This window comes from Pinus tabuliformis, chromosome 8 (genome assembly GCF_031772625.1).
Source record: "Pinus tabuliformis cultivar Carrire ecotype Pingquan chromosome 8, CPIR1, whole genome shotgun sequence".
Taxonomy (NCBI): domain Eukaryota; kingdom Viridiplantae; phylum Streptophyta; class Pinopsida; order Pinales; family Pinaceae; genus Pinus; species Pinus tabuliformis.
Genome location: NC_142294.1, coordinates 717,943,799 through 718,520,514, shown reverse-complemented (window position 1 = coordinate 718,520,514; position 576,716 = coordinate 717,943,799). Strand labels below are relative to the sequence as shown.

The 576,716-nt window shown below is 38.9% G+C and overlaps 2 protein-coding genes and 1 pseudogene across 7 annotated transcripts; 1 reads left to right on the top strand and 2 right to left on the bottom strand.

Moving 5' to 3' along the window:
* Positions 1 to 97,615: 97,615 nt before the first annotated feature.
* Positions 97,616 to 454,451, bottom strand: LOC149237607 (DNA gyrase subunit B, chloroplastic/mitochondrial-like). Of its 3 annotated transcripts, XM_089372708.1 has the most exons (22): positions 454,166 to 454,271; positions 410,095 to 410,123; positions 409,724 to 409,868; positions 387,825 to 387,905; positions 387,600 to 387,713; positions 384,598 to 384,654; positions 353,245 to 353,346; positions 316,388 to 316,538; positions 316,110 to 316,186; positions 300,076 to 300,186; positions 297,979 to 298,049; positions 297,662 to 297,803; positions 236,577 to 236,675; positions 236,205 to 236,333; positions 230,406 to 230,520; positions 180,491 to 180,558; positions 99,368 to 99,481; positions 99,133 to 99,249; positions 98,853 to 98,906; positions 98,639 to 98,744; positions 98,336 to 98,466; positions 97,616 to 98,199 (listed from the first exon to the last, which is right to left on the bottom strand). In XM_089372708.1, exons 2-22 carry the CDS (start codon positions 410,100 to 410,102, stop codon positions 98,131 to 98,133), a joined length of 2,061 nt encoding a protein of 686 aa, XP_089228834.1. In that variant the 5' UTR covers positions 410,103 to 410,123; positions 454,166 to 454,271; the 3' UTR covers positions 97,616 to 98,130. The 3 variants fall into 3 exon arrangements, with proteins under 3 accessions (XP_089228834.1, XP_089228832.1, XP_089228831.1); XM_089372706.1 differs by lacking the exon at positions 410,095 to 410,123 and having other exon boundaries at positions 409,724 to 409,865; positions 454,166 to 454,451; XM_089372705.1 differs by lacking the exon at positions 410,095 to 410,123 and having other exon boundaries at positions 454,166 to 454,450.
* A 62,909-nt stretch (positions 454,452 to 517,360) lies between these two features.
* LOC149237606 (chlorophyll a-b binding protein CP29.2, chloroplastic pseudogene) lies at positions 517,361 to 518,044 on the top strand (annotated as a pseudogene).
* A 9,081-nt stretch (positions 518,045 to 527,125) lies between these two features.
* On the bottom strand, positions 527,126 to 575,731 carry LOC149237605 (uncharacterized). Of its 4 annotated transcripts, none has more exons than XR_016246305.1 (3): positions 574,029 to 575,731; positions 571,479 to 571,570; positions 570,830 to 571,389 (listed from the first exon to the last, which is right to left on the bottom strand). XR_016246305.1 is itself a non-coding variant. In XM_089372704.1 (2 exons), exon 1 carries the CDS (start codon positions 575,373 to 575,375, stop codon positions 574,035 to 574,037), a length of 1,341 nt encoding a protein of 446 aa, XP_089228830.1. In that variant the 5' UTR covers positions 575,376 to 575,731; the 3' UTR covers positions 527,126 to 527,178; positions 574,029 to 574,034. The 4 variants fall into 4 exon arrangements, 2 of the variants coding, with proteins under 2 accessions (XP_089228830.1, XP_089228829.1); XR_016246306.1 differs by having other exon boundaries at positions 570,831 to 571,389; positions 571,500 to 571,570; XM_089372704.1 differs by lacking the exons at positions 570,830 to 571,389; positions 571,479 to 571,570 and adding an exon at positions 527,126 to 527,178.
* Between the last annotated feature and the right edge of the window lie 985 nt (positions 575,732 to 576,716).

The following is a 576,716-nucleotide window of genomic DNA, read 5'->3' as shown; positions in this document are numbered from 1 at the left end:
CAAGTCAAACTGGAGCTAAACTGCAAATTCTGGGATGAACTGGTCAAATCTGGCACAAATTCCTCGACGGGTCGCGCACATCATCCTCAACGGGTCGTGCACTTTGGAGCCCTATTTGGAGGCCTTCCCGATGTCAGAATGAGGTGTAGGATAGCTCGTTGGAAAGGTCTCTGAGTCTACTTTCTAACCCAACCAGAATTGTTGGATTTGGAGGTCATTTGCCTAGTCAAAAGTCAATTCTCCCAAGACTACTTCTGCAGCTCAAAAAAGGGGCAGAAAGTCAAAATTTGGCTGTATTTTGACCCTTTGGAGGCCCAAAACTCCATGAAAACTCAAGGTAATGCATGGGCATATGTAAATTTTCATGAAAAATCCACCAATGCTGAGTTTCCGCAAAACGGAGCTACGATGACAAAGGGTCTCACCGGGGGTGAGACCCGTTGAGAAGCCAAAACCTGTAAATTGTCCAAAAATGCCAAAAATGAGCCAAAACTTCCAAATTTTTTTTTGCTTGATGCTGTGAAGAGGCTAGTGAGTGTCATGATGAGTGAGAGAAGCCTCGGCCAAGATGCGGAGGGGATTGGTCTTCTTTTTCCGTTTTTGTGCCTTGGCCAAACTCCTTGGATCCGGGGACTGTAATTTTGGCATTTCTCTAAAACCATGACACCTGTGAAAAAAGTGAATGAGTTTTTTCTTCTTTAGCATGTTATGGACAAAAACCTCTCTCAGTTTTCGAAAATTCATCTTTTATTGCTCTGAAACATCATTTGAGTGCAACTTGTCCCGATGTGTGAAACAAGGAATTTTGTCGAAATGGAGCGAAATGAAGGGGATAGGGGTCTTCTAAATTCTTGGGGAAATTTTTGGGAGTAGGGAGGGATTTTAGGAAGCAGGGGAAAGTGGAATCTCAGAGATTGAGTGAGGGGAAGGGGTCCAAAAGGGCAAAACACAGGCCCAACCTAGAAAATTGCCAGGTTGTAGCTAGAAACTAGGGTTTGTGCAAAAATGAGGAATTTGGCGGATCTAAGGGATGGGAAGTGTTTGATAAGGTACTTTAAGGATAGGGGAAGGTGTATGAACATCAAGAAACAAGTTTTGCCTGTGATTTGACCATCCAAGAGAAATTGCCTTCAAAACCCTAGGAGAGGGAAATGACCTTGCCTAGGCACAACTGAAGTATGAACAAGGTGTAAAATGACTCATTAGACACTGATATGAAAATGAAAACCCTATGAATGATGATAGACTCAGCTGAATGGTGACATGGACCAACATTTTGACAACTTTAGAAGGAGTTAAGGCAAACCCTAGACCTAATGCCTAGTGACCAAATTTTGCTTGAAGACTCACTGAAATGACAAAATTTGACCTTGACACTCTGAGACCACTTTGTAAGAGCATATTTGATCACTGGAGGAAGGCTGGAAAGACTGACACTAACATTGGCTCCAATGGGGATGGTAGCTCCTTGGAGGTGCCAAGAACCTTAGACCTCTGGGAGAGCAGACCAGTGCCTTACAATCATTGGGCAATGGAGTCGTTATTTTGAACAGAGAACACAAAACCTTTGACACATTTATTGAATGAAAACTTGACTGAAAACTGACTGAAACTTAACTGAAACTTGACTCAAACCGACTCAATGGAAAACTGAAATAACTTGAAAAAACTCACTCAACAGACCAAACACAAATGACTCATGACCGACTTAAAATAAAACTTTACAAAGCTTTTGGAAAAACGGCAACAATCCATCAAGATTTGGAATCATGATGACAACCACCTGCATACTAATGAAATATGTACAATCATGTATAATGAGCTTTCCAATGTAACCAATCCAGCAAATGGCTACATACCAAATTTCTGCTCTTGCTTATCTCGAGCAGGCGAAACGATGAACCTGTAGGCAACTCAAAATAACCACTGAAACCAAAGCTTATGATAATGAACCAGGAAACATTTATCTTTTCTAATGCTTGCAGAAGAATGCCAAAGGGATCTTGATAATCCTGAAGCACTACCTTGTTTGGAGATCCAGCTGCAAAAATATAAGTACTCGCTTCATTCTGATCTGAAAAAACAGTGGGTTGCTGATTGATAGGAAGGCACAGAGAAGTATAAGCTTCTGCCATATGAGTGTTGGCTGTAAATTCCTTGACCGTAAGAAATTTTGACATATTGTCTCTCTCAAGCTTATATTCCTTAATTTCATGGTCTAAATCATTCTTAAACAGAAAACAATCCTCAAGATCATCAAACATGACAGCCTCATCATCTTCATGAAAGAAAATATTATCTGTTTGCTGATCTATAAAACTAATTACAACACTGTCATCATTTTCAAAAGAGGAAGAAGTTTCACCAACACTTTCGTGACCATGTGCACACTGCCGATTTGCTTTAGCTTGGGTTGTAGCATGACCTTTCAAAATCTGATCTATCTCCTCTTCAGACAAAGGAGATAAGACTTTCTGTTTCCCTTTGCTCAAACAAGTCTTGTCTTCTTGAAATAACATTTCAAAACATGAAAAATTTGAATGACAGTCCTGATCTTCTGAAACTTGGAAACATTGTTGATCATCTTCATATGACATGGCAATCAAACTATCCAAATTATGATTGAAAGAAGAGTTTTCACTTACTTGAACAAAGATCTCATCTTGATGTTCATGAGCTGGCTGAATTACCTCCTCATGCAGGCTCTGTTCTGATGGCATAAGGACATTTGGATCAAGAACTTTGTCCATGATCTCAACAACAAAACTCTCCTTTTCAGGATTCGGCACAAGGTATTCTTGGTCACCATGATCTGAATTTTGATCTGAAATAGCTGAGTTGACTGCATTACATTCTAAAATTGAATCTTGGCTATCTTGCACGCTGTCTTCTTCTGTAGGCAGATCTAAAACAAGCTCTTCTCTTTCATCAATTACAGCCATATGGCCATCTTCAACCTGCTGATCTTGACAAGTATCCTCTAAGATTTCTATGTGCTGATCTTGACAAGTATCCTCTAAGTTTTCTATGTGCTGCTGAAACGGCTTTTCATACAGAGCCTCCATGATCTCAACATCCATAAAATTATCATCTTCATAATATTTTTCAAGGCTTTCAATAAAACCATAAGCATGCTGCAACAGTCTTGAACTAAATTCAATGATGGATAAGAGTCCTTATATCTTTCAATGAACATAGCATGAAAATCCTTTAAACAGTAAATACAAGCAGGCGGCAAACTTTCATACCATGATTGAGCTGTACCTTCCAGAGTGGCCAAGAATATCTTCATCAAGCAATCTTCAGGAAAATCGACCTTGAATTTGCGAATATGCATGTGAAATCTAACCAGATGTAGAGCAGCGTCCTTCCTACCATCATCGTTAAATATAGGCAGATTCCTTGACCAATCTACCTTCGGAATTTTATTTGGAAAACCGGGGATGTGATCTCGGCTCAAGGGAGCATATCTTCTTGCGATCCGATCCATCTTGAAAATCTCAAAGCTACTGATCTCTCTGCAGTGAAGTCACCATGAAGCATTGATCTCTGGATTTTTCAGTGAAGGAGTCGCCAGTGAATGATTTCAGCCTTGTCAGTATCTGATTGTTGTCCACTATCAACAATCAGATCTGAACTTGATACATGTACTGGGGTAAAATGCAATCGAAGTGTTGTATTCACAAGCTCACGGAGATTGACTGAAGCAGCGTTTATCTACTTGCGCTGATGTAAAACAAGAGCGTTTTCGAAGGCTACCTGGCGTAACTTCAGGCTCCTTCTAAGACTTATGAAATAACACGTCAATGAGCAAAGAATTAGATGTTCTCCCCAGTATGGTCGCCAGTATGTTAGCACTTGAAATTTCACCTCAGGCTGAAAAGGCAAACCTCAAAGCTACATCAAACCATTCAGCCTCGTAGCTAGCCCTACGGGGCAGGAGAAGGCTATCTCCGGTCAATCTCGGTAGATTTTCAATAGGATGAGATGACCAACAAAGGTAACACTGATATTAGGCTAGTAAACTGATTTGAAGGTTGATTTGGGGATTTTTGGGTTTTTGGTGGCAAATTGAGGAGCTGCAATTTAGGGTGCGGGGATTTGACACAGTTTCTGCAGGGGGGTCTTTGGGGCGAGGTAGGAGCCTGTATTGATGTCTTTAGCTGAAGTGGATGATTAGGAAAGAAAGATAAGAAGGCTAAAGAGAGCAAACAATGAATTTGAATTCTCTTTAGACAGAAGAAAACATTGAAATTAAACAAATTTAAAAGCAGAGCATGGCTAGCATGAATTCATACTTTATCACTTCATTTGTTTAATGTGCAGCAGTAAAGAAAGGAAATGAATCACATAACAAAGCTTACAAGAACATGAAGAAACACACCATCAACACATGAGTCCACAAGAATCCCAAAGATGACTGCAAAACCCTGGTCTTCCTTAGCCAAAAATTGCAGAGATACAAGTGAAATAATACAATGATAGCTTCTCCCTCAAGAGTCCAACCTTCCAACCCTTGAAAATGACTAAGAAAATACATAATATAGGCAAGCCAACCTCTTCCCTTGCCTCTAGGGGTCGAGCTCATCCTTCTAGGAGCTGTTTGAACCACTTCTAAACTAAGCACTACAAAATAGGCAGTCAAAACAACTTGCCTCTATAAACTTGGAAACCAGTTCATACAACCAATTTTTACCCTTTACATGAGAGAAACTTCTAGAAGAGTAAAACAAGAGTAAAAGTATCCAAAAAGTGCCACAAGTGCAGTCAAGAGGACCACCATCGACCTCAGCAAGTCAAACTGGAGCTAAACTGCAAATTCTGGGATGAACTGGTCAAATCTGGCACAAATTCCTCGACGGGTCGCGCACATCATCCTCAACGGGTCGTGCACTTTGGAGCCCTGTTTGGAGGCCTTCCCGGTGTCAGAATGAGGTGCAGGATAGCTCGTTGGAAAGGTCTCTGAGTCTACTTTCCAACCAACCGGAATTTTTGGATTTGGAGGTCATTTGCCTAGTCAAAATTCAATTCTCCCAAGACTACTTCTGCAGCTCAAAAAAGGGGCAGAAAGTCAAAATTTGGCTGTATTTTGACCCTTTGGAGGCCCAAAACTCCATGAAAACTCAAGGTAATGCATGGGCATATGTAACTTTGCATGAAAAATCCACCAATGCTGAGTTTCCGCAAAACGGAGCTACGATGACAAAGGGTCTCACCGGGGGTGAGACCCGTTGAGAAGCCAAAACCTGTAAATTGTCCAAAAATGCCAAAAATGAGCCAAAAATTCCAAAATTTTTTGTGCCTGATGCTGTGAAGAGGCTAGTGAGTGTCATGATGAGTGAGAGAAGCATCGGCCAAGATGCGGAGGGGATTGGTCTTCTTTTTCCGTTTTTGTGCCTTGGCCAAACTCCTTGGATCCGGGGACTGTAATTTTGGCATTTCTCTAAAACCATGACACCTGTGCAAAAAGTGAATGAGTTTTTTCTTCTTTAGCATGTTATGGACAAAAACCTCTCTCAGTTTTCGAAAATTCATCTTTTATTGCTCTGAAACATCATTTGAGTGCAACTTGTCCCGATGTGTGAAACAAGGAATTTTGTCGAAATGGAGCGAAATGAAGGGGATAGGGGGCTTCTAAATTCTTGGGGAAATTTTTGGGAGTAGGGAGGGATTTTAGGAAGCAGGGGAAAGTGGAATCTCAGAGATTGAGTGAGGGGAAGGGGTCCAAAAGGGCAAAACACAGGCCCAACCTAGAAAATTGCCAGGTTGTAGCTAAAAACTAGGGTTTGTGCAAAAATGAGGAATTTGGCGGATCTAAGGGATGGGAAGTGTTTGATAAGGTACTTTAAGGATAGGGGAAGGTGTATGAACATCAAGAAACAAGTTTTGCCGGTGATTTGACCATCCAAGAGAAATTGCCTTCAAAACCCTAGGAGAGGGAAATGACCTTGCCTAGGCACAACTGAAGTATGAACAAGGTGTAAAATGACTCATTAGACACTGATATGACAATGAAAACCATATGAATGATGATAGACTCAGCTGAATGGTGACATGGACCAACATTTTGACAACTTTAGAAGGAGTTAAGGCAAACCCTAGACCTAATGCCTAGTGACCAAATTTTGCTTGAAGACTCACTGAAATGACAAAATTTGACCTTGACACTCTGAGACCACTTTGTAAGAGCATATTTGATCACTGGAGGAAGGCTGGAAAGACTGACACTAACACACCCAGTGGGCTAATTTTCCATAATTTTTCCACAAAATAGATTCGCCGATTTCCAATTTTTATAAATGATGATTCACCCAAATTTTAGAATATAAAATTATTTTACATTAAAAATCGCCAACATTATACCTAGAATATATATAAAATAATTATAAATTTGAATAATTTTACAAATATATCAATAAACATTTTATAGTTTGCATATTAGGGATTAGTGAGATTCACCAATTTTTTTAAACTTCAAGAAAATTTTCCTTGGGAAGCACCAACTCCGTTTGATTGATTTCTAGCACCCACTAGCAAGAAGCACCAAATTCATGGATTTTTTGCAAGCATCAACTTGCAGCTCCTTAGTTTTATGCAAGCACCAACTTGCAGGAGGCACCAACCCCAAATCCTTCTCAGACACCCACTAGAGATGGAAGCACCAACTTTCTGTATGCAAGCTCCAACCCACACTCAATAAGGAACTAATGTTCTATGTAGATGGCGGCTACTATGTCTGATATTAGCTTTGTTCTCCTCATGAGGCTTTCCTCTACTCATCCCACACTTCCCTTTGTCCTCAGCTCGCTCTATAGCAACACACTGTACTCATTCCTCTACTCTCAACAACATACACTCAACTCTTGGCCTTCTTCTTATGCCTTGGCACTTTCAGCCTCTTTCCTTTGCAAAATTTGCAGCAACCCATTGTTCTGCTCAACAACATTCACTAAAACACAACCCACACAAAATTGTATTGTTCTTAGCCCTTTGCTCTCAATCAACATACGTTCTGTTAGCGCTTGAATTTGGCCTCAGGCTGAAAAAGACAAAATCCAAGGCAACATCAAACCACTTAGCCTCGTAGCTAGCCCTACGGGGACAGGAGAGGGCTCTCTCTGGGTCTATCTCGGCAAAATGTTTTCAAAGGGCTGAGATGACCAATAAAGAACACTGATTTTAGGCTAGTAAACTGATAGGGAAAGTTTGATTTTAAATTTTTAGAGTTTTGTCGGAAAACTGAGCACATCAATTTTGGGTGCGGGGATGAGACACAGTTTTTGCAGAGGTCTTTTTGGGGCAAGGTAGGAGATTTTCTTGATGCCTTTGAAATAAGTGAATGGATAGATATGACCGGTGAGGATCTAAGGAGAGCAAGAAACCATCGAGAGTTCTCCTTAAACAGAAGAAAACATAGATATTAAGCAAACTTAAAGGCAGAGCATAGAAACCATGAATTCTACCTTAACACTTCATTTACTTAATTTGCAGAAGAGAAGAGTGGGAAAATGATACACATAACAAACTTACAAGTACATGAGAGAAACACAACATCAGCACAAATCACCACAGGAATCCCAAATAGTGCTGCAAAACCCTGGTCCTTCCTTTACCAAAATTGCAGAGATATAAAGAGTAATACAGTCTAAGCTTATCTCTCAAGAGTCCAACCATGAAAATGACTAAGAAAGTACATAATATAGGCAAGCTAACACATTTCCTTGCCTCTAGGGGTCGAGCTCATCATCCTAGGAGCTGTTTCAACCAATTCTAAACTGAGCACTACAATCTAGGCAATCAAAACAACTTGCCTCTATAAGCTAGGAAACCAATTCATTCATTAATTTTTTGCTATTTTATGAATGAATCTTCTAGAATAGGTAAATAAGTGTCATGTCAACATAAAATTACATTAATTACATCAAGGAGGATGAAAAATCCCACCAAAAATCAAAACTGGTCAAATGCTGCGTTTTCCTGAGCTGAAGGTGAAAAATAGAGAAAATGTCCTGATGCGTAGCGCGCCATTTCTCAACACGTAGTGCGCCTTTGAGCCCACTTTTGGGGCACTTCCCGGCATCCAAATGAGGCACAAGTGGGCTTGTTGGAAAGGTCTGGATGTCTACTCTCCAGCCCAAGTGGAATTTCTCAATTTGGTGGCCATTTTCCCCTCCAAAAATGCAATCTACCAAGACTGCTTCATGTGTGTCCAAAAAGTGGCAGAAGGTCATTTTTTGCTTTTTTTTTGAAATTTTGAGGGCTCAAATCTCCATGAAATGTCTTGGCAGTGGCTGAGCAAGTGTAATTTGTCATGAAAAATCCAAAAATGCTGAGTTTTTGTGAAATGGACCTCCCCAACTTAAGGGTAACGCGCGGCTCGCTACGCGTTGAGGGCAAAAACCTGTTTTTTAGTGCAAAAATTCCAAAATGTCAAAAATTTCTCCAAATTTCTTGAAATTTGGACTGTAGGTTCTTCATCAAGGGCAATGATGAGCCAAGGATGCCTCAGCCAATATCTAGAGTCCTTCATCCACTTTTTGCCTCCTTGAAGCTCTCTTTACCTTTGCTTTCAAACTTCCGATTCTCGCTTTGTACACCAAGTTCCGGGACAAGTAATGATATTTCTGCCACCTCTATGAAGCCTCATGAGTGCATGTCCTTCCAAGGGTGAGTCACTTTGGGTTTCCACTTCATAATCGGATGAATGACCAGATGACATAACTGTTGTTGCACGACTGCCTTGGATGAATGCTGATATGTGAAACTGCTGTATACAACTGAATGTGAATTGCTCTTCTGATCTAAACAATGCTATGACCAAGGGGAAAACAAATGTAACAAGGGAATATTAGGAAGGGGAGAATATCAAGGAATTAGGGAATAATGGAAATAAAACAAGGAATTTAGGGAAGGGAAGGGATATGGAAATCTTGATATTGTAGGGTTTTGGGGTGAAGTAGGTTTTGGGATTAAGAGAGGAAAATTACGAAATTTTATGGGAAAATTTGAAGGAGAATGTGGATGGAGATGAGGGAAAAGAGGGATAAAAAATGGGCAACCTTGGACAGCAAAATATTTTGAAACCCTAGCACCATTAAGTTTTTAAATCTTCCACAACAAAGTAGGGTTTTGACTTTTCATTTTCATGGCATTTTAACATATTAATTTCTCATTCATCTTGCAAAACCAAATCTAGCCATGGAGGAGAGGCCTACCTGCAATTTGCTTGAGAGAAAAGTGGATTTGGTAGCTTGCTGACAGTTTGTTGGGCGAAAAACCCAACGCGTAGCGCGCCTTGCCCAACGCGTAGCGCCCCTCTGATGCGTAGCACACATGCAAAATAACACTGAGAAAGGCAGCCTGATGCGTAGCGCGCCCCTGACGCGTAGCGCGCCCTCCCTGATGCGTAGCGCGCACCCAGCTACATAGTGCATTTTGCAGGAGGCTTTTGGAGGCCTTTCTAGTGTCACAATTGGGCGCAGGATAGCTCGTTGGAAAGGTATTTGAGTCTAATTTCCAATCCAACTAGAATTTTTCAATTTGGAGTTCATTTTCCTTGTCAAAAATTAAATCTCCCAAGACTGGTCAAAATGTGCCAAATGAGGCTGCCTCAATGCAGAGTGCTGTTACAGTCAACTTTTGAATGCCTTCCTCAACTCCAAATTGAGCTCATGATAGCTCATTGGAAAGCTAGTTGTGTCTAGTTATCATTTGACTTATCAATAAAGTCATTTTGCCAACCAATCTAGGAGAAAACTTGATTTTCCCAAGGTCACTTCAGAGGTGCCTTCAATTCTCCTGAGGCAACGATATTTTTGACATTTCTATAAAACCATTATACCTGTGTAAAAAGTGAAGGAGGTTTTTCTTCCTTGGAAGGTTTTGAACAAAAACCTCTCTCAATTTTTCAAAATTCATCTTTGATTGCTCTGAAACATCTTTTGAGTGAAACTTGTCCCGATGTGTGAAACAAGGAATTTTTTCGAAATGAAGCGAAATGAAGGGGATAAGGGGCTTCTAAATTCTTGGGGAAATTTTTGGAAGTAGGGAGGGATGTTAGAAAACAGGGGGAAGTGGAATCTCAGAGATTGAATGAGGGGAAGGGGTCCAAAAGGGCAAAACACAGGCCCAACCTAGAAACTTGCTAGGTTGTAGCAAGAAACTAGGGTTTGTGGAAAAAATGAGGAATTTGGGGAATTTGAGTGATTGGAAGTGTTTAATAAGGTACATTAATGATAGGGGAAGGTGTATGAACATCAAGATACAAATTTTTGACCCTCAAAGAGAATTTACCTCCAAAACCCTAGGAGAGGGAAATGGACCTTACCAAGGCACAACTGAAGCATGAACAAGGTGTAAAATGACTCATTAGACACTAACATGATAATGACAACCCTATGAATGATGATAGACTCAGCTGAATAGTGACATAGATTGGCATTTGGGCAATTTTGAAAAGAGTGAAAGCAAACCCTAGACCTAATGCCTAGTGACCAAATTTTGCTTGAAATTTTTTTGAAATGACAAAATTTGACCTGGACACTCTGAGACCAATTTGTAAGAGCATATTTGATCAGTGGAGGAAGGCTGGAAAGACTGACACTAACATTGGCTCCAATGGGGATGGTAGCTCCTTGGAGGTGCCAAGAACAACAGATCTTTGGGAGAGCAGACCAGCGCCTTATCCATTGGGCAATGGAGTCATAAACTCAAACTAAAATGCATGACTGAAAACTGATGACTCGGATGACACAAATTGACTCTCACTCAACTAAAAACTGACTCAATACTTAAACACAACCGACAAACTGGAAATGATGCTCAAAGTGGAGCTTATTCATCAAAACCTACTCTAACAGTTTCATTCATCACCTGATCAAGTGAAATGAAACAACCAGTGCAACCAAGTAAGTATTCCATCTGCTGTTCGAATTTTCCGCAAGTGCTCACTTATGAACAACAAGAGAGAACTACTGAAAGGCAACTCCCATGATAACTTAGAAACAGATCCGTTGAATGATATGGATTCTCTATCCGCCTCCAAAAACACTGCATAAGGATCATGAAATTCAAGCACACTGGAACTTAGCTCATCCAATGGATTACTTCTCTTTTCCTGATACCATGAATGCAAACTTTGATCTGAACCTTGTGATGAGACCTCTGCTAAAAATGATAAAGAAACCGGCTGTCGGATCAAGTTCATGTCAGCACATGTTTCAAGCTCACATGTAGTCAATGGAGAAAGACTTTGACTGCAAACCTCATCCAAAACATCAGCTATTGGATCATGAAAAACTTGAAAAGACTGTTGTAATGTATCCATTGAAAATGTATGACATCCTTCTAGCTGTTCATCTTTTTCTTGAGAGATTTTACGAAGATTCTGCCTTATAAACTGAAATGCTTCGAAACAAAAGGGTATAGAATCTACCTGCATCATCAAATCATGTATTTCATCTGTAATCTGCCCTTCAATTTCATTTGGTGGCTGCAAATCTGATGCTACGGGCTACTCAAGAATTTTGTTATCTGTCTCATCCTCAACATTAATACTGAGAGATTGCTGATTTGTTATAGGATGTTCATTTGAAGATTTACTATGCAATCTACCCTTCAAAAACTAAAATGATTCAAAACAGAATGGTACGGAGTCACCTTGAATCATTAAATCATGTGTGTGTACTTCCAAGTCTTCAGCTGCAACTTGAAAATCAATGGCTTTCGGGGGTTGCAAATCTGAATATGAGAAGTCTTGAACAAAATTTTCATTGCTCTCAAGATGATTCAAATCAAGACTTGTTGACATTTGATTTCTGATTGCATGGTAGTTATCTCTGATTAACTGACATGAATCAAAACAAAAAGGTAAAGATCCTTCACTTACTTCAAAATTTGCTGCACTTTCCTCATCACTGTCATAGCTGATATGTGATGGCCGAACATTGTATTTGAGCTGCTGAAAATGAACTTCCTCCTCCCACAAACTAGCTGCCGATTTGTCTGTAAGATTAGCTTCTGTTTGGAGAACATAATCATCATCATACTGATCAAACTGAGGCAAATCATCGGTATAAAACATATCATCAAGCATGCTGGTCATATCCCAGATCTCTCTTCTCCAAGGTGATCTACAAAACAATCACTATGACAACTGGGATCAGAAAGAAGATTTTTTGGATCAGCAACTTGTTCCTTTTCAATCAGCGAGCGTTGAACTTGAACATCATAATCATTCCTTGCGTTGATCTTGTCCATCATCTTTTCCACTGCACTTACCAAAACGTCAAGCTTCACCTCTAGAGATGTTGATTCGGCCGGATCTATGTTTTTCATCTCTTCTTCTTTCAACCTTGCCCTTCGAATCAGCAGATGAGCCTCTACATTTACTGCACTATTTTGCATCTCGTGAAGTGTTGCAATATCCCTTTCTCTCAGCTGAAACTCCATCTCCGGATCAAAGGCACTCGGATAGTGCAAGAGAGCCGATCTAGGAGTAGGCCTTATATCAACTGGCATCGAATAATAAACTTGGTTAAATCTGGCCGAAAACTGTTGTACTGTCTCCCCTGGCAATCTTTTCAGCTGGTTATGCTCTTCTATAATCAAGAAAAGGTTCTGCGCGATAATCCACCTGTCGAGAAAAACTTTGACAAACTGCTGGAAATCTGAAATGCTTGCATCAGGTAGGGTTTTGAACCAACTCTTCACTTTGGCTTGCAAAGAAAGAGCAAAACGCCTTATCCTAACATCTTCACTATCAACTTCAAAAAGGTCTAGAAAAGATTCAAAATTCTGCACATGTTGCTCAGCGTTGACATTCTTACTTTCACCATCGAACCTCGGCAAGTATAGATCATAATTTTTGGGGAAAGCATGGAGAACAGAAGGTAAAACAAGAGGTTTATACCGATCTGGAATTTTACAAGGTGTAGGGGTATGTACAGCAGGTATAGAATTAGTCTTGGTCTCTTGAGGCTCATCAATTTGAAGATGGTCATCACAAGATTTAGAAGAAAGGTCTTGATCAAGCTCAAAGTTATGCAAATCTTTGGTATTCACAATCTTCAAAGGGAAAGAATCAACTGCAGGCCGAGGATCTCTTCTCAAATATAGTATACTTTGCAAAGCCTTCTTGACATTCTTGGGAAAAGAGAAGAAATAATTTATGACAAAGAACAAAATGTTTTGGATGAAATTCCAACTTGAATACCTGATCTGTCCATGTTGTCCTTTCATGTTTTTGCTGGTCGGGATCATCTTCCAGTGGAGTCTTTGGATCTGATCTCGAAATTGATTTAGAGTCGCCAGGTAAATGATTTTAGCCTTGCCAGTGTCTGATCGTTGTCCACCATCAACAATCAGATCTGAACTTGATACATATACTAGGGTAATTAACAAGTTAAATGTCACGTTTACAAGCTAGACCGGAGATTGACTGAAGCAGTGTTTATCTACTTCCGCTAATGCAAAGCAAAAGCGTTTCGAAGGCTACCTGGCATAACTTCAGGCTCCGTCTATAGCTTATAAAACAAATGACATCAACAAGTAAACCATTTGTTCTCCCCAGTATGGTCGCCAATATGTTAGCGCTTGAATTTGGCCTCAGGCTGAAAAAGACAAAATCCAAGGCAACATCAAACCACTTAGCCTCGTAGCTAGCCCTACGGGGACAGGAGAGGGCTCTCTCCAGGTCTATCTCGGCAAAAGGTTTTCAAAGGGCTGAGATGACCAATAAAGAACACTGATTTTAGGCTAGTAAACTGATAGGGAAAGTTTGATTTTAAATTTTTAGAGTTTTGTTGGAAAACTGAGCACAACAATTTTGGGTGCGGGGATGAGACACAGTTTTTGCAGAGGTCTTTTTGGGGCAAGGTAGGAGATTGTCTTGATGCCTTTTAAATAAGTGAATGGATAGATATGACTGGTGAGGAGCTAAGGAGAGCAAGAAACCATCGAGAGTTCTCCTTAAACAGAAGAAAACATAGATATTAAGCAAACTTAAAGGCAGAGCATAGAAACCATGAATTCTACCTTAACACTTCATTTACTTAATTTGCAGAAGAGAAGAATGGGAAAATAATACACATAAGAAACTTACATGTACATGAGAGAAACACACCATCAACACAAATCACCACAAGAATCCAAAATAGTGCTGCAAAACCCTGGTCCTTCCTTTACCAAAATTGCAGAGATGCAAAGAGTAATACAGTCTAAGCTTATCCCTCAAGAGTCCAACCATGAAAATGACTAAGAAAGTACATAATAAAGGCAAGCTAACACATTTCCTTGCCTCTAGGGGTCGAGCTCATCATCCTAGGAGCTGTTTCAAACAATTCTAAACTGAGCACTACAATCTAGGCAATCAAAACAACTTGCCTCTATAAGCTAGGAAACCAATTCATTCATTAATTTTTTGCTATTTTATGAATGAATCTTCTAGAATAGGTAAATATGTGTCATTTCAACATAAAATTACATTAATTACATCAAGGAGGATGAAAAATCCCACAAAAAATCAAAACTGGTCAAATGCTGCGTTTTCCTGAGCTGAAGGTGAAAAATAGAGAAAATGTCCTAATGCGTAGCGCGCCATTTCTCAACGCATAGTGCGCCTTTGAACCCACTTTTGGGGCACTTCACGGCATCCAAATGAGGCAAAAGTGGGCTTGTTGGAAAGGTTTGGATGTCTACTCTCTAGTTCAAGTGGAATTTCTCAATTTGGTGGCCATTTGCCCCTTCAAAAATGCAATCTCCCAAGACTGCTTCCTGTGTGTCCAAAAAGTGGCAGAAGGTCATTTTTTGCTTGTTTTTTGACCTTTTGAGGGCTCAAATCTCCATGAAATGTCTTGGCAGTGGCTGAGAAAGTGTAATTTGTCATGACAAATCCAAAAATGCTGAGTTTTTATGAAATGGACTTCCCCAACTTAAGGGTAGCGCGCGACGCGCTACGCGTTGAGGGCAAAAACCTGTTTTTTAGTGCAAAAATTCCAAAATGTCAAAAATTTCTCCAAATTTCTTGAAATTTGGACTGTAGGTTCTTCATCAAGGGCAATGATGAGCCAAGGATGCCTCAGCCAATATCTAGAGTCCTTCATCCACTTTTTGCCTCCTTGAAGCTCTCTTTACCTTTGCTTTCAAACTTCTGATTCTCGCTTTGTACACCAAGTTCCGGGACAAGTAATGATATTTCTGCCACCTCTATGAAGCCTCATGAGTGCATGTCCTTCCAAGGGTGAGTCACTTTGGGTTTCCACTTCATAATCGGATGAATGACCAGATGACATAACTGTTGTTGCACGACTGCTTTGGATGAATGCTGATATGTGAAACTGCTGTATACAACTTAATGTGAATTGCTTTTCTGATCTAAACAATGCTGTGACCAAGGGGAAAACAAATGTAACAAGGGAATATTAAGAAGGGGAGAATATCAGGGAATTAAGGAATAATGGAAATAAAACAAGGAATTTAGGGAAGGGAAGGGATATGGAAATCTTGATATTGTAGGGTTTTGGGGTGAAGTAGGTTTTGGGATTAAGAGAGGAAAATTACGAAATTTTATGGGAAAATTTGAAGGAGAATGTGGATGGAGATGAGGGAAAAGAGGGATAAAAAATGGGCAACCTTGGACAGCAAAATATTTTGAAACCCTAGCACCATTAAGTTTTTAAATCTTCCACAGCAAAGTAGGGTTTTGAATTTTCATTTTCATGGCATTTTAACATATTAATTTCTCATTCATCTTGCAAAACCAAATCTAGCCATGGAGGAGAGGCCTACCTGCAATTTGCTTGAGAGAAAAGTGGATTTGGTAGCTTGTTGACAGTTTGTTGGGCGAAAAACCCAACGCGTAGCACACCTTGTCCAACGTGTAGTGCCCCTCTGACGTGTAGCGCACGTGCAAAATAACACTGAGAAAGGCAGCCTGATGTGTAGCGCGCCCCTGACGCGTAGCGCGCCCTCCCTAATGCGTAGCGCGCACCCAGCTACATAGTGCATTTTGCAGGAGGCTTTTGGAGGCCTTCCCGGTGTTGAAATTGGGCGCAGGATAGCTCGTTGGAAAGGTCTTTGAGTCTACTTTCCAACCCAACTAGAATTTTTCAATTTGGAGTTCATTTGTCTTGTCAAAATCAAATCTCCCAAGACTGGTCAAAATGTGCCAAATGAGGCTGCCTCAAGGCAGAGTGCTGTTGCAGTCAACTTTTGAATGCCTTCCTCAACTCCAAATTGAGCTCATGATAGCTCATTGGAAATATATTTGTGTCTAGTTATCATTTGACTCATCAAGCAAGTCATTTGGCCAACCAAGCTAGGAGAAAACGTGATTTTCCCAAGGTCACTTCAGAGGTGCCTTCAATTCTCCTGAGGCAACGATATTTTTGACATTTCTCTAAAACCATTATACCTGTGTAAAAATTGAAGGATTTTTTTCTTCCTTGGCATGTTTTGAACAAAAACCTCTCTCAGTTTTTCAAAATTCATCTTTGATTTCTCTGAAACATCTTTTGAGTGAAACTTGTCCCGATGTGTGAAACAAGGAATTTTGTCGAAATGAAGCGAAATGAAGGGGATAAGGGGCTTCTAAATTCTTGGGGAAATTTTTGGAAGTAGGGAGGGATGTTAGGAAGCAGGGGGAAGTGGAATCTCAGAGATTGAATGAGGGGAAGGGGTCCAAAAGGGCAAAACACAGGCCCAACCTAGAAACTTGCCAGGTTGTAGCAAGAAACTAGGGTTTGTGGAAAAAATGAGGAATTTGAGTGATGGGAAGTGTTTAATAAGGTACATTAATGATAGGGGAAGGTGTATGAACATCAAGATACAAATTTTTGACCCTCGAAGAGAATTTACCTCCAAAACCCAAGGAGAGGGAAATGGACCTTACCAAGGCACAACTGAAGCATGAAAAAGTTGTAAAATGACTCATTAGACACTAACATGATAATGACAACCCTATGAATGATGATAGACTCAGCTGAATAGTGACATAGATTGGCATTTGGGCAATTTTGAAAAGAGTGAAAGCAAACCCTAGACCTAATGCCTAGTGACCAAATTTTGCTTGAAATTTTTTTGAAATGACAAAATTTGACCTGGATACTCTGAGACCACTTTGTAAGAGCATATTTGATCAGTGGAGGAAGGCTAGAAAGACTGACACTAACATGTTCAACACTTTTAAATAAGAGCACCTACTCTTCTTGGACCTCTATTCTCAATAGCAAACATTAAATGTCATCAACCCATTTTATTCCACAGGATCTCTCAGCCTCTCGCCACAACACAGTCTCACTCAACCACTTTTCTTTGCAACATAGGCACACATCACCTCTTTCCACTTAATAGGTACACTTGGCCTCTCCTTAGCACCGCACTCATGCACAAAGCTCTCCACACAAATCACTAGTCAATGTTGCTTCCCTCACTTTTCTCTTCTACAATTACAAGTTTTGTTTCACTGAAACACAGTGATCGATGTTTTCATTTTCAACCATCACTCTACTATTCAAACTATCAGAGTATAGTTCTACATGCCTTCTCCATCTTGTTTTTGCGTCTCATTTCTTGAATTTTTCCATTCGCACTACCCGTGTGTACTTAGTACTTAGCACTCCTTCCTGTTGTCGTGTATGATACATAGGCACTGCAGCCTCATTAACCACTGAGAATGGGCTTTGTTCTCTCACTCATTGTTGTTGCATTAAACATGAGGATGGGAACCTGAGTGTTCCCATGTCGAGACATAATTTTTTAATCAATTTTGCACAATCAACAAGGCTCTTGTTCTTTCTATGAAAAAATCTCCTGTACCTAAGGCTTTGATCTTCATTCAATTTCTTGTAGCATGGAAGAAAGATCAGGGATGGATTGTCTCAGCTCATGACAAACTTGTTGTAGTGTGCAAGAAAGCTCAATCGTGGTTGTTTAGGGTCAACTGTTGCTTCTGCAAATCATGGTCCTCTTTGTCTCTGTCACCATTGACTCCACTAACTCATTTGTGCAATCGTGGTACTTGCTTCCTTCACTCAGCGATCTCTACAGTCTCCATTACTCCTATGACACCAACCTTACTATGCACATTTACATAGTTTCTGAATCATTCATCCTTCCTACACCATTGTGCTATAATTTTGGATCCTCCACATGTCATAACTTTATTTCCACGATATGTTACGAAATTGCGATTATAAAATTCTAAGGCTGGCCTTTAGCCCCTTTTTCTTAGCCTCTTATTGTTTTCTCACCATAGGATTGGGTTCTATGACCGGCGGCATAGCACTTAGGTGCTAAGCCCTTAAGGATCCTGTTGGGGGCCTATATCCTCATGTTCTTGATCTCCACCCTTGGTTCTTTTGGGCTCCATGACCAAACGCCAACACATTGGAGCTCCCTGGTATCAGAACTTTCTTCAAATTCCAATTATAGAGGAGTTACAAAATTTCGACCTCTGAAATACTTCCCATGTGGCGTCACCATAACACTTAGGTGCTAAGCTCTTAACTACACCCTTGGTCCTTTTGGCTCCATGACCAAGTGCTAATCAACATCAAAGCTCCCTAGTATCAGAAATTTCTTCAAATTACAATTATAGAGGAGTTAATAAATTCTGACCTCTAAAATACTTCCCACCTGGGGTCACCATAGCACTTAGTTGCTAATATCTTCACTACGCACTTTTTTCTGTGTGCTCCATGACCATGTTCCAAACACATCGGAGCTTTCCAGTATCAATTTTTTTTTTAAAAGCAATTACAATGGAGTTACAAAATCCCTGACCTCCGATATGCTTCCAAGATGATAGCATGCTCTCGTCATCAACCCCACGTGGCGTCTCCTTAGTGGTGACACATGTCACTGGGGTTTTCCCCATTAGGCCACTCAATAATGTTGAATCTGACTACCACGTGTCCTTCGTATAGCCACATCATGTTGATGTCATCTTCCACCATCAGCTTTGTTGAAGAACATAACTAGGTTCGGTCTTCATATTTATATTTGAGTCAAAGAATGAATAAGAAAATTTTATTATTGTTACAATGACTTATTAAAGCATGGGTTTCATGCTTGGCTCATCATTTTATAGGTCAAAGTCCCCATTGAGGACTTCTAGGTTTTATAATGAGTCATTAGAGTCATTGTCCATTCAATGAGACCCTTCTTGGGCTTTTGAATCATGTAAAAAGAATTATTATTGAGTCAAATATGTAATTTGTCACCTCCACACCAAGTCGGCCCTTGCCTGATGAAGTCGGCCTACAAGAGGACAATTCGACCCACATAAGAGGCTATATATACAAGTGCAATTCGATCTATTTGGACAGAAACTCATCAAGTTTGATACACAAGAAAGAATTGCAAAAAAGTTTGAAATTCAAGGAGAATAAGGAAGGATTACATAAGAAGAACAAGTCAAAGTTTTTGGGCTATCTCTTTCTCTTTTATGCGAAGTTACTAGGATATTTTCTGGGTCAAAGTTCTGTTGTTGGGAAGGTTGAAGTTCTAGATTTTTTGGATCAAAGTTCTACTACTGGGAAGGTCAAAGTTTTGGATTTGTTGGGTCAAAGTTATGCTCCGTGGAAGGTTGAATTTTTGTATTTGTTGGGTCGAAGTTCTACTGCTGCGAGGTCAAACGTCTAGATCAAAGTTGCTAAAAGGAAGAGAAGACTTGGTGGCTGGTGAAAGTTTGTGTCTAAGTCGAAGAGTCTTGGATTATCTCGTCTTAACTACTGAAGGAAGAAGTTTGACTAGGTTTTCCCTTAGATAGGGGTTTTTCCCTGGCTAAGTGCCTACATCTTGTGTCTCTTGTTCTTGTGATCTTCATACACACATAATTTGGTAATTTCTTGATGAAAGATAATATAATAAAGAAGTAAAATAAGCCACCATAATTCACAAGTAATTATCAAGAAAGAGAAATCAAACCCTAATAATACTAGCACTGATTTCTCAACATGGTATCAAAGTTAGGGTCAAGTAATACTGGAGAACACTCTGTTGGCTTGAAAGGAAAAGTTACTCCCTCTATGATAAGATACTTGAAAATATGATTCAATGTTGCAGGAAGTTGGATCAAAAGAATCATCTACAACTTATTCAATAACGTCAAAATCAAAGGGTTCTTGGCTGCACTCATAGAGTCACTCAATGATGCCAATGGATGGATTATTGATAGTGGACATGAGATATAAAATAACTTCACACTCTATCAAAGGAACAATTTTCTCATGTAATGGAATTGGGAGACAACAAAAGTTATGTTGTTAAAGGCCTGGGATCAATTTCTTTGAAGCTAGACAATGGAGCAAAGATACATCTCAACAATATAATGTATGTTCCAAGTTTGGAAAAGAATTTACTTTCAATTTATTTCTTATAAGATAAAGGTGATAGAATTTCTTTTATAGATGGAAAATTTATGGCTTTGGGAAAAGATTCAAGCATCGATAAAGCTAGGGTAATTGGAGTAAGTGAAGGAATTCTATATAGAGTCATAACACCATCTCCTCAAGCCCTAGTTCACATGGAAATCAAACCCATTGAACTATGGCATAGAATATATGGACATTTACATTATTAGGTTATTCCCTCTCTCAATCAATTCGTAAAGGGCATTCCCAATATCAAAGAAGATCGTGAAGGAATATGCAAGGGATGTGCCTTAGGAAAGAATACAAGGAAGCCATTTAAAAGCAATGAAACAAGGTCTAGAAAAATATTGGACCTCATTCATTCAGATTTGTGTGGGTGTATTCCTGACAAATCACTTGGAGATCATATTTATTTTGTAACCTTCATTGATGATCACTCAAGAAAGACATGGCTCTATCTACTCAAATCAAAGGATAGAGTATTTGAAAAGTTAAAGGAATTTGGGTATGAAGTAGAGACCTTAATCGAAAGGAGAATAAAGACTTTGAGATCCAATAATGGTGGAGAATACACTTCAAAATAAATAAATGGATATTTCAAAGAAGCAATAATTAAGAGGAGCCTATTGTTCCTTGCAATCCTGAACAGAATGGAGTTGCAAAAAGGAAAAATAGAACAGTTGAAGAATTTATACAAACAATGATTTTTTATCAAGACATACCAAAATTTATATGGGGAGAAGTAGCAATGACTTTTGTATATATACAAAATAGAATTCCTCATAGAATCCTCAATAATATGACACTCGAAGAAGCATTCATAGGAAGGAATACTTGTATAAATGAGTGCTTGACACATTTGTAACATATTGAATGTGTTGCAACTACTCATCCAAAAGTTTAGGATGCTTACTAAAATTTCCACAAATTGAAATGCATCTTACAATATGGAATAAATTTGACTCCCAAATTCCCATACAAATTGACTCATCGTCAAGCCAAAAATAGCATAACAATGCCAAATAAATTATTGTTGCATATAAGTGATTTATTCACAAACATCATTTTTACAAAATGCCCAACTGTGGGGACATGAAACAAGTGAAATACAAAATAAATGTAGTCTTTAATTAGACAAATAGTCCAACCATTTCTTACCCAACCATGCTAGGGAATTTTCTTTTTGCACTTCACTTCCTTCTGGAACTACTTCTGGAATGGTTATGGTGTGCCTTGCACATTCCTCTACCTTCTCCTTCTCAGGTGATTCCATTACCTGTTTGTCCTTCTTTGGATGAAGATGTGGATGCAACTTCCAACACTTTTCAATCCAATGCCCACTTATGTTGCAATGAGTGAAAAAGTTTTTGTGAGCTTTTCTTGGCACAAATGTCTTTAAACTTGGATGAGAATTTCTCTTCTTGGTCTCTATTCCAGTTGACGTATTCATCTTCTTGACTAATGCTTTCCTTTTGTGGCACATAGCTAAACAATGGTTAGGTGCATGACAAAACGTGCATGGAAAAACATTCCACAACATGTTATTCAAATCATCATGTTGTTTGCAATCATCAAAAGCCTTTGAATAATCAGAACACTTATACCTCTTATGGTTGTCCTTTGGCTTATGAGCCACTGGTGAGGAGAACATGAATGGCAAGAAGAAATTGTCTTAGTCTCTTCTTCAACTCGCTCATCTCTCTTTGGAGAATTATTGCATTTCATGTCCTCCTTTTGCTTTAGAAACCAAGCTGGTGCCAATTCCAGATGCAAATCCCAACAATTTTCCTCCTCAAGTCCTCTCTTATGACAAAACGAAAAAGATACCTAAGAGTTATCATTGGAAGACCATTCTTCCTTTTCAACATAGCCCAAACCTTCATATCAAGGTCTCTTCTTCTCCTCAATTGGATGGATAATGCCCTGATTGTTCACTCCAAGGACTCCTCCCTTGTAACCCATCTTGGAAAAGAGAATTACTCCTATGCCTTTTCTATGCTTCTCAAAAGCTGCAAAAGAGCTTAAATCAACATTTATATGTAAAGAAACTACATGTAAATTCTTACCATTTTCCTCATATTTCAACTGAGGGACAAAGATGCTCTTAAACTCTATCTTAATTCTTGAGGGGTCTTCTTGGACTCTTGGTCTTTCTTTTTTCAAGTCCTTGAACTTTGGTGCTGATAGAACCTCAAGCTCAACATCATTCGGACAAAAATTGCAGTCTTGGCCATCTTCCTTCTCTGAGGGACTTTCTGCACTAGCCTCTTGTGGATACTCATCCAACAATTCCTTCTTTTTCTCTTCTCTAGATGAAGTGTTGGACGATGCTTCAAGGAAACCTCCTTGTGTCCCTAGTAAATAGGACATATCCTCCATTTGACAAGAGCCATAGGTTTCATTCTTTCCATGCCCACAAGATTGCTTAGTATTGGAGGTACTCTTTAGTACTTTAGTAGAACAACATTCATCAGTTTGTTCCTTCACAATATTCGGCAACATGAGGCACATCTTTTGCTTCTCTTCCTTAAAAACTTCAAGTAGTCCTTTGATCTCCATATTCTCTTGTTGGAGAAATGCAATAATTTCCTCCAAATCTTGGAGACTATCATGCTTTGAACTCATGCCCATGCTTACTAAAGCTTCAACTACAATTTGAGGTAGAACTGGTGGTAGAGATTGTGGAAATTTTTCTCTCCTGTCGAAACCTTCTCCTCTTTTGAGCTTCAAACTTGTAAGCTTCACATTCACTTGCAAACAAATAAATCCTCCTTTCAAAAAGAAAACCAAGAGCTCTAATACCAACTTGATCTGAATGGGAAAGTTAGTATGTTTTGTGCTAAATTCCAATTCAGAATAGTAAACAAAGTGCTTGAGGATTATGAGGTAAATTGCAAGTTTTACATGATTTTTCATGTCTTTATATGTAATTCATGAGCTTAAAACATGAATTAAGAAAACACCAAACAAAAGAATAATAGTAATACACTCAAAAATTGATAAAGGAGTTCACCCCTCCTAGGTTATGTCTCCTTGGTCTAGCTTCCAATGGCTTGACCCAATCTCATTCTGCTCAAGATAATTCAGTGATAAAGAATACATAAAATGTGTTGACCAAAAGAGTGGCTAGTTTCCTCTTCAAGGAAATATTCTTCTACAAAGAACTCAAACTCTAAAAATGTTATGCTCTTAACCTGCAAAGTAATACCCAAACACAGAATATGCGAGAAAAAATACCGAGAACACTGAATATGCGAAGAAAAGATACCCAGAACACAGAATAGCAATGATTTTATTATTCAGAGAGAAATGTTCACAGGCCTCTTCGAGGGGGCAACCTCCAATAGAGCAGAGCTCGATTACAAAAACAAGACACGATACTCCTCGCAGGGAGTCTCTATCCTTTATATATGACTCATACATGCAATACCACGGGCCAATACCGTGGGTTTTATTACCATCTATCTAATATTACCGCCCATTTGCAACTAACTGTGGTCCCGTCATTAATTGCGGGTTAACCACTTACAAATATTAATATGGGCTTTATTGACTCTTGACTATGACGTGATCCCATGACATAAATAAGGGGGTTAGGGTGGGACCCTAACATGCCCTCCCCCTTAAGACTAGCCTTGTCCTCAAGGCTGAAGCTGCGGAAACTGCTGAAGAATAGTGGCTGGTTCCCAAGTTGCATCTTCCGGGGAGGTGTCTTTCCATTTGACGAGGACCTCCTTAATCATGCGGCCGCGCAGGTGCTTGTCTCGGGTGTCTAGAACCTGTTCGGGTTGAAGCCAGATTGACCCTTCTTCGTCTAATTCAGGTAGACTGGTTTGAACGCGGCAATTGTTCCCAATCACTTTCTTGAGGCACGATACATTGAAAACTGGATGGATTTTTGCCGTAGGTGGCAAAGCCAACCTGTAAGCCACTTCTCCAATGCGCTGAAGTACTTGGTATGGTCCGTAGAATTTTGGAGAGAGCTTTTGACAACCCTTATCTTTGAGTGATGTTTGCTTATATGGTTGCAGCCTCAAAAAGACCTGATCCCCTTCTTGAAATTGGCGTTCTGAGCGATGTTGGTCAGCCTGTTGCTTCATGCGGTTCTGAGCTTGATGAAGATTCTCGCGAAGATGGGCAATCATGGTTGCGCGGTGTTGTAGGAGTTGATCGACTGCTTGTACTTTGGAGCATCCCTTGAGATAAGAAGTAGGGGAAGGTGGAAGTTGACCATATACTGCTTCATAGGGAGTCATTTTGGTGGTGGCATGATAGTTGGTGTTATACCACCATTCAGCCAGAGGTAGCCACTGTGCCCAAAGGTGTTGCTTTTCTGAAGTGAAACACCTAAGGTAGGTTTCTAGACATTTGTTGACAGCTTCGGTTTGACCATCTGTTTGCGGATGATATGAAGTACTGAGTTTGAGTTGAGTGCCTTGTAGTCTGAAGAGTTCCTGCCAAAAATTGCTGGTGAAGATCGGGTCACGGTCGGACACTATAGAAGTGGGCATGCCATGTAATTTGAAGATCTGATCCATGAAAGTTTGAGCAACCAAGGTTGGTGTAAACGGGTGGGGTAGGGCGCAGAAATGAGCATACTTCGACAGTCGGTCCACAACCACCATGATGACTGACTTGTTCCCTGACTTTGGAAGACCTGTAATGAAATCCATAGAAACCTCTGTCCAAATGGAGGCCGGAATGGGCAATGGTTGTAAGGTGCCTGGTGTGTTGACGGTTTCCCCTTTGTGGCGTTGACAGACATCACATTCGGCTACGAAGGTAAGGACGTCCTTTTTCATGCCTGTCCAAAAGAATGATCTTCTGGTGCGAGCATACGTCTTCTGAAAGCCCGAATGTCCTGCAATGGGAGATGAGTGCAATTCTGCCAAAAGGCGACTTTTGAGGGTAGATGTTGGTGATATGACGACTCTGTCCTTGTAGCGAAGAATATCATTCTGCCACGAGTAGCCCGTGCCAGAATTAGGATCTACCTGCAATTGAGAAATGAGTTGGGAGAGCCCTGGGTGTGCAAACCATTCCCTGCGAGCTTCTTCAATCCAGTCTGGAATGGGAAGGGAAATTGCGAGCAGAGTACTTTCCTCCTCAAATTGGCGCGATAATGCATCTGCTACACTGTTGTCTTTCCCTTTCTTGTAAATGATCTCATAATCATATCCCAGCATTTTGGCTAACCATTTGTTTTGTTGTGGGGAGGATAGGCGTTGCTCCAGAAAATATTTAAGACTGTGATGATCTGTGCGGATTTGGAAACGTCGCCCCAATAAGTAAGGTCGCCAGGTCTCGACTGCATGTAAGATGGCCATCATTTCCTTCTCGTAGGTAGATTGTCCCAGATTCCTCCCACTGAGTTGTTGGCTTGTGAAGGCCAATGGTCGCCCTTCCTGCATTAAGACCGCCCCAATACCTGTACCCGAAGCATCACTTTCAATGACAAAGGATTTGGTGAAGTCAGGTAGTGCTAAGACTGGAGTGGTACACATGGCGTTTTTGAGCGCGGTAAATGCCTGTTGTGCTTCCTCGGTCCAGAAGAAGGAATTTTCCTTTAGGATTTGAGTGAGGGGCTTCGCTATGCAGCCATAGTTGCGGAAAAATTTACGATAATAGCCTGTGAGACCCAAAAATCCTCTCAAGCTCTTCAAAGTCTTAGGTTGAGGCCATTCCTGCATTGCCTGGATCTTTTTGGGGTCCACCTTGACACCTTCACGCCCCACAATGTGGCCCAAATACTCAACTTCTTCCATGAAAAATGCACACTTAGACATCTTGACAAATAATTTATGCTTGCGGAGCAGTTGCAAGAGTAGATCTACATGCTGAAGATGTGCCGCCCAGGTGCCACTATAGATGAGAATGTCATCGAAGAAGACAAGGACAATTTTCTGAGATATGGTTTGAGGATGTGATTCATAAGACTCTGAAAAGTAGAAGGGGCATTACAGAGACCAAATGGCATGACCAGGAACTCATAATGGCCTTCATGAGTTCTGAAAGCCGTCTTGGGAATGTCGACTTCCTTCATGCGAATTTGGTGGTAGCCGGAGCGAAGATCCAACTTGGTGAAGAATTGAGCACCATTGAGTTCGTCTAGAAAATCGTCAACCACCGGAATTGGAAATTTATATTTGACTGTCAACTTGTTGAGGGCCCTGAAGTCGGGACACATCTGCCACTCCCCATCTTTCTTGAGGACCATGACCACTGGGGATGAATAAGGACTAATGCTGGGACGAATGACACCTGCTTCCAACAATTCCTTGATGATATTTTCTATTTCATTCTTTTGAGTGAACAGATATCTGTATGGCCGCACATTTGGGGGTTGAGCCCCTGGAACCAAGGTGATGCTATGATCATGTTCCCCTCGCGAGGGTGGAAGCTCATGAGGCTTGTCAAAGACCGTCCGATGGGTATTTAAAATCTGCTGCATCTCAGGATGAATTGGCAGAGGTTTGGTGTCGACGACCTGGATGGCATTAAATTGCGCTACTACTCCATGATGGCCCTTTTTTAACAATTTTTCCATCCGATGCGAGCTGATGACAGAGGGTGCTCCCGCCTGGAGGCCACGGAGGGTATGTGTGGAGTTGTTCTGCTTAAAACTCATATATAACTCCTGGAAATCCATTGTGATTGGCCCAAGTGTGCGGAGCCATTCAGCACCTAGGACAATGTCGCATCCCCCCATGTGTATGGCAAACATGTGGGTTTTCAACTGATAATCCCCCATTTGAAGCTTGACATTTTCACAGCGGCCTTCACATTTCATTGTGCCCCCATCTGCAATTTTGACCTAGAAGTTAGAGACTGCCCGTACATAACAATGCGCTGCTTCGGCGATTTTTTTAATGGATGAAATTATGGGTACTTCCACTATCAATCAAGACTATTACTGGGCGATGTTTAAGAAAACCCCTGATTTTGAGAGTTTGAGGGGAAGAGATTCCTGCCAACGCATTGAGCGAAATAACTGGGTCATCAGATACAATCTCCTTTTGGTTGTCTTCTTCGATCACCTCCGGTTCCTCAAGAGGTGGATCTTCCTCGATGGAGCTGTAGTTAGTGGCATCTATTTGAAAAAACTTGGGCTCCTTGCATTTATGCCCAGGGGAATATTTTTCATCACAGTAGTAACATAGTCCTTGCTTCCCTCTCTCGGCCATTTCCTGAGGTGACACCTTTTGGACCTTAAGTGTCTGAGTCGTGGTATGAGCTTGTGGGGGACGACCTTTAGTGGGGAAATTGGGGTGGCTGTATTGGGCTGTTATGGCACGCTCCACCTTACGGGCTACCTGGCAAGCCTCCGTCCATGTGGGAGGGTGGTGGAGTAGAACTTGAGCTTTGATGGCTTCTTTAAGACCACTGATAAAACATTCCGTGTAGAACTCATCTGAGAGATGCTGAGTGCGGAAGGCCAAGGCTTCAAAAGCGGTGATATATTCATCCACTGTACCCGTCTGTCGGAGCTTAGTGAGACGGCCCAAAAAGGAGTCTCCCTGTTCAAAGCGATCTCGAAGAGCTTTGGCAAATTGGGCCCAACTCGAAAAAGGTGCATTGCGACGTTGATGCCATTCCGCCCATTGCCATCGTTCATTGTCCAAGTACATGGTCCCCACTCCAATCTTAGTCCAATCATCTTGGAGACGATTCAATTTGAAATACTGTTCCATTTGTGCTAGCCATGCGGACGGGTTAGAACCGTCAAATTTCTGCATATCCAACTTGGGAGGTCGCTGACTGAGTGGGAGATCTCTGTTGGGTGGTGGATGGGTGTGCCAGACGTGAGGAGAGTGGCTAGACTCACCCTCATGGTGTACATGGTCATTATAGTGTTCCTCGAGAGCTGGCTCCTTGCCCTTATCGAGTGCTTGCCGTACCATGCTAGATAGTCCGTCAAGCGTATTTTTGAGCTCGTTCATATCTGTTTCAAGTTTGTCTAGTCTTTCATTGGCCATTGCTTGAGCTCTAGTTTCTACCATACACCAACTTGATGAAAAATTGGGACCGCAAAATTTTTTTTTTTCGAAGAAATTGAATGGTACCACCGTGCTCAGCTCGTTGTCCTGATGCTGATGGGCTAGATCACAAATAAGCGCTTCGGAAGATCTCAGACTTTTTTTTTTTTTGGAAAACTCCTAACGGAGTTTTACTCCTTCTTGATCAATACTGCAGTCGCCAAATCCTCAAAATGTTAATGCCGCCAAAAGTCCTGCGAAAATTATAGCCAGGTACAGGAACCCTTCACAACTACTCCGATCTGGTGGATCTGAGAGATCTGAATGGTGGAACCCTTCACAACTACTCCGATCTGGTGGATCTGAGAGATCTGAATGGTGGAACACTGCTGCTGCTGATCTGATAGAGCTGCGGTACTGATGTCTGCTGCTGCTGCACTTGCTGATCTGGAATAGATGATGTGTGATCCCCCAATAGAAAGGGAACTATGGTCTTGAGGAGTGTCAGGTGCTACAGATCGCAATATACATAAGGGTCTGACAGTAGTACTCGGCCCAATGTTTCAGGGCTCTAACTAAGGAGGATCGACCGTACCCTTAGCCGTACAACCCGACTACCCTATCGTACGGGCGAGTAATCTCTCCGAGTGCTGTTCTCAATGTACTGTAGCCACAAGACGGCCGAAGGTTTATCTATGGCGAGGCTTCAAGGTAGCTATGGGGCTTCCTATATACCCAGAGGGTACGTGGAAGACAGTCCGTGCGCGGTTCTGTCTAATGCGCTACTACTCGAAGGGGTACCCACAGGGGTTACAAGGGAGTCCAACAGACGTGACCACCTCTTGTATTTCCTGCGTGCATGCCTCCCCAAATCCGCAGGTTTATGCGCTTAACGACAGATCCCGTGGTTTAAAGACGCCGGAACACGTCTCTAGCCAAATTTTTTTTTTCTAAAATTTGGAGATCCCACCGAGCCCTGGAAAGTGCTCTGATACCACTTGTTATGCTCTTAACCTGCAAAGTAATACCCAAACACAGAATATGCGAGAAAAAATACCGAGAACACTGAATATGCGAAGAAAAGATACCCAGAACACAGAATAGCAATGATTTTATTATTCAGAGAGAAATGTTCACAGGCCTCTTCGAGGGGGCAACCTCCAATAGAGCAGAGCTCGATTACAAAAACAAGACACGATACTCCTCGCAGGGAGTCTCTATTCTTTATATATGACTCATACATGCAATACCATGGGCCAATACCGTGGGTTTTATTACCATCTATCTAATATTACCGCCCATTTGCAACTAACTGTGGTCCCGTCATTAATTGCGGGTTAACCACTTACAAATATTAATATGGGCTTTATTGACTCTTGACTATGACGTGATCCCATGACATAAATAAGGGGGTTAGGGTGGGACCCTAACAAAAAACATGACAACCTCTATTCAGTCATCAAACAATCAGAAAGAAAAGGGTTCTCAAATCAAGACCCCATACTCCATCTAAAAATGAGCATAACAAGTACAAAAATTCACTTGAAGTACTAAAAGAGAACTTTCCTCAAAGACATAATGAGAAAAAAGAAACATGAGCTATGCCATAGATGTCTCAGCTGCTGCAGAAAATATATGAAGGACAGAAAACCCCTACAAGGTCCTCCTCATTCTCAAAATCCTTCAAAAACTAATTCAACCCACTGGTTGATCCTAGCACTCATAGAATTAAAATGCAAAAACTCTCTTCAAAAGTGTTCCAATGACTTTGAAACCTATTCCATTAGCTTCAGAAGACCCAAAAATGCATGTCTAGCCTCTTCCTGCTACTGAAAACACCAAAAATTGAAGAATATATGAGCTTCCCTAGCTCTTGCACTATTCGCTCTCCAAATCCCCCCAAATCTAGCACTGGTCCTACAATTTTGCCCCAAAATCCACTAATAGAGCGTTGATTCCACCAAACTCTGGGTAAAATTGTCAGAGCATTTAAATGCCTAATAACGCCTTATTTCTGAAAATCATGGCCACATTTCCACCACATGTCTTGGGTCGATGGTTACGGTTTTGGGTGAGCACATTCACATGGCGCAGTTGGTGGTACTGGTGGAGCTGGCGATTAACAATTTGCGTAGATGATTAATGCTATGGGTGTTGTTGTCACATGGCAATGATTATGGTGGGGGGGTTAACGTTAAGTGTCGTGGTCAGGTTAAATGCCACAATTTTGTTGAATGCACACATGTTGTAGTTTCAGTTATTCCTACCGCCACGTGGGTCGGACTATGGTCTAGCCCTTATCCCCCCGTCGTGATCCTATGGTCCTATGGTATGACAAAAATTTCATAATGGGACCCTAGTATGATATAAAAGAGGAGTTTTGATCACTGATGCCAGTATGAAAATACTGACTCTAACATCAGCCTTATTTGGGTATGGCAGCTCCTTGGAGGTGTCAAGAACCTCGTAGCCCAAGTGCCTAACCATGTAGGCCGATACGGTCAAAAACTTAAACTGAAATGCATGACTAAATTTTGACAACAAGAATAAGACAAACTGACTCAAAACTAACTTACTTAACTAACGACTGAACATTGAAAATGGTATAAAATCATTCAAGCTCCATGGCCTTCACTTTGGGCTACGAACTCCAGTGATTCTCTACTTCACACTTGCAGAAAATTAAATTGTTATGTACAATGAAATCTATATAATTCAGGAAAGATAGTGCTTAAGGAGCCTACCATTGACTGGTCCTCCTAAGCATGTTTCTCCATTCATCTCGTCCAACAAGAAAGCATTTTGTCCTCGGAAAGCTGAAATCTGATAAGGGCCTTTCCATAGAATTTCGAATTTGCCATGCTCACCCTTGTCTTCGTTTATGGCATCCCAACGAAGCAACACATCTCCAATTTTGAAATCATCCTCCTTCGTTTTCCGGTCATATATTTTCTTTATCCTCTCATGGAGCTTAGAGGTTTTCTGAAATACCTCGTCCCGTGTCTGCTGTAGGTGAATCATTTGATTGATCCGGTGTTGTATATCATTCTCTTCAATTCCTGCTTCTTGTAACAATTTCATGACTAGGAATATTAATGATGAAGGAAAAATAGTATCTACTCCATAAACAATTTGAAAAGGAGAAATTCCAAGAGATTTCTTACTACTCACCCAATCTGCCCACAATGCATTGATCAACTTTTTGTGCCAATTCTTTTTGTTGGCCTCCAACATTTTCTTGATGATATTGATTAAGGATTTATTGGAGGATTCCGCCAGACCATTTCCTTGTGGATAGTATGTTGTAGAATGTCCCAAAATAATGTTGTATTTGTCACAAAACTTAGTCATATTTTTAGACTTGAATGTTGTCAGATCGTCTGTGATGATATTATTAGGACAACCAAAACGGGACAAGATATTAGTTTCTAAAACCTGAATGATAACTAAATATGTTGCTTACCTGGTTGGAATCGCTTCGATCCACTTAGTAAAGTAGTATATAGCTATCAATATCCACTTGTGTTGTGCGGATGATGATGGGTTAATATCGCTTATGAAATCTAGGCCCCACTGCTGAAAAGGTGCATGAACTAATATAGGTTGTAGAGGCAAAGGAAGAAGTTTTCTTTTACCTTGGAAAACTTGGCACTCATGACAACTCATCACTGCCTTGTAGATATCTGCAAAAAGTGTAGGCCAATAGTAACCCACTCTCAGTACTTTGTTGGCTGTGGTCTTCCAGTACAAGTGGCCCCCACAATCTCCTTTGTGAAAGTCATTGATTACATCTTTAGACTCATCTTCAGTCAAACAGTTTAGAAACACACCTCTAGGATATTTCCAATAGAGTGCATTGTCCATAATGCAATATTTAGAAGCCTTCAACTTCAATGACCTACTCTTAGCCTTAGACATGCCTGGAGGGGGATTTAGATGTTGCAAAACATAAATAATATCATAATATCGTGGAGATGATAGAAAGATATTAGATACCTGAATGAGATCTACTTCTTCTTGATTGTCGGACAATGCTGCTACAAGGTTGATATCTAGAGCATGGATATTTGACTTAGCCATGAGTTTGGCTAAGCCTTGACCCTTGATCAGCTTGGTAGGCTTGATCTCAAGATCATATTCTAATAATGTTGCTATCCATCTATCTATTCTACCTTCTGGGTCATTTTGCACAAGAACTTCTTTTACCGTTGCATTACGCACATAAACAAGAGTATGCGAATATAAAATGTAAACTCTAAAATATTTCACTGCCTTTACCAAAGACAAGGCCTATTTCTCAATGATGTTGTACTTAAGTGCTACATCCCTGATGTTGTGACTGAAAAATGTGATTGGAAACTTGGTTTTATCCCTTTTCTACATTAATACTACTACCATGGTATGCTCAGAAGCAAAAGAGAATATAATAAAATCATTGGAGTAGTCGGGACTGATTAAAACAGGGGCAGTGGTGAGGGCAAGCTTTATTGCATGAAAGGACTTGTGGGCTTCTTCAGACCTCTTTACATCATTCTATTTTTTCAACATATTTGTCATCTCTCTAAGATGTTCATCCAAATTAGGAATAAATCAGCGTAAGAAATTCATCTTACCATTGAATGCTTGGATTTCTTTCTTGTTGCGAGGGAAATCAATTTGTTGAATAGCTTCTATTTGTGAAGGGTCTATCTGGATGTTGTCCTTTGAGATGATGTGGCCGATAAGTTTTCCTTCCTCCATAGAAAAAAAACTTTTCTTTGGATTGAGAGAGATCCCGAACTTTCTACATCTCTTCAAAAAAGCTCTTAAATGATGCAAATGTTAATCAACTGGATGTGAAAGTACCGTTTCATCATCTAAATATACCACCAAGAAAACATCTTTTTCATTGGAAAAGGCTATGTCCATGGAACCCTGAAAAGTGGCCCCTATATTTTGAGATCGAATGGCATTTTTGCATATTTAAATGTGCCCCAAGGTGTGGTGAACGATGTCTTGTCCTAATCTTCCTCGTGCACTAAAATCTGATTGTAATTGGAATAACCATCCAATAATGACATCTGCAAAGCACCAACAACTCTTTGAAGTGTATGGCCCATTTTGGGAAGTGGATAATTATCTTTCAGAGATACTTTGTTTAAGTTTCTGAAGTCTATGCAGAGCCTAATTTCTCCGGTCTTCTTTCTCGTCGGGACTAGATTTGATATCCAATCAGAAAATCTGATGGGAACAATGATGCCCGCCTTGAAAAGTCTGTTAATTTCTTTCTCTATGGATGGCAGCAACCTTGGGTTAATCCTTCTTAGCTTTTTTCTAAAGGGCTTTTGATCCAGTTTAATTGGGATGGTATGCTGAATTATTTTCTTGTCATACTCCTTTAAATCTGCATAATCCCATGCGAAAACATCAGAAAATTTAGACAATAAATGAATATATTTTTCTTTTACCTCGGGAGATAATGTTTTGGACAGCTTGATCATTTTTGGTTTTTCTATTGTTCCAATGTTCACGTCTTCAACACCTTTCTCGTAGGAACTAATGTAGGCTTCCTTGCTACATCATCTTGATCAAACAAGTCTTCCAAAGGTACAAGACCTTTTGGAATATTGTTTTCCTTCAGCTGTAGTATATCAACTTGGGTTGCCTCGATGACTTGATCATCCTTTTCGTAAACTTCATCCATGGAAAAATTCTCAAACTCTTCTTCACTCTGGAGAAATTTATTTACCTACATTTCATCCCAGAATACTTGCCAATATCGCAGGTTGTCAGGAATAGGGGGTCGATTCTTTACATGAATCTCAAATTTCTTGTTTGAAAAGATGGGGATTTTGAAATTGCTTGCAACTGTAGCCAAAGAATCTGCCATAAGATTTTGACTCGTTGTTATAACCAAAAGTGTATATTCCGGAAACATTCTCAAAATATCTAATACAACATTTCTATATTGTGTCATCTGCAGATGGTGAGCTTGATATTCACCTTTAACTTGCTTGATCACAAGTTCTGAATCACCATACACAGAGATTCTTTTTGCACCCAATCTTTTCAAGATCTTTAAGCCTGTGATCAGTGCTTCGTACTCCGCCTCATTGTTAGTGCAATCAAAAGCTAACTTGTATGAGCATAATCTAACATTCTGAGGGACCTCACCTTGCTGATGATGTGGACTTTAGATCCAAATGCCAATGCCTACCCCATCTTTCCTGAGAGCACCATCAAAGTCCATGGTCCAAAGACCGTGCTCCTCTTCCAAGGGTTGTAAATCTGGTCTCTGCTTTGGGTCAATTTTCTGAACTTTCTCTTCAAGTTGTTCTAAATTTTCCATTACCTTCTTTGATTGCTTTTCTGAGCCTTTCTCTGCCTTGTTCGATGGTTGTTCAGATGAACTTGGTAACTTTTCTTTTTCCTGATCTAAAATTGTCCTTATACAATTGGAAATCTTCGGTACATCTTTAATTTCCAAGGGTTGATTATCTACATCATTCAGTCCACTATCATTATATAAAATAAATGCCTCTAAATCTGTATGTACATCATTTATAGGATGATTATTGGGCTTCTCCTTGCTAGTTATCATGAATTTCATTTTGGTTTCTTGGTACAATTTTCTCAATTTCCCAAAAACTGGAATAGCGGCATAGGAGAAGTCTAACTACAGTGTGCCTCTTAGTTTTGCTCCCCAAGACCTTGACAATAACATACCAAACCGTGGTGGTATATCAACTACCACCACATCCATTGAGACATTCTTTGCAAATATTTGGTCGAGGGATAGTACCAAATCCTTTATTATACCAAGACAATATACCTTATCGGATTCAAAAGAATACAAGTCATGGTATTCACGAGTTATATATAGACCCAAATTTTCCATGATGGCCTTGGGCATTAAATTATGGGAGGCTCCGGAGTCAAGCATGGAGTTATGAAGAATGTACTTATGGATTCTTCAACTCTAGTAAAATGGAGGAACCTCACTATCTTCTGACTGACCATTTATGGCTGGACCAAAAACCAATTCAGGCTGGTCATCTTCAACATTAACCATGTTGTACATAGGGTCAACTTTCAACATTTTAACCATATCAAACTTATACTAGCTATGTTTGACAAGTTCAGTAAGAGGGATTGACTCTTTCAACTTTGAAATTTTAGTTTCTAAATTGAATGAGCTATATTTATCTACCTCTTTTTGGATGATGTCTCTTTTCTCAGGTAGATCTTTTGATGTCTGATCTTTCTTCTGACTGTCACGGTCCTTGTTTGGATTGCTTGTAGATGGATGATTTACTTTTCTTTGGTTAGCTATTGCCAGCTCTTTGCCTTGAATTTTATTACCTTTAGGAATTATCTTTGGTTGAATATCCTTCTGCTGCAATGTCCTTTTCTAGATGGGAGTGATCGGGACATCTCTGTTTCTCAAGGAATATTGCTTCTATTGAGAGCTGAGTGCATTCAAGTATACTCTTTGATAATCATCTGATTGGGTTTCCAATGCATATTCATTTGCCAGTATGTAGTCTTCAACTTTAGGTTCCTCCATCTTCTCGACATACTTCTCATTTTCAGTCAAGAAAATGGGATGATAATCTTCCCTAAAGAAGTGGTTCTTCGAAAATCAGGTTTGTTTCATCCTCTGATTCTCCTTGAGCATAGTTTTGTTGCAAGGTTGTCAAAATTTGCTGCTAAGATGTTGATGCCTCGGGAGATTTCGGCTCTCTTTGTTTTATCCTGTACTGAGGTTGCTGCTAGTTTCTAAAATTTGGATTCTTGACTTGTGGCTCCTGCTGCCTATCCGAATTTATCATTCGGTCAACCATCCTCTCCATGGTTCTAATCAGAGCATCTAGTTTGAGATTGGTGGAAGAAGAGGGTTCTTCTTTGGTTGTTACTTTCTTCTATGGTTTCTCATGTTTCAACTGAGACCTTTTAATCATCAAGTTTGGTTCCACACTCACTACATTATTTTGCATTTCTTCCAGAGTGGCAGGATCTCTTTCCCGTAGTTGATAAGCCATCTCCAGATCAAAAGCATCCGGATAATGTTGAAGTGCCAAATCAGGTGGAGGTTTCATGTTATCTGGAATGGAATTGTAAATCTAATTGAACCTTATAGTAATCTCGTGAACCGTCTCGTTAGAATTCATTTTCAATGTATTGTATTCCGCCAAGATCTACAATGGATTCTTATTTTCCCGCCATCTTGATAAGAACAACTCATTTAACCTCTAAGGAGTATCAATGGAGCCAGCTGCCAAACCACGGAACTATTTTTTCACATCTCCGGAAAAATTTTTAGCCATTAGTCTCATTTTGGCATCGTCATCATAAATCTCCTCTAAGTCAATGAAATCATCCATCTTGTCAATATGTTGTTGTGTTGTGACTCCCGGTCTGCCATCAAAAAGAGGGAGTCTATGGCCATAGGTCTAAGGTACAACTACCAACTGACCAGGTAATTGTAAGGGAGAAAATCTCACCATGACTATTGGGGGAGGGCGTACGAGGATTAAAATGGGTTGAGTTGCCTGGGATGAATATGGACGTGCGATACAGTTGATTTCAGAGGTGCAGTAGAGGTTATGGCAGAAGGTAAGATTTCAAGTTGATACTGGATATAGGCTTTTTCTGTAGTAATTTCTAATTGATCGGCTAGGCTTTGAATTTTCTCAAAATTAGACCAAACCTCGTGCTCAAGTTTTGAAGACTGCGATGTAGCAGAAGGTTGAAAAAACAAAGATTTCGAGGTGAGTAAGTATGAATCAAACTTTATGGGATCAAACACTTCCTTTGTAAGACAAGACTCAAACTTCGAACGAAATAGGGATAGCTCGAATTTAATATCAAAAGGAATATCCTCAATACTCAGTATCTGATTTGGCAAGGAAGTGGTCCTTTCCAACTCTGTGCTTTCAGTCTCAGGGAAAGGGACTCTAGGTTTTCTTAACAATCTTTTAGGATCATCAACAGAAGAAGGAGGGTTCGAGTAAAGGTTTGAACTGGTATATATTTTCGGAGCCAGAATCTGAACAAGGTCAAAGACTATGTAAGGTAAAAGAATTCATACTTGAGCGGAACAAAGAAAGCTTCAAACTTCACCACCGTGGAATTTATTTCAATAGAAAATTTTAACAAGTAACGATCAAGAGCTTACCAATGAAATGAGGTTTGATTTGAACTTGTGATTTATGAACTTATTTGCTTTTTGAATAAGCTCTAAATATCTTCGACTGAATCAGCTGGATCAGGATGTGGAATTAGATCTTATTTGTCCTCTTGAAGCCATCTCTATAATCTTGACACTACAATTATGGAATCAGCCTTTTTGAAACTTAGTCCCATCATCCAAAGGACCAAATTCCAATGAAAACTTGTCGTACACCCAGGGCAAATGAATCTTTCATTCCCTGGCAAGGGTGCCAGTATGTTAGCACTCCCTTGGATCTCTAAGGCTGAGGAAAAGTCCAGCTAAGGTAACCACAGACTAATCTTTTGACTTAGTAGATAGCCCTACCAAGACAAAGAGGGATCTCTCCAAAGGATCACAGACCAAAAGGTTTGGATGGATTAGGGTTTTAGGCTAGATATAGTAGCTCAGGGTTTTGATTTGATTTGATTGGGGTAGTCACTGGATGAGTGAATTAGGTCAGAGAGTGAACTAGGTCAAGGCAAAAGAAAATCATAATTGCAGACATCTAATGGGGCAAGGTAGGAAAGTAATTTAACACTTTGTAGTATATTGATGAAATGGTTTAGACTAATGAGGTGCTAAAAAGAGCATGAAAATCATGGATTCTTTTTAAACTAAAGAAATGAAACAAATTATGATGATTTTCCCAAAATAGAGCATAGAAGATGAATTATGCTTATCACACCTTGAAAATCAAACATATTTAGAAGTGAAATGGATCATGGAAGATAAAAAACATTCACACACATGTAACTGAAGAAGAAAAAATATCAAAATACCATGCCACATGAATCCCATCAAAATAGTTGCAACTCATCCAATATATTCCATGCCAAAGTCTGAAACACTAGTACAACATCCAGTGGATTCCAACTTGTAGAATGACTAAAAAAGTACATGATATAGGCCTCAAACAAACTCCTCCCAGCCTCAGGGGTCGAATCCATGAGAGGAGGAGCAGTTCCACCAAAAACTAAACTGATAGCTAGAGTGTAGGGTGGTCAAAGTGACTCATCCCTCACTTTTTGGAAACTAATTCATTACATCACAAAAAGAGTTTTCACCTAATGTATTTACCCTAGGTAACAGTAAAAACATCATTATTACATTTACATCCATAAATTACATTGGTGAAAACATGATTTGTCAAGGTGAAACTGTCAAAACTGAGAAAATTTACAAAATGAAGAAACTCAGAAAATTTGTGTCAAAAGCGCAGCGCCACTATCCTAAGCGCAACGCCAACTTCAGCTCCACTTTTGAGGGGGTTCCCAGTGTCCAAATTGAGCCCAGGATAGCTCATTGGAAATACTATCCTATCTAGTTCCAAATATACCTTTATTTTCTAAAATAGTCAATTTGTGACTCTCCAAAGGTTTATTCTCCCAGGACTAGTCAAAAGTGCAACGCCAGCCTCCAAAACAAGGCAGAAACATGATTTTTTGGGTGTTTTTTGACCTTTTGACTGCCCAGTTGACCCAAAAAATCTTAGAAAAGTGGTTTTCCTAACTTTATTTTTCCTTCTGAATCTAATGGTAGTGACCATTTTTCATTTGGAGGTATCTAGGAAAAGCGTAGTGCCTAGGGCGTTGCGCTTTTGGCAGTGTGACTGGTGCAAAAATTGCCAAAAATGCAAAAAACTACAAAATTTTCCAAAATTGCTCAAAATTCTTCAAAATTTGATCTATTGAAGGCTGATGAGGTGTGTTAGGCAATGATTGATGCCTCAGCAAGTATTTCAATCTTTTCTTCCTCCTTTTTTCTTGGATAGGGTTTCAAGTCTTGTTTTGATCTTTTGGAGCTTGGACCTTGCAATCTGATTTTTCTTGGAGTAATGTTTGGCCATATTTCTTTGTAATTCATTGTCCCTCTTATACTTCTTCAAGAGCTTCTCAAGATGATCATTTACCCCTTCAAACAATATTCCCAATCCTTATTCATTGTGATGGAAAACTGTTCATTCAAAGTGAGCTCAATGGCAAGTTCAGCCTCTTTTTGCCTCTCTAGTTCTAGAGCTCTTTTCAGCCCTCTAGTCCTGGGCCTCTGTCTTGGAATTTGGTCTTCTTCCTCATCAGAATCATCATACTTCCCATATGCTTCATCAAGCATGACCTTTGCTTTATTAGCTTCTCTTTGAGCCTTGATGAGTTTCACCTCATTGATCAGATTTTTGGTCTTTAGCTCCTTGTTTTCTTGCTCAAGAAAAGAAATGACAAAATTAGCTCTCTCTAAGTTAGTCTGAAGCTCTCTAATTTGGTCATCCTTCTCCTTGATGACTATGCTAAAATCCTCATAGTCATCCTGCTCACTTGGATCAATAAGCTCAAAATCATGTTCTGTCTCATGGAGGTCCTCCTCCTGCTACTGGATCTCTACCTCTATCATATTTTCTTTACCTTTGTGTACCTACTTTGCTAATGAAGAAGGCAAGGCCCCTCCCATAATTTGTGGGGAAAACACCTTCCTATGGCTTCTCTGATAAGTATGTTCCAATGTGCTCACATCTGTGCTCTTAGGCCTGATGACCTCAGCTCTGCTAGGTGACCCTGCATGATCATGAAATGGTGATGATGGTGGTGATGCTGAGGGTGGTTGATCAGATGGAGGAATAGATGTAGTGCGCTGAGATGGAGGGGGTATTGCTTCAGCTTGATGATCAGTGGGATGAGATGAAGAAGATATATCTTCAGCATGTGGAGCTTGTGGAGCAGTGAAAATATCACTGGCAATGAAATTGTCCTATGAAATATGCAACTGGTCAAGGCGATGAAGGACAATGATCTTGATCAATGAGTGATGGAAAAGGCTATTCATTTGCTGGTCATAATCTCTCTTATGCACAATGGAGGCCATTTTGTCTATGCTTCTAAACATATAGTGTGGGATATTGAGGAATTTGACCCTTGTGAAGTGCATAAACAGTCTGATATGGTAGGTGTAGAGCCTAGAGAACCGTCCTTCACAATAGAAGTACTTCATGATGATTTTCATCATGGGGGCATACCTATTAAGAAGCTATTTGAAAGGGAACACCCTACTCCTCTAATTTTTGTACAATGGTTTGATGAATGGTTCATAATAGTGATCCTCCAAATATTTTGATTTAAACCACCTCTCACTCATGTTTGGAATCCTTGTGGTAGCAGCGATGATGGAAGTAGACAAAGTGAAGGTAACTCCTACTAGGGTCACTTGATTATCTTTAAGGTTTTATGCAAAAATTTTGGTCAAAATAGGGTGATGCTTGTAGGAATTTACAGGGTAAGTTCCTCAGAAAGAACACCAAAAGGACACCGCTCACAACCAGATCTCAAATCAATACACCAGTATTTTTGACGTGGTTAAAACCCTCAGAGTGCAAGGAGGGAAACAGTCCACGGCCTGTCCCAACGTGGGTACTACAGGCAATTTATTAATCAAAGAATGAAAATTTACATAAGCTTCTCTCATGCACGGATTACCCGAACAATGACCCTCCATGCGCTTTAAATAGAACTCATGGACCAATCGGGTGTCAAGCCACGGATCAAGTGTCGGCAATACCGAGGTGAGAGTGAACCGTCGGATCACTACATATCGTGACCGTCGGATTGTAAGTTACAAAATGTACAACGGTAAAGAAACACACTTTACCTAACTCTAACCTAACTTTATACTAGACCAAGTTGAACTTAACTATATCCTATGTGTCGGAATATCCTAACATCCCCCCTTAAGAACAACTTGGGATAGGATTGAAGGATTTACAAATATGACACAATAGGAGAAGGAAGGAGGCACTAGAGCCTATCCCCCCTTAGTGACAACTTCCTGAACTCCAAGCATATATCGAAGTTTAGTGAACTTCGCCTCTGTGAGAGCCTTTGTGAAGATGTCTGCAACCTGATCATCTGTTGGACAATATTGCACTTCAAGAACATGGTCATGAATGAGATTTTTGATGAAGTGCATGTGTAGTTCAATGTGTTTGCTGCGATGATGCTGGACTGGATCTTTGCATAGCTGAATGGCACTTTGATTATCACACCAAAGTGTGGTTGGATGCTGCTGCTCAAAGCCAAACTCTGATAGGATCTGACGAAGCCACAAGGCTTCCTTACTAGCTTCCACGGCACCACGATACTCTGCTTCTGCTGACGAAAGAGAAATGGCAGCCTGTTTCTTACAAGCCCGTGTAATAGGTCCTGAACCAAGAGTGAATACATAACCGGCAGTAGACTTCCAATCATCATGGTCACCAGCCCAATCAGAATCAGTGAAACCAACTAACAGAGGAGCTGCTTTGGCACTGTAATGAATCCCAAACTGTACTGTACCTCGAACATAACGAAGTATTCTTTTAGCTGATTTCCAATGACTTTCACGGGGGTTTTGCATAAAACGAGCAACAAGGCCAACAACAAAGGAAAGATTAGGACGAGTATGGGTTAAATACAAGAGTTTTCCGACAAGTTGACGGTATAAGGTAGCATCAACTTCAGGAGAAGTACAAGAGACTGAAAGTTTGACTCCAGACTGAAAGGGAGAAGGGGCTGGTTTACAGTCTTCCATGTGAAAATGACGAAGAATATCACAAGCATACTTGGACTGGGAAAGGAAAATACCCTCTTGGGATTGCAAGACTTGAAGACCGAGAAAATAGTGTAAGTGTCCTAAGTCTGTCATTTCAAATTTCTTTTTAAGGCTGGACTTCACATGGTTTATAAGGTTGGGATCACTACCAGTAAGAATAAGATCATCAACATAAAGAACAAGGATGATAAGAGAGTTGCCCACTTTCTTGGTGTAGACAGTATTGTCAGAATGACACCTAGAAAAGCCAGATTCTAAAAGAAAGCTATCCATTTTGGCATACCAAGCCCGAGGAGCTTGCTTGAGGCCATAAAGGGATTTCTTAAGTCGACAAACAAGGCTGGAGTCTATTTGTATGAAGCCAATGGGTTGTTCCATATAGATTTCTTCCTGCAAGTCCCCATGCAAGAAGGCAGATTTAACATCCATCTGATGGACTTCCCATTTTAAAGAGGCAGCAAGGGAAAGAACAAGGCAGATAGAGTTCATTTTGGCAACATGGGAGAAGGTTTCAGTGTAGTCAATGCCTTCAACCTGTGAAAAGCCCTTAGCAATGAGACGAGCTTTATGTTTATCAACTTTCCCATCTGGTCCATACTTGGTTCTGTAAACCCATTTACATCTAACAAGTTTGCGTCCCTTTGGTAGAGGAACAAGATCCCATGTATCATTTGTCATCAATGAATGATATTCTTCATTCATAGCTGCTTCCCAATGTGGATGGCCTGAAGCTTCTGCAAAAGTGTCAGGATCATGATTTACTGGAGCTTGAGCCAGTAAAGAAGAGGCTCTTTCAAACTGAGAACGTGTACGTCGCTGATCTGTAGGATCACCGACAAGATCACCTGCTGCATCCCGAGTAGCACGGACCCATCGTGGAAGTTGAGGATCCTGAGAAGGTGGGGGAGGATTATCATCCTCGCTTTCATCATCTGAAGAAGAAATGTTTTCAAAAGTAGAAGAGATAGGAAGAGGTGGCACATCCGCCGGACTAGGCTCGCAGGCCGATTTATTTTCATCAAACTTTACATCTCTTCTAATGATAACATTTTTGGACTTAAATGGAATAAGTCTATAACCTTTTACATCTTCAGAATATCCAACAAAAGTACATTTCTCACTCTTAGGTTCTAAAGCTTTATGCTTTTCATCTGGAATATGGGCCCATGCTTCACTTCCAAACACACGAAAGTGACTTACATCTGGTTTAATGGAACTCCAAGCTTCTTCTAGAGTGATATTCTCTAGAACCTTAGTAGGAGTGCGATTGATTATATAATTTGCACAATTAATTGCTTCGGCCCAAAAACTAAGACTGAGTCCTTTAGATTGCAGCATACAATTAGCCATTTCCTTTAAGGTGCGATTTTTCCTTTCAGCTACACCATTTTGTTGTGGAGTGTATGGAACAGTATGTTGCATTTGAATTCCATTTTCGGTGCAAAAGTTGATGAATGTGTTTTTAACATATTCTCCACCATTATCAGTTCTTAGCTTAAGAATTTGATGTCCAGATTGTTTTTCAACAAAGGCTTTGAAGGCCAAAAAGGTGTTAAATACTTCGCTCTTGAGTTTTAAGAAGTATACCCAAGTGCGTCTAGAGAAATCATCAATGAAAGTTAAGAAGTACTTGCAGCCAGAGAATGAAGCAACAGGAAGAGGACCACATAAATCACTGTGCACAAGCTGTAAAGGGGCTGAGGCGTGCCAAGAGGCACGTTTGTCAAAATTGTCCCGATGATGTTTTCCGAGTACACATCCGGAACAAACACCATCTCTGCAAGATACCATAGGAAGACCTGTCACCATATTTTCTTTACATAGATGCTGAAGGGAGCGATAGTTTAAGTGACCAAATCGCTCATGCCAAAGTTTGCTCACTTCATCATTATGAGCAATAAATACTGAGGGAAGATTTGATGACCCAAAGTTGTGAAACTTATACAACCTTTTGGAATCATCAGCAAGACCAGTAGCTAGAATCTGTTTAGGATCTTTTAGATCCTTGATTACAACATCATGAGGTGAAAATTCAACAATTTTACCTTCACCTGAATGAGTTATCTGATAGACAGATAGAAGGTTGCAGGATAAGGTTGGAACACATAATACATCATTAAACTGACCATTGTCTAGATGAACAGTTCCAGTCCCTACAACATTAAGAGATCTATCATCACCAACATATATATTTTTGGTGTTACAATCATTTAAAGAAGAAAACATGGCTTGGTTTTTGGCCATGTGACAAGAGGCTCCAGAATCAATGAGCCACTCATGAGAATGAGAAGAAGAAGAAGATACATTTAATGCATAACCAGACTGAGATGATTGACAATGACATGCAGAAAGTGCCATTCCGGAAGTTGAAGTTGAAGTAGGCTCCACATGGATGTTATGTTTCTTCATTGCGGCTTCCAAGGCTTCCATCTTCTTAAAGCATTTAGATTCTAAGTGGCCATCTCGATTACAAAAGTTACAATGTCTATCAGTCTTCTTCCATTTGTTTTTATTGGTCTTATCATTTTGCTGAAATGATCTTTCATTTTGAGGCTGAGATGGTTTAGGACCATTCTTTTGAGGATATGACTTCTTAGGATTCTTTGAATTTGGTTGCTGCTGGGCGGCTAACGCTTTCGTGGAAGAGTTTCCAAGATTAAGAAGACCAAGGTGTAAGAGTTTTTCTTGTTCTCTTATTAAGGAATCACAAAAGGAGTCAAAGGAAGGGGCCTTGTATTCTTGTCCTTGACAAATGAAAGCTTCCCTTGTAGAATGGAAAGTGGAAACAAATACAGAGTAGGCTGGTCCCAACTTAGTAAGGATGGAATAAATAAGGTTACCATCTTCTTTCTTAACTTTAACACCTTCCAAGAGATATCTAAGGGTCTTGAATTTGGACAAGAAATCTTCAATGCAAGAAAAATTATTAGGATCCAAAGTAAGCAGCTCATTTTCAAGTTGATGGGCTCTAATTTCATTTTTAATCCCAAAAACTTTAGCGAGTTTTTCTAATGCTTCATGAGGAGTCTCAAGTTCTGCAATGTGGAATCTAAGATCAGGAGAAATAGACATCCCTATCAAACCACGTGCTTGATCTTGTCTATTTTCCCATTTTGCAGCCTTGTCTTCATCTTTTGGTTTCTTCTCTTGGTCTGTGGCTATTCTATAGAGACCTTTACTTCTAAGTAAATCTTCCATGTAGGCTACCCATTGGAAGTAGTTAGTGCTGTCAAGAATGACTTGGCATGGACTTTCCATTTTTTTTTTTTTTTTTTTTAAACTGAAGCTGAAGATGCTGAAAGTAAGTGTTCCAATGGATAGATCTCGAAAAAATAGGCGGTTTTAAAAAAAACGGCTCTGAAAAAGGCTTCCAGATGAAGAAGTTATGGCTTTTTGAAAAAAAATTGTTGACGTTGCCGGCAAAGTGCACGAATGTGCGGGAATGAAAAAATCCGCCCCCACAAAATGGAGACTTGAACCCAAGACCTCTACTCTCTTAAAATAGCTTTGAACCAATTGATCTATACAAAAAATTTGAGAGAGAGAGAGAGAGAGAGAGAGAGAGAGGGGGGGGGGCCTTGGTTTGCGTGCTTGCCTTGAGAAAGCTCTTTTTCCCTACAAAACACAAAACACAAAACCCAACACGAATATGCAAAGAAAAACGGACCTTGCGGCTCGAAGTTAGCTTTAGCCAAAAAACTAGAAATTAAAAAAAAAAAAATCTCAAAGTTAGCTTTAGCCGAAAAACTAAATATTTTTCTCAATGTTTCTGATTTTCCGAGATCACACTAAGGTGCAGGGAAAAGAGCATACGCATGAGAATAATCCTTCCTTTCTGTTTCTGATTTTCCCAGATCGCACAGAGTCGCAGGGCAAAGAGCATACGTAGAAATGAAAGGCATAGATCCGGTAAAAAAAAAGGCTAAATAAACTGAGACCGAAATAAGCAGAGAGAAAATAACAGCAAACTGCAAAAAAAACACTGTATACCTCCCGATCTGAAAAATGACGCAGCTAGGGCTACCGGAAACCTTTTCGCGTGAAACGAAAGGGGTTCCTCACTAGAACAGATGCTCCGAACGCAACAGAGCAGTCCTCTCGGCCCGAAAGTAGTCAAAAACAACAGATCTAGGAAACGACAGCCGCATGCAGTTCTACCGGCTTCAGATTTGGATCACCAACGGACGCGGCCCTCAAATAGCTCTGATACCATGTAGGAATTTACAGGGTAAGTTCCTCAGAAAGAACACCAAAAGGACACCGCTCACAACCAGATCTCAAATCAATACACCAGTATTTTTGACGTGGTTAAAACCCTCAGAGTGCAAGGAGGGAAACAGTCCACGGCCTGTCCCAACGTGGGTACTACAGGCAATTTATTAATCAAATAATGAAAATTTACATAAGCTTCTCTCATGCACGGATTACCCGAACAATGACCCTCCATGCGCTTTAAATAAAACTCATGGACCAATCGGGTGTCAAGCCACGGATCAAGTGTCGGCAATACCGAGGTGAGAGTGAACCGTCGGATCACTACATATCGTGACCGTCAGATTGTAAGTTACAAAATGTACAACGGTAAAGAAACACACTTTACCTAACTCTAACCTAACTCTATACTAGACCAAGTTGAACTTAACTATATCCTATGTGTCGGAATATCCTAACAATGCTAAGCTCTTTCAATCATTTTTCATAAATCAAGGCAACCTACATACTCAAAACATGAGACTGTCATTGGTGAAGCCATGAGTTCATTTGTATTAGTGCACTCCAGCCCTAGGATTCTACCTCCTTTGTGTGGCCTCCTCTGTTCTCTATCCTCTTCTACTTGTGTATCCTCCTCTTCCACATAATCTCTATCTTCCTCCATAGTGTTTGGTTAAGAGACCCTAGGGATAAGGTAGGTGGGGATGGGAATTGGAAATAGGTCTAGGGAATAGGGATAGGGCTATAAAAAATTGGAGGGATGAGGGGAGGTATTATGGAGCTGTGGGAGGTGAAAATTTCAAGGGAGTTGGGAATGATAATTAAATTACAGGTTTATGGTAGAGGTTGCTTAGGAATTTTGGAAATCTAGGTCTTAGGGTGTTATGGGAAAAGTGTTTAGGGACTAGGAAATGATAACGTAAGGGTAGGGATGGGTTTAAAAGTGATGTAGGAAGGTGTTGTAGGGTCTATGCTCATAAAATTTGGGATAGGGATGAATTTAGGGTTTTATCACTCACCCAAGGGCCAATTTTTCTTAGGAATCAAAACACTAAAAACAAATGTTGTTTAGGAGTGAAAATAGGTGGAAAATAGGGTCACTTACTTGGTAGAAGAGGAAATAAGGTCTTGTTGAAATTTTGAGAGCATTTGGAGGAGTTTTGGTGATTTGGGGGCTCACTAGGCAAAAGCGCAACACCTTACCCAAATTTGCAACGCCTGTGTTAAAAAAGGTAGCACCCGCAGCTCTAAACGCAGTGCCTCCATTCTAAGTGCAGCGCCTTCCTCCTAAGTGCAACGCCAAGAGAATTTTTTCCTTTGAACCTGCAAAATCGACTTTTTGAACCAAGGGAGTGTGAGATCGACCTTTGAGAGTGAAAATGAATTTGTTTTTGATGTCTTGGTGGCCTTTATACTTCATTAAATTGATGATTTTGGCCTTAGGACCCACTTTCTTCCTTTTTTCATTCACTTTACTCTTGGAAACTATACCTTTACACTTTACTTTTTCTTTAACAAATTGATCACTTGATATACATTGAAAACACTTTTACCTTTGACTTTTGGTCCTTTGGCATTTTGGAACTGAGTTGACAGCTTGGGAAAAGTTACTTATTACATATAATGACATAAAATTACATAAATATAAAAAATAGGATTACATCTCTATTTTTGGAATAAAATTACAAACTGGAATGAAATTCTTACTTGAAATCAAAATTAGAACTTTGGAAACCATGGTTACACGCTTGCAAATCCTCTTTAACTAAAAAAGGGATATTATTTTGTTCACTCTCATACTTTTGTTGGCCTTATGTAGTGAAATGGTGTTTTATTGGACCTTGGAAAAATAAAACCTAAAGACCTAATGGGACCTTGAATGAGCAGACTCCAGGTGGACTTGACTAACACAAAACATGATGAAATGAGCCTTTATATTCAATGTATGCTCAGTAAGACACATGAAGGCAGGCGAGCAAATATTGATTTTTTTTTAGAGAGAGTAGGGCTTTTGACATAGGGCTACCATCAGTGAGTAAATATTTAAATGAGGACCTAGGTGGAATGACAAAAATTTCATAATGGGACCCTAATATGATATAAAAGAGGATTTTTGATCACTGATGGCAGTATGCAAATAATGACTCTAACATCAGCCTTATTTGGGGATGGCAACTCCTTGGAGGTGTCAAGAACCCCATAGACCAAGTGCCTAACCATGTGGGCCAATACGGTCAAAAACTTAAACTGAAATGCATGACTAAATTCTAACAACTCAAATAACACAAACTGACTCAAAACTGACTTACTTAACTGATGACTAAACATTGAAAATGGTAGAAAATCAGTGAAGCTCCATGGCCTTCACTTCGGGCTCCGAACTCCAGTGATTCTCTACTTCACACTTGCAGAAAATTAAATTGTTATGTACAATGAAACTGGGACAATTCAGAAAAGATAGTGCTTAAGGAGCCTACCATTGACTAGTCCTCCTAAGCATGGTTCTCCATTCATCTCATCCAACAAGAAAGCATTTTGTCCTCGGAAAGCTGAAATCTGATAAGGGCCTTTCCACAGATTTTCGAATTTACCATGCTTACCCTTGTCTTCATTTCTGGCATCCCAACGAAGCACCACATCTCCAATTTTGAAATCATCCTCCTTTGTTTTCCGGTCATAGATTTTCTTTATCCTCTCATGGAGCTTAGAGGTGTTCTAAAATACCTCATCCCGTGTCTGTTGTAGGTGAATCATTTGATTGATCCGGTGTTGTATATCATTCTCTTCACTTCTTGCTTCTTGTAACAATTTCATGACCGGGACTGCTAATGATGAAGGAAAAACAGTATCTACTCCATACACAATTTGAAAAGGAGAAATTCCAAGAGATTTCTTACTACTCACCCGAACTGCCCACAATGCATTGATCAGCTTTTTGTGCCAATTCTTTTTGTTAGCCTCCAATATTTTCTTGATGATATTGATTAAGGATTTATTGGAGGATTCCGGTAAACCATTTCCTTGTGGATAGTATGTTGTAGAATGTCCCAAATTAATGTTGTATTTGTCACAAAACTTAGTCATCTTTTTAGACTTGAATGTTGTCGCGTTGTCTATGATGATCTTATTAGGACAACCAAAATGGGACAAGATATTAGTTTCTAAAAACTGAATGATAACTAAATTTGTTGCTTGCCTAGTTGGAATTGCTTCGATCCACTTAGTAAAGTAGTATGTAGCTGTCAATATCCACTTGTGTTCTGTGGATGATGATGATTTAATATTGCCTATGAAATCTAGGCCCCACTGTTGAAAAGGTGCATGAACTAATATAGGTTGTAGAGGCAAAGGAAGAAGTTTTCTTTTACCTTGGAAAACTTGGCACTCATGACAACTCATCATTGCCTTGTAGATATCTGCAAAACGTGTAGGCCAATAGTAACCCACTCTTAGTACTTTGTTGGTTGTGGTCTTCCAGTACAAGTGGCCCCCACAATATCCTTTGTGAACATCATTGATTACATCTTTAGACTCATCTTCGGTCAAACAGTTCAGCAACACACCTCTAGGATCTTTCCAATAGAATGCGTTGTCCATAATGCAATATTTAGAAGCCTTCAACTTCAATGACCTACTCTTAGCCTTAGACATTCCTGGAGGGGGATTTATATGTTGCAAAACATCAATAATATCATAATATCATGGAGATGATAGAAAGATATCAGATACCTGAATGAGATCTACTTCTTCTTGATTGTCGAACAATGCTTCCTCAAGGTTGATATCTAGAGCATGGATATTTGACTTAGCCATGAGTTTGGCTAAGCCTTGACCCTTGATCAACTTGGTAGGCTTGATCTCAATATCATATTCTAATAATGTTGTTATCCATCTACCTCTTCTACATTCCGGTTCATTCTACACAATAACTTCTTTTACTGATGCATTACGCACATAAGCAAGAGTATGCGAATGTAAAATGTAAACTCTGAAATCTTTCACCGCCTTTACCAAAGCCAAGACCTATCTCTCAATGATGTTGTACTTAAGGGCTGCATCCCTGATGTTGCGATTGAAAAATGTGATTGGCAGCTCGGTTTTATCCCTTTTCTGCATTAATATTGCTGCCATGGTATGCTCAAAAGCAAAAGAGAATATAATAAAATCATTGGAGTAGTCGGGACTGATTAAAACAGGGGCAGTGGTGAGGGAAAGCTTTACTGCATGAAAGGACTTGCGAGCTTCTTCGAACCACTTTACATCATTCTCTTTTTTCAACATATTTGTCATCTCTCTAAGATGTTCAGCCAAATTAGGAATAAATCTGCGTAAGAAATTCATCTTACCATTGAATTCTTGGATTTATTTCTTGCTGCGAGGGAAATCAATTTCCTGAATAGCTTCTACCTCTGAAGGGTCTATCCAGATGTCGTCCTTTGAGATGATGTGGCCGAGAAGTTTGCCTTCCTTCATAGCAAACAAAATTTTCTTTAGATTGAGAGAGATCCCAAAATTTATACATCTCTTCAAAAAAACTCTTAAATGATGCAAATGTTCATCAACTGGATTTGAAAATACCTTTACATCATCTAAATATACCACCAAGAAAACATCTTTTTCATTGGTGAAGGCTATGTCCATGGCACGCTGAAAAGTGGCCCCTGCATTTTTGAGACCGAATGGCATTTTTGCATATTTAAATGTGCCCCAAGGTGTGGTGAACGATGTCTTGTCCTAATCTTCCTCGTATACTAAAATCTGATTGTAATTGGAATACCCATCCAGTAATGACATCCGGGAAGCACCAACAACTCTCTTAATTATATGGTCCATTTTTGGAAGTGGATAATTGTCTTTCAGAGATACTTTGTTTAAGTTTCTGAAGTCTACGCAGAGCATAATTTCTCTGGTCTTCTTTCTCGTCGGGACTAGATTTGATATCTAATTAGAAAATCTGATGGGAACAATGATGCCCACCTTAAAAAGTCTGTTAATTTCTTTCTTTATGGATGGCAACAACCTTGGGTTAATCCTCTTAGCTTTTGCCTAAATGGATTTTGATCCGATTTAATTGGGATGGTATGCTGAATTATTTTCTTGTCATACTCCTTTAAATCTGCATAATCCCATGAGAAAACATCAGAAAATTTAGACAATAGATGAATATATTTTCCTTTTACCTCGGGAGATAATGTCTTGGATAGCTTGATCATTTTTGGTTTGTCTATTGTTCCAATGTTCACGTCTTCAACACCTTTCTCCGTAGGAACTAATGTAGGCTTCCTTGCTACATCATCTTGATCAAACAAGTCTTCCAAAGGTACAAGACCTTTTGGAATATTGTTTTCCTTCAACTGTAGTATATCAACTTGGGTTGCCTCGATGACTTGATCATCCTTGTCGTAAACTTCATCCATGGAACAATTCTCAAACTCTCCTTCACTCTGGAGAAAGTTATTTACCTGCTTTTCATCCCAGAATACTTTCCAATATCGCAAGTTGTCAGGAACAGAGGGCTGATGCTTTACATGAATCTCAAATTTCTTGTTTGAAAAGATGGGGATTTTGAAATTGCTTGCAGCTATAGCCAAAGAATCTGCCATAAGATTCTGACTCCTTGGTACAACCGAAAGTGTATATTCCGGAAACATTCTCAAAATATCTAATACATCATTTCTATATTGTGTCATTCATGGATGATGAGCTTGATATTCACCTTTAACTTGCTTGATCACAAGTTTTGAATCACCATACACAAAGATTCTTTGTGCACCCAATCTTTTCAAGATCTTTAAGCCTGTGATCAGTGCTTCGTACTCCGCCTCATTGTTGGTGCAATCAAAAGCGAAATTGTATGAGCATAATCTAACATTCTAAGGGACCTCACCTTGCTGGTGATGTGGACTTCAGATCCAAATGCCAATGCCTACCCCATATTTCCCGAGAGCACCATCAAATTCCATTTTCCAAATACAGTGCTCCTCTTCCAAGGGTTGTAAATTTGGTCTTTGCTTTGGGTCAATTTTATGAACTTTCTCTTCAAGTTGTTCTGAATTTTCCATTACCTTCTCTAATTTATCTTCTAAGCCTTTCTTTGCCTTGTCCAGTGGTTGTTCAGATGAACTTGGCATCTTTTCTTTTTCCTGATCTGAAACTGTCATTATACAATTGGAAATCTTTGGTACATCTTTAATTTCCACAAGCTGACTATCTACATCATTCAGACCGCTATCATTATATAAAATAAATGACTCTAAATATGTATGTACGACATTTATATGATGATTATTGGGCTTCTCCTTGCTAGTTATCATGAATTTCATTTTGGTTTCTCGATACAATTTTCTCAATTGCCCAGAAACCGGAATAGTAGCATAGGAGAAGCCTAACTATAGTGTGCTACTTAGTTTCACTCCCCAGGACCTTGAAAATAACATACCAAACCGTGGTGGTATATCAACTACCACCACATCCATTAAGACATTCTTTTTCAGGATTTGGTCGAGGGATACTACCAAATCCTTTATTAGACCAAGACAACAAACCTTACCAGAATCAAAAGAATACAAGTCATGGTATTCACGAGTTATATCTAGACCCAACTTTTCCATGGTGGCCTTGGGCATTAAATTATGGGAGGCTCCAGAGTCAAGCATGGAGTTATGAAGAATGTAATGATGGATTCTTAAACTCTAGTAAAATGGAGGAACCTCACTATCTTCTAACTGACCATCTATGGCTGGACCAAAAATCAATTCAAGCTAGTCATCTTCAACATTAACCATGTCAGACATAGGGTCAACTTTCAGAATTTTGACTATATGAGACTTGTAATGGCTATTTTTGACAAGTTCAGTAAGAGGGATTGACACTTTGAACTTTGAAATTTTAGTTTCTAAATTGAATGAGCTAGATTTATCTACCTCTTTTTGGATGATGTCTATTTTCTCGGACAGATATTTTGATGTGTGATATTTCTTCTGACTGTCATGGTCCCTATTTGGATTGCTTGAAGACGGATGATTTATTTTTCTTTGGTTAGCTATTGCCGCTCTTTTCCTTTACTTTGATTACCTTGAGGAATTGTCTTTGGTTGAGTATCCTTCTGCTGCGATGTCCTTTTCTGGATGGGAGTGATCGGGACATCTCTATTTCTCAAGGAATATTGCTTCTGTTGAGAGCTGAGTGCATTCAAGTATCCTCTTTGATAATCATCTGATTGGGTTTCCAATGCATAGTCATTTGCCAGTATGTAGTCTTCATCTTTAGGTTCCTTCGTCTTCTCGACATACTTCTCATTTTCAGTCAAGAAAATGGGATGGTAATCTTCCCTAAAGAAGTGGTTTTCTTTGAAAATCAGGTCTGTTTCATCCTCTGATTCTCCTTGAGCATAATTTTTCTGCAAGGGTTTCTCAATTTGTTGCTGACGTGTTGATGCCTCAAGAGATTTCGGCTCTCTTTGTTTTATCCTATACTGAAGTTGCTATTGGTTTCTAAAATTCAGATTCCTGACTTGTGGCTCCTACTGTCTATCCGAATTTATCATTCGATCAGTCATCCTCTCCATGGTTCTTATCAGAGCATCTAGTACGATATTGTTGGAAGAAGAGGGTTCTTCTTTGATTGTTACTTTCTTCTCTAGTTTCTAATGTTTTAACTAAGACTTTTTAATCGTCAAGTTTGCTTCCACACTCACTGCTTTATTTTTCATTTCTTCCAAACTGGCAGGATCTCTTTCCCGTAGTTGATAATCCATCTCTGGATCAAAATCATCTGGATAATGTTGAAGTGCCAAATCAGGTGGAGGTGTCATGTTATATGGAATGGAATTGTAAATCTAATTGAACCTTATAGTAAACTCTTGAACCGTCTCGTTAGGATTCCTTTTCAATGTATTGTATTCTGCCAAGATCTGCAATGGATTCTTCTTTTCTCAGCACCTGGCTAAGAGAAACTCATTTAATCTCTGAGGAGTATCAATGGAGCCATCTGCCAAACCACAGAACCATTTTTTCACATCTCTGGAAAAAAATTGAGCCATTAGTCTCATTTTGGCATCGTCATCATCAAGCTTGTCTAAGTTAATGAAATCGGCCATCTTGTCAATATGTTGTTATGCTATGACTCCCGGGCACCCATCAAAAAGAGGAAGTCTCTAGCATTAGGTTTAACATAAAGCTGACAATTGACCAGGTAATTGTAAGGGAGAAAATCTCGCCATGACTACTGGGGGAGGGTGTACAGGGATTACAATGGGTTGAGTTGGCTAGGATGAAGATGGAGGTGCGGATACGGTTGTTTTCGAAGGTGTAGTAGAGGGTATGGCAGAAGGTAAGATTTCAAGTTGATACTGGATATAGGCTTTTTCCGCAGTAATTTGTAATTGATCGGCTAGGCTTTGAAGTTTCTCAAAATTAGACCAAACCTCGTGCTCAAGTTTTGAAGACTGTGATGTAGCAGAAGGTTGATTAAACAAAGATTTTGAGGCGGGTAAGTATGAATCAAACTTTATGGGATCAAACACTTCCTCTGTAAGACAAGACTCAGACTTCAAACGAAATAGGGATAGCTCGAATTTAATATCAAAAGGAATATCCTCAATACTCAGTATCTAATCTGGAAAGGATGTGGTCCTTTCCAACTTTGTGCTTTCAGTATCAGGGAAAGGGACTCTAGGTTTTCTTAACAATCTTTCAAGATCATCAATAGGAGGAGGGTTCGGGTGAGGGTTTTGCATGGTATATATTTTCAGAGCCATAATCTTAACAGGGTCAAAGACTATGTAAGGTAAAAGAATTCAGACTTGAGTGGAACAAAGAAAGCTTCAAACTTCACCACCGTGAAATTTCTTTCAATAGAAAAATTTAATAGGAAATGATCAAGAGCTTACCAATGAAATGAGGCTTTATTTGAACTTGTGATTTATGAACTTCTTTGGTTTTTGAACAAACTCTAAATATCTTCGACTGAATCAGCTGGATCAGGATGCAGAATTGGATCGTATTTGTCTTCTTGAAGCCAGCTCTACAATGTTGACACGGCAATTATGGAATCAACCTTTTTGAAAATTAGTTCCATCATCCAAAGGACCAAATTCCAATGAAAAATTGTTGTACACCCAGGGAAAATGAGTCTTTCATTCCCCAGCAACGGCGCCAGTATGTTATCTCTCCTCCAGATCTCTAAGGCTGAGGAAGAGTCCATTTGAGGTAACCACAGACCAATCTTTTGACTTGGTAGCTAGCCCTACTAAGCCTTAGAGGGCTCTCTCCAAAGGATCACAACCTAAAAGGGATGGATGGATTAGGGTTTTAGGCTAGATATAGAAGCTCAGGGTTTTTATTTGATTTGATTGGGGTAGTCATTGGATGAGTGAATTAGGTCAGAGAGTGAACTAGGTCACAGCAAAAGAAAATCATAATTGCATACATCTGATGGGGCAAGGTAGGCAAGTACTTTAACACTTTGTAGTATATTGATGAAATGGTTTATACTGATGAGGTGCTAAAAAGAGCATGAAATCATGAATTCTTTTTAAACTGAAGAAATGAAACAAATTATGATGATTTTCCCAAAACAGAGGATAGAAGATGAATTATGCTCATCACACCTTGAAAATCAAACATATTTAGAAGTGAAATGGATCATGGAAGATAAAAAAACATTCACACACATGTAGCTGAAGAAGAAACAATATCAAAATACCATGCCACAGGAATCCCACCAAAATAGCTGCAACTCATCCAATATAGTCCATGCCAAGGTCTAAAACACTAGTACAACATCCAATGGAGTCCAACATGTACAATGACTGAAAAAGTGCATGATATTGGCCTTAAAAAAACTCCTCCCAGCCTCAGCGGTCGAATCCATGAGAGGAGGAGAAGTTCCACCAAAAACTAAACTGATAGCTAGAGTGTAGGGTGGTCAAAGTGACTCATCCCTCACTTTTTGGAAATTGATTCATTACATCACAAAAAGAGTTTTCACCTAATGTATTTACCCTGGGTAATAGTAAAAACATCATTATTACATTTACATCCATCAATTACATTGGTGAAAACATGATTTGTTAAGGTGAAACTGTCAAAACTGAGAAAATTTACAAAATGAAGAAACTCAGAAAACTTGTGTCAAAAGCACAACACCAAATTCAACTCCACTTTTGAGGGGGTTCCCAGTGTCCAAATTGAGCCCAGGATAGCTCATTGGAAATCCTGTTCTATCTAGTTTCCATATCTACCTTTATTTTCCAAAATAGTTAATATTTTACTCTACAGAAGTGTATTCTCCCAAGGCTGGTCAAAAGCGCAGCACCAACCTCCAAAACAGGGCAAAAACATGATTTTTTGGGTGTTTGACCTTTTTGATTGCCCAATTGACCCAAAAAAGCTTAGCAAAGTGATTTTATTGACTGTATTTGGACTTTTGAATCCAATGGTAGTGGCAATTTTTCATTTGGAGGTCTATAGGAAAAGCGTAGCGCCTAAGGCGTTGCGCTTTTCACGGTGTGGCTGGTGCAAAAATTACCAAAAAATGCAAAAAACTCCAATATTTTCCAAAATTGCTCAAAATTCTTCAAAATTTGATCTGTGGAAGATTGATGAGGTGTGTTAGGCCATGATTGATGCCTCAGCAAGGATTTCAACCTTGTCTTCCTCCTTTTACTTGGTTAGGGTTTCAAGTCTTGTTTTGATCTTTTAGAGCTTGGACCTTGCAATTCGATTTTTCTTGAAGTAATGTTTGGATATATTTCTTTGTAAGTCATTATCCCTCTTAGGCTTCTTCAAGAGCTTATCAAGATGCTCATTTACCCCCTCAAACCAATATTCTCGGTCCTTATTCATCATGATGGTAAACTTTTCATTCAAAGTGACCTCATTGGCAAGTTCAACCTCTTTTTGCCTCTCTAGTTCTAGAGCTCTTTTCAACCCTCTATTCATGGGCCTCTGTCTTGGAATTTGGTCTTCTTCCTCATCAGAATCACCATACTTCCTATATTCTTCATCAAGCATGGCCTTTGTTTTGTTAGCTTCTCTTTGAGCCTTGATGCATTTCACCTCATTGATCAGATTTTTGGTCTTTAGCTCCTTGTTTTCTTGCTCAAGAAAAGAAATGACAAACTTAGCACTCTCTAATTTTGTTTGAAGCTCTCTAATTTGGTCATCCTTCTCCTTGATGACTATGCTAAAATCCTCATAGTCATCCTTCTCACTTGGATCAATAAGCTCAAAATCATGTTATGTCTCATGGAGGTCCTCCTCCTGCTGCTGGATCTCTACCTCTGTCATCTTTTCTTTACCTTTGTGTACCTGCTTTGTTGATGAAGAAGGCAAGGCCCCTCCCACAATTTGTGGGGCAAACACCTGCCTATGGCCTCTCTAATAAGTATGTGCCAATGTGCTCACATCTGTGCTCTTAGGCCTGATGACCTCAGCTCTGCTAGGTGACCCTGCATGATCATGAAATGGTGATGATGGCAGTGATGCTGAGGGTGGCTGATCAGATGGAGGAATAGATGTAGTGGGCTGAGATGGAGGGGGTATGGCTTCAGCATGATGATCAGTGGGATGAGATGAAGAAGGCATATCTTCAGCATGTGAAGCTTGTGGAGCAGTGAAAATATCATTGGCAATGAAATTGTCCCATGAAATATGCAACTGGTCAAGGTGATGAAGGACAATGATCTTGATCAATGAGTGATGGAAAAGGCTATTCATCTGCTGGTCATAATCTCTCTTTTGCACAATTGAGGGCATTTTTTTTATGCTTTTGAACATTAGTATGGGATATTGAGGAATTTGACCCTTGTGAAGTGCACAAGCAATCTGATATGGTAGGTGTAGAGACTAGAGAACCTTCCTTCACAAGAGAAGTACTTCATGATGATTTTCATCATGGGGGCATACCTATTAAGAAGGTATCTGAAATGGAACACCCTCCTCCTCTCATTTTTGTATAGTGGTTTGATGAATGGTTCATAATATTGATCCTCCAAATCTTTTGATTTAAACCACCTCTCACCCATGTTTGAAATCCCTGTGGCGGCAGCAATGATGGAAGTAGACAAAGTGAAGGTCACTCCTATTAGGGTCACTTGATTATCTTTAAGGTTTGATGCAAAAAATTTGGTCAAAACAGGGTGATGTTGAGCTCTTTCAATCATTTTGCAAAAATTGAGGCAACCTACATACTCAAAACATGAGACTGCCATTGGTGAAGCCATGAGTTAATTTGTGTTAGTGGGCTCCAGCCTTAGGATTCTACCTCCTTTGTGTGGCCTCCTCTGTTCTATGCCCTCTTCTACTTGTGTATCCTCCTCTTCCACATAATCTCTATCTTCGTCCATAGTGTTTGGTTAAGAGACCCTAGGGATAAGGTAGGTGGGAATGGGAAGTGGAAATAGGTCTAGGGAATAGGGATAGGGCTATAAAAATTTTGGGAGATGAGGGGAGGGATTATGGAGTTGTGGGAGGTGATAGGAGGTAAAAATTTCAAGGGATTTGGGAATGATAATTAAATTACAAGTTTATGGTAGAGGCTGCCTAGGAATTTTGGAGACCTAGGTCTTAGGGTTTTATCAGAAAAGTGTTTAGGGACTAGGAAATGATAATGTAAGGGTAGGGATGGGTTTAATAGTTATGTAGGAAGGTGTTGTAGGGTCTATGGGTAGCAAATTTGGGATAGGGATGAATTTAGGGTTTTATCACTTGCCCAAGGGCCAATTTTTCTTAGGAATCAAAACACTAAAAACAAATGTTGTTTAGGAGTGCAAATAGGTGGAAAATAGGGTCACTTACTTGGTAGAAGAGGAAACAAGGCCTTGTTGAAATTTTGAGAGCATTTGGAGGCGTTTTGGTGCTCTGGGGGCTCACTGGAAAAAAGCATAGTGCAGTGGGCAAGAGTGCAGCGCCTTACCCAGAAGCGCAGCGCTTGTGTTAAAAATGGCAGCGACCGCAACTCTAAGCGCAACGTCTCCACTCTAAGTGGAGTGCCTTCCTCCTAAGCAACACCAAGAGAATTTTTTCCTTTGAACCTGCAAAATCATCTTTTTGAACCAAGGGAGTGTGAGCTCGACCTTTGAGAGTTAAAATGAATTTGTTTTTGATGTCTTGGTGGCCTTTATACTTCATTAAATTGATGATTTGGGCCTTAGGACCCACTTTCTTCCTTTTTTCATTCACTTTACTCTTGGAAATTATACCTTTACACTTGACCTTTTTCTTCGACAAATTGATCACTTGATATACATTGAAAACACTTTGACCTTTGACTTTTGGTCCTTTGGAATTTTGGAACTGATTTGACAACTTGGGAAAAGTTGCTTATTACATATAATGACATAAAATTACATAAATATAAAAATAGGTTACATCTCTGTTTTTGGAATAAAATTACAAACTGGAATGAAATTCTTACTTGAAATCAAAATTAAAGCTTTGACAACGATGGTTACGAAAGAGGATGACTTAGGACACCTCGTTGTTCCTTCTTTGGCACAACGAGGTGTCCCAGGCCGTCCTCTTTCTGAAACTTCTTATGAAATTTCAATTTGATGCTCAAAACAAAAGTTCTGACGATTTTCCCCAGGTCACCTGTTTGGAATGTAATTCGGGAGTCTGTAAAAACCCTAAATTCCTCAGATCATATCTCCACAAATATAGTGCGACAACCTCTGAAATTCAGACCCGAAGTTCAGAACAATTTTGGCTCAAATGGGTTTTTTTGTAGCTTCTAAAATGTCGCAGAAAAAATTTATAGTGAAAATGCCACAACGACTTGTTTGGAGCAGTGAAACCCGAGAATCCAAAGCTCTGATACCCAATTTTATTAAAGCAGACACAAAAAGATAGAAAATATAGATCAACGCCTTAGAATTCAGCCTATTTGAGTGGGGCAACCTCCTTTACATTACACAAACAATTCTTAGATGATACAAATGACTAAACCTCCCTTCTATATATAGGAGTCTAAGGGGTCACAATATAATCAAGCTGACATAACAGTAATAACATAAGGGCACAAAAATAACAATAGTGGGTTTCTATGGGCATACTAATAAAAATATGGGGACAATAGGGGCACAATAATAAAAATAAGGGATACAATGACAATAGTAATGGGGGAATCACTAGTATTATAGGGGCCTAAAATATGCTCAGTAAGACACATGAAGGTGGTCCAGCAAATATTTATTTTTATTTAGAGAGAGTAGGGATTTTGACATAGGGCTACCATCAGTGAGTAAATTTTTAAATGAGAACCTAGGTGGAATGACAAAAATTTCATAATGGGACCCAAATATGATATAAAAGAGGAGTTTTGATCATTGATGGCAGTATGCAAATACTAACTTTAACAAGTACCACGTTAGTAGTACGGACTACCCACTGGACTATCATTTATTTTTTTTTCAAAAAGTTCACCCATTTTGAAAAACAAACGAACTTGTTTCCAGGAGCACAATATGTTTGTTTCACGTGAAACATGTTGCATCAGATTCAGGACGACGAGAACTACGTGATCGTTCAGGTTCCACACCAATCTGACAACTTTGAATTTTGAGAAAAATTTTGAGCTCTGGATCACCTTAAGCCCATTTTTTACCTAAACATCCCTACAAACCCTCTACCATTATTTGTGCCTTAACCCTTCTTCTTGTGCCTAAAATCCGAGACTCCATGGCTAGCACAATCATCTTTTTATGCCTTTTGCAATAATCCTGCTATTATGATGATTCTCTACAAGATACTACAACAATCATAGAACTCCCCATGAGCTTGAAACATCAAGCACATCAATGGTATCATCTTTTGCTATCACAACTAGCCTAGTGGAAATCAATGTTGTCTTCCCTAACATCATGCTAGCACATACATCCATGTTGATCTGGTTGACACCAATGCCAACACACTTGCTAATTGTCAGGAAATTCCAACTGCCCAACTTGATCTTCGAGCATGATTGTTGACATCAATGCCAACGCACTTACTGCCACTAGCTAGACCAATAATGCCAACTGTCCAACGATCTCCCCCTTTGGCATTGATGGAAACACCTCTTCACTTCTCCACATTGATGGCCAATCCTCGTGCTACTTCCACACATCTCCTTACAGGAGCCATCAATGGCTTTCTTTCCTCTTCTTTGGCCATCACATGTTTTCCAATAATTCTCTCACCCTTTGACATCAATGGAAAAGGGCTACAAGTTGCTTCTTCTCCCCCATGCAATCATTGACTGTCGATGACAAGGGTCTAGTTTTTGATGTGCATTCCACTCAACAGACTTCTCTTCAAGGGCTAATAGTTGTCGTTCTATAAACTAGACATATTTTATATGCTCCCCCTAAACCTATACTATCTCTGCCTTGAATGCCTCAAATTTGCGACACCTTATGGATTTCAATTGAATACTCTCTCTGCCAATGCGTCTTTTGTACCAATTAGAAAGAAATTGATACCAATTAAAATTTCTCATGGTACTGTAATTGCTGCAAATACCAATCATTATCTATGCTCGCTTCTCCTAATCATCTACATTAACCATATTTTCTCCTCTTGAGATCAAGCTACTCCAAATATTGATTGTTGCAATACCAATTGCACCAAAAAAGATGATACAAATTGGATACTATACCAATAAAACTCTAATACTTCCTTTCAGAAAGAAATTCCCATTTTCACAAAAGGTTGCTCCATACGAACCCAGATCACCAATTTACATAGTGATACCAATTGAAATCTAATGGACATTCAAATATTGTACCTATTGTGTTTCATGAACACAAGACTGCTAGGAAAAATCAAATTCACAACCTAAATGAAATAGGCGTATTTCACCCAAGATATAAACCTTTCATTTCATGTACAATATTTCTTCCTGAGGTTGACAATTGTTTCCTACTACTACTTAATAAAGTAGCTCCCTCTAAGCCAATGCTTTATGATCTCCTACATCTTCTCCCTTGCATCTGCATGAGGACAGATCTTGTGGACCTGACTTGATTGTGGACCTTTTGTCATTCCACACTTCTGTTGCAACTCATCTTCTTCTTCCCATGACATAAAATGTTGTTGTGTACTCCCATGAAACCATGTTAGCTACACTCCCTTCTCTCTTTTAATGCTGATAAATTTGAAATAAACAAATACCTTATTGTAATCAACATGGGGACTTGACCATACCTTCAATGTTTAGATGCACCTTTCTATTTTTGCCTTCTAGCTTCCTGCATTTGACTTATTTGGCCTCCCTTTAGGCCATTCTCTTCCTTTACTGAAGAGAAATAAAGGATCTACTCCCCCTGAGTAGATCATACTCCTTTTTCCAAACTTTCAATGGTTGAATCTTAACATAAGCATTACCATATAGCTTCTTCTTTTCCCATGTTTGGGCTTTCTCTTAGCTGCACATGGCTAGAGGAAACTTCTCCTTCAAGTCCTCTTTCTTAACCCAAGGCTTCTCGTTGCCCTTTTTCCTTACAAGGGGGTCTCCTACAAGAGTAGGAGGATAATTCTTCCTAGATTCTGATTTCTTCCTTCTCTTTTCATCTTGTACTTTTGATATTGAGCACTGAAGACAAACTTTTATTCCTCTACTCCATTGTTTCTTCTTGTCTTCAAATCTTGAGCTACTACTTTTTCATGCATATGCTAAGAAGCATGATTTTTCTCCCCATATCTACAGTGTGCTCTCTTGTGCCCAAGATAGCCACAATTATAACATTTGACATAGCACTGGAATGGGGTAGATGAGTTACTATTCTCAACAACATTCTCGTCAAAACTCCTATCGCTGCTAACATGCTTTCTCCTAACCACTTTATGCATTCTTGGGTTGCTGCTACCCAACATATCTTGTTTTCTTGCATGTCATCTACATTCTATGACTTTATGTCCAAAATTATTGCAAGAAAAACAATAACCATGAAAAGGATTTTGATGAAAAAAGTTACCTTTTCTTTCAGCGCTTTGTCCTAGAGGGGGAAAGGACCTTTGTTGATTCTTCTTGTGTCATCCACAGAAATTTTCATTACTGCCTAACACTTTTTCTTGCAACTGCTTAGCTCTCTTCTATTACTGTCCTCGTTGTTGTTTATTACCATTCTAGTGCTTCCTTTGTTGTTGCAAAACATTTTGTTGCTTCTCGTCTTCTCTTGTTGTTGTTTCTTTCCTTGTTGATGTTGTTGTACAACAACCTCTTTTCCTTTATTGTTGTTGGAACTTCCAAATTCCCTTACATGGGTGGTTGACCTTCCAGCCTTTTCCTTCTTGGAGCTTGGGTCTTCTTCAAAACCCAAACCAACCTTGATGAGTGGTGATATTTTCTTAACAAGCATCTCATCCAAGGTCTTTCTACTCTCCTCAAGCTTCTGATATCGATACAACTCTTTATTTTTCCTTTCTATGTCTTGTCTCAATGAGGATACTTCACTTTGTAGTCTCTCACAGTAAGCTTATCTATCATTTAGCTAATTGGTCAAACATTAGCCTCTTCTTGTTGAGCATTAATATTAACTATTTTTTTCCTCAACTTATCATTCTCAAGTTCATATTCATGCAACTTCTCCTTTTATAGCAACCTCTTTTATAGCAAAGATATACTTCTTCCTAAAATATATCCTTTGATATAGATCATTTTCTTCGCTATAATAGGTGCCAATTGAGCCACCACAGAGATATAAACCCATCTCTATGTCCATGGAATCTTCCACAAGTCTAAGGAGTATTCCGTCTTCATCACTTCCAGTGATACCCCTATTCTCTTCATAGGATATATTCTCTTCTTCTTCAAAGGATCCCTCATTGTCTATTGCTACTAAAGTGAGTCTATCTTCATTACTACTAGATGCGTGACTGTCTCTATCTTCAAGTGATTCACATGAACATCTAGATAATGAATGACCTATTTCTTTACATTGATCACAAAGCAATAGCTTACCTCCTAAGCAACATGACCTTTCATATAATTATCCATCATCATCAACTCGAGAGTGATAGGAAGCAACTTCCTTATTGGAAGAAGGATCTTCAATATTTTTAATGTATTTCCTTTGATATTCCTTTGTCTTTTTCTTCTTCCTTCTCTTCTTATCAATATTAGCAACATTCCCAGATTTAGGTTCAGTGCTTGAGCAACAAGGTTCGTTGACCTCCTCTTGACATGTGTAGCTTTCACCTCCATATAGACATTGCAATATGTCCAACATTTCCTTTTTTGACTCACAATGCCTCACTTTATCAACATTTGTCTTATACAACCCTTTCATGATGGCTTCCTTGGCTTCTGTATTGAACTCATTCCTCTCTCCATATATAACAGATAGCCAAATGTCTTCATCGCCTACCATTAAATAGCCTTCCATTATGATATTCTAGAGCTCATAATTTGATCCATTTAAAAATGGAACTCCTTTTGTTGCTAGCCAAAGTTGATTAGCCATTATTTCCCTTTGATCTACCTTCTAGAAATTAATTTATTCTTGATGGAAGCTTGCTCTGATATCAATTGTTGGAAACAATTTTAATACTAAGAGAGAGGGTGAATCAGTATTAAGTATAATTTTAACTTTTATGCCAATATATCTTTACTCATTAAAATTTGGCATCCATTATATGAGATCAACCATTATCAAACCATAACAACAGACATATAAGCCAATACAAGCATACACATCATAAGCAGCAAACACGTGAGGCATGGAGTTTTAACATGGAAACCCTTTCGGGAAAAAACCACCAAGCTTGTTTTTGTTATTAATGTAAATATAAGAGAACCTACTCTAATACATCAATCTGTTTGTGAGCCACTACTCACAGGAAGCACCAACTCCCTTTGATTGTTTTCTAGCACCCACTAGCAAGAAGCACCAACTCCCTCCTTTTGAAGACACTTGATCAGCCTACTAGAAACACCAATTTCGTGTATTTTTTGCAAGCACAAACTTGCAACTCCTTAGATTTATGCAAGCACCAACTTGCAGGAGGAACCAACCCCCAAACCTTCTCAGACACCCGCTAGAGATGGAAGCATCAACTTTCTGTATGCAGGCTCCAACCCACACTCAATAAGAAACTAATGTTCTATGTAGATGGTGGATACTATGCCTGATATCGGCTTTTTTCTCCTCGTAAGCCTTTCCTCTACTCATCCCACCCTTCCCTTTTTCCTCTGCTCACTCTATAGCAACACATTGTACTCATTCCTATACTCTCAACAACATACACTCAACTCTTGGCCTTCTGCTTATGCTCTGGCACTTTCAGCCTCTTTCCTTTGCAAAATTTGCAGCAACTCATTGTTCCGCTCAATAACATTCACTAACACACAACCCAAACAAAAATCTATTGTTCTCAACCCTCTACTCTCAATCAAGATATGTTCAACACTTCGAAATAAGAGCACCTACACTTCTTGGACCTTTGTTCTCAATAGCAAACATTATATGTCCTCAGCCCCTTTTATTCCATAAGATCTCTTAGCTTCTCACCACAACACAGGCTCACTCAACTACTTTTCTTTGCAACATAGGCACACATCACCTCTTTCCACTTCATAGGCACACTTGGCCTCTCCTCAGCACCACACTCACACACAAGTCTCTCCACACAGCTCACTAGTAACAATGCTGCTTCCCCCACTTTTCTCTTCTGCAATCACCGTTTTTGTTTCACTGAAACACGGTGATCGATGTTGTCATTGTCAACCATAACTCTATTATTCACACTATCAGAGTACACTTCTACATGCCTTCTCCATCTTGTTTTTGCATCTCATTGCTTGAATTTTTCCATTCACACTACCCGTGTGTACTTAACACTTAGCACTCCTTCATGTTATCATGTATGATACGTAGGCACTGCAGCCTCGTTAACCACTGAGAATGGGCTTTGTTCTCTCACTCATTGTTGTTGCATTAAACATGAGGATGGGAACATGAGTGCTCCCATGTCGAGACATAAGTTTTCAATCAATCTTGCACACCCAACAAGGATCTTGTTCTTTCTATGAACAAATCTCTTATACCTGAGGCTTTGATCTTCATTCAATTTCTCGTAACATGGAAGCAAGATCAAGGATGGCTTGTCTCAGCTCATGACATACACATTATAGTGTGCAATAAATCTCAATCATGGTTGTTCTAGGGTCAATTGTTGCTTCTGCAAATCATGTTCCTCTTTGCATTTGTCACCATTGACCCCATTAACGCATTTGTGCAATCATGGTCCTTGCTTACTTCACTCAATGATCTCTGCAGTCGCCATTACTCCTATGAAACCAACCTTACTATGCACATTTACATATTTTCTGAATCATTAATCCTTCCTACACCATTGCGCTACAATTTTGGATCCCCCACATGTCATAACTTTATTTCCAGGATATGTTACGAAATTGCGAGATTCTAAAATTCCAAGCTTGGCCTTTAGCCCCTTTTTCTTAGCCTCTTATTGTTTTCCCACCATAGGACCGAGTTCTGTGACTCACAACATAGCACTTAGGTGCTAAGCTCTTAAGGATCTTGGCAGGGTCATATGTCCTCATGTTCTTGATATCCACCCTTGGTTCTTTTGGGCTCCATGACCAAACACCAACACATTGGAGCTCCCTGGTATCCAAACTTTCTTCAAATTCAAATTATAGAGGAGTTACACAATTTCGACCTCTGAAATACTTCCCATGTGGTGTCACCATAACACTTATGTGTTAAGCTCTTAACTACACCCTTGGTTCTTTTGGCTCCATGACCAAGTGCTAATCAACATCAGAGCTCCCTGATATCAAAACTTTCTTCAAATTACAATTATAGAGGAGTTAAGAAATTCTGACCACTGAAATACTTCCCACATGGGGTCACCATAGCACTTAGTTGTTAATATATTCACTACACCCTTGTTTCTTTGTGCTCCATGACCAAGTTCCAAACACATCGGAGCGGTATCAGAACTTTTTTTTAAAGCAATTACAATGGAGTTACAAAATCCCTGACCTCCAATATGCTTCCAAGATGATAGCATGTTCCCGTCATCAACCCCACGTGGCATCTCCTTAGTGGTGACACATGCCACTAGGATTTTCCCCATTAGGCCACTCAATAATGTTGAATCTGACTACCACGTGTCCTTCATACAACCACATCATGTTGATGTCATCTGCCACCGTCAGCTTTATTTATATTTGAATCAAAGAATGAAAAAGAAAAATTTATTATTGTTACAATGACTTATTAAAGCATGGTTTCATGCTTAGCTCATCATTTTATAGGTCAAAGTCCCCATTAAGGACTTATAGGTTTTATATTGAGTCATTAGAGTCATTTTCCATTCAATGAGACCCTTCTTGGGCTTTTGAATCATGTAAAAAGAATTATTATTGAGTCCAATATGTAATTTGTCACCTCCACACCAAGTCGTCCCTTGCCTGACGAAGTTGGCCTACAACAGGAAAATTCGACCCACATAAGAGGATATATATACAAGTGTAATTCTATTTTTTTAGACACAAACTCAACAAGTTTGATACACAAGAATGAAGTGCAAAAAAGTTCAAAATTCAAGGAGAAGAAGGAAGGATTGCAGAAGAAGAACAAGTCAAAGTTTTTGGGCTATCTCTCTCTCTCTTTTATGCAAAGTTACTAGGCTATTTTCTGGGTCAAAGTTCTATTGTTGGGAAGTTTTAAGTTCTAGATTTGTTGGATCGAAGTTCTACTACTGGGAAGGTCAAAGTTTTGGATTTGTTGGGTCGAAGTTATGCTCCTAGGAAGGTTGAATTTTTATATTTGTTGGGTCAAAGTTTTACTGCTACGGGGTCAAAGGTCTAGATCGAAGTTGCTGAAAGGAAGAGCAGACTTGGTGGTTGGAGAAAGTTTGTGTCTAGGTCGAAGAGTCTTGGATTATCTCGTCTTAACTACTGAAGGAAGAAGTTTGACTAGGTTTTCCCTTAGATAGGGGCTTTTCCCTGGCTGAGTGCCTACATCTTGTGTCTCTTGTTCTTGTGATCTTCATACACATAAAATTTGGTAATTTCTTGATGAAAGAAAATATAATAAAGAATTAAAATAAGCCACCATAATTCACATGTAATTATCAAGAAAGATAAATCAAACCCTAATACTACTGGCACTGATTTCTCAATATGGTATCAAAGCTAAGGTCAAGTAAGACTGGAGATCACTCTATTGGCTTGAAAGGAAAAGTCACTCCCTCTATGATAACATACTTGAAAATATGATTCAATATTGCAGGAAGTTGGATCAAAAGAATCATCTACAACTTATTCAATAAGGTCAAAAGCAAAGGGTTCTTGGTTTCACTCATAGATTCACTCAATGATGCCAATGGATGGATTATTGATAGTGGACATGAGATAGAAAACAACTTCACACTCTATCAAAGGAACAATTTTCTCATGCAGTGGAATTGGGAGACAACAAAAGTTATGTTGTTAAGGACCTAGGATCAATTTCTTTGAAGCTAGACAATGGAGCAAAGCTACATCTCAACAATATACTCTATGTTCCAGGTTTGGAAAAGAATTTACTTTCAATTTATTGCTTAGAAGATAAAGGTGATAGAATTTCTTTTATAGATGGAAAAGTTATGGCTTGGGGAAAAGATTCAAGCATCGATAAAGCTAAGGTAATTGGAGTACGTGAAGGAATTCTATATAGAGTCATAACACCATCTCCTCAAGCCCTAGTTCACATGGAAATCAAACCCGTTGAACTATGGCATAGAGGATATGGAAATTACATTATAAGGTTATTCCCTCTCGTAATCAATTGGTAAATGGCATTCCCAATATTAAAGAAGATCATGAAGGAATATGCAAGGGATGTGCCTTAGGAAAGAATACAAGGAAGCCATTTACAAGAAGTGAAACAAGGTCTAGAAAAAATATTGGACCTTATTTATTCAGATTTGTGTGGGCCTATGACTGACAAGTCACTTGCAGATCATATTTATTATGTAACCTTCATTGATGATCACTTAAGAAAGACATGGATCTATCTACTCAAATCAAAGGAAAGAGTATTTGAAAAGTTCAAGGAATTTAGGTCTGAAGTAGAGACCTTAACCAAAAGAAGAATAAAGACTTTGAGATCCAATAACGGTGGAGAATAATACATTTCAAAATAAATAATTTCATATTGCAAAGAAGCAGGAATTAAGAGGAAGCCTATTGTTCCCTACAATCCTGAACAAAATGGAGTTGCAGAAAGGAAAAATAGAACACTTGAAGAATGTATACAAAAAATGATTTTTTATCAAGAAATACCAAAATTTATATGGGGAGAAGTAGAAATGACCGATGTATATATACAAAATAGAAGTCCTCATAGGATCCTCAATAATATGACACCCGAAGAAGCATTCATAGGAAGGAATCCATGTGTGGACCATCTCTAAATCTTTGGATGTCCCTCCTATATCCACATTCTAAAGGAAAAACGAAAGAAGTTAGATTCTACAAGCATTAAAGGGATTTTCATTAGCTACAATCTTTCTTCAAATTAATATAGAATCTATATCAAGGAAGGAAGACATATTGAAGTAAGTAGGGATGTTATATTTGATGAAAATCATGCCTAAAAAAGATCCAAAGGCATTCCTATTAATTCTAATGACGAAGGAATACCACTATTCGAATAAGAATATCACCACGACAATCCTACTACAAATCAAGAAGAAGAAGAAGAAGGACCAAGTGAGCCTATTCAATCTGTGATCATACCCGACACAAGGAAGAGGCCAAATTGGTTAAAAGATACTCTTGAAGATGTCGAAGGACATGGAGTTGCGAAAGGAACTTTTAGAGAAAGAAAAAGACCAAAAAGATATTCTATATATGTTGCATACATGGAAAAACTACTATAATTTGAATGAACTACATTTGAGGAAGTGACTCATCAAGAAGTATGAAAGAAGGCTATACAGGAAAAATATCAATCCATCATGAAGAATGGGCTTTGGGAAATCATTCCTTGACCAAGTGACAAATCAATTGTCACTTCTAAATGGATCTACAAGATCAAGCACGTTGTTGATGGAAACAAAGACAAGTACAAAGCTAGATTCGTTGCAATGGGTTTCTCTCAAAAGGAAGGGATAGACTATGAAGAAACATTTTCACCGACCACAAGATATACTACTATAATATCTTTGGTTTCATTGGTTGCAACAATGGCATGAAATATCCATCAAATGGATGTAAAAACAACATTTCTGAATGGAACCATTGATGAAGAAGTATACATTGAATAACTTGAAGGCTTTGAAATAAATAGAAAAGACACTCATGTTTGTAGACTCAAGAAGGCCCTATATGGTTTGAAGCAAGATCTTATGGCATGGTATGCAAGAATGTATACACACCTTCTAAGAATCGGATTCATTCAAAAGTATTGCTGATCCAAATCTCTATATCAAAGTTAGGGATAATGAGACAGTCATTATTCTACTATATGTGGATGATCTATTTATTACAAGTGTAGAGCAAAGGATACAAGAATGTAAGAAGATGTTGGAAGCCAAGTTTGAGATGAAGGATCTAGGACTGATACATTATTACTTGGGTCTGGAAGTATGGAAGAAACCTAGGGAGATATATCTGGGGCAAGGAAATTACATAATCAAGTTGTTGCAAAAATTTGGTATGATGGATTCCAAGCCCATGACTACTCCCATGATCACAAATATCAAGAAGTTGAGAATTTATGACTCAAGTCTCATAGATCCTACTACCTATCATAAGTTGGTCAATTCTCTGATGTATCTGGTAAATACTAGACCAGATATATGTTTTTTTGTGAACATTCTTAGTTACTTTTAGTTGGAGCCTTGTCATGATCATTGGATAGTTGCCAAGCATATATTAAGATATCTATGTGTCACTATACATCACTACCTAAAGTATGATAGCAAGGGAGTCAATTTAACAAGTTTTATAGATGTTGATTAGAGTGGCAGTGAGACTGATGGAAGAAGCACTACTAGTGAATGTTTTAGTTTGGGATCATGATGATCTCATGGATGTGTAGAAAGCAAGATCTTGTTGCTTTGAGTTGTGTTGAAGCTGAGTATGTGGTTGCATGTGAAGTAGGAAAGGAGGTTTTATGGTTGAGGAAACTTCATCCAGATTTGTTTGAGAAGCCTCTAAGTCCTACTGTGATAAATTGTGATAATCAAAACAACATTAAGATGTTTGAATATCTCATGTCTCATGCAAGGATGAAGCATATCAACAATAAGTACCATTACATTAGAATTTTGGTACGTGATGGGATCTTGAAGCTATGATATGTCCTGGTCAACGAACAGGTAGTTGATGTGTTAACAAAGTATCTTCCTAATAATAAGTTTGAATATTTGAGAAGCGTGCTTGGTTTGGTTGATATCACTAATCTTGTTGATGATAAATGTTCGGAAGAGATTTGGGGAGGCATCTTGTGTGATATAAAATGCTTGGGAGGACATCTTGTTGGCCTATGTGTTGATGTATAGTTCTTGAAGTAGGGATGGTGGCGTTGGTCATAGAGCTCTGACCTTGCATTATGCACTTGGTTCCCTGGATTGATGGTTAGAAAGTAAGTCTGATACTATCTAGAGAGGATGAAAGCTTTAGTCCATCTTAGTCCCACCCAGATATATTTTCCTGGTCAGGGATCTAGTCTGTGGCACCATGTGTGCCTAAACTCTTCGTAGTTCTTGTGTTTTGGGATCTTCCTTGTACTTGTATATACATGTGTAAATTATGAATACCTCCCTAGTTAAGAGGGAGTATTAAAGAATGTAACTAGGTTTTGCCTTCATATTTATATTTGAGTCAAAGAATGAAAAAGAAAATTATATTAATATTACAATGGCTTATTAAAGCATGGGTTTCATGCTTGGGTAATCATTTTATAGGTCAAAGTCCCCATTGAATACTTATAGGTTTTATATTGAGTCATTAGAGTCACTTTCCATCCAATGAGACCCTCCTTGGGATTTTGAATCATGTAAAACGAATTATTATTGAGTCAAATATGTAATTTTCCACCTCCATGCCAAGTCAGCCCTTGCCTGATGAAGTTGGCCTACAAGAGGAAAATTTGACCCATAGAAGAGGTTATATATACAAGTGTAGTTCGATACATGTGGACACCAACTCAAAAATTTTGATACACAAGAAGGAAGTGCAGACAAGTGTGAAGTTAAAGGAGAAGAAGGAAGGATTGCAGAAGAAGAACGAGTCAAATTTTTTGGGCTATCTTTCTCTCTCGTTTATGCGAAGTTGTTGGGCTATTTTCTGGGAAGGTCAAAGTTATCGATTCACTGGGAAGGTCGAAGTTATGGATTCACTGGGTTGAATTTCTGCTGCTGGGAGGGTCGAAGTTCTAGATTTGCTGGGTCGAAGTTCTGTGGCTGGGAAGGTCGAAATTCTGGATTTTTTGGTCAAAGTTCTACTGCAGTATGGTTGAAGGTCTAGATTGAAGTTGCTAAAAGGAAGGGATGACTTGGTGGTTGTAGGAAGTTTGTTTCTAGGTCAAAGAGTCCTGGATTATCTTGTCTTAAATGTTGGAGGAAGAATTTTGATTGGGTTTTCCCCTAGATAGGGGTTTTTCCCTGGTTGAGTGCCTACATATTGTGTCTCTTATTCTTGTGATCTTTGTACACACATAATTTGGTAGTTTCTTGATGAAATATAACATAATAAAGAAGTAAAATAAGCCAACATAATTCACACGTAATTATCAAGAAAGAGAAAACAAACCCTAATATTATTAGCATTGATTTCTCAACAAGCTCCTGAGGGCCAATCACCTGTTGCCATGTGTCTTGTCTGAGGAGAGAGAAAGGGTCCCTCAATCCTTGGTTTTGAAAATGATTTCCTTTGTTAATATATGCTCCCCGCAACCCTTGACACTTTTAAATAATTCAATTTGCAATAAGTTACGAAGTTCCGAAATTCTAATATATTGACCTTCCGACTGACTGAGACTCCGACCTCCAAAATTCCGAAGTTCCGAAGTTCCGAAGGGTTCCAATATTCTGGCCCTCCGAGGTCCCAAGACTCTCACGCTCCAAAATTCTGAAGTTCCAAGATTCGACCTGCTTCCCTATTCCAAAATTTGGTCTGCTTCCTTGTTTCAAAATTATGAAACTCAGCCTGCTTCTAAGGACTTCAAGACCCTTACTTTAGTTATCAATAACTTGTGATCCCAAGATCCATTTATGGAATTCCACATATCGTTAGACATATCAAATAAATTTCCAAAGGAGAAGATTTGATGTAGTCCTTGAACCTATTTTCTACCTAAAACATGGCTACAAACTCTCTACCATTCTTTGCACCCTGACCCTTATTCTTGTGCATGGAATCCAACCAACATCATCATCTTTTTATGGCTTTTCTAGTAAATCTACTATTTGATGATTCTCTACAAGAGACTACAACAACCATAAGACTCCCCTTGAGCTTGACACATCAATGCTAACATTTGCTGCTATCACAACTAGCCTAGTGGACATCATTGTTGTCTTTCCTAACATCATGCTAGCACATACATCCATGTTGATCTGGTTGAAATAAATGCCAACACACTTACCGCCACTAGCTAGATAGACAATGCCAACTGTCCAATAATCCCATCCACCTAGTGTGATGTAAACATTGATACCTTGATGAATAAAAACCCAACATCTTCACTACTACTCTCTTTGATTAGGTTTTATTGTAGAAAGAAAGAGGATGCATGATTTGGGTAACTTGGTCGGTCTTGACCTCACAAGACGATGTGATGTAGCTACTGTTGTAAAAATATCCATTAATAAAAGTAGACTATGACTTTGCATAAGAGTTTTGTCATGTTAGTCCATGAATTTGCATAATCCTTATTGTGGACTTATAAGAGTTGTGCCATGTCATCGTTGATGGGTCTCCCAATTAGGTACAACATAAGGCCCATCTCACCTTTCCTAGGCACATTAAACCTCTCCTTATACATTTAAAAATGTATTTATAAAGCTTTAATAAGTTCTTTGTAAGGTTAGAGATGTTTATCATACCTTATGTGCCTAATGTGTTTATTATGCAAGATATTGAGAATATTTGGAGCAGGTCATAAAGTAATCCATTTAATATAACATTATAGGACATGTTCCCTACTATAGGATGACCAATCTCAGCTAGCTTGAGTAATCATTACTCCTCCCTGTAGTTGTCAGGTCACTCAAGGAGCAATATCCTACTTTTTAGGGCTTTTGGAGGAAAAGCAACCCTCTCTTCAAGGAGGGTTCCCCTTATCTATTTTGTATAAATAAATGGATCGACTAGCCGATTTGGAGTCAAATTTTGGAAATAGGAAGTCAGTTGTAATCAAGTAGAGGAATTATCCTAAGAATTCCAGTCTTGTAATTTGTTATGTATGAGAAAAATTTCTAATCAATGAGAATCATTTTCAGTTCCTAGACTATTCTCTTAAGGGATCTGAGCTTCCTAGGGTTAGGGTCCACCTCAGGTGCTCAACACCCCTCCTTGTAATCTTATTTTTCATTCATCAATTAAGTTAGTCATTTATGTAATCTCATTTCTGAATATTGTTTCTTGTAGGATTAATGAACTAGTTTGTTCACAAGTCTCTTCATGCATCATGTTTTAGTAAATTTAGTAATAGTCATTTTATCCAATTAACATTCTTTCCCACCCATTAGATTATTTATATTTTTGTTCTTTACTTGATTTTCATGCATTTTTGTATTCTATTATCGCATAAATTCATGTTTTGTAAAGCTAGAAGAAACCCTAGTATTTCTCTTTTGATGAACAAACTTATCTATCACAAGCATAAGGACATGGGAAAATTTTCTTAACCATCCCTTAGCCTTCCCTTAGCTTATCCTTCCTTAAAATCACCTCCATCATGCATATTGTTGCTCACTAGACTGCCTCCTGTAGCAAAATAGGGAATCCTATAGCATGCCATAATTTGCATCAAAAGCTTATCTGGATTTGCACCCAAAGCATGGTTAGCCTTCCTTGACATGTTACAATGTCCCCAAGACCCTGAGTATAGAATTTGGAAGGATAAATACCTCATAGAATCTTTGATCTAGTTGTTGTATCAAAACTTCTTTTTTTTTGTCAAATTATGGTTTGATGTTTCAATGCTTTATTTTAGTTACAAGTTTGTTTCTAATGCACAATAGAGAAAATGTGTTTTTTTTTTCAACATGATTGAAATGGTTTACTCCTTTTTTCTACAAATAGAATAAATTTTCTTATTGTTCTTTCTTTCTTGCAATTTTGAGTATTTCTTGTAGCATATACAATAGAATTGTCTCTGTGTAACTCAATTCCTCTTTAGTTTTTTTCAATTGCATAAGATCAACAACAAAAGAACACGTTACATGTTGCACACATAGTGCCAGCCCCTATTAAGTTTGTATGAACCCCAGGTTGAAAATTAAAGTCGAGAGCCTTGGTAGTTGCAACATTCTTGTTGTAATACCAACGACCATCAATCATGTTAGTGGTAGAAATAAAAAGGGGAAATAAAAAGATCCTACGAAAAAATATGAAGGGTATCTAGTAAATTGTATTGTTTTGGGAATGGAATTCAATAAAATGATTTTGGGGTGTATCCTTCAATATCTAGTGAAATTATGGGTATCCTATAATATTCCATGAATGTGTGTCATAGGTTCATTGAGTGAAATCCCCATGATCTACCCCTGTGATCCCAAAGTTAGATATAAGGTGTATTAGGGATGGAGTTTAATATAAGTATTTTGGGGTGTATTCTTCAATATATAGGGTTCTCTGCAAATGAAAATGAAGACTAGGTAGCTAAAAGATTAAATAGTTATACTACTACAATATCACTTGGTTTGTAGGCGTCAAGGTTAATAATTGAATGAAGCATTCTCGATTGATTGATTGTGAAGAATTGCTAGAGTTTTTTCATATGAATATGAATTGGAAGTTCTAGGGTTTGTAAACCCCAGCAGACAAAATAAGACTTGAATTATAAAACTCTAGGGTTTATGAACAAACCCTGTGATTGGATGTTTACGTTGAAAGAAGAATACTTAGATCTTGCAAGGGAGGGATGACATCATGATGATGACAAGGATGAAATTGATAAATTTGCAAGATGAATTCAAGAAGTTTAGATATCTACAGGGATATGGAATTATTCTCAAAGATAAGTATTTTATATCTCTCTTCTTTGATTATTACTATCATTGTTATTTTAATAGTAGTTAGTCTCTTGTCTTTGAATACTTTTCGTGGTTGTAATTGTTCTTCCTTCATATCGCCTAGTGAGGATTGTAGGAACACAATAATGGTTTTCAATGCTCTCATAGCAACTGGAAGAACAAAGAAAAGTTGTGACAAGAGGACTCTCCCAGAATAGGGGTTTGTTTTGAGAGATATTGTACTAGATCTAAGCTCAAGAGGGAGCAGTCAGATTAGAAAAGTTTATGTCTTAATCTATGATGAAAAGAAGTCAATGGTGACTTCCAAGATGAAGTGTGCAATAGAAAAGTAAAAATCGAAGGAATACCTCAGTGCAAGGGAGAAGGTTATGAAGGGACATCTTGTTAGGTACACTTCTGTATTATCTTTATGGTTTCTATTGAAAATTAGATCATATGGATGTATAAATTGTCTTCCTTAATGAAAGAAGAAGTGTCCAAAAGAGCTACCTCAAGCTTGTGAGGTACATGAAGAAGTTTTATACTTGTAAGTGGAAAGAAGGCTTTGTAAAGGCTCCTCAATTTTGATATACTTAATGGATCAAGCTTGATCCTATATAATAATAATAAAAACGATGATAGCAGAAGAGCTCATGTGTCAGAGGGAGGAGCATTGACCGAAAGGATTTGGTTTAGAGGAAGCAGTGAAGGATTTCTCAGGAACCCTTGCCTTGGCTTCAGAGGGAGTTGATCTCTAGATTCAAAGTGAAAGTCATGGACTAGATAGTCGATGCACTTTAATAACATCAGTGGCAGAGGGAGAAACTACGATTTCCATGGTAGGATTTGTTCCAAAAAGAACACCCAGTTAGGGTAACCTTAAAGTAGCCAAGATGATGAATCAAGGGAAGGAAAAAAATTAGTGTATGGTTGAGCCCTGGCATATTTCTCAGCATGTGTTGAATTACCAATATGGCACAATTGGTCATAGCATAATCAGTCATGGTTTGAGATATGACTCAAACATTGATGTAAAATTGCAAGGATATACGAATTATAGCTCGGCAGGGAGTGCAAATGACATGAAGGGTAATTCAAGAAGGTGCTTTAGTTTGAGCTTTGTTATAATTTCTTGGACAAGTAGGAAGCATAAATTTGTCGCACTTAGCACTGCTGAAGCAAAGTATATCACAGGTTGTGAAGTTTATTGAAGTAGTGTGGCTTTCGGAGCTCATTATAGGATTGTTTGATCAGTTGAAGATGATAGCATGATGACAAGTCAAGGAACCTTGATATTTAGTACCAAAACATGGTACAAGAAGATAGTAGTATGGCCCTAGTATCACCAAGTAGATTGTCCCAATACAAGATTATAGGATTGTCTCTCTCAGCAAGAGGGAGTGATGAGACAACAACATCGGAGGACAGACATTCTTATGAAGAATGGTCCTATACCTATCAATGAGAGAGAGTATTGATATGATAAGCATCATGGGTATTCATTCTCCGTGTGTCAAAGATGTTGACCAGCTGGGGAGAATAATCTAACAGAGGGCAAACATTTTCCTTATGTCAAAGACGTTGACCAGTTGGGGAGAATATTCCTAGAAGCATAGGATCACTCAATTAAGTGTGTGGCTTTCAGTATCAGGCTCAATCTCTCTAAATGGGATGAGGAGCTCATTCAACATTAGGCACAATCTCTCTAGATAGGATAAGCATCTCACTTTGCATTGGGCCTAGTTTCTCATGTAGAGTGTGGCCCTTGGAGTTTTCACCATGAATCAAATATATTGACCATGATGGTGAACAAAGACTAGTCTAAGTCAAGAGTATCGACCAAGATTATGAGTCAGTGGTACCAACCAAAATTGTGATGACTAGTTGATGCTAAATGTTATTCCATGCATTAGGAGTATTGACCAATTATGGAAACTTATTGATGTTGATGATTTATTGTATGTTGGAGTTGTTGACTAGATTATGGTAATTGGATGATGATGCTATATGTCTAAATTATGGATGATGTTGATTATGATGATGAATTGTTATAACCTTTTCTTAGAGAAATTTGTCAACATGGGAACATCTAGATAGTCATTATGAATACCTCCCTAGTTAACAAGGAGCGTTGAATTTTGTAACTATGGTCGATCTTCATAATGTATATTTGAGCCCTTAATGTATTTGTAAGCATGTTATTAATGCTAGAAACAAAAATAAATTATTAAAAGACATGTTCTTCATGTCAATTGTAAAAGAGAAAATTTTGAATTTATAAAAGTTAAATTTTTATCTCCAAAAGATGAAGTTGGCATCCTCCTAGTCAAGTCAGACCAACTTCTAGAGACACCCATTTGGCCTCCAAAGAAGACTCCAATTCTCTCCTTCTCCAAAAAAATCAATTCATATCATCTGAGGCAAGAAAAAGTATGAGGCAACTAAGGCCTAAGGTAGCAAAGATACAAGGCAACAAGCGAAGGAGGAAGATCTCTTTTGAACGAAAAATTCTAATTCCTTACGAAATGATGAAATTATATGGTGAAGAAGAACAATAGATCAGAACTTGTGGTAGGGGACAAAATTATGAAGGCAGAAGGCTAATCTATTTTGTGGGAAAATGACTTACTAGGAGAATGGACTAGGTCTGACCTAGTTGTTGGCTAAGATGTATCTCTGTTGAATTAAAGGATTTCTTTAATGAAAATGTTGTTGGGATTTCCCCCAATTTGGGTTTTCCCAGGGTAAATTATTATGTTCTTGTGTGGCTCTCTCTTTATGATTCTACTAGCATATCATTTTTATTGTTGAAATTCTCTGTGTAACTGTTTTATGAAGAACAATAAATGCAAGGAAAGATCAATATAAGAAAGAATCATAAGAAATAGTTATTAGATTAGAGAAAACTTTAAAAATCAACACTAGGCACACTTGATCTCCAAGAAACATTATAGCCTATACCAACATTATCCAAGGCCTTGAGGCTAAGGGAGGGTCTCATCAAATGTGTCAAGTCATCCTCAAGATCAATGGCCCTCAAGAGGTCCAAAATGTCCTTTGTCGCAGAGCATTGCATCATCATTAAAGTGGTTCCAAGTTCCCATAGTTGGTGGTGCATTTGCATTCTCTCTCTCTCTCTCTCTCTCTCTCTCTCTCTCTCTCTCTCTCTCTCTCTCTCTCTCTCTCTCTACAAATTTTTGATAGGTTTTCCATGCCTATCAATTTTCCCTTGGTGTATTTGCATTATGTCCACCTCTCTCTCTATCTCTTTCTTTTTTTTTACAAACTTTTGATAAGTTTTGCATGCCTATCAATTTTCCTTATTTTTCCTTAAAATTTTATTAGATTATAGGGGACTGTTTATGTATCGTATAGATGTATTTTAAATGAAACTTTTCTATATTTTGATTCTTATAATGTTGATTTCATATTTATTTTTTTTGTTCTCTAGGTTTTCCTTACATTGAAAACTAAAAATGCCAAGAAGTGTTGACCCTATGTGGGAATATGGTGAAATAGAGTGGGGGTTCAATAGACGCACTTTAAATTGTGAATTGTCTAGGAAGATATGACTAGTGTAATCTCCCAATTGAAATTCCACCTTGCACAAACTCTAGGACATGATATATAACTTTTCTTAGAAGTAAGTCCAAAAATCATTGGTATTTCCACCAAAGCACAACAAAATAAGGATGCAACGAAGGAGAAAAGGAAAGTTATGAAAATTCAAGTTTGAATGGGAGGAGTGGGGGAAAGCAGAAAAAGTAGTTCTTCAAAATCACCTTCCACAATGGTCAGCGCATCATCTACCTCATCATTTTATGTTCCTAAAACCACACCTAATGCACAACCTTCTATCGTGTTGGTGCCTAAAAGAAAGGAAAATGAAAAAGCTAACAAGCTAGTGGGTAGATGTTTTCAATGAAGTGATATTCCCTTAAAAATTGCTAAGAATAAGCCATTCTAACATCCTATGTTTAATAATTTTTCTATTGTTGTCTTAGGGTACAAAGCCCTTTCCTATGATGAGTTTGAGAGGGACTATTCTACATAATGAAAAGATTGAATGCACTACTAGATTGGAGGAGTTTAAGGCTTCATGGGAACACATTGGATGCACTATGATGTCAAATGGTTGGACGAATCATAAGGGTAGTAACCTTCTTAACTTCTTGTTTAAGCATCCCAAGGGTACATTGTTTATTAAATCTATTGATGCATTTGCACATATTAGAGATGCACAATTAGTATGTGAGTTGTTCGACTTGTTCATTCGAGGTAGATCCACAAAATGTTGTCCAAATCATAATGGATAACGATGCCAATTATGTTGTTACTGGAAGGTTTCTAATGGAGAGGTTTGTACCTTGCTTTGGATTTCATGTGTTGCACATTGTATTGATTTGATGTTAGAGTATGTAGGGAAATTACATTATATCAGGATTTTATTGAATCATCCAAGATCATAAAAAAATTTATATATATTCATGCATATTTCCATATCTTGGTGAGAAAATCCACCAATAACAAAAGTTAGTGCATCTTGCCATTACACACTTTACCTTTAGCTTCATATATCTTCAATCTCTCTTGACTTCTATGTGGGATATGAAGAGAATGTTTTTTCCCGAAGAGAAACAAGCTTTATCTTTTAGTTGAAAACTAGAGGGGAAGGCCATGTGTAGGCTAGTTTCATATCATGAAAGATTTTGGGTGAGAGTGGAGGAGTTATGTGCTATTACTAAACATTTGGTAAAGGTTCTTCAGTTGGCTAATGGAGACAAGCCCATAATGGGATATTTATATGAGCGCATGGATAGGGCCAAAGAAACCATCCTATAGCTACGACTATTGATATGGAGAGTGATGCACGAGTGATGGAACAATACGCTCGATTGCTCCATTCATGTTGTAGGGATCTACCTCAACCCTACATTTTCTTATTCCTATTGTTTCTTATTTGATGCCAAGGTGATGGGTGGTCTCACTTGTGCCCAAAATATGGTGCCATATCTACAAGAACATGCAAAGATTTCTAATGAAATGAAGATATATATGATGGCAAATGAAACATTTGGCTTTGACATAGCTATCCAGGATAGGAAGGCCAAAATGATGGTAAGTTTTTGTATCAAATTCCATTGTCTCTGCATACTTTATTTCAACTTTCAATTTTCAAATTCATTTTTTTTCTTATGTTTCTCTTATTTGTTATAGATGCTTGGTGGACAAGCTATGATGCAAAAGTACCCAATCACCAAAAGCTTTCCATTTAGGTGCTTATCCAAACATGTAGCTCCTCTAGATGCAAATATAAATAGAGCATATTTGAAAAAATACACACCAAGAAGCGCAATAGGCTAAGAAAGTCCAAACTAAATTTTGGAATTCATTATAATTATAACTTATGAATTTGTGCCCCATCACCTCTAATTATAATATGTATTGCAATTATTGATTTATAATTTATGAACCTCATACAGGTTGGTGTACCAACACCTTAATGACATGGTCTATGTCTACTACAGTCTGCAATTGTGGCAAGTTGACTTTAGAAAACACCTAAAATGGATGCCATTTCATTAGATGGGATTGACACCATTGTTGCATGGAAGGTTAATATGGAGAGGCGTGTCATGTTATCAATCCTTGATTGGTTAGCGGAGGCACCAAAGGAGGGAACATGGGAGATAGATATAAAAGGAGGAGGAGGATGAGGAGGTGATACCACCACCTTTAGAGACTCAAACAATATGGGTTGGACTTAGCAATAGCATGGGAACCAATAAAAGACATCAGAGTCAACCTCTTACTTTTTCTTTTAGAGGATGTTAGACTCCAACACCAAGCTCAGGGCCTTCTTCCTTTGGAGCAAAATCCATTACCTTTACTCACAAAAGGGGCAAAGCAAATTACTATTTTATGTATCTAATTTCATTTTTTATCACTCATGATGATGAGATACATTTATTACAATTTTTGTTGATATTTTGTGGTTGTGTCAAGACTGAGGATTCAAGACAAGATTCAATGTTGATATGTGATGTTGCATTATACATCTTCGATATTAGTTTTGTTTTCATATTTATGTGGCAATGCATTTATTTGATGTTGTTGCTTTAGATGTTAGAAAAATTGGACATAAATTATTATTATTATTATTATTATTATTATTATTATTATTGATCATGTTTGCTAATTTTTATTGATATTTTCTCCATTTTTTTGATTTTTTGCTTTCCAAACCCTCATTGATTTTTTGTTGATGTTGGATACATGTCATATTCTTTACATGTGATGTAACAATTCATGATGTGCAATAAGGGGGGGAAATCCCCCCTATGCACAGGTTCGGGGGTATTTCCCCCCAAAAGAAATTGGGGTGGTTTTTGCATCGATTTTTGCAATTATTGGCACATGGTTTTTGCTAAAAGTGATTTCCTAATGCATGGTGGTTTCCCAGAATTTGTAGTTTTGGTTAAGGAACTATTGTTGTAATATAATCCGAGATTAAAATATTAGAAATTCATGGATGTTGTGATATATATATATATATATTCTTGATGGTTTTCCCAAATTTAGGTTTCCGAGATAAATTGTTTATGTTAATGTGCGTGTTTTCTATTGCATAATTTTCATTTTAATTAAGAATATGTTTACAACAAATAATTGTGCAAGGTTAAAACCTACATTATCAATATTGATATTTAGCACTAAATGGTAATGTAGGTTGTGCAATACAAATATATCTAGAAAGTGCTCCCAAGATTCAAATTTAAACAAGTTCACATTTTGGTTTAATACATTATGAAGGTCTTCTACTCAAGTGACCTCACTTGGGGAGTTGTGATAGTGTTTGGCATATTAGAATGGGTTATATAACTAAAGTGTATTTAAGTAGGCCCTAAATTTCATGGTTAGGTCTTTTGAAGGTGAATGGGAAATAAATTAGCCTCATTTTCCCATTAATAACTTAACATTGATTAAATGTGAACAAAACTTCCACTAAACAAAGAAATATGATAAAAATAGTGGCTTAAAGGCACATCAAAACTAAGGTATAGAGACTTAATGGTAAGAGAGCCTTCTAGCCATGCCACTAAGGTGTAGAGACTTAATGCTAAGAGAGTCTTCTAATCATGCTACACAACCACCTAAAAGTCAAATAATAAAAATTATTTTAGGCATCTCATAAAGGAACAAACCCTCAACTCTCAATGAAACCAACAATTGGAAGTAAGAAATGTGCCCCCAAATTAACTAAATGAGGGGGGCCACATGAAAGAACCTTAAAGGGAGCAAGGGTAATTAGGAACTCTAATGGAAATCTTCAAGCATGATCAAGTGTGACACAGAGTAATTAGGGACACCAAGCAAAGATAGATAGATTTCTCTTCTAGATTAGAGAGAGGAAACACATTGAGTTTTGGCGCAATAATGGGGAAAACATGTATAAAAACTATGGTATACTCTAATAAAAGATTTTACTACATTTTTCCTTGCGGATAGTTCTTAGTACATGCATACTATTGTTGGTTATTCTTGTATTCATATTTATTCTAGTTATTTACATTAAGATAAGAAGAATATATGTGCACAAAGAAGTTGGGTTTTGAAACATAATAAACATCCCCATTAAGCTAAATGTTAAAAGCATATCAACAAATTTGCAAGTCTTGATACTGAAATCACTTTAAAAATTGTATATCATTCCATCAAATCTATGAAGCATGAAAAATTGGATTAATAGAAACTTCGAACTTCAATGTATATTTACTATTCATCTATGCGGATCTCTTTTCAAGTTTATTTGGATAGAGAGCTTCGAGAAGAGGCATTATTTAATCCTATCGAACATGTCTTACATAATCAAGAAGGAATGAAGATAAAAGTTTGTTATGGTAGAATAGGTGGCCTTTATTTCAAAATAGATGTTGTAAGTTGTGCAATATAAAGATGTCTAAAAAGTGCTACTTGTATTCAAATTTCAACAAGCCCTTTTGCTCAAGTGACTTCATTTGGGCTAAGTGTGACATTTAAATTACTAGAATAAATAACCATATAATGGATGCTTAGAAAGTACTTGTGGTTAATTGAAAGGGGATATACCATTTCTTATCACATTCATAGCAAAAATTTGGATCAATAATAAATATCTAACTATTTTGTATATTCAGTAATCTTCAATGTGGTTTACTTTGGAAGTTTGTTTGGACAGAATCCTAGGAGCGGAGGCAATCTTGAACTCTAAGGATCTTTCTTACCTAATTAAGAAGGATGGAGAATGAAAAGAATTTCATTCAAGTTTAATAAGTGGCCTTTATTGCTAAATAGGTGTTATAAGTTGTACAATATAAAAATGTCCAAAAAGTGCTCCCCATACTTAGATTTAGAAAAGGCCTTCTACTTGAGTGGCCTCACCTAGGCTAAAAGTGATAAGCATCTATGAAGAACTATATCACAGATTCTTAGGAAGTAAATCCTATATTTTGTTGTGAATTAGCCTCAATTGCTCAAAAATAAATAAGAATCAAGTTTAAACAAATAACGTGATACAAGATAGTGACTTAAAGCCACATAAATGTCTTAATAGCAACAAAGTCTTCAAGTAAAGTCATACAAAAATCTAAACATTCAATATAAAAAAAGGGGGGTGGTGGGTGGAAGCTAATAGCTTATAACATTTTTAGTAAATTGAAAGAGGATAACCTACAACTCTCAACCAAAATAATAAAATGAAGTGATAAATGTACACCTTATTTAACGAAGGAAATTTACATTAGAGAGCATAAAGGAAGCAATAACATGAAAGTAATCTAATGGGAAGCTTCAAAAGAAACAACCCACCCTTGCAAAGGCTTGTCTCACCATGGCTTCAATTTGCTCCCAAGTTTTATGAAGGTGAGTCACTTTGCTCTTAAAAAAGAGCCAAGTTCCTCATGCTTAACATGGAATAGAAAAGACTTTAATTGAAATTGAGCAATCTATTAAAATGTAACTTCAATTGTCTTTCATCTTCCACCACAACTAATACTTGATCCATTGCCTTACTTGAATTTTTTAATCAAACAAGTTCTCCAAGTCAATTTATCCAACAATTTTTCCCATAATGTTTTAATCTAAAGGAAATGCAAGAAGATGTGAGATATAGTCCCTTATTCTAACTATATGTTGGGAAGCTTGGTAATTTATAATATTCCAATGCTCCAAAACATCATTACAATAAGAAAGCATTATGAGTAAGGCACTAATGCAAAGTGTACTCTCTATCGCTTTGGCCCACTCAGAGACCTCTACAAGATGGAAGATTCATCTGTAACAAAATGAATACTGAAGGTGTATGCCATGGCATGTATGGATTGAATCAACAACATAATGAATATTACTATTATTAAGTTAAATAAAAACCAAATTGGTAATCCCCATGATGGGTGCTAATAGATCGTACCCAAGGAGACTCTAAAGGTTGGGACACATAAGGCAGTTGAGTACTTATGCCACCCCACACCTAGTATCTACTATTAAAATATAGTTTTGCATACAATTGCCTTAGAAGTGAATGGTAATTTCAGGGCATTGGATTCAAACGACAAATGATTTAGTATCGAACCATCATTGCAAAGGAGTTATGAAGGGCTACAATTCCCTCATGGAAAACCATGGTTAGGGTACTAGAAAAAATGGAACCATCTGAAAGATATTGATACATAGGCCACTTGGGTTCAAGGTTATTGGCCTACTATGCTTTTATATGGGCAACCTTGCAAACATGCAAAAATCTTTGAATTATCAACTCTATTTTTGTATGAAACACGAGTAGCATTCCTTATCTAACAATGTAGGAATTTATATGGTAAGTTTCTCAGACATAACACCAAAGGACACTGCTCACAAATAGATCACAGATCAATACACCAATATTCTTGACGTGGTTAAAACCCTTAAAGAGGGAAACAGTCCACGGCCTGAGCCAACACGGCCACTTTAGGCAATTTATTAATAAAATAATGATAATTTACATAAGCTTCTCTCATGAACGGTTACCCTACAAATGACCCTCCATGCTCTTTAAATAGAGATCATGGACTAATTAGGTGTTAAGCCACAGATCAAGTGTCAGTAATACCGAGGAGAGAATGAACCGTCAGATCAATACACATCGTGACCATCAGATTGTAAGTTACAAAAGTAGATAGTAAAGAAACACACTTTACCTAACTCTACACTAGACCAAGTTATACTTAACTATTTCCTATGTGTCAGAATATCCTAACATCCACCCTTAAGAGAAACTTGGGATAGGATTGACGGATGTACAAATATGACATAATAGGAGAAGGAAGGAGGCATTAGAGCCTATCCCCCCTTAGTGACAACTTCCTGAACTCCAACCATAAATTGAAGTTTAGTAAACTTTGCCTCTGTGAGAGCTTTTGTAAAGATGTCTACAACTTGATCATCTATTGAACAATATTGCACTTCAAGAACATGGTCATGAATGAGCTTTCTGATGAAGGGTATGTGCAGTTCAATGTGTTTGTTGTGCTGATGTTGAACTGGATCTTTGCATAGTTGAATGGCACTTTGATTATCACATCAAAATGTAGTCGGATGCTCCTGCTGAAAGCCAAACTCTAACAGGATCTGACGAAGCCACAGGGCTTCCTTACTAGCTTCTACGACACCACGATACTTTGTTTCTGCTGAAGAAAGAGAAATGGCACTTTGTTTCTTGCAAGCCCATGTAATAGGTCCTAAACCAAGAGTGAACATATAACCTGCAGTAGACTTCTAATCATCAAGGTCACCAGCCCAATCGGAATCAGTGAAACCAACCAATAGAGGAGATGCTTCTGCACTGTAATGAATCCCAAATTGAATTGTACCATGAACATAACGAAGTATTCTTTTAGCTGCTTTCCAATGACTTTCATGTGGGTTTTGCATAAACTGAGAAATGAGGCCAACAACAAAGGAAAGGTCAAGACAAGTATGGGTCAGATGCAAAAGTTTTCCTACAAGTTAACGGTATAAGGTAGCATCAACTTCAGGAGAAGTACAAGTGACTGAAAGTTTGGCTCCAGACTGAAAGGGAGAAGGGGCTAGCTTACAGTCTTCCATGTGAAAATGGCGTAGAAGATCATAGGTATACTTGGACTAGGAACGGGAAATACCTTCCTTGGATTGCAAGACTTGAAGACCAATAAAATAATGCAAGTGTCCTAAGTCTGTCATTTCAAACTTCTTTTTAAGGCTGGACTTCACATGGTTTATAAGGTTGGGATCACTACCAGTAAGGATAAGATCATCAGCATAAAGAACAAGAATGATAAGAGACTTGCCCACTTTCTTGGTGTAGACAGTGTTGTCAGAATGGCACCTAGAAAACCCTGTTTCTAAAAGAAAGCTATCCATTTTGGCATACCAAGCCCGAGGGGCTTGCTCGAGACCATAAAGGGATTTCTTAAGCCAACATACAAGGTTGGAATCTGTTTGTATAAAGCCAGTAGGTTGTTCCATATAGATTTCTTCATGCAAGTGCCCATGCAAGAAGGCAGATTTAACATCCATCTGATGGACTTCCCATTTGAAAGAGGCAGCGAGGGAAAGAACAAGGCGGATAGAGTTCATTTTGGCAACAGGGGAGAAGGTTTCAGTATAGTCAACGACTTCAACTTGTGAAAAACCCTTAGCAACAAGATGAGTTTTATGTTTATCAACTTTTCCATCTGGTCCATACTTGGTTCTGTAAACCCATTTGCATCTAACAAGTTTTCGTCCCTTTGGTAGAGGAACAAGATCCCATGTATCACTTTCCAATAATGAACGATATTCTTCATTCATAGTTGTGTCCCATCTGGATGGCCTGAAGCTTCTGCAAAGGTGTCAGGATCATAATTCGCTGAAACTTGAGCCAGTAAAGAAGAGGCTCTATTGAACTGAGAACGTGTACGTCACTGATCTGTAGGATCACCAGCAAGAGCATCTGCTACATCGCGAGTAGCACGGACCCATTTTGGAAGCTGAGGAGCGGAAGGAGGATCCTGAGAAGGTGGGGGAGGATTGTCATCCTCGATGTCATCATCTGAAGAAGAAATGTTTTCAGAAATAGAAGGGACAGAGAGAGGTGGCACATCCGCCGAACTAGGCTCGTAGGCTGATATATTTTCAGCAAACTTTACATCTCTTCTAATGATAACATTTTTGGACTGAAGTGGAATAAGTCTATGTCCTTTGACATCTTCAGAATATCCAAAAAAAATACATTTTTCACTCTTAGGTTCTAAAGCTTTATTTTCTCATCTGGAATATGGACCCATGCTTCACTTCCAAAAACATGAAAGTGACTTACATCTAGTTTAATTGAGCTCCATGCTTCTTCTGGAGTGATATTCTTTAAAACCTTAGTAGGAGTGCGATTTACTATGTAATTTGCACAGTTAATTGCTTCTGCCCAAAAATTAAGACTAAGTCCTTTACATTGAAGCATACAATTAGCCATTTCCTTTAAGGTGCGATTCTTCCTTTCAGCTACACCATTTTGTTCTGGAGCATATGGAACATTATGTTGCATTTGAATTCCATTCTCAGTGCAAAAGTTGATGAATTTGTTGTTAACATATTCTCCACCATTATCAGATCTTAGCTTAGGAATTTGATGTCTAGATTGTTTTTCAACAAAGGCCTTAAAGGCCAAGAACATGTTAAATACTTCACTCTTGAGTTTTAAGAAGTATACCCAAGTGCGTTTGGAGAAATCATCAATGAAAGTTAAGAAATACTTGTAGCCAGAGAATGAAACAACTGGAAGTGGACCACGTAAATCACTATGCACAAGTTGTAAAGGGGCTAAGGTGTGCCAAGAGGCACATTTTTCAAAACTATCTCGATGATGTTTTCCAAGTACACATCTGGAACAAACACCATCTCTGCAAGATACCATTGGAAGACCTGTCACCATATTTTCTTTACATAGATTCTGAAGGGAGCGATAGTTTAAGTGACCAAATCGCTCATGCCAAAGTTTGCTCACTTCATCATTATGAGCAACAAATACCGATGGAAGATTTGATGACCCAAAGTTGTTAAACTTATACAACCTTGTAGAATCATTAGCAAAGCCAGTAGCTAAAATCTGTCTAGGATCTCTTAGGTCCTTAATTACAACATTGTGACATGAAAATTTAACGATTTTCCGTTCACCTGAATGAGTGATCTGATATACAGATAGAAGGTTGCAGAATAAGGTTGGAACACATAATACATCATTAAATTGACCATTGTTTATATGAACAGTTCCAGTCCCTACAATGCTAAGAGATCTATCATCACCAACATATATATTTTTTGTGTTACAATCATTTAAAGAAGAAAACATGGCTTTGTTGTTGGCCATGTGATAAGAAGCTCCAGAATCAGTGAGCCACTCATGAGAATGAGAAGAAGAAGATACATTTAGCACATAACCAGACCGAGATGCTTGACAACCAGATGCAGAAACTTCTATTCCTGAAGATGAAGTTGAAGTTGAAGAGTACTCCAAATGGATGTTATGCTTCTTCATTGCTGCTTCCAAGGCTTCCATCTTCTTAAAGCATTTGGATTCTAAGTGGCCATCTCGATTACAAAAGTAGCAATGTCTATTAGTCTTCCTCCCTTTGTTTTTATTTGCCTTATCATTTTGTTGAAATTATTTTTTATTTTGAGACAGAAATTGCTTATGACCTTTGTTTGGTTTAGGACCATTCTTTTTAGGACACTATTTCTTAGGATTCTTTGAATTTGGTTGCTGCTGGGCGGCCAAGGCTTTCTTAGAAGAGCTTCCAAGATTAAGAAGACCAAGATATAAGAGCTTTTATTGTTCTCTTATTAAAGAATCACAAAAAGCATCAAAAGAGGGGGACTTGTAGTCTTTTGCTTGAGAAATAAAGGCTTCTCTAGTAGAATGGAAGGTGGAAACAAACACAGAGTAGGATGGTCTCAACTTAGTAAGAATGGAATAGATAAGGCTACCATCTTCTTTCTTAACCTTAACACCTTCCAAGAGAAATCTAAGGGTCTTGAACTTGGACAAAAAATCTTCAATGAAAGAAAAATTATTGGGGTCCAATGTAAGCAACTCATTTATGAGTTGATGGGCTCTAATTTCATTTTTAATTCTAAAAACTTTAGTGAGTTGTTTCATTGCTTCATTAGGAGTATCAATTTCTGTGATATGGAAATTAAGGTCTGGAAAAATAAACATCCCTATCAACCCACGTGCTTGATCTTACCTATTTTCCCATTTGGCTGCCTTATCTTCATCTTGAAATTTGGTTTCTTGGCCTGAGACTATTCTGTAAAGACCTTTACTTCTAAGTAAATCCACAATGTAGGACCACCACTGGAAGTAGTTGGTGCTGTCAAGAATAACTTGGCATGGACTTTCATTTTAATAGAAATTGAAGCTGTAGATTCTAAAACTAAGTGTTCCAATTAAAAGATCTCGAAAAAATAGGTTGATTAAAAAAACATCTCTGAAAACGGCTTCCAGATGAAGAAGTTATGGTTTTTTTGAAGAAAAGTTGTTGAAGATGCCAACTAAGTGTGTGAATGTGCGGAAATGAATGATAATGTTATATTTTAAAAAAATATCCTCCCTTTCCAAACATAAATCTAATTAACTCACTTTTTAAAAAAATTATGTGACTCACTTTTATAAATAAGTGAAAGTCACTTTTACAATGGTACTTTATGAGCTATCCACTAAATTGTAACTTAAATAAAAGATAAATAAAGTAACTTTAAAACATAAGCTACATGTGCTTTTTGAAAAAATAACTCAACAAAAAGAAAGAATTGAACCCAAGACCTCTATTATCATAAAATAACTTTGGACCAAGTGAGCTAGTTTAAAAGGTTAGTAATTTTTGGAAAAGAGGAAGAGGGTTGTTTTTTTTTTCTTTTGGTCATTGAAGCTTTGGGGTGCGTGCTTACTTCAGAAAGCTCTTTTTTTCCTACAAAACAAAAAACACAAAATCCAACACGGACATACAAAAAAAAAACAAACCTTACGCCTTGAAGTTAGCTTTAGCTGGAAACTAAATATTTTCCTCAATGTTTCTAATTTTCCGAGATCACATTGAGGCGTGGTGGAAAAGAGCATACACATGAGAAAAATCATTCCTTTTTGTTTCTGATTTGCCCAGATCGCACAGAGTCACGGGGCAAAGAGCATACGCAGAAATGAAAAGTATAGATCCGATAATAAAAAACAAAGAGCTAAATAAACCGAAATAAACAGACAGAAAATAACTAAAACTACAAATAAACATTGTATACCTCTAGATCTTAAAAATGACGTAGCCAGGGCTACCAGAAACCTTTTCGCGTCAAACGAAAGGGGTTCCTCACTGGAATAGATGCTCCTAACACAATAGAGCATTCCCCTCGGCCTGAAAGTAATAAAAAACAGTAGATCTAGGAAACGACAGTCGGATGCAGTTCTACTAGCGTCAGATTTGGATCACCAACGGATGCGGCCCTCAAATAGCTCTAATACTATGTAGGAATTTACAGGGTAAGTTCTTCAGACAAAACACCAACGGACACCACTCACAAATAGATCACATATCAATACACCAGTATTCTTGATGTGGTTAAAACCCTCAAAGAGGGAAACAGTCCATGGCCTGAGCCAACGCGGCCACTTCAGGCAATTTATTAATAAAAGAATGATAATTTACATAAGCTTCTCTCATGAACGGTTACCCTACAAATGACCCTCCATGCTCTTTAAATAGAGATCTTGGACCAATCGGGGGTTAAGCCACACATCAAGTGTCAGTGATACCAAGGAGAGAATGAACTGTCGGATCACTACATATCATTACTGTCGGATTGTAAGTTACAAAAGTACATAGTAAAGAAACACACTTTACCTAACTCTACACTAGACCAAGTTATACTTAACTATTTCCTAGGTGTTGGAATATCCTAACAAACAAGGTTCTTGGTTTTAAGAGTGGGAGTTTTAGCCAACAACCATACAGTTGGCTTGCGTTTCATTCTCATAAAAGGAATGTGTAGTTGATTGGTTTGTTAGATTATATATGCTAGGTTTTCTATATATCCTAGGTTTTCGAGTCTTCAGATGATAGAAAGCCATCCTTGGAGCTTTAAATCCCAGGTTGGTCCTTGTTCTTTTCTCTACTTTCTTGTGAAGTTTGTTATAGTATTTTTCTATTATGTAGGAAGATTGTCCTTGTTCCTTGGATGGGGTGGGATTTCTTCAAAGTTTTTTCCTTTTGTAGCACTACTCTTCCCTTTCACTCTAGGTTATCATCTCTTCACTAGTAGTTGTTTCTTGTCATCCTCTCTTATTGCATGTGTTAATGTTCGGCTTATGCCTCTCTTTCAAGCAAGTTCTCAAGTTACGTGCTCCACTTCCTTAGTTTTTTGTGCCTCTCCCTTACCCATATTCCTATTTCTTCCTTTATTAAATTGAAGCCTCTATGCCTTTCATCTAGCTATGAGGTCCCCTCCTTTTTAGAGACTTAACTAAAATTCACATTTGCATACTATTATATTTTTCTCAATGGATAAGGTTAGACCTAGCCAACTTAGGGGTTGCAAGGGCAAAAAAACCATTCCCTCCCCTCCAACTCATGGGGTCGACGCTACACAACACTCTGCTACTATTTATGTCTTCTAAACTCATCCAGAAATCAAAGCAAAAATTTGAGAGGTTGAGCAAGAAGTGATGGTCGAACAATTTATCACAAATATAAATGTGGAAGTGGAAGTTGGAGATTGAGTCTTTAATATACGAAATACTAAGTCCCAACAAACCGGATACATGCAGGCCATTGACATGTACTGGCAGTTGAAAACCATTACAGGTAAAGTTTTAGTGGAGTATTGTGAAACTCAACAAAAATATCCTACTTTGTGTTAATGAAATGCAAAGGCAGACGAAGAAGCTCACTAACAAAGTCTACATTATGGTAAACAAGTTGGAAGATCTCAACCTCTGATGAAGAGGATGTTAACCCTAACACCATATACATTGATTCGCCATCTAAGACTATATATATATATATATATATATATATATATATATATATATATATATACTGCTAACAACAACGCTACAAAATTAGATATGGATACCAATATGTTTGATAGTAGATGTTAGACAAACAAAGACTAGATTATCTTTCTATTTTTGTCTTCAAGTTCAAACAATTTGTATTGACAAAGGTGTTGGTGCTATTCTATTGGTTTAGTTTCCCATATGGCAAACGAATAGGAATAGCCAATTTTGTGTATTTTTCATTAGTAAAGTAATATAATTGTTGGTTGATATTATAATTAGCAAATAATTTAAAAATGTCGCAACGGATTTTAGCTCGATTAGTCTGGTGAACGATTCATTTCCGCAGATGTGTAGGTTTAAATCTCTGGAGACATTTAACTTGCTCATTTGTGGCATCTATGAGATAGTTGCATTTGGTGTAATAAAGATAGTTGGTCTTTCAAAGTTACCAATTCTCCAAAAGTTCTTGATATGGTTAAAAATAATAAAAATTATCATAAACATAATCATAATAAATAATTAAAAATTAAAAGGATAAAGATAGAAGAAGCCGAAAAAAACAAAATGATGAATCCTATTGTTCATTTTGTTCAAAATAATTATTTATTTTCTTTTTTCTTCCGCGTGCCCTAGCATCAAATGTTGGATTTTAAATCATCATGTTATCATACATATCCTTCTGCAAATCATTGGTAGAGAAGAGCATATCTATTAGGCCACCAAAAGCTCTCAGTATCAATGTGTTTTGAAACCTCTCTTACAAAAGTGGAAGCTCTCATTAGAGGCAAAAGGAGATCCCATTGTCTAAAATTATGTTATTGAATTATTCTCATAACCAAATTGTGAAATAAATAAAGATCTACCCTACATGTTCTCACTTCACTACAAAAATAATTTTCCTTTGTAAATATCAATCATTAGGATTTAAAGGGAATAATGAACACTTAGTCATTGTGAAACAAGTATCCAACATTGGCATCTCCACTCGTATATTTACTCTATGTCATGCATGAGACGAATAAAAAAATAATAATAAATAAATAACTAGAACTAGTTTTAGCCATAAAACTCACATTAACTTACAAAGAACAATACCAATCACTCCAAAAGAGTTAAATAATAAAAGGTCTGTCCTTTGATTCTTGAACAAGATTATTCTTGGCCACAAATGTTCATAAATAAAGGACAAGTTCCATGTCCCTTCTCCATCCTTGATTTCTGAAATAAACATTCAATGTCTAACTCCCTACCCACCTTTAGTGTATGGGATCATACAGTGAGAACAACTTATTGACTTAAATTTGAAACCATTAAAGTTTTAAAAACATTAAGCATGGAGTGGACATAATAAAGCATCTTTGAGTCAATGTAACTACCTTTGTTAATATACAATCTAGTAGGCCAACTCTCCAAGGAATACTATATTTTTTCTAAAAGAAAGACAGCTAGCCCCGATCTGATATTGGTTGGAGGCCCGTTGAAACTCCCAAGTATTTAATCATGTCATGTAGAAACAAGATGCCTAAATGTTCAAGTTTCACTTATGCTAGAGGTGGGTGAATAAACAAGTGATTTGGATGCTTTGTGATTTTTTTTTTTTCACAAAGCACCACAATAGATGTTCAAAATCAGTTATGACACTCAACCTCCCAAATTGAAGCTTCACCAATCAATTTAAAGGGATCAAAGCTACTCACACCTTTAGGGAAAGGTACTTAAAAGAGCTATTTGAAAGAAGATATGTCCATACATTGTTACATAGTTCAAAGACTAAGCCTTAACCTAAAATATACACATTAAGTTTTAAAACAAAAACCCTCTATAACCTCTTGTCATCATGCAAATTCATAATAAAAGGAGCATCCCAATCCTCTAACTTAAATGACGCTCAAAGTTGTTTCTTTGTTGAATACCAGAATAGGGACTATGAAAACACCATGACCACCCTATATTCACCAAAGGAAATTTATGAGTTAAAATATTCTCTATTGGGTTAATTTTTTCGCTCTTTGTCCAAAGCGATGCACCTTTTAAAGTTGAATATTTGCCAAAATTCTTAAGTATTTTTTGTAAAGCACTCACAAAAATTTGCTCTCAACTATACAAAATCCATAAAATTTTATTATAAATATAAGAAATTAATTATATAATTTCTTGAAAAGAAAATTTTTCCAAATATTTTATAGTAGATATTTTGAAGCCAATAAAGATTTGACATTCATAAAATTTTATTAATACACATTCCCCAGAAGAAAATATTGTTAAGAAATATATGCTTAAGAATATCCAAGAGAATATCGTCCATTGCTCTCATGTCCAACGTAAAAATTATCCATGTTGCTTCTAACAATCATTTCTTTGGCATAGACATATCATCAAATGTTGTACCGTAAATGGTTAGCATATTATCAAGATATGAATCAATATAAAATTATAAATACCAAAATCTCTCGAGTGTTGAATTAACTTTTACATAGATAACCTGCTATTATCCAATTTGGTTTTATTGACACAAAAGGGAGTTGTAATCCCTATAGCATATCTCAAGAGGTGATCAATCAAGCCTTTAAAAAAATCTCAAACCTTCGAAATGTACATGACTTATTTTGGCACAAAATTTATGTGTTGATTTTATACACCACAGCACTATCATGATGACATTTATACAAACTGCAAAAACTTCCTACAACTGAAGCTAGCACAAAAGTCCCATGAACATAGGCATACGTTGTGGTTGAACTTTGCTTCTCTTTTATCCAAAACAAGAAAGCTATATATTTTGTAGAGTGTACAGTGGAACCCATTCATGGACCTAGGATATAGATCCCTCACTATGTAGAGCACCTATGATTGGGTGATACATTTCCGAAAAACTGCTAAACAAGTTCCATATTCGAAGTTGCCATTTATAGTTATCCAAATCAACATTTTAACTCATTTACAGTCAAAGGGAGAAAAGAGGATGATGGAAGAAGAAGAAAGAAAAATGTTTGATATTTGTTGATGGAAGCACACTTCACCTCGCCCACGATATATCTATTTATAAAATGGGAATTCTCATTAAAGGTTACAGAAATAAACCAGCTTAGATACTAATAATATTGAGATGTACTCACCATTGTTACAAAAACCAACTTGTAGATTTTAGAAATAACAGTTTTTGATGCTAGAATCACAACGTTGATTTTGAAGCTTGAAAAAAGGCCAACAATTCCTCCAGGAATAGAACCATAATACTTGAGCAACAATGCTGCAATTAAATTGTAGCCAAGGAGATAAACACCAACTTGCAAGCATATATCTTCTCTCAATAAGTATATATTTTAACAATTATCTCAATCCAGATTTTATAAATATTCCAACTATCACTGCAATAATTACAAAACAGTTCCCAAAAAAGTGTGTAATTTGTGTAAAAATCAATTTTCCCCTAAATTGTGCAACAATGTAAGAACACAAGCCATGGATATTTCTCTAAGAATCAAGCATGATCTAAAGTTATGATTTACTAGCTGATAAGAAGACCAGTGATGGTCATTGATCCTCATCTTTCATCATTGCCAAACAGAAGTTACAGCTATGCTTCTATCACCTTGTAAAATTAGAAGTAGCTTTCTCCATTTATATCCGATTATGGGGAGCAGCAACACCTTTTACAAACCCTCCCTAATAATCTCATGTCAGTAGATAGTCCATCTATAAACTTTCAAAGGTAATTGTGATAAAATAACATTCATGAGGGTAGGCCCAACTTCTTGTGGTTATGTAGAAAAGAAAGTGGTCGAGTATCTATATGACCACAGTTTCCAGAATATATCAGAAATCAGAGTCCCTCACTGCTATTACTAATTGTTGTAGCTATCTTCAAGCCAAGTTTTAAGTGGTAATCTTATACTTGAGGAAATGAAACTTGCATTTGCACTCTAATGTATTTTAGCAACAGACATTTTTTACATGTTTAGAGTTCTGTCAGTTATTTTATTGAAATGCCTAAGCAAAAATCAGGCTTTATATTTAAAAGTAAAAAATAACAAAATGAAACACATCCTCTTCAAATATCAGATATACTGATTCAATCAATGTTGATTACATTTGTGTTGATAAATATACTGATTCAATCAATGTAGATCACATTTATGTTGATAAATATACCGATTCAACCAATGTTGACTACATTTGTGTTGATAAATATTTGATCCGTCTCTGGATAAAATAATTAACTTATTAAGGCATTTCCATCTCATGGGCTGATCACAAATGGTAATCACACATTTGCAATGTTTGTCATTACTGCTAGATGTACAGTATGCTTGCTCCTCACTTTCCCCCAAAAAATACTCCAATGCTAACATTTGAACTCACTTTGCGATGATACAAACATAAAAGGAACATTGCCGCAGAAATATATTATGAGACTCAATATTTGAAGCAAAATTAAGAGCATATATGGCTTCTAAAACATTTTTTTCTCAAAACAAATGACATCTTATGCATAAAATGGTTAAGAAAATACTTTACAAGGTCATCACTCTTGAAATTGGAATTAAATATCAAGCTTCTCCATGCTGATTTTAGATGCAGATTTTTCAATTAGTTCCTTCCGTGGCTCCACCTGGAAAAGGCTAAAAAGTTAGCATTTTTATTTTTTGCAGGCCATCCACACCCTTTTCAAATTGCAACACGAACCATTTTTTTGAGGGTGCCACAGCAACAATGAGAAATCAACTGTGTAAATCAAAATCACTTACCCGATTTCCCATTAATAAAGAGAAAACCATATTTGCTTCTGCAGCATCTTCCACTGTTAGTTGTTTCAGCTTCCTTGTTGCTGGATCCAAGGTTGTTTCCCACAATTGTAAAGGCATCATCTCTCCTAAGCCTGTGCATACCAACAATCAAAAGAAACTTACAGTTTCATGCAAACCCTTACCACACTGAACAGACTAGAAATGATATCAGGAATGCCAGAATTTAAACTGTTTCCCTTCCAACTCCAGAACATAACACGGACAACAAAAGTAAACTTGCCAAATTAACATGATTCAACACACCTTTGAAACGCTGAATGTTATAGGATGCATTTGATGGAAAAGTATTTTGCAATTTCTTTAACTCGCCGTCATCAAAACAATAATGAGCTTGTTTACCCCTCTCAACCTACAGGACCCACAAGATTATTATCATAACTTATTGTAAGTTACCGACCTAATATCAGAGGAAGTCTAGCACATAAACAAAGAATCTGGAATAATTTGTAGAAAATACCTTGTAGAGTGGTGGAACTCCTACATATATGTAACCTTGCTCAAAAAGAGCTCTCTATAAAGCAAGGTTCACAAAAATACCAGTGAGTACATGAAACTAAACACAGTATTTTATTGTAAACAAAGTATCATATACAAGAGTGCAATTGCCAACTAAATTCTCTACAGTGTTGAAATTTAGGTTTATACTTGAGACTAGTATTGCAGATAGATCTTGACTTCGACATAGTCTAGTCTTAGACTAGCCACATACAAGTGTGTGTGCTTGGGTGTCTGGTTACCTGATATCTGAAAAAGAATGTTAATAGAAGAGTGCGAATATGAGCACCATCTACATCAGCATCTGTAAGTATGATGATCTTGTGATATCGTAAAGAATCTTTCTTGAAATCCTCACCCTAATACATGGCAAGTAAAATATATAGCAGAAACAGTCAAAAACAAAAGAACCGTGATGGATAATAGCTTTGTAAACATCAAGAGGCATACTATATTATCTAAGAGACTAAGACAAACCTTCAGTCCAAGTCCTAATCCAAGGATAAGATTTTGAATTTCTTCATTCTTATACATAGCTGCTTCATCCTTGCGCTCAACATTCAATATCTTGCCACGCAAAGGTAAGATAGCCTGCATAACATAAACAATTCCCATGAATATCTTAAGAATAAGAATACATAAATGATAATATACATCAGTGATAACAAAACAAAGTGAAAGTAAGGTTTCAAATGGAACAAAAACAAGCCCAATTTCTGCAGTAAGTCAGTCACAAGTGTGCTATAAAGAGAAAAGTAGCCAAGATGAAATGGGCTATAGTAGCCAAGCATAAGTGTGCTTAAAAGATAGAAGTTTCTTAGAATGAATATCTTAAGAATGAGAATATTTTATCACTGATGTATATTATCTTTTGCAACTATGGAACTAGCATTTTATTGGATCATCTCCTGCTTTGGGCTTTCTAGGGTTTTAAAATATTAAAATCGCCCTTAAAGTTAGTTCCTCCCTTCTAGGGTTTCCTCAAGAATTCCTAATGCCTTTTCACTTTTCTTCAATGATAACAACTCCCTGCCTATGGTTACATATAGTTTTCACCCTTTGGTCCCATTACCCATTAATATACAAGGGTAACCATAGGAGAAATTTTTTTTCCCATGATGTATATTTCCAGCCAACAGCGTCACATGATTCTTAGAAAGTCGCATCGCAAATGCCTCTCATCCACTCATTGGTCAGCTCATCCAGATGATTGCCATGCTCTTCCGACAAAGGTAGGGCAACAACCATGAGGTACATTGGCCATTGTTTCACATGTAGTGCTTACATTTAATGTTTTAGGCATCTAAGCAAGGATCATGAGTTGAAATCAGATAATGGATCACAATGCTTGGAAGTTAAACTTGTTGCCTTATTTCAACTCGCTAGTCATCCTTTTCTTTTAGTAAAGTGCAAGCATCCTGGGGTTTTTCTTTCACTGTCTAGGAGAGGCATGAATAGGAGGCCTTGACAAAGGTAGTGTGTCTCCACATCTTTCCATGCTTAACACTTGCCATTTATCATTGATATGTTGTCCTTTCCTTCATTTGGTTGTTGTTAATCGCTCGTACTAGTTCCTTATTTGCCTCATCCTATGGGAAGAGGGTCTTCAAAATGCCCATAGGTCAATGTAGCTGCAAAATAAAATAAATTAAAAGCATGCTCCAATTGTTAAAATGCAAAAAACTGGCAAGGGATGAATGATGAATAAATGCCAAGTTAACTTGAGCTCTACCCCGTCATGTGAGGCCATCACCCTAGTCCCATGCATAACATTCCTACCAAAACAAAAGGGACTTAAAAGAAACATCCCAACCCCTATGAGCAATGGAATACCCATCTTAAAAGCAGATTTTAAACAAAAACAAGAAAAGCCTACTATGAAAGCCAATCGAAGCAAAAAAAAGTATGAATAGATGGAAAGTACAAAGCAAAGGATTATCTCGATAAGAGGGAGAAGATTATGAAGCCAGGTACACTTATGTTAAAATTTATTTCTATAATTTTTGTTGGATGCAAAGATCGTCTTCCTCGATCAAAGAAGAAGTGTACATAAGAGCTACCTCAAGCTTGTGAGGTACATGAAGAAGTCTTATACTTGCAAGCAGAAAAAAGGCTTTGCACAAGCTCCTCAAATTTGATACACTTGGATAGGTGAATCAAGGTTGATCCTATATGATTTGTTTACTAACGAAAGTAGAAGACCTCATGTGTCAGAGGGAGTTGCATTGACCAAAAGATTTGCTTTAGAGGGAGAAGTCAAGGCTTCTATAGGAACCCTTGTTTTAGCTTCAGAGGAAATTGACTTCTGGATTCAAAATAAAGGATTTTGATGGCATCAATGGTAGAGGGAGCAGACTAAATTTGCACAGGCATATATGTTTCAAAGTAAGAGGGAGCACCCAGTCCAGGTGACAAGAACGTAGTTGTGGTGTTGCACTTGGTGAAAAGAAGTTGATCAGTTTTATGAGCAAAGGCATGTCGCTCAACATGAATTGAAGTACTAGCAAGGTACAGTTGGTCATGGCAAAGTCAGATGTGATTTGAGGTGTAAAGTACAGTTGCAGATTCAGATTGGGCGGAGAGTGTTGGAGACAAAAGATTTCATCAAGATATCTCTTTAGTTTGGGCTCCATTACAATTTCTTGGGTAAGCATGAATCAATCATCTGTCGCACTCAGTATTGAGGAAGCCGAGTATATTGCAATTGGATTCGCTAGATGAGAAGTAGTTTAGCTTCAGAGACTACTTGCAGGACTATCTAGATCAAGTGCAAGTGATGACCATGATGACAAGTCGAAGCACATTAGGATCAAGTACCACTTCATTCGAGACATGCTGCAGAAGGAAGCATTTAAGCTTTAGTACATCTCCATTGATGAACAAATTGCTAATATTCTTACGAAGCCTTTTTCTAGAGGGAAGTTTCTGTACCTCCAAGACAAGCTTGGGCTTGTGGAGAATGTCTCTCTCATTAAGAGGGAGTGTTGATGAGATTGCATCATGGATATACCTTCTCCCTGTGTCAAGTACTTTGATATGAATTAGGGAAATTATCCTCGTGTCAAGTACATTGACCTGAATTAGGAAGAATGTTCTGATGGACTGACATTCTCTCTATGTCAAGTACTTTGACTAGAATTAGGGAAGTTATCCCTGTGTCAAGTACATTGACCTGAATTAGGGAGAATGGTCTGAAAAAGGACATACTCCCTGTGTTAGTTGACCTTGGGTGGAGTATGGTTCTAGAGGCTACTCAGTTGAGTTGGAGCCTCCCAGCATAATGCTTTGATCTCTTTCTACAGTGAGCTTGTTTATCATTGATGAGGCCTCTGGTGTTTCACCTAGACTAAGTCTATAGTTGTTTGATGGTAAACCGTGATTATGTATATTTGATGTCGGTGATTATGATATTGATGATGATGCTTATCTTAATCTTGAACTTTTCCTTTGAGAGAATTTATTAACTTGAGAACATCTTGATAGGCATTATGAATACCTCCCAAGCTAAGAGGGAGTGTTGAATTTTGTAGCTATGGTCGTTCTTCATAATTATGATGATTGATCTACTTGTTTATGTAAAGCATGTTCTTCATGCTAAAAGAAAACTATATTATTCATGTATTTGTCAAAAAAAAAATACAAGGCATGTTCTTCATGATCTTATCAAAAGAAAATTTGAAGTATTTGAAGTTTGTTTTTTACTCCACAAGATATCTAAGTCATCTTTCAAGTCATTAAGTCGACCCAGCCCTCAATGGCACCCATTCGACCTATTGATCACTATATATATGAGGCATTTGACCTCTTCTCAAACACCATTCGATCTGATCATCAAGAAAAAGTTTCTTCTAGCCATACGAAGGAGATTAAGGAACAAAACGAAGAGATTAAGAAGCAAATAAAAGACATTAAAGAGTAGGACGAACCTTTGTAAAGTAGTCGAAGATTATCTGGTGAATTCTTTGTGCCAAGAGGTCGAAACTTTGTGGTATTTCTCTATGGTCAAGATCGAACTCCTGTGGAAGATACGTTGAACTTCAGACCTATGTTACAAACCCCTTGACCAAGGTGACTAAGGAAGATTGCAAAGGCTTTAACTTGGACTCTTGGGGGACATCTTTGTTGGCTAGTTTGTCTATTGTCTCAACTTTGATGTCTCTTCTTGACTTGATTCTTAAGGAAAGGTTGTTGGGTTTTTCCCTCGTATGGTTCTCCCATGGTAAAATCTCGTGTTCTTGTGTGGTTGTCTCTTTATGATCCTTTAGCATTTTGTTTTATTGTGGAAGTTCTCTGTGTAATTGTTTTATGATGGATAATAAATGAAAGAAAAGATCAATCTAAGGGAAATCATAAGAAACAATTATCAATTTAGAGTACGATTGAAAAATCGACACTACCCCCTCACGTGAGGCCATCACCCTAGTCCCATGCATATCATGCCTATCAAAATAAAAGGGACTTAAAAGAAACATCCCAACCCCATTTTAAACAAAATCAAGCAAAGCCTACTAAGCATGCCAATCGAAGAAAAATTAAGGGTAGGGGTGGAAAAAGTAGTGTCATGTAAAAGGTAACTTAAGTAATGCAAGCGCTCCCTCCACAAAGGTGCTCATGGATGATCGTCTAGCATAACCCATGTATAAGATTATGACACCTTGTTAGGTCCCTATACTACTAGTGTAACCCCTTATTGTTATTAGTGCAACCCCCTTATTGTATTATTGTGCCCGTATAGTCCCCATGTTAGGTCCCTATACTACTAGTGTAAACCCTTATTGTTATTAGTGCAATCCCCTTATTATATTGTTGTGCCCATGTAGTCCCCATATTGTTATTATTGTGCCCCATAGAAGCCCACTATTGTTATTGTTCTGCCTTTATATTATTATTGTTATGTCGGCTCCGATTATATTATGACCCCTTAGACTCCTATATATAGAAAGGAGGTCTTGTCATTTGTATCATCCAATAATTGTTCATTTGTGTAATGTAAAGGAGATTGCCCCCTCAAAGAGGTTGACTTTGAAGTCGTTGATCCATCTTTTCTATCTTTTTGTGCGCTAGTTTCAAAACATTTGGTATCAGAGCTTTGGATTCTAGGGTTTCGCTGCTCCAAACAGTTCATCGTGGAATTTTCTGTTAAAATTGGCAACTAGGGCCAAACTCCATGTGGGTCATCTTATTTATCGCAACTAATATTTTTCTTGGATCACTCTCATCGAGAGGTGTAGGATTGATCTAAAGATCATCTGATTTCCATAAGTATTCATGGAGTTATGAATTTATTTGTGTTATAAGACAATTCGTCAAGGTCAGCCAACAACCAAATAAACCCCACATGTGCTCAACGTTTTAGTATAAAAGGAGATGACTTGAGAGTCATTTCACACATACTTCTATCTTGATTTATCTCCACTTGTCTTGGGTTTTAGTGGAAAAGAAATCTAGGAGTGGAAGCCCTAGACCTAAGTTACACTGAAACAGATACGGGAATGGATATGAATACGGGGTTTGAAACGGATATGACAAATTTTCAAAATATCAGGATACGATACGGCAAGAAAACGACATCATATATATATATATATATATATTACCATTCATCTTTTAGAATCTAGAATCTATATCTAAAAATACATAATCATCATCATGAATTCAACATAAACAAATCATCATCATCAATTCAACACAAACATTGGCATCATCATTAGTGATTATTATAACATTCAACATATTATCATCATCATTAGTAATGTAATCAAAAATGCTACAGCCTTTGTGCTTTTGGGTCCAACTCCTTCAAAGAACGTGTCATGCATGGCAGATGATATCTATCTTCCTTGCATGACAATTAAAGGGCCCATGCGATCATTGGGATATTCTGTCAAGACCTATTTCAACATTTCAATCTTCTCAATGTCAGCTTGGTCTCTTGACTATATGCAGGCACAAGATTGGCTAAAGAAGATTTGTTATATTGGAGGGATTTATGAAATCAAGAGCAAAATCAATGACAATTAACAAAACCTTAACCAAAATGAAAATTAATCACTCAAATAAATCTCTTTACGAAGACATTCATCAAACCTTTTTATTTGCATTTTTGAACATCTATCTTTTTCTTAGTAAGAATCCTTGATAAATATAAGGAGTGTCGTTGTTTTTAAGGATTTAGAAGAGACTTTATGAGACTGTGTTTATAGTGAGTTTATTTGCAAATCTGATTTTTTCATTTTTATTATTTATTTATGGCTATATAAATTTTCACGCTTTTTAACATTTAAAGGGTGGATTCTGATAAACAATTTTTGTGGATCCGTTTCCGGAAATTCCGGAAACAGATCCAAAAAAATTTAAATCCCTTGGAAACATATCCAATTCCAAATCTAAAGTTTCCAATTTTTTGAAATGGCACAATAACGTTTTTACAGTGTTTCGGGCAAGAATCGTATCCATTTCTGTATCGGAAACAGGGATTCGTGTTTCCGGCAAATTCTTCAGGAGTTTCCGATAACTTAGCCCTAGACTTTAGAGGAAGAGAGGTTGCCCTAGACACACATGGAAGGCTTCCCTAGACACACATGGAAAGCTGCCCTAGATGCAGATGGAAGGCTGCCCTAGACACACATGAAGGCTGCCCTAGATGCAGACAGAAGGCTGCCCTAGACACACATGGAAGGTTGCCATAGACGCAGATAGAAGGCTGCCCTAATGCAGACCTAAAGGTTGCCTTAACGCAGACCTAAAGCAGCCCTAACGTTGGATGCCCTAATGCAATCCTAAGGTCTCAAATATAGTGCGAATTTGGAGCAAGGAAGGCTGAGGCAGGTCTGAGTTTGTGGAATGTTTTTGGTGCGGATTTTAGAGAAGAAGCGCTGCAACTCTTAGTCATTGCATGAGGCAAGAAGGATGGCTTGAGGTGACACATTGGAACAGTCTTACTGTGCAAATCAGGTCGCAAACTAGTGGTGACTCTGGTGAGTTTCATGATTGTTTTATGCATGATATTGGGGTGTATATCTCTATTTATAGGGATGCAGTAAGGGACTATTACAGCAGTTGTTGGGAGAGAAAGGACCTCCTAACTAGGCCGCAGTCATCTCTAAGGACAATGAGGCAAACAGGGGTATTTTCCCTATACGTTAGGCTTGTTGGTGTGCCCTAACCAGTCATGTACGTGCACAAAACCCTAGGCAGAAATCAGCAGTAGCATGCAGGGAATTGAGGGTTGTCTTTGGACTGATAGTTAGATGCATGGGACAGCAAGGCAACTAGTACAACAATGCTAATATATGGGACAACAAGGTACATAGTGCTGTCAAGATATATGGGACAGCAAGGTACATACTGTTGTCAAGATATATGGGACAGCAAGGTACATAGTGTTGTCAACATATATGGGACAGCAAGGTACATAGTGCTATCAAGATATATGGGACAGCAAGGTACATAGTTTTGTATAGATACATCGGACAGCTGTGACATGGCAGCAAAGGTACATAGTGCTGTCAAGATATATGGGACAACAAGGTACATAGTGTTGTATAGATACATGGGACAGTTGTGACATGGCAGCAAAGGCACATGGACAGCAGTAAGCATTGGGATAGCAGCAAGACATAGTGCTGCAATAGCAATTGGGACAGCAGCAAGACATGGTGTTGCATTATCAATTGGAACAACAGTATTGTAAGCAAGGTGCAGCAAGCACATGGTGGCAAAACAAGGTGCAGCAATGGCACATGAGGGTACATGATGCAATACAATGATGGGTATTGTCATGATTGATGAAGCATGATAAGATGTAGCATTGTGATGATGGGTGCAGCATGGTGCAACACGGTGAGGTGCAGCATGATGACGAGATGCAGCACGATGATAGGTCAAGGAGTCACCTTGGAGAATCAGTTGAAGCAACATGTCTTCAACTGATCTCATGTATCATCTTCTTAGAGATGATCTATGCTCTTATCTAGATAAGTCAAAGTGTTGACTTCTGTTGTAAATGTACTATCTCTCTCTCTCTGCTGAACTACTGAAGAACATATAAGAAGAATTGATCAAGGGTTTCCCCACATTGGGGTTTGTCCCTGGCTAGCACCACATCTTGTGTCCTCTTATCTTGACTTGTCTTCTGCGATTTATGTTTATGTTCTATCTGCAGTTTACTTTAATGCTGAAGTGATTGGTAATCTGGAAAAGATATTGAGCTAACTGTGAAAATTGAAATAAATTGCTCTAAGCATAGAACATACCTAAACTTAACATTTTCACTATAACTTTTTTGCTACAAAATTTCAGAAGCTTAAAAAAACCCATTTGAGTTGAAATCTTTATGAACCTTGAATCTGAATTTCAGATCTTGTCTCACTATATTTTCAGCGATATGGTCTGAGGAAGTTAGGGTTTTTGCAAGCTTTAGAATTCCATCTCAAACAGGTCATCGTGGCATTTTCGCTCTAAGTTTTTTTCTATGAAGTTTCAGACTCTGAAATTAAAACCCATTTGAGAGGAAATCTTGGTGAAGCTCGAAACCGAATTTCAGATCTTGTTTCGCTATATGTTCAGAGATACGGTCCAAGACATGTAGGGTTTATGCAGACTCCTGAATTACATTCCAAAAAGGGGACCTTGGGGAAATCATCATAACTTTCTCTCTAAGCATCAGATTGAAATTTCGTTAAGAAGTTACAAAAAGAGGACAGACTGTACTTTTTTGTGTATTGTTTCCAGGGCCGAAGGTTGAAACAGTGATATGTGGCACTTCGTACAAGTTCGTTCTACTGAAAAAGTATATAATCAGGTCATCTTGGGAGATTGGGCATAACTCTTTCTTGGGGAATCCAATTTCGATCAGACTGGTGGCATTGGAAATAGGACGCAGAGGGACCTTGGAGATACGAAATTTCAGAGATACAACAAATTCAAGATCGAGCTGCCAAAAGCAAGAAAAAGAATGACTTGAATCAAGAAAATAGAAACACCTAGTAAGCAAAATTGGATGGATGATTTGAAGAATGCGATTGAAGCTAAGATAAATAGTTTTATATGTGCCATGGAAGCTAATATCGATAGCAAGGAAGCATATTTGAAGAAAAGCATGGAAGATTTGAAGAAATACATGGAAGGTTTGAAGGAAGGTGGGACAAAGCTACTACAAGAAAGACCTCCTAATGAAGCAAAGGTAGTAGAGGAAACTCATGATGAGAAAAAAATAAATGTTAATCATGATTTCATAGAATGTAACATTGGATTAAAGACCCACCATATTCCAAAGATTGATATGAGGAAGTTTCATGGCAAGAATCCCATAACATGGATACTACAGATGGAGAAATATTTTGATCTACATGATGTGCAACTATTACAAAAGGTACGTATTGCATCTTTATATTTAGAACCAAATCAATTTTTATGGTATAAAGGGCTTTGTTCTCGTAAACCACTTGTCACCTGGTCAATTTTCATGGAGGAAATGATAGCACATTATGAGGATACAAAGAGCAACACCTTCTTTAGCCAATTGATAAATCTCAAACAAAAGGGTTCAATGGAAGAGCACATTAAGGACTTCCAAAAATTGAATATAAGTTTAAATGATATTCCAGAGAAGCAGAGGATTGATGTCTTCATAGGGACTTTAAAGGATAACATTCAACATGAGGTTCGCCTTTGGGAACCTGATTCATTGGAGAAGGCATACATGTTGGCAAGAAAAATTGAAAGCAAAATTATGGCAACAAGGAATCGTACCACTCAACTATTAAGATGGAAGTGTTGTTGCTCCTAGCCTTTCACCACCTACAAGGTTGAGACCACAACAATTGGAAGAAAAAAGAGCAAAAGGGCTTTGTTACAATTGTGATAGAAAATACACTAAAGGTCATAAGTGTGCTGAGAAGAAATTAATTTACATAGATGGGGAAGAGGAGCAAGAAAAGGAACAAGAAACGTCAAAAGAAGAGGATATACACCAGGAACCAATCCCAGAGAAAGAAGAAATGAATCTGACCATATCTTGTAATGCATTGACAGGAATTACCACTCAAACTCTCAAGATAGAAGGGCATATCAAGAAGAAAAAGGTAATAGTGTTGATTGATTCAAGTAGTACCGATAATTTTATTCATTGTAAGATAGCCAAGGAATTGAATTGTTTCCTATATCCGGCACCAAAGTGTCAAGTAATGGTTGCAAATGGAGGAACCATAAATTGTTCTGGAAAGTGTCATAATATCAAGTTATCCATGGAAGGATATGTCTTGAATAGTCCAATGCTTTTCATTCCAATGGCTGGTGTGGTTGTTGTACTAGGAGTTCAATGGCTACAATCTTTGGGTACGATAGCTTTTAATTTTCAAGAACCTTTCTTGAAAATTTTTTGGGAAGGAAAAGAGGTTGAATTAAGGGTATCGCAGGGAAACCGGGAAAGATAATCAGTTCTAATAGCATGAAAAAGCTTCTAAAGAAAGATCAATGGGGCGAAATTGCACAATTATGTTCACTAGAGGTACCCACGTCGAAATCATTTATTTCTCCAGATCTCCAAAAAGGTCTGGACAATCATTCCAACATATTTGAGACTCCCAAAGGCCTCCCACCTATTCATGATCATGATCATGCTATTCATTTGATTCCAGAAAGTGTTCCCCCAAACAGCAGGCCTTACAGATATCCATATGCCCAAAAGAGTGAAATTGAACGTATGGTTGTAAAAATGCTAGAGGTTGGTATAATTCAGCCTAGTCAAAGTTCTTTCTCTGCTCTAATGGTATTGGTACACAAGAAGGATGGATCACAGCGCATGTGTCTGGATTATAGGGAGCTCAACAAGCTTAATATTAAAGATAAAATTCCCATTTATGTCATTGATGAGTAATTGGATGAATTACATGGAGCAATTTACTTCACCAACTTGGATCTTTGTTCAGGATATCATCAAATCTGAATGAATATTGAAAACATTCCAAAAACAACATTTAGAACTCATGAGGGTCATTATGAATTTTTGGTCATGCCTTTTGGCCTTACCAATGCACCTTCTACATTTCAAGGTTTGATGAATTCCATTTTTAAACCCTTAGAAAATTTGTATTAGTATTTTTTGATGATATACTAATCTACATCAAGTCTTGGAAGGATCATGTTCAACATGTTGACAAGGTGCTCAAACTATTGGAGGAGAAACAATTATATGCAAAAAGCTCCAATTGTTTATATGGAGTACAAGAGGTGGAATATTTGGGTACTCAGTTAGCTCCAATGCTACTTGGAAGCGAGAGCGAAAACGGGAGCAGGAGCGACCATTTTCAGAAGCTCCCGGTTTGGGAGCGAATCCGGGAGCGATTTTTTAAAAATATATATATTTTTTATATTTTTTAATTTTTGATACATATATGTCAACAAAAACATGTAGAATGATGAATTAGATATAAAAAAAATAAAAAAACATAGATTGATCATTGAACCATATCACATCAATCATCTAGAAATTATAATCTTCATCAACCATGTCCACAAGTTAGTAAAATACATATTACAACTGCAACATATTGAGTCTCGTGAATCATGATTCATCAAATTCAATCTTAAAGTTTCAACTTCAAGCTTTCAAAACTGAAAATTCCATATATAACATTTATCATCATTGATCACCAAAGTTGTACTTGTAAGCTAAGTTTAACCATTACAAGAAGTAATATCTTAGATATTTCTAAGTCCTAACTTCTAACTGTTAACATGAAATGAAATGTTATAAAATGAAACATGAATAATGAAATGAAATGAAACAATTTTAGTCTTTCACGAAGCATCATATTCATAATTCACAACCATTACCAATGAGTTATAAACTCATAATTGCCAACTTTAAACTTCAAATTTTCATTGTCACAGTCATATATTGTTTACAAAAAATATCATTATGATATAAACGAGTCAAGAGTCAAGAGTCAAGGACTCAAGACTCAACAGTTATGAAAACTAATAGAAACTAGAAAAGACAAGTAAATTGTAAATCTACATGTGGCCCTTGCCACGAGAGTCTCCAGGAGTATAAGCAGGTTGTGGTGGTCTTCTAGGAGTCTCCCGCACAGACCAACGACTAGAACTAGAAGGCACATGCCCTCCACGTGAGGGTGTAGATGGAGGTGGCGATAGCAAAGGAACAAGACTCGGACCTCGAGCACTACTACTGGATGGTGGAGGTGGAGGTGGCATGGTTGCTGCAACTGCAGCTACTTCATCTTCATCCCTTATAAGTTCCTCTTCCAGTTCTTCAAGATGCACTATACCATCCTCCAAATTGTCATCCTCTGGGTGATTGTCCCAAATTTTAAATGTGGGATCCTCATAAGCCCGATCACAGTAATGACTCAACAACCTCAAGTTGTAGTGCACAAAAACCAAGCTTTCTGCTCGGTTTTCATTGAGTCTGTTTCTTTTCACATTGTGTATGAAGCTGTGGGTGCTCCAACACCTCTATGCAGAAGAAGTATTCACAACCTGTGATAGAACTTCTTTTGCCAATTTTGGCAAAAGTCCATGGACGCCATATGTTTCCCACCATGTGAGAGCATCAAATCTGTCTCTGTCTTCCATTGCATGGAAGGTACCAAACAAACCAGTGCCACTGAAGTATTTGCCTATTTCAAGGCGCACAACTGCACATTCCTCCCTGTCAGGTATCAACTTTTCTAATGCTTGCAAATATCCACTAGTTACCTCTGCATCTAAATGGGGTTTGGTCCTAATCCCAACCCCTGGTGCAGGTTGGCCCAACCAAGATGTAGAGTAGTATTTTGGCGTAAGGATATATGCCAAGCAATGTAGTGGAAGATTAAGTCTATTCCATCGTTCACACACACAATCATGAATCAGTTTGTACAAGCCGGGATCTCTCTTATGAACAATATCTTTTATTTGCCCCATCATGGTATCCATCTGCTCATACACCTCGCCAATCACTGGTTTGTCTGTATCTACAAACCGAATCATGTGATAAATGGGCTTGGTGAAATCCAATACTTTCCTCACACTTGTCCAAAACTGACCATCAAGAGCGGCCTCCTCCACCAGTTCAAAACCTCGCCTGTCAGCTGCATTTGTAGCCCTTTCCTTTAATAGCTGCTAATGTGGACTTGATACCATGCTAGCCAATGACTCTCTTACCTTCAAAAGGCGCCTGAAGGTGAGGTAATAGCTACCAAATCTGGTCTTCGCAATCTTCAACAACTCCAATCTCGAGTGACTGCGGAAAAGGCCATGGGCATTGCTATGATTTGTAATAAATTTTATCATTTGTTTGCCTTTCTTGTACAAATCACCAATCCATTTGTATTGTGCATTTTTGTTATTGACAACATCATGCATCAGAAGGTTCAATGTGTGAACCAAACATCCAGACCAAAATATGTTGGGGTATTTATCCTCAATAATTGCTCCCGCTGCCTTACAATTAGGAGCATTATCAGTGATGACTTGGATGACATTGTATGGCCCAATACGGTCAATTGTTTCAAGTAATGCTTCTACAATGTTGATGGTGGTCCTGAACTTGTCTGAGTAATCATGTGCAGTTAGAAAGATGGCACGACTAACAGACACAGCAAGAACACTTATCAATGGCTTGCCTTTTACATTTGTCCATCCATCAAATACAATGGACACCCCATGGTCAGTCCAAGAACTTGTCATTCTATTCAAAAAATGTGATATTTTTGCTTTTTCATGATCAAGTCCAATGGTTCTTGCATTGTCATACCCAGGGCTCTTGTATCCTTTAGGGGCATCATTTATGGCATAAACCATTTCATGCCAATAAGGTGAGCGAAGAACATTGAATGGTATCCCACATGCATAGAGAAACCTATAAACCTTTGAATCCACATCATTCCTACACCCCTCATCAAGGAAATCTGATATGGTTCTACGCCTTAAACCTGATGACCCTGTGCCTCCATATCCACTGCCTTGGGAGGATGCTGAAGGAGTTCTTTGTGCTTGTGATTGTGAGCTTGGTTCAAAGAAACCCCTTGATTTTTTTGATTTGTATTGGGCTTCCTCCTCTTCCCTTTTGTATTTGGCTCTATCCGCTGGACAAGTTTTGATTCCTATTTGTTTGTCTCCATCCCATGGCCTTTTCCCACAGAGGTGTTTTCTGGCACGGGTGTATGAACCTATGTAATCATTGTTGCAATGGGGGCAATGAAATTTAGTGGTTCCACCCTCTCTCCTTGCTTCAGGCCTGTTAACATATTTCCACAATGGGGTTTGGTCTTGTTTAGTTTTTTGAGAGTCATGTTCACCCTCCTCCAGCTCCTCTCCACCGGGGTTTTCATCAAATCCACTTTCTCTAGCTTCCTCATCCCCCTCTTCATTTTTGCCTCTCCGTTTCCTACTCTCCAGCACCATAATAACCATAAAAGGGACCAAGAAGAGGAAAATCCAAAGAAATATAGCCAGGTCCATGATGTTTGATATTTGTAGGATTTTGAATCTACAAATTAATTTAATTTATTTAGATTAATTAATTTAATCATTTTAATTTATTAATTTAATTTAGATTCATGATTTTTTTACTAAATATAGTTAATAAACTAAATTAAACTAACTAAACTAACTAAATTACTAAGTTACTTACCTCTTTGCAGGCTTGCTCCTCGCTCCTTGGCACTTGCTCCTCGCTCCTGCTCGCTCCCGATGTCGCTCCCGAAATTGGCAGGGAGCGCAAATTTTTTTATCGGGAGCGCGCTCCCGACCCGCTCCTGCCCGGAGCGCGGATTGGGAGCGGGAGCGGGGGGGGGAGCACTCCCCCGCAACTCTGGTTAGCTCATAGCTCATCTTATCACATCTTATCATCCTGAATCTGATGGGAAAACTGAGATAGTGAAAAAATGTTTGGAAGGATATCTTCGTTGCTTTGTATCTGATAAACAGACATAATGGGTCAAGTGGTTGCCTCTGGCTGAATGGTGGTATAACACTTCCTTCCATACTACAGCAAAAATGACCCCATTTATGGCACTTTATGGATATCATCCACATTCCATCAAATCATCTTTTAAAGAAAATTCTAAGGTTCAAGCATGTTAATTTTAGGTATGTTCTATGCTAGAGCAATTTATTTCAATTTTCACAGTTAGCTCAATACCTTTTCCAGATTAGCAATCACATCAACATTAAAGTAAACTGCAGATAGAACATAAACATAAATCGCAGAAGACAAGCCAAGACAAGAGGACACAAGATTTGGCACCAGCTAGGGACAAACCCCAATGTGGGGAAACCCTTGATCAATTCTTCTTTTATGTTCTTCAATAGTTCAACAGAGAAAGAGAGAGAGATAGTACATTTACAACAAAAGTCAACATTTTGACTTTCTATATCTACATGAGATCAGTTGAAGACATGTTGCTTCAACTGATTCCCCAAGGTGACTCCTTCACCATTCACAATGCTGCATCTCGTCCACTTGCTGCACCTCTCCGTGTTGCACCATGTTGCACTTACCATGACCATGCACATCATGTTGCTGCGTCTGTCACTGAGCTGCTCCAATTATTGAGCTACTCTTTATCACGGATATGTACCCAATGTTGTACTCATTGCTAATCTACACTCAATGACTTCATCATACAATATCCATCATCACTTTACTGCCCCCATCATGCTGCAACCATCACCATGCTGCATCTTGTTATCTGACTTACCCTCAACATAGTAATACTAACCCATGACAATAGCTTTGTCCATCTCATATTACAGCAGCATCATACAGCGCTCTAATACCTTGAGATCTCAACAGTATTATACACAACAACTCCATATATTATGCTAATGATTTGAGCCTTCAAATTCCCATGCGAAATGCTTGACTGTGGTGTTACGGCCTGCGACCTAACACACAGTTTTCCTGTATCAGCATAAACGTTATATTTGTTCTTCCAATGATACCCCAACAGGTTTGTTTCACTGCTCCTTTTAACTCAACCTTCTAACAAGAAGAAACCATGCTCACACAGTTGCAAGAGGGATGCTCAAACAGTCCCTTAACCTTGCTGCATTATGGTTCCTTCTACTGCGGCTAGGGCACAACAGAATCCTTACTTCAACTATGGTTAGAACTCAAGGTTGGACTGTGGCTTGAAAAGCAGATCTGGTCTCCTTTTTAGCAGCGTATGAGGGCCTCCTTATTACTGTGTACAGGGCTACTGATCAGCCCTTCCTTTGCTACGGATAAGGCCTCTTCATAATAGCGAATAAGGCCTCTTCCTTTACTGTGTATACGTGCCTCCTTTGCTGCATAAAAACCCTTGTTGACTGTGGCCTAGGGCACCCTTAAATGTTGTGGCTAGGGCACCCTTAAATGTGGCTAAGTCTTTCCTTTAGGATTGCGTATGGGAGCCTTCTAGGACAGCAGATTAGGGCTCCTCAACAGCGGATAGATGAGGTCTCTTTTGACTACGTTTAGCCCTCCTTTGTGCACCATATTCAACTGCGGATATAAGGTTGTATAAAGACCTTTTGCTGTGTAATAGGACCTGTGGTAGGGCTCCTTCCAACTGTGGCTAGGGCATCAGCTACTGCAGCTAGGGCATCATCTACTTAGCCAAGTGTACTCTTAGTGTTTCTCCTTCACCAAAAACCCAAAGACGTGGAGAGGAGGAGATCACATGAAGAGTGTGTTGCTCTCAAATGACTTCAAGTCCTCTCCTATTTATACTAAAACGGCTCCTTCCAACTGTGGCTAGGGCATTAGCTACTGCGGCTAGGGCATCATCTACTTAGCCCAGCGTACTCTTAGTGTCTCTCCTTCACCAAAAACCCAAAGACGTGGAGAGGAGGAGATCAAATGAAGAGTGTGTCTCTCAAATGACTTCAAGTCCTCTCCTATTTATACTAAAATGTAGATGATGAATAGACATGACTATTGGGCTTCTGAGCCTACATAAGTTGTTGGCCGACTTGACAATTTGTCTTATAACACAAATAAATTCATAACTCCATGAATACTTGTCAGAATTGGATGCTCTTTAGATCAATCCTACACCTCTCGATGAGAGGGATCCAAGAAAAATATCAGCTGCCATAAATATGATGACCCACATGGAGTTTGGCCCTAGTTGCCAATTTTAACACTCCCTCTCAACTAGGGAGAACTCCATCCATTGATTCATATGTCCAACTGTACTATCTCTGCCATCAGTGCCCTGCACTGCTCTGCTCTAATCAGCTCTGCTGAACCATGAAGAAGAAGAATAAATCGAGAATGTCTCATACCATCCTCCACTGACCCGAAGTAAGTCTGGAGTGTGTACCACTTTCACTAGTCCCAGACCAGTCCTCTACTAACCCGAAGTCAGTTCCAGAGGGTGTACCACTCTCACTGGTCCTAGACTAATATCATTGATCCCAGATCAATGAAGGTCATCCTAGCATAGGGAGTACGGTAGATACAACGATGCGTCCATCGGTACTACTATGGTCCCTATCCTCATTTCCCTGCTCATTGATCAGATGAGAGGTACTTTCCATGTGTCCCAGACTGCATGGGTAGGATGCCTCGACAGGAGAACTAATCATCCTATCCACAAGAGAACGAATCATCCTGTCTAGTGGATGCCACAAAGAACTAATCATCCTGGTCTACAGGAGAACGAATCATCATGTTCCACAATTGCCACGGAGAACGAATAATCCTGGCCCACAGGAGAACGAATCATCCTGGCCCACAGGAGAAGGAATCATCATGTTCCATAGCACACCACCAGGGGAGGGTGAGTCGGCCTGTGGTCGTATGTTGCTCCAGTAAGTACCCCAAGCCCCCCAGAGCTCCCAGAGCTCAATGCATGCAACATGCAGGACCCTTATAAGAAGGTCTCTCAACGACTCCAAGTCGTTCGAGAAAGTTACAGATTTGATCTTTCCCCGGGGCTTTGACAAAGTGTAGCTTTGTATTAGGTCTCGGTGGTGCTTATAGCAACCGATTTATGCTTCCTGCTCATCCATGATATCGAAGTAGAATCCAAAGAGAACCAGCACTGAGAAGTGCTCTAGTGATCCTCCACACTGCCTGCCCACTCAGCATTCGAATAATCATGCAGTTTCATATTTCCGACAGTGTATCTCAATCCATGAGAGATTGTGCCCCGAAGATATCTCAGAAGATTCTTGGCACCAATCCAGTGAGGCTCAACCAAATATGAGTTCACCATGCTAACTGCAAAACATATGTCCGGACAGAAGTTCACCAAGAACATCAACACGAATGAGTTTATGAAACTCAGAGGCATTTCCCAAATCTAGTCCGACATCACTACCATATAACTTCTGAAAGTTAATATCCTTGAGGTAGTCACAGGCTTGCAGTCTATCATTCCACATCCGGAATCGAACTCCCTCTTACTTCTACAAATGAGAGGGTCTGCACCTGTCAGAAATAGGTCGTCCTCATAAGGTGTCGGTATGAGAGGTCTATCATCCACAACCTTCGGGTAATGGTTTGGATCGGTTTCACTCCTAGTGAATCTCAGCTTCATCTGACAGCTATCAATCCTCTCATACTATGCCCGGGGAGTTTTGCTTCAAGCCATAGAGGGCTTTCTTCCACCTGTATACATGAGATTCCCGATCATGAATCTCAAACTCCTCGGGTTGTTCCAAACCTGTGGACCTGCTACATGAGGGGAATGGTCCCCTTGTAAGATTTTCCTTTGGTACATCTCAGACATGTACTTTCATGCTCTTTTTGAATTCAGGCATCCTTGTCACTATCTGACTCACAGACCTCCGGTGCTATGTGTCAATGGACATGGTCCCCAGTGGACTTTCTGCAATTTGATACAACCCTGAACTCAAAAACATCTTTGAAAATTCTATTTTCAAACATGTACCTTTCCATCGATGAGTGCCACCCTATAACCTTCGACTTCCATTGCTGAAATGGACACCAGGTTCTTCTTGCGATCAGGTACATAAAAGAGATTTTGTAAATGAACTGAGTTACCCTCATTCAATTGAGGGATAACATTCCCTACACCCTTTCTGGGATAGGTGGCATCGGCTCCAACTATAATCCTGGAGTTCCTTGAAGTCGACCATTTCCTTGATGACCTGGATTACCCGTCATTCCTTTGATCATCGAAGATGTCCCTGGAATGATTGTTATCTTCATCAAGAGATGTGTCTCTGCCATTCGGACACTCCTTCGCATAATGGTCGAACTTATTGCAACCAAGGCATCTGCCTTTCCTTCCACCCTTATATCCGAACTTCCCAATGAAGTGATCTTTAGGTAGGCCATCAGAAACTTCCGCTGTGCCATTCTGATAATATTCTCTGCTTCGACTTCACTCTCAATGAATTTGAAGAGGGATGAGGAATCCACTGATCCTTTTTTCCTTTCCCAACTGTCTTCGGTGATTGCTCTTTCACTCTTGCTTAGGCATTGTCTTCACCTCAACGCTGATTCCATGTTAATTTTAGGTATGTTCTATGCTAGAGAAATTTATTTCAATTTTCACAGTTAGCTCAATACCTTTTCCAGATTAGCAATCACATCAACATTAAAGTAAATTGCACATAGAACATAAATATAAATCGCAGAAGACAAGCCAAGACAAGAGGACACAAGATGTGGCATCAGCCAGGGACAAACCCCAATGTGGAGAAACCCTTGATCAATTCTTCTTTTATGTTCTTCAATAGTTCAGCAAAGAAAGAGAGAGAGATAGTACATTTACAACAAAAGTCAACATTTTGACTTTCTATATCTACATGAGATCAGTTGAAGACATGTTGCTTCAACTGATTCTCCAAGGTGACTCCTTCACCATTCACAGTGTTGCATCTCGTCCACTTGCTGCACCTCTCCGTGTTGCACCATGTTGCACTTACCATGACCATGCACATCATGTTGTTGCTCCTGTCACTGAGCTGCTCCAATTATTGAGATGCTCTTTATCACGGATTTGTACCGAATGTTGTACTCATTGCTGATTTGCACTCAATGACTTCATCATACAGTATCCATCATCACTTTGCTGCCCCCATCATGTTGCAACCATCACCATGCTGCATTCTTGTTATCTGACTTACCCTCAACATAGTAATACTAACCCATGACAATAGCTTTGTCCATCTCATATTACAGCAACATCATACAACCCTCTAATAGCTTGCGATCTCAACAGTGTTATACACGACAACTCCATATATTATGCTAATGATCTGAGCCCTCAAATTCCCATGCGAAATGCTTGACTGTGGTGTTATGGCCTGCAGCCTAACACACAGTTTTCCTGTATCAGCATAAACGTTATACTTGTTCTTCCAATGATACCCACATCTCAGACATGTACTTTCATGTTCTTTTTGAATTCAGGCATCCCTGTCACTTGTCGGAATTGGATGATATTTAGATCAATCCTACACCTCTCGATGAGAGGGATCCAAGAAAAATATCAACTGCCATAAATATGATGACACACATGGAGTTTGGCCGTAGTTGCAAATTTTAACAAAGCAATGGAGGATCACATCAAGCATCGACAACGAGTTCTCAAACTCTTAAAGGATAACCTCACTTTGCCGCAGAATAGAATGAAACAACATGTAGTTCAACATCGTAGTGAAAGAAGTTTTGATGTAGGTGACTGGGTATTTCTATGACTACAACCATACAAATAAATGTCCCTGAAGAAAGCTAAGAAGGATAATAAATTATCACTAAAGTATTAAGGTCGATACAAGGTGTTACAAAAGATTGGTACTATGGCATACAAATTGGAGCTTCCTACATCTTCCCGAGTGCACCCAATTTTCCATGTTTCATGCTTAAAGAAGGTTATAGGTGAGAAGATCCTAGTTCAAACAATATGGCTAGAAATTGATGAGGAAGGAAAAATCATATTGGAACCTGAAGCAGTCACAAAAACAAGAAATCGACAACTACGAAACCAATCAATTTCAGAGTACCTCATTAAGTGGAAGAACTTACCCGCTGAAGATTCCACATGGGAGGATGAGAATTTTATACAGAAGCATCCAGAACTACTCAAGCATTGAGGACAACAACTTTTGAAGGAGGGGCATGTTAGGTTCCTATACTACTAGTGTAACCCCTTATTGTTATTAGTGTGATCCCCTTATTGTATTATTATGCCCATATAGTCCCCATGTTAGGTCCCTATACTACTAGTGTAAAGCCTTATTGTTATTAGTGCAACCCCTTTATTATATTGTTGTGCCCATCTAGTCCCCATATTGTTATTATTGTGCCCCATAGAAGCCCACTATTGTTATTGTTGTGCCCTTATATTATTATTGTTATGTCAGCTCTAATTATATTATGACCTCTTAGACTCGTATATATAGAAAATAGGTCTTGTCATTTGTATCATCCAAGAATTGTTCATTTGTGTAATGTAAAGGAGGTTGCCCCCTCGAAGAGACTAATTTTGAAGTCGTTGATCTATCTTTTCCATCTTTTTGTGAGCTAGCTTCATAACACACCTCTCGTCAAGTACACCCTAAACCATATCACTTATCAAAAATGTGTATACTCATATACATTAATTTAATGTGTAAATCATTTGTACGGTCACATACTTTCATAACAAATTTGTTAAATTTAGTAAAAAAAGAAAGTGAAGGGTATATTAAAATAAGGAATATTTTAATTGATATTAAAGGTACCTATTATAAAGTATAAAAAAACAATACTTTTAAAAGTTAAGTCAATTAAAGTTACCTAATTTCCCATATAAGCTATTAAAAAGAAAGAAAAAATTAAGGGCCTTCTAAAGTTTGAAATCTTTTGGATATATTATGAAAAATTGAATTAATATAAGAGGAGTTGAGGAATAACTTTTACGGCGATTTTTGGAGTCTAAAGGTGGAAGCAAAAACGTGATTTATGGGGTGAACGAGTCATCTGGAAATTTTCACTATAACCTTTCGTCAAGGATATTTCAAAATGTGAAACTTGGAGGATATAGATAGAAGATCTTCACATATATGTGGTTCAAATTTCAGACCTTGATTTGCTATAATTACAGAGATATGGTCTAAGGAAGTTAGGCTTCCTGAATGCCCCGGAAATCTTGTTCAAAAATTCAACGTAGCATTTCTGCTATAACTTTTGTTTGGGGATGTTTTAGACCATAAAACTTGGAGGATACAAATACAGGATTGTCATGTGCTTGTAGTTTAAATTTCAGACCATGGGGCAGTATAATTTCAAAGATATGCTCTAGGGAAGTTAGGCTTCTTGAATGCTGCTGAAAACTTATTCAAACGGGTCAGCTTGGTATTTTCGCTATATCTTTCTTCCGTGATGTTTCAGAATCTAAAATCTAGAGGAGACAAAGAAGAGATCTCAAGGTACATGTGATAGAAATTTCAGACCTTGTTTCACTATAATTCAGAGATATGATATGAGGAAGTTAGTGTTCTTGAATGCTCCTAAAACATGCTTCAAATAGGTCAACTTGGAATTTTTGCTAATAACTTTCTTTCTGAGATGTTTCAGACTATGAAATTTGGATGAGACAAAGAAGAGATATCTAGCTGCTTGTGGTAGACATTTAAGAACCATAATTGCGAATTTGGATACATGGCCTGCTATGCAAATTTATTCTTGGGAAGAAGCCAAAAGAAAAAAAAATTGGGAGAAGCAAACTTGGTGAAGGAAGAAGCAGCAAGTAAACCGGTGAATGCAGAAGAAAGTAACATAGCCAGTAAACACAGAAGTAGCAAGAAGACTTGCAGAATGAAGAAACAACTAGCAAACATTATGAAGAGGCAAGCAGACTCGGTAAAGTAGGTAAGGGTGAGGCCTACGAATATTTGCAATAGCAGGGATTTTCGTCTCCTCTAGGATGGTGCCTACAAAACAACAAAGTGGATTAGTGTTAAATTTGGCATCTAGGGCCAAACTTTACCTTGGGCAACTCATATGACGCAGCTGATATTTTTATTGGATTCCTCTTTCTGAGAGGTGTAGGATTGATCTAAAGATCATCTCATTCTGACATGTACAGATGGAATTATGAATTTATTTCGTTTAATTACAAATTGTCAAGGTCGGCCAGCAATCTAATGTGGTCTCGGAAGCCCAAAAGTCACGTCTCTTCACCTTCTACGTTGTGTATATATAGAGGAGTCATTTTTCTCATTTGGACACACATCAATCACTCACCTTTCTCTCTCCTCTCCTCATTGGTTCATATAGTAAAGAGAAATAGGTTGGGCTCAAAGAAGGCAGAGAACTTAGTGTACATTCATAGCACACTTCGTCTCATATTTCGAAAAGACCTTGGGTACAAGGAGGGCCCTCTTAAGAGATTGGACCAATACACAGATGATGTTGTGTGTGGACGAGGAGATACAACCAGATGGTCTTATTGAGCTACCTCCAGTTGCGATGGATGAGCAGGAGCCTCAAGATGAGAGTGATTCCTCCGTGGAGAGCATGCTAACTGAAGATTTGAGTAATGCTGATGACATGGCTTGAGGAAGCCATTGTTCACTATTATCTATTTTTATTTTAGTATTTTAAAATTTCCTAGTTCTTGTTTGGAGATGCCTTAAAACAAATTTTGAATGTAGTATAACAATGGACAATATCATGATTCTTATTAATATGTAAACTCCAATTTGCACTTGATATTAAACTAGAAATTTCGAAATTTCATTGTGAATGTTGAATGTTCAATGAAGTGCATGTTTAAATTTATAAAGTTTAAATCATAAATATTTTAGTTTTCTTGTTTAAAGTTGAAAAATATACAAATTCATAAATATTATAATTTATAAATATGATATTTATATATTATATATATAAATTATAATATACCCCCGACGAACCCACGCACCCTGTTTCAAAAAATTAAGTCCCCGTCCCCGCACCCATCCCCAAACCCATGTTTCCTGGCAACATAGGAAATTTCAAAGAAGCATTTACTCTTGGATCCAGGGTTGATAGCCTATATCAAGCTGGAGGAAGCCCATTGGGAGCTATGTCTTGTGACACATCTCTTCAATCTGATTATGGCACTAGAGATTTGCTCATCTACATTATAAGGCTCTACCCGATTTGAGGAAGATGGTGACAGGTATGCCTGAATTTAAAGTAGAACATGAAGGTGTTGGTTAGGGATGTGCCGAAGGAAAACATTGAAGGGGACCATTCCCCTCAAGTGATAACAAGACTACTGACATTTTGCAATTGGTTCATTCTGATCTATCTGGTGTGATGTCCATGACATCTTTGGGAGGATATTTATATTATGCTATCTTTGTGGATGACTTCTCTCCCAAAACTTGGATTTATTTCTTGAAGAAGAAGGACGAAGTGTTCACATGGTTCCGTTCTTTCAAAGCCTTGGTCGAAAAACAAGGAAGAAGATCAAAATATTGAGGACCGATAATGGAACTGAATATGAATCAAATGAGTTCAATGACTATCGTAGAGAAGTTGGCATTGACAAGGAGACTACTACCGCATATAATCCCGAGCAAAATCGTGTTGCTGAAAGGAAGAGTTGTTATATTATAGAAGCCACTCGTGCCATGCTTCATGATCAAAGCCTTCCGAAGTTCTTATGGGTGGAAACTGCCAACACTACTGTGTACGTCCAAAATAGATTCTCTCATCAAGCGTTGGACTCCAAAACTCCTGAAGAAGTTTTCACCGGTAAGAAACCTGATGTTTCTCACTTTAGAACTTTTGGAAGCCCCGTATATTTTCATGTGCCGAAAGAAAAGAGAAGCAAATTGGATGCATCTGGGAAGAAATGAACATTTGTGGGCTACAGTGAAACTTCTAAGGCATATAGAATCTATGTGCTTGGTCAAAGAGAAGTGGAGATAAGTCATGATGTCACCTTCGATGAAGATGTTGACCTTGGAAAAATTATTAATCTTCCTATTCCAAGGTAGGACAAAGAAGCAAATACAAGAAAGCAGGGAGAACCACAGGATGAGACGATGCCTGATGTTGAAGGACTAATGGATGCCATTAATCCACCTCCACATGAGCCCTCCTCGTCAAAAAGGAGACCCTCGTGGCTTAGGGAAACTCTCGAAGATGTTGAGAGACATATTGCACCAAGGGGGACTTTTCGTGAAAGTAAGAAGCCGAATAGGTACCAAGGGTACTTAGCTGCCATGAGCGCCATTGTTCAAACTAAGCCTTAAGAAGTTGTGAAGCACCAAGTTTGAAAGGATGCTATGAACGAAGAGTATGAGTCGATTATGAAGAATGATGTCCGGGATGTGGTCTGTAGACCCAAGGACAAATATGTTATCACCTCAAAATAGCTCTACAAGATCAAGCATGGAGCCGATGGAAGTGCTAAAAACTACAATGCCATGTTTGTTGCTCGAGGCTTCTCCCAAAAGGAAGGTGTGGACTATGATGAGATATTTGCACCAGTTGACCGATATACCACCATCCATTCGATTATAGTCGTTGCTACCTCACAAGGATGGAACCTACACTAGATGGATGTCAAAACTACCTTCTTGCATGGTTCAATTAAGGAGGAAGCCTATGTAGAACAACCCGAGGGGTTCAAATTTCAAGATCGTCAGACACATGTGTGAAGGTTGAAGAAAGCTCTCTATGGGTTGGAGCAAGCTCCCCGAGCTTGGTATGAGAGGATTGACAGCGATCTGATGAAGTTTGGTTTTAAAAGAAGTGCAGTTGATCCGAACCTTTACTTTAAGGTTGAGAATGACAGACCTCTCATCTTGGTACTTTATGTGGACGATCTCTTTCTGACAGGTGCAGACCCTCTTATTCATCAATGTAAGAGGGAGTTGGCTTCCAAGTTTGAAATGAAGGACCTAGGACTGATGCATTATTTCCTAGGGTTGGAGGTCTAGCAAAAGCCAAGTGATATTTTCTTTTTCCAAGGAAAATACATTGTGAAGCTATTTGAAAGATTTGGGATGGTGGATTGCAAGTCCGTGACTACTCTGATGGAACTTAAATTCAAGAAGTTATGCGGAAGTGTTGTTGGGCCCGATTTGGAAAATCCTTCTGAGTATCGTCAACTTGTGGGGGCCCTGATGTTCTTGGTGAACTCCTATCCGGACATATGTTTTGTAGTGAATACATTGAGTCAGTTTATGGTCGAGCCTCATCACATACATTGGATTGCTACCAAGAATCCCTTGAGATGTCTTCGGGGCACAATCACCTATGGACTGAGATACACTGTCAGGAATGTGAGGCTCCATGGTTATTCTGATGCTGACTGGGCTAGCAGTGTGGTGGATCATAAAAGCACATCGAGATGTTGATTCTCTCTAGGTTCTGCTTCGATACCCTAGATGAGCAGGAAGCAAAAGTCGGTTTCTTTGAGCACCGTTGAGGCTGAATATATTGCTGCTAGTATGGCCTCCTGTGAAGTTGTTTGGTTGAGGAAGCTCTTTAGTGAGTTGTTTGGACATGTGTTGGATACTACCGTGATCTTCTGCGACAACCAAAGTGGGATTCATCTTTCTGAGAATCCTGTGTTTCATGACCACTCCAAGCATATTGATATCAGGTACCAATTTATCCAATATATGGTACAATGAGGAGCAATAAGGCTCCATCACATTGGCATTGATGATCAAGTCGCAGATATTCTTACGAAGCCCCTAGGGAAGGTCAAATTCTTAACCTTTTGTGAACGACTTGGAGTTGTGGTGAGACCCTCTTATGAGGGTCCCGTTTGAGTTATATATTGAGCTTTGGGAGCTCCGTGGGGCTTGGGGTACTTCATGGAGCGATGAGCGACCATAGGTTGAGTGGTTCACCTTCCCCTAGTGGTGAGTGGATCACCTTCCCCTGCGACACCCAATGATCGTTGAGATATGCATAGGATGAGTGGTTCACCTTCTCCTATGGCATATGAGTAGGATGAGTGGTTCACCTTCTCCTACCGATACATCCTACACATGCAATCCGGGACTCATGGGACGTACCTCACATCCGGCCAATGAGTAGGGAAATGAGGATAGGGACCATAGTACTACCGATGGAAGCATTGTGTACTACCATATTCCCTATGCTAGGATGTTTGATATTGATCTGGGATCAATGGAGACTGACTTCGGGTCAATGGATAGTGGTATGATACACTCTCGATTATTGGAGACTGACTTTGGGTTAGTGGAGAATTGTTAAATTTGGACAACTAGGTCCAAACTCCATGTTCTGATGCTCAGATTAAGAGGCTAATATTTTTGTTGGATTCCTCTTTCTGAGAGGTGTAAAATCCATATAAAAATAGTCTTAATCCGATGAGCAGAACTTATATTGTGAATTTATTATTCTTAATAAATTATATGTGCAAGGTCAGCCAGTTTTGTAATGTAGGCTCACATGCCCAACAGATGTGTCACACACCCTCATTGATGGATATATATACAGGAAAAGTTGGAGAGAATTTTATCACAACTCAACTCACATCTTCCTCTCTCATCTTAGAGAGTACGAGCTACCTGGAGGACGAATTTCAGCCACACGTGGGAAGGACGAAGAGGACAGACCGTACGGATTTTCTGCTGCTAGGGTTTCTGCTACTAGGGTTTCGCAGAAAGTTTGACCAGCGTTGACTTTGGTCAACGCTTGGTCCAATCAAGCTGAAAATTGGTGGAAAGTTCGATTTTTGAAGGCCGTACTATCTGGCACAAAAATCGAGGTCAAAGGGTTGACCGTTTTGCTGCTGCGTTGACTTTTAGCTTGCTGTCCCTGCGTTGACTTTTCAGGACAGCATTGACTTTTGTAGAATTGACTTGGGTTGACTCATCTACTGGTTGGAGGGTTGTTGTGACACATCTGGGCTGGCTGACCAAAGAAGACTTTGCTGGTTGAAGCATCCTGTTGACCGCCGAAACGAACACACACATTTTTCCTGTTTCTGATTTGTCTTCTGTAAGATCTGCTTATATGTTCTATCTACATTTTGCTTAACTACTTGTATGATTGCTGTGAGAAAAGTGAAATTGCTCCTAGCATAGAACATCTACAAAATTAACATGGTATCAGAGCTGAGGTGAAGACAAACTCTATCTATAGCAATCATCATCGAAGGAAATGGGTGACAAGCTGACTAGGAGACAGTCATTCCACAAGGCATTCAACGTATCTGTTTCGTTGTCATATGGAAGCGCTGCTGTACAATCTTAACGCTGTTCCGCAGGCACTTATACGCTATGCACAACAATGAAGAATATATGTATATATGTTGTCACGAATATATCTAACGCAGTCTATACACAGTGAAAGGAGGGAGACCTTACGCCGTTAATAAATGAAGGCATCTACGCAGAAACCCTACACGTTGTTCATGTTATATATATACACGCTGTTCATATATACATACACAGTTCATATATATACACGCTGTTCAAGTATACGCTGTTCTTTGTGGATCCGCTGTCTTTATACATTGTTCTGCGCTGGTCATACAATTCATGGAGAGCATTCATACGTTGTCTTGAAGCCCACACACACAGTCAACAGAACAATTATGAACTAGCACTCACACGTTGTCCCATATGCATCAATACGTTGTTCATTCCTGAGTATATATACGCTGTTCATGAGAAATATATTCCCGGTCAATGGAACACAGCATGGCACATCAGCATAGCAACCCGCAGAGATATATACACGTTGTTCAAAGCAAATATATTACGTTGTTCTTAGTGGATGCAGACACGCTGTTCAAAGCAAATGTTATACGCTCATACAGTCAAGGGTGAAGGCCACAATCAACGTGAAGGCTGTGGTAAAGGAGCCGCACATAACGTTGTTCATGATTCACGGTCAATGGAACGTTGCCAATAGCACACAACAATGGCAATAGATATTGCATATTAATACGCAGTTCACGTTGGATGTGATATGGTTCATATATGCAGTTCATAAAAGATGTGATACAGTGGACATAATTCACTATTTAGGGAATACGCTGATGCTGTACATTGATACGCAGATCAGTGAATAAGCTGTTCCTTTCACGCAAGACAGTCTCATGATAAATCTGCTCTGTCGTCATATGGAAGAGCCGCAGCCATTGTATGCTGATCATGAGGAGATCGCAATACATAAGGAGTTATAATACGCATATGGGAATAAATGCCACGCAGTTATAATACGCTGGTTATGAAGACAGTCCATACAGTTATGAAGACTTAATCCAACGCAGTTCATGAAGACATTCAGGACGCTGTTCATGAATATGTTGTTCTTAGAAATATTTATACGCAGTCAAAAGTCAAGAAGATCCGCATCTAGGGTTCAACGCATCAGAATCCGGGCTAGTATACTCTCAGGATAGCTATGATCTGAATATTTAAATGATAAAGCGAAGTTTCTATCTCATTCTGGGCATACCTCTCGGATAAATGAAGCAACAGGAACTTCTGTGGAAAAGCCGCAGTCAAATGCAGCATTGCCAATGAATCCTTATACGCAACATACGCACTCATGGATGGAAAATTTATATGCAGTCATGGAAACATTTATACACAGGTCCTAGGATCTAGCTGCTATAATAATGTCTAGCTACAGTCGAAGAGATCTGGCCCTAATGGAAACCTGTAGCTGTGAAAAGGAATACCAATACGCTGTGTGAAGGTGTCAGGAGACAATTAACACAGCAAATCCTATATGAAGCAAATAATGGGATTGCGTGGAGGATTCTATAGCTTAGCTGCTCTGCTAGGCTGCAAGCCATAGCAAGCAGCTAAGGCTGATATCAACAAAAGCAAATTGTTGTAGATTGATGAAGCAACGAGAAGGCAAAGGCAGCAGCACGATGGGCAGCACTATGAGATCATGTGCATGGGCAGCACAATGATACATGGACCAGGGGTAGCAGCGTAATGATGATGCACATTAGCGAGGGCAGCAACATGATGATAATCATGATTAGTACAGCATGGTGCAGTATGCAGTGGGGCATTAAGAGGGAGTCTACCACTGCATATACTCCTGAGCAGAATGGTGTTGCTGAACGCAAGAATAGGACTATTGTGGAAGCTGCCCGTGCCATGCTATGTGACCAGGGTCTACCAAAGTTTCTGTGGGGAGAAGCTGCAAATACTGCTGTGTACATTCAAAACCGATGCCCTCATTCCGCTTTGGACTCCAAAACTCCCGAAGAGGTTTTCTCTGGTAAGAAACCTGATGTCTCACATTTTAGAATTTTTGGATGTCCTGTCTATTTTCATGTGCCGAAAGAAAAGAGAAGTAAGCTGGATGCTACTGGGAAGAAAGGAATGTTTGTGGGCTACAGTGAGACTTCTAAGGCATATAGAGTCTATGTACCTGGTCAAAGGGAAGTAGAGATAAGCCATGATGTCACTTTTGACGAAGATGCTTCCCTGAAGAAAGTAGTAGATCTTCCTAGATCTAAAGAAAATCATGAAGAAAGATCTGGAAATCTGGAAGAACCCCAGGATGAGACTATGTCTGATGTTGAAGGGCCAATGGACCCTATTGATCCTTCCCCTTCTCTAGGAAAGAGGCCATCATGGCTCAGGGACACCCTCGAAGATGCTAAGGGTCATGCTGCCCCAAGGGGGACATTCCGAGAAAGCAAGAAGCTGTGTAGATACCAAGGGTATCTAGCTGCCATGAGTACTATTCTACAATCTGAACCTGGATCTTTTGAGGAAGCCATCAAGCATCAAGTCTGGAAGGATGCTATGCATGAAGAATATGAGGCTATTATGAAGAATGATGTCTGGGATGTGGTCCCGAGACCGAAAGACAAATCTGTTGTCACCGCTAAATGGCTCTACAAGATTAAACATGGATCTGATGGGAGTGCTGAAAAGTTTAAGGCAAGATTTGTTGCCCGTGGCTTCTCTCAAAAGGAAGGAATTGACTATGACGATATATTTGCACCTATGGCACGATATACCACCATCCGATCCATCATAGCCCTTGCTGCTACGCAAAGATGGAGTCTTCATCAGATGGATGTCAAGACCGCTTTTCTGCATGGTGCAATAAAGGAAGAGGTGTATGTAGAACAACCTCTGGGATTTGAAGTTCAAGATCAAGACACTTATGTCTGCAGGTTGAAGAAAGCCCTCTATGGGATGAAGCAAGCACCCAGAGCTTGGTATGAGAGGATAGATAGTTACTTGATGAAGCTGGGCTTCACTCGAAGCAATGCTGATCCAAACCTTTACTTCAAGGTTGTGGAAGGAAAGCCTCTCATTCTAGTACTGTATGTGGACGACCTCTTCCTGACAGGTGATGACCCTCTCATTCACCAATGTAAGAGGGAGCTTGCTGCCGAGTTCGAGATGAAAGACCTAGGACTGATGCACTATTTCCTAGGCCTGGAGGTCTGGCAGAGACCTGGAGAGATTTTCCTTTCTCAAGGAAAATATATTGTGAAGCTTCTGGAAAGACTTGGGATGGTGGACTGTAAGTCCGTGTCGACACCAATGGAACTCAACTTTAAGAAGTTGAGTGGCAGCGCTGCAGGGCCTATCTTGGCCAATCCTACTGAGTATCGTCAACTCATAGGAGCTTTGATGTTCTTAGTGAACACCCGTCCGGACATATGTTTTGCAGTGAATACTTTGAGTCAACAGATGGTTGAGCCTCATCATTTTCACTGGGTTGGTGCCAAGAATCTTTTGAGATATCTTCGGGGCACGATAAACCATGGGCTGAGATACACTACCGAGAGTGTGATACTCCGTGGATATACTGATGCCGATTGGGTTGGCAGTGTGGTGGATCGTAAGAGCACATCTGGATGCTGTTTCAATCTTGGTTCTGCTTCGATTTCATGGATGAGCAGGAAGCAGAAGTCAGTGGCTTTGAGCACCGCGGAGGCCGAATACATTGCTGCTAGTATGGCCTGTTGTGAAACAGTTTGGTTGAGGAAGCTCTTTAGTGAGCTGTTCCAACATGTGCTAGATACCACTGTGATACTCTGTGATAAACAGAGTGGGATTCGTATGACTGAGAATCCTGTGTTCCACGACCGATCCAAGCATATTGATATCAGGTACCACTTTATCCGGGATATGGTACAGCGAGGCGCCGTAAGGCTCGATCATATAGGAACTGATGAGCAGGTCGCGGATATTCTCACTAAGCCCCTGGGGAAGGTCAAGTTCCTAACCTTCCGTGAGAGTCTTGGTGTCGTGGAAAGACCCTATGATGTGGGTCCTGTTGGACGATGAGCTCTGGGAGCTCTGGGGGGCTTTGGGGATAGCTTCTCGGAGCTATAAGCACTCATAATGCTTTTGCCCCACCCTTGTGATTATTGAGCTGGTTCGCCACTCATTTATCTGTGCCCCGTATGCATCCTACCCATTGAGTTCAGGGCTCATGGGAAGTACCTCTCATTTGGCCAATGAGGTGTGGAAAAGCTAGAGACTATTAGCAAAGACTGATGGACGCATCAGAGATTGCCGTACTCTCTATCTAGGATGGCATGGTCCAACCACTTGATCTGGGATCAAGATTTGTGAGGTCTGGGACCTCTGGACTGACTATGTCAGTCGGGGAATGATGTCTTTGTGACTGACCCACTTCTGTTCTGAAATAAAGAAGCCAGCAAAGCAAGTTTCGGCGGGATGACTCACGATGTTGATTGCACTAATAAATGGAGTTCTCCCTAGTTGAGAGGGAGTGTTAAATTTGGACAACTAGGTCCAAACTCCATGTTCTGATGCTCAGATTAAGAGGCTAATATTTTTGTTGGATTCCTCTTTCTGAGAGGTGTAAAATCCATATAAAAATAGTCTTAATCCGATGAGCAGAACTTATATTGTGAATTTATTATTCTTAATAAATTATATGTGCAAGGTCAGCCAGTTTTGTAATGTAGGCTCACATGCCCAACAGATGTGTCACACACCCTCATTGATGGATATATATACAGGAAAAGTTGGAGAGAATTTTATCACAACTCAACTCACATCTTCCTCTCTCATCTTAGAGAGTACGAGCTACCTGGAGGACGAATTTCAGCCACACGTGGGAAGGACGAAGAGGACAGACCATACGGATTTTCTGCTGCTAGGGTTTCTGCTGCTAGGGTTTCGCAGAAAGTTTGACCAGCGTTGACTTTGGTCAACGCTTGGTCCAATCAAGCTGAAAATTGGTGGAAAGTTCGATTTTTGAAGGCCGTACTATCTGGCACAAAAATCGAGGTCAAAGGGTTGACCGTTTTGCTGCTGCGTTGACTTTTAGCTTGCTGTCCCTGCGTTGACTTTTCAGGACAGCGTTGACTTTTGTAGAATTGACTTGGGTTGACTCATCTACTGGTTGGAGGGTTGTTGTGACACATCTGGGCTGGCTGACCAAAGAAGACTTTGTTGGTTGAAGCATCCTGTTGACCGCCGAAACGAACACACACATTTTCCCTGTTTCTGATTTGTCTTTTGTAAGATCTGCTTATATGTTCTATCTGCATTTTGCTTAACTACTTGTATGATTGCTGTGAGAAAAGTGAAATTGCTCCTAGCATAGAACATCTACAAAATTAACAAGAATGGTATGACACGTTCTCGATCATTTCTTCTTCATTAATTCTTCATGGTTCAACAGAGTAGAGCAGAGTATAACAGGGATGTCAGAGATGGTACAAATTGTCAGATGATTTGCTAGGTGGAGTTCTTCCTAGTTGAGAGGAGTGTTAAATTTGGCAACTAGGGCCAAACTCCACCTTGGAGAACTCATATAATGCAGTTGATATTTTTATTGGATTCCTCTTTCCGAGAGGTGTAGGATTGATATAAAGATCATCCCATTCTGACATGTACAAATGGAATTATGAATTTATTTCGTTTATGGACACATTGTCAAGGTCGGCCAACAATCTAATGTAGGCTCAAAAGCCTAAAAGTCACATCTCTTCACCCTCAACGTTGTGTATATATAGAGGAGTCATTTTCCTCATTTGGACACACATCAAACACTCATCTTTCTCCTCTCCTCATTGGTTTGTACAGCAAGCAGGAGCAACCTTCTTCTCTATGTGTTGACCTGTTTTGACTAAAATTGCAGGCTGAAATTTCAGATTTGTTTTTGGGCTATTACAGGGACATTGACCAACGTTGATCGAGGGTCAAACTTCATCTTTTGATTGCGTTTTTCAAGTAGGAAATTCGTTTTTCTTAGGCCACAGCTCCTAGCACAAAAATCGAGGTGTTTGCAGTTGTTTGACCAGCATTGACTGCAGAGCCATTGACCGCAGAAGTTGATTGTGCGTTGACCAAGTTTGACCAGATTTTTTGCGACTGTTTTGGGTTGATTTTGTCTATCCTTGAAGGCCGAATTGACTAGGTTTGACTGAACTGATTTGGAGGAAGATTTTTGCTAAGTTGACCAGTGTTGACTTTCTGGTTAGGGCATCCTGTTGACTACAGTTTGACTAGACAGATTTGACTGTAATTGGGCAAGTGAATTTTGTATATTGTACTCTCTCTACTGAACTTTTGAAGAATAATAAGAAGACTTGATCAAAGGGTTTCCCCACATTGAAGTTCTTCCCTGGCATCCGCCAAATATTGTGTCCTCTTGCCTTGGCTTGCCTTCTGTGTTTTATTTGTGTTCTATTTGCATTTACTGTCATGTTAATGTGATTGCTAATCTGGAAATTGATATTGGGCTAATAAGAAAAATTGAAGTAAATTGCTCTTAAGCATGGAACATACCATTGTTACCTAAAATTAACAATTGGTGTCTAATGTAGGTTGGTGCCTACAAAGAAGCAAAGGGGATTAGTGTCTCTTGCAGGTTGATGCCTACATATTGATGTAATAGTAGGTTGGCACCAACATGACCTTTCATATAAAATAAGTTTTGTGGTTTTCTCCCACAAGGGTTTCCATGTATATCTTGTGTTACTTGTTCAATTTATGAGATTGATGTTTTAGGTTGGCATTAAAAAAGTAAAATTTGTCATTATATTGATCCACCTCCCCCTCTTAATATAATTCTGAATTCCAACAATTAGTATCAGAGCAAGTTCCTTTAGAGGCAATCTAACCACTAGAAGGTAAATCTTAGAGGGATAAATGGTTAGCAAGTATAACAAAGCCCTTGCCTTTAATGGAACAAATTACACTTTCTGGAAGATAAGGATGAGAGCACATCTAATTTCTCTTGGTGCTTATGTATGGAGTTTTCTGGTACAAGGCTCTAAATTTCCAACAATTCCTTCAACAAATGCAAATGAGAAAAAGTTTTATGTAAATAATTCCAAAGCAACAAATGTCATCTTAAGTGGTCTTGCTAATTCAGTGTTTTTCAAGGTAATGCACTGTGACTCTACTAAATAAATTTGGGATATGCTTCAAAGCATCTATGGATGAGATGAAAATGTAAAAAGGGCTAAACTTCAAACTCATAGAATACAATTTGAAAGTCTAAAGATGAATGAAGAAGACATTGCAAATTTTCTCCTTCAAGTAGATGGAGTTGTGAACAATATTAAAGGATTGGGTGAAATGATTGAAGAATCAACAATTGTTCAGGAAGTCTTCAGATTCTCCCTTGCTACACCAAGCCATCTTGTGCCACCCAGACAAGTACTAGATTAGTCCATCAGAGAGGATATCTACAGATTGTACATTCATGTCACTTGGACTTCTCCCTTGATGGGCCTAGGCCCAAACACATCCTTCTAACTTGAGCATTTCCTATAGGAAATGATGGCATCATTGCCCACCCCCCATACATGTGTATACATTGGATACACTCACTCAGGATCACGTTGGGCCAGCTTCAGGTTGGTTCTCATCAACTCCGAGCGGAGACTAACCATCATATACCACAATCTGATAGGATCTACCAGGTGTGTCACCTTCAAGATCCAAACACAAAGCAACACCTCATTTTTAGGTGCCCCCTTATACTATTAGAGAAGAGAGCACTACCATTGCCTCTATAGTGATTCAAGAGGATCTCTCTCTACCTTCTTTTGGTATCTTGACCAGATATGCCTAGACATCTTCAATAAGGAGATATTCAAACACACATATTAGATCCTACATAACTCACCTCACTCAGGGATCATTCGAACGATCACATCATATTTTCAGGTTGATCGAGCTAATCAGAGCAACAAGCGACAAGCTAAGTTCTAGAGTATTTCAGATAGTAGAAAAGTGAGAGCTCAAGTCTCCCTTTAACCCCCCCACTAGGACGCCAACCAAAATCCTCGAGACTGTTGCAGGCTATGTCACATGGTTCAGGTTCGAAGTTGAGTTCGGCAATGATTACATTCGATTTAAATTTTAATTTTCCGATGAGGTTTGTATGAGGTTCGGCATTAAGTTCGACTATACATATTTTTCGATATATATATATGACATAAAATAATAAAAAATAAAAAAATCAATCAATAAACACATGAGTAAGAATTCTGATTAGAAAACATACATGAATAACTTAATCATAACATCTAATTATTAATGACATTAGCTAAATATAAACATACACAATAGTAGTTTGCAAATGCAAAAAGAAATGGCATAATTTTCAATCTTCAAAATTTAAAAGAATGTCTATAATGTCAAATACTTGTAATCTTTGAAAAATCACAAAATTTAAACATACTCAAAATTTAAACATACAAATTACAATACAGCTATATTACAAAAAAATGGAGAACATATCCAAATTTCAAAATTTTAAAAAGGAAGTCAATAATGTCAAGTAGTTATAATTTATAAACGCAAACCTCATTATTTTTTTATCAAATTCGGCTTTAGACTTGAGGTTCGAATTCAATTAGGTTCAAATTTGATTAGGCTTGACTTGTTCGAATTCGCTTAGGTTCGAATCTAATCAGGTTCAACATTCGGGTTTGGATTTCAGGTTTGGCGAAGATGAACGAATCTGAAATTATTTTTTGGGTTTGTTGCACCCATTTTTTCAACATTCCAAGGAAGCGGGATCTGGAAACTTGAAGGAAATTTTTCAATGTTCAGAATCATCAGCTAGCAAACTCTTATGTCATTATGAACCCATTCCGCAAGTTTGTAATGTAAATGATGCTAGTAGGACCGTGTATTTATGTAACAACTTAGGTAAGCCTATAATTTTGACAACAAATTTCATCCTAGGAGGTTTTTCGTCTCACTAATTTGTCTGTGTTTCTAAACACGAATGATCGGCAACGTTTTTCCCTCCAACCTCACCCCATAGCTAGGGTGGAATTTATCATCAAAGTCTTAGGTGAGTCCTAGTGTTTTAGTGGAGTTTTTTGTAAAAGCGATTTGAGAACAATTTAAGCTATTTAGTTAAATTATTTTATTACAGATTACTTGGTCTACTAGAGCATATTGTGTCACAGAATTGGGTATGTAATTTGAGGGTCTATAACAAATGGGTATTCCCCCTTTGAGCATTGAATTTGTAATATCTTATGTAAATAATATTTTAGTGCATCGCCCTTCATACGTAGACACCATGGCTAAAATATTTGAGAGTGGAAAAATAATTAATCCCCACGAGTGTCGATTAATTAATTTTTCTGGCAAAATTTAAATTAAATCCTAAGTGAAAAAATTAATTAATTGGAGTCAAAAACTCAAATGTTAGAGAAATTAAATTCTCCAAATGGAAAATTTCGTGAGTCTAAAAGAAATTAATTTTTGGAGGTCCCCCACCAAGTAGATATTAGATATTTCAAGGAAAATTGGACCCTTGGACCTTGGTGGTTAAGTCAAAGTCAATTTTTTGAGAAAATTAGCTCAAAATATATTTTTTTTTTAGAAAATTAGCTCAAAATAATTATTTTTGAGCTAATGAAAAATGGTTTTAATGAGAACTATGAAAATTCCTCAAAAATAAACATTTTCGGTGGCAGAGATTAAAAGATTATCAAAGATTTATCAACGGTCGAGATTATTTTGATGGGTATCAAGCCAACTAGCCGTTATTTCCCGCTTGGAGGAATTTCTCTATTAATAGAAGGCATTTTGGTTCTATTTTCAGCTTGATCTTAAGCTCTGCTATGATATAACTTTGTAAAAGTTAGTGTAAATCCACTGTCCCACTGGGAACATTTTGATCATCATAATAAAAGACTTTGGAGTGCAGTTCATGGTGTCTTTGTTTCACTGATTTGTGGTATGTGCTGGGTATGTGCATATATTGTGCTTAAAATATTAATTAAATCGTTATTTCTTTGTAGATGATAGGAACATTCTATTGGTAAGTTTTGGGTTTATATTAGGTGATCTGATTCATTGTATGTTCTAACAATTTCCTCGTGAGAAAATATGTAGAGCTTGCATGTTTCCCAACCTTCGGGCTCCAAGTTCACAAATTGTGGACACAAGCTAACTATGTTTGGATTCTGAATATTTTATGTGGTTTTCTAACTTTGCTAATTTTGTGGTTTAACATTTATTTTTGAAATACATCTAGCCAATGTCAAGATCTACGAATTAAATATTTCTCAAAATTTCTCTAAGCATTGTACATTTGTATGTTTTGTACATATATTTTGTATAATAATTCTTGTAAATTATTTTATTTTCTAACCCTTGTCCCTTGTTTTGCAGCTGGGTTTTTTTGGTTATTTTGAATTCTAGTATATATTGGGACTTTGGGCACTTGTAAATTTATTTGTGTAGGTGAGACCAAAGGAAATTTGCTGGATTAGAGCTAGATCTAGGCCCTTGAGCGTAAGATCTAGCCTCTACAATTTTTGCAGGGCTAGCAACTGAAGAATTTTGCAGTAAAATTGAAGATCTAAGGCAAATTCAATTTTTGGCAAGGGTTTGCAAATTTTTTAGGGCCTCCAGGCCTAGTGTCCTCCTCCAGGCTAGTGGTTTAGCTCTCCTTGCCCCTGCGTCAACCCTCTTCTAGCTTCGAAGGCTAGCCGCAGGCCTAATTAAGCCTCAGCCTGCCTTTTCTTCCTTAGCTGTGATCATTTGAGGCTTGTTTAGGCCTGGTCGTAAGCCTTTAAGGCCTTGACCTCCCTCCAACAGCTAGACGACAGCTCTCTAGGGCTTGTCGTGGGCCTGATTAGGCCTTTCAACCCTCCGTCCCCTCCCCTCGGCCTCCCTCATTTGCCCGCATCCAGCCTCGGCCCCCCTCAAATCCTTATCGCGTCACCTCCTAAGCACGTCGCAGGCCTCTTTGAGGCTTGAAGCCTTGGCTAGAGCCCCTCTAGGGCCTACGACAGCTCCTTGCGGGGTCTCATCCCTTAACGCAAGCCCTATTTGGCCTTTTCTTCCTTGTCGTGAGGCATTTTTGCCATCGAGGCCTAAGCCGCAGGCCTATCTAGGCCTTCTAGCCTTCTCCTTAGCCTTTCCCTTGCCTCATTCTTCCCTTCTTTTGCCTCTATGGGTGCATTTAATTTTCTGAACTAATTCTTGGTGGTTTTGCAGAGAAATTGGGCTACAAATTTGTGTTTTTAGGTGCCATAGTCATTGGAAGAAAATTTGGGCAAGTGGGCAACTTTCTTCTAGGCCTAGAAGCCAAGGGTTTGATCTCTAAACCTTATTTTCTCTCACTACTTGCTACAGCTCTCTGAATACATTCATAACAGTGGTAAAAATTAATTTTGAACGCCCTCAAATCATTTAAAAGCGACTTAGAGTTCACCAGCTAATTCCTTCATAAATTGGGTAGCTTTTAATTGGCTAGTTCTCATCGATGTATTTTTTACTATCATAACATAATCAAATCCGATCTTAACAGTGACATGCGTAAATTTCCGTGGTTTGCATTTTCATTTGAAGTATTCTTAAGGAAGTAAGTGATTTGGGATCGTTTAATACATCTGGCATAAGAAAAAATTCATTGGTGGCTCACTGTTTTCATGATCATCTTACTGCTGTTATAATTTCTTATTTATGTCACTTCGTACCATAAGATCATAAGTAACTTGAAGTGCTTTCATGATTCATGACTTGTTGTGAGAAAGATTTTATTTCCATTATTTAATGTGCTTGTTCACATTGGTAATATTGGATAAGAAAGCTAACACTTATTTGTCCTTTGTGAGCTTACTCATAATCTTGTCAATTTTGCACTAATTGGCTCACTCTTTAAAGCACATTAACATCATAATCTAATGTTGTTGGTCTAAGCATGGGAGTATCTTATTTCAAATTTTCATTGAGCAATCTTTCCAATATTTTGGGCATCTAAGCGATATTTACTTCAAGGCTTTTAATCTACTTAAATAGCTCGTGATAATTGGAGTTAAGAAACATTGGCATTTATCTTGTTAAAATATCTTTGGAGATCTCTAATTGTTTCAAGTAATAATCACTGTGGCATTGTCTTGAAGTAAGAGCACTGATAATCGTGTGATATTAATCATTGATATCTTGTTAAGCATTGGTTAAATTATTCTTTATCATTGAATAAGTTATTATGGGATTTGGGCACATCCGTAGTTGTTGAATAATTGTGGACATTTTTATATCTTCTTGGCACATTCTTCTAGTGGTTAAAAAATTGCCTCTTTAATAATTGTGGACATTTTTGTATCTTCTTGGAAACATTCTTCTTGTGGTTAAAAATTGCCTCTTTATTTTCATTGATAAGTACTCATTGTCATAATTGAAGTCTAATTATAACAAAGGTACTTAAACATTAAGCAATCTTAACCTAAGAATCACTCATAGCCCTTGCACAAGCATTCTAGATCTACTTGCATTAATAACTTAACTCCAAGCATAAGCTTGGCTGATAGATATTTAGGGACCCCCTTTTTCAATTTAGCTTGAGGAACTTAGACCCTCTTTAGTGGTTAACACAGTGACCTTGCAGTCATCAGAGAAACAATCTCTGTAGCAAAGGAGGCATCATGTGGTTTGAACCAGTGTTGATAATATCGGTATCGGGAAAATATCGGCGAGGGTCCAGAAAATATCTTATCGGCAATATCGGCAAAAATATCGGCAAAATATCGGCAAATATCGGCAAGCATAAAAAATAATTTTTTCAAATTTTTAAATATAGCCGATATTTTGCCGATATTTTCAAAATATCGCGATATTTTGCCGATATTTTCCGATATTTGCCGATATTTGCCGATATTTGCCGATATTTTCAAAACAGAAAATATCGCGATATTTTCTCGGCGATATATCGTTTTGCCGAAAATATCGCGATATTTCCGAATATCGCCGATATATCGCCGATATTATCAACAGTGGTTTGAACAAAGGGGGAGGTACCATTAATCAAGCATTTGCTTACCTCTCGTTGGCTTCCATCCCACAACCTACTCTAGAGTCTAGTTCCAAAACAATTAAGACAGGTTACACTTAGAATAGGCATTTAACTTTAAAGTAACCAAGATTCTTGCATCACACCTAGGTCTTAGGATTTGCATAGCATATAGGTTAGTGAAGCATTCAAGCAGCGATTGTCCATCTGGTTACTTGGCATTTAATTGATAATAAACAAGAAGTTGACTCCATAAGGCACTGGTCTCACAATTCAATCTAATCTAATCTTTTAATCTTGCTAAAATTAACCAAGTAGCTAGGCCACTCAGTGGTGTCTTCCAGACTCATTGGTTGCCAACTTGTCCTTCGTCTTCACATTTCCATAGGGACTACCCCCCAAAGCCTGTTGCTGGGAGACAACTAGAACGGAGAGGTCAGGGATCAGAGTGACAGCCCCCGACTTGAGTCGTTGTCGCAATGCCTATACAATGTAAGCAACAACATTTTCCGGTGTTGTTGTCGGGGACCAATTTATTCGACCTTGGCATTGACGACATTCTCAACACTCTTTTTAATTCTCAAATCTTTCATCTTTCATCATTTCATTAGCCCATCAATTGGCACATTTTTTGGCATCGCTAATATCTCTTCACCTTATCTTTTTTCATCTCACTAATCCTTTCATCTGGTTTATCCGCACCTTTATCACCTGGACATCTAGGTTGGTTTCCTATTTGGGTGGCGAATCCACTTATTCATCCATTCACAAGAGCTTACTCTACAAGAAATCCTGGTAGCTTGGTTAACCCCACTACTGATCTTGAAAAGCCTCTAAGAGCTCGGTTAAACAAATTATATTCTAGAAAGCATTTGATATTTCTCACACAGGAAGTCGTCCCTAATATCCATTCGTTTTTTGTTAATCCTCCCAATCAAGTCTTCATGGATTATTACAGGCCTTTCATCTTTGCCAACATCCAGGGGTATCTTCATGACCTTCTAGAGGATTCTGCTATGCACAAGCTTCCAACTTTCCAGGGGAACAATGCAATCAATGGTATCGATCACATAAAGAAGTTCAAAACTTTTATACAAAGATATGCCCATGCAACTGCATATAATCATAAAGATGACATAATGAATTTATTTGTCCTTTCATTAGAAGATAATGCATTAGATTGGTTTCATGACAAAGCGGATAATGCTTTTGACTCTCTGCGAGCCCTCACTGATACATTCAAAGATAAATTTGGGGATAAACGAGAAGGAAAACTCTTGGTCAAAGAGCTTAATACTATTAAGAAAAGAGAGAATGAAACAGTTGAGGAGTGCAATCAACAATTTAATGGTCTTCTAAAAGATACGACTCAAGATTACAAGCCCCCTGACAAAACGGTGTTAGAACAATATCTTGAAGCATTTAATGTTAACACTCAATATGAGATTAGACGTGCCAAACCTATTACTCTAGCTGCTACTCATAATACTACTGAAGAATTAGGAAAGGATAAAAAATCTTCGAGTAAGTCAGAGACTCTTGGTTTCGACATAAGTCCAGTTAAAAGTAAACGAAAAGAAATTAAGGAGGTATAACACGATCCTATTAAAGAATTAACTCAAATAGTTAAGAAGATAAGACTTGATTATACTCGAGAAATGAGTGTCATGCAATCTAGGTTGGTTCAGATGGAAAGAAATCAAGCCCAGAATATGTAGCCTAGCTATAATAATAATAATAACAGAGGAAATAGTAATCCATGGCCAAGAAGGCATCTTCCTAATGATCAAAGACCTCCTACTTAGCTTGACTCTGCCAATGTTGTTGATCAACCAATCCCATTTTGCAAACCATGTGAAAGCTTTCATGAAGAAGTGCATGTACCTTAGCTAGAAAATTCTTGGAAGAAGCAGCAAATGAAAAGATAAATAATCTTGGTCAAAGCTCTTCCAAGCATAGTCGTTGCATAGACATGATATATTCAACCTACCATCAATAACTTCAGTGATGAAAAGGCTCCTATCACATAGATGTATGGTGAAAAGCCATCTCAGGAAAAGAACAAAGTCAAAATAAACAAAGAAAAGGAAAAGAACAAAGTCAAAATAAATAACTTGCATCCGAAAGATAGAAGCCAGGATTAAAGGTAGATTGGGCCGCATGGATTAATAGTATTAAGATGTTTATCCCAGTGCTTGAACTTCTAAAGATTCCATCTCAGCGGGCATCATTTTTCAAAGCTTTGGGTATGGTTCAACAAGGTAATATCGATAGCAATCCTAAGGATGAAGAAATTGAATTGGAAGTTTTAAACTGCTACATGATTGATGAAGATCATCATCCTTTCTTCCATACATTGGATATTAATGATCACCTTCTTCATAACTGCATGTTGGATTCTGGTGCTTCAACAAATGTAATGACTAAGAAAATTATGGATTAGCTAAATCTTACGATTTCAAGGCCTTATCACAACATTTGCTCGATGGATTCTAGGAAGGTTGAAGTCCTTGGTGTGGTCAAAGATTTACAGGTTTCCTTAGCGAGTTGTCCACACAAACACATCACGATGGACATAGAGATTATTGATGTGCAAATGTATGGGGAATGCTTCTATCAAGGAAGTTTGCAGTTGATTTAGGTGCATCGATTCAAATGGATTTATCATATGCCACTATTCCCGTTTCAGCGGGTGCTATGGTCAAATTATATAGGGAAGTAGAAAGAAGGTATCATGTGGAAACTCCAAAGGGACCCCTTTTCTCAATTTAGCTGGAGGAACTTAGACCCTCTTTAGTGGTTAACACAGTGTCTGCAGCATTGGAGGCATCAGGCGATTGGAACACAGGTGAAGGTATCGTTAATCAAGCCTTTGCTTGCTTCCCATTGGCTTCCATCCAACAACCTACTCTAGAGACTAGTTCCAAAACAATTAAGAGGAAGGTTACACCTAGAATGGGCATTTAACTTAAAAGTAACCAAGATTCTTGCATCACACCTAGGTCTTAGGATTTGCATTGCATATATGTTGGTGAAGCATTCAAGCAGTGATTGTCCATCTTGTTAGTTTGCATTTAATTGAAAATAAGAAAAAACTTGACTCCATAAGGCACTAGTCTCACAATTCAATCTAATCTAATATTTTAATCTTGCTAAAATTAACCAAGTAGCTATGCCACTCAGTGGTGTCTTCTAGACTCGTTGGTTGCCAACTTTTCCTTTGTCTTCACATTTCCATAGGGACTGCCCCCCATAACCGAATGTTGGGAGACAACTAGAATGGAGGGTTCACGGATCATAGTGACAATCCCCGACCTAAGTCGTTGTCGTAGTGCATGTACAATCTGAGCGACAACAGGGTTCACCAAATTTCGAACGTCAAGGTTCAAGGTTCAAATTCGGTGAACCCTGTGACATAAGTTGCAAGTTGTCAAACAACACATCAGTTCACTCACAGCCAAAGCATCAGAGGGATTAGTTCCATACGGTTCCCCTACAACAAACTCCTATGTTGAGATTGGAGCATCACAAAAGTGCTTTGTGGGCTTGGAACCCAAGCTTGGGGTTTTGCACCCAAAGGAGTTGGGTCAAAACCATGAGGACTTTGAGTGATTTGACACATGGAGGTGTTAGAAGCATTGTTTTCAGAAATGGTCGATTCGAAACCGACTCAGCTGAGTTGGTCCGACTCATGCCCCCACCGAGTCGACTCGACCTTCGAACCAAAACGGCCAGTCGGGTTATTATCGAGTCAGCCGAGTTGTCTAAAGACTCGGCCGGCTCGGTAATAACTCGACCGGCTCAGTGACAGCGGCCTGAAAAATCCAGAACATCGCAGTTTTTTTTTTTTTGAAAATTGTTTTTTAGGGACCCCAAACCCATTTCTAATTTTCCTTTAGATTCTTTGGGGTCCATTCCCCTCTCCTAAACCCTATAAAACCCACCCAACCCCTCTCATTTCTTCACAACCATCTCACTGCATTTGAGTGAGAGTTTGTGAGGAGTTGTGGAGTTTATTTTTGGAACAGCAGTGAAGAGTCTTGGGCAAGCATTGTAGCAGGAGTGAGGAGCTTCTTGGGCAGCCATTGGAGCAGCATTGAGGAGTTGATTTGTTGGAGCAACCTTGAAGAGGCATTTTGTGGCTAGAGGTATTCTTTTTCACTTGTAAAAATCTGTTTTGCTTATTTCTCTTTTTGTGCAAATCTGGAAATTGAAAAGAGTGTTTTTTGTGAAAGAAATGAACATTGAAGCAATGTTATTTTTTTTTGTTTTCATTTTCAGATATTTCCTTTGATTTCCATCTTATTGGATGAGGCTCTTGAGGATGAGGCTATAGGAATATTGACTAGGTCCGTTGAGGGTTCAGATGTGCCCCAAGTTAAGTGTGATGAAGCCACATGTTTGTGTATAAATGTAAGGTAGTGGAAAGGCATTCCACTCACATCCAATGTGCATCCACATCAAAGAAATATCTTTGAAGAAGACAACAAATTCCAGGCAACAAAGCAAGGAGTTAGGGCATGAGTTTTGGGAGGAGTCTCTCTCTGTTTTGGGTGCGGATTTCTTGCAAGTCTTAGTCGTAGATGTCTAAGGTATGTATCGTGTAATTTTGTGCTATTTTGAATGGTGTATATCTTTGTTATAGGCCGCAGGCAAGTGTTTTAGGTACAACACTATGTGGAGACTGTTTGGAGGGCGTGATGCCTTGAAGAAGGTCTTCTCTCCAAGCCGCAAATTCCCAAGTGAGTGCGCAGCCAGAATAGAGCATATTTCCTTGTCTTTGGAGGACGTGACCCTTGTTGTAGCAAGTCGTGAGTTGCAAGAAGACTTAGGTAGGAGTCTCAAGCCCTTGAGCAGCATATTGGATTCCTAGTAGGACAACATAGATGACAGGAAGGTTGGACAAGGGAATACAGTGATAAGAGTAGTGTTTTTGGATGTTGTAGCAATGGACTACAACCCTAACAAGAGCCCAACGAAGCACAAATAACGAGGCAAGAGGACAACAGCAGTGTGTTCGATTTTGTTCTCTCGTTGATGGTTGGTTGCTAATGGATGTAGAGGTCCTAAAAGAGGACATTTGCCAGTTGTGGTTTGTTGGAGGGCAACATGAGAGTGGACCAAGTGTGCCCTAAGTGTAGACCTTAGGAAGGACACTGGGACTACTAGAACTTGTAGATTAAAGAAGCTCAAGGTCTGATTAGCCAGAGGAGTAGTATTGTACAACCCAAGTTCATTATTGGAGAAGTGACGTTTGACAGTGATAGATGGCAACCCTCTAGCCCTATGTTTGTCTTCATTGGAGCAGCACAAGAAGACAATAGTGGAAGGAAGTCCCTAAGTAGCTGAGGAGCAATAATGGACAAGAAGACTCAAAGTGTTGTGGGCTTGAAGGACGAAGGAGTAGCTAGTGAGCCTGAAGACCCTATGAGTTGGATCATTATTGGACTAATGAACAGCTAGACAGAAGATTGGAGAGTCGAGTTTAGTGACCTAAAGGAGTTTGTATGTTGATAGAGGCAGTTTTGTAGAACGGAAGCAAAGGACCCATAATGTGTTTAGGATACGATCGAGAAGCCATGAGGGTGTGCAACATCAGCTAGATGATCAACGTATCTTGTTCTTGATTCTTGTACCACTGGATGTATGAGGACCATTATCTTTGGTACAGGAGCCCTAAACTGTTGTATTATCAAATTGTTAAGATAACGAAGTTGGGTTGTTGTATCAAATTGTAAAAAGTTGTGTATATTTTGTGCACTAGTATATTTACTGTTGTATATTGTTCCACTGTGCAAAGTAGTCTTGTTGTGATTCTTGGATTGGCAGCCTCAATGATTCTAATATTCTATCCTAGACTCCAGTATCTTGGAAAAACAACATGTTATCAGAGCTGCTTTGAAGGGCCAGTGAATTAGAGTGTACACAACGAGCTACAAGTTAAGAGGGAATTGGTCACATTGTTCGCGAAGGGCTCACAACAATGTCAAAGTTGCAAGTCGGTCTCTAGTATGAGCACGGGTTGGAAGGGTTGCATGGTTCAGAGGGAGACTCTGCAGCCCAAGAACAGTGCATGGTCAGTGAGTAGCAGGGGTGCTTCGACATCTGCAAAGAAGGAATCATGGAGAGACTGAACGACATTTCAGGAGAAGAAGAAGAAGTAGGAAGCTTCCAGTGCCATTGACACTTCCGAGAGAGGCGTGGTCCATGCTAAAGGGTTTGTTGTAGTTATCGGGCACCAGGTCTTCGGCGAGTGTTGCGAGCAATGGCAATGATGATGATGAGTTACTTCCTAGTCCTGGAAGTACCTCCCTCACTAAGAGGGAGTGTTGATATTTGGTAGTTTGGGAGGTACTCCAAGCCCTAGCATTAAAAGTTTGGAGGTTGGAGCACCACAAAAGTGCTTTGTGCTCTTGGAACCCAAGCTTGGTGTTTTGCACCCAAAGGAGTTGGGTCAAAACCATGAGGACTTTGAGTGATTTGACACATGGAGGTGTTAGAGGACCTTTAAAAGAGAAAGGGGCAGTGAAAATCACTCAAATTGGAGCTCTAGAAGTGGAGATATTAATTTTTCTATGTGGTTGTTGGTTAACTTGGCACATTGAGCAAGTCAGCTTAGGGTTAAGAAGTGCCCCAAGTTAAGTGTGATGAAGCCACATGTTTGTGTATAAATATAAGGTAGTGGAGAGGCATTCCACTCACATACTGTGCATCCACATCAAAGAAATACCTCTAAAGAGGAGAGTGGATCTAAGGCAACGAAGCAAGGAGTTAGGGCACGAGTTTTGGGAGGAGTCTATCTCTATTTTGGGTGTGGATTTCTTGCGGGACTTAGTCGCAGATGTCTAAGGTATGTATGGTGTAATTCTGTGTTATTTTATGTGGTGTATATCTATGTTATATGCAACTAGGGCCAAACTCCATGTGGGTCATCTTATTTATGGCAGCTGATATTTTTATTGGATCCCTCTCATCGAGAGGTGTAAGATTGATGTAAATATCATCCGATTCCGATAAGTATTTATGAAGTTATGAATTTATTTATGTTATGGACAAATTGTTAAGTCGGCCAACATCTTACATAGGCTCAAAAGACCAATAGACGTGTCTATTCATCATCTACGTTTTTAGTATAAATATGGAGGACTTGAAATCATTCGGCATACACACCTCTTCATGTGTAGCCTCCTCCTCTCCACGTCTAAGTTTTTGGTGAAGGAGAGAGACACACAAAAGAGTGATACGTTGGTCTTCAAGTGATGCCCTAATTCCAGTCATGGAGAAGACATCAAGATGCAGAAAGGAGGAAGAGGCTCCTAGCCACGTAAAGCTTCAAAAACACCGTGATGAACTACTGACATATACAACGCTAATTGCAGGTACCTATACGTTGTCTAAGATCTGACAGTGTAGATCAGGCTCCGTGTATAGTAGATCTGACAACGTAGTTACACGCACCATTTATACGCAGCTCATGCTGAGATACGCTGCTCACACATATACGCATCAACGCAGTGATGATAAACGCTGCTCGTGGAGACACATATACACATCAATGCAGTCACAAGAAGAGGAGCCGCAGTCCTAAGGTATAGTCGCAGTCCTGAGGTGTAGCCACTGTCGATGCATGGAGCTGCAGTCACGAGAAGAGGAGCCGCAGTCCTGAGGTATAGCCACAGTCCTGAGGTGTAGCCACTATCGATGCATGGAGCTGCAGTCACGAGAAGAGGAGCCGCAGTCCTGAGGTATAGCCACAGTCCTAAGGTGTAGCCACTGTCGATGCATGGCGTTGTAGTCACGAGAAGAGGAGCCGCAGTCCTGAGGTATAGCCGCAGTCAATGCATGGAAGCCGCAGTCACATAGAAGGAAGCCACAATCGGATCCGCATTAAGATGAGATGTGTCGAAGGGTTCAAGCTGCCTCCTCGGATGGGTTAAGGAGCAGTAGAACCAAGGTTGGTCACCCTCTCAGCATACCTATAGATTGAAGGTATTCTCGTATGAAGAGAGCAACAAAGAAAGGATGAAGCCTGAGCATCTCGGCATATCTATCTCAGATAGATGACAAACTTTGAATACTCTCGTAACAGAGTCTTGGCGATGATCACTGTGGTATTACTTCACAGTGAGCAGTGTGACGAAGCAGTGTTACAGTCTATAAGGAGAAGCAGTTCTATAATAAAGAAATAATATAGTCACGGGCATCATAATGATGCATGAAGCATAATGATCATGGGCAGCATGATAGATGAGATCATGGGCAGCATGATGTATCAGATCATGAGCAGCATGATGATGCATGATGCAGCATGAAGGTGTCACACGATAATGTTCAGCAAATGAACAAGAGGTAGCACTACAAGAATCAGGTGAAGCAGAATGTCTTCAACTGATCTCATCATTATAGGAAATGATCTATGCTCAGATCTAGATAAGTCAAAGTGTTGACTTCTGTTGTAAATGTACTCTCTCACTTTCCCTGCTGAATTTTGAAGAACATAAAAGAAGAATTGATCAAGGGTTTCCCCACATTGTGGGGTTTGTCCCTGGCTAGCGCCACATCGTGTGTCCTCTTATCTTGGCTTGTCTTCTGCGATTTATATTATGTTCTATGATTCTATCTGCAGTTTACTTTAATGCTGATGTGATTGCTAACTATGAAAATTTAAATAAATTGCCCTCGCATAGAACATACCTAAAACTAACATGGTATCGGAGCTGAGGTGAAGACAATGCCCAAGCAAGAGTGAAGGAGCAATCACCAATGACAATTGGGACAAGACAAAAGGATCAATGGGTTCCTCATAATTCACCCAGGGTGAAGTCGAAGCAGAGAATGTTATCAGAATTGCGCAGCGGAAGTTTCTGATGGCCCATCTAAAGATCACTTCAGTGGGAAGTTCGGATCTAAGGATGGAAGGAAAGGCGAATGCCTTGGTTGCAATAAGTTCGGCCGTTATGCGAAGGAGTGTCCGAATGTCAAAGACACATCTCTTGATGAAGATAACAATCATTTCAGGGACATCTTCAATGATCAAAGGGATGACTGGTAATGCAAGCCATCAAGGAAATGGTCGACTCTTCAAAGAAAGCAAGGAACCCCAGAATCTCTTTTATGTACCTGATCGCAAGAAGAACCGGGTGTCCATCTCGGAAATGGAAGTCGAAGGTTTCAGGGTGGCACTCATCGATGGAAAGGTACGTAGATTTTTCAAAGATGTTTTTGATTTCAGAGTTGTATCAAGTTGCAAGAAGTCCACTGGGGACCATGTCCATGACACAGCACAGGGGGTCTATGAGTCAGATGGTGACAGGGATGCCTGAATTCAAAAAGAGCATGAAGGTACATGTTTGAAATGTACCGAAGGAAAATCTTATGAGAGGGACCATTTCTCTCATGCAATAGGTCCACTGGTTTGAAACAACCCGAGGAGTTTGAGATTCATGATCGGGAATCTCATGTATATAGGTGAAAGAAATCCCTCTATGGCTTGAAGAAAATCACCCCGGGCATAGTATGAGAGGATCAAAAGTTGTCTGATGAAGCTGAGATTCACTAGGAGTGAAATCGATCCAAACCATTACTCGAAGTTTGGGGATGATAGACCTCTCATACCAGCACCTATGTCTGACAGGTGCAGACCCTCTCATTTGTAGGAGACAGAGGGAGTTGGATTCCGGATGTGGAATGATAAACTGCAAGCCTGTTACTACCTCGAGGATCTTACCTTTCAGAAGTTACATGGTAGTGATGTCGGACCAGATTTGGGAAATGCCTCTGAGTTTCATAAACTCATTCACATTGATGTTCTTGGTGAACCTCCGTCCAGACATATGTTTTGCAGTTAGCATGGTGAGCTCATATTTGGTTGAGCTTCACTAGATTGGTGCTAGAATCTTCTAAGATATCTTCAGGGCACAATCTTTTATGGACTGAGATACACTACCTGGAATATTTCAAATGTTGAGTGGGCATGCAGTGTGGAGGATCACTAGAGCACTTCTCTGTGTCGGTTCTCCTTGGGATCTGCTTCGATATCCTGATTGAGCAGGAAGCAGAAGTCGATGGTTTTGAGCACCGTCGAGGCAGAGTATATTGCTACTAGCATGGCTACCTGAGAGGCAGTCTGGTTACAGAAGCTCTTTAGTGAGCTGTTTGTACACATGATGAATAACACTGTGATTCTCTATGACAACCAGAGGTGGGATTTGATTATAAAGGAATCCCGTATTCAATGATTACTCCAGCAAATAAACATCAAATGCTGCTTTATCTGGGATATGGTAAGTCGATGAGACTGATGTACAGTTCGCTGACATATTGACAAAGCCCCGGGGAAAGATCAAATCTGTGATTTTCCCATACAACTTGGAGTCGTTGAGCGACCCTTGTAAAAGGGTCGTGCATGTTACATACATCAAGCTCTGGGAACTTTGGGGGCTTGTGATTCTTATTGGAACAACATATAGCGACAGGGTGACTCACCCTCCCCTACTGGTGCACACTAGAACAGGATGATTCGCTCTCTTGTGGGACAAGATGATTCGCTCTCTTATGGGACAGGATGATTCGCTCTCCTATGTAGCAGGATGCTTAGTTCTCCTGTGAGGTCTATATGATGTGTTCTCCATGACAAATTGTAACAGGATGATTAGTTCTCCTGTGAGGACGGGATTGATTAAGTTCTCCTGTCGAGGCATCCTACCCATGTAGTCAGGGACTCATGGGAAGTACCTCTCATCTAATCAATGAGCAGGGAAATGAAGATAGGGACCATAGCAGTACCGATGGACGCATCGCTGTATCTACCGTACTCCCTATGCTAGGATGACCTTCATTGATCTGGGAGTAATGATACTAGTCTGGGACCAGTGGTAGGAGTTGTACCTACTATGACATTGACTTCGGGTCAGTTGAGATTGGTCTGGGACCAGTGGTACATACTCTGATTCTGACTTCGAGTCAATGCAAGACTGGTCTGGGACCAGTGAAAGTGGTACATATTATGACGCTGACGTCGGGTCGGTTGAGACTGTTCTGGGACCAGTGGTACACTCTGTGAGACTGATGATACTGGTCTGGGACCAGTGGTAGGAGTGGTACCCACTATGACGCTGACTTTGGGTCGGTTGAGACTGGTCTGGGACCAATGGTACGCACTCTGAGACTGACTTCGGGTCAGTGAAGAATGGTATGAGACATTCTCAATCAATTCTTCTTCTTCATAGTTCAGCAGAGCTGAGTTGAGCAGAGCAGAGCCAGCAGAGATGAGCAGAGCCAGCAGAGCTGAGCAGAGTAGAGCAAAGCTGAGCAGAGCAGAGCCAGCAGAGTTGAGCAAAGCAAGGAGATCTGAGCAGAGCAATGTAGGGCACTGATGGCAGAAATAGTACAATCAGACATATGGATCAGCAAATGGAGTTCTCCCTAGTTGAGAGGGAGTGTTAAAATTGGCAACTAGGGCCAAACTCCATGTGGGTCATCTTATTTATGGCAGATGATATTTTTATTGGATCCCTCTCATCGAGAGATATATGATTGATGTAAAGATCATCCGATTCCGATAAGTATTTATGAAGTTATGGATTTATTTATGTTATGGACAAATTGTTAAGTTGGCTAACATCTTACGTAGGCTCAGAAGCCCAATAGACGTGTCTATTCATCATCTACGTTTTTAGTATAAATATGGAGGACTTGAAATCATTTGGCATACACACCTCTCCACATCTGGGTTTTTGGTGGAGGAGTGAGAGACACAAAAAAGTGATACGTTGGTCTTCAAGTGATGCCCTAATTCCAGTCATGGAAAAGACATCAAGATGCAAAAAGGATGAAGAGGCTCCCAGCGATGTAAAGCTCCAAAAACACCGTGATGAACTACTGGCATATACAGCCCTAATCGCAAGTACCTATACATTGTCTAAGATCTGACAGTGTAGATCAGACTCCGTGTATAGTGGATCTGACAACATAGTTACACACACCATTTATACGCAGCTCATGCTAAGATACGCTGCTCACATATATACGCATCAACGCAATCATGATAAACGCTGCTCGTGGAGACACATATACGCATCAATGCAGTCACAAGAAGAGGAGCCGTAGTCCTAAGGTATAGCCGCAGTCCTGAGGTGTAGCCATTGTTGATGCATGGAGCTGTAGTCACGAGAAGAGGAGCTGCAGTCCTGAGGTATAACTGCAGTCTTGAGGTGTAGCCACTGTCGATGCATGGAGCTGCAATCATGAGAAGAGGAGCCACAGTCCTGAGGTATAGCCGCAGTCCTGAAGTGTAGTCACTGTCGATGCATGGAGCTGCAGTCACGAGAAGAGGAGTCGCAGTCCTGAGGTATAGCCGCAGTCACGTAGAAGGAAGCCACAATCGGATCCGCATTGAGATGAGATGTGTCTAAGGGTTCAAGCTGCCTCCTCAGATGGGTTAAGGAGTAGTAGAACTAAGGTTGGTCACCCTCTCAGCATAGCTGTAGATTGAAGGTATTCTCGTATGGAGAGAGCAGCAAAGAAAGGATGAAGCCTGAGCATCTCGGCATATATATCTCAGATAGATGACAAACTTTGGATACTCCTGTAGCAGAGTCTTGGTGATGATCATTGTGGTATTACTTCACAATGAGCAGTATGACGAAGCAATGTTACAATCTATAAGGAGAAGCAGTTCTAATGTTCAGCATAATAAAGAAATAATATAGTCATGGGCATCATAATGATGCATGAAGCGTAATGATCATGGGCAGCATGATGAATGGGCAGCATGATGTATGAGATCATGAGCAGCATGATGATGCATGATGCAGCATGAAGGTGTCACACGATAATGTGCAACAAATGAACAAGAGGCAGCACTACGAGAATCAGTTGAAGTAGAATGTCTTCAACTGATCTCATCGTTATAGGAAATTATCTATGCTCAGATCTAGATAAGTCAAAGTGTTGACGTTTGTTGTAAATGTACTATATCTCTCACTTTCTCTGCTAAATTTTGAAGAACATAAAAGAAGAATTGATCAAGGGTTTCCCCACATTGTGGGTTTTGTCCCTGGCTAGCACCACATCATGTGTCCTCTTGTCTTGGCTTGTCTTCTGCGATTTATATTATGTTCTATCTGCAGTTGACTTTAATGTTGATGTGATTGCTAACTGTGAAAATCTAAATAAATTGCTCTCGCATAGAACATACCTAAAACTAACACTTTAGGATCTTTCATCCAACCACATGAGTGCTAGTTGTAGGTGACATCTACAACTCTCTTTTGGTAGCCCTGTATCAACCCATTCAGATGTTTTTCAAAAATAAAAAATGAACATCAAATCAAAGTTACCTTTTGTGATGGCCTTTCATCATGACATTTGCTTGTAGCAACATCAACATCCTGCATACATATTGACACATCTCCAAGATATTCAATGTCAAGGGTCTCCTTTCTTTCCAGACTTCATCAAAGTCTTCATACCTTTTCCATGGAGATGTCATGGTCAATTCTCCTAGTCATCAAATGTTGATTTCCTTTTCTACGTGCTCATAGTTGCATCTTTCACGATCTCTTCTTTCTTTCTTCACATATTGTTCCCCAAGAACTTCCATCCATAGTTCCTTCATCTTTGTCAACCACCTCATATTCCATATGAGGACATATTATGCTAATTTCATCTAGTCAATATGTGAATCATGCTCTCATGCATCTTTTTAGATTAAATACATGCATAACATACCTCTTTCCTTCGTTTGGTCATTTAGGCTTCCTTAAGTAGCTTCCTTTCCTTAATTGAGAGTACTTCAACCATCTTGACATTTTGCATTCCTTTGTCATCATACCATCATTCTTCCAAACAATGAATCCCATACAAGGTGGAATTCTTAGCGATGCACTTGCTTCTTCCAAGAGGTGAATCTTCGAATGAAGATTCCAACAAAGGATCTTGATTATCCTCATCCTACAAATGCTTCTTCCTAATGATGTATGATGAGCTCTACACTAGATGACTTTCTTCTAACCATAAGTACTACTTATGCTTTCAATGAGGTTACCAAGAGCTACTTCCTTCTATGATGACTACTACAACCATGTAGACTTCTACTTCAACTATCTTTCAAGCTTTTATAAGGCTGTCTTGAGCGTTTGATTTAATTTTATGGTTCTAATCAGTGTTGAAAATATCGGTATTAGCAAAATATCACAAGGGTCATGAAAACATCTTATCGGAAATATCGGCGAAAATATTGGCAAAATATTGGAAAATATTGGCAAACATAAAAAATCATTTTTTTAAAGATTTTTAAACATATAAAGCAATAATGATATTTAGCCGAGATTTTCAAAATATGACTATATTTAGCCGAGATTTTCAAAATATCACAATATTTAGCCAATATTTTCAAAACATCACAATATTTAGCCAATATTTTCAAAACAGAAAATATCACGATATTTACTTGGAAATATATCGTTTTGTTGAAAATACCGTGATATTTTCAAATATCAGTGATATTATCAACACTACTTCTAATATGATGCCATCTTCTACTAAGATGCATCTCGTCATAATGCTTCTCATCTTGACTGCCATGGTGGTCTTTTCACCTTCCACTTCTCCTTGCTATGTATTGGAGAAACCCTAATAGTGAAGATCTATCCCTTTGGATTTCTTCTCATCAGGTTCTTCCACTTCTTCAGTGATATGAGCCTCATTTCTTTCTTTCCTCTTGTTGTCCTTCTTGAACTTTGGACAATCTCTCTTGTAGTGCCCATATTCTTGACAGCCATAGCATTGGATCTTTGCCATATTCTTCTTCTTTTTCTAAGGACCAAACTTCCCAAACTTTCCTTTTCTCTTAGCAAATGCTTGAACTTGTTCGTTTGATCCCACGTCACTTTTTGCCTTCAACTTGGTTTCTTCAATCTTACATAATGACCAAAGTTCATTAAATGGTGTAGCTTCCCTCTTTCCATAGATAATAGATGTAAAGTTGCCCCATACCTCTAGTAGTGCATTGAGCACCGTGGTGGTCATTCCTTTATCGAACATTATTTCTCCCAACTCTTGTAGTTGGTCTCCTATTTTTGATACCCTCATAATGTATAAGATTATTCCATCTTCCTTTGATATCTTCATCTTGTAGAGTTCATGTCTTAATGATATCACTTCTCCAATTGTACTTACAAAGAACAATTCTACTAGCTTCTCATATACTTCTTTTGATGTCTCCAACTTTGATACATATGGTATTAGAGGATCTTTGACAGATTCTATAAGGATCCTTTGAGCCCTTACTTCCCCTTTCATGTACTTCACTAGAGCTTGAGCTTCTTCCTCTTGAGGTTTAGTGATTGAACCCTTAACATGATCAATGACTTCGTTTTCGGTGAGGATCAAATCTGTCCTCTTCTTCCACGCAAGAAAGTTTGATGACCCAACCAATTTGTTGTTTTCCTTGCAAAATGAAGTCATTTTGATAGATTTAGATGTGGACATAAAGGTATTTACTTGTGAAGATACACCTTGATGATAGTATCTTCAACTTGATGCCTTTTTTATTTTGATGATGATGTTGGTAATAGAAGATGTCTTCTTGATGAAGATGTCTTCCTTCAAAAGTGATCCTTCAAGGAGAGGGAGATCACCTTGGTTCCTTGATGACGATGACAATATATTCAACTTACTTGTGAAGATACTTCTTGATGTCAATATCTTCAACTTGATGCCTTTTTTTATTTTGATGATGATGTTGATAATAGAAGATGTCATCCTTCAAAAGTGATCCTTCAAAGAGAAGGAGATCACCTTGGTTCCTTGATGATGATGACAACGCCTTCTCCTTGATGAGCTTCCCTTTATTAAAGTCAACTTCAGTCAAATTTTCCTTCCAATAGTTATAGCTTCTTCTTCGACCTCTTTTTCGACTCTTGCAATTTGACTGTAATTTTCGCTCATTGCAGAAACCCTAGTTTCTGCACATTTGTGAGAAAGACAAATTTTCCCCTGCTTGGATAGAAGCTTCTTCTTTTGCAACTTGGCTTGCAAGATGGCTTGTCTTCCACTTGTTTTTAGTGTCCTTAGGTGACCATAATAATTCCACTTCTGCTGCAATAAATGAGCCCTAATTTCATCGCACGTGTGAACAAGAACAGACCAAAACACACCTAAAATTACTTCAATCTTTTTATCTTCTTGACTATTGATTCTCTTGATGATCTTCTAGTGCTTCGGCCCTTGATTGTCCATCTTTAAGATGCTCTTCCTTGTCTTGTCACCGTAACTCTGATACCATGTTGAGAAATATAGGCAGCTAGATTAGATGATTTCTCTTATTTTGATAACTGCTCGTGATGTTTTTTTACTTTTACTTGATTCGTTTCTTCTTTCACTTTATTATTATTAGTGTTGTTACCATCAAACAGCTACCAAACAACAAAGAACAATGAGACAAGAGGACACAAGATATATGTGATCAACCAAGGCCAAAACCTCTACAACTGAGAGGAAACCCACAAGAATTCTTATCTTCTTATAGATCTTCAATTGACGAATTTCAAGAACTAGACCCTTGACCAAGACCAAGTCAACCTTCATTCTTGATATGCACAGTTTCAAGAGACCAACTTCGACCTTCTAGCAGCTTTGACCCCCAGTAACAATTTTTGCAACTTCGACCGAGTAGATTCACAACTTCGACCTTTATGCAGATTCACAACTTCGACCTTGCAACTTCACATCTTCATCCTAGAAGCAGCTTCACAACTTCAATGCAGCTTCAAAATTTTCTCTTGCCCAGTAACTGAACAAACCCTGACAAGAGAGAGAGAGAGAGAGAGAGAGAGAGAGAGAGAAACCCAAAACTTCGATCTTCTTCTTCTTCTTCTTCATCCTCCTTTTCCAGCTTCTATCTTGAGGAGATCAAACTTGCTTTAGAGCGTGCCCAAATGAGGTCGAGTTCCTTCTTATATATAGGATTTTAAGGGGTACAAATTGCTTTCTTTAGGCTGACTTGTCCCTTCATGTAGGCAAACTTGATCTTTATGCCATGACGAGGTCTTGGAGGGTCTTTTGACTCTACTTTGACTAAAATAAATTTTCTTTTTAATATGTAACATGCCCAAATGGGTCTTTATTACATGACAATGACTCAATTGACTTTATGGAAAACCTAGAAGCACTCAATGGGTGCATTACCTAAAAATAAATTTTCCTTGAGCATGAAACCCATTGCCTCAAGAATAATAATAATAATAATAAAATTCTCTTTTCATTAAATACATAAACCCATGATTACTTATGTCATTATGAAGACCAAACCTAGTTGCATATTTCAACAGGGGGCAACCCTCCTTCCCTATGTTTGTCTTCATTGGGGCAGCACATGAATATAATAGCGGGAAGAAATCCCTAAGTAGTTGAGTCACAACAATGGGTAAGAAGACAAAGTGTTGTGTCCTTGAAGGACGAAGGAGAAACTAGTGAGCATGAAGACGCTATGAGTTGGATCATTGATGGATTATTGAGCAGTTAGAGGGCAAAATGGAGAGCAGAGTTCAATGACCTAAAGGAGTTGGTACATTGATAGAGGCAGTGTTGCAAAACGTTAGCAAACGACCTGCGGTGTGTTAAGGATACGATCAAGAAGTCGTGATGGTGCGCAACATCAGATAGATGATCAGTATATCTTGTTCTTGATTCTTGTACTAATGGATGTATGAGGGCCTTTATCTCTGGTACGGGAGCCCTAGACCACTGTATTACCAGATTGTTAATATAACAAAGTTGGGCTGTTGTATAAAATTGTAAAAAGTTGTGTATATTTTGTGCACTAGTAGATTTAATGTTGTACATTGTTCCAATGTGCAAAATACACTTGTTGTGATACTTGGATTGGTAGCGTCAGTGATTCTAAGATTCTATCCTAGACTCCAATATTGTGGAAAAACAACATCCTCCCCAGCCCTAAAAAAGAAGCTAGACACTTATCTAGAGCTTCCTTCCTTCGACCTCGAATGCTAGGAGTATCCCTCACTCCTACATTCCCCTTGGGATTGTGCAGCAAGACACCTCATTGGATCCAGAGGACTCCACTAGCGAGCTAACAAAACTATTGTACCCCTCGCGGTTAGCTATCATACTCGAGCATTCTTAACATCATCGACCTCCACCCCTAAAATTATTCACTTAGTCTTCTATATCACTAGGGTTTTGATCTGCTTATATACACACTTATGAGGTCGTCCTATTGTTGTAGCCTTCTTTCCTTCATTTTATCCTAGATCTACCAAACAGTTTTCTAGGAGTTGTGTTTGCACTCCCATATTGTACTCGGATTGGATGTATATTTTAGTCCCATTGACCTACTTTTGTGGTCATGCATTGGACATTAATAGATTATCTACATATATCTATCTTCCATTGAGGTTCAATCCAAAGGTTTCAACTATTGAAGAAATGAAAGATCTTGAATTCTTGATGATGGATGAAATACATGGAAGACTCATTGTGTATGAGATGAGAACAAGAAAAGATAAGTCTAAACTAAAGTAAGTCGCCTTCAAAGCATTAAAGAAAGAAAAAGGACACAAGGACCATGATTACTGTTGAAAAATGTGTAACTGGGTTCGATCTTCATAAATATGAAATGAATTTTTGATTCTTGTAAATTGTAAAATGAAAGAGAATTATTATTATTGTTTTTGGAGCATAGGTTTCAGGCTCAAGGTCTTTTAGTTTATAGGTCGAGCACTCATTGAGTGCTTCTAGGGTTTTTCCTAGGTCAAGAAGTCAAAAGGGTCATTGTCATAAGTTGAAAACCCCTTCAAGCACATTGTAACTAGTAAAGAAAATTAATTTTTTCATTTAAAGAGTCAAAATACCCGCCAAGCCCAAGTTGGCCTAGCAACTAGTAAATCGGCCTAAAAGAAAGAGTTGCATCCGCCTTGAAGAGCCTATATATAGGAGGAAACTCGACCTCCTTAAGTGCCAGCCATCCATCACTCATTATAGTGAAGAAGGAGGAAGAAGAAGGAAGAGGACAAAGGAGGATTTTCTTTTGGGCTATTCCTCTCTCACACGTGCAAAGGAGGACTAGGGTTTCTGCAACAGATCTAGGGTTTCTATCTACAAGTTCGATCTTGGAGAAAAGAAGGCAAGAGGTCAAGCAAAGGTCACCAAGGGTCATCCTCAAGCTCCAGAGGTTAGAGAAAGGAAAGCGAAGGTCAAAGGAAGGCTCAAAAGGCAAATTGAGACTCACACGTGTGGCAACAACAACTGCTGGGGGTCAAAATTTTTCAGATCTACAGTGGAGGCCGAAGAAGTGCTACAGGAAGAGATTTGACTAGGTTTGGCTAGATCAAAGTTAGCACATCATCCGGAGAGGTTGGTCTTTGTCTTGGAGGGTATTGGGTTCAGTCTTAAGGTCTTCAAACTCATCAATTGAAGAATCTATAAGGAACAGAAGAGATTTGCGAGTTTTTCTCTCAAGTGGAGAGGTTTTGGCCCTGGCTTGCAACCTATATTCTATGTTCTTGTTCTTCTTGTTTTGGTAGTTGTTTGATGACACACACACATAATAATAACTAACAAAGCTAATAAGTAAAAAGACATCATAAGCAGTTATGAAGTAAAGAGAAATAACTCTAATCATTGCCCTATAGATTTCTAAACACGGTTTCAGAGCTAAGGTTGGCTAAGGGCATTATGAAGATCTCCACTACATTGAAGAAGTTCCTCAAGAAGTGTTCAAAGGTAGTAAGACATTTCAAGAAAGGCATCAATGAAGCATGGAATCTTCTATTTACTACAAAGAAGGAAGTAATCAAGACAAAAGATGAAGGTCTCTTCTCAGCACTCACCGACACATTCCAAGACGAGAGCATTTGGGTAATCAATAGTGGTGCATCTAGACACATGACTAGTCATCAAAAACAACTAAAGACATTATCAAAGGGAAAATCTTCTTACTCAGTGGAACTTGGAGATAATAAGAGCTATCCTGTAATAGGAATCATTAGGGGATTTTTGAGGTCTAAAATGGGCCTCCTTGGGAAATTATAAAATAATAGTGGAAATAATCAAATAAGATTAGACGACATCATCAAATTTTAGAGGGAAAAAAGAAAAAACTATTTTTCAACTCGTATTTTCAACTTATCTCCCTATGGGTTTACTCAAATTTCGAGCAAGAAACACTCGTTGGATGCATAATTTGATTCCTCATCCAAGGAGTACCCATGTTGCATACTTTCGTGTAGTAGGGTCCATCGAAAGTATGCAACATGGGTACTCCTTGGATGAGGAATCAAATTATGCATCCAACGAGTGTTTCTGCTCGAAATTTGAGTAAACCCATAGGGAGATAAGTTGAAAATACGAGTTGAAAGAGTAGTTTTATTGTTTTATTATTTTATTATTTTTTAGTCATTTTACTTTTTTACTCTAAAAATGGTGAATCATCTCCCATGGTTGACATCATGATCTTGAATCCTATTGGTTCTTATAAAGTTTATTTTGGTTGTACATTTTTCTTAGGAGGCCCATTTTAGACCTCAAAAGTCCCCTAATGTGGATCAACCTCTATAGAGCTGGAAAATGGAAGCAACATTCATCTCAACAACATCCTGTTTGTTGCAGGCTTGCATAAGAAGTTACTTTCTATTTCAAGCCTAGAAGATAAGAGTGATAGAGTTGCTTTCATTGATGGAAAAGTTGTAGTATGGAGTAAGAACTCAAGCATAGAGAATGCTAGAGTAATTGGTATGCGTGAAGGAAGACTTTACAGGTTAACATCTCCTCTTGCACAAGCTTTCGTTCACACTAAAATCAGCCCCTGTCAACTCTGGCATAGAAGATTTGGTCATCTCCATTTCAAGACCTTTCCAACTCTAAGTTCTATACTAGATGGATTCCCTGAATTGAAAGAAGATCAAGAAGGAGTATGCAAAGGATGTGCATTGGGTAAGAACACCAAGAGACCATCTGGAAGCAGTGCTTCACAGTCAAAAGAAATCTTGGATTTTATTCATTCTAATGTTTGTGGTCCTATGACTCCAAAATCACTTGGGTCATCTATATTATGTCACATTTATAGATGATCATTCAAGAAAAACTTCGGTTTACTTAATGAAATCCAAGGATGAAGTATTTACCAAATTTCAAGAATTCAAAGCTTAAGTAGAGAAACCTATTGAAAGGAGAATTAAGATACTAAGCTTTGATAATGGAGGACAGTATACATCCAAGGAAATCATAGCCTTCTGTAAGGAGTCTGAGATTAAGAGGGAGCTGATAGTCCCATATAATCCGGAACAAAATGGAGTTGCAGAGCGAAAGAACCGATCCATTGAAGAAAGTGTAAAAGCAATGTTGCATGATCAACATCTACCGAAATTTTTGTGGGGAGAAGCCACTAAGACAGTTGTATATATTCAAAATCAAAGTCCCCATAGGTCACTAGATAATAGAACTCCCGAAGAAGTATTAACTGGGAAGAAACCAACTAACTATAGGTCAGATCAAACTATGAGGAGCCTAACGAACCTTGTCAGGTCAGTCAGGTTCCTCGTTCAGCCAGCGAGAAGATCGACGAGCCTATGATGGTGGAAAGTAAGGGGCAAAGAGTTCCAACTCGCCGAACTGTAGCAAGAATATCCTTCAGGGCAATGCCGCCATCTAAATAAAATTAAATCAAAACAACAAGTAGATCAGGCATGTCGCGAAGCGCTAGAGGTCATCCGATGACCGAAAGCGTACCATAAAAATAAATCAATACCGAGATAAATTCATAAAAAAAGATCAATAAGTCAAGAAATCAAGACCGGAATCAAGACATCAAGAAAGGAATAAAAGTTTCAATAAAGAAAGAAAATACCCACTATATATCTATAAACATATTTCACCTGGCTAGTACCCATCTCGAGCAGTCAACTGGAAGTCCCAATTCGAGTATCTCAAGGTTCAAGTTCTCATATCCCGCTTTGTGTCTTGCATTATGCCTTAGGCGTTCTTCAAGTGTTCCCAGGGAGATATTCCAAGTTGTAACTTCGCTAAGTTTCACCAATCATACCACCTTTGCCTATCCTCCCTTTGGGTCCACTTCTTGTTCAATGGATTTTCAAGTTTCATCCCTGTGTATCTTCTAGTTAGATTCCTGGTGCCTGTACGTATCTGGTCTCTAGGGCCTTTTCTAGGGCGTGTGGCAAGGGATCCGGGGGGAGTTAGGGATCCAAGGGGATAAACTAAGGGGGATATGATCCAAGGGGAGAGCTCGAGTGTCAAAGTCGAGATGTTATATTTGATGAAAGCATCACATTCAAGAAATATTAGGAACTTCCTATGGACTCTGATGATGAATAACTTCCAGTATTTGAAAAAGAAGTCACTAGGGAAGAAGAAGAATCTAATCATGAAGATGAAGGCCCCAGTGAACCTATTCAACCTATGGTCATCCACGAATCAATAAAGAGACCTAACTGGTTCAAGTCTACACTACTTGATGCGAAGGGTCACGGAGTAGCTCGAGGCACATTCAGGGAAAGCAAGAAGCTCAAACAATATTCTAGGTATGCAGCCTACATGACAAAATTAATGGAAGCAAATCCATCCACTTTTGAAGTTGTCAATCATCAAGAATGGAAGGATGCCATGAATGAAGCATATCAATCTATAATGAAGAATGGAGTTTGGGATATCGTGCCTAGGCCCAAAGACAAATTTGTGGTAACTTCCAAATGGATCTATAAGATCAAACATGTAGTAGATGGAAGTATTGACAAGTATAAGGCAAGATTTGTGGCTACGGGTTTCCCTCAACTAGAAGGCATCAACTATGAAGAGACATTTGCTCTGACAACAAGGTATACAACTATACGTTGGTTGGTCTCTTTGGCAACATCAATGGCATGGAACATCCATCAAATGGATGTCAAAATTGCATTTATGAATGGCACAATTGATGAGGAAGTCTATATAGAACAACCCTTGGGATTTGAAGCTAAAGACAGAAAGGCATATGTTTGCAGATTGAAGAAGGCATTTTATGGCCTCAAGAAAGCACCAAGTGCATGGTATGCTAGGATGGATGCATACCTTCAGAGATTAGGCTTCACAAAGAGTTTTGTTGATCTAAACCTTTATATTAAGGTTGTGAAGGGTGAACCGGTAATCATTCTTTTGTATGTGGATGATCTTCTCTTGACAGGTGTAGAAGGTCGAATTGAAGAATGCAAGAAACAACTAGCAGCAAAATTTGACATGAAGGATCTAGGGTTGATGCATTACTATTTGGGACTAGAAGTCTGGCAAGGACCTGATGAAATCTATCTAGGTCAACGAAAGTATGTGATCAAGATGTTGAAGAGGTTTGACATGATGGATTGCAAACCAATGACAACCCCGATGATCACAAATTTGAAAAGACTAAGGAGTTTTGAATCGAGCCCTATGGATCCTTCCAAGTATAGACAATTGATTGGCTCACTGATGTACTTAGTGAATACTCGACCAGACATGCTTTGTAGTAAATGTTCTCAGTCAATTCCAAGTGGAGTCGAAGCATGATCATTGGATAGCAGCAAAACATATTCTGAGATATTTGCGAGGAACCATCCACTAATGCCTGAAGTACGATAGGAGGAACAATGTCCACCTGATTGGATATACAGATTTCGACTAGGGAGGCAGTGAAAAGATGGAAGGAGCACTAACGGAGGATGTTTCAGTTTGGGATCCTCCATGATCTCATGGATGAGCTGAAAGCAAGATAAAGTTGTTTTAAGTAGTGCTGAGGCAGAGTATATTGTTGTCTATGAAGTAAGCAGAGAAGTGTTCTCGTTGAGGAAGTTGTTATCTGACCTATTCGAAGGACCAATGGACCCTACAGTGATACATTGTGATAACACCAATTGTATACGATTATCTAAAGACCCAATGTTTCATGGAAAGACAAACCATATCAACAAGTATCACTACATTTGGAAGCTAGTACAAGATGGTGTGTTGCAGCAATAGTATATCTCCACTGATGAACAGGTAGCTGACATGTTGACAAAATCTCTTCCTAATAAGAAGCTTGTGTATTTGAGAGACAAGTTTGGTTTGGTTGATGTATCCTCCTTAGTTGAGAGGGAGAGATAGGTACATCATTCATGTCTTCACTTGGGAAGACAAAATGGAGGATTGGGTAAGCATCTGGCATCTGATACTCTCTGAGGATGAGGTAGGGCATCGAAGATGAGAGTAGTCGTGGACAAATATTCTTTGAGGACTGGTTATTCAAGATAAGAATAGTCCAAAGAAGGTCATACTTTGTGAACACCCGAGTGGAGTATGTACCTTGAGAGACAATGATGATGGTGTCTATAAATCATTGGTCTCTCCAGCATTGTGCTTTAATCTTGTGGAGAGATAGAGTTGTTACTCAAGACCTTGCTATGTGACAATGTTTGTTCGTATGATGTTGAATGAATGGGTTATCAGTCCAACTCTTCTTATGAGATCACTTCAGATTGAGAATGTCCATGTACCGTTTATGAATACCTCCCTAGTTAAGAGGGAGTGTTGAAAAATGTGTAGCTAGGTTTCGTCTTCATAAATATGAAATGTACTTTTCATTCTTACAAATTGTAAAATGAAAGAAAATTATTATTACTATTTTTGTAGCATTGGTTTCATGCTCAATGTCTTTTATTTTATAGGTCAAGCACCCATTGAGTGCTTCTAGGGTTTGCCCTAGGTCAAGAAGTCAAAAGGGTCATTGTCAAAAGTTGAAGACCCCTTCGGGCACATTGTAACTAGTAAAGAAAATTATTTGTCATTTAAAGAGTCAAAATACCCTCCAAGACCAAGTCAGACTGGCAGCTGGCAAGTCGGCCTAAAAGAAAGAGCCACGTCCACCTTGAAGAGCCTATATATAGGAGGAAACTCGACCTCCCTGAGTGCCAATCATCCATCACTCATTCTAGTGAAGGAGGAGGAAGAAGAAGGTAGCGAAGAAGGAATAGCACGAAGGAGACTTTTTGTTTGGCCTGTTTCTCTCTCACACGTGCTAAGGAGGACTAGGGTTTCTGCAACAGATCTAGGGTTTCTATCTACAAGTTCAATCTTGGAGAAAAGAAGGAAAGAAGGTCAAGCGAAGGTCACCAAGGGTCATCCTCAAGCTCCAGAAGTCAAAGAAAGGCAAGCGAAGATCAAAGGAAGGCTCAGAAGGAAAATTGAGGCTCACAAGTGTGGCAGTAGCAACTACTTGGGAAGGACAAAAATTTCAGATCTGCAGTGGAGGCCGAAATTATGAAGTTGGAGGTCAAAGAAGTGCTACTAGAAGAGATTTGACTGGGTTTGACTAGATCAAGGTTAGCACATCATCAGGAGAGGTTGGTCTTGGAGGGTATTGGGTTCAGTCTTAAGGTCTTGGAATTCGTCAATTGAAGAATCTATAGGGAAGAGAAGAGATTTCCAGGTTTTCCTCTCAAGTGGAGAGTTCTTGACCCTGGCTTGCAACCTATATTATGTGTTCTTGTTCTTCTTGTTTTGCTAGTTGTTTGATGATACCCACACATAATACTAAGTAACAAAGCTAATAAGTAAAAAGACATCACAAGTAGTTTTCAAGTAAAGAGAAATCACTTTAATTTTGCCCTATATATTTCTCAACAATTACTCCATCACTAAATCAGATGAAGAAGAAGCTCGATTAGTGAGAAAGATGAAAAGAGGTTCTAGAAAACATAAAGGTAAGCTACCATTCAAACGTTTCAAGTGCGGTAGAAAAGGTCATTATGCTTCAAAATATCCATATGGGAAATCAAAAGATAGCAATGATCAGAAAGAACACAGAAATAGAGGCAAATTTCCTAAAAATAGGAAGGGAAGATCTCTTAAGAAGAGAAGTTTCTATTCCAAGGAAGATAGTAGTTCATCAAAGGAAGGTGATCAAGATGCATCTAATGATGATCAAGAAGAATGCTTGCTCATGGCCATGGGAAATCAGAAAGGGAAATTAGACGCAGTGAAATCTATCTGAAAAGGAATCAACAAAGGCAAAGGTAATCTTCCACTCTGTTTCAGTTGTGGTAATGAAGGTCATTTTATCTCTAGATTTTCAGGACATGGGCATCAACAAAAAGCCTCAACACTCCTAGATCCAGCAGATCAAGGATAACCAATCTCTCCTAATCAAATTGATTTGCAACTAGCATGCTATCAACACCTTCGAGAGATTCACCTGTATAAACAAAACCCCAATCAATAATACTTTCATATGTACATAATCAAATATAAACCTTCGAGGTCTTCCAAACAACTTGATGTTGCTTCTCAACTTTTCATCGTAACACTATCAATCGAATATTTGACAGAAGATTCCTCAATCATACACTTTCCTTCCTACTTCATATGCAGCAACATATTCTTCAATCGGATCTTGCTTTCCTTCTTTCAGAAACACCTCAAAATGCATTCTCCAATTTCCTTCTCCTACTCATGGCCTTCACTAAAACTTACGGCTATTAGTCCTGGTCTAGTGCATGACACATGAAGCAGAGAATCATATCTGTCACCCCCTGTTAAACAGAGAGGATCTAATCATTCCTATACAAGGAATACTCGCAATCATCCTCTTATCCTAGGGAGATTCCTTCCATTCAGGCTCCCTCTTAACCTAGGGAGATTTCATCCAGACTCCCTCTTAACTTAGGGAGTTCTACTTCTTTTCATAATCAGAGAATCTTTCGTGGCTTCCAACCATTTCATCAGAGTTATTATCATCCTCATCATGCTTATCACATCAACGAGCATCTTCACCAAATTGAAGATTGTGTACCTGCACAACTTAGATAGCAAGTACAACCAAATCTATAGAAGCATGAAGTTAGCCATATTAGAATCACAGAAGCATTTCAACTTTATACATATCAGATACCCAGACTTAATTACAAACAAGAGACATATACTCTTCAACATCTTGCTAGGGACTTTGTCATAAACCCTAGACTACATCATAACAACTTCCATTACATCTAGGGTTTCAATGTTTCTTCCAAAGGTATGACATACCTTACTACAACATATAGCAAACCCTAGAAACAATTCAAACAAATATAGATCTACAAAGCATCTAACAACTTTTCAAAATACATATGTTAGACTTCTCACTAGGGTTTCATACAAATCCTAGATTTCATACAAAAGAATCAATTAAGACTCAAAACCAATCACAGCTTAGTTACCAACATGACCATCTTCCACTAGGGTTAGTTGCAAACCCTAGATTTTCAATCAAACATCAATCCCAACTAAAACTCAGATTTCAACAATCTTACACAAATATCATATTATCATCATTTATCAGATATTTTCACTTCTACTAAGGTTTAACTCCAAAACCCTTGAATTTCACAAATATTATCATCCTAGAAAGACGAACTTTGACTAGGTCTTCTTTCCAAATCCTAGGATTCATGACCACTGACAAACAGGGCAACTCACACATCTAGGAGTTCATCATCATGCATAGGCATTTCATATCATGTGTTAGTCAAAACCAAACTTCATAAATATCAATACACAACAAACTTGACTAGACTGGGGTTTGATCAGACAAACACACACATACCAAGGAAATCATTTCTAAGACATTATAAGGGTCTTTCTTGCACATTCCACCAAACCCTAATGAGTTAGGCTTTCAATGTAGAAACATAGCAAACCCAACATTACCAATATTTCAAAGGTTCGGGATTTTAGACTTTATCATTCAATCCTAAAAAGTTAGTTCTTCCTATCATACCAAAATCCCAAACATGACATTACCAACAAAAACTTCAAATAGCATTTCTCAATAACCCTAAGCAGTTTATGGTTTCAGTCATTCACATCAGCATACCCTTAGATTAGGGTTTTCCAAAACCTATCTAGGGTTCTACAAAATTAGTTAAGAATATGAGTGGGGTGGGTAGATTTATCAAGTGATGAATCACCCAAAACAAGAATCATTATGATTCAGTATAGCTAGACATATGCAATCAATTCCTTAGAAGTGTATTCCCCATCATTGTCAAACCTTAGAGTTTTTACCTTTCTTTTGGTTAGGGTTTCCATTTTGGCCCTAAACTCCTTGAACTTATCAAATACTTCATCTTTTGTTTTGAGGAGGTAGAGCCATGTCTTTCTAGAATGGTCATCAATGAATGTTGCATAGTAGAGATGACCTTCAAGTGATTAGTCAGACATGGGCCCATACACAACAGAATGGACGAGGTCTAATATCTCTTTAGACCTAGTTTCACTATTAGGAAATGGCTTTCTTGTATGTTTTCCCAAAGAGCATCCCTTTCACACCCCTTCATGGTCCAACTTCGTATTATGAATAACATGAATTAGTTGACTAAGAGTAGGGATGACTTTATAATGTAGATGACCGTACCTCCTATGCCATAGCTCAATAGGACTTATTTCCATATGAGCCAAAACTTGAGGAGGTGGTGAAATGACTCTATAAAGACTTCCTTCATGAACTCCAATAACCCTAGCTTTATCAATGCTAGAGTCTTTACCCCAAACCAATACTTTTCCATCAACAAAAGGAATCATTTCCCCTTTATCTTCTACACAAGAAATAGAAAGAAAATTCTTTTTCAAACCTGGAACATAGAGAATGTTGTTGAGATGCAGCTTCAATCCATTATCCAGCTTCAACGATGTTGATCCCGGGCCGCTAACAGCATGGCTTTTGTTGTCACCTAATCCCATTGCATGAGAAGATGGCTCCTTTGGTAGTGTATGAACTTGTTTACTTTCACCTACCATGTGTCTCAATGCTCCACTATCAATGATCCATGCATTGTCATCATTAAGAGAACCTGTAAGAGAATCCTTGACTTTTGACCTTGTTAAACAAGTAGTAGATGACCAACTTGATCCAATTTCCAGCAGCGTTGATACCCATCTTTATGTAGTTCATCGTAGAGGGAGAATCCATGCCAACAAAGTGATCTTTGACTTTTTCTGACCTTAGATCTGGTTCCATGTTGGAAAATCATAGTAGTTATATTAGGGTTTGATTCTCCTTTCTTGATAATTACTTGTCAGTGTGTTGGCTTCTTTTACTTCTTTATTATCTTATCTTTCATCAAGCAATTACCATATTATATGTGTATGAAGATCACAAAAAAAGAGACACAAGATGGAGGCACTATGCTAGGGCAAAACCCACCTCGAGGGGAAAACCTAGTCAAGAAATTCTTCCTTTCAGTAGTATTCTTTGAGACTCTTCATTCTAGACAAAGACCAAACCTTCCCTCCACACCAAGTCAGCCCCCGAGATCTTCGACCCCTTTCTAGCAACTTCGACTAGGCAGTAGCTTCTGGCATCAGGCAACTTCCAGCAACAATGAAACTTGGAAGACTTCGATCTCCCAATCTAAGGCACGAAACAGACAAAGAGAGACGCCAAAAGTTCGATTTTCTTCCTCTCCTTAGACTTCCCCAAACTTACACTTCCTTTGGCTTCCTAGCAACAGACTTCGTACCTCCCCAACAACTCTTGAGATATCGAACTAGCTTGAGATGTGATACTCCAAATGACTTTGACTAGATTGTATTTATAGGCTACTTGTGGGTCGAATAGGTAACCTTAGGCCGACTTGATCTCTTCTAGGCCGCCTTGGTGTGGAGGATACATAAATCATGTTTGACTCATTACTAAACCCTTTTACATGATTCAAAAGCCCAAGAAGGGTTTCTTTGAATGTACAATGACTCTATAAACTCAATATTAATCCTACGAGTCCACAACGAGGACTTTGACTAATATAATGATGACCCAAGCATGAAATCCATGCTTTAATAAGTCATTGTTACAATAATAAAAATTCTTTTCTTTATTCTTTTGACAAGTACATTTCATGACGACTCAAGTACATTAATGAAGATCGAACATAGTTACATTTTCGTACACAAGTTGCAACTCCTTTTGACTTTTTGATGTAGTTATTACTACAATCCCTCTAACTCAGCTTCCATTGTTGCTACTTCTTGAATAGTTCCAAAATACTTAACACTACTTGAAGATATCTTCTCACAGGTTCCTCCGATGTAAGTCTTTTTGTAGCTCTTATGACAACTTTGTTCCTCTAGTTAGGGCTTCTTATAATCACTGAATTTGAGTTATAAAAACAAGGCCAAATGCCTTTCCCAAAAATCGACCTTCTATCTTCTTCAAGGTAGTCATTTATGCATTGGATTTTAGGACTACTTACAAGCCATTGTGGTACAATTTATCCTTCCCTAGAATGAGATTGCTAGTCTCGGATTTTTGTGTCAATATAGCATAAACTTTGAGGCCTAGGGTGAGTCTTCAAGTAATCCTCTTGGATCTCCTTCAGAATAAACTGTTTGCCATGAAGATTGATTTTCAGCCTAAAAAAGCACTTCATAACCCTCGATCCAATAGCCCAGAACTGTGGTTTTATTTCAGAGTTTTATTCTCACTATATCTTGCACAATAATAGCCCAAAAATAGTCCTCTTTTGCTCGATTCTTCTTGTAGATGGCTCAGTCTTCAAGACAAAAATAATCCCTTTTGCTAGACTTGAACCCCTTTTTGATTCCAAACAATAGTGATCTTCCAGTTGCCTATGCCTTCGACCTTGCTCTAAGACCATGTTGAGAAATCCATTAGGGCAGAATTAGGGAAACTTTTAATTTGATTTTTCTTTACTTGACAGTTATTTGTGATATTATATTCTTCCTCTTAATTATGGTTATGTTCTTATCATCAAATAAACGCCAATCACAATCACAAACAGATGAACACAAGCCATAGGCTTCAAGCCAGGGCTAAACCCCTCCAAGGGGAAAACCCAGAAAGAATTTCTCTTCTTATAGAATCAATTCAAATGAGACTTCCAAGACCCAAAATAGAAGACCAAGACTTCACTAAGAACCAAGCCAACCACCAATACTTCTTCTTCAACACAAGAACAAGATCTTCCAAGAGCAATGAAGCAAACAAAGGATCTTCTAGCCTTTCGACTATCCACTAAGGAGTTGTAACACCTTCTGCAATTTTCGGATCTATGGGCAACCCTAGCATACTTTGTACATGTGAGTTGTAGCAGATATATTTCAGAGATCTGAATTCTTCTAGGGCTTGGCACTCTTCTTTCTAGACTTCTTCTAGCCTTCTAAGACCTTTGTCCTTCCTTTCTAACCGCAACTCTAACTCAAGAATTTTGTGCTTGATGATGATCAAATGAGGTCGAAGTTCTTCCTTTATATAGCCTCTCCGAGAAGCTCGAATAGGCCTCTCTAGGCTGACTTGGTCTTGGTAGCCTTCTAGACACAGAATATTTTTTCTTCTCTTGATACTAATGCCTGAATGGGTCTTTTACAATGTGACCAGACTCTTTGACTCATGTAAACCCTAGGAGCATTAATTGAATGCTTGACCTATTGACAAATAACTTGAGCATGAAACCCATGCTTAATAATAATTTTCTCTCTTCTTTTACACTTTTAAATTAAATATACAATGATATAAGTACATAGACAATTATGAAGACCGATCATAGTTACATTTTCAAAAAACCCCACAATGGGGAAAATGCAACAATCCTCCTCTTAAAGAATCAAATCAAAATGAGATATCAAATACCAAGACCAAGACAAAAATTGCCACAAAAAATGTCAAATCAAAACCTCCTCAAGTCACCTCCAGTTGAAAAGTGTAGCTAGGTTCGGTCTTCATAATGTCTAATGTAAACATAATTTATGTATTTGATAAAAAGAGAAAAAGAAATTTTATTATTATTATTTTGAAGCATGAGTTTCCTGCTCAAGGTCATTTTATTTATAGGTCAAGCACACATTAAGTGCTAATAGGGCTTTGTCATAAAGTCTGGGAGTCAATTGAGTCATTGTAATATGTAAGATCCATTTGGGCATTTTGTATTATGTAAAAAGAAATTCATTTGAGTCATAAAAGTCCCTCCAAGACAAGTCAACCTAGTTGCAACAAGTCAGCCTACATGAAAGATCAAGTTGGCCTCATCGAGGGAATTCCTACCCCTCGAAAGCCTTTATATAAGAGGCATTCAACCTACATTGAATAACACACACAAGACATATGAAGAAGCAAGAAAAGAAGTTCGATCTTAAAATAAGAAGTGCTAGGGCAAGCGAAGTTCAAGACGGAAGCTCAAGTTGAAGTTTTTGGGTCTCTCTCTCTCTCTCATGTGCAACCAAATTCTAAAACTACTAAGTCAACGTAGTTGGAGAAGTTGTTGGGGTCGAAGTTGTTAGAGAGGTTGTTTGGGTCAAAGCAGTTGGAGAAGTTGCTGGAAAAGTTGTTGGGGTCGATGTTATTGGAGAAGTTGTTGGGGTGGAAATTGCTAGAGAAGTTGTTGGGATCGAAGTTCTTGCAGAAGTTGTTCGGGTCGAAGTTGCTTAAAAAGTTGTGGGGATCAAAGTTGTTGGAAGGTCAAAGTTTGTTGTTGTACGTTGTATAAGGAAAGCTCATTAAGAAGGAAGGTTGACTTGGTCTTGGAAGGGTCTTTATCAAGGGTCATAGGTCTTAGAATTTGTCAATTGATGTTCTATAAGAAGAAAAGAGCTCTTGTGGGTTTTCCTCTCAAGAGAAGAGGTTTTGGCCCTGGCTTATAGCCTACATTTTGTGTCCTCTTGTCTATTTGATCTTCTTAGTCTGGTAGTCGTTTGATGATAAGAACATAATAGTAATCAAGTGAAAGAGGAAGCCAGTCAGCGTAAAGTAAAAATATATCACAAGCAGATATCAAAGTAAGAGAAATCACCTAATTAAGTTGCCCCTAGATTTTTCAACATGGTATCAGCACTAAGTTTACTACAACAAGGAAAAGCAGTGTGGAGAAGATCATCCAATTAAAGAAGAATACACAGGGTCAAGCACAAGGAGATCACCAAGGAGAACTAAGAAGCATCAAAGACATCAAATCATCAAGAGCATCAAGGAGGAGTACCTATCACATCATAAGGACAAGGATCACATCATCACAAGAAAATGAAGACCTCAAAGACCTAACTCCATTCAAAGAAGGACTCTATCATTTGAAGCATCTTGAAAAGTTTCCACATTCTACACTCTACATCCAAGGAAAGCTAGAAGAGCTTTTCATCATCAAATAACTCAAAATTATCTCCGTTACATTGGAAGGAGAAGGAAGACATCATCAAGGAAGCAATCATCTTCAACAAGGCATCTTCAATTATGAACATTATCAAGAAGGCATCAAATTCAAGATATCATCATCAAAGGAGCATCTTCACTTGACAAAGTAAGTAATTTATACTTTTATGTCTCAAACCTCAAATCAAATGACTTCATTCTGCAAAAAGAACAATAAATAGATTGGGACCTCGAATTACCTTGTATGGAAGAAGAGAATTGATCTAATTCTCATGGAGAATGATGTTACTGAATATGTAAAGGGCTCAGTCAAAGGAAGTCAAATTCGGCCTCCTTAACTGGTCATAGTAGTCAAAAGTCATCCAAACAGCAGTCAAACTTGGTCAACTGAAGTCAACTTCTTTGTTGAAACAGGCCTGCAGTCAACACAATTCAAAGTGCCCAAAAATTCTCGGCTTCTATGCCAAACAGTACGGCCTGCCAAAAACGAAATTTTCCCACAAAAATCACAGTCAAAGGATGAGTCAAAGTGCTTGGTCAATGTTAGTCAAACCTTGCAACAGCTCTGAAATTTTGGACCTGTAATCTGCCCAGGAAATTCGTCCTCCTTGCCACACATGTGAGAGAAAAGGTATGCCCAATAGTTGTACGAACCAATTAGAGAAGGAGAGAGAAGAATGTGTGAGTGAGTGAGGTGCCAAATGAGGTTGGAGGTCACTCTTATTTATACAAGTCGTTGAGGGTGAAGTGACATGTCTCTTGGGCTTCATGAGCCTACATGATGATGTGGTCAACCTTGATAATTTGCACATGTGTGGGCATAAATTCAAAAGAGGAATTCAATGCAATCATCATCTCCATCAAATGAGAAGTCCAAAGTGGAATTTGGCGCTAGTTGCCAATTTTAGCATTCCCTATCAACTAGGGAGAATTCCACCTGCCAATCCATCCATCATCATCCATCATCATGCCATCCTGTCGTCATGAACCATCTTTGTATCCCGTCTCAACTCTGTTGAACACTAATATAGATAATGAAGAAGAATCGAACAAGAGTAAGTCACAAGACCTTACCACTTTCCACTGGCAAAAGTCAGTCCAAGGATAGAACCCCAATAAAACTTGATCCCAAATCAAGTTGTTAAACACCATGCATTATAGACATAGGGACTACGGTATTCCAATATGCATCCATCTGTAGTGTTATGGTCCCTATCCACTTTTCTCAACTCATTGGCCAGATGAGAGGTACTTCCCATGAGTCCCGGACTACATGGGTAGGATATATGTTGGGGCATCCACAGGAGAAGGTGTACCACTCATCCTGCTCATATGACATAGGAGATGGTGAACCATGCATCCTATGCATATATCATCGATCATAGGGGAGGGTGAACCACTCACCCTGTACACAACGCACCTATAGGGGCAAGTGAACCACTCACCCTACGGTCATTCATTGCTCCAAGAAGTACCCCAAGACCCCCAAGAGCTCCCAGAGCTCAATGTCCAAACTCAAGCAAGACACTCATGGGAGGGTCCTTCTACGACTCCAAATCTCTCTCGGAAGGCTAAGAATTTGACCTTCCCCAAGGGCTTTGTGAGGATGTCAACAACCTGTTCATTGGTCCTGATGTGTTGAAGCCTTATTTCTCCACGTTGTACCATATCTCAGATAAAGTGGCACCCGATATCAATGTACTTGGAGCGATCATGGAACATGGGATTCTCTGAAAGGTGAATCCCACTTTGGTTGTTGCAATCAATCACGATGTTATCCAACATGTGCTCAAATAACTCACTGAAGAGCTTTCTCAACCAAACAACTTCACAACATGCCATACTAGCTGCAATATATTCGGCCTCGGTAATGCTTAGAGCAACCAACTTCTGCTTCCTATTCATCCATGAAATCGAAGCAGACCCCAATGAGAAGCAACATCCTGACGTGCTCTTTCGATCAACCACAATGCTAGCCCAGTCAGCATCAATATATCCATGTAGCCTCAAATTCTTGGTAGTGTATCCCAGGGGATAGCTAATTGTGCCACGGAGATATCTTAAGAGATTCTTAGCAACAATCCAATGTACTTGATGAGGCTACACCATAAATTGACTCAATGTATTCACACTGACACATATGTCCGGACAGGAGTTTACCAAGAACATCAGGGCCCCCACAAGTTGTTGATACTCGAAAGGTTTGCCAGTTCGAGCCCAGCAACACTTCCATGTAGCTTCTTGAAGTTGAGTTCCATCGAAGTAGACACAGATTTGCAATCCACCATCCCACATCTCTCTAGTAGCTTCACAATGTATTTTCCTTGAGAAAGGAAAATCTCGCCTGGCTTTTGCTAGACCTCCAGGCCTAGGAAGTAGTGAATCAGTCTTAGTTCCTTCATCTCAAACTCAAAAGTCAACTCCATCTTGCATTGAAAAATGAGAGGGTCTGCCCTAGTCAGAAAGAGATCATCAACATAAAGGACCAAAATGAGGGGCATGTCCTTTTCAACCTTGAAGTATAGGTTAGGATCAACATAGCTCCTTGCAAATCCAAGCTTCATAAGATAGTTATCAATCCTCTCATACCAAGCCCTAGAGGCTTGCTTCAACCCATAGAGGGCTTTCTTCAACCTGCATACATGTATCATTCAATTGTGTACTTCAAACCCCTGAGGTTGTTACAAGTAGACTTCCTCCTTAAGCGAACCATGCAAAAAAGCAGTGTTAACGTTCATTTGATGTAGGCTCCATCCCTAAGTGGCAATTGATGCAAATATCTCGTCATAGTCCACTCCTTCCTTTTAAGAGAAGCTTTGAGCAACGGACCTAGTCTTATATTTTTTAGCACTCCCATCAATGTTGTGTTTAATTTTTTATAGCCATTTTGAGATGACCACGGACTTGCCCTTAGTTCTAGGCACCACGTCCCAGACATCATTCTTCATGATAGATTCATATTCTTCATTCATTGCATCCTTCCAGACTTGGTGCTTTATAGCTTCTTCGAACATGCATGGTTCAGCGTGAACAAACTCATAACAGCCAAGTACCCTTGATACCTATTCGACTTCTTACTTTTGCGAAATGTCCCTCTTGGAGCAGTATGTTTTTCAGCATCCTCGAGAGTATCTTTGAGCCACAAAGGTCTTTTCCTTGAGGCAGAGGGATCACGAGGAGGTGGATCAATGGGATCCATTGGGCCTTCAACATCGGTCATAAGCTCATCCGATGGAGGTTCATCTTGTTTTTCTGCAACATCATCATCATCCTTCCTTGGGAGGGGAGGACTATGGCTTTAACAAGGGCAGTATCTTCATCAAAGGTGACATCACAGCTTACTTCCACATCTCTTTGACCAAGCACATAGATTATATACGCCTTTGAATTTTCACTATAGCCAACAAATATACCTTTCTTCCCAGAGCCTTCCAACTTGTTTCTTTTCTCTTTAGGCACATGAAAATACACGGGACAACCAAATATTCTAAAATGAGAAATATCAGGTTTATTACTAGTGAAAACCTCCTCGGGTGTCTTGAAATACAATGCTTAGTGCGAGCTCCTATTTTGAACGTACACGACAATGTTGGGAGCTTCTCCCCATAGAAAGCCTCCTCGGGTGTCTTGCAATCCAATGCTTGATGCGGGCTCCTATTTTGAACATACACAGCAATGTTGGCGGCTTCTCCCCATAAGAACTTCGGTAGACCTTCATCATGGAGCATGGCATGGGTGGCTTGCATGATTGTTCGATTCTTCCTTTCACAACTCCATTTTTATCAGGAGTGTATGGAATAGTTGTCTCCCTCTTAATGCCAGCCTATCTGCAAAAGTCATTGAATTCATTTGACTCATATTCAGTTCCATTGTCGGTCCTCAATATCTTGATCTTCTTTTCCGTTTGATTTTCCACCAATGCTTTGAAAGAACGGAACCAATTGAACACTTCATCCTTCTTCTTTAAGAAATAGATACATGTTTTGAGTGAGAAGTCATCTACAAAGATTGCATAATATAAGTATCCTCCCAACAATGTTACAAGCAACATACCAAATAGATCGGAATGGACCAATTTAAGAATATTTGTAGTCTTGCTTTCACCAGAAGGGAATGGTCCCCTTGTAAGTTTCCCAACTACACAACCCTGACAAACACCTTCATGGTTCATATTGAATTTGGGCATACATGTAACCATCTTCCTTACCCCAATTAAGGCTTTGTAATGTAAGTGAGCAAATCTCCAATGCCATAATTCACATTGTAGAGAAGTAAGCTCCCAAAGGACTTCATCCAACTTGATAGAGACCATCTAACCTAAATCCAAGAGTAAATTCATATTTAGGGTTTCTTTGCCAAATTCATACCTTTCCATCAATGGTCAAAGCACCTCTTCTTCATCTCGGCCAAAGGTTGTCAAACTCGGCCTTCTTAGCTAGTCAAGGTCAGCCCAAAACAGTCCCAAAACAATCAGTCAAAATTGGTCAAAGTTTGCACTTTTTTGCTATGGTCAATGTGCTGGTCACCCAACCCAGAAAATCTTGGTTCCTATGCCAATAAATGTGGCCTGCTAAGACAGAAATTCTCCCTGAAAATCGAAGTCAAAAGGTGTCAAGAAAGTCAAAGTCAACATTGGTCAAACGCTGCATCAGGTCTGAAATTGGTCCTCTTTTAGCCACACATGTGAGAAGAAGAGTTGCCCAATGAGTTGTACAAACCAATCATATGAGGAGAGAGAAGAATGAGTTGAGTTGATGAGGTACCAAATGAGGTTCAAGGTCACTCTTATTTATATAAATCCATGTGGGCATAAAGACACGTCTTTTAGGCTTCATGAGCTTACATGATGGTGTAGTCGACCTTGACAATTTATACATGTGTGCGATTTACTATAAAAACACATTTCTCCTTGTCCAAATTTAGTGATCTTTAGGTCGATTTTGGTCCTCTCGGAAAGAGGAATTCAATGCAATAATTATCTCCATCAAATGAGTAGTCCAAAGTGGAATTTGGCCCTAGTTTTCAACTTTAACAGTATTCCATATATTATCCAATGCAAGGCATGTAATGAATGTTCCCATTGAATGAATGTCTTTGAATTCTTCATGAAACTTCATTATATCTTGAAGAGGGTAAATGTTTGAAATTGGTACATAGGGCATCGATTTCGAGCCTCCTTAGAAGACGTTTTATCTTATCTTAAGCATCTCAAGACTCCATTTCCAAAGGACTAGGCACTAGTCCAACGATTTCGGTGATCAAAATCCTCTTTCTCCATATTTTCTCCTCCTAAATTTCAGTCCCCTAAAAGTAGGGAGGAAATATAGGGCTTGTAGAGAAATTTTAGGGAGGTGATTTTTTCGCGAATTTGAGGGTCAAAGCATCAAGCTCAAGGTCTAGGCTACCTATGATCGAAGTTTGGTGGGCATCCACTCGAGTTTCATCCATAAAATCTCTTGCCCTAGGTGCTACTCCAAGAGGGAAAACCTAGGTCTTTCTCTGTCACCTCAGGGAGTTCTTTGCAGGTTGTATGAGCTCAATATTCATTGGAATAACTCACAACAAGCCTTTTCTTCTCTCGGGACTTGACCTTGTGAATACATATTACCATCGAGAAACCTCAAAACCCTAGGTCTTGTACCTTCTTTTCTAGGGTTTTTCTTAGAGAGTGGTTTGCTTCTTTGAAGCCTCGTACCTTTATTGAGCCTCTCTTTGAATGAGCTCTAGCTCCATCACCTTGAACCTTCAAACCTAGAATATCTATTATAGGTGATCACAATCATACCAAGACTCCTCCCATCAGTGAAAGTCTGTAAAGGGCAGGGTACCTTGTTGTGCTGACAGTGGGTCATTGTCCTATTGTTGTCACTTAGTTGTGTAGTTGTCCCATACGTTTTCCCCCATTAGGGCCCTGCTAGATTGTGTGGATATAGGTCCAACCCATTTCAGGGCCACACCAATCCAGTTGAGGGTTGCAACTTGGAAAAGGCGGGTTCTATACAAACCAGCCTTAAATTGCCGAACTGGCTGATTCCATACGTTTGCAACTGAGGCACTTAAAAAATCAAATGTGTATAATAGAAAATAATAAAATGTTAAAACTGAAGGCCAAAAATCTAGCCATTAATGGTCAGTATTAAATTCATAAATGTGAATATTGTTTGACATTCTCCTTTATCTTTCCTTTGTTTGGCATTTTCTTTATTCTTCTTTTTCTATCCTTCTACTTAAATTTTTCACAATAACATTAATTGTTTCAAGATGTTTGAGAATGGTACCAACCTCAATGGACTTCACATGGAGAAAGTATAATTATAGATCCCATTCAAAATTCAGCACACTTAACAATTTTCAATATCTATTAAGGTCAATCTAACCCTTCCTAGCTTCCCCACCTCTAGATCTTTGATCTAGAGTGCCTTGGTACTAGTTGGGTGGTCTTTTGAGAGGAATTTGATCATTGACCATGTACTTCTCTTCAAATTTTACAATCTGTATTTACAGGGCAGCATCCAAATTTGTAGTAAAACCCCACAACAACTGCTCTAAACTCAGAGATAACTTTAGAATTGGTTAGAAAAATTTATGTACACTCATTTTCACTACTTATATGTCATATCTTGTACAATTGAGGGTACCATTTTGTTGGTTTTAAGTTTCTGTTTCAGATTTACACACAGAAAACCAGTAGGGAGGCCAATAATTAACTCCTGCCCCTCACCATTTGACCCCAAAGAAGGCATTGGTCTTATCTTGGTTGATTGGAGTATTAGTTGGCAACCCTCCCTTAGCATTTCAGGGAAAGTTGGGTTTAAAGAGTGGGGGTTTCAGCCAAGGTGACAATGTGCCCCTATCCTCTGTCGCCCATTTTAGCAGGTTGCATAGACCTCTGCAGCCCTGCTAATCATATCAGTAACAGTGCCAAACATGTGTCCTAGCATGCCACACGTTCAACAAGCAGGATACTAACATGGAGCCCCCAAGAGATGTGCCCTGCTACTTGGGTAGTAAGGCTAAATGTTTGATTTGAAGTCAAGTAAACACTCCTTAATTGTTTTTTCTCCTTTAAAATCATTGATTTAATCCCTTAGCTCTATATTCAAAAGGAACAGTGAACTATATATATGGACTTATTAAATTGAATATACATTTAAAATTTGAATGGAAGATTTATTAAAGGCATTTCACCAAAGAATGTTTTCAAACATGTCAAGTACCAACAATCCAAGATCTGAGTATAAAGATTAAAAAGTATGACCTGAAATCGCCTATCTCGTCCTTGTTTTGCACTACCTCCTGCCGATTCTCCTTCCACTATAAAAATCTCTGGAAATTCAAGATATCACAAAAACATTATTATGTGAAAATATGAAAATTTGAAAGATCAATTAAGAGTAAGACTACCAAGCATTCATCTTAAATTGCTCTTTTGAATTTACTAATTTCACCACAACCGAAGTTGTCAACAAAGGACACAAGTACCATATATACATCTATCTTAATACAAATTGAGAGATACCTAGAACGATTTATTTTAAGGAAATTAAAAGGTTAACTCATAGCTAGGTTATGTGAAAACAAATAAAATGTGATACAAAGATAAGGGAAAGAATCATTGTTAAGAAGGATGTCCGCAGTGGTAAATCAAGTAAGCTTACTTCACAAAGTCACAGATTCAAACCCCACAAAAACATGCTATCATGTTAATGTAGCCAATTCTTGTGATATCTCTCATTCTTTAAGATTAGGTAGATTGTTCTAGGAAATGTTTCTCAATTGAAGAGGCCAAGTGCATGATTTAAGTTGTTTTGGCCCAACCAATACTCCTCAATAGTGGCATCTAAGTCAAAGGTAGAGCCAACTTTTAAACAAAGGACCATTTATCAACCAAAACAAATAGACAAAAACTTTGCTTGTTGAACCATTGTTGCAAGTGTCATTCAAGGTCATAATAATGGTATCACCTATCCAAACCAATCAACAACATTGCTAGAATGCTTGAAAAAACACATAAAGGATAGGACAAGCTACAAACTTAATAATGTGCAATAAAAGATCCATGAAATTTAAGAAAAAAATATGCATGTGCCTTGGTATTGTACCCATATGATAGCCATTGTCCCCTTTTCCCTCCCCTCTTTTTTTTATACAACCATATGTTATCATCATAGCAACACACTATCCATCACTCTGCTAGCAAGAAACCCACAGGGAAAGCAAAAGTAGGATTAGATGTCAATGTAAGATCAATATTAACTCATACCCATGTTGAAACACCATAATAGCTAACAACTGCTTAAAATAAAGAACAATCCATCTAACAACAGTCATACATGTTATTTGAATTAACTGGCTTCTCACCTAAATCTCCCAATTTTGAGTTGTTAATATTCAGAAAGTCAGTTATATAATTTTGACTAGGATATGACTATTACGTGCTTGACTAATAAGTATGTGAAAGAAACATTGGGTTTGGGAGCTCATGGTCTTAGTACAATATTCTTAGACACAGTGATGTACATAAACAGAAAATTTAGTCATACAGAAATAATTTGTCTTACAAATAATTTTGTTTCTTATTGACTATTACTTGTGATATTTATTTTTTATTCTTATTAGCTTTCTTTATGTTCTTTATCTTCTTCTCGTCAAGCAATCATCAAATCAAAAGCATGAAGAACAATGACACAAGAAGTAGGCACTCAGAGTCTCAGCCAAGGCTTAAACCTAGTGTTGCACGAACTGTCCCCCCCCCCAAGGATCTAGAGGCAAAACCACCATCGATCCTTCGGCGGAACGGCACATCCAATTTCACCTTTTGTTGGCGATTCCTAGAAATTTGGATCCATGGGGACCCGATCCACGGTTCCTGCTGCCTGATCCACAGATCTGGAAAGGATCATGTGCGGATCTGTGGAGGTTCGAGCATGTATCCACCATGGATCGCGAGCAGATCTGAGAGAACGTGGATGGTTCACACGGTTATGCAAGGCTTTTATTGTTTTTTCTTCGAATAGTTCACACGGTTCTCAACGCTCACCCTACATGTGCCAATGTAGCCCTCCAGAGGATTAGAGCCCCGTATAGGGAGACCAAACCCCAAATGGAAACCATTTGCAATCCTGGAAAAGATCCAATGCATACCCTAGCCTTCCAGTACAACAAGTCATTAGAGAAATCGAGTAAATGAGCTTACCTAATTATGGACCACATGTGGGGACTTCATAATGGCCTACCCTTCCACAATGGGCTTCAAGATGTGCCAATGTCTCCTAAACTTCAAATGGGTTGACCAAGCACCCTATTAGGTGGTCTCTACCTCTAAAGGGCATAATATAGTCAAGGTACATGCGTCAAAAGGTGGTGGCATGTGGTAGATAGGTGAATGAAATAGGGAATGAGAAGGGCAGCCTTGGGTCACATGCTAGGGTACAAGGGTAGCTAACAAGAGGGAAGCCCACACTTGAGTTTCTAATGTGTAGGAGGGAGCAATTGTGGTACATGAGGTGCCTTGGCCTCTATTTCTCCACCCTTCCTTTATGCCTTTTTCCTTTTCATGATTTTCCTTGATTAACTGTTTGGGGCTCAGGGGGTTAAAGCATGATGTATAAGATATAGCAATGAATTTCCCCCTTTAAGGTGGGGCGGTTCATCGCCCACCAGCGGTTGGGACAATCATGGGTTCCTATGTGATGAAGAAGGCTCTCATAGAACTTGTAGGAACCAAGGTGATGGTCATGATAATGGGGTACAGCTCATGTATTGGGTTTTTGCTCACGTGCTAGAATGTTTTTGTCCCGACCATCTTTTGCATTTTGTGGTACTTTTCCTGTTGAATGTGGCCATATATATGCTTTTAACTTTCTTTTTAGCTGCATCAACCTCTGGGCTTCATTCCAGGCCATGACCCAATGTGTGGACAAGGAGAAGGGGCAAGTTGACCCTATGCGGACCCAATGGAGCAATGTGAACCCAGGCGGGAAAAATGATGGATGGGGTAATAATGAGTGGAAAGAGGGTAATCGAGGTTTCCTGTGAAATACCATGCCTGAAACCAAATGGTCAGTAAAAGAAATCCCACGGGACTAGAATCCAAGGTTAATTCCTAGAAGGGGTCTAGGGGAAAAAAGCACAGACCTAGCCCATTCTTTCCGCCGAATCCCCCCATTAATTCATGCCTAGAAGTGTCCATGATAAGCAAACTACAATACTCAATTTCAAAAATACAAGGCATACCTTTAGATTCGAGAGGCCCGCCTTCAAACATACGATCATGGCATATCGGCAAGGGACAACATGACTGGCTCAAGTGATGGAGAAAATGGCACAATGAACTAGCCGATGGCTGTAAGGGGCTATTGGCTTCCGATTGAGGACCATCTTCGAGAAACAAATTCTCCTAAGGATATTACCCATAAAAGGGTGGGTAACAGGTATAATTTAAGCTATTTGGCTAAATTATTTTATTACAAATCGTTTGGTCTATACTAGATCATATTGTGTCACAGAATTGGATAATTATTTTGAGGGTCTATAACGAATGTGTATTCCCCCTTTGAAGTTTGAATTATTTGTAATATCTGATGTAAAAAATATTTGAGTGCATGGTCCTTCATATTTAGACACCATGGCTAAAGTATTTGAGAGTGGAAAAAATATTAATCCCCTCTTGTGTCAATTAAATAATTTTTCTGGCTAAACTAAAATTAAATCGTAAGCCAGAAAAATAATTAATTTAGAGTCAAAAATAATTATAGAGAAATTAAAATTTCTCCAAGTGGAAAATAATCAAAAAATCGTGGGTCAAAGAAAAGTCAAATTTTGGAGGTCCCCCACCAAGGAAAAAATGGATATTTTAAGAAAAATTAAGCCCTTGGACCTTGGTGGTTAAGTCAAAGTCAAATTTTTGAGGAAATTAATCCAAAATATTAATTTTTGGATTAATAAAAAATGGGTTTTAAGTGAAATTCGAAATTTTCCTCAAAATAAATATTTTTGACAGCAGAGATTAAAAGATGATCAAATTATTATCAACAGTCGAGATTATTTTGATGGGGATCAAGCCAACTAGTCGTTATTTTCCACTTGGAGGATTTCTCTATAAATAGAAGCCATTTTGCTTCTCATAGCATGATGATCTTGGGTTATTTTTTAGATGATGTAAATTTGTAATACTGGTATTGAGCCATTGCTCTGCTGGGAACGTTTAATATCATAATAGAAAGACTTTGAGGTTCAGTTCATGGTGTTCTTGTTCCATTGATCTTGTGTACGTGCTAGTTATGTGTTAATCCTATATTGTGTTGAATTGTTATATCATTCATTATTTCATTTGTCGGTGATAAGACATTCTATTGGTAAAATTAACTTTTATCTTAGGTAATATGATTCAAGTACACTAGCCCTTGGGCTCCAAGTTCACAGAATTTGTGAAAGAGCCAACTATCTTTGGGTTCTAGGATTTTTATATGGTATTCTAACTTTGCAAAAAGGTGTGTGGCCAATATTCCAATCTTTCAAAAAACAAAATTATCCACTGCTATGGTTCAAGATTTATTTCTCAAAAATTAAATTTTCAAGCATTGTATATTTGTAAATACTTGGTAAATAATTTTGTAGAATAATTTTGTAAATTATTCCTAACCCTTGTTCTACAACAATTCGGGTTTTATGGTTTTTCAAATTTTTGTATATATTTGGTTCTGGGAAAATTTTTATTTTATTTGTGCAAGTAAATTCTCAAGCTATATCAAAATTTTGTGAGCATTTCTCTCACCCAAGTGAGACGTCTAGCCCTTTTGGAAGAAATCGTTGGGGTTTTGAGGCAAATCTAGGTCTATGAAGGCAAGATCTAGCCTCCAGTTACCCTCCAAGCTCAAAGCACAAGCATGAAGGGAAGTTGCTAGCACTCAAAGACGAATATTCAGCATTTTGGGGTGATTTGTGAAGATCTGGGTCAAATTTTTCATTTTGCAAGTGATTCGAAATATTTTTAGGCCTTCTAGGCCAAGAGAAGCCCTCTCATACCCCTGTAGCAACCTCCTCTGCCCTTCGTGTTGAATCACAAGTGTAACTCGGCCTTCTAGGCCTTGTCGTGGCCTCTTTGGCCCTTGTCGTTAACCCAAAAGGGTTGTTAACCCTTATCGCAGGTCTCCCAAGGCCTTAGGCTCCTCTTCGCTCACCTTATCCTCCCTCTGTGAGCAGTCTCCCTCTCCATGTGAGCCTCCTCTCTCCTCTGTTGCCTTCCTTTCCCCTCTTGGCAACCCTAGTCACCCTTGCAGCAACCTCTAGTAGTGTCTCCTTAAGTGTTGTGGTCCCTTTTCTGCCCTAGCCTAGACCTACAAGGCCTCTCCCTCAAGTCGTTGCCTTCTCCCTTTTAGAAAATCAAAAAGGCAGAAAGATTTTCTTATATTGATAATTACTTGTGATATACTTATGTTCTTTATTATGTTCTTCTTTTATCTTCTTTTCATCAAGCAATTATGAAAGCAAAAACATGAAGATCAAGGACACTATATGCAGGCACTCAACCAGGGCTAAAACCCTTTTATAGGGGAAAACCCAATCAGAACTCTTCCTTCAATAGATTCAAATCAAGATGGCATAGACCAACACCCTAGACCAACAGACCTTGCTCCACCAAGTCAAGCTTCCAGTGTGAAACAACAACTTTCAATATTCTCCTTTTGTTCAGCAGTTATAGCCCAGCAACAACCTAGAAATTTCGACACCAACTTCTTCAGACTTTCGGACCTACCTGCACTTCTGAAATTTTCGGCCTGCCTGCACTTTTCAGTCTCCCTACACTTCTCGGCCTGCGTACACTTCTTGGCCTGCCTACACTTCTGAAATTCAATTTTTCTTATACTTCTGAAATTTCGCCTTGCCTTTATATAGGTGTTTTTGCCCCTCAATTAGGCTGACTTGTCCTTATTTGAGGCTGACTTGGTGGAGGAGGCCTAAAAGACCTAATTTACATTAAAATAAATTTATTTTTTAACAAATGAAGCCCAAGAAGGGTCTTTTACATTATGACATGGACAAGGACACTTGACATAAACCCTACCATCCTACAATGGAGGTGTTGACCTATAAAAAAATTGACCCGAGCATGAAACCCATGCTTTAATAAGTCTATTTCTTAAATAATAAAAAATCATTTTTCTTTTATTTGATAAATAAATTACATCATGACTCAAATACAATTATGAAGACCGACACTAGTTACATTCTTCAACACTCCTAGCCCCTAGGCCTCATTCTAGCCCTAGTGTTCCCTCTTTTAGCCCCATTTTACCCTCATTTGCTTCACTTCTATCTCTGATTTGATGAATTTTGGATTTTTGTCACTAAAACTTTGTGGTTGCAGAGATATTTAAGAGATTTTTGAGCTAACAATTGTGGTTGTGGGAGGTCAACTCATTGGAAAATATTTGGGCAAGCAAACTAGCCATCCTCAAGGCCTAAAGGCCCATTGGTTTGCCTCCTAAAGCCTTATATTCCTCACTGTTTTACTTACAGCCTCTGATCATTTTGTTTACAGTGGTAAAAAAATACATGAAAATGACAACAAACTAACTAATAAATCACTATAACACATTGACAAGTCATTTACATCTATTGAGTAATCACTGTTTGGCATATATTTCAAGTTTTTGATGACTGTCACATTAGTTTAAACTTTAAAGGCATCATAAAGTCTCATCATATATCACAGTGGCATATGAAAAGGTCCTAAACTCATTGAGCATTCATCTCTTGATTTCCCTTGCATCATTGTTTATAGTCTTGTGTTGGCAAAGTGGTTTAATTAGGCTGTCTATCTAGTTCTCCCGTGGCTGCTTCATTTGCATTCTTGCATACATTATCCTCTTGCATTCATAAGCATCTCACTGTTTGCATTTTTTTCTTAAGTGCTCTCATTTAACCAAGATAAAGAGATAAGTGTTGGACTGATTTGACATATTTGGCATAAGATTAACTCACTTCTGTCATAAAGTTTATTCCTCTAATGTCATTTGAGCATAAATTGCATAAGGGTTCTTAAAAATTGATTAAAGCTCTATTGTGGAAAGGATTGTTGGCATTGGTAACGTTTGATTGTTAAGGAAAATTGACTATTGGTTTAGTGGTTACATTGTTTCCTAATAAGAGATCTAACATGTTGTCTCTTGTGAGCTTCATAAATCTAAAAGAACCATAATCTTGCAATTGTGTAATTCACTCCTAAAAGCACTTGAGTTCCATCTTGAATAATAGTAATCTCAAGAGTTGAATATCTTCTTTGAATGATTGATCTAAATTGGTTATTTAAAAGGAACATTGGATTTGGGCATCTTCACATTTATATTTATTTTGCAATCACTTGTTTCTTTACATTAGCATTGGAGATCTAATTGATATACATGGTATCTAATTGGCATTGCTAATGGTATTAAAAGGGCATTTGATCATTTAAATTGTTTCTCTTGAGAAATTGTCTATTGAGTGCCTCGGGTAATTGTTCTAAGTGACATTGAGGATAACTGCTCTCTCTTATTGCCATCATTGTCATTGGACCCATTGTTCATGGTTAAATTGAATATCTATTGTGGATGATAAGATATCTAATTTTATCTTTGGCATATTGGTAATGTGTTGGTTATAATCTTGAAGAAGAATTGATCTTATCTTGTTTATCATTTGAGCAATTTGCCTATTGGTTATATTGGTTATATTTTTTGGCACCGTTGAATTTGAGCACTTTCTCTTGTGGATGAGTTTATCATTCATTTACTGTTAAGTACTTTGTTGTCATAGCTAAAGATCAATTGAAACTAAGTAGTTAAGGGACATGAAACAATCTCACCCTAAGAAGCACTCAATCATCTTGCATTTGCATCCTAAGAATAGTTTTACATTAACTAATGAACCTCCAAGCCTAAGCTTGGTTGATAGAAAGATAGGGCTACCCTTCATCTTGTAGCTTGTGAAGGATAGACCCTCTCTACTGGTTAACATAATGGCCTTACAGTCGTCAGAGCCACAGTCTCTGCAGTGCCGAAGGCACCGAGTAGTTAGATTTCAAGAGGATGTATCGTTAACCAAGCCATTGCTTGCTTTACCTTGACTTCTCTCTACAACCTACTTTAGAGACTAGCCTCAAAACAGTGGAAGATTAAGGAATACATTTAGCTAGGCATATAATTAAAATATACCAAGATTTTTTGCATCTCAGCTAGATTATAAGATTTGCATAACATATAGGATAGCAAAGCATCTCGGGGCAGCAATTGTTCATCTGCTCATTTGCTACTTAATCGATATAAAGCAAGTAGTTGACTCCATGAGGCACTAGTCTCACACAATAATCTAATCTAATCTCTAAAACTTGCTAAATCAACCAAGTGGCTACGCCATTCAGTTGTGTCTCTCGGATTTGTTGGTTGCCAACAAATCTCGCATTTTCACATTTCATAGGGACTACCCCCCATAGCCTATTGTTGGGAGACAGCTAGAACAGAAAGGGGGCAAGGATCAGACTGGCAGCCCCCACCCTGAGTTGTTGTTGCACCGTGCCTGTACAATTTGAGCGACAACAAGACTCTAACTGAAAGGGACTCGAAGTCGCACATGGAGGTTGGCGACAAGAGTCAGATAGTTGTTAGAGAGTCAGGAGTTGTTCCATTCAGGACGGAGTGAGGTGGGTTGTTACAAGTTCAAGATGTACTATGGGTACCGAACCTCAAGTATAGCATGTTCTTTGTCTCCGTGATGGAGGCGAAGTGGTTTGAGGTGATATTCCAAGATGGGAAAGCGAAACTTTGGCCCAAAAGCTCTAACTTTGTTGGAGCTATCAATGGAGTTAGGGAGCATGGTCTATATCGACTAACAGGAAAGCCTACAGATCAATGGAAGAAGTAGGTTCCTAAGACTCGAAGGCAGTCAAGTTTGAGCAGGAGTATGCAAGTTTAGAGGGAGAATCTGCAACCCAAGAAGAGTGCATAGTCAATGGGGAGTAAGCAGACTTCTACAACTAGCAAGAAGGAACTATGGAAAGGCCTGAAGACATTTCAGGAGAAGAAGAAATGGGAAGCTTCTGGAGGCAGGGATACTACCGAAGATAGTGTGGTTCATTCAAGGTATGTTGCAGTGGTGAACGCTAGAGATTGGGCTAGTGTCGCTGACAATGATGAGATACTTCCAAGCAGTGGAAGTACCTCCCTCACTAAGAGGAAGTGTTGAGCTGTGTAGCTTGGGAGGTACTCCCACAACCCCTGTGGTGTTGAATTTGTGTGTAGTTGAGCCACATAAATGGAGCTTTCTGGGCAGTGTACCCAAGTGGTGGGTTTTGTACCCAAAGTTGTGGGCGTAAGACCAAGGTGGAAATTAATTGTTTAATCATTGAAAGCATGAGGGGCACCCTTGAAGGGCTAAGGGGCACCTAGGGCTTCAATGTTATGGTGAAAGACAAATGAAAGGAATTTTGTTTCTTAAGATAGCACGGTTTCCATCTGTAGGCTCATGTCATCTTGGCCTACAAGACATGACCCTTGGGCTTCAATGTTAGCCCCTAAGGTCATTATAAGAAGAAGAGGATTCAAGCTCATTTGTCACATCCACAAGTCCAATTTCATCAAGAGAAGAAGCACAAGAAGACCGCAGATCACAAAAGGAGTTGAGTTAGCAAGGAGAGAAGGACGCATTTACTTTCTAGTCTTATGTTCTGGTTGGCTGAGTTTGGGAGGTCTGTACATCAGGTTTTGGGCATATTTTTGTTATGTTTTTGTAGTAAACTTCTATGTCAAGGCCGATTTAAAAGTTTGTGACTGAAGGAGGGTCGATACCCCTTGCCGGTGTTGAAGACAAGGTTGAGTAAGGGTCAAGTCCCCTTAAGGATCAGAGCAGGTGTTTGCAAGGTTGTGAGGGAGGATGATCGCATGGTTTTTGTGACTGAGGTGGCCGCAAGGTCTGCGGTGATTGTTAGTATCCTATAATCATAGTAGTCAAAAAACAAGTTTTATCTTTCAAATTTTGACAAATGTATAAAGGTTTGGCTATGATCTTGTAGAAGATCAAGCTATGGGTCTTAGTTTGGAATAAAATTTTCATTATTCAATGTAAATATGTCAAAGTGTGTGAAGAGTCATGAAAATAGTCATTGATGTCTTGAAGAGGTTGAGTTAAGTAGATCTAGTGTCATGTTTCAATCAAAAGTTCATGAGTGAGGTCATGTTGTCATGTCTTGTCATCATGGGCATAGATTTGTAGGGTCCCTTGGGTCAATTAGAGTGTCAAATCATGATCATTCATGACATCATCATCAGTACAATGGTCAGGAGGACAACGCTGCGCTTCTGCCAAGTGTTGCGCTTTCATCATTCAAGTTCAAAATCATAACCATCGCCCATCAAATCTGCATTCAGCCACCTTGGGAGTTCAAATGCATGGTTAATCTTCAAAAACTCCTCAGAGCCCTCTCATTTCTCCATCGAAAGCTCGCTATATGGTAATTAGAGGTCGCTGCACAAAGGTGGCTAGGGGGTGTTGCACTCACACAAAGGCGTTACGTTTCTTTCAAAACGGTGATCAAATTCTTTATCCAGGTGCAAATTCTTGTTTTGGTTGAAGCCTTTGTTTTGCATGACATTCAAAATTACTTCCGTGTGCTCAAGAAATGCTTAGAAAGTCTGCAAATCTCTAAATTTCTTGCTCGTTGCATTTTCTGCAATTTCATTGCGCTTTGCCTTTTCGCTACGTTTTTTATGTTTTTATCCTCATCAAACGTCCAAATTCTTCTCTGCAACCTTCATATGGAAGTTTACCATGCCATTCAAATAAATTAAAGCCTCTTACCTAGTTTTCGTTTTCCTCAGAGGTCAAGAAGTTTTTTTCCTTCATGCGCTGTGCTTCTGGCACTACACCTATTTTTCTAAATTCTACCACTGGAACTAAGCAAGCAATAGTTGCTTTTTGGGGTTTTGAGAGGTGATTCGTTTCATAGGGTCTTTCACAATCAATTGTCACACAACCCTACTTTGGAGCTCCTTTTCATCATTGCCATCCTACTTGCTGCTTAAAATAAACCTACACTGAGATTGCATTTCTAGAAACCCTGCAGTATACCTCTACTGTGAAAAAACATGTCAACTGCAGAGAGAGAGACATAACAGAGTTACCATTGTTAGATTTGAATCCCAAGACCTCACCTTGATCAATTCAAACCCTACAAGTAGAGTTGCCTTAGAGTAGGATGAAATGGCTAGGAAATAGATGATTGGTCTTTTGGACATGTATCATCCAGCAATGGACAATGTCAAATATATGTTGAAGAGGTCCCTTCCTGTTGATTTGGGGTGGCATTGGATGTGCTCTAGCCATGAAAATTGGTGGAGAGGCTAAGGCACATGAGCTCTCCAATACCCAGAAAGGGTTTGGGCAGATTCTAAACAGTTTGAGAGATATTAAAATAATTAGTATTTTTAATGAAGTCCATAAGTCTAAACTTAGGGAGAATAAAATATTAATGTGAATTAATATAAAATTGTGTTAGAATGGTCCAAAAGTCATGGATCAAGCCAGATCTAATCTTAGCAGTTGATTAGGGACTTAATCTCGGTCGTTGATTTGTCAATGAGAAAATTCTAAGAGGCGACTTGAGGGTCATTTGGAGAACACACCAAGAGATCAAGATTTCGACTTTCTGGGGCTGGGTTTGCTAAGAAAGTTGAGAGAGTGATCTGGAGTTGCAGCTGAGCAGCAATGAATATAGAAGGAGAGAGGCAGAGATAGTGTCGGGAGGATCAGCATAGCAACTGGGAAAGCTGACGCAGAGGACAGATGTCGGAACTGCCAAGAACCACTAGAACTGTCGGGAACTGCCGAAACAGCCGGAAAAGCTGACGCAGAGAGCAAAAGTCGGAACTGCCGGGAACAGCCGAAATTGACGGGAATTGCCGAGAAAGCTAACGCAGAGGGTAGAAGCCGGAACTGTCATGAACAGCCGGAACTGTCATGAACAGCCGAAACTGCAGGAAACTGCCGAGAAAGCTGACGCAAAGGGCAGAAGAGGTTGATGCTGGGATTTTTCGTGGGGCAGATTAGAACTGAGGAGCTGCCAGAGTGTTTATCCAGGGTTTCAACCAAAGCATCTGTCTCCGAAGGAGAGGTATTACTGCCGAGATTTTTCTCTGTTGGGTGAGCCGGATTTGGCACCCGGATTGTAGTCTAACACTGCTTAATAAATCAAACCCTCAGATAGTTGCACCGGTTTTCCCGCATTGGGTTTTTTCGGGGACATTAGTCCAAAAATAACGGTGTCATTTGTGTGCTTGTTTCTATTTCCTTCAATTGATGATCTATAATGTGTTGAGCATGTACTTGTGTTTATTTTCAATATTTACATGGTAAATAACTTGTTAATTAATCAGAAAAAGTGGGAAGGAATAAATCAGAAAGTACATGGAGGGTTTCTAACTGTTAGACTTAAAAACTTCAACATGGTATTAGAGCGTGATTGTAGATCACAGTAGAATTGAGGACACCAGCCGAGCAGAGCAACAACAGCAGAAAACAGTTGTCCCGAGTGACAAAAGTTATTCCTAGCAGAGAAGCAGCAAGGAAGGGGTTACGCAATACCTGCGTCATCAAGTTTGAGCCGGGAAGAGGATCAGCGCAGTGGCAAAGGGGAGCAGACTCGACCTACGCAGTGCCCGATCATCTTTCTCAGTCAGGGAGGATTGACGCACGTGGCCAAGAGGTGCGAATTTTGTTGTTGCCGAGATTGCGCAAAGCCTAGAAGCTCTAACCTTCAGTTTGTTGGGGCTTAGGAGGTTGTGGGTAAGTTGCAGAGTGAATTTGGTGGGGTACTGTAGTCAGAATAGTACCTAACAAGGCAAGACCAAGGGGAGGGAGATTTTGTCGAGGCGGATTTCTAGCCAAGGAATCCAGATCAGTGATGCAGTTACACAGACTATCAGATAGGGGCAACTTGACGGTTGGCAGGAGGATTTCCAGGAGGGAAATCAAGACTCAGAGGGAGTCCAGAAGAGAACTTCCAAGCTGGAAGTAGAAAGACTCGGAGGAGTCGAACCAAGAACTTTCAGACGGGAAGTAGAGAGACTTAGCAGGATTCAAACCGAGAACTTCCAGGCAGGAAGTAGAGAGACTCGGAGGAGTCGACAAAGAAGAGTAGAGAGATGGTTGTGAATGGGCTGAGGGATCAGGATAGGCTGGATGGAGCGTCCAACTTTGTGGTCTGGAAGGCCAGGATCCTGTCCATTCTAGATAAACATCGTATCAAGGCCTTCGCCTTGAGGGATGATGATTGTGCCATGAGTGCTCACACACCACTTGAGCGGAAGTGGGGAGACATTGAGCTGTAGTCAGACGGACTACAGGTGATGAGGGGCAGGATCCTCGAGGTACCCAGCCTCTTGGATTAGACCTTACTACGGGAGCTCCGAAGAGGAGTAGCAGTACTGGCGGATGTCAGTAGAGACGGATGCGGATGGAGCGACAGAGGGAGCTACAGTGCAGGATTTCCAAGACAGTGTGAGGCAGCAGTGCGAGAAGCACGGGAGTGTTGCACCAGTGCAGGAAGGCATAGAGAGGTGTACAACGGTGCAAGATACACAGAGTTGCTGTAGCAGCACAGAGGTCAGAGAGAGAGCACTTGTCAGTGACAGAGAGAGCTTCAGCATCAGGAGTGTTTCTAGCCTGACGGAGATGTTAGAGTTGGGAGATCAGTTACTTACTTCTCAGTAACTGAGTTGGAGTGCAGCAGTTAACAGTGGTAGTGCTATGGGTAGCACGATGCAGCATGATGAGAGGGGTTGGAGTGCAGATGCAGCAGTGGCAGTGGCAGGGCCATGGGCAGCAGCACAGATGCAGAGGGAGTTGCAGTATGGATGCAGCAGTGGCAGTGGCAGGGCCATGGGTAGTAGTACAAGATGCAACAGTGCAGAGGATGTTAGGCACCAGGCTTAGCATCAGCACAAGGACCCATGCCAAATGATCAAGGCGATGCTCAGTGAAGAGTATTGCTAGAGCACAGTCCTTGCTAAGAGGGAGTGTTGATTTGGGGTAGAGCATCGAATGTGCTCTAGCCACAAAAATTGGTGGAGAGGCTAAGGCACATGAGCTCTCCAATACCAAAAAGGGTTTGGGCAAATTCTAAACAGTTTGGGAGGTATTAAAATAATTAATATTTTTAATGAAGTCCCTAAGTTTTTTAATGAAGTCTGTAAGTCTAAACTTAGGTAAAATAAGATATTAATGTGAATTAATATAAAACTGTGTTAGAATGGTCCAAAAGTCGTGGATCAAGCCAGATCTAATCTTAGCCATTGATTAGGGACTTAATTTCGGTCGTTGATTTGTCAACGAGAAAAGTATAAGAGGCGGCTTGAGGGTCACTTGGAGAACACACCAAGAGATCAAGATTTCGACTTTCTGGGGCTGGGTTTGCTGATAAAGTTGAGAGAGTGATCTGGAGTTGCAGCTGAGAGCAGTGAATACAGAAGCAGCTGAGGGGCAGTGAATACAAAAGCAGAGAGGCAGAGATAGTACTAGGAGGATCAGCGCAGCAGCGGGGAAAGCTGACGCAAAGGGCAAATGTCGGAACTGCCGGGAACAGCCAGAACTGCCGAGAATTGCCAAAACAGTCGGGAAAGCTGACGCAGAGGGCAAAAGCCGGAACTGTCGAGAACAGCCGAAACTGCCAGGAACAACCGGAAAAACTAACGCAGATGGAAGATGCCGGAAAAACTGACGCAGATGGAAGATGTCGGAACTGCCGGGAAAGCTGACGTAGCGAGCAGAAGAGGCTAACGTTGGGGTTTTTCGTGGGGCAGATTGGAGCTAAGGAGTTGCCGGAGTGTTTATCCGGGGTTTCAACCGGAGCATCTGTCTTCGAAGGAGAGGTACTACTGATGAGAATCTTCTCTGTTGGGTGAGCTATATTTGGCACCCAAATTGTATTCTGAAACTACTTAATAAAGCAAACCCTCATATAGTTGCACCGGTTTTCCCACATTGGGTTTTCCCAGGGACATTAGTCTAAAAATAATGGTGTTATTTGTGTGCTTGTTTCTGTTTCCTTCAGTTGATGATCTGTAATGTGTTGAGCATGTATTTGTATTTATTTTAAATATTTACATGGTAAATAATTTGTTAATTAATCAGAACAAGTAGGAGGGAATAAATCAGAAAGTACATGGAGGGTTTCTAACTGTTAGACTTAGAAACTTCAACACGTCCACTACACAAGCAATGAAAAACATATGCAGGAAAAATCTTTCTATGAGGAAAGAATTAAGATCCACCAAGCAATAGTTAAAAGAAATGCAGGAGAAAGATATAGGCAAGTTGGACCTGTTGGCTGAAGCAGCCAAAGTTTGAATGCTAGAAAGGGTGAAATAACACAGTTTTGATTTTTTATTTTTGCCTAGAGTATGCTTGTTTATGGGGTTGAGGTTAAAGGTGATAATGTTTTGCATAAAATCCCTCCTACAAACACAGTTAGTCCAAGTTCTTAAGTCATTTTTGAAGAAACATCTTTCACAACATTTTTGTGCCCTAGCTACCATTAGGGGTATGGTTTTCAGGTGTGAAGATGAATGTTTTGCATTTTTGGTGAAAGGAAGCTTGAGAGGGGTATGTAGCATGATTATTATAGTGTTAGCATCATCACCAACATGAGCAGCTTGTCCAGAGACCTCCCTGTCGTGAAAATTTCTAAATAGAAATCTTACTGCAGTAATTAATATTATTTCTTCTACTTATTATCTCATAAATAAGTTATTCACAGTGTTCCTATGGCAAATATCAAAATATATTCTACTGCAGCCTACAATTAAAATATTGAAGAAAGTAAATACTAGGAAAAATATTGGCACAAATACAATCACAATGACAGTTATTTTTGGACAATCGTCCCCAGAAAAATCCAATGTGGTTAAATGGTGTAGCAGATGAGGGTTTCTTTATTATTCTTCAGCAAAACCTCATGTACAAATTACAACCAGCAAAACAGGAGAGAAAAAATTTACAGACGCTTCCTGACAAATTTCTGATCCAAGTGAAGTACCCCTTTCCTCTAAATCCTTTTGCATGCCTCTGTGTTAATTTTCTCATAGCGGCCCAGCGTCTAGCTGCCCACATAGTCCCTGCGTCAACCTGCCTCTACGCTGCCTCTTTCTGTGTCAACCTGCCTCTACACTGCCTCTTTCTGCGTCAACCTATTCTTGCTCTGCGTCTTGATGTCTTGCACTCTCGAAGGATGTTGATGCCCTCTCTCCCTTACTCACCTGCAACTCTCCCTCTGATTCGACTTTCCTACCAAACTTCGACCAGTGAGAAAATCGATCTTACTCAGGTAACTCAGTCTCTGCCTCTGGTGTGTTCTCCAAGTGCCCATCAAATCTCCTCTTATAATCCTCTCGTTGATCAATCAATAGCCCAGATTAGATTCTAATCAATGGCTAGGATCATATTGACTTGATCTCCACCTTCTTCTAGAAGCTTCACCAAAGTTTAGATTAATACCCATTAATTATTTTAATTTCCTAAGTTTAGACTTAGGGTCCTGTTGACCACTACATGTCAACGACCCATAGAAATACACCCACTTTTTCGCAAAAGGGATATCGTTTGATCAACTTGTTCGTGTCATTCAACTATCATCATCAGCCTGATCATGTTATTTGGTAAACCCAGTCTACATGCGTAAATTGTAAATTATCTTAGCAAATCCGTGTCATGTATGTAATCACCTAGGTAAACCTAATTTTCTAGTGATGATCTACGTTCCGGAAGGTTTTTTGTCTCACCGGCCCATGGTCGGCAGAGTTTTCCTTCAGCCTAACCCCAAAGTCAGAATGGATTTTGTCATTAGAATCATAGGGGAGTCCTAATGTGCTAGATCGAGTCTATGTAAAAGTGATTTGGGAATAATCCTAACTATTTAGTTAGGTTATTTTATTACAAATTGCTTTATCTGCTAGATTATATTTGTGTCGCAGAACTGAGTACTCTACGAGTGTCTATGTCAAATGGGTTTTCCCTCTTGAGATGTAAAAAATGTAAAAATCATAATGTAAAGTGTCTTGAGAGTTAGAAAAATAATTTATCCCCTCATAAGTCCTAAGTCCTAGGTCCTAGGTATTTTTAAATTTTCCAAAGGCTAAATTCGAGGGTCCTTTAAAAAATTAAATTTTAAGAGGTCCAGGGACTAAGGTTAAATGATTATTTTGCTAAATTTTATGCCATTGGTCCCTAGCGTTAAGTCAAAGTCAAAATTTTGAGGAAATTAATTCAAAAATTAAATTTTCGAATTAATTAAAATGCATTTAAATGATAATTTCGAATTTCCTCATTATTTTAATTTTGACGGATGAGATTAAAAGATTTTTTGATCCTCATCAACGGTCGAGATCGCTTTGACAAGGATCACTCGAACTAGCCGTTGGGAAATTTTTCTTTAAATAGGAGGTCAGTTGTTAGTTGAGTGGATTCGATCTAGGAGTCGTGTGCTAAGGAAAACTCTCTTGTAATCATTTTTCATGTGCAAATAAAGAAAGACTTTGGGGTTAATCTCTGTTGGTGTTACTCTTCTGAAAATGTTGTAAGATGTTTTATTTTCTTGCATAGATTTATTTTCAGCCATTGATGTTAGCTTATTGAAGATTGATTTAAACACAGGTATCTTGTTTGATCACTAGGGTTTGAATGATAGTTTAATTTCTGAATATAATGGCAGGTATCTCCATTAGATCTGAATTTGAATGATAGTTTAATTTCTGAATATAATGGCAGGTATCTCCATTAGATCTGAATTTCACTATTGTTTTCTCTCTCTATATTAATGGTTGAATTGAGCTATGCAAGAAATCTTTGATTTTGAGATCACCGGGCGTTCGAGGAAGTCTTCAGTGAGACCAGCCAATTCCCGGATTGCATTTTCTGAAGAGCCTAGCTAGTTTTGATCCCGAGCTTATCATTAAAACCTCCATTGTGAATGCATGAAAGGTTTTCTAAAGCACCTCACTTTAAATTTAAAATTTTTAAAAAATATATATATATTTTTGTGGCATAATGATAGATCTGGCTACTTAGAGCCTTTAAACTGTGAATACTGTAATTATTTAGCTGGTTTTTTGGGTTTAATCATTGCATATACTATTTCTGGGTTTTTGGTTTTTTGTTATTGCAGGTTGCAGATCGGAATAACAAAACAAAAAACACTTTGTCCGAAGCCAGATCTAGGCCCTAGAGGGTAAGATCTGGCCTCAGAATCAGCTCTGGCAGGAATTACTTCAGATTCAGAAATTTTTGTGGGATTTTCGGATTTCCTGGGTTTTCATTTCAATGGCTGAGAAGTTTCAAAATTTTTAAGGCAAGTTGTGTTCATTCACGCAATTTCTCCTTCATGCTAGACCTGCAAACAAATTGTTGTCTTCGAGCTCCATCCCCATCTGTTGTCCCTCGCTGCGTCTCTTTCATCTCCCCACACTGCCAGAGCCTCTGTCCAGCTCTCTTCATCACAATGCATCTCCTTTCTTCCTTAGGTGAATTTCATTGCTCCATTGTTGTCATTGCACCTTTTGAAACACCCTCCTGCAAATCGCTCCTAAACCTGTGTCTAATCCATAGCCACGATCTTCCTTCACCGCTGCCACGTCACCCCACACCCCTCATTCCAGTGCCAACCAAATCTCTCTCAACCCTCAACTCGCAGCCATACTTACGCAGCTCTTCCATGCACTTTTCTTTACACGCTACCCATCCATCAATCCCCTTCAACCTTCACGCCAAACCTGCATAATAACTACAGTCTTCTCTCATCTCCCAAACCCGCAGTGCGTTGCCATCGGTCTCCTCGCATCATCATTTCCACGCCCGAGCTCCTTCTTTCCGTCACGCATTTGACCTGCAGATACACAATATAACACGATTTCGAATTCTTTTTTTTTAAATGTTTGTAGCTAGGGTTAATGATATATGTTCATTAGATTTTCATTTGATTTGGATTTAGTTTTGAGTTTTATTTAGTTAGGATTTAGACTTTATATTTTTTCTTTTTTGTTATATATATAGATTAGGTGTTAGTTTTTATTTTGATTTCTTTTAGCTTAGCTTTTAGTCTTTAGTTTTAGTTTAGTTTAGTTTCATTTCAAATAAAATATAAATAAATAAATCCTAAAAAGCATAAAAGGGGGTTTTGATTTTGATTTTTCTTTTTCAGGTTTTGATTTATTTTCATTTAGATTTAAATTTCTAAAAAATAAAAATAAAAAATTTCATAAAATTTAAAAAAGCCTTAATAATAAAAAATAAAAAATAAATAAAAATAGAAATTTTAAGCTTAGCACATTTAAAAGAAGTTTCGTTGTCAAATTTAAAAAAATTTCTTGTGCTAAGGTTAAAATTTGAAAGAAAAATTTTATGGTATCAATGTTTCTTTTTTACTATAGTTAAATGTGATTAAATTTTTATCTAGAGATTAACTATTTGAAGGTGGTGAAATTTTCCTGGATTTGGTTCTTTAAGCATACATCTTTTATTTCTGGGATCTGAATTGGTTAGCATTTAAATTTTGTGGTTATCTAAAGCATTTGCATCTCTTGAAATTTAATTGCTAAGGCATTTTGCTTCTATAGAAAATCTGTCGTCCTTGCTTGAATTTTATTTGATGCTCATTACATGTTAGATGTTTGGCAAATAATTTCAAGCAATTATTAATTATTTCATAAGCGGCAGCAGCTAATTGATTATCTTGGGTCATTGACTCCATAAGGCACTGATCTTAAGCATTTAAAATCTAATCAAATTTTAAGTATCGCTAAGCTTTAATCAAATGTTTGATTGCCTCCCTGTGTCTCCCAAACTCGCTGATTCCTAGCTGGTTCTCTTTTATCCCAAAGGGTCTACCCCCCTTAGCTTGCCATAAGGAGACGGCTTAAACGGAGAGATCGAGGATCAAGGTGATAGCCCCCGATCTGAACGTTGTCGCGGTGCCTAGACACTCTGCGCGACAACAGGTCCCATTAAAAATAATTAATTATTTTAATAAAACTGTTTCTGGCTGGAATTTCCCAAAATGATTTTTGGTTATTGGAGAATGTGTCTAAGCCTCCCTACAAAATTTGAGAATTAGAGCACATCCAATGCTACCAAAAATCAACAACTGTCACTCAAACCATGAAAACAGGAAGCGTTGCACTTTTTCAACTGGGGTTGTGTTTTTGGCTATGGATGAAATTGTTAAAGTTGGAGGTTGTTTGTGGTGAAAGAAATCTTCTAAGGGGGAAATTATCCATGTACAGGCTTGTTCATACATGCTGAAGTCATCAGGCAGCTCAGGGACCGACCAGAGGTATATCAACCATGGAGCGTTGTGTTTTCTTGCTGCGTTTTTTGTTTTTCTAGAGAATCAGGTGTTGCGCTTCTAGACAGACATCTTTTTGATCGAGTTACCCAGGTCAAAATCTTTTGTAATTTGTTTTTAGGTCTTAGTAGTTTTAATGAAGCATCTAATGACTCACAAGCTTGATTTGGGTTGAGAATTTAATGTAAAAATGCTTAGAAAATATCTATTCAACCAGTCCCTAGTTTTCAGAAATCATTTCTATTTTCATTGCATAAGTTAGAAACAAAAATCCCAATGGGGAATTTGGTTCCTAGAGGTGGGAACAGACTTGTATTAGGCTATTTATGATGTGATTGTAATCAAGCAAAAAGTTGCTCAGGCTTGAGGAGATAGAACAATGTGCATATTGTATTTTCTTGAATTTTCAAGTGAATGAAAGACAACGGTGTGATTTAAAGGGATTCCTGTGTCAGCTCTTGATGGTGTTGTGCTTCTCTCATGTTGTAAGTTTGCCTCATGTTATTTCCATATCTTAAATGTATGTCTTCATGTTTGGTTCAACTAGAATTTATCTCAGAATTCCTTTTAAAGGTGCTCTGATTTAGGTTATCAAACAATCTATGTTTTCTTCTTAAAACAACATTTAGAATTCATCCACAGTTTTGATGCTCTATGTGTTGTTTCCACTTTTCTTATACTCACCCTCCTACAACAAATTGATTTGATTTCACCACCAAGACTGCCTACCTTTCCCCTATAGAAGACCCCTTCTCTCTTCATCCTATCACTAGAAAAATAATCAACTTGACATGACTCCATGCCCAATGGATATGTCTTCCTTCCTACCAACAAACTTATAAATCTTATACCCCACTGAGCACCATACCTAGCCTAAAAAATAAATGACTGAAGTTTCGACAGAGAGACCGCTCTCTGAAGCTAGAAGGGCAAGATTCTAGCTTTCAAGTGGTTCGTGGTTACGTCTGGGTGATATCCCCAAGAGAAATTTTTCTCCATGATGAGCCTTAGCCGGTAGCCAACAACCGTTTGATGCCTCCTACTAGCTCGTTGTGCCATTTCTCTGCCACCTGAGCCAGCCAAGTGGTCCCTCACCCACCTGTATTGATCGTATGTTTGAAGGTGGGCCTCCTGAATCTATAAGTATGTCTTGTGATTAGGTAATTGAGTATTGGGTTTACTTATCATGGATACTTTTGGATATGGATTGATGGGGGGATTTGAAGGAAAGAATGGGCTTAGTTTGTGCTCTTGTGCCCTTGATCTCTTTTGGTTGTTACCCTTGGATCTTAGTCCCGTGGGATCTCCTTTATTGACCATTCGGTTCTAGAGTGGTACTACTTGGGAAACCGTGACTTTGGACACGTGGTCCCGCTCCTTTTCCCGCACATATTACTCCCTTTCCACTCATATACCCCCATTCATCTTTCTCCCACCTGGATCCACATAGGGCTAGCCTCCCTATCCCCTTGCCCCCACCTTGGGTCAGGCTAAGAATGATGCCCCGAAGGTTGAAGCAATTAAAAGAAAAAGCGAAAAGCATAAGTGGCCACATTTAACATGAAATTGTACCCATAAAAGGAAAAGATGGTCGGGACAAAAATAATTAACACATGGGAAAAAGCCATTACATGAGCTCTACCCCCAATCATTGGCCATCACCCTGGTTCCATAGGCCCTAGATGAGCCTCCTCTATCATTCAGGAACCTATGATTGTCCCAACCCCTAGAGGGCAATGAACCACCCTATCTAAAAGGGGGTAATCATTGTTATATCTTACACATCATGCTCTTGTCCTTTGAGCCCAAAGCAGTTAATTAAAGAATATTCATAAAAGGAAAAGGGGCACCTCATGTACCACCGCTGCTCCCTCCTATATATTACATACCCACGTGTGGGCTTCCCTTTATCTAGCAACCCCTATGCCCCACTATGTGGCCCAGGGTTGCCCCTCTCATTCCCTATTCCACCTCACTTATTTGTCACTTGCCACCTCCAGGGCTAAAACCACCTAATAAGGTACTTGGCTAACCCCCTTTGGAGTCTGGAGACACTAGCAGATGCCAAAGCCCACTATAGAAGGGCATGCCATTATGAAGTGTACTCGTTGTTATCCATGATTTGTAAGCTCTTTTACCCGATTATTTTAATGATTGGATGTATTGGAAGCCCAGGGGGCACATTGGATCTTGTGCAGGATTACAGGTGGTTTCCATTTGGGTTTAGTCTCCCTATATGGGATCCTAAACCAAAGCTCTACATTGGCACTTGTAGGGTGTGCATAAAGAGTTATTAGCCTCCACAACAGCAGACAACACTCCACGGATCCTCATGGATGCTCAGTGATTATTAGCAATCCACGTTTGGGATGATGGTGATATGCTTGGTACATTATGCCCACAAGAGCCCCACACTCTTGACAGGTGTTCCACGACTTGTATGATGTCATGGTAGCATTCATTCCACCACTTGGACCCTTGCAGGCATCTCTGATTCATATGGAGACCCATGGGGTCATTTATGTGCCCTCAGACCCAATGGGAGCACCACATGTCTACTACTTGAAGAACAAGGGGCCACCCCGTTGTCCATCATATTTCGAGGAATTTATTCCTAAATATGGCACTTCTAGATATTATTATGCCTTTGGAGGGCCCTACGACATGTACGTATTATTGTTTGGCACCTTGTGAGGCTTATTTTTACACTTATGAGATAGCTTGGTGGGCTTGTCCCCAATAGGGGTTTTATTTGCAGATTATTTTATCATTAGGGGCTAATGTAGGCCCATAGGATAATTCAAACTCCTTAAGAGGCTATATATTGATGTTAGATACACTCAGTTGTATCATGACTTGACTTGGAATCTCTGTAATCATAGAGAATTTCGCACTTTTTACTTGGTGGATATCTTTTGGAGATGGATGAATTTTGATGTATGGATTTGGGTTATTTCTCGTCTTGGAGCTTTATTGAGCAAACGAAATGTTGGTTGGATATACTCTATAACATTGTAAGTAAATTTTAATGCTATTATTCTTGTTGTTGAATACTGCTAAAATTAGGGCTAGTTGTTGCATTATTGAAATGTGCAATTGAGCATGTTTTAGCTAATTTAATGTATGGGCCAATGTTATATGAATGAAATGTCCTAGAAATTTATTTATCTCGAGAAGATTGCATCATTTGCTTTGAAGTATAAATGCTTGAAGTTCACTTTTCTTTTCTTTCTCTCAACATTGGATGAAGTTGATTTTCTAGGCCTTCTTGATCAAGAAACCAAGTTCTTACTCATCATCATCTTTGACTCCATATCCCCAAGTGAATTAGGCACTGATCCCTCAAAAAGGGTGATCATTTTAACCCTCTTTTACCCTTTTCCCCTTTTTCCCTAGGTCTAGCCCCATTAGGTCACCTAGGGCATCAATTTCCCGGGAATTGACCAAGGAAAAATTTCGACCTCCTACAGGCTATTGCACTAGTGGGTCCCCTCCCTCTCCTCCAAATTTGAGGCAATTCTAACAATGGAATCTTCAGGAATCCCAAGCCCTAGCTCTAGGATCGAATTTTGCCTATGCATCCCAAAGGTTAGACCTCAACAGTATCAATTCAACCTTTTGAAGTAAAAATTCTTGTTTGGTCCTTTCCGTTCACCTTGTCTAGGATAGGAACATCATTGGTTGCTACATTCCATCCCCGAACCTAGACTGGGTCCACTTGGCCCTGTGTGGTCCCACTTCTCAATAAAGATTATTTGTCAAGGACCATTTGTGAATCCAAGTTTCCCAAGGATTATAGGGATTGAGAACCTTGTTTATAAGCCTATCCTTGCTCCCTCAACCCTCCAATCCTCACCCTTTACCCCTGGTGGACCAAGTCCCTTGCTTAAAAAGCAAGCAAGTTCCATTCTTCACGCCATTCTCGGGAGAGGATTTTCAGGGTCACTTCTCACATATCCATTGACATATACTTTACAAGTGATCCCTACACTACCAAGACTCCTCCCATCGGTGAAAGTCCATAAAGAGCAGGAAGACTTAGCTGTGGTGACAGTGGGTCAAGCCTCCACTGTTTCCCTTAACCTATTAGTTGCCCTCTTAGGAACCCCTTTAGGTCCCCTGCTGGTTTGAGTGGTAACACATCCTAAGGAAATTACAAAGACCTAAAGTGACTACAGAGGAGAGTCATCAAGGCCGAAATTAAGTCAAGTGATGCACAAAAGCATTATTCCTTAAGAGTTGTGTCAAGCTTTCAAAGGACGTATGTTTGTGCTCTTATGGTTGATGAATTGTTATGTGTGGTGGGGTTGTTACAAGGGTTCTGGATAGCAATTTAAATGCCCTAGATCAGTTATCCTAAAGTGTGTTTAGGGACCATGTGAGGGTTGATTATTTGTAGCCTAAGTTCAGTGAGTGTAAGTGGCCATATCGTTGATGTGAGGGTTGTTGAATGAAGCCTTGTGTATAGTGATCCTTTGAGAAGTAAAGGGATTGTTAGAAGGTTGTTTGATAAACCCTGAGTACAGTGATGTAGGGGTGTCTTGTCATTGTTGGAGGGTAGTTTGGTTGTGCCCTAAGGACTATCAATTTGGAGCAACAAAAGGACAATTGGAGGGTTGTTTGTAGAAGCCCTAGGTTTAGCCATCTAAGGAGTGGCTAGAGGATTGATAGAGGGAAGACGAAGAAGACCCTATGAACAATGATCTAAGGAGCAGCTAGTCATTGTTGGAGGGAAGACCTTATTGAACCTATGTTCAATCTTCTTGGAGCAGCAAGAGGATTGATAGAGGTAGATTTGATGAGTTGAAGAAACAAGAGAATTTGAAGTTGCAAATCTTCTTATGAGCAATAGTAGAGGTAGCAAAGGACCTGCTAGGTGTTCAAGGTACATGGACCGAAAGGGCTAAGTTGAGCACTCCTTCAGAAAGCAAGTCAAGTGTGTCTTGTTCAAGTGTAGATTGATAGTCATAAGTTGTTCACGTCAAGCCCTAATCGTTCTTGTATCAAGGCTAATTGTAAGGGTCATGATCCCTGCTACGGGAGCCCTATGTTTATTGTATTAAAGGTGTAATACAACAAGTTTTGGGTTGAAAATTTCTCCTGCACTACATTTATTCATATTTGTAAATTTTTTGTTCTGCAAAGCGCTTGTGTTGTGGCATTTTAGTGTGTTTGTGATCATGTTTTAAACATAGCCCTGATTCTGAAGTGCCAGGGAAAAATCAACAGTGTGTTGGCACATGGCCTTCAGGGAAGATTACCCTTACCCTCAACATGGATGACAACATCAAAGTTTGCATCTGTTAATTTATATTTAGAGATAGAGACAATGATGCCTCCTCTCCCATATAAGGCTTTACTTTTACTTCCAATTTCGATATGATGTTGAGCTACGGACTTGCACCTCTTAGGGTTCTTCTAACTCTATTTCCCCTAGCCCCTATTCTTCTTACTTATTGTCATTTATAAATTTTCTATTTTGATTTCATCTTGGCATTTAGGAGTGTTCTGGACACTCCCACAGTCTAGTGATTGTTACCCATTCATATACATGGGTAACCCTAGGAGAAAAAATTTCTCCAATGATGTAGCTTCTCCGCTAATAGTCCCTACCATGATCCATAGATAGCCAGCCTGAGATGCCTCTCACCCATTCTCTAATAAATACATTCATTTGTCTACCCTACTCATCTGATGAAGGTGGGTCAACTATTGTGCAGTAAATTAACCGTTTTTGCATTCAAATGCTTTCAATTAAGATTTAAGGTTTCTAGTATGGATCATAGGTTGAAATTGGATAATAGATTGTTTTTGGTTGTGTACTTGTTTCTTTATTTCACATTGGTGGTTATCAGTTGCCCCTAGTCTAGTGTGACTTTCCTTTGGGTCTTCCTTTCACTAGCTAGGAGGGGCACAAATAGGAGGCTCTAATGATGGTAGCTTTCCATTTATTCATATGTCATTATCCCCCTCATTATTTTATCCCATCTTGTGCTTGGTGGTTAACCAGGCAATTATATTGGTTTCTTATTGACCTTGTCATATCAAAAGAAGGGGTTGGAAATAACTGAAGTTAATGCAGTTGTTAAAATTGGCAACTAGGGTCAAACTGCATGTGGGACTTCTTATTTATGGCAACTGATATTTTTCTTGGATTCCTCTCGTCGAGAGGTGTAAGATTGATCTAAACATCATCCGATTCCGACATGTATTCATTGAGATATGAATTTATTTGTGTTATGGGACAATTCGTCAAGGTCGGCCAGCGACCAAATTGCCCCCACTTGTGCTCAACGTTTTAGTACAAAACGAGGTGGCTTGCTAGTCATTTGGACACACACTCTTCTTGTGATCTCTTCCTCTCCACTTGTCTTTGGGTTTTGGTGGAAGGAAGAGTCACTAAGAGAATACGTTGTCCTAGACACTATCTAAAGAAAGTCTACACGCTGCCCTAAGAGGAGATGCCCTAGCCGTACTTACAATCAAAAGGAGAAGGCTCTACATTATCTTATATGTAATCAAGATGAGGGTCTCCTAGCAGCAAGGAGGGAGTTTCTACATGCCACTCAACGCTGTCCAAAAGAAGTCTAAACGTTGTCAAGGAAACATGCCCTAACCGCAGTCATGAAGGAGACTTAGGGAGGCTCCTTCGCTGTCCAAAAAGGGCTTCTATAACGCAGCAAGGAGAGATGTTTATGTACCCTAGGACACAGTCAATAAGGGGTTTATCTACAGCATAAGGAGACATTACGCAATCCTAAGGAGAGCCCTAGCTGCTGTCCTATGTTACCCTAGCCACAGTCCTAAAGGATGAGCTAAGACGCAGAGGGAGAGGCCTTAACCAACAGCGTGTGAAGGTCTAATCCGTTGTTCTAAAGAGCCCTAATTGCTGACCCTTATACACAGTCAAAGTCTCCTATACGCTGGCAGAAAAATCATTGTTTGTAATACGCAGCAAGCAGAAGGAACCCTTAACCAAGGGTAGTGGAACTTCCAGCGTGGAAGAAAAGGACTACCATTGTTTAGTAGTCTTGTATTGTTGTCATGATGTTGTAGATGATAACGTGTTAAGGACTGTCTGGGCATATTGGTGATGAGCTTGATTTGAAGGGTTGCTACTGCTAGCTGCTTTGCTAGGCTGCAAGCCATAGCAAGCAGCTAAGTCTGTCCCATGACAGTATTGCAGTGTACAGCACAGTGATGATGGACAATATGTTTAGATGCAGCATACTTGGATGGATGCAGCATGGATAATGAATGCATTGATGAATGCAGTGACTGTTGTGGGCAGCATGGTGCAGTATGGTGCAACACAATGGATGCAACATGATGCAGCACCGTGATGATGAGCAAGAATGTATTGCAGCAGCATGATGACGATGTATTGCAGTATGCATAGCACAATGAAGGATACACCACAGTGCAGCATGAAGGATGCAGCATAATGATGATGAAGAGCAGCTTGATGGGTACAGCATGATGATGAGGTATTGCTCAGTGATGGAAGCAGCATAGTGATGAGAGCAGCTCAGTAATTGGGTGCAGCACAATGTCAGGTGCAGAATGATGATGAGGTGCAGTGTAGTGATGGGTGCAACATGGTGATGGAGTCACCTTGGAGGATCAATTGAAGCAGTATGCCTTCACCTGAGTTCAGATCAGCTGCATCTTGGGTTATCTTCATAGAGAAGATCTTTGCTCTTAGTTTGATAAGTCAAAATGTTGACTTCTGATGTATATGTACTACCTCTCTCTCTGTTGAACTATTGAACAACATAAGAAGAATTGATCAAGGGTTTCCCCACATTGGGGTTTGTCCCTGGCTGGCACCACATCTTGTGTCCTCTTGTCTTGGCTTGTTTTCTGCGATTTATGTTTATGTTCTATCTACACGTTACTATCATGCTAAATGTGATTGTTAATCTGGAATTGATATTGAGCTAATATGGAAAATTGAAGTAAATTTGCTCTCAGCATAGAACATACCTAAAATTAACATGGTATCATAGCTGAGGTGAAGAGATAGCCCAAGCAAGAGTGAAAGAACAATTACCGAAGACAGTTGGAAAGGAAAAAAGGCTCAATGGGTTCCTCATCCCTCTTCAAATTCACCAAGGGTGAAGTCAAATCAAAGAAGATTATCAAAGTGGCGCAGCGAAAGCATCTGATGGCCTACCTAAAGATCACTTGAATGGGAAGTCTGGATCTAAGGGTGGAAGGAAAGGCAGATGCCTTGCTTGCAATGAGTTTGGTTATTATGCGAAGGAGTGTCCGAATAGAAGGGACACATCACTTGATGATGATAACAATCATTTCAAGGGCATCTTCAATGATCAAAGGAATGCGGGGCATCAAGGAAATGGCTGACTCTTCAAAGAAAGCAAGGAACTCCAAGTATGAAGAATCAAATGTTGTTTCTGATAAGCTAAAGGAGTATTATCTTATATTGGCCCTCTCCACTACTTCTCGTCCAGACTCTTTGGGAATCTGGCTTATTGATTGCAGTGCTTCAAGGCACTTCATCGGATAGAAGGAAGCTCTCTCTAATTTGGTAGAGATGGAAACAATCATGGGGATTATACTTGGAGTCAATGCCACCTATCCCAGAAAGGGTGTAGGGAATGTTACCCCTCAATTGAATGAGGATAACATGATTCATTTACAAGAAGTTCTTTATGTACCTGATCTCAAGAAGAACCCAGTGTCCATTTCAGCAATCAAAGTCAAAAGGTGGCATTCATCGATGGAAAGGTACATGTTTGAAAATGGAATTTTCAAAGATGCTTTTACTCATGGATTCAGGGTTGGCAATTTGCATCAAGTTGTAGGAAGTCCATTGGGGACCATGTCATGTGACACATCTCTTCAATGGCACTAGAGGTTTGCCCATCTTCATTATAATTCCCTACCTGATGTGAGTCATATGGTGAAAGGGATGCTTGAATTCAATAAGAGCATGGAGGTACGTGTCCGAGATGTGCCGAAGGAAAATCTTACAAGGGGACCATTCTCCCCATGAAGCAAGTCCACAAATTTGGAACAACCCAAGGGGTTTGAGATTCATGATTGGGAACCTCATGTATGCAGGTGGAAGAAAGCTCTTCCTGTCTTAGAGGAATCACCCCGAGCTCTATATGAGAGGATTGATAGCTAGCTGATGACGTTGAGATTCACTAGGAGTGAAACCAATGCAAACCAGTGCTTGAAGGTTGTGGATGATAGACCTCTCATTCAGGTACCTTATGAGCACAACCTCTTTCTGACAGGTGCAGGCCCTCTCATTTGCAAAAGTAAGAGGGAAATGGATTCCAGATTTGGAATGGCAAACTACACGCCCGTGACTACCTCGATGAAGCCTAACTTTAATAAGTTATGCGATAGTGATACCGGATGTGATTTGGGAAATGCCTCTGAGTTTGATAAATTCACACTAGCATTGATATTCTTGGTGAACTCCCGTCCGGATATATGTTTTGCACTTAGCATGTTGACCTCATATATGGTTGAGCCTCACTGGATTGGTGCCAAGAATCATTTGAGATATCTTCAGGGCACAATCTCTCATGGATTGAGATACACTGCCGGAAATGTGAAGTTGCATGATTATTCTGATGCTGGTTAGGCAAGCAGTGTGGAGGATCGCAAGAGCACTTCTGGGTGCTGGTTCTCTATGGGTTCTGCTTTGATATCCTGGATGAGCAGGAAGATCCGAAGAAGAAGTTGATTGCTTTGAGCACCGCTGAGGCTTAACACATTGTTACAAGTATGACCTCGTGTGAAGTTGCCTGGTTGATGAAGCTCTTCAATGAGCTGTTTGGACACGTGTTGGATACCATCGTGATCTTCTGTGACAAGTAGAGGGGGATTCAATTGTTCAGGAATCCTGTGTTCTATGATCGCTCCAACCATACAGACATCACGTACCACTTTATCTGGGATATGGTACATTGAGGAGCAAGAAGGCCATCGCATTGGGACTAATGTGCAGGTCGCCGATATTCTGTCGAAGCCCCTGGGAAAGGTCAAATTCTTGACTTTTCGAGAACGACTAGGAGTCGTGGAGAGACTCTCTCCTAAGGGTCCTGTATGATATGGACATTGAGCTATGGGAGCTTCGGGGGGCTTGAGGGTACATCTTGGAGCGATGAGCAACCATAGGGTGAGTGGTTCAGCCTTCCCCTAGTGGTCTGCTATGTAGGCAGGATGAGTGGTTCATCCTTCTCCTGCTAAGACACAGTCATAGGTTGAGTGGTTCAGCCTTCCCCTAGTGATTTGTTGTGTATAGGGTGAGTGGTTCAGCTTTCCCCTGAGATACCCGTGGCAACATGTAGGCAAAATGAGTGGTTCATCCTTCTCTTGCTGAGAGATCCTACCCATGCAATCTGGGACTCATGGGAAGTACCTCTCATCTGGCCAATGAGTAGGGAAATGAGGGTAGGGACCATAGTAGTACAGATGGACGCATCGTGTTACTACTGTACTCCCTATGCTAGGATGATATTGATCTGGGATCAACTGGAACTGACTTCGAGTAAGAGTGATATAACTCACTCTCTTTTGGAACTGACTTCGGATCAGTAAGAGTGGTATGATACACTCTCTTTATTTGGAACTGATTTCGAATCAGTAAGAGTGGTATGAGACACTCTCTTTTATATAGGACTGACTTCAGGTCAGTAGAAGATGTTATGATACATTCTCGATCACTTCTTCTTCTTCATAGTTCAGCAAAGCAGTGCAAGGCATTGATGGCAGAGATAGTACAGTCTGGCAGATGGATTAGTAGAAGGAGTTCTCCCTAGCTGAGAGGGACTGTTAAAATTGGCAACTAGGGCCAAACACCATGCGGGTCTTCTTATTTATGGCAGCTGATATTTTTCTTGGATTCCTCTCGTCGAGAGGTGTAGGATTGATCTAAACATATCCAATTATGTCATGTATTCATGGAGATATCAATTTATTTGTGTCATGGGACAATTCGTCAAGGTCAACCAGCAACCAAATTGCCCTCACTTGTGCTCAACATTTTAGTATAAAACGAGGCGGCTTGCTAGTCATTTGGACACACACTCTTCTTGTGATCTCTTCCTCTCCACTTGTCTTTGGGTTTTGGTGGAAGGAAGAGTCACTAAGAGAATACGTTGTCCTAGAGGGTTTTCCCTAACTCTAGACACTATCTAAAGAAAGTCTATACGCTGCCCTAAGAGGAGATGCCCTAGCCCTACTCACAATCAAAAGGAGAAGGCTCTACGATGTCTTATATGAAGTCAAGAGGAGGGTCTCCTAGCAGCGAGGAGAGAGTTTCTACATGCCACTCAACGTTTCTACCATTGTTTAGTAGTCTTGTATTGTTTTCATGATGTTGTAGATGATAACGTGTTAAGGATTGTCTAGGCATATTGGTGATGAGCTTGATTTGAAGGGTTACTACAGCTAGCTATTTTACTAGGCTGCAAGCCATAGCAAGCAGCTAAGTCTGTCCCATGATAGTATTGCAATGTATAGCACAGTGATGATGGACAGTGTGCTTAGATGCAACATGGATAATGAATGCATTGATGAATGCAATGATTTTTGTGGGCAGCATGCTGCAGTATGGTGCAGCACAATGGATGCAACATGATGCAGCACCGTGATGATGAGCAAGAATGTATTGCAGCAGCATGATGACGATGTATAGCAGTATGCATAGCACAATGAAGGAAACACCATAGTGCAGCATGAAGAATGCAACATAATGATGATGAAGAGCAACTTGATGGGTACTATTGATTTGGGGTAGCATTGGATGTGCTCTAGCCACGAAATTTGGTGGAGAGGTTGGGGCACATGAGATCTCCAATACCCAGAAAGGGTTTGGGCAGATTCTAAACAGTTCAGGAGATATTAAAATAATTAATATTTTTAATGGAGTTCCTAAGTCTAAACATAGGAAAATAAAATATTAATGTGGATTAATATGAAACTATGTTAGAATGGTCCAAAAGACATGGATCAAACCAGATCTAATCTTAGTCGTTGATTAGGGACTCAATCTTGGTCGGTTATATGTCAACAGGAAAAGTATAAGAGGAGGCTTGAGAGGGTCACTTGAAGAACACACCAGAGTGATTAGTCATTCTATTCTCTAAAGCGGGGTTTGCTAAGAGGGATATAATTAGTGATCGGGAGTTGCAGCTGAGGGGCATTGAGTACAAAGAAACAGAGAGGCAGAGATAGTGCTGGAACAACAGCACAATAGCCAGAGAGAGGGATGCAGAACCAGCCAGGGCTCACGCAGGGCCACGCAGAGGCAGCCGAGAGTTGCGCAGAGCCTCAAAGAGGCCAGCGTTGCTGACGCAGAGGGCCAGAAGGCTGACACAGAGCCTCCTAAGGCTGACGCGGACCCATTCTGCATGAGGCAAGGCCAGCGCTGGGCAGAGAGGGGCTGACACAGTCCAAAAAGGGCAGACGCTGGAGTTTCTGCGGCAGATTGGAGCTGAGGAGCTGCCGAGCTGCCGGAAGGATTATCCAGGTTTCAACAAGGAAATCTGTCTCACACTGAGAGGTATTACTGCCAAGGAAATTCTTTGTTGGGTAGGCCGGATTTGAAACCCAAATTGTACTCTGATATCGCTTAATAAGAAAACCTTGAGATAGTTGCACCAATTTGCCCACATTGGGTTTTTCCTGGGACATTGGTCCAAAAATAACGGTGTCATTTGGTGTGATTATTTTTGTTTCTTTCAATTGTTGATCTGTAATATGTTGAGCATGCACTAGCGTTTATTTTCAGTATTTACAACGTAAATAACTTGTTAAGTAACAGAACAAGTAGGTAGCAATAAATCAAATAAAGTGCATGGAGGATTTCTAACTAGTAGACTTAGAAACTTCAACATAGTATCAGAGCGTGATTGCAGACCACAGGAGGACTGAAGACATCAGCCGAGCGGAGCAATAGCAACAGAAAACAGTTGTCCTAAGTTGACAAAAGTTTTTAGCAGAGCAGCAACACGGAAAGGGTGACGCAGTGAGTGCGTCATCAAGGGTGAGCTAGGAAGAGGCAGCGCAGAGGCTAAGGAAGGCAAAGGGAGCCTCACGCAGAGCCATGCAGACGCTGGGAGGGCTAACACAGTTGGCTAAGGAGGCCGAGTTGCTAGTGCCGGGATTACACAGAGACTAGGATATTTCACCTTCAGGTTGCTAGAGTTTAGACGGCTGTGGGAATATTGCAGAGTGGAGCTAGTGAGGTACTATAGTCAGAACAGTACCTGACAGGGCAAGGCCATGAGGAGGGAGTTGCTACCGAGGGTTTCTAACTGAGAAACCCAGATAAGTGGTGCAGTTGCACAAATGATCAGAGTAGGGGGCATCTCGACATCGGCGGAAGGATTTCCAAGAGGGAAATCGGGACTCAGAGGGAGTACAGAAGAGAACTTCCAGACGGGAAGTAGAGACTCGGAGGAGTCAAACAAAGGACTTCCAGGAGGGAAGTAGAAGAACATCATGGCACAACACGGAGTAAGAGACCAAGACAAGTAGGACAAAGCGTCAAACTTTGCAGTCTGGAAGGCCAGAATCTTATCCGTCCTTGACAGAAATCATGTCAAGAACTTCGCCTTGAAGGTTATAGCTATCACAGTCGACCCCAATGATAACGACAAGTACAAGGAGGCAATGGCAAGGGCCAAGAGCATCATCCTTGATAGGGTCAAGGACCATGTAGTACCACACTGCCAAGAAGGAAACGGCGTATGAGATGTGGGAGGCCCTCAAGAAATTGTACCAGCATACTTCTGTGCAGAGAAGAATGTTACTACAGAATCAGCTGAGGTCGTATCAGATGATGAAGGGAGAACCGATTGACACCTTTCTCGGAGGACTAAACGAGATCCGAGATCAGTTGACTACTAACAATGTAAACTTTGAAACGGGAACTATAAACTCAAAATGGGAACTCTGGCCAAAAAACCCCAAAAAAACATCAAAAACAGTGCTAAAAACGAAAAGTGTGTATACTAGAATGATGGTTTTTTTTTAAGGTCAATTTTGAACATGTTTTAAAAATGGTAGTGAAAACAAAATTTTCGTGCAAAAAACACCTTGAAAACGAAAAAGTGTTGATACTGGAACGATGATTTTTTTTTAAAATCAATTTTCAACATTTTTAAAAAATGCTAGTAAAACCAATTTTTTATGTGCAAAAAAATAGTTGTTTATGAGGAAAAGACACACCTATGTTTTTGGTAGAATAACATTTTTCTTTCCTAAGTATAAATTCAACATGTTTTCAACCATAACATTCTAGATACAAAAAAAAATTGGAATTTTTTCAACCATAAAATTAAAAACCATGACATTATGAACAAATTACATGACTAAATTAATCAAAATGTCATTATTTGTATATTGAATGAAACATACATTATATCTCTAATTTAATGTTGCAATGTAGATATTCTAAAAAATAAAAATTATCATAATTAAGACATATAATCCAACAACATAAAATGTCTCATAACTTCTAATTTAACACCGTATGGAAATTAAAATTTTTATTTCAAGATACGATGTAAACATCAGTTATATAGACTGTCTTAGACAATTATTCAAAATCACTCATATTTTCTTGCACACCATCAGAATTCACATCTTCAATGAATGAATGGATGCTAACGAAGATGTTCCATATTCTTCTCTTTCATCAACTAGTGCCCCATCTGAGTCCACATGCATGCCCACCATTTCAGGTTTCAAAATTCTTCTAGATCTACGACTGGTTTCAGCAAACTCCCATCTCAACATTGTTCCTTCTGATAACAACCTTTTCAAAATCTCTATAGTCTTGAAACGAAGAGTTCCTCTCTTTGTTAAATTGAAGTCATAAACAAGTATGTCAACATACTCAAATTTTAAGAGGTTTGTGCGGCGGCGATTTATATTTGTATCCTTTCTTTTTCTCTTTCCGCCATTTTTTTTGTCAACTACCATCTTTGGCTTATACACACCATTGAATGGGTGTGTATTTGTGGCATACCAATGTACTTCAACACCTGTAACACCCTCATTTTCTTTAAAGACCTTTATAACCTTAGCAACCCAGAATGGATAGCCATTGGGATCTCCATCTGCTAGCACTGCAATCATGCAACCCTCCTTAATATACTATACTAAACCCCTGTAAAGGTCTTCCATGGCTTCACGTTGTGCACGAGATCTTCTGGAACCAATATACATCTCTTTCCTCTGCCTGTGAAGAATTAATAATACCTTGAGATTATTGTTGTTCAACAATTCTTATTTCCTCACGTTCATTTGACACATTTTGTGGCCAAATAAATGGACTTTTCAAAGCTATATCTTCATTTGTTGTTGTTGAAATGATATCACTTTGATTATTGAAAAATGACTCCCACCAAACTGAATCAGCAATGTCAAAGTACTCATATGTATATCTAATACATTTTTTAATTTCTTCTAGGCAATCAGAATAATTTATATCTCTATTCTGTCTGCGTGCATTATGAACTTCACCAACTGATTGTAATAACAATATTTTTGATGCAAATATTGGATGATCTGGAATGAAATTCAAAAATTCCAAACCTGATGACAGTGCCCATTCTGCAGTAGTTGAATACTTCTTGCCCCATATTAGTGTTTTCCCATCAATTTTTTTGATACGAAATTGATGTTGGAAGCTAATGTCATTAAGTTGTTCAATGCATTTCTCCTCACCATGCGATCCCAGAATAAACCTTCGCATGTCAACAGTTTCTTCCAACACATCAAAAGTAGGCTCTGGCATGTATGATTTCTTAATACATTCAATTAATGATGGCAAGCTCCCAACTTCCTTCCCTCTCAATGTGGCTGAAAAATGACTAAACATCTGATCAATATGGTCATGAGTGTGCCCAACAAGAAGGAAACCAACCTTTACCTTCTGAAAAATTCTCAATTCAACAAGCATGTTTAGATATCCAAAAACAACCTGATTTTTGTTTTCACGACAAGTGTTGTCCAATTGTAGATATAAAACTTCAAGAAGATTACCAGACCAATGAGAAAGCACATCATGAATTATGGTTATTGTCAGATTTGCATCATTATGAATATTTGGAGCTGTGAAGTACACCCTTGGCAACATTTTCCCATTGAAGACCATACAACCGACCAAGTGATACTAAATAAAATTTTCCTCTTGTAAATTTTTGGGTGTGCGAACAAAATGTGGTAAAAGTGTTTTCTTCTGGTCCATACCATCAATTATCAAACCCAAATATTTATTCAGATTATCATAACACTTCTTTCGATGCTTGTACAACTTTTTCCTTTCACTTGTTTGTTGTTCGCGATGCTCCTGAAGTTCTTTAACAATTGAATCTATACAACATAAAAGAAAGCAATTAAGAAATATGTTTTCATAGTTGATGACTATACAATTTTAAAAGTTAAAGTTATGAATGCTTGTCACTTTCTGACCCTTCACATTTGTCCCTTTTTTATTTAAGAGAAGCACATGTACTGCAAATCTCCATCCTTGTCTTCTTAGGAATACGGACATTGTTGAATTCTTTCTTCCATACCTTCACAAAATATTGATATGTAATAAACCAACCATGTCCCTCAGCACCTTCTGCATATTCTTTGTATAAGTTGTAGATTTCTCGTCTTGAAAAATTATCTGGAATATGTATTGTCTCTCTATTTAGCATACACTCTCCATGCTTTGAAAAGAAATCTTTCATCCATGACATTGCAGTATTTGATAATGGCCCAAACTGTCGTTTATGACATACTTCTGAATAAAATGTGGGATCCTTTTCCAAATTTTCTTGGATTCTCGAGAGACGAAAATTCCCCATCGAATGAAACATTTTGAAAGCCTTTCTACAGATAAATAAAGACCCAATATGATAATCATAACCTGACAATGTAGATTGCATGCACCCAACTAAATATGAATTTTGCATGCTTTTATTCATTGACAAATATCTCTTCCTTTTCTCTAATGCAAATTTGAAATCCATATGCTTCAAACAATCTTTTTGACAACATTCACTTGAAATGAGAGCACTAATAGAAATTCTTCTCGTCAGATATTCTGCTCTACCCCTTGTATAACTAGAACATCTTGCATTGATACGAAAAGGTCTGCTCCTACTCCTCGATACAATATTTCTTGGCAACATCTCCATCATTGGATCATCATTTGTATAAGCATTTTCATCATCATTATGAGGAATGTTATCCACACTATGATCAGCTGTGCTTTTCAAATACTGACTTGGAGGATATTCTTCATCTTCCCCTTCTTCAGTGCTACTGTCATAGTCCTTAGAATTGGGACTAAATGGAAAATTTGACTCAATGTTTATTGGATATTCTTCCTCATGTGCATTGTCAGTGCTGCTCTCATAGTCCATAGAATTAGGACTACGTCAAAAATGTGATTGTTTACTTACTGAAAATGCTACATCTTGTCCTTTGTCACTGCTACTCTTATAGTCATTAGGATTAGGACTAAGTGCTTCATCTTGTCCTTCATCACTACTGCTCTCATAGTCCATAGGATTAGGACTAAGAGGACACCGTGACACTCCATTCTTTTGAAATTTTTCATCATGCTCTTCATCACTACTGCTCTCATAGTCCATAGGATTAGGACTAAGTGGACACCGTGACACTCCATTCTTTTGAAATTTTTCATCATGCTCTTCATCACTACTGCTCTCATAGTCCATAGGATTAGGACTAGGTAGACACCGTCACACTTCATTCTTTTGAAATTCTTCATCATGTTCTTCATCACTGCTGCTTTCATAGTCCATAGGATTAGGACTAAGTGGACATTGTGACAATCTATTCAGTTGAAATTCTTCATCACTGTTGCTCTCATAGTCCATTGGATTAGGACTAAGAGGACACCATGACACTCCATTCTTTTGAAATTTTTCATCATGCTCTTCATCACTGCTGCTCTCATAGTCCATAGGATTAGGACTAAGTGGACACCGCAACACTCCATTCTTTTGAAATTCGTCATCATGATCTTCATCACTGCTGCTCTCATAGTCCATAGGATTAGGACTAAGAGGACACTGTGACACTCCATTCTTTTGAAATTCGTCATCATGCTCTTCATCACTGCTGCTCTCATAGTCCACAGGATTAGGACTAAGAGGACACTGTGACACTCCATTCTTTTGAAATTCGTCATCATGCTCTTCATCACTGCTGCTCTCATAGTCCATAGGATTAGGACTAAGAGGACACTGTGACACTCTATTCTTTTGAAATTCGTCATCATGCTCTTCATCACTCATGTTCTCATAGTCCATAGGATTAGGACTAAGAAGACACCGTGACACTCCATTATTTTGAAATTTTCCATCATGCTCTTCATCATTGTTGCTCTCATAGTCCTTAGGATTAGGACTAAGTGGACACTATGACACTCCATTCTTTTGAAATTCATCATCATGCTCTTCATCACTTCTGCTCTCATAGTCTATAGGATTAGGACTAAGAGGACACTGTGATACTCCATTCTTTTGAAATTTTTCATCATGTTCTTCATCACTGTTGCTCTCAAAGTCCTTAGGATTAGGACTAAGTGGACACCGTGACACTCCATTCTTTTCAAATTCATCATCATGTTGTTCATCACTGCTGCTCTCATAGTCCATAGGATTAGGACTAAGTGGACACCGTGACACTCCATTCTTTTGAAATTCGTCATCATGCTCTTCATCACTGCTGCTCTCATAGTCCATAGGATTAGGACTAAGAGGACACCGTGACACTCCATTCTTTTGAAATTTTTCATCATGCTCTTCATCACTACTGCTCTCATAGTCCATAGGATTAGGACTAATTGGACACCATGACACTCCATTCTTTTGAAATTTGTCATCATGCTCTTCATCATTGCTACTCTCATAGTCGATAGGATTAGGACTAAGTGGACACCGTGACACTCCATTCCTTTGAAATTCGTCATCATGCTTTTCATCACTGCTGCTCTCATAGTCCATAGGATTAGGACTAAGTGGACATTGTGACACTCCATTCTTTTGCAATTCTTCATCATGCTTCTCATCATTGTTGCTCTCATAATCCTTACGATTAGGACTAAGTGGAATCCATTACTCTTTATTTATTTGAAATTCTTCATCCCCTCTTTCATCAGTGCTGCTCTCATAGTCCTTCGGATTAAGACTAAGTGGAAGAATTGACTTTCTATTCATGGTGGAAGAATTTCCATTATATTCATCAATATGATTAGAGTTGTTACGCGACGAAGATGTTGATGCTTTACAAAGCGAAACTTCATTATCAGAAGAATCCATCCCTTTCAAATAAAAGAGGTTGAATGATACAAATGCAGACTCTCCTAAAAATATTATATAGCTTAGAGAATGAAATTTTCCCTCCAAAAATTTTCGCCAAAATATTTCCCTCCAAAAATTTCGTTTCATGTATTTCCCTTCATTATTTTATTCTACAATTTATTGAAAATTTTTAACTAAATTTATTTTAAATTTAAAATTGTAAACTAAAACTTTTACCTAAATTATTTTGATAGTTAAACTATATAATATTTACTAAACAATTGAAATTTTTTTTATTTTTAGAATACCTTCTAAGACAAATTAATCCCACATTCACCGCATTGTAAAACAATTCCATAATATTCGCTTTATCATAGTTTCCCATATCGCCATAACAAAATTAGCATGTTAAAAAAAATTTAAAACAAATTAATCCCACATGAACTGTACAGTAAAACATCTCTGTAATTTCACCTATATAATAAATTTCATTATCACTATTACTCACATCACATCAAGGTTTTCCAAGGTTCATTAAAAGACTTGGAGCGAATTTGTGGAGCAGCTACATTGCTATCAACAACATATTCAACGGAAGATTCTCGCATTTGAAAGGTTAGTTAATTTTTCTGCTTTGCAAATTTTAAAATTAAATAAGTTTAATGAAGTTTGATTTTTTTTTAAATTAAAATCTTTTGTGGACCAAATTTACCCACTACGTCTGCAGTGGGCATCGCAAGCCCGGTAATGTTCACAGCGGCCAAACGGGCCTGTAGGTTAGGGGCGGTGGAGATGGCTACCCGGCCCGATGGCCCGCGGGGGTGAAGAATTGCCCAGCCACCCCGCGGGACGTCGGGGTGGGTAGGGGAGCTGCTGCCAGCTCCCCCCGCCCCACCCCAGCAGTCTAACAGCCCCGAGGTGGCGGGTGATCCCCCGCCACCTCCCCCCGCCCCACCCCAGCGATCTGACGGCCCGCGGGGTGCTGAGCGATCCCACCCCGATGGCCCCAGGGGTGGCGGGGCGATTCTCCACCTAAGAATCGCCCCGCCACCCAGCGAGCCGTCGAGTCATTAGGGTGGGGCGGTGGAAGCTGCCGCCAGCTCCCCGCCCCACCCCGACAGCCCACGAGGTGGCCAGGCAATTCTGTGAATCACCCCGCCAAGCCGTAGACAGCCCACCCACCCCACCACGGCAGCCAGACAGCCCGCGAGGTGGCGAAGCGATTCTGAGAATCGCCCCGCCACGTCGCGGGCTATTGGGCCGTCGGTGTTGGGCGGGGGGCAGTGGTTGGGCCTCCAGCATGGGCTAAGGGGCCAGACCCAACGGCTGGCTCGGTTGGCCAAACGATTTTCAAGGTGCGGCGGCAGGGCGATGTACTTTTTACATTTCTTAATTTTTTCTAAATTGTTATGGTTTGTAAAATTAATTATCATTTATCGTTTTCATTGTTAATTTAAGTTACTACGTTTTTGTCATTTACTGATTTATGTGTCTTTTTCTTAGGAAAATGGCATCAAAGAAGATTTATGTGAATCTTTCTGGACCAAAGACTCTTAAAGGTGGATCTTCAAAAAAAATTGGTGAACTAACCCCACCTGAGCCGATGGCTACAAATCTTTCAAGTGCCTCAAATGATAAGAAGATGATTTCATACTAGAAGAAATCAAAAGAAGTGAAACTTCCATCAAATGTTTGGTATGTGAAAGAAAGAGAAAGCCAAAATGTGCACATATATCTATATGTTGATATACCTAATGATAATGGAATTTATGACGTGATGGAAAGGGTCATAGACATGTGTTTGGTACCAGACAGTGAAGTTGTTTACATACTTAAAACCGCCCAAGTCACATGAAATGATTAAATACCAGTTATCATATTCATTGTATGACACGAGAGAGGTATCTACAAAGTTGTGTAAACAAATCGTAAATGAGATGAAACAAAATATCGTAAGTATTGTTATTTATATTTGTGTTTTGTGTTTTGTGTTCTTGTAACTGTGTCACTATATTTTTTTAACTTTGTTTTTATTGACATATGATATTTTGTTTGGCAGAATTTAATTGAAAGTTGTTCAATTAGGTTGGGAGGAATTCATTTCATAGAGCATGATATTATGAAAGTTGTCTGCAGTTTCTACTCAGTGTCAGAAGAAGATATGGAAAACAAGCAAAATATAGTAATTCATGATGCTACAAAACTACATCCAAGGGATCAGAAAAAAAGTCTCTAGTGGATAAATCTAGCAAGGGTAGACAAGTTACTTTTGAAGACGAGGAAGTTGAAACTGGCAGTGAAAAATATGTTGTCGTTACTAAGGATGACATTGGAACTGAGAAGAGTCGTAAAAGACCAAAAGTAACAATGCCCAAGAATAAATCTGTTACAGTTAATGATGAGAATGTTATGAAGAAGAAAAGTAAAGTTGAACATTTTGAAGTAGTCATTACCAACAGTCAAGAACCTAGTGAATTTTCAAAAGAAAGCAAAGAAATCATTACACTAGGAGTTGATTTAGAAGATGGCATTATCAAAACAAAACAAAATGCCATTCGGTAGAACTTAACAAAGAGAAACTTAATTGAGGGTAGTCGTACATTTCAGCTTAATGTCAGACAAATCTATAAGGCAAGTGAAGAACAATGTCAATATCAAATCAGAAAGCCACACTTGTCAAAGCAATATTATCTCATGTGAGGTCAGGGAAATTATCATTGGAAGAAATGTCTCAAGAATTTCAAAAGTAAGTTTGTTGAGTTATTTTTATTTATTTCTAGATTATAATTTTCTTTTAAATATAACATATTGTTCTTGGTAGTATTTGTTATACATATCATTATATTAACTTTTTTTACTTTATCTATGCAGTCACAAAGTTTACATGAAAATTCAAGAACAAATGGTTAAATTGTTGAATGAAGATAGTTGGGATGATGTTGTACGCAACTATTCAGATTCAAGTTCTACATCAACATTAAAAAAAAATATATCTTGCATTTAAAAAGATATGTTGATTTATACATTCATTTTTATTCATCTGTATACTATTTTTAATTTATAACTTACACATATATTTGTTTATTTTATAAAAGATGAAGAAGGATGAAAATGGAGCACCAGATAGTTTCAGAACCTTTATTGAAAAAATAAAGATCGAAAGACTGAAGAAGCAACGTCTTAAGAATGTTGAACTTGATCCAACTCTTACTCATTTAATTTGGAATGGGCTAGACACTATTCAATATCAAATAATACAAGGCGACTGTGAAGACATTGCTAAACTCATACCTAAAAGGGATTATTCCCTAGTTATTGCAAATATTCCCCATCGTTTTAATATTCCAAACATTGACTATGATAGTGACCCTTATATTTATCAAGCTCTTAGTAAAGTGGTTGCGGGATTTCTAGAAGACACGTTATCACCATTATGGAGACTTGTGACATCTCATTCAGACACACAATTGGCAATGTTATTGTCAAGCTTCAAGGGGAAAACAAATTCAAGGATGCAGCTTACATGGTAAGACGTTAAAATGTATATTTGATTAATGTTAAAAAATTCATTTATTTACAAGTTAATTGAACTTTTTACTATTTCATGTTACAGGCAAAAGTCAAATCTTCTTAACCGTGAAGATCAACCATTTATAAATGATTGTGAGTTCATCCATATTGATAGTTGGGCAAAAGATGATAGCTATATGTCTATGATTTTTAATCGGATAGATGGAAAGAGTCATAGCCAAATACTAACTTATGATGTTGTTGTGAGAAAACTAACATATGAAGACAAAAAAGCAAAAGGAGAGATAGTTAACATTTATCAAAAGCCACAATTATTGATTAACTATTTTATAGACATGTTCAAATCAAGGAGATTGGGTTCTGGATTTATTTTCTGGCTCAGGTAAGTTTTATTATATGGAATTGAATTTCAATATGTTCATTGTACTAATTTACTTCATTATTTCTTTTGTGCTGGATAATTAGGTACAACACTAGCATGTTGCCTTCAAAAAAAGAAGAAATTGCATTGCCATTGAAAAAGATCCAATACAATGCAATTTTATTCAGCAAAGAATTAATGCTCTTCAATTTCTTCCAAATGCAATGCAAGAAATTGGGTTGAAGAAAGGGGAATTTAGTGAATCACGTGTGGCAAAAAAGGCACAGGAACCCCAAACACCATTACACAGAATGATTGGAAATGCATACATTGGAAGATTCGCAGACATCAAAGATCCATTAGAGGAGGAAAATGAGTTAAATGAAGCAGAAAATATTGTGGAAGAAGACAATGATGAAACTCTAGAGGACGAAGAGTTTGGATTACGTGACATTCTTAATTAAATTTAAGTCATGCTTGGAAATCAAGCTCATTTTTTGTAACTATTAATTAGTTATACTTGTAATGTTTTGACTTTGACATTTTATGAGAAGAATAAGCACTCAATAAGGGTTGTTATGCATTCAATAATTGTATTATGTGATTTTTGCATTAATTTTTATGTTAAACATTACTTTATTTTTAAAACAGTGATTATTATTTTTTTTGGACATCAAATTCATAAAAAAATAACTATTATTTAACCATTTTTAGTTAAAATTTTCCAATAAAAATTGTGATTTTCAGATGTTATCTCTAGCAAAAAATTACAAAAAATTATCAAAACGTGTAGTTTTTTAGTTATATTTATGTTAAAAATGGTTATTTTAATGTCAATTGCTAAAAATTATTGTTTTTTAAAGACAATTATTTCATGTGGATTGAAAAATTAATTAACGATGTATAAATATGTAGAATATCAAAAATTCAAAATATCGACCTTCTTTTTTAAAGATGCAAAACAATAAAACCTCACTACCAAAAAAAAAATATATATGAAAAAGAAGACCACTTCAAAAATTATTAAATTTAGAAAATAATTATTTACATTTCATACATTAGAAAATTTAAAGTAAAAAACTAGCTTTTTAAAAAAAAGGGCCTGATGTAGAATTACCACTTCTTTTAATCAGCATGAAAATCACTACTATTCTAAAACGTAATGTACATAAAAAGAATTAAAGTGCCAAAAACTATGCTCTAAAAAAAACATGTGCGTTCTGCATCACCAATTTTCAAAATCGGGTCACTTTTTTACTATCTTTACGAAACGGGTAACAATATCAATTCCCGTTTCAAAGTTTACATTGTTTACTATAGAAGCCATGACGGATCAGGAATTGATGGTAAGGACTAGGCAGAGCGACACTTCCACCTTGGGATGAGATGTGGGCTCTCTTTGCCAAGAAGAGATCAGACGGCAGTTGAAGACGGGTAGCAGCAGCAAGGGGATCAAAGTCAAGCAGGAGGAGAAAGATGTTGCCCTAGCATCTGAGGGAAAGCAAGAAAAGCGGAAGAAGAAGGATCTCTCCAAGATCAAGTGCTTCCACTGTGGGGAGCTGAGTCATCATGTGACCAAGGAAGAAGAGTAAGGGAGAGTCTTCTGAGACTAAGCTAGCGCCAGCAAGGGCAGAAAAGGAAGTTTTGACAGATAATGGTTGTGCCATGAGTGCACATGCACCACTTGAGCGGAAGTGGGGAGACATCGAGGTGTAGTCAGGCGAACTACAGGCGATGCAACGCAGGATCCTCGAGGTACCCATTCTCTTGGATTAGACCTTAATACGGGAGCCCCGAAGAAGAATAGCAGGACTGGCTGAGTCAGGTAGAGATGGATGCGGATGAAGCAGCAGAGAGAGCTACAGTGCAAGAGTCTCGAGACAGCGTGAGGCTAGCAGGCTGCAGCAGTGCGAAAGGCACGGGAGTGTTGCACCAGTGCAGGATGGCACAGAGACGTGTGCAATAGTGCGAGATGCAAGAAGTTGTTGCAAAAGTGCAGAGGTCAGAGAGGGAGCACTTGTCAGCGACAGAAGGAGCTTCAGCATCAGGAGGGTCTCTAGCCCAACAGAGAGGTCAAAGTTGGGATATCAGTTACTTACTTCTCAGTAACTAAGTTGCAATGCAGCAGTGGGCAGCACGATGCAACATGATGAGAGGAGGTGCAGTGCGGATGCAGTGCTGGGAGAAAGGACCAGCAGCAGCGCGGATGCAGAGGGAGCTATCGTACAGATGCAACAGTGGCAGTGGTAGAACCATGGGCAACAGTACAGGATACAGCAGTGCAGAGGATGGTGGGTAGCAGGCCTAGCATCAGCACAAGGACCAATATCAGATGATCAGAGTAATACTCAATGAGGAGTATTGCTAGAGCATAGTCCTCGCTAAGAGGGAGTGTTGATTTGGGGTAGCATCGGATGTGCTCTAGCCATGAAATTTGGTGGAGAGGTTGGGGCACATGAGATCTCTAATACCCATAAAGGGTTTGGGCAGATTCTAAACAATTCAGGAGATATTAAAATAATTAGTATTGGAGTCCCTAAGTCTAAGTCTAAACTTAGGGAAAATAAAATATTAATGTGGATTAATATGAAACTGTGTTAGAATGGTCCAAAAGACATGGATCAAGCCAGATCTAATCTTAGCCGTTGATTAGGGACTTAATCTCAGTCATTGATATGTCAACAGGAAAAGTATAAGAGGAGGCTTGAGGGTCACTTGGAGAACACATCAGAGTGATCAGTCATTCTATTCTCTAGAGCGGGGTTTGCTAAGAGAGATAGAATTAGTAATCGGGAGTTGCAGCTAAGGGGCATTGAGTACAGAGAAACAAAGAGGCAAAGATAGTGCCGGAAGAGCAGCACAGTAGCCAAAGAGAGGGACGCAGAGCCAGCCAAGGCTCACGCAAGGCCAAGCAGAGGCAGCCGGTAGCTACGCAGAGCCACAGAGAGGCCAGCGTTGCTGATGCAGAGGGCCAAAAGGCTTACGCAGGGCCTCCTATAGCTGACGCAGACCCATTCTGGGTGACGCAGGGCCTCCTAAGGCTGACGCAAACCCATTCTGGGTGACGCAGGGCCAGCGCTGGGCAGAAAGGGGCTGACGCAGTCCAGAAAGGGCAGACGTTGGGTTTCTGGGGCAGATTGGAGCTGAGGAGCTGCTGGAAGGAGTATCTGGGGTTTCAGCCGGGAAATCTCCCAAACTTAGAGGTATTATTGCCAAGGAAATTCTCTGTTGGGTAAACCGGATTTGGCACCCAGATTGTACTCTGATATTGCTTAATAAGAAAACCCTCAAATCGCTGCATCGGTTTTCCCACATTGGGTTTTTCCAGGGACATTGGTCCAAAAATAACGATGTCATTTGGTGTGATTGTTTTTGTTTCTTTCAGTTGTTGATCTGTAACATGTTGAGCATGCACTAGTGTTTATTTTCAGTATTTACATTGTAAATAACTTGATAAGTAACAGAACAAGTAGGTAAGAATAAATCAGATAAAGTGCATGGAGGGTTTCTAACTGGTAGACTTAGAAACTTCAATAGGTACAGCATGACGATGAGGTACTACTCAGTGATGAAAGTAGCATAGTGATGAGAGCAACTCAGTAATTGAGTGCAGCACAGTGTCAGGTGAAGCATGATGATGAGGTGCAGCACAGTGATGGGTGCAGCATGGTGATGGAGTCACCCTAGAGGAATAGTTGAAGCAGTATGCCTTCACCTGAGTTCAGATCAACTGCCTCTTGTGTTATCTTCATAGAGAAGATCTCTGCTCTTATTTTGATAAGTCAAAATGTTGAGTTTTGATGTATATGTACTCTCTCTCTCTCTCTGCTAAACTATTGAACAACATAAGAGGAATTGATCAAGGGTTTCCCCACATTGGGGTTTGTCCCTGGCTAGCGCCACATCTTGTGTCCTCTTGTCTTGGCTTGTTTTCTACAATTTATGTTTATGTTCTATCTGCAATTTACTATCATGCTAAATGTGATTGCTAATTTGGAATTGATATTGAGCCAACATGGAAAATTGCAGTAAATTTGCTCTCAGCGTAGAACATACCTAAAATTAACAGTTGTAAAAACAGAAAAAGCATAAGCCAAATGTCAAAATGAAAAAATATGGGAAGGGATGTAAAGCAAGAAAATTCCAATGATAGCTTGTGCTCTACCCCCTCTGATACAACCACTTCTCCCCAAAAGTATCCATGCATATCACGTGTGTCAAAATAAAAGGAACATTCAATTTAGTCATAGTTTAATCACTATTTTCACAGTGAAATTTTTTGATGCTATGAATTATTGTTTTGTTGCAATTTGCTAGTTTAAAACCCTAGTTTATAGCAATGTTGAAAATATCGATATCAGAAAAATATCGGCGAGGGTCCAGAAAATATCCTATTGGCAATATCGGCGAAAATATCGACAAAATATCGGCAAATATCGGCAAGCATAAAAAATGCATAATATATTCATTTTTTTCATATTTCTAAACATATAAAGCAATAGCAACATGAACTAAACACATTGGCACATAAATATGAAGAAGGCATTGATATATATGATGTCAAATAGAAATGATACATCAAACTTCAAAGGCGATACCAAATCCTGCTGATCCCTGATAATTGTCCAATCAAGGACTCAAACAAAATAACATCACATATCCTACTGATCCCTGATAGTGATAATTGTCCAATCAAGGACTCAAACAAAATAAGTTCATATATATAAAACTTTAAAAGTATTTCATCATCATGAGTTATAAACTTATATGTAGCAAAAGTTGCAAAACAAATAAAACTAGCAGTTATCTATCTGAGACCGTTGGCCTCTCCCTAGCAGCTTTTTGTGTAACCTCTGCACTAGAAACCATACAAGGCATTACAGTTGCATCATATGTAGAGAGTCTAGCCAGATGGTATTTCAATCGTGTAACCCCTCCTGACATCTTGGTCCCACACAAATTGCATGATATATATACCTGATTTGCCCCACCAACAACCTCCCCATACTCCCAAAATGGGTCCAAGGCTTTTGGCATATTTGACATTTGTAGTGAAATAATTCAAACCTAGGGCACAAAAAAAAAAAAATTGGCATTAAAGCCCCCAACACAAAATGAAAAAATAATAAGTAATAACCACCTCATTAAAAAAAAATTACTACATTATTTGCATTTTGCAATGTGAATGAAAAATGGCAATAAGAGGGTGCATAAGAAAGTTGAAAAAAAAATGAAGCTTGTTGTCCAAATATGGAGAAAACCCTTGCATTGGTTCATGGGCATGAAAATCAAAGCAAATGGAAAAAAACAAAGAAACAAATTTTGGTAGGCAAAGAGGCAAGCAAGCATAACCCTAAATCTATGAAAAAATCATTAACATAGGGGTTTTTAAGAACATACCTGTTAATGGAAGAAATGAAGTTTGCCTCACTATTCTTCAATTTTTGATCCACAAAAAAATCTTAGTTGGTGGTGATAATCGTTGTTCGATCCTCAAACCCTCCTTGACAACCACCACAAAACTCTTTTCCTTTCTTCTCCAACACTCAGAAACAAAAATGAAACACGCCCGGCGATATTTTCTATCGTTGCGCGATATTTTACCGATATATCGCCAATATCTCGGAAATATTCGGCGATATTTCGCCGATATTATCTACACTGGTTTATAGCAACCTTGAGTATTTGTTTGATTTGGTGTGTTTAGAAACCTATTTGAGACTCTTTAGGGCAACCTTAGCCTTTAGGTTGACTAATAGCTCCCTTGAACCCAAATCTAGAATTTACTTCTTCATCCACCTCAAACCCTAATTTGTTATATATCTATTTGATAGATTTATATCATACGATCCTTAGGTAGTACTTAGCTTAAGATCCTTGGGTTACTTGATCCCTAAGCCTTACCAGAGAAGCCTCCCTTGTGTTAGAGTGTATCCTACACTAAAGAGAGGCGAGTAGTTGCTGAGGTAACAGTGGTGAAATTTCCGTGTGTTGTACAATGAGTAGGTTACCTAGTGAGGCTTTCCAATAGGTGCTAGATTTTGCTGTAACAGTGTCCACTGATTGTACTCTCTAGTCCCACTGACCTTCACCTTGGTCATTTGTGGGCATTAATAGAATTCTCTTTGTCTTGCAATAGTGAACCCTGTAATGTTATACATATTGCTGAAGAGATCATAATGCTTTCAACACAATTCAGCAAGCCACCCCACTCACTTTGTCAGGACTCAATAATTGTATAATAGACCAAATGAATCATGGAGCTATGCTAGTTCTAAAATGTAAGAACAAACACATTGCTGAATCTGGCATGCAGCCATACCGAACTGCACTCTTGATCACCTCATAACAGAACCAATTGTTGAGCAACACTAGATTTATGTTGTGAGAGCAAAGACCTTGACGAACCTGTTATGGTCTTATCTCAAGAAACTATTCAATAATGCTATCCATTCCAACATACTCAATAAAGGAAATATCAAAATCAAGATAGAAACTAACACATTTTTAACAAAAGGGGAAGCATCCTGAAATCACGCATCTTCTTAAGGTATCATATTAATTAAACCAAAATGATCAGGGAAGAAATGAATACCAGCTTCACGAGGATCTGAAGCAGAGCAGTCAGCAAGCTTTCCAGGAAGCGCAGAGGGCCTTAAAACGCTTTTTCTTCTTACCAATTCTCTTGCCTTTCTTGCTGCCATAGCTGCCTACAAGAAAATTGGAAACCAAGAAATGAACTATCACAATATACACATCAGTAGAAAAGTTACATAAATGTGCTATGTGCTGGAACCTTCCAGACACCAAAGACAGTAAAACTTCAATCAGAAAAAGTGTACTTCCACTACAGGAATGCATAAAACAATGTCTTGTTTGAGCAACTCATGCATACCATATACCACTACATTCTCTTTGAAAGTTGAATGACAGAAGTCACTAGAAGATCTCAAAAGACTCTACTAGAAGGAACCTTTCCCCAGCATTAACAAAGATATGATTGGTACGTAATGAATGCACTTCCCCACTCAACACAAAAAACAAACGGTGAAAGTAAATTATAGATAGCACCACTCTGTTTTTATTGCTATTTTTAGAAAAAAAAAGTCATTGAGGAGATTTGAAATGTAATATCTTATTGTTATTACTTTGGGAACAAATGGATTTAGGAAACCAATGGCGTTGTCTGCCAATGCATCAATTTCACCCGGACAGCCAAAAATCGCGGGAATCCAGCCAATTTTTTTCAAAAAAATTAACAGTAGGAGTGCTTGAATCATGTTTTTTTATGGTAGAAATGGATTCAACACCATAAAAAACCCCTGGGGCACCCAAAATCTTGACACTTGACAGCTGTAAACTGGATTTCCAAAAATTTCTGCCGGAATTTCCATTGTTTTCCAGGAAAAATTGACGCCTCTTTAGACTACGTGGAAAACAATCACTTGCTTTGTAAGGAAATGGAGATTAACTCTATCTACAGGAATGCATAAAACAATGTCTTGTTTGAGCAACTCATGCATACCATATACCACTACATTGCATTTGAAAGTTGAAAGACAGAAGTCACTAGAAGATCTGAAAAGACTCTACTAGAAGGAACCTTTCCCCATCATTAACAAAAATATGATAGGTACGTAATGAATGCACTTCCCCACTCAACACAAAAAACAAAAGGTGAAAGTAAATTATACATAGCACCACTCTTTTTTTATTGCTATTTTTAGAAGAAAAGTCATTGAGGAGATTTGAAAAGTAATATCTTATTGTTATTACTTTGGGAACTAATGGATCTAGGAAAACAATGGCGTTATCTGCTGAGGCATCAATTTCACCCGGACAGCCAAAAATCACGGGAATCCAGCCAATTTTTTTCAAAAAAAATCACAGGAGTGCTTGAATCCTGTTTTTTATGGTAGAAATGGATTCAGCACCATCAAAAACCCCTAGGGCACCCAAAATCTTGAAACTTGACAGCTGTAAACTGGATTTCAAAAAGTTTCTGCCGGCTTTTTTCAAAATTCTGCCGGAATTTCCATTGTTTTCCAGGAAAAATTGACGCCTCTTAGACTACATGGAAAACAATCACTTGATTTGTAAGGAAATGGAGATCAACTCTATCTAAAGAGTAGCTCTCTCCATTTGAGAGAATGATTGAATTGGGATTTTTCTCCCTGAGCTTCTTTGAAGATCTCGAAGGTAATGCAAGTTAGAGGTTTTTACTATTGTGGCATATTTGGTTGGGTTTAATTGCTAAAGACTATGGCTGGGAATACTCGCAAGTCGCATCAAATGTGTGTGGATGGGCTACAATATAGGTAACATGATTTCTCATCAAGTTGATTATGCTTCATTAACAACATAAATGGTGGCTTATTCCCCTTTCATATATCTTTATGTTTATTATTAGAGATGTTATCGTGTATCTTTTCATCCGAATCAACAGTTGGATGCAATTCACACTTCAGTAAATGCCTCATCATAATTGTTTTCAACTTCTCCATGATTTGGGTTTCTCACAAACAAATCTCTGCATCAGTTTTACTCATCATAATTGTTTTCAACTTCTCCATGATTTGGGTTTCTCACAAACAAATCTCTGCATCAGTGGACAGCAAGATAGGTGTCTTTGTAGTTTCTTCACTTGCGCCATATTCATTCTCAATCTCATAGTTATTGCCCTCGGTGGTTGATGCTTGACTCCACTTGCCCAATGGACTTGACACTAGTCTTCACCCTCCCATCTCTCCATTTATAGAGACACTTTTACTATTTCTGTTCTCTTGATTCAGTTACCGGAGAATCCACAGTATGAACATTTTTATGTCAACGTTTCAAATCCCAACTGGGATCCATCATCAGGGCTTATGAATGATGATAAAAGAAGAGCCGCTAAGAAGGAAATAAATAATAATGAGGAAATTAAATTTTAAAATCAGCAGAAGTCGGCTGAATATTAATTATTAATTAATTAATAATTCATTCAATTATTTTATTTCTATTTATTTTCATTTTAATTTTTGAGATTTATATATTAATTTTTATAGGTGAGTTAATAGATTAATTTTAATTCAAAATGTAATTGGTAATACTAATAATAATTATTTAATATATGATAATAAAAAAATTATTTTATTTTATTTAATTTATTTAATCTAATTTTTATTTTATTTAATCATTTAATTATTTAATGATTTATTTAATTATGATTCAAGAAGGGAGAGTTTATTTATTCTTATATAATAGAATTAAAGATTAGAGAAAATTATATTAATATTAATAATAATTAATAAATTAATATTAATAATAATTAATAATTATAAACTAATATATTAAATTAATCAATAAAAGTTAATAGATATTAATAGGGTTAATAATACTTAATTAATAAAGTTAGTAAATATTAATACTTAATTAATAATACTTAATTAATAAATAATGAATTAACAGAAATTAACATAATAATAATATATTAATTAATTGTTATATTAATTAATATATTAAGCTCATAAATATAAAAGTAAATGTTAATTAATTGTTATAAACTAATAAATTTAATAAATTTAATCAATAAAAGTTAATTTAATTGTTAGTTAATTGTATTAAACTAATAAATATATTGAATTCATCAATAAAGTTAATAGATATTAATAGGGTTAAAATATTAATAATACTTAATTAATGAAGTTAGTAAATATTAATACTTAATTAATAAACCTTTAATAATGAATTAACAGAAATTAACATTAATAATAAATAATATATTAATTAATTGTTATATTAATTAATATATTAAGCTAATTAATATAGAAGAAAATGTTGAAATGTTAATAAATCAAAGTTAATGATGATAAGAGATATTAGAAGAGTTAAAAATATTAATAATTCCTAATTAAAGCTGCTAATAAATTAAATTAGTAATCACTTAATAATTAATTGACATTAATTAATATTAATTAATTGCTATATATAAAATATTAATTAATTGCTATATAAAATTAATTAATATATTAACCTAATTAATAATAATAATGTTAATAAATCAATAATATTAATGGTAATGGAAATTAATAGCGCTAATAAATACCTAATTAATTACTTAATAATAAATGAACCAAAGTTAATATTAAAACTTTTTAGTTAGTATTAATCAGTAAACCAAAGTTAAAATGTTAATAAATATTAATTGATAATTATTTATTAAAATGTTAATAAATACTAATTGATAATTAGTAATCACTTAATAATTAATTGACATTAATTAATATTAATAATAAATAATATATTAATTGATTGTTATATAAATTAATTAATATATTAACCTAATTAATATTAATAATGTTAATAAATACTAATTGATAATTAGTAATCACTTAATAATTAATTGACATTAATTAATATTAATAATAAATAATATATTAATTAATTGCTATATAAACTAATTAATATATTAACCTAATTAATATTAATAATGTTAATAAATCAATATTATTAATGATAATGGGAATTAATAGCGCTAATAAATACCTAATAAATTACTAAAAGATAAATGAACCAAAGTTAATATTAAAACTTGATAATTAGCATTAATTAATATTACAATGTCACTAATAAATAATGTCAATAAATAAAATATTAACTTTTTTATTAAGATTTATATATTTATTAAGAATTTAATTATTTATATAAATTTATTTATATAAATTTATTTGCTTATTTATTATAATAGTTATTATTAATTTATAGGTTAAGAAAATTTTTAATAGATAATGATAAGTTAGAAGATATGCTATACCTGGGACGTGTTGGCGATCTTGATTTCCCTGATTAAGGGAAGCCAGCTCACGCTAATCTCCACACCATTGTCTCTGTTCAGATTATGAGGATGTTTTATAATTTCAAGAGCTTCTCTGATCTTTCGTCTATGATGTTGCTCTTCCCTTGCGACAATTGAGGCACCTTCCAAGTAGATATGGTGTTTAGTTTTTGAGGAGTGCTCTGCCAAGGCTGAAGTACGAGACCTTTCATTCCTAATATCAGCGCCATGTTCCTTGAGCCTTGTTTGTAGGGAGCGACCTGTTTCACCAATGTAGCTTTTCCCACATGAACAATCTATTTTATAGACTCCTTTAAGCTGATGTTTGTCAATATCATCTTTTACAGACCTCATACCTTGCCTAATCGTTCCAGGGGCTGAGAAATGCGTGATTATGTTTTTCTTCCTTAGGATTTTAGCGATTTTGTCTGTAACTCCATGGATATAAGGCAGAAAAACTCTACCACACTGAGGTTGGTCTTGAGCCTTAGGTTCATGAGATGACAACCTTCTCTCTGCTGTCTCTATGGCTCTTTTAATCTCTTGTTCCTTGTAGCCTATACTCTTAAATGTTGAAATTAAATGCTTCTTTTCTTCATTCAGATGCTCAGAGTCAGAAATTCGAAGGGCTCTGATAGCAAGAGTGTTTAGAACACCAAACTTCTGGGCCGGGTGATGGTGGGAATTAGCATGGAGGTAACTTTCTGTGTGTGTTGATTTCCTGAACACCTTATGCCCTAAAGAGCCATCCTCTTTCCTGATGATGAGAACATCTAAAAATGGGATGCTCCTGTTTTCTTCAAGTTCCATAGTAAATTTTATTTCAGGAGAGATAGAATTTAGGTGCATGAAAAACTTGTCAAGTTCTGCTTTACCATGAGTCCATTTTATATTGGTATCATCGACAAATCGCTTCCACCAGGCTGGCTTTAAAGGGTATGAATCAAGGGCTTTCTTCTCAAAGTATTCCATGTATAGGTTGGCCACGATTGGCGAAAGGGGTGATCCCATTGCCACACCAGAAGTCTGCTCATAAAATATTCCTTGGAAGGTGAACACTGTTGACCTTAAGCAGACTTCTCCTAAAGCTAACTCTTCGAAATCACCTTGAGCCTCTTTGATATAAGCTTTAGAAATCTCAAGTTAGGGAAGCCCCCTTGGGCTGCAGGAGAACCAGCCAAAAGTGAGGGGAAGAGCTGCTGTAGTGATAATGGGCAGCCTTTCCTAGTTTCCCTTGCGTTCTCATGTTGTGGTTGGAAATTCTATACATTGAGTGAGCATTTGAGCAGTAACACATTACAAAGACATTAATCATCATTTAGTAATTATTTCACAAAATTTTCCACAAAAGTTTCTGAAGTATCCATATGCAACTGTTCCAATCTGGAAATGCAGATGCAAGCTAGAAGTTTTGGTTTCCTAGGGACACATGCCTGCACATATATAAATTGTATGCATAACTATTCCATTACCCCAAAACAACAGGAAATAAATGGGTTGACCCTTAATTAGAAAGCAATTAAACTTGGAAAATTTTATGAATACCTTTAAAGTTTAAATACAGCCAATTACTAGTACCTTGTACGCATTGAGAGCTTTTGAGAGAATTGATTCAAGAACTCCAGGATTACATTCTAAGTACTCTGTAAGATAGTCCTGAACAGCCTGGTCTACAATCCTCCGCACCTCTGGATTTCCCAATCTTGTCTATCAACATCCAAGATATAAAATGTTAGGGTATTTTCAGAATAAATTTCCCATGAAAGAAAAATATGAATTCATATAAAGCTGTCAGATAAAAACAATGAAGTTTGTGTAAGCTAGAAAACCAATTAAAAGCCTGGCAAGAGAAGTGCTAAACAAAATAAAATAATATATATCTACAGAGTTTCTACAAAAGTTCAAGACATTAAAAAGAATAATGAAATTCTTCAAGCTACAATCACTTACTTTTGTTTGCCCCTCGAACTCTGGTTTTGGAACTTTGACTGAAACTACACCTGTCAACCCCTCCCTGACATGTTCACCACTCAGGTTCTCATCTTTCTCCTGGGTAATTAAAAAATCCAGCAAGAGCACCTTATTAAAATATGGTTCATTCGAACTCAAATTCGCAAAAAAAAAATTGGCTATGCGAAAAAATAACGTATTTTCCTCGAGTTAATTAGAGTTTTATGATATCAATGAAAAGGCTTATTGTAGAGAACGAAAAACTTTAGGTATTTCTCCTTAGAAGTCAAGCCCAAAAGAGTGTTTGAGACAAAAAGCATTAGTATTCAATTACAGGTAGAAAAAGTCACAAACAGAAATTTTACCTTTCAGACAGACCACATGATGATAAGAAGAATTACAGCTATATATAATGCATGAAAATTGTAATCTAAAAGAAAACAAAAAAGTGGACTTAATGCAGGAAAGGAAATAAAGCTGGCATGCTTCTTATTCAGCATACATCTATGAAAATAATTTCACAATATGAACAAACCAAATGAACAATACAAACAAGTCCATTTCATGTTGGGTTGTACAGGAAACAGGCTAGTGCAAGCCCCATGAACTGGAAACACAGAAATGTGGCATCCTTTGTTGTGTTCAGAACCTTCACATCAGTAAGGCTCGCAGACATATAAAATAAGGATATAAACGCTCTAGTACTGACATCTACATAGTCATATCTTCACTACTTAAGTGTTCCTGCATTTGGTTCAGAAAATCACAAACTTTATCAGAAAGAACCAGACCAGACAAGAGGCCAGTTCTGTCACAAACCAGCCAGTTCCCATTTAAACCAACCCTCAGCCATCCCAGCCCACCTGCACGAGCCTCTGGAGAAAAAATGAAAGAATAAAGCTAAAAATGAACAAGAAAATGGTGCCTGCACCTCCTAAACTCTAATCCATCATATATATGACATCCCCCAGATTGGCCTCACACATTTCTCATTGATCATTTCTGACCATTCGTAGATTGCAGAGATGTGGTGAAGCGAGTTGATTCAGAGCATCCTTGGACCTGCTTTGGCACTGACCGTTGCCTGCTTACAGTGGATTTTTCATCTACATCAGCAATCTACATGTCATATGCAAGCTTGGAGGACATTTGAGACCAGTATGTCAAGAATATTTCGAAACCTCGTTGTTTTTTCCCTTGAAGTGCTGATTTTTGTTTTAAAAAATAAATAAAGATTGGTTTTGCATTTGGAGATATTTTCATTGTTCGAGACTTTTATATACATAAATAAATTAGCTATGAAAGAAATAAAATGAAATAATTAATAAAATAATCAATAAAATAATAAAAATAATAAAGATTAGAAAATGATTTAATAAAGAGTCATAACCTGTCTTTAAAAGGCACCAATACACCTTAAGAACATGTATACAGGCTCCTCATTGTAAAAATCATAACCAATTATTCACTCATCTTTTATATCATATATTTTAGTGCTCTTATTATTGAGCAAGTAAACATGGGCATAATAGCTCCATTGGTATCAAATCCAGTTGAGATCACAGTCTTGTGATCCATCTGCATATAAATTAGTGTATGATGTGTACACTAATTAATAAAAGAAATTACTAAGAAAAAACCATACTGCCACCAAATTCGGTACTCAGCTACAATACATTCCAGCCACCAGCCTCAATACCAATTTGGCACTTGTACAACAGATATAATGTCCATACACAACATACACAGCCACCATCTGCTGTCCGCCATACACCGCTGCTGCAATACTGTCCGTATGCTGCCAGACATCCACAATTCATGCACCAACCATCCGTACGATTCTTCAATTGCTGGGATTTTAGTACAATCTATGTCTATAAGATTTTTGGGAATTCCATAAAGCCATCACAGCCGTACAATTGAAATCTAATATTTTCCTATAACAATCAATCAGTAACCATAGCAGAAAATAAAATTTCTCCTCTCAAGACCAGGAATATGTCATATTTTAATTCCACATTGGAAAATTAGAGGGACAATGCAACTAGAATACTGAGAGGTATGGCAAATTCAAGCAAGAGATCACTAAAGGACTGTTCCAAGAAGCAGGGACGAAGCAGCTGCGTTTTTTGTTCGTTGGAAGTGTCGCTTTCCAAAAATCCTTGGACGCGCAGCGTCCCGGAGGCACATATATATAATTGCATTTATATTCAATAAAACATCTAGAATGCCAAATTAGTTGTAGAATATATCAAAGCTTGCATATTGTACACAAATCAAGATACAAATGGCATCTATAGTACATTGATCATTAATTATTCGAGCATCAACCATCTAGAATCTAGATTCTTCTCCTCTTGTCTAGTCTTTCCCTCTACCTCAATTCTCTAGGTATATTAGTCAACATTGCCCAATTTTGATCAAACTGCCTAATCCAACCATTAAAATATGGTAGAAAAAGCTTAACATGCTTTGTCAATGATGATGTTGATACTGTAGAGGCGTCATCCTCCACACCAGCAGATGCAGAGATGACTTTGGATACAGGGGAGGAGGATGTAGCAGAGGAGAGCAGTGGTGACCATGATGATGAGGACAGTGATGCTGATTTTGATGATGACTATGAGGATTGATGACTCATGAGTCATGAGCTACCTACTGCCTTGACACTTGTATACTTGTAGTTGTTTTGTATTTTCTATTTCTATTTCTATTTGCCATTGGTATTTCACTGCCTATGTAACACATTTTGATTTTGATGACTTAATGAGAAAACTGCTGTCAGTTTCTTTATCTTACTATCTTGTCTAACTCCTATTGGATCATTGATGAATTGAATATGTATTATGAATTCAGAATTTATGATTTATCATTTATGTGATATGTCACAAATTAGTAAATTACAATTGTATTTGAATTTTGTATGTACTATCACCATGCATAATGTTACTAACTTACTTTGTAAACAGTAAAACTTACATCTAGATGAATATCTATGTTTGAAATCAATGAATTTGTATCATGAATGAGAATTTGTGTAAGAATTATCTAATTTTTCATATATATATATATATATATATATAACGTATCCGAACGTGTCCTGTTCCAGGGGGTCAACGTGTCCGTATCCGACACTCGAATCCCCATATCCGTCGAATCCTGAATCCACGTGTCAGGTGACTCAGGTCACAAGAGATCAAGGGCCCGGCATCAAGTTGAAGGGAGGAGGCAATGTTGTTTGGAAATGCAACTATTGCAACAATCATTTCAAGAGCACTTATTACCATGTGAAAGCTCAGTTGTTGGCCTTACCAGGTTGTGGAATTGGAGCATGTACACAGAGGTCTTTAGCTAAGAGGAAAGAAATGGAAAAAGAGGCCAATGTTGGTGTGGCAAGGGTGTTAGAAAATTAGAAAGCCAAAATGATTTCCTTATGTTGATAATTAATTGTGTTCTTATTATTTTCTTTAATGTTCTTCTTTTATCTTTGTAACATCAAGCAATCATCAAAACAGAAACATGAAGATCAGCGACACCAAATGTAGGCTCTCAGCCAAGGCTAACACCCCTTTATAAGGGAAAACCCAGTCAAACTCTTCCACTAGTAAATCAAATTGAGATAAACCAAGACCTTAGACCCAAAAGACCTTCCTCCTCCACCAAGTCAGCCTTCCAAGATGATTCAACAAACTTGAGTAGCCTCCTTTTGTCCAGCAGCTACAGCCCAGCAACAATCCAGAACTTCGACCCCAACAACTTCAAAATTTCGGACCCCAGCAACGATCCATAATTTCAGCCCAACTACAGTACTGCAATTACGGCCCTTCCAGCGACCCAGCAACTTCGCACTTGTGAGATAAAGAGAAAAATTTAACTTCTTATGCTTAACAAAGGCTTCCTTCTCCTTCGCTAGGGTTTTCTTCCTCTTCCTTGAGCTTCACTCCCTTTTTCTGCCTCCAGCAACTATCGATCGAATTTCTTGAGTTGATGCTCCAAAGGAGGTCGAATTGATGCCTTTATATAGTGTTCGCATGAGGTCGAATTCCCTTGATGAGGCCAACTTGTCTTTCTTTGAGGCCAACCTAGTGGAGGCCTAAATGACCTATTTTACATAAAAATAGATTTCTTTCTGAATTAACAAAGCCCAAGAAGGGTCTTTTACATTATGACATGGACAAGGACACTTGACATAAACCCTAAATCCTACAATGGGGGCTTTGACCTAAGGACCATTGACCCAAGCATGAAACTCGTGCTTTAATAAGTTAATTTCTTTTATAATAAACTTTATTTTTCTTTTGACAAGTTCATAACATCATGACTGAAATATAATTATGAAAACCGACACTAGTTACATTCTTCAACACTCCCTCTTAACTAGTGTGGTATTCATAATTACATACATACAAAGGTATATGACAGATATCAAAGTGATATGCTCTATGAAGAGTTCACAGTACACGCATTACTATAGATTAGATACTTGACCAGGGTACTCTAATCGGTGGGACTAAGATGTACTCAAACTTTATCCATTCTAGGTACCATCAGGATTTTAAGCTCTAACACCAACCTAGGGATCTGGGTGCATATCCAAGGTCGTAGCTCCATGACCAACGCGACCCTCCCTACTTCAGGATCTAGACATCAACACATCGGTCGACCAAATGTCGTCCCAAGCATCTTGTTGCCAGTGCCACAAGATGCTTCATCTCTCCTTTTTAACTAAATCAAATATATATATCACTCCAAGCATGCTTCAAACGTTCAATCTTTTTACGAAGATCTTGCACAATCACAACCCCAATCAGTAATAAACTTTCAAATATACATATACAAGTAAACACAAACCTTCGAGGTCCTCAATCATTTTGATGCTACTCATATCATCATCAAATTTATTCAGATACACCTTGTCGGAAGCTTTCTTCTTTCACTTCTTTAGTAGCACCAAATATAGCCACAGTACTTCACATGTATTTTACTTGCAAATCCATCTGTAATACTTTCATTCATTCTTTGGATTTATTCTTTCTCCAAGGCATTTACTATGACTGTCATAATATGCCCTCCCTAGAGATACTCTTTCTTCTAACCAAGCTCCCTCTCAACTTTAGGGAGATCAACAACTTCCTTCTTTTATAACATCAGAGAAACTTTAACTTTTCAAGGCTTCATTCTTTCTCACGGCATCAAGGTCATCTTGATTATCATCATTCTTAGAGCCTCCTATATCATGCTTCATCACCATCTTTAATTATGAACATCTTCAACATCTTGAAGATTAAGTACCTACAAAATATTAATAGGAAGTGTAACCCAATACAAATATATAGAAGCATGAAGTTAACTATATCACAATCATCTTACTACAATGGAAGCATCAACGCATTCAAACTTTAGACATCAAATACCTAAACCTAGTTAGGTTCATAATTAGCAAGAGACACATCTTTTTACATACTAGACTTCAACTTCTTGCTAGGGTTTTGTCATGAACCCTAGACTCCTTTCAAGACAGAAAGCCTTAGATATCAGCAAATCAAATAACAATCCAATTATAGTTCTATACATCTAAGGTTTCAACAATATGCTTTTAGAATTACATGTCAGGCTCTACTAGGATAAACCCTAGATTTTATCATCAAAGCTAAATCATATCAATAATCGAAAACAATATCATCATGTCCTAGAATATCAATCTCTACTAGGCTTTTCGTTACAAACCCTACATAAAACATGGGTATCAACAATCAAGTTAGCATACTCGCATATATCTAGGATTTCATAGTCATGCACTATTTCACAACAAATATCTACTAGGTAAACCCAAGATCAATACATCGAACAATTCAAGCTAGGGTTTCAATCAAACAAATGAATATATAACTAGGGTTTCATTCTTAAGATCTTACTATAACTATTAAAGGGTTTTGCTTATAAACCCTAATTAATCAAACGCTAAAGATATAGGGTTTCATTTAGACATTAACAACAAATCCTAAAGGACTAGGGATTTTATCATAACATTATCAAAAGCCCTAAACTTCAAAAGAATAGGATTTCTAGACTTTATCAACACTCCCTAAGTAGACCAGGGTTTCATAAACAATATTGACATACCCTTAACAACAAGAGGATAGGGTATTATAGTGAACCCTAAGAGTTAGGGTTTCAGAAGAGTTATAAAATGACAAGAGACAATATAACGAGGGTAGATTCTGTTATCACTCTGATAATTCCTTTGAAGTAATAAGAAGGAGAAACCAAAGGTAACCACTATCCACTTTCAGAGATAAGGACCTAGCCTTCCTGATGCTCAGAGAGGGCTCTCTCTTTAAGATTTAACTTTTTTTTAGTTAAAATGTTTTAGGCTAGCTATGATTGTTCAAGGGGTTTTGATTTTGTTTGAAATTGGGTGGTGGGATCTCTTAAACAGATGGATAAATTGATGTCTTTCAGACCATTGGGCTATGGAGTCAAATGATAAGGAAGCAAGGTTGGATAAACTCACTAAAGGGGATGTTCCAAGGGCAAGATAGCAGAGTGTATTTCAGATGTTTGAGACAGAGGGGTGAAAGGGTTTCACTCGGGGTGAGAGAGCAGTTAAGGGTTCTCAGACCCGGATAATGAATGAGGAAGGCAGGGGTAATCGAAATCAAAGGGCAGTTAAGAATCCTTTAATCTGGATTATTTATGAAATCAATTTAAACTAAAGAGCAATTAAGAATTCTTTAATTTAAATATCAAAAGAAAACATTCAAATGCTTAACTGTTAAAACAGAGTGTGATTTAAACAAGTTCTGAAATATATTTCCAGTTATAGCATTTAGATTGAAACACATATAAGATTATGAATAACTTTGAGAAATTGACAAAGACACATGAAAATACTTGTCTGATATTCGCTCAACACATGAATCCTTGGAACAGTCTGATCTTTATTAATCAATCCAGCTTGTTGGCTCATCAACTGATAAAATAACCTTCTGGTTCTTTTTGATCAAAAATTCCATAGAAATGTCTAATAAAATCCACCCTACATACTTCGAATTGTGAAGTATTTATACAAAAGTTTATTACAAAATATCTCAAACTAATATGAGATTTAATCTAGGAAATAAAAATATTTTCTTGCAAGAAGATAGAGACAGCTATTGAATTGTTTCATGTTGTCCCTTTTATTTTGGTATTGCTGGCTTTTATGGTTTGATTTTAGCCCTTTATGCTGCTTTGTTGTTTGATATTTTACGCTGGAATCTTCATTTACTTTTGGCTTTCATCTGATACACTTTGACTCTGCTGATCTGTCTTCATCTTTTTACCTGGTTGTTTTACTTTTACTGTACATTAACCTTTTTACTGCATATTTCTCACAGTAAATCAGTCAATTTCTCCCATGTTTCAGCATCAAGTAATTGGATTTTTAGCATCCTCCTATATATTTCATCTACCTCGGTGTACTTGGCAAAAGTAGGCTTATTGATAAACAAGTGTTTTACCTCATGCTAGAGGTAAAACAAGTTTTCAAATGTCTGATAAAGTACTTTGCCTATTGGCAATGCCTTGATTGATGATGTATTGACCTATTCTTTTGCTAGCTCTCTGATTTTGCTGTTGTAATCCTATTGTGTCATGAGCTTGTCATTTATTACTAAGGGACTAGGTAACCCTTTCTCTCTCAAAATTTGAAACTTAGCCATAAATCTGTCAACGGCTACCTGCATATTCTGACACTTGTCCTCCAAGTTTAGCATTAAGTTTCTCTTGGAGAGGACCTTTCTCACCTCCAAAATTGTCTCTGTTTTGTCCTCTATTTCCAATTCCTGAAGCTCATACTTATTTTTACTGTTAAGGAACTGGATAATTCTGGTAGCATCTTCTAGCATTTCTCCTAATTCTTCTTTTACTCTTTGGATGGCCTCTGTAGCCATCTTTATTAAATCTATCTGTTCAAAAATCACCTGAATAGATGGCCAAATATCATTGACAGAGTCAATGATATTGGCCCATAGTAGTTCCTTAGCTTGCCCAAGGGGTTCCTTTAGTGTTAGGTCCTTCTCCATGGCCTTTAATCTCTCACTCATTCTGACAGTTTTTTGCACTTCTTCTTTGTGCATGATTTTGGCAAAGTTCTAATCAGTTTCCAAGCTTGTCACCTTTTCTTTGAGCTTATTCATCTCTGTTGCATGTATGGACATCTCTTCCATAGCTCTAACCAACTTTGCTACTTCTTCACCTGATGTACCTGCTACTGATGTAGACTCTATTGAAACCTGTTGTGTTGTGGCCATAGGAGCTGTGGGAGCCAATGAGGCTGCCAATGTGGAAGGAACAGCTGTTGAGACTGCTAGGATGGCATTCACTGATGTAGTGCCAAGATCACTTTGCTTCAATTCAATTAAACTGTCCAATTCCTTCTCTGTCTCCCTTAACTGATCATTTAGTTTGAGGACTAAGTCCATCGACTCTTCATACCTGGTTTGGTTTTCCAAGACTTCCTGTGTCTGGGGATGCTGCAGTTGAGGTATCTTTAATTTCTTTTTAAGTGTTGCAATGTCATCATTCTTTTTCTTGATCATTTGTTCAGTAGCTTTGATGTCTTTGGGATCATGTCCCAATTCAATCACTAAGTCTTCCAAAGACTTGATTCTGGTGTCTTTTGCCTGTGAGGAGGCCTTCTCCAACTGATACTAGGCTGAAATGTTGTTCAATGAATTCTGTAATTGATGGGCAGCTATGGCTTTTCCAGTAAGGGTGGAGTAAATCATTTCTCCAGCCTATTTGTGGAATTCAATTTGGTCAATGGGATGAATATCCCTTGCCAATACCTCAAAATCAATCTTCTTGAAATCTGTTGATGTTCTTGGTTGTTGTACAATTGGTTTTATGAAGGACATTTGCATTTTTCCTTCCTTGATGTCAAAAGCTGACATCAACCTGGTTTGATTGGTAGGTGTAAGCTTGAGATACTGTGCATAAGATTGTGCCTTCAGTTTCTCATTTCTCATTTTGATTTCCTTGAACCTGTCCTTTATGTCCTTATCTTTATCAGCAGGCCTACTAAATGAGGAGACTTCTACACTGAGCTACCTTTCTAACATTTGAGTCTGTGATGTAGATGGCTCCTATGTTTCTCCAGATGGAGTTGTGCCCTTGCTCATATCAAACTCAGTATTGGTTACTTCTGCTAAGCCTTCTATGTCTTCCTATTCTGAAACAGGATTGAGCCTTGGCCTTTTGCTCTGGCTGGCTTCATACTGCACATTTGAAGTGTCCATACCTAAACTGGAGGCTCCCTCTCTGTTCCTCTTGGGATTCTTTTCCTCATTCTGAGGAGTCTGCAAAATAGCAGGGGTACTCATGGTTGCTTCTTGCTGTGGTACCTGCAGGAATGAGTTTTCATCAAACTGTCTCTCTATATCAATCAAAGTATTTTCAATATCTACCTTTGTACTATCCCTATCTATGAGAGTGTTTTCCAACCACTCAGATTGATTGGCATATCTTTCTATCTCTGGTATGGGGTGATGAATGTAAGGCCCCAATTTGACCTTTTGTCTAAGTTTAGTCATAAACCCTTGAGGGTCATATCTCCACATGAAACTGTTTTGGAACTTCATTTGTTGCAAAATCTGATCTGCTTCATGCCCTACTTCTCTAGAATTGCAAATGAAAGGGCCTAATTGATTTTTGACTTTGAACTAAGTTCTTTTCTTGGCTGAGACAAAGTTGACTTCATCATAGTTCATTATCTGCCTATAATACTCTAGAGCAAATAACCTCATGGGGAGGTATTTGGGAAGTTTGTATGGGGCACGCTCGCAACCATAGATTCTTAATTCAGTGTGATTTTGGTAAAGGTACCAATCTCCCACCTTATTTTGCTTGGACAATTGGAGGACTCTTTTGATCTCTTGGCTTATTCTAGGTGGAGGACTTCCTGTCAGCATAGTCATGACTGGATGGACAAAAGAGTCAATGAAGTCTATATATGTGTATGGTGATGAATACTTGTGGAATAATGGTGTCCAAAATATGACAGACCTGGGCTGGCCTTTGGTATCCAGCTTCTGGAGGGTGAAGAGGAATCTGTCTGATTGATAATACAAAAACATATGGTATAGTACAAATGAGTACTTGAATACTCTCTCATTGTGCATTCTAGTAAACTGTTCATGCATTCTTTCAGCTATGAACTTGACATAATTGTACAAAGTAGCAGGAGGCTTTCCTGGGGTGAAAATAGACATGAAGGCCAAGACAAACTCATTAACAAATTCATCTATGGTACAGCCCAAAATACATGATATCATAGTCACAATATGCTTGCCCCTTTCAGAGAAAATGGCAGAAACATATGGAGGGGGATCTTTATGAATGTGTTGCTCTTTTACAATGAAAGTTTGGAATATTTGGGCCAGTCTAGAGGGAGTCATCTTGGTGTACAGGTCTAATAAATCCCCAATGGAGAGTCGGGTCAGGTTTGGACCTAGTTGGACTTGTAACATTTCATTAATTGATTCAGCTGTAATTGTAAACAAAACCTTTTGGTCAGGGGACATTATAGGTCTCTTGTTGGAAATGTAACAGGCATGGCATGTATGGGCAATTTCAGGAAAAATATGTACTCGGGGAAACTGGTATTTGGGAAAATTGGAGTCCCAAAGGCCAATGTCATCAGAATGGTTCAGATATCTATCTTTACTCAAACAATGAGGTTTGAGCATGACCTCATATGCACTTGTGTCTCTAATTTGAAAATCTCTGTCCACCGGGGGAAGGTGGTCAAGGTCCAAATGGGGAGTTGTGATAGGTCTGACATCCATGGTGACAGGGGCAGCCATAATTCAGTTCTTGTGGATTTGAATTTGGCAATACAAGTTTATTCAAAGGTTTTGAAGGAAACTGGAAGCTTTCAGAAGGGTTTGGGCACAGACTTTTAAATTTAAAGAAATTTCAATTAATTTTACTTAATTAAAACACTTTACAGACTGAACATTTTCAAATTGAAAGGGTTGTCTGGTAAATTCGTCTTCAAATACCTGGAATTGGGTGAATTAGCTTCAAATTCGGTGTTCTCAACAACTGCAGAAATTTGAATGGCTCTGGTACAGATTGAGAGGTTGATTGGGGTCTCTACAGCTTCTTCAGGAGTGAAATTGGAGTTCAATGGGCGAATTCAGTGTTTGCAGGTGTCGCAATGGTTCGCAGAGGTTCACAAAGAAAATGAGCGAAAAAGGCGAAAAAGGGCTTCTCGACCTTTTTATTGAGCAACAATCACTTTTTGGCGGGTAATTTTACACATGAACAGTGGGTGATTTTTCGGGTTTGGTGGGGAGGCGGTTTCCCAAGCCATCGCACCACTTTCATGCAAGAGGCAGTATTTAGGAAGGGTCACCCAATCTATGCCAACGCTTGACACGTAGCAGTTGGGGGGCCGAGGAAAACCACCTTATCGAGCGGGTAAAGGTCGGCCATCAGGTGCACCCGATATGGCTGTGGGCCGTTTGATGTGGGCACTGATGATCGGACGGAAGTCAGGCGAGGGATGTGCGCGGATGATATGAGCGGAGGTGTCAGGGGGGCCAGGGCTTTAATCCTTGGCGGTTTGGGATTAATTAGGATTTAATCATGGGATTAAACGATCGGGCAGGGCTTAATGACGAGATTAGTTTAGCTTTACCGCGCAGTGGTGTATTAAGTGGGTTTTGTTGGGAATATGGGACAAAGTATAGTTTATATTAAAACTAAGGGTTGGGATATTTATATAGGGGATTTATTTAATATACGGGAAAAGGTATATCAGGAATTATATAATTAAGTTAAAAATTAATATGAAATGAATGTGCAGAGTGAACATACCACTAAGCATAATGTAATATTGATGCACTTTCTTCACATACACTTACACTTAGGATAAAGCATTTTTGTGGGTTTTTTGAATGAAATGGAATTTTAACTTGGGGTTATTTACTTTTCAAAGGAAAATTGAGTTTAACCTTAGGAAAAGGGGTTTTATTAGGGTAATGAAGGGAAATGAATTTTATGAAGGGAATTCTAACACTTGATGTCCACAAGTCATTAAGCCGAGGGTCTGGGCCCACCAAAAGTCAGAGAAATGCTCTGAGCTTTTATGTCTTGAAGGATTTAAGTACTAGAACTTACTTGTGGATGGGGAAATTAGTAAGCAAAGGAATGAAACGAATTAAGGGGAGTTAATTAAATGAACTTGTAAACCATTGTTTTTGCCTTCTTAAATGTTCATGCACATTGAAACATATAATCAAGCATGATAAATGTGTTTTTATCCAATCAACTTTATACTTCAGCAACCTTTCTTCTACTTACCCATTACTTACCCTACCATTTTTTCTTCATTTATTTGGCTGCATTTAAATTAGCAGACCCTTATCATTCATTTTTTTTTAAAAGCAAACTAACTAATTCTAACCTTATATCATCCAAGGGCTCAAATTAAACTGATGAGCTCCTTATATTTTCTCTACCTATCTAATAATCAGCCAAGATTAAACTGTTTGGTCAGATTTTATTCTCTAACTATAAACATAAAATTCAAAGCATGAAATAATCAAGATTAAGCAATTTGACTACCATGGGTTGTGGCATGTATAACAAGCTGCACACAACTATTATTTTAAAACAGTAAAGCAGTAAAATAGTAGTGGCATTTAGACTTGCACACTTTCATGATCTATGTTTGTTTTTGAGGTTCATATATTTTCATTTTTTGATCTTTTCTTATTCTTTTTGTCCTTTGATATTTATTTTAGAACATACCCTTTTTACATTTTTTAAATTTTTAAAATGGAAAACATTTGCAAAAAGCAAAGGTGTGTACAATATTACAAGGCTTAACTTTAGCCAATTCAAAATTATGAATCCTATCACTATAGGACCCTAACAGATTCAATCTAATGATTAATCACCCTAACAAAAATCTTTAAGATTCAAAGCCCTAGCCATAACAACGTCAGTAATGTAAAGCAAATTTCAAAAGAGAATGATCATACCTATTGTATGAAGAGAACCTTATAATAAAACTTGTAGTCTAAGACATACCTTGAGTTGTTCTTCAACAAACCTTGTTATTATGAAGGACTTCCTATGAAACATGGCTTCTTTCATGATTCAAGTCTTCTTTTTTAAGTCTCCTCCATAACTTTGTGTATTCTACAAGCTTTCCTATAGAGGAAAATATATAAAAAAGGTTATTAGCATACAATACAAACAAATCTCAATGTGAGGAGGAAACCAAACATAAAAGAGAAAAACAAAGAACAAGATACTTATCTATTGGTAAAATGGTGAAGGCTCCCCCTTAATCCATTTTTTCTAAGGGATATCTACAGCTTATCAAAACAATTCAAAAAGTTATCAAAAATATATTAGATCTATAAATTCTAAAACATAGAGGAAAACATTAAAAAACTTAAAATAGAAGACTAAGAGGGATATGTAGGAGAGGACTTAATAGTATAAGTCTTTGATTTCTGATTCTTCAGTTTTGTTCTACTTAGGTGGAGCTTCATCGATAATATCTGCTTGTTCCCTATCTCTCCTTTTATTCCTTGGATTCTCAGGACATTGACTTTTGTAATGACCCATCTTATGACAATTATAACATTCAATTTTGGATAGGTCAACTTTCTTCTTTGGTGAACTTCTTGAATGTTCCCTTCTTCTTATGATGAGCAGAATAGGCATTAGAGGTGTTATCTTCTACATCATCCTTCCTGTTGTTTACTAATGATATGTGAGCTTCTTCTTGATTACATGCATTCCACATTTGTTCAAAGGTAGGTGTGTCTTTCCAACTGTTAATTCCTTATGCAAATGATTTGCATGATTTCAGTAGACCTAGAAGTACAGCAATCACGAGTCTCTTTTTTGGTACTACTTCATTTATAGCTTGGAGTTCATCTCTTATTCTAGAGATCCTTACAAAATATGATGCCACAAAATCGTCTTTTGTCATCTTTATTGTCCTTAGTTCATTCTTGAGGCTAGCTATTTGACCAATATTCTTGATGGTGAACAACTTGGATAGAGCTTCATACATTTCTAGACTGGAACCTATGTTGGATATGTAAGGAATCAGGTTGTCCTTTACTCCATCTACTATCAAATTCATGGCCAAGATATCAGTTTCTTTGAACTTCTATTTTCCTGTACCGTCTATAGGTTTCTTAACTTTTCCTTGAACGAGATCCAAAACTTTATGTATAGCGAGAATAAGGTCTATCCTCTTTTTCCATGCCCTGTAGTTGGAGGCCCCTTCTAGCTTGTTTTTTGTCTTCATTCTAGTTGACATAGTCTCTATAGATAGTAGGCTTCTCTTCTTCTATGATCCCTTTTCTTATTGATCTTCCTTTATTTCTTTATTCAATAGATCTTAAACTGCCTTTTTCTTCCTTCTTCACCTAAGCTCTGATATCATGTTAGGAAATCAGAAAGGCAGAGAGATTTCCTTATGTTGATAATTACTTGTGTTCTTATTATCTCACACTTGCGAAGTTGTTGGGTTGCTAGAGGGGCTAAAATTGTAGTATTGTAGCTGGGCCGACATTTTGGAGTAGTTGGGCCGAAATTTTAGATTAGCGACACCAAATGTAGGCTCTCAGCCAAGGCTAAAGCCCCTTTATAGGGGAAAACCCAATCAAACTCTTCCACTAGTAAATCAAATTGAGATAGACAAAGACCTTAGACCCAAAAGGCCTTCCTCCTCCACCAAGTCAACCTTCCAAGGTGATTCAACAAACTTGAGTAGTCTCTTCTTGTCCAGCAGCTACAGTCGAGCAACAATCCAGAACTTCGACCCCAGCGACTTCAGAATTTTGGCCCCCAACAACAATCCAAAATTTCAGCCCAGCTATAGTACTACAATTTCAACCCCTTCAGCAACTTCGCAAGTGTGAGATAAATTCGACTTCTTATGCTTAACAAAAACTTCCTTCTCCTTCGCTAGGGTTTTCTTCCTCTTCCTTGAACTTTGCTCCCTTTTTCTGCCTCTAGCAACTATAGATCGAACTTCTTGAGTTGATGCTCCAAATGAGATCGAATTGTTGCTTTATATAGTGTTTTTGTGAGGTCAAATTCCCTTGATGAGGCCGAATTGTCCTTCTTTAACATCGACTTGGTGGAGGAGGCCTAAATGACCTATTTTACATAAAAATATTTTTTTTTTATTGACAAAGCCCAAGATGGGTCTTTTACATTATGACATGGACAAGGACACTTGACATAAATCCTAGAAGCCTACAATGGAGGCTTTGACCTAAGGACCATTGATCCAATCATGAAACCCATGCTTTAATAAGTCAATTTCTTTTATAATAAAATTTCTTTTTCTTTCGACAAATACATTACATCATGACTCAAATACAATTATGAAGACCAACACTAATTACATTCTTGAACATCATCTAAAAAAGCAAGAATGATGATTCCCCTCTATTCTTGAAGAATAACAGTAGCAAATTTCCATTTGAGAGTTTTCGTGGGGGTGTGGGTCAAGCAGCAAAAAGAAATGCAGTGGCACTTGGTCCAATGGACAAGCTTTTTCAGAAAGAGAGACATGAGGAGTTTGATATCACCATTGCATTCCTTTTCTATCAGAACTCCATATCCTTTAATGTTGCACGCTCACCTTTATTTCTTGAGATGTGTCGAGCTCTAACTTGAGGGACTCCATCAGGGTATGTGCCTCTTGGGTCAGAGAAGCTTAGAACCACATTGTTGACTAAGGCAAATAAAGAGGTGGACAAAATCATTGAGCCTATTAAATCAGCATGGCCAACATCTGGGGTTAGTATTATTTTTTATGGATGGACAGATCCAACGCACCACCCACTCATCAACTTGATGGTGTATTCCTTGAATGGACCAATTTTCTCGAAATCCGTGGATGCACTTGGACAATACAAGGATGCACAATATATTGGTGAGTTGTTCATTAAAATTATTGAAGATGTAGGTGTTGATTCTCGTGTGCAAATCATTACAGAATATGCACCTGTTTGCAAGGTTGTTGGCATGATTATGGAAGCTAAATATCCACATGTATTTTGGACACCTTGCATCGTCCATTCCTTGAATTTAGCACTTAAATCTATTGCTTTTGATGTGCCTTGGATTATTGAGGATGCACGACATATCCGCAACTTTTTACAAAATCATACAAATGCCCTCACAATCTACAAGGAATACACCCATCTAGGGATATTACCCACAAAATGGTGGGTAACATCTGGCTCCAATTGGGACATGATCTCTCGAAGAAGTGGGTGAAGCTACTCGGACAGGAGGTCACAAGAACTCTAGCAATCTCTTGGTTACCGTAGACTTGTCACCTGCACATATAATAGATGGAAAAACACGGGGCAGTGTGCTTTCACGGCGTCTCATGATCGCACGTGCTATATGTTAGGCCATAAAAGTAACAGAAAATAAAATATGCAGATATGCACCTATCTACCATGAGAAATAGCATATCATGTTATTCCTAATGCAGAAATCAGCAGGCAATGCATCCTATCCTAACATGCATATAGTAAGGCTAATACTAAGTGTAATCATAAAGCTAGTGCAACCAACAAATCATCACATCAATATACCTATGTTTGCCAATATCATTACTCATGTAGCAACTCCCAAATCGAATGTGGACATAGCCACATGGCGGATGAAGCGAGTGGGAGGCAGGAAAATATGATTTCCATCTGAGGTAAAGGGAAGTCTTAGGAGAGAGAAAATAGGTCAATCTAGAGGTCTCGGGCTTCCCTTCGAGGTACAAAATGGTGGAATGAATGATCACTCTCAAGAACTCCTTATCACAATCATTGTCTATAATATTATGCCTTGTAGATGCCACAAGGTTGTGATGAGAGGGGAACGAAGGGTTAGGGAAAGAAGGGGTGCAACAAATGGGTTTTTCAAGGTGATGGTCACTTTGGAGAGGGGAGGTCATGGAGTAATCAAAACCCTGAGTGTGTGTCCGAGGAGGTAAAGTATAATCAATGAGGGGCTCTTCCTTGACACTATACTCGGGCTTATGGTTATGTTGACGGTGTTGGACCTGCCAACATGTCAAGGAGATCTCCCCGGTAAGAAGTCCCAATTAGACCTCAAACCATTTAGCGTAGGAGTCCCAGCAGTGAGTCGTAAGGTAATGACTTGACCGCGATGTTGCACAGAGGCAAGTAAGATAACTCTGTCAGGAGCAAGCGTGTGACTGCTGCAGTGAGTCAAGGAAGATGTATGAGAGGTTCTAACACAAAGGGCGGAGATAAGGGTGAAGGTGAGTTCCAAATTGAAAAGGATCAGTCCCAACTCGGCTAGGAACACACAACACAAAAGGACATACACAACTTCCGGTGGAGCATTCCACTCGGATGCAGTAGTCACAATGTACAAGGTAAGATAACACCTACAGCACTAATGGATCAGTCCGAACAAGTGCAACGGTTGTTACAGCAAGGTTCATGTGAAAGGTCTATCTGGTGTCCAGGAGAGCAGTTGACATGGATGGTGACAACGTTAACAGCATATACAACACATTTGCAACAAGATTCATATAATTGCATGTGAATCAATTCATACACAAATACGTAAGTTAAACAGCATATATCATTAAGGCAACCGGAACAGTCCAACTACGATAACAACATATGCATGAAAATGTGTTGGCTCTTATTATATTAAAGTGTAAGTTCCAATCATACAATACATCCATGTAAACCTGTTAGCCCCATCAATAAAACATTACAGCTACATCCGCCTGCTCCTCCAAAGAGATGTACTAGCTCCTTGCAGTGGAGAAAACAAGGCGTGTTACAATATTGTCCAAGCCTTCTTCAAGATAGTCTTAATAGAAGCTTGGCTAACCAAAAGCCTATACAATGAGTTATGAGGGACTATTTATAGCAAAGGGTGGGGTGACCTTTGACATTCCCCTTTGTGACCATTCAACTACCCTCATGACTCTTTACCTACTCTACGACTATTACATCCACTATTGAGACTTGACTTACACTTGACAAGACTCCACATTACAATGCACATGTACCCATGTGAACAATGGCTTGAACAAGCCAAACTAGACATCATTTTGACTTATACAACTATAGAAGTCCAACTGCTCAACGTCCTCGTGCTGATCAACAGTAACATATTGATGCCAAGATTGGTAGTCCTTGATAGTGTCTATGTGTTCCGTTGTGACATTTGTCTGAACCTTGAACCTTGCCTCCATAGCATCCGGGTACATTGCTCGAGCTCCTCTGTCCAACTCGTCTACAAGCATGCGCATCATTGTCTTCAATGTGGCTGGACCAGCAACATACTTGCGCATGATGTCTGCACTGATAGGCAAGTCTGGGCTGGTGACGATGCGCATCAACTCGTCGAAGTACAAGTCAAGCTCCTATCAAACTTGCTTCTTTTTCTTCGCCTAGGTGAGAGTCCCAAGTGATGGGATCACATGACTGTGCACTATAACATCCATGCTCTTGAATACTCGTGCATGGGAAGCATGTATGCTAGTGACGAGTAGCGGTAAGTCCTCATAGTTCCGAATCTGACTTTGGATATGTGCTTGCAACTCAACCGCATTGGCCCTCATCACCTTTGGCAAGTGAAGCGGGGCTCCCTTGTACTTCATCGTCCATGCTTGCATGTTATCAACAGCAACATGTATGTTCTTCAAAATGCATGCTCTTCTCACACATCGACGTTGCCATCTGTGGAGATCAACGACTGCTTGGTGCACAGTACCAAACTTGGACTACACTGCTCGCATAACTGTGTCGAGGGACAATACTTCATCTAGTATTGCCTTCTTCAGTTCAGCTCGGGTGGACATTGTCACCAAGTCTCCTCCTTGCTTGGCCACCTGTAGTTCCTTCGCCATTCGCTCATTCTCAACTATGAGGAAATGAACACTTGAGCTAGTGGCTTCGGCATACACTCTAGTTGCATCGGCCAAAGCAGTTGGATGCTTGTGCACATCAGTCACGATCACTTGTTCTTCAACTTGCGCAAGAGATGTTTGGTCCTCCGGAGTCGGTACTCTGTGAGACTGCACAACTCTGTGATGAGATTCGTCAAAGGAGACGTTGTGCACCTCTGCTTCCGGCTAAAAACCAAGGATCTCAGTGCCTCCTTGGTCATTCAGGACTTGCTCATCATCTGGATGCATTGAAGCGAGTGATTCGACCTCTTTGTGGTGAGGCATGAATTCGGTGTCTTGTTCCAACTCCTACTGCTCCATGTCTGCATCCAACTGTTCAAGCACCTATTCTATCTCATGAGCAAAGTCTTGCCCCTGCGATGGTTCACCCTATTCGCCTGATGCCAACTATTCAAATGAATCAACTACTTGTACGGGCGTTGCTTCGTCTGTCTGCACATGATGTGCCCCCTGCTGTATTTGTTGTTGCTATGCTTCCTTCTCCTGTTGGCGCAGCTCTTGTTCTTTCCAAAGTTGCTCCCTCAACTCATGCAACTCCTTCTTTGCTTCTTCCATTCTCTTCCTATCCCTCCACCTTCGCACGATGCGCTTGTCGTGTTGTTGCCTCTTTGCCTGAATAGCCATAGCTACTTTCTCTACAAGTGGATCTGCTCGAAACTTGCAGCTTTGCTCTTCCTCCATGCGGTCAACAATCTTCCTCTTCCCTTTGTCGCGCACAGGTATGCTTGGCTCTGCTACCTCTGCTGCTGCTACTACTGTTGGTGCTCTTCATGATGTTGCTTCATGCTGCTTTGCTAACCACTCTACGGCGAAGCCGACCTATTCATTGGGTCCGGAGGAATTGTAGCAATACCTCCATGAGTCTTCCTCAACCCAATGAAATGCCCCATGGATCCAGTTGAACTGAACTCTCATGCAGTGATCCTTCACAATGTAATGTGGGTCATACGGGTTGAAGCTTCGGAGGTCGAACGGGTACTTCTTCATATGTTCTGCTTCGACATCCGCTTGCTTGATACTCTGGATCTCATATAACCCAATCCGCAACGGAAGAGTGGGCCAAGGTGCCTTCTTCTTCCGCTACAGTCTAGCTATCAATCCTGTTGAGATGTGATATGCTACTTCCTGCATGACAAGTACGTCCAAGGCAAACTTTGGCAGAACATGTAGAGGCTTCTCCGCACTGAACATTCAGATGAAAGTGTCGGACGGTGAGGCATACCAATCTGCAATGCCTAACAACGCCTCCATTGCTTCCTTTGACATGCAGGGTGGATCCTGTTCAAATATCAACATGTACACTGGGGTGACAAAATGATCGAACAGCCGTAAGATTACTCCCATGAAGTTGCATTCAGATAACAACTTGAAATATGTATTCACAACAGTCTCCACCGGTGATCGTGCCCACTCCAAACCCGGGAACTCATGTCAAGCATAGACTGCATCTAGGATGTAGGCGGACATGTAAATATCTGCATGCATACCCTCAAGTGACTGTCAAGCCTTCATGACTTGTTCCTTCAGTTGGTGAGCCAATATGCCGGACCAGTTGCATGGTCTTCCTTCTCTAGCCAGTTGGTCCAATGCGATCACCCAACTCTGAGGAAAGGTTTCAATGCTCACTTGGCCACTCAATCAACATGCGAATATGACCAAGTATTGGTACGCCTTCCTCAATATCTTTGTCTTGTAGATCTGGTTGGGTGTCATCCTGAAACGAGCTGGCTCCTTTACCCAATCCTTTAGAATGTCTATGGAATTACCTCTGCTGCTAGGCAAGCTGAATGGAGGACTCATGACAGTCGCGGGCTCTGACATCTGATACATCTCATCATAATCTCATGCCCAGAAGGTTGCAAGCTTCGTCCCACTAACACTTCTCAAGGTCATCATCTCGAGGTCAGTGTGAGAGACGATCCAGTGAATCATGTCCACGCATGGGAACATGGGGTATCTACATGCAATCTGGTACAAGCCAAACTTGTGAATGTTCACGTACACCTGATAGTCTTCGAGGTCTTCCCCAAAAGTGCCTGTAAATGTTTCATTAACCTCTTGCCACTTCAATTTGATGTCCTTGTCTAGATACAGCTTCGTATCTTCATAGATCGGCAGACTAGAGGACACCTGCTCAACTACTACTCCAGCTGCAACTCCATCAGTGTCCTGTGATCCTGTTCTCTTGGAAGCCATTGAGACAGATGAACACCTAAAAGATCTGGAAACAAGCAGCATGCATGGCAAGAAATATGTCAGTAAAAACAAAGCAAATCCGAGGAAGGACACAGCACATACCTAGGAAACTGATGAGTAAGATTGCGCAAATTTTACTGGGATGTTGGGTGACTAGCTGCCAGAACTGCGCAAAAGGTAGTCTGGGTTGTCTAGGAGGCAGGACTGGCTACTAGATCTGCGAAATGCGCAATCCAGTCAGGTAGCTAGCTGTTGGGATTGCGCAATGCGCAATTCCAGCTAGGAAGGACTACTAGCCCAGGGATAAATTTGCGCAATTTCTTGGGCCAAGCAACCACTGTCCTCCAGAAATGCGCAAAACAGTCCTGGAGGCCAGTGCTGGGCAAGAATGCGCATTTTTGGAGAGGAAGGTGAGCCTTCCTTCCCCAGATTGCGCAATGCAGCCTCAGTGAAGGTAGAGCCTAGGCCAAGGTTGGCCTGACTCGCCGACGGGCAACTGAAAGCAAATAAGACAGTGAATGCATGGCGACACTAAGTGATAGCAGAAGTGATTGACAGTGCATGCAAAACATGAATGAAAGATTCAGCAAACAGATCAACATGCATGTGGGTGAGGCAGTTCATCAGTTCGGCGAACGTCCGTGCAAAACAGTTTCATGCATGCGACAGTAGTGAGATAGCAACAAAAACTGAAACAAAGCTAGGACAAGCTAGTATACATGTAAACGACAGCAAGCATTCAAAGAAATCAAGCAAACAGCACTCACACAAGCGAATACACAAAAAGCAACAGAAATGCTGAAAAAGACAAGTTGAGGCCACTTACCCGTGAATAGCTGAGTCGGATGTGTCGAAGAGTCCTGGATGTGTTGTGGGATGTCAGAGCTCCAAGATCGATGTGAATGAATGAGCTCTGATGCGTCGAATAAATAAGTTTGGTCTCATGACGTGCATGCCACAAATCTAGGAAAAAATGACACTTGGAGGGAAACTTCTAAAACAACTTTGCATGTAACCCCTGACTGCTAAAAATATCTCCCTGAATCATGGGATGCCTTTTGCATGTTGTCTCTTGCTATTCCGGGAAGAGCAAGTCATGCATGCATGCAAGTCAAGTCTCCTTGGTCCTGGATGGAACTGGTCAACCGGATTGTTCATGCATGCAGTTGCTCAACTGCTTGGGAAAAATGTGCATTCCTGGCTGGGAGCTGGGCTGACTGCCCAAGAGGATTGTGCAATTTCTGGGCAGAGCAGCTGACTGCTGCCCAAATTTGCGCAAATCCTGGGTTGAGCAGCCCTGCTGGGGAAATTTTCACAAATCCTACTGGGAGTGTTGGCTGGAAAGATTGTGCAATCCTGGAGCCCAGCAGGTTGCCAAAGAGGATTGCTCAATTTCTGGAGGGAAGGCTAGCTGCCCTCCAGAAATGCACAATTTTCAAGGGGAAGTTGCTCAGCTTGCAGCTGGACCAAGTCTGGGTGAGCAGCTTGTGAGGGGAATGGATCAATTGTAATCGACAGGCTGCCTTTGTGCGAGGAAAACACTGAAGTTTGAGTACTTGACAAAGCAAGACAAAGTGCTGTGAAAGGTTGGTAGGGAGGCTCCAAAACAAGCTAAGGAAAAGTTTTGGAGGGTGGTCGCAGCCGCTACAACAAGTTCCTTGAGATCATATGACAAGGGGTGAGAGGATCGCTTGATGAAGACTCAAGATGATGGGCAATAGGAAACGGCAAAGAGGAAGGTGAAATCTCAGCGGGACCATTTTCATGAAAATCCAATTCTATAGGCTCAAGTGATTTGAATATACTCCCAGAATCATAAGGAAGGTAGGTATGAGTAAGGGCATTATCAATCCTATCATTGTTGGTACCAAAGATAGGGTCTTCCCAAAAAGGAGAATTGATCATCGGAAAATGATAATTCTCCTTCCCCAAGGTATCAATGGATATGTCCTCATAAATAATGCCCGGGAGAAACGGAGGACCGCTTTCAACCTCATCCTCCTTGTCAGTGTCATAAACAGGAGCACAGTCAAATTGAGGACCAACAACTTCCCATTTCTCCTATTCAATATGGAAATAATCTTCAATGTCATCCTCTAAGGGGCTAATGGGGCCACCTTCCTCAAGGTTCTCAAGAGGAGAATCATCGGGAGCACTATCCTTGAGAAAGGTAAGGTTAGTCTCAACTTCACCTTTCCTAGACTCATTTTTCTCAATAGACATGTTCTCAAAGTCATCTGTCTCATCATGTGGACCTGACGAAGATTGATCATCACCTAGATTACCAAAGCTTTCACCAACCCCCCTTTCTAAGGTCTTGTCACATGTAACATGAGGAGGGTTCTCTTCAGACATTAAAGGGGACCCTGAGGTGTCTTCCACACCTTTACCAAGACTCTTTTCAAGATTATTCCTTTCATCACGTAGCTTTGCCTCAGAGGGGTATCTACGAGCTATCCATTCTTCGTGAGGGGTGCCACCCCATCTTTCTAAGAAGACATCATACCAATCTTATCGGGGAGGCTATCATACCAATCTTTAGCTTCGCCTACAAATGATGACGCCAACAATCTCATGATTGTGTCCTCATTTTCAATCCATGTCAGGGCTAAAGCCCAAGAGCATTCGTCAAAATGGACAATGGGATCTTGATTGGGACTTCCTTTGAATTTAGGCATCCAACTTCTCATCCATTTCTTGATGTCAGTATGCTCTAGAGCTTCTTCGAGACTAAGGTCATAATAGGAAGGAGGAGGGAGCTTGAAATGGTCCATTTCTCAAGATTTTTACACATTAGATTTGAAAATGGAGTTTCGAGGGTGAACGTAGGTGCCTTGATAGATGCTTGCTTCACCCTGCAAGCATTAACTTTGAAATCGAATGAAGAACCTGAGCTTCAATCTTCCAATGGAGTCGCCAACAATGATATGTCAATATGTCATATGGGGAACAAAACACATGTTTCGTGTCCCCAACAACGGCGCCAAAATGTTACCGCTCAAACTAGCAGGGGACCTCAAGGGAATCCCTAAAGGACAAATGCTAGGCCAAGGGCAACAAATGGAGACTAATCCCACTATCACCTCAGCTAAGGCTCCCTTCTATTTACGGACCTTCACCGATGGGAGGAGACCCAATATATTACGGAGTCACTGATGAAGGATAAGTCAATGAAATGATGTGGAGTGACCCTATTAATCCCTTTCTGGAAGGGATAGAAGGATAAGGCTTGCTTGCTTTCGAAGCAAAGTACAATGTCTTCTAGGGAAAGGAAGGGAGGATTTAAGGGTTAGGTTTATGGGATATGGCTTATAAAAGGACTTCCCAAACCCTAAAATCCTTATTGTAATTGGTATCCAGGATGTTTCTTGAAGAATTGTCTTTTCAAAGAGCAGGACCACACGGAACCAAGTTGACCTAGTCTAGGATAGGAGGAATGAGTGTGGCAACCAATGATGTTCTTACACTAGGTAAGGTGGGAAAGGATCAGAGAAAGAATTTCACTTGAAGGTGTTGATTTGATCCTATGAGGTACTAGCCTTGGGGATGTTAAGGCAAAGTTTGATCCCGGAGCTAGGGCTTGTCTTTTCTCCCAACTCCACCATCAGAATTGCTTCAAAATTAGAGACCTTAAGGAAACACGAACACATGAGACACTAGGAGATCGAACTTTTTCGAGTGCTAGCTTATCGGCAAATTGATGCCCTAGATGCCCCAACTTGGCTAGACCTAAAAGAAGGTGAAAGAATGTGATTTTTGGTGACCACCTCTTGGTAGATCAGTGCCTTAATCTTTGGGAGAATGGAGTCTATGATGAATATGAGGAGGATTTCTTGATTCCCAGTCAAGGAGGCCTCAAGACCACTTTGTTAGCTTACTAGGTCAAGGAGAAGTAATCTTGCAACGTTTATAATTCAATGTGCAAAGGAAATGGCTTATCAAGGTCAAATTCTTTGATAGAATTGCCCCTAGGAGATTTTGTTCATATTACATGGCCCATAAATTGAGAGATGCTATAATAGAGACAAAATTCCAATATTTTAAGCAATAAATGCATACAGCAATTAGCCCAGGAACAACGAAAATCCTAGTTCAATGTATATAACAAAGTAAACAAGAATAACATTAAAAGCATGTACTTACACGTAACAAAATATATCCAACCATTCACAATTGAAAAGAGAGAAGCTCCAAGAGAAGATAGACCAATATCCACACATCAAAATTCATCCATAAAGCTCCAATTCATCCTCTAGAAAAAGTGTGAAATTCTCAATAGAAAGAAAAGATCCAATTCAAGTGATAATGACAAAAGAGCTCATCTCACTTGTATTTATACACAAATTAGGAGTTTGAATTAGCCTCCTTCGCCTACATAAGCCCCGAAAATAAAATAATGTTCTAATAATTCAACTTTTGGTGACAAGCCCACCAAACTAGCTCGTAAATGAAAGCTTAAGCCTCTCAAGAGGTCAAATAATAATCTATGCATGTCGTAGGGCCGTCTAAGAGGCCTAATGAGGTCCGTGGGTGCCACAATGAAGAATAGGACCCAAAAGTAGTGAACAAGGGGCTGGTCCCCTGTAATAACCTAAGGTGCTCCAAATGGCATGTCGAGGCACACAAGTGTCCTCATGGGTCTCCAATCAAATCGAAGATGGTTGTAGGTCACCTACAAGGGCTAAGATGATGGTATAGATGATGCCACATCATCATGCAAGTGTTGGATCATCTGCCAAGTGTATGGTGCAAATCTGGGGCTAGTTGGGCATGATGGATCAGGTGCATCTTCCTCATCGAATAAGTGAACCACTAGCAATCTCTGAATGGCTATGGAGATCCATGGAGTGTTATCTGTTGTTGTGGAGGCCCATGGCTCTCAACGCACACCCTACATGTGCCAATGTAGCCCTCTGGAGGATTAGAACTCCATATAGGAAGACCAAACCCAAAATGGAGACCATCTGCAATCTTGCATAAGATTCAATGTGTCCCCTAGCCTTCTAGTACAACAAGTCATTAGAGAAATCGAGTAAATGAGCTTACCAATCATGGACCACAGGTGGGGACTTCATAATGGCCTGCCCTTCCATAATGGGCTTCGAGATGTGCCAATGTCTCCTAAAATCCAAATGGGGTTAACCAATAATCCTATTAAGTGGTTTCTACTTCTAAAGGGGATAATATAGTCAAGGTACATCCTTCAAAAGGTGGTGGCATGTGACAAATAGGTGAATGAAATAGGGGCAAGAAGGGGCAACCCTGGGTCACATGTTGGGTTACAAGGGTAGCTAATAAAAAGGAAGCCCACACTTGGGTTTATAATGTGGAGGAGGGAACAATCATGGTACACGAGGTGCCCCAGCCTTGATTTTTCCACCCTTTTTTATATGAAATTTTTCCTTTTTATGATTTTATTTGATTAACTACTCTGGGCTCAAACGGGTAAGAGCATTATGTATAAGATATAGCAGTGAATTCCCCTTTTAAGGTGGGGCAGTTCATTTCCCACCAAGGATTGGGACAATCATGGTTCCTATATGATTAAGGAAGCTCATAGAACCTGTAGGAACCAGGGTGATGGCCATGATGATGGGGTAGAGCTCATGTATTAACTTTTGCCCACGTGCTAAATGTGTTTGTCCCGGCCATCTTTTCCATTTTGGAGTACATTTTCCTGTTGAATGTGGCCAAATATGCTTTTATCTTTCTTTTTAGCTGCATCAATCTTCAAGCTTCATTCCAGGCCATGACCCAAGGTGTGGGCAAGGGGAAGGGGCAAGCTAACCCGGTGGAGGAATGTGGACCCACATGAGAGAAATGATGAATGGGGTAATAATGAGTGGAAAGAGGGTAATATAAACGGATAAGGAAGTGGGACCACGCAACGAAATTCGGCGTTTCCCATGAAATACCATCCCTAAAGCCGAAGGGTCAATAAAAGAGATCCCACAGGGCTAGAATGCTAGGTTAATATCCAAAAGGGGTCTAGGGGACAAGGGCACAGACCTAACCCATTCTTTCCACCAAATCCCCCCATTAATCCATGCCCAGAATTGTCCATGATAAGCAAACTATAATACTCAATTACCAAATGACAAGGCATACCTTTAGGTTAGGGAGGCCCACATTCAAACATATGATCATGGAAGATGGGCGAGGGACCACATGGCTAGCTCAGGTGGCAGAGAAATGGCACAATGACCTAACAGGGGGCTGCAAGGGACCGCTGGCAGCCAGCTGAGGACCATCTTGGAGAAAAAATATCTCCTAGGGATATTACCCAAAAAATGGTGAGTAACAGGTACTTATAGTGCCAGAAGCGTCCCAACCGATTAGATACCTTGGCCAAATATCGAATCTTTAGCATTGTGTATGTTATGACTCTTCATAGAACATATCATTTTGACTTCATCCTTGTGTGTGTATATATAAATACCTCTCTAGATAAGGAGTGTTCAAGAAAGTAACTAGTGTTGGTCTTCTTAATTGTATGTTTCATGATGTAATGTACTTAGAAAGATAAAGATTTGTTGAAAAAGAAACTTCTTATTGGCATGGGTTTCATGCTGATTGTAGGTCAAGCCTCCATTGTAGGCTTCTAGGGTTGTGTCAAAAATTATAGTCATAGTCATTATGTAAAAGACCCTTCTTGGGCTTCTTATGTCAAAGAATAAAAATATGTTTTTGAGTCAAAGTGTATAACAAGCCTCCATCCTTCAAGTTGACTCCATCTTCTACAAAGCCAACTCATCTTCTAAAAGTCAACCTACCTACTATTCATGTCAGCCTGAAAAGAACAGACAACAACTATTTATAGCAAATGAACTCGATCTATTTTGGAGATAGACATGAAATTCGTTCTACAATTTTTCAGTGAAAAAGAAGGATGTGAAGTATAAGATGCAAAAGAAGTCAAAAACATTCATCATCATGTCACATGTGAGAGAGGACCAAAATTATAGTTACCAATGGTTGATGCAGCTAAAAAGAATGATGAAAACATACTTCACAGGAAATGTACCACAAAATGCAAAAAGATGGTCGAGACATTTAAATTTAACATGTGGGCAAAAGCCAAGCATGAGCTCTACCCCTTATCATAGCCATCATCTCAATTCCTAGGGCCCCTTATAAGTGCTTCTTACATCATTAAGGAACCCATGATTGTCTAAAACCCTGGTGGGCGATGAAGTGCCACACCTTAAGGGGGTCTTCGTTGCTATATCTTACGCTTTGTGCTCTCATCCCCTTGAGGCCTACCCAGTAAAATAAAGAAAAATCAATAAAAGGCAAAAGGCATATGAAGAAGGGTGGAAAAACAAAGGTCAGGGTAACTCATGCACCACGATTGCTCCCCCTGCATTCATATACCCCTAGTGTGGACTTCCCTCATTATAGCTACCCTTGTACCACGGCATGTGGCTTGGAGCCTCCCTTTTTCCCCCACTGCATTCCATCACCATTTATCATGACCACTATTGGAAATTGTAACTAGGTTCAGTCTTCATAATGACCTATTTGTAATCATGACATTCTATACTTTATATAAAGAAAGGAAAAGAAAGCAAAGAAAATTTTATTTTACGTAAAGCATGGGTTTCATGCTCAAGTCTAGGTCAAAAGCATGTTCTTCGTGCTTCTAAGTCTTTCTAGGTTTTTCTAGGACAAGAAAAAATTATGTCATGTATTATAGTCCCATTTGGACTCATTGTAACAAACAAAAATATTTATTTCGTCAAGAAAAAGCCATTTATTTCTCCAAGACCAAGTCGGCCTCAGTCAAGGACAAGTCAGCCTAAGGGAGAGTTATTCGACCATTCAAGGAGATTATAAATACAAGGAGCTCAACCTCATTTGCCACAGTCACTCATCACAAGTTTGATTTGCAATAGTGAAGGAGACAAAGAGCTAGAAGTACGAACAAAGGAAGAAAGAATTGAAGTTTCTTAAATAATCTCTCTCTCTTTGTCCACATGTGCAAAGTTAGGGTTTCTGTGTTGTTGCCAGTTGCAGGAGGCCGAAATTGAAAGACCGAAAATTCTAAGGAGTAGTTGCAGGGCAAAAAATCTATAACGAAGTTGCAGTAGGTCGAAGTTTGGAAGTTGGTTTGAAGAAGACCTTGCTGGGGGGCTAACTTGATGGTTGAGAGGATCTTGGGGCTTTGGTCTTCGGGTCTCGGAAATCTCTTTGTGAACAGATTCTATAAGAAGAGAAGCATTTTTCTGGCTTTTCCCATTGGAGGGGTTTTGCCCTAGCTTGGAGCATATATCTTATGTACTTTGTCTTCTTGTGATCTTCATTATTTTTGGTAATTGCTTTATGAACAATACCTAATAAAATAATAAAAGGCCAAAGCACATCACAAGTATTATCAAGTTAAGGAAAATCTCTATAATCTCTAAGTCTCTTGATTTTCCAACAAAACCTACCATTTGATTGGTGTACCATGGTACTGTCATTCCTGTTACCCACCATTTTGTGGGTGATATCCTTAAGGAGAATTTTTTTTCTCCAAGATGGTCCTCACCTAGCAGCCACCAGCTAGCTCATTGTGTCGTTTCTCCACCACCTGAGCTAGCCATGTGGTCCCTCGCCCATCTGCCATGATCATATGTTTGAAGGTCAGCCTCCCAAACCTAAAGGTATGCCTTGTCATTTGGTAATTGAGTATTGTAATTTGTTTATCATGCACACTTTTCGGCATGGATTAATGGGGGGATTCGGCGGAAAAGAATGGGCTAGGTCAGTGCTCTTGTCCCCTAGACCACTTTTGGATATTAACCTCGGATTATAGTCCCATGGGATCTCTTTTACTGACCATTTGGCTTTAGGGATGGTATTTCACGAAAAGCCCCAATTTTGGTTGCATGGTCTCACTCCCTTATCCACTTATATTACCCCCTTTCCACTCATTCTCACCCCATTCATCATTTCTCCCTCTTGGTTCCACAGAGGGTTAACTCGCTCTTTCTGCTTGCCTTCACCTTGGGTCATGGCCTGGAATGATGCTCTAGAGGTTGATGCAGCTAAAAAGAAAGATAAAAGCATATTTGGCCACATTCAACAAGAAAATGTACCACAAAATGCAAAAGATGGTCGGCAAAAACACATTTTGCACATCGGAAAAAGCTAATATATGAGCTCTACCCATCACCATGGCCATCACCTTGGTTCCTATAGGTTCTATGAACCTCCCTCATCATATGGGAACCCATGATTGTCCCAACACCTGGTGGGCAATGAACTGCCCTACCATTAAAAGGGGGTATTCATTGTTATATCTTATGCATCATGCTCTTACGTCTTGAGCCTTGAGCAATTAATCAAAGAAAATCATAAAAAGGCATATAAAGAAGGGTGGAAAAATCAAGGCCGGGGCACCTCATGTACCACAATTTCTCCCTCATGCACATTATAAACCCATGTGTGGGCTTCCTTTTTATTAGCTATCCTTGTACCCCATGATCTGGCTCAGGGCTACCCCTTCTCATCCCCTACTTCATTCACGTATTTCTCACATACCACCAGCTTTAAAAGATGTACCTTGAATATATTATCCCCTTTAGAAGTAGAAACTAACTAATAGGACACTTTGTTAACCTCATTTGGAGTTTGGGAGACATTGGCACATCTTGAAGCACATTATGGAAGGGCAAGCCATTATGAGGTCCCCACCTATGGTCCAAGATTGGTAAGCCCATTTACTCAATTTCTCTAATGACTTGTTGTCCTGGAAGGCTAGGGGACGCATTGGATCTTATGCAGGATTGCAAATGGTCTTCATCTTGGGTTTGGTCTCCCTATACGAGGTCCTAATCCTCCAGAGGGCTACATTGTCACATGTAGGGTGTGTGTCGAGAACCATGGGCCTCCACAGCAATAGACAGTGCTCCATAGATCCTAGACGATGGTCAGAGATGCTCGAGATACTCCCATTAGACGAGGAATATGCACCTGGTTCACCTTTGCCTAGTGCACCCCACAGATGTACCATGCACTTGGCAGCGGACCCAGGACGTATAGGATGATGTGGGATCCCCTACACCATCATCAAAGCCTTTGCAGACGATCTACAGGTTCCTTTGACCCATTTGGAGACCCATGAGGTTATTATTGTGCCCCCACACCCATTGGGAACACCACCTGTTTATTGTTTGGAGAACAAGGGACCAACCCCTTGTCCATCACTTTTGAGGGTCCTACTCTTCATTATGGCACCAATGGACCTCATCAGGCCTCTTAGAGGGCCCTAAAACATGCATAGATTATTATTTCACCACTTGAGAGGCTTATTCATTCATTTGTGAGCTAGTTTGGTGGGCTTGTCACCAAAGGTCAGGTTATTAGAACATTATTTTTTGGGGGGCTTATGTAGGCCAAGGAGGCTAATTCAAACTCCTCATTAATGTATAAATACAAGTGAGATGAGTTCATTTGGTCATCATCACTTTGGATTGGATCTCCTCTCTCTTTAGAATTTTGCACTTTTTTTTGGAGGATGAATTGGAGCTTTATGTATGAATTTTGATGTATGGATTTAGTTTATCTTATATTGGAGGTTCTCTATTGTCAAATTATGGATGGTTGGATATATTTTATTACATGCAAGTACATGCCTTCAATGTTATTCTTGTTTTACTTTGTCATATACATTGTACTGGGATTTTTGTTATTTTTAGGGCTAACTCGTGCATGCATTTACTGCTTAAATTGTGGAATTTTGTCTCTATATAGCGTCTCTCAATGTATGGGCCATGTAATTTGAATGAAATCTCCTAAGGGTAATTCTATCAATGAATTCATCTTAATAAGCCCTCACCTTTTGAACATCAAAGTATAAAAGTTGCAAGATTGCTTCTCTGTGACCTAGATGGCTAGCGAAGTAGTCTTGAGGCCTCCTTGACTAAGAACCAAAGGTCCTCCTTCATATTTATCATAGATTACATTCTCCCAAGACTAAGGCACTGATCTACCAAGAGGTGGTCGCCTAAAATCAACTCCTTTTCACATTTTCATAGGTCTAACCAAGTTGGGTCACCTAGGGCATCATTTTCCCAACAAAATGGCCTTCCAAAAAGTTCGATCTCCTAGCCTCCCCTGTGTTGGTGTTTCCTCAAGGCCTCCTCCAATTTTGAATCCATTCTGACGGTGGATTTGTGAGAAAATCCAAGCCCTAGCTCCATGATTGAACTTTGCCCTAGTATCCCCAAGGCTAATCCTCATATGATCAATTCAACACCTTTAGGTGAATATTCGTTCTTTGATCCTTTCCCCTTCTTTGTCTAGATTAAGAACATCATTGGTTGCTAAACTCTTACCTCCTAACCTAGGTTGGGTCCACTTGGTCTTGTGTGGTCCCATTCCTTTGAAAAGACAATTCTCCAAGAACCATCCCGGATACCAATTTCAACAAAGATTGTGGGGATTGTTAAACTCTTTCACAAGTCATATTCCCTTAACCTAGCCCTCAAATCCCCTCAACCTTCTCCTAGAAGATTTCGTACCTTGCTTAGGAAGCAAGCAAGCTTCATTCTTGAACCTCCTCTGGAAAGGGATTATTTGGGTCATCACTTTATATCCACTTATTGATTCATCCTTCATTTGTGACTCCATATATACTGGGTCTCCTCCCATCGGTGAAAGTTCGTAAATAATAGGGAGCTTTAGTTGAGGTGACAGCAGGCTAAGTCTCCATTTTTGCCCTTGGTCTAGCATTTGCTCCTTTAGGGATCCCCGTTAGGTCCCCTACTAGTTTTACAGGTAACAATTCCCTTAGAGGTTGAAACCACCTAATAAGGTCCTTTATTAACTCCTCCTACCCAAGAAGGTAACACCCATATAAATCCCATTTGGAAGGGCATTCCACCATGAAGTGTACACTTTTGCCCTTGATTAGCAAGCCTATTTACTCAATTACACTAATGATTTGTTGTATTGGAAGGTGACAACATGCATTGGATCTTATACAGGATAGCAGGTGGCTTTCATCTTGGACTTGACCTCCCTATACAAGAACCATGCCCTCCATAGGTCCACAATGGCATTTGTAGGGTAAGCATTGAAAGCCATGGGCCTCCATTCATGCATAGGATTGGTTGCCACACCATTGGCTTCTTCACAGCACCACATTGCTTTTTTGTGCCCCAATCATACAGAGATGACAATGCACTTGGACCAATCAACTCGGCTTGGCCAGCTTGATCGACTCAACCAGTTCGGTAACAAACCGGCCACCGAACCGGTTTTTCTACCAAGCCGGCCCGACCAGGGGTCTCGCTCGGCCGAATCCGATTCGGTCTAGCCGAATTTTAAAACACTGATTCAAATTGCTATCTTGAGGCCGACTTATCCATTCATGTAGGACGACTTGATCTTTGTGCCATGACGAGGGCTTGGAGAGTATTTTGACTCAAATTTGACTTAATAAATTTTTCTTTACAATATGTAACATGCCCAAATGGGTCTTTAATACATGACAATGAGTCAATTAACTTCATGACAAACATAGTGTTGATTTTGGGTAGCATCGGATGTGCTCTAGCTCCGAAATTTTGTGGAGGGGCTAGAACACATGAGATCTCCAAGACCCAAAAATCATTTGGAGAAATTCCACCCGAATGAGGAGTTATTAAAATAATTAATATTTTTAATGGGTTCCTAAATCTAAACTTAGGAAAATAAAAATATTAACGGGTATTAATAAAGATATGGGTGAGAAGCCTCTAAGAGACGAGGATCAAGTCTATTTTAATCTTAGCCGTTGATTAGAGGGTTAATCTCGGTCGCTGATTCATCAACAGGAAAAATATAAGAGAAGACTAAAATATAAGAGAAGACTTGAGAGTCATTTGCAGACACACCGGGCAAATACTCAATATCCTGAGGGAAATCGATTCTCAAGGAGAAAGATTTTGATTTCATAGGGAGAGTTGCAAGGTGAAGGAAGAGTAGGGTTTCAGCATCAGTCGGGAACTAAGGAGGAGGTGACGTAGTGCCTCAGAGAGAAAGAACAGAGGGAGAGCTCTGATGCAGTGATGCAGTGGAGGCTAAGGGGTCTCAGTGACGCAGTGGAGGCTAAGGGGTCTCAGTGATGCAGTGACGCAGTGTCGCAGTGATGCAGTATAGGCTAAGGGGTCTCAGTGACGCAATCACGCAGTGTCGCAGTGACGCAATGGAAGCTAAGGGGTCTTAGGGGTGTCAAAATCAATCCTAGCTAAGAAGGAAAATTATCTCAAGTTTCCCGCATTGGGTTTTTCCAACAACAATTGTCCAAACATAATTGTGTTGATGTGATTAATTCTTGTGCTTGTATATCACTGTTATTTTTCTCTATGCTATTATGTGATAACTGCAATAGAATTTATTTTAATGTTTGTTGAAGGGTTTTGTAAACAACTTATTGTGAGAAATAAGTAGGAGAAATAAATCAATTACTGCAGTAGAATTTCATACTAGAAATTTTCACATGGTATCAGAGAAGAGATCGGGCAACAGGAGTAAAGAATCTACTACGAGCTAGGAGCTTGATGTCGAGGCATCAACTCAGAAGGACCCACGCAGATCTCCAGAGGGAGAAGAGAGCATGAGGAACGCGGATCATGATTATTCTATGTTAGCTTCCAGGCTAGAAGAAGAAGTTGCTTGCTTAGCAAGTTCTGCCTCCTCTAAGGTTTGGTAAGTGGAGCTTCCTGCCACATGACAGGAATACGAGAATGTTTTTCGAATTATCAGGAAGAAAGGATGAACTTCCAGATCACCATGGGAAATAAGTCAAAATGTACCCCCGTAGGGAAAGGTATCGTAGTATTTCAAACAGAAGCAGGGGATCGGCTTCAAGCAACCAATGTGCTACATGTGTCAGGATTGGGGATGAACTTACTTTTTGTATCTCAGCTTCAAAACAAGGGCTATGATGGTGTCTTCATTAAGGAGAAAGTATATGTCAAACACACGAGTTGGAAAAAGAAGGCCCAAATTGGAGTCAAATGTAACAGGCTGTATATACTATAGATTACAACTAGAATCTCCAACGGCACTAATAGGCAACAATGGGGAAAATGATTTGAATGAACTATGGCACAAGAGGATGGGACACTTACACCATGGGGCTCTAAGAATTCTCGGGAGAACAGTATCAAGAGTTCCAGAGTTGAGTACCGAACGAGATGATGTATGCAAAGGATGCACACTAGGCAAGTATGCCAAAGCAGCATTTTCCAGAAGCAACAATAGGGCTAAGAGTGTTCTGGGATTGATCTCTTAGTGGTGCCGAGTACTTCGTCACCTTCATTGATGACCATTCCAGAAAGACTTGGATCAACTTTCTAAAAACCAAGGATGAGGTCTTTAGTTGATTCAAAGAGTTCAAGGCACTAGTTGAGAATTTGACAGGAAAGAAGATAAAGATATTGTGCTCAGACAATGGTGGAGAATACATCGACAAGGACTTCACAGATTTTTGCGCAAGGGAAGGCATTAGAAGAGAGTGGACAACCCCTTATAATCCGGAGCAGAATGGAGTAGCAGAAAGAAAGAACAGGACTATTGTGGAAGCAGCCAAGGCAATGTTGTATGATTAGGATATGCCCAAGTTTCTATGGGCAGAAGCATGCAACACGGCAATGTATGTCCAGAACAAGACTCCTCATAGGGCATTAGGTAATATTACTTTGGAGATTGTCTTCACCAGTAAGAAGCCAGAGGTGAGTCATTTCAGGATATTTCGGAGTTTGGCATACTGCCATGTACCCGAAGAAAGGAGGAAGAAATTGGATCAGACCGCAGAGAAAGGATATCTTGTGGGATATAGCGAGAATGTTAAGGCATATAGAGTCTATCTTCAGGGGACTATAAAGGTCGTTATTCGACTGGATGTAAAGTTCATGGAGGACAGAGCTTTCAGGAAATCCCGAGAAATGCCTTCCAAAGAGCAGTCAAAGGATGATCCGTTGGTCCAGCCACTTCGTCCAGCAGAAACTAGCACCAGTATTTCTCCTAAAGGCAAAACTCCAGAGGTATCACAACAGGTGGAGTCTCAGGAAGAGGAGCAGATAGATATACCCACTACCAGTGGTAGAACAAGTCGAGAACTTCGACAGATACTACGAGATGCAGAGAATTTCGTCGGTGCGCCCAGGAACGAGAAAAGGGTGCGCCCAGGAACCATCTAGTTTTCAGGAGGTCGTTTAGCATCAAGGATGGGTAGAGATGTTATGGTGGAGGAATACAGTTCCATAATGGTCAATGATGCCTGGCAAGTGGTACCTAGGCCTCAGGACAAGTCAGTTGTAGGTTCGAGATGGCTCTACAAAGTCAAATACGTTGCAGATGGCAGTGTGGAAAAATACAAAGCAAGGTTTGTGGCTAAGGGGTATGAACAAAAGGAAGGGATAAACTATGAAGAAACCTTCGCCCCAGTGGCCAGGCATAGTTCTACTAGATCCATGATATCCCTTACAGCACAAATGGGGTGGGAGATTCACCAAATGGATGTCAAGGCGGCGTTCTTGAACGGGGTGATAGAAGAAGTATACATTGAACAACCAGAGAGTTTTGAGACACATGAGAAGAACAATCATGTATGCAGGTTGAAGAAAGCCTTATCTGGGCTTAAACAGGCACCAAGAGCATGGTACAGTCGAATTGATGGCTACTTGCGGAAGCTGGGATTCATCAAGAGTGACGTAGATCCTAATCTCTACTATCTTGTTGTAGAGAATGAGCCTCTAATCCTGGTGTTATATGTGGATGATCTTTTTCTGACAGGCTCATCCAGGCTCATCAAAGATTGCAAGGAGAACCTAGCCACAGAATTCCACATGAAGGATTTCGGACGAATGCATTATTTCCTGGGGTTGGAAGTTTGGCAGCAGAAGGGTGAAATTTTCCTTGGACAAGGGAGATACGCTACGAAGAAAAGGTTCAGAATGCAAGACTGTAGACCTATGGCTACTCCAATGATCACCAATTAGAAGAAGATTGATGCATCCGAAGATAAAGAAGTCTATTCCACCTTGTACAGGCAGCTCATGGGGTCCATGATGTATCTGGTCAATACCAGGCCAGACATTTGTTACGCTATCAACACCCTCAGTCCGTTCATGGTGGAACCAAAGAGGGCGCACTGGGCAGCAGCCAAGCATGTTCTCAGATATATATTAGGAATAGTCGAGCATGGACTAATGTACACCCAAGGCAATGACATCAGGCTGAGCGGGTTCACTAACGCAGATTGGGCTGGAAGTTTAGTAGATCGGAAAAGTACCACTAAAAACTATTTCAACATTGAATCAAGAATGACCTAATGATGTAGTAGGAAACAGAAATCCGTGGTTCTAAGCTTAGTTGAAGATAAATATATGGCAGCTAGCACAGCTTCATGCGAAGCCATATGGCTTAGGAAATTGCTTGTGAATCTATTCAGGAGAAAGATGGAAGCGACCAATATTTTGTGTGATAATCAAAGTTGCATCAAGCTCTCTGAGAATCCAGTCTTTCATGATCGGTCGAAGCACATTGATATCAGGTGTCACTTCATCAGAGACTGTGTCCAATGAGGGGCAATACAGTTGAGGTACACCCCAACAGGAGAACAGGTGGCAGACATCCTCACCAAGGCTCTAGGAAGAACAAAGTTTGTTTATTTCAGGGAGAAGATGGGGATGGTGAAGAATCCATTTCAGTAGCAGAAGCAGATAGTATAAGGAGTTGCAGTGCAGCAGTTAGCAGTGGCAGTGCTATGGGCAGCATGATGCAGCACATTCAGAGGGAGTTGCAGTACAGATGTAGCAGTGACAGTTGTAGTGTCATGGGCAATGTTACTTGGGAGCGGGAGCGGGAGCGGGGAGCGGGAGCGGGAGCGACCATTCTCAGAAGCTCCCGGTTTGGGAGCAAATCGGGGAGCGATTTTTTAAAAATATATATATTTTTTATATTTTTTAATTTTTGATACATATATGTCAACAAAAACATGTAGAATGATGAAATAGACATAAAAAACATAAATTGATCATTGAACCATATATCACATCAATCATCTAGAAATTATAATCGTCATCAACCATGTCCACAAGTTAGTAAAATACATATTACAACTGCAACATAACATGAAGTTGATACATTGAAGTTGAAAGCTTTCAGATTGAAAATTCAATAACATTTATCATCATTGATCACCGAAGTAACAAGTTGTACTTGTAAGCCAAGTTTAACCATTACAAGAAGTAATATCGAAGATATTTCTAAGTCCTAACTTCTAACTGTTAACATGATATGAAATGTTAAAAATTTATAAAATGAAACATGAATAATGAGATGAAATGAAACAACTTTAGTCTTTCACAAAGCATCATATTCATAATTCACAATCATTACCAATGAGTTATAATTGCCAAGGCCCAACTTCAAACTTCAAATTTTCATTGTCACAGTGATATAATGTTTACAAAAAATATCATAATGTCATAATGATATGAAAGAGTCAAGAGTCAAGGACTCAAAACTCAACAGTTATGAAAACTAAAGTCTAATAGAAACTAAAAAAGACAAGTAAACTGTAAATCTACAAGTGGCCCTTGCCACGAGAGTCCCCAGGAGTATAAGTAGGTCGTGGTGGTCTTCTAGGAGTCTCCCGCACAGACCGACGACCAGAACTAGAGCCTCCACGCGAGGGTGTTGATGGAGGTGGCAACAGCAATGGAACAAGACTCGGGCCCCGAGAACTGCTACTGGATGGTGGCGGTGGAGGTGGCATGGCTGCTGCAGCTGCTTCATGTTCATCCCGTACAAGCTCCTCTTCTAGTTCTTCCATATGTACAATGCCATCCTCCAAATTGTCGTCCTCAGGGTGATTGTCCCAAATTTTATATGTGGGATCTTCATTAGCCCGATCACAGTAATGGCTCAACAACCTCAAATTGTAGTGCACATAAACCAAGCTTTCTGCTCGGTATTCGTTGAACCTGTTTCTTTTCACATTATGTATATAACTGTAGGTGCTCCAACACCTCTCTGCAGAAGAAGAATTTACAACCTGTGAAAGAACTTTTTTTGCCAATTTTGGCAAAAGTCCGTGGCCGCCATATGTTTCCCACCATGTGAGAGAATCAAATTTATCTTTGTCGTCCATTGCATGGAAGTTACCATACAAACCACTGCCACTGAAGTATCTGCCTATTTCAAGGCGCACAGCTGCACATTCCTCCCTGTCAGGCACCAACTTTTCTAATGCTTCCAGATATCCTCTAGTTACCTCTTGATCTAAATGGGGTTTGGTCCTAACACCACCCCCTGCTGCAGGTTTGCCCAACCAAGATTCTGAGTAGTATTTTGGCGTAAGGATATACGCCAAGCAATGTAGTGGAAGGTTAAGCCTATTCCACCGTTCACACACACAATCATGAATCAGTTTGTACAAGTTGGGATCTTTATTATGAACAATGTCTTTTATTTCCCCCAACATGGTATCCATTTGCTCATACACCTCGCCAATCACTGGTTTGTCTGTATCTGCAAACCGAATCATGTTATAAATTGGCTTGGTGAAATCCAATACCTGTCTCACAGTTGTCCAAAACTGCCCATCAAGAGCGGCCTCCTCCACCGTTTCAAACCCTGCCATGTCAGCTACATTTGTAGCCCTTTCCTTTAACACCTGCCAATGTGGACTTGATACCATGCTAGCTAATGCCTCTCTTACCTTCAAAAGGCGCCTGAAGGTGAGGTAATAGCTACCAAATCTAGTCCTCGCAATCTTCAGCAACTCCAATCTCGAGTGACTGCAGAAAAGGCCATGGGTATTGCTATGATTTGTAATAAATTTTATCATTTTTTTCCTTTCTTGTACAAATCACCAATCCATTGGTATTGTTCATTTTTGTTTTTGACAATATCATGCAACAGAAGGTTCAATGTGTGAACCAAACATCCAAACCAAAATATGTTCGGGTATTTATCCTCAATAATTGCTCCTGCTGCCTTACAATTAGGAGCATTATTAGTGATGACTTGGATGACATTGTATGGGCCAATACGCTCAATTGTTTCAAGCAATGCTTCTGCAATGTTGATAGCGGTCTTGAACTTGTCTGAGTAATCATGTGCAGCTAGAAAGATGGGACCACTTCGGGACACAGCAAGAACACTTATCAATGGCTTGCCTTTTACATTTGTCCATCCATCAGATACAATGGACACCCCATTGTCAGTCCAAGAACTTGTCATTTTATTCAAAGATTGTGATATTTTTGCTTTTTCATGATCAAGGCCAACAGTTCTTGCCTTGTCATACCCAGGGCTCTTGTATCCTTTAGGGGCATCATTTATGGCAGAAACCATTTCGTGCCAATAAGGTGAGCGTAGAACATTGAATGGTATCCCACATGCATAGAGGAACCTGTAAACTTTTGAATCCACATCATTCCTACACCCCTCATCAAGGAAATCTGATATGGTTCTACGCATTAAAGATGATGACCCTGTGCCTCCATGTCCATATCCACTGCCTTGGGAGGATGCTGAAGGAGTTCTTTGTGATGGTGAGATTGGTTCAAAGAAACCCCTTGATCTTTTTGTTCTGTATTGGGCGTCCTCCTCTTCCTTTATGTATTTGGCTCTATCTGCTGTTGACACCTTGTCACAAGTTTTGATTCCTATTTGTTTCTCTCCATCCCATGGCCTTTTCCCGCAGAGGTGTCTTCTAGCACGGGTGTATGAGCCTGTGTAGTCAGTGTTGCAATGGGGGCAATGAAATTTAGTGGTTCCACCCCCTCTCCCTGTTTCAGCCCTGTGAACATATTTCCACAATGGAGTTTGGTCTTGTTTAGTTTTTTGACCCTCATGTTCACCCTCCTCCACCTCCTCCTCACTGGGGTTTTCACCCATTTGACTTCCTCCGGCTTCTTCATCCACCTCTTCAGTTTGAGGCCCCCTTCGTTTCCTACTCTCCACCACCATAATAACCATAAAAGGGACCAGGAAGAGGAAAATGCCAATAAATATCCCCAGGTCCATGGTGTTTGATGTTTGTAGGGTTTGAGTCTTGAATCTGCAAATTAATTTAGTTTATTGGGATTAATTCATTTAATTTATTAATTTAATTTAAATTAATGAGCTTTAAACTCAAACAGGTAAATTAAACAAACCAAATTAACTACCTAACCAGCTAAACTAACTAAATGATTAAGTTACTTACCTCCGCAGGCTTGCTCCTCGCTCCTTGGCACTTGCTCCTCGCTCCTCAGCTCTGGCTCCTTGCTCCTCAGCTCTTGCTCCTTGCTCCTTTGCTCTTGCTCAGCTCTCAATCTCAAGCTCAATGAAGTTGAAATGATTTTTTTTGGCCCATTGGGCTTATAAACAAAAAAAAAAATTCTAAAATTTTTTTAATTTTCGGGTCCGGCGGATTTTTTTTCCGCCGGACCGCTCTCGGTCCGTTAAAAATTGCTCCCGGAGCGTTTTTTAATGCCCGGGAGCGATCAGGGAGCGATCGCTCCCCGATCGCTCTCGGGCATTAAAAGACGCTCCGGGAGCGCGGGAGCGATCGCTCCCTGAAGCGCTCCCTCACAGACCAGGGAGCGCAAATTTTTTTACGGGAGCGATTTTGGGAGCGCGCTCCCGACCCGCTCCCGCCCGGAGCGCGCTTCGGGAGCGGGTTCGAGGGGGGGGGGGGGGGGGGCGCTCCCCCGCAACACTGGTCATGGGCAACAGTACAGGTTGTAGCAGCACAGTAGGTGAGGGGTAGTAGGCCGAGCATCAACAACGTAGAGGACCGATGTCATGGATCAGTGTGATGCTTCTATTGTGAAGTATTGCTAGAGCACATTCCCCGCTAAGAGGGAGTGTTGATTTTGGCTAGCATCGGAAGTGCTATAGTTCCGAAATTTTGTGGAGGCGCTAGAACACATGAGATCTCCAAGACCCAAAAATCATTTGGAGAAATTCCACTCGGATGAGGAGTTATTAAAATATTTAATATTTTTAATGGGTTCTAAGTCTAAACTTAGGAAAATAAAAATATTGATGAGTATTAATAAAGATATGGGTGAGAAGCTTCTAAGAGACAAAGATCAAGTATGTTTTAATCTTAGTCGTTGATTAGACAGTTAATCTCGGTCGTTGATTCATCAACAGGAAAAGTATAAGAGAAGACTTGAGAGTCATTTGGAGACACATCAAGCAAATACTCAGTATCCCAAGGGAAATCGATTCTCAAGGAGAAAGATTTTGATTTCAGAGGGAGAGTTGCAAGGTGAAGGAAGAGGAGGGTTTTAGCATCAGTCGGGGACTAAGGAGGAGTTGACGCAGTGCCTCAGAGAGAAAGAGCAGAGGGAGAGCTCTAACACAATGACACAGTGGAGGCTATGGGGTCGCAGTGTTGCAGTGATGTAGTGGAGGCTATGGGGTCTCAGTGACGCAATAGAGGCTAAGCGATCTCAGCGTCGCAGTGATGCAATTTCACAGTGATGCAATGACACAGTAGAGGCTAAGAGGTCCCAGTGACACAGTGATGCAGTGTCGCAATGACGCATTGGAGGCTAAGGGGTCTTAAGGGTGTCAGAATCTCTCTTAGCTGAGAAGGAAAATTATCTCAGGTGTTTTCTTAAAGGTTTCTCTATGTACTGCAAAATTATTCCTTGTAAAGAGATTGTTGTTGAAGAATAATAATAAACCCTCATATGCTGCATCATTTTCCCATTTTTCCGAGAAAAATTGTCCAAAAATAACTGTGTTGATGTGATTGGTTCTTGTGCTTGTATATCACTAGTATTTTTCTCTCTACTATTATTTGATAACTGCAGTAGAATTTATTTTAATGTTTGTTGAAGGGTTTTGTAAACAACTTATTGTGAAAAATAAGTAGGAGAAATAAATCAGTTACTGCAGTATAATTTCGTGTTAGAAATTTTCACACCTAGAAGCGCTCAATGGTTGTTGGTTGATTCGTGTAGCTTGGGAGGTACTACAAGCCCTAGGGTCACTTGTGGGCTTGGAACCCAAGAATGGGGTTTTGCACCCAATCATGTTTGGAGCAATTCCGGGAGCACATTTCTACATGTGATGACATGAGACGATAGAGGGCGGAAAGAAGAATCCAACGCTTCGAGAATTGTCGAATTCTGAGTTGTAGAAGTGGAGAAATGAATATTTGAAGTTGACAAGTAATTATTGGTTTTCAAGCCATGTAAGCTTGAAGTAAAATTTCTCCAATAGATGTGTCTCTTCATCAATTCGTGGAGCCCCCTTATTGGATATAAATAAATGGTGAAGACATGTTGTTTTATCATCCAAAAGTGCAATACAAGAGCTCGTTGAAGGTGAAGAAGAACTTAGTCAAGGGAGTAGAAGGTTTTGTTGAGGACGCAGCAAAGACGCAAGGACAGCGAGGCAGTTGGGGACTAGGGATCGTTGAAGGGTATCCAAGCTGCTATTAGAGGGCCGAGGAGCTAGCTTGACGGTCGAGTTTCAACAGACGTCAACAGAGGTCTGTTGGGCAGCAAACAAGTTAAGGGAACTTTGTTTTGAGTGGGTTGTAGGTGACAACGTGGGACTGTGGTAGGCCGCAGGCCTAACCACTTCAAAACAAGGACAGCGTGGAGAGGTTTTGGGGCAGATTTGTGCCTAGAACAGCAATACGTATGTGGAGGACTCTTCCTTAGTAAGTTCGCAGAGATTAAGGGTTGTTTGGGTGCTTGATTAGGGTTTTTGCAGTGTGCCTATGATGCCCTAACCAGTCACTGTCATAACAGTAGTACTACAAACTTGGAGCATCATTTGTGTCTTACGTTGGGTCAAAGATTTCACTTGTTTTGGATCGGTTTTTCTAGCACCCTGTGGGAGCCAAGTGTTGGAGTTGTCTTCGATGTGAGGAAACTCCAACTAGGAGCAGACCTTGCAGTGATTGGATTGGGTGCCATTGATCTTATTAGAGAGCAGTGTGTTGGCTACCCAAAGTAGCCCTAGAGAATCATACAAGAAGGACATTGTTTGGTGCGTGATTGGGTGAAGTTTCTAGCCTAATGAGTAGCTCTTTGATGGACGAAAGAGGCTACTAAAAGGAAAATTGGAGCTCGTGAATTAGGCCTACCCAGAGAGAAGATTTATGAGCTCATGTACATGCAGCAAAAGTGACATGCAGCATTGTTAGGTGGCAGCTCTCCTGGAGTCTCGATGTGTTGTCCTTTGAAGGACTAAGGGGCAGCTAGTGAGCAGTACGAAAGAAAAGGACCGGCAGGACAAGATACGACATCGAAGCTGCAGCAAAGTTTCATATAATTCAAATTTGGTTTCATATAATGAAGATTGGGATTGTACAATTTTGTTAAAAAGTGTGTATATTTGAAGAAGATTTGCAAGGCTTTTCCCCATAGTGGGTTTTGCACTGGTCTCAGACCAATCCTGGTGTCTCTATATGTATGCATGCTTTCTTCTACTGTTCCTTTTATGTTTTGTTGCATTGAGGATGATGGTGATGTTGTTTCTTTCTATGTAATTGCATATGTTGATATAGAATTGTTAATTTTAGGTACGTTCTATGCTTAGAGCAATTTATTTCAATTTCCATAGTTAGCTCCATATCTTTTCCAGATTAGCAATCGCATCAGCATTAGAGTAAACTGCACATAGAACATAAACATAAATCACAGAAGATAAGCCAAGACAAGAGGACACAAGATGTGGCGCTAGCTAGGGAAAAACCCCAATGTGAGGAAACCCTTGATCAATTCTTCTTATATGTTCTTCAATAGTTCAGTAGAAAGAGAGAGAGAGATAGTATGTTTAAAACAAAAGTCAACATTTTGACTTATCTAGATAAGAGCATAGATCATCTCTAAGAAGATGATACATGAGATCAATTGAAGACATGTTGCTTCAACTGATTCTCCAAGGTGACTCCTTCACCCATCGTTGAGCTGCATTTCGTCATCATGCTGCACCTCACCGCGCTGCACCTCACCGGCAGTTCCGGCAGTTCTGGCTTTTCCGGCAGTTCCGGCTTTTCCGACTTTTCCGTCAATTCCAGCTTTTCCATCAATTCCGGCTTTTCCAGCAGTTTCGACTTTTCCGGCAGTTCCAGCCATTGTTGCACGAAGCAGGGACGTTTTTTGGAAGCAGGGACGCGGAAGCGTCATTTTCCAAAAATCTAGGAAGCGAAGCGTCTGCGGAAGCGTCTCCTATATATATATATTTTTATATCTTTTTGCATTTATACTCGAAACAAACATCCCAAATACCAAATTAGTTGTAGAAGACATGAAAACATGCATATTTTTGCATAAATCAAGATAGATATAACATCCATTGTACATTAATGATTAATTATTCGAGCATCAACCATTTAGATGCATCAACCATCTAGAATCTAGATTCTTCTCCTCTTGTCTAGCCTTTGCCTCTACCTCGATGTCTAGGGATATTAGTCAACATTGCCCAATTTTGATCAAACTACCTAATTCAAGACTTAAAATATGGTAGAAAAAGCTTAACATGCTTGATCGATGATTTTGACTTGATTGAAAGGTAATTTTTTGCTAAGGGCGTGCCGCGTGACAAAGGAGTTCAATAATTAACACCACCAACACTAGGGTACATATAGGGCTTGGTGCTTTTCATTAAATGCTAATCGCATACCTTCATACTTGATATAATCTAATGAAATGCCACAATCCCATTGATCCTGAATTCCTGAAAACTATTAAGTCTGCTGAATTTTGAATAGGATATGAAATTCTATTTTCTCCATATGAAGTCCAATGAGGCTGGAACCACTCTCAAACATCCTGAGTCAATTCATGGTAATGTTAAAAATTTAAGTAAAAGGATGAAAATGAAAAATAAAGGAGAATGTCACTTTTACTTTAAGAATTTAACATTACCACGAGGGAGCATCTGCTATATTTATATTTTTTTTGCCTTCATTCCTCACCCTAACCCAAGGTGGACCCACCCCCAACAAGCAAACTCACCTAAAATTAAAAAAAAAAAAAAAATGGAAAAAAAAAACGATTTTCTAAACAGCACGGTGCTTTTCCGGAATCGTACGGAAGCGCCACGCTTCATACTGCCGAAGCGTCGTACGAAGCGCGCTTTAGAGGTCTGGAAGTGCGCTTCTGAGCCATGCTTCCAAAAAGTCCAAGAAGCGGCAAAAAAATTCGGAAGCGCGCTTCCGGCGAAGCTTCCTAGGCGCTTCCGCACAGGACGTGCTTTCGGGCTTGGAACCGGGGGGGGGGCTTTGTGCAACATTGGTTCCAGCTATTCCGACTTTTCCGGCTTTTCCGGCGGTTCCGGCTTTTTCGACAGTTTCGACTTTTCCGACAATTCCGGTTTTTCCGACTTTTTCGGCAGTTCCGGCTTTTTCGACAATTCCGGCTTTTCCGGCTTTTCCGGCAGTTCCGGCTTTCTAGATCAAAGCAGCGTTATCCCTTAGGATCTCTCCTCCTACTAAAACCAAAAGACAAGTAGAGAGGAAGAGATCCCAAGTGTGTTGAAATGACTTGAAGGCCACCTCTATTTATACTAAAACGTTGAGCACATGTGGGGTTTATTTGCTTGCTGGCCAAGCTTGATGAATTGTCTTATAACGCAAATAAATTCATAACTCCATGAATACTTATCTGAATCGGATGATCTTTAGATCAATCCTACACCTCTCGATGAGAGGGATCCAAGAAAAATATCAGCTACCATAAATAAGATGACCCACATGGAGTTTGGCCCTAGATGCCAATTTTAACACTCCCTCTCAACTAGGGAGAACTCCATCCGTTGATCTATATGTCCGACTATACTGTCTCTGCCATCAGTGCCCTGCACTGCTCTGCTCTACTCTGATCCGCTGAGCTCTGCTCTGCTTTAATCTGCTGAGCTCTGCTTTGCTCCGCTCTACTGAACCATGAAGAAGAAGAATTGATCAAGAATGTCTCATACCATTCTCTAATGACCCGAAGTCAGTTTCATCTAAAGAGAGTGTGTCACATCACTCTTACTGACCCGAAGTCAGTTTTATTGATCCCAGATCAATATCACAAGAGAGTGTCTCAAACCACTCATACTTATCCCAGATCAGTGTCATTGATCCCAGATCAATGGAGGTCATCCTAGCATAGGGAGTACGATAGATACAACGATGCATCCATCGATAGTACTACTATGGTCCTTATCCTCATTTCCCAGATCATTGATCAGATGAGAGGTACTTCACATGAGTCCCAGACTACATGGGTAGGATGCCTCGACAGGAGAACTAATCATCCTGTCCACAGGAGAACGAATCATCCTGTCAGTGGATGCCACGGAGAACTAATCATCCTGGCCCATAGGAGAACTAATCATCCTGTTCCACAATGGCCACAGAGAACAAATCACCCTGGCCCGCAGGAGAACTAATCATCCTCACCCACAGGAAAACTAATCATCCTGTTCCACAGTTGCCATGGGAGAACTAATCATCCCAGCCCATAGGAGAACTAATCATACTGTTTATAACGCACCACCAGGGGAGGGCGAGTCGCCCTGTGGTCGTATGTTGCTCCAATAAGTACCCCAAGCCCCCGAAAGCTCCCAGAGCTCAATACATGCAACATGCAAGACCCTTATAGGAAGGTCTCTCAACGACTCCAAGTCATTTGGGAAAGTCACAGATTTGACCTTTCCCCAGGGCTTTGACAAAATGTCCGTGACATGTGCATCGATCTCAATGTGATGGAGCCTCCTCGCTCATCGACTTACCATATCCCAAATAAGGCAGAATCTGATGTCTATCTTCTAGAGCAATCATCGAATACGGGATTCCTCAATAATCGAATCCCACCTCTGGTTGTCACAAAGAATCACAGTGGTATTCATCATGTGTACAAACAGCTCACTTAAGAGCTTCTGCAACCATGCAACTTCACACGAGATCATACTCGTAGCTATGTATTCGGTCTTGGCGGTGCTTATAGCAACCGATTTATGCTTCCTGCTCTTCCATGATATCGAAGCAGAATCCAAAGAGAACCAGCAATGAGAAGTGCTCTAGTGATCCTCCACACTGCCTGCCCACTCAGCATTCGAATAATCATGCAGTTTCATATTTCCGTCAGTGTATCTCAATCCATGAGACATTGTGCCCTGAAGATATCTCAAAAGATTCTTGGCACCAACCCAGTGAGGCTCAGCCAAATATGAGCTCACCATGCTAACTGCAAAACATATGTCCGGACGGAAATTCACCAAGAACATCAACGCGAATGAGTTTATGAAACTCAACGGCATTTCCCAAATCATTCAGACATCCCTATCACCATTTGACTCACATCAGGTAGGACCCCATAGGTAGACCTCCGTGTTATAGATGCGATATTTCAATTGACATGACCCCCAATGGACCATCCTACAACTTGATACAAATTGCCAACCTAGAACCCATGAGAAAAACCATCTTTGAAAATTCTATTTTTTTTAACATGTACTTTTCCATCGATGAATGCCACCCCGAAACCTTTGACTTCCATTTCCAAGATGGACACTAGGTTCTTCTTGCGATCAGGTACACAAAAGAGATTCTGTAAATGAATCGAGTTACCTTCATTCAATTGAGGGTTAACATTCCTTACACCCATTCCGGGATAGGTGGCATCGGCTCCAAGTATAATCCCACGATTATTTCCATCTCTACCAAATTAGAGAGTGCACCCGTCTATCCGATGAAGTGCCTTGAATCACTACAATCTATAAGCCAGATTCCCAAAGAATCTGAAGGAGAGGGCCAATACAAGATAACGCTTCTTTATCTTATCGGAAACAACATGTGATTCTCCATACCTGGGGTTCCTTGCTTTCTATGAAGAGTTGGCCATTTCCTTGATGACCTGCATTACCTATCATTCCTTTGATCATTGAAGATGTCCCTGGAATGATTGTTATCATCATCAAGTGATGTGTCCCTGCCATTCGGACACTCCTTCGCATAATGGACAAACTAGTTATCTGCCTTTCCTTCCACCCTGAGATCTGGTCTTCCAATGAAGTGATCTTTAGGTAGGCCATATTCAGCTGCGCCATTCTGATAATATTCTTTGCTTCGACTTCACCCTTGGTGAATTTGAAGAGGGGTGAGGAATCCATTGATCCTTTTTTTTCCCAACTGTCTTCGGTGATCGCTCTTTCACTCTTGCTTGGCCATTGTCTTCACCTCAGCTCTGATACCATGTTAACTTTAGGTATGTTTTATGCTTAGAGCAATTTATTTCAATTTTCATAGTTAGCTCCATATCTTTTCCAGATTAGCAATCACATCAGCATTAGAGTAAACTGCAAATAGAACATAAACATAAATCACAAAAGACAAGCCAAGACAAGAGGACACAAGATGTGGCGCTAGCCAGGGAAAAACCCCAATGTGGAAAAACCCTTGATCAATTCTTCTTATATGTTCTTCAATAGTTCAGCAGAGAGAGAGAGAGAGATAGTATGTTTACAATAGAAGTGAACACTTTGACTTATCTAGATAAGAGCATAGAATCATAGATCATCTCTAAGAAGATGATACATGAGATCAGTTGAAGACATGTTGCTTCAACTGATTCTCCAAGGTGACTCCTTCACCTATCGTTGAGTTGCATTTCGTCATCATGCTGCACCTCACCATGCTGCACCATGCTGCACCCATCATCACTATGCTACATCTCATCACGCTTCATTAATCATGGTTGTACCCATCACTGTACTGCATTATGTGCCATTGTTGCACCATGTTGCCATCTTGACCTATGTGTTGGTTGTACCTTGCTTGCTTGTCGTCCCATGCTTGCTTGTTGTTCCTAGCATGCTTGTTGTCCTTAGCATGCCTGTTGTTGCATGCTAGTTGTCCCTTGCATGCTAGCTGTAACATTGCATGCTTGGTGTATTTGCTGTCAAGTACCATACAACTGTCTCAATGTTAGTTAGTTGTCCCTTGCATGTTGCTCTCCTTCGAAGAAAGATGCTCCCGCTGTTTCTGCAATTCCCGGCAGTTCTGGCAATTCCAACAGTTCCCCGCAGTTTCGGTAGTTCCGGTTGTTCCCGGTAGTTTCGGCAGTTCTAGAAGTGCCGGCATTTCCGGCGTTTCCAACTATTCCGGCATTTCCGGCTTTTCCAGTGTTTTCGACAGTTCCGGCATTTCTGGCTTTTCCTGCTTTTCTGACAGTTCCGGCCTTTCCGGCTTTACTGGCTTTTCCAGCAGTTCCGGCTTTTCCGACAGTTTCAACTTTTCCGGCAGTTCCGGTTTTTCCAGCTTTTCCGGCAATTCTGGCATTTCCAACAGTTCCGGTTTTTCCAGCTTTTCCTACAGTTCCAACTTTTTCGGCAGTTCCGGCTTTTTCGGCAGTTCTGGCGTTCTGGATCAAGGCAACGTTATCTCTTAGGATCTCTCCTCCTACTAAAACCCAAAGACAAGTAGAGAGAGGAAGAGATCCCAAGTGTATTGAAATGACTTGAAGGCCACCTCTATTTATACTAAAACGCTGAGCATATGTGGGGTTTATTTGCTTGTTGGTCGACCTTGACGAATTGTCTTATAACGCAAATAAATTCATAACTCCATGAATACTTATCGGAATCGGATGATCTTTAAATCAATTTTACACCTCTCGATGAGAGGGATCCAAGAAAAATATCAACTGCCATAAATAAGATGACCCACATGGAGTTTGGCCCTAGATGCCAATTTTAACAATAATGGTGTAGATCTGAATAATGTAATGATGATATGGGGTGAAATTAAAGTATTAATGGTGAAATGCAATTATCAAAGTAAGGAACAATGTCGCCCTAATTAAAATTAACATTTACTAAGGTGACAATGGTGACACTCTAGAGTGTTGCACATTGCCTAGGTCACTTGGTGAGGTGTTGCACTACATGCTAAATTTTATTTTAACAAGCCCACAATATGCAGTAAGCTTAAACTATAAAGACCCAAAAAAGTGAGCAAAGTCATAAGCTTAAAGCACTACAAAGGTGATTGAGAGAAAGCTCCTCGAACAATGAAGAGTATATTTTAATCTTCTAGAAGATAACGAACATCATCATAAGGACAATAAGAAACAAAATTTGTAAACAATAAGGAGAAGAAAATTTGTTTCCGAGACATAAATGCAATACAGAAAGTTACATGATTCTGAAGCGAAAAGGGAAGACAAGTACTGTCATGAACAAATCCAATGAAGAAAACGAGAGAATAATTGGTGTTCCACAAAAATAGAAACGAAAGACAAGGAGACACCCATAATACCCCTAAAGGCATGTTGTTGCACAAACTAGCAGGCCTTGTAAAGAGGCAAAAGCTAGAGGGCACAACAACACTTGGGACAAAGGCACACTATCACTGCAGCCCAAGTGCCCTACTCTTCTCAAATTTTCATTGACAAGAGGAGTCCTAGTATGGCTCACTTGTGATAAATGTCTTTATGATAGCCTTGACGCCAGGCGAGGCAGCTCATTCAATGGAAAGATCAAAGGAATAGGCCTTTGATCAATGTGATTGCTAGGAGCCCAAAAGGGGCAATGTTTTTTAAAGCAGCGGATTGTGAATGGAAGCTGAAAGATTCTCAATTCATCGTTGACATCGTGATTAAAGCAATTGAATTGGTGGGGCCAGAAAATGTTGTCTAGGTAATAACTGACAATGCAACGGTGCATAGAGCAACAAGCCTAATTATTGAAGGCAAATACCAACACATCTTGTAGACCCTTGTGCTATACATTCATTGAACCTCATGGTGGGCAAGATGGGGAAGCAAATTGAGTGGATTCGAATTATTTTTCAAGACGCAAAATAAATTCGTGGATTCGAATTATTTTTCAAGACGCAAAATAAATTCAAGCCTTCATCACATACCACCACATGTCCCAAGGAATCAACAGGGAATTTGCGCAGTTGGAACTCCTTAAGGTACCTAAACTTTAAATTTTATTTCATAAATTATAATTTCTATGACTCTAAATTCAAATATGTAAATTGGAGTCTCAAATGTCATGATTCGTGAACCATAATAGGTATTCAATCAATTATGATTTTTAATTTATTGAAACAATGGCACTTGCAGGTTGCTGAGACTCGTTTTCCTTCTCAAATCATAGTCTTAACAAGGCTTAGGCAGGTGAAAGAAGCATTACAATCAATGGTATGTTGATTTGGAGTAGCATCGGATGTGCTCTAGCCACGAAATTTGGTGGAGAGGTTGGGGCGCATGAGATCTCCAATACCCAGAAAGGGTTTGGGCAGATTCTAAACAGATCAGGAGATATTAAAATAATTAATATTTTTAATGGAGTCCCTAAGTCTAAACTTAGTGAAAATAAAATATTAATGTGTATTAATATGAATCTGTGTTAGAATGGTCCAAAAGACATGGATCAAGCCAGATCTAATCTTAGCCATTAATTAGGAACTTAATCTCAGTCGTTGATATGTCAATAGGAAAACTATAAGAGGAGGCTTGAGGGTCACTTGTAGAACACACCAGATGATCAGCCATTCTATTCTCTAGAGTGGGGTTTGCTAAGAGAGAAAGAATCAGTGATCGGGAGAGCAGCTGAGGGGCAATGAGTACAGAAGAACAGAGAAGGCAGATATTGTGCCGAGAGAGCAGCGCAGCAACCAAGGAGGGTGACGCAGAGCCAGCAAGGGCTCACGCAGGGCCACGCAGAGGCAGCCAAGTGTTGCGCAAAGCACCAGAGGGGCTAGCGTCGCTGACGCAGAGGCTCCCAGAGCTGACGCAGGGCATCTTGGGGCTGACACAGACCAAGAAAGGCTGACACAGGGCCAGCATGAGACATAGAAGGGCTACCGCAGTCCAGATTGCGCACACGTTGGGGTTGCAGGAGCAGTTTTGTGCTGAGGAGCTGCCGAAAGGGTTTTTGGGGTTTCAACCAAGAGATTTCTCTCAAACTATGAGGTACAATGTTACTTGGGAGCGGGAGCGGGAGCGGGGAGCGGGAGCGGGAGCGACCATTTTCAAAAGCTCCCGGTTTGGGAGCGAATCGGGGAGCGATTTTTTAAAAATATATATATTTTTTAATTTTTGATACATATATGTCAACAAAAACATGTAGAATGATGAAATAGACATAAAAAACATAAATTGATCATTGAACCATATCACATCAATCATCTAGAAATTATAATCGTCATCAACCATGTCCATGAGTCTTATAAATCATGATTCATCAAATTCAATATTAAAGTTTCAACTTCAAGCTTTCAGAATTGAAAATTCAATAACATTTATCATCATTGATCACCAAAGTAACAAGTTGTACTTGTAAGCCAAGTTTAACCATTACAAGAAGTAACATCGAAGATATTTCTAAGTCCTAACTTCTAATTGTTAACATGATATGAAATGTTAAAAATTTATAAAATGAAACATGAATAATGAGATGAAATGAAACAACTTTAGTCTTTCACAAAGCATCATATTCATAATTCACAATCATTACCAATGAGTTATAATTGCCAAGGCCCAACTTCAAACTTCAAATTTTCATTGTCACGGTGATATAATGTTTACAAAAAATATCATAATGTCATAATGATATGAAAGAGTCAAGAGTCAAGAGTCAAGGACTCAAAACTCAACAGTTATGAAAACTAAAGTCTAATAGAAACTAAAAAAGACAAGTAAACTGTAAATCTACAAGTGGCCCTTGCCACGAGAGTCTCCAGGAGTATAAGCAGGTCGTGGTGGTCTTCTAGGAGTCTCCCGCACAGACCGACGACCAGAACTAGAGCCTCCACGCGAGGGTGTCGATGGAGGTGGCGACAGTAATGGAACAAGACTCGAGCCCCGAGAACTGCTACTGGATGGTGGAGGTGGAGGTGGCATGGCTGCTGCAGCTGCTTCATTTTCATCCCGTACAAGCTCCTCTTCTAGTTCTTCAATATGTACAATGCCATCCTCCAAATTGTCGTCCTCAGGGTGATTGTCCCAAATTTTATATGTGGGATCTTCATTAGCCCGATCACAGTAATGGCTCAACAACCTCAAGTTGTAGTGCACATAAACCAAGCTTTCTGCTTGGTTTTCGTTGAGTCTGTTTCTTTTCACATTATGTATATAACTGTAGGTGCTCCAACACCTCTCTGCAGAAGAAGAATTTACAACCTGTGAAAGAACTTTTTTTGCCAATTTTGGCAAAAGTCCGTGGCCGCCATATGTTTCCCACCATGTGAGAGAATCAAATTTATCTTTGTCGTCCATTGCATGGAAGTTACCATACAAACCACTGCCACTGAAGTATCTGCCTATTTCAAGGCACACAGCTGCACATTCCTCCCTGTCAGGCACCAACTTTTCTAATGCTTCCAGATATCCTCTAGTTACCTCTTGATCTAAATGGGGTTTGGTCCTAACACCACCCCCTGCTGCAGGTTTGCCCAACCAAGATTCTGAGTAGTATTTTGGCGTAAGGATATACGCCAAGCAATGTAGTGGAAGGTTAAGCCTATTCCACCGTTCACACACACAATCATGAATCAGTTTGTACAAGTTGGGATCTTTATTATGAACAATGTCTTTTATTTCCCCCAACATGGTATCCATTTGCTCATACACCTCGCCAATCACTGGTTTGTCTGTATCTGCAAACCGAATCATGTTATAAATTGGCTTGGTGAAATCCAATACCTGTCTCACAGTTGTCCAAAACTGCCCATCAAGAGCGGCCTCCTCCACCGTTTCAAAACCTGCCATGTCAACTACATTTGTAGCCCTTTCCTTTAACACCTGCCAATGTGGACTTGATACCATGCTAGCTAATGCCTCTCTTACCTTCAAAAGGCGCCTGAAGGTGAGGTAATAGCTATCAAATCTAGTCCTCGCAATCTTCAGCAACTCCAATCTCGAGTGACTACGGAAAAGGCCATGGGTATTGCTATGATTTGTAATAAATTTTATCATTTTTTTTCCTTTCTTGTACAAATCACTAATCCATTGGTATTGTTCATTTTTGTTTTTGACAATATCATGCAACAGAAGGTTCAATGTGTGAACCAAACATCCAGACCAAAATATGTTCGGGTATTTATCCTCAATAATTGTTCCCGCTGCCTTACAATTAGGAGCATTATCAGTGATGACTTGGATGACATTGTATGGGCCAATACGCTCAATTGTTTCAAGCAATGCTTCTGCAATGTTGATAGCGGTCTTGAACTTGTCTGAGTAATCATGTGCAGCTAGAAAGATGGGACCACTTCGGGACACAACAAGAACACTTATCAATGGCTTGCCTTTTACATTTGTCCATCCATCAGATACAATGGACACCCCATTGTCAGTCCAAGAACTTGTCATTTTATTCAAAGAATGTGATATTTTTGCTTTTTCATGATCAAGGCCAACAGTTCTTGCCTTGTCATACCCAGGGCTCTTGTATCCTTTAGGGGCATCATTTATGGCAGAAACCATTTCGTGCCAATAAGGTGAGCGTAGAACATTGAATGGTATCCCACATGCATGGAGGAACCTGTAAACTTTTGAATCCACATCATTCCTACACCCCTCATCAAGGAAATCTGATATGGTTCTACGCCTTAAAGATGATGACCCTGTGCCTCCATGTCCATATCCACTGCCTTGGGAGGATGCTGAAGGAGTTCTTTGTGATGGTGAGATTGGTTCAAAGAAACCCCTTGATCTTTTTGTTCTGTATTGGGCGTCCTCCTCTTCCTTTATGTATTTGGCTCTATCTGCTGTTGACACCGCTGCACAAGTTTTGATTCCTATTTGTTTCTCTCCATCCCATGGCCTTTTCCCGCAGAGGTGTCTTCTAGCACGGGTGTATGAGCCTGTGTAATCAGTGTTGCAATGGGGGCAATGAAATTTAGTGGTTCCACCCCCTCTCCCTGTTTCAGCCCTATGAACATATTTCCACAATGGAGTTTGGTCTTGTTTAGTTTTTTGAGGGTCATGTTCACCCTCCTCCACCTCCTCCTCACTGGGGTTTTCACCCATTTGACTTCCTTCGACTTCTTCATCCACCTCTTCAATTTCAGGCCCCCTCCGTTTTCTACTCTCCACCACCATAATAACCATAAAAGGGACCAGGAAGAGGAAAATGCCAATAAATATCCCCAGGTCCATGGTGTTTGATGTTTGTAGGGTTTGAGTCTTGAATCTGCAAATTAATTTAGTTTATTGGGATTAATTCATTTAATTTATTAATTTAATTTAAATACATGATCTTTAAACTCAAACAGCTAAATTAAACTAACCAAATTAACTACCTAACCAGCTAAACTAACTAAATGATTAAGTTACTTACCTCTGCAGGCTTGCTCCTCGCTCCTTGGCACTTGCTCCTCGCTCCTCAGCTCTGGCTCCTTGCTCCTCAGCTCTTGCTCCTTGCTCCTTTGCTCTTGCTCCAGCTCTCAATCTCTTGCTCAATGAAGTTGAAATGAAATTTTTTTGGCCCATTGGGCTTATAAAATAAAAAAAAAATTCTAAAATTTTTGGAAATTTCGGGTCCGGCGGATTTTTTTTCCGCCGAACCGCTCCCGGCCTGTCTGAAATCGCTCCCGGAGCGTTTTTTAATGCCCGGGAGCGATCAGGGAGCGATCGCTCCCCGATCGCTCCCGGGCATTAAAAAACGCTCCGGGAGCGCGGGAGCGATCGCTCCCTAACAGACCAGGGAGCGGGTTCGAAGGGGGGGGGGGGGGGGGGCGCTACCCCGCAACACTGATGAGGTATAACTGCTAGGGAAATTCTTTGTTGGGTAGGCCAGTTACAGCACCCAGATTGTACTCTGATATTGCTTAATAAGAAAACCCTCACACAGCTACACCGGTTTTCCCACATTGGGTTTTTCTGGGGACATTGGTCCAAAATAATGGTGTCATGTGGTGTGTTTGTTCTTGTTTCTTTTAGTTGTTGATCTGTAAAATGTTGAGCATGCATCGGTGTTTATTTTCAGTATTTGCTTTGTAAATAACTTGTTAAAGAAAAATAATAAGTAGGTAGGAATAAATCAGAAAAAAGGCATGAAGGGTTTCTAAATTAAGTAAACTTAGAAACTTCAACATGGTATCAGAGGGAGGTTGCAGATCACAGGAGGACTAAGAGACATCAGCCGAGCAGAGCAATAACAGCAGAAAACAGTTGTCCCAAGTAACAAAAGTTGTTTCTAGCAGCGCAGAAGCCAAGGAAGTGTGACGCATAGCCAACCAGAGCCATGCAGAAGAAGTATGGAACTGCGCAGAGCCTCAAAGAGGCCATCGTCGCTGACGCAGGGCATCCCAAGCATGACGCAGACCCATCCAGGGTGACGCAGAGCCAGCGTGAGACAGAGAAGGGCTGACGCGGTTCACAGAGAGGCAGTTGCTGGGGTCTAGAAGGTTGCAGGAATATTGCAGAGTGGAGCTGGTGAGGTACTGTAGTCAAAACAGTCCCTGACAGAGCAGGGCCAGAGGAGTTGTTACCGAGGGTTTCTAGCCGAGGAACCTGGATCAACAATGCAGTTGCACAAGACGATCAGAGTAGGGGGCATCTCGACAAGCAGCAGAAGGATTTCCAAGAGGGAAATCAGGACTCAAAGAGAGTCCAGAAGAGAACTTCCAGACGGGAAGTAGAGACTCAGAGGAGTCGAACAGAGAACTTCCAAGAGGGAAGTAGAGGAGCGTCATGGCACTTCATGGGGTAAGAGACCAGGATAGACAGGACAGAGCATCGAACTTCACAGTCTGGAAGGCCAGAATCTTATCAGTGCTTGACACGAATCGTGTCAAGAACTTCGCCTTGAAGGTTATAGCTATCTCAGTCGACCCCAATGATAATGACAAGTACGAGGAGGCGATGGCAAGGGCCAAGTGCATTATCCTTGACGGGGTCAAGGATCGTGTGGTACCACATATAGCCGAGAAGGAAACGGCAATTGAGATCTGGGAGGCTCTCAAGAACCTGTACCAACATACTTCTGTGCAGAGAAGAATGTTGCTCGAGAACCAGATGAGGTCGTATCAGATGAAGGAGGGTCAATCGATTGACACCCTCCTCGGAGGACTAAATGAGGTCCGAGACCAATTGACTGCTATAGGAGCGACACCGGATCAGGAGCTTATGGTGAGGACAACCATGAATGTTGTCTCAGAAGATTGGGAAGTGTTTGTCCAGAGTATCCTAGGCAGAGGGACTCTCCCACCTTGGGACGAGATGTGGGCAGCTCTTCGCCAGGAAGAGATCAGACGGCAGTCAAAGACAAGTAGCAGCAGCAAAGTGATCAAGGTCAAGCAAGAGGAGGAGGATGTGGCCCCAGCATCTGAGGGAAAGTAGGAGAAGAGGAAGAAGAAAGATCTCTCCAAGATCAATTGCTTCCACTGTGGGGATATGGTTCATTATGTGACCCAGTGCCCAAGGAAGAACAATAAGGGAGTCTTCCGAGACTAGGGCAGCGCCAGCACGAGCAGAGAGAAGTTTTGACAGACGATGATTGTGCCATGAGTGCACACGCACCACTTGAGCGAAAGTGGGGAGACATCGAGCTATATTTAGGCGAACTACAGGTGATGAGGGGCAGGATCCTCGAGGTACCCAACCTCTTGGATTAGACCTTGCTACGGGAGCCCCGACAAGGAGTAGCAGGACAGGCTAACTCGGGTGGAGACGGATGCGGATGGAGCGGCAGAGAGAGCTACAGTGCAAGAGTCCCGAGACAGCGCAGAGCTAGCAGGCTGCAACAATGCGAGAGGCACGAAAGTGTTGCACCAGTGCAGGAAGGCACAACGAGGTGTGCAATGGTGCGAGATGCACAGAGTTGGAGCAGCAGCGCAGAGGTCAGAGAGAGGGAGCATTTGTCAGCGGCAAAGGGAGCTTTAGCATCAGTGGGTGTTTCTAGCCCAACAGGGAGGTCAGTTGGGAGATCAATTACTTATTTCTCAGTCACTGAGTTGCAGTGCAGCGGTGGGCAGTGCAATGTAGCGGGATGAGAGGAGGTGCAGTGCGGATGCAGTGCTGGGAGAAAGGACCAGCAGCAGCACGGATGCAGAGGGAGTTGTCGTACAAATGCAGCAGTGGCAGTGGCAGAACCATGGGCAACAGTACAGGAGGAAGCAGTGCAGAGGATGTTGGGCAGAAAGGCCTAGCATTAGCACACATACTGATGCCGGATGATCAGAACAATACTCAGTGAGGATTATTGCTAGAGAACAGTCCTCGCTAAGAGGGAGTGTTGATTTGGGGTACCATCAGATGCGCTCTAGCCACAAAATTTGGTGGAGAGGTTGGGGCACATGAGATCTCCAATACCCAGAAAGGGTTTGGGCAGATCCGAAACAAATCAAGAGATATTTAAATAACTAATATTTTTAATGGAATCCCTAAGTCTAAACCTAGGGAAAATAAAACATTAATGTGTATTAATATGAATCTGTGTTAGAATGGTCCAGAAGACATGGATCAAGCCAAATCTAATCTTAGCCGTTGATTAGGGACTTAATCTCGGCTATTGAGATGTCAACAGAAAAGGTATAAGACGAGGCTTGAGGGTCACTTGGAGAACACACCAGATGATCAGTCATTCTAGTCTCTAGAGCGAGGTTTGCTAAGAGAGATAGAATCAGTGATTGGGAGAGCAGCTGAGGGGCATTGAGTACAGAGGAACAAAGAAGGCAAAGATTGTGTCGGGAGAGCAATGCAGCAGCCAAGGAGGGTGACGCAGAGAAAGCAAGGGCTCACGCTGAGCTACTAGTGTATTTTCATTCAAACCTGCGCCTTCTGTCACACAAGAGTAACGAATACAAATTTGGGCCTACCAACCTATGGGATGTGGAACCAGAGTTGCCAGAATTGGATATGACATTGAATGTCAAGTCTCATATGACTTTCTTTGATGAGGAGGCACCAATAGTTGGATCTTCAAGTGGACATGGCAGCAATGCTCCCACTTCTGGAGAGGATGTGGTTCTTAATGACATGGATGAAGACATATTTGATGATATGTAAATGTAATTTATGATGGTGTTTTAAATTTTTGAACAAAGAACATTGAATACCATAATATTCCATATGAATAATGATAGTAGGCTGCCAGTCGTAGTTCATTTTGTACTTTGTACTTTGTACTATGTAGTGTGCATTATTAATTTTGATGATGATGTTGTCATGTTGATGATTGAAGTTTGAACCAAAAACTTGATGATATGTTGAATCATGAATGTTATAATAATCATTAATGATGATGACAATGTTTACGCTGAATTGATGATGATGATAATTGACTATGTATTTTTAGATATAAAATCTAGATTCTAAAATATGAATGGTAATATGAAATTCTTAAATTGTTATATATATATGTGTGTGTGTGTGTATGTGCCGTTTCCTTGCCGTATCGTATCCAGATTTTTTGAAGATCTCTCGTATCCGTTCCCATATCTGTTTCAGTGCAACTTAGAAGAAATGAAGAGGAAACATACAATAGAGTTCTTATTAAATAGAATCATAAGAACTATAATACTTCGAGGCATATAACTGGTGCAGCAGAGGCATTTAAATAGCCAACTCTGCCCTCGATATGTATTTCCTGAAAACTAGGGATAATCGGTGTCTCATTCAAAATCCTTTTGAGGCCAGATACATCATAAAAACAAATGAGAATTGACCTTTCTCTATTCAGAATTATCTATAATAAATTGAAAGAACATTTATGTGGTGAGTAATGACAAGCTTCCATAGATAAGAAGGCACATCGCAGTCATTTCAGGATCAACCATGGGGTGTCATTCTTATACATGTTCACAAACTGCAATATTCATCTAGATTGCATTTCTCATTATCAGCCAAAAACATTTTATACAACCAAAAACATACTGACAACAAATTTACCTCACTAGTATTTTATAGACTAATGAATTTACAAAAGCAACTGATCTGCATCAATTCACCTTGATAAGTTTTGACTTCCTTCCAAGGATATTAAAAATTCTTGTCAATGCAGATTTCACACCATCCATGTGAGAACCTCCATCACTTGTTCGGATACTGTTTGCATATCCTAGCAAGGTGTCTGTGTATGCATCAGAGCACCTGATTCAAACAAAACAAGAGCCACCGCCATCCCATAGTAAGAGCTCCAAGAACAGATGAAGGAAAATTTAACATTCCTAAATTCCAGAGACTCGATCATTAGTGAAATTTCAAAAAAAACTGTCGAAATAAAACTCCCTGTTCCTTTTTCATAACACACAACTATCCCACATACCACTGAAGGGCTACATTAACAATGACTCCATCTTTTTCCTTAGTAAAGGAAATTGGTTTATGAATAGGTGCCTGAAACCACATAACATGTATCAGAAGCAGATAGAATCAGAAAACTCCAATGACTATCGCTACATCAAGCAACTAAAATTTGTATTCTTTAATCATTCATGGACATCAATAAAATTTTCTCATTTTATCTTATTGCACCATGCATGTTAAATAAAAGCCTAGGTTAAACTGATTAATTTATAAAACTATTTACATTCAAAATAAATTTCAGTATGGATTCAAAACTATCATGTCACAACTAACCACATAGCATTACTAGTGAAAAGCAGTAGCTTAAATATTTCAAGAAAAAATATTTACTTTCCACACTCAAGTCATTCCTGCTCTAGACTACTAATTATTTAAAACAACTGAGTTTGTCCACTTCTAGATCTATTTAATTATTGATAAATTCTGTATTTTTGTAATCAAATAGCATCAATACTGAAAAGAAACTTTCACATTAAAATTGAAATAGCTTCTATCTATACAATTTTCTTTATTCTTTAGTACAATCAGAGTCAGAACTGTTAAAAAAACAAAGTAAAGTGTGTACAAGTACTATTTCTGAACTACTGACAATTATTTATGAATTATTAGAGCTTCTATTAATTCTTCTTCTTCATCAAATAATTACACTTCAGAAATTCAACTGATAGCAATGGCAAGAAAGCAGAGATCACAGTGCACAATAACAAGAGCCACCACTGTTTAGGTCAGAGACCAAGGCAAAACCCCAAAAAGGGGAAAACCCAATCAAGCTTTTCCTTAGATCCTTCAACAAGACATCAAGACATCAAGACATAGACAATACTGACCACAATATGGCTTCCACAAGTGCTAAGTCTCCAATGCAAATGTCAAAATGTAGTCCAACAAGATCGCCAACCACAAGATGGCTTCTACAAGTGCTAAGTCTCCAATGCAAATGTCAAAAAGTAGTCTAACAAGATCGCCAACAAGATCAATACCATACCATAGAGACACAGCTCGAATCTCTTTCCTTCTGAGGCTCAGACTTCTGATCGGATACAGATCAGATTTCAGATCACAAGAATAAGAGCAGATCTCAGACCACCAGACTTCAGATCACAAGAATAATGAGCAGATCTCAGACCACCAGACTTCAGATCACAAGAATAATAAGCAGATCTAGGACCACTGAAAAGAGTAACAGATCTCAGAGTTGATCCACAGGAGCAACGAATCAATACAGATCTCAAAGAGTAATGTAGTTGGAGAATAGATGAGTAATGTATGTGTGATCAAATTACTTTTCAAGGAGGACAAATGGAGCTCTTTATATAGCCATCATGAGATCCAAATGGGTTCCTTTCTAGGCAAACCAACTTGACCATCTAGAAGGGTTGATCTGATCCGAATGAGTGAGTTTCTAGGCAAGCCAACTTGACCATCTAGAAAGGCCAACTTAGCACATGTGGAGCCACTTGCAATTATAAATAAAATAATATTTTTTTCATCACAAGTGTACATTTTTTACCAAAACAAAAATATGAAGAACATGCTAATGGCAATAAATAATTTTATGAAGACTGACCATAGCTACAATTTCAACAAGAACCACAATCATCTTCAGACTCCACCCTTATATAAGAATAGAGTAACGTGCTCTCGGAATTATCAATACTTTTGGAGTGTTGATTCACCCTACCTTTTGAACAGAAAGAAAAGCAATTTAGAGGCAATTATATCAATTTACCGTACTTACTTAGACTGGGCAATTGTATTAATTAAACAAATTGACTGCGTTGCCTTTCAGCTAAAAATATTCTACTGTTTACAATACAAAACAAACGATCACTGTTCTCCGTCATTAAAGTATCAGCACTTGCATCTAATCTTTTGGAACATTTCTAGCGAATGATAAAGTTTATTTTTTCAATTGTTAAATATCTCTAGCAAAAGTTACCACAAAATTCACAAAATTTAGATATCCTAGAAATATTTTGATTTGCAATATTTATCAGAAATTGAATTTAGTTCTATTTAAACCTACACTTGAGTTATAGGAGCATGAACTTTATACCTTGTCACGGTTCAACCAGCAGACATATTCAACTAAGCCCCCCGCGTAGTGATATTCATTATAGGTTACATTTTCTACATCTTTATTCTCCTGCTTCAATGTGATCTTTACCTGCAACATAAAACACCATATAAATTACAGCCATATGTCATTGTTAACAGAAAATGGAAAGTTACACATCAAAAATGTCAGAAACCATAACAACACATCAGCAAGAAGAAACATAGTTGATCTCTGCTCGTCATGATAAAGCATAGCAAATAACAGAGGGAAAAGAGCACCTACCAAGACTAGAATATCTCATTAATGCGTTCAAATTCTAAATATCAACCAGATGTCAGTATCAATCACCTTTAGGCTTTTATTCACATTCACCGGGGTTAAAACTTATATCCAATCCAGTAAGAAGCCTACATTCAGGATATAGGAGGGTTTCGTTATAGCTATTGAAATTTTCTTAGAAAATGGACTTAAAAGGATAAATTGCAGTGAGTAGGTTGTTCTTGTACAAGATAAAAAGATCCTCATCTTTGAGCCCAAATTTATTCCATGACAGGAAAGAGAAGACAGTATGGAGTAGAAAGACTCAGCTCAATGATCAACTTAGTGAGGCTCAGAGTAAGAGTACAAATTGCACTCTGCAAATATAAAAATATAAAAATTAAATTAAAAAAAATACCAAGAAAACTTTGTCGACATTTTGCTAAGTAGAATTCTACTAGCATGAAAAACTTATAAGACCAACTCGGACTCACAAGTCATACTTGCAGAGCCCGAGTTTGACTCCCATCAGAGAGTTTTTCCCAGGCAGTCAACTTGACCTAGTTCTGGCACCAACTCAGATAAGCCTCTCAAGTCCGAGGCATACCCAGCAAGCCTTGCTAGTTGCTACCATGGTCAGAATGATGGAAAATGGTTAACTAGGCGAGAAAAATGACTTAGGACCTAAGCAATTAAACTTACAGCTCCCACTAATAACCCATACACCCTCAATGATAAGAAAAGTGCACAATAAACACTAAAAAAAATGCTTGCATTTCATGTAAAGTGATAGATACTAAAGAGAATGCCAAGCAAGAGAATGAAAGTTATGAGTCTTTATCTAACAGTATGTCCTTCCTTTCCCGTCCATGAAAGGACCATACGCAGAATTACTAGAGAAGGATTTCAAACTATTTTAGCCTGCGTCAAAATGAAAGTCTCTTTTGCTCAACTCCGGAAGTGCTAGAATGTTGGAACATGATTCATCAAGAACTAGCAACATTCTCCAATGGCAGTCTCTTATTCTTTTGCATTTCCTATGCTGATTCCAAACCACATCTTAGTTACTTTGCAATTGTTCAGCACTTAAAAGGAATATGCTACATCTTAGGCGGGGTTAAAATTTGATAGCAGTTTACTTGTACATTTTTCACATGAATGTGTCATAATACCAGTGTGTGCCCATAAGCCATAGAAAATGTTAAATCTTAGCAATAGGCATTGGCCATAAGTAGGCATAATAGTCTGCCAAGGCCAGTAATGAGTGCTGATTTTTGTAACTATGGTCGGTCTTCATAATCTATAATTGAGCCCTTAATGTATTTACAAACATGTTCTTCATGCTAGAATCAAAAGAGAAAATTTGAATTCGGAAGAAATAAATTTTAGATTCCAAAAGGATGAAGTCGGCCTCCTAAATTGTTCAAGTCGGCCCTTTAAAAAGTTCAGGTTGGCTCCAATAAAGTCGAACCCATTCAGCCTCAAGAAAACTATAAAAAGGCACCATTTTTGTCCAAGAAAGCTCGCATCTTCTGAGGCAGCGAAGTCTGAGGAAAACAGAGGTCTGAGGCAGCAAGCAAAGGGCCTACTCTGAGGTAGCAAGCAAAGGTCATTTCTGTCACCTCTAAGGTCAGTGAAGGGACTAACCTGAGGCAGCAAAGAAGGTCGTCTCCAAGGCCAGTGAAGGACATATTCTGAGCCAGCGAAGCGTCATCTATAAGGGACAGCGAAGTGTCATCTATAAGTGCCAGCGAAGCAGCATCAGAGGCAAGGTCAGAGTTCTCTGGGCAGATGACTTGACTAGGAGGATGGACCAGGTTTGAACTCGTTATTGACTAAGATGTATCTCTGTTGAATCTTTTTTCCCATGTAGGTTTTCTGAGAGTAAAATAATGTCCTCTTGTGTGGCTGTCTCTTTATGATCTTACTGGCATATTGTTACTGTTGAAGTTCTCTGTGTAATTATTTTATGTTGCACATGACTGTAAGATAAGTTCCGTGTAAGAAAGAATCATAAGAAATAATTATCAGATTGGAGAACTCCTTAAAAATCAACATGGTATCAAAGCTATGGTGGAAGAGCAGCAGCCCAAGAAAAAAGTCATCTGTTGTTTCAAACTAGACCTAGTTCAAATTAAGCCAAGTTAACTTATCTCTCTGATAGCATTTCAGTGGGCTGAAGTTACTTTAGGCCTCGCGTGAAAAGCCCCAGTAGGCCAAAGTATTATTGTTGTCACAGCTTGATAGAGATCCAAACTTAATCTCAGACCAAGCCTCAGTACAGGACCTGTTGTATAGACTGAAAAGCCTCAGAAGATCTGAAAATGACCGAAGCCTAAACCTCAGATAAGAAGGACGAAGGATTGTTTTGTAAAATACCCTAGTCCGAGTTCAAGATCGAGTTTTATTCTCTCTTGCATTTGTAAACTTGTATTGCAGGTAGGCCGAATGGCCTATGTCTTGAATAACCCAAGCCAAACCTCAGTATGGTTGATCCGAATCTCCAAAAGGCCTCAAGCTTGTCAAGCTTCAGTCATGATCTCAGAGGTCTGAAACATCTGAGAGGAAAGAGAAAATTGCAGACAGTCAAACATGTTTATTAAGAAAGTTTAGCATCACAATTCAGAAGTTATCTTTATTTCAGGACCGAGAGCCTAAAGATGCATCTCAGAAAGGCCGAAGGCTCAGGACTAATGTTAAAAGCTCGATCTAATACCCTCAGAAAATCCTCCAGTTAATTGATATGTAACACTCTTTATGATTTGATCAAAGTCTCACAAAGGATCAATAAAGCATACCTTGTCTGCTAGGAAAAGTCCTCAATACAAACTTGTAAACAAACTGAGATAATGTTTCTTTGAAAAAAAATTAGTACAAAGACATGATAATCGTTCTTTGCGAATTCTGAAAGGATTTGAGCTGATGAATCGTTCTGAGCTGACAATGTCTAAATGAAAGGTCTAATGCCACAAGTGTTGAAGATCTCAGTCATCGACCGTGGGATTGCAGACCTACATGAAGTCCAGAACTATGTGACATCTCACACAGTGACTTTTGCCTAAAGTATTTCTTAATTTCCGCCATGTCAGATTGAGCTTGAATCTGAAGTTGGTGATGCCTTACAAATCAAAGATATACTTGAGGAATATCTTAAGGACAGTTTTCTTGAGATGTAGCATATAAATCAGTTTGACATGAGGAACCTGTGTAAATACAAAATGCAATGAAGATGCAAGGTCAGTAATGCCATATGCTACAGTGATATATCTTACATTGACAAGAGTAGCTTGGATCTGTAGCTCGATAACCTCTCAAGCATGTCACCAATATAAGGAACAAAACCTTGCAAAAATATTTGAAAAATTGAAGTGACATATATATTACAATTTCAGGGTTCTGTATGATTGAGAAGCAGAGTATTAACACCTTCCATGTGTGAAACCTTGGAAGATGCATTGCTAATAAGGACTCACCTTGATAAAGGAGAGGCCAAGTCCTCTTTAAAGGTTGAAGTAAGATGAGTGATTTACAAGAAGTCAATGCGTATAAGCTACTTGGGTCAAAAAGTTGTTTGGCTAAATTGCTAGTACAACTCAAGTATGTTTGGTTAATGAAACATGAAAGGAAAGATTATACATTGCAAAATCTATGAACTAAAAATGGATTAGTAAAAGTCTAGTGTTTGAAGTTAAAAACACTAGCTAGACATTTGCAAACCCTAGCAAGCTAAAAGTTAAAACAGTTTGAGTTTATGGTGAATCCAAGAATGATTATTGTTTGATTAATCGAGTTTAGGGTTTTGGATATTTGGATAACTAGGGTTTGTAAACCCTAGCAGACTAAAAGGACTTGAATAACAAAAACTCTAGGGTTTATGAACAAAACCCTAGGATTGGACATCTCCGCTGGAAATAGAAACCCTAGATCTTACAAGAAAGGAATAACATCCAATGTTCCACCAAGGTTCCGGGACGAGGGGGCGAGGGAGCGAGGGGGCATGGGAGCGACCTATGCAAAAGCTCCCTACCATTTTTTAGGAAACGTGGGGGAGCGTCAGGGTCTTAAAAATTTATAAATATAAAATATAATTTATTAATTGAGTCCACTATGACAATTTGGTTTGAATTGAAAAGCTGCAAAGCATAATCATTGATATGAATATCATTTGACATTATCCAAATTTATAATATCATATAAAATAATAAATTTAAAATTCTAATTCAGCTTGGTCAAATTCTAATTTAGATTTTGGTCAGACAGAGGGAGAGCTCCAGCTTGATAAGGTAGCCACTGAATTCTGTGAAAAGGTAAACGAACAGATCAGGAACACTGCATTGGCAGTAGAAGGGGCAACTACAATGGGTTGTCCAGCTGTATTGGATCCAATAGCTAGAAAGTTTGTTATATTATATATAATATAGACAGTACACCATATGCTGAAAGAAGAGTTTTAGTTCCAGGAGAGATGAGAAGATCACATGAAAGAGTTTCTGACAGTGTACTATCAAATGACATTGACTGCAGGATGACCATCTGCGAACCAACTTGGGTGACCAACGATGGCATGGATAATTTGTCTACCTTATTAGAGCAATGCCATGCAGTTCAAACTTCAAACTAGCAATGTATTTCGTGGGTGAAAATAATTTTCAGACCTGAGAATTCAAGCTGAGCCACTGTGCTCTATGTAAATTTTGTAACTGTATAAATTCATATATAACGACAGTTTCTGAGATTTCTTGTTGCCCATAGTATTTTGTCATGCTTGCAGTAAACGCATGTTAGTCTATAGTCCACCCAATTATTTCCCACATGACATAGGTGCTGCTTCCATAGTTTGTATGTCAAATGTCATGCAAATTAAAAACACAAATTGAATGTCTCATATTCTTTGCCTGTCACTCCAGTTATCTCCCCACTGTAATCCCCATACAGAATATGAGTAGCTTTGTACCACTTTAGGTCTATTAAATCATAAACTATAAGCAAGGCCATTTTTTTGGGAGCGTGGGGAAACGTCCCCTACTCGTCCCCAAGTCCCCAGAGCGCGGGGGAGCGAGGAAACTAGACCCCTAGGGGGGGGCGAGTCCCCGTGGAACACTGATAACATCATGATGATGACGTGGATGAACCTGATAAAGTTAATGATAGATGCAAGAGGACTAAAGATCAAGAGGGAGTTGATATCCTCTCAAAAGATAAGTATTCTATATCTCTCTTATTTGATTATTACTATTGTCGTTAATTTTACTAATAGTTAGTCTCTTGCCCTTCAATTCTTTGTTTGGTTATGATAGTTCTTCCTTGGTCTCCTAGTGAGGATTACACATACATAATGAAGGTTGCCAAAGCTCTGGTAGCAAGTGGAAGAACTAAGCAAAGATATGACAAGAGGATTCTCCCAAAAATAGGGATTTGTCATGAGAGATGAGATCTGGACTCTGAGGGAGCAGACAAATCAGAAAGATGGAAGAATGCCTTTGATCTATGATCAAAAAGAAGTCAATGGTGACTTCCAAGATGAATTATGCAGTAAATGGCAACTTGAAAAGAAATACAAGGCAAAGCATTACGTCAATAAGAGGGACAATACTATAACTGGACAATCTTGTGAGGTAAACTTCTGTTAATTGTTTACTATCTTATGATTTATGTGTTGAAATTTAACAACTCATGGATGAATTTCTCCTAGAAGAAATCATATCTTTTAGTTATGTTTGAACCACCTATAATAAAATTTAATTTCTAACAATTCTAATATAAATTTCCAAAAATAGTAAGTCACATTTCAATTTCGAAGTGACTTTCAAAAAATAGAAAGTCATGTCTAAATGATCAAGGATGATCTCGACATATGAAATCCACTTTAAAATCAAATCAATCATAATTATACAAGTCAAGAATTAATAATTTTAACCTTACTAATATTATTATTATTATTATTATTATATTATTTATAAAACAGTCTAAAGTCATTCACCTTTAATGGATTAATAAAAATAAATTCTCCCATGGAATAAGTAAATTAAATTGAGAATCTCTTACTTGGAGAATCTCCCTCTCTAATTCAATGTTTGGCAAAAGTGTAACTCCTCCTCATTAAATGCACTTGTAACTCCCTCATTCAATTCAATTTGTAACTCTCACCAAATATTCTCTCATGTGTAAGTGTAACTCTCTCTCTCCCTAATCCGAATTGCAAATCATCAAGACAAGTGTATCGCTCTCTCTATTCTTAGGATGAGTTACACTTCTCCTCAAGTAATTCCTCCCTCATGGAATTCGATTATCCTATTATTGGCTCAAGGCATCAATTCATTTTGTAACTCCTCTCCTTTCTCATCTATTTAAGCAAGAGCAAGTGTGAGTTGAGATTAGCATGTTCATTGTGAAGGACGAGAGCTAGTGTTGAGTGTGTGCAAGAAAAGTGTGAGAGAAAGGGAAGAGCTAGAGCAAGTGTGAAGGACAAGATCTAATCAAGAGAAGGAGATCTTCAAGCAAAGAGCAAGATCACTTCAATTGCAAGTTGAACAACCATTGGAGACCTTATTCATTCTCATTCTCTCTTTCTCCCTCTATACTCTGTTGAACAATTGAAGAAATTTAATAGAAGAATAATCATTTGAGTTTTGGTTTTCCCCTTGTGGGTTTTGCCCTGGTCATTGGACCTAACTCTCTTTGTCTTATATTTGTGCTTGGTTGTCTTCATATGATCCTTAATTTTATGTTCTATCTACAATTGTTGATCTGAAAAGTTTTGAAGAAAAAATATGCATTCTAAGTAATTGCAACAACATAGAAAATTAAGTTTTCTACAAAGTAAATTCAATTTTCTGCAAAGTACATTCAGCTTTCTGCAAAGTACATTCAGTTCCATTCAAATTTCTGCAAAGTACATTCAGTTTTCTGCATAGAACCTTCAAGTTTCTGCACGGAAATTTTAAATTTTTGCATAAAACTTTCAAATTTTAACATGTTATCAGAGACTTGGTGAAGACAAGTCCAAGTATACCAGAGATCACCTAAAGAGACCCCACTTGCTGCAAAAGTTTTTTGATCAAGACGACTTCGTCCTACTTCAAGGTAGAGGAGACGCTAAATGATGCTTCAAACTTTGGTCCATGGAAAGCAAGGCTAAATAACACTCCTGAAGAACACGAAGTTTTGGAATATGTTGAAGGCACAATAGTTGATCCACCAAAGAATTCAAGTGTTGCTGTCAAATCCAAACATAAAAAGGGTGAAATCAAAGCTCAGAAATGTATCCTTGATTCTGTCAGTGATCATCTCATTACTTATGTTTCTGGTTTAAAAAAAGCTAAAGAAATGTATGACAAACTAATTGGCATGTTTGCAATTAGTAACTTGAATCAGATTATTGCCTTGAAGAATCAGTTGAAGGACATCAAGAAGAATAAAGGAGAAAAATTCAAGCATACTTCCTGATAATGACTAAAATCAGGAATCAACTGTCAACAGGTGAAGTTCTACCCGACAAATAATGTGAAACTTTCCGAATTTAACACATCAGAAACCCCTACTGCAATATATGGTTTATTGTCTCCTACCTGTTCTTTTCATTAACAAGTGATTTATATGCATAAATATCGAAATAAACGCAATTGCAACCTTCACAAACATACAGATCAGCAACTGAAACAAACTGAGACAACACAAGGGACACCGTTATTTTTGGACAATCGTCCCCAGAAAAACCCAATGCGGGATAATCGGTGCAGCAGATATGAGGGTTTTATTATTATGCAGATTTCTGAATACAGCTAGGGTGCCAGAAATGGCTCACCCTTCAGAGATTATCCTCGGCAAAACTACCTTTCTCTAAAGACAGATATTCCGCCTAATCAGCGAACAGATTATTGGCGCCACAGTGACTTCGACTTTTCCTCAGCTAGATAGTGAAAGTTGCTCCAAGCTATCTTCTAGAACTGTGTCACCCTCCTACAACTCTGCGTCAGCTGATCAACTCTCAGTCTAGCCCACGAAATCACCTTAGTGCAGTCCCTTCAGCCCAATGTCAACTCTGCAGCCCTTTGCAGCTTCTTTGTTAGCCTCTTGGCCATCTGCGTCCTCTACGCTAGCCTCCTCAGCCTCTGCGTCAACCCTTGTTGCCTCTACGTCAGCCTTCCTAGGCTCTGCGTTGTCTCTCTGGCACTTTCTCTGCCTCTCTGATATGTATTCTCGGCTTCCTGCCGAACTGCCCCTCGCTGCAACAGATCACTAACTCGATTTCTCAACAAACCCTGCCCCAAAAAATCGAATTGACTGACCAACTTGTTGTGTCTCCAACTGACCCTCAAGCCTCTTCTTATACTTTTCCTGTTGACGATTCAAAGGCTGACATTAAGTCCCTAATCAACGGCTAAGATTAGATCTAGCTTGATCCTCGTTATTTAGAACTTTCTCACCCACATTATATTAATACACATTAATATTTTAATTTTCCTAAGTTTAAACTTAGGGTATCATTAAAAATATTAATTATTTTAACATCTCTCCATCCAGGTGGAGTTTCCCCAAACGATTTCTGGATCTTGGAGATATCATGTGCCTTAGCCTCTCCACCAATTTTCATGGCTAGAGCACATTCGATGCTACCAAAAATCAACACTCCCTCTTAGCAAGGAATGTGCTCTAGTAATGCTTCACCATGGAAACATCACACTGATCCTCCGCACTAGTACCTGTGTCGATGCTTGGCTTGTTGCCTCACATCCTCTACACTGTTGCTTCCTGTATTTTTGCCCATGACACTACCACTGCCACTGCCACATCTGTACTGTATCTCCCTCTCAAAATGTTGCGTCATGCTGCCCATAGCACTGCCATTGCTAACTGTTGCACTGCAACTCAGTTACCGAGAAGTAGGTAACTGACTTCTCCCAAATACTGACATCCTGGTTAGTTTGGAAGCCTCGTGATGTTGAAGTTGCCTCTGTTGCCATCCTGTGTTCCCTCTGCTGCCATTGCACTGCTGCATACACCTCTGTGCCTCTCGCACTACTACAACCTCCATTGCGTTGCCTTAGATTTCTGCACTCAAGCACTACCTTGCTACTCCACCACACCTTGCTCTACCCGACACCTGTCATCATGCTACTGTCGTTAAGGGCTCCCATAGCCAGATGTGATCCAAGAGTTTGGGCACCTCAAGGATCCTACCCCTAGTATGTAGTCCTCCTGACTACAACTCGATATCACCCCACCTCCTCTATAGAGGCACATGAGCACTCATGGCACAATCATCATCAGTCTCAACTTCTTTCTCCGCCTTAGTTGGAGTTGCCTTTGAATCAGAAGTTTCTCCCTTGCCTTTCTTCGTGGGGCACTGAGATGCATAATGTCCCAACTCCCCACAATTGAAGCATTTGACCTTGGACATGTCCTTCTTCTTCCTCTTCCCTTGTTGTCCCACAGACGCTAGAGCCGCATCCTCCTCCTCATCTTTCTTGACTCGAACTCCCTTACCACTACTCCCCGACTTGGTCATTCTCATGATCTCTTCATGTCGAAGAGCTGCCCACATCTCCTCCCAACTAGGGAGAGTCACTCTACCCAAGATGCTTTGGACAAATGTCTCCCAGTCCTTGGAGACTGCATTTAGAGCAGTTCTGACCATAAACTCTGGATCTGGTGTAGACCCCACGGAAGTAAGTTGGTCTTGAATTTTCTACAATCTGAGGAAGAAGGGATCTATCTCCTCCCCCTTCTGCATCTGATATGACCACAGTTGATTCTCCAATAGCATCTTCCACTGCACGAAAGAGCCCTAGTATAAGGTGGTCAGGTTGTCCCACATCTCCTTTGTTGTGTTCTTCTCAGCAATATGTGCTATCACATGATATCTGACCCCGTCTAGGATCATGCACTTCGCCCTCGCCTGAGCCTCCTCATGCTTCTCATTCTCAGCAGTGTCAACTGGGATAGCCACTACTTTCAAGGCATAGTCCTTGATTCGATGTCTATCCAGGATTGCCAGGATCCTGGCCTTCCAGATGACAAAATTGGAAGCCCCATCCAATTTGTCCTAATCCCTCAATCCGTTCACTACCATCTCTACTCCTAGACTCCCTCTAAGTCTCAACTTCCCTCCTGGAAATCCTCCTGCCAACTGTCGAACCGCTCCTCTCCAATCCTCCTTTGCGACTGCAACTCGGATCTGGATTCCTTGGCTAGAAATCCGTCGAGGTAGTGATTCCCTCTACCATGGTTCCATCCCCTTAGACATTGTTCTACAAAGACAAAAACAGTGTCCCACCAACTCCTCAAATCATAATCTGCACAGCTCCCTTAACCCCGGCAACTGAAGAAACTGAGCCCTTCAGGCTCTGCGCAATCACAGCGAAGGCTGAATCTGCTCCTCCGGCCAACTGCGTCAATCCTACCTGGCTGAGTAGGATGACGTGGCTCTCTGAGCCTCTTCTGCCTCTCTCTGCCTCTGCATTGGCCCTTCCCTTGCCTTGAAATGCTGACACAGGCTCTGCATGAGCCTCTACATCACCCTCTAAGCACAGCGTCACCTCTTCTCTTGCCGCTTCAACTCTGGAACAACGTTGTCTATCGAGACCGCTGATTCTGCTGCAAATTCTTCATATTTCTCCTACTGGTGTCTTCAGTCCTCCTGTGATCTACAACCTCCTCTGATACCATGTGAAAATTTATGAATTTAACACATCAGAGCCAATACTGCAATATCTAGTTTATTATCTCTTACTTGTTCTTTACATTAACAAGTTATTTTATATGCATAAATATCGAAATAAACACAATTGCAGCCTTCACAAACATACAAATCAGCAACTGAAATAATTTGAGACAACACAAGGGACACCGTTATTTTTGGACAATCGTCCCCGAAAAACCCAATCCGGGCAAACCGGTGCAGCAGATATGAGGGTTTTATTATTATGCAGATTTCTGAATACAACTAGGGTGCTAGAAATGGCTCACCCCTCAGAGATTATCCTCGGCAAAACTACCTTTCTCCGAAGACAGATATTCTGGCTAATCAGCGTCTGGATGATTGGCCCCACAGTGACTTCGATCGTTCCTCAACTGGACAGTGAAAGTTGTTCCAAGTTATCTTCTGGAATTGCGTCACCCTCTAGGGACTGTGTCACCCTCCTACGGCTCTGCGTCAATTGATCAACTCTTAGTCTGGCCCACGAAATCACCTCAGCGCAATCTCTTCAGCCCAGCGTCAGCTCTGCAACGCTCTGCACTGCCAGTGTCAGCCTCTTGGCCCTCTGCGTCCTCTGCACTGGCCTCCTCAACCTCTGCGTCAACCCTTGCTGCCTCTGCATCAGCCTTCCTAGGCTCTGCGATGTCTCTCTCGAACTCTCTCTGCCTCTCTGATATGTATTCTCGGCCTCCTGCCAAACTGCCCCTTGCTGCATCAGTTCACTAACTCGATTTCTCAGCAAACCCTGACCCAGAAAATCAAATTGACTAATGAACTTGGTGTGTCTCCAACTGGCCCTCAAGCCTCTACTTATACTTTTCCTATTGACAATTCAACAGCCGAGATTGAGTCCCTAATCAACAGCTAAGATTAGATCTGGCTTGATCCTCGTTATTTAGAACTTTCTCACCTACATTATATTAATACACATTGATATTTTAATTTTCATAAGTTTAAACTTAGGGTTTCATTAAAAATATTAATTATTTTAACATCTCTCCATCCGGGTGGAATTTCCCCAAATGATTCCTGGGTCTTGGAGATCTCATGTGCCTTAGCCTCTCCAACAATTTTCATGGCTAGTGCACATCCAATGCTACCAAATATCAACAAAGAAATGGTGTTGATTATGCTTGGAGGTCTTTCTCCTGTTTGGGAGACTTTTATCACCACCATCAACAACATCAACGTTATTAACACATTTGATGATTTCCTGGGAAAGTGTATACAAGAGGAGGCTAGAAAGATCTCCAAAGGGAGAATTACACATCATGAAGAAGGATAACCTATTGCTTTTACAGCCTATAACAAGAGAAAGAAAGGTAATAAAAAGATATATGCTTTCAAATAAAATAAAGGGAATCTAGACATGTCAAAAGTTAGATGTCTTAACTGTCAAAAGCATGTTCACTTTGTTCGTGACTGTAAAGAAAGAAGAAAAACACCTAGATTCAAAAACAAATCTGATTATAAAAAATACTCTTTTGAAAATCAAAGAAAATGGCATCCTAAGAAAGCAAGAAATCCAAGATATAGAAATAATGCAGCAGAAACTCAATCATAATATTTTCTTGTTTTTGCGCTTTCCAGTTCTTCTACAGATTCCTTTGGTCGTTGGTTAGTTTATAGTGGTGCTTCCAAACATTTCACTAGTTACAAAGAAGCACTCTCTAATCAAGTTGAGAGAGAATAATTTAAATGTTATCCTTGGAGATAATTCTACTCAACAAGTTAAAGGTTATGGTTCAGTTTCATTTCAGTTAGATGATGGAAAAACTATTTTTCTGCAAAAAGTTTTGTATGTACCTAGTTTGAAAAAGAATTTTGTATCTATATCTGCTCTAGAAGATAAAGGAATGAAACTTGTTTTATTAATGGAAAAGTTCTAACCTGCCCTTTGAACTCAAGTACGAGAGAAGCCTTCACTCTTGGATCAATATGTGAAGGGCTTTACAAAGTCAATGGTAAACCCATTCATGCACTGGTCCATGATACTGATCTTCAGTGTGAGCTATGGCACAGAAGATTTGCTTACCTACACTACAAAGCCTTACACCTCATGTAAGGAAGATGATTTCTGGAATGTCTGAGATCATAATGGATCATGAAGGAGTTTGCCCAGGATATGCAGGCCGAAAGCATATAAAGGGACCATTCCCTTCAAGCAAAACAAATACTAGTCAAGTACTTTAGCCCATACATTTTGATTATGTGGACCTACATCTGTTACTTCTCTTGGTGGCTACTTGTATTTCATCATTTTTGTTGATGATTTTTCGCAAGACCTGGATATTCTTTATGAAAAAGAAAGCAGAAGCATTTGACATGTTCAGAGATTTCAAGGCTCTGATTGAAAATCAAACTGGAAAGTTGATCAAAGATTTCAAATTTGATAATGGGGAAGAGTTCACCTCCAATGATTCTAATGATCTTTGCAAAGACATCAGAATAAAGAAGGAAACCATTGTGCCATACAATCCACAACAAAATGGTGTGGATGAGAGGAAGAAAAGAACCATTATGGAAGCAATCAAAGCCATGTTGCATGATCAAACGCTACCAAAGTTTTTGTGAAGAGAAACTGCAAATATTGTTGTTTATGTGCAAAATGGAACTCCTCATCAGGCCTTAAACAATAAGACTTTTGAAGAAGTCTTCACTCGTAAAAGGCCTGAGGTGAGTGATTTGAGAATCTTTGGTTGTCCGGTATACGTCCATGCGCCAAAAGAGAAAAGGAACAAGTTGGAAGCTTCAGGTAAGAAAGGTATGTTTGTTGATTATTGTGATAATTCAAAAGCTTATAGAATTTATGTATGTGGTCAAAGAACTATAGAGTTTAGCAGAGACGCAACATTTGATAAAAATGCAGCTCTTAGAAAAGCAAGAGACTCTCCTCATCTTGCCATTGCTGAAAGACAAGTTGTTAATGGAAAAGAGGTTGAATCTGAGTCTGAACCGGAACCTAAGAATGAGTTTGTTGATAATCCAATGGGTTCCATTGATCCTCTAGATCCTCCACCACATTAACCTCTTACCAGAAAGAGACCACTATAATTGTGAGATACCTTGCAAGATGTTGAACAACATGTTGCCCCAAGAGGAACATTCGAAGGAAGTAAAAAGCCAAGTCGGTTTTTTTAAGGGTACGTCTGGAAAGATGCCATGACTGAAGAATACGAGTCCATCATCCAAAATGATGTCTGAGAAGTGGTTCTTAGACCTCAAGGTAAATTTGTTGTCACTTCCAAATGGTTGTTTCAGATTAAACATGGTGCAGATGGTAGTATTGAAAAATATAAGGCTAGATTTGTAGCTAGAGGTTTCTCTTAGAAAATGGGAATAGATTATGATGAGATTTTTGCACTTGTACGTCAATATACTACTATTCAATCTGTTGTTTCCTTAGCTGCTAGTCAGAGATTGACTCTTCACCAAATGGATGTGAAAATTGCTTTCTTGCATGGCTTCCTCAAAGAAGAAGTATTTGTGGAATAGCCATAAGACTTTAGAGAGCATGGCAGGGAAACTCACGTATGCACACTGAAAAATCCTTATATGGGTTGAAGCAAGCTCCATGAGCTTGGTATGCTCGCATTGATAGCTACCTAATAAAGTTTGGTTTCACAAGAAGCAATGCAGACCCAAACCTCTACTTCAAGGCAGTGCAAGGTATACCTTTGATTTTGGTATTGTATGTTGATGATTTATTCTTGACATGAGGAGAACCTCTTATCCTCCAGTATAAGAGGGAGTTAGCTTCTGAAATTGAAATGAAAGACCTTTGATTGATGCATTACTTTCTGGGTCTTGAGGTCTAGTAAAGACCTAGTGAAATTTATCTTTCTCAAGGAAAATATGTTGTTAAGCTTTTTGAAAGATTTCCTATGGTAGAATGTAAGTCCATGCATACTCCTATGAAAATGAACTTTAAGAAATTATGTGGAAAAGTTGCAAGACATAATCTAGTAAATCCCACAGAGTATAGACAGCTCATTGGTGCTTTGGTGTTTTTTGTAAACACTAAGCCTGACATATGCTTTGTTGTAAACACTTTAAGTCAACATATGATTGATCCCTTTCATGCCCACTAGTTTGCTGCAAAACATGTACTCAAATACTTGCATGGAACTATCAATCTAGGATTCAAATATAGTACTAAAAATGTAAGACTTCATGGATATACTGATGTTGATTGGACGGGTAACTTTGCTGATAGAAAGAACACTTATGAGAGCTACTTTAGCTTGAGATTTGCCATGATCTCTTGGATGAGTACTCGAGGTACTTTCACCGACAGCATCTTCCCTAGAAAGGTATGCAATGTCTAGGGAAAACACCAATGAAAATGGGAAACTCAAAGGAGGCCATCAAATTTCAAGTTTTTTATGTAACTTACCGACTTTCAATTTTTTCACAAATCAGCATAATGTAGTACCGTATCAAACATGATTGTATTGATGGCATACAAAATATTGATGTATAGGCATATGGATACTCCTCAAAAGGCACATGCTAGAAGCACCATGGCATGCAAACTAAAATATCATGTATTTGCAAAACAGGTACATAAGGAAGCAAGAGTGCTTGAAACAAACCAATGGATTTTGACACCACACTTCCCTTTGTAGGTGACTTCCCACCCATAAATATATGTAAGCCAATAAAAAATCCTAAGTATCATAAAAAGTCACAATTTTTGCTCTTAAACCAAAGCTGTCAAATAACCAAGCATAATTAGTTGAAACTTTGAATTTCAACTTTATACAGATGACTTCATTACAATAAATGATTAAAAGAAGAGTTTTATCAAGCACTGATCAGCGATTTCACAAGGAACCCTTGGGTACATGAATGTGTATATACAGTACAGATATCCATAAATGAACTGCATGCAACGAGCATCATATTAAGTAAAGATAAACATGGTTATTCATAACCATAATATAAAATAAAAAACACACATATATATAGATATATAGATATGGAACGACACAGTAAACTTCTCTAATGCAACTATTTCTTGTAAATGATATTATCCATACATAACCGCGAGAAGGTTACAGAAAACCCTCACCTGAGGGTTCAGAAAGGCAAGCTCTCTAGCACGTCCAACAATTGTGTTATAGTCAAACTCTGTGGTGGTGGTAAAGACTACATAATAAAAATAAAACATGCAAGATCTATGTTAATGGATCATTAACTCTTAACTGTCAAACTATAAATAGCTATGCATTGCATCTACAACATAGAAATGATACAAAAGACCAATATATACATGCATGCTTCTAATCTGCAGAACAGGTAAGGAAATGCAACTCAACTCAAGCCAAAAATTAAAAATCATCAATGTACCTTCTTTATCTGGCCAAAACCTTACACGCGTTCCTCGACGAAATTTGGATTCACCTAAAATTTCATGAGAGGTGAGTTCAGTCACTGCTTTTCCACACACAAATGTCTGATTCCATTCCTTTCCATCACGCCAGACTGTCACTTCCAATTTCTAATATTCCAAAAAAACAATAACTGTTATTAAACAGTGAAAAAAAGAGAAAAACAGGCAGTAATAACTTCATGAAGCACAGTATTGATGATACAAATACACAATGTCAATAATAGCAACGAGTTTTACACTATAATTAGAGAGGCAAACTTAAATAGAAACTACTGCAGTTAGAACTACATTCAAATTGTTGAAAGAAATGTTCTGAAGTTTAATACAATACATCTTTGGAGTCATGATGATGAGTCAAACCTTATTAGAACACAAAAGACACAACATGCAAATCCAATTAAAATTGACAAAAATGGAAACTGAAACTGAAATTGTAGAAATGCCTTCAATTTACTGAAATAACTGCCAAAACAAATCAAAGAGAGTTCAATGTTGAGATGAAGTTGTATGCTTTACTTGAGGTTAAGACCATCCTAGTCATCATAGTGAGACCATAACCCCTCTTGGGGAAAGCACCCTACCCCCTGAGTTCACATCTCATTTGTAATATTATCTAGACTATCTTGATCACTTATATAAGTGACCTTTACTTTGGCCTACAGGGACTATATCAAGTGTTGCACTTTCTTTTGATGGTTACTGACGTGAAGCTGTCTATCAAACACTCTTTTGGTTATGGCTATACCTATAGCTCCCTCTCACACATATGCTCTTCTAATTTGTGCACTAATGCTGGTTCATCTTCTATTTGTGGAGATTTAAAGTTTGTTGGAATAGGGTTTTCCTGGTAAGTTTCATTTGATCCTCCCTCTCTTTGCTTGTACATGTTGTTTTAAGGACGACAAGCCCTCTGCGGAAGGCTATTGTGTGCTTGGTTTCCTTCTTCCAATGCAGCAGATCTCCCGCGTTATAATGGATACTAGATCTTGCCACCTTTCCTCTTGGTGTGATTATATAGGTTCATTCTATCCTCCAGAAGAATGTATCTAGACACCTAGGGGCTTGAGAAGTCAAGAAACTTCTACAATAATGGACCCCTAGCCAACTCATACACAAGTGGGTCAAGTTAATCTCCTTGGGAATGAAAAACTCTAGAAAAAAAATTCTCAATTATGAGTTTTTTTCAGTTGTCTCAATTATGACATTATTATTATCTCATAATTATAAAATTTTGACGAAATATTTATGAGAAATAACTCAATTATGTAATTCTGCCCTTTTAACATGGAATAAATCCCACATAAGTTAAAGCAAAGGTGAAAGGGGATGCATTCCAACTAGCAACTAAGGTAAGTTGAACTTGGGTCTCTCTTCCTATAATGGAGTGGAAAATAGGGTTATAATAGGTAACACAAAATATTCACTAATCAATGACTCCATCTTCACCAAATAATACTAATGTTGCACAGAATGTCTAGGCACCGCAACAACAACTCAAATTGGGGTCCGTCACCTTGATCCCTAATCTCTCTGTTTAAGCTATCTCCCAACAGCAGACTAAGGTGGGTAGACACTACAGAAATGGAATGAAGGATGATTGGTTGGGAACCAACCAGTCCGGAAGACACAGTTGAGCGACCAAATACTTGTTTAGATCTAGCAAGACTTAAATGATTCGATTTAGACAATTGATACCAATGCCTTGTAGAGTCAACTATCTTGCTAAGAAATTTAGGACCAATTATAGGATGGACAATTGTTGCTAAGGAAAATATTATTATGATGAAAAGAGATGCAAGATGCAATTAGCAAAAGGGGTGAGTGAGGCGAGATGTTAAAGACTCAAAGCACTTAGATTGCGATTTATTTTGAGTTAAATGCCAAGTACTTAAGTGAACATTTAATGAAGAATCTCAATTATGCAGATGCTCAAAATACTCAATTTCAGGAACCAAAAGATATACAATTTTCCACAAGTCCACGATAGAGTACTCAATAAAAAAGGTTGATCACAATTATTGAAATATTCTCAAAACTAATTCAAGAAATATCCAATAATTCAAGTAAACGAATCCAAACTTAGAATTAATTTCCCTTTTAGACAGTGAGCGATCTTAATAGATATCAAGCATTAAAACCAATGATCACAAAACTTAGTTGAAGCATGCAAATAATGAAAGCCTAAGCACTTAAATTTCAACGATTTAATATTCAGGATAACAATGAAATTTAGATGCTAGTTAATGCCAAAACACCTCTTCAAATAATTCTGGAACTTATTAATTTTTCTAATGTCTCGAATCCAGGAAAATATATTTTCTCCTATGGTCAGACTTGGAGAAAATTTAAAAAACTTATATGTTGCCTTGGCTATATAAGAATTTAAATTTTTACTCCACAAAAATTTTAAAAGATTATAGCTAAGTTACCGGATCCGGCCCTCTGGGGTACAGGATCCACGGATCCACGGATCTGATCCGGATTCGGATCCGGATCCGCGTAAATACGCCCAAGAACCGGGAACATGTGCGCATACATCGCATACATCTAATATATCTAATATATCCGCGTAATTCGGATCCGCGTAAAATGTGCGCATACATCTAATATATCATGTATGGGAACCATCGTGAAAACTCCGGCAGTTTCAGAAGCCATCGGGCGGTTTTCCCAAAAAATGCAGGCTATCATAAGAGAGCCTTCAATGTATTGGCCTTTGACGATTTGTAGATCAAAAATGTAAAAACTATCATTGACGGAACTACAGTCGCATAGAGACGCCACTGCAAACTTCGGTAGGTTATGCCCTCGAAAGACACGATGGTAATTCAGTCAACAAGCTTTTAACTTTTTCATTTTTGCCCCTTTTTTTTAATTTGAATTCATATGGTTTTATAATTTTCTTTTAGATACATATTCTTTTATACATATTAAAAACAATAATATATTCATAATAACGAATTATATATTAAATTTTATTTGAATATATTTTCTCATTAAAATTGTTTTATAAATAATTTATTTTCTTTATTTATATGTATTAAAAAATATCATATTAATATGCGTATTAAGTTCAATTAAATTTTATGTTAAATATAATAATGTTTATGTGTATATAAAGGATTACAAATTTAATAATTATAATTATATATATATATTTGAATTTAATGGCTCTTGTATGGTGTGTGGGCATAAACTAATGATGGTGTTTTATGAATGCAAACTTAAAAAACAACAATTTGTTAATTTGAAGAGATAATTAAAGATGAACTTGAATATATGGTAAAAGCACAAAATGAATGACAATGATTTAGCTTTAATATATATATAAAAATGGATGATTTTGTGTCTATTATTAATTTTATTATATTTTTAATATTATTATATTTTTTGTACTTGCCGTATCCTTGCCGTATCCGGATCCTGGATTTTCAAAAAACTAGCGAATCCGGATCCGGATCCGTATCCGTATCCGTATCCGTATCCGAATCCTGGTAACTTAGGATTATAGGCCCACAAAAAACCCTTATCATAAAAACTCAAATTTATCTCACTTTAGCAAGTTTAATGTGATAATGTTTATGAGAAACGAAAATTTAATTTTCTTTTTTTAAAAGGACCAATGAATCAAAAAAAAATTAATGTGCTAAATGAAAATTTAATTTTCATTAAAGTGGCAAAGTGATGAATGATTTTTTAATGTGGAAAAATCAAAAATTTAATTTTTCAAAGGGGAAAGGCAATCTTTTAAAAACTCAAATCGAAGTATGCTTCAGAAGCCGATGACGTGAGGGAGAGTTTATGGATGCAAGTTAGGAAGAGCAACAAGCAGCAAGGAAAGACTGGGGGAGTAGCGAAAGGTTGCGGAAGGCTGAGGAGAAGGTTGGCAAGGATGCAAGGGATGTGGAAGAGAGGAGATGGAACACGAAATAGGAGGGAGCAGACAGGAGCTAAAGCAGTGGATAGGTCGGAGTTAAGGTTGCAGATTGAGGCAGCTCACGCAGACGATGAGGGTCGACCAGCAAGGAGGAGAGGGTGAGGAATATAGGCCAGGAGAGATGGGACAAGAGCTCAGATTTCCAAGAGGAAAAGGAGCTGCGAGCTGGGAGGATAAGGATGAAAACGCAGAGGGAAAAGGGAGCAACAAGCTGAGAGGAACTAACGCGAAGGAACTGAGGATTGAATAGGGCCGCGGGGCAGAGGATCGAGGAGGAGACAGGGTTGCGGATTAGAAAAAGGAGCAGCGTTTGAACTACTGAGGAAAAACCTCGGGGATCTAGCAACTAATTAGACAAGGGTTTTGAAAAGAAGACAAGAGGGACCTGAAAACTGAGGGGATGCGGGCAGAAAAGGAGGTTGGCTAGCGTATAGCTAAGAAGAAGTTAAGGTTTATCCAAAAAAATTAAAATTTTATTTTAAAAAAATTCCCAAAATCAATTTATGAAACTGATGTAATTCCACTTTAAATTTACCCGCAGAATTTACTATGAGAAACTTTAGATCTGAATCTTCAAATGACTGATTTCGTCGTATTTTATCCCTACAAACAAAAAATTGAAGCTAGATCTTGCCCTCCAGGGCCTAGATCTGCGTAAAAACCCCAAATTTTCCTTGACAACCTTAAGATTTGTGCCTGCACAAAGCAAAAAATAAAACCCCAAATCCCACATACATACAAAAACTAATTGAAACCCAAAACCCAAGTGTCAAAAATTTTAAAATAAATTACAGATCTATACAAATAATTTACAAATCTATCAGATCTGAAGAGTATGAGTCCGACTCCGCTCCCAGATTTGTAAATCTAAGGCTCTTCCTAGCCAGATCTCATTATTTAGCACAATTTTTTAGAGATAAATAATTTTAAATGAGGTACTAGCCCAGAAAACCCTACAAGAGAAGCTTCGTTAAAATAAATACTTGTGTTTAAATCAAACAAGCTCTACAGATCGTATGCTTTGGGAGTCGGTTGGTCCAACCGAGGGCTTCCCCAAATGCCCAAGTTTTAAAGTACGAATGATTTCTGCAAAACACTACATCAAATTGTAAGATCAATAGAGATACAAAATAACAATATAATCTTCAAGAATTAAAGATACCTGCTAATTCAATCAAATTAAAAATTGCTACCTTAGATCCAATAAACTAAGCAAGATACCTGTGCAATAGATTATTCCACGAAAGTTATAAATCGGCCATTTATAAATAATATTCAGCAGAACATTAAAAGTAATATTACCATAAAATACAGGAGAGGAACACTACCATCAATAAAACCCCAAAGACTTGTGTTATATTATCCCAGAAATATTACAAAAGAATTTCAAGAGCTAGTACACGATCTAAAAGATCGGATAATTTGAATGACAAGTGACCTCTAATTTATAGATAGATTCTCCAATGTCTAGTTGGCTTGATCCTTGTCAAAGAAATCTCGGCCGTTGAAAAAGATTTAATTATCTTTTAATCTCCTCCGTCGAAATTATTTTATTTTTTGAAGAAATTCGAATTTTTTCATTTGATTGAATTTTAATAAACACAAAATTAATTATTTTGAGTTGATTTCCTCAAAAAATTGACTTTGACTTAACTACCAAGGCCCAAGGGTCCAAAATCTCTTGAAATTTTCAACATTCCCTTGGCTAGGGACCTCCAAAAATTGATTTCTCTGAGACCCACAAATTTTACCTTTTGAAGAATTAATTTTTCCTAGGACATAAAATTAATTAAATTTCTGGCATAGGGTTTTAATTAATTTTTGCCAGAAAATTTAATTAATTGACTCATGAGAGGATTAATAATTTTTTCAATCGTCAAATATTTTATTCATGGTGTCTAACTATGAGGGACAATGCACTAAGATATATTTTACATCAAGATATTACATTTTAATACATGAAGGGGGAAACTCGTTCGTTATAAACCCTCATTATTTACCCAATTTTGCGACTCAAATATGATCTAGTAGACCTAATGATTTGTAATAAAATAATTTAGTCAATTAGCTAAAATTATTCCTAAATCACTTTACAGAAAACTCAACTAGAACACTAGGACTTACCTAAGATCTTGACGACAAAATCCACCCTAGCTTTGGGGTGAGGTTGGAGGGAAAAACTTTGTTGATCATCCGTGTTTATAAACACACATGAATCAGTGAGACGAAAAACCTCCTAGGATAGAAATCGTCACCAAAAATGTAGAATTACCTAGATTGTTACAAACATAAATGGTCTTACTAGGATCATTTACACTATAAACTTGCAGAATGGGTTTACAACTTTTAAACAATGATGGTTGAAGATGATGATTAAATTTGGATGATCTCACTATTCGATCATGATGGAATCTTCTTGCAAAAATGTATACTGCTATAGGGTAGTTGACGCGGAGTGGTCAACAAATACAACAAAACGCTTGGGAATGTATTGAGAAGAGCTCCCTTTGAATGTTTGTAAAATGGGAAAAGAGCTCTCTTAAATATAAAGGATATCTTTGCACGAAAGTGCCACAGAAACTCCCCATGTACAATAACAGGATGGAATCGATTATCTCTTGCAATTCACCCCCTTCTCTACTCCTCTAACTATATGAGTGATGTGTAAACATGTGCAAATTTGAACATGATATCACATACGAATCACTATTCTCAAAACTGGATAAGAAGTGGTGGACCTAGTCAGTGCGACCATTTTGATGTTTGTTGCCCCAAAATCTAGGAGGCTTACTACAAAGCCTCACTAAGCAGATCCAGACCCAAGGGTAACAAGAGATCAACTATCATTGTCACCTAAGCAACCTTTCTCCAGCTATTTAGTGGTATTCAACCACAAGGGAGGCTTTCCTGAAAGATCACCTAAAGATATTCACTAGGAATGGCTCAAGGTGATAAAACGAGGTCTGAAGATTCGGATACCGTAGCAGCAAAGCCTAGAAGGCCTTACCAAAGCTCAAGTACTTTATTCAAAAGACCAATTATAGGGTTGTTATAAGTTAAGGTTTTACAAATTTCCAATGATAAGGAAAATGATGTCACATAATAGCCAAAAGAAAAGATATTTCAATGATAAATCAACAAAGGGGAATACCTTGAAATAAATATCAACAATCTAAGGTTTATAATTGACTTTTAAGGCTAAAAGTATGCAGAAACAACAAAAGATCATGACGTCAGCTCTAAAGGAGGGATTTAATACGCAAACAATGCTAGATGCATTTCCTACTTTAATAGCAATAATACATCAAACAAATTACATTTTAGAAATATTTCACAAAAATACCTAGCCCTTGTTGAAAAATATAACTAGGCTCAGTCTTCATAAAATGTATTTGTCAAAAGAATTTTTATTATTGTTACAATAACTTATTAAAGCATGGGTTTCATGCATGGGTCATCATTTTATTAGTCAAAGTCCCCATTGTGGACTCCTAGGATTAATAAAGAGTCATTAGAGTCATTGTGTATTTTATGAGGCCCTTCTTGGGCTTCAAAACGATGTAAAAAGAATTATTTTTGAGTCAAAAATGAATTATGTAACCTCCACACCAAGTTGGCCTCAAGGAAGGCAATTCGACCTCATTGGAAGGTTATATATACAAGGCAGTTCGACTTCATTTGGAGCATCTCTCTCTCACTTACATAGTTCGATATCAAAAGATGGAAGTTGGAAACTGGGAAAAAGTGTGAAGGTGAAGAATGAGGCTTAAACAGGTGCAAGTTTAGTCAAGGAAGAAGGGAAGAACAAAATCGAAGTTTTGGTGTCCCTCTCTCTCTATCGTGTGGGTCGGTTTACGAGATCAAAGTCTCATTGTCAAGGTCGAAGTTGTTGTTGATGCTGAAAGCTGCCAAGTCAAAGTTGCTACGGTCGAAGTGTTGTTGCTGCTAGGTCAAAGGTTGGATCGAAGAAGGAAAGGTTGGCTTGGTGTGGAGGAGGTCTTTGTCTAGGTTGAAGAGTCTCAAGGAAAAACTATTGAAGAAAGATATTTTCACTGGGTTTTCCCCTAAATAGGGGTTTTGCCCTGGCAGAGTGCCTACATCTTGTGCCTTGTGTTTTGTGATCTTCATGCACATATAATTTGGTAATTGCTTGATGAAAGATAATATAACAAATAAGTAAAATAAGACAACATAATTCACAAGTAATTATCAAGAAAGACAAATCTAACCCTAATCCTACTAGCATTGATTTCTCAACATGGTATCAGAGCTAAGGTCGAAGAAGATTGAAGATCACTTCGTTGGATTGAAGGAAATGATTACTCCCTCTATGATAAGAATGGGATTCACTTCTACAGGAAGATGGATCAAGAATATTGTCTACTACTTATTCAACAAGATCAAAAGTCAAGGGTTCTTAGTTGCACTTATAGGATCACTTAATGATGATAATGCATGGATCATTGACAGTAGAGCATAAAGGCATATGAGATGGGAAAGCAAACAACTACAAACTCTATCAAAGTAACCATCTTCCCATGTAGTGGAATTGGGAGACAACAAAAGCTATCAAGTTAGAGGCCTGGGATCAACATCTTTGAAGTTGGAGAATGGAGCAAAACTACATCTCAACAACATACTATATGTTCCAGGTCTGAAAAAGAATTTGCTTTCAATTTCTTGCTTAGAAGATAAAGGGGATAGAGTTGCTTTTGTTGATGAAAAGGTCTTGGTTTGGGGAAAAGATTCAAGTATTAATAAAGCTAGGGTTATTTGAGTCCGTGAAGGAAGTTTGTATAGAGTCATTACACCACCTCCTCAAGCCCTAGTTCATATAGAAATCTCTCATATTGAGCCATGGCTTAGAAAATATGGCCATCTTCACTACAAGGTCATTCATACTCTTAAACATCTAATGGCATCCCCGATATCAAAGAAGATTGTGAAGGAGTTTGCAAGGGATGCTCTTTGGGAAAACATACAAGAAACCCATTTTCAAATAGTGACACAAGGTCTAAAGAAATATTAGACCTCATACATTCTGATGTGTACCACATTCAACAAGATAATGTACCACAAAATGCAAAAGATGGTCGGGACAAAAACATTTAACATGTGAGCAAAATCCAATACATGAGCTCTACCCCATTTATCATGGCCATCACCTTGGTTCCTGCGGGTTCTATGAGCCTCCCTCATCATATAGGAACCCATGATAGTCCCAATCCCTAGTGGGAAATGAACCACCCCACCCTAAAAAGGGGCAGTCACTGCTATATCTTATACATCATGCTCTTACCCCCTTGAGCCCCAAGCTGTTAATCGAATACAATCATAAAAAGGCCAAAGGCATAAAAAGAAGGGTGGAAAAAATCAAGGCCAGGGCACCTCATGTACCATGATTGCTCCCTCCTACACATTATGAACCCAAGTGTGGAATTCCCTCTTATTGGCTACCCTTGTACCCGACAGGTGATCCAAGGCTGCCCCTTCTCATTCCCTACTTCATTCACCTATCTGCCACATGCCATCACCTTTTGAAGGACGTACCTTGACTATATTATCCCCTTTAGAAGTAGAAACCACCTAATAGGATTATTGGTTAACCCCATTTGGAGTTTAGGAGACAATGGCACATCCTGAAACCCGTTATGGATAGGCAAGCCATTATGAAGTCCCCACTTGTGGTCCATGATTAGGTAAGCTCATTTACTCGATTTCTCTAATGACTTGTTGTACTGGAAGGCTATGGGACCGATTGGATCTTATGCAAGGTTACAAATGGTTTCCATCTTGGGTTTCGTCTCCCTATACAAGGTCCTAATCCTCAACAGGGCTACATTGGCACATGTAGGGTTAGCATTGAGAGCCATGGGTCTCTACAGCAACAAATTGCACTCCATGGATCCCCACAGACATTCAGAGATTGCTCGTGGTTCACTTATTGGACGAGGAGGATGCACCTAATCCATCATGCCCAGCGGGCCCCAGATCTACACCATACACTTGGCAAATGATCTAGGACTTACACGATGATGTGACACCACCTACACCATCATCCTAGCCCTTGCAGACGATCTACAGGCATCTTCGATTTGTTTGGAGACCCATGAGGACACTTGTGTGCCCCCACATGTCATTAGGAGCACCACAGGATTTTACAAGGGGCAAACCCCTTGTCTATTGCTCTTCAGGGTCCTATCCTTCATTGTGGCACCCATGGAACTTATTAGGCCTCTTAGAGGGCCCTACGACATGCATAGATTATTATTTGACCTCAAGAGGCTTACTTTTTCATCTATGAGCTAGTTTGGTGGTCTTGTCACCAAAAGTTGAATTATTAGAGCATTATTTTATTTTTGGGGCTTATGTAGGCCAAGGAGGCTAATTCGAACTCCTAAGTTGTGTATAAATACAAGTGAGATGAGCTCATTTGCTCATCATCACTTTGGATTGGATCTCTTCTCTCCCTTGAGAATTTCGCACTTTTTCCTAGTGGATGAATTGGAGCTTTATGGATGAATTTTGATGTGTGGATATTGGTCTATCTTCTCTTGCAGCTTCTCTCTTGTCAATTGTGAATGGTTGGATATACTTTGTTACATCTAAGTACAAGCTTTTGATGTTATTCTTGTTTACTTTTGTCATATACGTTGCACTAGGATTTTCGTTGTTCTAGGGCTAATTGTTGCATTCATTTACTACTTAAAATTGTGAAATTTGTATCTATTATAGCATCTCTCAATGTATGGGCCATGTAATATGAGCCACATCTCCTAGGCGTAATTCTATCAAAGAATTTGACCTTGATAAGCCATATCCTTTGCATATCAAAGTATAAAAGCTGCAAGGTTGCTTCTCCTTGACCTAGAAGGCTAGTGAAGTTATCTTGAGGCCTCCTTCACTTGGAACCAAGAAATCCTACTCATATTCATCATAGACTCCATTCTCCTAAAGATAAGACACTGATCTACCAGGGGTGGTTACTAAAAATCATATTCTTTCACCTCCTTCCATGGTCTAGCCGAGTTGGGGTAACTAGGACAACAATTTCTCGACAAGCTAGCCCTCCAAAAAATTCGATCTCCTAGGGTCTCCTGCGTTGGCCTTTCCTCAAGCTCTCCTCCAATTCTGAAGCCATTCCGACAGTGGAGTTGGGAAAAAAATCCAAGCCTTAGCTCCGGGATCAAAATTTGTCTTGCCATCCCCAAGGTTACTACCTCATAAGGTCAAAACAACATCTTCAAGTGAAATTCTTTCTTTGATCCTTTCCCCCACCTTGTCTAAGGTAAGAATATCATTGGTTGCTACATACTTTCCTCATACCCTAGACCGAGTCCACTTGGCCCCATGTGGTCCCTCTCCTTTAAAAGATCATTCTTCAAGAATCATCCGGGATACCAATTCTAACAAGGATTTTAGGGATTGGGAAACTCCTTCACAAGTCTTATCCCATAAACCTAACCCTCAAATCCTCTCTTCCTTTTCCTAGAATACATAGTACCTTGCTTAGAAAGCAAGCAAGCTCCATCCTTCAAACTCTTCTGGGAAAGCGTTTATTTGGGTCACTCATATTCATTGACTTATCCTTCATCAATGAGTCCATACATACCGGGTCTCCTCCCATCGGTGAAAGTCCGTAAATAGAAAGGAGCCTTAGCTGAGGTGACAGTGAGCTAAGTATCCATTTGTTGCCCTTGGCCTAGCATTTCCCCTTTAGTGATCCTCCTTAGGTCCCCTGCTAGTTTGAGCGATAACAAGAACGATGGAAGAAGCACTACCGAGGAAGCTTTAGTTTGGGATCTGCCATGATCTCATGGATGAGTAGAAAGCAAGAACCTGTTGCTTTGAGTAGTGTTGAAGCAAAATGTGGATGCATGTGAAGTAGGAAAGGAGGTTGTATGGTTGAGGAAGCTTTTACCAAATATGTTCGAGAAGTCTTTGGATCCTAGTGTGATTAATTGTGATAATCAAAGTTGTATCAAGATGTCTAGAGATCTCGTATTTCATGCTACGACGAAGCATATCAACAATAAGTTCCACTATATTAGGAACTTGGTGCAGGATGGGATCATGAAGCTACAGTATGTCCCGATAGAAGATCAAGTAGCTGATATACTAACAAAGTCTCTTCGTAATAATAAGTTTGAATATCTTAAAAACATGCTTGGTTTAGTTAATATTGTTGATTTTCTTGATGATGATAAAAGTTTGGAATAAATTTGTTGAGGCCTTGTGTGTGAGACACATTGCCTAGGAGGACTTCTAGCTGGCACTATGTGATAATGTTTAGGTCCCGAAGTAGGGAGGGTGGACCTAGATCCCTAGGTTGATGGTTAGCAAATAAGCCTGATTGTACCTAGAGAGGCTGAAAGCTTTAGTCCATCTTAGTCCCACTTGGATAGATTTCCCTGGTCAGGAATCTAGTTTATGGCATTGAGGTGCCTAAAACTATTAAGCGACTTTGGATAGATTACCCTAGTCAGGAATCTAGTCCATGGCATTGTGGTGCCTAAACTCTTCATAGTTCATATAGTTTGAGATCTTCTGTATGAATACCTCCCTAGTTAAGAGGAAGTGTTGAAAAATGTAACTAGGTTCGGTCTTCATAAAATGTATTTGTCAAAAGAATTTTTATTATTGTTACAATGACTTATTAAAGCATGGGTTTCATGCTTGGGTCATCATTTTATTAGTCAAAGTCCCCATTGTGTACTCCTAGGATTAATAAAGAGTCATTAGAATCATTGTGTATTTTATGAGACCCGTTTTCGGCTTTCGAACGATGTAAAAGGAATTATTGTTGAGTCAAAAATGAATTATGTAACCTCCACAACAAGTCGACCTCAAGAAGATCAACTCGACCTCAAGGAAGGAAATTCGACCTCATTGGAAGGCTACACATACAAGGTAGATCAACTTCATTTGGAGCATGCCTCTCTCACTCACATAGTTCAATATCCGAAGCTAGAAGTTGAAAGCTAGGAAAACGTGCAAAGGTGAAGGAGGAGGTTGAAAGAGGTGCAAGTTTTCTCAAGGAAGAAGGGACGAACAAAATCGAAGTTTTGGTGTCTCTCTCTCTCTCTCTCTCTCTCGTGTGGGTTGTTTTAGGAGATCAAAGTCTCCTTGTCAAGGTCGAAATTATTGTTGATGTTGGAAGCTGCCAAGTCAAAGTTGCTAGGTTCAAAGTGTTGTTGCTGCTAGGCCAAAGGTTGGATCGAAGATGGAAAGGTTGGCTTGGTGTGGAGGACGTCTTTGTCTAGGTTGAAGAGTTTCAAGGAAAAACTATTAAAGGAAGAGATTTTGAATGGGTTTTCCCCTAGATAGGGGTTTTGCCCTGGCAGAGTGCCTAAATCTTGTGTCTTGTGTTTTGTGATCTTCATGCACATATAATTTGGCAATTGCTTGACGAAAGATAATATAACAAAGAAGTAAAAGAAGCCAACATAATTCACAATTAATTATCAAGAAAGAGAAATCTAGCCCTAGTGCTACTTAACAACCCTAACCCTATATACCTAGGAATTAGAAAGCATGACAAATTTATTAAAAATAGGGTTTGATCAACACTACTATCATTAGCGCCTTGTTCTAATGGGAAAATGGAGCCTTCTAGGGCAAAATCTATGAGAAATGACTTGTTTAATTAAGGGGGGATGGCTAGGGAATCCACTTTTAAACCCTAGTGATTTCCTTGTGAGGCGTGATTCTAAATTTTAGAGATGCACACTCCAAGCTCTCTTAAAGAATTCCAGGAAAACAATTTTATATATCATAGAGGACCAAGATTTCAAGATAAAATAAAATATGCAAAATATAGAAAACATGCAGTAAATTTACAAAATTTTCCACAACAACCACTACAATCAATCCCATAAAATCATCTTCAACCAAAATGCCATCTCCAAAATAAATTCGCACACACCAATGCACACTCTCAAAGAGAGGAGAGTGATGAGTGCGTGATGACGAATAAATAAAATAAGGCCTCCTTTATTTATATGAGGTTTAAGATTCCTTATTTCCATAATTTTATAAGCAAAGCCCTAAAACAAATTTCCTTAAGCTTTCAACAAGTGTGAGGTCACAAGTTGACCTCAATATAGCTCAAAACATAACAAAATGCTAAAAATAGCCCACACATGTGGGAAATAATGTCCTCCACCATGACGTCATCCTCCATAAATGCTCAAGGTGCCACAAGCAAGTGACAAAATGGATCATCAATGCTCCTCACTCTGAGAAAATCTCAAAGTGCATGGTATGTCTCCATAAAGTGCCTCCAAAACCATGATGTCATCATAATTTTGACGTGGCAACCATCATGCTCAAGAATTGGGCTCAAGTGTCGGGCTCAAAAGGTGATCTGCAAGCCCTCCCAAGTCATCTCAAGGATAACCAACCATCATACGTCCTCCAAAACAAGCAACATCAATCAGACAGTGTCAAGGCAAGCCCAGGGGCATCCTAGGTCAGCGTTTCAGTATCTAGGGGTACATATGGGGGTCAAGTACCATGTTGAATCATCTCATAGCCCAAGGCTCATCTCGAGAAGCGCAATGTCGCATAATCAAGATCAAAACTTCTCTTTGAATGCGGTACAATGACCTCTCCAGTGATGTTGAAGGGGATCAAGACCATCCCCATGGGGTCTTTGTTGTTGTGATAACACCACCTAACAAAAAGGTCTCAAGATCAAGTGGATTAGCAATCATTAGGGACAATAATCATTAAAGCATCATAGTGGGCCATATTAAATGCTAGGGGCACAATAATACTTCACACAAAACTCACCTTCAAATGCCTAACTTGATCAGGACCTGTAAACAAATTACCTTACTTATATTAGGGATGATTAAATCAACAACCCTATTAGGTGTTTCCAGTCTCCATAGGGAGTGACATCTACCAAGTTATCCCATCAATCCATAGGTGTGTGTGACAATGATAGTTATGGACTCTGGAGTGAGAAAGACCTCAAGGGAAGTGTCATAGCCATGTTGCTAGCTAATGGGGTTCCTACATCCTAAGTGTATAGGTGTACGAAGGGAGCAATCGTGGTGTCATGATTTACCCTGTTCCTCAACCTAGCTTTTCCACCCCTCTAGTGTGCCTTTTACTTTAATGATTTGTCTTGATTAGGTGGAAAGCTTAGGAGCCCAAGCTTGCTTTTGTATTTTTCCAATACCACTTTAAGATGAAACAATTTATTGCTCATCAGGGTTGGGACATTCAAGGGTTCATTTCTTTGGATTAAACGTTAAATGCTTGAGAAATTTGGTGATAGCTAAAGAGGGGGTTAGATCTCATGTTAGGCTTATGCCCACACGCTAAATAATGTCCCAACCATCTTTTGCACTTTACATTTTTCTTTCATTGTGGATTTATATGCTTTTAACTTTCTTTTAGCTGCAATGTTTAGTCAATTTAATGTTCTTAAATTGCAAGCATAAATTATCGATCGGAGTTGGTAAACTTATGAAGTGCAAGTGCACTATATATGCTAGAAGCCTTTCTTTTAATTTGTAAGATGATGGTTATATTTGTTTTGGGGATTTTCGTTGTTATCTAGGTTCCTATTTGTAAGCATTAAATTAGAGTTAGATTTCTACAAATTAATGAGTGGAAGTAGAGCTATTGTTAGACTAATCTACTAGGTCATATCTATATTGAGTATCATTCTAAAACATCTTATGTTAATCATTCTAAAATTATGAACCTAACTTAAACACCTTGTTGCAATAAAACAGAGTATTGAGATTCAAATGATTCTAAGAGCAAGAAAACAATCCTTTAAAAGTTGTCTGCAAAGTATATACAAATTCTGATTCTAAAAAGCATGAAGGTAATCTTCTAACGCTGACTATAGAGTATATACAAGTTCTGATTCTAAAAGCATGAAAACAATCTTTTAACACTGACTGTAATTAAGCGAAAAACATTGAAGAAACTAAACCATTAAACGATTGCAAAGAAATTCAAATGCAAACGAAATAACGAGATTTAACTGAGTTATAATGAAATGATGAAATAGTGAATTAAGGAAACTAAGCTAGAACGAAATGACAATGCGATAACGAAAAGTGATAAAATGAAATAAACTTAACCTCGACTGTCTGCAGGGGCCCTCCGCATACAGTAGGTGTAAATCACACTCAAATATGCATCGAATAATAGAAATGTAACTTTAATTCAATATGAGAACAAAGGTTTGTTTCACACAATTTCTTCAAAGATTAACTATTACTTCCTTGTTATCCTTTACAGAGGATACATATTTATATATAAAATGTGTGCTCAACAGTTTGAGACTTCTATGCCTACAGGTCTTTTAATCAATCCTTATTCAAATTTGAAACTTAAACAGTAAAAGCATTATCTTGATGATTTGCTATTTGGAAAGCAAATCGAAGAAACGTGATGCATTCAGACTTCTGCTACTACGTGTTTGACCCGTGCCTTTGACTGTGCCACTGTGTGATTCCTTCAAAGAATTGGCTCGAGCGAATAGGAGGAGATCCATGAGGGGATCGATCCTCAACTGCCCATGTGCTTCTTTACTACATTGGCGCACCAGAACCCTGCAAACCATGGACATAGCTGCAGATTTGTAAAATAGCTACAGATTCATGTTAATTATGTAGCTAATGCAACCTTTAACATAATAATAAGGTACATTAACGAATATGAAAAATAAGACATGAGAGTTTTTACCTTATCAAAATCTATGGTTTTACTGCTTTTATTGAGTTGATAGCGATGATGAAAAGAGGAAAATGGAGGAAAAAGGGTGTCAAAACAAAATAGTTATGGGACTCTACATTCCCCCACACTGAAGAGTACAAAACACAAAATTGATATCTTTTTTTAACCACTGCATTTGCTTGGATACTTCTTCCAGTACATCTAACTTCATCCTTTTCACTTTCTTACCAGTCATTGCCATCCTTGGTTTTCTCATGAGGATCTTGTATTTCAAGTTTATAACCTGTCTCTGTAAAGCCCTGTTTTCCTTCTTCAGTTTCTTGTTCTTCTTAAACCACGACTTAGATGTAAAAGGAGGTTGTCACTCTTAGCTATTTGGATTTCATTTTGTGCTTTCAAGGCTTGATTTTCATTTTTAATGTATTTGTTTAATGTCTCCAGTTCGAAGATTTCCTGTTTTAATACATTGATTACTGGAGGTTCTTGCAGTTCATTAAACTAGACTTATTCTTCCTCTTGAATTGGAATTGATGTTCTTGTTGCATCCCTTTTCTCCAGGGATTCGATATAATCATAAATCTCTTGTTGCATAGGATCAATTTCTGGCATTCTTCGACCTGGACTCTGAGGAGGCGAGGTGAAAGTTGGTGATGAAACCCTTGGTGATGTTCTCGGAGAAATTCCTGAATCTTCTTCTGCCTCTGAGTTTTCTTCTGTTTCTTCATTGATATGCTCTATGCTTTTTGAGGGTAATTATTTTGCTAAGTTGAGTCTAGTACTCCTTAGACCTGTGACAGGGGTCTTTTGAGTTTTCTTCCTTTCTATTTTAGGCTTCTCTATTTGAGGTGAAATCTTTGTCTCTTTACTGGCTTTCTTTCTTCTAACATCTCTTTTGTTTATTTTCTCTAAAATTTCTGCAAGAGGGATGTCATCCTCTGACAGTTCCTGTGACTATTGTGGTTCTTGTTCCAGTGTTCTATCAATTTTTCTTTTCCTTCCTCTCTTAGTTCTGTTGCTATTTGGCTGCTCATGAGTATCCTCCTGAAAGTGATTCCTTACTAAAAATCCTTCCCAATTATCACCTATGTTTTGGAGATGAAATTCAACAAGTATTTTGACTAGACCATGGTGATACATTGTATTATCTATGAACTAAATTCTCCTTTGAACATTCCCTGACATCTTTCTTAGACTATTCAACAAGAAATATGGAAGATTTATCTCATTTTCTTCAAGAAAATTCATTAGCAGCCGAATATGATAGAAAAACATACATCCAAACCTTCCTTCGCAGGTAACAATTTTTTGGATTATTAAAAGCAAATTCCTCCACTTACTTTTTAATGTCGTGCTTGGGATGCCCTTCTTGAAAATGGTGGTGTCCATGCTTGGTTTCTTCAGGAAAACCTTCCAGTCTTCTCTTTCAATACCTCTATTTTTGAACCATTTTTCTCCAATCCGCGGCAGTCCAGTAGCTTCAGCTATAAATGACTTTGTCACTGTGAATTTGATGTCTCCTATCTCTACTTCAACCCCATCAAAAGCCCTGGCGAAGGATTTGGTCACTTCTTTGTGGAAGCCATTGAATTTCTCTATAAATTCTACCCACTGCGCCCTCTACAACAATTCTTTTGTTTGTGGATTCCCCTCCAAAAATTTCTTCCCTATTGGCTCTGTTTTGACTATCACTCCCATGGCCAAGAAGCTTCGTTTCAAAAATTGTTTTGTTTGACAGGGTAGGACGGCTTGATAGGGTTTTTAGAGCGGAAAGGTCGAGAGTGTGAGTGATGGAATAATGAGAGCGTAGGTAGTGAGGGTATAAGGGAGTGTGGCAGAATCTAACCGTTAAGAGCATTCATGTTTATGATTTGGGCGATCGGATCAATGGATCGGGATGTGAGTTGGGATATGAGTTATAATGATGGGGAGTGAATGGCAGATTATACTCGATTTGACATGACACTATCAACTCTTAGCAATAATGATTTTGATTTTCGGTAGTACCATGTCTATATAATTCATATATGTAATGCTTTGATCCTTATTATTAAATTAAAGAGTTGCATACCTTTGAATTGTTTGCTTGCTAACCTTTGGTTGCCCTTTTTTTTATGTTGTCTTCAGGTACTTTGCAGTGGAGGGAGTCAATCATTCCTTCAATTGTATCATCAGAAGTTTCTGTCAAATTGGCTGCAGAAATTTGTCAGAGCTGCAGAAAATCAGCAATTCTGTAGCCATTTATTTTTAAAAGAAAGGGATGCAAGAAAATGGAACTCTAGAAAATGGGATACAAAGAAAATTTAAGATGCCAAGAATTCTTGGTTTTCACCTTGAATTTTCTGTATAAACATGCCAACAATTGTTGGTTTTCATGTTTATAATATATATATATATATATGAAAAAGAAAGTTTTTAAGATGGAGAAGAAGAAGAATTCTTCTTGACCAACTTCAAATTAGAGTTGTTTTGGAAAATCTTGACAAATTCCTCCTTTGTCATTGGCTTATGATAGATCCTGAGTCGATGCCCATTCACTAAGAGAGAAACTTTTTCTTCATCAATAGTCCTAATTCTGACTGCTCCATTATCAAAAACATTTTCTATCTCATAAGGCCCAAGCCAGTGAGTTTGAAACTTTCCTTGGAAATTTTTGAACTTTGAATCAAAAAGTAATGCCTAGTCTCCTGGCTGAAATTTTTTTTCTTTGATCTATTTATCATGCCATCTGGATCTTTGTTGTTGGACTAAACTAGTCTTCTAGATAGCATCTTGTCTTATCTCATCAAGCTCATTGAGTTGTCCCATTCTTTACTTTTGTACTTCTAATAAGTCAAGTCCCAACTTGACTATTGTCTTATAGGTCTGAATCTGAAACTCAATTGGAAATAAGACATGCTTCCCATAAACAAGTTCATAGGGAGTATGTACTGTAGTGCTTCTTCATGTGCTACAGTAGACCCATAAAGCTTATGGAAGCTTTTCTATCCAATCCCTTGTGTGCAAGTGAACTGTCTTTGTGAGGATTGCTTCAATCACTTTGTTGGTAGACTCTACTTGTCCATTTGCTTGTGGATGGTATGGAGTAGATTTCCGATGCTTGATTTTATATTCTTCCACTATCTTTTGCACTACTTTGGGTGTAAATTGTTTTCTTTTATCTATTACAATTTCTCTTGGGACACCAAAACAAGTAAAAATATCCTCAAAAATAAATGAAACTACAACATTTTCAGTAGCAAAAGAAAGTGCTTTAGCTTCTACCCATTTAGTAACATAATCAGTGCATACAAGAATATATTTTTTTTGTTTTGAAGATGGATTAATTGGTCCAACAAAATCCAAAGCCCATTTTTCAAAAGGTTCAATGAGTACCTGAGGTTGTAGTGGAATTTCATTTGAAGGAACAGGTTTCCCCATTCTTTGACAGCTATCACACCTCTTAACATATTCCTTGGCATCCTTAAAAAGGGAAAGCCAATAATATCCTAAGAGAAGAATTTTATAAGCAATTCTTTTGTCAGCAAAGTGACCTCCACATGGTTCATCATGGCATGCTTTAAGTATCTCAGGTATTTCATCTTCTCTTACACACCTTCGGATGATGAGATTTGGTCATGTCTTGTATAATTCTTCGTTTATCCATGAATAAGATGCACTTGTTTGGATTATTCTTCTTTTTTCTCTAGGAAACAAATAGGATGGTAACTTCCCTGTAACCAAATAATTAGCAATATCTGCAAACCAAGGTGATTTAGTAGATACTGCAAAAAGATACTCATCAAGAAATTTATCCTCTACAAGTGTATCATTGTTATCATTTTGAATTCTAGATAAAAAGTCAGCAATTGTGTTTTGTTTTCCAGGTCAGTCTAGAATGGTGATATTAAATTCTTGTAACAGTAATAGCCATCTTGTTACTCTACCATTAGTAATTGGTTTGTTCATTAAATATCTAATGGCAAAATGGTCTATATGAATGAAGGTTTCATAGCCAGTGATGTAATGTCTGAATTTATTAATGGCATGAATGACAGCAAAAAACTCATTTTCAATTACAATATAATTTAGCTCCGCATGAGTTAAATTTTTACTGGTATAATAAATGACATAAGGAGTGATATCTTTTTGTCCTAACATAGCTCCTAAAGCTATGTCTGAAGCATCAGTTGATATATGAAAAGGCAATTTCCAATTAGGTCATTTTAAGATAGGTGCTTCAAAGATCTTTTTCAAAGTTTCAAAGGCCTTTTGACAATCAGAGTTCCAACTAAATTCACAGTCTTTGGTGAGTAATTTGAAGAGTGGAGATGCTATCTTTGTGAAGTTTTCTATGAATCTTCTATAGTATCTAGTAAAACCAAGAAAACTCCTAACATCTCGTTGACAACTTAGAACTGATAATTTTGAAATAATTTCTACCTTAGATGAGTCTACCTTAATTCCATTTCCTAAAATATGGTGACCTAAAACAATTCCCTCATTGAACATCATAAAACATTTTTCATGACTTCATGAAATATTTGTTTCTTTGCATCTTATGAGAACTTCTTCTAGATTTTCAAGTGCTTCTTCAAAAGAATTTCCATAAACTGTAAAATCATCCATATACACTTCCACACAATCATGAATAGGATCAGAGAAAATTCCTAGCACTGCTCTTTGGAATGTTGTTAGGGCATTGCATAATCCAAAAGGAAGTACTCGGTAAGCATAAGTCTCCCATGGACAGGTGAATGTGTTTTGTCTTGATCTTTAGGTGCTACCTGAATTTGATTATACCCACTAAAACCATCCAAGAATGAGAAATATTTTTTTCCCGCTAATGTATCTAAAACTTGATCTATGAAAGGAAGTGGAAAATGATCTTTCAAAGTAGCTTTATTCAATTCCCTGTAATAATTGCATACTCTCCATTTTCCATTTTTTTAGGAACGATTACTAGGGGTGAAACCCATTGACTGTCTGATATTGGATAAATGAAATTTACATTTAACAGTTTCTGTAATTCCTCTTTGACAATTTCCTTTAAGTTTGGATTCATTCTTATTTGTGATTGTCAAACTAGTTTAGCATTTTCTTCAATATAAATATGATGCATGCAAGTTTTAGGATTAATTCCCTTCATATCAGTGTATTCCCATGCATATGTAGAAGAGTGTTTTTGCAATATTTCTACCAGTTTCTTTTTCTGTAATTCTTCCAGGTTTTCATTGATATTCAAAATTTTCCCTGGAAAAAATTTTATTGAAGAATTTCCAAAATTTTCCATAGAATGTAAAGACATTTGTCTAGATGATAGATATTCAATATTACATTGTTCTTGAAAATTCTGACTATTGTCACAATATAAAAAGGGTTCATTATTTTCTATTGAATTTAAAATTTGATCCTCTTCATTTATTTGTGCAATAGTGAAAACTGGTTGTATATCATTATCATCATCTATCCATTCTTCATTTTCTACTTCTATCATTGTTTTTTCAGGTGGGTACAATGTAAATTTCTTTGTCGAGCTTCCATCTAAGATAAACATGTCTCCTGATCTACAACTGATAAAAGCATCAGCTGTAGCTAACCATGGTCTTCCTAAAATTAATGGATGTCCTCCTAAATTATTCTTGGGTGTTAAAATCATGAAATCAACAGGATATTCCCAAGAATATAAGGATACATATATATCTTCTAACACACCATCAGGTTTAATTACAGACCTGTCTGCTAATTGTAACAATGTTGGTGTGTATTAAAGATTAGGAAGTTTCAATTTATCCATAGTTTGTTTGCTCATTATGTTTATGTCTACTCCTAGAGTAATCAGTGTGTTTGGTATTTCAATTCCATTGATGTGTGTTTTCACAATGGGGCTTCCTGGATCTAAATATTTTTGAATTGTTGTCTTCCCCATCATGATATCTGCAATTCTCTCGACTAGTTGAATTCTTTTTATTTCTTTTCTTTTTCTTCCTGATCCTTGAGTACTCAATTCCTTAATTGTTTTTGCAAAAATCAGTATCTCTTTTATTGCTTGCAATAAAGGAATTTTTATACAGACATTTTTCAATTCATCTAACATATCATAATCGAGCAATATGATTTGTCTCTCTACTCCCTTATCGATTTTCAACCTTTCAGGAAAAGGTGGTCTTGAGACAGATACTGAAGGTTGTTCTATAATAGGAGTATTATCAGAATGTATAGGATTTTTTCTATTTGAATATTTTCTTTCTAAGGAGGGGATATCTCTCCTTCATAGTCATTATTATCTTTTTGAGAATTATTTTCTGTTTCCTGAATAACAACAGATGGTTTCTTCCTTTCTAATACTCTACCAGGCCTTAATTGAACATTATTCAGATCTAATGGAGTTATCATATAAGTTTGAGGATTTTGTACTTCTAAGTTGTAAACAGATTGTGAAGTTTTATTATTTGGATTTGGGAGTGGTTGAACGAGTAATTGATTTGGTCTTTGTGGAAATGGCAAAGAAAGTTGTGGATTTGCATTTTGAGCTTGAGTTTGAGGTAACTAGTTGGGTTGAGGGATGTATTGTGGTGGAAAATTTTGATAAGGTGGCGGATATTGTTGATATTGAGAATATATTCCATAAAGATTTTGCCATCTTTGATTCCAAGATTCTGGTTGAGCCCAAGGCTACCATGGCATAGGTGGATTCCAATTATTTTGTGAAGATTGTGCAAATTGTTGAGGATTAAAGCCTTGAGTTTGATTTGTTTGAGGATTTTTCCATGGTCTTTTGGTAATAAAGTAAAGAGGGTCTACTTGATTTGGTATTCCTTCTTCACTAAACACAGCCTTAAGATCTAGTATAGAGGGACATTCTTTTGATTTTCCGCACATATAACATAGGTTTCTATGCTTTTTAAATCTAAAGGACATCCTCTCAGAGCATGTTTCTTTCTACAGCTAGGACAACAGAAGGATAATGCAACATTTTCGGCTTTGTGCTTGTTTTGTATTTTAAGGGTGTCAATTTGCTCACTGAGACTCCCTAAAATATTTGTCTTAAAATTATCGAGCAAAGTACCTAATTCTGCACTGCTTACTGTCCCGGCTGCAGATTTATTTACTCTTGATAAAAGAGGATCCCTTGGACTTTTCCCTATTCTTTCTTTACCTCTTGAAATATGTACACATAAATCACAAATATCTGCAAATTGTAACTGAGAAATATCACCTTTTCCCATTAGAGTGAAAAGATCAATCCACTCATGTTTAATGGATTTTAGTAAAAGAGTTTTCAAAGTTTCCTCATCCAAATTATTCATTTTTTCCCTTTTGATATTATAAACAAATCTTTCGACAAAATCTTCAAGATTTTCATCTTATTTTTGTCCCATTTTAAAGACTACATCTTTAATGCTACGAGGGATACAATAATCCTTGTATTTCTCCAAGAATGCTTCTTTCATTTGTCCCCATGTTCTTATAGAATTCGTTCATAAACTCATAAACCACTTTAATCTTGAATCCTTTAAGGTGGCAGGGAACAATTTTAGTTTTTGAGCATCATGCCGATAATCATATGATCTACATAATACTTCAAATTCAAATAGAAATGTCTCTGAGTCTTCACTTCTTATTCCATGAAAATTAGAGAGGATAGATGGCAAGATGTTTTTCATTGTTAATGTTGTATCCTCATCAAGGATAGAGAATCCAAAGGGTTCTGGATCTGCTCTTCTTATACCTCTACCACCACCTCTTCCACCTCCTCTATTTCCTCCTCCTCCTCCTCCTCCAATCCTATGTTGTTCACCATTAACATTGTGTACTTCTCCTTCTCCCTCTTCATCCATGACAGATTCCTCAGAATAAATATCTGGTTCTACAACAGGATTATCTAGCTTTTCTTTTAGTTCTTCTGGTTCCTTTATCAATGGTTTGAAGTAGGTTTCTTCTTCTTCTTCTTCAATAGGAACTTCCAACTCTTGAGCTAGAAGTTGTTCTCCAGTTGAAGATAGGAAAATTATTCCTGTTGTTGGGGATGTAGGATCTACTTCAATTATAGCTTCTGTTGATGAAGTTGGTGAATCTTTAGGTTGGATTTCATATCTCAAGACTTCAAGAAGTCTATATTGGCCTGCTATGGATGGAATTCAAGTTTGTGTGGGTGGTGTGGAACTACGTGGTCGTGGTGGAGTGAGTGATGATGTGGGAATTAGACTTCTTCCTCGACCTATAAACCTACCTCTAGAGTCTCTTTCCCTATGCATATCATGTTTTTATTTGAATTTTTTTTAAGACTTCTATTTACACTTCCCCAGTAACGGCACCACAATGTTTGGTCAATTTAACGTTCTTAAATTGCAAACATAAATTATCTACTGGAGTTGGTAAACTTATGAAGTGCAAGTGCACTATATATGCTAAAAGTCTTTCTTTTAGTTTGTAAGATGAAGGTTATATTTGTTTTGGGGATTTTCGTTGTTATCTAGGTTCCTATTTGTAAGCATTAAATTAGAGTTAGATTTCTACAAATTAATGAGTGGAAGTAAGTTATTGTTAGACTAATCTACTAGGTCATATCTATATTGAGTATCGTTCTAAGACATCTTATGTTTGTCATTCTAAAATCATGAACCTAACTTAAACACCTTGTTGCAATAAAACAGAGTATTGAGATTTAAACGATTTAAAGAGCAAGAAAACAAACCTTTAAAAGTTGTCTGCAAAGTATATACAAATTCTGATTCTAAAAAGCATGAAGGTAATCTTCTAACGCTGACTACAGTGTATATACAAGTTCTGATTCTAAAAGCATGAAAACAATCTTTTAACACTAACTATAATTAAGCGAAAAACATTGAAGAAACTAAACCATTAAACGATTGCAAAGAAATTCAAATGCAAACGAAATAATGAGATTTAACTGAGTTATAACGAAATGATAAAATAGTGAATTAAGGAAACTAAGCTAGAACGAAATAACAATGCGATAACAGAAAGCGATAAAATGAAACAAACTTAACCTCGACTGTCAGCAGGGACCCTCCGCATACAGTAGGTGTAAATCACACTCAAATATGCATCGAATAACATAAATGTAACTTTAATTCAATATGAGAACAAAGGTCTGTTTCACACAATTTCTTCAGAGATTAACTATTACTTCCTTGTTATCCTTTACAGAGGATACATATTTATATATAAAATGCATGCTCAACAGTTTGAGACTTCTACGCCTACAAGTCTTTTAATCAATCCTTATTCAAATTCAAAACTTAAACAGTAAAAGTGTTATCTTGACGATTTTCTATTTGGAAAGCAAATCGGAGAAATGTGATGCATTCAGACTTCCGCTGTTACATGTTTGACCCATGCCTTTGACCGCATCACTGTGTGATTCCTTCAAAGAATTGGCTCAAGCAAATAGGAGGAGATCCATGAGGGGATCGATCCTCAACTGCCCATGTGCTTCCTTGCTTCATTGGCGCACTAGAACCCCGCAAACCATGGAGATAGCTGCAGATTTGTAAAATAGCTGCAGAATCATGTTAATTTTGTAGCTAATGCAATCTTTAACATAATAATAAGGTACATTAACAAATATGAAAAATAAGACATATGAGAGTTTTTACCTTATCAAAATCTATGGTTTTACTGCTTTTATTGAGTTGATAGTGATGATGAAAAGAGGAAAATGGAGAAAAAAGGGTGTCAAAACAAAACAGTTATCGAACTTTACATGCATCAACATCCTGAGACAAGTTTCTAAGCCTTGACTCAAGGATGTGGATGAATGGTGCCAATCCTAGTGATCAACGACCATCAACTCGAAGAATGGAGATGGATAACAAGAAGAGATATGTTGTTGCCCAAATTGTACAGGTAAATGCGACAATGACTCAAGGCAGGGGTTGTCACTCTAATCCCTGCCCTCTTCGTTCTATTTGTCTCCCTACATCAAGCTATGGGGGGTAGTCCCTATGAAATGTGAGGATGAAGGACTTTTTGGGAACCAACAAGTTCAGAAGACACAATTGAATGGCCTAGCAACTTGGTTAATGATGATTAGCAAGTTAAATTATTGGCATGATTTAATTAGATTATTGAGAGACTAGTGCCTTATGGAGTCAAATCACCTACACAATATAAATTAGCTACCAAGTTAACAGATGAACAATTGTTGCTTAGGATGCACACTATCCTATATGAGATGTGACACCTAGAAATAAGTAAAATGCAAACTCTCGGGTAATTTTAGATTAGATTCCTATCTAAGTGAGTCCTTTCTCTCAATTGTTTTTAAGTTAGTCTCAAGTGTAGGTTGTAGAGAGAAACCCAGGGGAAGATAGCAATGGCTATATTAATGATACCTCCCCTGGAATTCTAACTACCTAAATGCCTCTAGCACTGCAAAGACTGCGGCTCTGAGGGGTCTAAACCTCGCAAGTTGAGTGAGAAAGGTGCTCCTATCGTATTTCAACCAAGCTTATGCTTGGAGGTAAATTAATTAATGTACCACTATTCCTAAAATGCAAGTGCAAAATGAGTGATTAGCTTTAGGTGAGATCGTTAAATGTTTTAAGTACTTTAAGACAGATTATCTAAATAATATTTGATTTAGAGCGATAAAGGAAAGTAACTAATTGCAAAGACAATCTTCACCAAAAGCAGTGCTTAATGAACTCTTTGAAAAGATTCTTCAATGACAAGTATAGAGTGTAAAGCGATTCAATATTAAAAATCTCACAATGGACAATTAGTTGATCAAATAACAACAAATGCACAAGTCCAATGTTCCTCTTAACAATATTATTGTGCCAATTAGAAAATGTCAATCCTTCAACAAGATATTAACGCAATTAGCAATTCTTGGGATTACTCACATGAATTCAAGATTACTCTTATCACAATATGAATATGGTGATCAATCAAGTGCTTTAAGAGTGTGTTAACTTCAATGTGCAAGATTATGTTTCTTAGATATGATGCTCACTTACAAAACAACATGTTAGTGCCCTTATTCTCAAGAATGTTGATTCCAATATGATAATGAAAAGCAATGTAACCACTTATCCAATAACCAATTTCTTTAGGAAACTATAGCAATGACAAGCAATAGTATTCCAATGAAACTAATGACACAAAATGCTAACAATCCTTTAGACAATAAAATTTATTAATATTTTTCAATGTCAATGGAAAGAAAAGAGCATAACATTTATTAATTGCAATTAGAACCACTCAAAAAAATACTCTTTAATTGATGTTAATGACATTACAAGAGCAAGAGAAAAGTTATGAGAGTAGCAAACCTATCTCATGCTAGGATGACCTTCACTGATCGGGGATCAATGATACTGGTCTGGGACCATTTGTAGGAGTTGTACCTATTATGACACTGACTTCGGGTCGGTTGAGACTGGTCTCGGACCAGTGCTACATACTCTGAGACTAACTTCAGGTCAGTGTAGGACTGGTCTGGAATCAGTGAGAGTCGTACATACTATGACGTTGACTTCGAGACGGTTGAGACTGGTCTGGGACCAATGGTACACTCTTTGAGACTAATGATACTAGTCTGGGACCAGTAGTAGAAGTGGTACCCACTATGACGCTGACTTTGGGTCGGTTGAGACTGGTCTGGGACCAGTGGTACGCACTCTGAGACTGACTTCGAGTCAGTGGAGAATGGTATGACACATTCTCGATCAATTCTTCTTCTTCATGGTCGAGCAGAGCTAAGTTGAGCAGAGCAGAGCCAGCAGAGTTGAGCAGAGAAGAGCCAGCAGAGCAAAGCAGTGCCAGCAGAGCTGAGCAGAACTGAGCTGAGCAAAGCAGAGCCAGCAGAGCAGAGCAGAGCCAGCAGAGGTGAGCAAAGCAATGCAGGGCACTGATGGCAGAGATAGTATAGTCGGATGGAGTTCTCCCTAGTTGAGAGGGAGTGTTAAATTTGGCAACTAGGGCCAAACTCCATGTGGGTCATCTTATTTATGGCAGCTGATATTTTTATTGGATCCCTCTCATCGAGAGGTGTAGGATTGATCTAAAGATCATCCGATTCCAATAAGTATTTATGGAGATATGAATTTATTTTGATTATGGAATTATTATCAAGCCGACCAGCAACTTGAGTAGGCTCAGAAGCCCAATAGACATGTCTATTCATCATCCACGTTTTAGTATAAATTGGTGAGGACTTGAAGTCATTTTGGACATGTAATCTTGAGGTGATCTCCTCCTCTCCACGTCTTGGGTTTTTGGTAAAGGAGTGAGACACCAAGGGTAATACGTTGGCCTACAAATGAAGCCCTAAATCACAGTCATTAAGACACAGATGAAGGGAGATCCCAGCCACAGTTAAGGGAGATACCATACCCTAACACGCTGTCTAAGAAGCCCTTACGTAGTCAAAGATGGAGACATTCATACGCAGTCTTGTAGACTGCTTATACACAGTGAAAGGCAGTGGCAGATGGTAGCCGTAATAATAAGGAAAAGGCCACAGTCAGGCTGCAGTCAACCGCAGTCATAAGAGGAAGAGCAGCCGCAGTAAGCCGCAGGCAATGGAGGTTAAGAAGCCACAGATCAGTGGGTCGCAGTAGGGTTAAGGAACCGCAGATCAGTGGGCGGCAGAGAGCCAAGGTATATGAAGCCGTAGGGTATATGGAACCACTGTAAAGACAAGTAGCCACAGTTATCCGCTGTCATGAAGAGGAACCAAAGTTACACGCAGTCAATAAAGACATTCATACGCAGCCATGGAAACATTTATATGCTGGTCATATACTGTCATGATACGCATACACAGTTATGGAAACTATACGCACAGCGTGGACAATCTATACGTTGTCACCTTATACGCAGCCTTATATGCATACGCAGTTATGTATGCACAGCACATCCCACAGAAATGCGCTTTCATGACCTCGACATAGTGATAAAGAATAACAAGAATGAACGGTCTTATATCATGATGCTACATAATCTACAGCAGGTGCAGCTGCAAGGCTTGAAGAATATGTAGAGACCATCTTTGTAATGAACAGCATGTTGATGTATGAGACAGCATGATGATGCATGATGGGCACATTAGCAAGGGCAGCACGATGATGAATGAGACAGTGGGCATGATAAATAATGAGCAGCATGATGATAAGAGGAGCAGCTCAGTCATCAAGGTTCAACGCATGTGACAGTATAGCATGGGGTTATGTGTAGCAAATGGACGAAAGGCAGCACTACGATAGGTGAAGCCGTCACCTTGGAGAATCAGTTGAAGCAAAATGTCTTCAATTGATCTCATCGTTATAAGATAAGTCAAAGTGTTGACTTCTGTTGTGAATGTACTATCTCTCTCACTTTCTCTGCTGAACTTTGAAGAACATAAAAGAAGAATTGATCAAGGGTTTCCCCAAATTGTGGGGTTTGTCCCTGGCTAGCGCCACATCTTGTGTCCTCTTGTCTTGGCTTGTCTTCTGTGATTTATATTTATGTTCTATCTGCAGTTTCCTTTAATTCTGATGTGATTGCTAATCTGGAAAAGACATTGAGCTGACTGTGAAAATTTAAATAAATTCCTCTAGCATAGAACATACCTAAATTAACATGGTATCAGAGCTGAGGTGAAGACAATGCCCAAGCCAGAGTGAAAGAGCAATCACCAATACTGTTGGGACAGGACAAAAGGATCAATGGGATCATTATCCCTCTTCTCATTCTCTAAGGGTGAAGTCGAAGCAGAACCTATTATCAGAATGGAGTAGCGGAAATTTCTGATGGCCCATCTAAAGATCACTTCATTGGAAGACCGGCTACATAACTAGTGTCCAAATGGCAAGGACACATCACTTGATGATCATTCTAGGGACATCTTCAATGATCAAAAGAATGACAGGTATTACAGTTCATCAAGGAGAAATGGTCGACTCTTCTAAGAAAGCAAGGTTCTTACTAGAGCAACATTCGACCACAAGGTGACTCACCCTCCCCTGGTGGTGCACATTTTGGACAGGATGATTCGCTCTCTTGTGAACAAGATGATTAGCTCTCTTGTGGGACAGGATGATTCGCTCTCCTATGGACAGGATGATTCGCTCTCCTGTGAACGAGATGATTAGCTCTCTTGTGGGACAAAATGATTAGCTCTCTTGTGGGACAAGTCACAAGATGATTCGCCCTCCTGTGTAGCAGGATGTTTAGTTCTCCTGTGAGGTCTGGATGATGTGTTCTCCATGACGATTGTGTAGCAGGATGATTAGTTCTCCTGTGAGGACAGGATTGATTAGTTCTCCTGTCAAGGCATCCTACCCATGCAGTCTAGGACTCATGGGAAGTATCTCTCATCTGATCAATGAGCAGGGAAATGAGGATAAGGACCATAGCATTACCGATGGACGTATCTACCGTACTCCCTGTGCTAGGATCACCTTCATTGATCTGGGATCAATGATACTGGTCTGGGACCAATTGTAGGAGTTGTACCTACTATGATGCTGACTTCGGGTCGGTTGAGACCGGTCTGGGACTAGTGGTACATACTCTGAGACTGACTTCAGGTCAATGTAGGACTGGTCTGGGACCAGTGAGATTGGTACATACTATGGCGCTGACTTCGGGACGGTTGAGACTGGTCTGGGACCAGTGGTACACTCTCTAAGACTGATGATACTAGTCTGGGACCAGTGGTAGGAATGGTACCCACTATGACGCTAACTTTGGGTCGGTTGAGACTGGTTTGGGACCAGTGGTACGCACTCTGAGACTGACTTAGACACATTCTCGATCAATTCTTCTTCTTCATGGTTTAGCAGAGCTAAATTGAGTAGAGCAGAGCTAGCAGAGCTGAGCAGAGCAGAGTAGAGCCAGCAGAGCTAAGAAGAACAAAGCCAACAGAGCTGAGCAAAGCAGAGAAGAGGAGAGCCAGCAGAGCTGAGCAAAGCAGAGCTGAGCTAGCAGAGCAGTGCAGGGCAATGATTGCAAAGATAGTACAGCCGGACATATGGATCAGCGGATGGAATTCTCCCTAGTTGAGAGGGAGTGTTAAAATTGGCAACTAGGGCCAAACTCCATGTGGATCATCTTATTTATGGCAGCTAATATTTTTATTGAATCCCTCTCATCGAGAGGTGTAGGATTGATCTAAAGATCATCTGATTCCGATAAGTATTTATGGAGATATGAATTTATTTTGATTATGGAATTATTATCAAGCCGACCAGCAACTTGAGTAGGCTCAAAAGCCCAAAATACGTGTCTATTCATCATCCACGTTTTAGTATAAATTGGTGAGGACTTGACGTCATTTTGGACATGTATTCTTGAGGTGATCTCCTCCTCTCCACGTCTTGGGTTTTTGGTAAAGGAGTGAGACACCAAGGGTAATACGTTGGCCTACAAATGAAGCCCTAAATCACAGTCATTAAGACGCAGATGAAGGGAGATCCCAGCCACAGTTAAGGGAGATACCATACCCTAACACGCTGTCTAAGAAGCCCTTGCGTAGTCAAAGATGGAGACATTCATACGCAGTATTGTAGACTCCTTATACACAGTGAAAGGCAGTGGCAGATGGTAGCCGTAGTAATAAAGAAAAGGCCACAGTCAGGGCGCAGTCATAAGAGGAAGAGCAGCCGCAGTAAGCCGCAGCCAATGGAGGTTAAGAAGCCGCAGATCAGTGGGTCGCAGTAGGGTTAAGGAGCCGCAGATCAGTGGGCCGCAGAGAGCCAAGGTATATGAAGCCGTAGGGTATATGGAACCGCTGTAAAGACAAGTAGCCACAGTTATCTGCTGTCATGAAGAGGAACCGAAGTTACATGCAGTCAATAAAGACATTCATACGCAGCCATGGAAACATTTATATGCTAGTCATATACTGTCATGATACGCATACACAGTTATGGAAACTATACGCACAGCGTGGACAATCTATACGTTGTCACCTTATACGCAACCTTATATGCATACGCAGTTATGTATGCACAGCACCTATACGCTGTCATGAAGACACCTTATACACAGTCATGTAGATATGCTGTCATGAAGTCATATCAGTCTCAGGCATACTTGTGAAGACAAGAGTCTAGTGATACTCTTTGTCTTGGCCTACTCACTAGATACAGTCATAGTCCCGTCATAATTATGATGAGAAGGATTCCAGTGATCCCACAGAAACGCGCTTTCATGACCTCGGCATAGTGATAAAGAATGACAAGAATGAACGGTCTCATATCATGATGCTACATAATCTATAGCAGGTGCAGCTGCAAGGCTTGAAGAATATGTAGAGACCATCTCTGTAATGAACAGCACGCTGATGTATGACACAGCATGATGATGCATGATGGGCACATTAGCAAGGGCAGCATGATAATGAATGAGACAGTGGGCATGATAAATAATGAGCAGCATGATGATAAGAGCAGGAGCAGCTCAGTCATCAAGGTTCAACACATGTGACAGTACAGCATGGTGTTATGTGCAGCAAATGGATGAAAGCCAGCACTACGATAGGTGAAGTCGTCACCTTGGAGAATCAATTGAAGCCGAATCTCTTCAACTGATCTCATCATTATAAGATAAGTCAAGTGTTGACTTCTATTGTAAATGTACTATCTCTCTCACTTTCTCTACTGAACTTTGAAGAACATAAAAGAAGAATTGATCAAGGGTTTCCCCACATTGCGGGGTTTGTCCCTGGCTAGCGCCACATCTTGTGTCCTCTTGTCTTGGCTTGTCTTCTGCGATTTATATTTATGTTCTATCTGCAGTTTACTTTAATGCTGATGTGAATGCTAATCTGGAAAAGATATTGCGCTGACTGTGAAAATTTAAATAAATTGCTCTAGCATAGAACATACCTAAATTAACAATAATTCGTCAAAATGAAAGCCTAAAGCTCAAACAAGGTTGATCCTTCCCCACAGTCTATGAACTTGGAGTCCAAGGGCTAGTGTACTTGTAGGTCTTTATTTAATCTTGAAAATAACTATTAGATCATGGGGTGAATCAGATCACGCAAAGTAAAGATAATCGTACCAATAGAATGTTCTTATCACCAGCAACTAAAATAAATATTATGAATTTTAGCACAATATAGAGCATGAAAGAACAAAAATAATAGCACATACCACATATCAACAGACAGAAGAACACCATGAACTGAAACCCGAAAGTCTTTCTATTATGCGAAAAATAATTGCAGCAGAGCAAGGCTCAGCACATTCGTTACAAAATTAAATTAGCCAAAGATCAGAGCTAGAGAGTTTCCTTATGTAGAGAATGAGAGAAAAATAAACCCCTCCAAGTAGAAATAATGACTAGTTGGCTTGATCCTCGTCAAAATAATCTCATCCGTTGAAAATATCTTGATCTTCTTTTAATATCCACAGTCGATTTCTTATTTTTGAAGAAAAAATCGAATTTCTCTTAAAAACCATTTTTTATTAATCCAGAAATTAATATTTTTGACTAATTTCCTCAAACATTTGACTTTGACTTAACCACCAAGGTCCAAGGGTCAAATTTTCTTAAAATCTCTATTTTTCCCTTGGTGGAGGACCTCCAAAGATTAATTTCTTTTTGACCCACACAATTTTTATTATTTTCCACTTGGAGAGAATGTAATTCTTCCCAAATTATTTTTGTCTCAAAATTAATTAATTTTCTGACTTAGGATTTTTATTTGATTTTGCCAAAATAATTAATTAATTGACTCTATAGGGAATTAATTACTTTTCCACCCTCAAATATTCTAGCCATGGTGTCTAATTATGAGTGACCATGCACTAAAATATTGTTTACATCAAATTGTAACAATATCAACCCCTAGAAGGGGAAAACACATTTAGACATAGACCCTCAAGACATTACCCAATTATGCGACACAATATGATCTAGTATGAAACCAAGTGTGCTTATAATAAAATAATTTATCCATGGTGTCTAATTATGAGGGACCATGTAGTAGAATTATTACTAAACACACTTTTACACAAACTCGTAAACGTTAGAACTCACCTAAGACATTGCCAACAAATTCCACCCTAGCGTTGGGGTTATAGCTGGAAGAAAATCTCTGTCGATTATCCGTGTTTACAAACACACATAATTCGGGGAGGTTAAAACACTTCCTAGGATAAAATCCTTTGACAAAAATCATACACTTACGTAGTTAGCAATTACATGACTCAATGTTCATACTAGCATCATTTACAATAGACTTTGCAGAAATTGGGTTTATAATGATATAACTAGAAGCTGAATGATGACATTGATTTGAAAAAATTTAATTTGCTTCTTTGTACTCTGTTTCTTGGACTGTTGACAAAGTGTGGTCAACAAGATGGATGATTGTATGTATGGATTAACTTGGACACGCTATATCAAACAATGCTTCCCCAATAGTGCCCTTCCTAAACCCTAAGGCCTCAGAGGAGGTCCCACTGGACTAGGGTTAAAGACTAACCTCCCAAGTGAAGTGTCAAAACAAGAACACAATCGAGATCGATCAATCATCCAGTTTTCATCATGATCCATATTAATATTCCCATAACATTAAAGGAAAGCACACGATTGCACAATGGTTAAAATACCTGCCAATAGACGACACACCTTCCTTCAAGAAGTGCCAAATGGGAGAGAGATCTAACCAGAGCAATAGGTGGATAATCCTAGCGTAGTGTTCTGTGTTGATCATAGAGGGCTGTTGGCTGGCTACCTGTCCAAAGATAACAAAGTTTCCCTCCTGGGCTTTAACCACTTTCTGGTGGGTAACAATGCCTGAACCAGTCCAACCTGTGGGCACAGAATATATATATCAAGTAGTCGACCTATCATGTTGTTCCCAACATTCCATTGCAACCCTTGGCTATTTTGGCATTGTTTGTTGAGACTTCTTCTCAATAGTATCATCGATGTATCTATTAGATTATTGCATCTTAAATAATGCTCAATCAAAATTGCTACATTTCTGGTAAATTTCTACAATCTTCAAAACAAAGCAGGCTACAACTTTGAGACATTTTTTGAATGCTTAAATTTGCTTATCAAGCTAAGAAATAAAAAACTATAAATTATAGAAAATAATAAAAATAATTCAAAAATACAGATGAAATAACATACATACCAATAAACAGCACAAAACCCTCTTATACAAACGTCAAATATGATGTAAAAATGTTATCTCGTTCCTCAATGATTTTCCTGCGCTTAAATGACTAATAGTTCCAGATATTTTCCACAAATCCATGAAGTAAATAGTACAATAGTAATGAGATTAACCAATTAGAGAAGACGAGAATACAAAGCAACGTAAATGCATATTCATAATGATTCAAGAATTCTTTCATCGCTCTATGAAATGATAACATGGGTACTGTTGAAATAAAATAAGGCAGTCGATTGCATGACTCAAAGTAAAACTTTAGATGATATTTCATGAAAAGACCACCAATGACCTAATAAAATTGATAATAATATTCTTTTTTCATTTGCTTTGAGCCTAACACCTAATTTCAAAAGAAGTTAGAAACACAATAGACAAATTCTCTTTGCCTTATTTTATATTTTATGAACGGATGATTGTCGTAGTTGAAATATAGTGCTTGTGCCACTTTTAGGTTGCACACTATCACTATGCTTTTATCATTAACCCCAATTTGATTGCATTTTCATATTTTGTCCCTTAAGATTTATGCATATGGATGACTACATTACCATAGGATGATGATGATATACATTACATTGTTTTGCAAGCAGATCGTGAGTTAAGTCAAAGCCATTATGAAGACATCATTAAAAAGTTCTTGTTGGGGTGAACTAATTGGCTGGGTGAATGTGGTTGCAAAATATCGGCTTGATGGACCTGTGTAAAAAAGTCCCTTCATTTTGATTTAAATTATCATCAAAGAGTGTAGGCAAAATCGCTGTATGTTCAGACATTATGACCTCCGTCTCTTTTGATCATATGTACAGATTTGTGTAAATATACTATGATCTAAATAAGAGCTTCAATGCCAATGCTTGTGCTTCTAGGAATAAGGTTGTGATTATTCCTGTTTGACCTTATTCAAATCATGTTCCACATATTGTTTCTTGATTCCAAACCCATAACCTCAGACAGATGCACATTCAACAACTAGACTGCATGCATATTCAATAAATAACATATCACAATTCCTAAAATATAAGAGCAAAAAGAAGAAGCACCTCAGATAAAGCATTCACTACAGAAAGACCAACGCCATGCAGTCCTCCTGAAACATTATAACCACTGCTTTCTCCACCAAACTTGCCTCCAGCATGCAACACCTAAACATTGAAGAAAAACAAGATTAGAGATTTATGTTATTAAAAAAGAAAAACATGAATGAAAGTTGTACGATAATTTATACTCAAACTAATTGTGTAAAGCCTATCACAGATATTATTTGAAATTACTCAACTGCAGCATCAAAACATGGAAGGATAACACATTAAATATTTATGTTATTTAGAAAATAAACAAGTTTTTCTCGACCGAAATGTGCATGATGAGTGTCATAGTTATGATTTGCAATTACTCAGTTTCAGAGGACGAACATTAGTCCAATAACATAAGTAAACAAAGATGTGGCATAATATAATACATCAGCAGAAAATGGACAAATCATGAACAAAAGTTTATTTCATCTGACTCTCATGAAGATAAAACAGAATCCCCTCTATATCTAACACAAGGTTTAAAGGGAAAAAACTGTTCTTCCATGTGATTGGCATGCATCTGAGGAAATGCGAAAAAAATAGCTAAAAGGTGACAAGATCATAAATAGATGGTGGATTTATGGTGAACACTTTAGCAAGCCTAATCCAGAATGGAACAACACAGCAGATTTAACACAGCATTACAAGAGAATATCACAACATCACCAAACACGGTAACTCAAGAGATGCATCGTACAGAAGAGATGCCCTTAGATCTTTATCAATAATCAACTTGAGCAAAAAAATCACAATTGAGAACTGTACTTTATTTATACACCTTTATTAGGGTTTCGGAGCTAGCGCAAAGAGGGTGACAAGGTTGGCCTTGGCCAAAGATAGTCAAACACAATAGAGTTAACTACAATGTGTAGACTTAATAAAGTCATCAATACATCAAACAGAAGGTTGGCATGTGTCCTTAAGTGAAGATTAACCATAATCTCAACACCCCCCACACTAAAAGAGGGACCACAGAGATGTCATTGCATCCACAATAGGCATCCATAGAACATCATAGTAGATCATCACAATAACCCCCTTTAATGCTAAGTAGTGGGTCATCAAAAACCATACAATTCTCAGAGAAAACCTACACGATCTCCATTAGGATTTGACCATGTCTAAATAAGAAAAATGATATTCATCAAGAGAAGGGCCAGCTGAAATAATGGCCTGAGATGAAGGCAACTACGAACAATGTGCTAAAGGACCTGCAAGCAAATTAGCAACAATGGTAAGAGTGGAAACATCCAACATAGGCAAAGATGGAAACAATGGAGTGAAAGGATCATCGTTGTCCTTATCATTAAATGGTTGTGCATCCACATGAAGAGTATCAACTCAGATCCCCACATCAATGGAAGGAGGAGCATCACTAGGCTACACATCTGGAGAATCGGTATCCATGCTGATGACCTCATTTAATGAAGCAAGGTTGAAAGAGACATCCCAAGGAGAGCGATTAGATCATGAAGTAGTCCCATTAGTCCCCATGGGCAATAAATGTGAAAAGGTCCACTACAACCTGTTGGATCCAAAATTCCACCTTTTTATCCATATGTGTGATGTGGTAGACATCAATTGGGTTTATTTTGGGTGGTTGGGAGGAATGATTGTTATCCTCCACACCCATGTTCAATTACTGCAAGTGGCATGTTCAGCTCATATTGGGTATATTGTTGTAATGGATCCGAGCCATTTTGCTTTATGGCTTTGAACCTTGAAGAATCTTGCCCTTGCCTACGGGCTAGAGGGTTTTCATTAAATGGGAAAAGAAGTGTGTGATGTGGTAGATACATAGTACATTAAGTCCAACCATTGTTAATCACAACAATGCCACAACTAGAAAGTGAGAGAGTAGAGTCATCATTGATAATTACCTTTCTTTCTTTGTATTGATCATTGTAGTTAGAGAAAAAGTGTGTGTGCTTCAACATGTCTTGTAACCCAAAAATATGCAATCCATTAGTGTGAAGAAGTAGAGTAAACATTTAGAGATGTAGAATTAGAAGATCAAAGTGGTCATTGTTGCTAGCTATTTGCCTAGCAAATTCTTCAATCTTTTGAAAACAAAGGAGACAACTCTTGTCAAATGTCCCTCCCTATGGCGATAAGAGCACGATGTCTTCTTCTTTCTTGAGGAATTGGGAATTCCCCCTACAAACTCATGCTTCCATGAGGATGTAGAAACTGCAAAATGTGTTTCATCTCTCGCTGGCAGTTCACCCAGATTCCTCAAAGTGATTTGATGAATAAGGTTTGAAAACACATCCTCTAAGAATGCCTAGTAAAGGCTTTGATACAAAGAGGAGTGTGTTACTTTTTGGTAGCATCGGAAGTGCTCTAGCCTTGGAAATTCGTGGAGAGGCTAAGGCACATGAGTTATAAAGAACCCAGAAATCGTTCGATGAAATACCACCCGGGTTGTATTTTATTAAAATAATTAATACTTTTAATGGAGTTCCTAAGTCTAAACTTAGGGAAAAATATTAATGGGTATTAATGAAAATATGGGTGAGAATGATCTAGAAGGCGGATCAAGTCATATTTTAATCTTAGCTGTTGATTAGAGACTTAACCTTGGCTGTTGAAGACTCAACAGGAAAAGTATAAAATGGAGGCTTGGGGTTCATTTGGAAACACACGGAGAGAACGAATTGATCTAGAGTTCGATTTATGGGGCTAAAAAGCTAAGAAATTTGAACTAGGTGATCATTCAACAGCAGAGGAGCAGTGAGAATCTGGGAGGACTTCCCGGAGAATACTAACAGAGAGGTAGAGAGAGCTTACGAGAGGCAGAGCAGTAGCCGGGAGAGTTGACGTTGGGCCAGTCTCGGCCCACACAACCCAAACGCAGAGCCAGAAGGGCCAATGCAGAGGAGAAAGCTGCCTATCACGCAGAAGCTGTAACTGCGGAGAACAGCAAGAACAGCCAAAACTACCAGGTACTGCTAGAACAACCGAGATCGCTGACGCAGAGGGCAGAAGAGCTAACATAGAGCCTGAAAGGCTGATGCAGGGCCTACGCAAGGCCAGCGCAGAACTAGCCGGGGTTAGCCAGTGTTGTGCCAGATCAGCCGGAATTCTGCCAAGTGAAGTAAGGTAAAACTCACTCAGATTTTCCGTCAGTATTTTCTCTATAAAGGATTGCTAGATGAGCATCTTAGATTTGTATTCAGATATTAATATATTAATAATCATTTTTCCATGGTCACTATACAAAGATGTCATCTTTCAAGTTCTTCAACTTGGCAATACCTCAAAGATAGAGAAATCTGCAATTTTGAGGTTGGAGAGCTCAACATCAAGTCAACTAACTTGAGAAGTGTTCATTGCACAATATTGTTCAACAAAACAAGGTATTCCACAAAAGATGAACACCTTAAGTAACCACTCACACAACCAGATCAGAGTCCATAACACTAAGGTTATTACGTCCTTAAAACCTTCAAGAGTAAAATAGTTCACAACCCCAACCAATGTGATCACTTGAGGCAATTTATTAATGCAAAAGAAAAATGTGTACATAGAGAGTTTTTCAAAATATATCATGAACAAAAGATCCTCCTTGCTTTCTAAATAGAGGTCATGGACCAATTGTGTGTAAAGCCATGAATTAACAACCACTAGTATCAAGGAGAATATGAGATGTTGGATCACTCTATGTCTAGAACATATTGTGACAGTTATATTACATAAATACAAATGCATACTACAAAGACACACTTTTAACTAAAGACATGTGAGACCAAGTTGATCTTAACTAACTCTGAAGAGTCTAAATATCCCAACATCCCCCCCTTAAGAACAATTTGAGATAGGATTGAAGGATTTAGAAAGGTTGCATAATAGGTCACAAAACGAAGCATTCAAGCATATCCCCCTTAATTACAACCTCCAAAACTCCTAGCATAGATCGAAGTTTAGAAAACTTTGCTTTTGTAAGACACTATGAAAATGTTCACATCTTGATCATCTGTCAAGCAAAAGAACACCTAAAGAACACAATTACCAATGAGCTTTCTCATGAAGTGCATTTGTAGCTCATTGTGTTTGCCATGTTGATGTTGAGCTAGATCTTTGACAAACTTGATCGCACTCTGATGTTGCACCAAAGGGTGGTCGCATGTTGCCATGGGAATCCAAACTCTAATATAATTTGTTGAAGCCACAAGGCTTCTTGACTTGCATTAACCATTACTCAATACTTTGCTTCTACTAAAGAAAGAGCAATGGCCTGTTGCTTCCTACAAGACAAGTGAGAAGTCTCAAACCAAGACTAAAAACATAACCTACAATAAACTTCCAATCATCACGGTTGCCAACCTAATCGGAATCAGTGAAACCAACCAACAAAGGAGTCCCCACTAAATTGTATTGTATCTCAAACTGAATTGTACATCAAATATCCCAAAGTAACCTTTTTATTGCTTTCCAACGACTTTCATGGGGTGATTGCATATATCGAACAACAAGACCAACAGAAAAGGAATTATCAAGGCAAGTATGAGTCAAATATAAGATGCAACCAACTAACCAATGGTACAAAGTGGCATCAACTTTGGGTGGAGCATCTGTGGTAGCAAGTTTGACCCCAGACTAGAAGGGAGACAGGGTTGGTTTACAATATTCAATGTAAAAGTGACAAAGAAGGTCACATGCATACTTAGATTGGGTTGGTTTCCACTGCAGTACTTCAAATCCAAGTAAATAATGCAAATATCCTAAGTTTGTTGTTACAAATTTCTTTCTATGGTTGGATTTCACATGGGTAAAAAAATTCGGGTCACCATCAATAACGATAAGGTCATCAACATAAAGAACAAGGATTATGAGATGCCTTCCTACTTTCTTGGTGTAGATATTAAGGTTAGAATGACATCTAGAAAAGTCAATGTCAAGAGAAAAAGCTATATGCTTTAGCATACCAAGCTCGAAGAGCTTCAAGAGAAAAATTTATATGTTTTAGCATACCAAGCTCGAGGAGCTTCCTTAAGACCATAGAGATATTTCTTAAGGTAGGAAGCAAGGATAGAGTCATTATGAACATAGCTAAGAGGTTGTTCCATGTAGATTTTTTCTTTTTTCTTTTTTTTCTTTTTTTTGTTTGTGGAAAAACCTGTGAACAGTTATTGAAACCAACATTTCGGACTAGCTTAGTGAGTCCATCATCAGGGCAATGTGATTTGTATTTTTTCTTGTGGATACACATGCAAGAAGGTGGATTTAACATCTATCTGATGAACCTCCCATCTACGTGAGGTAGCAAAGGAAGGCTAGAACAAGGCAGATATAATTCATTTTGACTATAGGGTCAAAAGTTTCATTGTACTCAATTTCTTCAATTTGAGAAAATCCTTAGGCAACTAATTGAGTCTTATGTCTTTCAACAATTTCATCTAATCCATACATACTTCTATACACCCATTTACATCTAATAAAGATTTTTCTTTCTTTTAGAAGAGGTACAAGATCCCATGTATCATTCACCATCGAGGAACAATATTCTTCATTCACCGTTCTATCCCAATCTAGATGGCCAAAAGCTTCTCCAAATGTTTTTGGATAATGAGTCTCTAAAACATGAATCAAAGGAGAGGAGGCTCGTTGGAACTATGAATGCATACAACATTGACCAGTAGGATCATTAGCAAGACCACCAATTGTTTTTCGTGTTAAAGGAGAAGTTGTGGTGTCGGTGCAAGTTAATGTTCAATGGACTCACCTACACAAACGTGAGTAGGTAAAGGTGGATTTTCATCCTCACTATCATCATTTGACGAAGAAACTAGAATAGGACCCATAGATGGCACAAATGTTGAAGTTGGCCTATGGATAGAAGATGATAACACCAATGTCTTTACATGGTAAAAACCCTCTATGAGGAAAACAATCCATGGCCCCAGCCAATAAGGCCACTTGAGGCAATTTGTTAATGCAAAACAAAAATTTCACTTCGTACCTCTATGTCTCACATAGCACATCGTAACTCTCTTTCTCTCTCTCTCTTAATGGAAACATTTCACTCTCATTAAACTGTGGGTCATAAAAGATTCTCTTACGATTTCATTAATGCAAACTTTAGTATCTCTCTTACGCACTCATTAAGACATGGCATATTCCTCTTACTCACAATAAAAGCATGGCATAAAAGATTCCTCTTACACTTCCTTAATGGCATGAGTTACAAAGGCGTACCTCCCTAAATGGCATATGTAACTCCTTTTCCAGGTGTGCGTATTGCCCCTTCTTTATGACCAGAATTTGTTGCCCCCCTATATATGTATCTCATATCATCTCATTCTCGCTACTTGTGCATTGTGAAAAAAGGATTTGAACTTGAGAGAGAGAGAGAGAGAGTTGGAGAAACTTGAAAAATATTGTGAGAGAGAGTCTTGGAGAGTAAGAGTAGAATGTGAAGCTTGATTCAATCGGCCTAAATTAAGGAGCCATGTCCACCTTAAGAAGCCTATATAAAAGAGGGAACTCGACCTCCTTGGAAGGCATTCATTACTCACTCATTCAAGCAAAGGAGGAAGAGGAAGAAGGTAGAAAAGAAGGAAGAGGACGAAGAAGACTTGTTTCTGGGTTATTTCTCTCTCACACGTGCGAAGGAAGGCTAGGGTTTTGCCTGTTGGTCTAGGGTTTTTCTTCTGCAGGTTCGATCTTGAAGAAGGAAGAGAAACAAGGCCAGCGAACATTACTTTGGGTCATCCTCAAGCACCAGAAGGAGGAAGCCAAGTGAAGGTCTGAAGAAGTCTTGGGAGGTCAAAATAAGCTCACACGTGTGGCAGCAGCTACTACTGGGAGGGCTGAAAATTCGAACCTGCAGTAGAGGCCGAAATTCGGAAGCTGGGGGTCGAAGTTGTGATGTTGGAAGAGATTTGACTGGGTTTGACATGGACAAAGGAATCACATCATCTGGAAAGGTTGGACTTGGTCTTGGTGGGTATTGGTCTTGGTCAAGAGTTCTCGGAATTCGTCAATTGAAGAACCTATAAGAAGAGAAGAGATTTGCATGTTTTCCTCTCAAGTAGAAAGGTTTTGGTCCTAGCTTGCAGCGTACATTTTGTGTTTTTGTTTTTCTTGTTTTGGTAGTTGTTTGATGATATACAAACATAATAATAAGTAAAGAAGCTAATAAGTAAGAAGAAATCACAACCAATTATCGAGAAAAGAGAAATCACTCTAATCATTGCTCTATATATTTCTCAACAATTAGGACATTTGACACAGATACACCTTGCTTGGGCGAAGTTTATGAAAACTTTGATAGCATGCTCGAGAGGATAAGGGAAATTATCAAGGCAAGTGAAAATAACCCTTTTGAAACATGTTATCATGAAATGAAGGACATAGTTACGGAAAGGTGGAACAAAATGACCACACCATTGCACGTTTTGGCCTATGCATTGCACCCCAAATATTATCATTGCAAAATTTTGTCTTTACTTGGTAGAACAACACCAAACAATGATTCTGAAGTGGTACAAGGATACAAGACAGCTTTGAGGAAAATGTATAGAGATGTGGGAGTTTCCATGGAAGTGCGTCAAGAATTTGGAGGATTTGTACAATCTACTGGTAGCTTTTCAGATCCAATAGCTATGGATGATCGAGGACATCTTGATCCTATTACTTGGTGGGGCTTCCATGGTGGGTATTGCATTCATCTCTCGACTCTAGCCACCAGGTTGTTATCACAGGTTGCTAGTTCCTCATCAGCTGAGAGGAATTGGAGTACATATGGCTTCATCCATTCAGTGAAGTAAAACAGGTTGGGAGTGGCAAAGGCTGAGCATCTTGTGTATGTTCATTCCAACCTCTGTCTTCTATCACATGTTGAACCAGAGTATAAAAAAGCCCCAAGCAGGATGTGGGATGTCGAACCTGAGATCTCTGACTTGAACGTGACATTAAATGCCATGACTCACCTCAACCTACTTGAGGATATTGTTCCACCACCAATCCAGCCTATTGATGCAACTTCCTACATTCCAGGACCCCCATCATCTATTCATGATGTAGAGTTGCAATATGTAGAAGAGAATGTAGATCCATTTGAGGATATGTAGTTAAACCTACTACACATTATGATATTAGTAGAGTGATCATGGATGAGACACTCATTTTTGTACTTAATATTATCATTTATGATATTATCTTTTTTGTATGACGGAGGATGCATCATTTCAGTGTTTCAATCTTCTTATATGTTTATAATATATATGATGGTTTTAGTTCTAAATGTTGTGATTTATAAATGGATTTGATTTTTGAACTCCAAAAGTGTTCTTTAACATTTTAAAAATATTATTATATTTTTTGTACTTGACGTATCCTTGTCGTATCTGGATCCTGGATTTTCAAAAATCTAGCGAATCCGCATTCGGATCCGTATCTGAATCATGGTAACTTAGCCTCAATCTACTACACCTCGCTGCCAAAGAAGGCTTATAACAAACCTATGTTAAGCCCATAATTGTGTTTTGTTGCTTGAAGAGTGCCACAACACCTTGTTGGCACATGAATTAGTCCTTACATTAGCCCAAAGTCACTGCCCAAGCTTCAGAAGGTTGTTGTTATACCAATACAGCCTCAAGAGATGATCTATTGCTTCAACCAATGCCCTAGAATTGGTCTACAAACCTAGCTGCACCTCAGGAACCTTACTTCCTTTGAGGGTGGTCCATTGTCACAATTTGTCCTCCAAAGTCATGTGTTGCCACAACAAATGTTAGAAGGAAGGTCGTTGTCTCAGATGTCTTCCTTGGATGAAAATACAACCACAAAGAAGATTGTTGCTACCCAAACAAACTTCGTTGTCCTAAACTGCCTAGACAGGCACGATGCCACAAAGTTGCTCCTCAAACCAAATAATTCATGGGAATCTTCCCTTGCTTGCCAAAACTAAATGAAAGATAACTCAGAAAATTATGCCAAACAAAATAGAGAGGGATTGGCTAGGGTGGAATCTTTCACGAATGAAACCAATCATAAATAAAAGGGGTCTTAAAACCCTAAGGAGTCTCAGCTCACAAAACAATAAAATCCACCAACAATGATCAAAGAGATAATTCTTCTTCTCCTATTTATAGATTCTCTTTAAGGTCTCTTCTCCTAAATTTAATTTGAGGGGCTAACAAGTTTCCCTCCACTTTGCCCCAATTTGGCTTCTTTCACAAGTTTATCCTCCAATTACCCCAATTTACCCAAGGTTACCCCAAAACATTGAATAATGGGTTTCCCCTTTTACAATTGACTATAGCCTACAAGGTTGGATAGGCTACTGCATCCTCCCTTGGGCAATTAATTAGAAGAGGACATTACAGTCCTCCCTTCCCAACATTGCTTGCCCTTAAGCAATTGCAAGTTCAGGTGCTACAAAATGTTTTCTTCTATTTTCAAGAATGAGGACCCCTCTCAAATGATCCATATTCCTTCCTCTAATCACTTCACCATCCATCTCCATTCAAAACAAGTGATGTAACAAACCCTGGCTCTTCTCCATATTCACTACGACTATGAATATTTGCAACTACAAAAACTGCCATTAAATATCTTGTGATGACCAAGCGACCAACATTGAAGTTTGGGGTGATATTGATGTTAAAGCCCCCATAACTATATAATAGAGTTGGATGAGGACCATTAAGAGCGATGTTTTTCATAGATACAATGAAGATTGGTATCTGAGTTCCATTTTTGCTGGTTATGAAAACCTATCTAGCCTCAAACCCTGTCTGCTCAAAGTCTTGAACAAATGTCTCTCTAAAAACTACTAACTCTGGTTTTTACACATATAGGTTGCATCGATAGATAATGCCATGGATAACGAAGCTGCTAAAGCGAATAAGTATGTCCTTGTCTTTATGCCTCCCTGATATTCCAAAAGCTAACCCAATATCCATTAGCAAATTATGAAGCAATTTTCCATATTGTGAGAATTGTATTTGCAAATAATGGTTTAATAGGAGTTCATTTCCATTGACACAGCGAGTTGATTCAAGCACCCCCTTCTCAGATTTCCCAATATCATTCAATTTAGAAATTTATCTATCTATCTAGTTGTCTAGTTGATCTATTGTAGACAGTGTCTTCATTTCCTCCATAACAATATTTATTATGTCTTAAACTTGCTTTCGATGAGTAACCACAAAATCTTCCTCTTCCTTAAAAATGGCATGAAGCTCCTCATTGGGATCAAAAATATCTAAATTTGATGCATTCCTAGATTTTAATCTTTTATTAATTGCACCAGTAATATCTTTCTACCTCCCATTAGCAACAACATTATTATTCATCTTTATTGCTTCTTCTATCGAATTTTGATTGTATTGCCTATTAGCTTTGTCCTTCCTCCCAAATTAGAAAGGAATTTGCTTATCTTGCTCTTGTTACTCCTCAATAGTGCAAAAATCGAACCTAACAACATTATTATTGTTCATTCATGGATCTGCATAAGCAGAATATGGGTGGCTATCATCTTGACCACTTAGAGGACCATGGTCCATTGTAAAATGTCAGTAAGTCTCACCATTTGACTGTTTATGCCAACCAAATCTATTGCAATCACTTTGAAGATCCAAGCTATTGGTTTCAAAAGTGTACTAGGAAAGCAGTGACAATGGTAGAGTCAATGGAGCAGCAGATAACTTTCTCAGTCTCCCTTTTGTCTCACAAGTCTCTAGTAGGGATTCATTTAAGAAAACTCGTTTCTCATAAAAATTCTTAACCTCCCTTGCACCTAAGTCTTCCAGTGACCAGTCGTCTGTAAAAATCATTTGCAATCACCCCATGATAATCGTCTACTATGGATTGCCTATGCTTTTCGCTATCTCATTTGGTTGTAGCAGTCCTAGAGGAGTGTGTCTGTGCTTGTTCTATTGACAAGTTATGCATCCCTTTGCATGCCTCAACACATCATCCTTGAGGCCCTCCCAAAAAAACCTTTCTCTGATCTGCATGTATGTTTCAAAGAGTCCTTGGTGTCCTTCTAGTTGTGGACCATGTATGGCCTTCAAGATCTCCTTCTAGAGTGTACATTCAAGGATCAGATATATCTTGTCCTTATAGAAAATGACCTCATCCTCTATTTTGTATCTATCATCTTGGATGAGACCGTCCATCAATTCGCAAGCAAACTTATTTTTGGAATATTCTACCAAGAGGTGGGCTTTCCAATCTCTGGTGATTTCCATGAGTGAGCATGCGGCTGGTATCCTAGAAAGTGCATCAGCCTCAACGTTATTCTTGTACTTAGTACCAAAATATTGTCGGTTGCTACCTGTTGATTTCTAATTTGTGATTAAATATTTTGTTATGCAAGCTACATCTCCATGTTTATATTTTACCAAGAGGTGGGCTTTCCAATCTCTGGTAATTTCAATGAGAGAGCATGTCATTGGTATCCTATAAAGTGCATCAGCCTCAACGTTATTCTTGTACATAGTACCTAAATATTGTTGGTTGCTACCTGTTGATTTCTGGTTTGTAATTAAATATTATGCTATGCAAGCTACATCTCCATGTTTATATACTGCCTCCATTTGCTTCGCTGATAGAGTTCGAGGATCACCATTGGACATACCTCTCAACACTATCTTGTTGCATTTGAGGCCTGAAATTCCATTTTCATCACCCGATAGTTCATTGAAAAGTTTCCTATCGAGTACAACTATTGTACCCCTAACACGACATTGGTACTTGCGAGTTCTATCACATAAAAACTATCAGTGAATGTGCAATTACCCAATGTCACGCTCAAGCGTGGGACCACTTGTGTGCATGTCATGTTGTACCCATCAGTGGCCCTCACCTCGAAGCCCTCAAATTCTTTTGTGGGAATACCTCTTCTTGCCACAACACCTGCATAGATGAAATTGTGAGTGGCTCCACCATCGACCAAAGTTGTGATTCGTTGGCCCTGTATGACACCTCTGATCATGAAGGTGTAATATTTAGGAACTCCATACAGAGAGGCAATAGTACCACCTTTGGTTCCTATACGGGGCTTCTCGTCTCCTTTAGCCTCCTCAAGGGATTGTTCTTTTGTGGGACTGGCAAGCACCTTGCTTGGTGTTGTCATTGTATCATCTTCATCATCACTATCAAGCACCACTTCAATGTAGTGGATCTTCCCCTTCCCCAAAATCTATGACCGAGTTCCTTGCAAGTGAAACAGAGTTTCTTGCTCCTTAACTTGCTCTAAGTCTCCTCATCCAATCTATCCTTCTTGGTCCCATTTTTCTAAAATGGCTTCTTATCTTTGTCCTTCGAAGGGATAAGTGGTTTGGATGGAAATTTCACCTCTGGTGTTGCATCTCCCATATCTTGTGTCTTGGTGCTAGCATCATGTAAGGTGGTAGGCTTGAACGCCTTGACCCAACCATGCAGTGGTTCAGCTAAACCTTCCATGAAGAGCATGACCAACTCCGCTCAGATATGTCTATCGCTATGAGAGCTAATTGCTAGAATTCTGAGATGTAGGATTACAGTGTTTCGGTCTACTTGAGTTGTGCTAGTTCTCTAAAGAGTCTATCAGGATCCTTCCAGTCGAAACAATCTATCGATCTTTGAATGAAGTCCTCGTAAAAGGTGATGTTGTAATGTCCCAAAGTGACCAATTCATGGTACCACCATTCATGTGCTTCCCCTTCCAAATGTAGTGTGACAAATTTGATAACATTTGCTTCCAACATTGGATTAAGTTGTAAGTAGGTGTCCAGCTTTGTACCCAAGCCTTTGCTGAGCACTTGGATGATCCATGGAAAGAAGGAATGGATAGTTTCCCCACCTTGCGCATTAGATCATGATTTTGTTGTGCCTTGGGCCTATTTTTGTACTTGATGCTACTAAACTCATGAAAAGTCATGGCTATTCGTACATATTCTCCTAGTGTTGCATACTCATAAAAGTATTTTGTAAAATTTTCATTTTGTTCGGCTGCTTCTTAGGTTGTTGGCCCAGGACTATCGAGAAATTGGGGTAGTAGAGATCTATGGTTCCTTCTAGTGGTTGCCCCTGTGTTATAGCTTGTGCAAAGATATTGAAGGAACTAGGATTATGGTTGTTGCTCCCCTCTGAAAAGTTCTTGTTACCACCATTAGGCCCATTAGGGCATTATTACCTGTGATGTTTAGATTTCCCATGACTTGGGTGAAAAAATAGTTCATTTGTTATTGTCTTTGGGCTATTTGTTGCTTCCCTTGTGCTATAAGTTGGGCTATTTGTTGTTGCCCTTGGATTGTCTGTTGTTGCACCCTTGATAGCTCATTTAAGATGCCAAAAGGGTTCTCTTGTTCTTTCCTGTCTTCCATAGTTGAGTTATGGGTAGCCCTCTTCCTCCTAATGATTGCAATTTCGCTATCTTCTGGAAACATACAAAGTTCATATGCTCACAAGCTGGTAGGATGCATAGCTCTGATAACACTGTAATATCCCTTAGGGAAATTTCCTTTTAGGTTTGAAAAGAGAACATGACCAAATTGCACCAGTATCATAATATTTCTTCCAAATTTGGAACAAGGATGATATTAAATGCAAAATAGTGTAGGCATGTAGTAGATTTCACTATCACACTATTATCAATAAAATATATATAAATTAATGCAAATAATGTAAACAATAATAATAATAAATAATGATTAATTAACTAGTAATTAGTTAATGAAGAGGTATGTCACTAAGGACATGACAGTTGGTGAAGGTATCTGCTTAGCTATATAAGCAGGCCCTCACCGAGTCACCCTCATTTGTAATCATCTCACTTGTATTCAAATATATATATATTTGTCCTACAATGCATGTCTTTGTCTTCGAAGTATTGAAGATTATTGCAAAGTACAAGAACTTTGTTCGTTACATTTGTATCAGAGCATTCCTCTAAGTATACGAACCTTGTTCGTTACATTGGTATCAGAGCCACGTTCTCTGATCCAAGTCCTTGGTTATCGAAAGTCGTCAACTTTGTTGTCATTGAAGCATTTCGCTACAAGCTTTTGGAGGTTCTCCATTTTTTCACTATCAAGCCCTTGGTCATAAATATTAAAAATAGAAAAGAGAGAGAATATATTAGATAAAAAAGTTATTAAAAATATATATATATTATAAAAAAAATAGTATATATATAAAAAAAGAGGTTGAAAAGAAACGGACCATATATATAGGAAAAAGTCAATATATTATAAAAAGAAAAGAAAATTTAAAAAAAAAAAGTTAAAAGAAAAAAAAAAATATATATATATATATATATATTTTCAAAAAAATCATATAAAAAAATGTAAATATTAAAATATATATATATATATAATTTAAAAAACAATTGTGGCTCGCCTCCATACCAACCACAGGCCCCACCGACAGACCAATACCCAAACATCCCTGCCAAACAAACATCGACTAACTCCCGACGACCATCCCAACCATTGTCTGAATTTCTCGTTGTCGCCCGGATTCTACACTGTCGTCGTGGCCCATCTATCCCACCATTGCACAACGCAGCCGATCTTCTCGATTAACTACCACCTAATCGTCTTGACTGCAACCATTGCAATTTTCCCTCGCTGTCGAATACCAAATGCCACAGCAATAAACTATCACCCGCTTCACGCAACCACCAAGCATGTTGATTAGTCACACCTTTGCTCTACCACAACCGCCAAACTACCCGCCACCGACCATAATGATATCCATCGCCAACCACCGTCCGTCCACAGTTCCAACTATCGATACACTACAATTTTCATTTTTTTGTCAATTCATTTGTAAAACTGTCATTAAAGTCGATAAAATCACATTCATGCATTCATATAATCACGTGTCTAATACTCCATCGATCACGTCCGTACAATAACAAGTTGTGTTGGTATCACTGTTGTGGGGGAGCGCCCCCCCCCCCCCCCCCCTTCGAACCCGCTCCCGAAGCGCGCTCCGGGCGGGAGCGGCTCGGGAGCGGGTCGGGAGCGCGCTCCCGTAAAAAAATTTGCGCTCCCTGGTCTGTGAGGGAGCGCTTCAGGGAGCGATCGCCCCCGCGCTCCCGGAGCGCTTTTTAATGCCCGGGAGCGATCGGGGAGCGATCGCTCCCTGATCGCTCCCGGGCATTAAAAAACGCTCCGGGAGCGAATTTTAAAAATCCGGGAGCAGTTCGGCGGAAAAAAATTCCGCCGGACCCGAAAAAACAAAAAAAATTAACTAATTTTTTTTGGTTTATAAGCCCAATGGGCCAAAAAAAAATCATTTCAATGAGATTGAGCTTGAGCTTGAGAGCTGAGGAAGAGCAAAGGAGCAAGGAGCAAGAGCTGAGGAGCAAGGAGCCAGAGCTGAGGAGCGAGGAGCAAGTGCCAAGGAGCGAGGAGCAAGCTTGCAGAGGTAAGTAACTTAATCATTTAGTTAGTTTAGTTGGTTAGGTAGTTAGTTTGTTTAGTTTAATTTACCTGTTTGAGTTTAAAGATCATTAATTTAAATTAAATTAATAAATTAAATGAATTAATCCCAATAAACTAAATTAATTTGCAGATTCAAGACTCAAACCCTACAAACATCAAACACGATGGACCTGGGGATTTTTATTGGCATTTTCCTCTTCCTGGTCCCTTTTCTGGTTATTACGGTGGTGGAGAGTAGGAAACGGAGGGGGCCTGAAACTGAAGAGGTGGATGAAGAAGCCGGAGGAAGTCAAATAGGTGAAAACCCCAGTGAGGAGGATGTGGAGGAGGGTGAACATGAGGGTCAAAAAACTAAACAAGACCAAACTCCATTGTGGAAATATGTTCAGAGGGCTGAAACAGGGAGAGGGGGTGGAACCACTAAATTTCATTGCCCCCATTGCAACACTGATTACACAGGCTCATACACCCGTTTGAGAAGACACCTTTGCGGGAAAAGGGCATGGGATGGAGAGAAACAAATAGGAATCAGAACTTGCGACGCGGTGTCAACAGCAGATAGAGCCAAATACATAAAGGAAGAGGAGGACGCCCAATACAAAGCAAAAAGATCAAGGGGTTTCTTTGAAAGCTCACAAAGAACTCCTTCAGCATCCTCCCAAGGCAGTGGATATGGACATGGAGGCTCAGGGTCATCATCTTTACGTCGTAGAACCATATCAGATTTCCTTGATGAGGGGTGTAGGAATGATGTGGATTCAAAAATTTACAGGTTCCTCTATGCAAATGGGATACCATTCAATGTTCTACGCTCACCTTATTGGCACGAAATGGTTTCTGCCATAAATGATGCCCCTAAAGGATACAAGAGCCCTGGGTATGACAAGGCAAGAACTGTTGGCCTTGATCATGAAAAAGCAAAAATATCACATTCTTTGAATAAAATGACAAGTTCTTGGACTGACAATGGGGTGTCCATTATATCTGATGGATGGACAAATGTAAAAGGCAAGCCATTGATAAGTGTTCTTGCTGTGTCCCGAAGTGGTCCCATTTTTCTAGCTGCACATGATTACTCAGACAAGTTCAAGACCGCTATCAACATTGCAGAAGCATTGCTTGAAACAATTGAGCGTATTGGCCCATACAATGTCATCCAAGTCATCACTGATAATGCTCCTAATTGTAAGGCAGCGGGAGCAATTATTGAGGATAGATACCCGAACATATTTTGGTCTGGATGTTTGGTTCACACATTGAACCTTCTGTTGCATGATATTGTCAAAAACAAAAATGAACAATACCAATGGATTGGTGATTTGTACAAGAAAGGAAAAAAAATGATAAAATTTATTACAAATCATAGCAATACCCATGGCCTTTTCCGCAGTCACTCGAGATTGGAGTTGCTGAAGATTGCGAGGACTAGATTTGGTAGCTATTACCTCACCTTCAGGCGCCTTTTGAAGGTAAGAGAGGGTTTAGCTAGCATGGTATCAAGTCCAAATTGGCAGGTGTTAAAGGAAAGGGCTACAAATGTAGCTGACATTGCAGGTTTTGAAACGGTGGAGGAGGCCGCTCTTGATGGGCAGTTTTGGACAACTGTGAGACAGGTATTGGATTTCACCAAGCCAATTTATAACATGATTCGGTTTGCAGATACAGACAAACCAGTGATTGGCGAGGTGTATGAGCAAATGGATACCATGTTGGGGGAAATAAAAGACATTGTTAATAACAGAGATCCCGACTTGTACAATCTGATTCACGATTGTGTGTGTGAACGGTGGAAAAGGCTTAACCTTCCACTACATTGCTTGGCGTATATCCTTACGCCAAAATACTACTCAGATTCTTGGTTGGGCAAACCTGCAGCAGGGGGTGGTGTTAGGACCAAACCCCATTTAGATCGAGAGGTAACTAAAGGATATCTGGATGCATTAGAAAAGTTGGTGCCTGACAGGGAGGAATGTGCAGTTGTGCGCCTTGAAATAGGCAGATACTTCACTAGCAGTGGTTTGTATGGTAACTTCCATGCAATGGACGACAAAGATAAATTTGATTCTCTCACATGGTGGGAAACATATGGCGGCGACGGACTTTTGCGAAAATTGGCATTGAAAGTTCTTGCACAGGTTGTAAATTCTTCTTCTGCAGAGAGGTGTTGGAGCACCTACAGTTATATACATAATGTGAAAAGAAACAGGCTCAACGAAAACCGAGCAGAAAGCTTGGTTTATGTGCACTACAATTTGAGGTTGTTGAGCCATTACTGTGATCGGGCTAATGAAGATCCCACATATAAAATTTGGGACAATCACCCTGAGGACGACAATTTGGAGGATGGCATTGTACATATGGAAGAACTAGAAGATGAGCTTATACGGGATGAAGCTGAAGCAACTGCAACAGCCATGCCACCTCCACCTCCACCATCCAGTAGCAGTTCTCGGGGCCCGAGTCTTGTTCCATTGCTGTCGCCACCTCCATCGACACCCTCGCGTGGAGGCTCTAGTTCTGGTCGTCGGTCTGGGCGGGAGACTCCTAGAAGACCGCCACGACCTACTTATACTCCTGGAGACTCTCGTGGCAAGGGCCACTTGTAGATTTACAGTTTACTTGTCTTTTTTAGTTTCTATTAGACTTGTCACTTTAGTTTTCATAACTGTTCAGTGTTGAGTTTTGAGTCCTTGACTCTTGACTCTTGACTCTTTCATATCATTATGACATTATGATATTTTTTGTAAACATTATATCACTGTGACAATGAAAATTTGAAGTTTGAAGTTGGGCCTTGGCAATTATAACTCATTGGTAATGATTGTGAATTATGAATATGATGCTTTGTGAAAGACTAAAGTTGTTTCATTTCATCTCATTATTCATGTTTCATTTTATAAATTTTTAACATTTCATATCATGTTAACAGTTAGAAGTTAGGACTTAGAAATATCTTCGATATTACTTCTTGTAATGGTTAAACTTGGCTTACAAGTACAACTTGTTACTTTGGTGATCAATGATGATAAATGTTATTGAATTGAATGTTATTTTAATTTATTATTTTACTAAGGTTGATGACGATTATAATTTCTAGATGATTGATGTGATATGGTTCAATGATCAATTTATGTTTTTTTATGTTTTTTATGTCTATTTCATCATTCTACATGTTTTTGTTGACATATATGTATCAAAAATTAAAAAATATAAAAAATATATATATTTTTAAAAAATCGCTCCGGGATTCACTCCCGAACCGGGAGCTTCTGAAAATGGTCGCTCCCGCTCCCGCTTCCGCTCCCGCTCCCAAGTAACACTGGTTGGTATGAATTGCATGAAGTATTAATTTGTTTTTGGCTAAACAATTTGTGTTCCTATCATATCGTACAGTCGCAGGAAAATAAACCCCTTACTAGGTTAAATTAATTATAAAGATAAATATATATATATATATATATATATATATTTGGAATTAACTTAAGAACAATATTATTTAAAAAGAATAAGGGACCAATTCTTAGTGAGAAAAGTTGGTTTTATAAAAAAGACTAGTTGGGAAAAGAAACACGAGAAATTCTCAAAGTTCATATATAAGGACATTATATTTATATATATATATATATATATATATATATATATATATATACGAAGTTTTGAAGAATAAAGTATATATTAAATAACCAGAGAGATATAATAATCTACATAAAAGAAAAAGTATTAATATTAAAAAAGGGATTAGAAGATCTTTTATAAAGAAAAGGATATTTTTTTAATTTTTTTCGAAGAGAGAAGACAAGGTGAAGCACATGAGGGTGTGATTAATGATCACTCTCCTTGAAATCTAACATATATGTTGCTTCCGGTCCTGCAGAGGTTGTGGCTCTGATGACTGCAAGGTCACCGTTTTAGACACTAAAAAGACTAGACTTCTCAAGAGAAGACACAAAGGTGTTATTATCTTTCTTTCAACCCAACTTATGCTTGGGGGTTGATTATTAAATTCAAGATTAACCGAGAATGTTGAATGCAAAGAGAATTTATAAGGAGTTTTAGTGAAGCGAGATGTTAAAGACTCAAAGCACTTAGATTACGATTTATTCTGAGTTAAATGCTAAGTACTTAAGCGAAAATTTAATGAAAAATCCCAATTATGCAGATGCTCAAAATACTCAATTTCAAGAATCGAAAGATATACAATTTTCCACAAGTCCACGATAAAGTACTCAAGAAAAATGTTGATCACAATTACTCGAAAAACTCTCAAAACTAATTCAAGAAATATCCAACAATTTAAGTAAATAAATCCAAACTTAGAATTAATTTCCCTTTTAGATAGTGAGTGATCTCAATAAATATCAAACATTAAAATCAATGATCTCAAAACTTAGCTGAAGCATGCAGATAATGAAAGCCTAAGCACTTAAATTTCAACGATTTAATATTCAAGATAACAAAGAAATTTAGATGCTAATTAATGCCAATTTACTGAACAAACACCTCTTCAAATAATTCTGGAACTTATTAATTTTTCTAATGTTTCACATCCAAAAAGATATATATATATATATATCATCTTCTATAGTCAAACTCAGAAAAAAAATTTACAAATTTATGTTTGCCTTGACTATATAAAAAATTTAAATTTTTTCCCCTCAAAAATTTTAGAGATTTAAGGCCCCAAAACCTCTATCACAAAAAACTCAAAAAAAAAGGAACTTTAGATTAAAATTTGTGTCACACATTAGAGACAACAACAACAACAACAAAAATGAAGTTATTTTTGTTATTTGTGATAATGGTCATAAAATAAAAATAAAAATGATTTTTTTATTGACCAACGCATCAAAAGATTAATGTGATAAATGTTAGGGAAAGAGAAATAATTAATTTAATTTTTAAAGGGCCAAAAGCCACTTCAAAAATTAAATCAGATAATGCTTCAGAAGTCCAAGGCGTGAGGGAGAGCAATGGAGTTGTCGGCCAAGGAAGGAGGGACGAGGGAGCAACAGGTCTAAGGATGAGAAGGGACGCAGATTGAGGAAACACAATGCAGAGAAAAGGGCTGGAAGAAATTCGCACGCAGAAGGGAGGGTTGTCGAGTTAAGGAATCGAGAGGAGTTGTGACAAGGTAGGAGCTAGGGTATGCATAAGAGAACAAGGAAGAGCTCACGTCATGAGAGACAAGAGATGCATGAAGGAGAAGGAGGGAGCAGGAAACGAGGGAAAAGGGTAACAAAACGTGATGCAGAAAGGAGAAGGGACGCAGGCTAGGAAAGGAGAAGGGATGTGGGCCAGGAAAGGAGAAGGGATGTGGGCTAGGAAAGGAGAAGGGACTGCAGGCTAGCAGAGGAGAAAGGAAGAGTGGTATGCAGAGGAAAAGAACATGAGGGTTAGGAAAAAAACGCTAAGGAATGAGAGCCATGAGGGGATAAGGGACTTTGATGAGAGAAGGAGGGCTTTCGAAAATGCAATGGAGCAAAGGTTTTCGAAGTCGAGGGAACAGCAAATAAGAGGGAGGAGAAAATGGTGGACCTAGGGCCCCAAAAATTTTAAAAACAAAAAAAATTGCCCAAAAATTATATCTCAAACTGATGTATTTCGACTTCAAATTGTTCTCAGAATTTACTATGAAAACCTCAGATCTGAACCTTCAAATGACTGATTTCGTCATTCTTCTGTATCCCTACAGCCAAAAATTTGAGGCTAGATCTTGCCCTCTGGGGCCTAGATGTTGATTTGGGGTAGCATCGGATGTACTCTAAGCCTCAAATTTTGCCGGGAGGCTTGGGCACGGGTATTCCAAAGAACCCAGAAAGCATTTTGGAAAATTCAACCCATAAGTGATTTTATTAAAATCATTAATATTTTTAATAGGGTTCCTAAGTCTAAACTTAGGAAAATCAAAATATTAATGGTTATTAATCTAATCAGGAGTGAAACTTCTAGAAAAAGCCACGGATCAAACCAAAACGATCTGAGCCTTTGAATGTGTTTTAATCTAGGTCGTTGGTTGTCCAACAAGGAGATATAAGAAGGGGCTTGAGGGTCATTTGGAAAACAAACAGAGAGAAAGAAAATCGATTTTCTGAAGTGAGAAGTTCCCAGGAGGAAAAATCAATTGAAGAAATCTCTTGCAGTTGAGGGGCAGTGATAGCAGCTTCCGGAGAGAGAGATTCTCAGTCGGAGATACATCAGTAGAGAGAGGCAGTGAATGATCTAGAAGCCTTGATGCAGAGCCAGAAGGGCCACGCAGAACCAGCGCAGAGGGAGAGAGAGGAGTCTGAAATATGCAGATGAATTCGATTTTTAGAAGCCGGACACCGGGGTGTGAGACCGAGAGGCAAAATTCGAATCTCCTGGGCAATAGATAGACCAACCAGAGAAGTGACGCAACACCCAGAGAGCTTGACACTAGGCTGACGCAAGCACTACGCAGAGGTAGCGCAGAGGCAGCCAGAAAAGTCGGGGGCAGTCATTTTGGGGCTGGACTAGCCAGGATTTCTCAGTGATTGTGTGAGATAAAACTCACAAAGCTTCTGCCAGCATTTCTCTCTGTAACCGAATAACCCTGTGAGGTATTCAGTGATGTATTCAGATTTTGCTATTGCTTAATAATAATAAACCCTCAGAGCGGTTGCACCGGTTTTCCCGCATTAGGTTTTTCCAAGGACCTTTTGTCTAAAAATAACTATGTCCTATGTGTTTCTATTTTCCTTGCTCAATTTCCATCTTTCAGAATCATAATTAATTTGGTGTAGGTTGCTTCAGTAATTTACTTCAATGTTTCAAGAAGAAATTTGAAATAAGCTTGTAACAGAATTTACAATCTAGGTAAAGTAGATTCAGCTGGTTATGGTAAGATTCTTGCGATTGTTAGATCTAGGAATTTTCACATGGTATCGGAGTTGTTGATGTGAAACAAGGAAGAGCAGATCTAGCACTGAAGCAAGGGCCAACTTGCTACAGCAAGCAGCAGTTCGAATCCCCTAAGGGATAGAGCAGTTCTAGCCATGAGGGCTATATTTTCGTGGATGTCTCTCTCTGAGTGAGCCAACAGAGAGGTAAGACTGCCAGATAGAAAACTTGCCAAGGTAGAGGGAGTTACGCATAGCCATGCAGATCTAGAGGGACGCAGTTTCTACAAGCTGAGTGCTAGGCAGAAAAGCCCTCGGAAGGAAGAAGCAAATCGCATAGTGAGGGAATACTTCCTCAGTGATTTCTTGCCAAGGAAATTAGTATTTCTCATTTGTTGAGCAGCAGAGGAGCAGCAGCTTACCAGCTCCATCAGGGAGTGCATAAGCTAGCCTAGAAGCTACGCAGTAGGGAGAAAGAGGGAGTTGTTCGACATTTTTTGGAGGATATGGCAACCAGTGGATTGAGGGATCAGGACAGGTTGGACGGGGCTTCCAACTATGCCATCTGGAAGGCTAGGATGACTTTCCTTCTAGATGGGCATGCCCTCAAGACGTATGTTGATAATGTAGTAGTTATCTCGGCGAATGCAGATCCGCTGAAGAAGTACAGAGCTGAGATGGCTAAGGCGAAGAGGATGATCCTGAATGGAGTCAAGGATCACGTGGTGTGCCACATTGCAAGCAAAGGAATCGCTAAGGAGATGTGAGATGCCTTGGCCACATTGTATCAAGGATCTTCCGAGCAGCAGAAGATGTACTTAGAGCAGAAGCTGAGATCTGCTCAAATGCAGAAGGGAGAACATGTGGATCCGTTCCTCACAAAACTGAAGGAGACCCATGATGAGCTATCAACTGCAGGCATACACCTCAGGATTCGAAGTTAGTGAGACTGGCTCTAAATTCTACCTCGGATGAGTGGCAAATCTTTGTCCAGAGTATCCTGGGCAAAGCAGCATTACCAAATTGGGACGCGATGTGGGCGGCTCTGAAACAAGAAGAGCTGAGAAGAGACTTGCTCAAGGTCAAACTTGACAGGAGCAACAGCAGCAGTGGGTCGAAGCCCAAAGTAGAGGAGGAGGATAATGCAGCCCTTGCATCGAAGGGATAGCAGGGGCAATAGAGACGAAAGAATGATGTCTCCAAGGTGAAGTGCTTCAAATGTGGCGAGATGGGCCACTATGCATCCCAGTGTCCTTTCAAGAAAAAGGACAAGTATGAGAAGTATGATCCTAAGGTTGCAGTCGCAAAGATCAAACAAGAGGAGGAGTTCGCCATGACAGCCAAGATACCTCCAAGAGGGAGATGGGCTGATATAGAACTGTAGTTCGATCGAGTTACAGATGGGAAAGATCCTTGAGGAACCCACCTCTTGGATCATCACCTTGCTACAAGAGCCCATGATCAGTAGTAGTGGGATGGTGGAGCTTCAGTTGGTGCCATGGAGTGTTGATTCGACAGATGCAGTGGTTGGTAGCACCAGAATGTGAGTAGCGTAGAGTAGAAAGGCAGTAGTGCAAGGAGGCACAGTGCAAAGCTTCAGCAGCGCAGTGGCTTCAGAAGAGAGCGTGGGACTAATAACAGTCAGGATTTCAGCACCAAGGTGTATCCACTGGATACTTGTCCAGTTTTGGGTGTTTTGAGTTCCTTTTCTCAACAACTGAGTTACAGTATGGATGCAGTGTTAGCAATGGCAGTGCTAGCAGCATATCAGATGCGGCGTTTGAGAGGGAGTTGCAGTACAGATGTAGCATTGGCAGTGGCAGTGTCAAAGACAACAGTACAGTAGCAGCAGCAGCGCAGTAGTTGGTGCACAGCATGTCAAACATCAGCAGCGCAAAGAACAATGCTTCAGAGTCAGAGCAGTATGCAATAGCAATGTATTGCTAGAGCACATTCCTTGCTAAGAGGGAGTGTTGATTTGGGGTAGCATCAGATATGCTCTAAACCTCAAATTTTGCAAGGAGGCTTGGGCACAGGTATTCCAAAGAACCCAGAAAGAATTTTGGGAAATTCCACCCAGAAGTGATTTTATTAAAATAATTAATATTTTTAATATGGTTCCTAAATCTAAACTTAGGAAAACTAAAATATTAATGGGTATTAATCTAATCAGGGGTGAAACTTCTAGAAAAAGCCACGGATCAAGCCAAAATGATCTAAGCTTTTGATTGTGTTTTAATCTAGGCCGTTGGTTGTCCAACAGGAAGATATAAGAAAGGGCATGAGGGTCATTTGGAAAACACATAGAGAGATAGAGAAAATCGATTTTTTGAAGTGACATGTTCTCAAGAGGAAAAATCAATTGAAGAAATCTCTTGCAGTTGAGGGGAAAGGATAGCAGCTTCCGGAGAGAGATTCTCACCCTGAGATACATCAGTAGAGAGAGGCAATGAGTGATCCAAAAGCCTTGACGCAGAGGCTAACACAGGGCCAGAAGGGTCACGCAGAACCAGCGCAAAGGGAGAGAGAGGAGTCTAAAATCTGCAGAGGAATCCGATTTTCAGAAGCCGAAAGTCAGGGTGTGAGACCAGGAGGCAGAAATCGAATCTCCTGGGTAGCAGATAGACCAGCCAAAGAAGTGACGCAGCAACCAGAGAGCTTGATGCTAGGCTGACGCAGGCACTGTGCAGAGGTAGCCAGAAAAGCCGAGGAGCAGTCAATTTGGGGTTGGATCAGCGAAGATTTCTTAGTGATTGTGTGAGGTAAAACTCGCAAAGCTTTTGCCAGTATTTCTCTCTGTAACTGAATGACCTTGTGAGGTAGTCAATGATGTATTCAAATTTTGCTACTGCTTAATAATAATAAACCCTCAGAGTTGTTGCACTGATTTTCCCACATTGGGTTTTTCCTAGGACTTTTGTCGAAAAATAATTTTGTCCTACGTGTTTCTATATTCCTTGCTCAGTTTCCATGTTTCAGAATCATAATTAATTTGGTGTAGGTTGCTTCAGTAATTTACTTCAATGTTTCAAAAAGAAATCTGAAATAAGCTTGTAACAGAATTTACAATCCAGGTGAAGTAGATTCGGTTGGTTGCGGTAAGGTTCTTGAGATTGTTAGATCTAGGAATTTTCACAGTAGATCTGCCTCAAAACCCCGAATTTTCCTTGACAATCTTCAGATATGAATCTGCACAAAACAAAAATAAAATCTGAGATCCTACATATATACAAAAAAATAAATTGAAACCCAAATCCCAACTTAGAAAATAAAATTTAAAATTTCTAAAGATTTACACAATTAAATTTACAGATCTATCAGATCTGAGGAGTATGAATCCAACTTCGCTGCCATATCTGTAGATTTCAGGCTCTTGCTAGCCAAATCTAACTATTTAGCAGAATTTATTAAAGATAAATAAAAAAATTAATTTAGGTACTAACCCAGAAAACCCTTGTAAAAAGAAATTTGTTAGATAATCTTAGGATTTTAATCAGAAAGGCTCTCCAGATCATGTCTCGGGAGTCGGTTGGTCCAATCGAGGACTTCCCCAAACACTCAATTTCTGAATACGAATGATTTCTACACACTTGGAATTTAAGCTATTAAACCAATAGAGATACAAAATAGTGATTAAATTTTCAAAGATTAGAGGTGTCTGCTAATCAAATCGAATTGTAATGCTACTTTAAACCCAATAATCTAAGCAAGATACCTGTGCAATAGATTACTCTATGAAATCCATTAACCAGCAACTTATCAAATAAGATCAGCAGAATATTAAGAACAATATTACCATAACACATCGGAGAGGAAAACTACTATCAAATAAAACCCCAAAGACTTTGTGTTGTACGTTGTATTATTGCAAAAAAAATATTACAAGAGAGCTTCAAAAGCTAGTACACGACTCAATCATCGGATCCTTTCGAATGACAAATGACTTCTAATTTATAGATTAATTCTCCAACGGCTAGTTGGCTTGATCCCCGTTAAAATAATCCCAACCATTCAAAAAGATTTAATTATCTTTTAATCTCCTCCGTTGAAATTATTTTATTTTTTGAGGAAATTCAAATTTTTCATTTAATTGAATTTTAATGGACTCATAATTAATTATTTTGAGTTGATTTCCTCAAAAAAATTGACTTTGACTTAACTACCAAGGTCCAAGGGTCCAAAATCTCTTGAAATTTTCAACATTCCCTTGCCCGCGGACCTCCAAAAATTAATTCTTCTAGACTCCACGAATTTTAAAATTTAGAGATTTAATTTTTTCTAGGACTTCAAATTAATTAAATTTTTGGCTTTGGATTTTAATTTATTTTTGCCAGGAAATTTAATTAATGGACTCATGGGGGGATTAATAATTTTTCCAACCCACAAATAATTTAGCCATGGTGTCTAGATATGAGGGACAATGCACTAAAAAAATTTTACATCAAGATATTACAATTTAATATATGAAGGGGGAACACCCGTTCGTTATAGACCCTCAATTATTTACCCAATTCTGTAGCTCAAATATGATCTAGTAGACCAAATAATTTGTAATAAAGCAATTTAGTCAATTAGCTTAAATTACTCCCAAATTACTTCTACAGAGACTCGACTAGAACACTAGGACTCATCTAAGATCTTGACAACAAAATCCACCCTAGCTTTGGGGTGAGGCTGGAGGGAAAAACTTTATCGATCATCCATGTTTAGAAACACACATGAATCGGTGACATGAAAAACCTCCTAAGATAGAAATCATCACCAAAAAGGTAGGATTACCTAGGTTGTTACATACATAGATGGTCTTACTATAATCATTTACATTAAAAACTTGCAAAACGGGTTTACAACTTTTACAAAATGCTGATTGAAAATGATGATGAAATCTGGATAATCTTCACTACTCGAGCATGATGGAATTGTTACCACTCAAACCAGAAGGGGACCTAAAAGGGGTTCCTAAGAGAGCAACTGCTAGGATAAGGACAATTGTGGAGGCTTAGGCCACTGTCACCATAGCTAAGTCTCTATGTTCTTTACGGACTTTCACCGATGGGAGGAGTCTCGGTAGTGTAGCGATCACTTGTAAACTAAGTCACAGGACAAGTCCTCCAGGGTCCCATGTCCCGTATTTTACGTACTGGACACGAAAACGGCCCTAATACGTGTCGAATACGGTTTTTATCGTGTCCTGTAAAATGGAATACGTATTCGCCGATTTTCATCGTGTCCTGAATTTGGAAAACGCGTATTTCGTTGGTAGAAAACGTTGCCTGCATAAGCTGCAATTTTTTTTGAAAGAAACAAATAATTTTTGAGTGGGGCAGCTTAATGATCAAGTGTAGGCCCTAGTATTGATATGCTATTCATGGTAATGTTAAATTCTTAAAGTAAAAGTGACATTCTCCTTGATCTTCATTTTCATCCTTTTACTTAAATTTTTAACATTACCATGAAATGACTCAGGATGTTTGAGAGTGGTTCCGGCCTCATTGGATTTCATATGGAGAAAGTAGAATTTTAGATTTCATTCAAAATGCAGCAGACTTATCAGTTTTTCAGGATTTCAAGATTGGGAGATTGTAATGTTTCCAGGTGACACCACCTGCCCGGACTACCCCTGCCACCAGTAGAGGATGTGGTCTACCTCCTATAGCTCCTACTTCTAGTTCTTCAGCTTCTAGAGCATAGCAAACTCCACTGCCAACTCCACCAGCACCAACGTCTACATCTAGAGGGAAAGGGAAAGCTGTGGCATTTTCTCGCAAGAGGGGCAGAGGAAATCAATAGGATTAGACTTTAGTTATTTTCTTATGTGCTTGTAAGTTGTACATGAACAATGAACATTGAATATTCAAGAATCAAGACCAAGCATATCACATTCTAATTTCTAAATAGTAAATTTTGATTCTATTTATTTTTTTAAAGTGAACTATGAACTTTGAGAAGTAATTATATTTTAATTTGATTAGATAAGTTGCAACCTGCAATTTAATATGGATAAAAAACTATATTTCGGTATATATATATATTTTTATTAAATATATATAAAACGTGTCCCCCATGTCCTGTTTCCAGGTCGTTGCGTTTCGTATTGAATACTCGTATTTACGTGTCCTTCGTGTCTCGTGTCCTCGTGTCATGTGACTTAGCTTGTAAAGTATATGTCAATGGATAGGTGGAATGTAACCTTGGAAGCCCTTTCCCAAGGATGGGGTGAAGAACGGAACATGCTTGCTCTTTAAGCAAGGGACTTGGTCCTCCAGGGGTAAGGGGTGAGGATTGGAGGGTTGAGGAAGAAGGAATAGGCTTATAGACGAGGTTCTCAATCCCTATAATCCTTGGGAAAATTGGATTCCCAAATGGTAGCAATTGATAAATAAGTGCAATGGAGTAGGGAATGAGAGGGGTAATCCTGGGCCACATATTGGGGCATAAGGGTAGCTAGATAAGGGGAAGCCCACACCTGGGTATGTAATGTGTAGGAGGGAGCAATCGTGGTACATGAAGTGATCCAACCTTGAATTTTTTTTACCCTTTTTAATATGCCTTTTGCCTTTTATGAATTTTCCTTAGTTAACTGCTCAGGGCTCAAAGGGCAAGAACATGATGTGTAAGATATAGCAGCAACTACCCCCTTTAAGGTAGGGCAATTCATTTCCCTCTAGGGGTCGGGAAAATCATGGGTTCCTGAATGATAAAGGAGGCTCATCTAGGGCCTATGGAACCAGGGTGATGACCATGGATCGGGGTAGATCTCATTTATTGGCTTTTGCCTGCGTGCTAATTATTTTGTCCCAGCCACTTTTGCATTTTGTTGTACAATTTCATCTTAAATGTGGCCACTTATGCTTTTTTCTTTTTCTTTTAACTGCTTCAACCTCAAGGGCATCATTCAAGGCCTAACGCAAGGTGGGGGCGAGGGGATAGGGATGCTGGCCCTATGTGGACCCAGAATGCAAATGTGGACCCAGGTGGGAGAAATGATGAATGGGGTATAGTGAGTGGAAAGGAAGTAATATATAAGGGTAAAGGAGTGGGACCACGCACCCAAAGTCGAGGTTTCCCAAGTAGTACCACCCTAGAACCAAATGGCCAATAAAGGAGATCCCACGACACTAAGATCCAACGGTAACATCCAAAAGAGATCGAGGGGACAAGAGCACAAACTAAGCCCACCCTTTCCGCCAAAACCCCCATCAATCCATACCCAGAAGTATCCATGATAAGTAAACCCAATACTCAATTACCAAATGACAAGACATGCCTTTAGATTTGAGAGGTCCACCTTCAAACATACGATTAGTACAGGTGGGTGAGGGACCACATGGCTGGCTCAGGTGGCAAAGAAATAGCACAACAAGCTAGTAGGAGGCTGCAAGGGGTTGTTGGCTGCCAGTTAAGGTTCATCATCGAGAAAAAATTCTCCTGGTGATATCACCCACGAAGTGGTGGGTAATAGGAATCTTCTTGTGAGAATGTACATTGCTATAGGGTTGTTGACGCGGAGTGGTCAACACTACCCAAATACACTTCACTGCCCTAAACTGCCTTAGACAAACACAGTGCCACAAAATTGCTCCTCAAACCAAAAAATTCACAGAAATCTCCCCTTGCTTGCCAAAACCAGATGAAAGATGCCTCAGAAAATTATGCCAAACAAAATAGTGAGAGTGATTGGCTAGGGTGGAATCTTCCACCACCAAAACCAATCCAAAATAAAGGGGTCTTAAAACTCTCAAGACCCTCAGCTCACAAAATCGAAATATCCACCAACCATGATTAGGGAAATGATTCTCCTCTCTTATTTATAGATACCCTTCAGGGTCTCTTTTCCTGAATTTAATTTGAGGGGCTAACAAATTTCCCTCCACTTTGCCCCAATTTGGCTTCTTTCACAAGTTTTTCCTCTAATTAAACCAATTTACCCAATGTTAAACCAAAACATTGAATAATGGGTTTCCCCATTTATAATTGACTACAGCCTACAAGGTTGGATAGGCTACTTCATTCTCCCTTGCGAAATTAATTAGGAGAGGACATTACACCACCTTATTATCTAAAAGAAATTGGTCAATATGAATGTAGTAATGGGGTATCGGGGTTTTCCTTAACAAAATCTTGTTATAAAGAATGCCATCGATCAACAAAATTATCCACTTTATTCTATAGGCATCCAAAAGTACAAACGAGAGAGCACAAGGACTATAGAGGATCACATTGCCTCACACCTTGCAACCACACTCACACATGCACATTATTAAAGAAACAAAAAGAACACACCCACACACACATAGAAGGCAAGCAAGTCAACATAAAATGCTTCATACTCAAACTCTAACAGTAACTGGGGATTATCTGTCATATTAAAAGTCTCACATTAGAGAAAAAACATGCTCAGCACCAAGGTTCCCATGCAGCCAAGGGTACACATCATCAATGTCTCTTGACATGCATTACGACATTATCCATGCAGCTAAGATCACACATCATCAATGTCTCCTGACATGCATTACTACATTATACATGAAGCTAAGATCACACATCATCAATGTCTCTTGACATGCATTACCACATTATACATGCAGCTAAGATCACACATGGTACCTTGCTCATTAACTTATGGCTACACAAGTCCAAATATTCATCACCATTCATATTTTAAAACTGAAGAAAAGTGACTAACAATATCGGTCACTGTCCCCCAAAGCTTATAATTAACTCAAAGGCATTAATACCACAATGCAGCCAATATATACTTAATAAAGCTATTGACTCCCAAAAGGTGGTCGTGGTAATCCTCTGAAAGATATTGTGCTCCAACATATCATCACCAAAAAGAATTCAATACCTATCTTGACTCCCAAATTATCAATGTGGTATAATCAATAAAAATTATATACCAGTATCAAGACACGAGACACGGACAATACAATTTTATCATCACCCATTAAGGCCATAACTAAGGCAGAAAGCTCATGATGATGAACTTGTGAAAGAAAGTCTTTCCATCTTATGTTGGAGAAAAATAAATATGCTCTTGTAAAATCACTATATTCAGAAGTAAAAGCACATACCGTCAAAACAGTCTCTAAAGCAGATTTCTGTGTAACAGGATGTAAATCTGTGGGAATCTGCATCAAATACGATGAAAATAATGTATAAGAAAAAGTATCAATGACATGACAAATATGTCGAAATTTACGTACAAAAACATAAATGTTAAGTGGAAGCTCTTTCAATTTTTGCCACAATATAAAGAATGCATGATCACTAATACATTTATTGCCCTAACTTCTGTTATCCAAATTACTCAAGTATGACATCCTATAAAAGAAAATATTTTAATAAAGCAATTAACAACAAAGCAAGAAAGATGGTAACGGTAAAAGAAATGCACTAGGCTATTCTAAAGAGGCTTTTAACAAAATCATAAAATATGCTCTAATGTACATAACTATCGTTAACATAGAAGTACAACAATAAATATTGGAATATTATATCTAACAGTAACAAGTATCATAAAGCCAATTTACTTTGTACATTTCAACTCTTCAAAAACACACTTTTAATCAATAAGATTTTATAAAGTGCAACAAAGCCGCTAGAAGGCAACAGTTTGATTGGCTGACAAAAAGCCTTTTTTATAGGTAGATTCATTTACTCAATTACATAGACTCATTTACTCTGACTCAATTGATTTTCATTGGACCGAAGTTTATCTAACAATATATAGATAATATTTTCTTCTATAGTTTTGACTTTGATACCCAAAATGCTACAACACAAAACTAAAATGAAATGCACATCCATCAAAGAAATTTAGCTGTGAATCAACATTTTTACTCAGTGGTACGCTCAAGAAAACAATGCATAATTAATAAAATACTAACAATAAAAGTAATGAACCAGAATAATCTATAAAGGGTTTTAACAAAATGATTAAATATTGCTCTATCATACAGATGGTTAGTAGAAATCGTAGCAGTAACATAGGAGTACAAATATGATTTGGTATGGAAAAACCGTGTAATGAATAAAACTTAGTGCAGTTCCATTTCAGAAGTAAACATCTTGTAAATACGAAAAAACACATTTTATTTCAAATTTTAGAAAATTTATAAATATACATAAACCATTCAGACTTTAGAAGTAGCATTTATTCTTTGATTAATCGCTTCACCCATCACCCTCTAATATCTTATTTTATATTTTCAAATTTCTGTAAATTCAGAGTATGAACAGTACACATGACCCGTTCTAATTGCAAGGATAATAGTGTTGCCAACATCGCGATAATATCGCAAAATTACGAATTTTTTCCACTAAGCCGATATTATCACTAATAAACGTTGCAACATTGTTAGATGGTGATAATATCATAAATATCGCAATAACATCACGTGATGATCGACAATATCACCTGCCCATGGACCAAGGCAATTTAAGTCACTTTTTTGGGGTGTTTCTGGCTCATTTTGTATTGTTTTAATTTTGCCAATATTTCATGATAGTTGGGAATATTTACAACATTTCCCCTTTGCAGACCCTTGGCGATATATTCATCGACACAATGCTAGCAACATTGGTTAATTTTAAAGGATGGAAATTAATCTTAAAAAGTAGAAACCTTGGTGAATCTTACTGTCCCTAATATGCAAATTGTAAATATATTCTAATTGCTAAGGATTTTACATAGTTTCTATAAAAATTCGACGATTTTTACAGTAAACTAATTCTATCCTGTAGAACTTGGGTGAATCGTTTTTGGAAAAAATGGAAATTGGCAAATAGTTTCCAAAGAACAAGCACGGAAAATTAGGCCATGGGTGAAATTTAAGCCTTTCTTGCATAGATAGATAACCAACTAGTATGTTAGTTTTCTACACTAATGTGGCTAGAATTTTAATCTTCTACATGTAATCGAATTCCTCTTTACTAGTACCATCCCTTGTGTTCCGTGTTCATTCATTAGATTGACCAAGTAACATAAACCATACACTAAAGTAAAAGGATAATACTTGAATATTTTTACATTTCACTTCGAAGAGCAATCAAAATACATGACAGCCTCAACACGATCTTATTTGTTTGAATATGAAAGCCATGAGCCAAACAAATTCTACCGACGGATTAACGGAACAATTCATTCATGTGCATGATAAACTTGGGAAGGATAAACACTAAACTTAAGCATTAACTGGACACTTGCGATGAAGTTTGAATCTGGCAGTTTGAATGGTGAAATGCAGCTCAAAAGGGAAGCACGTGACTGTGCTGTCACAGCCTAGAAGCACAAATCACATTGGCAGAAACACAGCCCAAAAATACAATTATATGCAGCCCAGAAAGTCTTCTCTCCAGATAGATTTAGATTTCAGAAAGCAATGGAGAAATCACGTTGTCTTGGACGAATTTCAGTTTCAGTGATGGACAACAGAACAGAGAATCAATTCACTCCCTGAAATGGCAAATTAGTGGACATGTATAGGTTTTTAGTAACTTTAAGGTCCTTCTTGGGTTTGTGGGTAGGAGATTTAGTATCCTTACTGTATAGAAAATATGTCAAAATTCATACTGCTGCCAACATTTTGTACAGAAAAGACCAATATGCCCGAATATTGTTACTATGTAACCATGGTACAAATAACTATGAGTAGTAAAATATCACATTTAACATAAAGTTATAAACAAATATCCTTCAAGACCTTTTATTTCATGCATGTCATCTTTTACAAATGACGTTTCTAATCAATAATATCTTATAAAGTGCATAGGCAACAGTACGAAGTAAGAAAAAGTCCGGTCGACTAATTACTCAATTGCTTTTTAATTTTTTATAAATTAGAATTTAGAAGTTCATCAGCCTGTATTTTGACAATGTTTTTTCTTCTAAAAGACTTCGATACCAAAAGTGCTAAACACAACACTAAAACAAATGCATGTCAATCAAAAATATTTAACAGACCGTCGACATTGTTACTTAGTCACATGCACAAGAATAAGCATAGAAATATATAATATTCAAAGTTCAAACCACTATTCACATGGAGATGCCAGGTTAGCTATAAATGCATACCCCTCGACCATCATCCGTGATGCTAACTGAACCATCAAGGAAGATAATAACATCGATGTTTGTGGCAAAACCAGCTTGAGCCTCATCAATGGCATTGTCCAAAACTTCATAAACCTTGTCTCAAACAACATTTATGAAATCAGTGCTTTCAGAAAACATTTGAAAACAGGGGTTGGTGTTCATTAACATAAACAAATTGAGAAGAATATAGCTTGTGGTAGAAACCAAATGATGGAGACCACGAGGCCCAGTGCTTCCAATGTACATCCCTGGCCGCTTTCTTACTGGATCTAGCCCTTCCAAAACCTACAATTCAACAATATCAATCTTGTTACTCCATATTCATTCAGCAAATTCAAAAAAAAATGAAATTAACATAATAAAAACATAAAATCACACTATGCCATGAATTGCTATTACTTCAAGACATGAAAGCACTTGTGGCTTAATGAATATATTTAGTTTAACAGAGAAGAAGGCATAAAGCAATATATTGTGATGTGTGGTAAACTTTTTTTTAGCATGTAAAATTTCACAGTTAAGAACATGATGATGAAAACTTCTGGAACATTGTGATCTCGTTGAGGCATCCAAAGTTCCGGGTGAAAGCTTCACCCATCCTCTGGGACATAAAGCTCAAATGATAAACTTGCAAAAACAAACATTACAAATCATAACCCATTTAAAACGCCAAAAAGGTTGTATCTACTAACTTGTCCAACCCAACTCTTACAAAGTCAAACATGAAGCCATTTTTCAAAACAATCTAGCTACACATGAAAAAATTCAGAAATCAGCTTACATGGTCTATAATATGTGGTTTTCTCTTAAATTTAAACAGATTACATCATTGTGCCAAAAATATTAAAATGACTCTTGAGACTGCTGTTGCCTAAAAAGGCTCGCTGCACAACACTGGGTTTTGCCTGTGCTGCCCACCGTGGGTCAAAACATGCAAATCATCCAAATAACATATTTGAACACAGGAAGTGGATCAGACATTTTATTGGAGTCACTGATCATCAGGGCACTAACAGAATCTATTTCTGACATTCAGAAGTATGACATCCGGTGGAACCCACCTTTAGTGAAATTATGCTCACCAGCCAAGTGAGGAATTCAGGTGCAGAGAATGGCTTGCACACAATTTTTGAGGTCACTGATCATTATGGAGCTCACAGAATCCAATTCCAGGCTGTAGAATTATCAAAATGCAGTGCAACCTGCTTTAGACCAAACTGTGCACACACAGAAAATGACCTGTTTGAAGGCAAGGACTGGCTCAGAGATGGTTCTTAAACTCCCTAACCAACAAGGAGCTGGTGGAATTCAATTCCAGCTCTAGAAGTACAAAAAAAACAGCTATTAAAAAATCCCATAGGATGACAACTTTCCCATTCTGTTTTTAAAAAGTACATCATCAAGACTTCAAAAGCTGTCATGCAGGTAGTTGTTGGAAAAGCCTTCTGTGTTCACTATGTGTTGTCTTTGGCAACACATTATTTTGACTTCATATGCAGCAAATAAAGTGTTATGAATCTCAGAAACCAAAGAGGCATGTGTTTTTAATGTTCTTTCGCCAGCGTTTTGTTGAATTTTCTAAGTTTACTTAGTTTAGAAACCCTCATGCAATTTTTTTGATTTATTCCTACCTACTTGTTATTTTTCTTTAACAAGTTATTTACATAGTAAATACTGAAAATAAACACCAGTGCATGTTCAACATATTACAGATCAGCAACTAAAAGAAACAAGAACAAACACACCACATCACACCATTATTTTTTGGACCAATGTCCCCGGAAAAACCCAATGCGGGAAAATCGGTGCAGCTATCTGAGGGTTTTCTTATTAAGCAATATCAGAGTACAATCTGGGTGCCATAACTGGCCTACCCAACAGAGAATTTCCTTAGCAGCTATACCTCACAGTTTGAGAGAAATCTCCTGGCTGAAACCCCGGAAAACCCTTCCGGCAGCTCCTCAGCACAAAACTGCTCCTACAACCCCAACGTCTGCCCAATCTAGACTGCGTCAGCCCCTCTCTATCTCACGCTGGCCCTGCGTCAGCCTTTCTTGGCCTGCGTCAGCCCCAGGAGACCCTGCGTCAACTCTGAGAGCCTCTGCATCAGCTACACTGGCCCCTTTAGTGCTCTGCGCAGCTCTTGGCTGCCTCTGCGTGGCCCTATGTGAGCCCTTGTTGGCTTTGTGTCACCCTCCTTGGCTGTTGCACTGCTCTCTCGACATAATCTCTGCCTTCTCTGTTCCTCTGTACTCAATGCCCCTCAGCTGCTCTCCCGATCACTGATTCTATCTCTCTTAGCAAACCCCACTCTAGAGAATAGAACGACTGATCATCTAGTGTGATCTCCAAGTGACCCTCAAGCCTCCTCTTATACTTTTCCTGTGAGATATCAACGACCAAGAATAAATCCCTAATCAACGGCTAAGATTAGAGCTGGCTTGATCCATGTCTTTTGGACCATTCTAACACAAATTCATATTAATACACATTAATATTTTATTTTCCCTAAGTTTAGACTTAGGGAATCCATTAAAAATATTAATTATTTTAATATCTCCTGATCTGTTTAGAATCTGTGCAAACCCTTTCGGGTATTGGAGATCTCATGTGCCCCAACCTCTCCACCAAATTTCGTGGCTAGAGCACATCCGATGCTACCCCAAATCAACACACCCTCTTAGCGAGGATTGTGCTCTAGCAATACCCCTCACTGAGTATTACTCTGATCATCCGGCATCGGTACCTGTGCTAATGTTAGGCCTTCCTGCCCACCATCCTCTGCACTGCTGCCCATGGTTCTGCCACTGCCACTGCTGCATCTGTACGACAGCTCCCTTTGCATCCGTGCTGTTGCTCGTCCTTTCTCCCAACACTGCATCCACACTGCACCTCCTCTCATCATGTTGCATCGTGCTTCCCACTGCTGCACTGCAACTCAGTTACTGAGAAGTAAGTAATTGATCACCCAACTAACCTCCTTGTTGCGCTAGAAACACCCACTGAGGTTGAAGCTCCCTTTGTTGCTGACAAGTGCTCCCTCTCTCTGTCCTTTGCGTTGCTGCAACAAATCCCTGCATCTTGCACCATTGCACACCTCTCTGTGCCTTCCTGCACTAGTGCAACACTCCTATGCCTCTCGCACTGTTGCAGCTTGCTAGCTCTGCACTGTCTCGGGACTCCTGCATTGTAGCTCTCTCTGTCGCTCCATCTGCATCCGTCTCTACCCACTCAGCCAGTGCTGCTACTCCTCATCGGGGCTCCCGTAGCAAGGTCTAATCCAAGAGGCTGGGTACCTCAAGGATCCCGCCCCTCATCGCTTGTAGTCCACCTGCCTACAGCTCGATGTCTCCCCACTTCTACTCAAGTGGTGCATGTGCACTCACTGCATAGTCATCGTCTGTCAAAACTTCCTCCTCTGCCCGTGCTGGCGCTACCTTAGTCTCGGAAGATTCTCCCTTACTCTTCTTCCTTGGGCATTGGGTCACATAATGACCCATCTCCCCACAGTGGAAACACTTGATCTTGGAGAGATCTTTCTTCTTCCGCTTCTCTTGCTTTCCCTCAGATGCTAGGGCCACATCCTCCTCCCCCTGCTTGACCTTGATACCTTTGTTGTTGCTAACTATCTTTAACTGTCGTCTAATCTCTTCCTGGCGAAGAGCTGCCCAAATCTCGTCCAAGGAAGGAGAGTCCCACTCTTCTGAGACAGCATTCAGGGTTGTCCTCACCATAAGCTCCTGATCCGGTGTCGCTCCTATAGCAATCAACTGATCTCAGATCTCATTCAGTCCTCCAAGGAAGGAGTCAATCGTTTGACCCTTCTTCATCTGATATGACCTCATCTGGTTCTCGAGCAGCATTCTTCTCTGCACAGAAGTATGTTGGTATAGGTTCTTGAGAGCCTCCCACATCTCAACTGTCGTTTCCTTCTCGGCTATATGTGGTACCACATGATCCTTGACCCCGTCAAGGATAATGCACTTGGCCCTCGCCATCGCCTCCTTGTACTTGTCATTATCATTGGGGTCAACTGGGATAGCTATAACCTTCAAGGCGAAGTTTTTGACACGATTCCTGTCAAGCACTGATAAGATTCTGGCCTTCCAGACTGCAAAGTTCGATGCTCCGTCCAGTCTATCCTGGTCTCTTACCCCGTGTAGTGCCATGACGCTCCTCTACTTCCCTCCTGGAAGTTCTCTGTTCGACTCCTCTGAGTCTCTACTTCCCGTCTGGAAGTTCTCTTCTGGACTCCCTCTGAGTCTTGATTTCCCTCCTGGAAATCCTTCTGCTGCTTGTCGAGATGCCCCCTACTCTAATCGTCTTGTGCAACTGCACTACTGATCCAGGTTCCTCAGCTAGAAACCCTCGGTAACAACTCCTCTGGCCCTGCTCTGTCAGGTACTGTTCTCACTATAGTACCTCACCAGCTCCACTTTGCAATATTCTTGCAACCTTCTAGTCCCCAGCAACTGCCTCTCTGTGAACTGCGTCAATGCTTCTCTGCCTCACATTGGCTCTGTGTCACCTTGGATGGGTCTGCGTCAACCCTGGGATGCCCTGCGTCAACCCTCTAGCCCTCTGCATCAGCAACGCTGGCCTCCCAAAGGCTCTGCGCGGTTCCTAGCTTCTTCTGCGTGGCTCTGGCTGGCTCTACGTCACAATTCCTTGGCTTCTGTGCTGTTAGAAACAGCTTCTGTCACCTCGAGACAGTTGTTTTCTGCTGCTATTGCTCCGCTCGACTGATGTCTCTTAGTCCTCCTGTGATCTGCAATCACACTCCAATACCATGTTGAAGTTTCTAAGTTTACTTAGTTTAGAAACCCTTCATGCACTTTTTCTGATTTATTCCTACCTACTTGTTATTTTTCTTTAACAAGTTATTTACAAAGTAAATACTGAAAATAAACACCAGTGCATGCTCAACATATTACAGATCAGCAACTAAAAGAAACAAGAACAAACACACCACATCACACCATTATTTTTTGGACCAATGTCCCCGGAAAAACCCAATGCGGGAAAATCGGTGCAGCTATCTGAGGGTTTTCTTATTAAGCAATATCAGAGTACAATCTGGGTGCCATAACTGGCCTACCCAACAGAGAATTTCCTTAGCAGCTATACCTCACAGTTTGAGAGAAATCTCCTGGCTGAAACCCCGAAAAACCCTTCCGGAAGCTCCTCAGCACAAAACTGCTCCTGTGACCCTAGCGTCTGCCCAATCTGGACTACGTCAACCCCTCTCTGTCTCACGTGGGCCCTGTGTTAGCCTTTCTTGGTCTGCGTCAGCCCCAGGAAGCCCTGCACCAGCTACGCTGGCCCCTCTGGTGCTCTACGCAACTCCTGGCTGCCTCTGCATGGCCCTACGTGAGCCCTTGTTGGCTTTGCGTCACCCTCCTTGGCTACTGCGCTGCTCTCTCAGCACAATCTCTACCTTCTTTGTTCCTCTGTACTCAATGCCCCTCAGCTGCTCTCCCGATCACTGATTCTATCTCTCTTAACAAACCTCGCTCTAGAGAATAGAATGACTGATCATTTGGTGTCATCTCCAAGTGACCCTCAAGCCTCCCCTTATACTTTTCATGTTGAGATATCAACGGCCAAGATTAAGTCCCTAATCAACAGCTAAGATTAGATCCGGCTTGATCCATGTCTTTTGGACCATTCTAACACAAATTCATATTAATACACATTAATATTTTATACTCCATTAAAAATATTAATTATTTTAATATCTCCTGATCTGTTTAGAATCTGCCCAAACCCTTTCTGGGTATTGGAGATCTCATGTGCCCTAACCTCTCCACCAAATTTCGTGGCTAGAGCACATCCGATGCTACCCCAAATCAACACGTTTTATGCTAAATTCAACTAGGTAGTTCTCTCTCTCTGCTCTGCCAATCAAGAAACCATTTTAGGAGATTTGTTGACAATGAGCAAGCCAACAAATGAGGTAGGCTGCAAGAGAGGGTATGTGATTTAAATGTGGAGATTACCATCCTATTTCCCCCATGACCTACAAGCATTCTATGATGAGAACACCTCATAGAAAGTTAGAAACACACCTTATCATGGAGCACTAGCAAGATAGCAAGTTAATACACTAGCATCACCCTCCTCACTTCATCTTCCATCCTCCTATGTGGGAAATTAAGAGTTGTATGCTGGCGGAGTAGAGTAATGTGTGTGGGTTTGCTGGTTTTGGAAACTCCAAACCTCGACGCCTCTCCCTGCATAAGCGAAATATAGAGTTGGGGATTTTGTTGGTGGTTAGATCTAAAAGGTAGTTGGGAAGAAGGGTAGCATCAATGACACATTGATAGTGCAGTGATAGGCATTGTGTTTCGTCTAAGCTCAAATAGATGAGGATAGGAGTTGAAGTGGTGTCGAAAGGAGGAAAAGGAAGCACATTTATACAAAAAAACCGACACCATAATGAATTCAACCATTCAATGGAATAAATGGAAAGACAAGTTTGAGAGGCACATCTAGACAAAAAAACGGCATCAAGGATGCTTGGTGCAAGTAAAACACAGACTGAATTCAATGAATTCAAGCATTCGCTGGAATAAATGGAAAGACAAGTTTGAGAGGCACATCTAGAAAAACAACCACACCAAGGATGCTTGCGCAATTGACACAGCAAAGCACATATTGGAAATTTGGGAATGGGAGAAAGAGGTTGAAACAATAATTTTGATATACTATAGGAAGCATTTGAAGTTTATTCAGCGGTTGATATCTTTGCAATTGTTGCTTGGAAGAATTGAAGCCCACCTAGACCTACCTCTGAAAGTTATCTCGTCCACCCCCCACCTCTGCAAACTTCAAGTAATACAAGGACACATTGCGCTCTCAAAATTTGGAACTACAAGATGGCACAAGTGAGGTCAATGTTGTTACAACAACTGAGGAAAAGAAGCACTCAAAAGGTGTAAGAAGTGGACCATAGAAGGACATGCACGTAGAAGCCAATCAACAGCATGAAATTAGTAATTTTTCTAGTTTTATTATGTTTTTTCATGTTGATTATGTGCTTAAGCAACTTGCCAACACTGTGGGGCCTGGATCAAGTAAGACAGACCCTGTGGGAAGTTGGATGTTAACTTTTGTATTTTTGATATCCAACTATGACCACTTTTTGCATTACAACACTATTTGGTTTGGTTACGACATTTTTTAAAACAAATGATACTCATTACTACGAGAAAACACACACGCATATAGGGATACTCATTACTATGGGAAGTTAGATATTAACTTTTGTATTTTTGATATTCGACCACTTTTTGTATTGCAACACTGTTCAGTTCAGTTGCACCATATATATATATATATATTGAAATCTTTACTTCTCCCAATACTTTTAGACACACAACTTAATACCCATTGTGATGTGTTGTGGTTCTTCCTTCCTTCCCATATTAATCTCTTGAGAACATGGCTCTTTGTATTTAATATCTTTTTTTCATTGTATTTATGGCATTCTTCATACTATAGTCTGCATTTGCTAAAGTAGAATTGGTGAAAAGTGCAGCTCATCTTCTTTCCCGTCCTCCACTTACTTTGGTTCTTCATTTGATGGTTTTTTTGTTGGATTCACTTCTATATTAGTGCTAGTGAAACAGTTCTTTGTCTAGCAATACTTCATCTTTGAAACAATTATCTAAGTAATATGTTCATTATTAGTTCCATATATACCATCCTCCTTATTACTAGACAATTCAATAGAACTGACTAATTCTTCATTAACTATTGAATTCACTAAATCGGTTAGCACTCAATGTCTCCCTTTTCTTAAATGAAATTGTGGTCTTCCTAGTAGTTACTTCCTTTAGCCAAGCCTACCATATAAGACATCATATGAACCCAATTTGATATATGTTTTAATGACTGTGAAGTCCACTACAAGCAACTTATTAGCTATGCAAACTTGTTGCATTGTACACTCCCGATGGCCTTATTCTAGTTAATCTACCATTCTCAATCAAAACTTTGGAAGCCATAACTTTGTTTCTCTGGTTATTCCCAAGTTTCCTTCATCATGATGTTTCATCTTGAACCACCATCTACCATTACATTTGTCAACATTAGAACTACCATTTCTATTTGGATTCCTGGTGCTCCATCTTTATCTAGTAGAATGGCATCTATAACCTCCACTACATCTTCCCTAATGTATCCCAATTAATTGTTGTAAACAATTCCATTAATAATCCTATGAGCATGGAAGATTCCACCATTGGGGGTATTCAATAGGGGTTTGTAGGGCTATCGGATTCTATCTATGGTGACATTTTTTGGTTGAAGGTGGTGGGGGTTTGTCTGAAGACGAAATAGTGGATGGCAGCATTTTCCCCTCTCTGTTCACAACTAACAGTTACGGGGAGATTACGGTTTGAGGAGTTGGAGAAATGAATTTTGTGATAGACTACACCCTGGATCCTTTTGAGGATGTCACCATCTGGCAAGACAAGCCACCTAGGGAAAATTAGTTGGCAACATGGACGACAGTTGGCATCCATGATGAAGAGATTTTCTCTTCCCTCCCTACTCTAGAATCCATCTTGGCGGTTTCTATCGATTTTTCTCCTCTACCAGCAGAGGGGTTGGTTGAAGTTGTTGGAGAGCAGAGCTTATTTTTGAACAAGCAAATCCAGTCAGGGTTTCCGGTTCTTGTTTCTCTACTGCAGATTTAATCCACAATAACTTTTTGTTGGATTTGAATGGAGGGGCCTTCTAAGAAACCTTTTTAGGCATCAAGCGAGAGGGGAAGAACAGGGCAAATACAACTATGAGCCATTGTTCGTTGGATTAGACCTAGAAAGGCTCGAGCAAAGTGGGTTTGGTTTTGGTAACAAGCAGAGGTGCGGTGAAGCCAGAACTGGGGTTTATGTTGCGAATTCGGAATGATCTCCCTGATGTCTCTCATTTTTCTCAAGTGCTCTTGTAGAGTCATATGGTTGGGTGGATGGAACTAGCAAGTTTGCCCAGCGGATGGAAACCCTAAATTTGTAGCAGAGACATGAGGAAGTGTCCCAAGAAGGGAAGAAAAGGAAGAAGGTGAAGTGTACTGAGGTGAAATCAAAGCACGAGAAACTGTAAAACGTTGGGAGGTTATTGAGACCCCTGAGCAGGTGATAGTTGGTTGAGCCCGTGGAAGGAAATTCTCAGTAGATAGGATTCGAGACTCGATAGGGGTTGAATGGGGAAAGGACCCCAACACTCTACCTAAGGTAAAGGCCCTCCCAAGGGGCTGGATTATGTTTAAGTTCAACAATTTGGAAGCAGTCAATTGGGTCTTGGGGAAAACATGGCGCATCGACTCGTCTCCAATGCTAATGAAGAGATGGAGTTTCCTCTTCGACGTGAATAGAGAAAAGTTGGGTTACGGTCCAATATGGGTGAGGCTATATGGGTTGCCTCCACAATTGTGGTCTGACGATATTTTAAGGATTATTGGGGATAAGATGGGGACTTACGCTGATAGATCGCATGAGGTTATTGGTAATATGATTATTGCCAGAATTTTGGTGAATTTGAATTCACATGCGGGTTTGATAATTGAATTGAATATTACCTATCATGTGCTATGAACACAGGCAGATTCTTGATTATGAGGGCTACCCCTTTAGGTGTCGCAAATGCCATAAGGTTGGCCATGTGTTGAGGGATTGTCCACTTCCTTTCACTAGACAGACGGGATGGAAGAATAAAAAAGGGGATAAAGAGGGGAGGAATCAGGAGGAAATCCATGGTGACTCTGACAAGATCCAATCTCCTCCAGGGAACCAACAAAAAGTGTCAAAGGCAGAGCCGATGGAGGAATATTCGAGGCTGCAACCAGTCATGCAGCGATATTTTGGGCCGACTCATAGGGAGACAGCACCTACTGCTTCTAGCTCTCCTATGACGGGTACTATTCCACTTCCCTTGCTTGTTTCTAATCATATTCACTCTTTTGGTTCTCTTGATATGGGTTCTTATATCCCTACTCTGTCTGTTCCTATGTCTTGCAATGTTATTTCTAGGTTGGATATGGATACATGTAGAAAATCCTGTAAATTCACAAGCTAATGCAATTTGCTAAAGCAAGAGACAATAATATACTTCTACTCTTTACAGAGGAAGCCCATAAACATCGAGCAAACAATAATCAATAGAGGAAGAGAATCAAAGGCACATAACACAATAAATATCCGGGGAAAGCCACAACTCAAAACCCCACTATCTATTTTGTATTAATCTGGAAAATCAAGATGAAATTACAATGCTTGTTCTCTCTAGAACAATCCCAGCACTCAGCAAATTCAATCTCCAACTCATAAGCAAGCTCAAGGCCAAAGCTTAGCCTCTTCACAAGCTCTCCAAGTCTCTATTCCAATGTGTAATTCCTATGAAGGATAGCTTGTATTTAAAATTTTAAAGGGAAATAAAGCCTCTAAAAACAGCGCAATCCCTTAAGGATCAGTTCCTGAATGCATGCACTATCAGTGCAACTCAGAAAAATCTAAAACAAATAGTACATTGTCCCTGCACTCTAGTCTCAACTGGGTCTTTCTCAGAATCAACATGCATGAGTTTCTGATGAGTAAATATTCAGTTAACTAGAGTAGCACTAGTGGAGTTCATTAGTGACACCACTGACTGTTAACTCACTATTAGTTCTCTCAATCAGTTTGAGAACTAATTTAACTGAACTAACTCATGAAACTGAGTCTTCTATTTTACAACTCACAATTAACTCACACTAGACTCCTACAAAGTAGGGAGAACATATACATGACTTCCAAAAGACTTCCAACTCGAATTTCCTAAGTTAAGTAAGTTTAATAAACTTAATTTAACTATTTTAAGTTGCTATGAGAATAGAATTCGAATTTAATTCAAGGACAAATTAAACTGGAATTTCTTATTGCAATTTCTCAACAATATAATGGCTTGTTCCCTCCCCTTTTACCCTGCTAGTTGTTTGGATCCCACTCCTTCCCCCATTAGATCCCTCGACATCTTCTAACTCGTGCTCGCATTACAATCTTAGATCAAAGCTCAGAAATAAAAACCCTCCAAAGCATGGGTCCCTCGTCCCCCTCAAAGGCTTTAAGCAACCCTTGAGGTAGATAATCCTTTATTCACAAGCAAAGCTTAAAGCTAGTCAAGTTGTGGTTGTTGGGAGACAAAAATCTAATGTCGGTGCACTTAGAGTAGTGCGGGCCTCTATAATTGTTCCTCAATGATTTTCCTCTCCTTTAATTGTCGAGGCTTGTCTAGTCCCTCTAAAAGACTAGCTCTGGAACATTTGTTACAATCAAAGCCAATTGATGTCATCCCCCTTCAAGAAACTCTGGCAAATAGTGATGTGATTGAAAAAACGTTTCTCTCTTTGGCTCCGGGATGGTGTTTTGCAGTGGTTGACACTAAAGGAAGATTGGGAGGCTTAGCGATTGGTTTGAATCAAAGGTCTTTAAAGCTTCTTGGATCTTGGGGGGCAAAGGGGGTTCTGGGCGTAGACCTTTTTGTTGCAAAGTTGGGGATGGAGCTAAAGATTGTTAATATTTATGGTCTATATCAGGATAGAATGACCTTCTAGGAAAGGCTTATGGCACGATCTTTTATGAAAGCAGATAATTTGGTAGTGGGAGGATATTTGAACTTCCCAATGGGTGCCTCAGAAATATGGGGTCCTCATTGTCATCCTGATCCACTCTGATTTTTTCATTCATCTCTTGGAGTCACACAAATTATATGATGTGGACCTTGTTAAGTATAAACCTACCTGGCAGGATCGGAGAACTGGTGATGCGATGATTGCTAGAAGGATAAGGATCGTTTTATGTTAATTAAAAATTTGTTGGAAAGGCTCCCTCTTTTCCGAAAATGAGTGGGGGTTGGGGGTTACTCTGATCATCACCCCATCTTTTTAAAGCTAAAGGGTGGTTTCAACAAGCCAAGGGCCCCATTTAAATTCAACTTAGTTTGGCTTAAAGACGAATCTTTCTAGAATATCATAAGGAAAGTTGGATCCCTTTTAATCCTAACAATGGTGGCTATGCTTCAGTGAATTTTGCAGACAATTTCAAAAGAATCAAAAAGGCCACAGTGGAATGGTCTATCTCCAAAAAAGAAAGGGATGAGGACACCCTTTATAATGTTGAACAAGAGTTGGAGCAGCTGGAAGAACCAGAGGGAGGGGGTTATATATCGGAGGAGCCCAACAACGAATCATTCAGATGAAGGACACCAGGAAAAAATTGTTGGAAGAAAAGGAGGAAACTTGGAGGTTGAAGAACCGCACGATTTGGATAAAAAATGGGAACGAAAATACAAGAAAAAATTCAGCAATATGCAAAGGGACGGCGAGCTATTAATACAATTTGGGCTCTGAATGATCCGATGGGGGCAAAACCACGACCTTTGAAGATCTGGCCAGGCTGGGGAAAACTCACTTTAGTACTCTTTTTAGGGCCCCTCGGGAAACTTCCTTAGCTGAGGTTATAGCATTGGCTGGGAACTTTCCCAGTTCACAAATGATGGAGGCAATCATTCTCTTATGGAGCTAGTCACTAAGGAAGAGCTTCAAAAGATTCTGCACAGCTTCAAACGGGACAAGAGCCTAGGGCCTGATGGGTGGCCGGTAGAACTTATGCTTTAAATTATTAGGGGAAGACCTATTAAGGGTGGTTGAAGAATGCAGACTATTAGGACGAATATATGACGCATTCAATTCTACATCCATAGCCCTCATTCCAAAGAATGATTCTCCGCAAACTTTTGACGAGTACAAACCTATTTCTTTATGTAACAGTGTTTAGAAAATCATAGCAAAGGGGTAGTTTTCTTTTCTGGAGGGAAAGCATATTCATGAGGCTATTGGGGTAGCTAAGGAAAGTCTCCACAGTTTCAAGACTAAGAAATTAAAAGATATGGTGCTTAAAATTGACCTATAACAGGCATACGACAGGGTCAGCTAGATCTATCTTAGAATGCTCATGACTCACCTAGGATTTGAGGTAAGCTTCATTAATTGGGTCATGTGTTGCATTACCTCTGTATCTCTTGCAGTGCTTATTAATGGGTCTGCCCTCGACATTTTTTCACATTGAATGCAGAGTTCGCCAGGGTTTTCTGCTTTTGTCTTTATTATTTCTCTCAATGGCTGAAGGGTTGAGCAGGCTATTGTCTAAAGCAAAGAGGGGTGACTTAAAGGATGCTACAGTGGCTAGTGACCTAGAAATTCCACATCTATTGTTTGTAGACAATATCCTCTTGTTTTGTGATGGGACCAGATGAGACCTAACATCAATTAAATCGGCTCATGACTCACCTGGGATTTGAGGTAAGCTTCATTAATTGGGTCATGTGTTGCATTACCTCTGTATCTCTTGCAGTGCTTATTAATGGGTCTGCCTCGACATTTTTTCACATTGAATGCAGACTTTGCCAAGGTTGTCTACTTTTGTCTTTATTATTTCTCTCAATGGCTGAAGGGTTGAGCACGCTATTGTCTAAAGCAAAGAGGGGTGACTTAAAGGATGCTACGGTGGCTAGTGACCCAAAAACTTCACATCTATTGTTTGCAGACAATATCCTCTTGTCTTTTGATGGGACCAGATGAGACCTATCATCAATTAAATTGACTCTTTCTCTATTTGAAAAAGCGATAGTAATGATGATAAACCTACAAAAATCAACATTCTCTGAAGTGGGTTTAGCCAGAGAAGAGTCTACAAACGTTCTAAATCTATTTCCTTTTCTTTTAAATAATTTTGATGAAAGGCTAAAATACTTGGGTTTTCCCCTGAAGCCCAACAATTACAGAAAGGCTAATTGGTTGTGACAAATAACAAAGATAGAAAAGAGATTAAACGTATGGAGTTTCAAATGGATATCAAGGGCAGGTAGGTCTGTGTTCATCAAGTCGGTTTTGGAAGCCATCCCAGTGTTCTGGATGGCGTTGTCTTGGATTCCGAAAGGGATCCTAAATTTTGTTCGTAAGATTTGTTGCAGATTCCTATGGATGGGATCAAAAGATGGTCGAGTTTTTCCTTGGGTAAAATGGGACAAAATTATTTTGCCTAAGAAATGGGGAGGATGGGGCCTAAAAAACTTCTTTTCTTTTTCTAAGGCCTTGGCTGCTAAAGTAGGATGGAATCTACTATTAAACGATAGTCTATGGACAGAAGTAATTTGCAGGAAGTATATATCTCCTATTTCTCTAGAGGAATGGATTAGGCACCCAAACAAGTTCAGGTCAAATGTTTTTGTGATCTAGAAAGTTGTTTTGTCTTCTTTCAGCATGATAGAAAAGGGTTGGCTTGGAAGATTGGATCAGATGAAAAAATCATAATAGGGGCTAATCCATGGGAAGGATATAACGAAAATTATCATCTTTCACAAGAGTTGGTGGATCTTCTAAATGCTCAAGGGAGATATAATCTGAATTAAGTGATTGATCCAGAAAGATCTTCTATGTGGGCACGAGGATGGGTTGATGTTGTTTAATTAAATCTTTCGGAAAAATGGCATGGTCCGTGACAAAATTACACAACTGCTCTCAATTCTTCACATGTAAAATTGAGGGGCAGGGATGATTCATTGAGCTAGGTTCATTCTCCACATGGGGAATACTCGCCAAAGTTGGGTTTCTTATTTATCAATGTTGACCAAGAGACAAAAGCTCCAACTTGGTGGTGGAAAAAGCCAATGTTGCATTAATCGTTATCGGGATTCAATCGGCGCGGGGAAAAAATCGGAATTATCGGGAAATTATCGGAAAAAATCGGGAAATAATCGTTTGGTACAAAAATATTCATTTTTTTCAATTTTTTTAATATCTAAACCATCTACAACATAAAATAAATACATTGACACATAAATATGATAAAAAAAACTAATATATAAGATGTTTAATATCATTTCTAGCGCTAAAATCACACATAACATTGAATCATGCCCTGAATAGTAAGTCCTGACTCCTGAGTCCCAACTCAGCCTCAAAATATCAACAAAAAATATGATAATGTATCTCATCATGTCATAATGTCATATACAATCAAATGAAGAAAATAACTAAATTCTAATCCTATTGATTTCCTCTGTCCCTCTTGCAAGAAAATGCCACCGCTTTCCCTTTCCCTCTAGATGTAGATGCTGGTGCTGGTGGAGTTGGCAGTGGAGTCTGATATGCTCTAGAAGCTGAAGAACTAGAAGTAGGAGCTATAGGAGGTAGACCACATCCTCTACTAGTGGCAGGGGTAGCCCGGGCAGGTGGTGTCACCTGGAAACATTACAATCTCCCAATCCTGAAATCCTGAAAAACTGATAAGTCTGCTGGATTTTGAATGAAATCTAAAATTCTACTTTCTCCATATGAAATCCAATGAGGCCGGAACCACTCTCAAACATCCTGAGTCATTTCATGGTAATGTTAAAACTTTAAATAAAAGGATGAAAATGAAGATTAAGGAGAATGTCACTTTTACTTTAAGAATTTCACATTACCATGAATAGCATATCAATACTAGGGCCTAGACTTGATCATTAAGCTGCCCCACTCAAAAATTATTTGTTTCTTTCAAAAAAAATTGCATTTCAAACATTTAGCATCCCTTAAAAAACCAAAAAAAACATTATAAAACCTCGCTGCCATCTGTCGCGACCCCCGGCGATTTTAAGTTTTTATCACGATTTTTTCAATAAAAATTGGCAAAAAAAAATCCGGCCATTTTTTCGTTTAATTATCGCGATTTTATCGGAAGAGGGAAAAAATTGCGATTTTTTCATTTTATCGCGATTTTCACAACACTAGAAAAAGCTATGGAAATTAAGTTGTCCGGCTAAATCCGGACTTTTGCTATAGTGCATTTTGGGAAATAAAATTCCCACGGGTGAAAACCTTAAAAAGAGGTGCTTTGTTGGTCCAAGTCAGTGTTCTTTATGTAAAGGCGTTGAGGAATTAGTGGAACACTTGTTTCTGGTATGCCCCTTCAAATCTGAAGTCTAGAATATTGTATGTCAATCTTTATCCTTAAATTCTATATGTTAGGGCATATCTTGTAACGATGCTTGGCGTCTATGGTGGGATCGATTAGGCCCAAAAAAACTTAGGAACCTTCCTCTTATTATAAGCTAGGGCATTTGGATAGCTTGAAATAATGCCATATTCCTAGAAAAATCTTTAATCCCTCAAAAGCTAACAGCACAAGTATTAGCCATCTATGATCTAAAACCTGGTGAGATATATGCTCACAGGTCAAAGAATATCATGCCTGAAGAAGAGGATCGTGCTCGCCCCTAGGCCTTTTTTTATGGTTGAAGGCAACTGCGGGAGGGGGGGGAATGGCGTGGTCATTTATATAAATGAAAATCACTTCTAAAAACTTCAAAGTGGGCTTGGCAGGGGTTCAAGTAATTATGTTGAATTATATAGTCTTAAGCTTTTACTTCTTTTTGACACCAAATTAGGATGCAGACAACTTCAGATATTTGGTGATTCTATGATTGTTATCAATTGGTTTAACAAGGTTACCAGATGTCACATGCATACCTTGATTCCCATTATGGTTGAGATTATGAACTTACAGCAGGGTTTTGACCAAATTTCATGTCGCCATATATACAGGGAAAGGAACTCCATTGCTAATAGCCTTTCCAAGGCGAGAGCAGAGCAGGACCAGGGAATGTGGAATATTGTGGAATAGGTGGGAGACACACACTATGAGTACTACCACAGCCCCTTTATAAAAGGCCTGCAGCCGGTTATTTGATCTTATTTTGATGATGTATCTAAACTATGAAAGTGGTTCTCTTTAGAGAACCTACGAATGACAGTGTGCCCCTTTTGACTTATGTATCTTGGGTAGTATTGATATTTCCTTACAGTGTTTTGAATAGGGCAAACAAGCCTGATCCTTCATTCTTTTATGGATGACTATTTTCAAACAGGTTTTCTAAATGCATCTCGATGCATATACAAAATATAATTTTCAACTCCACTAATGAAAATTATGATTTTTATTCAAAAAAAAAAATCCTATTGGCACCATCACCACTACTTTCATAACTCATTATATCGATTGTTCTCAAGTTGCTTGTTAATCATTTTGTTGGTGTCGAACTTTGGTGATGATCAACATATCACTTGCATGTTGTTCATCATTAAATTCATACCCCATGCATCATTTGTTTGTATTATCCTCTTTTAATTGTGTTGATCAACACATTCTTCCACTTTCATGTTGTTGATGGTGTTGGATCCGCCAACATTCAGGGGATCTCCCCGATATAAGGTCCCAATTAGACCTCACACAATTTGGTGTAGGATTCCCATCTGGTATGATGGCCCGGTTGCCATATACTTAAAGATTTGCCTTGGCTCTAACTTTCAGCACATGAAAATGTTGCAATGGTACCTTCGAAAAGCAAGGTGAGTGTCCCTGGTGAGTGTGCAACGTAACTATGTCTAGGTTCTCTTACTGCAAAAAAGGGGGAGAAAAGTGAGCCTCTAAGTGAGAGGTAATAGTACCACCCAGAAAGAGACACATGAACCAGGAAGGTTTGTCCAACATCCAGCAAAATAGTCCACGGCGGATGTGGCAATCGTTAAAACCAAAGGACAGGGAAAGATCCGTCTACCATCCAACGAAATAGTCCACAACGGATGTGATAGTCGTTATAACCAATGAGCGGCGAAAGGTTTGTCGTGTGGATAAGTCCACAAGGATGAGACAGCAATGACAACCGTAACAGCACATTCCCAAAAAGGTAAGCACTAAAACAACAAAAATAGTTCAACTATCATAGTATATGTGAAACAAACATGAAATATAAATGCTCACAGAGTAGTCTTACAAACATCCATAAGTCATGCATGGAAAAGTGCTAGCCCAAGAAGGCTTCTGTATTAAGCAAAAGTTCCAAGACACATATTTACATCATACATCACTAGCCCCGGTGGTGGGATATTGGACCCAATCCTTGCTCTTCAAAGAAGACTGAAACTCCCTATGCTTTGCGAGAGGAGCCTAGGTGAAAAGTCCTTTGCTTATACAATGAGGGGTTATATATAACCAAGGGGTGATGCTTCACCCTTGTGACTCTTTGACTACCCTCGTGACTGTTCAACTTCCAATGAGTTTTCAACTGACATGATTCTTCATATTCATGTATTTCCATTGGACTTCCACTTTACATTACATTTGATTTACAATATACATGGCTCATAATAGTGATGTGGCCTTTGAAAACTCATGACACGACTTGACATGACACTGCTGACATGGACTGGCTTGCTAAGGTGGCAATGTCAAGTCGTTGTTGCCGCTAAGTGATAGATGTGTTCTTGGATGTGCTTTCTCTTCTCCTCTGCATAGCTTGGTGGTGCAGGGTCTTCAATGATCTTTGGTCTTGAGAGGTAGTTGCATGCATGTGTTCCCCTCTGCTAGTTCTTGATAAGCTCCTTTGCTCGTCAAGCGACAAGTGAGTCTCTAGGCATGCATCCCTCCAACTTTTCCTTTTTCATCCTCTCAGCATGACTTGAGAGTGTACCTGTTCCTGCAATTCACTCATGACGGGCCAACGTCAATCCAGAAACTCCCTACTCTAAGATGGTGCATTATCATCCATGGACTAAGCTGAGGACAAGTCACAAGCTGGGAGACAAGGCTCAATGACTACGCATTGCGCATCTCCAATTGGCAGGGCGAGAACTTGATCACTGAGACTGCACAACACAACTCAAGCTTGACTGAGGAACTTTTGAGCACAGTCCTCACTGAGGAGAAAAATTGCGCAGTGGCCACTAGGAGACAAGGTTGCATAGTTCAAGTCGGCAATGGCTGGTGCAAGGTAAGGCCAAAGGAGGTCAGTTCTGTGCAGTTTTCAGAGGCAAGGAGGACTGGGCAGCAAAGAGGCCTGGGAGCCAAAACTGCGCAGTTCTGGAGGACAGTGAGATTCAGCAGAGGGGTTTCTAGGAGGGAAATCGAGGCTCAGAGAGAGTCACACTGATAACTTCCAGAAGGGAAGTAGAGGAGCAGCGAGATGGAAGTGAACAGGGTAAGAGACCATGACAAACTGGACAGAGCCTCAAACTTCGTAGTCTGGAAGGCCATAATCTTATCCGTTCTAGACAGGAATCGTCTCAAGCACTTCGCCTTGAGGACAATAGCGATCCCAGTTGACTCCGCTGATAACGATAAGTACAAGGATGCAATGGCGAGGGCCAAGAGCATCATCCTTGACGAGGTCAAGGACCATGTAGTACCACACATCGTCGAGAAGAATACGACAAATGAGATGTGGGAGGCCCTAAAGAAGTTGTATCAGCATACTTTCGTGCAGAGGAAGATGCTACTAGAAAATCAGTTGCGGTCATACCAGATGCAGAAGGGAGAACAGATCGACATCTTCCTCAGTCGATTGAAGGAGGTCCAAGATCAGCTGACTTCCATAGAGGCCATGTCGAATCAAGAATTGATGGTGAGAACAGCCCTGAACGTAGTCTCAAAAGACTGGGAGGTGTTTGTCCAGAGCATACTGGGCAAGGCGACCCTTCCAGATTGGGAGGAAATGTGGGTGGCTCTTCGCCAAAAAGAGATCAGAAGGCTAAGCAGCAAGGGGATCAAAATCAAGGAGGAAGAGGAGGATGTTGCCCTAGCATCTGAGGGAAAGCAAGAGAAATGGAAGAAGAAGGACCTCTCCAAGGTCAAATGCTTCAACTGTGGGGAACTGGGTCACTATGCGAGCCAGTGTCCGAGGAAGAAGAGCAAAGGAGAGGCTTCCGAGACCAAGGCAGCGCCAGCAAGGGCGAAGAAGGAAGTGGATACAGATGATGACTGTGCCATGAGTGCTCACATGCCACTTGAGCAGAAGTGGGGAGACATCGAGCTGTAGTCAGACGGACTACAAGCGATGAGGGGCAGGATCCTTGAGGTACCCAACCTCTCGGATTATACCTGGGTACGGAGCCCCGAAGAGGAGTAGCAGTGCTCGCGGATGTCGGTAGAGACGGATGTAGATGAAGCAACAGAGGGAGCTACAGTGCAGGAGTCCCAAAACAGCATGAGGCAGCAGTGCGAGATGGACAGAGTTGTTGCAGCACCGCAGAGGTCATAGAGGGAGCACTTGTCAGTGACAGAGGGAGCTTCAGCATTGAGTGTTTCTAGCCTGACGGAGATGTCAGAGTTGGGAGATCATTTACTTACTTCTCAGTAACTAAGTTGCAGTGCAGCAGTTAGCAGTAGCAGTGCTATGGGCAACATGATGCAGCATGATGAGAGGAATTGCAGTGCAGATACAACAGTCGTAGTGGCAGTGGCAGGGCCATGGGCAGCAGCACGGATGTAGAGGGCGTTGTTGTACAGATGCAGTAGTGGCAATGGCAGGGCCATGGGTAGCAGTACATGATGCAGCAGTGCAGAGAATGTTGGGCAGCAGGCTTAGCATAAACACAGGGACCGATGTCGGATAATCAGGGTGATGCTCAGTGAGAAGTACTACTAGAGCACAGTGCTCGCTAAGAGGGAGTGTTGATTTGGAGTAGTATCGGATGTGCTCTAGCCATGAAAATTGGTGGAGAAGCTAAAGCACATGAGATCTCCAATACCCAGAGATGGTTTGGGCAAATTCTAAAAAGTTTGGGAGATATTAAAATAATTAATATTTTTAATGGAGTCCCTAAGTCTAAACTTAGGAAAAATAAAATATTAATGTGCATTAATATAACACTGTGTTAGAAGGGTCCAAAAGTCATGGATCAAGCCATAGTTAATCTTAGCCGTTGATTAGGGACTTAATCTCGGTCGTTGAATTGTCAACGAGAAAAGTATAAAAGGAGGCTTGAGGGTGAGTTGGAGAACACACCAAGTTGATCAAGAATTCGATTTTGGGGCTAGTCTTGCTGAGGAAATTGAAGGAGTGATCAAAGTTGCAACTGAGGGGCAGTGAATATAGACGCAGAGAGGCAGAGATAGTACCGAGAGGATCAGCGCAGAAGCCGGGAGTGAGGGACGCAGAGCCAGCTAGAGGTTCACGCAGAGCCAGCCAGGGCTCACGCAGAGCCAGCCAGGAGTTGCACAATGCCTCAAAGAGCCAGCGTGGGTGACTTAGAGGCTCTAAGGGCTGACACAGTACCTCCAGGGGTTGACGCAGGGAGAGCTAGGCTACGTTGGGTAGACGTTGGGCTAGAAAGGGCTGACGCAGTCTCTAGAGGCTGACGTTGGGGTTTTCGTGGGGCAGATTAGAACTGGGAGCTGTCAGAGTGTTTATCCGAGGTTTCAGCCGAAATATCTGCTTCCGAGTAGAGAGGTACTACTGCCGAGATTATTCTCTATTGGGTGAGCCAGTTTTGGCACCCATATTGTATTCAGACACTGCATAATAATAAAACCCTCAGATAGTTGCACCGGTTTTCCCACATTGGGTTTTTCCGGGGACATTGGTCCAAAAACAACAGTGTCACTTGTGTGCTTGTTTTGTTTCCTTCAATTGATGATTTGTAATGTGTTGAGCATGTACTTGTATTTATTTCCAGTATTTACATGGTAAATAACTTGTTAATTAACAGAACAAGTAGGCAGGAATAAATCAGTAAAGTACATGAAGGGTTTCTAAGAGTTAGGCTTAGAAATTCCGACAAATAGATCCAAGGTTGAGATTTATCCATGCCAATATCTTCTGTGCAGATTATCATTCATATTGGGTAATAACAAGCATCTACTTCTTCGATTGGCCATTAATTATATCTCTCAATATTCTAAATTTTCCCATAAATGAAACAAACATGCAATACACTGTTTGGTTCGTTCACTACAAAAACTAATAAAATTTGGTTTAAACCCATCTAATGTACTCTCCAAAAAGGCCTAACCTGTCAACAGACATCCAACTATCTATTCCACAGACAACATGATACAATCTTTGACGTGCCACTGAAGTGGGCACCATGCCCCTCTTCTACCTGTGGCAATACTCTATCTGCTAATAGGTTTATTTGCTTCTTTTGTTTGTACTCTCTTAGAAGCAATATTCATATGGAGACAACTTACTAAAATATCTTTTAAGAATGGCATCATTATGATATAAATACAATTTTACAAAACCACCTGAATCTGTCCAGCATCATAAGATTTTGCTGCGGGTGAATCAGATGAAGGTTCTGCAGAAACAGACGATGACATGAATGCCCGGATGGTGGTAGAATATCTTGCAGGCATGACATTTGTAATTGTTTTGAACGTGTGTACTCTTCTGCACAAAAAATCACCACATGAGAAACAACAATAAACAGTTAAATATGTAAAAATACATACCTATCCAAGCATGATTTATCTGGGGTCGGGCTTTTATTATGTTGCAACAAACTTAAAGGTTGAATCTCTTTTGTGAATGTCATTTAACTGGGGTGTCAGAAATCCATTATAAAATCTAGCAGTATTTATCTATGTAAATAGAACAATAAACCAATGTTGCGAACATCAGCATCGGGATAAAATCGGCAGGGGTCTGAAAAACAAAAAAATCGGGAAAATATCAGTAAAAAATCGGCAAACATTGGCAAAATTAAGATAACATAAAAATATCTTTAAAAATCGGCAAACATCGGCTAGGCCAAAAAATCGTGATTTCGAGATAAAATTGGGATGTTATCGAGATGTTCGCAACACTGCAATAAACAGATTACAGAACTGAACTCATGGCAGAAAAATAAATTCCAGCATGGCAAGAAAGAAAGTCAATTGAATTGAAAGATGCTCAAGGTAGGCGCTGTATTACTTTCAGGCATAGTTACCAAAATCAAAAGAACTGAACATTCATTTGACACAACTTTTGTCAGAAATTTTTTTTAAACAGGGTTAAATTTAAACAATGATATAGGTATCCCAGTCTTTCAAGCAATCCAGGCATGAATAAATAAATGGCTTACAAGGAGAAGCAATCAATCACCATTGTCCATTGGCCTACCATTAGAACAAAAAATGTCATCTTTATTCAGACAGAACAGAGTTTGTAAAATCCAGCTGAATTTTTTGGTTGGCAGACTTTCATAACTAGGGTATAAACCTTACACCTTCAGGCATAAACTATAGTCTATATGTTATTGTATAAATCTGGTAAATGAGAATTTTACTAAAGTGCTCTTATTATAACTGTTTTATAGCAACTCCAGTGTATAGGCCTTTCTTCTCTAAATATTTGAACAACGAGAAGAAGCCTTCAAGCTTTAAACAATGGGTTGTATACAGTGCTAAATGTGGACACACAAAAAGGGTATCCCCTGGGAAAAGGGGATGCCTAGCAAAACATTTGGCTACACCGTACCTTTTTGCAAAACTCCACAACACACACACAATCGTTTTACCAGTGTGGGGCATTTGGAAGAAAAATGAACTTGTGAGCACCCCTCCCAAAAACAGGACATCTAGATTCCAGACAACCCCCATGCCAGTTTTTTAAGAAAAACATAAAAGCTACAAAAGCTACAGCCATTTAGTAGAACTTTTTCCTATCTAGCAGCATGGAGGAAGGGTCAAATCACTGCTGGTCTTTAATTTCTTAGCAGATTATTTTTGCTTATTTCAGGTTCATCATTTATAGCCTTTAAACTTCGAGACAGGGCCCCATATGATCAGGACCTCATCATCCCCCATCCCCCATAACATTCCTTAAAATTTGGGGGAGTCTCCACACATTCCCAAAGTGCTCTCCCAGCTCCCATGTTACCACATCCCAGAAACTTGGTGGAACATAGTTTCTAAGTTGTCATGGCAATCTAAAATCCAAGGTGAGCTAAGAACTAATAATTAAAGGCACATACATTGCCAAAACTTGAAGGTGAAGGTGAGGCGACTCCAATGCATCAAAGACAACCATATAGGCTATTCTATAAATGTGATTCACAGTCAAGAGTTATGTTCTAGGGTTTTAGACAATGTTCCATCAAGTTTCCAGGAAAGCAAGGGGTGGGGGGGAGTTGTGGGGCAAGCACAGGGAAACCAGTCCAGGGGACAAGTGGAGACACACCTCAAATTTTAGGAAACATCAGGGTTCTGGACATACGGTACCCCATTCAAAATCCTTTAAAAAAATAAAAAATTAAATATCTGAGAAACAATGACAAGTTATAAACATGAACAACGAGAGCAAGAAATAAATGTTCATGTTTGTTTTAGGGTTTTTACTTTTTGGCGTTTAAAAAATACTTTTTTAAAAGCCATTGGGCAAAGGCTGAGGGGGAAATGCTGAGAATTCCCCCACAAAAGGGAAATGACCCCCCATGCTTCTCCCCAAATTTACCCAAAAAGAGGATGCAGGGAAACGGCCCCCACCAAGTTACACTGTTATAGAAACAAAGGAAGCATGGGGGACATGCTCCCCTTGTAGCACTGTTTTTAGAAAAAGAACTTAGACTTTATATTGAAGACATTTTCATATCAATTTTACTAGTTGTACCACACAGTTCAATGCTCAGAAATCTCAAATTCATGCCAACCTAATAATGATTACCTGGCATGTATTGCACTTCACAAGCTGAAATTTTATTTGAACGCAACCTTGCCCATGCTTTCTCATTTGTGAACATGATTTTTACTACACACCTTTTGCTACAAAAACAGTATAGCTGAACCAACTTTTGTACTATGTGTTTTCCGTTTGTTATTTTGCAGTAATCATGAATCAGGACTGCTTATTGGCTCTCTGGTATAGATGAACCTAGTATAGTATAGATCTCTAGCATAGCTGAGCCTAATTTTGCACTATGTTTTTCCTCTTTGTTATTTTGAAATTTGCAGTAATCATGAATCAGGACTGCTTAATAGATCTCTAGTAATAACAAATTTTCCCTAATACTTGATTTGTTACTGTCACTGGTATGTTTTGACAAACTCAATTATGATTAAACATGACAGTACACAGGCCAAGGCAGCCTAGCATGTTTAGCAAACTTCTGATTTAGTCAATAGAGGTTTTCATGGAGATACCCTTATATGAGTTTTCAAACCATCCATATAATGAATGATCTGATAATCTTTTGGAATGTTTGACAATCTGGCCAAAAAAATTCCATTTTATAAGTTTATTCTTTTACTATTGCTAACTAGGTCATGTAAATCTGTTGATTAAATTCTTCTTGCTTGTCATTTCAGGAGCAAATCATTCTATTGATTTTTGTTATAATTCAGATAAACAAGTTAGCGAAGGGCATGCTTTTGTTTCCACAATCATGCGTTAGACACACTTAAAAAAGAAATTCATTAGAGGTAATTTTTCCCGTTTTCTTTACCTCACACACATAAAATAAGTGACCATAATGCACAACCACAACCTATGTTACCAGTAGCACCCAACACAACACCTGCTCCCCTCCTAGAGCTGCGCGTAGGTGCCCATGGGAGGCTCCCATAATTTAGGAGCATGCTTTGAACGAATTTGAGATGATCCCTGCCCTTTTGGGAGCATGGCATTCCCTAGGACACTCTTGGAGACAAGGCACTTCCTGGATGCTCCCTAGGCACTCCATGTACACAATGAACATGACTAAGACCTTTTGAGTAGGTTTGACCAAAAATGCAGGAAACTAATGTTAATGTTCAATTCTTAACGTAAAAGTTGACATTTCCTTTACTCCTCCTTTTTATCCTAAAAGTTTACATTTCCTTTATTTCTCATTTTTATCCTAAAAGTTGACATTTGTGAAATTTCCTTAAATTGCAGCAACTAGAAGTTTATTCTTCTAACTGATTAATTATGCAGTTTATTTGCTACAACAAACAATGAATAAATCAGCCCCAAGGGATAGCTCAAATGGTCGAGTTCCCGTTGCTAAGCACTTTCCCAGTTGGAAGGTCACGGGGTCAAATCTCCTCGACGCCCTCGGGGTTAGGCCTGTTATGGCCGACGGGCAGATCCCTTCGGGTGGAACTGCCCCGCTTCTTTATCGTGGATGTAGCGGCCACTCAGTGACCGTGAACCACAGCTTAAAAAAACAAACAATGAATAAATCACACTGCAATTCTTCACAAATAAAAACAGTGTGGAAAATAAAATATTGGAACTAAGAAATATAGAGCACACACACAATATGATTGACACGGTTATTTTTTGGACAAATGTCCCTGGAAAAACCCAATGTGGGAAAATCGGTGCAGCAGATAAGAGTTTTATTATTATTATGCAGCAGTGAAAATCTGAGTACAATTTGGATGCCAAATTTGGATGCCAAACTTGGCAATCCTCAACAAGATAAATTGACAAAAATTATTGAGGGGCATTTTCCCTTCTCCACGAGCAATCCCAACAAAACCTACCTTGGAAAAATTGGTCGTCCAAACCCTTGCGCAAGCCCTCTATGTAGTGCTTGCGCAGACCCTCACACGTGTGGCTTGAAACTACCTCTGATCAAGTCGTCTTGCCTGCTACTGCTGCTAGAAGTGACTCTCCGGCCTTTTGGAAAATTATTACGGCCTCTGGAACCTAAATCGACCTCCTCCTCAGCCAAATCGAACTGCTCACTGACGTTGCCTGCGCAGCCTCACTGTGGAATAACTCTGCCTCTTGTTGTTGCCTCTCCGGAACTGGAAACTTCCTCTGGAATCACTTTTGTTGCTTCCTCTCAGGCTTCAGCCTCTATGTTCTTTTTGGCTCGAACTTCTCTCGCTTGTTGAATCACTGCAACCGGGTAGCTCAATCTGCCAACGATCTTAGCTCTCCATATTTCTCCTCAACCCCATCGACTTCCTTTTATAATCTCTCATTGGTGAACCAATGGTCGTGATTAGATCTCCATCAACGGCTAGGATCATCTCTGAGTCGATCCATGTGAGTTTCTAGAGAATTCTTACCTTTCCCAATTAATTGTTGTTAATTGATCACTTTTCCTAAGTTAGACTTGGAAAATATTTAATTATTGACTAATTAACTTAATTGAGCCATCTCTAGGTGTTTTCTCCTAAAACATTTTATGGGTTTTGGAGATCTTGTGTTTCTTAGCCTCTCTGACCAAAGTCGAGACTAGAACACTTGTCCGATGCTACAAAAACTAACACTCCCTCTTAGCGAGGAAGGTGTTCTCTCTCTCTGTCTCATAACATCCTCCATACATGTTGTTGATGTCTGACAACTGTGACAACCTTCCATTGCCCACCAAGCCACTGCACATACTCTGATTTATCTGCCAATCTGTAGTTGAACCAACCTGCATCTGCGTTGTTGTTGACAGTGCACTGTACAACTTGTATTGTTGCCAACTTTGCTCTGTGCTGCAACTGATCTCATGTTGTTGTTAATGGTGTCCGTGTAACTACTACAACTGAGAACCAAACTCTTGTCCCTGCTACTAAAAAGGGTGCTCCACTATACCCATTTGTTCTCTAAAATAGACGAACTTAGATCTCCCAAGAGCTTTTGTGAGTATATTTGCAACCTGCACTTCTATGGGAACATGTTGTAGTTGGACAGCTCCACGCTGCACACAACCTTTAATGAAATGATATCGTATATCTATGTGTTTCGACCTATCATGAAACATTGGATTTTCAGAGAGCCTGATGCAACTCTGATTATCACAGTAGATACCGGTCGCCTCCATCCTCTAGCCAAACAGGCTCACCAACATCTTCCGAAGCCATATAGCTTCGCACGTGGTTGTGCTAACTGCCATATACTCTGCTTCTGTAGAGCTCAATGCTACTTTCTTCTGCTTCCTGCTGCACCAAGAAACCACCCCTGATCCAACGTTGAAGCAGCACCCTGATGTACTTTTTTTGTCCATTGAACTACTTGCCCAATCTACATCTGTGAATCTACATAGTCTGACACCATCACCTTGAGCATACCTCAATCCATACTCGACTGTGCCGCGTAAATACGTTAGAATGTGCCTCGTTGCTTTCCAATGCACTATCTTTAGCCCCACCATAAACTGACTAAGAGTGTTGACCGCGAAGCAAATATCTAGCCTAGTGTTGACTAGATACATGAGGGAATCAATAGGTTGTCTATACAAGGTGGGGTCAACGTCCTCGTCCTCTGATGCATCGATCTTCCTCCAGCTTGTAATCATAGGCGTAGACATAGGTCTACAGTCCTGCATCCTGAATCTCTTCAAAATCTTTGTAGTATATCTCCCTTGACCAAGGAAGATCTCCCTGTCCTTCTGCCATACTTCCAAGCCTACGAAGTAATGCATCAGCCCCAAGTCCTTCTATGAGCCCCGATGTCCCTATCAAGAAGATGTCATCCACATACAACACTAGGATGAGTGGGTCATCCTCTACCATCAAATAGTAAAAGTTGGGATCTGCATCACTCTTAACGAATCCCATCTGCTGCAAGTAATTGTCAATTCGACCATACCATGCAGTAGGAACTTGTTCCAACCCATATAGAGCTTTCTTCAGTCTGCACACATGCGTGCCCCTCTCATGTGTCTCGAAGCCTTTTGGTTGTTCTATATATACCTCCTCCTTTATCACCCCATTCAAGAAGGTTGTCTTAACGTCCATCTGATGAATCTGCCATCCTATTTGCTCTGCCAGCAATATAACTGACTGGATAGAAGTATATCTGGCAATGGGGTGAAGGTCTCCTCATAGTCTATCCCTTCTTTCTGTGCATACCCCTTTGCCACGAACCTAGCCTTGTACTTCTCGACGTTGTCATCTGCAGCGTACTTGATCTTATAGATCCATTGAGAGCCCACAACTAACCTATCCTCAAGCCCCAACACCACCTCCCAAACATTGTTCGTCATGATAGAACTATACTCTTCTACCATGGCATCTACCCACACCTGATGTTGTGCAGCCCCCTGATAGTTGGAAGGTTCTACAACCTGTGCCACCAATGCTTGGTACATGTCTAGTTGTCTGTGATCTCTCTTGTTCGTCCTAAGAGCTCCAATGAACTCCTCTGCATCTCTCAATGTCTGATGAACTTCCCTGTTGGTTCGACAACTAGTGGTGGGAGGATCAACTAGCTCCTCATCCTGCCTCTGTTGCTCTGTCTGTTGCGGACTCATGGTATCTCCTGCACTTGAGGACATGCTGGTACTAATAACTGTATTGGATCCCTGTAACTATGCTAGCAGTAGTCCTAACGACTCCCCCTGCTGCTGAACCAATGGAACTTTTACTGGCTCACTCTGATCACTATTGGCATCTAGCTAGATTTTTTGAAGGCTCTGTCTTCCATAAACTTCACGCCTCCTCTATGCCTTAGAGGTCTCGCTATACCCAATGGAATATCCCCTCTCGCAATTTTGATCCAACTTGGTACGCTTCTCATCTGGTACATGGAAATAAGCTATGCTACCAAAGATCCTGAAGTGACTGACTCATGGCTTCTTCCCTGAGAAGACTTCTTCTAGTGTTATCTTCCCCAACGCCCTGGGAGGAACCCTATTCTGAATATCAGTGTTGCACACATCGCGATCGGGATTTAATCGGCGCCGGGAAAAAAGCGGAAAAAATCGTTAAAATCGGGAAAAAATCGGAAAAAAGCGGGAAAAAATCGTTTGGCACAAAAATATTCTTTTTTTTTCAATTTTTTTAATATCTAAACCATCTACAACATAAAATAAATACATTGACACATAAATATGATAAAAAAACTAATATATAAGATGTTTAATATCATTTCTAGCGCTAAAATCACACATAACATTGAATCATGTCCTGAATAGTAAGTCCTGAGTCCCAAGTCCAACTCAGCCTCAAAATATCAACAAAAAATATGATAATGTATCTCATCATGTCATAATGTCATATACAATAAAATGAAAGTCTAATCCTATTGATTTCCTTTGCCCCTCTTGCGAGAAAATGGCACAACTTTCTCTTTCCCTCTAGATGTAGAAGCTGGTGCCTGTGGTGGTGGAAATGGCAGTGGAGTCTGACGTGCTCTAGAAGCTGAAGAACTAGTAGTAGCAGCTACAGGAGGCCGAGGTGGACGGAGACCACGTCCTCTGGTAGTGGTAACGCGGGTAGCCCGGGTAGGCGGTGTCACCTCCTCCTCCTGCTCCTCCAACTCCTCCTCCTCCTGCTCCTGCTCCTCCTCCTCCTCCTCCTCCTCCTCCTCCCCCTCCTCCTCCCCCTCATCCTGCACTAACCAATCCTCAGTGGGATCCATGAGAGGCCTCTCGGTCTCAACCCTCCATTCAGCAGTGGTGTCAATCCCATCCAATGAGATGGCTTCCGTATCAGGTGTCTTCTCTAGTTGTTTCACCCACAATCGAAGATTGTAGTAGACATAGACCATGTCATTAAGTCTATGGGACTCCAACCTGTACAAAGTTCATGAAATAATAAATTAATAATTAATAATTAATATTATAAAAAAAATATTGTTTAAAACTTTAATGAATTCAAAAATTTATTTGGAAATTTGCAATATTTTAAATGTTTAAGTGTTAACCTATTGCGCTTCTTGTTGTGTATTTTTTCAAATACACTCCAATTGCGCTCACATCCCGAGGAGCTGCATGTTTGGCTGAGGATGCGTACGGCAAGATTTTGCAAAAGGGGTACTCTGCCACCATACATCTTCCACCATGCGTCTACAACAAAATTACAAATAAAATTTTAAATAAACATAAGAAAAAAATGGAATTTGAAGAAACAATGAAATTTGAAACAAAGTTACAAAGTACAAACTAAAAAATACTTGGCATTTTAACCGTCCTATCAATGACAGCCATCTCAAAGCCAAATGTGCCACCTGACAACTTATATTGCTCAATTTGTCTAGAGATCTCCATACGTTCTTCTGAAGATCTCACCATCTTCTGGACACAGGTTAATAATCCTTCCACGACCTCAACATCAAAATTAAACCCACATGCATAAGAAAATGCAGGGTTCAGGAAAAGCCCCGCAGCATGAATTGGACGATGGAGTGTGTTGTTCCATCGCTCATCAATGACCTTCCATAGAAGGAGTTGTCTCTGGAACCCATCATCCCCCTTGTCATCATAGTAGGACCGAATGGCTTCTTTGGCCCTGTCCATGGCTTCATACAAATAGCCCATTGCGGGCTTCTCACCATCAACCAACCGAAGAACCTTTACCAAAGGTTCTGTAACAGCGCACACCTCCTGCACTCCCGCCCAGAAGTCTTCCTGGTATGAAACTAGTCTGCAGACGGCCTCTACTTCTGGTTTGCGGCTCATTGACGAAGCACGCCACTCCTCTGAAAGAAACATTCTCTTCAAATCCCACATAGAATTCACGAGGGATTGAAGAGATATGAAACTCGTCGCAAACCGTGTAATGGCGGGGCGCACCAACTCTTTGTTGTTGGTGAATCTTCTCATCAAGCTAAGCACAGATGTGTGATTGTAAATAAATTTTGTGATGCTTTTTGATGAGTCAACAACCTCTTTGACAAAGGGAATTTTCCCAATGTCCTCTAACATCAAATCAATACAATGGGCAGCACAAGGTGTCCAAAATAAAGCAGGATGCCTGTCCATAAGCATTCTACCAGCAGCAACATAATTTGCAGCATTGTCCGTTATGACTTGGACAACATTTTCTGCACCCACCTCCAAAATAAACACATCCAGCAAATCACATAAAGTTCTTGCATCTTTGATTTGATGAGTTGCATCAACAGATTTGATAAACATAGTCCCCTTGGGACAACTAACCAAGAAGTTTATAAGGGTTCTCCCCTTTTGGTCAGTCCAACCATCTGACATAACAGTGCATCCTGTTTGTGCCCATGATGCCCTAAAATCCTCCAATCTTTGGGTGCAGTCACGCTTTTCATCTTGAAGAAGCCGGCCTCTGAAATCATGAAGAGAAGGGAGTTTGTACCCCGGGCCAACACTGGCAATAGCATCAACAGTAGGTTGGAAAAATGGATTATTCCTTATAATGCTGAAAGGAATATCACTCCAGAGGAGAAATTTTGTCATCAACTTGTCAGCTTTTTCTTTTTCAGTTCTTTTTAGCATTGAACCAATAGTTGGTTGTGAACCAGGTGTGGTTCGAGGAACAAAATATGATGATGCAGCTACCGGATTGACTGACGCTGCAGTAGAACCTGTGCCACTTGGCCCACTTCCGTCAGCTGACCTTTTTAGTTGCCTTTTGAGTTCTTCTTTGGCGTCTCTAGTGTGCTCTAATTCTCCCAATGCTCTCATGGCTTTTTGGATAATTTCAGCATTTGTCTTTAGACAGGGCCCCACATCACGTCCAGGGATTTGTGCAAGGTGGAACTTCAACCTGTACACCCCCCCGAATATTTCCTTTCCACACAACTTGCAATAAAAGTTTTGTCTATCATTCGGAGTTTTAGGGTCACCATATTCCCAGAAAGGATCCAATTTCCTTGGCATGTTTGTTTTTGAATTTTGAATTTGCAAACCTATGGAAAAATAAGGATTAGGAAATAGGAATTTAGGATTACATAAATGATAATACAAATTACAATTTAGCATTTGCAAAATTACAAGCTAATTATTTCCAAAATCCCAATTTCTAAACCCAAGTTACCCAACCAAATGCCAAAAAACAATGAAAATTCAAAAAAAATAAACAATGTTTAAAAAAAATGAGAAAATAAAAATAACAAATTGGTTCTCATAGTCATAACAAATTACCCATCCCAAATCAATGAAAAATTTCAAAAAATTCTTTAAAAACAATGAAAACCAAAGTTTTTATAGAAGCAAAACCAAAAAAAATTAATCTACATACCTCTTTTATGGACAAATTGGTGATCTAGGCTTGGATTCCTCTTAAAAACGCTTCGATTCGCTCCCAAATCCGACGGAAACCCTTCAGCTCCTCTCCCTCACCTCTTCTCCTCCTCCTCCGCGCGCAAACAGCAAAATGACATAATAAAAATCGATTTTGCATATAAAAAGAGCGCTGCCCCCGTGCCCTGCGATTTTTTGGGTAAAAATCGCGATTTTTTCGAAAAAATCGCGATATTTTCAAAAACTCGCGATTTTTTCGATAAAAATCGTTATAAAAAAAAGTGGCGATTTTTATGCATAAAAATCGCGATTTGAATCGGGTAAATGAAAAAATCGCGCTTTTTCGATAAAATCGCGATTTTATCGCGATTTTAACAACACTGCTGAATATACACAATCGTGTTAAATGCCTTTTCCCATAAGAACCTGAGCAAATCCTGGTCATATAACATCACCTTTGCAACCCCAACTATAGACCTGTTCTTCCACTCCACTACCCCATTCTGTTGTGGATCGTATGGAGTTGTCCACTCCCTCTTGATGCCTTCCTTCACAAAGAAATCCGTGAAGTCACTATCTATGTACTCACCTTTGTTATCTGAGCGAAGCACCATGACCATTTTCCCTGTCGCACTCTCGACCAGAGCCTTAAACACCTTGAAGTGATCGAAGACCTCATCCTTGGTCTATAGAAAATAGATCCAAGTTTTCCTGGAATGATCATCAATAAAGGTGACGAAGTATTCGTACCCCTTGAGAGATCTAGTGGACATAGGACCACATATGTCTGAGTGTATAAGCTACAACACACCACCTGATTTTCTTTCACTTCTTGGGAACATTGCCTTAGCATACTTCCCAAGCACACACACCTTGCACACATCATCATGTTTCATGCCTAATGCTGGAATACCTGTTACTGTCTCCCTGAGCATTATAAGTGCTCCATGATGTAAATGCCCCATTCTATTATGCCAGAACTCATTTAGGTCTTTCCCCGTGTCACTATCACTACTCACTAGTGCAATTGGAGAGTTGAACTTCTTTGTTTTTGCTTCTTTAGTGATGTCGTTGCTCGGAGAGGACTTGTGACTTTGCTTGGAGCGATATCTTTGACTCTTATACAAATATATACATAGTGTAACATGCCCTTAAGGGTCTTCAACATTTCTTTTGACTCTTTGACTTACTTATAGCACTTTGACATGTGATAGACCTATTTCAATGAGCAAGAAACTCATTGATAAATATAACAAAAATAATATTTCTTTTCTTTTATAAATACAAATATCAAAAGTACATTTATGAAGACCGAACCTAGTTACACTTTCTTCAACGGATCTGCCCCTCCTCCTTGACTTCCACAGACTGCCTTTAACTGATCCAAATTCTGGTCAAGGACTTGACCCAATACACCTCCACAAAACGTTGTTGTCTTCCATGCTTGTATGTTGCTCCTACAATTCTGGTTAGGGAACAACCTTCAGTCCTTATCCTCCATGCAGTCAGCAAAACAAGCCTTATTTTGTTGCGGTCCTCCAAGGTAAGGCACCTCTTCCTCCACGCTACCCTTTTCTAGCCCTGTCCACCTAGACGCTGCCCTTGAAGGGCCTCTAACTGTTGACTATGGCCTGCGGCCTAGCACAAAAGTTAGCTATGGTTGCGGTCCTTCCTTAAACACCACCCAAACAATCCTTAACAACCCTGTTTTGTCACTAAGCCTTGTGTCCTTCACTCCCCAGCAAACCGATCAAGGACAACCCTTAACATACTCTGTTGTCACCTACAGCAAAAGGCCTCCACTATAGGAATACTCACATTGTCTTCTCGACCTCTTTCACATTGTCTCTAACCTCTTCTTGTTGCGACTATACCTCCTTTTCTCCACCGAAATTTCAGAGCTCTTCTTGGTGATGTATTGTCACACTTGGACACCTAAATGACTCCAAATCACCCTTAATTTATAGACATATAAGGGGATCTAACGAATCTTGAAGAGACACAACTATTGGAGTCGTTTTACACCAAGTCTACATGTCTTGGTAACCAATAATTACCTTGTCAACTTCAAAAATTCATTTCTCTCTAACTACAACTCGGATTCGAACAATTCTCGATGCGTTGGAATCATATCGTCAAGCACTATCATTCTCATCCAACACATGTCGTATCTTCATCATGGTTTTGGCCCAAATCACGATGGGTGCAAAACCCCCAAGCTTGGACCTCAAGCCCATTTGTGGCTCTTTGACCTCCAACCCTCAAACACCAAGGCTTGGAGTACCTCCCAAGCTACACAAAAATCAATAGTGTGAACCTCTTTGATAAGTTGCAGTTACTCACCTTTACGAACACATAACTTGTTTATCCTGTAAAGTAGCCCATTTTGGAGATGACAACCAACAATGTTATCTCTATTGTCTTCATGACTACGCAGGCTTTGCAACTACTAAAACACCTCCTTGAAGCCATCATCCTATGTATATGCATCTTTGATGCATCATGGGTGAAAGGATCCATGTACATCAAAGTTCCCAAAGATATGATTTTTAATGCGGGTGGAGTTAAAAGCATGTCAACCAACCTCTTTGTGATCCCCTTCTTGTACTTGATCACTAAATGAAAATATTAAAAAAACCATCCAACTGTAATGCATAATATGTCGTAACTTACTTGGGCATTTAGGTATTGTAGTGGCTTGTGATCTATGTGGATGATTGTCTCATTACCCATCATATAATGCTTCCACTTCTTAACATCTTGTACCAGGCCATAGATATCCTTCTCATAAGTAGGGTAGATGAGAACCACCTCATGAAACACGTTAGGATGGTAACATACAGGGATTCCTCCATGCATCAAGGCTACTCCCATAAAACACCCACTCAAATATGTCTCCAATTCGAAGGCTTGTTGCAAGTTGGCAATGCAAGAAGTAGTGCTTGACTAATTTTCTTTTTTCAAATTGTCAAAAACATTTTGTTGACCCTTCCCCCACTAGAAACTCTTTCCACTCACTGTTATGTTGAGGGATGGTGTGCCTACTGCTGGAAAAGAGAATGAATTTCCTTGGTATTGCAATGCCCAATGAAACTCCTAACTTCAAAAACATTGGTAGGCATTGGCTACTTCATGATGGCCCCCATCTTGACAGGTTCTATCTTGAGCTCTCCTTCATAAGTTACATACTTAGGGTAAACTCGCACTTCTTGAAATTTACCACCAATTGGTGCTTTTTCAATGTCGTTAGCACCTGTGTGAGACGTGCTCCTCCTTGGTAGCATTGTATACCAATATATTATTTAAATAAACAATAACAAATGAAACTAGATATGGGTGTTGTGTATCATTCATTGATCTCATGAATGTAGTTAGTGCATTACATAGACCAAATGGCATAACTAACCACTCAAACAAACCTTGTCTAGTTTTGAAGGTGGTATTTCAAGCATCTTATTCTTTGAGTCACACCCAATGATACCCTTATTTAAATCCAATTTGGTGAAGTATTTTTCTTGCTACAATTGGTCCAATGGGTCATGAATCATAGGTATGGGCACCTATTCTTAACTGTAATTTTCTTTAATGCTTTGTAAAGAATGCACAATTTCCAACTCCCATCCTTATTTGGCACAAATATAATGGTTGACCCACATGGTGAGGTACTTCGTCGAATAACATCCTACTCCAACAATTGCTTTATCACATAGCCCCGCTAAATTTATCCTAATCACACTTGCAAAAACTTGATTTTCATCTCTCATACATTTTGTCAAACACTTTACATGTAGACCTTTCTTCAAATACTTTTTCTACAACCAATTAAGTAGTCTTTTTCTTGTAGATATTTTGTTAAGCATTTTGTATGAAATCAAATAAGAAACATTGTTCTGGTTACACTTGTAAGATACTAACTGAAATATACCACTCAATCATGCCACTTTTGTTTTATGTTTTGAGGTATTTTATCAAATAGTTTGTATGCAAATTGTAATAAAACACCTTTAACACATTTATTCAAATGCTTTGCATGCAAATATACAGAGATCAACTACAACAATACTATCATACAACAATGCTAGCATACATCAATATTACCCCATCTACAAAATGGCATTTTCATTGGGGCATTTCATTAAACAGTTTGTATGTAAAGAACCATTAAACCACTTAGGCATTTCTTCAAACACTTTGCATGCAAACTAATATAGCAACTTCCTTGGGGTATATCTCCTAAATTATAGCAGTGCAAGATATGAAAACTGGACCAAATGATCAATGGGAGTTCCTTTCACTATGGTCCAAGTTTCATCCTCATGAACCTCCTCGATGAAATGTTATAGCTGAAATTACAACATGACGTGTTTGATGCATGATTTTAGGAGCATCTAGAAAGCTCCACTTTCTTTGATCATATCTCCTGAAATACCGTAATTAAAGATCTGAATGTTGAACTAGATGATCAACAAGATTTTCCCTCACTATGATCCAAGTTTAAGCTTTTGGAACCTCCCAAAAGAAAAGTTATAGTAGAAATTCCAACATGACTTGTTTTATGCATGATTTTAGGTGCATCCAAGAAGCTTGACTTCCTTTGAGAATATCTCCTAAAATATCATGACCAAAGATCTGAAAGTTGAACCATATGATCAAAGGGATTTCCCATCCCTATGGTCCAAGTCTCAGCATTTGGAACCTCCCAGAAGAAAAGTTATAGAAGAAATTACAACATGACTTGCTTATAAATGCATTTTTGGGAAGCCAGAGTCCTCTAATCAGATTTCCTAAAATTTTGCAACCCAAGATTGGAAAATTGGACTAGAGGATCAATGTGATTTCCCCTCACTATGGTCTGAGTTTCAACTTCTGTGACCTCCTAGAAGAAAATTTATAGCAGAAATGCCAACATGACCTATGTAAAGAAGAATTTAGGAAGTGTATCTTCCTTAACTGGTGTTGTTATTAAATTTAATACATATAAAAAGATACAACCAAATGGTATAACAATTGCAACCATGCTAAATTTGTTGAAGTATAAATGCATGTACATATAAACTTGCTTAAAAAAGAAATTAAATAGGCATGCATAAGAGATACTTATCATGAGATAAATCTTTTCTAATCTAGAATTGAAGAAGGGTGAGCAACTTTCCAGCCAACCATAGGCTCAACTAGGTTGCAATCTTTCTCATAGCTAGCTAGCCCCAAGCCATATCTTGATGCCTTGAGGGGAAAACTAAGCTCAAGTATTTAACACAGTTTTTGGGCCAAATTTAGCACAAAAAGTGAAGGCCACTCTCCTCCACACACAAGAAAGGATCTCAGTGTTCAACCTTTCTATTTTGTGTCCATGTTGAAGGAAATGTAACTAGGTTCGGTCTTCATAAATGTACTTTTGATATTTGTATTTATTCAAGAAAAGAAATATTATTTTTATAATATATGTCAATGAGTTTCTTGCTCATTGAAATAGGTCTAGCACTATTTAAAGTGCTATAGGTGAGTCAAATAGTCAAAAGAAAAGGTTGAAGACCTTAAGGGCATGTTACACCTTGTATAAATATATATTAAAGTCAAAGAGAAAACCTCCAAGCAAAGTCAAGTCTACTCCTATGCAATGGCACCAAAAAGAAGCTCCTTCAAGCATGCTACACCATCATGGAAACTATCTGAAGTCTCCTCAACAAATCAGCCTCCAAACAACCCTCAAAGTCGGCCTACAAACAAGGTGACTAGTCGGCCTAAATGGAGGGACAGACCTCTATATATAGAGGTTGTCCACTCCTCCATAACGCACTCAATGAGCTCTGAAATCTGTGAAGGGTAAAAGGAAGAAAGAACGAAGGAAGAGGGTCTCCAAGGGCAACGAAGAGGAAGGGTATACCACTGAAGTCAAGGAGTCTGATCTAGGGCTACTGCAGTCACACGTGCAAGGAAAACAGAGGGTTGTCCCTCCGGCTAGGACAGTAGCAATCGATAGACACTCATCTATCTTCGATTAGGACTAAAACTAGGCCTACAAGGCCTCCTACTCTAGCGTAGAAGAAAGACACTCAAGCGAAGGAGAGAAGAGCATGTAAACACCTAGTAATCCTCCCACACGTGCGAGAAACTAGGGCGGCAGAACAATAGTACAGTCATACACTCATATCTCAAGAAGGATCTTGGTTGGTTAAAGAAGAAGTCTACTTGAGCAAGGGATAGAAGAGGAACACCTCATCTAGAAGGCTCACTCAAAGAAGGTCTATCTCTAGACAAGAATTCACTCAAGGGTTTTTCTCTCAAGAGAAGAGAGGTTTTGGCCCTCGCAGAGGGTAAACATCTTGTGTTCTTGTTTTATGTTTTGGTAGCAGTTTGATGAAGTACACACATATGCACTAATAAGAAGAAGAAGAATAAGAATAAGCTAATAAGGAAAAATAAAAATACTCCACAAATTGTTATCAAAGTAACGAAGAATCACACTACACACACTTATCCTAGATTCTTCAACATGGTATCAAAGCTAAGGTGACACATCAAGGAAAGGGCAACTCAAGAACACTTATCAAGGAGAAGCATTTACAAAGTGGAAGAACCAAGCCTAGAAGTCTCAATCACTTCAAGGACAAGAAGGGTCTACAATCCATCATTCATCAAGGAGGTCTACAAAGCTAGAAGAAGAGCCTTGCATAAAGGCAAAGAAGAGCAGATTGAAGCAGGGTCTACATCAAGGCACAAGTCATCAAGCAAATCCCATCATTAAGCAAGTCCACTTGAAGAAGGCAACTTGAATAACATCAAAATCCTAGGAAGGCAAGCCATCAAGTCTTCAAGGAGGAAGCAAGTCCATTACATCTCAAAATTTATCAAGTAAGTACATGTCCCCTTATGAATATACATCTATGTCTTTTTGCAAGAAAGCAATAAATTGGTAGGTACCAATAACTTTCTTGCATGGAAGAAGAGGACTGATCTACTTTTCAAGGAGAATGAACTCCTAGAACATGTCAAAGGGAATATCATTGTCCCTGCTAAGGAACAAACTCAAGCTTTAGCCAAGTACAATAAGGATGAGACAAGAGCTCAAAGGATTCTAATAGAATCAATCAAAGACTCTCTCATTCCCTATGTCTCCAAATTTGAGACATCGAAAGAAATTTATGATAAGCTAGTAGAGCTATTCTCGGTATCCACAATCGGAGAAGTGATATCTCTGAGGAATGAATTATACAAGATGAAGATAACAAAGGAAGGAATAGCTCCCTACTTCATGAAAATCTCTAAAATGAGAGATCAACTTCAAGAGCTTGGGGAAGTCATGTCTGACAAAGAGATGACAACCGTAGTACTCAATGCTCTACCTAAGGATTGGGGCAACTTCACCTCAAGCATATATGCCAAGAAGGAAGCAACCACTCTAAGTGAAATGTGGTCTCTATGCAGAATAGAGGAAACCAAACTTAAGGCAAAAGAAGATGTGGGATCAAAGGAGCAAGCATTTGCTACCATGGCCAAGAGAAAGGGTAAATTTGGCAAGTTTGGTCCATGAAGAACAAACAACAAAGACATGTCCAAAATCCAATGTTTTGGATGCCAAAAATATGGACACTACAAAAGGAATTGTCCTAAGCTTAATAAGGACAACAACAACAAAAGAAAGAGGGAAGAAGCTCACATAACTCAAGAAGTGAAAGAAGAAGGAAAGAAGCAAAAGAAGGAAGATCCTTCAGATCTCTACTATGACTAGGTCAAACTCTTTACTTTTAGACTTCTTTCAAAGTTTTGAGTAGTATAGGAGCATGTAGGAATAGGATAAAATTGCATGGCTAGAAACATCCTCTAAAATCTAGAAGCATGATGTACATAGACTTCTAGATACTCATGAAGATGTAGCATTTATGATAAGAACAAAAATGCATGAGTTGAAATATCTTCTAGAATATAGGAGCATGGAAGATATAGCTCAAGATATTCACGTAGAAGAAGCATACCTAGTATAGGACCTCATCCACGATGAAAGGAAAAATTGATCATGATTAAGAATCTTAAAAGACCTCCATCATCAAAAGAAAAGAAACATTTGCAAAGCTGGGATCTTTAAGATCCTATGATGGAATCTTCAAAAGAAGGTTCATGGACCAAAGCAAATGTCTCATTGGGAATCCCATTCATGGGATTCAAGAAAAGGGATGATATGCAAGCAAGCTAAGATGAAGCAAGAAGGGCCACAACAAAAGATGATCAAAGAATAATCAAGATGAGGTATGTATGCATCAAAGTTTAGGTCATGTTATCATTTGTATACCACTGAATCATGGGATAGTTCTATAACATGATCAAGAATGAAAGAATATCTTTCACCAAGAACATACTCGAAGGCATGTACCACAATGCAATGAAGTTCAACAAAAGAATATGCTCACATAAGGAGTATAAGATTGTTGACTAAGAAGCAAGAAGAAATGCTGACAAGTCCAGCAAGCAAGCAATTAAGGAATGCTTTCACAAGAAGCATAAGATGGTTGAACTATCTAATAAGAAGCAAATGAAGAAAGAGATCAAGCATGTGGAAGGACACCATGATCACCGAGAATCACTATCTGACAAGATACTTTGAAGATATCTCCCGAAAGAAGGCAAGACAACTCTGATAAAGGAAGAAAGGACCCTTGACACCTATGAAGGCCTTGGAGATATAAAAGGTGTAGATAATTGATTCTACTATACAAAGATGTCGTGATGAAGAAGCCATCCAACAAAAGAAAAAGCAATGTTGAAGCAATATCAAAATGAAGTCATAATGGGCCACTAGGTCAAAGCATGTAAACAAGCAAGTACAACGAAGCATCCATGAGAAGAATATTATGAAGCATGGAAAAGATGACAAAGGAGTAGCCAAGATGACAAAAAAAACCTAATGTATGACATGAAAGCCACTTTCCATGAAGGAAGTAATGATATGACAAACAAGGAAGGAAAGTGATCGATGGATGGTGCCCTACCTAGAAGAAGTTCGAACAAAGACTTCATGACATCAAAGAAAGGAAGGAGATCAAGCAGTTGAAGGATCCACGAAGAAGAAGTTGTTGACAAATGAAAGAGTCCCTAGTTAAGAGGGAGCTCTAACAGGTCCCTAATCAAGAGGGAGTTTTGGATCACCCCTGATTACAAAGGAGTGACATTTGTGTTTTCCATCTCATGGGTCATGCACTAGACCAGGACTAACAACTGTAAGTCTAGATGAAGGCCATGAATGGAAATGTAGACACAAGATAGACACAACATTCTTGTCTTCACTTGGGAAGAAAGAATGGGAGGATTAGGTAATCATCTGGCATCTAATACTCTTTGAGGATGTGTAGATCATCCAAGATAAAAGTAGGGAAGAGGACCGATATTCTTTGAGGGTTGGGAACCCAAGATAAGAATAGTCCTAGAAGGTCATACTCGGAGAACACCCGGGTGGGTATGTACCTTGAGAGACAATGATGAAGGTGTCTATAAATCATTGGTCTCGCCAGCATTGTAGCTCATGGTCTTGTAAAGAGATGGAGTTGTTAGTCAAGGCCTTGCACTATGACAATGCTAATGGATATGATCCTATAACAGATGGATTGCAAATCCGGTTTCTCTTATGTGGATTCTTCAAGATTGATAATAGCCAAACACCTTAGAATATTGTAAGAATACCTCCCTAGTTAAGAGGGAGTGTTGAAGGAAATGTAACTAGGTTCGGTCTTCATAAATGTAATTTTGATATTTGTATTTATTCAAGAAAAGAAATATTATTTTTATAATATATGTCAGTGAGTTACTTGCTCATTGAAATAGGTCTAGCACTATTTAAAGCGTTATAGGTGAGTCAAACATTCAAACGAAAAGGTTGAAGACCTTATGGGCATGTTACACCTTGTATAAATATATATTAAAGTCAAAGGGAAAACCTCCAAGCAAAGTCAAGTCTACTCCTATGCAATGGCACCATCAAGAAGCTCCTTCAAGCATGCTACACCATCATGGAAACTGTCTGAAGTCTGTTCAACAAATCAGCCTCCATACAACCCTCAAAGTCAGCCTACAAACAAGGTGACTAGTCGGCCTAAATGGAGGGACAGACCTCTATATATAAAGGTTGTCCACTCCTCCATAACGCACTCAATAAGCTCTGAAATCTGCAAACGGTAAAATGAATAAAGAACGAAGGAAGAGGGTCTCCAAGGGCAGCGAAGAGAAAGGGTATACCACCGAAGTCAAGGGGTCTGATCTAGGGTTGCTGTAGTCACACATGCAAGGAAAATAGAGGGTTGTCCCTACAGCTAGGACAATAGCAATCCATAGACACTCATCTATCTTCGTTTGGGACTAAAACTAGGCCTCCTACTACAGCATAGAAGAAATACACTCAAGCGAAGGAGAGAAGAGCATATAAACACCTAGTAAAAATGAAGACGGTCATGTATTATTTGTGTAAATGTAATGAATGTAAGTCCTTCTAGATCATCAAAGAAATACTCAAATGTGTACCCACAGTTTTACTCTTGAAACCGCTCAAAGGAAGGCTATGAAACCACATCAGCTCAGCTAAATGATCGAGGGAAACGTCAGCCTAATCGAAGTTCACGCCAGCTCAATGAATGGTAAGGCAAGCCTATATATAAGCTACGTATGCAACCTCCGCAAGGCAATTTCAATACACTTCTCTCACGAAGAAGCAACGAAGCGAAGTAGCTGCAGCGTATGAGGAAGTTTGTCCCCTCATCGAGCCTGCACCTCGTCTTGGCATCCGGATCTGGGTTAGCATATTGCATTTCATGATTGCGTTTGAAGGGCAGTCCTGACCTCAATAGGAAGGAGGAGACTGCGGATGACAGTGCTAAGGTACCGTAAGGCTAGAAGAGCCCTAACTCCATCCACGTATGCATATACACTCTGAAATCTAGGGCACCCTCCTTCGCTGTGGTGACAGTCAACCGGATCATCTTGTGGAAGCCTTGTACATCAGCTATATTCATAACTGTGACAACGTATAATAAATATATATATGGAGCAAGAGTAGATCGAGGCTAGGAGAGCCTATCCGAACTGTTTTGGTGCAGACTGATATAATTCTTCAATTGCAGAACTGAACAGTGTTACTGGGTACATATTCTGAGGTATTGTCATTTGATGTTGAAGGAATTTCAAGGTCAAGTTTGGGTCATGTAATTGCTCAATAAAGATTCCATAAGAAAGAGTTCAAGGGTTTTTCCTCTCAAGTTTTGGAGAGGTTTTTGCCCTGGCATGGTGCCAATATTTTGTGTACTTGTGCATGATTCATTTTCTTGTTTTGATAGCTGGTTGATGATAATGATACATAGTAATAATATCGATCAAATCTGAAGAAAATAATATCTCAAGCAGTTATCTAAGAAAGAGAAATATAACAATTCCATTGCCCTTAAATTTCTCAACATGGTATCAGAGGGTGGTTCATCTAAGGGCAAAAAGAAGATCAACTCCCTCATGCAACAGTTGGCAAGTATTGGGCTATGGCTGACAAACCTCATCAATCAAAAGATCAAGCAAGCATGGGTTTATCTAATCTCCAAATCTGACAAATCTACAAAAGTTGATGGTTTATTCTCTGCACTCTTGGGCACATTCCAAGATGAAAACATCTGGGTAATAGACAGTGGAGCTTCAAGGCATATGACCAGTCACCATCATCAACTCAAGACTCTCTCCAAGGGAAAGTCCTCCTATTCTGTGGAGCTTGGTGACAACAAAAACTATCCAGTGAAAGGCATCAGATCTACCTCCATCAAGCTTGATGACGGAAGCAGCATTCATCTCAACAACATCCTCTATGTTCCAAGTCTGTGCAAAAATCTTATTTCTATTTCATCTTTAGAAGAAAAGGGTGATAGAGTAGCTTTTATAAATGGAATGGTAGTTGTTTGGGCTAAAGATTCAAGTCTTGAAAAAGCTAGAACCATTGGTGTCCGAGAAGGCAGATTATACAAATTAGCCTCTCCTTCAAATCAAGCACTCGTACATACTGAAATCAGCCCATGTGAATTATGGCATAGAAGGTTGGGTCACTTACACTTCAAAATTCTTCCAACCCTGAACTCCATAGTGAATGGAATCCCAAATCTTAAGGAAGAACATGAAGGTACATGCAAGAGTTGTGCATTGGGCAAGATTGCAAAGAAGCCATTTGAACATAGCACATCCTGTGCTCAAGAAATACTTGATCTTATACACTCTGATGCCTGTGGTCCTATGACCAAATCTCTTGGAGGACATCTATAATATGTCACCTTTATAGATGAGCACTCCAGGAAAACTTGGGTTTACCTTCTTAAATCCAAAGATGAAGTCTTTTCAAAATTTCAAGAGTTCAAAGCCGAAGTAGAAAATCTCACGAAAAGGAAAGTCAAGATTTTGAGATCTGACAACAATGGAGAATATACTTCGAAAGAAATCATAGCCTTTTGCAAGGAGGCAAGGATTAAGAGGGAACTTATAGTTCTATATAATCCTGAGCAGAATGGAGTAGTTAAACGAAAGAACAGAGCCATAGAAGAAAGTGTCAAAGCTATGATTCATGACCAAGATCTACCGAAATTCCTATGGGGTGAAGCAACAAAGATTGTTGTGTATGTTCAGAATAGAAGTCCCTGTAGGTCTTTGAATAATCGAACACCTGAGGAAGTCTTCACTAGGAAGAAGCCTACCGTGGATCATCTCCAAATATTTGGGTGTCTGGTATATATCCACATTCCCAAGGATAAAAGGAAGAAGCTAGATCCAGCAAGCAAGAATGGAATATTTGTGGGATATAGTAATTCATCCAAGGCTTACAGAATCTACATCAAAGAAGGACATCATATAGAAGTGAGCCAAGATGTAATCTTTGATGAAAATATTGCATTCAAAAGGTCAAAATACATTTCATCTGATTCCAATGAAGAAGATCTTCCTATATTCGAGGAAGAAGTCAACAAAGAAGAAGACGGTACTCATCAAGAAGATGAAGGTCTAAGCAAACCTGTCACTATCCCTGAAAAGAGGAAGAGACCTAATTGGTTGACCTCCACACTTCAAGAAGCTGAAGGACATCAGGCAAGTGGAAAATTTAGAGAAAGCAAGAAACCCAAAAGGTACCCTGGATATGCAGCCTACATGTCAAAATTGATAGAAGATGAGCCATCCACGTTCGAAGAAGCTTCCAAGCATCTTCAGTGGAAGTCTGCCATGAATGAGGAATACCAATCGATAATGAAGAATGGGGTTTGGGAAGTTGTCCCTAGACCAGGAAAAAAAATCTGTGGTAACTTCGAAATGGATTACAAAATTAAGCATGTTGCAGATGGGAGCATAGAAAAATACAAAGCAAGATTTGTGGCCAGGGGTTTCTCACAAGAAGAAGAAATTGACTAAGAAGAAACCTTTGCTCCTACAGCAAGATATACAACCATTGTTCATTGATTTCTCTGGCTTCATCCATGAAATGGAAGGTTCATCAAATGGACGTAAACACTGCATTTCTAAATGGCACCATAGATGAAGAAGTCTATATTGAGTAACCTTTGGGATTCGAGGTCAAAGGTAAAGGAGACTATGTTTGCAGGTTGAAGAAGGCCCTATATGGCCTCAAGCAAGCACCTAGAGCATGGTACGCCAGAATGGACACTAATCTGCAAACACTGGGCTTTACCAAAAGTTCGGCTGATCCCAATCTCTACATCAAAGTGGAAAAAGATGAACCTGTCATCATCTTACTATATGTAGATGATCTTCTACTAACTGGTGTAGAAGAACATATTATGGAATGCAAGAAACAGTTAACGACAAAATTCGATATGAAGGATCTAGGGTCCATGCACTATTATCTGGGACTGGAAGTATGGCAAGAACCCAAACAGATTTATTTGGGTCAAGGAAAGTATGTAATTGAAATTCTCAAAAAGTTTGATATGATGGAGTGCAAGCCTATGATGACTCCTATGATCACGAACCTGAGACTATTAAGAAATTCTAAATCAATCTAGTGGATCTCACAAGGTACAGGCAATTAATTGGATCACTGATGTACCTAGTAAATACTCAGCCAGATATATGCTTTGCAGTGAATGTTCTCAGTCAATTTCAGATGGAGCCTCGTCATGATCATTAGGTGGCAGCCAAGCATATACTAAGATACTTGTGTGGAACCATACATTACTACCTAAAATATGAGAAAGGGAAAGAAGTACTATTCCGATTGGGGAGGCAGCGAGAAGAATGGTAGAAGCACAACCGGAGAATGCTTCAGTCTAGGATCCTCGATGGTCTCTTGGATGAGCAGAAAGCAAGAGACAGTTGCCCTAAGCAGTACTAAAGTCGAGTATGTAGCAGCATGTGAAGTCAACCGAGAAGCGGTCTGGTTAAGGAAATTGTTATCCGACTTATTTGCAGGACTATTGGCCTCTACAACGATTCATTGTGATAATACCAGTTGTATAAGATTGTCTGAGGACCCAGTTTTTCATGGGAAGACAAAGCACATAAACAACAAGTATCATTATATTCAGAAGCTGGTGCAGGATGGAGTGTTGAAGCTGGAATATGTTCTTGTTATCACCCCAAGAAACTCTCCTAGGTTATCTATCAAAGATGCTCGGGAACATTACAAACTCAACAAAAATGTTGGATAAATGGTGGATGAATGAAAGAAATGTTGCATATTCAAGCCAGATAACCACTTCTACTATGCTTAACCCCAGACATGGGTGAACACCCCCAGACTACAAGGCTTTAGACTCACAGTTTAAGGAAAATGTGATGATGGAGAAGACTGATCACACCAGCAGATGCACAGGACCCTGTGATGGCCAGCTGCAACCAGTTAAAAGGTCTGTAAATCTGTCTTCTAATACACAGACAGGATGACAGCTCTCTGGTATTAAAATAACAAAAACCTGCAAACAAATTCAATGATACATGCTAAATTCTAACACAGAGGTGGGATGACAGCCCCTCTAATGTTATACATTAACAGCACATGAATAAATGCAAAACAGGCACAGCCTGGAATAAAAAGATGAAGTGGCAAGTGAGCAATCAACAGCAAAAGAAGCTTGTATTAGCTAGAAATGCAGACCAGAAGCTGCAGGTTACACAGTAGTTACAGTCTCCAGAAGTTGAAGTTTACAACAGAATAACACTCATCAACCTGATTACATCCTTTTTCTGAGTATATATAGAATTTGTTTACAAAAAATCTCTGCTAGCCTATGCGTGGAGGGGTCATAACTGGCCACCAACCGCATTTATAAACTATTATGGGCCTCTGATACTTTCTGATTGTTTTAATTAACAAATTTGACATTCCCTGGTACTTTGTTGTACTCCTTGAACAGGTGGAATGTTTCATGAATAAATGTCCATAATTGCTGAAGGTGTTGAACAGGAACTGCTCGAGGATCGTCCTTTCTTCCTCGGCCGTGTTGTTCTTTGAATGTGCTAGCTGAGGATTTAATGCACACATTGTCGGATCGCGGTCTCCTTCCTCCTTTGGGCACACAGGACAGGCCCAAAACACGTAAAATGCATTAACAATGAACGAAGGGCTGAGAAATAACATTGGCCATTGAATGAAATGGATGGACGGCCGAGATTTCATGGAGGGAGGCGATGGGAAGACGCAGGGAGGAGCAATTATAAACCGTCGGATCACAAAAATCAATGGCCTGGATTAGTTTATGTAATCTATCGGGAGATGGGCGATCGGGGTTAACGAGGGCCGTTGGATCACCATCGGGCAGATCCGACGGTGATCGGGGGCGGAAGATGCAGGGTAGTTAACGCGCGGGGAGGACGTATAGGATGAGCGGTTTCGCGGGCGGGCGGTTTCCCCGCACCGCCTTTGGGTTGCGGTGGTTTTCGTACAGGGCGGGTGCGATGCAGTTATATGACGACGTGTGGCAGGCATTGTTTTACAACCCGGCCGAGTCAACCCGGAAACGGCCGTTTCGAACCGAGCCAACACAAATTTTTATGACTCGGCCAGCAACCCGGCTCGGTTGACCGAGTCAACTATGACTCGGCCGAGTCATCCAATGACTCGACCGAGTCATAGTTGACTCGGTCAACCCGGCCGGGTCCGTATTGACTCGGCCGAGTCAATGAAACGACGGCTGGGCAGCGTAAAACATGAAATTTATTCACTTTTTTTGTGATTTTTGGTAAAGTTAAAATCAGTTTATGGATTCCAAAGGGTAATGGTAAATTGTTAAGTGCTTTTGGGGTCCATTTCCCCCTCCCAAACCCTATTTAAGACAGCCAAATGCTCTCATTCACTCACAGCAGTCTTATGCATTTGAGTGAGAGTCTTCTTTGAGAATTAGTGAGCAGTTCTTGAGCTTGTTTTGGAGCAGCAGTGAGGAGTCTTGGAGGAGCATTGTAGCTGGAGTGAGGAGCTTCTTGGGCAGCCATTTGGAGCAGCATTTAGGAGCTGATTTTTGGAGCAAGCTTGAGGAGGCAGTTTGTGCCTGGAGGTATTTTTTTCCACCTCTAGAAATCTGTTTTTGCTTAGTAAATTTTAGGTGCATATCAAGAAAGCTTAGAGAGTGTTTTTTGTCAAATAAATGAACATTGAATCAATTTTTTTTTTTTTTTTTTCATTTTCAGATTGTTTTCCTAGTCAAAAAATGGCACCTAGAGCAAAAGATCCTGCTTGGGCATATGTTGAAATGGTTGATAGTCAGATGTGTTGCAAGTTTTGCCATAGGAAAATTAAGGCAGGTCCTGGGGGGATTCATAGGCTGAAACAACACTTGGCAGGGATTAAAGGCCAAATTACCGCATGTCCCTCTGATGAAATTGAGGAGATTAGAAAGAATTTGTTGGCCAGCTTTGAAAAATTTAAAGAAGATAAGGCTAGGCAACAAGAGATACAAGCTGAGATTGGGAGGAAGAGGGAGATACAAAGAATGATGGCTACCAACCCCCACTATGATTTTGAGGGTTCTTCCTCTATCCCTCAAACTGAGGCATCCAACCCTTTCCGTTATGTTCCTCCCTCTTTTGGTTCTGTTCAAGATAAGGGAAAGGGTAGAATGAAGGGTGATGTGACTATCAAAAGTTATTTCACTCCCTCCTCTCCATCAGATGCACATGGTCCTGAAGTTAGTAAAGGTCAAATTCAGCCCACTTTAGATGACCATTGGAAGAAAGAATTGAGGGAGACTGCTTGTGACTACATAGCTAGATGGTGGTATGATGCTGATATCCCCTTTAATGCTGCTCGTTCACCATATTATGAGCCTATGTTTGATGCCATACATGCTACTGGAAAAGGCTTCAAAGGCCCTACTATGCAAGAGCTAAGGGGGTTTCATTTGCAGAAAGAAATTCAATCCATTAATGAGTATTTGCAAGAGTTCAGGGACTCATGGGCAAGAACAGGGTGTACCATCATGTCAGATGGATGGACTGATCAAAGAAACCGTACCATCATAAACTTTCTTGTCTTCTGCCCACAGGGAACCATGTTTTTAAAATCAGTTGATGCATCTGATAAGGTAAAAGATGGCCACTTGTTGTTTCAGCTATTGGATGAGGCTATTGAGGAGGTGGGGGTGGCTAATGTTGTTCAAATCATCACAGACAATGCCTCTAACTATGTTCTTGCTAGTAAATTGTTAGAGGAAAAACACAAGACCATCTTTTGGACCCCATGCGCTGCACATTGCATAGACCTCATGCTTGAGGATATTGGAAAACTAGATTGGCTCAGAAACACTGTAGATAATGCCAAAAGCATAACAAAATTTATCTACAATCATACACTAGTTTTGAGTCTCATGAGGAAACACACTGGAGGCAAGGATATTATTAGGCCTGCCATCACTAGATTTGCTACACATTTTTTGACATTGCAATCTATGCTTTCCCAACATAGAAACTTGCAAAAGATGTTTTCCAGTGATGAATGGAATCAAACCAATTGGTCTAACAAACCAGAAGGCAGAGAATTGAAAAGGAAAGTCCATGATGAAACTTTTTGGAGAAAGGCAGCAGAGATTGTGAAGCTTGCTGAGCCACTAGTTAAGGTGTTGCGGTTGGTGGATGGGGAAAGGTTGGCTATGGGCTTCATTTATGAGGCTATGGATCAAGCAAAGGAGCAAATAAAGACAGCATACAAGGATAGAGTGGCAAAGTATGGGCCCATTTGGGCAATCATTGATGAAAGATGGAACAATCAACTCCATCGCCCTATACATGCAGCTGGGTATTTTTTGAACCCACGGTATCATTATAGAGCTAAGGAGTCAGGAGCTTTGAGGGGGGAGGTCAGAGATGGACTGGTTGATTGCATTGAACGCATGATCCCATCGGAGTCTGATCAGCTGCGGATACATCAACAGGTCACATCCTTCAGCAATGCAACAGGTACCTTTGGGAAGAACCTAGCAAAGATTGCAAGAGAAGCAGATGAGCCAGGTAAACAAAAATTTCAATTTTCAATTTCTTAATGGTTTTACAGTTTTACTTTTTTTATTAAAGACTAAAGTTTGTTAAATCATTTATAATTTGAAAGTTAGATATAATTTGTAATTTTGTTGAGCTTCAGCCTTCATCTAACTCATAATTCATTACACTCCTATGTTTTTTGCAGCACAATGGTGGGAGGCCTTTGGTGGCCAGTGCCCTCAATTGCAAAAGTTTGCAATTCGTATTTTGAGTCAAACTTGCAGTGCATCTGGGTGTGAGCGCAATTGGTCTTTCTTTGAGAGGATTCACACAAAGAAGAGAAACCGTTTGGAGCAAAAACGGTTGAATGATCTAGTTTTTGTCCAATACAACCTTCGGCTCAGACGAAACCAATTGCTGAACAAAAGACCTGATTCAGATCCCATTGTGTTGGAAGACATTGATCCAACATCAGATTGGGTAGTGGAGAGTCGTGCACCAGAGTTTGATCCTGATGAGGATCTTGATGAACTTGAACTGGGTCTGGAACATCAACTTCAGCCTGTTCAGTTGAATGCAGATCCCGATCCACCAGCCTCAGTCTCACAGCCAGCAAGGACTCCGAGGAGTAGGACTCCAGTTGTAGGTGCTTCCTCTGCTCAGCCACGACAGAAGCGCAGCCGCATATCTACTCTATCTCAGCTTGCATCTGCTGCACAGCCTGCTAGTGGTACTGGCACCACTTCTACAGTTGCAGTTGGAGACGATGATGATGAGGAGGAGGCATGGGGCCCCTTGTCTGACTCTGATGATGATGATCCAGAGATTGGTCGAGATGATCTTGGCTCCTCTGGCAGTAGCTACTAGCCAGTAGTACTAGTATTGGAGTCTGGTCACCATCACAGTTTACTTTTGTTGTAGAGGCCATTTCTAGCCTCCTTGGTTATTTGTATTTTGTTTTGAGTCTTTGATCATGTATGACAGTTGATTATGTATTGCCAATTTGCCATTGGGTACCATTTTGATATAATGGATTGGTTCATGAGCCTACTTTGATCATATGTTGTCTTCCATCTATATTATAATGCTGTGTGTTTGGAAACATGAATGAAAATATTTAAAATTATGTTTTTTTATAAAAAAAATAAATATTTAATGTATTTTTTACAACGACCGAGTCATTGAAATCGAGCCGGCCGAGTCATTACCGAGTCGGAGTCGGAGTCGGAGTCGATCCTCGGCCGAGTCGGAGTCGGAGTCGGAGTTGTAAAACATTGGTGGCAGGTAGGTCTGCCGGGAAACCGCCTTCCCCGCTGCCTAACGGACGCGCAAGTTTCAGAGGCGGGAGAAGCTTATGGCGTTGGATCTGCGGGAACTGATCGGACGTTACAGGATTAATGCGCATGTTTCGGATGACGTGACAGGTCTGGGGCCGCCAAGTTATAATAGACTTTAGCACCCGGGAATAAATGCAGCATGGGTTTTTATAGGTTTAAACGAATTAAAACAAAAAACACTCGAAGGCCATGCAAAAGGTTTATGGGGGGCTTTTGGTAGTATTAAAACGAAATGTGCCCGGGAGTTGGCAAAGGGACTTTAGCGTCATTATCGGGGATTTTTAAAGTTAATATGGGGTTTATAAAAGGTAAACGGGGATTTATAGGTCTTAAACAAAAAGAAGCCCGGGAGCCCGAAAAAGAGTTTATGAGGGGTTTTGAGGCCAAAACAGAGATAAAGGGGTTTAGAGGGAAATAAGGAAAAATGAAAGGGAAGGATGAAATGGAGGTAGCAGGGAAAATAGGGAGAGACCATGATAACCATTATAAACCATCTCTGAGCCAGCAACCAAGGACCAAACCAATTCCTTCTCCTGGAAAATCAGCAGCATGTAGCAAAGCTAACATTGGCTCCTTCTGGGGATGAGAGCCTCCCTGTGAGGTCTCAAGAACCTGCAGACCATTGCCTTTCCAGCTAAAAGCAAATTAATCAAAATTGCTATTGTTCCATTGGGCATGGAGTCTACTTTGCCTGCACAAAACTGATAAAAACAAAATATTTACAGCCTTTAAGGCCAAAATACCTTAAACAACATAAATTTTCAAAAACCGCCCATTAACTGAGCCATCAAAAACTGTCTCTCCTCCCATACTTTTCAGTATGAAGGTGTTGTTCCCTTGAACCTGTGAAATGATGAAAGGCCTTGTCCAGAAAGCATCAAATTTCCCATGGTTGCCTTTCTTCTCTTTCAATGCATCCCATTTCAAAACCAAGTCACCAATCTAAAAATTATTTGTTTTTGCCTTCTTGTCAAAGGATTGCTTGACCTTTTTCTGATGCGCTGCAGCCTGTTCAACCAGCTGTTCTCTAATCTGATGTATTTCTGTTAAGTCAGTGATCCTGTTTGCCATGTATTCTTCCTCATCCTGCTCTTCTTGAAGGAATTTTGCCACAGGGAGAATTAATTGAATTGGGAATACAGCATCAGTGCCATACACCAGCTTGAATGGAGAATCGCCTGTGGATTTTTTAATGGTCACTCTGTCAACCCACAGTGCATACTTGAGCTTTGAATCCCAATTCTTTTTATTGTCCTTTAACAGCGTTTTAATTATCCTGATCAGGCTTTTATTAGAGGATTCTGCTAGACCATTTCCCTATGGATAATATGAGGTGGAATGAACAAGTTTGATACCCATTAAATCACACATTTCTACCAGCTCTTTTGCCCTGAAGGCTGCTGCATTATCTGTGACTAGTTTGTGTGGACAACCAAATCTGTTGAAGATATTCTCTGTCAAAAACTTTATGACCACATTATGATCAGCCTTCCTGGTAGGGATTGCTTCAATCGACTTGGTAAAATAATCAGTGGCTACTAATATCCACCCGTGCTGGCCGCTGAAATGTGGATTGATTTCTCCAATGAAATCCAAACCCCACTGCTGAAAAGGTCCTTTTGCAACTATTGGTTTTAGGGGCAGAGGTTTTAGCTGTTGTTTTCCTTCAAATCTTTGGCACCTGTCACAAGATTTAACAAAAGCAAAATACATCAGAAAATAAAGTGGGCCAATAGTACCCAACTCTGAGAATTTTATGGGTCGTAGTTTTCCAATAATGTTGCCCTCCACACACGCTGTTATGAAACTGTTGCATAACTTCTTTTGATTGTTCTTTGTCCAGACACCTCAAAAATATTCCAGATGGATCCTTCTAATAGAGCAGATTTTCCATAATGCAATACTTTGCTGCTCTAAGTTTTAAAGTTCTAGCCTGACTTTGAGTAAATCCTGAAGGGATCTCTAGCTTCAGCAAAAAATTAATTATTTCAGTATACCAGTTACATGAAGCTAGATTTTCGGCCACTAACTGCTTTCTCTCTGTTTCAGCTGCTTCCTCTTCTTCTACTTGACCATTTTCTGCCATTGTACACAAGAAATCCATATCTAAAGACCTGCAATTTTCCTCAGCCAATAACTTGGCAAGCCCTTGACCTCTGACCAGTTTGGTGGGCTTCAACTCTATGTTAAATTCTATCATCTTTGCAATCCATTTTGCCCTTCTTCCATTAGCATCAGTTTGAGTCAAGACATCTTTTATTGCAGCAGAAGGCACATATGCAATTATTTTTGAATGCAAGATATAAACTCTGAAAGCCTTTAAGGATTTAATAAGAGCATATGCCTGTTTTTCTATAATATCATATCTTAGTTCAGCATCCCTCAAGTTCTTGCTGAAAAATGCTACTGGATGTTCTGAACCTTCTTCATCTTGCTGCAATAAAACTACTGCAATGGTGTCTTCAGAGGCAAAAGAAAATACATGGAACTCCTTGCTGTAGTCTGGACTTATTAATGTGGGAGCCTCCATAATAGACTCAAATCATTGTTTTGTTGCACCAGTCCATCTTACCTCTGCTCCTTTCTTCAACATGGAGGTAACATGCTTCACTAGTTCTGCAAAGTTTAGAATAAACCTCCTGAAAAAATTAATTTTGCCCAAAAAGGATTGGATATCTTTCTTTGATCTAGGGACAGACAAAGTCTGAATTGCTTTGACTCTTTCTCGGTCAATTTGAACACCTGCAGCAGACACAATATGTCCTAACAGCTTGCCTTCATTTAAAGCAAATTGAGATTTTTTGGGATTGACTGAGATTCCAAACCTTCTGCACTTTAGAAACACTTTTTTCAAATGTTGCAAATGATTTTGATGGTTGCTGGAGTAAACTGTTATATCATCAAAGTAGATGAGGACAAATTTATCCTTCTCTCCCACAAATGCTATATCCATAGCTCACTGAAAGGTGGCTCCAGCATTCATCAATCCAAATGGCATTTTGGCATACATAAAGGTGCCCCAAGGAGTGGTAAATGCAATCCTTTCTTGATCATCTGGGTGAACAGCAATCTGATTGAAGCCTGAAAAACCATCCAAAAAAGACATCACCTTTTTGCAGCAAATGCTCCATCTTGGGCAGAGGATAGTTATCTTTCTTTGAGCATTTGTTTAAATTTCTGAAATCAACACACAGTCTGATTTCACCACTTTTCTTCCTCACCACCACCAAATTAGCTACCCATTTTGAATACCTGAGAGGAACAATGATCTTGGCAGCCAGCAATTTTTTAATTTCTTTTTCAATTAGAGGAAGAAGCATAGGATTTATTGGTCTCAGCTTCTGCTTGAAAGGAACGGTGTCTTTCTCCAGAGGGATTTTATGCTAAATTATATTCTTGTCATAAGTTTTCAGATCACTATACTCCCAGGCAAACACATCAGCAAATTGCCTCATTAAATTGCAGTATTCAGCACTTTGATCAACAGACAAATGAGTGGACAAATTCACATACCTAGGCTGACCCGGACTTCCTATATCATGCTTACAGACTGCAAATTGGTCTTCTTTTTGGGCAGCTTTGTAAGGCACATTGTTTTGGTCAAACAGTCTTTCTAGAGGAATTAGACCCTTTGGAATATGGTTACTAGGAAGCTGGACTATGCTGTCTTTACCAATTTTATTTCTAAACTAGGACTGGTGATTTTCTAACAAGGCATCATTCTCTTGGTCAATTTGCATTTCACATCAATGACTTGAAGGAACCTATTTATCTCATCATCATCATCAAAAACTTTCCAATGGTGGACATTATCAGGCAAGGAAGGTCTGTACTTGATTTGGACTTCATAAACTAATCTGGGAGGCATGGGAGGTATGAATAGACTAGCAGAAACAGCAAGTGAATCAGCAAGCTGATTTTGACCTCTAGGAATATATGAAATACAGAAAAAATCAAAGGAATCCCTGATTCTCCATACCTCATCTCTGTATGCCTTCAACCTTGGGTGCTTTGCTTGAAAAGTTTTATTTATTTGCTGAATTATCAGATCAGCATCTCCAAATACCTTCAGATTCTTGATTCCTCTGTCTTTTGTTGCATTAAGGCCCAATAGCAGTGCTTCATATTCTGCTATATTGTTTGTCACTTGAAAAACCAGCTTAAAAGACAGCTGAATGCTTTCTTTCTTTGGAGATACTAGCACCACCCCTGCTCCTGCAGTTTCCCTGGAACATGCTCCATCAAAAAACATTTCCCAAACCTGACCTCCTTGCTCTTGCTCGGCCTGAACTGTTGGTTTCCTGAGTTGCATTTCGGCCTTCTGAGATTCTTCCATTTGGAGAATGCATGCTCCAAAATCAGTGTCCACTACATATATAGGATGATTTGTAGGATTCTTCTCATCACTAATGATATATGCCAACTGTGCTTCTCTATATAATCTCCTGCTTTCTCCTCCAAACACTGGGACAGTGGCATAAGATAAATCATTCTGTAATGTCCCACCTAGTCTCTTAATCCACCCTCTGGACAGCAGCATGCCAAACTTAGGAGGGACATCTGCTACCACAATATCCATCATCATACTCTTCATGGGCAGCTGAATTAAGGTAATGGCTAGATCTTTAATCAATCCAAGACATTTCACCTTCCTTGAATCAAAAGAAAACAAATCATGATAGGGTCTAGTGACATCAAGGCCTAACTCTTCCATGACAACTTTAGGCATTAAATTGTGGTTGGCCCTTTGTCTAGCAGGCAATTGTGGAGGATTTTGTCATGAATGGTTAATGAGACCTAAAAAGATGGAGAACTATTATCAGTAGGATCAATCATAGGACTAAGCACAATGGCAGGCTTATCATCTTGCAAATTAACAGAGTCAGTGGAGGCTTGTTTGCTTTCTAGTTCAAGGGCTTCAAGGATGGGCTTTCTAAACACTTCACTCTTCACCAACTCAACCAGAGGCACAGATATTTTCAATTTCTAAACTTCTGACTCAAGGCTGAAAGAAGAAGATGATTTATCAGAACTTTTTACCTCTTGAACTGGGGCTTTGAGGATGACTGGATCAGCTACTGGTCTTCTCTGCCTGCTATTCTGTGGTTTTGTTTGGACAGCAGCTCTCTGTGCAAGATTTTCTTTGACATTCTTTGCATTTGACCTCAGGTTATATTTCTGTTGCTGCTCAGTTTGTAGAACAGCTTCTCTGTCCCATTCTTGGTTGTCTTGTTGATGCAGTAATGATTCTTCATACTCAACCAATGTCAAAAATGCAGCGCTACCTTTATCTTCCATGCAGTGAATTTCATCCTCATCTTCTTCAAATTGTTCCTCCTCCATGACTACATTTTGGAAGGGAGCTTTTACTTTCTGTTCTTCCTTTGTTTCTTCTCCCCTCTTCATAATTTGTAACTGCTCATTTGCTCTTCTGAAAGGATTTGGATTTCTTGGAGCAAATGTGTTTTGCTGCCTTGTTTTCCCTAAGTTCTGCTCAACCTTTAGCTTAGGAATTTCAGCAGCCAATGACTCTATCATCTTGGTCATTTTATCTAATTTAGGCTCTGAAGATGATGCAGAAGAAGTAGAAGCCTAACCTCTCTACCTCCTTCTGTCAGCTTGACTTTTTAGCTTCTCTGCAGCCATGATATTAGACTCTACTTCTAATGCTGCATCCTGCATATCAGCTAGAGTAGCACATCTTCTTTCTCTCAATAACAGGGAGAAATCAGAGTCAAAAGCATTGGCATAAGTGAGTTTGGCAGAGGTAGGAATAGGCTTTACCTCAGCTGGTATCTTACTATACATTCGATTGAATCTTTTATTAAAATCAGGTATTGATTCACCATTTTCCCTCTTCAGATTACCAAACTCAGTATGATAATACAGCAAGTCTTTTTAATCTCCCCATTGCTTCAAAAATGCATCATCTCATGCTTCAATATCTGTTATAGATCTCTAGGGTAATCCTCTGAACCACTTCCTAGCCTCTCCATCAAGGCTCTGAACAAAAACTCTCATCCACACATCATTTTCACTTATATTTAAATTATCAGCATAACTGTAAAAAGCTTCAAGGTGTTCTTCTACTGTTACTCCCTCTGTACCAGTGAATTTAGGCATATATTTCTGATATTCTCCCACAGGCATAGGATTTAAAGGCACAGGCAACACCAATGGTCCATATCTGGCAGCTACAATTCTTTCTATTCTCGTAGGTGCTTGTTGTCCTGCCATGATTGGATATTTGGAAGAATACTAGCAGATTGAATAGTAGGGAGTAATGTGATGGATGGCAGAGATAAAGGGATGTTTTGGACTGAATGGGATGCTTTCTTTGGACTAAGATTCAAAGGGGAACTAACTGCACAAGGGGCTGAACTAATCTCTGAAGGTTTTTCCTTATTAACAGTGTTGTGCTCTAAATCTTCAGACTGTAAATCTTCAGCAATGACTTTATCTTTCAGAGATGAATAAGATTTCTTAGGCTTACCTGATCCTGATGCCCCTTTTTGTGATGATTTCTTTGCTTTGACAGTCCTCTCAGGGTCAGGCAATGATTCAGCTGGAGATTTCTGAGGATTTCTTCGAGTGTGTCTCACAAACTGAGCCAGAATTTCAATGTAGAGTCGCCAAAGGATGGTCTTCCTCCAATGGAGTCGCCAGATAGATGATTACAACCAAAAACTGCGTTCCAACCTTGTCTATCATCAAAGCTTGAAGCTGTGTCGTTTTCCCAGGGAAGTTGAACTTCAATTCTCCTCTCCCCAGCAATGGCGCCAATTAATGTTATCACCCCAAGAAACTCTCCTAGGTTGTATATCAGAGATGCTCGGGAACATTACAAACTCAACAAAAATGTTAGATAAATGGTGGATGAATGAAAGAAATGTTGCATATTCAAGCCAGATAACCACTTCTACTATGCTTAACCCCAGACATGGGTGAACACCCCTAGACTAAAAAGCTTTAGAGCACTAATTACTCACAATTTAAGGAAAATGTGATGATGGAGAAGACTGATCACACCAGCAGATGCACAGGACCCTGTGATGGCCAGCTGCAACCAGTTAAAAGGTCTGTAAATCTGTCTTCTAATACACAGACAGGATGATAGCTCTCTGGTATTAAAATAACAGAAACCTGCAAACAAATTCAATGATACATGCTAAATGCTAACACATAGGTGGGATGATAGCCCCTCTAATGCTATACATTAACAGCACATGAATAAATGCAAAACAGGCGCAGCCTGGAATAAAAAGATGAAGTGGCAAGTGAGCAATCAACAGCAAAAGAAGCTTGTATTAGCTGGAAATGCAGACCAGAAGCTGCAGGTTACACAGTAGTTACAGTCTCTAGAAGTTGAAGTTTACAACAGAATAACACTCATCAACCTAATTACATCCTTTTTTTGAGTATATATAGAATTTGTTTACAAAAAATATCTGCTAGCCTATGCGTGGAGGGGTCATAACTGGCCACCAACCGCATTTACAAACTATTATGGGCCTCTGGTACTTTCTGACTGTTTTAATTAACAAATTTGACATTCCCTGGTACTTTGTTTTACTCCTTGAACAGGTGGAATGTTTCATGAATAAATGTCCATAACAGCTGAAGGTGTTGAATTGCTCGAGGATCGTCCTTTCTTCCTCGGCCGTGCTGTTCTTTGAATGTGCTAGCTGAGGATTTAATGCACCGATTGCTGGATCGTAGTCTCCTTCCTCCTTCGGGCACACAGGACAGGCCCAAAACATGTAAAATGCATGAACAATGAACGAAGGGCTGAGAAATAACATTGGCCATTGGATGAAATGGATGGAGGGCCGAGATTTCATTGAGGGAGGCGATGGGAAGACACGGGGAGGAGCAATTATAAACCGTCGGATGACAAAAATCAACGCCCTGGATTAGTTTATGTAATCTATCGGGAGATGGGCGATCGAGGTTAACGAGGGCCGTTGGATCACCGTCGAGCAAATCCGATGGTGATCGGGGGCAGAAGATGCGGGGTAGTTAACGCGCAGGGAGGACGTACAAGATGAGCGGTTTCGCGGGCGGGTGGTTTCCCCGCACCGCCTTTGGGTTGCGGTGGTTTTCGTACAGGGCGGGTGCGATGCAGTTATATGACGACGCGTGGCAGGTAGGTCCGGCGGGAAACCGCCTTCCCCGCTGCCTAACGGACGCGCAAGTTTCAGCGGCGGGAGAAGCGTATGGCGTTGGATCTGCGGGAAATGATCGGACGTTACAGGATTAACGCACATGTTTCGGATGACGTGACAGGTATGGGCCCGCCGAGTTATAATAGACTTTAGCACCCGTAAATAAATGCAGCATGGGTTTTTACGGGTTTAAACGAATTAAAACAAAAAACGCTCAAAGGCCATGCAAAAGGTTTATGAGGGGCTTTTGGTAGTATTAAAACGAAATGTGCCTGGGAGTTGGAAAAAGGACTTTAGCGTCGTTATCGGGGGTTTTTAAAGTTAATATGGGGTTTATAAAAGGTAAACGGGGATTTATAGGTCTTAAACAAAAAGAAGCCCGGGAGCCCGAAAAAGAGTTTATGAGGGGTTTTGAGGCCAAAACATGGATAAAGGGGTTTAGAGGGAAATAAGGAAAAATGAAAGGGAAGGATGAAATGGAAGTAGCGGGGAAAATAGGGAGAGACCATGATAACCATTATAAACCATCTCTGAGCCAGCAACCAAGGACCAAACCAATTCCTTCTCCTGGAAAATCAGCAGCATGTAGCAGAGCTAACAGTTCCCACAGATGACCAGACTATCGACATACTAACGAAAACGCTACCAAACAAGAAGCTTGTGTATCTTCGAGACAAGCTTGGTCTGGTTGATATGTCGTCCCTATTTGAGCGGGAAAGATAGACACTACATTTTTGTCTTCTGAGAATGAAGAAATGGAAAATTGAGTTATCATCTGGCATCCGACACTCTTTGAGGATGAGGTAGGGCATCCAAGATAAGAGTGGGCAAGAGGACCGATATTCTTGAGGGTTGGGAACCCAAGATGAGAATAGTCCTAGTAGGGCATACTCGGAGAACACCCCGGTGGGTATGCCCCTAAGAGAGACAACGACGAGTGTGTCTATAAGTCATTGGTCTCACCAACATTGTGCTCTGATCTATGATTGAAATATAGAGCGATTAGTCAAGGACTTGCTATATGGAATAAATGTTGGTTGAAATGATGTTATAACAGATGGATAACTAATCCGACTCTTTGCTTATGAGAACTCTTGCATTGAGAATGTCCATGTACCATGTATGAATGAATACCTCCCTAGTTAAGAGGGAGTGTTGAAAATAGTGTAACTAGGTTCGGTCTTCATTATTTTTGCATTAATGTATTTTTGTATTTAAAGAATTATTTTTGCTCTAATTAAAGAGCTCAAGACAAGTCATGTAAAAATGAAGACAGTCATGTATTATTTGTGTAAATGTAATGAATGTAAGTCCTTCTAGATCATCAAAGAAATACTCAAATGTGTACCCACAGTTTTACTCTTGAAACCGCTCAAAGGAAGGCTATGAAACCACATCGGCTCAGCTAAATGATCTAAGGAAATGTCGGCCTAATCGAAGTTCACATCAGCACAATGAATGGGAAGGCAAGCCTATATATAGGCTACGTATGGAGCCTCCACAAGGCAATTTCAATACACTTCTCTCACGAAGAGGCAACATAGCGAAGTAGCCGCAGCGTATGAGGAAGTTTGTCCCCTCATCGAGCCTGCACCTCGTCTCAGCATCCGGATCTGGGTTAGCATATTGCATTTCATGATTGCGTTTGAAGGGCGGTCCTAACCTCAATAGGAAGGAGGAGACTGCGGATGACAGTGTGAGGGTACCATAAGGTTAGAAGAGCCCTAACTCTGTCCATGTATGCATATACACTCTGAAATCTAGGGCACCCTCCTTCGTTGTGGTGACAGTCAACTGGATCATCTTGTGGAAGCCTTGTACATCAGCTATATTCATAACTGTGACAACGTGTAATAAATATATATATGGAGCAAGAGTAGATCGAGGCTAGGAGAGCCTATCCGAACTGTTTTGGTGCAGACTGATATAATTCTTCAATTGCAGAATTGAACAGTATTACAGGGTACATATTTTGAGGTATTATCATTTGATGTTGAAGGCATTTCAAGGTCAAGTTTGGGTCATGTAATGTCTCAATAAAGATTCCATAAGAAAGAGTTCAAGGGTTTTTCCTCTCAAGTTTTGGAGAGGTTTTTGCTCTGGCATGGTGCCAATATTTTGTGTACTTGTGCATGATTGGTTTTCTTGTTTTGATAGCTGGTTGATGATAATGATACATAGTAATAATATCAATCAAATCTGAAGAAAATAATATCTCAAGCAGTTATCTAAGAAAGAGAAATATAACAATTGCGTTGCCCTTAAATTTCTCAACATGGGGCCAAGCAGCAGAAGGAGGAATAGAAGTCTGAGAAGGACATGAGCAAAGTGAAATGCTTTACTTGTGGGAAGATGGGTCACTATGCATCCAAGTGTCCCAAGAAGAAGGGGAGGAAGGAGAAGGAAGTGGCAGCATCAGTCAAGGTGGAGGAGTTCGCCTCAAGCTTTGATACAGTGTTTGCGTTGGTGGTGAGCTTAGCCACTAGTGCTACATCCACGAGTGTCTGGTTCATAGACAGTGGAGTATCTTACCATATGACTAAAGTGAGGAAGCACTTTACAAGTAAGTACATGCCTTTAATTGGAATTTTATGGATGAATTTTGATGTGTGGATTTGGTATATCTTATCTTGGAGCTTCTCTCTTCTCAAATTGTGGATGGTTGGATATATTCTATTACATGTAAGTACATGCCTTTAATGTTATTCTTGTTTTACTTCGTCATATACATTGGACTAGGATCTTCACTATTCTTAGGCTAATTGCTGCATGCATTTACTGCTTTAAATTGTGGAATTTTGTCTCTATTATAGCATCTTTCAATGTATGGGCCATGTAATGTGACCGAAATCTCCTAGGGGTAATTCCATCAACGAATTGATCTTGATAAGCCATCACCTTTTGCACATCAAAGTATAAAAGTTGCAAAATTGCTTCTCTTTGACCTAGAAGGCTAGCGAAGTAGTCTTGAGGCCTCCTTGACCAAGAACCAAAGATCCTCACTCATATTCATCATAGACTCCATTCTCCCAAGACTAAGGCACTGATCTACCAAAAGGTGGTCACCTTAAACCAACTTCTTTCACATTTTCCTGGGTCTAGCCAAGTTGGGTCACCTAGGGCATCATTTTCCCGATGAACTAGCCCTCCAAAAAGTTCGATCTCCTAGCCCCTCCTGCGCTAGTATCTCCTCAAGACCTCCTCCAAACTTGAGGCCATTCCGACGATGGAGTTGTGAGAAAATCCAAGCCCTAGCCCTGACATCAAACTTTGTCGTAGCATCCCCAAAGGCTAGTAACTTATTAGATAAATTCAACACCTTTAAGTGAATATTCTTTCTTTGATCTTTCCTCTACCTTGTCTAGGCTAACGACACCATTGGTTGCTAAACTCCTTCCTCCTGACCTAGACTTGGTCCACTTGGTCCCGTGTGGTCCCGCTCCTTAAAAGGACAATTCTTCAATAACCATCTAAAATACCAATTTCAACAAGGATTTTAGGGATTGGGAAACTCCTTCACAAGTCATATCCCATAAACCTAATCCTCAAATCCTCCCTTCCTTCTCCTAGAAGACATTGCACCTTGATTAGAAAACGAGAAAGCTCTATCTTTCAAACTCTTCTGGAAAGGGATTATTTTGGTCACTCCACATCCATTCATTGATTTATCCTTCATCGATGACTCCATAATATATTGGGTCTCCTCCCATTGGTGAAAGTCCATAAATAGAAGGGAGCCTTAGCTGAGGTGACAGTGGGCTAAGTCTCCATGTGTTTCCCTTGGTATAGCATTTGCCCTTTAGGGATCCCCTTTAGGTCCCCTACTAGTTTGAGCAGTAACAGGTACCACCCGTGAGCACATGTACATGTTACCAACACAGACATCTGAAAACTCCCAACTCATTGAAATTTTGTTTACAACCCCATCCAATACAAAAACTCCACCAACTTACAACTTGCAAAAGCATCCCTTGGCAATCCACAATAGCACCTAACAATGCAAACATGTTATGAACCTAATCTTTATATTTAAGATTAAATAGTGTATTTTATATCATTCAAGATTATGGCTATAATTATACATTTATACAAAAGTTTGCTTGAGAACTCGTAATGAACCTCTCTCAAAAACGTTGGTCATTGTTGGTAATGCTAGATACGTGTTTGATCCCAGCCAGATTCCATTGTTGATCATCTTCAACCACGAAATCTTGAAACTTGAGAACCATAAAATCCTTCTTTGCTCTCTTTAATCCATAAAAGTCATTATTCCTTAAATTAATATTTACCCATTCAATCTAGGTTGTGTTGCAAGTATTGAATGGATCTTTTCTAAATTGTAGTTTGTTTTGGTCATAGAAAGGAAAATAAATGAGCAGGTCAAAGAATAATCTGATGATAAAATTCCTACGCTTGCATGGCTAAAAAGTATATTCCAATGTTGATGCAAAACCGCTGTCCTGCAAGTAAATATTCTTGGAGCTATTTTTTTAGATGTATAACCCACTATAAGTAAAGCATATATACTACATAAACATGCAATTCTCAAACTTTTTTTTTATCAAAGATGAAGAAAACATTATAGCCAGACTAACCATGGGAAACGGACATGAGAGATCACTAGCATCTACTACATGGAATTGGACTTACCCTCTAAGATAAGTCAACGAGAATTCCTTTAATTTCCCAAAATAGATGTATAGTTTTCCCAAGGATTGATTATTTCAGTTGATGAAAACGTCAAGCATTTTGCTTTGAAACATTTTAATATGGTTAAAAGATCGTAATCAGAGTTTTATACCAAAATTGGTAGATTGACTATAAATTCATGTTTTGGATGGTGTGATAAGCAAATTTTCAAATGTCTATCAGCGGACCTACATTAAAGGAAAATAAATGTCAGCTGTCCACATTTTTGGTATCAACCTTTTGGAAAAACCCATAGTAGAAAGAGATTTGAGATTTGAATATGAATATGAATTCGAATACAATTTGGCAAAAAAAAAAAAAGAAGAAAAAAAGACAGTACAGAAGTATACATGTCATATACACGAAAACATGCATTTTTCTCCAAATTTAGAAGGATCTCCAAATAAATCAAGAAAAATAATATATAGAATTTTCTATCTTTAAAATGGTTTTGAAATGGGTTTTTTAAAGAGTTCATGAGTGGACGGGTGACAAAGACATGAGATATTTTATCGCATCCAAAAGCAAATTCACGGCATCAAAGACATAAAGTCAAATCTCAAAGACATACAAAAGTAAATTCACAGTATTATATCCATCTTATAAAGAAAATTCAATGAACTTCACGCTACTGCCGAATTCTGGTAAAGGTCAATAGAGCCATATTTGCTACTGTATAGAAATTTACGTTTTTCGCGGCTCAGACTATGCCCTCAAATGCGAAGTTGGTATCAAAAATTTTACAAGTTTGAGACCTGTTGCCCTTACAATGAAAAAATGGTATTCCTTGAGACTCTTAGAAAATATAGTTTGTTCAGTTCTCCTATTCTCAGCAATTTCTGGCAAGAAACAAGTAACTGTTTCAATGGCAACTCGCGAGTGAACTAGTAGTCACAGGTTCGACTCCTGCCAAAGTCTAGCGACTTTAACAGAGGACTTCACACAACCCATTGAGCTGGATTCAGTGAAGCTTTTATTCTATAAAAAGGTCGCTAGAGACCAGAAGAAACACAAAAAGACGCCTTGCAGAATACTCATTCTCTACAGTGCATAGAGAAAAAATCATAAATCAAACAGGTTTCAGAAATATAATCAAGGTCTTCATAAAATATTGTACACACAGAGTTGCCATCTTGCAAGTTTTATTGTATATCTGTAGCTGAGAATGCATAAAGGAAACACTTACTAACATTTCTGGTTCTGTGGAGTTTCTAAAGGAAAAACAGCTACCTGATTGGGATGGAAGACTGTGAAACATTTGCCCGAGAGGAAATGAGTCGCAAGTGAGGCGCCCTGAACCTGGTGGTGCTGCTACAGAGATGGCGGGAAGCAACAAGGAGGCGCAAGGATGTCGTAGGAGGAATCTTTATCATCGCCATTGCCACTGAGGAAGGTAGTCTTGTTGCAAGGTGGATGCTCTACCTCTCTAGAATACAGTGTTGTTCTGTCATGAAGCTTAAATTCAAGCAAGCTGTGCCTCTAAAAAATATGGACGAAGAGCCTTGCCCTAGATTATTAAAATAATATTTATTATAATACAATATATTTGAATCGATAACTTTATGTGGCCAGCTTCCGCTAAAACTTGTCTGGTTTGGCGATGGAAAGAAAAACTATTTGAACAAGTGAAATTACCAATATACTATATTTTTAATGTAACAATATATTATTTATCTTTTAATGTAATAATTATATGATTATTTAGAGATTATATTAAAAATGGTATTATGATTTTATTTATAAACAAAATAAAATTCATTTTTTAAATATTTATTATATAGTCGTTAATTCAAATTTAAAAAAATAAATAAAAATAAAAAAATATATATATGATAATATTATTTTAATTAAAAATAAAATACAAATGTGTAGTTTTTAAGTGTAACATTGTAGAAAGTTTTCTCGTTTATTTTCTGATCTAATTTGTCTAGAATCTGGCACGAATTCATTGAAATCTTGACATGTGAACTTTACACAATCAAAATGCCTTAGAAGTTTTTTAGGGTGTTGAATCCATACATGCATTAAAAAAAACTAGTTTAAACAACACAAATCAAGGTTTGGCTACAGATTATTTCATCTAATTCTAGCCACAAATCTGTCAGAAACTCCAAAAAGTCACACTTAAAGACTACTCCAAATACAAATATTTAAATTGATGAATAGGTTAGATTTTTCATCTTTGTCCTAAGAATTAACCACAATAAATGATTATGTAATTAATTCGTAAAACAATCTCAAAAAAAAAAATAAAAAATATGTATAAACAATTTAATATTTTAATTAAATTTATCTTCCAACTTATTAAATTTATATACTTTAACATAAATCAAAACATTTTTAGGAGCGAGAGAGGTTATCTATCGCCCCAATCAAGAAATAGAGTTAGAATAAGTGTGTGGCTTGGTGAGTGCTACTAATAATTAAGCCGAATTTATTATGACCTTGTGGCAAGGGTTTAAGTTAGCTATATCAAGAAAAATGTGGCAGTTGATGGTATTTAGGGACTATGATAGCCATTCAACGGGGAATAAACTTAAAGGAAACTTTAATGGAGCTCAATCCTCCATTCTGCAAAGAATAAGAATACAAATTGGAAAATTTGAAACAGTCAAGTTTTACCATGTCAAGAGAAATCTAAATCCAAAAGTAGATAACAGTCGAGTTTTACCTCGCTAATAAAGGAGTCCAATTGGATCAAGGGATTAAGCACAGTGGTTTGCAAAAGCACTTACTATCCCTTGAGCATTTTTGTAGAAGTGTGGGGATGTAAGTCAATATCAGCAAAACGAAAGTAGTGGTCTTCTCTAAGAAAAGAAAACATAACCAGCATAAGTTATACTTTGAAGGCGACATTCTGGAAGAAGTTGTAGATTACAAATACCTCGGAATTGACTTCAACAAAAATCTAAGCTGGAATGGTTGTAGAAAGAAAATAACTTTGGGGGGTTGGAAAGCATTTTATGCTTTTCAAAATATCAAAATAGGTGTAGAGAGGCAGAGTTATGGCACTGGAAGACCACTCAAACTCTTTTTGGGCTTCCAGTGATTCTGGTGATTCTCTATGGTTGTGAACTATGGGCTAGGAGTACCTCCGACATGCAGTGGAGACAAATTGAGAAAATTCAGAAGCGTTTGATTACAAACAAATTTAAGATTAAAAGTGCAGTTTCTTATGATATCTTGTTAAGTGAAACAAGGACTGCTCCTATTGAAGCAATTGCTATGGTGCAAGTCATAAGGTATTTAAAAAAAAAAAATGCAAATGGAAGAGGGTAGATGGCCTAAGGTTGTCTTCAATGATAGATTGTGCAAGAGCAAAAAAACTTGGATGCAACAAAATAACAAATGGTTTAGTAAATGGGGTATTTGCTTGAACGCGTGTCTCATAAACAGCAAAGAGATAAAAGCTTTTGTTATAGAAAAGTTCCACAAACGTACTTGGGATAAGGAGCTAGGAAGAAAGAAAAAATACTATATTGAAGTGTTTAATCCCACACATAATCATCAACCAAAAGCATACATAGAGGTCAATATCTCTTGGAGAGCCAAAATTCTTATTGCTCAGTTAAGGACTAATTCACATCAACTCCGTTGTGAAACAGGGCACTGGAAAAGGCCAAAGGAAGTATGGGAGGAAAGGGTATGCATTTTTTGTTCTTCCGGAAAAGTGGAAACAGAAAAACATTTCATTTTAGAATGTGAGGCCTTCAAAGACAACAGGGAAAGTTATGCAGGTATGCTGGCAGCTAGCTCTTGGGATAATCTATTTAGCGAAGGGTTTGTCGAGAAGCTGGGAGCATTTATTGTGAAGCTTCACATAAAAAGGGCCGAATACATCAGGCAAATGAAGAAGCAATCTGTCCCATAGGCTATCTTTAACCTTGTGGACATTAAAATAATTTCTTTCTTTCTTCTTTCCTTTACCATAGAAAGTGAAAACAATGACCAAAGAATCACTGTATTGATCGATTCAAGAGGAATAAGAGAGGGAGTTAATAATCAGGCAGGTTGAGGAATAAGAGAGGGAGTTAATAATCAAGCAGGTCTACAGAATGTACAATGTAGGATGGGCACTGATGATGAGAGGCAAATCTATGGCTCAGTGGGTGAAGTTGTCTAAAGAACAAGCTTATAAGGCTCAACTGGCAATCACTTTCTCTATCGAAGTTTGAGTCTAGAAATTCAGGGTTCTAGCATGTAAAGTGGGTTGTGTTAGAGAAGAAATGGAGACGTCGTCTATCTTAGAGAAGGAGGAATTCGGTTTCCAGTTGCACTACCTCGTGGCAATGCAATTATGGAGCATATCTTATCTTTGATAAACAAACAGGGGGAATGTAAGCCACGGGGGTTCAGGTTCAACTCCTTTTGATGAATCAAAAGAATGGCATGCTTCATACCAAACTTGATAGACTCCAATGAAATTGGATATTTTTGGATCTCCACCTTGCAAGACTTTAAGCTTTGAACAAGAATGGTGTAGAAGGAGTAAGCCTCGACGTGGGCAATAAAGAGGTGTTGGATGTGAACCAATTTGTGGCTTTAGAACCGCTAAAGAAAGACAATGACGACGTGAAAGATACCTAGGCCCCTGCTCTAGCACAGTTAAGGCAAGTTGATGGTGAATTTGTTGAGGTAAATTCATAATTCAGCTCGGGCAATGTAGGCTAGTTTACACTATATTTTAGACTATGTATCGCAGATATGTCTTATTCTTAGGAGTTTTTTGGAAGGTCTTAAGAACATACCAATTTAAATTTGTAGTATGTAAAAGGTGTAGTAGGGAAAAAAGCATTTTTTGGATATGTTTGTGCTCAAAAGTTGAAAATACAATTGAATTGGTAAAAGTAACTAACCTTGAAACCAACTTGTTATTAATATAAAAATCCTAACCATTTTGTTTAATATATATATATGTGTGTGTGTGTGTGTGTGTGTGTGTGTGAGAGAGAGAGAGAAAACATCTTTAAATATTTTAATTATAAATTTAATATTGTTTTTTAATTATAAATTTGGAAGATAGCATTTCTCTTCTAAAAGAAATTTATGAAAAAGAAATCAAATCCATTGTGTTCTCATTAGCTTAAATCATGCCCTTAGGCTACATCGGCTTTTTTGCCAATTTTTATTAGCAGTATTGACATGTCATAACATTTGACCTTTGTAGAATGATTGATCCTTCTTTCAAACGTAATTGTATTGGGGGTATTAACTTAACATTTTTGGCTACCATCCCAGAGGAGTGGAATCCCTCCTTCTTCACTCAGTTTAGGCCTATTTTGTTGTGTAATGTATCTTATAAATGGATCTTTAAGATTTTGATATCCAAGCTCAAGCTTATTCTTTCAAAAATCACTAGTGAAAATCAAGGGGGGTTTATTCATCAACAACAAATCTTTGACAACATCATTTTAGTCTAGGAAGTTATACACTCCAATCAATCAAGAAGTGACAAAGGAATGGTGATAAAATTAGACACGGCAAATGCCTTTGATCGTGTCTGGCATAGCTTCCTCTTCAAGGTAATGTTTAGATTTGGTTTTGACAATAGATTTATACAATGGGTTTCTCTTTGCATTTCAAGGCCTTGGATCTCACCCCTAGTCAATGGGCACTTTGGTGGGTTTTTTAAAGCCTCCATAGGTCTCTATCAAGGTTGTCCCCTTTCCCCCTTCCTCTATATTATTATGGCAAACTCTCTAAGTAGGCATCTAGAGTTTGAAAGGCAAAATGGTTGTCTTACGGGTATTTATTATACAAGGGGAACCAAGAGGATCAATCACTCTAAATTTGTGAATGATACATTGCTTCCGAGTGGAACTTCAACCATTTTTGTCAGTAGTTTTAAAATATCTAGAGGCCTGATCAGATCTACAAAATTGAAGATCTATTCTTGGAATATTAGCACAAGGCAAAATCAAATTATGAAAAAATTAGGATTTCACATGGTGGAATCTTGGAAGGAATTTAAGTATCTTGGCATCCCAATCGGCCTAAAAAGTCACTCATCTTAGGCTTGTTAAGGGATAATTAACAAGTTCAAAATCAAGTTTTCCCAATGGGGCGCTCTCATTGGCTCAATTCAGCAGGTTGGTTTTGATTAAGGTTGTTCTTACAACCATTCCTCTTTATCAATTTGTTGCCTTACTTGCTTCTTAGAATAGTTTTAACAATATAGCAAAAGAAATCCATAAATTCCTTTGGGAAGGAGGAAAATCCAACACAAAGAAGTTTCATTTGATTAAATGGACCATAGTACAATTGTCTAAACTACATGGAGGACTTGTTATCATGGATCCATCGTTAATGAACAAAGCTATTAGGTCCAATTTGGTTTGGAGGTTCTTGTCGCCAAAATAAGAACGGTGGAAAGATGTGTTGCCAATAAAACATCTCCTTGGGCATTCTTTCTATTTGGACTTCCTTTATTTGCAGTGTGGAACTTCTTTGGTTTGGAAGCTCTTTGTGTCCTATGCCTCTCTCATAAATTCATATATCTCTTGGAAACCTTGGAAAAGCATGTGTATTCATATTTGGTCTAATAAAATCATGAATAAACCTCTTTTAGAAAGGGACAGTGAAATTGTGCCTCTTAAGGAAGTATTTACAACCAGCAACAATACATATTCCCTGATATTTCAAGTTGGGACGTTGAAGGTAATTGGATTAGCTATAAATTAGACTTCATCCCTCCCTCTTTGTAGTGCCTCTTACCAAAGCTTTGTAGCCTCCTAGCTAGATGCACTCATTAGAATCGAGATTGTGAGGATGAGCATGGCTAGAAATCTTTGACTTATTCAATTAATGAAGGGTGCTCCACCGAAATTGCATTGCTAGTCCAAGGCATGGCTTCCAAACTGCCTCCCTAAAATTAACTCATTTTGTTGGTTGTTGGTTCACAAGAATATTTTAACATCACAAAACTTGAAAAAAGGAGGTATACACGATCCTTCCTTGTGCCCCTTATGTAAATAAATTGAAGAGACCATACAACATATTTTCTTAGATTCTCATTCACCAGGGAAGTTTGGTCTTAGGCTTGGTCTCCACTATCTAATATATTCATCTGGTTGGATTCGATCTTTAGATTCTTCTCTTCTTAGGACTCGAAATATTTTAGGAGATTCATTTAAAAGCCCCATTCTCAAGCAAATGTGGGAGGCATTGCCAAAGTTCATTTTTTGGAAGTTTAGTTAGCTTGAAATAAGTGTATCTTTAATGCTTCAAAGGCGCCTCCCCATTAAGTATCATTGAAAACGTTGTGCCTATGTTCATATTTTTGGTCCAATAAGACGTCTAAAACTCTTTCCAACTATGGAATGGATCCTCCTGAAGTTGCATGGCTCTCCAAATCTTCCTTTAATTCATAAATTTTGGGGATTGTTAAAATGTCGTATGCAGAGGCATGGAAGATTCGTCTTCAGTGGATGGCCTTCAAGAGTTGGAGGCAAGCCTCTCTTGGTTGCATTCTCAGCTTCAATGGTGCATCGAAAGGAAATCTCGGGGTGGCAAGAGGGGGAGGAGTCCTTTATGGCCTCAAATAAATCAAAGTTTTAGAGTATTCATGAGGCTTAGGGAAGATGACAAATAGTTAGACAAAAGCTTATGGTTTAGTCCAAGGCATCTTCTTACTAAATAATTTCAGGTATCTTCTGTTTAAGAATCTAGGGCAATTCTATGTAGTGTGATTCTTCTTGACTTGATAACAATTTGTGGAGTCTTTTTACTTTTCTTGTTAGTTTAATATTCTTCTTCTTATTATTGCATGTGTCTGTACTTCATCAAACTACTATAAAAAACATAAGAACAAGAACACAAGATGTTGGCTCTCTGTCAGGGCCAAAACCTCTCTTCTCTTAAGAGGAAAACCCTTTAGTAAGTTCCCCTTATTGAAGCTTCTTATTGATCAATGTCAAACCCTAGACCCTTGCAAGAATATCCTCCAAGTGTGAGTCAAGTCCTTCCTTATTCCAGCACTTTGTTTTCTCAGCACTTCGTCCTCCTTCTTCCGGAACTTTGTTCCCTGGCACTTCGTCCTCCTACTTCTTTCGACAACTAGTGATAGACTTTGTTATGCTTTGTTCTAGAAGAGATATTTCTCCTTGATCCTTAGTGAACTCTTTCACATAAGATGATGCCTTCCTTCTCTTAACCAACCGAGCTCCTACTTGATGTGACAACACTTCAGCCCTAGTTTTTTGCACGCGTGGGAGGTTGCCCTTAGGTTTTGACCCTTTTCTTCTTCGCTTGAGTATGAGGCCTTATAGGCCTAAGTTACTAGCCCAAACAAGAAGGAATATGTAACTGTGATATTGTTGTTGTTTTATCTGCAAACTGCCCTTCTTTTCTCGCACGTGTGACTGTGTTTCTTCCTTAGAACAGCCCTATAAACTTCGATTAGTGTCTCTCCTTCTTCGCTGCACTAGAGGCTCCTTGTACTTCGACTTTCTTCACCCTTTCTCGGTCTTTCTTCTTCGCTGATTTCAAAGGTAGATTGTGTTGTATCTAGAGGAGTGGACAACCTCTATATATAGAGTATTGTCCCTCCTTTAGGCTGACTTGAGGCCGACTAGAGGACAATAGGCCGACTTGACATATATAGTTCGAATTGCTTCTTTTGAGGTGTGATTGCACGGAGGAGACTTGTTGACTTTGCTTGGAGGTATTCTCTTGACTCTAATACATAAATATACATGGTGTAACATGTCCTTAAGGTCTTAAACATTTTCTTTTGATTCTTTGACTCACTTATAGCACTCTAATATCTGCTAGACCTATTTCAATAAGCAAGAAAATCATTAACATATAAAATAATATTTCTTTTGTTGAATAAATACAAATATCAAAAGTACATTTATGAAGACTGAACCTAGTTACATTTCCTTCAACATCTTCCTCATTGTCTTGGGAAAATCTCTTTCAATAGTCCATTTTTTGGTCAAAGAACCTCCCTCTAGAGACAAAGTTCTAGATATTCTCCTGAATCAAATTAAGAAGGTATCAAAAGATATCCCAAAGATGGGTTTCAAGCATATTTGAAGGGATAATAACAGGAAAGCAGATCAATGTGTCAACCAAGGTTGCAATTTGAAGTTTGGGAGTTGATGGTTAATAGTTAATCAAGACCATCCTCCATCCTTTAGTGGATTAAGCACAAACACTATGTTCAAGTATTAATCCAACAACTTTAATGTCAAGTGTCTAGACCTGAATGATCTAGTGGATGTGGGGAAATATGTTGTAATCAAGGATTAAATTTCAAAGTATGTTATATTTACTGCAAGTTTTGTCTAATTTTGGGGCTCTATTGGAACACATTCACCTCTAAAGACCCTTATATGCTTAGTATTGGTTGTATTCTTCTTCGAAGGATAATATTGGTTGAAAAATCTGTAGCTGACATCGAAGATGGAAGAAAATCGTAATGTGACTCCCAATGTACAATTGTGATCCAAGCGGAGATTTTACAACTAATATATATATATATACACTAATTTATATCATTTTATCATAGAAAGTAACTTCAAAAAAAATAAAGAAGAAGAAATAATATTAATTTTGTTTTATATATAAGAGATTCTCCATGTATTCATTTTAATTGGGTAGTTTAAGGAATCCTCTTTCTAGAGGGGTAGGTGGAATTCTTCACTTATCAAACTATTCTACTTTGTCCTTTACTATTGATATTGGGATAACTTCAAACAACTATGTTGAATTATTTGGCTTAAAACTACTCTTAAAAGTGGCCATTTTGCAGGGGATTAATTCCATACATGTTTATGGGATATTTTTTTAAAGAAAAAAACAATATTTTTCACTAAATTGAACATTGTTTACATAAATGATGAAAATAATCAGATAACAAGGCACACGGGCCCACCAGAAAACCCCATAAAGAGCATCAAGGATAGCCTAAACAATGGGCAACCAAAAATTATAATGTGAGTCAACAAACCCCATCAAAAAACTAAAAGAAAAAAAAAGGCGCAAGGCCCATACATAGACCCTAATGGGTCATAGACATTCTAGGGTTGAAGCCCCAAGATACCCAAACAACTCCAAAAGATGCTATGACTGGTAAGAAGAATCATTACCAAAAGATATTATGGTCGAAAAGTGAGAACAATGCTGGAAGATACTCTCACTGGCAAGTAAGTGCCTAGAGATGCTCTGACAAGTCTCACTGAAACCCTAAGACACCCTCGCAACACTAGAAGATACTCTAACCGGCCACGCGAGGGATGTCACAAACCAAGGGTCGGGGCAGCTAGGGTTCTAGCCGCCCCCTCTTCTTCCTTTGTGTATGCTTCAAATGCATATCAACTTCAGTCTTGTGTTTCTCAAAACTCTAAGATTGTAATATATTGAATAAAGGGAAATGCAAAAAATAACAAATTACACTTTTCTTCCTTTATATTGAAAAATAGAACAACAAATAACTCACTTTACTCATATTACTTTCGATCATATTATAAGCACGAGAACCACATCGTGGATTCCCTCTCAAAAGCTAGGCTAAATATGGACTGAAGCACATTTAAAATCACAAATATTGAAGAAGGCGAGCAATAGGAATTTTTTCTTGACTCTTGAAACTAATTGAAAAGTAATTTTAAACATAATTGCTGCTATTTTAGCCTCAAGGGTTAGTTCAGTTGGTCAAGTTCCTGTTGCTAAGTACCTCGCTAGTTGGGAGGTCACCGGGTCAAATCTCCTCGATGCCCTTGGGGTTAGGCCTTGCTTGTTTGGCTGGAGGGTAGATCCCTTCTAATTGATATGCCTGGATTTTCTCGTGGATGTAGCGGTCACCCAGTGACTGTGAAGCACCTTAAAAAAAATCATTGCTCCTATTTTTCCACTTTTAAATTTTGGCTTTTTGGACTTATGATATTGTTATGTATATATTTCATTTTTGTTGAGATATAAAATGTATGGTTTGAGTTAGAAAATATACTTTTGACCTTTTCTTCTTCGTTTGTTGAAATCAACTACTTTGCATTAAGTCAAATGAGGATTACATATACCAGTAATTTTATGCTATTGGTATGCCCGAAGGGAAACTAGACCAATAATATAAGTTTAAAGCCTTGAAGTTGCTAATACCTCATCTAACTATAGTATCTTGTAAACAAAAACTTATAAAAAATAGGTTGGTTGTGTCATGCCTTGATTTACATTAACATGAGAAGACAAAAATGACTACTAATGTTGTAAGTTAAAAACGAGTGAGTCATAATAACTATTGGGCAGAATATTCAAGCATCTGCATTGGCTAGTCACTACCCTCATCCGAGGAGAAGGAGATGTTGTCTAATATCTTAACTAGAATGACCAACTTGCGGTCAATATTGTTAATTTTTTCATTTAGCTCTTTCAATCTAATAAGATTCTCCTTATTGAGTCCTCTTGTACCTCCCTATGCCACCTACAATATTCCAATGATGTTTAATCTTGTGTCGACCATGTGTCGTGATCAATAAAGTGATGAGAGCACATGCAATGTCTAAAGTATTATGGGAGTCACAACTCCCTTTTGTGTGAGTTAGCATCATATCAAGGTAGGGGGACGCCTGCTCCTAGACACCCTTCTTGGGAGATTAAATAAATTAAATCATAAATTATATATGCACATTAAAATAAATAAAGTAATAAATATGAATACAAAAGGCATACATACTTTTGATTTTCAAATACTTTAAATTTAATTAAATATAAGACGTGTTACAAAGTCTATATTGGAAGTTAGATACAATAGACATAATGTAAATATTATAGTAAAAATAATCAACATGAAATAGATATAAACTACTCTATATCCATCTTAACTTTGGATTTACCAAGTAATGACAGAGATCAAATCTCTTTTCACTCTAAAAGAGGTTTGCATCTCAAGAGATTTGCTCCCTCTCGGTGGTTGGTAAATACAACGTTAAGATGGATATAGAATGACTTAATTATTAACTATAAAAAAAAATTGCTTGTCAAATTGTCTGAGTTCTCTAGTGATTACATTAGGCTTGACTTGTGGCTCGAGAAACTGCAACCAAAGGGTAACTAAGCCGTCAAAACCACCTGGGGATCGCACTTGGCCTGGACCACACCAACCCTTAACATGGTTGGATTTTTGCCCATAAAATTTCAAATCAGTGACCTTCATTTCACGGAATGACTTAACAATACACCCCATCACCGTCTATTATTAATTATAATCAATTATAAATATAATTGTTGTTTTTTTTAAATTAAACACTTTAATATCTCTATCGTATTGGGTTAGAGAATGTCTCTCACACAATGATATATTTTAATATTATATGTGATATTTACTTAATTAACCTATTAAAAAATTTATATTTATAATTACATTTTCTTTATAGTAGATTTTTTAAGGGTAAGTCTCCTCTTTTCTACAAGTTTATTTAAAAATAAAATATATGGGAAAAATGCCAACATTTTATTGTATTTTATGCTTATTCGAAAACTATACTCGTAGTTAAATAAGTGCAACAACATATTTAATGAATTGCAAAACTGATTATGAAATATCTTAGTAAAACAATGTTTTGAAACGTGCATTTTTAATTGAAGTTTTATTTTCATGTAAAATTAATAAGAAATTTCTCATTTTGTAATGTTTCTCTTGCAAGTATGGTTATGCTAATTTAAATATAAAGTTTCATGAACAACGAAGTCGTGCACCATAGGACATTAGATTTGTTTTTGGGTTAATTCGACCATAGTTTCTTTGAGATGTTTTGTCTAAGAGAAGCATAGGACTTTTGTATTTTTTGTGTTGATTATGGTGCAAATAATTGAAAGAGGCTTTAGCTTGACATTTGGTACACTTGTATCGATTGAAAATATTATATTTTTAAATTCCGATTTAAGCATAGAGATTAGAAAAGTATTAAAATATTTGTTTAATAATCCCAATGTGAATTGAACATATTATAAAGTGTTCAATATATGTGTTAGTGGATTTTTTTAACAATAAGTATTTGTACTATAAATATGGTGGTAGTATTGGGTAAATAAATTTTATATTTGTGTCATATTTTGAAAAAAAAAATATGTAGTTCGAATATTAACTACATATTTTTTTTGATTCATGGACTTGAATCATTGAATGCATCATTTGTCTTTAATGGTGCAATGAATGTTTAATTGGTTTGTGCATAGTACATTGGGATTGTTTGACAAGTTGTATGAAGAATAGAATTTAGGCATGGTAAAGAATATGATTTTTTCCATTCACTCACTTTTGGGCTTGTCAAATAATATATTTAGTTTAGAATTAAAGAACTTAGAATCATTATTACCATTATCATCTATAAAAATGTTTTTTTTTATGCTTTGTGTGTTTCAACAATAACTTTTCTAATGATAATGACACAAACTTGATAAGGTGCTCTATATGAAGTCTTAGTATATCATCGATCCATTCATAAAATGATGAGTGTAGATTAGTCAAGTACACCCTCTATTAGTCTATTCTCACTTCTTTTGTTAATTTGTGTACAATCAATTTCAAGGTTTTGTCATATAATTTATAGCAACATTTCTTCTTACACTTCAATTGTTATCCTTGATTATTTCAACATTTAAACTTTTTTCTTGATTTATCCTTATCCATTTATGAGTGTTTTTAGTTCACCATTCCATATATTGACACCTTAGAGTTATATGGGTCATCACTATGAAGCTCACCAACCATCCTTAATAACCATTCTTGTTGTTCAATCCACTCATTAATATCCTTAAGCGAGACCACTATTTGAGAAAGTGAACCCTTTAATCACTGTTCATAAAGTTTTAGTACAGTCCATGTTGTTGTGATTGAAATTGGCACATTATATCACTAGTCTTTAATTGGCTAGGAGAATATTGCTTTCATGGAAAGGTGTTTCCCCTTTCCCCTTATCACAATTATTATTTTGTCTTCTTTGTTCTCATCCTCGAGGCACTCATGGATTTATTACCACTTTAATTAATGTCACCATACTTTCTACCTTTGTTATTATTATGATCATTTAACTCCATTGATTGACTAACAATGCTTTTTCTTGTTAGGTGATCTGTAAACTATTGTGGATATTCCACTTGATAGCTCACCACAACATATTTGATAAAAATAGACTAAAATGTTAAATCCATACTATGAGGGTTAATTTTCCTTACATTTATGGGTTTGGTGATTATTGTTTTTTTTACTTATGCATGCAATAGATAAATGAAAAAAAATAGAGAACAATAAAACTAAAAACACTCACAAACCACAATAAACAATAAGATATGCTTTGAGAAACCCTTTCAGGAGAAGATCTGGTTGGAAGGTGAGGTTATTACACTATTTTTTATGTGGAATGACAATGATACAAATAAAAAGGAGAGGCATTCTCTATGGAGACATCTCGCTTGTGGAATGTTACAGAACACGAGCCCCCTTTGTTCTGCACTCTCCCTATTCACACTCAGCTTCTCTGCTCTACTATGGAACAAAAATGCACTCGAATAGAATGAAACCCTTTTTACTCCTAGTGTCCTAGTTATAACACAACCCGATAGCCAACTAGGCTTAAATTTGACCCATTGAACCCTTAACATGAGTTACAATTCAACACTTTTATAGTTTTCTTGAAAGTCTCTACATGGTTGGCCCCTTTTCCATGAGAAATGTGGTATAACGTGGCATCCTTTGGAATTATTGTGGTCCATCACGATAGGTCAACTTCGAGGAGGCATAACTTTTGCATCCAAACTTCGATTGACATGATTCTTGGAGTGTTGGAAAGGTATCTGTGTGTAAAATAATGTGGGGCATGTGACACTTACATGGAAAAGTTTTACCTCCAAGAAACATCATTTAAGGCCTCAAATTTGCCCAGAGTTTTCTAACCCCAATTATCCAAACTAGGTCCCGCCATTAAAATTTCTCCTATAAGTTGATTTATTTGATTTTTCCTCCCTAAAAAAACATCATAATGGATGAAAAATAATACAGTGATCCAATTTAGATCATAACTTCCATTTTGAGAGGATTTTGGTCCCCAAAAGATTTTACTAAATGAGGTGAGGAAATTTTCCCTCTGCATTCTCCCTAGAGTATCATTTGGCCTTATTTGGAAGTTTTCTTTTCATTCCAATTTGCAAAAGGTCATGTTGTCGTTGCCTTATAGCTTTGAACCCCTTCTACAAATTTTAATCCTCTGTCAACTCTACTTGAGCATCTAGTGCTAAATCCTCTATGAACGGTAGGACTTGCTTCTCTTCTTGGTCAAACATGGAAGTATCATAAAGTTTTAGATTTTCCACATTCACCATCAAGTAAACATGCATGTATGGGGGTAGGATGAGTTTATATGCGTTATCTTCGACCATTTTCAGTATCTTTGAAGGACCATAACATAGAGCCTTGGTTATCTTACTAGGACCTTTTAGCCTCTCCTTGTTAAGTTGTAACCATCCTTTGTTCCCCACTCTATAAAAAAATTGTTCTAAGTTGAACATGCCTCACATTATACTTTTCATGTGACTTCTTCGATGTCTCATGTGCTTGCAGATGGGTCTATATGATCTTCTCAATAAATTTGTTTTCCCTTTAAACATCCCCTGCGAGGTCTTCCCTCAATACTCCTTGTTGTCCATATGCAATATCCAAAGGTGAAGGTGGAAAATATTCCCAACAAGTTTCAAATGAGAACTTACTAGTAGTAGTGTTGTACATAAACCAAATTTTCATCCTATATCTTTGGATGATTCTAATTATAACCCTTGAAAATGCTTACCAAAGTTTCATTGATTAATTTTGTTGTCCCATCTATTTGTGGATATAATGTTGTAGAACACTTCAATTTTGTGTCTATATTATCCCACAATGTAGTTTAAAACACACATAAAAAGTATAGTGTCTCTGTCTAAAGCGATGCTCCTTGGTATCCCAAAGTGCACCCACACCTATCAAAAGAACAAGTTTATTGCTTCTTACCCATTGGTGGTCCTTTTACAGGGCATGACATTGCACATCTTGCTGAACCTGTCAACTACCATGAACAAGTATTCATGTCCATTCTTTATTATTGGTAAATCTCCCACAAATTCCATGGAAATGCTTTCCCAAGGATGAGTAGGTATAGGTATGGGATGGTTTAGACCCTATTTCTGATTATTAGGCTTGATGGTGCAACAAAGCATACATCCTCTTATGAACTTAGCTAAATTTTATAGCATTTCGAGCTAGTACATATACCTTTGTAAGTTCACCAATATTTTCCCTACACCAAAATTCCTTGCAACCTTGGAGGTGTGAACGTCTTTGATCAGTTGTAGTTACTCACCTTTACAAACACATAACTTGTCTATCCTGTAAAGTAGCCCATTTTGGAGATGACAACCAACAATGCTATCTCTATTGTCTTCATGACTATGCAGACTTTACAACTACTAAAACACCTCCTTGAAGTAATCATCCTATATATATGCATCTTTGATGCTTCATGGGTGAAAGGATCCATGTACATCAAAGTTCCCAAGGATGTGATTTTTAATGTGGGTGGAGTTAAAAGCATGTAAACCAATTTCTTTGTGATGCCCTTCTTGCACTTGATCACCAAATGAAATTATTGAAAAAAACCATCCAATTGTAATACATAATATGTTGTAACTTACTCGGGCATGTAGGTATTGTAGTGCCTTGTGATCTATGTGGATGATTGTCTCATTTCCCATCATATAATGCTTCCACTTCTTAACATCTTGTACTAGACCATAAATATCCTTCTCACAAGTAGGGTAGTTGAGAACCATCCCATGAAACACGTTAGGATGGTAACATACAAAGATTCCTCCATGCATCAAGGCTACTCCCATAAAACACCCACTCACATATATCTCCAATTCAAAGGCTTGTTGCAAGTTGGCAACGCAAGAAATAGTGCTTGTCTGATTTTCTTTTTTCAATTTGTCAAAAGCATTTTTTTGACCCTTCCCCCACTAGAAACCCATTCCACTCACTGCTATGTTGTGGAATGGTGTGGCTACTACTGAAAAAGAGGTTATGAATTTCCTTGGGTATTGTGATGCCCCAATGAAACTCCTAACTTCAGAAACATTGGTAGGCATTGGCTACTTCATGATGGCCCCCATTTTGGTAGGTTCTATCTTGAGCTCTCCTCCATAAGTTACATACCTTAAATACACCAAATAATGATATGCAAACTCACACTTCTTGAGATTTACCACCAATTGACGCTTTTTCAATGTCTTTAGCACCTGTGTGAGATGTACTCCTCCATGGTAGCATTATATACCAATATATTATTTAAATAAACAATAACGAATGAAACTAGATATGGGTGTTGTGTGTCATTCATTGATCTCATGAATGTAGTTAGTGCATTACGTAAATCAAATGGCATAACTATTCACTCAAATAAACCTTGTATAGTTTTAAAGGTGGTGTTTCAAGCATCTTATTCTCTGTTCACACCCGGTGATACCATTATTTAAATCAAATTTGGTGAACTATTTTTCTTGCTACAATTGGTCCAATGGGTCATGAATCCTAGGTAGGGGCACCTGTTCTTAAGTGTATTTTTCTTTAATACTTTGTAATTAATGCACAATTTCCAAGTCCCATCCTTCTTTGGAAAAAATATAACGGCTGACCCACATGATGAGGTACTTGGTCGAATAACACCCTACTCTTAACCACACTTGCAAAACTTGATTTTCATCTCTCATATATTTTGTCAAACACTTTACATGTAAACATTTCTTCAAATACTTTGTATACAACCAATTAAGTAGTATTTTTCTAATAGATATTTTGTTAAACATATTGTATGAAATCAAATAAGAAACATTGCTCTAGTTACACTTGTAAGATACTAACTGAAATATACCACTCAATCATGCCACTATTGTTTTATGTTTTGATGTATTTTATGAAATAGTTTGTATGCAAATTGTAATAAAACACCTTTAACACATTTCTTCAAATGCTTTGCATGCAAATATATAGAGATCAGCTACAACAATACTATCATACAAAAATGTTAACATACGCCAATATTATCCCCATCTACAAAATGGCATTTTCATTGGGGCATTTCATTAAACAGTTTGTGTGTAATGAACCATCAAACCACTTAGGTATTTCTTCAAAAACTTTGCATGCAAACTAATATATTGAATTCCTTGGGGCATATATTCTAAATTATAACAATCCAAGTTCTGAAAACTGAACCAAATGATCAGTGGGAGTTCCTTTCACTATGGTCCAAGTTTCATCCTCACAAACCTCCTAAATGAGATGTTATAGATGAAATGCCATCAGACATGTTTGATGGATGATTTTAGGAGCATCTAGAAAGCTCCACTTTCTCTTATCATATCTCCTGAAATATTATAACTATGATCCAAATTTAAACATGAGCGCAACAAATTATAGATATAACCACAAATACAAAGATGCAGCAAAAATAACACTTCATTTCATTAATATCAAACATTGAGATATGCTTACAAACAAAATGGAAATAAGACTAGCTCGGGCGATGGTAGCTTACCTCTGATAATAGATGTGGCGGCTACATGCCTCTGAACTGTGTTACAATGAGGCTCGAAGACCTATTTATTATTAAGTAATAATGGAAAACCTTAAACATTCAAAACCCTAACTCTAGGAGATGAAGCGCCAAAACTATGGACCCCGTTTGGGTAAATTGGTACATCAATTTCATGGGGTCGTAACTTTGGCATACGATCTCCGTTTGACGCACACAATACCTCATTAGAAAGATCTATTTGAGGAATACAGCTTTTGACTAGCCAAAAGTAGTGTTATAACCTTGTTGGCCCCGATTTTCCAAAAAAAAAATGTCGTTTAGGGCCTCAAAACGGCTCCAGAAGTTCAGGACCCGAAAAACTGCCAAAAATAGTAAATTGTGCTATAATTAAGGAAACTGAAAAAATGAAAGAGATAGTGTGGGGGTCCTAGTGGAATAAGCGGGCGGAAACCAACATCCACTTGGATCATTTCTCCCCCCTTAGGAAGCAATGGTCCCCATTGTGTTGAGTGCCTCCATGAGATGGGGAAACTTCTGTTGAACTTGGTCCCTGGTCAACCACTTGCCTTGGTGTAGGAATTGGTCAGCTTTGACAACCCGATATAGTTGGATCTTCTGTTGACGAGTGTTCTTCACCTATGTGTCCATAATTCGATCAGTTTTGACCTGTTCCCTGTAGTTTGGGTTTAACTCTGTTGGTGTGAGCTATTTTGCAATGTCTGATGTGTCAAGTAATGGTGGGAAGTATGGTCGAAGGTGGTCCACATTAAACACTGGGTGTAGGCCAAGGAATGGGGAAATGTTGAGCTCAAAAGAATTGTCTCCCACAACCTTAGTAATGGTGTAATGACTATATCAGAGTGGTTTAAGCTTCCAATGGGCTTCGTTAAGGCTTTCTTTCTGCAAATGCAACCAAACTTTGTCGCCCACCTGAAACTTGTGTGACACCCGATGTTGAACATGTCGCTACTTGTACTTGGAATTTTCCATAATGGAGCAACGATATATCGGCCCGTTGGGTAGAGGTGCTTTAGGAGTCAAATCAAACAATGCAAGGGTACCCCTGTGGGTGAGGAGAAGATGTCCCTGTATTCTTCCATGACTATATCCACCTACTTCTGCTACATGGAGGAACCCCTCCCAAGGACCATGGATGTGGCTATGCTCTTCCCCTTACTTTGCGAGCAAATCGGAAAGAAAACAAATTTCATGGTCTGTGAGATGATCTTACTGCATTGCTTAGTAGAGATCAAAGAGATGATGGTAAGCGGAGCTACCTCCAGTATCATGTATAACATATTACCCAAAGAAATAATAATAGAGCGAAGTAACAACTCATATACAACATGTCGCTTCCATAAGTATGGTTTTCCTAATAATACATCACAAACGTCAAGAGAAGCAACATCACACAATACCTCATCTGTGAAGGGCTTGATGTTATAGGGAAGGCGACACTGCTGGTCGACTCAGAGATCTCGTCCTTGGTGAAGCCACCCGATGATGTACAGTTGCGGGTGTGGTGTGGTTGGTAGGCCCAAGCGTTTCACGACCTCTACTAAAATGAGGTTCTTTTGGCTCCCACTGTTGAAAATGAATTGCAGCGGCGAACCCTTCACCCACATCTGTGAGTGGAAGAGACACTCCCCCTCCTCTGGATCTTCAGGCTCATTCTTCTGGATCTTGGTGGTGGAAACAGTGGCGCTGGGCTCCGCATCAATAATCTGCTTCCCTTTGTCATTCCTCTTGTTGGGTTCTGACTCAGAGTCAGAACATGCATCTAATTTTGAAGCCTTCAACTCAGCCACCAACGACTGCTTGGCGCAACACTCACTTGTGTTGTGAGTGGCGCTCTTATGGAACTCACACTGCTTCCCTATGTCCTTATTTGACTTCTTGGTGTTTTTCTTTTCTTATGGCTTCGACGGGTTGTCTTGGGTCACCCCGCCTTAGCTTTGTTCTTTGTTCTCCGGTTTGGGGGAACTTTTCCCTTGCTTCAGGTTCGTAGATCCAAAGTCTCGCTTCTTTTGTTGAAACTTTTGCTCGATCTTGACAGTGTATCGGTACGCCATACCGAGAGAGGAGATGTCAAGGAACTCCATCTCATCTTGGATGTACCTGTGTAGGAAATCGCGATACTTGAGTACCAAATGTTTCTCAGAATCTTTGATACCCAACTTCGTGCAAAGGGTATGAAAAACATTGGTAAACTCTAGCACGTCTTGGTCCCTTCCTTATCACAGTGTGGTCCACTTTATGTATTTATCCTCATGGATCTCGATAGGGTAATACTGCTCCTTGATGGCATCTCGGAACGAATCCCAAGTGGGTGCGGCCGAAAATAGTGAGGGCATACTTTCATCCTTCTGCTGACAATAGGTTTACCACCAGTCCTTGACGTGGGGGGCAGCTTTAAGAAGAGAAAAAGTAATTTTTTTTCCAGCTAGAAAAATCATGAACAAAAAAATATCCTTCTAGCAGATTTAACCATTTATCTACGACGTTCGCATTTATCTGACTCTCAAATATGGGAATGTCAAAGTTAACTTGTACCTTAAAGGGTATGGTGCTTCTAGAGTAGCTGCTGGAAGTAAATGTGTTTCCCTTGGGTAGCCGCTGAAGGATCTGGGCAAAGTTGTCCATCATCTTGTTCCTTTGTCGCTCGAGGACTTCGTCGAGCAAGATTTTGAAAGGATCTGCTGCCCCATTGTCTTTCTTTTCTTCCCCTATGGGAGGCCGTCAGGATTTGCGAATCTTGTCTTGTAAAGGTTCGACCAGTTCAAGCCCTAACTCCTTATATCTTGACCTCGTTGGGGACATGCAAATAAAAACAGAGAAAGAGCAGAGTACTCTGATACCGTTGATATGAATTTAAGCAGGAACTCAACAATTTACAGATATAACTATAAATACAAAGATGCAACAGAAATAACACTTCATTTCATTAATATCAAATACTAAAATATGCTTATAAACATAATGGAAATAAAACTAGCTCAGGCAATGGTAGCTTATCTCTGAGAAGAGATGTGGCGGCTACATGCCTCTGAACTGTGTTACAATGAGGCTCAAAGGCCTATTTATTATTGAGAAACAATGGAAAACCCTAAACATCCAAAACCCTAACCCTAAGAGATGAAGCGCCAAAATTATGGGCCCCATTCGGATATATTGGCACATTAATTTCCTAGGGTCATAACTTTGGCATACGATCTTCGTTTGACGCACAAAATACCTCGTTAGAAAGATATATCTGAGGACTACAAGTTCTGACTGGCCAACACTAGTTGAAAGATCTTGTTGGCCCTGATTCTCCCCAAAAACATCGTTTAGGGCCTCAAAATGGCTTCGGAAGTTCAAGACCCGACAAACTGCCAAAAATAGTAAATTGTGCTACAATTAATAAAACTAAAAAACCAAAAGTGACAGTGGTGGGGGTCCCAGTGAAATAGGCAAGTGGAAACCAACATCCACCTGGATCAAACCGAAGAACTGAAAGTTGGACTAGATGATCAACAAGATTTCCTCTCACTATGATCCAAGTTTAAGCTTTTGGAAGATCCCAAAAGAAAAGTTATAGCAAAAATTCCAACATGACTTGTTTTATGCATGATTTTAGGAGCATCCAAGAAGCTTGACTTCCTTAGAGAATATCTCCTAAAATATCATGACCAAAGATCTAGAAGTTGAACCATATGATCAAAGGGATTTCCCATCCCTATGCTCAAAGTCTCAGCGTTTGGAACCTCACAGAAGAAAATTTATAGAATAAATTACAACATGGCCTGCTTACAAATGCATTTAGGAATCCCAAATTCCTCTAATCAAATTTCCTGAAATTTTGCAACCCAAGATTGGAAAATTGGACTAGAGGATCGCTGTAATTTCCCCTCCCTATGGTCCAAGTTTCAACTTCTGTAACTTCCTAGAAGAAAATTTATAGCAAAAATGCCAACATGACATGTGTAAAGAAGAATTTAGGAAATGTATCTTCCTTAACCGGTGTTGTTATTAAATTTAATACATATAAAAAGATACAACCAAATAATATAACAATTACAATTGTGCTAAATTTGTTGAAGTATAAATGCATCTACATATGAACTTGCTAAAAAGAGAAATTAAATAGTCATGCATAAGAGATGATTTTCTTGAGTCAAACCTTTTGTAATCTAGAACTGAAGAAGGGTGAGCAACTTTCCAGCCAACCATAGGCTCAACTAGGTTGCAACCATTCTCATAATTAGCCAACCCCAAGCCAGATCTTGACGCCTTGAGGGGAAATTTAAGCTCAAGTATTTAGCACACGGTTTTTGGGCCAAATTTAGCAACAGAAAATGAAGGCCACTCTCCTCCAAACACAAGAAAGAATCTCAGTGTTCAACCTTTCTATTCCTTGTCCAGACCCATAGACATTCACAAATAAAAATGCAGATTTACATAGCACAAGGGAGTCCTCCTCTGATATCTGTAGTCCCTCGAGCCTCCCTTCTTCACTGATCTCTGTGCCACACAAAAGTAGGGAAAATCCTAGTCCTCGGAGCTATCCGGTTTAAGGAAAAAGCACTACAACAAATACAATTCTTGTTACACAAGTTGTCGCCAATTCTCATGCCAATTCAAATTTCTAATCGAGAGAGGGAAAAAATTAGTATATGAGAAGAATAATGGAGCAATGCTCAAAACAAAAAGGCAAAAAGAAAAAGCTTCTCAGTAAATTTTCTCTTTTATTTTAATAAGCACACCTTGATCCTTCAACTTCCCAACCATCACATCAACGGAATTATTATTTCAAGGTATTTATTTTGCTCTTAAGGCATCATAATATGTTGGTTGTACCCCCTTCCTTTAGTTCGTTCATATTTTTTTAGTAACAATAAACATTACACCATATAATATAGTTTGGCATCATAACATCAATGTTGGCACCCTAACATTATATGTTTTTAATTACATTAAAAATTTTGGGTAATGAAGGAGGTGTCACAATCCCCTCCCCCTTAAGGAACAACAACATAGGTGTTCTACTATCTTTAGAACCATTCTATGCAGAAGAAGGGATATACCACTTTCATATCAACAACACTTTCCATGTCCTTTCTTTCCACTTCGAGGAATGCCATTCATTTTTCATGGTATAGTTACCTCTAGACCTCTTGGCATTCTAGCACATTCCTACATAGTTGTCCATTGCTTCACAAGGCTTCCATAAGGAACAAGTTCAACTCATTATTTTGTTGGACACATCCAATGCATTCATGATTCAAATGAATATGTGCATGAATCTTTAAAAACCAATCCATTCAAGCCTCCCCTTCCTTGCAGTCACACACCTTCCAAATTCAGGCATCCTAGGGTGATCCATTCTTTGGCAAGGCTTCCTTGCACATGAAGAGTCTCGAGAATTATGGGATCTTATAGTTGAGACATCCCTCTAGCTTAATCTATATTGCACAACACATTTGTCATCAAGGTATGTCATAGGGTTCTAGTGTCACAAGAATGGCCTTGTCCCTAGGATTTTCATCTTCACAACCATCATCTTTCCTTCCTTGATAAATCATCTCACCTATATCACAAGCATACAATTTCCATGAGATTAATCATAATAATATAAATCAAAGTTCCCTTCTTTTTCTTTTATTTCCCAAACTTGATTCAGATAGAAATCATATTTCATAAATATGATATTCTTCTCATGATGTTTGACTTATGCATATGTTAGTTCTCAACTATCATTATCACAAACAAGGCCATTTCAACTACAATCTTTACTTCTAGTCAACCAAATAGTGGTAAGTGTTCATGCATAAGATCTTTTCATTGCAATATTTATAACATCCCCTGCAGTGATCTCATAATTATTATACACATAATCATTCAATCACCTTTTGTTGATTTAAAAATAAATTGAAATGAAGCTATCATTGTATTATTTATTTGCATCACAATCATTTGAAGCATTCCATAATACATCAAACATTTATTCCAACAACCAAAGGGTCAAAACTATAAGATATATATCTATAAATTCATGGGCAATTAGATTCCATTTTGCTTTGAAGGATGAAGGATTCATGCCAATCATTCCACTGTTCAACAATTCCTCAAAAATATTAGAAGACATTTATTTTCATGACATTCAATCTGTTAGGATATTCCGACACATAGGATATAGTTAAGTTCAACTTGGTCTAGTGTAGAGTTAGGTATAGAGTTAGGTAAAGTGTGTTTCTTTACCGTTGTACATTTTGTAACTTACAATCCGACGGTCACGATATGTAGTGATCCGACGGTTCACTCTCTCCTCGGTATTACCGACACTTGATCCGTGGCTTGACACCCGATTGGTCTATGAGTTCTATTTAAAGCGCATGGAGGGTCATTGTTCGGGTAATCCGTGCATGAGAGAAGCTTATGTAAATTTTCATTCTTTGATTAATAAATTGTCTGTAGTAGCCACGTTGGCACAGGCCGTGGACTGTTTCCCTCTTTGAGGGTTTTAACCACGTCAAAATACTGGTGTATTGATCTGTGATCTGGTTGTGAGCAGTGTCCTTTTGGTGTTCTTTCTGAGGAACTTACCCTGTAAATTCCTACATGGTATCAGAGCTATTTGAGGGCCGCGTCCGTTGGTGATCCAAATCTGAAGCCGGTAGAACTGCATCTGACTGCTTTCGGGCCGAGAGGACTGCTCTGTTGTGTTCGGAGCATCTGTTCCAGTGAGGAACCCCTTTCGTTTCACGCGAAAAGGTTTCCGGTAGCCCTAGCTGCGTCATTTTTAAGATCTGGAGGTATACAGTCTTTATTTGCAATTTACTGTTATTTTCTCTCTGCTTATTTCGGTTTCGGTTTATTTAGCTTTTTTTTAATCGGATCTATACCTTTAATTTCTGCGTATGCTCTTTGCCCTGCGACTCTGTGCGATCTGGGCAAATCAGAAACAGAAAGGAAGGATTTTTCTCATGCGTATGCTCTTTTCCCTGCACCTTAGTGTGATCTCGGAAAATCAGAAACATTGAGAAAAATATTTAGTTTTTCGGCTAAAGCTAACTTTGAGCCGCAAAGTTCATTTTTTAAAATATCTAGTTTTTTGGCTAAAGCTAACTTCGAGCCATAAGGTTCGTTTTCTTTGCATGTCCGTGTTGGGTTTTGTGTTTTGTGTTTTGTAGGGAAAAAGAGCTTTCTCAAGGCAAGCACGCAAACCAAGGCCCCCCCCTCTCTCTCTCTCTCAAATTTTTTGTATAGATCAATTGGTTCAAAGCTATTTTAAGAGAGTAGAGGTCTTGGGTTCAAGTCCCCATTTTGTGGGGGCGGATTTTTTTCATTTCCGCACATTCGCGCACTTTGCCGGCAACTTCAACAAATTTTTTCAAAAAGCCATAACTTCTTCATCCGGAAGCCTTTTTCAGAGCCGTTTTTTTTAAAACCGCCTAATTTTTCGAGATCTATCCATTGGAACACTTACTTTCAGCATCTTCAGCTTCAGTTTAAAAAAAAAAATGGAAAGTCCATGACAAGTCATTCTTGACAGCACTAACTACTTCCAATGGATATCCTACATGGAAGATTTACTTAGAAGTAAAGGTCTCTACAGAATAGCCACAGACCAAGAGAAGAAACCTAAAGATGAAGACAAGGCTGCAAAATGGGAAAATAGACAAGATCAAGCACGTGGTTTGATAGGGATGTCTATTTCTCCTGATCTTAGATTCCATATTGCAGAACTTGAGACTCCTCATGAAGCATTGGAACAAATCACTAAAGTTTTTGGGATTAAAAATGAAATTAGAGCCCATCAACTTGAAAATGAGTTGCTTACATTGGATCCTAATAATTTTTCTTGCATTGAAGATTTCTTGTCCAAATTCAAGACCCTTAGATATCTCTTGGAAGGTGTTAAGGTTAAGAAAGAAGATAGTAACTTTATTTATTCCATCCTTACTAAGTTGGGACCAGCCTACTCTGTATTTGTTTCCACCTTCCATTCTACAAGGGAAGCTTTCATTTGTCAGGGAAAAGACTACAAGGCCCCTTCCTTTGACTCTTTTTGTGATTCTTTAATAAGAGAACAAGAAAAACTCTTACACCTTGGTCTTCTTAATCTTGGAAACTCTTCCAAGAAAGCGTTAGCCGCCCAGCAGCAACCAAATTCAAAGAATCCTAAGAAGTCATATCCTAAAAAGAATGGTCCTAAACCAAACAAGGGTCCTAAGCAAACTCAGCCTCAAAATGAAAGATCATTTCAGCAAAATGATAGGACCAATAAAAACAAATGGAAGAAGACTGATAGACATTGTAACTTTTGTAATCGAGATGGCCACTTAGAATCTAAATGCTTTAAGAAGATGGAAGCCTTGGAAGCCGCAATGAAGAAACATAACATCCATGTGGAGCATTCTTCAACTTCAACTTCAACTTCATCTTCAGGAATGGCACTTTCTGCATGTCGTTGTCAATCATCTCAGTCTGGTTATGCATTAAATGTATCTTCTTCTTCTCATTCTCATGAGTGGCTCATTGATTCTGGAGCCTCTTATCACATGGCCAAAAACAAAGCCATGTTTTCTTCTTTAAATGATTGTAACACCAAAAATATATATGTTGGTGATGATAGATCTCTTAATGTTGTAGGGACTGGAACTGTTCATCTAGACAATGGTCAGTTTAATGATGTATTATGTGTTCCAACCTTATCCTGCAACCTTCTATCTGTATATCAGATAACTCATTCAGGTGAAGGTAAAATTGTTGAATTTTCACCTCATGATGTTGTAATCAAGGATCTAAGAGATCCTAAACAGATTCTAGCTACTGGTATTGCTGATGATTCCACAAGGTTGTATAAGTTTCACAACTTTGGGTCATCAAATCTTCCCTCAGTATTTGTTGCTCATAATGATGAAGTGAGCAAACTTTGGCATGAGCGATTTGGTCACTTAAACTATCGCTCCCTTCAGCATCTATGTAAAGAAAATATGGTGACAGGTCTTCCTATGGTATCTTGCAGAGATGGTGTTTGTTCCGGATGTGTACTCGGAAAACATCATCGGGACAGTTTTGAAAAACGTGCCTCTTGGCACGCCTCAGCCCCTTTACAGCTTGTGCACAGTGATTTATGTGGTCCACTTCCTGTTGCTTCATTCTCTGGCTGCAAGTATTTCTTAACTTTCATTGATGATTTCTCCAGACGCACTTGGGTATACTTCTTAAAACTCAAGAGCGAAGTATTTAACACATTTTTGGCCTTCAAAGCCTTTGTTGAAAAACAATCTGGACATCAAATTCTTAAGCTAAGAACTGATAATGGTGGAGAATATGTTAAAAACACATTCATCAACTTTTGCACCGAAAATGGAATTCAAATGCAACATACTGTTCCATACACTCCACAACAAAATGGTGTAGCTGAAAGGAAAAATCGCACCTTAAAGGAAATGGCTAATTGTATGCTGCAATCTAAAGGACTCAGTCTTAGTTTTTGGGCCAAAGCAATTAATTGTGCAAATTATATAATAAATCGCACTCCTACTAAGGTTCTAAAGAATATCACTCCAGAAGAAGCTTGGAGTTCCATTAAACCAGATGTAAGTCACTTTCGTGTTTTTGGAAGTGAAGCATGGGCCCATATTCCAGATGAAAAGCATAAAGCTTTAGAACCTAAGAGTGAGAAATGTACTTTTGTTGGATATTCTGAAGATGTAAAAGGTTATAGACTTATTCCATTTAAGTCCAAAAATGTTATCATTAGAAGAGATGTAAAATTTGATGAAAATAAATCGGCCTGCGAGCCTAGTCCGGCGGATGTGCCACCTCTTCCTATCTCTTCTACTTTTGAAAACATTTCTTCTTCAGATGATGAAAGTGAGGATGACAATCCTCCCCCACCTTCTCAGGATCCTCAACTTCCAAGATGGGTCCGTGCTACTCGGGATGCAGCAGGTGATCTTGCCGGTGATCCTACAAATCAGCGACGTACACGTTCTCAGTTTGAAAGAGCCTCTTCTTTACTGGCTCAAGCTCCAGTAAATCATGATCCTGACACTTTTGCAGAAGCTTCAGGCCATCCACATTGGGAAGCAGCTATGAATGAAGAATATCATTCATTATTGACAAATGATACATGGGATCTTGTTCCTCTACCAAAGGGACGCAAACTTGTTAGATGTAAATGGGTTTACAGAACCAAGTATGGACCAGATGGGAAAGTTGATAAACATAAAGCTCGTCTTGTTGCTAAGGGATTTTCACAGGTTGAAGGCATTGACTACACTGAAACCTTCTCCCCTGTTGCAAAAATGAACTCTATCCGCCTTGTTCTTTCCCTTGCTGCCTCTTTAAAATGGGAAGTCCATCAGATGGATGTTAAATCTGCCTTCTTGCATGGGGACTTGCATGAAGAAATCTATATGGAACAACCCATTGGCTTCATCCAAACAGACTCCAGCCTTGTATGTCGACTTAAGAAATCTCTTTATGGTCTCAAGCAAGCTCCTCGGGCTTGGTATGCCAAAATGGATAGCTTTCTTTTAGAATCTGGCTTTTCTAGGTGTTATTCTGACAATACTGTCTACACCAAGAAAGTGGGCAACTCTCTTATCATCCTTGTTCTTTATGTTGATGATCTTATTCTTACTGGTAGTGATCCCAACCTTATAAACCATGTGAAGTCCAGCCTTAAAAAGAAATTTGAAATGACAGACTTAGGACACTTACACTATTTTCTCGGTCTTCAAGTCTTGCAATCCAAGGAGGGTATTTCCCTTTCCCAGTCCAAGTATGCTTGTGATATTCTTCGTCATTTTCACATGGAAGACTGTAAGCCAACCCCTTCTCCCTTTCAGTCTGGAGTCAAACTTTCAGTCTCTTGTACTTCTCCTGAAGTTGATGCTACCTTATACCGTCAACTTGTAGGAAAACTCTTGTATTTAACCCATACTCGTCCTGACCTTTCCTTTGCTGTTGGCCTTGTTGCTCGTTTTATGCAAAACCCCCGTGAAAGTCATTGGAAAGCAGCTAAAAGAATACTTCGTTATGTTCGAGGTACAGTACAGTTTGGGATTCATTACAGTGCCAAAGCAGCTCCTCTATTAGTTGGTTTCACTGATTCTGATTGGGCTGGTGACCCTGATGATCGGAAGTCTACTGCCGGTTATGTCTTCACTCTTGGTTCAGGACCTATTACATGGGCTTGTAAGAAACAGGCTGCCATTTCTCTTTCGTCAGCAGAAGCAGAGTATCGTGGTGCCGTGGAAGCTAGTAAGGAAGCCTTGTGGCTTCGTCAGATCCTATCAGAGTTTGGCTTTGAGCAGCAGCATCCAACCACACTTTGGTGTGATAATCAAAGTGCCATTCAGCTATGCAAAGATCCAGTCCAGCATCAGCGCAGCAAACACATTGAACTACACATGCACTTCATCAGAAAGCTCATTCATGACCATGTTCTTGAAGTACAATATTGTTCAACAGATGATTAGGTTGCAGACATCTTCACAAAGGCTCTCACAGAGGCGAAGTTCACTAAACTTCGATATATGCTTGGAGTTCAGGAAGTTGTCACTAAGGGGGGATAGGCTCTAGTGCCTCCTTCATTCTCCTATTGTGTCATATTTGTAAATCCTTCAATCCTATCCCAAGTTGTTCTTAAGGGGGGATGTTAGGATATTCCGACACATAGGATATAGTTAAGTTCAACTTGGTCTAGTGTAGAGTTAGGTATAGAGTTAGGTAAAGTGTGTTTCTTTACCGTTGTACATTTTGTAACTTACAATCCGACCGTCACGATATGTAGTGATACGACGGTTCACTCTCTCCTCGGTATTACCGACACTTGATCCGTGGCTTGACACCCGATTGGTCCATGAGTTCTATTTAAAGCGCATGGAGGGTCATTGTTCGGGTAATCCGTGCATGAGAGAAGATTATGTAAATTTTCATTCTTTGATTAATAAATTGCCTGTAGTAGCCACGTTGGCACAGGGCGTGGACTGTTTCCCTCTTTGAGGGTTTTAACCACGTCAAAATACTGGTGTATTGATCTGTGATCTGGTTGTGAGCGGTGTCCTTTTGGTGTTCTTTCTGAGGAACTTACCCTGTAAATTCCTACACAATCATGCAATTGTATCATATAAGCATGCATCTAGTCAATGCACCAAGCATATGTACCATCATGATTCATAATATGAGTATCATGACTAAATCATGACATAGTAACTCATGGATGCCTCACATGGATTCTAGTAATCTTTATATGGATTCTTGCTTTGCCATAACCCACTATGTATTAATGACAAACTTTATTTCATATATCAATAAATTCCATACATTTTTCACATTATAGTAGAAAAAACCAATCCTTCAATTACATGTTCCTTACCAACAAGCTCAACATTATATGATAGAATCATTTGTGTCGAGCTTAGAAACTATTGGGCCAATACTCATGGATTCATGAACACAATTGTAGTCCCTACATTTGCTTCATACATCCCATATTTTCATGCATTCTCTTAATGCATTACCAAGCATATTCTATCTCATGAGTGTATTATGCATTAAATTTTATTACTTATTAAATTATTCATTATTTTATTATTAAGATTTTACTAAATCTTTTTGTAATGCGTCCTCCCACATTTACCCACTTTTACAAGCTATGCGAGGTAGACATGAGTTGAGTGTTAACATGATATGGCCCAAATTACAAGTTTCAGTTATGGAAGTGGGGCCTACAAACTGAAACACATACTAACATCCCTCAAAGACTACAAACAACTCAGGAGCGTGATAGCCACCCCAAGTTGTCAATCCCTGAGTTGGAACTCTTTTTCTCTAGCTTAACTCCACACGCATCCATAACAAAAAATCCATGCAGTTGGGAGGTTATAACCGCACCCATAAGCCCGTCTCCATGCGATTATGACCCAAAATTCCCAATTTTGTGCATGCGATGGCGAGATTTATGCCACCTTTTCAGGCTAGCCTTTAGCCACTGCCTAGAACTACCTATGACTTTCCATAAACATAACTAAGATGATAACAAGGCCAACCATTCAAAACTTGAGCTAGATATCAACCTATACATGCCTAATACATGATAGACATTTTGTCAAACATATGATAAACATAGAAGGTACAAGTCATGAATGCATATCTGATTATAAACATATGAACTTCATTGGAGAATCACCAAGAAGGCTCTATACCCTCTCAAACTGGCTGCAACAACACTTGTTAGCCTATGCATTCATTAACCATTCAATCACTTATCAAAGCATGAACAAGATCCATAGTAAGTACATCATATAATTGTGCATATAAACAACATATAACTAGAACATAATCCATGATTAATTAACCATAAAATCAACACATTCACTATTACAAATGCTCATAGATCATAATAGAAAAATAATTCATATTAACATATGCAAAAGCAAACCAAGTCAGGGACTTCCACATACCACCCAACCATAGATGGGTTGAACCAAAATCTCTCTTTCAACCAATCACCCCCGTGCCATATTCCGAGAATGAATGTGGAATCATATGAATTAAACCAAAATAGAACCAACTAGGGCATTCAGAGGCCAAACCACCTCAACCCTCGACCACATTAATTTCACCTAGACAATCCAAAAATCACTAACACCAAAACAAGCTTAGATGCCTCCAACGTTTTTCACTGCATCAAGAGGATTTTTCTTGTCTCCACCCATCCATCAAGAGTTCCAGTATAAATCTCATCTCCACCCTTGACCCTTGGGAATTTCCTGAGACCACCTCATCACGATCCAAAGTCTACCAGCCATTCATAGCTTAAATGAACACAAGGGACCCACAACACCATTGCTATCCAAGAAATGGCAACGGAAGGCTAAAACCAATGTCAATCTAGGCAATTATCATGCCAATGATGACAAAATAACCAAATAACCACATGCAAGTACCATGCATACAGAAACCAACAAGGAAACCACACATGCTACCTGTTACCTGCAAAGCATCCCTGTTGTAGATGTCGATCCAACCTTCTTGTCCTCCAATTCCTTAATTGTTCTTTGTTTGCTTTCTCCAAGTCCAAGTGAGTGCTAAAATGCTCCAAGAATGCTCCAAGTGTGCAAGAGTGTAAGACTATGGAAGAAGAGAGCCAAAACTAAAATGACAAAAGCTATGAATTGTTTCTTTGATGCCTTTTTATCATTGATGTCTCCTTTTTCTTTCATTTTCCTCTAATTTCCCTTGCATGCAAATTTGTGTCTCTTCACCTCCCTTTTCTCTTATTTTCCTTTATTTCTCATAATTAAATGTCAATTATTGCCTCTTTTCCTTTGCCAATTTCCATAGACATTAATAAACCGCAAGTGATGCCCACTATAATATTTTCCCAACATTCAACTTGGAATACGTGTCCCATGGCCTTGGTCTTATTTTATTTACATGGAAAATCCCTCTGGTTCCGCCTGCAATATAGACCAATCAATCACATGATCAACATCCTTCACATATCTCTTAAGCAATAAAACATGGAAAACATCATGGATTTTCACTATTAGATATAGTGCAAGTCTATATGCCACTATTCCAATCCTCTCTAGGCTCTCAAAAGGCCACAATACCGAGGTGTCAACTTGGCACATGATCCAATCATCAAGTAGCTCCTCTTGGGCTTGATGCGCAAGTACACATGCTCCCCAACCTGAAACTTCTTGAATGCTCTATGCTAATCTGCATAACTCTTTTGTCTGTCCTGCGTTGCCTTTAGATTTCTCCTAATAACATCTCCAGCTCCATCTCAGCCAACATATCTGGTCCAATCAACACCATGTTCATTGGATTGATCCAAATGATAAGAGTATTACAACTCCGACCATAAAGAGCCTCCAATGTACTCATCCTCAAAGATTCCTAATATTCATTATTATATGTAAACTCTACCCGTGGAAGATACTCCTGCCACTTCTTTTGTTGATGCATGACATACATCCTCAACATATCCTCAAGAATCTTGTTAACCCTTTTTGCTTGTCCATTTGTATGCGGATGATAAGTTGTGTTGAAAGCTAACTTTGTCCCCAATATTGCAAACAACTCCTTCCAAAACTTGGAAGTGAGCTTGGCATCTCTATCTGATACTATCTTCTTGGGAAAACCATGCAATGTCACTCCCTGATGAAGATCTAAGCTACCTCACTAGCTAAATTCGTAGACTTCACTGCAATGAAGTGAGCTACCTTACTCAACCTGTCAACCACAACCATGATGGAATCATGATGTCTCGATATCCTCGACAAACCTATAATGAAATCCATGGAAATGGCCTCGCATTTCCATTCTAGAATTGGAATAAGCTGCAACAAACTAGTTGGGTGCTTACAGTCAGCTTTTACTTGCCAATAGTCCAAAAATATAGCAACGAACTTAGCCACCTCTTTCTTCAAGTTTGACCAATGATAGAATTTCTTAGCAGCTATCAAAATATTCTAGTATTATGGGTGGCCTAAATATGGATTGACATGAAACTCCCTCAAGATAAGCTTCTTGAGCTCACCACTGTCAGGTATATAGATTATGTTCTTAAATCTAACCAAGCCATCTATTGTGAGGTGATACTCCTCACTTTTGTTACCTTGTTGCAACCTCTGCTTCAATTGTTGGTACCTTTCATCATTTTGCCCCGCATGCAAGGTCCGCTCCTGCAAATTTGTCCCATAAGAGCTCACAATTGAAATATGATTCACCTGCACTCTTCTATTGGGAGCATATGCAACCCTGTTCTCCTTGCCCTTAATGTATATGATCTCAAAGTCAAACTCGCTGAGGGTAGCCAACCATATTGCTTTCTCGACATTCAGATTGGGTTGGTCAAATAGATACCTCAGTCCATTGTGATCACTCATCAGAACAAACCTCTTGCCAAGAAGATAATGTATCCACATCTTCAATGCATGAATGAACGTTGTCAACTGAAATCATGAGTCACATAGCTCTTCTCATGCTCATTTAACTTCCTTGACTCATGGCATACCACCTTCCCTTCCTGCATCAAAACTCCACCAAGTCCTTCCTTGCAAGCATCTATACATACCACAAACTCCTTATCAGGATCTGAAATCTTCAGAACTGGAGCATTTGTATTAGCAAATGCTTCAGTTACTCAAAACTAGTTGCACACTCCTCAATCCATTCAAACTTCTTCTCTTTTTTTATGCAAGGATGTAATAGGGTAGCCAATATTTGAGAAGTTCCTGATGAACCGCCTGTAATAACCTATTAGCCCCATGAATGATCTAACCTCATCCACATTCCTAGGAGTTGGCCACTCCATGATAACTTTAATCTCTTCTGGATCCATTGTTATCCCTTCCTTAGAGACAACAAGTCCCAAGTAATGAATCTGAGACTGAAAGAAACTGCACTTCCTGAGCTTGGCATACAACTAATGCTCTCCCATCAATTTCAACATTACTTCTAGGGGCTCTGCATGCTCCTCCTCATTCTTTGAACATACCAATATATCATCAACAAAGACTATCACAATCTTGTCCATATAAGGACACAACACATTGTTAATCAAACACAAGAAGGTGGTTGGAGCATTAGTAAGACCAAAATGAACGACCACAAACTTATAATGTTCATACCTCGTATGGAATACAGTCTTGTAGATGTCTTCTTCTTTGATGTGCACCTGATGATATCATTATCTCAGATCAATCTTTGAAAACACTACTACTCCCTTCAATTGATCAAACAAGTCATCAATCCGCGGCAATGGATACCTATTCTTAATAGTCACTTTATTTAGTTGCTTGTAATCAATGCACGATCTGAGAGTACCATCCTTCTTCCTCACAAATAGTACTGGTGCACCCCAAGGTGACACACTTGGCCTAATGTATCCCTTATCAAGCATTTCTTTAAGCTGCAACTTCAGTTCCACCAACTTTAGAGTACTCATCATGTATGGTGTTGTAGATGTTGGCGTTGCTTCCGGCATCAACTCAATAGAGAAGTCCACTTCCCTATGAGGCGGTAACTTTGAAATCTCTGCTGGAAGCACATCCTGAAACTGCTGCAAAACAAGATACCTCTTTAGGACTTCATCATCCTCTTCCTATTTCCCTTTATCACTAGAAATATGAACCACAAATAATACACATCCCTTCCGGTAACTACGCTTAGCTTGCACAATGATAACCATTCTCATTGATGCAGGCTTCTTCTTTCCTTACAAGAGTCTTCTTTCCCCATCATCATCCAGGCACTCAATAGCCTTGTCATAACAATCCGCCTTAGTCCCGTGAATGAATAGCTAATCCATGCCCAAAAGCATACTATATGATCCCAAAGGAAGCACATTTAGATGTGTTGATGTAGGCATACCATTAAGCTTAAATGCACAAGATATCACCCAGTGATGAACTCTTGTCTTGGTCCCTGTAGCCAATTGCACCAACCAATATTCTTCATGCACTTTTTTATTCAATCGACACTGATCCACCAGGTGAAGACTAATATAGTTATAATTAGATCCATAATCAATCAAAATAGAAACAACTTAATCAAAAATATTACCTTGCATCTCGATAACAGATGCCTGATGATCAACCTGCATGTTATCCATTGTTGCATAAATATAGAGAATACTCTGGCCTACATCTCCAAACGTTTGTGCCTACTGAGCACTATAAATATAAGGCCTGTTGCCCTTATGTGATGGAAAATCTCTCTTGCGATGCTCTCCACCATAAGTCCTACACCACAAAGGCTTCTTGCCATCGCCTTTGTTCTACTACTCCTTAGGCTGAGACCCATGTCCTCTCTCAACAACATTAAACTTCTTATGGGGTCCCACATTCTCCTTGTCACCTGCACCCTGAGATCTTCTTGCTTCTTAGGTCAGGTTCCTTTAGTCTTCTCATTACCTTTCCAGTCAAGCTTGCGCTTATACTATTCATAACAATGCTTCAGCTTCTTAGGACATTTTCCTTTAGTCTTCTCATTACCTTTCCAATCAAGCTTGCACTTATACTATTCATAACAATGCTTCGGCTTCTTGATGACTTCCTCCAGTGACTGAGGCTCATGATACTCAATATGATGCTTGAATGCTAATCGCAGCCCATTGATGAACCTTTGAATCTGTCTTCTCATCCTGTCTATCTCCATGATTTTTCCACAATTGTCCCTGCTTCTGCAATCATTTCCCGTGCCTCAATCAACCTATCATTATATGCCTTGTAACTTCTAATACTTACGCTCAAACTCCTCAATGTATCTGCTACATCAAGAGAGTACTCTTCTCCTTGCTGCTTAACTAACCTTTCCCATTCCATTGATTTCACATCAGGCATGTAAGGGGAGTCGTGTGAACAGTAGTCCACCACTCTGCTCTTCATCTCTGGTCTTCTATTTCTTGCAACCATACCATGTCAAAAAAACCAAATAGAAGATATGATCAAACCATAACTTAGTGTATCTCAGGGGAGGCTATTGCATCTGCACATGCCAATCCAGATTAGTATGATACAACATCACAAGCATATCAATTCTTATGTAAATTTCATAACCATAACCATAACAATTCATGCATAACAAACACATTAACAACTAACATGCATGCATAAAAATCACATTTAGCCCATCTAGTCCAAGTGTTTGAACTTGGCTCTTATACCACCCTGTAACATCACCTCCCACATTTACCTAATTTTACAAAATTTGCAGGATAAACATGAGTTGAGTGTCACCGTGATATGACCCAACCTCCAAGTTCTAGTTATGGAAGTGGTGCCTACAAACCGGAATACATACTAACATCCCTCAAAGATTACATACCACTCAAGAGCTTGACAACCACCCTAGGTGGTCAATTCCTGAGTTGAAGCTCTTCTTTTCTAGCTTAACTCTGCAACCACAACCATAACACAACATCCACACAGTTGGGAGGCTATAACCGCACCCACAAGCTTGCCTCCATGCATTTATGACCCAAAATCCCTAGTTTCGAGCATGCAGTGACGAGATCTATGCCACTTTTTTAGGATAACCTCTAGGCCACTGCCCAAAATTGCTTATGACTTTCCAAAAACATAATTAAGATAATAATAAGGCTAACCATTCAAAACTTGAGCAAGATCTTAACGTAGACATGCATAATACATGACAGACATTCTGTCAAACATATGATAAACATAGAAGCTATAGGTCATGAATGTATATCTGATCATAAAATTCTAAACTTCATCGGAGAATCACTAAGAAGGCTCTATGCCCTCTCAAACTAGCCGCGACAACACTTGTTAGCCTACGTATTCACCAACCATTCAATCACTTATAAAATCATGAACAAGATTCATAGTAAGAGCACATCATATAACTATGCATATAACCAACATATAACTAGAACATAATCCATGACCAACTAGCCATAAAATCAAAACATTAACTAGTATAAGTGCTCATAGACCATAATAGAAAAATAACCCATATTAACGTATGAAAAATTCAACCAAGTTAGGGATTTCCACGTACCATCCAACCATAGATTGGGTTGAACCAAAATCTTTCTTTCAACCAATCACCCCCGTGCCATATTCAAGCATGAATGTGGAATCATATGGGTTAAACCAAAATAAAACCAACCAAGGCTTCCAGAAGCCAAATCACCTCAACCCTCAACCATAGTGATTTCACCTAACCAATCCATAAATCACTAACACCAAAACAAGATTGGATACCTCCAACTTTCTTCACCCCATCCAGAGTAATTTTCTTGTCTCCACCCATTTGTCAAGAGTTCCAGGAGAAATTCCATCTCCACCCTTGACCCTTGGGAATTTCCTAAGACCACCTCACCAGGATCCAAAGTCTACCAACCATCCAAAGCTTAAACCAACACAAGGCACCCACAACACCATTGCTATCTAGGAAATGGCAAGGCAAGGCTAAAACCACTATTAATCCAAACAAATCCCATGCCAATAACAATAAAATAACCAATAATCACATGCAAGTACCATGCATCTAGAGACCAACAAGGAAATCACACATGCAACCTGTTACTTGCAAGGTATCCTTGATGTAGGTTTTGATCCAACCTTCTTTTTCGTGTCCTCCAATTTATTGCTTGTCCTTTGCTTGCTTTCTCCAAGTCCAAGTGATTGCTAGAATGCTCCAAGAATGCTTTAAGTGTGCAAGAGTGTAAAGGTATGGAAGAAGAGAGCCAAAACTAAACTAGAAAAAGCTATGAATTGTTTCTTTGATACCCCTTTTATCATTGATATCTCATTTTTCTTTCATTTTTCTCTAATTTCCCTTGCATGCAAATTCGTGTCTCTTCACCTTCCTTTTCCCCTATTTTCCTTTATTTTTCATAATTAAATGTCAATTATTGTCTTTTTTCCTTTAACAATTTCCATAGCCATTAATAAACCACAAGTGATGCCCACTGTAATGTTTGCCCAACATTCAACTTGAAATATGTGTCCCATGACCTTGGTCTTATTTTTTTTACATGGAAAATCAACCAAGCGTTGCTACACTTTTTATGTTGATAATTTTTGTTTTAGCCATACCCCTTCCTTGCCATCCATGTAATACATGCATTAATTTGAAAAACAAAAGATATCAAATTCAATTGAAATAAATTCCTACCCAATTCCTTTGCCTTTTTACCTTTGCTTGCTACTTTCCCTGCGTACTTGGCCATCATCATATGCATTTCCAGCTAAGATCTTTTTAAGGAGTTCAACTACCTTTTTAAGAAGCCCCTGAAATGGTCTCAATCTCGCATATTAGTCACAACTCTATCATTTCATATGCTTAAACATAAGTTTTAATGAATATTCATAAAGGGAATTTTCATTATGTATCCAATTTACACATTCAAACAATGCCTTCAATCATGAACCCAAACATATGTATATACATCTTGTCATGCATGTCTCATACTTGCACATATTCCATGCTATTGATACACATTTATTTTTAAATTTGATTTATCATCCTCTTTTGTTTTCAATCATTCAAATATCAAGTCTAATAAGCATAAGCACAATACTTTCTTTCATGTGGTAGTTATTGACAAGATATCACTCCTACACAGTTGCCATATGAGCATTTCATGTGACATGGAATTCATTAGGTAATCCTTATTGTATTAGCCAAAAAAAGGAAGTACCAATTTCTATTTGTTCACCATTCTTGCATTCAAATTTCTTTCATAAATAAAATATATCAGCCAAGCACAATTTTAGGTTAATAGAAACTTCCTTCTCAAGCCATTTTCAAAGTCGTGACTTCACTATCCAAATGGTTCATATTGACCCAATCAATCCCTCCTTGACTGATCCTTTATCCACATATTCCCTCTAACGCAACTCATCAAGGCAGGTTTCCACACCCATTAGGGATTTCATCACATGAATAAACATAACAATTTTATTAAACAAAGAAATAAATTTTCTAAGGAGGCTCACAACCCAAAATTCTTCCTCATAACAACTATGTGGTCCATCCCCTTTGCACTCATGTGTATATCAATTGTCTTAACACACATTATATTAGTACATTTGTCTTGGAACATGATCATTTCTTCATGCAATCTCACAAGCATATTCTCATATCATGCACTTAATCATACAAGACTCCATGTCTTTATCTTTCATGGATTTAGGACTATGCGACCTAATTTCCATGGCTTATCATCTACTCTACTTTGAAACTCCACGCTTCACCTTAAGGTATCATTGTGAGCTCATACCCATCTGATGGTTCGTTGGTAAGACCTTGTTCCAAGACTTGCACACATCACAATCTCATAGATCAAAGGAATTAATAAATTTCATAATTAATTTATTGACATTTTACCAAAGATTGTGCATGACTTCCACAGTCATTTTGGTTATGGAGAAATGAATTCCACAACCATTTATAATTTGAACATCCTTGTTTGCAAATAACCACGTCCCTTGTCACATCCTGCTCAATACAAGATTAAACATATATAATCATTAAAATCATATATCATGACTTCCACAATCATTTATAATTTGAGCATCCTTGTCTGCAAATAATCATGTCCCCTGCCACATCTTGCTCAATATAAGATTAAGCATATATAATCATACAAATCATGTATCATGATTTCCACAATGATTTATAATTTGAGCATCCTTGTTTGCACATAATCAGGTCCCTTACCACATCCTTCTTAGTACAAGATTATGAATATATAATCATACAAATCATAATTAACCGTATGTTCCACATAACCATGATCATCCAAGGATCTGTGTCTCAATCCTGAATCTGAATCATCGTCTATGTCATACACCTATGTCAAAACTGAGACACCAAAAGAGAAAACATTGATAATATGTACTTAACCAAAATCAGTGTTATACACACAACAATAAATATTATTACAAGCACACAACAACTAGATGACCCAAACTAGGTCTATAGCATACAAGCATATACATAAGTCTGACATGCATAATCTTCTATCATTCCATCAAAATGAGCATCTCCAAGTGTCACAAAAGTAACCTTTGCCAAGGAAGCAATAAGGTTACAAATATTGTATTCAAATATCAGATTGGTACAATGAGCTATGATGACAAATTGTAATGGTTATAATACAATTTTCCTAGCAAAAATCCTAGCATATCATTCGAAAACAAAGCATATTGATGTTTAGTATCATTTTGTGAAAGATATGGTTGAAAAAAAGAGGTGTTGGTGAAGGTGGACACTCTGAAGAATGTTGCAGATTTATTAAAAATTATGTGAGCAATGAAAAGTTATCTTGGTGTAGAGAAACAAAGGGCAATATTGTCCTAGATTTTTTATCGTGTACTCCTACAATCCTCTACGTGGAAAGAAAATAAGTGGGAGAATGTTGGGTATGTGTTATATTATTTGCATGACTACTTCCATGCATTGTATGTTGCGTCGAGTGTACTGAAGAGGTTAGGGGGTGGGGCAACTTCCCTTGTTGGGGGAGGGGTCGCAAAGGGCATGAAGCCCCTCGATCCCAGGGCTCAAGCGCAGTGCCAAAAGAAATTTGGGTAGTCTCTTGCATCCATTTTTTGTGGTTTTCACTTTTAGCGATTTTTAGTGCATAGTGGCTTAGTCCATAGTTTTGTAGTTTCAGTTTAAAAACTACAGTTGTATTTTAATCCAAGGTAAATCGATTGGTATTATATATATATATATATAAAATAACATTGGAAAATCTTTGTGATTTTCCCAATTTAAATGTCTAGAGTAAAAAAGATGTGTTAATGTGTGTATTTGTCATTACCTCCTTTTTATTTTATCAAAAATATGTACAAGATTAAAATCTACACATTGCATATAAGATCAACTTTGACATATTAACCATTATTTAATTACACTTTTAAGTCGTAAACTAACTAAATAAAAAAATAGTCGAAAAACTCTTATACAAGTATAAAAATAACACTTTACAGCATTAAGCAATTTCTAATGTTAAAGAAGATCAAGACAAAACTTGATTGAACAACATACTCGAGAAAATATCTACTTCAAACGCTTTGTATATATGACTTGCTAATAATTAATATTTTCATTAAATTTTTCAATTTAACACTACAAGCTCACATGATTAATAGCTCTACTAACGAAAATTAATGTTCATTAAAACCATAAAAAATTCTACTATGTTGTTGTGTTTTAAACACTTACTTTTGGTTATTTTAATAACTTATTTTTTCGTTATTTTAATAGTTACTAAATATTAATATTACCTTTTTTTGGGTTATTTTCATAACTTATTTTTTCGTTATTTAATAGTTACTAAATATTAATATTTTTTTTTTTTTTGGATGGTTTATTCATATATATATATATATAAACAATCTTTATAGTTAAAAAAGATGGAAGATAAAACAACTCGGATGGACTAGCATGCTTGTGTGGAGATATTGACTTCACTTACCCTAATGTTAAAAAAGATGGAGATAAAACTCGATTGAACAACACACTTGTTTAGGTTTAGGTTTCACTATAAAATTCAATATAAACATGAATGATATAATAAGTGTTTAGGTTTTAAAATTTGTTTTTTAATTCTTTGAATTTAAAATTTAAAATTTAGGTTTTATTTATTTATTTTATTTTATTTTTATTTTAAATGTACATGATGTCGAGGGACATTTTTAAGTTTCTCGTTTTTTATTTTTTATTTTTTGAGGGATGGTTTGGAAGTTTCTAAGTCTCTGATGGAGTTTCTAGCCAATTAGGGAAGTTTCCGATAAGTTCTAAAGTACTTGGATCGTCAGGATGAAGGAAACACCATAAATTTTGGTGGCGACAAGTCCCCGTGCAACATAGATTTTTAATATATGTTTTAAAGATTACATCAACGGGAAACTCCAACTTCTGAGATTATCCAAAAACGATTGGAAGAGGCTCCAACCCCCCTGGTTTTACTAGCTCCAACTGGAAAGATGCTCCAACACTCTACTAGCATCAATCTACTACCCTAGCACCACCCTGCCACCTTGAAGTGTTCTCCAGCTCCAGCTTGAAGGAGACATCAATCTCCGCTTTTCACCACCCTGTCACCCTTAAATAAGATAATTGAAGATGGACTATGTTGAACATGTTGCCCAACACTTGATCACTATACAATACGATCATTGTCCAACCAATGCATCACAATCCCTCTTTGTCACACAAATCACTCAGCAACACATCAAGTCATTTGATCATGTCAAACCCTAGCAACATCTCAAACTTTAGTAGCAACCAACGACAAGACAATCATTCTCTGCTTTAAAACCCTAGCAACAACATATAGTCCAACACTTGTCCATCAACATATCGATACAAATACGGATAACATCACTTAGCCATACACATCAAAACATAACAATACATGTCACAATCAACTCTAGTGGCAGAAGACCCACATATATCCACTCTTATCATCTTAGCCAACATTCATATACATCTGTTACACTTATCAAGCATTTGCTTACACAACTATACATGACTTTAGCAACAAATACATGCAATACATAACAACGTACAACAACATACAAACATGGTATCAATACATATGCCTTTGTTTCTCTCGATCAACTGGATGATCTGGATATGTCTTGTTTTGCAACCTAAATCCCTTTATAATCTCTCTCTTCATAATTATTTTCTATGCCTTAAAACCATTCTCTCTTCTGATACATGATTAACTGAAAAGATATAAGCATAATTTGAACCATAGTTACCAAATTCGGGCGAATCAGGCTGAATAATTCAGAAATATGGCAATATGGTCAAGTTTGGCGAGAAATATGTGAAATTCAAATTCAATCTAGTGAAAAGGTTGTCCTCCATTTCCCTCAAAAGATTTGTGGACAACTCGTGGCTAACAAAAAAATAAAACATGAAGTAGGATGATACGACCGACTAGCTCCATAATGAAACTCAACTCTCGAAACAGTTGAGTGGAGTGAGTTACCCAACACGCTTGGAAATATTAGATGTTGATGGAAATATTAGAATGTAAGACATCCGTATAGCTGAGGTCCGTTTTAAGAGTAATCAATTTTCTTTCACCCATGAACTCTACCAAGTTGACCCCGATAGCATAATGACTCCTAGTAACTTTGACTTTGCCTTTGTTATCTTTCTGATCATATCACTGAACATCGGCCTTACCCGCAGCTTGTTTCAAACCCATATTCACTGCTTGAACTCGTACAGTAGAATCAATCTGTTGGATCAAAGTAGAAACCCTCACAACAGATAAATCCTGTAAACAGTTGAAGACTGAGCCTAGTACATGAATCATGACTACCTCCAGTGTATACCGACCTAAAACATGAATATAAGGTTCATCCTTTTCGTATAGACCCTTCTTAATAAGATGCTCCTTAGCAGTAATCATATCTCTACAAATTAATAGTGGAATCAAGTTCGGAACACTTTTAAACACACTATTTTCATCAAAATTCATAGTAAGATCTTCTATTTTGTTTTGTAAATCTAACAACTCTTCTTGGCTAAAATATTCACCTAGAGATAATAAAAATCTTTTCGAGTCAATCAACTCCTTGATAACTGCATTGTGATAGAGAGTAACTTTAGACTGTTGAGAAGTTGACTTGTTAGATATCGAATCAGAAATCTTGTTGTAGAAATTCTTCCAGAACAAATCAATAGTTTGTGCCTGACTTGAATTATAACCACTTGAACCAGCAACCGAAGAAAATGGTATCCAACCATATCTAGCTAGCATCGCGTATCTTAATGGAAGAACATTGATCCTAAAATATATGTGAGATGAGAAACCTGTAGCAAAGATGTTTGTTGATGAGACCACTGGAACTGTTGAAAATATGTGTGATGAGACAACTTGCGAGAACAATATACCTATGTTTAGAGCCATGGCTGGCTTTGGCATGTTGGTAGCCACATGCTCGGCTTGTGTGTTGAAATTTATCATTGTTGTTGTTATTATCCATTTGGGAGCTAGAGCCGCTAGCTGTGTTAGCATGCTTAGCTATTCTAGGAGTCGGCATTGAGGTTGACAACCTAGTAAATTTATGGTGAACCATTACCTGGTTAGGGAACCCTAACCCTCGTGAGGGTCAAAGTTGAGTTGAGGTTTTGAGGAGTTGGAAAATTCCATTACCCTAAAGGGGAACACTTTTGTGGGTATACTTTACGTAGGTAACCGCTCTCCATCCCTTGGTGGTTTTTCTCTTACAACTTATAGAGAGGGAGCATTCCGCAGAGCAAGCCAAAGCAACAAGCATCCTTATTTAGATTACATGTAATTTTTTTAAAATTTTAAATATAAGAGTGAGTTTTTTGGAAGTATATTAACAAACTTTTTCCGAATTGAAATTTTTTTAATTGAATTATTTCAGTATTTTATCATATTCGAAATCGAACTTGGTTACTATGATTTTAACTTCCTCTAAATTCCCAGATTATCTTTTCACTATCGATGCATAGGCCTAGCTCGAAATAGAAAGGTGTGGCAAGCTCTAAAACGTTATGAAGTGTTTGTTATCACCTATAACAAAGCTTGCTGAATTTTTTGAACAACACCTATCAATTGAACACCATAATTGACAAAAAGTTCTTGCAGCGATGCACCAATAAATTGTTTTCAACAAGCCACGCCTTGTTCGTGTGGCTTGTTGAGCTGAGAGGCTCATTGAGCTGAGAGGCTCATTGAGCTAAGAGACTCATTCTACAGCCCAGTATGATGTGTAACTCTGTCCGCCCATCATCAAAGTTGAAATTTTTCTCTTGTCGGGCCAAATAAAAATTAAAAAATAAATTAAATTAAATAACTATACAAAATAAAATTTGCACGTGAAGAAATTAGATCCCTCTCAACTCATGGTAGATTCATATTTAAGATAAATCTATGTTGGTCTCTTAACTAAATCTATCGTGCATCTTAGATTGTCACACTTGACAAATCTTGGCTCACAATCCATGGGACCATTGTGCACTGGACTTGTCACTCACTTTGTAATTATAGCATGCTCGACATATGTGATATGTGTTCCACTTTTAACATCGTTTTCACGTAAACTGAGCAAAGAGAGTGCACAAACTACAATAATGGTCATCTAACATTGAGTACAATAATTAGCATGAGCAATGTTCTTGCTCAGGTCATACGATCTTACTCCATCTACTGTAGCGCCATAGAACCTCCAAAAACCAAAAAAAAAATAAAAAAAAAAATCGGAAGAAATTAAATTAAATTAAAAAAAAATAAAAATAAAAATAAAAAATAAATAATTTTTTTTTGTTGAAAGCTACAACACGACCGATCTAAACTTAGAGGAGTAAGTCGAACAACAACTATGACCCAATCGAATCATTAATTAACCAGATCATCGCACAAATAGAATCAGAGACAAAGATCCATCATACTAGGTCGGAGACATCACTGGTTATTTCTTGTGGCAGAGTTCCAGGGCATTCAAAACAAATTGTAAGAAGTCAAACTTCGTGCCATTGTTCAGCGAATACGCTCCTTGATTGATCATGCCATTGTTTTCAGAACAACCGCACTCTGGATCACATTCATCTTGCACTGAATCAATTCTTGCACCAGATCAGAACGTTTGTCATTCTAACGCCTTAGATAGAAACATCGTTCACTTATACTCGAACAAATTAAAACAAAAGAACAAAACTGTTGTCCAGAATCCTCAATCCATACTCCCATGTGCTGCTTTAGACACTAGGTCATTAATTCAAATTGTTTTTGTTACACACTTCTCCTTAGTGGCATGAAATTTTATAGATGAATTTTGTAGCCCAGAATGTTATAGGGCCAACCATGGGTTGGTGGAATTGCCAATTAATCTAGGGTTCCCACTTAATATTTACACTAACTCTGATATATGGTGATACATATTTCTCAGTGTATAGGCCCATTAATGTGGTCGGGTTGTATATGTCTACTTTTATATTTAAACAAGTACAAAATCTAGTAGTGGGCATATAAACTGTGAAATATTGGTTGCCATGGTCCCACACTTTTTGGCCATAGACATTTTTTAATAAATTTTGGTGTTTACTTTACAAATATAAAAAAAATGTCTTTAACAAACCCTTGTGCTCATAATTTTAATTTCAGAATAATATTCAAATTGCATTAGTGAATATGACTAGACTTCAAGGCTTCAACTTTGATAGGGCATATCGCTTCAACAGTGAGGAACCATGTGGCATGCAACCTACTATTGGAAACGACATGACGAGTATTATTTGGTGATAATGGTCTTATAAACAAATTCACTATCCTTCACATTTATTTATCTCAGCAACTGTGGGGCATCTTGATCACACCGCTGGGGCTTCTAGGCTTTGGGCTTCCTTTCCTCTCTTCTGAGGCTTCTTGTCAATTGGAAGTTCCAATTATGTGATTCACTGACGTATATTAAAAGTGTTCAAACACTGTTAATTTTAGGTATGTTCTATGCTTAAAGCAATTTATTTCAATTTTCACAGTTAGCTCAATATCTTTTTCAGAGTAGCAATCACATCAGCATTAAAGTAAATTGTAGATAGAACATAAACATAGATCGCAAAAGACAAGTCAAGACAAGAGGACACAAGATGTGGTGCTAGCCAAGGACAAACCCAATGTGGGGAAACCCTTGATCAATTCTTCTTATATGTTCTTCAATGGTTCAACAGAGAGAGGGATATAGTACATATACAACAGAAGTCAACACATTGACTTATTTAAATAAGAGCATAGATCATCTCAAGGTAGATGATACATGAGGTAGTTGAACTCAGTTGAAGACATGTTGCTTCAATTGATTCTCCAAGGTGACTTCATCACCTATCATTGTGTTGCACCTCGTCATCACGCTCCACCTCACTGTGTTGCACCATGTTGCACACATCACACTGTTGCACCTTCATGTACCACAACACCTTGTTGTACCTTATCATCTTGCTGCACTCACCAATGCTGCCTCATACTATACCTAACTGTACTGCATCATGTACCATTGTTGTCCTATGTGCCATTGCTGCACCATGTTGCCACATGTTGGAAATAATATTGCTGCAATTCGTCTCTATCTTCTTTTAATAAGAAACTTCCTTTTACAATATACAGTAACAGTACCAGAACCAAACTAGAACCTAGAACACTGCAACAATAAACAGAAGTAGCTAAAACATATTTTATGAGACGTATGCTACTTCAATATGTAGAACCTGCGTGCATACGCTTCTATATGAAGGCAAACCTGCGTATACGCTGTTTTGAATTACCGCACCAGCGTGTATACGCGCCTTTTCTATACTGAACCTGCGTACAGATCTGTAAAAAATAATTTACCATTTTCAACTATTCAGACATCAGTTATACCCAGATTATCAGATTTACAGATCAAGACATGCGCCAAATATAAAAGATAAAAATCACGCAAAGATACTTCTCATCAAGCCTTAAGATCTTGACCCATCAATAGAACTTATCCTTCTTCTAGCGCTCAGGTTCCTCCTTGATTCAGATCCAGTGATGCACCATAACCCAATCACCAGTATTCTAGATCTTGCTCTTCATTAGATATTCAATGCTTGAGTGCCTTTGCCTAATAATCTCCTCCTCCTTTTATAGTCTTAGGCCTTACTCAATACCATGGTCCAAAACCACTTAAAAACAATGCCTTGGACCAAATACATAGAGTCAACACTTCGGTCAAGATACCTTGGATCAATACCACAAGTCAAAATATCAGGGACCAAATACCACAGACCAAAACCAAGTTTTCCAACATGTACACGCTTTTCCTTGCGTGAAAGTGTGTGTATACGCATATGCACCTTCTGGACTTCTAACCCGCGTGTATACGCAGCTTGGTCAAGGGGAACCTGCGTATATCTCTTTTCCTTCATTCTGAGAGCCTGAACTGTAATCTGTCATCTGAGTGAGTTGCGATCAAGGGCAACACTTGTGTCATAGCGCCAAACCTGTGTCATAATGCCAACAATCTCCCCCTTTGTACTTGATGGCAACCCCAAGTTACTCAAAGTCATTCTCCCCCTTTGTCATTAAGGGCAAAGGGTTATGCTCCCCCTGAGTACATGCTGAAATCTCTGCTCTGTTGTGCTGTCCATGCTCCCCCTGACTGTAGGCAAGGTCTGTAAAAAGATGTTCTACAAGAAAAAACATGACTCTATACATCATAAATGACCTTCCTATCACCAAAGACTCACACATACGTCCATCTCCCAACCAAGTGGGGATATACCAAAATTGACTCATCCACCCAACCACGTGGGGATATACCAAAAATTTATACATGATAAACAAGAATAATACATCATCCATCCCAGGCATAGTGGGGAAACAAATAGGTCGTTACATGACCTTGATAATAAAAGAAATACATGACATGGAGACAAAATATCTAAGACAAGACTATGACAGTCACCAACAACTATCATCAACAGCATTTGTCAATCACCATCCAGACCAGCAACCATGATCTCCCTCTGCACCTGTTCCACCTGAATAAAAAACAATTGTGAAATTGTACTAAGATCTTCTAAGGTAATGCCAACAATGCACTATTAGAAGTATATGCTCCCCCTGAACCTGTGCCAGATGATCAGACCCACATCAAAGTCTTTTCATCCTGAGTCTGGCCCACTGATATTCTTCAAACCAACATATACGCGACTGTATCCACAGAAACTGGCGTATGTACACGCATACGCTTCATGAAACTCGTGTACAACCACTGTTCTCTGAAACAGATAAGTGTCAACAACAAAATGATGCATCAACTACTCCCAGCTTCTGTCTGAGGTATTCAAATGTCTCTTTGGGCAGTGGTTTGGTGAATATATCAGCAACCTATTCCTTGGAGGGAACATACTCCAATTTGACTTTTTGTTCAAGCACTTGTTCCCGAAGAAAATGATATTTGATAGGTATGTGCTTGGTCTTGGAATGCATGACAGGATTCTTTGAAATGTTGATTGCACTTATATTATCACATAGAATGGAGATGGGTGGAGTACAAGTGATTTGAATGTCTTGCAATGTTTGCATCATCCAAAGGAGTTGTGTGCAACAAGATGCAGCAGCCACATATTCTGCTTCAGCTGTAGATAATGCAATTGAACTTTGTTTCTTGTTAAACCAAGACACTAATCTGGAACCCATAAAGAATGCACCACCACTAGTGCTTTTTCTGTCATCCACGCTTCCTGCCCAATCTGCATCTGTATATGCATGAAGTGTGAGATCTGTATCTCTAGGATACCATAAGCCATAGTTTTGAGTTCCTTGAAGATATTTGAAAATCCTTTTAACTGCTTGAAGGTGTGCTTCCTTTGGATTTGCCTGAAATCTTCCAACTATTCCCACTGCATGCATGATGTCTAGTCAGGTACCTATTAGATAGAGCAGACTACCAATCATGGATCTATAGGTTGGTTGATGTACTGTTGCTAATTCATCATTTGCGCTGAGGTTGCATCCTGTTACCATAGGGGTACATACTAGTTTCGAATCTTCCATGCCATATTTCTTCAAGATCTGCTTGAGGTACTTGGTTTGTGATAGAAAGATACCGTCTTTGTTTTGTTGGACTTGTAAACCAAGAAAATATGTGAGCTCACCAAGCAGGGACATTTCAAATTCTTTTTGCATCACCAAAGCAAAGTTTTGACTCATGGCTTCTTCATTGCTACCAAAGATGATATAATCAACACACACAACAAGCATTAGCAATTTATCATTGTCAATATATGATTGCTATCTGTTGATCCTTTTGAAAAACCTTGTTGATGGAAGTATTTGTCCAGACGATAATACCAAGCCCTTGGAGCCTGTTTAAGGCCATAAAGAGCTTTTCTGAGTCTGCATACAAGTTTTGGATCATTTCCAAGGATGAATCCATCTGGTTGCTCAATATACGCTTCTTCTAAGTCTCCATTTAGAAAGGCAGATTTCACATCCATTTGATATACTTTGAAGTTCTGAAAGCTAAAAAGAGCAAGGAACATTATTATGGCTTCAAGTCTAGCAATTGGTGCAAAAGTTTCTTCAAAGTCTATACCTTCTTGTTGAGCATACCCTTTACAAACAAGTCTGGCCTTGTTTCTAATAACATCTCCATTTTCATTCAACTTGTTTTTGAATATCCATTTGGTCCCTATAACATTCTTATCATTAGGTGTAGGAACCAATTCCCAAGTGTTATTCTTTTCAATCTGCTCAAGTTCTTCATTCATGGCCTTGACCCAACATTCATATTTGCATGCTTCACTTATATTTCGTGGTTCGACGGAGGAGAGCAAGGATAGATAGCTTGAAGCTTCTGTAATAGTTCTTCTTGTTTGTACACCTACCTCTTTCTACCCCAAAATTTGAGTCTCTGGATGATTCTTCTGGACATGTACCTGGATGGAGTCTTTTCTTCTACCCTTATCTGTTGTTCTGGTGCCTCATAGGTTTCTTCTTCAGCATTAGTCTGATTTGATGTTAAAGGATAGTCCTCATCATCTTCAAAATCTTCGAATTTTACCTGCTTTGGATTGTTGCCTGCTTCATCAACCACCACATCAATACTTTCAACAATTTTTCCAAGTCTTTCATTGTAACACTTATATCCTTTACTTCGGGAAGAGTAACCAAGGAGAATGCCTTCATCTGCTCTAGGTTCAAACTTGCCAAGCTTTTCATCAGTGTTTTTGACGTAACATTTGCTTCCAAAGACTTTGAAGTATTTTAGAGTAGGAGCCTTACCATACCAAAGTTAATGAGGAGTTTGAGTGATGTTTACTCGGACGTTTGTTTTGTTGAGAATAGTAATGGCAGCAAATGTAGCTTCACCCAAGAAGGTTGCAGGAGTTCTAGACTCATCAAGCATAGCACGAGCCATCTATTGAATCGTTCTGTTCATCCTTTCTACCACTCCATTTCGCTGAGGAGTCCTTGCAGTAGAGAATTCCCTTCTTATTCCATGTTCTTCACAAAAGTCAAAAAATTCATCCGAGGCAAATTCCCCTCCTCGATCAGCCTTGAGGCATTTTATTTTGAGATCTGATTCATTTTCAACCAAGGCTTTGAAGGCTTTGAACTTTTTAAAAGCTTCATCTTTATGCTTCAGAAATCCTATCCAACACATTCTGGAAAAGTCGTCAATGAACAATATAAAGTATTCTTCTCCACGAGGTGACTTTTTCTTGATGGACCACATAAATCAGCATGGACAAGTTCAAGTGGCTTACTAATTGATCCTTCTTAGGGAAATGTGTTCTAGTTTGCTTTCCAAATTGACATGATTTGCATATTGTATTATCTGGAATTCTGATGTAAGGAAAATCGTGAACAACCTGATATTTGCATGCTTTCCTTATCTGAGGGAAGCTTAGATGCCCCAACCTTCTGTGCCATAGCCAGTGTTCATCATTTTTGCTTAGATAGCATTGTTGTTGTTCTCCTTTGAGTATGTATAAATTATTTGGAGTTCTTACGCTTTTGATCATTGTTTCTCCTGTATCAAGCTCACAAACAATACATCCATTTGATCGAAATACTACCTCATTTCCTTGATCACACATTTGACTAACACTCAATAGATTATGCTTTAAGCCATCAACATACATAGCATTCCCAGCTTTGATCTTTTCTTTCAAGAGAACAGACCCTTTACCTTTTATGACTGCAGGGTTGTCATTTCCAAATGACACTTTCCTTTCCTTTTCTAAGGCACTATATGACTGAAGTTTTTCTTTATCACCTGTCATATGTTTCAAGCATCCACTATCGATGTACCATTGATTTTCCTGTCCTTCTGCATATAAGGCTATACCACATCTTTCTGTTTGTGGTTCTTTCTTTCTCCATGTTTTGGGACCCAATGAAGCTTGCTCCTTCTGAGATGTTTGCCGAAACTTACTCCTGCATTCAGAATCTTCATGACCGAAGTTGTTACAAATAGAGCATTCTATTTCATTTTCAAGAGCAGAAAAGTTATTGTAGGTCCTCTTCATGATCCCAATCACACTCCTTTGATTTCGTGCTTCTCTAGTCATGATGGTCTTGTAGGCAACACATTGAGCAGCTTTGTGTCCAAAGTTATGACATGAGAAACATTGGCCATTAAAGAAATTGCTGCAATTATCAAATCTACTGACCAGGTGATTGCAGTTTCCATTGACATTCATTCTTGAAGAAAATTGGGAATGATTTACCTGTAGTAGGTTGTAGCTTTTGTTCATCCTTGAAGTAGATTGACCCCGATTTACCTGGTGATCCGCTTTATGCCTTTGCTGACGATTGTCAACCTGTTCACTTCTCCTTGCTGCATCAAGATAACTTTTGGAGCTGGATGGCTTCTGAGCTTGAGATGCTTTTTCAATATATCCAAGACCTGTCTTTATTAGAGGAGAACACTGCACTTTGATAATCTCATCTAAAGTTTCATATCCTTTAGCAAATCTAAAATTAAGAGCTTTTGTTTTCTCTTTGAACAGAAGTTTCATACTGCTTTTTACCTGTCGTATCTGCAGGAGTTGCTGCTGGAAATGTGTATCCTCCTTCCATGATATCCCAAACTTCTATTCCAAGAGATTGAAGATAGGTTGTGGTTTTTACCTTCCAATAGACGAAGTTGCTCCCATAAAAAATTGTTGCCCTGATGGATGCCTTTTTTTCATAGTTGCTCATGATGATAGATCTTCCACCTTATATCTTTGTGTTCATGTGTGTGATTTCTTGTACTATTTACTGCACTTGATTACTATTTTATGGTTCTGATACACAGATTAAGATCAGCTAACTAAATTATAAGTCTGTAAGATATACGCAGTTTTCTCCAAACACAGTTACATATATACGCAGATTGAATTAACAAAAGTAGTGTATATCTATCTGTTTATGGAAATGAAAATTTGTTAAATTTCTAACACTGATTCACCCCCCCCTCTCAGTATTATTTCCAACACCACTGTTGTCCCATGCGCTTGCACGTCATGTTTGTCACCATGTGCTTTCTGCACCTTGCCCAATGTGCTTGCAACACCATGCTTGCCACCATGTGCTTGACGCACCTTGCCCAATGTGCTTGTTGCACCATGCTTGCCACCATGTGCTTGTTGTACCTTACTTACCGTATCGCTGTCCCAATTGGCTATTGTTGCACCATGTCATGCTACTGTCTCATTTGTTAGCATGACATTGCTGTTCTCCCAATTGTTACTGTCCCATTATTGTTGTTGTCCCAATTGTTAGCATACCATTGTTGTTGTCCCATCATTGTTGTTGTTCCAATTGTTGGCATTGTTGTGACTGCACTTCTGCTTAGGATATGTGTCACTTCCCTTAACCCAAAACACAATAAGACTAGCCCTCTATTGCTACGGCCAACCTTGAAGAAGCTCCTCCCATGCCACATTATCCTCTCAACGCAGCCATGGAATAAATCCAACAGCTTGCTATGGCCTGCGACCTAGCTCGCTGTAGCTTTCAACCTCCTCAACGTGCCCAAACAACCACTCAAATTCCTACATTTAGCTTCCTTCTACTCAGCCTAGCAGCGTGCTTTCTTGGCACCAGATCCTTGGCCCTCCATCCATTAATTCAGTCACTTAAAGTGGCCTGCAGCTAGGGCATCATGGACCTACTGTTAGGGCATCATAGTAACCCTCCTTGACTGCGGCTAGGGCTCGTAGAGACCAGCGTATAGGGCAGCGTGTAGGCTTCCTTCTTGACTGCATTTAGGACTTGTAGAAACCAACGTATAGGGCAACGTGTAGGCTTTCCTTCTTGATTGCATCTCCTTACCTTCTGCGTTTAGGGCTTCCTCTCTTAGATTTCTCTTCCACTAAAACCCAGAACAAGTGGAGAGAAATCAAGAGTGGTGTGTATAAAATGAATCTCAAATCATCTCCTCTTATACTAAAACATTGAGCACATGTGGGGGTAATTTGGTTGTTGGCCAACCTTGACGAATTGTCTTCTAACACAAATAAATCCATAACTCAATGAATACTTATCGGAATCGGATGATCTTTAGATCAATCCTACACCTCTCGATGAGAGGGATCCAAGAAAAATATCAGCTGCCATAAACAAGATGACCCGCATGGAGTTTGGCCCTAGTTGCCAATTTTAACACTCCCTCTCAACTAGGGAGAACTCCATCCACTGATCCATCTGCCACACTGTACTATCCCTGCCATCAGTGCCCTGCACTGCGTTGCTGAACCATGAAAAAGAAGAATTGATCAAGAATGTCTATACCATTCTCTACTGACCCGAAGTCAGTTCCATATGAAGAAAGTGTGTCATACCACTCTTACTGATCCCAAATCAGTTCCAAGAGAGTGAGTCGTATCACTCTTACTGACCCGAAGTTAGTTCCAATTGATCCCAAATCAATATCGAAAGAGAGTGTCTCAAACCACTCATACTGATCCCATATCAGTTTCATTGATCCCAAATCAATGGAGGTCATCCTAGCATAGGGAGTACGGTAGATACAACGATGCGTCCATCGATAATACTACTATGGTCCCTAACCCTATTTCCCTACTCATTGGTCAGATGAGAGGTACATCCCATGAGTCCCACACTACATGGGTAGGATGCCTCAACAAGAGAACCATCCATCATGTTCATAAGTCACCACGGGGTATCACAGGGGAACGCTGAACCATTCACCCTGTACACAGTGCACCATTAGGGGAGGGTGAGTCGCCCTATGGTCGCTTGTTGCTCCAAGAAGTACCCCAAAACCCCCAGAGCTCCCAGAGCTCAATGCATGCATCATGTAGGACCCTCATAAGAGGGTCTCTCAACGACTCCAAGTCGTTCGGGAAGTCACAAATTTGACCTTTCCCCGGGGCTTCGACAGAATGTCCATGACCTGTACATCACTCTCAATGTGATGGAGCCTTCTTGTTCATCGATGTACCATATCCCAGATAAGGTAGCATCTGATGTCTATATGCTGGAGCAACCATAGAATACAAGATTCCTCAAAAATCAAATCCCCCCTGGTTGACACAGAGGATAATGGTGGTATCCATCATGTGTACAAGCAGCTCACTCAAGAGCTTCCACAACCAGGCAGCTTCACACAAGAACATACTCGTAGCTATGTATTTAGTGTTAGCAATGCTCAAAGCAACCGTCTTTTGCTTCCTGCTCATCCAGGATATCGAGCAGAACCCAAAGAGAGTCAGCACCCAGAAGTGTTCTTGCGATCCTTCACATTGCCTACCTAATCATCATCAGAATAATCATGCAGCTTCACATTTCCAATAGTGTATCTCAATTCATGAGAGATTGTGCCCTAAAGATATCTCAAATGATTCTTGTCATCAATCCAATGAGGCTCAACCAAATATGAGCCCAACATGCTAACTGAAAAACATATATCCGGATGGGAGTTCACTAAGAACATCAATGCAAGTATGAGTTTGTGAAACTTAGAGGCGTTTCCCAAAACAGGTTCAGTATCCTTACCACATAACTTCTGAAAGTTAAGATCCATCGAGGTAGTCGCGGGTTTGCAGTTCACCATTCCAAATCCAGAATCCAACTCCCTCTTACTTTGCAAATGAGAGGGTTTGCACCTGTCAGAAAGGGGTGGTCCTCAAATGGTGCCAATATGAGAGGTGTATCTTCCACAACCTTCAAGCAATGGTTTGGATCAACGTCACTCCTAGTGAATCTCAGCTATATTAGACAACTATCAATCCTCTCATATTAAGCTCGAGGTGTTTGCTTCAAGCCATAGAGGGCTTTCTTCCACCTGCATACATGAGATTCCCGATCATGAATCTCAAACCCCTCGGGTTGTTCCAAACTTGTGGACCTACTACATGAGGGGAATGGTCCCCTTGTAAGATTTTCCTTCGGTACATCTCAGACATGTACCTTCATGCTCTTCTTGAATTCAGGCATCCCTATCACCATCTGACTCACATCGGGTAGGGCCCCATAATAAGTAGACCTTCGGTGCCATAGATGAGATGTGACAACTGACATGTACCTTCATGCCCATTGTTGCAAGAAAAACCCCTATTTTTGTGGAATATCCACGAGATCGAAGCTTTCAATACATAGCTTTAGTTATGTCCCTACCTAATCAACTCTTCTTATGCTCCCTTTCATTTTTAAGAGATAATATTGTATTCAAATCCCCACCTAAAATCCATAAGTCATGTTCATTATTGGTTTAAAAGTAAGTTATATGTTCCCAACGCCAAGTTTTGGGTTGAGATCATTAGGGTCATACAAATTCGTAAAGAGTCCTTTGGGTTGATATCATTAGGGTCATACAAATTCATAGAGTCCTTTGATGTCCTTGAACAAAATGTTTATTTTTATCCACCATAAAGAGTCCTTTGATGTCCTCTTAGTACAAAATGCTTCTTGTTATCCACCACTTTTCAATGTTCATGTTCTAATTTCAACCACCTAGGATGCTAACATACACCTAATCCCTAGCATACCATCTCACGATGTTGGCCAAAATTTGACAAATTCTCCCTATTTTTTTTAACTTCGAAGAGGCATTTAGTTTCTTCAATAGCACACGAGACTAGTTTCACCTTGTTATCACTTAGAACTAAAAATTTGATGCATATAATTGTCTGTCCTAGTCCGATGACAAAGGTCTGTGTTAAGTTGATTTCATTTTATTTTTCCTCACTTAGGATTTGGAGTTTTAAAAGTTTTTAACTCAAACCATACTCGACTCCCATTGGTTCTCCTCCACCTATCATTGTTCCATAGTCATATCTTGTCTTATCCGAGTCACCGTGTCTTTTAGTGATTTCGCAGCGTAATCCCATTTGCCAGTTTCGCAGCGCAATTATGGTTAAGCAATTTCGCAGCGCGTCATGATTAGGCCGTTTCGCAGCGCATCATTAGAATTTAAAACTAACAGCGCTGCGAAATCATGGATTCGTGCATTCCGCAGCGAATCTTTCCCGAAATGTCAAGTCCGTTAGGTGAGTCACCAGTTGTGTCCACTCATGTCAGTTTGTGTACCTCTCATATCACGTTTGAACGCTCATTTGCCACTACCCCACCACTAGATCTGTTGATATGCACAGAAATATCATTCCCAAGGGATTTTACCGTGCATAGACCTTAATGATAGTCGTAAGTGCTGCATGAGTGACGAATCTGCCTGATTATGTATTGAAGCGTTTTAAATGAAAGAATTTGAATTTCAAGCGAGGCTGATTTCAAGCGAGGCTGAATTAAAAAGGAGCTGAATCACCATTTCAACCAGAGCTGTTAGACTTTGTGTGTGAAGATCTCGAAGAAAAAATGGAGAAAAAAGAGCACAGATCCGGTAAATGCCAGAGGACTGAACCTGAGGGCTTAGACATAACACTGAGGGATGAAGGTGTGAAGAAAGCGTTCAAAGATGCCGGGTGCTGGAACTTTTGTAAAAAGCTACAAGGAGGACATGCGCAGGTAACTAAAGAATTTGCGCTAAACTTCACTGGTTTAAATTCAAAGGTAGCCATGTTAGAAGTACAGGTTTCTCCAGAAGCAATATCTGCTGTGACAGAGATCCCAAGAGGACGAGAAGAATGGTTTAAAAATTTTAAGTTTGACATGAATCCTTGTAAGGAGTTTTTAAAGGAGGCATATGTAAACGAAGATTTAACAAAAGCAGTGCCCAGGAATTATGTCAAGGAACATTATGCTCTTCTTCTCACCTGCATAAAGAAATATTTGACCTGTGAAGGAAGGTACAATAAGGTTTATTCTTACCATTTCAAACTGCTTTTGCATTTCACGGGGAAAGTCTCCATAGACATTCCCTTTTATTTGTTTCGCAGTTTGAGTAAGATGTGTGATAAGGTGCAGCTGAGGAAAGAGGACTGTGAAACCTCTTTGTTTCATCATGGTTTGATCAAGTTGCTAGTTTTAGATGGCCTCCAAAAGATAGGCAGAGACTGGAATTCGTTTATTTTCATGGCTGGATTCCAAAGCAAGACTGGCCTTACGCCGCAACTAGCCAGAGAATTCACAATAGCTGAGCTCCAAAAAGAGGCAAGAGCTAAAAAACAAACCAAGTCACAGCTAAGAAAACCAGTGAAGCCACTAATCATTCAAGATCAACCTCAGCAATCAACAAAGGAAAAAACTCATGATAAGAAGACTATACCTGAAACAAGCAGATCTGAAGCAGTCTCAAGGGTAAGGACAAGAAGCCAGATAAATAAGGAAAAAGGTAAAGCCATAGCAGTTGAAGAGAGCCCAGTGTCTAAGGCGAGTTTGAATGATTTATTACAGGCCATTGAATTCGAGCAGTCTGAACCAGTCCATATTGATTTGACACAGTCACCGCAAGAAGGTACCAAGAAGTCTAAGGCCTCAAAAAGGCTTAAATTCGATGAGCCAGGTGAAGAATTTATTTTTAAACCCAGAAGACCTATTACAAGGAAGCAAGTAAAGGAAGCGCTGCCAAGAACAGAGGAAACCGAGAAAGTTAGGCAAAAAGATACAAGCAGAACAGTCATCACATCTCAAGGAGATAATATAGCAGCCATAAAGAGTCAATTAGAAGCAGCTAAATATGAGATTGCTAAATTGAAGAAAGCTGCTAGAAAACGTGCAGTCATGTATGCAAATTATCGTAAAGCTCTGTGGAAAGGGAGTGAAACCCTAGAAAACCAGTTGAATTCAGTAGTTGATGGCCATGCACAATTTCACACATGGACAGTACCAGCAATCAGAGAGGCCAGGTACATTAGAAGGATAAATATGCAACTAAGAGCTGGGAATAAAGCTATGAAGAGGAAAATTGAAGACCTGAAGGCACAGCTAGGCCAGTTACTTGCTAAATAAATTTTCTTTTCAAGAAAGGTTTTGCTCCAAATTTTGTCAAATTTGCTTAGGCTTATTGTTATGAAGAAATGTACATCCCTGTTATACATATGAAAAGTTGAAGAGAATTTTTGGCAATCAAATGTTTGGGTGATAAAGATCTCGGGTCAAAGGCAAACTGTTTCAAATAATTCAGCAGTTTCGTAGCGCGCTACGAAACTGCTGTAGGTAATGATTTTAACACAGACAGGCAGTTTTGTATTATGAGCGGGAATTTTGAAAGGGAAACGCCAAAAGGGTATGCAAGACATCAGCTGGAACAACAATAGTCAATCAGATCAAGACAGGTGGATGCTTTAAAAAGGTGGAATATTTCGACCCAATTTTAAATTTCTGTTGTAAAGTCCCTTTATCACCGTTCAAGAGGTATCAAACGATTTGCATACAAGGAACTTTTGCCTGCACACATGTCCATCGATGCAGCTTACAACACATCAAGAACGTGGCAGTGTTCCATATTTTGGGTTATTAAAGGCTAGAAAACATGCTTCTGTACATTCGAGCATTTTGAGGAAAACTGGAGCCGAGAAGCAAGGGAAATCTCCTAATACTTCTGAGCAGTTAAAAGATTCAGCGTTCAAGGTCAATATGGAGTATTAAACATCCAGCTCAGCCAAATCGAAAGAGGACCAGGTGTCAAAGAACAAGGAGAAGCCATTATGCATGGAAAATGGAGTTAGAGTCGTAGTTAATTTAGAACTCTTTAAAAACTCCAGTCAGCACTTTATTGTATTTATTAATTAGTTAAATAGCTGATAGGTGTCATTACAGGTAGTTATCGAATTCCCCTCATGCTGGAGGAGGAAGCTCGAATTAGTTAGAGTAAGGATTCTATATATAGCTGAAACAACAATGTAATGAGGGTTGGAAATTTTATAACAGAGGACTGTTTTGGCTTATGTAAAGACAGAGTTTCAGTAATATAATTTGGCTGCTTTTCTTCTCAGGATTCATGAAGGATTTCCATGTTCAGAATGTGTGATTTTATTCTTTCCTTAATGTCTTTTACAGTTGCATAGATGTGTAATCACTCAGAATTCACTGATTGTGCTCTGATTTCCTGTATGCATTTATGAACTATGGTTTTATATGAGTTGTGTTCTGAACATCTAAATGCTAAATGCCCTGACTCCTATGTAAAGGCAGTATCATTGTTTACTGAGGTGTTATTGACTCCATAGGCCCAATGGAAACTTGTTTAATGTATTTCCAGCATTCATTTTTATCACTGTTATTTCACAAGAGTTAGCCATCTTATTCTTAATCAAAATCAATAACCCTATGAGAGAGCCCTCTCAGTCTAAGGAGGCTAAGCCTTAGTCAAAAGATTGGTTTGAAACAGTTACTTGAAATCTTCCTGGTCTGCAGCCTTCCAGGGTCTGATTTTGAGATAACACACCTTATGAATCATATATCTTAATAACCCCCATTTCCTCGAGGCATTAAGGCCTCAAATGTATTCTTCCTATTTTTTTAACTTCACAGAGGCATTTAGTTTCTTCAAAAGCACACGGAACTAGTTTCACCCTATGAATCATATATCTTAATAACCCCCATTTACTTGAGGCGTTAAGGCCTCGAATGTTTCATGATAGGGCCTTCATTATTAATTTGAGGGGTTGGCTTGGACAAATACATCCTTTATTTTATACTTCATGATAGGGCCTTTATTATTAATTTGAGGGGTCGGTTTGGACACATACTTCTTTTATTTTATGATTTTCCTAACTTGATTAGGAGCTTCCCTTCACTTTTTCATGATTTCTACTCCTTTATTTAGTTTCTCTCTAGGTCTTAATAGAATTAGACTTGATTCCTACCATTGAGGTGGGGTTTTTGCTTGGTTTTAGGGATTTTATTTTATCCCTTCCTTTCCTCAAGTTAGATGGCATGGAGCCCGAAGGGTTAGCTCAATTGGTAAAGTCCCCATCGTTAAAGCACCTTTGTTTTTGAGAGGTCATAGGTTCAATTTTCTCAACACTCTCAAGATCAGGGTTTGTGGTTGAGTAGGTGGAAAATAATCCCTTTAGTGGATCTGCCTTGTACAAATATTTTGTGGATGTAGCAATCATTGATCTCTAATATATGTAAACGACATTGCAAAAAAGAATAGATAGCATGGATCTAACTTCATCCTCTCTTTATGAGTCTCAAAAAGTATGGTTATGTTCAAAAGTTATCTTTATACTACTTCATCTCGTCATCCTTTGATATCTCATTCCTCATCTTTGTCTTTTCCTCCTCTTATTGGGTCTCTTCCTCATTTTTAGACAGAGCTATCATTGGATATAGTATCTCTTCACTCATTATGGCAACAATGACTTCTTCTCTTGCTATCTTCTCCGTGTTGCCTTTGAATTTCCTACCTGTAACTTGTTTCTCTTCCACTTCTCTAGCATCATTGTTATATTTTTTCTTAAAATTTTTATTATTTAACTTTATTGGTTGTAGTTCTTCATGGTCACAAGTGCTTTTGTTTGCCCACTTAAGTTCATATGCTTCTCCCCTCTATTTTGGTCATTGATGTTAAAAGGTGTTTTTTCTATATTGGTCCTCTTCATTTCTATTGCCGTGTTCATCATTCTCCTCTATTGGAGATAAATTCAAATTAATTTGAATGATCCCTACCTTGAAATTTTCTTTACTTATTTCTTTATATATATTTTGGTGTGGCTTTTACCTTTGTAAAGCCTTTTGAATCAATATTTTCTCCTCGGGTTGGCTTTTAATAACCTTAATCAATCAGGCACTAAGTGTTCATTCAAATGGTAGTTATTGCACCTATATAGAATTTGCTCATAGTATAATGTTTTTACCTATTCTTCATCTTGATAAAAACCCAAAAACATAGCCAATGGGAAGGGTTCAAGAGATTCATCAAAACACAAATACAAACATAACATGCCTTTTTTCTTCGGAGACTTTCAATTATTTGGCAAAAATTCATAGTGTATTCCTAATGTCTTCCAAAATGTCTTCACTTTGTAATTCTAACAAAAGCAAGTACAATTTTATCCAAATTAGCACCTTCAAGAAGTCTTATTTGATTAGGTTGCATGGTTCAATTCAGTGTCGCATATGTAATCCAAAAGCATTAAAGAAATTAGGTCAAGCCTTAAAGATACTCTCTTTCCTGTGTACGAGAGAAAATTGCAATAAAAAAAACCTTCGCTCAATGTTTTAGATCTTTTAGATCAAGAGAGCCTTTGTTTCTTCATTTGGACCATTTGGTTGTTTAGACACAATTATTGTTTCTTTCTAGCAATGCCTAATGACACATATTAGGTTATTTTGATCCCAAAAGCACCCTTGAAAGAATAAGGAATAAAAACCATGTCCCACTCAGATTGAGAGGCTATGAACCCTAGTAGCAGAAAAACAGATCAAATACTTACATCAACAAGTTTTGAGAACAAAGCCCTTTGAATAAGAAGGCAATCTTATGAATATAATTATGTAAAGTAATAAATATAGATAATAAATAATAAACATAATAATATGTAAATTAAAGGGACATATACTTGGTATATAAGCATGCTCCTCACTCTCAATCGTATCATCATTCTTATTCATACTTTTAATATATATTCTTGTATCCTAAATTGAGATCTACATATTCCAAGTCTTCTGGAGTATTTAACTTGAAGAGCGAACTTTGTTCGTTCCATTTGGTATCAAAGTTGTTCGGTCCTTTGACTACTCAATCGTTGCACAGAGCCTTGTTCTCCGATCCAAGTTTTTGACCAATGAAATTCATCAACTTCGTTGTCGTTGAAAAGTTTCACTACAAACTTTTGGAAATTTCAGGAATACCAGGAAATTTCAAATCACTAAGATCATTCTCTTACTAAAGATATATTACAAAAAAAAAGGTTTAATATATATATATATATATCTTCATTGATATTATTTATTTAACAAAGAAAGTAGGAGAATTACAAAGAAAGAAAAAGAAAGCGACCCATTGATTAATGTGATCAAGAAAAGTTATAATTTTGACAAAACACAAATATTGAGTCAACCATTGAAGAAAAAAAATGGACTCTAATTTGGTATTGAAGGAAGAAAGATTTATGGAAACTTCACGTAATTATGCTTCAGTGCTATTTAGAATTAAAGAGTCTATTGTGGTAAAAAGATGTCACTATTGCTATCACTTATTGAAGATAAAAATTATATAACCCCTAAAATTGCAAACAAATTAGTGATTCCGTCAAATATAATCAAAAAATTAAACTATTTTGGCAACAAAAAATATGACATAACCAATTTACAATTAAACATTGAGGATTATACATTTATATCACAATTCTCAGTTCAGACCCTATGGAGCAATCAATGTGACATTACTTTGGGTTCACCCTGGATGGAAGCTGTAGGATCCTTCATCTTAAATACGAAAAAGAAGTTTTGAACATTTTCCTACGGGAGGTTTTACTTTGGAAGACCATGGCCGCTGCTACTACTGCTTCCTCCCTCGCCTCTGCATCCTCCTCCTCCTTTGTGGGCGACCAACAATTGAAAGCCGAGAAGAATGTCTCGCGCATCTACACTCGCTTCAGCTTCGACAGCCTGAAGAAGAAAGCCAAGACAACGACTACTCCAAAGTCCAAGCCTAAGCTGAAGCCCATCGCACCAACGAAGAGGCCCCTGTGGCTGCCCAGCGCCAAGGCCCTCAAATGGCTGGAAGGGTCTCTGGTGGGTGACTATGGGATCGATCCTCTAGGCCTCGGCAAACACGCTGAGTATTTACAGTATGACGTTGATTCTCTGGACCAGAACCTCGACCAAAACCTCCCTGGAGACCTCATGGGAATTTTCATCAGAGACCCCGAAATCAAACCCTCCATCATACCCTATAGTGAAGTCTTCGGATCGCAGAGGTTCAGAGAATGTGAGGTTATCCATGGTCGTTGGGCCATGCCCGGGGTTCTAGACGCCCTCGCAGTGGAGGGCTTCACTGACATATACTGGCAAGATGCCGGAAAGGAGGAAAACCGAAATCTGAGAATGGCTAGGGTATCTAAAAACGTTTTTAGCACCTACGCCTCTCTTCAGACAACCGATCTGAGCATCAATGGAGCACGCGGATATCGGAAGATGTGCAGGAGCCATACCCAGGAGGCCTTCTAGAATTTGCGGGCGGGTATTTGACAAAGGGCAAAGCCAAGCACGCTAGCCCAAATATGTTGAAGCGAGAACCAATCAGATGAAAAATATGCACAGATTCATCAGATAGCCCAGATCTGCGAAGCAAGAACCAGATAGAGCACCGATATGCACAGATCTGTTAGATCCGGACGCATTGGCAACAGAACGAGCCCTTTTTCAGATAGAACCACACTCTACTGAGATGGACTTGATACAAATTTTCATTAAAACGCTGGAAGGCAGGCATATTTGTTGGATGATCTGGAAGGGGAGGAGGATCCAAGACTTAAGGTATGAAATCCAAACTCACCTCGGTACACCAGTATGCATGCAAAATCTGATCTACTCAGGACACAACCTTCAGGATAACCACACACTACAGGATTATGGCATTGTCACAGACTCGACCATCGGTTGCGGGGTGGATGCTCCGGAACCAGCTCAAAGAGCTCAGGTTCTTTTAAAGATGCAGTCAAAGAAAAGGAAAAAGCACAAACCAAATCAACAACATTGCTCGAGCTACCAGGGCCCTACATTGTGGAACAAAAATCTGAGGCTCCTGCTCTCACCATCTCAATGCCTGAGGTAAATGATTAGTTGTACTTAGAGCTCTATTCCAAAGCAGTTATATGCAGATTTAATGGTTTTTGGCCTAAATCTGATGTTTTGCACCAATGGATATCTGCTGAATGGTCGCCAAATTGTGAAATATAGTTATGCCCTAAGGGGTTTTTTTATAGTCAAATTCACCACAGTACAAGAAAAGGAACATATTCTCAATAAAGGACCATGGTTTTGGGGCAATGCAGGACTCTTCATGACCCCTTGGTTCCCAGAATTTGATGCCAACACAATGGTGGTATCAAAAATGCCAGTTTGGGTCAGGCTACACAACCTTTCATTACACTTCTGGCATCATAATGTTTTAATAGCCATAGGGAACTCCCTGGGAAAGTTCCTAAAGATTGATGGGGACAGACTTACAAGGGGAATATTTACTTTTGCCAGGATATGCGTTGAAGTAGATCTTAGCCAGGGACTACCAGACAACATTACACTGAATTTCAATAATACACAGTGGACTCAACCTTTAGATTGAAAAAATACAGCTTTCTGACGCTGTGGATGCTTACAAACAGGCCACCTCCATAGTGCCTGTCCACAAGCAACAAAAAAACCCAAATGGAACAAGAAGCAACAGAAAAAGCCAAAAGGATGGCAATATATAGACCCCTTGGATGAAGAAGCAGAACAAGCAGAAACAACAGAAAATAAAGCAGAAATGAATGTTCAAAAGGTCTCGAACAACACACAAGAGGAGGAGAAAGACCCCAACTATCCCTACAGCTTGTGACCCAGCAACCCTTTGCAACAACAAGAGTTCCAACTAACAGGAATGGAAATAAACAGCAACAAACAAACTCATGGATCAGAAGGATCTGAATCTGACAAAGAATATCACATAAATACAAATAGAAATCCGTTTTCCATTGTAACATCCACTCCCAACACTGGAGGTTGGCGAAAAGTGGAAAAAAATAAAGGGAGAAAAGAATAGGTTAGCTGTATTATTTTCTTAGTTTTTTTTTTTTTGAAAACAGGAACAGATCATTTGCATATACTTTTTAGCATCTACGACATGTAATTTTGTCTCATGAATAAAATTACGATTTTTCCAAGGGGCAAAAAAATATTTTCCTATGGGAAGAAGAAAATAACACTCCAGGATGTTACGCTGAAGCCAAAATCAGTAACACCCAAAGACATACCAGATATTTCAAAAGTAATTTTTCAAGAAGGTAAAAAAACATTACAAAATATGCAAAAAGAAATTGACAAAATCACTTCTGATCGAAATGAAGAAATTTCCCGGCTTAAAGACCATAGTGAAAAATTATTAACACAAATTAAGAAGCTTAAGAAAGACAATAAGTCGTTGGAAAATAAGGTACAAATTATTGAGAAGGAAGCGTTGAATTCTTCAAATAAAGAAATTCAAGTTGAAGAAACTGGAATGAATACTGATCCAGTGAATATCACAACTCGAGAAGAAGACACACCAGTTAAAGAAAAAACACACTCAGATGTTGAGATGAAGGAAATTCCAAGTGAAGATTTTGTAACCAACTCGATGACATTGAAACCGAAAGTAAATCAAAATCTTGCCACACATGATAAGGGAAACCAAAAGAACTCTTTATCTATATCTGAATCACAACGATGGACATTTCAATCAATCTACGAATCCTTATCACTCAGAATATAAACAACAAACTTATGTTCCGAAGAATACTGAAGTGCACACAACTCAGTCCAGTGATAACAATTCATCACAAGTTTCCAGTAATCAAAAGATTTCACAAAAGATTAATTTAGGATGCTCAGATCCTTTGTCCATGTGACAATTTTATATATCACTCCAAGGATCATATCAACTAGTATCGACAAAGATGAAAGTTCAGAGACAAGAAGATATTCTTAGTAAGCTTTGAGGACAGAGCTTCTTGAAGAGAGAGACAATGTTATGAATATAATTTATATAAAAATAATAAATATAAATATACATATAATAATAATAAATAATAATTAATTAATTAATGGTTAGTTAGTTAGTAATGAAGAGGCATGTCTTAGAGAAGGCACCTACCTAAGGTATATATTCTCATTTGTAATCATCTCATATCTCATCTATTTTTATATTATATTTAATATACAATTACTATCCTGGTATGGAGTTTACGTCTTCCAAGTCTTTTGAAGATTACTCCGCTGCGTATATGAACCTTGCTCATTATAACCCTCTACAAAAAAACCATTTTCGCACAACAACTTGAAACTCTAGTCTCTATTTGCATGTGTAAGCCTTTATTACTAATTTGAAGAGGGTAACAAAAATAGTTTACTTAATTTGCTTTGCAAATAGTTTCATTAATAGGAAAATAGAAATACGTTTAAAAAAAAAAGCTAAATCCTTTATAAATTCATTTGTGGTACATCACCAGCTATGTAATGTCCTCTTCTAATTAAATTGCCCATAGGGAGAAAAAAATTATCATCACCAGCGATGTAATGTCCTCTTCTAATTAAATTGCCCAAGGGAAAAAAAAAATTATCATTAAAACCTAGACATTCAAAGCACCTAATCTTAGCCACTCAAATTAAAATTAGGAGGAAAACCCCCAAAGGGAATCTATAAAAAGGAGAGAGGAGATTCATTGTGATCATCACGGATTATGCTTCTTTCTGATTTTTGCGTTGACGGTCTTGGAGGGTTTTAAGACCCCTTTCATTCTAATTGGTTTCAGTGGTGAAATATTCCACCCTAACCAACCATTTTACCTTTTCTGATCACAGGGTAAAATTCTAAGTGGAAGAGCATCTTTCTAAGGCATTTTCTGAGGCAACATTCTTCCAATTTGTGGCAACAAGGGACTCTAAGGCATTATTTGTGGCAGCAAGCTTTCTCTAAGGTAGTATCTATGGCAATTAGCTAACACTACGACAACATCAGTGATAGTGAGCAATTGTTGAGGCAGTGTCTATGGTGGCAAGGTGGCACAAGATGTTCCTAAGTCTAGTGAGGATTGTTTACCAAGGACGCAGGGCTAAGTCAATCAAATCTGAGACAATGCGTATCTCCTGGGTAAAGTGAAGGCAACATACTATCTTTGAGGCCTTGTTGGTGTCAGTGGATCATCCATGAGGTATTTTTGAGACAACAGATCATATATGTGATGGTGAAACCATCTCTTAGGCTGCTCTGTGGCAGCAAACTATCCCTAAGGCTTGTATGCAACAGAGAATGATCTTTGTAGTAACCTATGTGGTTCTGAGGCAAATGGAGTCTGGTTTCAGTTGATTGTGGCAGCGAGGAGGCAGCAGATTGCAATTCTAAAATGTGTGGAGGGTGGAATTCCCCCTGCCTCTGTGGCAGTGAAATTGGAGACCTTTCCCTGAGATAGCAGGAAGTTGTTTGTGGCTGCGGGAGGCTAATCAACAAGGCGAAGCAACCATCAAGGGTTGTGATGTGACTGGTGACAACGAAACTAAGGGCCCTAAATCTATGAGGGTTAGCTACAATCTAGTATCCTATGCTTTGATGTTATCTATGGAATTTGTAAGACTGTAACTGCTTATTGAATCGGTGTTAGTTTTTAGACGGTTGTTTGTGGAATCAGTTGACTGTTCAAATTCTTCACTACACTACTGTGTATCAAATTATGAGCACTGTTGTTTTATAGTTCAATAAGTATTGTAATGTTATTGCAAATCACAATTTCTTCTTGTATTAATTGAAACCCTAGATTAGAACCGTGTTGTAAGGGTAATTTTCCAAGAGGGATATTACAAGCTATGATGAACAAAAGTAAATTCTCCACCATTCTCTTTTGGCTAATTGAAGTTCTTTTTACGCGTAGTATAACAAGGCGAAGGAGTTGCCCAGAAAGTTATGGAAATTCCGGTCATATTTAGAGAAAATCCAGCAAGGATTTTTGTAAATCTAAGTTATAGTTGTTAAACTTCAAAATTTTAGGTGTCTTAGACGTTTTTGATGGTGCTGAATCAATTTCCACCATCAAAAACACGATTCAAACACTGCCCCTATAGGATTTTTTCATTTTTTTTTGAATTTTTTTTTACTTGGATTCCGGCCACTTTTGGTTGTCCAGGCAATTCCTCCGCCTCGTTAGATGACCCCTTTCTTTAATGATGACTTGACAAATACCATCATCGTTAGAATGTACACAAAAGTAAATGAATAATACACACATGCTTCTCATAATTGCCAATGCATAAAAAGCATGAAAAACATCAAAATCTAGATGAAAATATCTCCCACCAAAATCGTTAATCCATTAATCACTAATATCGATCTCTTACTAAAGATATTTGAAGGACAAAAAAAATAAAAAATAAAGAAAATGATGTTTAAAATATATATATATATATTAAAAATCTTCATTGATATTATTTATTTAAAAAAAAAGTGGGAGAATTACAAAGAAAGAAAACGAAAGTGATAAAGAAAAATAATAATTTTGACAAAACACAAATATTGAGTCAACCATTGAAGAAAAAAATGGAGTCTAATTCGAAATTGAAGGAAGAAAGATTTTCGAAAACTTCATGTAATTATGCTTCAATGCTATTTATAGATTTAAAGGGTCTATTGCGGGAAAATATCTCACTATTTCTATCTCACCTACTGAAGATAAAAATTATATAACCCCTAAAATCGCAAACCAATTAGTGATTCCAGAGTCAAATATAATCGAAAAATTACACTGTTTTGGCAACAAAAAATATGACATAACCAATTTACAATTAAACATTGAGGATTATACATTTATATCACAATTCTCAGTTCAAACCCTATGGAGCAATCAATGTGACATTATTTTGGGTTCACCCTGGATGGAAACTCTAAGATCCTTCATCTTAAATACGAAACAAACAAACAAACAAAAATTACATTTTCCTACGGGAAAAAGAAAATAACACTCCAAGATGTTACGCTGAAGCCCAAATCAGTAACACCCGAAGACATACCAGATATTTCAAAAGCAATTTTTAAAGAAAGTAAAAAAGCATTACAAAATATCCAAAAAGAAATTGAATATATCACTTCTGATCGAAATGAAGAAGTTTCTCGACTTAAAGACCATAGTGAAAAATTATTAGCACAAATTAAGAAGCTTATGAAGGACAAGAAATCGTTGGAAAATAAGATACAACAACTTATTGAGAAGGAAGTGTTGAATTCTTCAAATAAAGAAATCCAAGTTGAAGAAAATGGAATGAACAGTGATCCAGTGAATATCACAACTCAAGAAGAAGACACGTCAGTTAAAAAAAACACACTCAAATGTTGAGACAAAGGAAATTCCACGTGAAGATTTTGTAACCTACTCGACGACATCTGACCCTGAAGTAAATCAAAATCTTGCCACATATGATAAGGGAAACCAAAAGAACTCTTTATCTACATCTGAATAGCAAAAACAGACATTTCAATCAATCTACGAATCTATATCACTTAAAACATATACAACAAACTTATGTTCCGAAGAACACTGAAGTGAACACAACTCAGTCCAGTGATAACAATTCATCACAAGTTTCCAGTAAACAAAAGATTAATTTAGGATGGTCAGATCCTTCCTCCATGCGACAATTTTATATATCACTCCACGGATCATATCAACTAGTATCGACAAAGATGAAAGTTCAGAGACGAGAAGATATTCTTAGTAAGCTTTGAGGACAAAGCTTCTTGAGAGAAAGATAATGTTATGAATATAATTCATATAAAAATAATAAATAATAATTAATTAATTAATGGCTAGTTAGTTAATAATGAAGAGGCATGTCTTAGAGACATGACCATTCACGAAAGGGCGCCTACCTAAGGCATATAAGTAGGCCCTCAATCTCATTTGTAATCATCTCATATGTCATCGATTTTTATATAATATTTAACAAACAATTACTATTCTAGTATGGATGTTTACGTTTTCCAAGTCTTTTGAAGATTACTCCGCTGCGTATACGAACCTTGTTCGTTACAACCCTCTACAGAAAAATCATTTTTGCACAACGACTTGAAACTCTAGTCTCTCTTTGTGCATTCATTTGTGGTACATCACCAGCTATGTAATGTCCTCTTCTAATTAAATTGCCCAAGGGAGAAAAAAATTATCATTAAAACCTAAACATTCAAAAGACCTAATCTTATTGGACAACAGAAAATGGCTGTAGTAGCCTATTTAACCCCATAGGCTATAGCCATTTGTAAAGGGGGGAGCCCATTATTTGATGTTATTTGAGTAATGTTAAATAGTTTGGGATGAAAGGAGGGAAACTTGTTAGCCACTCAAATTAAAATTAGGAGGAAAACCCCCAAAGGGAATCTATAAAAACGAGAGGAGATTCATTGTGATCATCACGGATTATGCTTCTTTCTGATTTTTGGGTTGAGGCTCTTGGAGGGTTTTAAGACCCCTTTCATTCTAATTGGTTTCAGTGGTGAAATATTCCACCCTAACCAATCATTTTACCTTTTCTGATCACGGGGTAATATTCTAAGTGGAAGAGCATCTTTCTAAGGCATTTTCTGAGGCAACATTCTTCCAATTTGAGGCAACAAGGGACTCTGAGGCGTTATTTGTGGCGGCAAGCTTTCTCTAAGGTAGTATCTGTGGCAGCGAGCTAACACTGAGGCAGCATGTGATAGTGAGCAATTTCTGAGGCAGTATCTATGGTGGCAAGCTATCTTGAAGGCCTCATCTGTGGAACAAGATGTTGCTGAGGCTAGTGAGGACTGTTTACCAAGGATGCAGGGCTAATTCCATCAAATCTGAGACAGTGAGTATCTCCTGAGTAAGGTGAAGACAGCTGACTATCTCTGAGGCCTTGTTGTTGACAGTGGATCATCCACGAGGTATTTTTGAGACAGCAGATCATCTCTAAGCTCATCTCTGTGACAGTGAAACCATCTCTTAGGCTGCTCTGTGGCAGCGAGTTATCCCAAAGGCTTGTATGCAGCAGAGAATGATCTCTGTGGTAGGCTCTGTGGTTCTGAGGCAAATGGAGTCTGGTTTCAGTTGATTGTGGCAGCGAGGAGGCAGCAGACTGCAGTTCTGGAAAGTGTGGAGGGTGGAATTCCCCCTGCCTCTGTGGCAGTGAAATTGGAGACCTCTCCCTGAGATAGCAGGAAGCTGTTTGTGGCTGTGGGAGGCTAATCAACAAGGCGAAGCAACCATCAAGAGTTGTGATGTGACTAGTGACAGCAGAACTAAGGGCCCTAAATCTGTGAGGGTTAGCTACAATCTAGTAAAGCTATGCTTTGATGTTATCTATGGAATTTGTAAGACTGTAACTGCTTATTGAATCAGTGTTAGTTTTTAGATGATTGTTTGTGGAATCAATTGACTGTTCAAATTCTTCACTACACTACTGTGTATCAATTCATGAGCACTGCTCTTTTATAGTTCAATAAGTATTGTAATATTCCAAGAGGGATATTACAAGCTTTGATGAACAAAAGTAAATTCTCCACCATTCTCTTCTGGCTAGTTGAAGTTTTTTTTATGATGACTTGACAAATGCCATCACCATTAGAACGTACACAAAAGTAAATGAATAATACACACATGCTGCTCATAATTGCCAATGCACCAAAACAAAATCAAAATCTAGAAGAAAATATCTCCCACCAAAATCGTTAATCCATTAATCCCATAAACGGATGGTAGAGGCAAAGAGGATCAGCAAAAAAAAAAACAGAACAAGAATGCCCAGTGCCAAGAAGGATGCCAACTTGAAACCTTTTGCAGAACACCAGCAACTGATTAATAACTACAAGATTTACAACAACATAAGCCTATTGCAACTTCCTAGAATCTTCAATAATGAATATATTTCTTAGCTCGATCTTAAGTAAATGGATTGCAAACTTCAACAATTATTATTCTACAAATTGCAGTGAACTCTGTTAGAATGGATAAAACATTGATGCTGGCAACTAGAAGTTATACAGCTTAAGTGCTACATATTTGGGTGAAATTCCCATGGGATGATTGTGAAATTCTACTGAATTTCTACAGGCCATATAAAAGACATAATGCAAATAGGTAAGGCAAAGGTCATACTCACCAAAATTGTGTGACATTTCCAATAGTAAGAGGTATCCATCAGCCAAAATGCCAAAGATCTAAATGGACTTACAAAAAGAAGTCATAAAATTCGAGAGATCAATGAGTTCATAACAAATAAAGTGAAAACTAGAAATTAGAACAGACAATAAGATATACTCATTCCGACCAGAAATCTTCTCATCGTGCCACAATGCCAACTTGTTGTCAATAAAATAATACATAATTAACAGATAAAATAATACATGTGTATCGTACTCTAGATTCTTGGAACTGCTCGGGATATGCATCTTGCTTTTGGGTAGCAAGCAAGCATACCAGATAAGTAAGATGAACAAAGCACAACCTACCGAACGAAGAAGTGCCGAACAAGATCCACTGAACATAATTCCAGTAAATTTCAAATGTCTTCACTCCAATTTTCAGACCGGATGTCATAATTCTAAAATTCTACCAATATTCCTGGAAGACATGGCAACACTCGATGTACAATGATGATCAATTCAAGATGATTAATGTTTCTGATGAACATTACGTTTGCTTGTCCAAATTACGATGCATATATGTATAAAGACAGTTTTTAAAAATAAATTACTGTTTATGTACCTTCCCTGGAGCACATTATACTTTCAAAAAACAAAACCTTAAAATAGTACCTAATCATGCCTAACTTCTGAAATTTCAACACGTTCTTTGTTTTTGTGTTCTTATTCTCCTACAATAAGCTTTAAGTGTTTCATTTTCATTCTCTGACTAACATGTTTCAATGTTACTCTATCTCGTACAAAAAAATGAGATCTGAAAGTTGAAACACAAATCTCAACACTTTGCAATGGCGTTGAAGCTGTGTAACTTTTAACATGGAGACAACTATGTTAGTCACAGACTAAAGATGATCAAGAATCTATTTGCATTATGCAGTAATTTAAGCAAGATTATTGTATCGATTTTTTGCATCTAAACTATTGCCAAACTCTATACATTGTAACATGCCAGAGTCAAGCATTTTGCCATGGTCATTTGAAATCATGTATTTTAAGTGAGTTATTGTATTTTTTGTGGGGGGCAGGCGTGGGCACGCATGCATTTTATGGCTTGTTATTCTTTTGTGTACCATATTTTATTGTTTAATTTTGGTACAATGCAGGGGTGGCAGGAAGGGAAGGGGTACTCCATGGCCCCAAGGAGGACAAAGTGTTCAGGGACTCATGGGATCTTGGTTATATGTCAAGTAATCAAGCAGAGCTATATGGTATCTACCAGGGACTTTTGTTAGCCAAAGAACATGAGGTGGGCACATGGTTAGGGGAGATTCTCTCATAATCCTGCATCAACTAGTCAAAGAGTCCCTCCCAAAGGAGAAATCTATGGAAAACATCATGAAAAGAATCAGGAAAATTGCAGAAGATGTCCCATCCAAAGCATATTTCCATGTCCCAAGAGATTTCAACAGAGAAGCTGACAATTTTTTTTTAAGCCTTTGGCATGATTTTATTCCTGTGACAATAGTAATAATGGGTTCTTTGAATGTCCAAGGGAACTTCATGCCAAAGGCCTAAAAAAACCTTAATCCTTAATTTCTTCATGTCTATCCTCGATGTGACCAGCAACAGAGTTTAGACCCATTTCTCAAGGAAACCCACAGTATTGCAGTGTATGTATCAGATAAAACTTAAAAGCTTTACAAGAGTAGCCTTTCTCCCATAATATTTGTAATGTTACCGAGAACCTTTCAAATCATAGAGGGCCCATAAATGGCCCTTACTCAGGAGAGGGTGCTCCTGAAATCAACATTGCGGAAATTACATGTCTGCACACAATTTCCTCCCCTAACAACCTTTCACCTGAACCCTTGTATTCTTGTTACATATTTTCACAGTGGGTATTTACTTTCTTGAGCTTGCTTTCATGTTGTAGCAGGGTTTTTGCAGAAATAGAAGTTCCACTTCCAGCAGATGGAGAAGTAACAGCAATCAATGGACTTGGAGGGGGAGCAACACCAACACCAACATTCTTCCCTTCACTTTGATCTCTTGCAGCTTCCTTGGTGATTGAACAGTGACTATTGCAGTATGAATGAAGAAAATTGTTGTTAGAGAAATGACAAACTTGGGATCCCTTCAATCTTGTTTTCTCCTTAACTGCAGACTATTTTAGCAATTTCCTGAAGATGAGAATGAACAAAGGAGGGAAAATTAGGGGTTTAAGCAGGGTTTTGCAACCTGCAGAATCGCTTTTTGCATCAAGCATGACAGACATGTCAGGACATGAGCTGCCTGCATGTCTGAGAGACATCAGACACATGCCCCCATGTGAGGACACGTTAGACATCCAGGCATTGTGTGTCAAAATATCTGACATGATGACACATGTCACAGAGCCCTTGGGGAGGTGTCATATTTCAGATTTGTGAACATGATCAATTTACTAATGGAGGAAAATGAAAGCAAAAGCATGGAAGAGAAAAAATGTATCCCTCATATGAGGGCTATAATCACTGGCAAGTGGGAAGAGTTCAACATCGCTTTGCATGTTTTGGCACATATATGCAATCTGAAATATTGCTATAAGAGCTACATTAATGCCAACAATGAGAAAATGAGAGTCCCACACAAGGACAAGGAGGTATCTTTAGAGGTTACGATAGCAATTACAGATATCTTCCCAAATTCCAATAAGACTGATTATTAGTGGCCAATTTGCAGAGTTTGCTTTCAGGTCAGGGATTTGCAGATTTCACAACCATTAACAATAAGGCATATTTTGGAAAAAGTGCAGATGTGAACAGTACACAGAGACACTGTAGTAATTGCAAACCCTTATCATCATGTTCCTTGTTAAGTGGTTGGCTCTTCAACAACAAGAAGAAATTGGAGTACGTATGGTCATACCCACATGCTAATATTTAATAGGTTGGGCTCAAGAATTGTTGAAGGTGTTTCATTTGTACTTTCCAAATGTTCACTTCATCTCCCACACAAAGAAGATTATGAATCGGGTCTTCAAGGATTGGGATCTGAATCGCAAGGATCCTAACTTGGACCACAAGGTCTCCACTTAGTCAACCTGTGTCATAAAGACTTCGTTCGTGGCACGTTAAAGAATACCTCTAATCTCACTAGATATTGATAAAAACCTACCAAAATCCTTTTGTTGAACCCCACTCCCCATACATCATTCTAATAACAATAACCCCTATTTTTAATAGATATCCCCTATTTTTATCGAATACCTCTTTTAATACTCTCCAATACCTATAAATCGCCCCTACCCCACATCTCTACCCACTACCTATAATATAGACTCTAATTGTCACAATTTTAAAACACCCTTTATGAATGAATGCGGTAAGATATTGGTGAACAAGGTGAAGCTCTCATTGCTTGCACATTGCTTTGAATGCTCTCAATTTACTGAAAAGTTCTTTGTCAATCAAAGCAGAGCATTCTTTAGGTTCAACATGATAGGCAACTTCCAATGGATCTCGTAGGCATGAAACTACCAGACACCAAATGTACAATGATGTCCATCTTGATTATCTTAGCAGCTAGTTTCTTTATATTGTATTATCATTGTATTTTATACTTTAAATAGACAACCTTTGGTTGTGTCTATGCAGTGCATGTTGAAATCTTACGCAATCACATTAAGACTTTTAAGTTTTGCTAGGCTCCTATCCAGTATATCTACTGTATTTACTTCGTGATTTTAATATCCACACAAAGGTGGCCTTTAGGACCTACTATTTAACACTTGCTACTCCTATTAGTTGTCCCATAGCCTGATGTTCTAGAATCATTATTTTTTAACTGCTAATAATTTTTTAATATATTTTGTCATCCCCATCTGCCCATCCCCTAGAAATGTGGCAGTAGCTTTTAGTCGTCTCCAACAACCATCAACTCATGCCCCAAGCCCTGAAGCTTGGTGCTTCATACACACACATACATATAGATAGAGACATACATAGATTTATCATTTTATTAAACATCCACCCTTTCAGAATGTTGAAATTCTTAGCACGTAATAGCAGTCCTTAATTTCTCTAACCCCAACAACCTAGTTAATTATTTCCTTACATATTCCTTGCTGTAAAATTTAATCATTACACAGATGTATTGTATAAAAAGCATAGTTGAGATTGTAACACGTAAATAAAGGTAAACAACGGAAGCAATCATTAACTAATCTCATTCACATGCACACAAAATTGGTTTCCCTTCAAATCTGCTGATTCATTAATAATAATCTTTAGCATACAAGGGCTCCTTTACTAGGATAATGGCCCTCTGAAGAAAAATGCAATTACAATAACACCTGGAAAGATTACAACTGATCAAACCCTCTATAGATCTGTCCTCCAATCTTGCTTGGCTAATTTGGATCCTTCTCCCTTGCTACCCCTTGCACTCTTCCTTGAACCCTGCACACTTGGATGAAAGCTCTCCTCCAACCAATCACTGAGATCTCACTATCTCACTACGTCTTGTGCTCACAGATGTATCTTTTGCCTTAGCCTAACCTTCATTTTATAAGTTTGATTTATTGACCGAATTCACAACCCTAATCTTTGTTGGGAATCACGATTGTCCTTAGACCAAAACCCGCAGGTGTTAGTCAACAATTGCATCACCAAAGATAAGGATCCACAAGAGGCAGTTAGTCCATGTCATTAAACACATGTAAACTATTGGTTTATCCAATGTCCAACATTCTCCCCCCAAAAGCAAGTTGAGAGTGTATTGAACTTGTGATCTACACTCTAATACCACTTGTTGGGAATCACGAATGTCATTAGACCAAAACTCACAGTTGTTAGTCAACAATCACATTGCCAGAGATAACGATCCATGAAAGGCGATTAGTCCATGTCATGAAACACATGAGGAGCACCAGTTTATACAATGTCCAACAATCTCCAAAGTGATTGATGGTTGAGATTAGATCTCAACTTCACTTGAGATCAATGGTCGATATTCATCTAATTCAGTAATTCAAATAAGCTTTAAATTTCATTAGATTCACTCACTTTATGTTATAAAATTCAATTAAGTACAAAGGTTAATGATCAATTAGGCAACTACCTCATGTCTAGACACTTAAACCTATACAGTACTTGCCCGATACTACAAACATCAACACTCCTTTTTAGCAAGGAAAGTACTTTCTAAAAAGCCAACTGGAATTGATTTTCCCTCTGATCCTTGCACAATGTCCTATGCATCATCATTCACCATAGCTTTCCTCCAAACCTCCTGGTTTGTTGCCTCTTTGATGATGCTAGTCATTAATGCCATCTCCTTAAATGTGCTCCTAGGAGCCTCAGCGTGCTTCTAAGCATCCCTCAATGTCCACTAAAACCATCCAAGTCTCTTAATATAACAAGGAGTTACTGACTCCTCACCTGAAGGTTGACTCCCTGAACCGACGGTCTTTGCATGTTGTTCTAACTTTAGAGCCTCCTGCTTCTCGTTCTTTGTCATTACTGGTGACAACTCATGAGACTTCCTAGATGCCAAGTTCTCCTCAAACTTAACAAATTTGCTTGCAATTGTCTTCCTTTGTGTTGGTATGAAGATTTTGTAAGCTTTTAAGATCTCACTATACCCAACAAATATCACCTTCTATCATGAACACTCTAGCTTTGTCCTTTTCTCCACGAGAACATGGATATACACTAGACAACTAAAGATCCTCAAGTGTCCTATCTCTGGTTTCATCCCTGTGAATGCTTCTTGAATCCTCAAAAGTATTATCCCCTAATACCCTATGAGGACTCCTATTTCGAACATAAAGTATAGTATTACACATCTTTGGCCAAAGAAACATTGGTAGCTCTTGGTCATATAGCATAGCCTTAGGAAAACCAATGATGAACTAATTCTTTCTCTCTGCAACCCCGTTTTGTTGAGGGTTGTATGAGATTGTCATCTCCCTCTTGATCCCTACCTCCTTGCAAGAATACTTGAAGTCGTTGGAGGTGTACTATCCCCCATTGTCTGACCTCAAGACCTTGATCTTCTTGCCTTTTTGGTCCTATACCTAGGCCTTGAACTTCCAAAACCAACTGAAAACTTTATCCCCTAATACCCTATGAGGACTCCTATTTTGAACATAAAGTCTAGTATTACACACCTTTGGCCAAAGAAACATTGGTAGCTCTCGGTCATATAGCATAGCCTTAGGAAAACCATTAATGAACTAATTCTTTCTCTCTGCAACCCCATTTTGTTGAGGGTTGTATGAAATTGTCATCTCCCTCTTGATTCCTACCTCCTTGCAAGAATACTTGAAGTCGTTGGAGGTGTACTATCCTCCATTGTCTGATCTCAGGACCTTGATCTTCTTGCCTTTTTGATCCTCTACCTAGGCCTTGAACTTCTAAGACCAAATGAAAACCTCATCCTTGAACTTCATGAAGAAGAACCAAGTTTTCCTAGAATAGTCGTCAATAAATGTCACATAGTACTATGCTCTCTGCACTAATTCCATTGACATTGACCCACAAATATATAATGAACAAGATCCAACATCCCCTTGAACCTACACTCTGCTTGGAAATCCAGCCTCATCATTCTAGCCAAGTACACACCCTTTGTAGATGCCTTGTTGCTCAATACTAAAATCTAAGATACCAGTGACAATCTCCCTTGGGATCAACAACAACTTGTAGTGCAAATGTCCCATCCTCTCGTGCCATAGCTCACACAAGTTGTTGTTATCACATACAAATGCCGAAACAGGTTTGCGTATCAACCTATATAAGTTGTTCTCTCTAACCCCAATGGTCATTGCTATGTTTGGGTTAGACTCCTCTAGACAAATGAGCACCTGCTCATTCCTAAACATAACCTCATATCCTCTATCTTCAATCACTGACGCTAAGAACAAGTTATTTAGCCCTAATACAAACAGCATGCCCTTTAGTGTGTCCTAAAGTCTAGGGTCAATGTATATTACCATGCTAGGTCATATCCAGAGTCTTACAGCATTTGACTAAGTCTTTCTAAGACTTTTTAAATAATTAAAAATTCCCACAAGACGAGATTTTTTTATTTTCTATGTAATGATATAAATAAGTGGCCTTAGGAAATGTTGGTGGCATGTGGGCATTCAAAATTCACGCTCATAGCACCAACATTATCCTAGTACCCACTTTGGGGGTCAAAGAATGATTATTTTCCCATGAAAAAACACTTTTACCAAAAAGTGAGGATAAAAGGACAAAAAAATTGCAAAAATTAATAAGTGGGGGCACATTAGAATCATTTTCCAGGTCAAAGGCCTAAGTCAAGTGACATGGCAATTGAAGTCAAGTTTAAAGGCCACATAAGAAGGTTGAGTGGGCTGCCACAGAGGGGTGAATTGCTCTTTCAAACTGCCAATAAAGGGAACCAAATCCCAGGATTTGAGGACCATCTACAGCTGATTTAGGGAGGCGAGTTATGACTGTTTGATAGGTGACAAATAGGGCAGTAAACTAGGAGAGAGGGGGAGTTAACTCCCACCTCACTCTCCCCCCTTATACACTTGTTAACATTCAGACTAAACTGCAATCCTGTGCTGACAAACTAAAGACCCACACAGAGCAACAATTAAGGATGACATGCAGGCCTAACAGCCACACACAGCATGTTTATGATAGCAGTTTTGGGCCTGATTTGATGTTGTCACAAGGGTTTTACAAACGAGCAGATAAGGAGGAGCACCCAGGCCTGATTTAACGCCTACACATAGCACTAATAGTCACATTTTGCAGAGAAAATAATGGGCACCAGTAGTCAAGGAAATTGTACCAGCAATCAAGGATTTGTTGGGCCTTTGGTATCCTCTCCAAAAACATTATATATTGTGATCATTTTGAGGATGGAAGCTTGAGAGCTTGGGTAAACTCTGTTGTAATTTTGCTATATTTTTTATAATACAAAAGACTTTGGAGGTCAATGGTCCCTTGCTTTGTGTGGTTTGCCATGTGCTTAAGTTGAGGTAACTTTATTGATTTTAATGCTATTTTTTTCAAGTTGGTTATCATAGACCTTGATAGGGACATTGTTGTCCAAGGGAGAGAGTAGCAATTGCTTGCTATTCTTTTGAATTTTTGCATTCTAGATTTAACTATTACATGTGTTTCTAGGTTGAATAACATGTTTAGTTTATCATTGTGCAAATTTCACCTATTTTGTTAATCTTGTGGGCAAGATCTTTAAGTGTTGTTCACAAGTACCTCCAAGCTTGAAGTGGGAAAGTTTCTTGGTTGAACCATCCACTTTCAAGCATCCTAAGAGGCATTAGTCCCACTTGGACCAAGACACTTTAAGGCTTCAAAAGGACTTTCAAAGAAACCCCTTCTCTCTCACTTCTTTCTAATAAAACTTTATCATCTTTCTTGGTTCCATTCTTAAGCGCTATATTGGAATATTTAGCAAACTAATGGTTGTTCTTAGTGGTTGTCCCAACAGTCATAAATCAGCCAAGAAGAGCTGATTAAACTCCACCATTTATTGGCTACTCTAGAATATGAATTTCATTCAATTAATTTAGAATCTGTTTAGAAATTTTAATCAAGATTTTGAGCTAACATTTTGGGTGTCCAAACTCTGTATTGGCATCTTTCACCTTGCATGTTTGTTGATCTGTTTTGCAGGCTCATACAGTGCAAGGAGAAGTGTTGGTGGATAGTGCCAAACCTTTGAAAATTAGAGCCACCAAGACTCACTTTTCTTTCCTTCATCTACATCTTCAAATTTCTTGTTGATCTGTTTCGCAGGCTCATACAGTGCAAGAAGTGTTGGTGGATAGTGCCAAACCTATGAAAATTAGAGCCACCAAGACTCACTTTTCTTTCCTTCACCTACAACTTCAAATTTCTTGATCTTTCTCTTTGCTCTTCATTGAAAATCAGCATTTAGGCCTCTATTTGGACTGTTGTCCTAACAGCAATCCATTTTGCTAAGAAAGACCAACTTTACTTGGTCATTCCTTAGCAAAATATCATAGGAATCTAATCTTTTAAACTTAGAAATTTTTGTCTTTTATATGATAGTGACCTTAAGTAGTTTTGATCATTTTTTTGACATTTTTCAAACTAATTATCTTGTTGATCTCTTGCAGACTTGTGACAGTCCAAGAGGAGTGTTGGTGGAAGATTAAAACACCCAAAGACTACCATTGGATCGTTGATTTTAAAACCACCATTTGTGCCTTGTAAACCCCTTTAAAGGGCTTTCTTCACCCAAGGATCCTCCAAGGAAACCATTGTAATTTTGTAAAGAAGGTTATTTTTTGGGTTTTCCAAAAGATCCATTGTAACTCCTCAAAATTTCTCTTAACTTGCAACATTTTTTTGGGGAAGAGCATTTGATCCCTTTGAGGGAATCTTGTTGTAAGCTCTCTCCAAAACATCTCTTCAAGTCCCTTTTCCAAAAGAGATCTATTGTAAAGTACCTCTCTCTCCATTCCTCGTTCTAAATTGCTATGAGAGGGATCTAATAAAGAAATCATTTTTCTTGGGAGTTAGGAGATTTTTCCCCTAAGCATCCCCCTTCCCCATTTGGGGAAGTGTCTCTTGTGGTGCTTGAATGATTTTCATTTCTTGTTAAACTAAAGTAGTGTAGCATAATCATCATTAGAGTAGTTGGGCTAATTTTCACTTCATACAATCTACTCTAACTTGCAATTTATTTGTTTCTTGCAATTGCTATCTAGTTAAGTCATTTTACTTTGCATTTCAAGCAATTCTCTAGTTTAGATTGAATCTTTCAATAGTTAGATTTGTTTTTGCAATAATAAATCTAACTTCAACTTTGATAGTTGACGTAGTAACTTGGGGAATTTCTTTCCCCTAAGACTTATTATTCTAAGATCGGGGAGGGACTCTCCTTCCCCCAAGACTTCTTATTCTAAGATCGGGACCTTGGCGAGGACAAGGCATAGGGAAAGAGTTCAATTGAAACTTGTTCAATTTGCAACTAACTATAGAAAATCCACTAAATTATGATCTGCTAATATGAACAATCTGAAATATAGTTTATTTTCATATAAACATAGAATTTCTTTACCAAACTTTGCAGCGAACTAGGAATAGAAATAAACACAATCACACAATAAAAACACAAATTTTCTAAGGAACCCAACTGGAAAACCCTCTTCTTGATTATTGATAGAAACTGAGCAATAGATCTCTTACAAATATAACTTGTTTCAATCAAAAAGCAACCTTGTTTTCCTACCTTAAACCAGGCTTGAAACCCTTGCAAGAATGTTGATCCCTAATCTGCTCTCTATCAAACTCGCACAAGCCTCAACACAAAAGCACCAACATGTGCTCTCTATTGCCTTGTCTTACCAACTCATGCTCACAAGACAATGAATGAAATTGTGCCTTTGTTCCTCCTTTTAAAGCAATTCAAATGGCTAAGTTTAGTGAGTTTCTAATTAATGAGTTTGTTTTTGTGATTGATTGAGTTAAGTGAAAACACACATGCAACTCATCTTGTCTTAATTCTAGAACTTAAGACATAATCACTCGGCCTTTTCCTCATGTAACTCATGTTGAGAAATCTAGGGCATAGCAATTAAGTGATTTCTCTTCTATTAGTAACTTCTTATGAGTGTTTTTTACTTCTATAGATTAGGATCTTCTTTTATTTAGGTTATTGGTGTTCTTCTTCATCAAACAACTACCAATGCATAAACCATAAAGAGACAAGAGACAAAGAGTATAGGCTATCAACCAGGGCCAGAGGAAAAACTGAACAATTTCTTCTTCTTATAGAGATTCCAATTGACGAATACCAAGACCAAACCCTTGACCTATTTGCCACTCCAAGACCAAGTCACAAATCTTCCTTGATGGGATCCTTCTCTGCTTCTCCCTCCTTCTTAGATAACCTTTAGAATTTGGTTTCCTCTTCATTGCTTCAGACTTGTACCTTACTTCGACTTCCTTGGGAACCTTAGATGCAGCACACATGAGATATCTATGGCAATCCAACCCCTTAATCTCCTTCGCTTGACCTAAATGATCTCTTCTTCTAACTCAGCGTCTTCAATGGACTTCACTCTTTTTTGTGGTAATAACAGTCCCCTTTTTCCACATGTGCGAGAGGAGTACTGCCTAAAAACAGTCCCAAAATAAGCTTGTTGACTTCACTACTCCTTTCCTTCACTTCATTGGTTCTAGGGCTTCTATTATGACCTTCTCATTTCAGACTTCAAACTACTCTTCACTGAAAATTTTGTGTCTAAATGAAATTCGGACGGCCCTATTTATAGTGGTTTGCCTCTATAATAAGCCGACTTGAATAGGGTGAGCCAACATGACTATTTGGAGGAGTTAATTAATTCCATTTGAAGCCGACTTGAAGAGGGATGCCTTGTGCTTGTCTTGGAGGGCTACTTGACATTTCTATTGACTCATACATAAGTGTAATATGCCCAAGAAGGGTCCTTCATACATGACATAGACTCAAATTGACTTTTATGACTAGATGACAAATCCTAAAGGCTCATAAAGGGAGCCATCACTAAAATAAAATTCCTTGCTCATGACATAGACTCTTTTCATCAAATATATTAAATCACAATTACACGTGTCATTATGAAAACGGAACCTAGTTACACTTTTCAACAACTCACACTAGAAGACAAGTAACTCATCCTTCCACTTGAGTGCATTAGTTAGCTGCTTCTAAACTCGTCTTGATTTTTAGGAACGATTCCTAAATTTTAGGAAATCGTCCTAAATTATAGGAAACTCGAGCATGCCAAGGAGAAACTCGTTGTGGTTCCTTTGATTAAGGCACAAATCAAGGAACCCTTTCTTGCTATTATTTTCAACACTCCCTCTTAGCAAGGAAGGTGTTCCTGGAAGAACCTCATCCACCTAGATTTGTCTCCAACACTACCATGTTCTCCAGTGCTACAGTTGCTCCCTCTCAACTAGAAGACTTCCCTGCTTTCTTCTACGGAACCTAATCTAAAGACCTATTCTTTCCCAGCAAGTCCTATGAGTCCATCACTTTGGTCATAAGTGTCATGTAACCTGTGTACCTATGTGGTTGCTTCTTAGTGTTGGGAGACTAACTCTCTTCTGATCTCCCTTAACCAAATCCTCTACCCAGTTGGCTCAAACTCTCCCTATATTGGAAGTCTCTGACTGAGTGGTTGTCTACACTCGCCCATTGTTTTAAAAAACGGCCGGCTCGGAACCGACTCTACCAAGTTGGTCCGAGCCAGGCCTGAAAAAATCAACCCGACCAAGTAACCGGCTCGGTATTAACCTGGCCAACTCGACTGAGTCTGTATCAACCCAGCCGAGTTACGTACAGCGGCCCAGGCACTGAAAAATCTGCGATTTTTTAAAAAAAATTATTGATTGTTGAGTGTGGGGGACTCCAAACAATGGCTGCAGCTAGGGCATCATTCTAACCTGCATATAAGGCCTTTTCTGCCAGCGTATAGGAGCCTCTTGACAGCGTATGGAAGACCTTGGATTAGGTCTCTCTAGACTGCGTTTTAGTCTCCTCCAGGATTGCAGATTAGAGCACCTTTAAGACTGCTATTAGGGCCTCTTCCTTGCTGCTAGATAGGCCTCCTTAGACTGTGGCTAGGGCACCCTTAAATCTGTGGCTTTATCTCTTCCTTACTGTGGGTAGGGTAAGGCTAGATCTTCCTCCCTTTAGGACTGCGGCTAGGGCATCTTATTACAGCGGCTAGGTCTCCATTAAGATCTGCGTCTAGGGCTCTATTAGAAGACCCTTTCTTCTAATAGAAACATGAATGAAAATCTTTAAAATTATGTTTTTTTATAAAAAAAATAAATATTTGATGTATTTTTTACAACGACCAAGTCATTGAAATTGAGTAAACCAAGTCGATACCGAGTCAGAGTCAGAGTCGACCCTCGGCTGAGTCGGTGTCGGAGTCGAAGTTTTAAAACATTGCACTCGCCCTAAGGTATGCTCCTCATCATCTTGCTGGTCAACCCAACTTCCAACTAACTTATACCCAAACCATAGAAAATTTTAGGGGCGAATGTTCGCCCTTTGGCGAAATTAAAGGGTTTTAAATTTTTAGTGGGCAAATATTTTGTATCATAGTACATTTTCACAAATCACCTCAAATAGCCCACCTTATTTTAAGGGAGAGGGTAAAAAAGGTAAATTTAGCCCTTGAAATTAGGAGTTACAACTTTCCATTCACCCAATTTCAAGAATAGGTTTTATTTAAGTGAATCCATTCGCCCAATTTCAAGAATAGGTTTTATTTAAGTGAATCCTATGGGCCAAAGGCCCAAATACCATATTTATAAAAGAGGTATGGTAAATTAATAAAAATATAAATAAATTAGAGGTATGGTAAATAAATAAAACATTTTTATATTTACTCCATAAGTCACCTTATATACATGCAAGGGTGTAAACAAATAAAAATATAAGTAAAGTGGAGGTATGGTAAATAAATAAAACGTCTTTTTATACTTACTCAAAAAGTATGGTAAATAAATAAAAATATAAATAAACTAGACGCATGGTAAATAAATAAAACCTCTTTTTATATTTAGTCCATAACCCTCATTCTATTTATGAAGGCTCAAGAAAGAGGTTTTATTTAAGTGAATCCTATGGGCCAAATACCATATTTGTAAAAGAGGTATGGTAAATTAATAAAAATATAAATAAACGAGAGGTATGGTAAACAAATAAAACATTTTTTTATATTTACTCCATAAGTCACCTTATATTTATGAACACTCAAAAAATGCATTATATTTAGGTGAAACCTATGGGCAAAATACTATGGGACAAATACCATGGACTAGATTGTTATTAATACCATGCAAAAAAACATTATTAACCCTAATATTAGTATTAATAAAAATAAAAATGGCACATGGTATTGACCCATGGTATTCACCTGGAATGTAGCCTATTTAAATGGGGTAATTAAACCAGCATAGATCCATCTTCACTCTGGATCTACTAACCCCCAAGAGGTATCGAATATCGTGATATGCAAACTAGCATAGAGTGAAAAAATATTTGATCCGATCAAGAGTAAAAATGGATGTTGTAATTTAATGTATGTTAAACATTTTAGCTTGGTTAAAATAAAAAATAAAATAAAAATCAACTATTAATTTTATTAATTTTTATAAATTAGTAATAGTAATTTTTAAGCTCGAGGTTTATGATAACCCATGGTATTGACCCATGGTAATAACATGGTATTCATGTGAGCATAGACTATTTAAAGGGGAAATTCTATCATCTTAGATCCATCTTAATTCTGGGTCTACCAAGTGCTCAGAGGGATAAATAGATTTCATCCCCCTAAGAGTGGTAGAGGTGGAGTTAAGATGGATATAGGTTGGTTTTTATGATAATGAAGATATTAAATAGACTTAGGAAATTATATTGTAAAAACATCTTAAGGTGAATGGTTAAAGCATAGACATTGGACAAGTATATTTGTATACTTCTGTTTTAAACTGAAACAAATCCAGGGCTAAAAGGAATGGATTGATTGCACTAGTCATCCTTCTATAACTTTCCAACATATGCTGGAGTAAAGAGATTGTAATTTGGGTAATTTTTCTAATTGCAAACAGGAACATACTTGTGTATTGGCAGGGTGGTTACGAGGTCCCTAGAAGTGATGAATTTGAATTTTTCTTGGTTTTATATATAGTATTAGGTTTTTTCTCATGCTTTCTGTGAATGGCACGGGTGAATTTTATCCTACACCCACTAGGTTATCGATATGTAATTTCGGTAATTTTGATTTCAAAAGATATTTTAAAGAAATGCAATGATTTCATTTGTGTATTCAATAAACACAAGATTTTATAATTGAGTAAAATATTCGCCATGCCTGGTGAGAGATTCGCCAAAAAATTATATATACATATCATATTATTGATAAAATCGCCTTCCATTTTTCCTATATACCATGGAGATTCGCCCATTTATTATACATGTAAATTTAGGGGGGGTTCTTAAAATTTTCCCTAACCCAAACTGAGATACTGGTTGAGGCGCTCCATCTTGAGAGCTTTATCCGACTCTCACCCAACCATCACTTCTCTATTCGGAGAACTCCCTACCTTACTACTCAAGGCTGCATCTATCTCTACTTGCAACTTGTAGAGATTCTTCACTCTCACACCTATTTGCTTCTTACATCCAGAAGCTAAGTGTTGGAGGTACGCCTTACCTCTGTTGAAGATGATATCATATCCCTTGTCCTCAAGGGTAGCTACCGAAACAAGATTTTGCCTCAATCCTAGAACATAGAGAACATCTCTGAGATGAAGAGGATTACTTGACTCCCTCTGAAAACTGACAGTACCAACTCCTCTAGCTGCATATTGACCATCATCTCCTAGCTCAATCTAAAATTGCATGTCCTTCTCCTTTAGGTGGTTGAAACTCTTCTTGTTCCCGGTCATGTGGAAGGATGCTCCTTGAACACATCTAGTAGGTACTTTGCTTCCTCCTTTCTTGATCATCTTCTGCTACTTCAGAATGCTTGCATCTCCAGTCGTCAAATCTGCCACTATCAATCTCTCTTGGCTGCTCCAAGAAGACTAAACATAGGCTACTCAAACTGCCCACTATCTGCTCTCCTGCTCCTTCAAGATTGTCAACTCTTAGGGACTTCCAAGCTGCCCACTAACAATGTCCTTTGTTGCTCCAAAGGATCACGTTCTTAGGGTCTTTGTCAAACTGCCCTCTTGCAACCCACTGAACTAGGGCACACGAATTTGCCTCCTAACAGCCCATTAGCTCCTCCAATGAGCACTGTACATGAGGTTTTTAACTCTGCCCACTTACAGACCTCCTGCTTCACCAAGATGTTGTACTTAGGGCTTACACAATCAGCCCTCTAAACACCCTTTCAACTGCTCTAAAAGACTGCTTCTTAGGGCACAACAGAATTTGCCCACTTGTTCATTATACTAGGGCTTGTTACACCAACCCTCTTGAGTCTTGACTAATCTTTTGACTGCTTAAAATCCCATCATTAGGGCATCCAACCAACCCTTCATCAATTCTTTAACCACTGTAAAGTGACTAAACTTTGGGTTTTTATGCACTGTTGTTCATCACCAATGAACAACCCTCCTCTTCCTACTCCAAGTCAACCCTACACATTGTCACTCTCCTCACAGTTTTGCCCACCACAGAGATCTCTCTACTTAGGGTCACAACCCCTTCACCACACTAAGGGCTAGGTCGCATTCAACTAAGAGATGGGCAATCCTTACGGTTGCCATGCATCATAGGAAGAAGCCCTAACTAGGGCATATTAAACTGTTGCCCAGATCCTTCTAGACAGACCTATCCACCTTAGCATTCATCAACATAAAACAATACATGCATACCTTCCATCCTCTATTTTGTTCAGCGCGGAACTTGAGATTTTTGGCCTTTGCACCAAGCTTACTGCTCCATTATAGCTCAGACCCTTATCTCTTGCAGCTGCCATAGTTCGGCCTTCCAACACAGTTCTAGGGTCACTAAAAGGTCTCGGCCTTAGGTATCTTCCTGCGTTGATGGTCAAGAAAATTTGGCCCTAAATTTTGTTCTGATACCAGACCTTGCGACCTCCTTTGTCCACAAAATTTAGGGCTCTTGTCCTCACTAAACTCCAAGAGATCCTCGCGCCAAAACATAGAATATCCAGCCCCAAACCAACATACCAAACAGCTACAGAACTTCGGCCAGCTCTCCTCCTTTGATCTGCACTAGAACTTGAGACAAAACCAGAACATAACACGCTCTCCTCTCCTATCCAGCTCGATATTCTGAGGTTTGCAACTCCTAGGCTTGTTTTCCTATGATGAATGCATTTGTGGATCGACTAATCAATCTTGGTGTCAGCCTTTATTTTGTTCCTTGCTCCGATACCATGTAGAAAATCCATGAAATTCTAATCTGCTAATATGAACAATCTAAAATATAATTTTTTTTCATATAAACACAGAGTTTCTCTACTAAAATTTGCAGCGGGCAAGGAACAAAAATGAACACAATCACACAATAAAAACACATTGTTTTTCTTGGGAACCCAATTGGGGAAACCCTCTGCTTGATTATTAATAGAAAATGAGCAACAGATCTCTTACAAATACAACTTGTTTCAATCTGAAAACAACTTTGTTTTCCTCCCTTGAACTAGGCTTGAAACCCTTGCATTGTTGATCTGTAATCTGCTCTATATCAAATTCGCACAAGCCTCAACACACAAACACCAACATGTGCTCTTCACTGCCTTGTCTCACTAACTCGTGCTCAGAAGACAATGAATCAAATTGTGCTTTCGTTCCTCCTTTTAAAGCAATTTGAATGGTTAAGTTTAGTGAGTTTCTAATTAAGGAGCTTGATTTTGTGATTGATTGAGTTAACTAAGTGAAAACACACATGCAACTCATCTTGTCTTAGGTCTAGAACTTAAGACACAATCCCCTGTCCTTTCCTCGCGTAACTCACACTAGAAGACAAGTAACTTGTCCTTCCACTTGAGCGCATTAGTAAACTACTTCTAAACTCATCCGGATTTTTAGGAACGATCCTAAATTAAAAGGAGCTCAAGCATGACAAGGAGAAACTCGTTGATGTTCCATTGATTAAGGCACAAATCAAAGAACCCTTTCTCGCTATTATTTTCAACACTAACTGATTAAAACGTTAACTTAACTTAAAATAAACCAAAAATACATTAATCTACATTTATCTTGCAGCATTGGTACTTGAATTCTTATCTCATTTGCCCTTTTATTTTATAAAGTTTACCTTTTTTGGGTGATTGTCATTACTTCAAGTACATACATTTTGTTTAACAAAGCATATTGTTACATGTCTCTCCATTCAAGTATTTACATTTCTAAGTACTTCATATTGAACATTCTTGTACTTGCTTATCTTTTATTGCCATATTTACTTTCCAAAGCATTTACATTTGGTCATTAATCTCAAGTATTAATTTCCAAGTTTTGCTTTGAAAGTTATTTCTTTTACTTGGATTATTTGCTTTGCAAGTACTTTCCAATTGGCATTGATCTACTTTTGCTCATTCTTGTCCATTATTGCATACTTATAGATGGTTATTGTTATTACGATGCTTTGAATTCATTTGCTACAAATTATATATTAATTTAATTTGGATGTATCTTTGATCATTAAATTTTAACTCCTAGAACTTAACTTATCTAGCATAGATTCGTTGAGCCTTAGTTATTTTCGAAGGGTCCAACCCCTTGGATTCACTAGGAGTTAACCTAGACGGAGGAGTTGAAATTTGAGCGACAACAATGCAACTCGAAACTTGCCCCCAAGGCCACACCAAGTGGATTTAACTATTTCTCCACAATAATCCCAGGTGTTGACTCAGGCAACAACACCTTCTAGGGCAAGAACTTAGGTGCTCCATCCAACCTATCTTCAAAGCTCAAACTGGTTGTTGCAATCTATAGATATGATAATAACTGCCTTGTGCTAGGTCCTTCTAAGACCCACCAAAAAAAAAAACAAAAAAGTTGTTGGTTTATTGATCTATTGCCCTAGCGAGTATAAGCCCTGGGAAAAGAGTTCAATTGAAACTTGTTCAATTTGTAGCTAATTGATTGACACACTAACTTAACTTAAAATAAACCAAGAATACATTAATCTCCATTTATCTTGCAACATTGGTACTTGAATTCTTGTCTCATTTGCCCTCTTATTTTACAAAGTTTATCTATTTTGGGTGATTGTCATTACTTCAAGTACATACATTTTGTTTAACAAAGCATATTGTTACAAGTACTCTCCATTCAAGTATCTACATTTCTAAGTACTTCATATTGAGCATTCTTGTACTTGCTTATCTTTTATTGCCATATTTACTTTCCAAAGCATTTACAATTGGGCATCTATCTCTTAAGTATTAATTTCCAAGTTTTGCTTTCAAAGTTATCTCTTTTACTTCGATTATTTGCTTTGCAAGTACTTTCCAATTGGCACCAATGTTTTTAAAACCGGAACCAGTGACCGGACCGGTCCACCTAATGAACCAGTTTACCAAATGGAACCGGTCGAACTAGGACTGGTTAGGTCTAAACGAACCGGTTTTAGAAAAATACATTAAATAATTAATTTTAATAAAACAAAACTATTTTTAAGATTTAAAACCATGGTTCCAAGCTAATAGAGACAAAATATGCAAAGTTTGTTCATTTATATACCATGTAAAGGTGAATATATCAAAATGGCACCGAGTGCAATACATATCATCAACAAAATAGTAAAATACATAAGCAATGACTCAAATAAACAATTTGTTTGGTTTGCAATTTTATTGCCATGAAAAAACCCTTCATATTGCACCGAATCACCACGATGAAAAGATATGGTTGTTCATTAATAATGAAAAATGGTTCACCTACCTCCACCATGTTTGGCTCTCTGAGATCATCAAAGATAGACCCTACAATGCTTTCTCTGTGCTTCATGAGATGGTCTTTGATGCTAATTGGAATTGGAGTAATTGAGTATGCCAATTAGACATTTCTCTATTAAACTCTCAATATCCATGTCAGAGATAGGATCTCCACAAACAAACCAGTAATACAAATGCCATCTATGCCTTACAATCAAAAAAGTGTCAAAATCCTCATCCTCTTGGCCGTCATGCTCTTCATTACATGAGGGAACGATAACACCTAAAAGGTTTTCATCTTTAGGGTTCTTCTACAAAATATACCCTCTCCAAATCATCAAAAGAATCATTACTAAATTCAGAAACTTGGAAGGGAATATGACTTACCAAACCCTTGCCTTCATGCAAGTGTATCTCATCATCACAATGTGCTTCATTTGAGACATGATGACATGCATACTATTTAATAGAAACATGGGGTGCTACAACAAGGCCTTCGCCACACTTTTCTTCCTTGGATCTGAAATCTCATGCATATATGGTTCAAGTGATGAGAGAGAATGTGGGTCATCCTCATATAATTCATTTCCAAGCTTCCAATCATGTCAGAGATAGGATCCCCACAAACAAACCAGCAATACAAATGATGGAGGCTGGCATCGCAGGTAACTAGCCGGTTTAGGACTAAACCAGCCGGTTTGACTACAAATCGACCGGTTCCATCCTAAACCGGCCGGTTAGGACCAGTTAGGGCCAATACTTCGCCACATTGCCTTCCTGGCAGGCTTTTTCAGTTGGTTCCAACCGGTGGCCTTGCTGACCGGTCCGTTAGAGCGGTTAGTTAGGCCTGTTTTAAAAACACCGATTGCCACTAGTCTACTTTTGCTCCATCTTGTCCATTATTACAATATCTTTACTTATAGATGGTTATTGTTATTATGTTGCTTTGAATTCATTTGCTGCAAATTATATTTTTAATTAAATTTGGATGTATCTTTGATCATTAAATTTTAACTCCTAGAACGTAACTTATCTAGCATAGATTAGTTGAGCCTTGGTTATTTTCAACGGGTCCACCCCATTGGCTTCGCTAGGAGTTAGCTAGACGAAGGAGCTGAGATTTGAGTGACAGCAACTCAACTTGAAACTTGCCCCCAAGGCCACACCAAGTGCAATTAAATATTTTCTCCACGATAATGTTAGGTGTGGATTTAAGCAGCAACACCTTCCAGGGCAAGAACTTAGGTGCTCCGTCCAACCTATCTTCAAAGCTCAAGCTGGTTGTTGCAATCCATACATCTGATAATAACTACCTTGTGCTAGGTCCTTCTAGCACCCACCAAAAAAAATTCATTGGTTTATTGATCTACTAAGATCTCCTCGTTGATTTGCATTTTAATCCTTTAAAACACCCACAAAATTTTTAAATGCTCACAAACTCTTAACTAGTACAATCTCCCTCTCCCCCTTTGAACACTGGCCTCCACTAATCTCTGTTGGCAAATTTGCAAATCAACTCTTGCGACTTTTCTGGTTCATGTAACCTGAATTGTCCCTTGCACTATATGCAAGCTTGTGTCACCTCCCATATGGCCATGGATAAATCCAATTGGGTTTGTCATATCCGTATGACTACGTATGAATTTCTAACAACTACATTCTCATGCGCACGCGCTATTGTACCTTCTATATGGTGGTTTCTACTCTGTCGTCTGGACGACTTGCCTGTCACTTGCCAGTCGTACCTTCATGACTTTCCTAGCAACTACAAATCTTAGTGTACAACATGAAAATTTCAATTTGCTCCAACTCGTCTTCCTTGTCAACTATGTACGACTGACTTTCTTTTTAAATTTGATATCCCTCACGATTCTTTTCAAACAACAACTCCAACCCTTTTCTTGGGAACTGCAGCAACTTACTGTTGTTGGCGGCTCGCTCCTTTTTTTCTTTTCTTTAACTTTTGTCTTCAACTTTGGCCTAATACAATTTTATCATCTGCTTGCTTAAATGATTTGCAACCTATGTACAGTCCTTTTGTATAGTGGTTGCCTTTTGTTGTGCGTCCAAATCTTCCTTGCCACATACAATCTTGTCACATGGCTTGTACTCTATTGTGTACGGCCCTACGATCATACATCCTAACTACTACACATACTCCACCCATTGTAGCCCAAGTCTAGCTCCCAATACAGTTTATTGGTCCCTTGGAGGTAGAGCTCTAGTACCATCTGAATTTCTCTAACCCAACAACCTCGCTAATTATTTCATAGAATATTCCTCACTGTAAATTTTAATTATTACACAGATCTATCGAATTAAAAGCATTGTTGAGATTTTAACACGTAAATAAAGATACACAACAGAAGCAATCATTAACTAATCTCATTCACATGCACACAAAATTCACTTCCCTTCAAATATGTTGATAACTTGATTCATTAATAATAATCTTCTACATATAAGAGCTCTCTTACTAAGATAATGGCCCTCTGAAGAAAAATACAAATATAACAACACCTAGAAAGGTTCCAGCTAATCAAACTCTAATCACTCATTGCTCTCTGTTGAACTAAATGAATAACAATACCGACTTAGCCTCCTTTTATAGATGAGACTAGGGTTTTCCACTAAAAATAACCTATTCCTAAGCACCTAGGTTAGAGTACCCAGCTTGCATGCATACACATATGCACTAGCCTCCTAGAGAACTGCACCTACACTGGAGTATGTTATGCAAGAAAAAGTACATTATAATAGAAAAGTAGCACAAAAATAAAACTAAACTGAAATAGAAAACTAAATAGAATTGTAGCCTTTTAAATTTGGAACAACGATGAACTGAAGGTGGAAAAACTAGAAATAAACTAAGATTGGTGCACGCATGCACCGTTTACACTTAACTATGCCTCCCTCATGCTTTGCAATGAACAAGAACTCAAGCATATTGTTGTATGGATCCGCTATTGTGTGTGCTCGAGCCTTGGATACCTTTAGAGATTCCTCATGACTTACAAGTGCACCCAAGATGAGAACATGTTTAGAGGGACAAACTCTAATACTCTCTCTTATGGAGGAAAGTGATCTATCCCAAACACAAGATGCTCCCTTTGCATCTCAAGCCTCCCCTTTGCTGAGGGTTTGGTCAAATTGTTGACATTGTGCAAACCCAACTGTAAAGTTTTGTAGATGTTCTATGCTAAGAGCAATTTCACTTTTCTCACAGCAATCATACAAGTAGTTAAGCAAAATGCAGATAGAACATATAAGCAGATCTTACAGAAGACAAATCAGAAACAAGAAAAATGTGTGTGTTCGTTTCGGCGGTCAACAGGATGCTTCAACCAGCAAAGTCTCCTTTGGTCAGCCAGCCCAGATGTGTCACAAGATCCCTCCAACTAGTAGATGAGTCAACCCAAGTCAATTCTACAAAAAGTCAACGCTGTCCTGAAAAGTCAACGCATGGGCAGCAAGCTAAAAGTCAACGCAGCAGCAAAACGGTCAACCCTTTGACCTCGATTTTTGTGCCAGATAGTACGGCCTTCAAAAATCGAACTTTCCACCAATTTTCAGCTTGATTGGACCAAGCGTTGACCAAAGTCAACGCTGGTCAAACTTTCTGCGAAACCCTAGCAGCAGAAACCCTAGCAGCAGAAAATCCGTACGGTCTGTCCTCTTCGTCCTTCCCACGTGTGGCTGAAATTCGTCCTCCAGGTAGCGTACTCTCTAAGATGAGAGAGGAAGATGTGAGTTGAGTTGTGATAAAATTCTCTCCAACTTTTCCTGTATATATATCCATCAATGAGGGTGTGTGACACATCTGTTGGGCATGTGAGCCTACATTACAAAACTGGCTGACCTTGCACTTATAATTTATTAAGAATAATAAATTCACAATATAAGTTCTGCTCATCGGATTAAGACTATTTTTATATGGATTTTACACCTCTCAGAAAGAGGAATCCAACAAAAATATTAGCCTCTTAATCTGAGCATCAAAACATGGAGTTTGGACCTAGTTGTCCAAATTTAACACTCCCTCTCAACTAGGGAGAACTCCATTTATTAGTGCAATCAACATCGTGAGTCATCCCGCCGAAACTTGCTTTGCTGGCTTCTTTATTTCAGAACAGAAGTGGGTCAGTCACAAAGACATCATTCCCCGACTGACATAATCAGTCCAGAGGTCCCAGACCTCACAAATCTTGATCCCAGATCAAGAGGTTGGACCATGCCATCCTAGATAAAGAGTACGGCAATCTCTGATGCGTCCATCAGTCTTTGCTAATAGTCTCTAGCTTTTCCACACCTCATTGGCCAAATGAGAGGTACTTCCCATGAGCCCTGAACTCAATGGGTAGGATGCATACGGGGCACAGATTAAATGAGTGGCGAACCAGCTCAATAATCACAAGGGTGGGGCAGAAGCATTATGAGTGCTTATAGCTTCGAGAAGCTATCCCCAAAGCCCCCCAGAGCTCCCAGAGCTCATCGTCCAACAGGACCCACATCATAGGGTCTTTCCACGACACCAAGACTCTCACGGAAGGTTAGGAACTTGACCTTCCCCAGGGGCTTAGTGAGAATATCCGCGACCTGCTCATCAGTTCCTATATGATCGAGCCTTACGGCGCCTCGCTGTACCATATCCCGGATAAAGTGGTACCTGATATCAATATGCTTGGATCGGTCGTGGAACACAGGATTCTCAGTCATACGAATCCCACTCTGATTATCACAGAGTATTACAGTGGTATCTAGCACATGTTGGAACAGCTCACTAAAGAGCTTCCTCAACCAAACTGCTTCACAACAGGCCATACTAGCAGCAATGTATTCGGCCTCCGCGGTGCTCAAAGCCACCGACTTCTGCTTCCTGCTCATCCATGAGATCGAAGCAGAACCAAGATTGAAACAGCATCCAGATGTGCTCTTACGATCCACCACACTGCCAGCCCAATCGGCATCAGTATATCCCGGAGTATCACACTCCCGGCAGTGTATCTCAGCCCATGGTTTATCGTGCCCTGAAGATATCTCAAAAGATTCTTGGCACCAACCCAGTGAAAATGATGAGGCTCAAGCATCTGTTGGCTCAAAGTATTCACTGCAAAACATATGTCCGGACGGGTGTTCACTAAGAACATCAAAGCTCCTATGAGTTGACGATACTCAGTAGGATTGGCCAAGATAGGCCCTGCAGCGCTGCCACTCAACTTCTTAAAGTTGAGTTCCATTGGTGTCGACACGGACTTACAGTCCACCATCCCAAATCTTTCCAGAAGCTTCACAATATACTTTCCTTGAGAAAGGAAAATCTCTCCAGGTCTCTGCCAGACCTCTAGGCCTAGGAAATAGAGCATCAGTCCTAGGTCTTTCATCTCGAACTCAGCAGCAAGCTCCCTCTTACATTGATGAATGAGAGGGTCACCACCTGTCAGGAAGAGGTCGTCCACATACAGCACTAGAATGAGAGGCTTTCCTTCCACAACCTTAAAGTAAAGGTTTGGATCAGCATTGCTTCGAGTGAAGCCCAGCTTCATCAAGTAACTATCCATCCTTTCATACCAAGCTCTGGGTGCTTGCTTTAACCCATAGAGGGCTTTCTTCAACCTGCAGACATAAGTGTCTCGATCTTGAACTTCAAATCCCAGAGGTTGTTCTACATACACCTCTTCCTTTATTGCACCATGCAGAAAAGCGGTCTTGACATCCATCTGATGAAGACTCCATCCTTGCGTAGCAGCAAGGGTTATGATGGATCGGATGGTGGTATATCGAGCCACAGGTGCAAATATATCGTCATAGTCAATTCTCAATCATCATGGATCTGCACCTCAATGACTGTAATGTTGCTCTCATTATACAGCATCACATTGCTACCCCAAATCAACAAGAATGACAGATCTGGTCTTTTCATTGTAATATACTCCTAGTGGAGATTCATATCTTCTTTGCTGTCTATGCATCATCACGCTGCATGCTACCCATGCTGCCTTTGCATCATCACGTTGAAACACTACAACACAGTCAGATCTGCACTAATTGAGGCTTACGATCACCCAATCAAGCCTCCAAATTTGCTCCCACAGGTTGCCCAACCATCTGATCCAAAACTGATCAAATTCCTTGACCCAACACAAGGCATAAATTGTTGTTCCAATCTGTTTTCGCTGCTGCTCCTAATTGTGACTGGTTAGGGCATCCATATGCTGCAACAGCCCTTAACCAAGTCACCAAACAGCCTTCAAAAACTACGTGCTACCCTTGTATAAGTCCTCTGCATCCACGTTGTTGATTAGGGCTCAATCTAGCCCCAAAACAGTCCCACGCAATGCCTTTTCAGTGGGGTAAGGGCCTGCGGCCTACCACAGGTGGCTTCCTGTACCCACGGCCTGCTGAAACAGAGTTTCCAGCCCACACATAATATTCAAATCAACCCAGAATTTTGTCTCCTTTATTGAGGCCTTTCTGCTGGTTAATTTTCACTCCAAAACAGTCATAGGAGTGACCTAAACGTCCCCTCTTCCTTCACTGGAAATGCCCTTACCTGCACCCAATAAAACAGAGATTTAGGGCCCAATATACTGCAGATTTAGGGCTCCTATTCTTAGCGTGTAAGGGCCTCTTGGGACAGCGTATGAGGGCTCTTTAGAACTGCGGATTCTCCTCTAGATCTCTCTGTCCACAAAACCCAAACACGTGGAGAGAGTGCAGTGGTAGTCTCCCTCTTAATGCCAGCTTCTCTGCAGAAGTCTTTGAACTCATTTGACTCATATTCAGTGCCATTGTCAGTCCTCAAAATCTTGATCTTCTTTCCGGTCATATTTTCCACCAAGGCTTTGAAGGTACGGAACCACATGAAAGCCTCATCCTTCTTTTTCAAGAAGTATATCCAGGTTTTGCGAGAGAAGTCATCAGTAAATGTCATATAGTAAGAACATCCCCCCAGGGATGTTACAGGCAACATACCAGAAAGATCAGAATGGACCAGTTGCAATATCTCAGATGTCTTTGTGACACTTGAGGGGAAAGGTCCCCTTGTATGTTTTCCTTCAGCCCTTACATACACCTTTATGATTATTTCCAAAATCAGGCAGCCCTTCATGTTCATGATCTTATAATGCTGCCTATGCATCATCATCATGCTGTCCTATATATCATTGTCACATCACAGCCATATAAATCACTATCATACAAGAATCACTTCCATACATCAAGAAACATTGTCCAAATATCACTAAAGTCGCTGCCCAAACATTATTGTCATAGGAACAAATATCTCTTCCATATATCATCTCCATTTGTCAAGAGAACAATATCACTGCTATGCATAACTGTTATAAGAGTAAGTGACACTACAATGAGTGCAGAAGATCACTGTCAAAAACTCTGTCATATTGTCATATTTCACTGTCATACGTACAGAAGATGGGGTCTGATAATAAGCCCACTTGACTACCCTTAAGCTCTTCCATATATCCATTTTTAAGACTCCAAATCATCTACCTTCTAACAGCCCTTGTTGTCCTTCTCAAGGGACTATACTTGGAGCTTTACCAAGCATCTTCTTACAGCCCATTATACCAGAATTGCAAACTGTCTAATCTGGACCATAGTATCTGGCAAATTCATCATTATAAAAGACAAGCACATACCTGTGATAGACGTCATATTTCTGTCCACAACTACATTTTGACCAATGCACAGGACCTTGAAATCTCGGCCCTGGTTAGGGCTTTCTGTGGCTTCTACGACAGCCCACTATACAGCCTTCAAACCTCTTTAATTCCTACGTTGATGGTCAAGGGTACTGCGGCCTTCTTCCTGCTCCTTGCTGGGCCTCTCGGCCCTCTCAAAACAGACTTTTGTCCCATTGTAAAACTCAAAATCACTCAACGGCCTGTGCATAGAGAATAACCCTTGCATTTATGCTCAGAACTCCTCTTTACAAGCTCAGCTAACCTCCTTCCTTACTTGGCCAATCAGATCATAAACAAAAGACACAGAAATACTCCTCTTCGCACTTTGGCCAGAGCCTTAAGCCTGCAGATACCTCTTCATCACTACGACTTGACTCTTCATGACTGCAGCCTCATGTCCTTATGACTGCGGCTTCCTTTACTGCCTAAACATATCCTCTACAGCTGCGCTGTATATCTTTCCGTTACAACGTATATCATTGATAGCGTATATAATCCTCTATGTACAGCGACACAAAGGCATCCATTGACTTCGATTAAGGCATGATTATTTCGATGATGATTGCTATAGATAGAGTTTGTCTTCACCTCAGCTCTGATACCATGTAAAGTTTTGTAGATGTTCTATGCTAAGAGCAATTTCACTTTTCTCATAGCAATCATACAAGTAGTTAAGCAAAATGCAGATAGAACATATAAGCAGATCTTACAGAAGACAAATCAGAAACAAGAAAAATGTGTGTGTTCGTTTCGGCGGTCAACAGGATGCTTTCAACCAGCAAAGTCTCCTTTGGTCAGCCAGCCCAGATGTGTCACAAGATCCCTCCAACTAGTAGATGAGTCAACCCAAGTCAATTCTACAAAAAGTCAACGCTGTCCTGAAAAGTCAACGCAGGGGCAGCAAGCTAAAAGTCAACGCAACAGCAAAACGGTCAACCCTTTGACCTCGATTTTTGTGCCAGATAGTACGGCCTTCAAAAATCGAACTTTCCACCAATTTTCAGCTTGATTGGACCAAGCGTTGACCAAAGTCAACGCTGGTCAAACTTTCTGCGAAACCCTAGCAGCAGAAACCCTAGCAGCAGAAAATCCGTACGGTCTGTCCTCTTCATCCTTCCCACGTGTGGCTGAAATTCGTCCTCCAGGTAGCGTACTCTCTAAGATGAGAGAGGAAGATGTGAGTTGAGTTGTGATAAAATTCTCTCCAACTTTTCCTGTATATATATCCATCAATGAGGGTGTGTGACACATCTGTTGGGCATGTGAGCCTACATTACAAAACTGGCTGACCTTGCACTTATAATTTATTAAGAATAATAAATTCACAATATAAGTTCTGCTCATCGGATTAAGACTATTTTTATATGGATTTTACACCTCTCAGAAAGAGGAATCCAACAAAAATATTAGCCTCTTAATCTGAGCATCAAAACATGGAGTTTGGACCTAGTTGTCCAAATTTAACACTCCCTCTCAACTAGGGAGAACTCCATTTATTAGTGCAATCAACATCGTGAGTCATCCCGCCGAAACTTGCTTTGCTGGCTTCTTTATTTCAGAACAGAAGTGGGTCAGTCACAAAGACATCATTCCCCGACTGACATAATCAGTCCAGAGGTCCCAGACCTCACAAATCTTGATCCCAGATCAAGAGGTTGGACCATGCCATCCTAGATAAAGAGTACGGCAATCTCTGATGCGTCCATCAGTCTTTGCTAATAGTCTCTAGCTTTTCCACACCTCATTGGCCAAATGAGAGGTACTTCCCATGAGCCCTGAACTCAATGGGTAGGATGCATACGGGGCACAGATTAAATGAGTGGCGAACCAGCTCAATAATCACAAGGGTGGGGCAGAAGCATTATGAGTGCTTATAGCTTCGAGAAGCTATCCCCAAAACCCCCCAGAGCTCCCAGAGCTCATCGTCCAACAGGACCCACATCATAGGGTCTTTCCACGACACCAAGACTCTCACGGAAGGTTAGGAACTTGACCTTCCCCAGGGGCTTAGTGAGAATATCCGCGACCTGCTCATCAGTTCCTATATGATCGAGCCTTACGGTGCCTCGCTGTACCATATCCCGGATAAAGTGGTACCTGATATCAATATGCTTGGATCGGTCGTGGAACACAGGATTCTCAGTCATACGAATCCCACTCTGATTATCACAGAGTATTACAGTGGTATCTAGCACATGTTGGAACAGCTCACTAAAGAGCTTCCTCAACCAAACTGCTTCACAACAGGCCATACTAGCAGCAATGTATTCGGCCTCCGCGGTGCTCAAAGCCACCGACTTCTGCTTCCTGCTCATCCATGAGATCGAAGCAGAACCAAGATTGAAACAGCATCCAGATGTGCTCTTACGATCCACCACACTGCCAGCCCAATCGGCATCAGTATATCCCGGAGTATCACACTCCCGGCAGTGTATCTCAGCCCATGGTTTATCGTGCCCTGAAGATATCTCAAAAGATTCTTGGCACCAACCCAGTGAAAATGATGAGGCTCAACCATCTGTTGGCTCAAAGTATTCACTGCAAAAAATATGTCCGGACGGGTGTTCACTAAGAACATCAAAGCTCCTATGAGTTGACGATACTCAGTAGGATTGGCCAAGATAGGCCCTGCAGCGCTGCCACTCAACTTCTTAAAGTTGAGTTCCATTGGTGTCGACACGGACTTACAGTCCACCATCCCAAATCTTTCCAGAAGCTTCACAATATACTTTCCTTGAGAAAGGAAAATCTCTCCAGGTCTCTGCCAGACCTCTAGGCCTAGGAAATAGAGCATCAGTCCTAGGTCTTTCATCTCGAACTCAGCAGCAAGCTCCCTCTTACATTGATGAATGAGAGGGTCACCACCTGTCAGGAAGAGGTCGTCCACATACAGCACTAGAATGAGAGGCTTTCCTTCCACAACCTTAAAGTAAAGGTTTGGATCAGCATTGCTTCGAGTGAAGCCCAGCTTCATCAAGTAACTATCCATCCTTTCATACCAAGCTCTGGGTGCTTGCTTTAACCCATAGAGGGCTTTCTTCAACCTGCAGACATAAGTGTCTCGATCTTGAACTTCAAATCCCAGAGGTTGTTCTACATACACCTCTTCCTTTATTGCACCATGCAGAAAAGCGGTCTTGACATCCATCTGATGAAGACTCCATCCTTGCGTAGCAGCAAGGGTTATGATGGATCGGATGGTGGTATATCGAGCCACAGGTGCAAATATATCGTCATAGTCAATTCTCAATCATCATGGATCTGCACCTCAATGACTGTAATGTTGCTCTCATTATACAGCATCACATTGCTACCCCAAATCAACAAGAATGACAGATCTGGTCTTTTCATTGTAATATACTCCTAGTGGAGATTCATATCTTCTTTGCTGTCTATGCATCATCACGCTGCATGCTACCCATGCTGCCTTTGCATCATCACGTTGAAACACTACAACACAGTCAGATCTGCACTAATTGAGGCTTACGATCACCCAATCAAGCCTCCAAATTTGCTCCCACAGGTTGCCCAACCATCTGATCCAAAACTGATCAAATTCCTTGACCCAACACAAGGCATAAATTGTTGTTCCAATCTGTTTTCGCTGCTGCTCCTAATTGTGACTGGTTAGGGCATCCATATGCTGCAACAGCCCTTACCCAAATCACCAAACAGCCTTCAAAAACTACGTGCTACCCTTGTATAAGTCCTCTGCATCCACGTTGTTGATTAGGGCTCAATCTAGCCCCAAAACAGTCCCACGCAATGCCTTTTCAGTGGGGTAAGGGCCTGCGGCCTACCACAGGTGGCTTCCTGTACCCACGGCCTGCTGAAACAGAGTTTCCAGCCCACACATAATATTCAAATCAACCCAGAATTTTGTCTCCTTTATTGAGGCCTTTCTGCTGGTTAATTTTCACTCCAAAACAGTCATAGGAGTGACCTAAACGTCCCCTCTTCCTTCACTGGAAATGCCCTTACCTGCACCCAATAAAACAGAGATTTAGGGCCCAATATACTGCAGATTTAGGGCTCCTATTCTTAGCGTGTAAGGGCCTCTTGGGACAGCGTATGAGGGCTCTTTAGAACTGCGGATTCTCCTCTAGATCTCTCTGTCCACAAAACCCAAACACGTGGAGAGAGTGCAGTGGTAGTCTCCCTCTTAATGCCAGCTTCTCTGCAGAAGTCTTTGAACTCATTTGACTCATATTCAGTGCCATTGTCAGTCCTCAAAATCTTGATCTTCTTTCCGGTCATATTTTCCACCAAGGCTTTGAAGGTACGGAACCACATGAAAGCCTCATCCTTCTTTTTCAAGAAGTATATCCAGGTTTTGCGAGAGAAGTCATCAGTAAATGTCATATAGTAAGAACATCCCCCCAGGGATGTTACAGGCAACATACCAGAAAGATCAGAATGGACCAGTTGCAATATCTCAGATGTCTTTGTGACACTTGAGGGGAAAGGTCCCCTTGTATGTTTTCCTTCAGCCCTTACATACACCTTTATGATTATTTCCAAAATCAGGCAGCCCTTCATGTTCATGATCTTATAATGCTGCCTATGCATCATCATCATGCTGTCCTATATATCTTTGTCACATCACAGCCATATAAATCACTATCATACAAGAATCACTTCCATACATCAAGAAACATTGTCCAAATATCACTAAAGTCGCTGCCCAAACATTATTGTCATAGGAACAAATATCTCTTCCATATATCATCTCCATTTGTCAAGAGAACAATATCACTGCTATGCATAACTGTTATAAGAGTAAGTGACACTACAATGAGTGCAGAAGATCACTGTCAAAAACTCTGTCATATTGTCATATTTCACTGTCATACGTACAGAAGATGGGGTCTGATAATAAGCCCACTTGACTACCCTTAAGCTCTTCCATATATCCATTTTTAAGACTCCAAATCATCTACCTTCTAACAGCCCTTGTTGTCCTTCTCAAGGGACTATACTTGGAGCTTTACCAAGCATCTTCTTACAGCCCATTATACCAGAATTGCAAACTGTCTAATCTGGACCATAGTATCTGGCAAATTCATCATTATAAAAGACAAGCACATACCTGTGATAGACGTCATATTTCTGTCCACAACTACATTTTGACCAATGCACAGGACCTTGAAATCTCGGCCCTGGTTAGGGCTTTCTGTGGCTTCTACGACAGCCCACTATACAGCCTTCAAACCTCTTTAATTCCTACGTTGATGGTCAAGGGTACTGCGGCCTTCTTCCTGCTCCTTGCTGGGCCTCTCGGCCCTCTCAAAACAGACTTTTGTCCCATTGTAAAACTCAAAATCACTCAACGGCCTGTGCATAGAGAATAACCCTTGCATTTATGCTCAGAACTCCTCTTTACAAGCTCAGCTAACCTCCTTCCTTACTTGGCCAATCAGATCATAAACAAAAGACACAGAAATACTCCTCTTCGCACTTTGGCCAGAGCCTTAAGCCTGCAGATACCTCTTCATCACTACGACTTGACTCTTCATGACTGCAGCCTCATGTCCTTATGACTGCGGCTTCCTTTACTGCCTAAACATATCCTCTACAGCTGCGCTGTATATCTTTCCGTTACAACGTATATCATTGATAGCGTATATAATCCTCTATGTACAGCGACACAAAGGCATCCATTGACTTCGATTAAGGCATGATTATTTCGATGATGATTGCTATAAATAGAGTTTGTCTTCACCTCAGCTCTGATACCATGTAAAGTTTTGTAGATGTTCTATGCTAAGAGCAATTTCACTTTTCTCACAGCAATCATACAAGTAGTTAAGCAAAATGCAAATAGAACATATAAGCAGATCTTACAGAAGACAAATCAGAAACAAGAAAAATGTGTGTGTTCGTTTCGGCGGTCAACAGGATGCTTTCAACCAGCAAAGTCTCCTTTGGTCAGCCAGCCCAGATGTGTCACAAGATCCCTCCAACTAGTAGATGAGTCAACCCAAGTCAATTCTACAAAAAGTCAACGCTGTCCTGAAAAGTCAACGCAGGGGCAGCAAGCTAAAAGTCAACGCAGCAGCAAAACGGTCAACCCTTTGACCTCGATTTTTGTGCCAGATAGTACGGCCTTCAAAAATCGAACTTTCCACCAATTTTCAGCTTGATTGGACCAAGCGTTGACCAAAGTCAACGCTGGTCAAACTTTCTGCGAAACCCTAGCAGCAGAAAATCCGTACGGTCTGTCCTCTTCATCCTTCCCACGTGTGGCTGAAATTCGTCCTCCAGGTAGCGTACTCTCTAAGATGAGAGAGGAAGATGTGAGTTGAGTTGTGATAAAATTCTCTCCAACTTTTCCTGTATATATATCCATCAATGAGGGTGTGTGACACATCTGTTGGGCATGTGAGCCTACATTACAAAACTGGCTGACCTTGCACTTATAATTTATTAAGAATAATAAATTCACAATATAAGTTCTGCTCATCGGATTAAGACTATTTTTATATGGATTTTACACCTCTCAGAAAGAGGAATCCAACAAAAATATTAGCCTCTTAATCTGAGCATCAAAACATGGAGTTTGGACCTAGTTGTCCAAATTTAACACCAACAAAACCTAAAACTAAAACATTGCTCCCTTCTGTTCTTCAAATTCTCTTCAAAATCTTCAAAGTGAAAACCTTTGGTAAAAGGAATGTTGCATCAGCAACTTGCCAACATCCTTTATCCTTCATGTCAACTTTACTAGTCAAACTTAGTCTGCATCACAACATGAATAGTTCGAATTTCTTGCAATAATGAACTTATCTACACACTAGGCCCAAACATGTACTAGAACTATCAAATAAATAATTGACATCTGCACTAAACTCATGAAAGTCCAACATAAGTACAAAATAACTAAACTAAAGCCCAATATTGGTGATGTATGCACCAATGTATGTAGTGCAACTCCCACTTCCTAGGGCAATCCTCTAACAACTTGAGCAATCCTTTTGTAACAAATTACAACCTTATCCTGGTACTCATTCGTACTCCCATCACTTGTAATCAAGGAATCAATCACTGTGTTGGGAATCACGATTGTCGTTAGACTAAAACCTGCAAGTGTTAGTCAACGATCACATCACTAGAGATAAGGATCCACAAGAGGCGGTTGGTCCATGTCGCGAAACACAAGGAACGTTGATTTATCCAATGTCCAACAATCTCCCCCGCAACGCAAGTTGAGTGTATATCAAACTCGTGACCTATGCTCTGATACCATTTGTTGGGAATCACAATTGTCATTAGACCAAAACCCGCAGATGTTAGTCAACGATCACATCGCCAAAGATAAAGATCCACGAGGGGCGGTTAGTTCATGTCGTGGAACACACAGGGAGCGTTGATGTCCAACACATTGATCCATTGTCTCCTCAAGATTGGAGGAACCCTCCTCCATCATGGCATCCTACCATACCTACTTAATTGGACCTATGAAAGGATACCTTCTTGCACACCTCAAGCCAAAACTCAACCAGAGCCATGGTTGTTGTCTTTGACAATGGCTTGTTGACCATCAAACTCAAAAAACACTGTGAGTCTGTCATGCCAAAAATTAAAGGCGGAATTTTTGTTAAATTATGAACATACAAGACAAAATCTAACTCAAGAACATCACTTGAACACATCTAAAAAGATATGGAACCCAATCCCTTCACAGGATACAAGGCATCATCACCCAACTCCACACACATTCCTCCCTCTTGCTTTTAAAATCCACTGAAAATCTTCTTGTCGTGTATCATATGTCTCAAGGCTCCATTGTCCACATACTTCCCAACAACAAAAATTATGTCTGTGGAAAGACATGACACCATGGTGAAGGTAGTATCACGCATGACAGTCAACTCATTCACAACTAAAACATCTACAGTGTGCACTTCCTACAAACTCCTGGTTCTACTGTTGTTTTTGGGCCTTTTTCCTTGCAAGACATTGGAATGCATAGTGCTCAAGGGGTCACACCTAAAGCACTTGATATGACTCAGGTCTTTCTTCCCCAAATATGATTCTTCCTCCTTGCTTTTCTGACCCCTTCAGGATCATTTTTTCTTCCTCTCCTCATCTTCCCAATGAGGACTGGGTTTGGTACTTCACCCTCAAAATTGTTTCAGAATTAAACTGGTCTCAACTCCTCTGCAATGAAAACATCCCACAACTGCCCAAAGTCAAGTAACTTCTCTCAACCATAGATTAACATGAACAAAGTGGTCCCAAGATGCACTAAATCCATTCAAAGCAATCCAAACTACCTCGTCATCTTTGATTTCATCACCAACTACACAAAGCTAGTCTCTCATCTTTGCTAGTTTCATCAAATAGCATGTTACTATATCTTTCTTGCTCATGCAAGCAGTGGTGAGCTTGTTCCTCATAAACATCATCCCAGATACATTTGCACTATGGTAAAGAGTGCCCAAGGCATCATACATTCCTTGTCAGTCATCTTCTTGGCAATATCAAGGATCAGATGGTCCTTTGAACCCAACTGGACTCACTTCACATTTGTTACATTCTTGTTGTACTCCACCAAAACTTTCTGATTTGTAGGTAGTGTGACCATCATCTCCAACTGGTACCATAACCTTGTTACTTCTAGGAGATTTTGCAATCTACACTTCATGGTAGAATGTTGCAAGCACCCACCAGACAATCACAACTCATACACACTGAGAGTGGCCATTTATGCAACTCAATAAGAACAACTGCAGCAAATAAATCAGTGAAAACAAAAAAACAGATCGGCAACTTACCCTACGTGCAGATCACCTATCTCCTGTCAAACCCAATTTTCCAATCACTGGAAGATCCTAGGCATCAACCCCCTCCTCTCAAACCTTCTCAGGTGCACATGTACCAATTACTAAACACAGATATGCTTTAACCCATGAAGATTCTTAGGCTTCACATCCTCTGAAATCCTTCGACAGCTTTCTATCCCAGACAGCCAATCTCTCCATACACAAAATCTGGAAGATTTCAGACCCACTGCTTTGGTATCCTGTTGAAATTCTCAGCGCATGGTAACAGTTCCAGCAATCTGACCTAACCTACCTGCTTAGGATCAACATGAAAATTGAAAGTGCTACCAAAACTGCAATCTGATTTTTACTAGGACCTGAAACACATTAAACTGAAAATTATAACAGCAAGAAGAACAGATCTGAAACTCAAATCACGTCACTGTTTTATTCCTTGAAAACAGGAAATACTGAAAGCTATCAAATCCCAATTCTAATCACTCACAGTTCACCACTCTCCACCGAACTAATGATGAACAATAGAGACACTGCCTCTATTTATATAGAAGGATAGGGTAGTGCACTAAAAATAACCTGACCCAAAGCGCCTATGTTAGAATGCCCAACCTGCCTGCGTATATGCACACGCTGGATTTATCCCACACAACTGCACCTAGTGACCTCACCCTCGCCTTGGAATACCCTATCTCTAAAACCTATTTAGTGTTCTTTTCCTAAAATTGAAAAGCTAAATCATAAATATAAAAACAACTCAAAAGCGTAACTGAACTAAACCAGAAAACTGAACTGAATCAGAATTTTCTAAATCTGGCACAGCAGCGAACAGAAGGCAGTGAACAGAAGGCAGTGAAACTGGAAATAAACTAAAACTGGGGCATGCATGCGCCCTATACTCCCCTACTATGCTGTGCACAAAAACCCAGGCAGATTTCTGTACGGACCTACTTACAAAACTGCTCCTGCATGCTGCTCTGAAGGTCTTGGACACCTTCAGAGGTTCCTGCTAAACTAACAGGTGTGCCCAGAATTAGACAACTTACAAAAGTTTAAATTCTAGCACAAAATAATTATGGAAAAGCAATGACAAACTGAGATGACATGTCTTTTTCAACCCAAAAGAGATCAACCAAAGATGAACAATGAAATGAAAATGGAATTACATAATTATATACAGATGCTTCTAATCTGGGGCTGATGAGCTACTTAGTTGTATAACACCAGTGGGGTTTGGAGGGTGGTGGAGTAAGTTGGCTCACCATTCTTGCTTCCCTTTTTGCGATATCTTTAAGCTGGCTATCCTGAAACACTTTTGACCAACCAATTCTCTGCAATAACAGCCCTTTTCCAACATGATTGTAGTCAGTGCAGTGAAGCAAGAACTGTTCTTTTGTTTCCACTGGCTCCAAATGAAATACCTAGCAAGTCCTGACAGACCATTACTCTCAGTGTTCTTTCCACTTGACTGTCTCACATCTTAATCTCAGTGTTCCACGGGGACGCGTCCCCCACGGTTGGGTGCACGCACCCCTCACACTCCACGCACCTGGGACAAGGGGATGTCTGGGGAAACGTTTCCCCACGTCCCCCTTTTGGGGAGACACGGGGAGACATTTCCCCATTGTAGGGGACGCGACTCCCCAAAAGGGCATCCCCTCTCAAAATGGGCTATGCGTCCCCCCTTAAATTTGCTTGTAAACAATGATTTATGACAAGGAAAACCTAGTATTTGACCATATTTCCCTACTAATTCTATGCAATTCATGGTAATGGGTTGGGTGCGCACACTCCTCGCACCTGGGACGGGGGGATGTCTGGGGAAACGTTTCCCCGGATGTCTGGGGAAACGTTTCCCCACGTCCCCCTTTTGGGGAGACGCGGGGAGACGCAGGGGGAACGTTTCCCTAGTGTAGGGGACGCGACTCCCCAAAAGGGGGATGCCCCTCGAAATGGGCTATGCATCCCCCCTTAAATTTGCTTGTATACAATGATTTATGACAGGGAAAACCTAGTATTTGACCATATTTCCCTACTAATGCTATGCAATATTCTCCTTTATCTTTCATTTTCATCCTTTTACTTAAATTTTTAACATTACCATGAAATGACTCAAGATGTTTGAGAGTGGTTCCGACCTCATTGGATTTCATATGGAGAAAGTAGAATTTTAGATCTCACTCAAAATCCAGCAGACTTAATAGTTTTTCAGGAATTCAGGATTCGATGGATTGTAATGTTTCCATTGCATTTTGTCACGTACAAAGGTATGGAATTAGTATTTAATCAAGAGCACCAAGCCCTCTGTGTATTTTAAAGTGACCTTTAGACTCATCACTCCACTATTTTTGAGTTTTAGCTATATCAATTTACTATTCCAGACTTTAGATTTCAATATCTATTATAGTCTATTTTTCATAGTACTAATTAGATTCTAAAATGATGAATTTAAATTTCAAATCAATTTAGAATCTAGAATGAAGAATTTAATTTTTAAATCAATGTAGATTCTAGAATGGTGAATAATGAATAATGAATATGGATCAGAGTATTTCATTATTGAATCTCGTGGTCTATGGATGAATCATGTAATATCTATTATAGCCTATTTTTCTTAGTGCTAATTATATTCTAGAATGATGAATGATGAATTAAAAATTTCAAATCAATTTAGAATCTAGAATGATGGATTTTATTTTTAATTCAATGTAGATTCTAGAATGGTGAATAATGAATAATGAATATGGATCAGGGTATTTCATTATTGAATCTCGTGGTCTATGGATGAATCATGTATGTATTAGTAAGGATGATGAGTATGGATCAATGTATTTCATTATTTAATTCAAATATGTATGTATTATTGTATTTATGTTTTCACTATAGAATATGAATTTGATATATATATATATATATATATATATATATATATATATATATGTATTAAAAAGGAAAAAAATTATATACCCCGACGTCCCCCCATCCCCCCTAAATTTCCCTAAAATTTGAGGGTACTCCCACACGTTCCCTTTGTGCGTCTCCCCGCACCCGCGTCTCCCTGTCCCGGAGTCTTGGTGGAACATTGCTTAATCTATGAAAGCTTGTATGGAGTTGGGCAAGGGCATGTTTTCCTCACCTCGGAATATTGAGAAAGAGAAAGGGTCATTTCTCCATTTCCTTTGTAGTGCCCTGTCCTAGCTTGACTTGAGATACACACCTTCAATTTTATTTGACTTGTGAGACAGATATTGTGACAAACACTTTATTCTTCTAGGACATCTAGCATTGATAAGTTGGTTATTATTTCATGTGATGATAGCTCATGATGTGCTTATATCAATTGCCAGTCTAGACTATGTTGATGATTATGATATTAGTGTGACATTGATGATGTCGATGTTGTTTATCATGTATATTTTATGATGACTAATCATTATAGTCAGATACTACTAACAACTGTCTAAGTGTGGGAGGAGACCACGATGATAGACACATGATTGGGTAGTAATTTTGGTTTGGTTATTGAGTACAATTGATATTAAAATCAAATTTATCAATGATCTATGGATACAAAACATTGATAACATGTTAGTGGTTGCAAGCACAGGTTACGTGTTTACCAAATGACTCACACATGGTTGATCGGGCTGTATGGAGCAAACTGGATTTTCTTTGGAGGGATAATGATTCACACATTGGTAATCGGGCTATATGGAGCAAACTGGATTTTCCTTGGAGGGGTTGGGACCAGCATCCTTGATCCCACCTACTAACACTCTAGCTGTGGCTTAGGTTGCAAGGTATTGGGACCTTCAGCTTGGAGTTGCACAATGTCGTGAGAGTTGGACCGAGGATTCGATGACTCACGAGGTTTCACTAAGGAGCACGCATCGAGGCAAACACCTTGATCCTTAGGCATCATCAGTCTCACAACAAAAGGCGACCCTGAAATTAACAGTTTTTTTAATGGGTGGTTAACGGACACTGAGTGGCGGCTACATCCACAGGAAAATCCACGTAGATCAACCCGTCGGCCAAACTAGCAAGGCCTAACCTCAAATTCATTTGCTCATTTAACACATGCGACAATGAATATTTTAATACAATTAAATGAATCTACCATTCACCAAGGGTCCAACAATGGAATTCCAATGTTGGACTGTGTCAACTAGATGTAGGTTTTGAGTTGCTACCATCATTGAGCTAAGTTTGCTAAACATAACTAACTCACCGGTTAACCTCCTAGCCCCTTCCTTGGTTGCTCTTCTTCCTCGCTGACCACTGAGCTACAATGGGGTTGTAGGATAAATGAATACTCTAATAATGTGGAGGTGAGCCATCAAGCCCAAGAGGTTTCCACTCTAAATAAAAGAAACTCTACACACACCAAAATGATTTTTGCTGCCCCTTACCTCTCTTGCCAAGATTATCCCACTTCTTAATTATCATCTTTCCTTTTTTAACCTCTCTTATTTTATTATTACTTTCTAGCCTCCCATCCTTTTTATTTTATTATTTCCTTTTAACTTCCTTTAGTATATCATTTCCTTCTAACTCTGTTATTTTATTATTTTCCTCTAACTTCTCTTATTTTATTATTTCTTCTAACTTCCCCTATTTTATTATTTTTTTCTAGATTCCCTTATTTTATTATTTTAATTTTTTATAACTTCCCTTATTTTATTATTTTCCTCTAACTTCACTTATTTTATTATTTCTTCTAACTTCCCTTATTTTATTATTTTCTTTATTCCAATTTTTAGTTAGAGATTCCAATTATATGCTTCTTTCACAAGGAAGCCAAGTCAATTATGTCCTTCAAGAACTTCTTCCCAACATTCCAAGAGTTCCACAAACACTTTCCCTTCAAATATCCTAATACCAAGGGCATCAAATCACTTGCGCCCTTCAAGAACTTCCTCATGAATTTCCAAGGGTGCCACAACACTTATCTTTCAAGTATTTGTGACTAGTTGAGGGGAACATAGGCATGACAATGGAAACAACCGTTAACTCCAGGGTCACTCTTTGTTGTGAGACTATCAAGGTGTCCGCCTCAATGCATTCTCCTTAGTGAAACCTTGAGAGTGATCGAATCCACAATCCAACCCTCGCAGTATCATACACCATCAAGGTGAAGGGTCCGAGTAGCTTCCAACCTAAGCCATAGCTAGAGTGCTAGCAGGTGGGATCAGGGACGTTGGCCCTCATCCCCCTCCAAGGAAAATCCAATCTACTCCATGCAACCCCATCACCCATGTGTGAGTCATTTGATAAGCATATAATCTATGCCAACAACCACTAACATGTCATCAGTATTTTGGATCCATATATCATTGATAAATTCAATTTTAACATCTATTGTACTAAATAACCAAACAAGAATCATTGCCCAATCAGGCACCTATGCGCCAGTGTGGTCTCTTGCCGCACTTAGACAATTGCCAATAACATTTGACCATAATGATTAGTCATCATAACACATATATGATAAGCAACATCGGCATCATCAATATCACACTAATATCATAATCATCAACATAGTCTAGGCTAGCAATCGATATAAGCACAACGTAAGTCATCATCACATAAAATAATAACCAGATCATCGATGTCAGATGTCTTAAAAGAATAAATTGTATGTCACAATATCTATCTCATGAGTAGAGTAAAATTGAAGGTGTCTATCTCAAGTCAAGTTAGGACGAGGCACTACATTCTTAACAATTTAAAATTTCCAACACTCGTATATTTTGGAAATTGTACTTATTTCCTCGTATCAAGTAACTTAGTTGTGTTTTCATGAATGTTGTTGTGATTATTCTTCTTCTCATGTTTATTTAAGCCAAGCAAGACCACATTCTTTCTTACTAACCTATTTCATTATCATTACTCTAAACTTGTCATCATGGGTGAAATCCATGTTCAGAATTCAACAATTGGCTTTTCCCATGGTCATATTCTTTTTATTCCCACTCATGTTTTTCTTCACTGGCAATATTGATTTTTTATAAATATCACAAGAAAGTTATGAGGTCATCCATCATTTTTCATTGTATATGTTGTTTTGTAACTATCTCTTCGTTGTTGATTTTCCCTGATCTAATATGATAATTACTTCCAGGTATAGGGTGAAGCATTGCGCACACATTGTATTGTGTTGTGGGGTAGCTTGGGAAGCCATGCTAGAGTCTTGGGAAGACTCACACTTTATTCATATTGTTGTACATTCGTGAGGGTTGGTTTGAGAAACCACACCTAAGCAGTGTTGCACTAATCGCCAAAAAATCGTGATAAAATCGTTTTATTGCGATTTTTTCAGAAAGAAGATAAAATCGGGGGGGGGTTTTGCCGATTTTTATGAAAAAACCGCGATTTTTTGAAGAAAAAAAATAATAATAATTTTATTTTTTTTTATGAGGAGGAGGTAACCCAAGCTACCCCTGTCAACAGTAAAGGACGTGGTCTACCTCCTGTATCTCCTAGTTCTTCAGCTTCTAGAGCACAGCAAAGGCTACTACCAACTCCATCGACATTTACATCTAGAGGGGCAAAGGAAATCAGTAGCATTAGACTTTAGTTATTTGGTTCATTTCATTGAATATGACATTATGGCTCATGATATGAGATACATTATTATATTTTTTGTTGATATTTTGAGGCTGAGTTGGGACTCAGGGGTCAGGACTTACACTATTTAGGACATGATTCACTGTTATGTGTGATTTTAGCACTAGAAATGATATTAAACATCTTATATACTAGTTCTTTTATCATATTTATGTGTCAATGTATTTATTTTATCTTGTAGATGGTTTAGATATTAAAAAAATTGAAAAAAAATGAATATTTTTGTACCAAACAATTTTTCCCGATTATTACCAATTTTTCCCCGATTATTACGATTTTTCCCCGCACCGAATTAATCCCAATAACTATTAGTGCAACATTGCACCTGAGCTTGGAGTAGGCTACAACCTTATATTTGTTGTAATTGTATTTGCAGCAAGAATTACATATATTTTGAGATATTCGGGTTGGACCGAGAGCCCTTCCCCACACATTATATTGGCGCACACTTATATTGCATGTGGCATGTGCATGGTGATTTATACATGTTAATGCAGCTTTATTGTTACATGGTAATATTGTAATTGCATGTCACGTTTATGCAAAATTGAAGTGAAGTGCAATTGTACTTGTGATTTGGTTACATGTTATATTCCATCACACATTGATATTTAAACAGACAGAGAGAAGTACAACTGTATAGGCATAGTCCAGGTGAAGTACTTGCAAGTTGGCCGCACCATTGTTGAGGAAACATGCAGGTAGCACACGCTCAAAGGATAAGAGGTGTCTTGAATCATGGGTCTGCTCTAGGGGCATGGCAGTGGCACTCAGTTGACAGTCTTATGTAAGAAACTCAGAAATTGATGCCCTTGGATAGGTTATGACCATTGAAGTTCATTATTAAGTTGATTATGGTGCTAGCAAGAAAAAATATAAAGGTGTGCTGGTGGTTAGCAAACTCATTCTCTTTTGTTCCCAGGTTGCTGAAGGGGAACATCTACTTTTTGCATATCACGGGTAACTTGTTTAGCAGCCTTTTGCCAAAGGCAATATATGTATTTATTATATAATTTCAGCACAAAAACTTATTATTCTGTTTCATGCAATAAAGAGATCAGTGTTGCACACATCGCGTCAAAGAAAATATTGCCAACATCCAGAAAAAAAAATATCTGCAAAATTTTAAAAATACAAAAACATCACGGGTGGCTAACATCTTTTATCATCTTAGGAGAATATCACGATATTTTCAGGCAATATTATTATTGCCGTGAAAAAATTGGGAAATTGTGATAATGCTGTGATATGTTTGCAACACTGGAAGAGATTGCAGCTTACAAAAAGCTTGAACCTGAGACACAAGTATCAATTTTTAATGCACTGTGATAGATTCATGGAGGTAAAATATGTTTTTCCTGTATTGCATGGAAATGGATAGATTTTTTGCAAGGTGGCAATCTGGATATAGGGAAACAGCATACATATACATATATATATATATATATATATATATATAGTGAGTGAGAGAGAGAGAGAGAGAGAGAAAACACCATGAACCAGAAACATAGAAAATTCAAGTCTTCGAATGCAGACTACTCAGAAAAACTCTGATGTAATCTTGCCAGATCCAAAAAAATAACGCAATATTTATACATTGTATTTCTTAATATATATGATGCTGCCCTCCATAAGATACATAATCCTAAAAGTCATTTCATCAGAAGAATCATTATTTTTCCTTGCTTGTGGTAATTATCCTGTGGACCATGTTCAGTCCAACTTGGGAATAGTCTCATCATTAAAATATTATGGAAAAGGAGAATTTCCTTTTATCTTGATTTACCTCATATCTTCATTCAGACTGTAGTTCATAGCAATGCACAATATTGCATACTTTCAATGCTTGAAGGTGGAATGGAACCACTTGTTTTTAATCACATGATGAACACCCTAATTCTCCGAGTACATTCTTAGAAATCCTATTACAACCTGCAATTGCATTAAGCTATAGCCAGTGTTGCCAAGAGGCACTCTAGGGTTCCCACTCTTGCTCCAAAGTAAGGCAATGCAAGTGACTGCTCCCAACTTGCCTGATCATGCTCTAGCACTCCCCGAAGCACTCATATATTATATATGTGTACAGAGCACTCCGAGGACTGCTTCACTCCCAGAATTTTTTTGGGAAAGACTGCTACCTGCTTTGTTCCAGGCATCTAACCACACTGGTTATAACCTAAATAACAACACGAAAAAACAGAGAGGCCAAATAACCAATGCAACTGACCTTTAAGAACAATGGAATCACCTTGACAAATTCATAATCTTTGTGAATGCCATTGTGGGGTTCACTGGATGCCAAACTGGAAATCAAACTTCCTGGAACAGTGAAAATGTTTAGCGTGGCTGACTCTTGGAAGTATAACCAATGTAAGAACATAGAAGCAATGCAAAAGATAAGGGATTGAGATCTGCCACTTCGAAAGTATAGGCATTTCTCCAAGTAAGATACTTATCAACTAGTTGGGCACAGCTACATATTCCTGCTTTATCAAACTCTTAACGTACAAAATTCATTTTGTTAAACCAAAAGAGTATTTAACCTCTCTATCACACCTCAAATAGTCTAGTTTTACTTCTAAAGTTTAAAATTTATTTTGCTAGTCACTCTGCTGCTTTCTATCACATGGACCTTCTGCCATCCCCCTGAATTGCTTTACCGAGAATTCCATGATCCTTATGGACTGGAAAACTTGTTGCGTATTTTCTCAAATCTATTGTTTTGTCCGTGCTAATTTATAAAAGATCTGAATCTCCTGTTGAAGTGACAACGAGAACAATTTACTGTGGTTTAATTGTATTGCAGGTGTCTGATGTTTATCATTTGCATACACCAAAAGCATATTCACATTACCTGTAAGGCGTCCCTTTTGAAATATTATGCCGGTATAAAATCCTTATGTTGCTATTTTCTTGATTTTTTCCTTTTCTTCATGAATGAATTTTTATAACTGTTTTTCACCGACCTTCCCAAATATGGTAGCTGAGATGTACTATGATGCAGAGTGGACTTGTATTTAGAAAGTCACAGAATCCTTTTTGAAAGTAAATGTATATTTTTATAGTGGTTGGATCTTGTCCACATAACAGACATCTGAACTGCTATATTCCAGTTTACTAAAGCCTGAAAATTGTTCACGTAAGAAATGCTAGGGTACATTTTAATGCTTGATGCATGATCAAAGAGAACAAGATGTTTCCTATCTTTGTCAATAAATAGTGCTTCATCAAAAGCCATTTGGCATTTTTATAACAGAATAACCTTTAGTTGATTTAAATAACCAACTCAGATCCATCTTAACCCTGGATCTATTTAGTATTAACCAATGGAAGGGATCAAATCCTTGCAGAACAAATTTTTGTATCATTCAAAAGGAGCTTAGGATTGTTGCAGTCCATAACTGAGAAGTTAAAAACTCAGAACTTATGGAGATATGGAAATGTAGAAATAAAATTTTGATTATTGTCAAGATATTTTTATTTGCATTGTAACAATGTTTCTATGTAAATCTCCTATTTATAGTATCTCTCTTTATATTCTGTTTGTGTAAATTTGGTGTCCCTCTATAATAGATTCTATACTATATGTAAATATCATATCTTTTTTCATATTTATTGATGTTTTTTTTGTCAATTGGCTCTACTCTAGGTGGTTGAGAGGAGTGTTATCCTTCCACCCAAGTTCAATTCCCACAAGTGACATGTAGAACTCATAACAACTATATCATTGTAACAGTTTCAAATGTTGTTGTTGACCTGCCTTTGCAACCTGAAGAATCTATGGTTTACCCTGAGTACCATAATTAAAATGAGGGAAATTACCAGGAGGGTTTTCCCAAGATATGTTATATGGAAAAAAAAAGTATAGATGTTTTTTTAATTCTATTTGTATATCTATTTGACCAACATATAGTATTATTACTATCATTTGTTACATTACACTTTTGATTTCAACCCGACATATAGTGACACCAGTGTTCCCTAGCCTCAGTTGTAGAAGCAACTTTCAGCACAATAATAGCATCACAAGAGGAATTCGAACTGGATTTTCAATTTTGTGAACATGATGAACTCATGAAACGCGAAAGCAATAGCTTAATGGCATCAACTTAGAAAGATCCCATACATACTTAAGCAATTCCTATACGAAGCCATGTCTGTTCGGTCATAGACTATTAAGAAGTTACTTCATTTGAATGTTCTCTGTAAAAACTGGATCATAGCTGATCAAGTATTCAAATATTTCACAACGTATTTTTGTTGCTTAGATTTTCACATTAGTAGAGGTGCAACTAAAGAGGATTCCCATTTTCATACAGCAAACTTCCAAATAGTTACTCTTAGAATAAGCATAATTTAAATGTTGAAACTTAACACTCATCGTCTTACTGATTGCACTGGAAAGTTCTCAGAAATGAAACTGATATAAATATTTGGGAGGAAGATTGAGTCTGGAAAGTGGGACCCACAAATTTCACATGCAGAAATTTACGTGACTTCAGAGTAAATCCATAAATACTTCTACGCTATGAAAACGGCAAAAAACTAACCATAACTACTAATTACAAACATAAATGCAGACCTTTAGAGCCTGCAGAAACCATTAGAAGAAATATTTATGGTTGACTTTAGAAGCCAGAGTAGCACACGGATGTAAAATCATAAGGATTCTAACTGAAAATACCAGCTGTGTAAATAAGATAAATAAGTATATTTTTACATGGTCAATAATTATAAGAGATTAGAATCTGATAATTCTGACACAAGAATTCCATACCGAATTCTAGTTGCGGGCTTCCTCTCCTATTGCTTCTGCAAACGATAGGGCAAGGCTTTCTGCAAGGCTTGGACCAGACTGGAAAGTGTGTGTGACTTGTGAAGGTTTAATCTTCTTCAAACTGTTAGACCCAGACTGCTGTGATTGTGGGGTCTGAGCATCAGATCGATTCCCCTCGATACTGCGGACCACAGTATTGCTGGTGTCCTTGGTTGCCTTGCTAATAATTATTACCGGCACCAGATTCTTCCATGGGTCTTCTACCATTGATTTCTTCACAAACAAATCTGGTCTTTCGCGAGCAGAGGCATTAACACGACCTCCCCGCCCTTGCAAGCCTCCTCGTCCTTGTTTAGGGCTTGGACTACCTCCCATTCCCCGGCCACCCCTACCTCTATAGTTCGTCCAAGGACTCCCCCTTCCACCTGAGCTTCCCCTCGTGTCGGACCAGGGCATCCCTCTTCCACCCGAGCCAAGGCCAGGGCTAGCAGCTCCCCTCGTGTCGGACCAGGGCATCCCTCTTCCACCTGGGCTAAGGCCAGGGCTAGCGCTTCCGTGGGGTTCCGACCGGGGACTACCTGTAGCAGCTGGGCTTCTCCAGCGATCAGACAGTGGACTTCCTCGACCTCCAGGTCCGCCGAATTGCCGAGGTTGTGACCCACTTTGTTGTTGCTGTTGCTGCTGATATTGATGTTGCAGTTGTGAATGGGGCTGATGTGGCCTGTAGCTATCCTGATTGGGGATCTGATTGAACATCGGGACAGGCGATATGGGCATGGGGCTTCCATTGCTGGAATTAGAAAACTCAAATGGACTACTATAATGCTGTGGACCAGATGACTCGTGGGAACTGTTGTAGCTCGGAACAGGGGACCTGAAAGGAGTCACAGGTGTCTGTGGGTTCCCTGGATGAAAATTGGGTTGCCAGAAAGGAGTCTGCTGCTGGGCATAGAATTTGATTGGGGGAGAGTTACTTACAGGAGAAGATTGATTGTTCAAAGGAGAAATCACCCTAGCCCTATTGAAACCAGTTCCAGGACCATTAGGGCTATGGCCAGAGCTATAATCTTTGCTATTATTGGCGTTGGCAGTGGTGTTGTTGTTGTTGATTCTTCCCTTTCTCTTGCTACCAGAAAAAGCAGCTAACGGGTCAGTGTAATAATCAAACCTGGGAGGGTGCTGAGGTGTTGAAGATGGCGAGGAGAGTTCGTTGAAAGGACTGGCGAGAAGCCCAGATGCTGAATGTGAGCTTTCTTGATGTTGGTCTTTGTTGTCGTCCGAACCATTTTGGGCCGCTTCCAATCGCATCGCCTGCAGCCTTTCTTTCCGCTTGACGGACTCTTCCATCTCTGAAATATATGTATATACCTAAATATGATATATATATTTATATGTCATGTATATGTGATAGGGTCTGTTGCAGAGTGAAATAGAAACTGGCTACTGCAATTGAAATGAGCCGTATGTGTTTAGGGGAGTAGAAAACAGACTAGTGAAATCGGCAGCTCTCGAGGGTAGTGACGGGTTTCATGAGGATCCATTCATTGTATTTGCCATGGCTCTAAAAAAATCCGTTGTATTCTCCTGCAGATGCCATCGATCAGCGAAATTGGGGCATTCTTTGATGGAAAGAGGTATAATCTTTTTCGGATTTATAGTCGATCTAAATTTAACTAATTATCATAATCGACTTAACAATATTTGAAGTTCATGTTGTAACGCATGGAAAAATTTGGGTATTCTATATCCCAATTTATATCAAATGTGAAATTTAAAATATACAATAAAATATAATATAATTTATAGAATGAAAATGATGAAAACAACAACTAAGAATTAAAGGAAAAAGAATTTGTTCATATTAATAAAATAAATTATTATAAATTCATAAGTATTAAATAGGTATTTATTTGTTATTGTGAATCGATAATTTAATATTAAAAGTATATTGATACAGTGGATATATTCTTGGTTGGGTCGTTGAGTGTTGTAGGCATTATCACTAATATGTTGTTTTTATGTCAATCTCATGATTTTGTTCCATATCATTGTCACATTATGATTGAGTGCAGAATGGTCTCCCTAGCTAGATCTTAGATGGAGAATGTGCTTAATGATTGTTTAGGTATTGTAAGAGCTTTGATGATTATAGAGGAGCTATAATGGTTTGTTGAAATGTTGCAAGTAATGTGAATGTTTATACAAGTGTTGCAGAGGATGAGGATGTGCATTAACGGGGTTCACTTGAGAAAAGTTGAAGAGTTTGTAGTTTGTAAAACCATATGTGACTCTTGTGAGATAAAGTCAAGTACATACATAGGTATAATAAACAATAGTTGCATACACGACCCTCCGCACGGAAAATAAAAAACCATGAGCATTTCCCATGGTAATCTCTCAAGGTTTTGGTGCGACAACATCTAATTGATCTCGTCAACAAATCCAAGGGAATTGTTGGTAGTATTGACAAGGCAAAAAGGTTATAAAAGGAGAATGAGTATGAGCAGTTGTGTGTGCATTCATTCAGAATTGCTTGTGATTTGTTTCGAACAGGTGTGCACTAGAGCGAAAGGAGGAGGTTCAGATCTAAATATTTAATGAGAGATCTGAGATCTGATAGAAACCATTATTACTTGGTCTGACTTCTTATATGCTTGTTTGCGAGAGTAGATCTAATGGTTTCATTTT

Coding starts and splice junctions, on each gene's coding strand:
- LOC149237607 (XM_089372705.1), bottom strand. CDS start 454,314: ATGGCGATGATAAAGATTCCTCCTACGACATCCTTGCGCCTCCTTGTT. Junction 353,347..384,597: donor CTTTAGAGACTGTTTTGACG/GTATGTGCTTTT, acceptor TTCAATGTTTAG/GTGTTGCATGCTGGAGGCAA. Junction 298,050..300,075: donor GCTGGTTGAACCGTGACAAG/GTATAAAGTTCA, acceptor ATGTGGTTTCAG/GCACCTATTCATAAACCAAT.
- LOC149237605 (XM_089372704.1), bottom strand. CDS start 575,375: ATGGAAGAGTCCGTCAAGCGGAAAGAAAGGCTGCAGGCGATGCGATTG.